At 43.7% G+C, this 576,716-nt stretch overlaps 1 protein-coding gene, 1 long non-coding RNA gene, 1 other non-coding gene and 2 pseudogenes across 4 annotated transcripts; 4 read left to right on the forward strand and 1 right to left on the reverse strand.

The window, feature by feature from the left end:
• Nucleotides 1-2,666: 2,666 nt before the first annotated feature.
• On the forward strand, nucleotides 2,667-3,075 carry LOC133082928 (prefoldin subunit 4-like; annotated as a pseudogene).
• Nucleotides 3,076-37,976: 34,901 nt separating this feature from the next.
• Nucleotides 37,977-174,111, forward strand: LOC133082905 (pseudouridine-5'-phosphatase-like). 2 transcript variants are annotated; one of them, XM_061179579.1, is made up of 4 exons: nucleotides 37,977-38,099; nucleotides 72,888-73,106; nucleotides 90,683-90,912; nucleotides 173,065-174,111. In XM_061179579.1, exons 1-4 carry the CDS (start codon nucleotides 38,030-38,032, stop codon nucleotides 173,143-173,145), a joined length of 600 nt encoding a protein of 199 aa, XP_061035562.1. In that variant the 5' UTR covers nucleotides 37,977-38,029; the 3' UTR covers nucleotides 173,146-174,111. The 2 variants fall into 2 exon arrangements, with proteins under 2 accessions (XP_061035562.1, XP_061035561.1); XM_061179578.1 differs by lacking the exon at nucleotides 173,065-174,111 and adding an exon at nucleotides 111,084-112,494 and having other exon boundaries at nucleotides 37,982-38,099.
• A 7-nt stretch (nucleotides 174,112-174,118) lies between these two features.
• LOC133082906 (uncharacterized) lies at nucleotides 174,119-394,587 on the forward strand. Its single transcript, XR_009699079.1, has 5 exons — nucleotides 174,119-174,273; nucleotides 303,969-304,098; nucleotides 308,953-309,059; nucleotides 391,952-392,093; nucleotides 394,512-394,587. It is a non-coding gene; the product is annotated as an uncharacterized LOC133082906 (long non-coding RNA).
• Nucleotides 394,588-443,174: 48,587 nt separating this feature from the next.
• LOC133082945 (U6 spliceosomal RNA) lies at nucleotides 443,175-443,281 on the forward strand. Its single transcript, XR_009699094.1, has one exon. It is a non-coding gene; the product is annotated as a U6 spliceosomal RNA (small nuclear RNA).
• A 1,489-nt stretch (nucleotides 443,282-444,770) lies between these two features.
• Nucleotides 444,771-445,208, reverse strand: LOC133082935 (small ribosomal subunit protein eS24-like; annotated as a pseudogene).
• Nucleotides 445,209-576,716: the final 131,508 nt, after the last annotated feature.

Here is a 576,716-nt window from a genome sequence, read left to right on the forward strand (position 1 = left end):
CAGCTGCCTTTCTCTACAGAGATGGGCTTGAGTTAGGGCATTGGGAAGCAGGCCATGAGTGAGAAGCGCCAGCTTTGGGCTTTCCTTGCCGGTCACCGGCTGTGGGGCTGCACCCCGCAAGCTTTGTCGCTACCCAGCTGCGAGACGGAAGAAAGAGCGACAGCGGCACCGATGGTTTACTGGATGGGGGAACTTATACGTCAGAAGCAAAGGGTCCTGGAGCAACACCCCCGCTGTGTACAGCAGAGAACACACAGGACATGCCAACAATCTCCGCAACCGGCGGGGGAGAAGGAGGCTACCATTTATAGGGGGGATAAACATCAGGTGGGCTCATCCGTTACCAGGGAAACTAGCAGCCCACAGCCCCTCAGGTTAACAATCATCACGAGGGCAGATGTCTCCCTTTAATAAACTAACAGGTGGGGCAGCTCTGGCCTAAGGGGCAGGGGCCAAGCACGGTCCTGTGAGCAGGGTGTAGGCAAAGCAGGGGTTGGTCAAGCAGGGGACATACAGAGAACAAGAGAACAGCCATACTGAGTGGCCTGACCGTATACAGGCTGATAAGTGGCGTCTGACTCAGGAGGACAGTCTGTCAACTTTTGAGTGTGGATTTAAAGATGAGATTTAGAGGCAGATTCATGATAACTTGCTTTCAATGTAAAATTATTAATCTAGGGTAGCTGGGGGGATTTATGGAACGGGCCAGCTCCCTTAGGGGAAGACTTTGATAAATGACCTAATACTCGATGACCACCCCCTACCCCAAAGTGCAGTCACATTCATTAAATTAACCCCTGGTTTTGGTTTTACAGCTCAGGATATTTGATCTCAAATTGTAGCCTGGGAACTCTGCAGAATATGGGTGTTTTGGCTCAGACCAAAGGGCCGGACTCTATAGAGTCCAGGAATTAAAATCCAAAGACCCTCAATCTACAGGTGAGAGAATGGAGCCCCGTGAAAGGTGAGTGCCTGACCCAAGGGTCACACAGGAAGGCAGCTGACACTGAAGCAGACTCCCAGGTCTCCTTCCAGACCCCGTTTCGGCTACCCACGTGGCATCACTTGCTTCCCCACAGGGTGAATATTCCTACCCGTGGACATGTGGCCAACCGTGGCAGCAGAGGGCAACTCATATCAGGTGCCGGCGTTTGCTAGGAAATGACTTTAACAAGTGTGAACAATGCCGTTTCCTGGTGTTTCACCCCCAGTTGGTTTTAGAAACCAAAGAGGTCACAACACCATTCAGACAGATCTAGTGAACAGAGAGAAAACCAGAGATCAAGGACTTGAGAAAGCTAACTATGACCTTCTTGAGAAATCGGTCAAGAAAGCAGAAAGTTTTATCTCAAGAGAATAAGACCAGAGGCAACAGCCGGAGGAAAACTGATGAACTGGGGTCCCGTAACCATGTGATGCCTCTGTGGCACGTGGCACTCGGCACTCGTAGGGAGCACGCAGAGTAGGAGAGGCTGGTGGGAGCTGCGATTCCCTTCTTTGTGCCGACAGCAAAACAGTTCTCCCCCCAAATTAAGCTCAGTTTAAAAGCGCTACATCACGGAACAGAATTACTGCCTCTCAGCGTTGAAGCTCTTGTGGGTATTAAAAAATTGAAAGGGCAAAACTTTATTTTTTTGCTAATGCCCCACGATGATGAACATTCTGATTTTGTATCAGTGTTTTATGTCGACAGAAGGATTGTGTTTACTGCACCGTAACCCTCCATCTCTCTCTGATCTATCAGATGTCCCTGAACTGTCCCAAGTACAGTGACCTGAGGAAAAAAGTCTCTGCTGTGGAAAATCAATGCGGGATGAGGCGGCAGGAAAAGTTAATGTTCACGCTATTTGGTAGGGGACACATATTATTATTTCTATAATAATTTCATTTTAGCAAGCAACGTAATTGGCTATTAATGAGCTGAACACAGAAATAGGTAAGTGATATGCCCACAGAAAACTAGCCGGCCTCCCTGCAATGGAATGTTTACGGAGGCGATGTGAAAGGTGAGGCTCACTGAGTCAAATGGAAACAGATTTTGGAAGCATCCGAAGGCCAAAAGCAAGAGTTTCTTCCAAGCTCAGACTAGGTAGGTTTTCAAAGAAAACGGAGACACATTGTGAGCAAATTACTCTCACAGAGGCAAAATGGGTAGATTTTGATCGAATGAAGTTTTGCAGAAAATGAGACCGGGGAAGAGGTGAATCCAATAATCCTGGTCACGAGTCTTCCAACTGGGGCTCACCGACTCCTAGGAAGACACAAAGACTTGCGGGGGCATGGGTATGTGGGGAAGGGATGCACTCTAAGGGAATCTGTTGACAGATTTTCAACTTCCATTTATGCTTTGCTCCAAAAACGTGCTGCCTGGGTTTCCACCCTCACCTTCTTCCACTTGGTACAAAAGGCATCCCTGGCATCCTGGCTCTTACCATGGAGATCACCCCAGGATATAAAATCCTTTCAAGTGCTTCAGGGACAATGTGAAATCTTGGTATCAATGGGATATTGGCCAAAGGGCCAAGGGTGAGTGCCTTTGGGACTAGATTGGTCAGGGAGTTGCCAGGAAACATGGAAATGGTTCTAAAGTGCCAATATAACATCCACTTTCAAGGAACATTCTGGATGGAATGGAGATGAAGTTAAAGGACAAAGAACCACCCAAGATGGCGGCCACCATAAAAAGGGCAGGTGCAGAAGGCATCAATGTGACTTTGAGGAGCAACAGGAGATTAAAAAAAAAAAAAATTTGCACAGAATATAAGTAGAATCACAGAGCTTAAAGAAGAAATAGAAGTGAAGAAAGAAACAACTCCAAAACTTCGAAGATGCTTGTGAGGACATCGTGCTTGCAGATGATGACCGCTTAGTGATACCTTATCAGATTGGTCTCCCTGTGTTTTCATCACTCTCAAGAAGAAACAGGAGAAATGTTAGAAGAAGCAAAGAAAAATCTGCAAGAAATTGACGCCTTAGAATCCAGAGTGGAGTCATTTCAGTGGGAGTTGGCAGATTTGAAAGTTCAGTTATGCAGAACTGGGGAGAAAAGTAAACCTTGAAGCTCATGAAAGTTAAACGTTTAATAATACTTTAAAAATGTGTTTAATAAACATGAATACTGTTTCTAAGAAAAAGAACAAAGAACCAGGTAAGTACAGAATTTGAGGGTGAGTGGAGAAGCAAGATAGGAAGACGGAAAGAAAATCGTGAACTTTCGCCACAGAAAGGGCTATAGTGCCCAAACGCCCCCCTTATTGGATGCATCCAAATAGTGCATTGCAGTGAAACTCCTAAGATCACCATCGGCAGATGGTGGCCATGGGGTCAGAGAGGTACTTCAGAAACAGCCAGCCAGATGGATGACTAACTGGATAAGGGAACGGGGGGATGGACATGAATGCTTCTAGCACATGGACGAGATGTACTGAAGGTAAAGAGATTTGGAAAAGAGAAGCTAAAGGTTGAATTTTGCACATGCCTAGTTTGGAAAATATTTGTAGCTCATGTCACAGGAAAAAGACAAAAAAATATCATCGCCATCATCAATTACTAAGGGCTACCAATGTGCCAGGCATTATCCTAATACTGTGACTATATATTACCTATGATACTGGTACTGTAAATATGTATTATCTATATTAACCTAAATTATCTATCATCTATTATTCCTTCCCATTTTACAGAAGGGGAAACTGACATTTACAGAAGTTTTTACCAGCTCAGCTTGTATGTAGAAAAGGTGGGATTGGGATACAGGTTTTGTATCTGGAACGGTACCTACCGTCACTCACGATACCAGTATTGTCTCCCTGGATACTAGAACGAGGGGAGAAAGCAGAGCACAGGATAGGGAATTAGGAAACGGGACTAAGGATGACATTTGATGCCATGGCTGTGGGTGAGATTGTCCACCGAGGGGAACAGAAGAAAAGAAGTGCATAAGACATAAGCGTGAGTAAACTGAAACCTCCAGGGGCAGAGGCGGGAAAAAGAACCAGTGAAAGCAGCTCAGAAAGAGCACGCTGAAAGGTATGCAAAGAGCCAGAAGCGGGAATCATCGCAAAGGAAAAGATACTGGAACTGGCAGTAAGACGGTCAAAGGTGACCTTGGGAAAGAAGGTCCGGGAGACGCCAAGCCAGTTAGATAGAGGTAGAGATGAAAGTCTGTGACGGGGACCTGATGGGATAAAGAGTATTGATTAAGAAGGTGGCTTTGGGAAGCCAGAAGGGATCACTGAGGCAGCCTAAAATCTAGGGCAAGTCTAAGGATTAAAGGGAGAGAGTTGAGTCCAATATGTCAACACCCATTGGCTGGCCAATTAGTTAGTTTGCCTGTTTGTGTAGACTTTTCAGAGTTTCAGAGGTAGCAAAGTTTCCTGCTACCCATGAGAGTCTGTGAGGCTGCAACTTTGGGGGATCCCAGGAGGGGGTTGGATCTAAAACGCTGGGGAATGCAAAAGGGGTCTTAGCTCGTGTGAGTAGATCAAACAAGAAGCAATCCCGAAGGCACAGGCCAGGATGTGAGTCAACACTGTGCAGTGGATCAGGTGAGCATTTCCACGCGATGGTCTCCAAGAAACGTATCAGCACCATCTGGAGTCAGATACATAAAGCGAATAGGGCCGATTCCAGGTGGGGCTCCGCGACGTCCGCCGGTACGGCTTCAGAACTTTGAAAATACAGGTGCTGTTTAAATGGATTTTTACCTTCCTAAGGATTAGGTCTGATGCAGTGGGCATGCTGTCCCGTCCAAGGGCACAGAAATTGCCCAGGTAGACTTGGGAACTAGGGCACCAGGCGAGTATTTTGTTTGGGGTTTTTGGTCTTCCTGACATGATGGAGAACTGAAGCCATTCATTTCGTGATTCTCTGCCCTTCCCCAACCTCCCGAATACTCCCTTTCAAAGTCTGGGCTCATTAGAGGGAAACCCTATTTTGCTACGCCGATTTCTTGCTTTCTCCCTCCTCCGCTGGACCCTTTACGGATTTGTGATTGCAATGGCAGACGTTCATGTCTGAGTCCATTTTAATGCTTGAGTCATTCCTTTTTCAGAGTCCCTGGCGAGGAGATATTATCTATTTTTATCTGAACGACTCTAAACCCCAGGGCACGCGTTGGTCATTTACTATTACAGATTTTAAAAGAGGTCACTTCCTTCTGAGGATTTCTATCACTTCGCTTCACCAACCAATTCTTCCTGGTTTATCACAGTCAATTTCAGAGCAATATTTTATCTGTGGGATAAAGTTTCCAGAAAGAAGAGAGTTTATCAGATATTAAGCTTTTAGCTGGGCAAGACTTCCAGCCGATGTCCAGGAGCTAAAGTCCCAGATCACCAGTAGATCAGGCTTCTGTGCCAATTTCATTATCTATAGGTAAGAACTCATTATTCACTGCCTGGACCAGGCCTGGGAGTCTATTGTATAACTGCAAATTATATCACTTGGTATTTTCTCTCTTTTGAAAATCCTTACCAAATAATACCCTAGCATGCTTCCATGTCCAGATTTAAAGTTTTGATTTTATTTACAACTGTGTAATTTGCCCCTATTCAGTGCATTTCCCTTACTACAATTAGCTGTGCCTTTTGAAATAACTGTACATTTGTTCAAATGATAGCAGTCTGAGATATACAAGCAATGATCATCTCATTGACAGACACTGACTTGTTTATAAGAGAAATCAGTCTTAAGGACCTAAGTATTGGTCCATATACCTTTCCTTTGGAAATGACCATAATTTCAAGCAGTTAGGAGAAAACGGCGAAAATGGCAGAAGAAGGTCAGATGATTTAGTGTGAAGGCAGACAAAAGACAAGCATTCCAAGCTGTGAGGGGCATGGAGATGTACAGAACACGTAAGTTTTATTTCCTCATGCTTGAGCGATTAGCTCTGGGACCTTGTAAGACAAGGATTATAGGGTCATGTAGCAGAATGATATAATCTGATGATTGTCAACATCCCCGAGGGCAATAATCACAGGGTTCCAAGAAATATGATGAAACTGAGAAAAATATGACTTCTTAAAAACATCTTCAGGCACGGGGTGGGAGTGGGGATGAAAAGAAATGGGCATAAAGGATCTCACTGGGGTGATGAAAATGTTCTAAAACTGATTTATGGTGATGATCGCACAACTTGGTAATTTAATGCAAACCACTGAATGGTGCAAGTGGGTGAATTTCAAAATACGTAAAATACGCCTTAAAAAATTTGTAAACAGGCGTTACATCATTTAAAGAAAAATAACACAGACTGAATTTTAAAAAGTATATATGTAAATTTAGAACAGAGTGCCCTTGTGTGCCACTGTAAATTGAATAAGGTGGTTGGACTTTTACAGGTTTTATTCTTTTTCTTTCTGCTAAATGTGAACCTGTGTGTGTGTGACTGACCTGTCTCCTGATGTTCCTGGCAGGGACACGTCCACTTGGGAGGACCTTCCCCAGCGTCTGTCTGAGGCAGCCCACCAGGACGCGGAACCAGCACGGCTGAGAGAAGCTAAGGTCTCAGGAAAGGTCAACAATGTGTGGGCAGAAACAAGACAGAAAAGCAAACAGGGTTTGACCCACAGAGTAAACTGTGTAACGGGACAGAGTGTGGGGAATGGCCCAGGGCAGTGGCTCAGGGCCAGAGTTACCAACGACTGGGTTCATGAGGCTTCTAGACTCTGTACACGGTGCAGGCATGGTGGCTCAAAGGTACATGGGGTTCTGGGGGGCAAGCACGATGCTTTTCATTGCCCCTGTTTTAAATGAGTACCCGATACTCTTAGGCTTCGTGGATCGTCCAAAGTCATGATTTTTAGTAAGATCTCCAAAGACAGCAGTATCTTCAAGATTATTTCCATGGAATTGTCCAAGTTTTTAATTCAAGGCATATTTTTATCATTGAAAGGCTGCCAAGGGTGGATGCTAATTCTTTCCAATCAAATTTACTTAAATTCAATGATTACCATATAATACATGGAAAACAGACAGTGAGCCCTATTTGTTAAACATGTTTTTATGAATGTAGCAATGGCTTATCCGTTTTGGTTTTCAACTACATGGAGACAAATTCATTTCATGAATTTTTGTTCTTCCAACATCCCAGGAAGAAGCAGCACCGAGCATCTTTGCAGGAAAAGCAGAAGTGTTTCCTGCAAGAGATGATGATGAAGCTGAGAATGTAGTTAATTGTTTGCTGCAGGGAAAATTCTCTTGGGACAGCATTGATGCAATAGGGGACTACAGGTTTGGTGAAGAAGGAAATCCTTAAAGTCTTACCGAAAAACAAGCAAGTCTATGAATACAAGTGACTAACTGTGGGCAGCATTCCAAGCAAATTGGTAAATAACCAACTGTTACATTGGTAGGAAAATATAAAAGGGCCACAGAAAGGATTCCCAATATCCCTGCTATGTAGTTATCACAGGTCAAAATGACACTAGCCTCTCTAATTTAGCTCACTATTGGAACCAAGAAAAAATAATCATACTCAAAGTATAACTTTATGCACAAGGTTCATTCAGCTTAAAAGATGCAGAAGTGAAAAAAATCACAGGAACAGACATTCCATTTGAAAACTTCAGTGGCAGCTATGTTCAAAGGTAGCTGGGAATGTATGGCATTTATGTAATTCTTTAAAGAAGGCCATCTGGAGTCACCATATTGATTCTTCCAATGGCTCTAATGGAATATATAATTAGGCGCCACGTATATTCCACACATACCATTGTACCCTAGGAGGCTTCATGTCCTAATGAATGCTTGGGCAGTGGCCAGGAGCACTCTTTTTTGCTGAAAATAATTTGTGAGTAGTCACTCAGCCGCTTTCACACTACTGTGTTTGATAAAATCCCTAATCTCGTAATGTGTCCACCGGACACAACTGTTATGTGTTGAGGGTGAGGAAATGGGGTTGGAAGAGAGATGGAAATTAGTGCAGTCAACCCAGAGAGAAAGGCTCCTGATCTAACTGGAATTTGAATCTTCATAAGGTGATGGGCCATTGGTTCCATCCCCTGGACCTCAGGACAGCCAGTTCTGTCCCCAGACCAAGGCAGGCTGGGATGGGGGTAACACTTTGTGGGCGGAGAGGAGAGGGAGGCCAGGACGCAGGAGAGAGGTAGGTGACGTGTGATGGAGAACAGGCAGGTGGAGTGAGGGTCCCAGAAGACCCCGTTAACTCCCAGCTCCGTGGCCCATTTCAAGTTGGGGAGCAGATTCAACTCAACAACTCAGAGACTCCTGGGATCCCTGCCAGCATCTGGAACACCAGTGGCCCCGCCCAACGGCAACTCCCAACAGGACCAGGAATCGCCCCTACGGAATTTCAAGCCCATCTCCAGCCACCAGGACAGGTTTGATGGCCTCTCTGGACCCCACGGGCCTCCTTCCGTGACCTTGGGACCATGTGACCCTGTGTTTCAGGTGACCGGTTTCTGGGCCCCCCCCCGGCTCCTTGTATTCCACCTGAGCCTCGGCTGTCCCACCTTTCCCAACAGGCTGCCGGCCAGACAGAAACAAGTCTTACAAACGCTCGTGATACAAACTGAGGCTTTGCCGAGCGCTCTCTCATGGATAAACTGCATCGTCCTCAACACAAATTCTGACAGGAGACGCTGTAATTTTACCTCTCAGGGCTGCTCAGCCACAGCAGAGACAACCATCTAAAACGAGGACCCCGACGATGAAGAGAGGTTAAACCTGGAGGTGGAAAACAGCACGGCAGTTGATCAGAAAGCGAAACATAGACTGGCCACACGACTTGGCCAGACCACTTCTGTGTGTACACCCAAAAGAAGTGGAACCACACTCTCAAAGACATCTGTACACTCGGGGCTCACGGCAGCATGGCTCACAAGAGCCGAAAGGTGAAAACCTACATGCTCAGCAACAGGTAAACGGATAAACAAAATGCAGTCCAGCCATAAAATGCTGCAGGATTCAGCCATAAAAAGGAACAGAGTTCTACAACGTGGACAAGCCTTGAAAACAGGATGCTCAGTGAGAGGAGCCAGACCCAAAAGGCCACATATCGTGTGATCCCATTTATAGGAAATGTCCAGAATAGGTGAATCTACAGACACAGAAAGGAAATTAGTGGTAGAGGCTAAAGGGAAAGGAAGTTGGGTTTGGGGGGGACAGATAAAGGGTATGGGGTTTTGGTGGGGGGAATAATGAACACGTTCTAGAACTAGAGAGAGGTACCAGTTGAACAAAGTGGCTGGATATACTAAATGCCTCTGAATTATACACTTTAAAACGGTTAATATGCAATTTGTTGAATTTTACCCCAAGTTTTTGAAAAAAAGCATTTAAAAAAGAAACATCAAGCTGAAGTTTACTTTTTAAAAAAACACCACCAAGTCTTCTGATTTCACTAGCGTCATGTTCCAGCCTCAAACTGAGATTTGGACAAATGCCAACCCCCCACTGTGAACGCAAACAGGGCTGTAGGTCACCACTGGTGACGATCTGGACCCACCAGCCTGGCCCAGGGACCATAGACTCGGGTCCAATGAACCTTCTGCGTAAGGACAGAAGGAAGGACTACACGGACAGCAGTGGAGTGATAACTTCCAACCAATAAGAGAACACTTTCCGCTGTAAGGCCTGGCTGGACCGAACGGGGCTTGGGGGAGGGGAGAGCTGACCTGGTAGCTAGGATCACGGAAGAAGGATGTCACTAGGGTCTACTGGGTGTAGGGAGGCAAGGGCTGTCCAAAGAGACCTATTTTCCAAATCCTATTTAGGCTCCCAGGTCCTGCCACAAAAAGGCATCTGTTGTAGGCAGGATTCTACGATAGCCTCCATGGCTCCCACCTCCTGGTACCCACATCTTTGTGTGATCCTCTCCTCTTGAGGATGTGTGTGTGTGTGTGAGGGGGGCCTGAGACGTAGGACTTGGCAAAAGTGAAGGAATGTGATTGAGGTCCCTAATCAACTGACTTTGTGTGACTCAATGAGGAGATTGAAGTGGGTGGGCCTGGCCTAATCAGGTGATCCCTTGGAAACAGACTCCAAGCAGAGGATGTGCAATCCTCCTGGCCTGGATGGAACAAACAGTCGTGGAGTGAAATGCCTATAGGGAGGGGTGGCCCCTAGGAGCTGAGGGTCCCAGTCCTACAACCACAGGGAACTAGATTCTGCCAACATGTTGAATGAGCTTAGAAGGGGATCCCAAGCTTTCAGGTGATAATACAACCGTGGCCAATATTTTGCAGGCTTGTAAAGACCGTCGTGAGCAGATGAGCCAGGTAAGCCATGCGGGGACACCTGACCCACAGACACGGAGATAATCAATGGATGTTGTTCTAAGCCCTTAAATGTGCAGTAATTTATATCCAGTGACGGATAACTACCACAACATCCACTCCCAAATGTACATAAAATGGTAATAACACCACTGCATTTAACCAGGATGCAAAGCCAGCAACTCTCAAGTACAGTGGTCCCCTCCACCAGCAGCCACAGACAGTAGCGACGAGTCATGTCAATCGGACTTGCAAAGAATTTTCAGCTCCTTAAGGCCAATGGTCCTGGTTCCTTGGGCTCTTCCTCTGACTCTGTGAGCCTCCCTCCCATCTGTGCAACTGAAAAATCCCTTTCTGGGTTTGAGTGAGGGGGCATTGAGTTTCTGTCACTTCCAATCAAAAAAACCTGAGTGTGCACCCTCTAGCTCTAGACAGTTATGACTATCGCCTCCTTGATTAATGAACTCCTCACCTGGACTCATTTGCAATTAGAAGTTCCTGGACTCCACTGCGTGCTGCCGACCGTGGTGAGTCTGCCTCAGGAGATGTCAATTGTGTGACGTGACCCAGAATGCCCAGGAAGGCAAATGGCTTGACACCCCTTTGGATGAGTCACCCATGGGATGGGTGACAAGATGGTAGGGCAGGAAAACTCTTGGCCCCAACACTACCTATAGAAAACAGATTTATTATTCCCGCCTAAGGTAATATAAGATCCGCCTAGACCAACGATTGTCAAGCCCCAGTGACTTTGTCTTCCGCGGGACAGGTGGCCCTGTCTGGACACATTTTTGGTTGTCACAGCTTGTGGGCGTTGCTCCACAAGCAACACAGCTGTGCTCGCAAGCTGTGACCTTCTACCCACTGGCAGCCAGTGGGTAGCAGCCAGGGATGTACATGAATATCCCACAATGCACTGCCAACAAAAGAGCGATCCGGCCCCAGGTATCATTCGTGCCAAGGTGGAGTATCGTGCTCTCAGTCCAAGCTCTGTCTTACTAATTCTTAAATGTTTTTTCTAGCCCAGTGGTTGTCAACGAGGGGTGACTCTGCAGCTTCTCCCCAACGCCCGCCCCCCCCCCCAGAGGTGTTAGTGGTGTCTGGAGTCATGCTGGTTCTCACAACAGAGCAGGTGCTATTGGCATCTCCTGGATGGTGTCCAAGGATGCGCCTGAACATCTCACGATGCACAAGACCCATCCCACGACAAAGAATTCCCCAGGCCCACAGATCAACTGGGCCCAGGCTGGGAAATCCTGACCCAGAGGCATACATGCTTGCTCGCCGAACGACAATTTTCCCTTCTTCTTAATTAACCAAAAATGGACTTGGTACTTTTTTTTTTTTTTAACGGAATCACATAGCTGGCCTTTTCAAAGTCAATACGTGCCTTTCAGTTTAGTACTTCCAGGCCACAGAACACCAGGCTGGGCCCTCATAACCCCCGTGGTCCATTTGAGTTAGGGGTTCTTTGCCTTTCAGGTGCACAGGCGGGGGAGAAGCTACCCCCTGAGCACACGGGGCACAGAAGCTCTGAGCACAGGGTCCAAAAGGCACAGTCGTTCTGCCCAACTCTCCTGGCTGCATGTAGGTTTCTGAGTGTTTTCACATTATTGCAAAGCTTGGACGGTGCAGAAAGGTCATGAGGTTTTAAGCAGTGGAAGCTGCTTCTGAGGGTATAAGAGAGCATACGATGATACAGTAAATGGAAAAAAAAACCCCACAGAGTGCAAACACCATCTGATGTTCAAGGTCACCACGTGCTAAAAATGAACCCTGCCCTGCTTGGCAATTACAACCCCAAGGCCTCGGTCTCAAAAAAACACAAACAAGTGTGGCTAGGTGTGTTTCAGAGCTCAGAATCCTTTGGATTTTACAAAGTAATGGCTTTAAAAAAAAAAATCAAAGCTAATTTATTACAAGGATTCAAAGACCCTCTTCAACGCTGAGCTGCCTTCAGAATGGCTTTTGGCACTCATAACAGACACAGTAGTTTTCTACACTGAAAGCATTCATTCTGTCACACACACCATTTAGCAATTGAAACAACCAAAAATTGTAACCATGTGAGGTGATGGATAGTCACTAAAATTATGGTGGTGATCATTTGACAATACACATGGCATAGCAAATCACTGTGCTGTACATCTGAAAGGTATGCAATGTTAAGGTCAACGATATCTGAGTAAGACTGGAATATCTATAAATTTGTCATTCAATAAAACTGGAATATATATGTATATATTCACCATTACCTTCATATATATAGATATAATACATCTATATGTGTATATGTTCACCATTACCTTCATATATATAGGTATAATACATCTATATGTGTATATGTTCACCATTACCTTCATATATATAGGTATAATACATCTATACGTGTATATGTTCACCATTACCTTCATATATATAGATATAATACATCTATACGTGTATATGTTCACCATTACCTTCATATATATAGATATAATACATCTATACGTGTATATGTTCACCATTACCTTCATATATATAGATATCTATATATGTATATATTCACCATTACCTTCATATATATATATACACACACACACACGTACTATATCTTCAAATATATCATGTAATCCATATACCTTGAGCAAAGTTTTAGAAAGCAACCTGCAATCACACATATTAATGGTTCCGCAGTGATAAACACGATGAATATTTGCATTCTGTCGGCTAAAGAAAGACAATTCAATGTTACATCAGTTTTACATTCCTTGGTTCAGAACAAGCGTGGCTGCCAAACACTGGGCTTCCAATCTTTTTCTTTTCTTTCTGGTTACAGACAAAGGGCTGTGGATCGGAAGGCAGGGCTTTGTAGAGAAGCAGTTGAAGAAGTCGGGCCCTGGCAAAGCCCGCCTACGCTGGAGAGTATCTTGGCCAATCCCGTGAACTCACATAACCCCACAGTCTCCTCATCTGTGACAGAGGTGGCAGGTAGGGACCCAGGAAACCCTGGTCCAGTGACTCAGTTCAGACAAGCTGGGGCATCCTCCAGCAGAAGTGAGGAGCTGCCAGGAAACCTGGGGGAAGAGCTGCGAACAGGACACAGGGGCCCTCTTCCCGCTTCCGTCGGGCCTCCAGGGGCCCCTTCCTGTCTCCAGTTCAGAGGTTCTAAGCAGAGGATGCTCTGCCTCCCCAGGAAGCCTTCGGCAATGTTTGGACCAGGGCGGAGGTGTTCTCAACCCCCTACGGTGCACAGGACGCTCCCACGTCAAAGAATGATGCAGCCCCAAAAGTCAGCACTGCAGTGCCCGGGCCAAGGAACCCTGCTCCACCGCAAAGCTCTGCGTGATGCATTTTATTCTATTATTTTATGAAGTATAGTGGACTTACAATGTTGTGTTAATTTCAGGTGCAGAGCATAGTGATTCAGGGTTTTTGCAGATTATATTCCATTACAGGTTATTACAAGAGAATGGCCGTAATTCCCTGTGCTATACAGTAAATCCTGTTGCTTATCTATTTTATATAGTCTGTATCTGTTAATCCCATACCCCCAATTTGTCCCTCCCCCGTCCCTCTCCCCTTTAGTAACCGTAAGTTTGTTTCCTGTGTCTGTTTCTGTTTTGCATGTGCATTCATTTGTATTATTTTTGAGATTCCACATACATGTGATATCATAGAGTATTTGTCTTTCTCTGACTTATTTCACTAAGCGTAAGACACTCTAGGTCCATCCATGTGGCTGCAAATGGCAATATTTTATTCTTTTTTATGGCTGAGTAATATTCCATTGTATATATGTACCACATCTTCTTTATCCAACTGTCTGTGATGGGCACTTGGGTTGCTTGCATGTCTTGGCTATTGTAAATAATGCCTTGTGCATTTTAAATGCTTATTGTAGGTCAGTGGTTGTCATCTGGAGCTGAAAGGACATGGGGCAACACCTGGAGACATGTTTGGCTGTCACATTTGGGAGGGGGGTTGATACTGGCATCTAGCAGGTGGATCCTAAATATCCTCCACGCACAGGTCAGTCCCTACAGCAAAGCGTCTTCCAGTGTTGCAGCTGAGAAACCCTGGGGTAGACAAATTAACTGTAAAGGAGACCCCCCCACCCCAACTCTCCATCTATCTGTAGACAAGACAGCCACCCCCATCCTGGAACCACTAAAGAGGAACACTGGACCCGGGACCCATTCAGTCTCACCTGCAGGCTTTCTACCAGAGTTGACAGTCAAGCCGGCTGCCCTAGCTGAGCCCAGCAGTGTGTCTTTCCCTGCACTTCCTGCACATGATAGGCATTTAATGATCCCTGACATTGGCACTTGCAGCATTTCCCAAGTTTTGTTTTCCATCTTGGACAGCCTTGGAGGTGAGACTGCGCTTGTGTTTCATCATTGCTACACCTTTTTTTACCTGGATCCCAGGGGTGCTAGGTAAGAGTTCACTGACTGACTGATCGAGTTTTACAAGGTTAATATCCAAACGAGGTGGGGATTTTAATCAGAAGATGAGAAGCAAAGAAAACAACAGAGGTGGCGACTCGTCTGGAGAACACGGCTTAGGATTTTTACCCATAAACTTTTAATGCCTGTTTCATCCAGCCTTTTAAGGGATGCCTGACATTTACTGTTTAGCTTTTAAATACAAATAGAGGGAGACTTTATATCTTTTTTTTTTTTCTCATGCAGTGAAAGCTTTTACAGTTCTGAATCCTGATGGCATCAGTTGTTATATTAAAATCTCATTATAAATGAATATGGGGCAATATCTCAGTTGGGAAATATGAATGACCCTGGAGACACCGATTCATAGGAATAATCTGTCAGGTATTGCCATGGGGTTAGTGAACACACAAGAGTGCCCTATGGCAAATAACCACGTCGCGGAGTAATCTTTCAATAAAACAGTTTCACCATTTTTAGTAACATCATCTCGGATGGCAATTGTTTCTATCAGCCCTCTAATTCAATCTGCAAGGGTAAGCACAAAGGACAAAACTGATGTAGACAGGAAATCTGTTGGTATCTGGATTAAGAAGTAAAGTAAGCAAGAAGTAGACATCTTAATTCATTCCGATCATTCATTCACAAGGGAAACGCGGAGGGAGAGGCTGAACGGGGGTTACATGCATTTCTGAGCATCTATCTCTGGGGGAAAAAAATAATATATTTGGCTGGTTCATAACAGGTAGATTATGTATGGCATGCATTGCAAAGGACACACTGTCCCAAATGCTGATTTTTCTGTAATTGACGTACATTTGCAGAATGGACAGGTTGATTTCTGAACCACAGACTCATTCCCTGTTTAACCCAGCTCCTTTGTACAGAAGCCAAACCCTGTCTACGTAGCCAAACACTGGAATAATAAACAGCACATCCGAAAACACAGCCAGTGCAGCCACAAGGAGTGGTGGAAGCCATGGTCCTGAGGACACACTCAGTGATCAACGTACACTCCTCTCAAGTAGGTAGGAAATCTGGTTGTCATTTTTCAGGACACAGATTCAAGTGGCTCATGCCAGACTTTGAGCCTGTATATTTAGAACAAAAAATAAAGATGTGTGGGACTTCCCTGGTGGCGCAGTGGTTAAGAATCCGCCTGCCAATGCAGGGAACACGGGTTCAAACCCTGGTCCGGAAAGATCCCACATGCCGCGGAGCAACTAAGCCCGTGCTCCACAACTACTGAGCCTGCGCTCTAGAGCCCACGAGCCACAACTACTGAGCCCATGTGCCACAACTACTGAAGCCCGCGTGCCTAGAGCCGGTGCTCCGCAACAAGAGAAGCCACCGCAATGAGAAGCCCGCGCACCGCAAGGAAAAGTAGCCCCCTCTCGGCGCAACTAGAGAAAGACTGCAGGCAGCAACGAAGACCCAACGCAGCCAAAAATAAATAAATACCAAATTCCTAAGTATGAAAAAAAAGAAAATAAAGATGTGACATGGAAAAAAGGTTAAAAAAAAAAAAAGTGGAACTGCTATTAACTCCTTCTCAAAATTATGTTTCGGAAAAGCAGCAAGTACTAAGCTGAGAATGACACTCGTCTTTCATGGAATACATTTGATGGCAAATACTTCTTATTCGTATTCCTTGCATCCAACTCAGAAGCAGTGGTTCTAATATTTTGATAGGTAGGGTTAATGGACCCAATTTCTCTTTTGAGTCAAGCTACAAAACAAAGTGCACCTCTTTACTCAGTTCCTCTTAGGTTTCTTGTTTTTACCCACCGGTGTTTTCAAAGTATGAATTTCATCCAGAAAGAAACAAATAAAGACTATTTGGCAATTGCTTTCCTCTCCCACAAGACCTCCTTGTTCCGGAGCAAACAAACAAATGAATACATATCAGATAAATTGTTGCCGGTGGTTTTACAGATTTTTTTTTTTTAAAAAGGTAACACTCCAGATAAAACACATACTAACTTTCATTAGTCCCACACCAGATAATTCAGAACTCCATCAGCCCATAGCTAACACTTAGCCCTTCGACTTATGTAATTAACTCTTACCCCATGTATTATTTAACTATTCCAGAAGAGGAACAAAACAGGGACCTGTAGACAAAGTAACTATACCCAGAAGCAAAAAAAAAAAAAAAAAGAATCCAACTCACCAACTCACGAGGCTTTCAGACAGAGCTATTCTCTGGCACACAGAGAAGTAGCCTTGACCGCAGGGACCTCACACAGCTTTCCCACTGACTGCACTAGACAGCACCCCAGCCAAGAGCTCCCGGGCTTTGAATAGTCATTGGACAGCCCGGGGAAGTTATATGGACTTACATCACTGGCTGTAAAGTCATCACCGGATAACTGGTGAAGCTCTCATAAAAAAGTTACTTAACCGCCTGTGTTTCTGCATGTGGTCCTCCCTCAGGCCCCTAGTGCCTCATCTATAAATCAGAGGGGAGCTGGGCTTCCTGAAATGATCAGTCACACCTTGGCAGTAATCAGATGGACACGTCTATCATTTCTGAATACTGCACCGTGATCTTTCTTTTCCTGCTGGCACCTTGAAGTGGGAGGGGGGAAAAAAAGCGGACATTTACTCAGAGCATCTCGCGTGTGCACGGCAATGTCCACGCCGCTGTGCACAGCAGGCAGGTGTGGCAGGTGCACACGTGTGGGCGGAGAAGCTGAGGGTGCTGGAAAGCAGTGGGGAGGTGGGCGTCACACGTGGGGACCACTGCTCCCCCACTGGGAGGCACCGGGGCGCGGGTGAGGCCGTGCGCAGCCGGGGCTGCGTTCCGGACGCCCTGTGCACGGCCCGCAGCACAGCAGCCCTGCATCCCTGACTATCACGTGTCTCGCTCCCCTGGCACGCAGCACACAGAGCCCCGAGGAAGGCATTCCCGGCCAACACCCAGGGTGAGGAAGTCGGCCGGGCAGCCCTGAGCCTGGTGGGCGGAAAGCAGCACAGAGGAAGTGAGCCCGGATGCCTCAGCCCACCCGTCTGGGGGACACGTGTACCCCGGGAAAGATAACTGTCAGCATTTCTCTTTTGGCCTGTCCCCTCCCATCCATCATTATTTCGTTTTGTTTAGGTTAAAAAAAAAAAGTAAAGACTAAATCTCCACCTTTGTTTTCCATGTCTATAAATAAAACCTTACTTAGTTTTAATTATTTTGTGTGCCTCTGGCTCTTGGCAGGCACTCACATAATTAATACATAATGTAGCAGCTGCTGACATATTTCCCGTTCTTCATGGAAATCCAGGATGATAGTATGGTGACATCTGAACAACTATTTTAACCTGAATAAGCATGACTCTGACATCATCAAAAGGTGACATTTGGCCTTAGTGGGGGCGGGATGTCTCTATAAAACTTACTCGTTGGAGAGATGGTTCACAGTATCAGGGGCCAAAATTCCAGCACGTCCAGGGATGCTTCTGGTCACTGAATGCTTTAAAGCCCAAAACTCAATGCCTAGTGCAACTCCAAAGCTGCAGGTTTAATTCCAGGGTAAGTCACCGTGAGCGAAGGCGTGGTTTTGGTGGTCTGGGAAAGGAGAGAATGAGGAAAGAGCTTCTGGTGTCTTCATGATCACTCACGGCACCTCTGGCTGCTCTCCTGTCCCTCCCAGCAAGGAATGTAGAGGGAAAGATAAGGTCAAAGGGGCAGATGATTCCCCTGCGGCTGGTACTGTCCAGAGATGGCTTCAGGCCACTGGAAGGGCTGACCCTCCCTCTGAAGTGCATTCCTACGAGTTCATGGGACCTGTCCCAGCTGGATTCCTCCCCATCGACAAGACCTGAGACTGGGGGAGGGGCGTGGCTGCGGCTCCTTCTCAGCTGGAGTCCCCCCCACCCCCCAGGAGCAGAAGTCCAAATGGCGGCAAGACTCCCTCCCTGCTGGTCCCCATGGGCCACCGAGGTCAGCTGGCCGTGCATCTCTGAGAGCCTTGAGAAGCCCAGCCTCTACCAGCACAGCCCCCTCCCTGGAAACTCAGGCAGGAGTCAGGCCCTTGGGGCACCAGAGATGCAGAATGAGGTCTCACCTCTCTAAGGGGTCTCGCTGAAGCCTCACAGGGCTGGGGTGAAGCAAGAAGCCCACCCCTCCACAGGGAGGGGCACGGGGCTAATGCCAAAGAAACCTCTTCAAAAGCCCCCTCCTCTTCTTCTTTTATGCCCTTGCTGCTGGATCACAGAGCCCACAGGGTTCCACACTGCCTACTTTGAAGGTTCCTCCAGGACCTTACACATTCGCCCCTCAGCTGACACATTACCATGCTACCGTAAATATTCCCCTGGGAAACATCTCAAATAAACAACCTAACCTTACACCTAAAGCAATTAGAGAAAGAAGAACAAAAAAAAAAACCCCAAGGCTAGCAGAAGGAAAGAAATCATAAAAATCAGAAATAAATGAAAAAGAAATGAAGGAAACAATAGCAAAGATCAATAAAACTAAAAGCTGGTTCTATGAGAAAATAAACAAAATTGATAAACCATTATCCAGACTCATCAAGAAAAAAAGGGAGAAGACTCAAATCAATAGAATTAGAAATGAAAAAGGAGAAGTAACAACTGACACTGCAGAAACACAAAAGATCATGAGAGACTACTACAAGCAATTATGTGCCAATAAAATGGACAACCTGGAAGAAATGGATAAATTCTTAGAAAAGCACAACCTCCCAAGACTGAACCAGGAAGAAACAGAAAATATAAACAGACCAATCACAAGCACTGAAACTGAAGCTTTGATTAAAAATCTTCCAACAAACAAAAGCCCAGGACCAGATGGCTTCACAGGCGAATTCTATCAAACATTTAGAGAAGAGCTAACACCTATCCTTCTCAAACTCTTCCAAAATATAGCAGAGGGAGGAACACTCCCAAACCCATTCTGCGAGGCCACCATCACCCCGAAACCAAAACCAGACAAAGATGTCACAGAAAAAGAAAACTGCAGGCCAATATCACTGCTGAACATAGATGCAAAAATCCTCAACAAAATACTAGCAAACAGAATCCAACAGCACATTAAAAGGATCATACACCATGATCAAGTGGGGTTTATCCCAGGAATGCAAGGATTCTTCAGTATACGCAAATCAATCAGTGTGATACACCACATTAACAAACTGAAGGAGAAAAACCGTATGATCATCTCAACAGATGCAGAAAAAGCTTTTGACAAAATTCAACACCCATTTATGATAAAAACTTTCCAGAAAGTAGGCATAGGAAAGCCCTGCAGATATGGGGATATATGTATATGTATAGCTGATTCACTTTGTTATAAAGCAGAAACTAACACACCATTGTAAAGTAATTATACTCCAATAAAGATGTTTAAAAAAAAAAAATCCCCCAGAAGGATTTATCTTAGTAAGTGGAAGGAGGACTTGGAGTCAGGTCCCAAGCTAGCGGTGCAACCTTGGAAAACTACATAACCAGCCTGGAGCATTGGCTCTCTCTTCTGCTGCGTTCCAGGCCGGGTTATTCACAAGATAATGGACCAGGACACAGTGGCTAGAACATAAATAAAGGCTCCTTTTGGGCTAACTTTAGAGAATGGAAGTGAAAAGATTGCACTTGATAGAACTATGTAAACCACTGTGCTCTGAGGTCAGGAGAAGCAGGGGCTTTGTTTTATTAAGCCTTGTAGAGGCGTAGTAATGAAACTGTTCAAGGTGGAACCTAGGTGATGTTTGACATCCTTCTCACCATGGTGACCACCAAAGGAACCCTCAAGATAAAACTGGGCACACCTCCTCACTTTGGACTCTGCAGAGGAGAGCCCAGTGGAGAGAGGGTTGGTGGAAAATTCTACCCTAGGACTAGGGCATGATGCAGTCAGTCAAAGACTAGCAAGCAGAGACTCATTCTCCAAAATGGATTGTAAAGACCAAGGCTTGGTCCTTAGGGCATTAACTAGAGGAACTCGCATCTCAATGCAAATCAGGCAACTGGGACCAGAGCAATATGGCGTTCGTGAGAGGGTCATCTCTTTACCTGGACGGGGCCTGGAACCTCAGGATCCACTGTGCAGCTGGCCTATTACTATCTATAGTCATCTTCTATTGTCTCTGCACGGGATCAAGTGTGTGCATTCTGGATGTACAGGTTCAGCTCTGCAGCTCTGCAGCTCAGGATGGGCTCAGCTATTCTCTAGCAAGCCAGTGCCACCTTCTAAAGCTCAGAAATGCTGACTCTTATGTATAGGATGGATAGACAACAAGGTCCTACTGTATAGCACAAGGAACTATAGTCAATATCCTGGATAAACCATAATGGAAAAAGAATATGAAAAAGAATAGATATATATGTATAACTGAATCCCTTTGCTGTACAGCAGAAATTAGCACGACATGGTACATCAACTATCCTTCAATAAAAAATGACAACAAAGCCCAGCAATGCTAGAATATCACACGCATTCTCCTATCTCTAGTCCTAAGACCCTCCGTGGAGACTAAAAGGAAGGTTCTCGGGCAGAAAAGGGGCAAAACGCGTGTGGACCCCACTCACATACGCTTCCTCTGGTGCTACAAATAAGGTGGACGGGGGCTGATCAACAGAGGAAGATGTAAAATTCTGAGTCATTTCAGGGTGGGTGTTTTTGGTCATCTGTGGTTTTTAATTATCATGCATTGCCCGTTCTTCATGAGCTGGGCTAATCACAGCCTTGTCCTTGATATACTGCTTTTCGGGGCTTGAAGTTATCGCTTTATCATTAAGCCCAAAATTGAGCTGTAGTAAATCACCTTCCTTTAAATGACATTCTGATTACTCCAAGAGGGGGGAGTCATGGGAACTGATTGCCCCTGAGGCCCTTTCAGGGTAAATGGCCCCAGGAAATGGGGCTGAAACATGCTTTTTAAATGTTATTTCTTTATATGTGCATATGACGGCCGCCAACAAACATACCCGATTGCAAAGTGCCCACAAAAGAACAAAATATATTGACTATAACTGTTTGAGCCATCTACTCCGCTTAACTTACTACACAGCTCTGAAGCCTGTGCAATTTTATTTACACATACACACATACACCATACATTATACAGAAAGAACTTTCACCCAAGTTTTTTTTTTTTTTTTAATAAATTTATTTATTTTATTTATTTCTTTTTGGCTGCGTTGGGTCTTTGTTGCTGCGCACGGGCTTTCTCTAGTTGCGGCGAGCGGGGCCTACTCTTCATTGTGGTGCGCGGGCTTCTCACTGTGGTGGCTTCTCTTGGGGAGCACGGGCTCCAGGTGCGTGGGCTTCAGTAATTGTGGCTCACGGGCTCTAGAGTGCAGGCTCAGTAGTTGTGGTGCACGGGCTTAGTTGCTCTGTGGCATGCGGGATCTTCCTGGACCAGGGCTCGAACCCGTGTCCCCTGCATTGGCAGGCAGATTCTTAACCCCTGCACCACCAGGGAAGTCCCTCACCCAAGTTTCTTGAAGCGACACACGTATCTAGTTACTTATATGATGTATGCAAATCAAGTATGTTTAAATGATATGTAATGACCTTTCCTCTTAAGTTTCTTAAACACACAATTATTTGTATCTAATACATAACATATAAGAATGTGTGTCTTTATAAGTTAAATACCTTTAAATTTTATGTAAAGACAGTTCCTCAAGTTTAAAATCATACACACAACTCGATTATTTACATATATAACATAAATGTGTGTGCATGTCTACACACACACACATACGCACACACGTCCCATTCCTCTTATGATTCTTAAATCTTCACTCTTGCAGGTACTTTAGATTCTCTTTCCGTACAATTTAATACGTAAATTTACTCGTATTTCAATGCTCTGGGTATCACAATGAATTGCCCAGATCCAAAGTTCGTACTAAATGACTGCTTCAGGACAGCTGGTAGTTAGAGAGAGCTGGAGGGTCCCAGTGGACCCCAAGCACACCAGTAGTCTGGCACTTCTAAAAGCATGATGGTGGAGGGGGCGGAGATCCAACCTAATGGGAAGTTAACAGATATTACTTTCTTGTTAAAGAGTATGTGTGATGTGCTTGGGAAATGCTAGGTTTAAAAAAAAAATGAGAAAAGTATCCTTGACCTCAGGTACGAAGCATTTTGAGTGACATGTGGCTTGTGGATTTCAGAGGGATGATGCAAGGTGCATTGTTTCTTCCAGGCTTGTGTCATCTTGAGGAGGGAGAGGAGGTGGCCAGAAGCCCACTTTCCGCTTCCCCCTGCTCTTTGTTTAACTGTGGTTCGCTTGGTCAGGCTGAACAGGACAAAACCTGCCTCTCTGGGCTTGGCTGGGCTAAGAGGCGCTCAAATAAATAAGGTCACAGTCGGACACGACTGCTGCAGCCATTATGGCTTTACATTCGAATGGTAGAAATAAAAAACAAAAATGTTTCTTCTGGTTTATTTTTTTTGGACCTTTCTTTTTCCTTTTTTCTTACAGTTTTTTGCTGGTGGTCTCCAGGACAGATGGACGGATGGATGGAAGGATAGATAGCATCATGAATGTATTTAATTTTCACATTAGTCGTCTATTAGGGATGTGGTTTTTATTACCCACAGTATAAGAAACTTTAAAAACACAGAGAAGAATATAGAAATAGATAATTCTGCCTGTGGGTTCCTTGAGAGGCAGCAAGATGCACCCTCCCTGTGCCTTCTCAGCTGTGTGACCCGGGCGGGGGGGTGGGTGGACTATCACTTCTCTGGAGCTCCGTTTTCTCATTGATATAATAAGGATAATTACATCACCTGCCTCTCTCATAGAAAGAATGAAATAAGAGATGTTTCTAAAGTAGTGGGCATGTGCCAGTCCTTTGAAGGCTGGTGGCAATTACTGCAATTGTTAGGAAACAAAAAAGCCACTTTGAACTTGGAACTGTCATCGCTCTTTCCTGGAGGCTCTCCTTATCTGCCTTGAGTACGTGTTTCTGAGAACAGACAGGCTTGCTAAGACGTCACGTGGAACCAAGGCCCTTCTGATAAGCCAGCGGTGTCATCTGAAGTAGCCCCTGTGCCAGGGAGGCCAAGCAGTGACTCTGCCCAGGGGACAGGAGACTCGGCATGCAGGGCCCTGGGCACCCCTCCTGTGAATCTGGGAAGGAGACGGAAGGGACCCAGATGCCTGGGCACGTCTGCTGTGGACACCAGCACCCCTAACAGGTCCTGGAGGCAAGGGGTAGGCCAGAGGATTCAGCCAGACCCAAAAATCAGGAGGGGGAGAAGAGCGGGAGACAGAGGAAGAGGGAGCAACGAGAGAAGGGAGAGTCAGGGGAACCACCGACCGAAACCGCCCGCCCTGGCCGGGCCCGACAGTAACCACTGGCATGAGTTCTCTTAGAACAGGAGGTCCTGGTAAGGAACACGGAATTGACAAGTTACCACCAACTGGAAGAATTCGGGAAAGGGCAAAAGGAGAGAGGAGATGCCCGTCCACAGGTCCTACCAACCTCCCGGAATCCTTCTCGGGGAATCCACCTCGGCTGACTGATGCGCGCGCCATCAGGAAGGACCCTGAGTCAGAACGACTGGCCAGAGACAACCCGGAAACTCACCCCATCACCATAAAACCCGAGACCGCGAGCCACGTGGCAGAGCAGTTCTCCTGGGTGCCCTTACCCTCCTGCTCTCCAGCCGGGCGCCCCTTCCCAATAAAGTCTCTTGCTTTGTCAGCACTTGTGTCTCCTCGGACGATTCATTTCTGAATGTTAGACAAGAGCCCGCTCTCAGGCCCTGGAAGAGTCCCCTTCCTGCAACAGGAGGAAGGAAAGAGGGAGGGCAAGAGAACTCAGTAGGCATCATGAGTCCTAGCGGCGAGCAGCGCTCCCGAGGGGGAGGTAGGGGGGAGCCTCAGGCCCCTCCCTCAGGTGTCCATGGTCATAGGTGGTCATCATAGGGTCTGAGGGCCAGAGGGAATTCTGAAACAGCGTACGGTTCAAACATGCGCCTCACTGCCCCCATTGCTGACCATTCAGCCTCGGTCCATACATGTGATTTTGCACAGGGCTATCGACTTAGGTGCGAACGCTGTGTGTGTTAGCAAAAGTGTTCTCCCTCATCAGTGAATGCTACAAAGCTCATGCCAGAAGTTCCCTTTTCTTCTTAAGAACCTGAACCTGCATTTTACTCCTTTTGTAGGACTTTAAGACCTCTGTCCATTTCCTGAAGGTTGGTTTAAAAGTTAAATAATAAAAGCTGTACTTATATAATCTTGTAAGTCAACTATGCTTCAATAAAAATGTTTGAAACGCTGTAAATATGCTTCACGCTAATATGCACATTGCATTATGCTGAAATCAAATAAATCGATCTGGGGCATGGGTGTCTTTCCACATTCTCCTCGCTAGACAGCTGGAGGACCCATGGGGACACGCGACCATCCCCCATGGAGATCACTGGCCAGGATCCACACACACAATAAATGCTAGTAAGGCCTAACTGATTTCCTGTTTTCTACATAAAATCATCACACGTCGAGGTTCTCACATGCCTGCACACCACCACGAAGCGTCCTGCATGCCCCAGGAGGGGAAGGTCAGTGGCCTAGACCTCTTGGGGACCTGGGTGAAATGCAGATGCTGATTTAGGAGGGCCGGGTGGCACCTGGGGGTCCGCATCTTTGGCAAGGTCCCAGATGGTGCTGATGCCGTGGGTCTGTGGACCACTTTTGCCGTCTACCACAAACTCGCCTTGCTTTAAATGCCAGGAGAGGCGGGCTCACGCCTGTCGCCCTTTCTCTACCTTATTGAGGCCGTGGGCTCGATCATATTCTAACTGCACCTTACCATGGGTGACAGCTGAGGAAGGCTGGCAAAGGGTCCCCACGAGCCTGTGGCTGAAAGGTTCCTGTGATGCAGGGCTTTCAGCGCGAAAGTGGTAAAGTTGTAGGCACGCCAGGACAGCCTGGTCACTCGACGTAGGACAGAAGTAAGTAAAAGACCTGGGTTATCAATTTTTTAAAGAACAAAATAAAAGATAACATTCTACGATGGACTGAATGTTTGTGTCCCCCTAAAATTCATAGCTTGAAGCCCTAACCCCCAATGAGACGGTATTTGGAGGTGGGATCTTTGGGAGTTTACTTCTTTTTTTTTTTTTTCAAATTTATTTTTAATTGAAGTATAGTTGATTTACAATGCTGTGTTAATTTCTGCTGTACAGCAAAGTGACTCAGTTATACATCTATACATTCTTTTTCATATTCTTTTCCATTATGGTTTACCAGAGGATATTGAATATAGTTCCCTGTGCTATACAGTAGGGCCATGGGAGTTTACTTCTGATATCATTTCCAATTCCAGAGTTTTCCAACCCCAGGAAGCAATTCTCCAACACCAGTGGGGTGTCCTACAGTTCAGCTCAACTCTGACCTATCTACCCGGAGATAGCTTCAGATCCCACAGGGTAAGGGCTCCGTCCCACAAAGTCGCCCCCCTCCACCGAACACCTCCCCCTGCCCACACGCCTTAAGACATCAATCAAAAGTCCAGGCTGTCACCTGTGCATGTGACCAACCAGTTTTAGATCAGAGGTTCCTACAACCCACTCCTCGGGTTTGATTAATTTGCTACAGTGGCTCACAGAACTCAGGGAAACAGCTTACTTTACCGTTTACTGGTTTATTATAAAAGGACATGACTCCGGAACAGCCAGATGGAAGAGATGCACAGGGCAGGTATGGGGAAGGGGCAAGGAGCTTCCACGCCCTCTCTACGGCATAACCCTCCCAGCACCTCCACGGGGTTCACCAACCCAGAAGCTCCAAACCCGGGGTTTTTATGGAGGCTTCATTACACGGGCATATTGATTATATCATTGGCCACGTATGATTGATTCAACCTCCAGCCCCTCTCCCCTCCTCGGAGTTGGGGGTGAAACTGAACCTTCCCTCTAATCAGAAACTGAACCTTCCAACCCTCTAATCAGACAACTGGTTCCCCTGGCAACAAGTCCTCACAATTAGGGGCTTTGCAAAAGTCACCTCATTAACATAACAAAAGACACCTTGATCTCTTTCCTCACTTAGGAAATTCCAAAGGGTTTAGGAGTTGCCTGAAATGGAACAAAAGCTGTGACAAAGTGAGAGAGTGGCATGGACATATATACACTACCAAACGTAAAATAGATAGCTAGTGGGAAGCAACCGCATAGCACAGGGAGATCAGCTCGGTGCTTTGTGACCACCTAGAGGGGTGGGATAGGGAGGGTGGGATAGGGAGGGTGGGAGGGACGGAGATGCAAGAGGGAAGAGATATGGGAACATATGTAGATGTATAACTGATTCACTTTGTTATAAAGCAGAAACTAACACACCATTGTAAAGCAATTATACTCCAATAAAGATGTTAAAAAAAAAAAAAAGACCAGATATGTATTTCTTATAACTCACAGGGAAGTAATTAGGTTTAGATGAGGTCATGACAGTGGAGCCCCCATGATAAGAATAATGTCCTTATAAGAATAGACACCAGACGTCCACCCCCATCTTCCTACCCCATCTGAGGACACAGAGAGAAGGCAGTCATCCAAGAACCAAGAAGCAGTCTTTCCTCAGGAACTGAAGTCTGCCGCTACCCTGACCTCGGACTTCCAGCTTCCACAACAGCGAGAACTAAACGTCTGTTGTTTAAGCAGCCCGGTCCATACCTTGTTAGAGCAGCCCAAGCTGACTAACACAATTTCTTAGTAAGCGTCTCTCACCAACAACAAGGAATTTACAAGTCTCTGAAACTGACAGACAACTACCCTTGGCACTTACCTAAAAGGTCATGAGTGCTTAAGTTTTTATTATTGTGTGCTGTTTAGAGTTTGATCTTATTAAATAGAAAGAATATATATGTTTATGTATATTTACACTTTATATACGCATATACCTTATATATGGATGGATATACTTTATGTATATTTATATCCATCCATACATAAGGAATACAAATATATATATCTAAAATATATTATATATATAACAGATATGCCATTATATGGATATATAAAGAGTGTCAAAGTTTCACTCAAGACACCAGTACTTTGATGTCTGTCCTCCATCTGCTGCACCTGAAAATTTCAAGCTGCTCCCATGTGACTGCTCCAGCTCAAGGAAAGTTGAGCATGGAACCCTTGCAACTGGAGAAGGCGTCCTGGCATCTCCAAGCTCACCGCAAAGCCCGACTGGTCCTGCCACCAGCAGCCCCAAATGTTCCTCAGGTCTTGAATCAACACAGCCCTTTGAGACTCAGCTCAGGCGCTGTGGGGCTTTGCAAGTGTAACCTGCAGGACAGGCATCAGCCGTGAATTTCACACATCCTAGGACCAGGGTAGACGGAACTAGGGAAGGAAATCAGGGCTGCTGAGCGCAAACTGCAGGCCTGGGACTGCTTCCAAAGATAACTTGGGCTCCAAGCAGCTTTCTAAATACAGCACACAAAGCAAACACGTAGACGGAAGAACCAAGACAGCAAAATAAGAAAGCTGAAATAAGTTAGGACAGTACAGAGAGTGGCATATATACATATATGTATATATGTGTTTTCTTTTACAATAAATGGCATGTGTAAGTTTATACATTGTGTGGGAAAGGATCGTCTTTTTATTTGTGCCATCAGACATGAGTTTTCGACACCATCGTATTACAGTTTACTGGATTGTCTGTTGTTGCATTTTAAAGTTGTCAGGAAAAGTAAGCTATCGTGCCACAGGGAAAAGACAATTTTGCAAAAATAAAATGTAATTCATGGAAAGAAAGCCATCCTCCCTCTTCGTAGAAGTTCTGTGTGTATCCATCTCTGACTGTTAGAATTATGAAAAGCTAAACAGGACCTAATGACCTGTGTAGAAACTATTTTAATAGAACACATTTTCATTTTTTTTCAATCTACCTTGTGACAAAGAAGCATTACTCAGTTTTCTTGTCGTTGTTGTTGTTTTGAAGCGAAAGGCACCTTCCATCGTGTACAAGAGATGTTTCTGAAGAGTGTGGAAAATAATACTTCAAAAAAAAATGATCTGAGCCATGTTTTCACGCCTTGTGGGAGAAGTTCCCCAATGCATCTCTTCCACAACTGCCATGAGATTTTGTCAGCTTAGCCGCTGTGAAGGGGGAACCCTCTGCCAGCACCTTGGTTCCTGGAAGTGAACAAACTGGATTGTCCGCCCAGACATGCCCAGTGTGGCAGCCACGGCACCAGGGCAAGGCGGACGCTCTCCAAGGATCTCTGTACCAGGATGTCTGATGCCTTCATCACCTGTATCTATGTGTTTGCTTATTTTTGCAGCAAATCTTTAGGAAGCTTCAAAACCCAGGCACCTCCCTAAGCTCCTTCTAAGGAGCCAACTTTTCCTAACATAGAGATCTCCTGCATTATCCTTGCTGTTTCCAATTCTTCACCCTTGCGTTGGAGGGTTTTTTTTCTCCCTTTTAAAAATGTTCCTTTTGGGGGGCGGAGTCACGACGGCGGACTGGACTTGGAGGACGCAGAATTCGCGTCTCTGCGCAACTAGGGCACCTACCAGGTACCGGTGGGGGGGCCACGGACACCTAAGGGGATGGGAGGAACCCCCAGCGGCCGGGTAGGGAGTGAGGGAGTGATGGGGGGAGGAGAAGAGGTGGGACGGGACTGGGGCCCCTGAGGGGCGGCTGGGGGAAGGGAAGAGATCCCTTGCCCGAAGGGGGAAATTGGGGAACCACTGGGAGGGCAGAGGATCAGAAGGGAGCGTGGCCAGGTTTCGCCTGCCCGGGAGCCTATGGAGATCCCAGGCCTGATCCTCTGCCCACCTAGGCCCTCTCCAGCCACGAGGGTCCTGAGGGAGAGGGAGGGAGGGAAGGGGGAGCACAAGTAAAGGCCGGACCTCCGGGACCGGCACCCGCTGAGGGGCGGCTGGGGGAGGGGAGGAGTTCCTGCACCCAGCGGGACCCACCTGTGGTTCAGGGTCCAGCGGGGATGGGGGAGACCCTGGGGGAGTGGGGGGGTGCGGAGGAGCGTAAGGGAATGCAGCCGGCACTCTCTCTGTCCACTTAGCACTGGGGAGCCTGTTGGGCTGCTGGGCCTAATCCTCTGCCCTCGGAGCCTCCCTCCTGCCACTCAGAGCCCAAGCCCCGCCCCTGCACCCCACCCAGGGCCTGACCTCTACACTCGGAGACGCCCTCTGAGACCCCCTCCAATGTGCTGGACCTAAACCCCACCCACACACCTCACCCAGGGCCCTACCCCGAAACTCCACTCCAGAGGCCCTCCTTTCCACGTGCTGCCTCTCCCCTTCTGCGCAGGTCCTGAGCAGAGGCCCCGCCCCACGCTAAACCCCACCCCTGCCTAAGTTTCACCCCCACCTCAACTCCACATCCATAGCCAAGGCTTTTGGTTTTTTTTTTTTCCCCTCTTTTAGATTGGGGTTGTGTTTTACTTTGTTGATTCATTGTTGTTGATTCATTTATATCTTTATTTTTTCTAATAAATCTTTTCTTTAAAAAAAATTTTTTTTTAATTAATTAATTTTGTTTGGGCTGCGTTGGGTCTTTGTTGCTGTGCGTGGTCTTTCTCTAGTTGTGGCGAGCGGGGCCTACTCTTCGTTGCAGTGCCCGGGCTTCTCATTGCTGTGCCTTCTCTTGTTGCAGAGCACGGGCTCTAGGTGCGTGGGCTTCAGTAGTTGTGGCACGTGGGCTCAGTAGTTGTGGCCCGCAGGCTCCACAGTGCAGGCTCAGCAGTTGTTGCACACGGGCTTAGTCGCTCCACGGCATGTGGGATCTTCCCGGACCAGGGCTTGAACCCGTGTCCCCTGCCTTGGCAGGCAGATTCTTAACCACTGCGCCACCAAGGAAGCCCAAAATATTTTATTTTTCTAATTTTATTTTATTCTTTATACTTTGTTATTGTTCTGCTCCTTTTGGCTTGTTCCCCCCCCCCTTTTTTTTTTCTTTTTTCTGTTGAGGTCTTGTTTTACAATGTTGCAATTATTTCAATTATATTTTTATTTTTCCTAATATATTTTTTATCTTTCTAATTTTATTTTGTTTTTTATTCTTTGTTATTGTACTGCTCCTTTTTTTTCTTTTTTCTTTTTCTTTTTTTTTTGTGACACCGTGCAGCTTGCAGGATCTTGGTTCCCAGGATGGAGCTTGGGCCCGAGCTCCTGTGGTTGGAGCTCCAAGTCCAAACCACTGGACTAATAAAGAACCCCAGACCCCAGGGAATATCAATCAGAGTGAGGCCTCCTGGATGTCCTCATCTCAGCACCAACACCCGGCTCTATCCAACTGCCTGCAAACTCAAGTGCTGGACGCCTCAGACCAAACAACCAGTAAGACAGGAATACAGCCCCACCCATCAAAAAAAAGAAAAGAAACTACAAAAGAATATGTTACAGGTGAGGGAGTAACGTAAAAACCTACATGACCAAATAAATGAAGATGAAATAAGTAACCTACCTGAAAAAGAATTCGGAATAATGATAGTAAAGATGATCCCAAATCTCGGAAACAGAATGGAGAAAACACAAGAAACTTTTAACAAGGATCTAGAAGAACTAAAGAGCAAACAGACAGTGATGAACAACACAAAAACTGAAATTAAAAATACTCTAGAAGGAATCAATAGCAGAATAACTGAGGCAGAAGAACGGATAAGTGAGCTGGAAGAGAAAATGGTGGAAATAACTGCCAGGGAGCCGAATAAAGAAAAAAGAATGAAAAGAACTGAGGACAGTCTCAGAGACCTCTGGGACAACATTAAACGCACCAACATTCGAATTATAGGGGTCCCAGAAGAAGAAGAGAAAAAGAAAGGGTCTGAAAAAATATTTGAAGAGATCTTCCCTAACATGGAAAAGGAACTAGTCAATCAAGTCCAGGAAGTGCAGAGAGTCCGATACAGGATAAACCCAAAGAGAAACATGCCAAGACACATATTAATAAAACTTTCAAAAATTAAATACAAAGAAAAATTATTAAAAGCAGCAAGGGAAAAGCAACAAATAACATAAAAGGGAATCCCCATAAGGTAAACAGCTGATCTTTCAGCAGAAACTCTGCAAGCCAGAAGGGAGTGGCAGGACATATTTAAAGTGATGAAAGGGAAATACCTACAACCAAGATTACTCTACCCAGCAAGGATCTCATTCAGATTCGATGGAGAAATCAAAAGCTTTACAGACAAGCAAAAGATAAGAGAATTCAGCACCACCAAACCAGCTCTACAGCAAATACTAAAGGAACTTCTCTAAGTGGGAAACACAACAGAAGAAAAAGATGCACAAAAACAAACCCAAATCAATTAAGAAAACGGTAATAGGAACATACATATCGATAATCACCTTGAATGTAAATGGATTAAATGCTCCAATCAAAAAACACAGACTGGCTGAATGGATACAAAAACAAGACCCTTATATATGCTGTCTACAAGACACCCACTTCAGACATAGGGACATATACAGACTGAAAGTGAGGGGATGGAAAAAGATAATCCATGCAAATGGAAATCACAAGAAAGCTGGAGCAGCAATACTCATAACAGATAAAATGGACTTTAAAATAAAGACTGTTACAAGAGGTAAGCAAGGACACTGCATAATGATCACGGGATCAATCCAACAAGAAAACATAACAATTGAAAAATATTTATGCACCCAACATAAGAGCACCTCAATACATAAGGCAAATGCTAACAGCCATAAAAGGAGAAATCGAGAGTAACACAATAATATTGGGGGACTTTAACACCCCACTTACACCAATAGACAGACCATCCAGACAGAAAATAAATAAGGAAACACAAGCTTTAAATGACACAATAGACCAGATAGATTTAATTGATATTTTTAGGACATTCCACCCAAAAGTGGAAGAATACAATTTTTTCTCAAGTGCACATGGAACGTTCTCCAGAATACATCACATCTTGGGTCACAAATAAAGCCTTGGAAAATTTAAGAAAATTGAAATCGTATCAAGCAACTTTTCTGACCACAAAGCTATGAGATTAGAAATCAATTACTGGAAAAAAAAAAAAACAGTGAAAAACACAAATACATGGAGGCTAAACAGTGTACTGCTAACTAACGAAGAGATCACTGAAGAAATCAAAGAATAAATCAGAAAATACTTAGAAAAAAGCAACAACAGAAACATGACGATCCAAAACCTACGGGATGCAGCAAAAGCATCTCTAAGAGGGAAATTCATAAAATTCAAGCTCACCTCAAGAAACAAGAAAAACCTCAAATAAACAATCTAACTTTACACCTGAAGCAATTAGAAAAAGAAGAGCAAAGAAAACCCGAAGTTAACAGAAGGAAAGAAATCATAAAGATCAGATCAGAAATAAATGAAAAAGAAATGAAGGAAACAATAGAAAAGATCAATCAAAACTAAAAGATGGTTCTCTGAGAAGATAAACAAAACTGATAAACCTTTAGCCAGACTCATCAAGAAAAAAAGGAAGAGGACTCAATTAGTAAAATTAGAAATTAAAAAGGAGAGATTACAACTGACACCGCAGAAATACAAAGGATCATAAGAGACTACTACAAGCAACTATATGCCAATAAAATGGAAAACCTGGAAAAAATGGACAAATTCTTGGAAGAGTACAACCTTCCAAGATTGAACCAGGAAGAATTAGAAAATATAGGCAGAGCAATTACAGGTAATGAAATTGAAACCGTAATTTAAAATCTTCCAACAAACAAAAGTCCAGCACCAGATGGCTTCACAGGCAAATTCTATCAAACATTTACAGAAGAGTTAACACCTATCCTTCTCAAACTCTTCCAAAAAATTGCGGAGGAAGGAACACTCCCAAACTCAATCTATGAGTCCACCATCACCCTGATACCAAAACCAGACAAAGATACCACAAAAAAAGAAAATTACAGACCAGTATCACTGATGAATATAGATGCACAAATCCTCAACAAAATACTAGCAAACAGAATCCAACAACACATTAGAAGGATCAGACACCATGATCAAGTGGGATTTATCCCAGGGATGCAAGGATTCTTCAGTATACGCATAACAAGCAATGTGATACACCATATTAACAAATTGAAGAATAAAAACCATACCATCATCTCAATAGATGCTGAAAATGCTTTTGACAAAATCCAACACCCATTTATGATAAAAACTCTCCAGAAAGTGGGCATAAGGGAACCTACCTCAACATAATAAAAGCCATATACGACAAACCCACAGCAAACATCATTCTCAATGGTGAAACAATGAAGGCATTTCCTCTAAGATCAGGAACAAGACAACGATGTCCACTCTCGCCACTCTTATTCAACATAGTATTGGAAGTCCTAGCTGCAGCAATCAGAGAAGAAAAAGAAATAAAAGGAATACAGATTGGAAAAGAAGAAGTAAAACTGTCACTGCTTGCAGATAACATGATACTATACATAGAAAATCCTAAAGATGCCACCAGAAAACTACTAGAGCTAATCAATGAATTTGGTAAGGTTGCAGGATACAAAATTAATGCACAGAAATCTCTTGCATTCCTATACACTAACAATGAAAGATCAGAAAGAGAAATTAAGGAAACAATCCCATTTACCATCACAACAAAGAGAATAAAATACCTAGGAGTAAACGTACCTCAGGAGGCAAAAGACCTGTACTCAGAAAACTATAAGATACTGATGAAACAAATCAAAGATGATACAAACAGATGGAGATATATACCATGTTCTTGGATTGGAAGAATCAATATTGTGAAAATGACTATACTACCCAAAGCAATCTACAGATTCAGTGCAATCCGTATCAAATTACCAATGGCATTTTTCACATAACTAGAACAAGAAATTTTACAATTTGTATGGAAACACAAAAGACCCCGAATAACTAAAGCAATCTTGAGAAAGAAAAACGGAGCTGGAGGTATCAGGCTCCCTGATTTCAGACTATACTACAAAGCTACAGTAATCAACACAGTACGGTACTGGCACAAACACAGAAATATAGATCAACAGAACAGGATAGAAAGCCCAGAGATAAGCCCACACACCTATGGTCACCTTATAGTTGATAAAGGAGGCAAGAATATATAATGGAGAAAAGGCAGCCTCTTCAATAAGTGGTGCTGGGAAAACAGGACAGCTACATGTAAAAGAATGAAATTAGAACACACCCTAACTCCATACACAAAAATAAACTCAAAATGGATTAAAGACCTAAATGTAAGGCCAGACACTATAAACTCTTAGAGGAAAACATAGGCAGAACACTCTATGACATAAATGACAGCAAGATTCTTTGTGACCCACCTCCTAGAGTAAGGGAAATAAAAACAAAGATAAACAAATGGGATCTCATGAAACTTAAAAGCTTTCACACAGCAAAGGAAACCATAAAACGAAAAGACAACCCTCAGAATGGGAGAAAATATTTGCAAATGAAGCAACTGACAAAGGATTAATCTCCAAAATATACAAGCAGCTCATGCAGCTCAATATCACAAAAACAAACAACACAATCCAAAAATGTGTGGAAGACATATATAGACATTTCTCCAAAGAAGACATACAGATGGCCAACAAATACATGAAAAGATGCTCAACATCACTGATCATTAGAGAAATGCAAATCAAAACCACAATGAGGTATCACCTCACACTGGTCAGAATGGCCATCATCAAAAAATCTACAAACAATAAATGCTGAAGAGGGTGTGGAGAAAAGGGAACCCTCTTGCACTGTTGGTGGGAATGTAAACTGATACAGCCACTATGGAGAACAGTATGGAGGTTCTTTAAAAAACTAAAAATAGAACTACCATATGACCCAGCAATCCCACTACTGGGCATACACCCTGAGAAAATCATAATTCAAAAAGAGTCACGTACCACAATGTTCACCGCAGCACTATTTACAATAGCCAGGACATGGAAGCAACCTAAGTGTCCACCGACAGACGAATGGATGAAGAAGACGTGGTACATATATACAATGGAATATTACTCAGCCATAAAAAGAAACGAAATTGAGTTATTTGTAGAGATGTGGATGGACCTAGAGTCTGTTATACAGAGTGACGTAAGTCAGAAAGAGGAACAAATACCGTATCCTATTGCATATATATGAGATTTAAAAAAGCAGTACTGATGAATCTAGTGGCAGGGCAGGAATAAAGACGCAGACGTAGAAAGCAGACTTGAGAGCATGGGGCAGGGGAAGGGGAAGCTGGGATGAAGTGAGAGAGTAGCATTGACGTATTATGGGGAAGGACGCACACCTCTGTGACTGTATTAAAAGTCATTAAAATGTACAATTTTACACGGCTGATTTGTATGGTATGTGAATTATATCTTAATCAAGTTGTCAGAAAAAAAAGACTGCACAAAATAAATAAATAAATAAAAATGCTCCTTTTATCTAAGGAATGAACAGATGCCACATTGTTACCATGGGAGAGAAAAAGAACTCTGTCCTTTGTGTGTCCATTTGTTTCCAAGAATGGAAAGAAACTGAGAGCAAGAATTCTAAAGGTTCCAGCAGGTGAGCATGGACACACAGTATGCGCCCGATATTTGTGGAATAAATCTTTTGCAGGTTGAATGGTGTCCCCCTCAAAAAAAAAAAAAATAGTGTAGGAGTCCTAACCCACAGTACCTCAGAGTATGACCTTACTTGAAGACAGGATCTAGACATATGTAATGAACATAGAATGTAGTCATGAGTCTGGGTGGCAATCCTATATGTCTGATGTCCTTATAAAAAGGGGAGATTTAGACACTGAAATAGATGCATAGAGAAAACACAATACGATGAGATAGAGGAATAAGGCCGCTGTGTACAAGCCAAGCAGAGAGGCCTGGAACCAATCCTTTCCTCAAAAGGCGTTAACCCTGCTGACCCCGATCTTGGACTTCTGGCTTGAGGCAATACCTTCCTGTTGTCGAGACTACCCGGTCTGTGGCGCTTTGATACAGGAGCCTAGCACATTTGGGTCACCGTCCCTCCACTAACTGGTCGATGAACTGCTTTCTCTGAGGTCCAGGGTCCTCAATGGGAAATCATGATTGGAGTAAAAACAGGGAACTATTTGCCAGTTCCAACAGCTTGACCTGCCTTGCGTCATTTAATACCCCTGTTTTACACACGAGGAAACGAAGGCACAGAGGTTTATTGCTTATGGTTGATACATTTGCTGAACTCAGGTGCCTCCGAGTGCAGTTTACGCACTTCACCAGGAACACAACGCTCACATTTTAAAGTCTCTGAAACATTACTTCTGCTTCTTGAAAAATCCTATCTTTATGCTTAAACATGCATATGCAATGCCAACTAACACTAAATAGAAACGGGGTGGGGGAAAGTACTCCTGAGAGTGCCCGAAAAAAAGAATGCTTTTCAGGTTGCCTTCTGAAAGTTTGGGGGGAAAAAAGAAAACTCAGAGCAATCAAAGACAGATGAGACATGAAGGCAAAAACGGCAAGGCATTTTAAAACGTCTTATTATTTCGGCCCTCTCCTATCAAACTTCGGCGGGGGGTTGCTCTGGGAGAATGGACCAGCCAGGGATGCTCTGGGGATACAGGGGCAAAGGATGCGGACCCACGCGCCACTGCGTATGCGCCCTACGAGGCACGCAGGGAGCCGGGCGGGCAAAACTGAAACGGAAACCTGCCAGGCGTCTAGGGACGGGCGCTCCGGGCCGGGACGAAGCCACCGGGGAACCCCGTAACTAAGGCCACCTGGCTACTCATTTACTTGGTGGCTCTCAAGGATGCCAACCTGAGCATCTATGCACTCCTTCCATCAACCCCGTGCGCCGTCATCCCTCCACGCCCTCCCTCCTTCCTCATGCCCTTTCCAAATTCGAGCCAGGCATTGGCACCCAGATTAGGAACTCGGCTCTGCTCGGCCCCTTGACTCAGCATCCCAGCCCGTTTACGGGTGTGAAGTGAGCGGGGGCGGGGGGGACGGAGGGGGGGATGCCGGCAATCTTGTCGCGCCCGCGCGTGCCACTACTTAGCCCCGCGGCGACAGCAGGGGTGACCGTCCTCGGCGCGCGTGCGCAGGACATGCCGGCGAGGCCCAGAGCACGCGTGCGCGCGAGCGGCTTCGGGCGCGCATTCCAGAAGTCTCGCAATGAGGCCAGACGAAGACGAGCGCCGGGCGGCGGAAGCTCAGGGCGCGCGATTTTTGAGGGGCCGCGCGAGGACGCTTGAGGCGCGCGTGCGCAAAGCGGCTCGGGGCGCACAGGGCTTCCCGGAGCGCGCGGGCGCGAGAGCGTCCCGGGGCGCGGGCGCGAGGAGGTCCGGGGCGGCGCGTGCGCAGCACGGCTCGGGGCGCGCGGGGAGGCCCGGAGCGCGCGTGCGCGCGCCTGTTCCCCGCCCCCACTCGGCCGAGACGGCGGCACAATGGCGGCGCCCTTGCCCCCGCTGCGTCCCGTCACCCACCTGCTTTTTGACCTGGACGGCCTCCTTCTGGGTGGGTAGCCTGCGGCCGCCTCCCGCGAGGGCTGTCCGGGGAGGGCGCGGGCGGAGGGCACAGGCTCTCAGGGGCGGGGGCCCCCGAGCTGGCGGGCGGCGGGGGTGTAGGGCCCACGTCAGGCCGGCCGCGCTCGTGGCTGAGGCGTCGACGGCGCCCGTGGCACTTACTTCCGGCGGCCGCGCCGCGCGTGGGGACGGAGTGCGTGGGGGGCGGTGCGTGAGGGCGCGGTGCTCGGGGACCACCGCGCGGGCGGGAGGTTGGCGTCGGGCCTCGGGGGCCGCGGGCGCTGCGCGCGCAGCCGGGCTTCCATTTCCCCGTTTGCACCCCGGCCTCCAGGATCCCTGCCGGCCTGCCCCGAGGTGCACGCACCTTGCTCGTAGCATCCTACAGGGCAGGGTCCTCCACCCGCCGATTTGGGGGCCTCTGCCGACGTCTGGAGGCGTTTGGGGCGGCCTAGGTGGAGGGTGGGGGTTTACTGGCGTGCAGAGGGCAGCGGCCGGGATGCCGCGGAACCTCTCGCAGTGCACAGGACCGCTCCACGCCACCGCGACTGCTCCAGACCCAAGTACCTGTAGCGCGGAGGCGGCGGAGGAGCCCTGTTCAGCGGTCTGGCTGGTCCGAGTGACTCCCAGCAGGGACATCACCGGGGAGCAGCAGTTTTGCAGTGCAGAGCCCGGGTCCCCACCCCACAGCTGCCCAATCAGAATCTGCATTTTCACCCAAGTGCCGGAGAGTTTGAGGTGCACACCCGTGCTGTGGCTTTGAGCGGTTAACAATCCTGTGTGCGCCGAACAGCCCCGTAGTCGATGGTGGTAGGCATGAACTTCACCCACCGAGGCGAATTCAAGTAGAATTCGTAGAAAACGCTGCACTTATAACTCAAGAGAGAACTGCTCTGAGCTCTACCCTACAGCCTGGGCGTATGTTTCATGACACTACGGGGTGCTACAGGGTTAGGAAACGCGTTCTGACCTCATTGTCTCCGGAGGGCTTCATAGGACTTTAAAAATGTCTGCATGCTTTACGTAGGCTACTAACCTGGTGGAGGTGTGCATACATCAGTGCTGCGTCTCATAAAATCCTGCAAGGTGAGAGGAGATGTTTGCACTGACTAATTAAAAACAAAATCGGCACCACTCAGAGAGGTAAAGTTACTTGCCCAAGGTCACACAGCTAATAAGGAACAGAGCTGAGATATGATTCCAGATCGATCTGATTCTAAATATAAGCGATGTTGTGCTCATTTTACAGGGGGAGTGTGGCCTTGCCCCCGTGATCATTTGGCTCACTGGTTCAGTAGTAATGGCACTGATTTTTTTTTTTTTTTAAAGGTACACAAAAAGCAGTCTCTTATTTTTATGGACCCAGAGATGTAAACGAATGAATTCCTAACGGGGAAAATAAATTCCCATAGAGGTAACTAATTGGATAGAACAGTGTATGCAGCTACTAAATCTGAAATGACTCAATCTCAAAAAGCTGGGATTCCTAAGTAGAGTTTGTAGACGTGAGTTTTCCTGCTCAGGTGGTCAAATTAAATTGTCAAATAAATTCCTTATTCTCTAATGAAAAGTCCAGAGAACATGTTTTGCGAGTCTTATGAATTTTAATACAAACTGAGGTGTCCCATTAAAATTAAATTTATTAGACTTCTAAATGAGCTTGATGCTTGATGCTTCATCCCCACTCAAGATACACATATACCTGTTCCCCGGAGCCATGAATGTGACTTATGTGGTGGTGCCTGCAGGGGTAGTTATCAACCAGGGTCTCCTCTTTGCTAGTTAAGGCAAGTTTAAAGTTTATCAAGCATTGGTCTGGCACTGTTACCCAATCCTCTGAACTGGTCAGAGAAACAAGAATTAGTGGCCTTTGCGAAGATAAGACCTAGCTCTTCTTTCCCCCTTCGTTTTCTGCCCTTTACCTCATTCTGCCCTGACTCTTTGAGGTGGTAAGGGCTTGCAGAACTTTATCAGAAATGCACCTTTGCTTATTCTTTTTTTTTTTTTTTTTTTTTTTTTACAAAATGTCTGGTATAAAACACTTTCCAGAATGTGCTGCTTTACCTCATTTAATCTACTTGACTATACCTGTTCTAATTCTTAAGCGCCTGTTGTTTGCATAACAATGTATCATCAGTTTATAATGAGGTGTCTCTCCGTGGGCCTGCTTTTCAGAATTGTGAATCCATTTCCCCCGGAAGTTCTGTTTGTTAATGTAGCCCCAATCCTTGTATTCTCAGGGAAGTGAAACTGGAAACAAAGAGTTGCATGGGGAAGCTTGTTTTACCAGAGGAGAATGAGGAAGTCAGTGGAGATATTTGTAGAAATGTTGACCAGAAACCCAGGGTTACTTTCTGGTGCTTTTGTAATGTTTGATGCTGTTTTCCTTTCAATCTTTGGAATCTGTTTTTGTTGACAGAGGTAACAATTAGCTGTGAGCTAGGTAGTAATTTTGGCCCTCAAATGCCATTTAGAGACAGATACCAAGGGGACTGAAATTATTTATGAACAAGGATAAGATTTTGAAGGAAGAAGATACAAGTTTGAAATACTATGTCAGCTCCTGAATAGGGAAGATTATCTAGTTCATTAAATAGCTGAAGTTAGGAGCACAAGAGGTAGGACCATTCTCTTTAAGAGACAAGAAAAGTTGGTGGTCCAGAGTGCTGCTATCTGATAGGAGTAGCACCATGTAAGATTTTGTTATAGCAACATTAAAGAAGCAAAAAGACACAGAGGAAATGAACTTGAATGGTACTTTTTTCCTATCCTGACGCATCCAAATATTGTTACTCAACACATGATCAATAAAAAAAACAGTTGAGACAGTTTACGTTCCTTTTTGTTACCTAGCCTCTGAAATTTGTGTGTATCTTACACTCACAGGGCATCTCAGCTCAAACTAGCCAGGTTTCGTGGGTTCACTTGCCACGCTTGGCCAGTGCCTACCGTATGGGACAACCCAGGTACAGAGCCTTAGGAAGCAACTCACTGATGTCTGCTGTTGGTAACAGGGCCAGATGGAGGGTGGATGTTAAGAATATTCAGAATTAGGAATGCTGATATATGTAAAATGTGGTATACATAAAATATGCTTTTTAAGAGTCTGTTACCAGTAATTAAATCCTTAAAGAATCAGCCAGGAAAAATAAAAAGCTTATTTTCAAATGTTTAAAAAATGAGTAGAAAAATAATACGATAGATCTGTGAGGGGAAATACGACTCTTTGCAGTGTCGATTATAATTGATCACGTCTCCATAAACACACAGAGATGGCAGGATTTTAATGGGTGACACCTGGCTTCTACTTCACCTTCGCGTAGAGGAATAGATCCCCTGTCCTGTACCTGTTTGTACTCCTACAGCTTCCTGCTTGCCAAATATTAATCATAGCACTTGAGACCGTGTGGAAGTGCCCGTTTCTCCGTCCGGGGCCCAGGGTATAGCACGAGCTCTGGGTGGAGGCGGGACCTTTGTGGTGCTCCTGGGGCTCAGGGATCCATTGTTGACCGAAGCAGCTCGCAGCCCTGCCCAGTCTGCTCGGAATCCGCTGTCACCCGTCGTCCTCTGGCTCACCTCACCTACACTGGTTTCTGTAGACGCTGGGACCTCCACAAAGCTGATGACAAACACAGGATCTCCCTGTACAGCTGTAGCACATGCCCTAGATGAATTTTCGGAAGAGCTTTCGTACATTGTATTTGACCCTGTGTAACGCATACGAGGTTTAAAAGTGGAGATGATGAGCTTTTCGGCGTCCATTGGTTCCTATCCTGTAATGTTGACTCAGTCCAGACATTCCCAGAGAGTCTCAGGAAGCTAGAGCAGAATAAACGCTCGTTCGGGATGGCCGGTGTGAGGTTACTGTCTGCCCTTGGGGCTCCCAGAGACACCCTCACCCCGTCCCTGGCTTGTTGTGTGCCTTGGGGTCTCGTCACGGATGTCAGGGCACCTGTGCTACGGCACGTTCCCCTTCTCTCTGCCCTGCCCCCAACCCCCGGAACTAACGGCACACGCTCGCGTTTGATGTCCCCTTACCAGGCGACATTTAGGTCCCTTCTACATTTGCACAGGAGGTGGCGGAAATTCGGAGTCCAGTCGGAGGCCTTGCGGCCGAGCAGAGCCCACGCAGAAGGGGGCCCTGACTTGTACTTTCTCAGTTTGGAGTAAGACGCTGGTAGGAGCAGGCGAAGGTACCATGGACTATGTTGAATGTCAGGAAATGCATCAGGAATAAGAAAGCACTCGAGGGGGGACCGAGGTGGGTAAACTCAGGTCCCGCTGGCTGTGCTTCCTAATAGACCTGAGCCACGTCAGCCTTTCCCGTGTTCCTGCGGTTAGCGGTTCTTATCACCACAGCTGCTCCCGTTTCTAGATTAACAGGAAGGTGAGATCAAAATTGCAGAATTCTGCAGATCAACGGGAGTTTGGTCCAGCTGGTAACACGACTGAAATATTCAGCAGGTTTCTATCAGTGCAGGTGTAAAGTGCCCGTTCCTTGCTTCCTCCTAGCTTCCTTGTCCTCCTCATCGTGTGCTTTTATTTAGAATCTTAGCTGTGCAAACTTTTTTTTTTTCCCTCTCTCGAACCTATTTTTCCTTTCTTCTCCTTGGAAAGCTGTGTGGGGGGGATTCTTTGGTCACTTTTGTCTTTCTTATTATTCTCTGCTTTCTGTGATTCTGTTCCTTTATTTTTTTTTTCATTTTTTAAGTTACTATAATTTATCCATTACACTGTGTCATTCTTCAGGGGTAGACGGAGATTTAATGCAATGTAAAAGAGCAAGGGAGATGATGCCCCCAAGAAATGTCCACCAAAAGCACTCATTACACAGGTGCCCAGGTGACTTTTCACAGCTTTGTTTGAGATGTTTGAAAAGTGACGGATACATAGCCTGTAGGTGGAAGGTGCAGTAGTGTTATAGCAGAATGGCTTACATTAGAAGATAAAGCTCTCACTGTCAGGTATATGTGAATACCGGTGACTCATAATTCAGGCATTTCATATATTAAAAGCTTCATTTGATTGTGTTAAAATGGGGGGGGCATTGCTGGTCTGTGGTTTAAAATTGCCTTTGGGGTGTCTAAGGAGAATTTTCTTGAAAACGTAATAATTGTGACACACATGCATTTCTGCTCAAGGAATGTCTTCCCCCTTTGGCTTTGCCGAGGTGGACTGCCATCCTGACACCTCTCAACGTACGTTTTGAGTGTTTGGCAGGTACATGCCCACCTTCCTTCAAGGTGCGGCTCCCACACATCCTTCACTCTCATGCCTGCGGTCAGTAGCTTAGTGTCTGTGCGGAGAGGGGCGCACACCTGGGGTGAGGATGGTCTGCTCCACGCCCTTGCCTGGAGGGCAGTTCCATCGGCATTACTCCTGGCGCTGGGCTAGCCAGCTGATGTCCCTTGCCTCGCCTCTCTAGGCCTAGAGACCAGGAACGGATCCAGAGGCAAACCGCAGTCTGCTCGACTCCCAGTCTGTACGCGAAGTGAGAGCAGATGGTCATAGTTTGCACACCTGAGCTTACTTGGGGCCTTGGAGGCACATTCCAAAGTAAGCAGCAGGCTTCCGTCTCTCCGCTGCCATCATCGTGTCCTTGACGAGAACTGGGCACCGATGTGCTCTCTGGACCAGCACGTCCGCCTGGCAGAACTGCCTGCCGTGGAGGGAATGTTCTGTATCTGAGCCGCCCTGGACGGGAGCCACAGGGGGCACCCAGGCACATGAAATGCTGCCAGCGCAGTGGACGAATTGAACTCTTCATTTTTTAGTTTTACTTAATTGAAGTAGCCACTTGTGGGTACTGTGGTGGACGACGCAGCTCTAGAGGGGTGAGTTCACTCATTCCTTACCTGTTGGGAATATACTATGCCGGGTGCTGCAGGGGATTCACAGCAAGTCTCTTCTTTGTAGTGGTCTTGGAGTCCAGTTGGGACACAGAACACATGTGAATCTCTGAGTAACTGCTGGCGGTCAACATGGCAAGGACAGGAGAAGGGGCAGGGCAATCATTTGCACTGAAATCACCGGGAGGATGTGCTCTCAAGGGCAGCTAGAAGGACAGTGGATATTGCAGACCAGGAGAACAGATGGCTGAGCGGTGAACACGTTTTCTGAAGCAGGGAAGAGCTAGTTTTTATCAAGCAGAGAGTAGTATTTTAAAAAAAAGGGAAAGACTTATTAACGATGGTGTTGAAATGTGGATGGAGGTGAGGATGATCTCTGCCTGGCAGATATTTCTCTGGTGTTTTCCACACTGGGGTCCAGAGGGTAGTTGTGGCCCTTTAGCCTACTTTGGACTAGAAAACCTCGCCCCATCCCCTAGCCGCGTGGCCTGTGCTTTCACCGTGAGAGGGACTCTTGGCAGAGCGCAGGCTGGTTCTCTCCGAGGTTGCTCTGCCTTCCGGATTGGCCTGCTTCTTCCCTCCTGCTGCCACCTCACTTGTCCTCCGTCCCTCGCGTTCCCTCTGATCCAGACATCATGCCCGTGCCTCACTTGGACTCCCTCAGCCGTTTCTGCCAAGAACATACTGCACCAACTCACGGCCTTTTCGGGTAGATGTTCCATGCGGTCAGTGCCCTCCTTCTGGTAAAGTCTTGTCGTATCAAGACAGCTCTTGTCTTCCGTGGTAGTGCATGGGGTGTTTCAGTGAGAAGTCGGGAGCCTGAGGGACCCGGTATCGGCCGTGACCATAATGCCTGTGTGTCCCGAAGGCCTGAACCATGAGGCAGAAAGACGGGCAGGGGTGCTTGCGGGGAAGCAGAGGGATGCCTGTCTGCTGTTCACCCTCAGGAAGCCAGGGTGGGTCTGTGAGATGGGCCCCCTTGCATCCCTGCAGCTCTGCCTGGCTTGGACCACGTGCCCTGATCTCTCCCAGCGGTGTCAGGGGATGGGGTCTAAGGGCATCCCCACCTTTGCCGTCAGACTCGTGAGAAAGCATACATTCATCAAAGCAAATACGGTTGCCTGCACTGCGTCCACTTTTGCCACGTAAACCTTTCCAACAGAGCCGTATATTTGTCAGTGTGGTTCTGTGTTCCCCGCCATTTATATATTTTCCCCACGCCACCGGAGCAGCATTCATGGCTGCTTAAAAGCGCTTAAATTCTGGATTTCTAAATATCACACCCAAGGAAAGGAACCAAGGCTCTGGGGAGAAGAGGCCAGTTCCAGACTGGGGCCTGTGAAACCCAGGATGAGCGTGAGCACCCTTCCAGAGCCAGGGCAGGCGGTCCCACGGGCGAAAGGCAGGGGGAGTGGAAGTCGGAGGAAGGATGACTGTGGTGGATCTTAAGACTCTGAGTTTTTAAAAAAGAAATCTGTGAGTCGTGATCCTTAAGAGAAAAGAGAGGGGAGGCATGGGGAGCAGGAGAATGCCAGTTAATAAATGTGGAAAGAATGGTAGAATTCGTCAGGTCACCATCTTGCAGTCCTCACTGTAAATGCTTCAGACAAGCGGCACCGGTGGAAACCAAGACCATTGGGTTCATTGGGGGCGAGGGTGTTCAGACAGTGCCAGAGTGCCGCCCCGACAGGGTACCGACACACAGCACAGGCGGACACGCACCTTCGTGATGGACAGTTCTGGGGGCCACCGCGTAAACGACGCACCCCACTCAGCTGTGTCAGCAGGGGAGCCGCTGGCTGCCATGTGCTGCCACAGCAGTTTACCTGAGTCCAGTCGAACTTCTGGGTGTCCTTTCTAGTTTGGAGGGACGGAGGAACAAGCAAGGTGACACCATGTGGAAACGACCGGACAGATCCAGAATGCAGGGCATTCTGCAAGGTCGCTGGGTGGACTGTTGAAAATGTCAAATGTCACGGGAAATGACTGGGGTGGGCTGCTCTAGTTTACAGGAGGCTAAAGGGACCTAAGTACCAAGTGCAGCGGATCTTAGATGGGGGGGGGGGATCTTATAAAAGACATTTTTGGGGCAGTTGGAGAATGCGGTGTGCAGTGGTTAATTAGATGATGTCATTCATTCGTTGCTGATTGGCCGGTTGTGGTGCTAGTCATGGCTGTGTAGAAGAGTGTCTTTTTTTGATGAAACATGCAGAGGTATAAAGGAATAAATGGCAGACTATCTGCAAATTTTAAGGTTTATTGCTTACAGATGTAGGTTATATGGGTCTTTTCTGTGCTTCTTTTGACTTTTCTATATATTTGAAAAAAGAAAAAAAAAAAAAGGAATGGGAGGATTAAGTCTGAAGCATGAACCACTGAAAAACAAAACCAAACTATTAAGTAGTCATCAGTCGATTCTATTTAAAGAGACAAGAATATAAAACATACATCTTTACAAGGTTCGCGTGAACAGTGTAAAATAAACAGTTCCAGAGCCTTCGGGTCCCCGGAGAATTTAGGTGGCAGTGCATTCCCTGGTGTCGTGTGACAGCAGAAAACACTTGGAAAAGAAGAGGCCCCTTCACTGTTCTCATCCTCTCTATTCGCTCCCTTGTCTTTTTCTCACAGTGCGCTTGGACCTGGGCCCCAGGATTTGTAAAGACATTCGTGTACCAAATTTTCTTTTGGTGGAATCTTAAAATGGCAGCTGATATTTAGTCAGGAGATCACACTCAAAAAAAAAAAAAAAAAGAAAGGCTTCCTAAATGACTTACCAAAGTAGCCACCCGCACCAATCCCTGCATCTCACGCGGTGTGCTGATTAGACCTGGTGACAGCCACGTCCCTCTGGAGCCTGTCAGCTGAGCCCCGGGCCCCAGTGACTGATTCTCCTGCAGCTCTCAGCAGATGTCTGCAGCTGCGGGCCTGGGCTGCTCTCATCCCTTACTCCTCGTCAGCTGCCAAGGTCCAGGGAAACCTGAGGTTGGAGCTTGAGCTGGAGTGAAGTAACGAGACGGTTGTTACAGGGATGCCCGCATGTTGTCCACGTTCCCTGGGCTGGTGCAGTCCCTGGCGTGAGGGCCCTGGGAGCTACCTGTTCGTACCTGGACGGGGTTCTCTTTCCCTTGTTCATCTCAATTTCAGTGGCTTGGAAACCTTTCTGCTCTTGCTTTAAAAAAAGGAAAGTCACTTGGTTACTGAAGAAATGTTTTGTGCCAGCAAGGTGTTATTCGTATTTCTGTTCTGGCCACAAACAGTCATCAATTTCAGTCGGTCCCCTAGTACGTTCCTGTTTTCTCTCTGCATCTCTTATTTCCCTTATTTATCTTACCACAAAGCATTTCCTTTGGGTTGCATTGACAACGTTTATTTTTTTTGCATGATGACTATATATAATCAAGGCAAACTTCAAGTCTAGCTGAGTTACTGCCTTGTGCCACTGTATATTTTGACCTTGGTACCGACATCTTGATGACCACACATCAGCTTTTAAAGTGGTAGGTTCAAGCGACTAGCTTCGCAGAGTGGAATTCTAGTCGAATTTGAGATGTGTTTCGACAACCCGGTGAGCTGGCTGGAGAGCCCAGTGAAAATCGGGCCTGGTCCCTCCTACTTGGTCGTTTCATTGTGTATCTCTGTGGGCAGCACTGATGTCGTGTCAGAACTCCTGGACGCCTCTATTGCCGGGCAGCCCTCACTGGTACAGGTGCCAGTGGGAGTCTTTCCTTAAAGGCCGGGTAGCTGATGCCTAGTGCTTTAGTTTTATCTCAGACGGGCGATGAGGAGACTGCTCACAACCCCCTTGGCTGACTGAAAACGTTAGGTGCTGCTTGGATGAAGCCTGGTTCACCTCGCCCCGGGGTACTTGCTCTACCTGCTGACTTGGTGAAATTCCCCATCCCCCGGTGTTCTCCCCAGGGTCCTGCCCGCTCCCACCTTCAGTACATCACAGATGGTGCGGGACATCTTCTGGGACTTCAGCGTCTTATTAAGATATAAAAACAATCAGATCCAAGATCACATGCTAGCTGACCCAAGGCCCTTACCGCACTGTTTAACGTGACTTTGCAAAAGAGATTTAATCATCCAGAATATGATGCAGCCCTTCTTAATACCATTAGTATTTATTATTAGATCAAGTAAAGGAACATCCTCACTTAGTGAACAGATGGCCCTTCTGTGAACTTAGTATCTTTATGTAATCGTACCTGTAATACTGAATAATACGTGCAGTGTATATGTCTTGACATTTACAATATTATTTCTACTCGTTGGGCTGGGAGTAGAGTCAGGGTCCTGAATTTGAGGGTGTGCTGTAACACTGGCCTGTTCATCGGTGCCCTAGTTTGGGGTGAGTTTGCAGGACTCTGCGGGAATCCTTTTGTCCTTCCCATCGCTGGTGCCTCCACCCGGGCTCGGCCCTGGCCCTTCCTTCCTCCAGGGAGGAGAGGCTTTGCCTTTTCTTCTGGATGTAAGCAGCTCCTCCTTCTCCTTCCTCTTCTTCTTCTTCTAATGCTTCTGCACCTCAGCATAAAGTGTGCTGCTAGATCTGTCATTTAAACAAAACCTCTCGGACTTCCCCCGTGGCGCAGTGGTGGAGAGTCTGCCTGCCAGTGCAGGGGACGTGGGTTCGAGCCCTGGTCCGGCAGGATCCCACATGCCACGGAGCAGCTGGGCCCGTGCGCCACAACTACTGAGGCTGTGCTCTAGAGCCCGCGAGCCACAACTACTGAGCCCATGCGCCACAACTACTGAGCCTGTGCTCTAGAGCCTGCGCGCCACAACTACTGAAACCCGCGTGCTTAGAACCTGTGCTCCGCAACGAGAGAAGCCACCGCAATGAGAAGCCCACGCACCGCAGCGAAGAGTAGCCCCCGCTCACCGCAACTAGAGAAAGCCCGCGCGCAGCAACGAAGACGCAACGCAGCCGTAAATTTAAAAAAAATAAACAAAACTTCTGCTCCCTCATTGCCGCGTCCTGCGCACAAACTGCCTTCCGCCTGCAGCCCATGGATGTCATTTGCACGAAGGGAGCGGTGACTTCTGTGTTGCCAGACCACTTGGCATCTTTTCTTATGTTTCCAGAACTTTCTGCTTCATGGGCCACTGCCCCACTCCGTCCTGGGGGATCTGTCTCCATGGCTTCACTTCTCCTCGTCTGTCTGTCCTCCTCTCCACCTCTGTGCGGGGCCCTGGACTGGGCTGTGGACCCCGTCTCTCGGAGATCTCTTGTGGACGCACGGCCTCAGTGACCGCTCTTGCTCTCGGGCCTCCGTCCACACTTCCCAATGACCGCGGGCTATTCCACCCAGAGGTCGCTCCCAAGCCCCGGGTTTCAAGCTGAGCCCAGAGCTCTCCGCCACGTCTGCCGTCTTGCGCGCCCCGTGAGCGGCCTGCATTAGAGACTGGCAGTGACCTTCCCGTCTTCCGGTCCTCCCCCCGCTCCCCTAACATGCCAGTACTGATTCCTAAATATTCAGAGCCGCGTTTGTGTCCTTCAGCTGCCGCCGCCTTTCTTCAGGCCCTCCGTCTCCATCCTCTGTGGTAACGGTGAATATTTACCACGAGCCTTCACCGCGTGCCCCGCGCTGCTGTGCGCACCTTGCCCGCCTCGCCTGTTTCCCTGGCAGCAGGCCGACGGCACCCCGCTCTGGCCGTCTCGGCTTTGCCCATTTTGCAGGTAGGGAACCGAGGCTTCCTGAGGTCAAGCGACTTAACCTCAGAGGCAGTGCCTGACAGGTGTTGCCCCCCGCCTCCTCTCGCAGCTCGAGAAAAAGAGGCAGTGATTCACCAGACTCAGGCGTGCTCACGGGCAGTTCTGTCACTTCCAGAAACATCAGTGGCGGTGGTTGAGTTTTGGTGCTCATGTTGGCGAGGTGGCAAGCAGTGTTCCATGCCCATTGTATGTGTGTGAAAAAGGCTTTACCGAGAGGATACAGCTCACCACGAGTTTATCCCCAGAATGGTTCTACGTCCCCTTGTTAGAGGAATCTGGGTGTAAGCTGGTCCCTAAATACTTTCCAAGAGAAAAGGCATTCGTGCCCATAAACATAACCCTTGACTCTACCTGTCGCACATCTGACGCCCTGTCCCGTGTGCTGAGTTATGTGTGTGTGTGCGCGCTCGTCTGTGTGGTCATATCACAAACAATGTAAATCATCTCTGTCTGCCAGGTGCAGCCCGACCAACACGTTCCTTTCTGGAAGTTCGAGCCATATCTCGGCACTCATCTTGTTCAACCAGTCTGAGAGCAGCCTCATAAAAGCGTTTCGAGTTGGCTCCTGGGTGATTTGGGCCAGCCACCCAAGGAGTTGATGTGGCTTAACGCTGCCAGCCTGTAGCCAGGTCCGTCCACCTGGCTGTTGAGTGTTTATCTGGGGATAGAGCTTTACGTTCAAAGGGGATTTCAGAAAAGTGTTACAGGACGGGTCCACCGGGCTGTCAAGGAGAGAGAGGTATTCAGGGCCCTGCTTCACTTCCTGAGTCCCACAGGCTTTCGTAGCAGGCCCACTGACGCCGGGTACCGAGACCGGTGCACGGCAAGGATACAAGGCCACGCAGGGGTGCTGTGGAGGCGGGCTGCAGGGGGCAGGTGTTTTCTGTCCTGCTGCCTCGTCACGGATCTGCTGAGCTGACACAGTTCCCTGGGAGCCGGGCAGAGGAAGCGGGCTGAGGTCCAGGGTGCCTCCCGGGAGACTGGGTCCATCCCCAGCCTCGGGGCAGGGCTGTAGGAGTCGGCTGGGTGGGGCAGCAGGAAGGGCTGAGAGGATCCCAGACCAGCAGGGCACTGTGTGTAAGTCTGAGAGAGCAGGGGCTGGAGAAGAGGCTCCTTACCCACTGAAAGGTGGGAGCAGAGGCCTCAGGAAGGGGACGGGGCGTGGTGAGCCTTGTGCCAGACGCAGGAACGTAGGCCTTATCTCCCAGCCGTTGCACAGCCTCGCAGGCAGGGGATGCCGTACAAACGCACTGTGGATGGCGTGGATGGCTGCAGCTTACAGGCTGGGAGCTGGCTAGCGGGCTGTGGCAGTTGTCCCGGAAAATGATCCGACACGTACATACTCTTGCTACTCCGGCAGTGATCGCCGTGGGCCCTGCTCTTTCACCTGACGGCTGCCTGAACTTTGTCCACGTCATTATTGATTGGCACGGACACTAGCGTGTAAAAGAAGGGCCTAAAATAATGTAGGCGTCCGGTGCTCGGATAATCAGAACGTGTTTCCCCAGATACGGATCTCACAGGTGGAAGCTAGATACCCAGACCCACGTTCAGAAAAGCCATCCCGCACCTATAGAGGTGTCTTATTTCCCAGCGCGCCCACCCACCTCCTCCTGATGATGGGAATCTCCATTCTGGGAGCTCCAGGAGCATCATGCTGCCCCGGGCCCCGCCTCTCTGCCTGCGGTGCCCTGGGATTCCAGCCCTTTCTCATCCTCCGCTCTTCTCACGTCACCGACACACACACGGGGGCCGCGTATCACGGGGGCTTAATACTACTGATGCGGCTGCTTGTGTGCGGAGTTGGCTCCTGTACACTGGGTTTTTAAAAAAGCCTACCTGTCCCTTAAACACTTAATTTCTGCTTATTCTGTTGACACATCTGGTAGACGTTAATCATCACTGTGAAGAGGCCATGACAGCGTTTTACTCTGTTAACACATTTTTTAATCAACTGAAACAGCTTTGTGCTTGTTAAGCTCCATTTATAAAGCTAGTATGTTTTATTTCCTTGTTCCATACGTCCCTCTTCTGAATTAACACGCAGAACCTTTCTGAATAGCCAGAGATCATTTTAAGCCTAGTAAATGAAGTTTATGATGAACGTAAAGTTCACTTGACTGTTCCAAGGGAGTTGCAATAATGTAGTCTTAAATTGTTAGTGAAAATTAGTAATTCCAGTGTGTATTTCAAAGTTTATTTACAGCATTGTTGCCCCAGTAGGCCAAATTCCATTAAAGGGTACAAGTAATAAAGTAATAGATAACACACAAACACTGATTCAGTACCTTGCCTTCCCTTAAACATCTCTGTGAAAGTTTTGGGGGTCAAGAGGTGCCTGTCCATTAGAGAAGGCCTTTTCCCACCCAGCTGATTAGATTTTGCATTTCTTGGCATATGTAAATGTCTTTCCACCTAAATCCAATAATCTTTGAACCTGACAAGAATTTTTCATTCTTTCAGTATACTTCCCAGGTCCATGCAAGTCCCAGAGAGGGCCATGAAAATAATACGTGATTGCCTGATGGATTTCTTTGGTGTACTTTGTCTGACTTGGAGTAACACCGTGTAAGGCCATATACCCATGCGAGTCAGGAAATGAATAGGAGCCAGCCTTAATTTTGTGTCCAAGGAGCCTCTGCCTGTTCCCAGAGAGGCAGCCTCTCTCACCTGCTGTTACTTCCCAGGTCCTCGGAGCTCTGGACTAAAAGCCAGTTCTGTTTGAGAACAGGATGGGCGCTGTCACTGCTCAGCTCTCAGAGCTCCTGCAGTTGGAAGGCTTGGTCAGTTGAGCTCTACCTGTGGTGACCAAGCTCTGCCTCCTTTGCTCAAGAAAGCTCCCATGTCACCAAAGGTACACTCTGCATGGGAGGGGGAAGCACGCCTTACTGCTTTTTCATCTTTGCAGAAATCCTGGGTAGCGTTAAATGACATCTGAGCTATGTGAACCAATTTATACTATGTAAACAGATGTTGTTTAAAAGAAATTTTGACCCTTATTTCTGGGTTACGTTCTTAGTAACCTAGAAAAAACAAGACATAGAAGGGTACTTTTAATTGGTTGCCCTTGCCTTTGATAGAAAGACACGCTAAGTAGATGAAGATCTATAACTCAGTGTTGTGGGCTAAATTGCGTCCCACCAAAACACATATTTTGAAGCCCTGAACCCCAGGACCTCAGAATGGGGCTGCATTTGGGGTCAAGGTCTTTAAAGAGGTAATTAGGTAAAATAAGGTCATTAGGGTGGGTCCTAATCCAGTATGGGTGGTGTCCTTACAAGAAGAGGAGATTAGGGGACACACACACACACACACTCAGAGGGACGACCACATGAGGACACAGGGGGGAGACAGCCATCTGCCCAGGAGAGAGGCCTCGGGAGGAACCAGCCCTGCTGACACCTGGATCTCAGACTTCCAGCCTCCAGGACAGTGAGAAAGTAAATTTCTGTTGTTTAAGCCCCCCACTGTGTGGTGCTGTGTTTTTGCAGCCAGAGCAAACTAATCCACCCAGAAATGTAGGATTTTTGATACTGTGAAGAGATCAAGCGATGGGGACCAACATTTTACAGATTTCACAGGCAAACTGGCCAGGGAGGTAGAGCGTGGATGCCCAGGGCTGTACCAGCAGGATTATAGCGTAAGTTTCTCCAGTCTTAACTCCTGTCATCTCTTTACAGTTGAGTTGTCTGACATTCCTCCACCCCACCCACACCAAAAAATAAGTGAATGGAAACACACATAACAGCTAAAGAATTATGCTGGTGACACAATGGCTTGTGTGTCTTTGAAGGAGGAGGGCTGTGTGCTGCTTTATCTCTTCTCATTTCAGTGCATTTCCTAGATTCCTTAATGATTTGCACTGTGCTAAATGAAAACTGTTTTTGGCACTGCCTTCGTACTAATGCACGCACCACTGGTGATACATTCAGTATTGGATTCCATCGTACCCACAGGAAGGGTAGAAATACAGGAGTAGCGGGAGCAGCCACTGAAGGAAGGTCTTGGAAAAAGGAATGGAAGCTGTTGCTTTGCGTGGGGAAGGAAATCTTTAAAACTGCACGTCTCTGGGTTTAAGGTGAAGTGTTAGAAGTGATGCCTGCACTAGCAGGGGTTTGATGGATATACTCACTCGACACATGGGATTCTGAGGCGACACCTGAAAGATCTCATGTCCACTGTCAGTCTTTCCTGCATTTTTCCTTTTCCACATCCACTTTCGTGGCAACCTCCATGTTCTTTCTCACCAATCTTAGATCTCTAGGATGAAGTCAGATGGAAACTTTTTCTGCATTCTTGGAGGACACGTTCTGGTTTGCACTTATTCAAAAGACATGAGAACGTAGGGATTTAGCATTAATCCATAAAGCCTGAGGCATGGGGAAACTAACTCTCAAGAGGGTTTAGCTCTCTAGAAGATGGGAAAGGCACATCCATCTAGAACCCTATGATTGTATGTTTGTTTATCTTTTAAAATTTGAAAAGAATTTAAGTTATTCACTAAGTGGAAGTCATCATATGTCAGTACGACATGGATTAAAAAAGCCCAGTGGTTAATAAGATTTATACGTGTGTGATGATGATGTAGCAGTCACAAAGGCTGAGGCCATGGTGTTCTCACTAACTGGTGGGTGACCTCCACACACAGTGGAAGCTGTCACACACAGTAGTTCTACAAACTCTCTGCAGCTGTCCTCGACCTTCCGTGGTTAAGGCACCTGTGAATGAAACGTTAAGAAAGGTCTGTGCTTGTGCTTGGTCTGTTTGAGAGTCATTGTACACAAACCCAATGAGAAAAAAAGAAAAATAGATGGCGGGGAAAGTTTCTTATTGTGTTAGTTTTCTATTGCTGCCTTACGTTACCACAAACCGAGTGGCTTAAGACCACACAAATGTATTATGAGGTCAGAAACCCCACCTCAGTCTCAGGAGCTAATCACATCAAGAACTGGTTCCTTCAGGAGGCTTCAGGGGAGAATCTGTTACTTTGCCTTTTCCAGCTGCTAGAGGCGGCCTGCATTCCTTGGCTCATGGTCCACTTCCTCGTGTTCAGACCCACCAATGCTTCACCTCTCTGACCGTTCGCTTTTAACACAGGCATTTACAGCCATCAGCTTCCCTCCAAGCACTGCTTTTGTTGTATCCCATACAGTTTGGTGTGTTGTGTTTGCATTTTCCTTCATCTCAATCTATCTCATAATTCCCTTGTAATTTTTCCTTTTCGCCACTGACTATTTAGGTGTGTGTGGTTTAACTTCCACATATTTGGGAATTCCCCAAATTTCCTTCTGTTACTGATTTCTCATTTCGCTCCATCAGTGATCAGGGGAATACTTGGTATGATTGTGATCCTTTGTTAATTTACTGAGACTTGTTTTATGGCGTAGCTTATCATCTTTCCTGGAGAATTCTCCTTGTGAACTTGAGAAGAATGAATATTTTGTCATGGTTGGGTGGAGTACTGTCATAAGCTCCAGTCAGTTTATGGTATTTACATAGTTAAGTGTTTTAAATCAGGTCTTATATTCCTTGTTAATTTTCAGTCTAATTGTTCTGTCCATTATTAAAAGTGTGGCATCAAAGTCTCCAACTACTGTTGTTGAATCATCCCTTTCTCCCCTCAGTTTTGTCAGTTTTTGTTTTATGTGTTTGGGGCTTTCTTGTTAGGTTCATATATGTTTATAGTTGTTGCATCTTCTTGATGGAATGACCCCTTTATCCTTATAAAATGTTTCTATTAATTTTTTTGTTTGTTTCTAGTAGAAATGTTTGTCTTGAGTCTACTTTGTCTCATGTGGTCAGTCTGGATCTCTTTTGGTTACCATGTGCATTGGGTATCTTTTCCATCCTCCTACTTTCAACCTTTTTGCACCTTTCAATGTAAAGTGTGTCTTGTAGACAGCATACAGTTGGATCATGTGGTGTTTCTTTTTCTAATACATTCTGCCAATCTTTACCTTTTAATTTACTTTTAACCTTTTTCATATAGTGCCATTATTGATAAGAGAGGATTTATGTATGGCATTGCGTTGTTTTCTCTATGTCTTTTTTTTTTTTTTTTTTTTTGGTCAAACACCATCAATCTGTATATATTAGTTGGCATTCTACTGTAAGGAAGACTTTCGTCTGTCCGCATTTATTTTTTTATTGAAGTGTCAATATTAGTTTACTTACAGTATTATGTTTCAGGCGTACAACATCGTGATTTGATAATTTTATAGATTACACTCTGTGTAAAGTTATAAAATATTAGCAATATTCCCTGTGCTGTACTTTACATCCTCATAACTTATTTATTTTATAGCTAGTAGTTGGTACCTCTCAATCCCCTTCACCTATCTTGCCCCTCCCCCACCTCTCTCCGCTGTGGTACTATTAGTTCTCTGTAACTGTGAGTCTGTTTCTGTTTTGTTTTGTTTCAGTTAATTTATTTATTTACATATTTTATTTATTTGGCTGCATTGGGTCTTCGTTGCTGCGAGCCGGGGCTACTCTTTGTTGCGGTGCGCGGGCTTCTCGTTGCAGTGGCTTCTCTTGTTGCGGAGCACGGGCTCTAGGCGTGCGGGCTTCAGTAGTTGTGGCACGCGGGCTCAGTAGTTGTGGCTCGCAGGCTCTAGAGCACAGGCTCAGTAGTTGTGGCGCAGGGGCTTCGTTGCTCCGCGGCATGTGGGATCTTCCTGGACCAGGGCTTGAACCCGTGTCCCCTGTATTGGCAGGTGGATTGTTAACCACTGCGCCACCAGGGAAGTCCCAAGTTTCTGTGTTATATTAGTTTGAAATTTTGCCATTTGCAACAACGTGGATAGACCTAGAGGGTATATCAGAGAAAGAAAAATAATGTAGGTTTTCACTTATATGTGGAATCAAAAAAATAAAACGAACAAATCCATGTCTTTCTCTTTTGTTCTTCTATTCCTCCGTCACTGCCTTCCTTCTTTTATGTTAACCAGGTAGATTTTCTAGTGTACATTTTTAATTCTCTTATCTCATCATTTTTTTTTTTTTTTTTTTTTTTTAGTTATTTTCTTAGTGGTTGCTCTGAGTATTACAGTTAACATCTTACACCCATCTGGTTTGTGTTAATACCAGCTTAATTTAAATAGTATACAAAAACTTTGGTCCTGTGTATCTCCTTTCCCATCCTCCTTTGTGCTGTTATTGCTGTAAAGATTGCATCTTCATACGTTATGTGCCCATCAACAGAGATTTATAATTATTGCTTTATGCAGTTGTCTTTTAAATCAGATAGGAAAAAATGATTCACAAGCAAAAAACACATTTATCTTGTCTTTTATGTCCCCCAAGGGCAGAATCACCCCTGATTGTAGACCATCACTTCAAGGAATTAAAAAAAAAAAAAGGGTTATAGCATCATTATCCTTCATCTCATTTTAAAGTAACTTAGCATAATTTTAGCATAATTTAGTAAGATTGCCAGGGAAATTCTTGAATTGGTCATTGAGAAGTGAATCAAGAAACACTCATTTTTAAGTGTTTCAAAATCTTGCTTGATGATACTTTCCAAAACAAAGAGTAAAAATTTATCATAGTTCTTGGGTTGCATGCCACCTTCAGGTTAGAACTTTTCTTGGTTTGGTAAGTTCTATTCAAATATGGAAAATAACATTGATTGAGAAGGGAAGTAGATACAAAATCATAACCTGACTCTAGTAATAGTTTCACTTTGATCTTAGGAGAAGTCTTTTTGGAGAAAGTCATTGAGCTTTGCCTGTACCCGGATTCACTATTGCAATTTTACGTGGGCTACATAGTAAGGGGGGTTACGTACTCTGAATACGCTGTCTTACATTGTACCTTCTGAATATACTTTAGTGTGTAAGTTGGTGATCAGAATCCAAACCTGAGCCCACCATGCGGGCCCAGTCTTTCCCAGGCATCCCAAGTGTAAGGGAGGCACAGCCCTGGAGCCCTACACCCTCACGCTCAGCCATGCTCAGGCCGGTGTGGCCCTGCACAGAATCTGCAGCAGGATGACGCATGCTGATGGAGCCGTGATTCAGAAACAGGGCCTGATAAATGTGCTGTCCCATGCAGTGCTTGCTGACTCCTTACAGGAAACGGGAAGGCAGTCTTTAGTCAGCCTCTGCACGTTCGGAGATTCTGCTTGGAAACGTCCACGTAGGAAACGTGAGAGAGGAAGGAAGGATACAGGAGAGGAGAGGGAGAGGTCATCACCATCTGTGCCGAGAAAAAACTGATTGGAAAAGCCGTTTCTGCACATGTGGTCACATATATAGCATAGAGTGATTCACTTAGTGTCTATATGGGTTCTTTCCTCTCAGCTTCCTGCGCCAGGGAAGGTAAAAACAGTATCTTGTTTGCTTGTTTTAATTTTTATTGGGGGTATAGTTGATTTACAGTGTTCTTAGTTTCTGCTGTACAGCAAAGTGAATCAGTTATACATACACGTATATCCACCCTTTTTTAGATTCTTCTCCCATATAGGTCATTACAGAGTACTGAGTAGAGTTCCCTGTGCTGTACAGTAGGTCCTTGTTATCTATTTTTTAAGTAGTGTGTATATGTTAATCCCAAGCTCCTAATTTATCTCTCCCCCCCCCCCCCCCCCCCCGCCCCCGCCACCTGGTGACCATAAGTTTGTAAAAACAGTATCTTAATCCCAGTATCTGCAGGATTTAAGACTCACTCTCCTTTGGACAGCTCAGCTGGAAGACTTTGTGGCTCTCCCGAATTTGTGAATCCACACCAGGGCCTCTTTATCCTCCCTGCCATGGCACAGCTGCAGGAGGGGCTCCCGCACCGGGTGGCACATAGAGCGCCGTCAGAGGGAGCAGGCCCATCGTTCTGTCAGCCACGTGGACCTCCCCCAGCCCCAGCTCCAGCCCCTTCCACGTGCCTCCGCCCCACCCCCGGCCACCTCCCTGCGGGGCCTTTCCCTCTGAGGAGCCTCGCTGTCCTGTCCAGGGACCGGGTAGCCATCCCCCTGGGGGGCACGGCCCCTGCTCTACTCTGAAATCGCCCCTTCGAGCCCACTGCCCCATAATTAGAAGCAGCAGAGGGGCGGGGCCTGCAGGCCTGACTCCTGAAACCCCTTGGAGTAAGCTGTGCCGTCCCATGCTGCTGCTTCCCGTGCCCTGCGTCCGGGGACATGAAAGACACGGCATGTCCTCCCGAAGACAAGGCCCAGCCGGCGGTCCCTTCTCCTGTTGCTTGTGCTTCCATCATGGACCGTTCCCCTCTCCCCGGATGTCCTCACATGCACCCTCTGCAGACAGACCCTCCCAGAAAAGCCCTGCCTTACCTGCCCTTCTCCATCTCCCGCGAACATCCTTGACGGAGCACATAACTCCGCTCTGGACAGTTTACATCTGATGGCACCTTTCATCCCCCCCGCACAGCCTTGGGTGACAGGGAAAAACTGAGTTTCCAGTGCGCTTGTCCCTTTGACAAGGGGACACCTTCAGGAAGCAGCAAGGCCAGCACGCGAATCCTGGTTGTCCCCACTCACGGCACCTCCTCCATGGGCAGAGAGCTTCCCGAGGCTTCCAGGGTCCCCAGGACGCTGTGCTTGACAAGACAGCGTCTCACTCTGGGGAGGACACAGTCCCCTCCACTCTGCCATCAGCCCAGCCTCCACTCCTGTAACTGAGGCAAGCTCTCCCTCGCCTCCAGATTCCAGGGCGAATTTTCAGTAGCCTGATGGGGACCCCCACTGTCACGAGCATGAGGGTAGCCCATTTTCCCCTGGTCAAGCGACGGGCACGTGGAACTCACACGCCCACCTCCTGAATTTCCCAGCACAGAAAGACGTGTTGTGTGTGGTGTTCCGACTCAGCCTTGGTCTTCCATTTCTCAAGCGGCTCTACCTTATACGAGTGAAAACATCATCTTCCTTTTTTTTTTTTTTAATTTTTTAATTTTATTTACTTTTTTATACAGTAGCTTCTTACTAGTCGTCAATTTTATATACATCAGTGTATATGTGTCAATCCCAATCGCTCAATTCATCACACCACCATCCCCGCCCCCCCGCAGCTTTCCCCCTTGGTGTCCATACATTTCTTCTCTACATCTGTGTCTCAACTTCTGCCCTGCAAACCGGTTCATCTGTACCATTTTTCTAGGTTCCACATACATGCATTAGTATACAATATTTGTTTTTCTCTTTCTGACTGACTTCACTCTGTATGACAGTCTCTAGATCCATCCACGTCTCAACAGATGACCCAATTTCGTTCCTTTTTATGGCTGAGTAATATTCCATTGTATATATGTACCACATCTTCTTTATCCATTCATCTGTCGATGGGCATTTAGGTTGCTTCCATGACCTGGCTATTGTAAATAGTGCTGCAGTGAACATTGGGGTGCATGTGTCTTTTTGAATTATGGTTTTCTCTGGGTATATGCCCAGTAGTGGGATTGCTGGGTCATATGGTAATGCTATTTTTAGTTTTTTAAGGAACCTCCATACTGTTCTCCATAGTGGCTGTATCAATTTACATTCCCACCAACAGTGCAAGAAGGTTCCCTTTTCTCCACACCCTCTCCAGCATTTGTTGTTTGTAGATTTTCTGATGATGCCCATTCTAACTGGTGTGAGGCGATACCTCATTGTAGTTTTGATTTGCATTTCTCTAATAATTAGTGATGTTGAGCAGCTTTTCATGTGCTTCTTGGCCATCTGTATGTCTTCTTTGGAGAAATGTCTATTTAGGTCTTCTGCCCATTTTTGGATTGGGTTGTTTGTTTCTTTAATATCGAGCTGCATGAGCTGTTTATATATTTTGGATATTAATCCTTTGTCCGTTGATTCGTTTGCAAATATTTTCTCCCATTCTGAGGGTTGTTTTTTCGTCTTGTTTATGGTTTCCTTTGCTGTGCAAAAGCTTTTAAGTTTCATTAGGTCCCATTTGTTTATTTTTGTTTTTATTTCCATTACTCCAGGAGGTGGATCAAAAAAGATCTTGCTGTGATTTATGTCAAAGAGTGTTCTTCCTGTGTTTTCCTCTAAGAGTTTTATAGCGTCCAGTCTTACATTTAGGTCTCTAATCCATTTTGAGTTTATTTTTGTGTACGGTGTTAGGGAGTGTTCTAATTTCATTCTTTTACATGTAGCTGTCCAGTTTCCCAGCACCACTTACTGAAGAGACTGTCTTTTCTCCATTGTATATCCTTGCCTCCTTTGTCATAGATTAGTTGACCATAGGTGTGTGGGTTTACCTCTGGGCTTTCTATCTTGTTCCATTGATATATGTTTCTGTTTTTGTGCCAGTACCATATTGTCTTGATTACTGTAGCTTTGTAGTATAGTCTGAAGTCAGGGAGTCTTGATTCCTCCAGCTCCGTTTTTTTCCCTCAAGACTGCTTTGGCTATTCGGGGTCTTTTGTGTCTCCATACAAATTTTAAGATTTTTTGTTCTAGTTCCGTAAAAAATGCTATTGGTAATTTGATAGGGATTGCATTGAATCTGTAGATTGCTTTGGGTAGTATAGTCATTTTCACAATATTCTTCCAATCCAAGAACATGGTATATCTCTCCATCTGTTGGTATCGTCTTTAATTTCTTTCATCAGTGTCTTACAGTTTTCTGCATATAGGTCTTTTGTCTCCCTAGGTAGGTTTATTCCTAGGTATTTTATTCTTTTTGTTGCAGTGGTAAATGGGAGTGTTTCCTTAATTTCTTTTTCAGATTTTTCATCATTAGTGTATAGGAACAGCATCTTCCTTTTGCTTCTTCAGTTACAGATGCCGTTCGATTTTGCTAGACGCTGTTGCCTGTGTTTACTCTACCAGGTGGAAGAGCCCAGGGTTGCCCTCGTAGAAAATTTTGGTGTAAGGTGAGAGGTTCTCTGTAGGAAAGGAACAGGCTGGTGTCCTGAGCCACAGGTCCCTGTAGGAATCAGTGACCTCGTGGAACCCTCTGTGCCCATGTTTGGTCGATTCTGCTCCAAGTCTTAAGAGAAACCTTGGAGAGATCTTACCTTTGACAAGCCCTCAGCTGACAGGTTGCTCAGGGCAGGACTGGTAACCATTTCATTGAATCCCCTCAGCTGAATAAGGTGTCTTCATGGTCAGCCAGTGCCCCACAGAAGTGGTGCTGCCATAAGCTTCTAGATTCGTCTTTTGCAACAGGAAGGCGTGAAACAGGGACACATCCAAAACCCGGAGCTTAGGTTTGCAAAGTGAGGGTGTAGGGTTATGGGGATGAAAATTTCCAAGCCAGGTGTTGGCAGACACGAGCTCCTCCTAGGAGACATGGGTTTGCATAGCGACTGAGAGCATGAGTCAGCACATCCGAAGAGGGTAGGCTGACTCCTTCTCTACCTCCGGTTTGGTCCTGGACCATGTACCCCAAGCATCAGTCTGCCCAAAAAATTGGGGATGGCGTAATCCTGTACATATCAGGAGGGTTGTCATGGATCTCAGTGGCACACAGATCCCATGGGCGGTGCCCAGTGATTGATTGTTGGCTATTACTAATGACTTTAGCAGCCGTAGTGATGATAGGAGACACTGTATGTCATCTGATTGCCAGGAATGCTAACGAAACTTCGGTCCCGTGCTTCTCTCCCTCGAGCAGGCATCAGGCTGTTGTGGAGAGCTTGTGCAAACACACATTGCTGGCGCCCCAGGCTCTGTGGTTCAGTGGGTCTGGAGCAGGTCCAAGAATGCATTTCCCACCAGCTCCCAGGTGAGGCCCCTGCCGCTGGTCGGGGTCCCACACCTGGCAGAACCGCGGCTGAAGTCAGAGTGCCTTGCATCCGTGAGCTGTAGGAGTGTGTGCGAGGCAAGTTAAAGTTCGGAGCTCCTGAGATTTTCATACCCAGGCCTTGGTTTCAGCCCTGGATGGGCCATAGGTGAGCTCGCTGACCTGGAAGAAGTCATGGAAACTCAGTATGCCTTGTTTAAAAGCTTAAAAATAGAAGTTAAAAAAAAAAGTTTAAAAAGAATCTCTTATTTTTAAGCTGTCCTGATAGCATTTCTGTACCAGTAACATACTGTTAAATATCACAAAATAATTGGTAGACTGTAAAGTGACTCCCATGGATGAGTTTGGGAGATTTTTAACTTGAAAAGCCCTTAATTATCACTACCAAATTCTACACTTATTTCCCTGAACTTCTCTCCATTTTAGAAGGTATGTCTCCCTAATCTTGCAGTTTGTCAGAGCTCAGTAAACGTCCTCTCTGCTTCTTGCCCTCCTGCCTCCGACTTTGCCCGCCCTGCTCTTCTGTTTCTTGAGGCCCGTTCTGTATCCCCACCACTGCCTCTGGCTCCAGGGCCGGCCGTTGCCAATGCCTCGCCTTTCCCGTCACTTTCAGTGTATCTGAGGGCGGGAGGAAGAGCAGGGCCACAGGGTAGGTGATAGAAAAGCAGAAGACAGTGAACAAGGGAAAGCCTAGATGCAGGGGATAAATCACTAGTTTCGGTGGTGGAATGGAAAAAAAAAACAATTTTGGAGAACGAAGGGTCGCTGGCCCTTTTTGTCACCTCGCCGCAGTCTAAGTAAAATACTGCAGAGAAGCTTGAGTTGTTGCTCTTTACCGTCTTTGTCTATGTTGTGCCCTTGCCTAAATACAGACAAGAACAAAAAGCGAGGAGAGGAATTGTCTTTCCTGTGTTTTCCACGTGAAGTGCTTCAGTGTGATTATGGGGGTGGGTAGGTGGAAGGCCGTTTGTCCGCACCCCTTGGCTAACTGGGGCCACCCGGAGTTGGCCTGGCAGGTGTGCAGGGGCATCTGGGGTTTGCCTGGAAGACTCATCACTGTTCGCACTTGGCGTCCGGGGCGCTGGAACTGGTAGCTACTGCAGAGATCACGTCTTTCTTGACTGCTCGTCGCGTGGGGCAGTGCCCAGCTGTCCTGCTCCAGTCCTTCCGTGTGCGAGGGAGTCCTGCCATCACTCTGCCTCAGTCTGCTCCAGCTGCCCTAACAGCAGTACACAGGCTGGGTGGCTCACACAGCACACGTGTTTTTCTCACGGTTCTGGAGCCAGGGAAGTCCAAGACCAAGGTCAGGTGGATTCGGTGTCTGCGGAGAGTCCGATCTCTGTTCACAGTAACTTCTGTGTCCTCACGTAACGGAAGGGGTTGGGGGGCTCTCTCTGTGGGTCTCTTTTAGGAGGGTCCTAATCCGATTCAGGAGGGCTCCTCCCTCATGACCTCACCACCTCCCAAAGGCCCCACCTCCTAGCAGCGTCCATCACATGGGGAATTAGCATTTAACATAGGAATTCAGGGGACACGCACACTGTGTCTACAGCAGCTACCTCCCTTGCCTGTCGGTGCCCCTCGGCAGGGAGCATGATGAGCCTCTCGTCGGCCCTCTTAGGATGGTCTTCCCAGCCTGCATCCCTTGGGTAGAGTCAGCCCCTAACCTCTGACTGTGGTGTCTGACCTTTTCATTTACTTCAGTAGTAAGGACTGAGGTAGGAGTCTTTCCAGTTTTATTTTTAAGAGGCCATTGTTCGCATCCATCAAGATTGTGTCTCCTCAGGGAAAGCTCATTTTATACCTTAAATTCTGAGAAAGTCTTTGTCTCTTCCTAGGCCAAAGGTAGGGGACCACGCTGCTAAGTCTCCTGTCCTTGGGCACAAACGTCACGGTTTCTAAAAGACAGCCTTCCTTTTGGTTGACTGAGAACCATCTCACGCACCCTGTCCTTTGTCCCCCACGTCCTCATACTGATAGGCTGACCCCAGGAGTGTCTCTGTGTTCAAGAACAGTCCGGCCGCCTGGAATTCCAGATACGTCTTCATTTTCTTGCGCTGCAAACACTGGTTCTCCTTGTTCTGAGCAGACCTTGAGAAGTCTAGTCAGGACACTTTGATCACGTTGGACTTCAGGGGTAGTTTGCTCTGCACAGAGGGATCAGGTTTAGCATGTAATTCCCGTGATACCGGGTCCACATGCAAGGTAAGGAATGTAAGGACACACCTCCCACGAGTGTCTTTGTGGCCCTCCGCGATCCCTCTCTGTCCATGCCCCTGCCACGGTAACTGTCAGTCTCCTTCTGAAACTACAGATGAGTTTGCACTTCCTGGAATTTTATATGGAGTCATACAGAATGTACTCCTTTTTTTATCTGGCTTCTTGCATTGAGCATAATGTTTTTGAACTCATTCATGGGATTGCATGTTATTTTTTTTTCCTTTTTATTGCTAGTGGTTGTATGATAGTTGTATACTTCTTAAGAAACTGCCAGACTGTTTTCCAAAGTGGTTTTTATGTTGGGCTGTGTATTACTTTTATTGCTGCTGTAAAAAATTATCACAAACCCTGTGGCTTAAAACAACACAAAGTGATGTATCTTTTAGTTCTGGAGGCCAGAAATCCACAAGCAGTCTTGGCCCGGGGGAGAATCTAGGTGTTGACAGGGCTGCATTCCTTCTGGGCTAAAATCTAGGTGTTGACAGGGCTGCATTCCTTCTGGAGGCTCTAGAGGAGAGTTTTCTTGTCTTTCCGGCTTCTAGAGGTCACCCACCTTTCCTCATCTTGTGACCCTGCGTTGCCTGACCTCTGCTTCTGTCCTCACATCTCCTCTGACTCTGACCCTCCTGCCTGCCTCTCAGAAGGATCCTTGTGATCCTGGAGAATCATCTCGCCACCTCAGGACTCTTACTTAATCACACCTGCAAGGTCCATTTTGCCATGAAACCTATTCAGAGGTTCTGGAGATTAGGGCACGCGCATCTTTGCGGGGCTGTTATTCTTTCTACTGCAGGTTGTTTGTGTCACCACTGAGTTGTAAAGTGCGGTTCCTTATAGATTCTGCATATAAGTCGTGTCTGTGTGTGTGTATTTTCTCTCACTTTGTGGCCTGCCTTTTCTTCCTGGGGTCCTTTAATTTTGATGAAAGCGCCTTTATCCATGTGTTCTTCTAGGGTTCTTACTGTGTGTTCTGTGTATGAAACCTTCGTAGAACCCACGGTTCCAAAGATGGTCTCCTGTATTTTCTTCCAGAAGTTTTATAGCTTTGGCTTTTCATTTAGGTTTATGAGTCTAAGAGTCAGTGTTCATTTTTTTTCCTCCAGTACAGATATATTTCCATAGAGATACATACGATCCAGCAACATTTTTTGAACTGGTTCATTTTTTAAATGATTTTCTTAAACTTTATTATGGATTACCAGAAAAAAAAAAATTCTTGACTAATACCCAATACCTATTAAAGGGAATAATTGACAATGCCAGTGAATCATGCTGAATGCTAATCAAGATTTTTACTTTACAAGTGATCAGTCAGTTAAATTATTATTACCGATCTTCATTTTAAGGAGTTGAGTTTATTATTACTTCTTTACAGTTGAAAACTTCTAGCCGCAGGAAACAGTACATCAAACCCTTAAATACTTTCCTCTAAGCCTGCTAGAGCAAGCAAGCTGCTAATTTGAAGCACATATTACTGGGACTCGTAATTTCATGCTTGTTAATTACTCATTTCAGTCTTTTACATCCGTAAACACGAGGATGTGTTCCCTGTTACATGCAAGCTCATTTGTAAAGGTTAAACCGCACAGACTAGGCAAGTCTCTCCCGTGTGTATAAACAACACGCAGTGTTGGTGGCCCCTGGAGAGAGCACCCGAGTGCCCTCAGCGTGTGGAGACTTGCAGTGTTTGCTGGAGACGGCATCTGTGTTCTCCTCGTCTTGTTTTCTTTCTCCTCCCCAGAATGCCAGGCCTCTGCGTTCGGCGTCTAACGTAGCCTCTGCCTGGCGTCCCTTTTCAGGTCTGAGAGGATGTTCCTGGACTTCCAGGTCCTTGCGGTTAGCAGAGGGCCACATGTCAGTAGGTCTGAGCTGGGAAAAATACCCTGATTTACATACTGCCTTTTCTCTATCACTCTTTCTGCAAAGCTTCCCTTTACCTTTGCAGGTATTTGACTGTTCCTTTTTTTTTTTTTTTTTTTCCCCAAACAAACTTTGATAAGCTTTTCAGTCCCAATCACTGAGTTGTGTATTTAACTTGGCAAGGATGTTTCTGTCTCACTTAACCACGTTTTTTCAGTGCCTCTCACAGAGAATGTGCCCAGTGCACCTACCTATGTGAAGAGGAATGCTTCACCCAGGGGAGAGGTGAACGGAGCTAGGTAGGGAGTGGGGTCCTACCTCCGGCTGGGAACGTGCTGAGGGTGGGTTTGTGGAGGGTCAGGTGGCCAGGAGGAGACATAGGGCCATCCATGCAGGGCCTGTGGGTCCAGCGTGTGGCCCAGGGTCTTTGACCGGCTCAGTGCCTGTCTCCTTTAATGGGACTGGAATGTCTGGGGCATCCCGCACAGTCTCCACAGCTGCTCTGCTCACCCGGTGGCTTTCCACAGTGGTGTCCTGTCCTGGAGACAGAGCCGTCTGCCCCCTGCAGGTGGGACCCTTGTCCTTCTCCGGCCGGCGCAGCCTGCCGGGTGGCTGTCTCGACTCGGAGGACAGTGGCCTCTGGACCTTGGACTCCAAGAGTGAGAAAGCAAGCAACTGGCAGACGCCTTACGCTCGAGAGACGGGACGTGCCAGCGGTGCACCGACCCACAGCCTCCCGAGCGTCCGACCCAGCGTCTGGACCACAGACCCTGCAGCGATCAGTGCTCCGCGCCTGCAGCTTCCCACGCGGGACGGGCCAGGGAAAGCCAGACAGATACGCCCCCAAACCAGCCATGCGCGTGGCCCGCTTATGGTAGCCACCTCCTGGGCCCCCGCCCTGCAGCCTCCAGCCAGGCGGTCCCTGCAGCCGGTGCCGTTCCCGGGGGGGGCTGTCCACTCCCCTGCCGGCCTTTCTGCCCCTGCTCAGCCAAGCGCTGGCCGAGTCTTCCCGCAGAGAGCTAGGCGTAGGCGCCTCCGCTTGCGCTCACCACCGGCGGGTCCTCCTTGGCTCCCGGAAGGGCCTTTTGTCCTGTAGGGCCTCCTGCCTCAGGCTGTGCCCCTGCCAGCCCCTCTCAGAACCTGGTACGTCCACACCTTCTTCTGCCTTCCTCCAGATCCACCAGTGCCCTTCCGCCGCACCTGGGGTGGCCGGCGCCTTTAGCAGGTACCTTCTTCCGCTTTGGCCTTGCTCGTCACAGCGGCCGGTCAGGCTGGTGGTCGCCCTGGCCGGCTGACCCGGCAGGGGTACGGCAGAGGCAACTCGGAGCCAAACGTGGCGCCGATGGAGGCTCTGGGCTTCGCGCCGTGTGCCGGGAGCATGGAGAACAGCAGCTGACAGCTGTTGCACAAACACTTTTCGCCATGAGGGTGCTAGAAATTATTAAGCAAGCTGGGCCGCCCTAAGAAGTCAAGAAAAGCCCTGGGCAGCCCCTGACAGCAGAGCCCGCTGGGTCGGATGGCTCATCTCCTGTCTTCCTGAGAAGCGCCAGCCGCGTCTGCAGGCTCTCGTCATCTAGAGCTTAGGCTGTGGGATGGCTGTGCCGCTTGACCTAAGGGTCCATTTTTGGGAACGGACGCTTATTTTCCAGTGAGGTCCTTCATCACTGGAGGAAATCAAGGATCCCCTGCTAGAAAGCGCAGAGAGCAAATGTGTCGGTCTCAGTAGCCGTTCTCAAACCGAGGCCCCCGGCAACAGCTGTTGCTTCCTGTTCTGTGGTCCCAGGGCTAGAAATCCTCCTCCTTCTCGATTTCCACTTGGGAGAGAGATGAACCAGTTCACTAATCCTTTCAGTATAGTATGTTCCATCAAGTTGTCTGTAGTTTATTCCAAGATACATGTTGCTTCAAAAGAAAAAAAATAAGTTTAAGTATGCATGGGATGCAATACAGAGGAAAGTGTAAATAGATTCTTTTTTCTTTAATTTCTGCTAATAGATCTATGCGTGTAGTCGTTAAAATCAAGCTTTCCTTGGTTAAACTTGATCTGTTTTTAAAATCGCTGACTGCAGAGCACAGGGCTTTGATAAAAACAGGTCAGGTCAGTGGTTCTCCCCCGTGTTTAGCACGCACACCCTAGTATCCTGCTGGTGGTGGGGGGGAGGTTGATGAAACACAGCGCTGGGCCTCACCCAGTTTCTACTCAGTAGATCTGGGGTGAGGCCCAAGTATTTGCATTCCTGATGCTCCTGGTCCAGGGACCACACTTTGAGAACCAGTGGGTTAGGGAAACCAGTGGTAGGTGAACAAAATAAGTGAATTTTTTTCAAGGAGTGTATTCAGTGATTGATTACCTACTATATACTACCACGGTGGCTTAGAAAAATGGCACCACCACTTTGATCAAAATGTACCGTGTGCCGCGTTTTTATCGTTAAAGCCGTTTCACATGTAAACTACGTAGCTTTCACCACATGGAAGAAGACTGCTCCATTTTTGGGTGAGAGGAAGCGTGGAGCCGGCTACATCAGTCTGCTTCCTCTTCTACAACTTCCTGTTTGCCAGACTGTGACAATTTGATTTTAGCCCAAGATGGGCCCTTCCGCCTTTCCACGTGGAAAGGTATGTTGTATCGTTAAGGAACTGACTATCTGTAGCACAAAACAGTGTCTTTAGGTCACCTTCCCCCTCCTTTTTTTTTTAGTAACTGGAAATAATCAAAGTAAGACTGTTCTCAAGATATATTAAGTTCTGAGAAGCATTATCTCGCTTTGTTCAAGGTGTACAGGATATGGAAGGTATAAGTTGACCGGAGGGCGGTGATCAATGTGGGTCCACAGTCCGTTTCCAAAACCGGAGGAGCCAGTTGTATTTCGATTTTTAAATTATTATTTTAAAGAGGAATGCATTGATTCCGTGATATGTACGCTCTGGGTGGGGGGGGGGGTGCGGCGGTGGCCTGGGGCAGCGTCTGTAATCCAAAGCTCGTTGGTGTTTGTACAGGGAAGCGCGAGAAGGTTCACGCTAAGTGTCCCAAATAGTAAACATTAAAACTGACTCTGTTTTTGCTGCTAAATGAGAACTTTTCCGTTTCCGGAAGTTTATGGATTATGGGGCTGGGGACGCGGCGTCAGTGTGCCTGTCCGAGGCCGGGTGGTCAGTTAACAAGTATTTGTGAAGCTAGGGAACGTGTAACACTGTGGGAAGGAATCCCAGATGGTTACCACTTCCTTTTAAAGTAAAGCACCCGGAACGAGGCCCTGTGACTTGTCAGATGCAGCAGCCCTTGCCGTTTTGGGAGCTGTGGTGTGCAGGCAGGGAAAGCAGAGCTCGTCCGTCGTCTCCGCTGAGCTCACAGATGCTCCCTGACCGCCTTCCGCGGAGCCACTGCAGGGCACGTGCGCCCCAGACGGCCCTGGAGGCGGGGAGGCCGGGCCGGGCGCCGTGCTCACGGCTGCGCGCCGGTTACCCGCTCAGCTGACGCAGGCGCCTAGCAGGTGTGTGCCCGTGGAAGACGCCCCAGGGTGCAGACGGGTAAGCTGAGGCCCAGTGGGGCGCCGAGCACGTGTCCTCAGTTCCCAGCGGCTGGCCAGCTGCGGGGCAGCGCCTCCAAGCCAGGCCAGCCGGGCTTCCGAGCGCGGGGCCGGGTCCCAGCCCAGAGTCCTCCCGCACGCCCGGGCCTGCGGGCGGCCGCTGCTCCCCACGGTGCCCCCCGGCAGAAACCGCAGGTCGCCGAGGCGAAGCACCTCCTCCTGGGACGTCCAGCCAGAACGCGGCCAGGCTGGGCATTCGCTGCTCCTCTCGGATCAGGACGCCCTTGCTTTGTGTCGGTGTGGTTCGGAAACGGAGGTGGGGTGGGCAGAGAAACCAAGCCAGCTCCTACCTTACATGCGTCTTACTCTCGGGTTGATTGAGGGGTTTTGCTATTAAATAATGCAGATCATGCCTTTAGAACTGGATTAGGTGCAGCTTCGTGCAAGAGAGAAGCGGGGAAATACGCTCACCCCTTCCGTCTTCGTAAGCTGAAACACAAACGGATACCGTCCTCGGAGCCTGGGACGGACTCAGCCAGCCCTTAAATAGGTTCTCGATGATAAAAGCTGTTACTAAGCATAGTACAACGACAGAAGCTCAGCCTCACACGAAACAGAGAGGCCTTCCAGGTGTGGTGATGCCTTTTATAGTAACAGTTCAGTGACCCTAAACGTCAGTGCCTTATGTTTTCCCACCTGGGGACCCAGCCCGCAGCTCGGATGGAAGTACCAGCCTCTGGGCTGAGTCTGTCCGCTCACCCCCACCCCCGCCATCCGATGCCCTCGTGTCACTGCCTGCCTAGTCCCTTCATCTGCAGCTGCTGGGACTGCTGCCTGGGTCCTGTCCCCCCCGCCACCCAGGGCTGAGGTTCTCGTGTACCTGCAGTATTTTCTAACACACCTGAGGAAGGGAGCAGCTTGTGTGCGCGTAGCCTGTGGAAAACCACGTGAGTTTCCTGTGAAAAATAACCCAGAAGCACGGCGCAGAGCACAGCTACTTTATGCGGCTCCATTTTAGTGTAGCTTCTGGAGAACCTCTTCCTTTCAAAACGCTGTCCCTTTCATTGATCGTACGCTGTTGTCAGCTGGCGTACTCATTGCCGGGTCTGAGGAGTTCGGCGATGCATTCAGATCCTCGCTTATTCCACCGAGGGTTTGGGGTGATTTTATCTAAATTGTGAAGAAAAGTGGCTGTCGGCACAGTCTCCTACAGATTTATAATCCCACCGTTCTGTGCTTTTTAAATTGAAAGCTTCAGCTTTAAATAAACACTGCTTGAAGCATTTTTAAAGAATACAGGTGTTTTCTGTCTTCAGAATTAGTCTTTTTTCATGCTCCTTTCTCCTTCCCCGTCCACTTGCTTCAGCACGAGTCCCTCATGTTAACTCCCCACCCGGCCACTGCTGCTTTTCCTGGCGCTCCCTAGCCTTCGCAGACCCATCAGTGGTTTCTCACTCGCTTGGTGCCGACGATGTCTTTTTGTCAGTCTTTCTCAGCCGCTAGAAGAAAAGTGCTCACGTGTAGAAAGTAAACTGTACAGCCTCCCTGCCAGTCCATCCATCTCCCCACCCCGAGAGCCCTCCCTCTGTGTCCCCTCACAGGCGAGAAGGATGTAAAAGAGCATGTGTTACAGACAGCCCTCGTCGTCGTCCAGCAGAGGGGTGGACCAGCCGTTCCCCTCTTTGCTGGGACTTCTTTAGGGAGATTAAGTGCAGCGTGGGTTCTAGAAAAACTAGAACCACTCAGGTTATTATGCAAACACTGGCTGCTTCTACCAAGGAGCCCAGGAAGACTTTTCTTCAAGCCCCACCTTCTTTTGTACCAAAAAAAGAAAAGGAAACAAAAGCCGGAATTTATTACCCAGCCCAGGGGTCATGCCCAAGCACAGTCTGGCGAGTACGTCTGAGGGTGGAAATCTGAGATGTGCTTGTTGTGTGTCTTATTCCGTCCCCCCAGAATCCAGCCCGTGGTAGAACAGCGAGGACCCAAAGAGTTAAAGCGCTGAAGATGAATTCTGCGTACTTGATACGCAGCTGTAGATGATTTCGCCTTGAAAAGCGGAGGAGAAACAAAAGCTCTTTCTGTTGCTGGTCATCGTCAAGGCTGAAGCATGCCACCGTGGGGCTGAGGGTCCAGGGCCTGTCCGGGGAAGCAGCCTACAGGGAGGCCCTAGCAGGACACATTTAGCCGGTGGGGAGGGGAAGGGCAGGTCAGCCACGGGGTGGGTGGGTGGCGGCCTCCTGGGACTGATTCCTTCACCACAGAGCGTCGGCATCCAGGTACGTTGCAGGAAACGCCGCCGCTGTTGCAGGAAGGCTTGGTGTGGGAAGCCCACCCACCCCCCCCTGCGCCTGATGACACAAGTGCCGTGAGGGAGGTGGTCACGTGAGAGGAAACGAGAAGCACAGGAGTTGTGTTTTCCTACCCAGAGCCGCGCACGAGTGTCTGTCCTCGCGTAGGCGCCTCACCGCTGCGCCTGCGGCCAGGCGCTCCTGCCGGCTGGGAGTGGTTCCTTGGGGCACTGAACGCGTCCCTAACAACAGAGGGCTCGCACACAGACCCTTGCGTGCTGCCGTCACGGTGCACGCTTGGGAGGACCAGCTCAGGGCGTCAAGCGCGTGCTCAGGCCCAGATGCGTACGTGCGCGTAGACAAGGCAGTTTCACCGTAGTAGAGACTTCCTTTCTGGGCCAGCCTGTAACGTTCCCGAGCAGCAGAGAGCAGGCCGCCCAGGGCATCGTCTGGTCCCCATGGCCTGAGAACGTCTCCCCCACGTCCATAGGTCTCCCCGAGAGAGCTTTCCGCCCTGAACTTGACCTGCACTGTAAACACACGTGCTTTTCTGGTGTAGACTTGGCATTACCACCTCGCCCACCCTAAAAGCCTCTGTGTCTTCATCTCCCTGTGTCTGCAGATACTGAACGGCTGTATTCAGTGGTGTTTGAGGCAGTCTGCGGTCGCTATGGGAAGAAATACACCTGGGATGTGAAGTCCCTCGTTATGGGCAAGACGGCGTTGGAGGCGGCCCAGATCATCATAGACACCCTGCAGCTCCCGACGTCCAGGGAGGAGCTGGTGGAAGCCAGCCAGGCGAAGCTGAAGGAGGTGTTCCCCAGCGCCGCGCTCATGCCAGGTGCCGCCCTCTGCCATCCTCGCCATCGTGTCTCTCGCCTTAGTAGTGACTCTCACAGACTCAGGCGGGGCACGCTAGGGTTGTCCTTTGGTCTTGATAACTTCTCAGAAAATTCTCTTCCTTGTGAGGCTCAGAGGGACTCGAGAGAGAGTTTGGTGGATGCTGTCGTATGCTGCGATTCAATCTTGTCTTTTTAGAGGCTTCTTGAAAGAATATACATTCCTTTCACTGACTCCTGAGGTCCAAAGGCATTTGCATTTTGTTCGCATCAGTATTATGTAAAGATTACATTCCTGACAGAATTGCCTCAAAGTTTAAACTAGGTGGCTTTTTCTTTTCATAATCAGATGACACGACTAAGGTTTCAGCAGCTATGCAAACTTTAACATGTTGATGATAAGCAAGCACCTAAATCTCCCCAAAGAAGTTTAATTTTTTTTTTTTTAAAGTTAAAGGCATAATTCTGTTCTGACATGTCTGTTTGTATGGCCTTTATCGCTCTCTTTACTTGTTTTCCTTTGAAAGGGAAGATGATTTTTCTCCCTTGGGGCATGTTAACTGAAGATTGATCACAACGGAATTGCCTTCTGGTTCTTACTACAAGTGAGAAGGTCAAGAATGTTCTAGATTACAGGGACAAAAAATGCTTTAAAATGAAGTATTATTTTAAGATTCTTCTAGGAGAAAAGGTGAATACTCAGTCTTTAGAATTCCTGGTGCTAAGGGAGAAAAAGTTTACAGTTACTGCAGTAATTTTGGATTCAAAATTGTATTCATATGAGTCATCATCATTTTTGAAACATGTGTTGTTATCTATATTTGTACACATATCCAGAGGGGCAGATTGAGTATTCCCTGGAACTAGAGAATTTTCTGTCAAAGGGCCCTGCTAATACCGCTGCCTGTGTCACACAGAAACCATGTGGACTGTTCTTGGATTACACACACACACACCCCTCACGCACGGGTACAAGCACCGCGATTCACACTCCCTTCATCAGCTGCCTCTGGGCTGTTTGCACACCCAGGAATCCTGACAAACTTTAGTGATGGGAACGCATCCATATGTCACAAGAAACAGCTTAAAATTTACCATCTTATCCATGTTTAAGTGTACAGTTCGGTAGTGTTAAGAATGTTGAAGTTGTTTTGTAAACATCACCACTCCATCTCTCAAACTTTTTATATTGCAAAGCTGAAACTCTGTCCCCGTTAAACCCTAACTCCCATTCCTCCCCCTCTCCAGCCCCTGGCGCCCACCCTTCTTCTTTCTATCTCTGTGAATTTGAACTGTTCTAGGCGCCTCATACAGTATTTGTCCTTTTGTGACTAGCTTTTTAAATTTAGCATAATGTCCTCAAGGTTCATCCATGTTGTAGCATGTGATTTTCTCTCTTTGAAGACTGAATCGTATTCCACTGTACGGACCACATTTTGTTTATCTCTTCATCTGTCTATAGATAACTGGGTTGCTTCCACCTCTTGGCTGTTGTGAAAACCACTGCTGTGAGCATGTATAAACAAATAGCTCTTCAAGACCTTGCTTTCATTTCTTTTGGGTATGGTCCCAGAAGTGCGATTATTGGATTATAAGGTAATTCTGTTTTTAGTCTTTTGAGGCTCCACCATAACTGTCTTCTATACTGGCTGTACCATTTTATTCTTCCTCCAACGGCCCACAAGGGTTCCAGTTTCTCCACATTTTCACCAACACTTGTCATTTTTTGTCTTTTTGATAGTAGCTCTCCTAATGTGTGTGAAGTGATAATCTCTTGGTTTTGCCTTTCTTTAATGATTAATGACGTGGTGCATTGTTCCATATGTTGTTAGCCGTTTGTATGTCTTCTTTGGAGAAATGTCTATTCAAGTCCTTTGCCCATTTTTTAATAGGGTTATTTGTTTTTTTCTTGTTGAGTTCTAGGAATTCTTTATAAATTCTGGATATAAACCACTTATCAGATACATGATCTGCAAATATTTTCTCCCATTTCATAGGTTGCCTTTTCACTCTGTTGACTGTGTCCTTTGATACACAGAACTTTTTAAGGTTGATGTACTCCCATTTGGCTGTTTCTGCTCTTGCCTGTGCATTTAGTGTCATATCGAAGATATTAAAAAAATCATGTGTCATAATGCTTTTTCCCTATGTTTTCTTTCAGGAACTTTATAGTTTTAGCTCTTACCTTTAGGTTTTTAACCCATTTTGAGTTCATTTTTGTGTATGGTATAAAGTATGAGTTCAGCTTTGTTCTTTGCACGTGGATATCCACTTTCCCCAACACAAGTTTGTTGAAGAGACTGTCCTTTCCCCATTGAGTGGTCTTGGTAGCCTTGTTGAAGATCATTTGGCCATATGTGTGAGGAGTTTTTTCTGGGCTCTCTATTCTATTCCATTGGTCTATATGTCTGTGTTTATGCTAGCACCACACTGTTGTGATTACTGTACCTTTGTAATGTGTTTTGAAATCAGGTAGTGTGAGATTGTCCAACTTTGTTCTTGTTTTCCAAGATTGTTATGGCACTTCAGGTTCCATTGAGAGTCTATATAAATGTTAGGATGGATTTCTGTATTTCTACAAAAATTGCTGTTGGAGTTTTGATATGGATGGCTCTGAATCTGTAGATCGCTTTGGGAAGTATGGACATTATAACAGTATCAAATCTTCCAGTCCATGAACATGGGATGTCTTTCCATTTATGTGTGTCTTCTTTATTTGTGTCTTATTTATTTGTTTCTTCCAGCAGTGTTTTGTTGTTTCAGTGTACAGGTCTTTCACTTTCTTGGTTAACTTTATTTCTCTTTGATGCTATTGTAACTGGAAGCGTCTAAATTTTCTTTTCACGTTGTTCATTGTTAGTGTATAGAAATGCAACTGATTTTTGCATGTTGATTTTTGTATCCTGCAATGTTGCTGAATTTGTTTATTAGTTCTAACAGTTTTGTGTATGTGTGTGGAATCTTCTACGTATAAGAGCATGTCATGTGCGAACAGATAACTTCAGTTCTTCCTTTCCAACGTGGATGCCTTTTATTTATTTTTCTTGCCTGATTGCTCTGGCTAGGACTTGCAGTGCTGTGTTGAATAAAAGTGACAAGAGAAAGCATGTTTGCATGTTCCTGATCCCAGAGGGAGAGCTTTCAGCCTTTTCACATTGAGTATGATGTTGCTGTGGGCTTTTCATATATGGCCTTTATTATGTTGAGGTAGTTTTCTTTTATTCTTAGTTTAAGTTTATATCATGAAAGGGTGCTGAGTTTTGTCAAATGCTCTTTCTGCATCAGTTGAGATGACCATGTGGTTTTTGTCCTTCATTTTGTTAGTATGGTGTGTCACATTGATTTTTGTATGTTGAACCATCCTTGTGTTCCCCCTTGGTCATCGTCTATAATCCTTTTAATGTGCTCTTTAAATAAGTTCGCTAGTATTTTGCTGAGTATATTTGTATCAGTTTCTTGTAGTTTCTTTGTTTGGCTTTGGTACTAAGGTAATGCTGGCCTCACAGAATGAGTTTGGGAGTATATCGTCTTCTTTAATTGTGGGGAAGAGTTTGAGGAGTACTGGTATTAATTCTTTAAAATTTGGTAGAATTCTCCAGTGAATCCATTTGGTCCTATTTTCTTTGTTGGGGGGTTTCTGATTACTGAATTAATCTCTTTAATAGTTACAGGTTTGAACAGACTTTCTCTTTGTGCTTTGATCTTGATAGGTTGTATGTCTCTAGCAATTTATCTATTTCTTCTAGGTTATCCAATTTGTTTGCATACAATTTTTCATATTATTCTCCTTTAATCCTTTTTATTTTTGTGGCATTGGTTTTTTTTTTTTTTTTTTTTAATTAATTAATTTATTTATTTATTTATTTTTGGCTGTGTTGGGTCTTCGTTTCTGTGCGAGGGCTTTCTCCAGTTGCGGCGAGCGGGGGCCACTCTTCATCGCCGTGCGCGGGCCTCTCACTATCGTGGCCTCTCCCGTTGCGGAGCACAGGCTCCAGACGCGCAGGCTCAGTACTTGTGGCTCACGGGCTTAGTTGCTCCGCGGCATGTGGGATCCTCCCAGACCAGGGCTCGAACCCGTGTCCCCTGCATTGGCAGGCAGACTCTTAACCACTGCGCCACCAGGGAAGCCCTGTGGCATTGGTTTTAATGTCCCATCTTTCATTTCTGATTGTTGTTGAGTCCTTTTTTTTTTTTTTTTTTCTTAGTTAATGCAGCTAAGGATTTGTCTATACAGTTCATATTTGACCTGGAGTCTCTTTCATGGTTTAACATACAAAGCACCTGTGATGTTTTAGGAATGTAAATATCCTTTTTCTTCCTTATCCACCCAAGCCTTTCAAGTGGTTTTCCTTCTAGAATTTTTGTCCTATATTCTAAGATTTACTTGAGATATGTTATACTACAATTCCAAGAAAATATGATGTCTCATCCAGCTAGTCTGGTTGTTTGGCTGGATTGCCAACAAGTCTATATTGTGAAATCTGCTTGGTGATCCAATCATTGTAGTATCCTCGTTTGTCTCTCCCAGTGACTAGGTATGAGTTAAGTAAGGTGCTAATCGTAGGTAGCAACAGAAGAGAACTGAATCCAGACACCTCCACCATAGAAGTGAGGCAGGAACTAGTTCTTCAAAGACAGTTTAGTCCTACAGAACTCACCTGGATGACTCTTCTTTCTGTGCTACTCCTTCACCTCTTCTAGACAAGAGGGGTAGAGGACCTCTTTATTTACTGATTGATCAAGGTTATGAATCTGGCTTTTTAGCCTGAGAATTTTTGTGTATACTTAAACTTTTACAAGCCTCACAGGTGAGAGTAAGGACTTATCAGTGGTTCTAAAGTGTCTTCTTGAAAACATGAGGTCGTTTCCACACACATAACTGGGAGGTGAGCTAAGCATGAGAAGATGACAAGAGTATAAAGAAAAGCCCAAGAACGCACCAGACAGGAGACATGTAAAATCGTGCTGGGATGTTGGGTGAGACCAGGGACCGAGGTCAGAAGGTGCCACTGGACGTTCTGAGTGGGTTAGGATGACAAGCAGTATTTGGTAATTATACGTACCCCAGAAGGGAAGAACAGGAGGAAAACGCAGGACGGACTGTGGAGCCGAAGGAAAGGCTGTGTGGAAACCTAGACCCGGAAGCACATTTCCTTAGAGTTTCTGTTCTATAACATGTTAGTCACAAAAGCAGTAAGGACAGAGATCAAGTTGTCTACCCAAAAAGACGTACTTCGCCCCCTAGTTTCCACCGTTGCTGCATTCCTCGCGTCGCCTCTTTTATCTGAGCCAAACCTGAATTCCACCGGAAAGGTGACCTCCTGGGGAGTCCCGGGTGTGGTGACTATAACTAGAAAAAGTCACCACTGCCCTCTTTCTAGGTCTAGGTTTTCACCTTGTTCACTCACCGTTTTGTTACCACCACGCAGCTGTGGATGGTAGCATAACCCTTGACTTTCATTCCTTTTCTTTATGAAGGTGTTTTCTGGTGGGGCATTTTAGGTTGTGGAAGGCATCTTGAGCCCATTAGAAAAGGAGGCTGTCTGTAGGGACGGTCTATTATTAATTCAATATCCTTCATTTTGAGAATGAAGCTCTCACTTCAGGGTGAGAGCTGTGGCCCCAGCAGGTACTTAGCAAGGAAGGGATGGCAGTTTGCCAGGGGTAGCAGACCCTGATTATGATGCAGGCATGTCTGCCTGGGCCAGTCACCAGGGGAAGCAGGCCCTGATTATGATGTAGGTGTGCCCCGCTTGGGCCAGGCACCAGCAAATTAGCCCCTGATAGTTACGCGGGTGTGTCCTTGCCTGGGTCCAGCCACTTGGGAGGGTAGGGCTGGCCCATGGGGCTTGAAGGCCAGGCATAAGTGACTTGATTACCTTCCTATCAGCAGCCTAATGACTGAATGCTTTGGATGCCTCTCCTTGAAGTGGGTCATGAATGATCTAGGAGGGAAATACTTTTGACCAGTATGTTCTGTAGGCATTTACCACATGCCTTAGTGATGAAATTCAGGGTGTAGGTCAGAGAAAGGTCTAATTATCTTCTGGGAAGAGACATCTTCTGAATCGTGGCACAACTTTTTGACAAGAAGTATTGAAATGTATGTGGCCTAACCTAAGAAAAACTTTTGCCATGGGACGTAAGGAAACCTTTTTAACAGGGTCCCCATGAAGGATGCTGATTGTATTTTGATGCTGATTGTATATATGCTCCGTTGTATTTTGAAGCACACTTCTTCAGTCATGGATTCTTTGAGGTGGACGAAATGATGTATTTTGGCATAATTCAGCGAGAGTAACTGGTGTAGAAGGCCAGTCATAAAGTCGGTGCCTCTTCTGGTGTGAAACCCCCCGGAAGGTTCTCCTGTTGACCTGGCTCTCTGCTTTCCCTGCTCTTTTTCACGGGCTGGGATGTGGGGATTTCCCACGGAAGAGCCCAGGGCGTGGCATCTGCGCCAGTGGACAGGAGGGGGACAAGGCTGAGCCCAGGAGCGATCGCCCACGCGCTGCCCATCACACGGGCCCCTCGGAGGTGCCGGCCCCACCCCCGGCCCCGCCCACCCCTGCCCCCGCCGCACCGCGCTCCCTCGGGTTAGCTCTCTCCCCTCCTCCTGCTCGGGCGATCACCCAGCGGAAGAGTGGAAGCGCACACTGATCCCCGGTCCCCTGGGCAGCCGAGGCTGTGGTGCCCAGGCCTCTGCGGCGGGGGGGCGGCCAGTCCCCGCTCTCCCGTCAGCGGAGTCTCCCTGTGCTCCGCAGGCTCAGGTCCCCTCGGGAAACCAGGAACTCGGCCGTGCCCACCGTGGAGTGCGGCCCCCCGACATAAGCTGGAGAGCAGCGCACGTGGGGACTCCCTGGGCAGGAGGATGGTCCTCGCCGGGCTCAGCAGGTGCTTGCGCTCTTGTCCCTGAGCGCCCCTGAAGACTACAGCCCGGCCGCGAAGTGCACGCCGCTCTGCGTGGTGTGGGCCCCAGTCCCAGTTCTACCCAAGCCCGTTTCTTCTTTGCCCGCCTGCTTTAGCCTGGGTAATGAAGTCCGTCTCCACCCCCGCACCCCCCGCCCTTCTGCTTCTCTCTTCTACTTTATTCTTCATGTGTCTTATGTCCTTAGTCCCCCATGGCTCTTAGCAGACATTATCGGCTCCTGCCGCCCCACTTTCTGAACATACGGTCCACCGTCCTGGCAAGAAGGCACTCATTTCCTTAGGGTCATCCTGTAATTTTCCGCTTCCTTTACTCAGTCCTTAAGGGCATCTGGTGCTGGGTGGCTGCTCATGGGCACATTAAAGAAAGGTGTGTATAATCAGCTTAGGACACGTGCATACCCATTTAAGTGGAAATCTACAGTAACATATAGTTTTACGTCAGAAAGAGAAATTCAGAAAAGAGTGGTGGAAGGGGAGTGGAGGAAAATAAAGCAGAATATTCTCGGAGCAGTGGCAGCTTTGTGGTCGGGACGGGGGCTTGAACTTTGGGGAAACTGCGGAGAGCACCTGAGATAGAGGCGGCTCGAAGCTAAGCCTCTTACTGCTGATGTGCTTGAGAAATGGGCAAGGACTTCGGCTCGACTAGGTCTTTAGTCTTGAGCTAAGCTGTCTGCTGCTTCTAGAACCAGTGGGAGTTTTGAAGAGATGATGTGCCAGAGGGAAACCCATGCCGGGGGTGAGGGTGGGGGGATTCCTCTGGGTTTATGGCACATGATGACGACGGCAGGGGAGAGTTAGCCGGGAGGAGGACCAGGCTATGAGGGCTTGACCTAAGGTGGAGTCAAAAGGTCTGAGTGGACCACAGTCCCATGTGAGGTGACAGTGTGACGTGGTACTGGCCAAAATTAACACTCACCTGAGAAACCAGGACTGGAACTGAAGTCTCAAGAGTCATTATCACTTAAGCACCGAAGCTGTACAATTGCAAACATAAAAAGAATCCAGCAGACAGCACATACGGAGAGAAGGTGTGAGTCTCAGGTTACGCATAGCTTTTCTCATCATGAAATCAATCACAGCAGCAGTGAAAGGACAGTATTGAGTATGGACGTGGTAACAAACCACATTCGTGATGCCACGCTCCTTCAAAATCATTTGCTGGTCAGTAATGCCAGTAACAGACCTTTACAATTCTGATTCCCCTTGTCCTGTAGAGTACTGACTTATTTGATGATGTACATGGACGTTACTCCTTTTTCCTGGTTTAAATATTCTGGCATTCAAAGACTGCCAGGTGCCTGAATTGTTACTGACTAAATTATAACAGAGACATCCTAGACTAAGCCACGAGATGTATGTCTTGTCTTCCTGTGATTCTAGCTATTACTTAACTGTAGGCGTAAAGGTTTTTCTCAAAAGAATGAGCTGCAGTTTGTTTTTAAATGTGTGGCGGTTCCCCTGTGGATTTTTAAATACTTGGGAGGAAAAGATCATGGATAAAAGAAGTCCTTACTGAAAGATCCCTCAATTCAGTGGAGCGAAAATGGGTAGATAGATGGCCGTGATGGTTTAGTCACGGGCGTCGGCAGCTGAGGAGAGTGGCTTCCAGCCGCTTGGACAGGCTCTGGGTGTCTGAGGAGCAGGTGCTGACTGCGCAGGTGCGGACTCGGGGGGTGGGTGGCACCTGTGTGGGGTGAGGAGTGACCTGTCGTCCCAGTGAACACGGCCAGGTTCCAGGGGGCCGCCTGGCTTGCCCCGCATCCCACAGCTTCCCTGTAGCCGACCCGCCCAGCAGTGGGGACGCAGTGTGTGCACAGACAGTACGGGTACAGCTGAACCTTGAACAACACCTGTAATTTATAGTCGGCCCTCTGTGTCTGCACTTCCTCCTCACCTGCCGAGTCAACCCACCACGGACCGTGTAGCACTGTAGTGTTTACTGTTGAAACACATCCACCTGAATGTGGACCCGTGCAGTTCAAACCCCTCTTGTTCAGTGGTCAGCTGTATATTAGTCTATTTATTTTCAATCTTGGAAGATCTACTCCTAGCATTATTTCGGGGATGCGGTGCACAACAGACAAAATATTTCAGCTGCGGCTTGCTTTTCAAGAAATAAAAAAAATTGTATTTTTTAAAGAATGGAAAGCAACTACTCATAATAGCCAAAAACTTGAAGCTACCCCAGTGTCCACTGATGGATGACTGGATAAATAATATGTCTTATATTCCTACAGTGGAATATTATTCAGCCTTAAGAAGGAAGGAAATTCTGACACAGGCTACAACATGGGTGAACCTTAAGGACATTGTGCTCAGGGGAAGAAGCCAGACAGAGGAGACAAATACTGTGTGATTTCACTGACAGGAGTCAGCTGCAGTGGTCAGAGTCACAGAGAGAGAAGGTGGTGCGGAGGTTACCGGGGCGGAAGCAGTGTTCAGTGGGGACAGAGCTTCTGTCTGGGGAGGTGACAGAGTTCTCCAGATGGCTGGTGGTGACCACTGCACAGCAAGGTGAAGCTCCTGAATGCCACTGGCTGTGCACTTAAAAATGCACAAGATGGTAAACTTTATGATATTTTACCACAATAAAAAAAATTTCGTTTCTGTTTTTAAATACGAGAAGCCGTTCACGGATTACGAAGTTGTATTTTGTTAAAGTTCCTGGACAGGCGAGGTAGAAAATGGTGGTAATTGCATGCCGTACAAAGGATTTTCCCGTAAATGTCACAGCTGTGCCTGTCTCCTCTCCCCCAAACCGAGTCACACAGCCACTAGGGGAAGGGCCTTGCTTCCGTGTCCCCCTGAGCACACACTCAGTGGGACCTTAGTCGCAGTGTCATGGCATGTTGAGTGGGGCTCCAGCACCTCACCACAGAGTCCTCCTCTGAGAGATACCCGTGGAAAGGAGAGGACCCTCGGTAGGGGCTTTGCTGCAGCCTCCCATTCGCTGGCGCCTTCGGCATCTCTGCGGCAGCCTAGACAGGAACACAGGGAAAGACTTTCTGTTTCCTTACCAGGCCCTTCCCCAGAGCATAGACGATAACACCGAGAATTTTATATTTGAGGACTTCCTGGTGGCACAGTGGTTAAGAAGCCGCCTGCTGATGCAGGAGACACGGGTTCGAGCCCTGGTCCGGTAAGATCCCACTTGTCGCGAAGCAACTAAGCCCATGCGCCACAACTGCTGAGCCTGTGCTCTAGAGCCTGCGAGCCACAACTACTGAGTACACATGCCACAACTACTGAAGCCCGCACGCCTAGAGCCCATGCTCCATCCACAACAAGAGAAGCCACTGCAATGAGAGGCCCACGCACTGCAACAAAGAGTAGCCCCCCGCTCGACACAAGTAGAGAAAGCCCACACGCAGCAACAAAGACCCAACGCAGCCAAAATAAATAAATAAATTTAAAAAAAGAAAGAATTTTATATTTGAGATAATTCCCAGAAAACAACATGCACAAAAACCCTGGCCACAGTGTTGAAACTTCTGCAGAATGGCAGCAAGGAAAAAATAGTTGACAGTGGAAAATTATCTCATTTGACTGTTCTGGTCCCCACAAATTGGGCTGATCACTTTCATATTAGTTTGATAGCCACAGTAATGACACTGCTGCTTTCGTCTCTATTGGATGCATCAGGTGAAGGAAATCAATCCATTTTTGATGTGAATTGTTGAGAAGGCACCCACCTTTCTTTCCATCGTCTCCTATTTGTGTAGGAATTGAAAACTGAACATGCTTCCTATATCTTTATATCATCTGCAGTTTTTGTACTCGTCCCGTGAAGTAGGCAGGATTGGTCTTACTCACATTTTATAGGTGAGGATGCAGGTTTGGAGAAGTAAACTGAAGAGTGAGGAATCTGACCCCTGGACTTCTAGGCCATTCCTACGCTGCCCTGACTGAGAACATTGCGTACGGCACTGCCTATGATGACCGGCATCCCTGGTCTCCACCCACCAGAGCCAGGAGCCCCCCCGCCCCCCAGTTGTGACAACCAATGTCTCTGGACGTGGCCAGATGCCCCGGGGGGCGGGGGTCAAAATTGTCTCTGCTGGGGAACCACTGCCCTAAATACAGTGGTAGACTAGGAAGGCATCGCGTCAGGTCCCTCTGAGTGTGTTATGGGGCGGATGGAAATTTCAGGCTCCTGGGCCTTGCTCGTCTTGGAAGGCGACCCTTCACTTGAGTTGTCATTGCCTTTGATGGGCCTGTTCTCCAAATCCTGCCCTGGGAAGGAGGGTGGAATGTCTGGTTGTCCCCACCATCCTCCCATACGTAGGTAAGAATCCTAATTAGAATCCACCCTGGAAAGGGCAACCCTCAGGGTGAGTCAGCAGGACCTTATCTCCCCTGTCTGCCCTGGAATGTGAACTCATGGCCTGTGATCATGCCTTTCCAAAGCGCTCCTTAGGAATCCACAGTGACATTAAAATCAGGCATTGCTAAAGGTCTCCTGTCAGGAGGGAGAGGTGTCAAGATCCCCCCTCTGAGAACCTGCTCCTGTAGCTCCCAGCACCCTCTCACCTCCTGGCTGTTGATCCCAGCAGAGTGACCTGGTCTCTGGGTCTGAGGTGGCAGCTGGAGGCTCCTCGGGCCTCTTCCTACTGATGCCGAGAGCAGCTGCTAGGCTTCTCTTCCCTTGTGTGTGTGTGTGTGTGTGTGTGTGTGTTTCCTTTTTCTTTCCTGAGCTCCGCCCTTGATTGCTAACAATTGCTGAAACGTTGCCAGCACACGTTCATGTTTATAGTCATGAATTATGTCGTCTTCTCAGAATCAAGGCCCCAGCTTCTGGTTTCCACCACCCAGTGCTGCTACCTTGGGTCCTTGGGGCCACAGTTTCTGTGGCTGCTGTAACAAATGACTGCAAACTTGGTGGCCTGGAACAACAGAGGTTTATGCTCTTACAGTTCTGGAGGCCACAAGTCTGAGATCAGGGTGTGGGCAGGCTGCACTCCTTCTGGAGACTCCAGGGGGAAGATCCTTCCTACCTCTTCCAGCTTCCGGGGGCTCCAGGCGTCCCTGGGCTTGTGGCCGCCTCCCTCCCGTCTCTGCCTCCGTCTTCACGGGGCTTCTCCTCTGTGTCTGTGTGTCTCCTCTTGTCAGGACACCAGTTGCTATGACCTGAATGTTTGTCATCCCCCCTCACCCCCAAGTTCATAATATATGAAGCCCTAACCCACCCCCCCTGCCGCCCCAGTGTGATTGTGTCAGGAGGTGATCCCTTTGAGAGGTGATTAAGTCATGAGGGTGGAGCGCCACGAATGGGATTAGTGCCTTTACGAAAGAGACCCCAGAGAGCTCCCTCACCCCTTGCACCATGTGAGGACACAGGGAATAGACAGTCGTCTGTGTACCAGGAAGAGGGCCCCCTCAGCAGACACTGAATCTGCCAGAACCTTGATCTAAATTCCAGCCCACAGAACTGTGAGAAATCAATTTCTGTTGTTTATGAAGTATCCAGCCTGTGGTGTTTCATTATAACAGCAGGAACAGAGTTAAGACACCAGTCATTGGATTTAGGGCTCACCATAAATCCATGATGATCTCATTCTGGAGGTCCTTCATCACACCTGCAGAGACCCTTGTCCCAAATTAGTTCACGTTCAGAAGCACCAGAGCTTAGGACCCGGACATATCTTTAGGGGGCCACCGTTTAACCCACTGCCCTTGGTGGCATCAGCAGCCGCTCTGTGCTTCCTGAAACACGCAGTGTGTGCATTGCTGTGTGGTATCATCTCCCCCTGGGTCCTGTTCACTCCCCCCGGGAGTGAACCCTCTCTGGGTTCAGGGTGAAGTGTTACAATTGATGCCTGAGCTAGTTAGAGGTTTGATGGATATACCCACTCAACTTATGAATTCCAAGGCACCACCTGAAAGAACTCATGTCCGCTGTCTTTTCTGCATTTTTCCTTTTTCAAATCCACTTTCGTGGCAGGCTCTGTGTCCTTTCTCACCAATCTTAGGTCTCTAGGATGAAGTCAGATGGAAACATTCTTCTATCAGAATCCCTGATGCTCCACATTTCTTATTTCTTCCCCTGTAGGTCAGTCCTGTGAGTGTGGCTTCTTTGTAGCAAGAGCTATCTGTCTTTCTGCCCTGCCCTGAAACCGACTTCAGCACACCAAGGCTACAAGCTGTTGGGTGGATTTCATTTATGTACCTAATGAACCAGCTTCTCCACGGGACAGAACTCCTTTCACATTTTCAGTCTTTTACTTTTCAGAGTGACTGAATAAGAAAAAGTTGGTGTATAGTATTTAAAGGATACAAAAGTGTTTCAGGTTTGTGTGTGTGTGTGTTTTTCAAACCCAAACAGAATAGGCCTAATTTTTTAAAAGATTATTTCCCTGATTTAAAAACAAAATTTTTTGTTCACTTAAAAAATGAATAGGGCTTCCCTGGTGGCGCAGTGGTTAAGAGCCCGCCTGCCAATGCAGGTAACACGGGTTCGTGCCCCGGTCCGGGAAGATCCCACGTGCCGCGGAGCGGCTAGGCCCGTGAGCCACAACTACTGAGCCTGCGCGTCTGGAGCCTGTGCTCCGCAACGGGAGAGGCCACGACAGTGAGAGGCCCGTCCACCGCGATGAAGAGTGGCCCCCACTTGCTGCAACTAGAGAAAGCCCTCGCACAGAAACAAAGGCCCAACACAGCCAAAAATAAAAAAAAAATAAAAAAAAAAGATAAATAAATAAAGGATACAGAATTTCTGAAGAAGTCAGGCAATAACGTATCAGGACGTTGGAGTGATTCATTACTGACTGTAACCTGAAGTTTGATGTAATGGTGGTGACCATGGCTAACATCTGTTGGGGCCTTACCTTCCTGTGTGTGCTTTTACGTGCAGGACCCTTTACAGGCATTCCTTCACAACTCCACCACCAGGAACATTAATCATTGCTGTGTGACAGTGGACAAAACTGAGCCACAAAGAGGGGACGTAATTGCCATGGGCTGTGATCAGGTCCCTCTCTTGGGTTTCATGTTTGTATTGGTCTCAGATATTTTCAAGGAGCTCAGTATGTTGTGTCTGATTTAAAAACAGTTGTCCGGGGGCTTCCCTGGTGGCGCAGTGGTTGAGAATCTGCCTGCCAATGCAGGGGACACGGGTTCGAGCCCTGGTCTGGGAAGATCCCACATGCCGCGGAGCAACTGGGCCTGTGAGACACAACTACTGAGCCTTCGCGTCTGGAGCCTGTGCTCCGCAACAAGAGAGGCCGCGATAGTGAGAGACCCGCGCACCGCGATGAAGAGTGGCCCCCACTCGCCGCAACTAGGGAAAGCCCTCGCACAGAAACGAAGACCCAACACAGCCAAAAATAAATAAATAAATAAAATACAACAAATTAAAAAAAAAAAAAAACAGTTGTCCAAAAACCATTTTTGATTCATTCCCCTATGGATAAAAATGTTGAGTACTCACTCCAATATAGGCTTATCGGTATGTACTTATTTATGTATAGTACTGTGCTGTTACATTAGTTACATTACAAAATATTCACAGAACTAGAAATGTTAGAAGGATAAGCTGAAATGAGATAAACTATATTTAAATTTTTAAAATCAGTAGCACCAAAGAACTTTCCCAGCAAAGTTTTCTTTTTCCAGTAGGTTTTAGAGAAAGCATCTGTTTAAATATGCTCCATTATTTTTTAATATGTTGGTTTACTATTGTGTAATACAATTTGAATATTTTGTTTTAAATTCAAATCATGTTGATACTCAACTTTAATCATCGTATCCAGACAGAGGTGATTATTGGATGTCTGTTTGTTTATAGGCATTCTTTCATCCATCTTAATTCATCCGTTAAGTAAAGGTTTTTTTTACTGAAATTTAACTGATAAATGTAATTCTCCATGCTATTAATCAGTGCTTGTTGCAAACAATCTTGAGTGCTGTGGTGTTTTCATGTTTTCACATAATAGATTCACACCCCATAGAAACCCTTCACGTAGAATGCTTTCACACTGGTTGGAAATTCCTTTCAGTGTGAAATTAAGCATATGTGTTCAGAAGTCATACAGGTCTGTAGCTTTCTTGTGTGACTTTTGTCCAGCTTTGGTATCAGGAAAGTGCTGGCCTCATAAAATGAGTTGGGAAGCAAGCGTTCCCTCCAATTTCTTGTGGTTTCTTTATTTCTTCTTTCTTTCTGAGATGCTTGGTAAATTCACCAGTGAGGCCATCCAGTCCTAGATTTGGGAAGGTTCTTGACTACAGATTCAATTTCTTTAGTAGAGCTAGGGCTAGTTACATTATTAGTGTCTTCTTGAGTGAGCTTTCTATCTTTCAAAGAACTTGTCCATTTTATCTAAGTTAGCAGATTTATTGACATGAAGTTGCTTGTCATATTTTGTGTATCCTTTTTAATTATTTTAAGGACCTGTAGTGCTGTCCCTCTTTCACTGCGATAAACTTGGATTTTTTTTTTTTCCTTAATCAGTCTAGCTAAGAGCCCACCAATTAAATTGATCTTTTTAAAGGACTAGGTTTTGGTTTAATCAGTTTTCTATGTTCTCTTTTCTGTTTTCTGTTTTGAGTTTGTTTATTTTTCTTTTCCCTTTACTTTCTTAAGATAAAATCTTAGATTGTAGATCTTCTTTTCTTTCTTCCAGTTTTTGATTTTTCAAATACCATTCCTATTTTAATTCTCCTATGGTCAGGGAAATTACTTTGTATGATTTCAGTTACTTAAAAATTTTTGAGACTTGTTCTTTGGCTCATAGTGTATTCTATCTTGTTGAATGTTTTATATGCACTTGAAAATAATATGTATTCTGCTATTGTTGGGTAAAGTGTTATATAAATGTCCATTTGGTTAAGTTGCTTGATAGTGTTTTTGAAGTCTGCAGTACCATACTTAATTTTCTCTCTACTTCTTCCGTCAATTACTGAGAGAGGAATTTGAAACATCTGTCTGTTTTTCTCCTTTTTGTGCTTTGAGTTTTTGCTTTACCTATTTTGAAGGTCTGTTATTTGGTGCATACACATTTAGAATTGCTATATCTTCTTGATGAATTGACCTATTTGTCATTACAAAACGTCCCTAGTTATCCCTGATAATCGTCATTCGTTGTTCTAAAGCCCACTTGTCTTTTGTTAGTACAGCTACACTGACTCTTGATCGGTAGTGACATAATACATAGTTTTCAATCCTTTTTTGTTGTTGTTGTTAAGATTTTTTTAATGTGGACCCTTTTTAAAGTCTTTATTGAATTTGTTACAATGTCGCTTCTGTTTTATGTTTTGGTTTTTTGGCCACGAGGCATGTGGGATCTTAGCTCCCCGACCAGGGATCCAGGCTGAACCCCCTGCACTGGAAGATGAAATCTTAACCACTGGACCGCCAGGGAAGTCCCTCAGTCCTTTTAGTTTTAACCTATCTGAGTATTTATCTTTAAAGTAAGGTTCTTGCAGACAGCGTGTATTTGGGTCTCACTTTTTTCTTTGTTTTTCCATTCTGACAGCCCCTAACTTGGGCATAATTATATTTATCAAGCTGTTATGTGAAGTCATTATCTGCTAATATCCGTCATCTCTTCCATATTTGTGATCATTTCTATTGATTGCCTTTTTCTCCATTATGGGTTGTATTTCCTCCTTTGCAAGCGTGGTAATTTTGATTGGATGTCGGACACTGACTTTTACATCCATCTGAGTGCTAGATTTTGCTGATATAATTGTCTTGGCGTGGAGTTGAGGTCCACGTTTTCCTCTGAGCACCTCATAGGACTGTTTCTCTGAAGGATCACAGTATCTGTTGCCTTTCTGAATGGGTTCAGGTATTGAAAAACGTGTCAATCTTTTCTGTAGCAATTGAGAAAGTAGGGACATCGCCTTACGTACTTACAGAAACAGCCATGATTATCTGATTATTTAAAATACTATTTTAGATAAACCTTTGTGTGGATTTAGACATTACTGTTGTTGTAATCGGCGTGTGTTGAACGTGGAAAGTACTGTCATTTTTGTCGCATTTTTGATAACTGGCGGTCTCTTAATTGGCTCCAAGGATAATACATTAACCTACGTGTTTCCCGGACTTAACCGCCACAGTTGATAGGAACGTGGAAGCGTGTCTGTCACATGGTGTGTTGTTGTTATTGTTGTTCAGCTGCGTTAAGCAGAGCCTGTTTCACTGTCTGACCCCTTGGTAGGTGGTCCCGCAGCTTTGCTTCAGCTGCGACCTTTCCCTTCAGCCTCTGATGGGGGCCCGTTCCGGATCCAGCAGTGGAAGGAATGCTGAATTGCTTTCTGTACAATACAGAGTTTCCTCAGAAAACACCAGAAGCATAGTCCTTGTGTATTCGTTCCTTTAAAACAAAACAGAGCAAAGCCCTGTGTACTCAGTGCAGAGGCCCTTCCCTGGGTTTGCTCTGATAGGACTGGCGAACAGCAGCGTCATCCCGGTACCACCACCTCTGTTACTTCGGGAGGTGCTATCGCTGAGCCCTGAATTGCTCTCTGATGTTTGTGTTGAGCGGGGATGTCCCAGGGCTGACGACCCCTGTCAGGACAGTGTGTGAGATCAGACGGTGCCTGAGAAGAGGCAGCAGGGTCAGGGCGACAGAGCTGGCACAGCGACCCTGGAGGCCTGCGGCCGGTACCTGCTCCCCATCGTCACTGACGCCTCCCCCCCTCCCCCCAGGTGTGGAGAAGCTGATCCGCCACCTGCTGAAGCACGGTGTGCCCTGTGCCGTGGCCACCAGCTCAGGGACCGCATCCTTCCAGATGAAGACCAGCAGACACGAGGACTTCTTCAGCTTGTTCCATCACGTCGTCCTCGGCGATGACCCCGAAGTGAGGAGCGGGAAGCCAGAGCCAGACATCTTCCTGGCTTGCGCCCGGAGGTTTTCTCCCGCTCCTCCCGTGGAGAAGGTAAGCGGCAGCGGGCGTGGAGGTGACGTCGTGTGCAGGCGCAGGCGCAGGGTCTCTGTGTCCACGTGGACAGCTGCTGCGCGGCACTCCTGAGGACTCGAGGAGAGGGCGGTGGGGTCGCCGGGTGGGAGGTGCGTGCGGAGATCCCTTCATTTTGTGGGGGAGTGCAGCCACCCCAAGTCACCTGGCCAGGGAGTCCCGGCCAGCATCGTCTGGGGTGCCCGAATGTAAGAAAGCCTAGGTTTCGCAGAGCACTGCCTGACGGGCACTTTGCAGGGAAGGGGGGCCTTCAGTGATGCACGGCGACAGCACCCTTATTGGTAACGAGCAGCCTTGGACACACACGTTCCCTGCAATTCAGCAGTTCAGACGAAAGTCAGCAACGCTCAGCACCCCTCTCCCCAGATGCTTCTCGGTTTCTCCCCTGCCAGGGGGCCGCAGGCGGAGCTCCGTCCTGCCTCTGTGGCTGCTTCGTTGCGCCGGGTCCGTGGTGGAGCTGGGGAGGTGGCGTCTGAGCCTCGGAGGAGTGCCGAGGGTGCGCGACGGGGCTTGTTCGGTTCTGCTGAGTCTCCGCGCTGCGCAGGGGGGCTGCCGAGACGGAGGAGGGTGAAGAAGCCTCCGCCACCTGCAGAGGCAGGTTCCAGAACACCTGGGGCTTCTCGAGAGCAGTTGCTGCTGGCGACCCACGTGTGTCCGCAGCAGGCGGGGCGTCCCCCGGGGTGACGGTGCTTCCGCCTGGTCCCTGGATCTGAGGGCGCGGTGCTTCGTGGGGCATGGGTGCAGGGAAGAGCCTTTCCGTGAGAGATCTTCTCACCGTTTGCCTCTCACTAACCAGTGAGCCGGCGATGGGACGGCAGCCTTTGCCACGCAAACCACAAGCGCAGGGAAGGTTACTCAAAAACCTGCCTCCCGATGCAGCTGACAGTGGCGAACGTTGTTGAGTGATGTGTTTTTTGGGCCCGGGGCCTAACTTACTACACTGAACCTGTAAGGGCCGTCCAAATATGTAACCTCTCGGGCTTTCTCTGATTCTCAGACGCCTGCTGGGCGTCCCACGATTCAGTGCACTTCTGATGCTAACGACCTGGAGTCAGCGCCGACCCCCGGCTTGAGGGCTCAGCCCCAGAGACTGCCCCCGCTGCAGACGCCAGCCTCCGATGAGGTACCCAGGCCCCTCACGCTTCTCCCCAGCCAGCCACAGATGTGGGTTCCCACACAGCCCCCTTCCCGGTTGTTATAATTCACTAGAATGACTCAGCGAACTTCGGAAGACACGACTTGCGTTTACTGGTCTAGTTTAGGAGTACAGCTCAGGAACAGCCCGGTGGAAGAGCTGCTTAGCGCAAGGTCTGGGTGCCGGGGTGCTGGCGCTTCCATGCCCTCTCTGGGCACGCCACCCTCCCAGCACCCCCGTGTGTTCAGAAGCTCCAAGGACCTTAGGGCTTTTTGTGGAGGCTCCATGACCTGGCACCGCTGGTTAAACCATGGGCCTTTGTTGATTGCATCGCCGGGCCTGCAGGTTGGGGTGGGGTGCAAGCTGCAGCGCTCTAATCCTGCCTTGGTCTTTGTGTCCACCAGCCCCCATCCCGAAGGCGTCTGGGGCCCAGGACTGTCACTCATTAGCATAAACTGACACGTGCTTGAAAGGGGATTATTACGAATAACGAAAAATGTTCTGATTGCCCAGGAAATGCCAAGGGTTTTAGGAGCTCTGTGCTGGAAACCAGGGGCAAAGGCCAAATATATATATTTTTTATTACGCAACAGCCAGAAGAATCATTGCATGTCATTGAGGGACGGCGGCAGTGCGTTCCTCGCAATACACGTACACGGGCGAATTCAACTAAACAGTTGCATGACCAGGGTGGAGCCTGAGATGGCCCAGCGACTAAGCCACAGAGTCAAAGATGAGGCCTCAGGGCTGGTGGGATGGGTCCCGGCTGCAGTGTGGTTCCGCTTCTTACATCAGAACATCTCTGTGTCCACGTGTTTGCCATCGTACGACAGACGCCATACAAATGCGTTCTCCTTCCCTAAGACCTTCTTAAAGAATTTCCCATCCCTTCAGGTGATGAAGCCCTCCTCCTAGAAGGGCCGTCTTCTTTGTGTGGTGCAGGTTGCCATTGATCTGTTCCCAGGTAGAGTGAGGTGCCACTGAGCAGACTGGTTGCAGAGCAGCTCAGAGTAGGAGCACCTGCTTCTAGCCCGTCTTCTCTGCTGACAAGACGAGATGCCGACCCGTCAAGTCCTCCTCCGTTTGGCTGATGCAGTTCAAGGAGGATGGTGCTGCCTTTCTTTCTACTGCAGGCAGTCCTTGCTTTGCCGGGCACCCTATTCATGGAAACATGGCGTTTCCAGGTTTTCACGTGTGTGTGCAAACCAAGTTTATGGGGAGACCACACGCCGGCTTTGCGTGAGGCCAGTTGCTTCTGTGGGAGGGGAGGGCACGGCTGTGCAGCTCCGGCCTATACGGGCAGGCGTTGCCCTTGGTGAGGCGCCGAGGCACCGAGGCAGAGCCCGGACATCCCTGTTGTCCCCGGTGACAGTGTTCTAGGCACATCAAAGGAAAATGAGCAAGTGCGTATCTGAGGAGTAATCTCGCTCCTAAAAGTGCTCTCCACCAGTTACCCCTGTTAGTCACCCACATTTATTTATGCAGGTGTTTGTCTTGCAGAAATGAAACCTTTCTTGTCCCGTTTCCTAGGCAGATACAGTTAAGGTGTTTGGGTTTTCCTCAGATGTGCGTATTGTAGTAGGAAAGGACAGTGTTGATCGGCTCCTGGTTGTGGAGGCCCACCGCCCGTTTTGTACTTGCATTTGTCTTCCAAATTCAGGAAGCAGTTGCAGAGAGGCTCATGGAAGCATGACACAGCTCTTAGGTCGTGTCCTGCTGCTTCCTCTTTGACGCAGTGCAGGCGCCAGCACATAGGGGTGGCGAGCCTCGGAGTTGAAGGGCATTTCATGCAGTTGTCAAGTCCCTAGAGAGAGTCACGGTTGCCGTCGGGAATTTATGATGCCGTGCGTGTCACCAAATTAATCTGGTACAGTAGTACTAATAGGAAGGTAGTACGTTAGTCACCGTTAGTCACGTTAGTCACCGTTTTACTAAGAGAAAATGCCTAACAGAGCTGGCATTCAGCAAGTGTTCATTGCAAATGTCCTAAGTTACTTATGTATCATTCTTTTGTGCTTAAGATACGCAAAGATACTGTGCCATCTTCAAAAGTCACTTTAGCCCATCTTCATGCTCAGGCGCACTCACTGAGTGCTTGCTGTATGCCAAGGGGGAAGCTGGCATGCGGGAGTCCCCACTGGACCCCAGAGGCCCAGCAGGGCAGAGGTTATCGTTGCCCCAGCTTTCACAGCACCTGAGCTTCTGGAGGCTCGTGGACAGGAGCGAGGGCGCCCAGAGTCCCGGGCAGGTTGAGGGACCAAGCCGCAAGCCGGGAGTCACCCCAGCGCCCCTGGGTGTGTGAGCTCTGCCACTTGAGTGCCTCGCCACAGAAATGCACGTCTTTGTTGCAAAATAAAAATGCCATCATTTACACAGGATTTCTTGTGTTGATATTTACTACATTACAAGTAAAAACTGAAATCAGTTTTTAAGAGCATGGCAGTCACTACTTTGCATACATATTTTTCTTGTTAATGTTCAGAGCTGAATTTCAGGGTTTTTTAAATGAACAATTATTTCTTTTTTTAAAGAATCATAGTTATTTTATTTATTTGTTTATTTGTTTATTTATTTTGGCTGCCCCGGGTCTTAGTTGCAGCACGTGGGATCTTTAAGGTGCGGCATGCGGGCTCTTAGTTGCAGCATGCAGACTTATTAGTTGCAGCATGTGAACTCTTAGTTGCGGCACGCATGCAGGATCTAGTTCCCCCGACCAGGGATCGAACCCGGGCCCCTCTGCATAGGGAACGTGGAGTCTTAACTCGCTGGACCACCAGGGAAGTTTCCCCAGAGTTTTCTTTTGAATTACTTTTTTGTTTTGTTTTGAAGAAGGTCTCACACATTAAGCCTTTATATACCTAGAGAGTTAAAAAACGGCAAATGTAGTTTAACTTGAGTTCTGATTAACTGTACAAGGTCTTCATTATATAACACTCGGACCATTTCTTCAATTACAGAAGTCATCACGTGAGTTGACTTTTCAATATGTGAAATGGCAATTAATATATTTTATGTAATCTCTTTTTTTTTTTTTTTAATTATTTATTTTTAGCTGTGTTGGGTCCTCGCCTCTGTGCGAGGGCTTTCTCTAGTTGCGGCCAGCAGGGGCCACTCTTCATCGCGGTGCGCGGGCCTCTCACTATCGCGGCCTCTCTTGTTGCGGAGCACAGGCTCCAGACGCGCAGGCTCAGTAGGTGTGGCTCATGGGCCCAGTTGCTCCGCGGCATGTGGGATCCTCCCAGCCCAGGGCTCAAACCCGTGTCCCCTGCATTGGCAGGCAGACTCTCAACCACTGCGCCACCAGGGAAGCCCCTATGTAATCTCTTGACAAAGAAACGCGTTAATTTAAAAATCATTCTCTATACCTCCTTTTATTGTGTATTGTCTGTGTGGCCAAAGTCTGCAGACAGGTGTAGGCTGTCAGGTGTTGCTGCTGGAAGAGCTGCTTCACCTCCCAGAATAATGGGAATCAAGTGGGTGCGTTGCTTCTGGCAGGTTGAAAGTTAACAGGACTTCCCTGGTGGCGCAGTGGCTAAGAATCCGCCTGCCAGTGCAGGGGACACGGCTTCGAGCCCTGGTCCAGGAAGATCCCACATGCCGCGGAGCAACTAAGCCCGTGCACCACAACTACTGAGCCTGCGCTCTAGAGCCCGTGAGCCACAACTACTGAGCCCGTGAGCCACAGCTACTGAGCCCACGCACCTAGAACCCGTGCTCCACAACAAGAGAAGCCACTGCAGTGACAAGCCCACACACAACAACGAAGAGTAGCCTCCGCTCGCCGCAACTAGAGAAAGCCCACACGCAGCAACGAAGACCCAAAGCAGCCAAATAAATAAATAAATAAATTAATTAATTAAAAAAAAAAAAGTTAAGACTTGGTGGCCAGGTGAGATGAGCTGGGCTTCTGTCTTTGGGGGATTGCATGCTCTTTAGTCAGTGTCTCACTTCTGAACACCCTGTTAGGGGCATAGTGGTGCTGGAGCTTCTCCTGGTGGTGTGGAGAGTCACCGGGCCATAGTCAGCCACCTGCGGGGCCTCAGGGAGCCTGCATCCCTGGCCATTGCTGCCCAGGCCTCATGACCGTCTTCTCCTATCACCCAGAACCACTGAGGAAAATACGGGGGCTTCTGGTCACTGGTCTTGGTATTATTTCATGTCTCTTGCAACCTGATGTACCAGGCCCTCCCTTATTTCATTAAAAAAAAAAAAAAAGATCTCAACTATTCCTTTCATAACTCCTCCCATTATACATCTTTTCTTTCATCCAACCTGCCTTTGCTTGGTATCCCTACTGACTTTCTGTGGACTAGGTTGCTTGCTTTCCCAAATTCCATTGTTGAGGGGGGGGGAAAATGTTTTCTGTACCCTCTTAGGTTCAGTGTTTGGGGACCTGTAAATTAAACGGACAGAAGGCATTAGCAAGAGAAAATACAGATTTCTATTTGTGTAAGAATGAGGCAGTTCCCAGAAAAATATGATTCAAGGAGGCAGTGAGAACCTGGGGCTTATATACCATCTTAATAGGGGTTGGGGAGAGACAGAGGGGCGCTTCTGGTAGAAGAGACGACTTTTAGGAAACATGAATGGGCTCTTAGGAGAACAGATGCGAGACATGGTAGTTGTATGAGGATGTCTGTTTGCACAATTTCTTATCCAGGCTCTGACCTGTGCACACTTCTCTTCAGCCATAAAAGTCAACCTTCCCCGGTTGTAAAACTCCTGGGGAGGGGATTTATGGCAGTTGAATTCTTTAGGGAGCCTTTGCTTTTAGGAAGATAAGGAGAATTTAGAAAAAGCCTCTCCCTGCAGCTGTTGATTCTCACATGTCTTCAGCTCAGAATGATCCTTGGGCTCCCATGGCATGTTCTGGGCCCCCTTCAGCACCGAGCGGTCCCTGTTTTTTTTCCCCAACTCCCCATCATCACTTTCTTGCTTCTTCCTGTGAATATTCAGCCTCTGGCTGGCCAGCGGCAAGGCCTCTGCTTGCTGAGCTGACCGGCCTCTGCGTTTCTGAATGACCTCAAGTCCTGCCTTCATCCCAAGCAGTTTCATCTCCCACAGGACCTCAGGGAGTCCTGCTTTCCTGGAGCCCTTGGTCTGGCTCCCACTTGAGCCAGCTGGTCCCATGCCAGCCCCAGGGACCCCCCCACCCCCACCCCGGACCGCACCAGGCGCTGCGATCCCTGTGTTGGATCACGTGTTTTCTCGGTTCTTTGTGTGTTTGTACGTGTGGTTGTGCAGTCTTCACGTATCGGCAGTTTCAAAGAATGATGGTTCTCATTAGGCTCTCGTAACAGCATGTACATATAACCCATCTATTTTAAGCCACCATCACAGAATGAAAATTTGACAGGGCTCCAGACACTGAGAAGGATGAGTTGTATCTTGGATTTGTGAAAAATTAAATAGTCGTGCCCGCAAATAACCTTAGTAGACACACAGAGTTCTGCTAGGCTAGGGGAGCAATGACACTTAACTGCCAGGGATAAGAACCTCTTTCTACATTCCCAGCTTTGCCTTTGGAATGTTTGTAAACCACGTGTGTGTTCGTGTAGTTAGCTCTGATTCTGTGTCACTCTGCCTGGCTCCTCACAGCACCCGGCCGCTTTCTCCCTCGCTGGTTACTCCAGGGCTCCGTCCTAGCTTCCTCTTCTGTGTTACTAGCCTGTCATCAGCGGGGAAGGGGGGTTGCTGTATTGGGGTAAAAAAAGTCTGTCTGCAAAGGCTTCTTAGGCAGCGACAATGAACAAGATACCTCCAGAAACACTGGATTACTCGTATGCTAGCTTAAACAAATACTGAGTTAATAGTCCCCAGTAATTTCCACGGACGGCATCTGACAAATTCAAGGGTGATCTTCTGTTTTTTTAGAGGGCATCCACAGTGGCTACATCCCCGTCACTTTGTTTGTTTAAACTAGGGTGACTAAGTCCTCGCCATCGGCCAGACCCTGTGCAGTGCTAGTTCTGAATCTCCGTGTTCCAGGAACCCACCTAATCCCGGGCCAGTGGGGATGACTGGTCCCCCCTTGTTTAAGTCCAGACTTGGCAACAGCTTGTCCTAAATGCTGGCAAGAGGATCCAAATCTCTTTGAGGGATGCTGGGGGTCTTGGACCAGTTCTTCAACGTCCTCCTAATTCTAAGAGTCTTGGGCGTAAACTGGATGAAAATGGAATCCCTCACTGTTTTGTAAAACACAGCAGCATCGCTCCCCAGGTGAATGCACAAGGAACTGGGATGTGAATTCTGCACAAATACGGAAGACTGGCCATTGGGTTGGGAGCTTCTTGCCAGGGTCCTTTCTCTGGACCATCAGCGAATTAGAACATGGTTTGTTTTGTCAGATGAAGGCCTCTTAGCACAGCCAGAGGGTTGCTGGTTGTATGCTGTATCATTCTCTCCACAGTTAGCTGGGTGAATTTTGTGCATTTTAAATGTGAATTTTGGTGCTTAACCTTGGACTAGTTGCCCGTGTTCCTTTCCACCTCTGCCGTAACAAATGACCACAAGCTTAGGGACTTAGAACAATGCAGATTTTTGTCTCACTGTTCCATAGGTTGGAATTCCGGGCCTGGCATAGCTGGGTCCTCTGCTCCAAGTCTCGCAGGCGTGAAACCAAGATGTTGCCTGGCTGGGCTCCTCCCAGGAGGCGCTAGGGAAGGACCATGCCCAGGCTCGTCAGGTGGCTGGTGGAGTCCAGCTCCTTGTAGGGTAGGACTGGAGTCCCCGTCTCCTAGCTGGGTGTCCTGGGCTTCGCCCTCAGCCCCTCGAGGTCTCGCTCTGGTCCTGACAGTGGGTCTGCCATCACAGAGCCAGCACTGGTGTGTCCGACTCTGCTCACACTTGACATCACTCCTTCTGCAGCGTCTCTCCCCCCCAGCCAGAGAAGGTGCTCTGCTTTTAGGGGCACACCTGGCTAGAGGAGCCCCCCACCTTTTGGCCAGGACACCCTCCCTGTCTCCAGCTCCATAACCTGAAGCCCATCTGCAAAGTCCCCTTTACCATGTAAGGGACCCCATTCATAGGTTCTGGGGCTTCCGGGGTGGGCATCTTTGGGGACCAGTCTACCCACCGCAGTACCTAATCTCAGTTCCAGTTTTCCCACTTATAAGACGGGGATAAGAATATTAGAAATGTTAGAAATGACATTTGCTGCAGGAATAAAACTTCTCCCAGGCCCTCTGCCGCTGACTTTCTCCCTCTACGTTGTTCTCTGCTGCTTCTACATCATTCCGTAGGGGTTCACACTGCTGATTCTTCCGGAGTCTCTGCACAGCACCTGGCTGCTGACCCACTGCCCCCTGTCTGCAGGTCCCGAGGTGCAGGAGGCTGACCCAGTGCCCCTTGTGTCCAGATCCCGAGGTGCTCTTGGTCCCCTGGAGGCTGACCCAGTGCCCCTTGTGTCCAGGTCCCGAGGTGCTCTTGGTCCCCAGGAGGCTGACCCACTGCCCTTGTGTCCAGGTCCCGAGGTGCTCTTGGTCCCCAGGAGGCTGACCCACTGCCCTTGTGTCCAGGTCCCGAGGTGCTCTTGGTCCCCAGGAGGCTGACCCACTGCCCTTGTGTCCAGATCCCAAGGTGCTCTTGGTCCCCAGGAGGCTGACCCAGTGCCCTTGTGTCCAGGTCCCGAGGTGCTCTTGGTAACCAGGAGGCTGACCCACTGCCCTTGTGTCCAGGTCCCGAGGTGCTCTTGGTAACCAGGAGGCTGACCCACTGCCCTTGTGTCCAGGTCCCGAGGTGCTCTTGGTCCCCTGGAGGCTGACCCACTGCCCTTGTGTCCAGGTCCCAAGGTGCTCTTGGTTCCCAGGAGGCTGACCCACTGCCCTTGTGTCCAGGTCCCGAGGTGCTCTTGGTAACCAGGAGGCTGACCCACTGCCCTTGTGTCCAGGTCCCGAGGTGCTCTTGGTCCCCAGGAAGCTGACCCACTGCCCTTGTGTCCAGGTCCCGAGGTGCTCTTGGTAACCAGGAGGCTGACCCACTGCCCTTGTGTCCAGGTCCCGAGGTGCTCTTGGTCCTCAGGAGGCTGACCCACTGCCCTTGTGTCCAGGTCCTGAGGTGCTCTTGGTCCCCAGGAGGCTGACCCACTGCCCTTGTGTCCAGATCCCGAGGTGCTCTTGGTCCCCAGGAGGCTGACCCAGTGCCCCTTGTGTCCAGGTCCCGAGGTGCTCTTGGTTCCCAGGAGGCTGACCCACTGCCCTTGTGTCCAGGTCCCGAGGTGCTCTTGGTCCCCTGGAGGCTGACGGCCACACTCACAGGCAGTCCTGGGTCCAGGCCGGAGCACGATTCACCCAGTTGGGATGAGTCCCTGTGAGTATCAGTCCCTGTGAGTTGGAGCTCTTCACTGCCCCTGTTCTATTAGACAGTAAAATTGAGTCAGGGGCTGAAATGTTTGAAATCTATAAGAAGGTAAATGCATGGGATCTGAAGCATTCTCATCCCACTAACATATTCTCAGGGTAGAGGAAGAAAGCTAATACAATACTGGGTTTATAGATCCTTTACTTGACTGTTCTGCCCGCAAACACTACTATTGTTGCTATCGTCTGTTTTGAAGGTAGATAGTACTTGCGCTGTTTCTTTTACCAGCAGCTAAAAGCACCTACTGCACATGGTCCCCAGGGCACGTGTTGGAGGCCCTGGAGGACCACAAGGAGCCCCCGGTCCTGGGTAGTTTTTGTGGCTCTCACCCCACCGTGCTGAGTGTTCACTGGCCAGTCTCTGACAAGCAGAAACCCAGGGTGTGGTTCTGTGGCCACACAGGGATCCACACGATGCAGAGGGCTCGGGTCAGCTTGGACCCTTGGCTAGTAGATGCCCCCCCGCCCCCCACCATTTGTAACCCCCAAGAAGAGCCTTGCAAACTCAGGGCTTGCTGTTTATACTCCTTGAGAACGTTTCTTGGCCCACATGGACCTAGGATGCCTTCCTGACTGCTCTGCGCCCACTTTCAGGGGCCTCATGCATCTCCACAGTGTCCCCTGCCTCTGCCCAGCAGTGCCCGCAACCCCTCCGGGGTGACCTGACTGCGCGACCTCTTGGGCACCCTTTGCCCAGAGCTCCTTACGTCTTCACCCACTTCCGTTCCTAGTGAAATAAAAGCGTAACCCGAGTGCCAGAGCCGGTCGACGTTTAAAGTGAGCATTTGCATCATCTGATTTTATTCATTATAAGCGTTTTAAGTTAAAGTCATTATGTACAGGGAGGATTCAGACCATCCCAAGAATACAAGACCAAGGACTTTATTTGCACTAATGTGAATTTTGCCATGGTCAGGTGTATCTTCTTGAAACTTTTCCCAAATGTATTCCTCAGAGCACTAGTTTTGGGGGACGTTCATTGGTTTTCTCTGAAAACAGACTTCTACGTTTGCGAAACTTCTCCATCAAACTTGAAACAATGGGTTTATCCAGGACAGTCCTTCCGGAAACTTTTTATGCTGATTTTTGTATGTCACGAATCTCCAGTCCCTCATTCAATGTGAAGAATCTCCTTTTTGCAGTAGATCTCTCTGGACTGTTGCATCAAAGAACATTCTGGAAACCTCGTACCTAATGACGTCCTAGTAGACAGTTTATCTTTATTTATTTTATTTATTCTTCTATTAATTTTCATTGCAGTGTAGTTGCTTTACAATGTTGTGTTAGTTTCTGCTGTACAGCAAAGTGACCCAGCTATATGTATACGTATATCCCCTCTTTTTTGGATTTCCTTCCCATTTAGGTCACCATAGAGCATTGAGTAGAGTTCCCTGTGCTATACAGCAGGTTCTCATTAGTTATCTATTTTATACATAGTATCAGTGGTGTATATATGTCAATCCCAGTCTCCCAATTCCTCCCACCCCTTTCCCCCTTGGTATCCATACATTTGTTCTCTACAGTCTGTGTCTCTGTTTCTGCTTTGCAAATAAGATCATCTGTACCATTTTTCCAGATTGCACATATATGCGTTAATATACGATATTTGTTTTTCTCTTTCGGACTTACTTCACTCTGTATGGCAGTCTCTAGGTCCATCCACAACTCTGCAAATGACCCAATTTCGTTCTTTTTTATGGCTGAGTAATATTCATTATATATATGTACCACATCTTTTTTATGCATTCCTCTGTTGATGGATGTTTAGAAATGAACATTAATATGACTGTTGAGAGATGAAGAAAAAGATCATAAGCGTCCCCTGGAATTAAGCACATCTTCACTTCCAGAAGTGCTGACTTAGCTACGGTTGTGTGTAAGAGGAAGCTTTCATCTGGTTGGTGGGCACTCAGTGGGTTCGCAGAATTCAGGCGTCTTTGTGAGTACCAGAGAGTAAATCCTGGAGGGCCTTGCCTTCATAGGCCTGTCATCATCTGTAAACAGGTGGCTGGGCCGTAAGTAACAGCTGTTCACATCCAGAGGACTGAAGAGAGGCCTCCCGCATCGGCGGCAGTGACACATCAACCCCCAGAACCGCGGCCTGTCCGTCAGCTCGCTTGGGAACGAAGAGTTTAACCCCCTCCAGGTCCAGTAATTATGTAGGCTTTCCCTGCGTGTGTATCGCTTCCCAAAATAACTGTCAGCCTCTCCTGTACACGACGTTTGCAGGCAGAGTGGAAAAATCACTTCCACAGGCCTTCAAAGGCGCCCTCTGTCCTGTGATAATTCTGTTTGTGGCTTAAGCCTCTTCAGTAGCTATGCCCAAAGGCCGACAAAACGTGCTGTGCCTCTGCTCTTCTAGGCATTTGTGGAATTAGGTCATCCAGGAAACATTTCTTTCCTTTCCCCAAACTGCAAGCAGTTGTGATCTAGGAAGCCTCACAGCGGTTCTTCCTCTGAGAGAGTGCTAACTGGAGATTACACACAGCTCACTGTTAGACGTATTGTAATAGTGTGCTTGGGTGGCCAGAACGCACTGGCACAGGCTGGGGGGTTGAAACAGCAGGCACGCGTATCCTCGCGGTTCTGGGGGCCAGACGTCCAACACGAGGGTTCTGGCAGGTTCCGCCTCAGGTGAGGGCTTTCTTCCTGCTACTTTGTCCTCTCGTGGCCTTTCCTCTGAGCGCAAGGGGAGGGCCAGACAGAGCATCTTCCCCTTCCTCTTGGAAGGACCCTAACCCTCTCTGATTAGGGCCCCCTTGGGACTCATTTCACCTGAAAACCATTCTAGGGACCCTGTATCCAAATACATTGGGTGTTAACGGTTTAACATTTGAATCTTGCGGAAAACAGTTCGGCCCATAGTATGTATTTCGACATGGTAGCCATGCAGGAGGATAATCTTCAAGGCTGGTGTCATAGTTTACCTCTCAGCGCGTGAAACTAATAGGGGCCTTGAGTCAAACCTGTGTTTCATGAGTATCGTGCAGAAGGCCGAGGAAAACACTGACTTTGCCCATTTACTTGAATATGTCGAGGAGGTACGAAGGTGAAAGAAAGGATTCTGATGACCATTTAGAAACAAATCACACTTGTTTTATGAATCTTTCAAATACTCAGAGCCTCTGAGAGCCTTGCTGGGCTTTTCAGTGGTTCCTGACAAATTGGTGAACACAGGATCTGTATCATTAAAAGAGAAAATGAGAAGAAGGTTTTTGAGCTATCTGGAAGTCCTTTGCTCAGCACTTAATTTACACGCACATACTTTAAGATGGACACTGAGAGGGCCTCACGGTGTAGTTTTCATGAATAAAATGACAGAGAATTCCTTAGGAAGCTTCCCACCCATGCCCGCCAAGTTGTTAAATACTACATTTTTCAAAGGCTTTCCTCAAAAGGAAAAGGAATCCATTTAGTGGTGTGGTTCATTCATGTATTTAGCCTGTAATTCTAGAGGATTTTGTTATGAATATGTTTATCTCAGTACTGGCTTTATTCTTTTATTTTCAGACTAAAATTAATTCAGTAAGACAGTAGCTCTGCAGTGTGCAAGGGATACTGACCTCAGCATCAGACACTTATGTAGAAGACCACAGCACAGGTAGAATCTACTTTACCTATAGATAGGTGGATGAGTGGGTGGGTGTGTAGGTAGGTAGATAGATAGGGATGGATGGATGGGTGGATGCTTGGATGGATGGATGGTGGGTGGGTGGATGGATGGTGGGTAGATGGTTGGATGGATGGTGGATGGATGGATGGATGGATGGTGGGTGGATGGATGGTGGATAGATGGATGAATGGGTGGTTGGGTGGATGGTAGATGGATGGATGGATGGTGAATGGATTGAATGGTGGGTGGATGGATGGATAAAAAGATGAAGAATATGAACAAAAGTAGTAATTAACACCAAAACACATGCAAACTTCAGTCATTTTTACAACAGTACTTAAAGGTTTATTATTTAAGTAAACATGGAATGAAGTGTATACATATTTGATATCACAGTATTGTGGTACTTGTTTATGCATAATTCACCGACAAAGAACAAGGAGACCAATAAAACTTAAACCTTAGATATGAGCACTGTTAATAAAAAGTTAATCAAAAAAATTTAAGACCTCCTCAAAGTTTTCATGTCTCATAGTGTGAAAATTGAACTTGATATTATAAAATTAATGTATAGAATCAAATCTACTGCCAAAAATGATACAATGGAATTTTCAACTTAAAGTAGTGGTTTAGTTGAAAACTGTTTTAGTGATTAGATTTGGATTATCCATGGCTTTATATATAATGAAAAATCATGGCTGCTGCTTTAAGAGGTACTTAAATTTGCATACACATAATGCCAGGCCCCTGAGAGTCTTCAAAGTGAACCAGAGTGACTTCATGTCAAAGTTTGTGTGTTACTGAGCAAAAGGAAAAGCTTTATTCCCTAGAGACGATGTAATCACATGGAAAAAGTTCACTAGTTCCAGAAAAGTGTACAACTTAAAATGTACACTTGTACTTGTTTGAAATGTAAAATTAGTTATCAAGTGTCATCTCAGGTGGGTCTGGACCTGAAGGGAATAGGTGCATGGGATTGAAGGTGAGTCCCTGTTGGCCTGAGCTGATGAGGAAAAGCACGGTGAGGGCCATAACTCCGAACGTGTGGGAACCCAGTGTATAAACCATCCCTTGGAAGTAAGGGGAGGGGCCCAGGCCATCTGATGACATACCTAGCAGACGGATCCGACATTGCTTCTGGGGCTGCACCTCACCTGGCCCCGCCGCTGCCTCACCTGGTTCCCCTTCTGCCCCCCACTGTCGCTGAAGCTCCATCCCTCCTGGGCCATCCGCTCATCTCAGAGAAATGCGAGGCTGCCTCGGGCCCCTCCTTGTCTCCCCTTTTCCCTCCTCCTGGTTGCAACTCCACACCCAGCCCGCCTCCGCTCACACCCAGCCCGCCTCCGCTCACACCCAGCCCCCCTCTTCTCACACCCAGCCCCCCTCCACTCACACCCAGCCCCCCTCCGCTCACACCCAGCCCCCCTCTTCTCACACCCAGCCCCCCTCCGCTCACACCCAGCCCGCCTCCGCTCACACCCAGCCCCCCTCCTCTCACACCCCGTCCGCTCACACCCAGCCCCTCTCCTCTCACACCCAGCCCCCCTCTTCTCACACCCTGTTCCCCTCTTCTCACACCCAGCCCCCCTCCGCTCACACCCAGCCCCCCTCCGCTCACACCCAGCCCCTCTCCTCTCACACCCAGCCCCCCTCCGCTCACAGCCAGCCCCTCTCCTCTCACACCCAGCCCCCCTCCGCTCACACCCAGCCCCCCTCCGCTCACACCCATCCCCCCTCCGCTCACACCCAGCCCCCCTCCGCTCACACCCAGCCCCCCTCCGCTCACCCATGACATAGGCAGGCCCCTCATGTCTCTGCCAGACCCTCCCACAGTGGACTCAAAGCCAGGCTGTCACAAAGCAAGCTCTCTTTCCCTCCACCAGAACGGCAGTCCCAGGCCCTCCGCATCAGAAAGGTCGGGCTCTGCTTTGCGTCAACGTCCAGGGCACTGTCCAGCAAACTCCCTGTTGCCTCTGGAGGATTCCCCGAATCCCATCCACCTCCCTCCGTTGTCTCCACCGCCGTCAGACACAGATTCTGTTCTGTGCAATTCCATAGTTACCACACGAGCCATCTTAGTTATGTGATGCTCACGTTGAAAGGGCCTCCGAGCCACCCCGCCCCCAGCCCGTGGTTCAGACGAGCAGCGTGGGCGCAGATCGTGGACGTGGGCCGCCTTACAGGGCGCTCCTGAGTCTGAGCGCCTTCAGAGAAGTGGGTTCGGCGCCTCCGTGTGCTGAGCCCCTGAAATACTTCACTTCACCTACCCGGGGGTTGGAAATGTCATTCTTTCTAAATTACACCCCTCAAGCCACACTTTAATTGAGCGCATCTGCTCTCCTGGAGGTGGAATTCAGATATATTTTAGCCTTCAGCTTGGTAAAGTGGAAAAGAACATTGGATTCTGGAGACCCGGGCACAGTTCCCGAATTCTGTCACCTGCCTGCCGGTGTGACCTTCAGCTCACCTCTGGGATCCCTCACCCATGACAGTGACAGGAGAGGGCTGGGCTGGCCGCTGCCCTCGAGGGTGACACTCTGCGGCCCCTGTGTTGCTTTGAGTCCTGCCCAGGGCGCTTCCGCCACCTCCACGGATTCGGCAGGCGCTCCTCACGTACCCACTCCCTGCCTGGCCCCGTGAGAGGGCGCCTTTCCCGCAGCCCTGCCTGGTTACAGCCAAGCACAAGCTGTGAGGAGAGTACTCCTGACCGGCAGCCTCCTTGAAGTACTGGAAGTGTGTCCTGGGGTACCTGCTATGTGTGCTGTGCTCCAAAACTCGCTCCACCGGTGAAACGATCGCATCCACACCCGCCCACGGAATCTTGGGCCGAGGGACGAGGTGCAGGTGCGGGAGGGAGGGAGAGCGGGCGTTCTGCCCCCCTGGCCTCTGCACCTGCTGCAGCCCCTGCAGAGCCTTTCCTTACAGGGACACTTCTTTCCGCAGATACCAAAGAAGCACACATCCCCAGTCACACTTTCCAAGTAGGTGTGAGTGAGTTAAGGTTAAGTGCAACCACTCAGTACGGGGTGGGAAGGGCTGGGCTGGTCACTGAGGGAACAATGAAGTGTTGAAAAGGAGGAAGAGAGACAAAGGTCAGCGCCTGTTAGCCACACGTGGCCTTTAGAAACTGCCCGGACATATTTTGGTACTTGCCGGGAAAACGTACTTCCTCCTTTTTGTTTGTGTAAGGTGTGAGCTGTATTGCTTTAGCTTACGTCTTTCAGTGGGTTTACGATTCGGTGGTTTTATGACCGGCAAGTCCTGTTATGAACAGGCATAGTCTTTCCAGGTAACTTTCAAAGGTTTATTCTTTGGTTTCAGTAGAGAGACAAGCCGTGCGGTGACTCTTCATACAGTGTCCACGATTCTAGGCTCTGGGTACCTTTCCCTGTGAGTGGTCCTTAGAAGACCATTAGGTCTTAGGAATCAGGGCACAGCATAATGCGCACATGAAAACCCTTTGAGGCATTTTCACAGGGGCTCCAAAATCTAGTTGTCCTGCTTTGTAAGTCTGCTCCTTGTGAGCAGGAGGGGAAGCCCTACGATTCCCGGTGCTGTCCCACGACTGAGACCCCAGTGCTGTCCGTGTGCTGCCAGGGCTGGGGTCGGCCACCTGGACCCATCGCTGGTGCTGTCCTCGGCGGGATCCGCGTCGTGTGTGTGGTTCCTGTCCTGCATTTGGCTGCTCCGTTCAGCTTGTGTGAGGAGGGCAAGGCCGGGGCAGAGGGACCGAGGGGTCCAGTTTCCTGTAAACTGTGCTGTCCCCCCGTTTGCCGCTGCATTTTCCTGCCCCGTCCTCATCATACACCGTCCAGTGGACTGGCCAATTCCGGTACCAAACGCAAGTGTGTGTGCCCGATGACGCACGCTGAGGCCAAACAGCACGCAAACTTGGGGGAAGGTTTACCGCAGCGCCTTGCAAGCAGACGGTGGCTCATGCCCCGCACAACTCCAAACTCCCCCAAGGGTTTCAGCAAAGCATTTTGAGAGGCAAGTTGAAGAAGCAGCGCGGATGGTCACTGCAAACTTCTTGGTGCCAGAATCCTTTGTTCTTGCAGCTGTCCACATAGGTCAGGTCGCGATGTTCATGTAAACCTCCAATAAGACAAACGGTATTCTCTGTTCTGCAACTTTTTATCTCTACCTGAGTGGGAAGGTGTTACACCTTTAAAGGTCAGAGCCTTGAGAATGGGCTCTGCTGTGTATTTCAGGCTACAGGTAACATTCTTAACTGGAAGCTAAAGCAATAGCGTACAAAGGCTAAAGTTAAAGAAGCAGATCCAATATGGAGTCGTATTTGTTCTTCCCTATTACAATCTGCTTTTAAAAACTTCAGCTGCTCTTTTAACTTCTCCGCGCTTCTCGAATTCTTGTTGGCCGATGGGAAGAGTCCAGCTGGCGCTCGTGGAAGGCGTTTGTTGAGATCTACCAGGCGAGGAGGAGGCCGCGGGAGAGGAGGCAAAAGAAAGGAATTTTAGGAGCTCCTGACACAGTGTGTACAATCAGGGTTTCTGCTGTTCTTCCGACCATATTTACAACACAGACTACAATCGCTTTTGACCTTTCGGAACAGTCAGCATCAAGTGGCTCTGTGCAAACTCCCCTTCCTGTCTGCCCGGCTTTGCTCTGAGTCCTTTCGAGGGCCCAGCCTTACTTATCTGCCTGGACACACTTCCAGCGGCCCTCCTGCTGCACAAGCCTCACACATCTCCTCCTCCCTGTCGTCCTTCAGGCTGGCCTCCCTGACTCCTGCCACCCTCTACTCTGCCGCATGCGTCCTAAACATCGCGTTTCACATCTCCGTGCTGTGTTGGGGTGATTCATTCCAGAATTAGGTGGGGACAAAGGGTAAATTGGAAACAGAAACCAACAAACGGTGCACGCCTGCAGAAAGAGTGAAACCGTCAGAAACAGGATATGTCAGGTACGCCGCCTGTATTAGCCATAAGTACCTGCGGAGCTTTTCCCAATCACGCCACCATTCCTCCTTTTATTTCCTGGAGCTTAAACAGCATGTGGACATTCCTCTATATTTCCTGGAACTTAAAGGGCACGAGGGTGAGCTGTCAGGTGCGAATGGACGGACCACTGTTCTCAGATGAGGACAGGTGTCTTGGGCCCCTGTTTTGCTCAGTGCCGCGGTTTCTGAGCCACCACTTTTCCCTCACACCTGCCCACATGCTCCTTGGAAGGAGCCTCCCACAAATACAAAATCAAAGCTGTTTTCACGACTGGAGCCGAGCACTGTTACACCAAGGAACCAACAAAATCTCTTCCTCTGCCCCACTGAAAGCTCACAGGTGGCCGGCACAAAGCCTAAAAATCTCACATATTTAAAGAGCGACATGTCAGCAAGTGCCTGTCCATGGTCCCAGGTAAAACAACAGGGACGTTTAGAATACGGTCAGGTCATAACTTTAAAAAGTCAGGGACAGAAACGTCACCAGCAGGAACTCTCTGAATGAGATAACTAAGAAACGGCACCTCAGCGGCCTAAGCGGAGTCATTCCCCCTCTGAGAGGGAAACCGTCTTCTCACGGTAGAGGCAGAGAGCTTGAAACAAGCCAGGGGGCTGCAGGAGGCCTGACAGGAAGGCAGTGGGACTGGGTGTTCCGTGTGCCCAGGACCGTCCAGTTCAGCGCTGTGTCCCGGGCATCAGCCCACTCTTTGCAGTGCCTAGTGCTGACCTGTTGTCATGACGAGTAGTAACTCACTCGGTCCTCACCTCGGCCCTGGGGGGAGTCAGCTCATAAATGGCTCAGCCTCCCGGAGAAAGGGAAGGAGGGAGGGAAAGAAAGAAAGTCAGTGAACCTGTTCCAGAGCAGACCAGCAGTAAGAGTGTGAGAGCGTGTGTATGTGTTTGTGTGTGTTGTGTGTTGTGCGTTTTCCACTGACTTAGAGACATCAGAGGATGCAGACCTTCTAGTGTCAGGCTGCACCTGGCAGCTGGTGCCCAGGAGCCATTTCCAGGTCACCAGCACGTGGGGCTGGGACCGCAGCGACCTATGAAGTGGGGTTGGGGGGAGTCATTGTGATCAATGGCAGGGGGGCTGGGGGCTGGGAGGACATGAGGGGGAGACTGTCAGGGTCCAACCTGGGCCACCGCCGGGCGTCCTCAGGCACTTGTGGAGAAGAAGGGGCACAAGAGAGCATCTCAGAGGTGCCGGGAGGAGCCCTCTTCATACATGTCTGGCCCCTACAGAATCTTAATGGAAAAGACTAAAGCTGCTTTCACGTTCAGTGTGGAATTCCAGGAGCCAAGGGAAACTTTCTCAGTGGGTGCTCTCCTCGGAGGGAAGGTGACAAAAAGGTGACACGCCCGTTCACCACTGGGTAGACTTCTGCCTCGCATTTGGAGCGAGTCCTGACGTGGAACTCGCGGTAGCGATGGTCACAGGATGGCACGTTGAGGAGCTTCCTGACATGAACGGGGGCACAGACACTCCCGTTTAGAGGTGGTGTCTGAATAAGCTGAAACAGGTACCGCACCTGGTACTCAATCTTTGTGTTCAGGAGATTTTTGGTGCGTGACGGGTACCCCCTGGGGGCTGAGTTTTTCACTAAAACATCCTAATGGTTTAATTTCCAAACTGCAGTACTTGAAACATTGCCAGCTCTGAAGTCACTTTACACCTAAAAAGCATATTTTTTCTTACTTTTCACAACTTCCTCTCATGCTCAGCATGGTCAATTATCGATTGAACAGATTCGTACGATTCAAATAAAATAAATTTGTAAACCGAGAATCCGGTCTTTCCACTCAGCTGTGCCACATTTCGGTAGCACTTTGGGGCCAAGATGGACCTCTCCCCTGTAAAGTGACGTGGTGGGACGCACTCGGACCGCAGAAGGGCCAGCACCCTCTCCTCCCCACAGACCATAAAGCGGACAGCCTCCGTTCCGCTTCTGTGTCGCGCGGAACACCGAGCTGACTCAGCTGACGGTGGTGCGGGCGATGGAAGCTCAGTCTAGACGTGTGGTTACAGAGAAGGCCATCTCAATCCTCTCTTTCTTCCTCACCCCACAGTGCCTGGTCTTTGAAGATGCTCCCAACGGGGTGGAGGCCGCCCTCGCAGCTGGGATGCAAGTGGTCATGGTTCCCGACGGAAACTTAAACCGAAACCTGACCACAAAGGCCACCCTCGTGCTGGATTCCCTGCAGGACTTCCAGCCCGAGCTGTTTGGTCTGCCGCCCTACGAGTGAGAGGCTCCTGCGCCCACGCGTGTCGCCCATGCGTGTGGCCCACGCTGCCCAGGAGAAGGGCAGAGGAAAGCCCAGCTCCCAGACCTCCATGTGAACAGTCCTTCAGCCTGTGAAGCCTTCCCATCCCACGAGGGCCTGGCCCACGCTCTCTAAAGGGTCAATGAACTGTAACTTGACAGACGGAAAGCAGAAGAGAGACAGCCCAGAACACAGATGGAAATTGTCGCTTGAATAGTCACGTTTAGTATTTAAATAATTTGGGTTCATTTCTTTTTCTTCTTCGTTGTTCTCAACCCTGGCTGGAAAATGTAAAATATATATACATGTATGTATATGCTTTTATGTATATATGTGTATGTACATATTTGTTATATTTATATACATTGTGTACTGTATCACTCTCAGTGTTTCATCGTAACATGCGCTAGCAACTGATAAAAGTGAGGTGGTAATGGTAATTCTGTTTGGTTTGTAATCTGAGTGGGAAATCCACATGATGGATGAGGTTTTCATAAGTCATTCTCTTTATCAGCAAATGTTGACATTCCTTATGTGCCCTTAAATCTCTTTGGACCTCTACTGAGAGACTGACTGTGGACTGTATCTTCCGTTGTTTCCTTTCAGTGTGAACATGATGGTAGCCTACATCTTATATCGAGGTGCATATCCACGTTTGAGAATGTTTTCTGCCTCAGAGAAATCATTTCCTTTAAGAACATTTATTTTTTTAATACATTCTTTGATGCAGATAGAACTGGATTTCAGAGTGCATCCTTGGTACCACCGAGAGCCGTAGCCCATTTTTGGAACAATTTATTGGACATTACACTTTGATGATTAACTGCTTTTAGTAGATTTACTCAGCCTTTTGTGATGGGAATATAGTGAGAGGCATTGAAAATGGGAAAAATACAATCACAGGGTGTTTCCACTGGTGGGCACCCCACCTCCGGCCCGCCCTGGTGTTCTCTGCTATTGATTGTCCTTGAGCTAATTTTCAACTCTGTGAGTCTTAGAAAGGTGATAGTGATGTATGTGATTGTCAGGTGGAATGATTGTCTGTGCATGGTTGTCTCTGGCTGTTGACCAATTTTACATCATTTCAGCAAATTCATTTCAACATTCTTGATTGCTGTATACGTGTCTGTTCTTTGAATCCTCCTTGGAATCGGTTGTAACATCTTACTGTGTAAACTCACCAGTGAGTTTAATTGAATAAAAGCTTTGACACTTACTTGTTCATGTTTTATTTGTATGGGAGCATGATTTTACCTTTTTTTTTAAAAAAAAAATTATCGTCTAACAAATGTAAAACATAAATGCAAAACATACATGATTGACTTTTTTTTTTAACCCAACTGTAAAGTGGCATTTACATATTTAAAAAAATTTTTATTGAAATGTAGTTGATTTACAATGTTGTATTTGTTTCAGGTGTACAGCAAAGTGATTTGATTTTATATATATATTCTTTTTCAGATTCTTTTCCATCATAGGTCATTACAGATTATTGAGTATAGTTCCCTGGGCTCTACAGCAGGTCTTTGTTGGTTATCTATTTTATATATAGTAGGCATTTACATATTTTAGGTGAACCATGCTGTCTTTGCGTACAGCAAAGAAAGGCTCTCAGTGAAATGGTCACGTACGTGATTTGGTATCTCATTCTTCCAAAATATTTGTGTTGATGTTTTCTAATCATTAAGCCATTTTGCATGAATAAGACAAACAGGTTTAATGCCTCTAAATGATGTAGATCAGGGTCAGTTTTTCTCTAGGGTGAATTTGGTCTTAAATGTGGTGGTGGTTTTGTGGTTTTAGCCAACTCTGCAGACAAACACTTTGTACTTTTCTGTACAAAAGAGGAATACGGATGTGTGGTCAAAGCCCACATATTCTTTCTTATTTTTCTACGTGAGTCTGATTGCTTCAATACAAATTTCAGTGGTGTTTTTCCACTGAATAATCCATCAATTTCATAGAGATATAATAATGAAAATTTAGACCAGAATGACTGTTGCCAAGAAAGTTTAAAGAGTAGTTGTCTTACTTTCTTAGCTCATTTAAAGTGTGTTCCATTAGGACCTTCAGGGATTAGTAGAAGTTACGCCGTTTTGTGCCCTAAGTTGCACCCGTTTGCTCGTATGTTGCCTGTCCTTCAGGATTTTCGGTACTGATGACAGCCACCGAGAGATGACACAGCCATTCTCTTCTTCATCCCACTTAAATGAAACATGTGAACGCTTTTAAGAACGTACTAATTACTACTTATTAGAGTTTTTCCACCTAATAAGTCTTCAGTTAGAGTTCAGTGATTTATAGAAAAGAGAAAAGGTCTGGAAGACACCCACGTAACGCTTAAGACAATTGACTTACTAAGAAATAGGAATTACTTCTGCTCTGCCACGGTAGTCAGTGTTCAGAAACCTCAGTGCACATACCTTTGAATATCATCGACGGTTTGATGCTGAATTTGGCATGCTTTGAATGCTGTTTCCACATTTTAAAAACAAATTTGCACACGATGACGAGTTTTATAACAAAGAATAAAGAGTTTTTACCTGTTGGTGTTAATTCCTCTGCTTAACATCTTGTACTGCCTACGCTCTACTATTCCACAGGATAAAGTTCAAACCTCCCTGGCCTTGTAGGAAGGCTTTCTGACCTAAGTCTAGCACCAACAGTCCTTAGAATTATTTCCATTATTATTATTATTATTATTACCATCACCATCGTCATCTTCTGTAAAGGGAAAATGAGAATTGAAGAGCAAGGGGTTTCAAATTAGGCCGACTTCAATTCACATCGAAGCTCTGCTACTGACTAGTGGTGTCACTTTATTTTGCCCCTTTCCACCTCAGATGCCTTAGCTGTGAAATGGGGTTACTGAATACTTTGCAGTGTTGGTGTAAAGAATTGATTGAGGTCACACATGGGATGAGAGTCCTTAGCACATCATGAAAGATTTATAAAACGGCAGCTACAGTTACTCCTATGTCAGAGTCCATGTGGCATTCTCCACTAGTTTTTGTTGGTTGGAGGTATTTGGTTTACCAAGGATATTTGTTGTCTGAGCAGCTCACACTGTCCGAAAGCAGATTTTCAGGATGCCTCAAAATGTTCTGGTTTCTCGTGATTCTCTTTAACAGATCGTATCTTGTACAGTGGAGTACTTGCTTTCTGTCACCTTCATTAGTCAATGGATATTTCACTTGCTTGCAACTATTTTCATCAGAAAAACTGTCATCCAGATTGAACTAATTCGGGATTGTTATTTCCTTACTATATGCCAGGCTCCATAGTCACATAAAACTGAATAAGAACACATCTCAGGGTATTTATCTTGTTGCACTTCAGTCATAAAAATATTTGAGTTGCTTCCAGATCTTTTTTCAGTACCAGGTTAGCATCAAGCCTGTGTGACAAGGGGCAGGACGGGCCCCCACACCGTGGTGAGTGCCTGTCACAGAGCTGTTTAGAGACTCTGAAGCCGCCCGCTTGGTGTTAAAGCATGGTATTACAGTGTTGCTTTTGTTGACTGCAAATGCCTATGCTTCCCAAGTTCCACATGGCTTTCTACAACACTGTATATGAAAATGAGTATTTTTACATGAAAATGTTTTCAGGTTTTACCAATATGTTAACAATGTATTTCTCTAGGGGATGAAAATTACTGTATAAAGAAGTATTTAAGAATCGTAATATTCTCTCATCTCTCTTTTTTTTAATTGAGGTATAGTTGATTTACAGTGTTAGTTTCAGGTGTACAGCAAAGTGATTCAGTTATATGTATATATGTATTTTTTGCAGATTCTTTTCCCTTATAGGTTGTTACAAAATATTGAGTATAGCTCCCTGTGCTATACAGTAGGTCCTTGTTGGTTATCAGTTTTGTATATGGTAGTGTGTATATGTTAATTCCAAACTCCTAATTTTATCCCTCCCACTGCCTTTCCCCTTTGGTAACCATAAGTTTGTTTTCTGTGTCTGTGAGTATATTTGTTTTGTAAATAAGTTCATTTGTACAATATCATGTTTTTAGATTCCACACATAAGTGATATCATACTGTATTTGTCTTTCTCTGTCTGACTTACTTTACTTAGTATGATAATCTCTAGGTCCATCCGTGTTGCTGCAAATGACGTCATTTTACATCTCTTTTAATAAACATGAGACCTTGGGAAACATGCTGTAGTATACATTGGCTTATTGAAAACCTCCTCAGAGGGATGGTGTATTCATATAATTGTGCAAAGTCACTGAAAATGCTATGTTTTCAAAATCCACTTTAGGAAAGAATTGGCATGCATTCCATATTCAAGGTCTTAATCAGATAAGGATAGATATTTATTATAAAGAATACCTATTTCTCTGTAAGCCAAGTCAGTCCTCTAATTGGTGGTAAAATCGGCATTCCGTTTAAAAGTCAGAAACCAAAAGGATTCCTACTATCAATAAGCTTTCATATCATCCTTCTAGAAATTCTAGTCAATGAGTAATGCCATTTAATGTTTACATATGAGTCTCATGATGTCAAATTCTCTCAACTGTTTCTCTGAACATGTCTATTTCACCACTCTTTAAGGATGTCTTCACTGGATCCTGAATTCTGGTTTGAGATTAGTTTTGTTTCACCCTTTAAAGATAGGATTTCCTTGTTGCCTGAGTTTCATAGCTTTGACTGAACAACCAGCTATTTCTCCTACCGTTGAAGGTGATCTGTCTCTTTTCTCTAGCTGCTGTTAAGGGTTTGTCCTGGTCTTTGGTCTTCTGAGGAATGGCTTCCTTTGTTTTGATCTTGTTTGGACTTTGTACCTCTCCCTGAGTCTGTGCTTTGCTTTACGTTTCCCTGAACTCCTCGGCCATTATCTCTTCCCGTATTCCCAGGCTCACCTCTTGGGGTCCTCTCCATCTAATCCAACAAAAAGGAGAAGCCTTAGCAGTCCCTGTAATCAGTGAGTCATGCCCAGGCGGGAGCTGCACCACCAGAAGCGAGGGCTCAGGACCTGGGGAGCTTGCGTGGTCGTCAGGACAGGCGAGAAGCCAGCGCCGGCCGGGCCACAGGAATGACTTGGAGGCAGGGTACAGGCACCTAAAAAGGATTAAGATTCCTCCATTAGACTGGAAGCTAGGCACACTGATAGCATCCAGGGGGAGATCGACGCCCTGGAATCAAGTACACCAGAAGTCACAAATCCCCAGAACCACGGGACCTAAGAACCAGGGGCTCAGCAGAGGGCCCGGATGGAACACCAGCAGGACCAGGTCCCTGGAGTGAGCCCCTCCTCTCCTCTGCTCCGGGCGCATGCTCTGTGTCCTCTGTGCAGGCAGAGCCCAGGACCGCTCAGCTCAGCTTGCCTGCCTGTGGGAAAGCGCTTACCTACAGGAGGAAGGCAGAGAGACAGACAGTCATCTGCACGTGTTTTCAAGGATAGTCATCCTATCCCGAGGCTCACGGTCCCTTCAGAAGAGCATCTGGTTATTATTAGGGCGGGTTTTTAAAGTCCTCTCAAGGATTAGGATCTGAGGCTTTTCGTCTATCAGTCCTTTCCCTGAGACTACTTCTTTCATTTCTGGACCTTGATTTTTTCCCTCCAAACTGCAATTGACCGTGTAATTGTCCATACACCCCATTCCCACGCCCGCCACCCTGAGAGCCTCCAGAGAGAACTTGCCTCCTGAATGCCAGGACGGTGGAAGCCAGCCTTGAGCCTGCTGGCGGCATTGTGCCCCGAGTCCTGGTGATGGTCTCAGACAGGCAGCTCTGGTCTTGCGACAGTCCCTCCTGAGTGCCAGGACGGTGGAAGCCAGCCTTGAGCCTGCTGGCGGCATTGTGCCCCGAGTCCTGGTGATGGTCTCAGACAGGCAGCTCTGGTCTTGCGACAGTCCCTCCTGAGTGCCAGGACGGTGGAAGCCAGCCTTGAGCCTGCTGGCGGCATTGTGCCCCGAGTCCTGGTGACGGTCTCAGACAGGCAGCTCTGGTCTTGCGACAGTCCCTCCTGAGTGCCAGGACGGTGGAAGCCAGCCTTGAGCCTGCTGGCGGCATTGTGCCCCGAGTCCTGGTGATGGTCTCAGACAGGCAGCTCTGGTCTTGTGACAGTCCCTCCTGAGTGCCAGGACGGTGGAAGCCAGCCTTGAGCCTGCTGGCGGCATTGTGCCCCGAGTCCTGGTGATGGTCTCAGACAGGCAGCTCTGATGGTCTGCGACAGTCCCTGTAGATCCACGTGCTGTCCACTCCCTCCTGTTAGCTATGAACACTCACCTGCCTTTCTCTGGCCACAGCTCTTTGGAAGGAGTAGCTCGAAGCATATCCCAAGAGTTCTGGGGGGGAGGGGGAGTGGATAACTAGCGGCACCCAATGCCTCTAGTGGGGGTGGATAACTAGGGGCACCCAAAACAAAACTGTGACTCTCTTTTTCCTAGTGATGGTAAACCAGATGGGCATGCTCTGACCCCCAGGCAATGTGTAATTTAGTGTGGGAGACATGGTAAGGAACCACACACAGGAAGATTCAATTGCAAACTGCTATAAACGGCTGTGAGGTAGAAGAACAGTGTCTGAGGGAGAACAACAGTGGGCATCTAATTTAAGGTGGGCCTCATAGGGTCAAGGAGGGGGCCTTGCGACAGAAGCGGCATTTAAGCTTGAGTCAGGAGGCAGTGAAAGTTAGCTTGGCCAGTTTCTTAAAAAGCAAAACATAGGTTGACCATACAGTACCCAGTATTTCCACTCTTAGGTGAGTATTCAAGAGAAATGAAAAAGTATGCCCCCCCCCAGAAACTTGTACACAGATGTTCATTGCAGCACTAGTCATAATAGTCAAAAGGAGGAAACTACAGAAGCCATCAAAAGAGAAGGGCTTGGTGGAAGTTGGCTGTTTGATAAAATCCCAGATTCCAGTGTTATCCGTACCTTTTACCAACACCCAAACACGTTCCTCTAATTAGCTCACATAAAAGGCGCTTCCTGTATTTGTAGCAAGTTAGGTAATTTGGACAAGAGATGGATAAAGATCTCAACTGGGGATTTAGAGTACGCCAAATGAATCGATGAACTCAGTCCATTTTCTAATGTAAAGTATGTGCATTTTAAAATATTGATAGGGACTTCCCTGGCGGTCCAGCGGTTAAGACATCGCAGGGGGTGTGGGTTCGATCCCTGATCAGGGAGCTAAGATCCCACATGCCTTGGGGCCAAAAAACCAAATCATAAAACAGAAGCAATAGTGTAACAATTTCAATAAAGACTTTAGAAATGGTACACATCAAAAAAATCTTTAAAAATAAAATATTGATAGCATTCGCCTACATAGCAATAAGTGATTTTGGTGAGAACAACCAACAGAAGAGACAAAGTACAAGAGAAGGAGTTCAGATCACCTCATGGTTTATAGTCTATTTCTGGTGATAGTTTGTCAAGATAAGCCAAAGCTTGGCTTAGAGGAAAATGCATAGCTTTAGGAGAATCTGGGTCCTAACACGAGAAGTTGTCCAATGAAAACAGGTCAAAGGGAAGTGATTGGAACTTCATAAACGTTGAAAGTCCACCTTCAAATGCTGCCAAGAGACCAAGGACGATCAGGGCAGAGAAGTGGACATAAGGTCTAGTTACCTGAGGTTGGACAGGATCAGTTCTGGGGACCAAGGACAGACTGGAGAAGATTAAGGTGAAGGGCTTGGCACCACGAGTGGAGAAGATTCCCGAGAAGTTTTACTGATCAGGTGAGCAAAGACAGGGGGTGGTCTCTCCAAGGCAAAAAGGATTCAGGAGGGAGTCTCTTGTCTTTGTTGGAGTTTGCTGTGGACTGAACAATTCAAAGTGGTTAGAAAGAGAAGGACACACTTCAGAACTCCAGATGGTAGAGTTCTGTGAAGTAATTTTATCTTGATCCTACAGGGAATGAGGAACCCTACTTGGTGGACAGAGTTGAAATTTCCCTTTCAAAACATGAGACCCCAGAGAGAAGGGGAAGGACAGAACAGGCTGAGAGTCCGGCCAGGTGGAGGGCAAGCACAGAGGAAAGAACTCATGGAGTGTTTTGGCATTTACCCCGAAAGTGCATTTAATCCTGCAAATCCAGCGCAGCCCAGTAACTGAAGGTCTCTCAGACCTCCGTCCTCCCTAGCTGTTCACGTCCTGCTCATCAGAACAGATGTCTTTTTACAGCCGAGCAAGCAGCCGTGTGCGTGTATGGTTTAAGCCCCCGACAGATACTTCTGACCCCAAATCTCACTCCCTGCCCTGAACCAGGCTCATTCCTGCCCTGTCTCTCTGCACAGAGCTCCATGGTGATGCTGCCACATATGTCCACGAATCCCCCTTGTAAAAACGCAAATGCCCTGGAGAACGTGACTTCCCCTCTTAACCTCTTTAACCAGAGCGCTTCCTCCTCATTTTTAGCCGAGAGCCGCTCATCAGCGGGAATCACATATCGATGCAAGGAAAGAAGAGGAGGGTTAATGACAGTGAAGGCTTTTGAGTAGGAGGCACGGCAGCAGAGGAAGGAGGTCTGAGTGGGGACTTCATGGGACCTTGGAGAGCTTGGCGGCTGACCGTGGGCATTCATGGCCTCCCCGAGTGCCAGCTCCTTTTATTTAATTATCGGGTGCCAGAAGCGAGCCTGCCGCCACCGTGGGCAGCACAAAGGCAGCGAGATCAGGTTGTTAAATGAGGTGCCCTGGGCTCTCCAGGAGAGTGCAGGGAAGCACATCACCCTCATCTTTTTTTTTTAACCCTTTTGTGGGGATCCTTCTCCATGGCAGTGTGTCCTTCTGTGTCCACCTCTACAGTAGCAGCATTCAGCTGGCTCTTCTCAGTGGTGGGCCAAGATTGGGCTGGGACATCCTGCCCTAAGCCACCTCCTAGGGCATGCTCCAAGCTCCAGGATGGCACAGATGCTTATGTCTTTGGTCTGAAGATGAGGGTGACGCCATGCTGGACCACTTTTCCTGGGGCAGTAGAGATGGGGCTGGTTCTGCAGCCCTACTTCATAAAAGGCTCTGTCTCCAGACTGATGTCCTCGGTGGCAATGCAACCCAGAGGGCGGACAGTTCAGTGTCCTGAGATTTCCTCCATGCTGAGTGCTCAGCCTTTTTTGGACAAAATATTAAAATGGTAGATGTCTGTGTGATGTCCTTTGCTGTGTCTCACCCGCTCTCCTTACCTTGAGGTTCGGAGGGGGTGAGCTCACAGAAAGAAATTGACATACACCTTTTAGGATTGGAATGGCTAGTCTTCCGAATCATAATCCAAATTGGATGGTGGCTTGCAGAAACTTTAGAAAAGAAACATCATTCTGCGCCATTCTCTCCACTTACCAGACTCAGAGTTTTCCCAGAAGAATGCCAATATTATACCCCCAATGTATACACTTACCCACAACAGCACTCATAAACTGTTTGAACTCACCACTGGATAGTCGTTTCCAAACTAACATTGTTACACACTATTTTAAGAAAGTTCCAAAATAAACTTATAAGTATCAGATTAATTCTCAAATAAGCCGTGGTGATGGCTGACTCAAATATGCCATCCTTAAAAAAAATGTCTGTTGTGAAATATTCAAAAGAAACCTTTCTGCATTAAGAAAGAAAGGGCAGTCAGAGGAAGAAACAATGTCCATCCTTATGGGATATATGGAACTCAGAGTTAAACATAGGGTTTATTTCTCCCTTAAGTGTATGACTTTTTCCCCTAAAGTTGCACTGTTTTAGTTCACTACAAATCCATGATAATATAAAGTTACTAAATGATATCTATTAATTTCCACCCAACCATAGTGGTATGAATTTTGAGATTTATATTGGTTTATTTTTCAGTGTTGAATGTTTTCCCTACCCACTGAGCAAGAGTACCCCTGTCTCCTTCTAAACTTTTTATTTTGTTGAAATATGTCAGCTACCAGAAGCGAGAGGTATCAAAACCAACATCTCTCTTTAACCTCTTTTCAAAAATCTACACACTTTGCCTCATTTTAACTGTGTCTAAAAGGTGATCTTAAACACTGAAAATGAAAAGAAGTCCCTACGTGTGGCACTCTTGGGGGCTATGAGGATGATTTATACAACAAATTGGAATCCTTCTCCTATTGCCAACTTAAGTCACACGCCCCAGATGATCCTTCCCTGCTGTTTCATGTAAATATCTGCTGTGCTAATCTGGGCCTACAGACTTTTGCACAAGAGCATGTTGAGCTCAGACAGAGAAAATGCCTTCTACGGAGAAAATTGGAAGGAAAAGGAGAAAATAGAAATGATCGTAGGAACAGGAATAAATATTATATATACATCTACATACTGAGATCGATCTATTTATCTCTCTATCTGTCATCTATCTATGTTTCCATCATCTACCTATCTATCTATCTTTCCTTTGATACATTTCAATCAAAATAGCTTAGAGAAAATTGAATGTGGGTATCTACATATGCAACCTAATTGTTTTGAATTAAAGAAAAAAATTACTATGGCTATGTACCATCCCTCTGATAGAATTAAAATTCTGCATAAGGAATTAAATTCTCCATTCATCCTCATTATTAGTATTTTTGCACAGACTGTCCACATATAGCATTAAAAAGTGCCATCATATCCTCATAGAATGTTCTGTGTGTATGAGAGAGACAGAGACAGGCAGACCTATGCAGAAGAGATGTGACTTTTTTTTTTTTTTAATAAATTTATTTATTTATTTATTTTTGGCTGTGTTGGGTCTTCGTTTCTGTGCGAGGGCTTTCTCTAGTTGTGGCGAGCGGGGGCCACTCTTCATCGCGGTGCGCGGGCCTCTCACCGTCGCGGCCTCTCTTGTTGCGGAGCACAGGCTCCAGACGTGCAGGCTCAGTAGTCGTGGCTCACGGGCCTAGCTGCTCCACGGCATGTGGGATCTTCCCAGACCCGGGCTCGAACCCGTGTCCCCTGCATTGGCAGGCAGACTCTTAACCACTGCGCCACCAGGGAAGCCGGAGATGTGACATTTTGGGTATAAGTATGTTAGACATTCTCTTCAAGTCCCCCCCTCCCTTATGGTATCAAATTCACTGGGGAGAAAAATAAGAGGTGGCTCTAAAGGAAGGAATTGCTCTTTCAATTTCAAATGGTTGCATAAACATATTTCCATCCCATTTCTTCTATGAAACCAACCCAACACAACCAAGAGAATAAGAAACAAAAAAATTGTTATCTTTGATGAAACCAGGCATCTTCTGGATCACAGTACATGCAGAAAGATGGCCAAATGCATGAGAATTGGATGAAGGTGATGGGGACACCAAGACAAGCCGTCTTTTTCTGCATGACTCGGGCAGAAACGGCAGAACTCAAAAGAGTTCCCCAAAGTGGGCAACGCACATTAAAAGGAAAAGCAATGGCCCCTTGCTTAGAAGAGTAGGGTCAAGGTGCGCGGGCTGGTTTTGGAAGCCTCCCTACGTCATGCTTCCATCCTGGCATAGGATGGGGGTGGGGGAAGAATTAGTAAGAAAAAAGCCAACAGGCCACCTTTGCTCAAAGCAGACCATGGGTTTGGCAAAGTAGAGAAGTCAAGAGGTCACCTAGCCAAGCAACTACTCATCCTTACCTGGTGAAGATAGTAAGGTCAAGGTGAGATAAGCACTGTGACACATTCTGCGAAATGCACAGCCTCAGGCTGAGCCCAGACAGCTTGCTGTCAGCACTCACCCACTGGCCCGGTGCAGTTAGGAAAACCCCCGGAGCCACAGCCGGAAACTCAAGCTGCCCATCACCCTAGCTAGCTCACCCTTCTGCCCATTCCCCCAGATTTTGCTCAGTCTAGTACCTGGTCCTCATAGATGTCTCCTCCTCCAAACATGAGAAATAATATGATTTTAAAAGCTGGTAGCTGGCCAGAGGCCTTTGAAGAGATGCTGCAAGGAAAAAAAAAAAGAACAGGACATGATGGATGAAGGCACATACCACAGGCAACAAAGACTATGAACAAAGAGATGTCCGAGAAATCAAAGCAATTAAGGAAAATAGTGTTTCTCTGAAATGAGAATTTAAAGAAGAGATATAAGGGTTTAAGGAGGAGCTGATAGTACATTAGATGGGAATGAAAAGTAGGTGGGCAGCCTCGGAAATAAATGAGAATGAAAAGGGAGTAGGAGAGGCACAGAGAAGAGATGGACCATCTTTAAACTGGTGCCCTGCCAAAAGTAAAAATGAATGAACAGGAAAAAATAGTCAAAGGTGTAATTCACGGTTAAAGTTCTGAAATACAGGGAAATTTGAACCTGGAGACAGAAATAGCACGGTGAAACCGAAGGCACTGTTTACATAGATTAATTCACAAAGAAATAGTCTAGCAAATTACTGCGATTTTAAGTTATGGAAAAAATTCTACAGATATTCAGAAAAAAAAAAATCGAGGAAGCTAAGATTTCTCCATGTCAGACAGGAAATGCTTGAAGAACGTGGAACAATATATAAAAAGACCTGAAGGAAAGACTGTATGTCCCAGAATGCAACCAAAACTGTCCATACGTTTTAAAAGATACAAGTAGTTATGTCCAAACAGACACCACTGCAGGGAATATAGGTTCATGAAGAAAACAAACAGAAAGAGGTTGAATTCTTACCAACCAAGAGAAGCCGTGTCTAAGAGATTCATGGTAAACTTAAAAGATGTGTTTAAGTGTAAAACTAAGGTGAAACCTGTGGAAATCAGGGTCCCAGAGAAGAAAATAAATGCTGTCAACCATGACCATGTAGAGATGATAATGTAACTAATTAAGACATCATCCGAGGAAATGCAGTTGAACGTGGAAGTGCAAGGAAGAGCATGCTGATTTTTCTCATGTTTAACTCCAGGCGTTCAGTAGACACTGTTTTTACATTCATCACAAGTAAAAGAACAACAAATATATTTAAGTGGGTGCAGGCAACCACCAGAAGAACTAAAAGTAGACTAACATTCTTTCATTTTAAGGAAAACCCAGTAATTCAAACTGATATTCCATGCTTGTTCATCTCATAAAATAATTGCATACGTGGCTGATGACGCCAGTCAACCTAATTTTTGCAGACTATGTGTATTATCTCAAAATAAGAATACTTTTTATCCATTCTTGACCAAATATATATCCTGTAGAACGTTTCAGTAGACTGTATTTCAATACACCAAAAATCACCAATATTACTTAGGCAACTCCTGTACGAAGGGTGGACATTCAGGAATTCTTAGTAACAGCCTCAGAAAAGGTCCCTGAGTCAGGAACTTACCTTCTTCTTGGTCCAGGGCACGAACAGGGAGCATTAAGCAGCTCTGTAGGATGTATGCCAAAGTCCCATGAGGAAGAGGCAGGGTGTGTGCAAACCCCAAAGGGAGTGCAGGGCCTCCAGAACAGGGTGGGGTCAGAGGGATGAGCTTGGGTGGGCGTGGAAGGCTCCTTGAAGAAGCAGGATCTGAGCGGGGTCTCCGGAGACATGGGGCACAGAGAGGCAGTGAGGACAGGTCCCATGCTGCCGGAGCCGGGGTGAATGGCAACATGCAGGTGGGAAGGGACAGGACCGTGTCAGAGCTCGTGAGGGTGGTCGTCTGTGAGAACAGGGCACTGAGGAAGCGTGAGAACAGACGAGATGGCTGCAGCCGGTTGTCATGGCACAGAGCTCAGCTCTTACGTGTCAGGTGAGGAAGAACCTGGGAAGGTGTTTTCAGCGGCTGGTGGATAAGTTCCAATTAGTAGGAAGATTCATCTGCTTGTAGGATTCTGGTCACCCAATAATTTTGGCACCATTCTCCATCTGACCACTTGAACCTCATTTTAAAGTTCTGGTCAAGTGACATAATTGCTCTTGGACAAACCCCGGGGTGTCTGGGGTAGGATGACCAGTGTCATTTGTGAGAGTGGGAATAGAGCACTTCCTAGCATTAGCTCAGTGCAGCCCGCTGAGGATGCAGGGTCACAGGCTGCTGAGCAGGAAAGCCAAAAATGGGAGAGGATTTTTTTAAAAATTAATAGACTTTTTTGGAGAGTTTTAGGTTTATAGAAAACTTGAGTGAAAGTCCAAAAAGTTCCCATAGATGTCCCCCTCCCAGTTTTCCCTGTCGTTAACATCTGGCTTTAGTGTGGTGTGTTTGTTACAGTTGGTGAGCCAATATCATTACCTTATTATTCACTAAAGCCCACAGTTTACATTAGGGCTCGCTTTTGGTGTGGTATGTTCTGTGGGTTTTGGCAAATGAACAGTGGCATGTATCCATCATTACAGTATCAATAGAATAGCTTCACTGCCATAAAAGTCCTCTGTGCTCTGCCTACTCACTCCCTCTCCCCCATAACCCCTGGCAATCACTGATTTTTTTTTTTTTTTACTCTCTCCATAGTTTTGGCTTTTCTGGAAGGTCATCTAGTTGAATCATACCATGTGGTGCCTTTCCACACTGGCTTCTTTCACTTAGCCATATGCATTTTAAGGTTCTAAGGATTTTTAAAACAAAATAAATATTAGGTTTAAACCGAGAACAATTCAGGAATCATATGTGTCTTCCCTAACGTTAAAATGGACTCACTTGATTTTTCTAACATTTAACATTAAAGCACTAGTTCTTTAACCGGTATGCACGAACGTGGTTATATTTGATATTTCATGCCAGCCTCGTTTCACACATGGCGTTATTTGCATTTTTATGCATTCATTCCACACTTAACGTATTCATAAAGCCCTTGCTTGAAAGGAGCTTACAATTATTTTTATTACAAATGTCATTACAAACAGGAGCTTACAACTGTTTTTATTACAAATGTCATTACAGACAGTTGCTCATATATGTGTAAGTTTTTATCTGAAGAAGTGAAAAAATTTGCATGCCAGTGAACTCTGAAGAGAATCCAGAAACTAGGATGTCTTGGGAGGCTTTGTGCGTCTTATGTGCATTCATGTTTAAAGAGTTTTTTGTTCTCTGTATATTTAATCATAACATTTATCGGAGTGGTTTTCAACTGTGACTTTACCTTGTCCTAAGGAAGTTCACCTCCCTTATTTCAGACTTTCAAAGTAACGTGCCAAGAACAAAATTGCTGTTGTCTTCCAGTTGGACATACTTGCCCCCATAAACATAACCTACTTGAATCCATCAAGAGAGCATCATATTTTGACATCTAGTAACTTCCTAATCAGAAAAAGGATTTACTCCCTAACAAAACTAAAACACTCTCTCTGGTCATAGAGAATTAGCCCTGCTGATGTAAAAAATGAAAATTCCAGTTGGACATTACAAGTTTTCATGAGCAGCAGGGTGGCAACCCATCGGATAGGAGCTGTTTCATTTTGTGTTTCACAGCCTGGGTCCAGAAATGTGATTTTGAAGATTAAAAAAAGGGGGTGAGGACATGGCCAGTACTGTAATTTTTACAGTTCCGCACATATGTATGTCTGTGTATATTTGCATAAACTGAAACTATGAGAAGTACCCCCATGACCCTACAACAGTAATTAGACCCAGAATCTCTAAGAGATGTATGTCTTCACATTATGGGCTAGAAATGACTCTCTCTCTCTCTTTTCTGTACATTACATCCCCATGACTTATTTGTTGTATAACTAAGAGTTAGTACAAAAGGTGCCCAAGGTGGCGATGACGTCCTCTCTCTCTCTCTTTTTCCTGTGCATTACATGCCCATGACTTACTGATTTTAAAGCTAGAAGTTTGTACAGAAGTTGCCAAAGGTAGAAATGACATTCTCTTCTCTTTTGGATACCCTTCCTATACACAGTTGCATGACTCTGACCTCTTTGGGTTACCATGGGGAAAAAACCCTCCAAATAGAACTTTGAATTTTTTGTGCAGAAAATGAATGGGAAGTTGAAACCGACCGCACTAGTAAGTGAGTGCCTACCACCCGCATCACCCTGTGTTCAGTGAGAGGCATTGACAGATTCAGCTCCCCACCCTCCTAGGGTGTACCTGGGAGGCGCCCTCTAGCCTGGGAGGATCCCACTACTTATATCGTGTATTTTCTGTTCTTCATTGTTCAGGTGTCCCCTTGCCTCAAAACAGACTATGGAACCACCACTAGAAGTATGTTGATACAGACTGAATTTTGTACCCTCCCCGCACAGTCCGTACATTGAAGCCTTAACCCCCAGGACCTCAGAATATGACTGTGCTCGCAGATGGGGTCTTTAAAGAGGGGATGAAGCTAAAATGAGGTCATCAGAGTGGGCCCTAATCCCATAGGACTGGCGTCCTTGTAAGAAGAGGAGGTTAGGGCACAGACACACACAGAGGGACGACCCCGTGAGGAGACACAGGGAGGAGAGGGCCGTCTACACGCCAAGGTTAGAGGCCTCAGGAGAAACCAGCCCTGCTGATACCTTGATCTCAGACTTCCAGCCTCCAGGACTGGAGACAGTAAATACCTGTTATTTAACCCCCCAAGTCTGTGCTACTTTGTTACAGCAGCCAGAGCAAACTAATACAATGCTTATGGGTCTTCCCAGCCTGGCAGGTGTGCGAATTTCAAGTGTCCCTTCTTTCTCATTTCGCTTTGTGGCCGACAGCAGCTGCGTGACTATGACTGTAGAACTAAGACCAGTAACCACCTGTTGCTCTCTTCCTCTGGTGAAGCTTATTTCTCTAGTTCCACTCTTCCTGTCTGCCTGGCCTGACCCAGCTCTCTCCCCTTCCTTCTTTGCCAAGATCAGCTGCTCCAGCATCCTCTGTCCTGACGTGGCTGTCTTACCCCTTGGATAAGTTGAGACCTCATTCCAGCCTGTAGGAGTCACATGTCTGTAGGATCCTGTGATTAGTCAGAATAATTTGACGAAAGGGCAGAAAAGCCAGATTTTTCTGTTACAGTTACGTAGGGTACCTTGCCAGTCATTTGCATCTTCTTGTCTCTGTTGAGGTGTCTTTGCTCAGTAATACATATTTCTGGATTTCACCTTGGATAAAAAGGGAGCTACATATTTTCCTCCTTCGGAAGATATACATAATTCTCTCACTTTGCAAATGAAGTGTGAAAAAGTTCTCTTAGCATAGGCTCAAAGAAATCAGTGAAAATATTAGATGACACCTGCATGCATGGGTTCTTCAGCAAAGGTTTACATATTCACTTGATGGCAGGCAGTCTTTGAAAGGACGTCTGAAACTGGCTTTGTAAGATGTTGGCCCCTGGCCACTGCTGCATCCCAGGGAAGCAAGCTCAGGTGGGGGACCTGCCGGGAACTGGGGAGAGGGCAGCAGGGCTGGCGTGGGAGGATGAGCTGAAGCCAGTCTGCTGGGAATGGTTCTGGCATGAGAAGCTGGGCATCCTAACACAGCATGTCACGCTCACACATAGTTTGGGCAACATGGAGATCTGAGGGAATGCACGAAGGGGTTTCTAGAAAACCAGGAAAAACATGAAGTTAGTCTCCAGCTGGTGAGCATTGGCAGGATAATCAGGTTTCTTGCGGAAAGGCTGGAAAGATTTAGGTATCTGCATCCCAGTTGTGTAGATAGAGTTACGGGTCAGAGCTCAGTCCCGGAGGAGAATCTCTGGTTTCCAAGTCAGATAGACCAGAGTTTCCCAGCCTCGGCATGACTGACGTCTGGACCAGATTACCCTTTGTTGTGGGAGACCACCTGGGCACCGTAGGATGCTGAGCAGCATCCCTGACCTCCACCCACTAGATGCCAGCTGCACCCACCCCTAACTGTGGCGACCAGAAATGTCTCTACACATTGCCAAATGTCCCCTGGGCTGGGAGGTGGGGTGCACATCATTTGTGTTAGAAAAACACTGGCGGAGACTGAAGGAATGGGTGCCGTGCAGAATCTTAGTACAATGACAAGTCCCAGGAAGGTGAACGGAGTTTGTGCTGTGCCCAATTTCCAAAATGTAACTATGGGGCTGGATATCTGGCACACTGTGTAAGAAGGGTTTGGAATCAAGATTCGGGGGAAGAAATGAATGATCAGGACCTCAGGAGAGCAAGCAAGGGCGTTGTGAGTCTGTGGGCCTCAGATTATGAGTCTGTTTTCCAACAGGACTTACCACGTTTTCTGTAAACAGGGGACACTAAACCTGCTGGGCTTTTCCCCCTTCATATGCTGCCGTGATGCATATAGGGACTTGGATGGCCTGGGCAGGCTGGTGGTGCTGTTGGAAGGTCTAGGTGGACAGAACAAATACGCATTTATAGTTCTGAGAGCTTACATGATATAGACCTCCCAATCCAATATAAGAATAGACGGTCTCTGTTGTCTACGACCCCGAGGATTTATGTGGGAGGCTGACACGCTAATTTAGAACCTCAACAGAAATCACCATTCAGAGAGGGGTGTCTGGTCTCCCTTCCCTTTCACATTTAAGTAGACGACATGGCCCCCATCATGAGGACGGATACCTGATGATGTAAAACAATTAAGCAAAAGCATCTATTTGCTTACCTGAGAAATCTGAAGTTTTTATAGCGAAAAGTGCTAAATCAATTTTCAAAGTTGACATAGTATATTTATCACTTTACACCTAATGGTCTTCCTATGATGCATTGACTTAAGTGCTGTGCACTGGAGAATTAGCACAGATTACCTTTTTAAATAAAGGGAAGGCTGAAATGACAAGCTTGTCTCCCCTGGGGTTCAAAGATGCAGGTTTCTCTTGAAATAGGGCATTTGAAACTTGGGAGACCTCTGAAAGCTCAAGGTTCATCCCAACTGCAAGATACCCCATTCACCAAGGAGTTAAGGATCAGAAAAGTCAGGACCAGACGGATGAAGTGATGTGTCCAAGGCTTCCCAGCAGGGAGTTCTCATTACGTCCGCACGATGGTAACCCTTTGCCACCTTACGCGGTCACTTGTTGTGCATCTGAATTTTATGCCGTCATGCTCAGCGTTTTGGAGTATCTTTACAGTCACGGAAGATTGCGTGAAAAACGTAGAGAGAAGCCTTGCTTAGAGACGACTTCATGGGGAAGTGGAATTTTGGAAAATGAAACTTCCAGTGAGTGGCATAAATGTATAGAGCAGACTGAGAGAAGGCTAACACCTAGCAGGGTGCATACACCAGAGAGTAAGTGAACCCTGAATACACCCCAGAGAAGAGGAGGAGCTCTCACGGGCTGACCATGGCTGCCAAGAAAAAAAAACACAGTAAGAAAAACAACTATAATGGTCAGCTGAGTATTGGGGAAGATTGCCTTCCTCCCCCAAGGAGGCAATGAAGAAATCATGCCAGTGGTTAACACCCTAGGATACAAACCAGAATCACACAGCCATGAAAGGGAGCCCTTCATAACTGAGCAGGTTTACTCCTATTCCATTCAGTCACCTCTGAAGGCAGTGCTCAGACGCAGGTGTGACCCTGGTAGTAAAGAACTATAATGCAGTCATGTGAGTCACAGTAGAACAGAATATTGTCATTATTTAACAATGCACACACAGCCAGAGCAGGCTAGGTTACGTCACAGTACTAAGCCACAATATAAGATTGTTTAGAAACAGTTGAAAACCAGTCAACATAATTTGCAATATTGTCAAACTACATACACACAAAATGACCATCTCAATAAATGTAGAAAAGGATTTAAAAAAAATCCAACATCCAACATCCAGTGTGGGTGAAAACCCTGGAGCAAACTAGGAGTAGAAAGGAACTACCTCAATCTGATAAAGGACGTGTACTAAAAACCTAAAGCCGACACCATTGTTAATGGAGAAACTGAGCAAGTTCAGGAGCAAAATGAAGATGTCTACTCTCACCACTTCCGCTCAATACTGTACTAGAGATTTGAACCAGTGCCATAAGAAAAGAAAACAAAAGGCACCCAGATTAGGAAGGAAGAAGTGAAACCATCTTTAAGCATCGACACATGATCAAAACTCCAATGCAATATACAAAATAGCTACTAGAACTATTTGTTGAGTTTAGCAGAGTTCATTATCCAAAAAGTTAACTACTATCTCTGTGTATTAGCAATGAACAATCAAAAATGTGTATAAAAAATCAATACCATTTACAGTAGCATCAAAAATATGACATATTCAAAATAAACAAATGGGACCTAATCAAACTTAGAAGTTCTTTCACAGCAAAGGAAACCATAAACAAACAAACAAACAAAAAACACGAAAAGACAGCCTATGGAATGGGAGAAAATATTTGCAAATGATGCAACAGACAAGGGCTTAATGTCCAAAATACACAAACAGCTCATGCAACTCAACAACAACAACAACAAAAAACAAGAACCCACTCGAAAAATGGGCAGAAGACCTTAATAGACATGTCTCCAAACTAGACATACACATGGCCAGTAGGCACATGAAAAGATGCTCAACGTCACTAATCATTAGAGAAATGCAAATCAAAACTACAATGAGGTACCACTGGTCAGAATAGCCATCATCAAAAAATCTACAAACAATAAATGCTGGAGAGGGTGTGGAGAAAAGGGAACCCTCCTACACTGTTGGTGGGAATATAAGTAGGTGCAGCCACTGTGGAAAACAGTATGGAGGTTCCTCAGAAAACTAAAAATAGAGCTACCATATGATCCAGCAATCCCATTCCTGGGAATATACCCAGCCAAAACTCTAATTAGAAAAGATACATGCACCCCTATGCTCACAGCAGCACTGTTCACAATAGCCAAAACATGGAAACAGCCTAAATGTCCATTGACAGAGGAATGGATAAAGAAGATGTGGTACATATACACAATGGAATACTACTCAGCCATAAAAAAGAACAAAATATGCAGCAACATGGATGCAACTAGAGATGATCATACTAAGTGAAGTAAGTCAGAAAGAGAAAGACAGACACCATATGCTATTACTTATATGTGGAATCTAAAATATGGCACAGATGAACCTATCTACAAAACAGAAACAGACTCATAGACATAGAGAACAAAGTTGTGGTTGCCAAGGGGCAGGGGGAGGGAGAGGGATGGAGTGGGAGTTTGGGGTTGGTAGATGCGAACTATTACATTTAGAATGGATAAAATACAAGGTCCTAATGTATAGCACAGGGAACTATATTCAATATCCACTGATAAACCATAATGGAAAAGAATATAAAAAAAGAATGTATATATATATATGTATAGCTGAGTCACTTTGCTGCTCAGCAGAGATTGGCACACCTCGTAAATCAACCAGACTTCAACAAAAGATCTATCACATGTTCAGGGATAAATTTGAGAAAAAATGTGCAAAACCAGTAAGCCAAAAACTAAAGCAAAACACAGAAAAACCACCAACAAACAACCAAACAAAAAACCATTCTTGAGAGAAATAAAAGAACGAAATCAATGGAGAGCTATGCATTGTTCATAGGTTGGAAGACTCAATATCGTTAAGGTGTCAGCTCTCCCGGAGTTGATCTATAGATTCAACACAATCCTATTCAAAATCCTGAAAGCCTTCTTCTTTAAAATTATCCAGCTGATTCTGAACTCACGGTGAAATTCAAAACACCCAGAATAGCCAAACTGCTTTGAAAAACGGAACAAAGTTGGAGGACTAACACTACCTGATTTCAAGATGTAGTATAAAGCTGCGGTAATCAAGAGAGTGTGAAATCGGCATTAAGATAGTTAATCAATGGATTGGAATAGACCCACATATATATGGATAACTGATTTTGGCAAAGATACAAAGACAGTTCAGTAACGAAAAGGTAGTCTTTTCAACCATTGATACTGGAACAATTGGATATTCATATTAAAAAAATGAACTTTGATCCATGCCTACGAACAATACATACCAATAAGCATACATGCTAATATTAACTCAAATTGGATCATAGACTTATATATAAACTTAAAACCACAACACTTTGAGAAGGAAATATAGAGTTAAATCTTTGAGATTTAAAAGCACATCTAATCTCTGCATCAGTTCTGGGTCAGCTTCAATTGATTTTTTTTTTCAGTCGTGCGTTATTTTTTCTTGCTTCTTTGCGTGCCAGGAAATTTTCGATCGGATGCTAGGCATTCTGTTTTTAACTGTTTAGGTACGAGATATCTTTGCATTCCTGTAAATATTCTTGAGGTATACTGTTTTCCGTTAGGTTACTTGGAAACAATTCGCAACTTTGGGGTCTTACTTTTATGATTTGATAGGAAGGTTCAGAGCAATGCTCAGTCTGGGGTTAATTATTCCCCATTACTAAGGCAAGACCTTTCTGAATACTCAGTGCCCCGTGCATCACAGTGTGGCTGGTGGAAACAGGCACTCTTGCCAGCCCTGGGTGAGCACCGACCACTGTTCCCTCTCATTATTGCAGGTGATTCTTTCCTTGGCCTCATGGAGTTTCCTCACCCTCACGTGCTGGTCCTCAGGGCGGCCCTGGGAAGGTCTCTGGGACGCTCCCTCTCTGCACAGATTTCCCCTGTCTGGTCCTCTCTTCCACTGACTCCAGTCACATTGGTCTCCCCGGAGTTTCAATCCATCTCCTGCACTCCAAGAGGCTCTGCCTCAGTTCCCCATCTCTGCATGCCTCCTGGAAACTCTCCAAAGCCTTTGGCAGTCACAGCATTCATCTTGTTTCCTGTCTTTCAGGGTTCTTCATTGTCACATGTCCAGGTTCACCCTGAAAATCACCATTTCCAATATTTTGTTTGTTTTAACGGTTTTTTCAGGTGGGAGAGTTAATCCAGTCCTTGTTATTCCTTCTTGGCCAGAAGTGGAAGTCTTTCCATTACTCCAATCTGATCCCCATGGTATACAATAGTATACCATGAATATCTTCATTGCAAAGAGGAAGCAACAAAATAACGGACATCTCAGTCTCCTCAGAAATATTAAGGAAAGCTCTGAAACAGCCATGTCTTGTGTCACCTTTGCCCTCAGAACTCCTCTGGTTATGGATCAAACATTTGTAGATTTTGGACCATGCCCTTGCAAATATGATTAACCATAGATGGATGAAGGAACAGGGGAGATTTCTCCTTTATCACACCAGAAGGAAGGGAGAAGAATGCACTAACGTTGATGAGCTGATGCCAGTTAGTTAATTATGTGGTTGAAGTGTTTGGAATGATGAGGATAAACTGATGACGCTGATATCATCTTCTGAGGACGCTGACAATGACAGGAGAGAAAATGATTTTGCAGGTGAATGATAAAACCACCTGCAAAGAATGCTTCAGTCTTTAATTCTGTAATTAATTTTGCATAAAATCAGCCATATTACATTGTCTTGAAAATTAGGCAGTAGCCCATCCTTCACTTGCTTCTGTGAGTTTTCAGCAAGTAGCAAAAAATGAGGCATTACAGGCATTTTGTGCATGCGATGTTCCAGCAAAGGTCTCCAAAATTGTACCCAGCCATTGCTGGTTCCACCCTCAAAGCCAATCTGCACATCTGTATCTGTAGCTATGATTTTGACAAGATGAGTATAAAATTGCTATCCACAATAATAAATCATGGAGACATGATTAAACACATATCTGTGTGGTTGTGTTTAATTTTAAGCAAATTTGCAACCGAAAACTGTTTACCTTAGACATTCCAAACATCAAGGGTTAAGCAGTGGTTCATGACAGTTATGCAGAACACATCTTCCCTGGCCCTGTTAAGTAATTGGGATGGCAGTTTGATACAACATAAGGAGGTAGAGGGGGTTTAAAGGCATTTGTGTGGGGACTCTATTTGTTTCTGGTCTCCGAGGGTCTTTGATCTGTAGCACAAGCCCGTCCATCTAATTATTTCTAGGTTGCTAAGGAATTAGATCCCAGTCCTTGTGGCCCATTGGGTTAACTTTTCTTCCTTATGAGTTTACACCAATAATAGCAAAATTAACATTCCCATACAGCTGCCATTGAAATAAAAGGCAGTGCACCACTTTTATAACAGAAGGATGCTTATTTGAGCACAATACCACTTGCAGCTAGAAAAGATGAAAATATTGGCCTTTTTGATGGACTTTGGAGAAAAAAAGTATTACATTATTTCTCAGACGCCTCTGGATGTCGGAGTTGGTTTCTGTTTGAATGTGACGCTGAGCTGAGATAGGAAATAAAGGCTGCCCGTCTTTACTTAAATTAGCTTAAGAGTTCATCAGCGTTCTCCATAGATGTGCCAGTCAGCTGACACACACTGAGTCTGCGTTCAACGAAAGCCTTGGGGTCTTTCTCTGCAGAACTGCAGTGATTTGTCATCGTGAGCCCTTTGCTGTGCTCAGCGCCCCACCTTCCTCCCTCGGTCTCCCACGTGAGACGGCTTGATTGACCACGTCCCCCGTTACCACTGAGACCGAAAGATGAAGAACATCTCCTGTGGTTTCAGCACCACGGTGGCGATCGGCAAGGCGCATTTAAATGTGACGGCGTGGCCATAACACACACACACACACACACACACACACACACGTGGTACTACCTTTACGAGGGCTTAAGACAACATGTTCATCTGTCCACCAGTTTTCATATTAAACTGCTCTTTGCCTCAGGACACAGTTCCTCACCCAAAGCGATAGTAAGAAGATGCTCCAACAAAGGTGAACTGCAGTTAGGGGTGTGTGCTGGTCCTCTGGGCCCTTCTGCTGTTGGAAAGCTGGCCATCGCCTTCTCGGCTGGTGATGGCCATCCCCAGGTGGCAGCCAGTGGACCAAAGTGAGTGGGCCACCCAGCGCCTAACATCCAGTCAAGAGCTGGAACGCACGCAGCCCTCTGTGTGTGTTAGCAACTGGACGCGGAGCCGTACCCCCAGCTTGGCCTGGCCAGGGGACAGTGGCCTGCAGCCGTTTTGAGCTGCGGCCTGATGGTTTCTGAGAAGCCACGCGGCCATCCCATGTGCTGTGTCTGATGAGGGGGCCAGGGCAGGGGCTTCCTGGCTCCGCTCCTGACCACCAGCCTCCCTAGAGAGGCCACAAGAACCTGAGGGTGCTTGATGAGGCTCTGAGGGTCTATTGCTTCCACCACGGCCAGAATTTTAGTCTTTTCTACCTGCAAGTGGTATTCTGCTCAAATAAGCATCCTTTTTTTAAAAAATATATACAAATAAGGCACTGCCTTTTATTTCAATTGCAGCTTTATGTTAGTTTTGCTGTTATTGGCGCAAACTCATAACGAGAGGATGTGGTCTCTCGAAACTTAGCATTAATCATCATTTTTGTCTTTTTAAAATAAAGACAGCCTCAGGGTAGAAGAAAACCACATGCCTGTTGTGTGTTCCATGGTTAACTGGCCACATCACCAGGGCAGAAATGAGTATGTGTGGTCTGGTCTGTAAAAGACACATTTTTGTGTTCTTCAGTCACTCGGCAGCACTTGGTTTTTCTCCAGAGTGCTGAGATATCAAAAGAGCATCTGTTCAGCTTCTCAAGTTACCTTTGATGTGTAATACCTGAAAGACGTTTAGCCTAGTACACCAAAAGTGCACTCATCACGAGACACATTGGAGATTATGAGTAAAAGCACAATTACATATTATTTTCCTTATTGATAATTATATACGTTTAAACTGAAGACCACAAAGTAAAACGAATATTCCCCATTTACTCCTGTTTCTTTTCTTTCGGGGAAAAGGAAATGGGTGGGTTTGTACCCTAAGCGTACATCGGGCCTTGGTGTGTGTACAGGTGGGCGTGTATAAAATCGGTCCTATATAGCATCCAGTTTTGCGAAGAACTCTTAAGAAATCTCAGGCGCCCAGGCAAAATAAAGACTTGCTTTTTCTGCAGTTGCACAGCAGGTAAAATGAAATCTGTTCTCATTTCCTGCAGCCCTGGTGGCAAAAGCTGTTTTAGCGGAGGGCAAACTCAACGTATGATAGCAACTGAGACGTAGAACTGAGGGCTTGCAATCTTCTCGGGCCCGTGGTCCCCTCTGTGAGGGGATGCAGGGGCCTGAGAAGGGAGGTTTGACAATAAATCTCAGGGAGCCTGTGCCGTGGTTTGCGATGTACGCTAATTGTATGCTCTTAACAGCCTTCAGACCAGGAACCTTTTGGTTACTAATTATTCCTGGCCCTTCCTAAAATAGCATGAGCAGAACTCTTCAAACAGACTTGAAGTCCTTGGTGTGCTCTCTTCGTTTAAACGGCAGGGAAAATGCTCTTCTGGATCCTCAAAAATAATAATGCCTCCAAAATAATATGAAATGAAAACGTCTGGTGTCACAGTCTTTGACTGGGTGAAGTGGGGCTGATGTAGAGGATTTGGGGCAGGAGACCAAAGCCATGTGACTTATATCCAGAGGACATGTGAGGTCAGCGCTGAAGCTAGGTTGTCAGCTGGGAGTGTGGGCAGCGCTCACAGCCAGAGGTTGTGGTGGATGGTGGATGGGACCAGAGCACTACCGCTACAGGGGGTGGACATTATTGGATTCTGTTGGAGGTATCTTGAGCACAGATACAATATCCTGGACTGCCCTGTGGTCGGAGTCCCGAGGGCCAGGGTTCGGCCAGCCAAACACCTAGTCCTTGATGCATGATAATTGTTTCCAACATTTTCTCCAGTGTCCCTCTGCCCACACAGCCAATAGAAAGGATACTCAGCCCGTGGCCCCAGTGCTGCCATCGCCACCATCCAGCACCCGACAAGATGCTCCTGGGACAGAGGACAGATGCTCCGTCACGTCCTCATCCACAGTCATGGAAACCTTGTACCCGGAGCCTTTGGGTTACCAAGCCAAGTGTGGGAGTAGCACATGGGCGAGGCCGCAGGACTGCCCTCTGTAGTGTTGTATTGACTGTGAATTCAGGAAAGGTCTCACGGTGGAATCCAGTTCCTGTTGCTCTGATTATTGAAACGGGGGGACGGCAGACGAGGAGGACTCATAAGTTGTACTTCTCAGTGCATGTTTTCCAGCTGTATTGAAATACAATTGACATGTAACATTGTGTAATTTGAAGGCATACGATGTTATGATCTGATGCCAGTATGTTGATGTATGTATGTTGTGAGATGCCTGATGTATGTATGTTGTGAGACGCCTGGTGTATGTATGTTGTGAGACGCCTGGTGTATGTATGTTGTGAGATGCCGGTGTATGTATGTTGTGAGACGCCTGGTGTATGTATGTTGTGAGACGCCTGGTGTATGTATGTTGTGAGACGCCAGTGTATGTATGTTGTGAGACGCCTGGTGTATGTATGTTGTGAGACACCTGAGACGCCTGGTGTGTGTATGTTGTGAGACGCCTGGTGTATGTATGTTGTGAGACGCCTGGAGTATGTATGTTGTGAGACGCCTGTGTGTGTATGTTGTGAGATGCCTACCGCAGTATGGCTAGCCAGCAGCTCCGTTGCCTCACATACTTGTCATCTCTTCCTGTGCTAAGAACACCGAAGACTGGCTTCCTCAGGAACTTTGCAGTCCATGAGACAGCGTTGTGAACGACCATCCCCGTGCTGTACAGTAACTCCCTGGAACGTCTTTGTCTCATAACTGGAAGTTTCTACCCGTTGACCAACATCACCCCATGTCCCATAACCCCCAGCCCCTGGCACCCACCGCTCTTTTCTGTCTCTATCACTTAGGATTTTCTTTTTCGATTCCACATAGGAGTGAGATCATACAGTATTTGTCTTTCTCTGTCTCACTTATTTCACTTAGCATAATGCCCTCAAGATCCATCCATGGTGTTGCAAATGGCAGGATTTCATTTTTTTTTTCTTTTATAGCTGAATAATATTTGTGTGTGTGTGTGTATCGTACCTTTATCCCTTTATCCATAGGTGGACCCTTAGGTTGTTTCCACATCTTGGCTATTGTGAATAAGGCTGTGTTGAACACGAGTGCAGATATTTCTTTGAGATCTTGTTTTCATTTCCTTTGAATGTATACCCAGAAGTGGAACTGCTGGACTGTATGGTAGTTCTAGTTTTAATAGTTTGAGGAACCCCCATGCTGTTCTCCACAGTAGCTGCACCAATTTACATCTCTACCAACAGCATGCAAGGGCTCCTTTTTCTCCACACCCTCACCAACACTTGTTATTTCTTGTCTTTTTGATGAGAGCCATCCAAACAGGTGTGAGGTCGTGTGTCACTGTGGTTTTGATTTCCATTTCCTTGATGATTTTCATGTACCTGTTGGCCGTTTGTATGTTTTCTCTGTAACTCGATCTCTTTTCCTGTCCCAACCCACCAAAGGTATACGACTTACGGCTTGTGGGCAGGAGCGCCCACTAGTGGTGGTTTGGGAGCTACGCGAGCATCTTCATGACGGGGAAGTTTTAAAAGTTTCCCACGTGTACTTCCCTTGAGATTGGTCACCGCAGAGCAGTGAGCTTAAGGTCGATTCCAGTCAAGAATTTGGAATGCCTTCTCTAATCTTTGCCTTCTGAGTACTAAGAAAAGGGAGGTGATGATTTAATCATATTCTTTGTCACCCCTGAGGATAGACATGGGACCAAGGGGGTAAAAGTTATACAAAGGCAGATTTTGATTTATTATTAGAAAACAGGTTTTAAAAACTGCTGTTAATTACCATTGGAATGTCACAATTTGTTAAATCTTGACTTCCCGTCCCTGGACACATGATAACCTTCCGGATACACCAAGATGGGTTAAATGCCTCAGCGTTGCTTTAAATGCCTCTCCTTTGTACTCCATCCTGTTTCTAGAATGTTCTAGATATTTGTATTTTGGCTGTCTTCCACACTAGGTTGTCAGTCTTTTAAGGACAGAGATTAATCATGTCTTACTCACCTTTGTATTCCTAGCATCCAACACAACTTTGGGGTACATCAGAGTTACTGAAAAAAATAATATCCTTGAATGGAAATAGGACCTGTGAGGTTGCAGGAGGGCAGTCATACTAGTTGAGATGTAGTGTTTGATTAGCTTAAAGATCCTTTGCAATTTTAAGATTCTCGGAGTCTGTTCCCCACCAAAGATTATGATGTAACCCATCATTACCAAGTTAGATGCTTTGAACGGACACTCCAATAGATTTGAACAGAGCCACTCCTGCTTTCCAATTTTACAAATTCCTGATTCGTGTTGTGACCAGACACTCATGAAATGACTCGTTGTGGGTATGGATTAGAGCATAATATCCTGGAAGAGACCACAGCCAGCACTCTGTTCTAATTGGCTTAGCTTGCTGGCGATACACCACAAAGCTGAGGAAACAGAAATTACTCCCATGAAAAAAATTCCAAAATCCAGTATTACCAAATTACCGTCTTTGCTCTAAAGACAGCAAAGGAAACCAGCACCTACTTGCTATCCTAACTTTTTTCCTCTAATTTCATTTCTGGCTGTTGGCCGATTCCCTTGACATTTATATCAGATTGACTGGATTCCATATTCTAGGAATATAATTTTTTTTTTTTTAAATCACTCCATTCTGTCATTTGGAAAATCAGTCCAGGTGTCAGTCATTATTTTGCAGGACTGCTGCATGACCTATGGGATTCTCTAAGCCAATTCTGTTGATGCAGAGGGAGCCCCTGTTATCACGGGGTCAAGAATTTACTGGCGTCTTTTTACTTCCCGGTTCCCAGCCACATCCTGAAAACTAGTCAAGAACAAGTCTTATGAATTGTACTTTTATTTTAATCTTTGAGCACTTAACAGCGTCAACTATTTAATTCTATGCCCCCTTGATAATTCAGTCCTCATTTACAGAACTGAGGAGGAAAAGTAAGAGTGAACGCTACTCACAGAGCAAGGAAATCTGTCCCTCCCTCTATCCTTTCTCTCTCTCTCTCTCACACACACGCGTCTGTCTTCACAAATGACGTTTCTCTATGTTGTTGAATGCATAACACTTCTAGCAGAAGAAGATGCCTTTGAGATCAACAGAGGTCATTACATTTTTTTTTTTTTTACCTTTAATTTCATATTGGCACTTTATTAGTCTGCTCAACAAATATATCTTTTTTTTTTAAACTTCTTTATTGGAGTATAATTGCTTTACAATGGTGTGTTAGTTTCTGCTTTATAACAAAGTGAATCAGTTATACATATACATATGTTGCCATATCTCTTCCCTCTTGCATCTCCCTCCCTCCCACCCTCCCTATCCCACCCCTCTAGGTGGTCACAAGGCACCGAGCTGATCTCCCTGTGCTATGCGGTTGCTTCCCACTAGCTATCTATTTTACATTTGGTAGTGTATATATGTCCATGCCACTGTCTCACTCTGTCACATCTTACCCCTCCCCCTCCCCATATCCTCAAGTCCATTCTCTAGTAGGTCTGTATCTTTATTCCCATCTTGCCACTAGGTTCTTCATGACCTTTTTTTTTTTCCCTTAGATTCCATATATATGTGTTAGCATACTGTATTTCTTTTTCTCTTTCTGACTTACTTCACTCTGTATGACAGACTCTGACTCCATCCACCTCCATTACAATACCTCCTTACAAATACCTCCATTTCATTTCTTTTTATGGCTGAGTAATATTCCATTGTATATATGTGCCACATCTTCTTTATCCATGCATCCGATGATGGACACCTAGGTTGCTTCCATGTCCTGGCTATTGTAAACAGAGCTGCAATGAATATTTTGGTACATGACTCTTTCTGAATTATGGTTTTCTCAGGGTATATGCCCAGTAGTGGGATTGCTGGGTCGTATGGTAGCTCTATTTTTAGTTCTTTAAGGAACCTCCATACTGTTCTCCATAGTGGCTGTATCAATTTACATTCCCACCAACAGTGCAAGAGTGTTCCCTTTTCTCCACACCCTCTCCAGCATTTATTGTTTCTAGATTTTTTGATGATGGCCATTCTGACCGGTGTGAGATGATATCTCATTGCAGTTTTGATTTGCATTTCTCTAATGATTAATGATGTTGAGCATTCTTTCCTGTGCCTGTTGGCAATCTGTATATCTTCTTTGGAGGAATGTCTATTTAGGTCTTCTGCCCATTTTTGGATTGGGTTGTTCGTTTTTTTGTTATTGAGCTGCATGAGCTGCTTGTAAATCTTGGAGATTAATCCTTTGTCAGTTGCTTCATTTGCAAATATTTTCTCCCATTCTGAAGGTTGTCTTTTGGTCTTGTTTATGGTTTCCTTTGCTGTGCAAAAGCTTTTAAGTTTCATTAGGTCCCATTTGTTTATTTGTTTTTATTTCCATTTCTCTAGGAGTTGGGTCAAAAAGGATCTTGCTGTGATTTATGTCATAGAGTGTTCTGCCTATGTTTTCCTCTAAGAGTTTGATAGTGTCTGGCCTTACACTTAGGTCTTTAATCCATTTTGAGTTTATTTTTGTGTATGGTGTCAGGGAGTGTTCTAATTTCATCCTTTTACATGTACCTGTCCAATTTTCCCAGCACCACTTATTGAAGAGGCTGTCTTTTCTCCACTGTATATGCTTCCCTCCTTTATCAAAGATAAGGTGACCATATGTGCGTGGGCTTATCTCTGGGCTTTCTATCCTGTTCCATTGATCTATATTTCTGTTTTTGTGCCAGTACCAAACTGTCTTGATTACTGTAGCTTTGTAATATAGTCTGAAGTCAGGGAGCCTGATTCCTCCAGCTCCATTTTTCGTTCTCAAGATTGCTTTGGCTATTCGGGGTCTTTTGTGTTTCCATACAAATTGTGAAATTTTTTGTTCTAGTTCTGTGAAAAATGCCAGTGGTAGTTTGATAGGGATTGCATTGAATCTGTAGATTGCTTTGGGTAGCAGAGTCATTTTCACAATGTTGATTCTTCCAATCCAAGAACATGGTATATCTCTCCATCTATTTGTATCATCTTTAATTTCTTTCATCAGTGTCCTATAATTTTCTGCATACAGGTCTTTTGTCTCCTTAGGTAGGTTTATTCCTAGATATTTTATTCTTTTTGTTGCAATGGTAAACGGGAGTGTTTTCTTAATTTCACTTTCAGATTTTTCATCATTAGTATATAGGAATGCAAGAGATTTCTGTGCATTAATTTTGTATCCTGCTACTTTACCAAATTCATTGATTAGCTCTAGTAGTTTTCTGGTAGCATCTTTTGGATTCTCTATGTATAGTATCATGTCATCTGCAAACAGTGACAGCTTTACTTCTTCTTTTCCGATTTGGATTCCTTTTATTTCTTTTTCTTCTCTGATTGCTGTGGCTAACACTTCCAAAACTATGTTGAATAATAGTGGTGAGAGTGGGCAACCTTGTCTTGTTCCTGATCTTAGTGGAAATGGTTTCAGTTTTTCACCATTGAGGACAATGTTGGCTGTGGGTTTGTCATATATGGCCTTTATTATGTTGAGGAAAGTTCCCTCTATGCCTACTTTCTGTAGGGCTTTTATCATAAATGGGTGTTGAATTTTGTCGAAAGCTTTCTCTGCATCTATTGAGATGATCATATGGTTTTTCTCCTTCAATTTGTTAATATGATATATCACGTTGATTGATTTGCGTATATTGAAGAATCCTTGCATTCCTGGAATAAACCCCACTTGATCATGGTGTATAATCCTTTTAATGTGCTGTTGGATTCTGTTTGCTAGTATTTTGTTGAGGATTTTTGCATCTATGTTCATCAGTGATACTGGCCTGTAGTTTTCTTTCTTTGTGACATCTTTGTCTGGTTTTGGTATCAGGGTGATGGTGGCCTCGTAGAATGAGTTTGGGAGTGTTCCTCCCTCTGCAATATTTTGGAAGAGTTTGAGAAGGATAGGTGTTAGCTCTTCTCTACATGTTTGATAGAATTCGCCTGTGAAGCCATCTGGTCCTGGGCTTTTGTGTGTTGGAAGATTTTTAATCACAGTTTCAATTTCAGTGCTTGTGATTGGTCTGTTCATATTTTCTATTTCTTCCTGGTTCAGTCTTGACAGGTTGTGCATTTCTGAGAATCTGTCCATTTCTTCCAGGTTGTCCATTTTATTGGCATAGAGTTGCTTGTAGTAATCTCTCATGATCGTTTGTATTTCTGCAGTGTCAGTGGTTACTTCTCCTTTTTCATTTCTAATTCTATTAATTTGAGTCTTCTCCCTTTTTCTCTTGATGAGTCTGGCTAATGGTTTATCAATTTTGTTTATCTTCTCAAAGAACCAGCTTTTAGTTTCATTGATTTTTGCTATTGTTTCCTTCATTTCTTTTTCATTTATTTCTGATCTGATCTTTATGATTTCTTTCCTTCTGCTAGCTTTGGGGTTTTTTTGTTCTTCTTTCTCTAATTGCTTTAGGTGCAAGGTTAGGTTGTTTATTCGAGATGTTTCCTGTTTCTTGATGTAGGCTTGTATTGCTATAAACTTCCCTCTTAGAACTGCTTTTGCTGCATCCCATAGGTTTTGGATCGTCGTGTCTCCATTGTCATTTGTTTCTAGGTATTTTTTGATTTCCCCTTTGATTTCTTCAGTGATCACTTCGTTATTAAGTAGTGTATTGTGTAGCCTCCATGTGATTGTATTTTTTACAGATCTTTTCCTGTAATTGATATCTAGTCTCATAGCGTTGTGGTCGGAAAAGATACTTGATACGATTTCAATTTTTTTAAATTTACCAAGGCTTGATTTGTGACCCAAGATATGATCTATCCTGGAGAATGTTCCATGAGCACTTGAGAAAAATGTGTATTCTGTTGTTTTTGGGTGGAATGTCCTATAAATATCAATTAAGTCCATCTTGTTTAATGTATCATTTAAAGCTTGTGTTTCCTTATTTATTTTCATTTTGGATGATCTGTCCATTGCCCCATGTCTTCTTAATTCAGTTCTCTGTCGATGGGCACTTGGGTTGCTTCCATGTCTTGGCTATTGTAAATAGTGCTGCAGTGAACGTAGGGGTGCATGTATGTTTTCAAATTAGAGCTTTCTCCTGATACATGCCCAGGAGTGGAATTGCAGGATGATATGGTAGCTCTGTGTTTAGTTTGTTAAGGAACCTCCATCCTGTTCTCCACAGTGGCTGCACCAATTTACATTCCCGTCAACAGTGTCGGAGGGCTCCTTTTCTCCACACCCTCGCCAACATTTGCTATTTGTAGAAAAGGTCGTTACATGTAAAGAAGGTTAGGAGCTTGGCTACTTCTGTGGAATAATCTCCACATACAGGGCCATGGCATCAATAAGAACTCCCCTGAATGTGCAGGTCTGAATGGCTGTCCCCTGCCCCCTTCCATACCTCACCTGTGCGCCACCGACTTTGCACACTTTCTCTACTCTCCGCACCGTGTGTCCCTCCAGGTGGACAGCCACCTCCGCAGGACCATCTCCTTACTTCCTAATCCCTCCCAGCACCCCTGACGGGGAGGTCTTCCTTCGGGACCAGCAGCTTGTCTGCCCCTGACTCCAAGAAACAGAACGCCTCTCCTGAGACTCAGCAGCTCTCTGAGCAGGGAGAACCTTTGCTGCTCTTGCGGAGCGAAGTGGCTCTCTGGAAAGAGAGCTATCGGGAACATGTGTCCCGGGGCTAAAGACAGGAAGGTTTAGAAGAGAAATACGTGTCAGTTTCAAAAGATAAAATCTCCGGAGCTTGCTAATGATATTTATGGAGCACCTAACTGCCAGAAGCCCAAAGCTTTCTTCTCATATAATCAAATAACGGCGGGCATCAAAACATTACTCTGAGATGGCCAAGTGGTGTCTATTATCCCCATTTTCCCACAAAGGAAACCGAGATAAAAAGTTTAAGTGGTTTTGCCCAGAGGGACAGAGAAGAATTAGAAGTAGCATCAGAAATAGAAGAGAATTTCTCAATTTAGACTGTGTTATATTAGACAACTTTGTGAAATAAATAAATGCTTTGATATGTATATTTGTACGCATAAATCAATCTCTCTCTCACACACACACACACACACACACACACACACACACACACGTCTATTCCCCAGCTGGTAGAATATGCTTGATGTTGCAGTATTCACTCTCAAGACACAAATTACCTGAATGAAAATCCCTATATCCTAGACTGAGCGCTCACCTTCCTAAAAGTCACAGATTCTTAGGAATCAGATCGCAGCAATCTAGTCCTTTCTATGGTAGCTCCTACTTGGGTTCTTTTGAAATCATGTGTTTAGTTTTGGAGCTCTTTCAGAATCCAAAGAATCGCTCTAGACAGGGTCAGCGGGAACATGCTCTAGAGACAGGAAGCCGCAGACCGATTCCCTCCCGGGAGGAAGTGCAGGGAGCGAGCGCTGCAGGACAGGTGAGGGGCTGCCGCCCACCCGCTCCTCCTTCCCACGTGCCCCTCCCCACTCACTTCATGCCCTAGAACGTCTCCTGCTGATTCAGTGAGGAGAGTGGTGCTGAGTCCTGAAAGCAGTCATTACGGGAGAAAAGGATGGCTAAGAAGAGGTGCTTTTGCTTGTGATAGAAAGAAAGAGGGAAGGAGAGAGGGAGGGAGGGCAGGAGAGAGAGAGAGAGGGAGAGAGAGAGAGAGAAAGGGAAGGGGAGAGCGGGAGGAAGGGAGGGAAGGAGGGAGACAGGCAACAAAATGGCAACAATATTGTCAGCATCCGTAAGCTGTTGGGTGTTTCCACTGCCAGACACAGTAGGTGAAAAGCTCTTTCTCACTGACCATCCTCAGTCAATGTTTGAATTTGTAAAACAAAATCTCGGGACTTCCCTGGCGGTCCAGTGGTTAAGACTTCGCCTTCCAATGCAGGGAGTGTGGGTTCAATCCCTGGTCGGGGAGCTAAGATCCCACATGCCTCGCGCCCAAAAAACCAAGAAACATAAAACAGAAGCAATATTGTAACAAATTCAATAAAGACTTTAAAAAGGGTCCACATCAAAAAAATCTTAAAAAAATAAAAACAAAAACAAAATCTCAAAACCAAACTCATGATTTCATTAAGAGAACGTTCTGTTGTTTCACAGGCAACACAGCTGTAGGGAAGTAAAGATCTTGGAAGAAAACTAGACATTTCCGCCCCCCTCTCGTGAGAACGTCCTCAGCATCTGTGTGCATTTCGCATGGTCTCCAGGGGCCTTCCAAACACGAGGGAGAAGTGTCCTCAGCTGCCTGGACCGTTAGGTTAAATAATGACCGTGTTAACAACGGGATCCAAAGGGCTCTTTTCACTGGACCATTATCCACCTAGTGAGCAGTTTCTAGTGAGGAGTCTTCATAACCAGGGTCGGAAGCACTGATCATGGTTGCATTGCTAATTCGGCACTGGCATTGTTTAAAACATTTAATCAGATCCCTATTCCAGGCTCTCTGTGGCAACAGCACCCACCCTCTAGGGTTGCCCTTGAGCTCTACTGAGCGTTGAGTTAGCAACCCGACCTCCTGCATCCCTGAGAGGGGGCGGGGAGCAGAGGCTGGTCACATGCTGGCGGAGCAGTGCGCTTCAGGCTTGGGTGAATGTCAGACGGGCCTGGGGAGGTTTTAAACAATCCTGATGTCCAGGCCCCGCTGCACAGCACCAACTCAGAATCTCTAGGTGGGATCCAGCATTGGTCTCATTTAAAGCTCTCCAGCAGGTCTGAGAAACTCCCGCAAGACTGCTGTGCTGTTTGTTTCCATCAGCAGCATCTTTGGTTGAAGACTTAGGGCCAGCCCCATGGAATCCCTTGAGACAACAACTGTTCCTTGTGTGACAGTGTGAGGCTCTACACCTTGTTGACAGAGCAGTGGGTCAAATGTAAGGCTTGTAATGTGGTTGGACGGCGGAGCGAGTTGCACTTGGGTTCCAACTTCAGGGTGCAGCGTCCACATGGTGGGTTGGTGGCAGCATGCACAGCATGGCGTGTGATCGAGATGGTGCAGAGCCTTGGCCCTCAGGGCCTATGAAGAGTGAATGAAGGAGTGGAGAACGTGGGGCTTGGGGGACAGCAGATTTGGGTGGGAAGACATCCTGAGACCTAGAAGGGGTACCCCATGAAACGGGAGGTGATTTGTCTTCTTTCACGCTAGACCGTGAGCATCTTGAGTTGTTTTCCAATTGCTCTAAAAATGCCAGTGGGTCCTCGACAGATATGTCTTCAGGGACTGTTCCAGAGGAGAGGCTGCTGGGAAGCATGGCGGCCGTGAGGATGTGAGCGTCAGCACATGACTGGGGTGAACTTTAAATTCCTTGTCAATCGTCGTTCAGTGCGCAGATGTGAGGAGGGGCACGGTCCCTGCTCATGAGTTTGCCCGGGTCCCTCAGAACGCGTCAACCCACATTGCATCCTCCCTTGCTGTTTGCTCTCTACCTCACTGCCTTTGTGGACCCAGGGGAGGGGAGGGGAAGGGAAGGGCGAAATTCAATATGATGGTTTTTTCATTATCCCAAACGTTTGAGCCTCCCTACAGAGACACGTTAAAATTAGACCTTGGGACATTCAGGGGACAAAACTCTTCCAGCTTGAATTCTACACATCTGGAATGTCTTCTTCTTCTTTTTTAAAAATTTGGATATTGTTTTCACCCAGTCCAAATAAATGTCAAAGAAGATGGAGCCTTCTCCTAAGTCCCCTCCAAAGTGTGTAATGTCGCCACGCCAGTGATACTCCTAACAACAAGGTTAGTTATACGCTCACTTTGGTTCTCCATCTACAGCCACTTGCTGGAGTAATTCATATTTTTTAGAGTCTGTTGCCTGCAGTTTTTCCATTCTGTCTGTATGGCCACAGAATTAACGGTCTACCCCTTACAGTTAAACAAGTACCGTCTTTAGTGTACTTCCTTTTCAGTGGTAGATGATGCACGTGTTTTCTTCAAACTGTCTTTGCTTTACTTTTTTACAGAGAGAATAAAAAAAATTCTTCACCATCCTAAGTATCTACCCCGCCCCCAAAGGTACTCCCTCACAGCTTTCCTCAAACTACCAAAATGTTCTCGTTTCCTTCATAACTTAGGATCATGACCCTGTATTCTTTTGAATCACAGGAAGACTATTCCAAACCCCTTCCACTAAGGAAAGTTCTCCAAATCCCAACTTCAGAGACACACAATACCCAACATTTACATGATGTAAATGTTTTTTATTTCTGCCTGTATCAGATTTTGTGTGAATATTCTAAGGCTTTTTTACCTTGCTTTGCATCTTTCTGAAGTTATTTCACATGTGATGGAGGGGGATTCTATTTTTCTTAATAAGATCATACGTGATTTTATTTTAAAAATCTGTTTCATTATTTTCAAGGATGACTCTTCCTGCGTCTACCTCTCAACAGCTTCATGGAACCACATATTAAAAAATGTTAATAGTTAAACAATGATTTTTTTCTTGACCTGACTGGTATTAGGCTACATTGCAAACTCCTCAGTGAAAGATGAATTGTTTTCTTCCTCCTAAATTATTTATACCCACTGCCCCCCAGTGTTAATTTCAGTATTTCAGAACCACAGTGTCAGGTTATTTGGGTAATAACCTTGGAATGCAGGACTTGTCTTTAGGCGTGATTCATTTTTTGATTGTCATTTTAGGGCATGGTTTTATTTCATTTTAAATCTTGGGTCATGGTGAAGAAAGAACACCATTTTAATGTTTATCTCCCTTTTTGTTACTTTGGGCCCAGAATTTGCAAGAAACAGCAGTACAAATAAAGCGGTTATGTAAGCATTTTCTTTTACCTCCAGTGAAAAAAAACAGAGATCAAAAATCGCTTTTAATGGGGTGTAGAGAGAGAATGTGCTGTTAGCTTAGCCGCCTGGTGTTGACACAGAGGACAGCCTATTTCTGAGGGTTTCCGAGTCTTGCCAGGATCGTGTAAATGTTCCTTGAACTAAATTTAAGCTGTGCCAACATTAAGGCAACATCAGATAAGATAGGAAGTACTCGATTTAGAAGTGATTCATTGCCTTGGGATTCTATTTGAAAGAGATTGCTTTTTTTTCCCATTGAGTTATCATAATTTAAAATTTCATTGTACGTCTGTAGCCCTTGTGTACCTATCAGACTTTGGCTTTTAGATGTCTTTCTGGGGTTTCAAAGATAATCATTCATTAATGATAAAAATCCCCTCAGTCCTTTTACATCCGGCAGCTCCGTGACGACCCACGCTTAATCCAGAATAGAGATTAAAGAACTAACCCTGAAGTCTGTCTGCAGAGTCAGTCCCAAAGCTGGCATCAGGTCTTGGACCTCTGTGCCTGCTTCTCTGCCAGATGATTTGCCTGCAGGGGGAAATGGGGAGCGGTTGAAGCTAAGTCCCCCGCTTGCTGTGCTCCTATGGCTGAATCTCGTGAAATGAGCAGGGTGGGGTGGGTAGCACAGGTGTCTTCTGCGATGCCTCATAGTTGGGAAGATCATTCAGTGACGAGAGGGAGTTTGCCAAGCAGACGTTTACCTTCACAGCCTCAGGCGTTGACCCCAGTCTGTGGCTGGTGTTGTAATAGCTGAGGTGGTGTGTGTCTGCACTGCTGTGTACTCTGTGTATGACGTCACTGACCCTCACGGTGATCCTGTGGGGAGACTGAGGCACGCCCTTACGCGACGGAGCTGGGATTTGACCCTCGGGCTTTGGAGCCCTCTGTCTTGGCCGGTATGCCCTTCTGTGCCTTCTGCCAGCCAGCTCTTAGAGGGCGACCATGGCATGTTAGAAATACCTTTCCCCAATTTAAGGCACTGTCGTCTATTTCAGCTCCCTCCTTCCAGCCTCCTCACTGTCATTAGACTAAAACTCCCGAGTCAGAGAACAGTCTGGACATGCCCTTGCCCTCGGACTCTCTGTGGCTTCCGATGAAATCGAAAGTCCATCTTGGGCCAGACGTTCAAACCCATCCCATCCATGGTCTGACTCAGACTCACATTTCCAGATTTAATGTTTGACGCAGCTTCTCGTGGACTCAGGGACCCAGCCTTACTGAACCATCACTAGTATTGAAAGATACACCCCCCAACTCAACAACCAGAAAACAAACAACCTGATTAAAAAGTGGGCAAAGGGCTCGAATAGACATTTCTCCGAAGAAAATATGCAGATGGCCAGAAAGCACATGAAAAGATGCTCTACATCACTAATCATCAGGGAAATGGAAATCAAAGCCACAGTGAGATACCATCCCATACTCACTGGGATATTAGCTATTATTAAAAAAAATACTAGTAAGTGTTGCCAGGGATGTGGAGATATTGGGACCCTTGTGCGCTGTTGGTGGGAATGGGTAATGGTGCAGGTGCTGTGGAAAACAATTTGGCAGTTCCTCAAAAAATTAAAAGAGAATAACCACACGATCCAGCAATTCCACTTCTGAGTATTTTCCAAAAGAAATGAAAGCAAGGTCTCCATGAGATATTTGCACACTCGTGTTCATAGCAGCCTTTTTCACGATAACCAAAAGGTGGAAGCAACCCAATTGTCCATCAATGGATGAACGAATAAGCAAACTGTGCTATATACATACAATAGAATATTATTTAGCCTTAGAAAGGAAGGAAATTCTGACACATGCTGCAACATGGGCAGACCTTGAGGACATGATGCCACGTGAAATAAGCCAAGGAATGCTGCGTGATTCCGCTTATACAGTTTGAGGCACCTGGAGTCGTTCAGATTCACAGACACGGGAAGTAGAAGGGTGGGTGCCAGGGGCTGGGGAGGGGAAATGGGGGTGGTGGTGTGTAACGGGCGCGGAGTTTCCGTTTCACACGAGGTGAAAGATATTCTGGGGATGGTTTCACAACAGTGTGAGTGTTCTTGATACTTCTGAAGTGTACACTTGAAAATGGTGAGGAGAGTAAATCTTATGGTTTGTATACTTCAGCAAAATTAAAACATTTTTAAAGAGTTCCCTCTCTCCTCACTTCAGTGCCTTTGCTCATTATGACCTTTCTTCTTTCCATGTCCGTCCTTGTAGAATCTTTCCAACTCCTAAAGGTCTATTTCAAACGTGACCCTCAAACGTGATCCTCTCCACGAAATTGTCCTGTGTTTTTGTTTTTGTTTTTGTTTTTAAATTTATTTATTTATTTATTTTTGCTGTGTTGGGTCTTCGTTTCTGTGCGAGGGCTTTCTCTAGTTGCGGCAAGCGGGGGCCACTCTTCATCGCGGTGCGCGGGCCTCTCACTATCGCGGCCTCTCTTGTTGCGGAGCACAGGCTCCAGACGCGCAGGCTCAGCAGTTGTGGCTCACGGGCCTAGTTGCTCCGCGGCATGTGGGATCTTCCCAGACCAGGGCTTGAACCCATGTCCCCTGCATTGGCAGGCAGATTCTCAACCACTGCGCCACCAGGGAAGCCCTGTCCTGTTTTTTTTTTTAAAATACATGCAGTTTATTATGTGTCAGTTTTTTTGTTTGTTTGTTTGTTTTGGCCGAGCTGCATGGCACGTGGGATCTTAGCTCCCCGACCAGGGATTGAACCCGCACCCCCCTGCGTTTGAAGGGCAGAGTCTTAACCACTGGACCACCAGGGAAGAGCCCGAAATAGTCCTTTTTGCAAACAGCTGAATTGAACAGTACTTTCTCTGAATGGCCGTCAGCTCATGTAGGTTTCAGTCATAGCCCTGGACACAGAAGTCTGTGTCTTATTAGTGAGTGCTGGTCCCGGTAGGTCACGCCGACCACCCACTGCTGGCCCCAGCAAGACTGTCACCTTCATGGGGATAAGAGCCACGATTTCTTCCACTTTGTGTCTAGCACTGGGACACACGTCATAAGCACTCAGACTGAATAATTTGACGGCGCCCTTCCTTTTTTTCTTTTTGCCAGAACTTCGGGGAAGATATTGGAATTATCTCCCGTGCTTATGAGATTTTGCCTTCTTTCCGTGTCGGGCCACATAGGGTCTCTCATTTAGCAATTTAAATTTTGTGGAAGGACCTCAAACTGGCATGAAGCTGTTTGAATGAATCGAGATAAGCTCTTTTCTGAAGAAAGAACTTTCTGACCTCTTAATACTTCTTTCATACCCTAATCCTTAAATAATGTTTCTAGCAATAATTCCGTTTTCCACACATGTAGCAGAAGATCTGGGTATCATCAAAATATAAAATCACTGTTTTTCAAATATTATTAGGTTTCTGTTTAATGTGGAGCAATAGCTCTGTCAGGAGACCGGATAGAGATACATGGTTTATTAAAGGAAACAAAAGACAAGCCTTTATTTATGATCCTCACGTTGTGGTAGGTTGTGTACGTTGTATAGGCAATTGTGAAAAATGGGCTACACGTTAGGGCTGGATGAGCAACTTCATCTCAGTCTTTGTTTATAAGTCTGTGTTTATTAATCATTCGGAAGGCACAAGCAGCCTTCTTGGTAATGCTGCCTGGCTCCAACTTGATAGATCTGACTCACAATAAACATTCATCATGCCATTTTTTGGGTGTTTGAATAAGTGATTTTTAGAATCATTGAAAAATGTCTTTTTGTCTTACTTTTTTTCCCCACTGGCGTCATTTTTTAAGAAAATTGGTCCAGTTCTTGCAATAGATTATTCCAGATCTCCTACACCACCCCCTCCCACTGTTTCCAGATATTTTAAGCTGCATTTATTCATTTTCACATGAACCCAAGGAACATCTTTCTGCACGGACCCGCCATACCCGATCTCATATTTGAACGTGTTCTCTCCATTTCCTTTCCTTTATTCTCTAGCGTTGCCCTGTCTGGTCCCGGATTCAGTGCGAGATCTGCGTTGCTAAATTGGGTCGTTGGCAGATGTGTTCTCTTCCTAAGTTCTGAGACTGGCTTTCCTCCCCTCCCGTCTCTCCCTTCAAGGATGCAGTTGGTTTTCCTTTCACCTTGGTCTTCCTGCACCTGTGTTGCCCGTCCATTTGGACCCTGTCCAAAGCTAACATTTTCTGTACTTCCTGGGAAGTAAGAGAGTTCTGCAGCCACGTGTCAATGAAATTGGGTTCCCTTCTTGGCAGTCTTTAGCCAACAAGAGTGTAAGAAAGAATCTCAGTCCTTCAACACAAAATGTGCAAGTGGAAATACTGACATTTGAGGCTGGCTTGAACACCTGTCACTTCTTAGAAGAAAATTGGTAATAATTTTCTTCTTGTCCTTAACTTTTTCAGGAATCATGGAGATTGTTCAAAGCTTTAAAGGAAGTAACAAGTGTGTAGTTAGGATTGTTACAGATAGTTCGTTGACTTACTCCCCCTTTTCTTTTTATCCCCAAGCAAATTGATGTATTTGATGTTAAAAATATTAATATTTGTAGACCGACTGTAATTTATCATCAAAATTGGGAGAGAAAGGGGGCATCAGTAATAGTTAGCAGGACAGCAAGGATAAACCAGTGGACTCTCTGGCAAACCCGTCCAGACAGTTTCCTTAGCTATGACCTAGCTCAGCTGCCTGGAGACCAATTTCTAGATATTCTAACTGAAGTAGCTAAAAAAGTCATAAAGCTTTACGGAGAAAAGAAGCTATAAATCTTGGTTGTAGTGACTTTATCTCTGTGGGGATGCATGCCAAAAACTGCCTGAAAAGAAAATTTTGGTGAGCTCTTCACATCCTACAAAGTTAGTTGAACCCAGTTTCAACCGGTGGAAAATATGCGAGTCAACACAAAAATAAGCACAGTAATTCATTCATTCATTCCTCTACAAATATGCCAACCTACCCCTCTCTGCTAGGAGTTCCCACTCAAGAGAGGGAGAAAGATAAGCCAGCAGTTATAATATCCTGCGATGAGGGCTGTGTTGGGTTTTTTTTAATAATAGATTTATTTATTTATTTTTATTTTTGGCTGCATTGGATCTTCGTTGCTGCGCGCGGGCTTTCTCTAGTTGCAGCGAGCGGGGGCTACTCTTCGTTGTGGTGTGTGGGCTTTTCATTGTGGTGGCTTCTCTTGTTGCAGAGCATGGGCTCTAGGCGGGCAGGCTTCAGTAGTTGTGGCTCACGGGCTCAGTAGTCGTGGCTCACGGGCTCTAGAGCACAGGCTCGGTAGTTGTGGCGCATGGGCTTAGTTGCTCTGTGGCATGTGGAATCTTCCCGGACCAGGGCTCAAACCCGTGTCTCCTGCATTGGCGGGCAGATTCTTAACCACTGCGCCACCAGGGCAGCCCAAGGGCTGTGTGTTTTTTAAGCCAGCATTTGTGGGGATTTGTTACAGCAGCAGGAGGAAACTAATACAGGTTGATGAAAGCTTCCCAGAGGATCTGCACTTTGGTGAACAACATAGAGATGGGCCAGACAGGAATAGTCAGTAATTCCAGGGGGACCCAGCACAGACCTCTGCCCAAGGCAGAGTGGAGAGGGCTGAGATTAAGGCTGCAAAGTGAGTTAGGAGGCCACGGCACCCACTGAAGTCAGAAATGTAAAGGCTTTAACTAAGCTCGGTGAGGAGGATGGACAGACAAAGATTAAGAAACAATTTACATCAACACAACGGCCTCCCTACAGCATAATTCCTCCAGGGTGGATACATAATAGTGACTTGGGCATTAAAGGAGACTTCGGAAATATACATATTTCTGAGAGAGAGAGAGAGGGAGAGAGTTTAAACAGTTGAAAATTTGGTAGTATACTTTATCACGTATATCATCACGGGCAAATTACTTAATCTATTTACATTACATCTGTAAAGGGGGACAGTCCCACTTATAATGCCTATATCTTAGGCTTCCTTGAGAATTATACAGTGTGCTACAGAAGCACTCACTAAACAAAGAAAAGCTACTTATTACTTACGCTTAATAAATAGCATATCCAAGTCTGGAGGAGAAGTGTGAGAAAGGATTTTTTTTAGTCATCTTTGCTCTCAGAATTGTTGCTGACTGAGAATGCATAAAAGCAGAGCTATAGAGAGGGACTGTGCATCATTATTATAATTTTACACTTTTAGATGGATGGAAGAGTAGGATTGAAATTTGACTTACCCTGTTGGATCAACAGCTATTTTAGGGCATCTCCAAATGCTCCGCACACCAGGCTGAGACACAAAATGGGAGGCTGAGTTCCTGCTCTCTGCACAGTCTCCATCCACTTGAGAAGAGAAGCATGCAAAGAAAATAACTTCTATTCATTTATTGCTTGTAACACAAGTCATCCATTCTCATCGTAAAAAGCTTGGAACCAATAGGACATCATGTAAAACTATAAATCACCAATAACTCTACCATCTGGAGATCATCCCTGTTAACATTGTTGCTATTTTGAAGTCTTGCTGAAGTTTTCAACCTCTCCACAAATCTCTTCCCTGTCTACCCCAATCCCCCTTTCAAAAAACCCAGCAGGTATGTGCTCATTGCCTAGGCAGAGAAATATAAAAGAATGGCGTGTACTGAAAAAATTCCTTCCTGTGCTTTTTAGAAGCCTAAAAAAACATCAGGGACCTGGACCACCAATGGCATCATACGAGGGAACTTGAGAATAGGAAAAAAAAAAAAAATCTTGGTTAGGACTTCCCTGGTGGCACAGTGGTTAAGAATCCGCCTGTCAATTCCGGGGAATGGGTTCGAGCCCTGATCCGGGAACATCCCACATGCCATGGAGCAGCTAAGCCCGTGCGCTACAACTACTGAGCCTGCGCTCTAGAGCCCGTGAGCCACCACTACTGAGCTTGCAGCCACAACTACTGAAGCCCGCGTGCCCTAGAGCCTGTGCTCCGCAATAAGAGAAGCCACTGCAGTGAAAAGGCTGAGCACTGCAAAAGAGCAGCCCCCGCTCACCACAACCAGAGAAAGCCCACGTGCAGCAACGAAGACCCAACACAGACCAAAAAAAAAAAAAAAAAAGAACTTCTGGATTGTATAAATAGGCTCATATGTTGTCTTCTAGTTTTTTATGGTTTCCCATTAAGTATGGTTTTACATTAAATATTGAATCTTTGCAAAGTAAGTGGTTAATGAATTGGGAATAACAACACTTCAGCCACCATCTCAAAGCGCAAGGTTGCCAGCACCTCCTGAATTCCACCCTGTTCCGTCTACCTCTCACCATTAAGTCTCCCCGATTTTTGTTATTGTGGGGGAAATTGCATAACCACGTGACGCAGCAATTCCACTCCTAGGTATATGCCCAAGAGAAATGAAGACATCTACACACACACAAACCTCGGTTACAAATGTTCACTGCGGCATTATTCACGAGAGCCAAAAGGTGGAAACAACCCAAATGTCTATCAGTGGATGACTGGATAAATAAAATGTGATCTGTCCATACAATGGAATATTATTCAGCCATAAAAAGAATGAAGCTCTGACATGCTTCGGTGTGGATGAACCAAGAAAACATTATGTTCAGTGAAAGAAGCCAGGCACAAAAAGAACACATATTGGGTGAGTCTGTTTGTTTGCAGTGTGCAGAACAGCAAATCCACAGAGAGAGAAATTAGATGAATGGTTATCTAGGACTGGAGGCACAGATGGGTAGGGGTGATGGCTACAGGGAACAGGGTTTCTTTGTGGGGTGATGAAAATGATGTAAAACTGGCTGTGGTGATGGTTGCAAAACTCTGTGAGTCTACCAGAAGCCATTGACTTGTATACTTGAAATGGGTGAATTTTATGTGAATTACATCTCAATAAAGCTGTTAAGTGTTTTTTTTTTAAAGAAAAGTAAAATATATAGTGCTCTAAGTGCTCTGCAGAAAAATTAAATGGGAAATGTGTTAAGGAGTTTTACTTGGGTTAAATTTTAGTTCAGGGTTTTCCTACCATTCTCAAATTCCTATAAATAAGTAAAAGAGTCCCTGAATCAGAGTCAACTAGTAACATGCGGAGAGATACCCACCCCTCTCCTGCTACATTAATTGAATTGTTTCACCGCAGGCTAGAAAACCACCCAAATTCTTTTGTCCTCCAGGAAACCCAGGGTTTGACCAGGAGAACACTGCCTGTAAATCCATGGAAAACCCTGCCTCAAGGACCAGAATTCTATCTAAGGACTTGCTGAGTTCCACAGTTTGCTTACCCAAGGGCTCTGCTTCACCAGCATAATCCCAGAAACACTTGAACAAAAATTGGGTGGTTTAATAGCAACGGGCCCACTGAATCCACAGAATGGAGAAATCAGTGCCTTTCTAGCCGTTACATCCTTGTTACATGTCATCGCTTTCTGGCTATTAAAGGGCTAGTGTTTTTTAAAATTAATGGGCCTGGTACATCTCCAAGTTCTATTTTAAGAGTGCTTTTGGTGTGTCAAAAGCCTTCAGGAAGTTGTCCCCAGGCTGGCCACTCTGGAGGCGGCCTCGTCCCTGTAGAGATGCTGGGAGTCCCCCCTCCCCCCGACCCCAGCCACTGGCGGCAGCAACCCAGCTGCGCCACCAGCTGGCCTGGGCTTGTGTGTCCCTTGTCACTCAGCTCTCGAATCCAGAGCACACCTGCCGGCTCCAACCCCAAACGGCCCAGGGGACCCACACACTCTCCCAGTTAGACTTTGATCACAGCGAAACCTCCGGCGGATTACGACCGCCCCCTTGGGCCCAAGAAGACAGAAAGAACTGGACTTGTACTTTCATAAAGATACAATAAATTGTCCCCTGAAGAAGGGACGCCCTTGACAGCATGTGAAAGGCATAACTGCACCAGGAAGTAGAAAACTTGGGAAGTTGCCAAGGGCTGTGGTCTGAACTTCACCTTTACTTTTTGCTATTTGTGTGGTGATGTCTGGCTCTGAATTTAGAGTTCCCTCTTGGGCTTTCCAACAACACGCACATCCTGGGCGGCTGCCAGCCCTCGGGGGTGGTAAAGACTAGCAAATATGCACTACAGATTTAGAGGTGTCAGAAGAAAGTAAATTGGGTTCACATTGTATTTTCTTCTGCCTTCGAATGTCCCAAAAGCAGAATTTTATTTGCAGCCTCAGACCCGAGGCAGAGATGGGCCGTTGAGCCCCTACGAATCAGAGAGTTTGCACAACACCTTCTCCCCCAGCTGCCAAGACCCCACCTTACATCTCCTCTCCAGGCAAAATTAAATTAAGGGCTGAGAAGTCTGCTCTGGGGCAGTCACCACTTAATGTGGAAACTTAAAAAACTGGAAGTCACCAACAAAGAGAATAAAACTTGTGAGTGCCATGCAGGTAGGGCATGATGGATTCACACAGAACAGAGGAGAGAAAGCCCAGAAGGTGTGCACTGAAAGAGCCTGCAAAGAAAAATGCAAAATCCAGCCTGCCTAGAGGTGGCCTGAAGAAAGAGGCTAGATTAGAAATATCAGAGCCACAGGAAGGATGGACATCTATCTTCCTCGAAGAACATCAGCGTCGTCAAGAAGCATTAAGCACCAAGTTAGGAAGGAAACACCATAAGGGAACCGGCGCCCGGGCACGGAGATTAAGCACGAGGGGGTTTCATTTTCCAGCCAGCTTGGTCATGTGAGTTTCAGTCCATTTCTTAGCATCACTAGGCTTTTGTTGCAAAAGGAAAGGCAGTTAATACCTTCCCCACAGGGTTGCTGGATTGATGTTATATATGTGATAGCAACTAAGACGAACTGCCTAATAACATAAATCGGACATCATGACCCAAAGGAAATGTTCTATCGATCGAACAGGAGTGAGCAAACTGCGGCCCACTGTCTGTGTGTGTAAATAAAGTTTCGTGGGAACACAATCCTGCCCATTCCTTAGTTATTATTGTCCATGGTTGTGTTCCTGCCACAGCTGCAGAAATAGCTGAAATGGAGCCCAAAGGTCCTTATATTTGCTCTCTGGCCCTTTATGGGAAAATCTCACTGACCCCGGGTCTAGCGCTTCCGTTTATCACCATTCACTTGGGAGCAGCAATAAGCTTCTTCTCGCTGGTCACCTGTTATGTCTGGTCATAGATGACTTCATTTCATCCCAGGAGATGTATTGTAATCGCCACCTCATTTTTGGGAAGACTGAGGCCCCCAGGTGTTGAGTCATTTCCTCAAAGTCACACAATGGAAAGTCGGGAGCCAAAATCCTGACTTCAGCGTCAGTTCTACATCGTTCCTCACTGCTGTTTTCATTAAATACATAAATAAATAAGGATATAATGCAGGAGGAGGAAAAACCAAGTCCTAGATGAAAATGGAGATTGTTCAGCCGGTTGGTGGAAGGTAGAGCACGGACCCAGGGGAGCAGCCGGCCTTCCGTGATGGTTGTCCTCAGAGCGGCAGGAACCGGGGCAGAGCTCCCGTTTCCTCTGGAACTTGGGGCAGCAGGCGAAGGAGGACTTCTGCTGTCTTAGTCCTCCTTCCAAACCCACCCACTTCCAAACCCACCCAAACTTGCACTGCAGAATCTACTGACTCCCACTGAAAGTCCACTGACTCCTATCAACTCACACCCTATGTTCACTGACTTAGTAGACATTTGGTCCTCTTCAGAATGTCCTTAAGATACTGGATCCATAGGGACTTTCCTGGTGGTCCAGTCGTAAAGAATCCGCCTTCCAGTGCAGGGGACGTGGGTCCAATCCCTGATCGGGGAACGAAGATCCCACGTGCCGCGGGGCAGCTAAGCCCACACGCCACAACTGCTGAGCTCGCACACCTCAACGAGAGAGCCCGCATGCCACAAACTACAGAGCCCACATGCTCTGGAACCCGCGCGCCACGACTGCAGAGCCCACGTGCCCTGGAGCCCAGGCACCACAACTAGACAGAGAAAACCCACATGCCACAACTAGAGAGAAGCCCGTGTGCCACAATGAAGAGCCCGTGCTGCAATGAAAGATCCTGCGTGCAGCAACTAAGACCCGATGCAGCCAAAAAAATAAATAAATAATTTTTTAAAAAGACATTGGATCCATAAAACATTTGCTCCATAAGACATTTGCTCCACACCAAAATGTCCTTGATATCTGGTCATATTTGGTCCTGTCCAAAACAGCCATAGACGTTTGCACCACACCAAAAGGTCCTTGATATTTGCTCATGTTTGGTTCTGTCCAAAACATCCACAGAGATACTTGGTCCATGCCAAAAGGTCCCTGATGTTTCGTCATATTTGGTTCTGTCTAAAACCTCCATGGAGAGATTTGATTCAAGCCCAAAGGTCCTTGATATTTGGTCCTGTCCAGAGCCATTTGGCATGGACCAAATATGCTGAAGGATGTTTTGGACAGACCAAATATCAAGGACCTTTTGGCATGGACCAAATGTCTTATGGATGTTCTGGACAGGACCAAATATCCTGCCAGGGTTCACATATATACACACATGCACATGGTGTTATTTCCCAACTTTGTTCTTTCTCCTTCCTGAGAAATGCTTAGACAGAGCTCTAAATCCTGAGCCCCTTCAAGGGGTCGCTCCTTCAAGCGCCCCTCCCTAACCCCAGGTTGAACTGGCTGCTCCCCTCTGGGCTCTGGTGGCATTCCACCATTTGTTACTTAACACCCCTGAGCACTGTCTATTGTCCATCTATCCCAATGGCCTGGGGGCACTTCAAGAACAAGCACCATGTCTTTCCTTAGCATGAAGTGCCCAGCTCAGTCTCTAGTTAAAAGAAAAATCACTCCTTAGAACCAACCTTGGCAGTCTCTAGTCAAATAATAGAAAATTCTAAAAAGAGGCATTGGTAGAAAACTAAGTTCCAGTTTCCTAATCTCTCTCTCCTATCCAAAAGCACTCTGTGAGGTTTGACTCTTCCCCCCCACCCCCTGCTGTTTCCAACATGTCCATCAGAACAAGGGAAGGGTTTTCCAAGCTCCAGAGAGGGAGAGGGTAGCAACTGGGTCTCCTCTTAGCAGCCGAGGGGAGGTGGGGAGGAAGCAGAGGGAGACCTCGCCTCGCTAGAAATGACAGTGCCACAGGGGCGGGCAATTGCAGGGACAGCCTGTCCTACTGAAGGCGTCAAGTTAGAACATCAGGACTGGTGTGCCCCCAAAATGGGCAGAGACCATCAGATAGGAGACATGGGATGTGCAGCTGTCCCAGGATACTTAGCACCAGGCATAAAGAACGTAAGCCTGGAAACCTCCTTTGATGGTTACTACATCTTGGCTTGGGGAGACGCTGCGTGGAAAGCCCCGCTGACAGGTTTATTGCCTCTTTGTGCTTATAAGGGTGGCGTGGATGGCTGCTTCTGTCGCTTGTTTTGTTCACATTTGCCTCTGCTTGGCTTTTCTCTCTTCTGTTTGCTGCCAAAGCCATCGGGCTTAGGTTTGTGGGAGTGCCTACAATATCATGAGTCCCTTACCCTTTCGACATCATGCTTCTGCAGTACACGGCTTGCCGGTACTCTTGTGCTCAAGGAAAGTATTTTTCTCTCCGATCCCCACAGATGGAGTTGCATTTTGGCTATTACTATCCAGCTGGCCACCCAAACCCAAATCACTTGCACTTGAGTTTTGGTCTGTCTTTATTTTCTTGCCCACCCTAAAGTTAAGTGTCTTTTTTGTGACCGCCAAAATCAGCTGCTTAAATAACCTTCCTCAGACCATTATTTTCACCATGTATTTGATATATTTTTAAGAAATCATTTAAAATAGAAAAAAAAAAGTGAGTGACAAAGTAGAAATATTCTGCTACAGTATATCATCTTCTGCAAAGAAAGGAATTTGAAACTGTGGTAAACATAAAGAAAGGACAGCTACGTGAAAGAAAAAAAGATGTTCATCACCAGAAACGTGAAGTCTTCAGCGTGCCCTGAATTTACCTAAATGTGATATTTGTGCTAATGACATACATTATATTTTATTTTTACTTGGAGGTAAGACAGAAGTTTGGGTCCCTGCCAACAAGTTGTTGAGTGCGAGGGTGATGCTGTATATTTCCAAGGACACAGTTGCAGTTACATCAGATGTACTTTTCTACTCAGCTGATGCTCAAGTTCAAAACAGAGGCGGGGGGTGTAGTAGAAAGAACATGAGACTGGATCTCAGGGAAATGAGCTCTGCTGTTCACCAGCTGAGAGAACTTACATGCGTCTCACAGCATCCTGGCCTCTGTTCCTCAACCTGTAAAGGAGCGGGAGTTGACAGATTCTAAGATTACTTCCTGTTCCCGAATTCTCTGATATTATTTATCTACAGGACGATGGAAGAGAATGCCGAAAATATGAAGCAAGGTATAACCAAGCTGAGTCTATTCGTGGCCCAGTAGGTATCTCTGGGTTTGTAAAAATAAACAGGAGGACATGAAAGAAAGGCCTCCATGGAGAGTGAAACAAAGGAAATTAAAAGTCCTTCCTAGAACCTGACCAAACTACACTCATTGTGTCAAATGCACTTGTTCATATTCATATGGAGTCAATTTGAAGTAGAACTGATAGCAGTTCGTTTTGAAAATGGAGAGGAATAACAGCCATATAGAATGATGTCAGTCATCCTAATAGTGTCGGTCTTGTATACAAAAGTAAATGTGACCAAATTTATATTGCTCCTTCCACCCTAAGGACTTGTATGAAATGAGCAGATCACAAGACCTTTTCTCTAATTGGGCTGATTCAACTCGCTCAACCAACGTATGCAAGATGGACCAATACTGATGGAGTTGGCAGTCTAGTCGGGGAAATGGACCACACAGTAAAATATTAAAAACATAGAACTTCCCTGGTGGTGCAGTGGTTAAGAATCCGCCTGCCAATGCAGGGGACACGGGTTCGAGCCCTGGTCCGGGAAGATCCCACATGCCGTGGAGCAACAAAGCCCATGCAGCACAACTACTGAGCCTGCACTCTAGAGCCCACACGCCACAACTACTGAAGCCCAGGTGCCTAGAGCCCGTGCTCTGCAACAAGAGAAGCCACTGCAATGAGAAGCCCGTGCACAGCAACGAAGAGTAGCCCCTGCTCGCCACAACTAGAGAAGAGCCCGTGCGCGGTGTTGAAGACCCAACGCAGCCAAAATAAAATAAAATAAAGTAAAATATTAAAAACATATAAGAAATCCATATGAAATTGTACAGCAGTTACAATAGGGAGAACAAGCATGTTATATTCATTTTACCCTTCACAATTTTAGAAACAAACAAAAATAAGTTTTCCATTGATAAGCCTAGTTATTGATATTTCTCCTTTCCTGACTAAAGGAATGGAAAACAATGAAGAGAAAGAAAAGATTAAAATTAAATCCCATCTTTGATGAGGTGAATAACCACACAGATGCTGAACCACAGTATATGAAGAAACGCTGCCAATTAAAGTAAAACTTGGGCAGTGTGAAGGGGACATACTGAGGGAGAGGGAACACCTCCAATATGTTCTTCAGCATAGGTGGTAAAGGCCAAAAGGCAAAACCTTGCTTGAAAAGGCAAAGTGGGGACCAAAGGGCAGGATGCAGAAAAGAAGCAGGATCAGTCAGGGAAACATTCAGATGCAGCACCTTTGTGAGGTGCAGGCTACACACATGTCATGATGGAGGAGAATTTACCGATGGTAACGACCCTGCAATGCTGATCTTAGTGAGCAGAAAGGGTGATTGTTCTACCCTTCCAAAGAAAATGCTGGATTTTTGAGGCAGGGAGACCCCTGCTAACTGTGAGCAGGGACGTATTATAATACAAAGTACTGACAGGAAAAAATGCTAGGAGACAACAGACACTGACATAGAGTGTGCAAGGTAGGTATAATTGGTACTCTCACAAACAGAAGGGGAAATACAGCAGGAAAAAATGAAGATAATGCAAAAGAAGATTTGACAGGAATAACATGAGGGTCACATAACCAGGGAGGAATCCACAATCTTTTCATGGACTTACGGGGATGTTATGGGGAAGTCTCAGTTTCAGAGACAGATGTGGCTTTCTTTAAAAAAAAAAAGTTTAAGATGACAATCAAAAAGAACTCATTTATTTATGTGTGGAGGAAGAACAGAGAATGGACAGGCATTTCTCAAAAATGAGAACATGACAGTACAGTGGCAAATAATTGTAGCGAATACAAGTAGGCTGGCATTTCAAAAGAACTCAGGAAGAAGCCCTCTAACTGAACTTAGACATCAGGAGAACATGGACTTAATATGACAGGAGGGGCATATAAGCAGCTAAGGAATATAAAATTTTTGCAGAAATTTTCAAGAAAAGTATTAGGAAGTCTTAAGCCAAGAATGAGGTAAGGCATCTCAAAATATGAAAAGTAGCAAAAGGGCGTTTGAGTTAATATTATAGCCAGAACTTGGAGAGAAGACCTTACTTGTGTCCTTTCGGATTTGCTAGCCAAATATGGGAGGCCTTCACAGGTTCTTCTCAGGGCTGGCTGAGTGTTACTCTCTAGCCATTCCCTCTGCCCCACCCCACCCCCCCTCCGCCCAGGGCTCAGGAAATTAGAGCTCTTATTTATTCTTTATAGCTGCCAGTGTCCTTTCCATCTCTTGATGTTTCTCTTGCTTTTTTGTCCCCAAAACTAAGCTATGGTTTGACAGTCATTCCTGAGTGCCAATTCCTTGATACTCCTGGAAAAAAGGAATATACACTCATTAGTTATCTAAGGGCTTAAGTGGTAATCTGTAAGGGGGAAATATATAGGCGATAACAAACTTGAGAAATCAAAAATCTCTCCATCCCATGGCATCTAACTACTTCTCCTTTGCTTTGGAGCACTTCACATCTGTCCGCCTTCTGCAAACATTTGTCTTTCTTTAGGTGAATCTGACATTGTCTTTAATCCTTTTATGAAATAGAGATCAAGGGGTATGAGAAATAAATAATGGATTTTACTGACTTTTTCCTTCAGAAAAGCCACTAATTCCCAAAGTAGAACAGTAGGTGAGAACTAGCTCCACTCAGGTAACTGCTTGTCTCAAGTAGGTAATGGAAGCTTTGGGGACCCACCTAGCTTAGTAGGTGTCCTGTGCACACCAGGTTTGCCTTGGATCCTTGCTTCTAAAACTATGTGATGGCTGTAGTCTTTTCACAACTCACCAGAATTAACTTGAATAACAAAATAGTCTCAATTTAAAATATTTCCTCTCATAATTCTTTTTCCTAATTGTTTGGCATCCTCTGCCTTCTCTCTCTCTCTTTTTTAAAAAATATTTATTTATTTATTTATTTATTTGGCTGTGTCGGGCCTTAGTTGTGGCACACGGCCTTCTCTCTAGTTGTGGTGCACGGGCTCCAGGGTGCATGGGCTCAGTAGTAGCGGCGCATGGGCTTAGTTGCCCCGTGGCATGTGGGATCTTAGTTCCCTGACCAGGGCTCGAACCTGCATTCCCTGCCTTGGAAGGTGGATTCTTAACCACTGGACCACCAGGGAAATCCCCGCCTTCTCTTATTTTTAAGTACTAACCTCCTCTGTTCAATAAATAAATAAATAGGAAGCAAGCAATTACAGACAGACCTCATATTATTGCACTTCACAGATATTGCGCTTTTTACAAATTTTGAAGATTTGTGACAGTGCTGCATTGAGCAAGTCTATTGGCACCATTTTTCCAACAGCATTTGCTCACTTCGACTCTCTGTGTTCCATTTTGGTAATTCTTGCAACATGTTAAACTCTCCACCAGCAAAAAGAATACAACTCACTGAAGGCTCAAATGATGGTTAGCATTTTCTAGTAATAAAGTATTTTAATTTTTATTTCATTTTATTTTTCAAAATGTATTTATTTATTTATTTGGCTGCATCGGGTCTTAGTTGTGGCACGCAGGATCTTCACTGTGGCGTGTGGGATCTTTCATTGCGGTGCATGGGCTTCTCTCTAGTTGTGGCGTGTGTGTTTTCTCTTCTCAAGTTGTGGTGCACGGGCTCCAGAGTGTGTGGGCTCTGTAGTTCATGGCACTTGGGCTCTCTAGTTGAGGCATGCGGGCTCAGTAGTTGTGGCACCTGGGCTTAGTTGCCCCGTGGCATGTGGGATCTTAGTTCACCGACCAGGGATCAAACCACATCCCCTGCACTGGAAGGTGGATTCTTTAACACTGGACCACCAAGAAGTCCCAATAAAGTAGTTTTAAATTGGCGTATGTACATTGTTTTTTAGATATAATGCTATTGCACAGTTAATAGACTACAGTGTAGTGTAAACATAACTTTTACACGCACTGGGAAACAAAAAATCTGTCTTAGTTTCTTAATGCGATATTTACTTTATTATGGTGGTCTGGAATTGAGCCTGCAATATCTCTGAGGTATGTCTGTGTTAGCAGAAAACCCCAGAATGGGGTGACTTTGATATCTTGTGCTGGGAAGGTATATGTATTTGTTCATAGCTGTAGTTTTTATATGTTCTTTAGGGCAACGGTCTCCAACCTTTTTGGCACCAGGGACCGGTTTCATGGAAGACAATTTTTCCACGGACCAGGGGTGGGTGGGGGATGGTTCAGGCGGTAATGGGGGTGATGGGGAGCAACGGGGAGCGGCAGATGAAGCTTCACTCGCTCACCCACTGCTCACCTCCTGCCGCGCGGCCCGGTTCCTAACAGGCCATGGACCACTACCGGTCCGTGGCCCGGGGTTGTGGACCCCTGCTTTAGAGTTCTTGTCATATATTATACCTTCGGCTGGCCAAATTGATTGTAAGATGAAAATAGCTACCAATAATCATGGTCTTTCATTATATCAAGGCGTTTCACAGACAGTATTTTATTTTTTTTTATTTTTTTAACATCTTTGTTGGAGTATAATTGCTTCATAATGCTGTGTTAGCTTCTGCTATATAAACAGACAGTATTTTAAATTCCAGGTGTACCATCACCTAAATAGTGTTAAGAACCATTGACTAGTTTTTTCACAAGGGGGAGTATCTCTTGGACTTTCATTTTTGCTTCCTCTTCTCTGACTTTGAGAAGTCAGGTAATTACAGGTAATTGTGAAATTAACATTTAGAAGAACACTAAAATCCTAAGACCACAAGGAGGTTATAAGGGAAACCTAGTTATGGAGGAGAGATTTTCTAGCCTGGATAAGCTGCTTCTCAAAAGAGCTTACACGTTGTCTGGAGTAAACATCACTGGCAATGTTGAGAAATCATTATAAGACAGCAGAGATTTCCATCCCCAAGACTGAAAGTGAACACACGTTCTGATTTTTCAAAGTCCAAGGAGAGGATGAATTGCACAAATGTGTGACCAAGAAAGATGGGGTGGTTGACAATATAACATGCCAGGAAAGAGGTCAAGCGGGGACAGCTGAGAAGAGGAGGCTGGAGGTGGTGGTTAGAACTCGCTTGAGATCGCTGAGGAAGCCAGAGCTCTGAGGGAACATGAGCTTAATGTCCTCCCTGAGGGTCATTTGGAGATGGTGTATTTAAAAAGGCGGTTGGTGAGCACTTAACTAAGAAAGTGGAGGTCACTGTGAGTCAGGGTGGGCTCATCATTAACAGGTCCTGCCAGACAAGGCTCATTTCACTGGACTAATAAATACAAGAAATGCAGTTGACTTGAAGGGCATGATCTCCATCTGAGCAGAATTTTGACAGTGTTTTCAGTCCTAGCCCTTGAGGACTGGGATCAACCAAGATCAACTTAACATGATTGAAGTTGATGATTAAGGGATGGATGTCCAGCTGGAGTATGTTTCTCATAGTATGTTTCTCTCTGGCTCTCCTGTTGGCCCTCTCCTGTTGACCATTTCAACTGGGGAGACTTGGACAGGGAAAGGGATAGCCTGCTGATCAGGGGTGCAAAGTAGTGATTAGCCAATACATTGAATGGCACAACTGAGACCAAGAGAAACCAGGAATGAAAAAGAGAAAAGAAGAAACAAGGTCCAGAGGAGACTTGCTGGCCTGGATCAATGGAATGAATCTAACAAGAGGGAGACCGATAGCAGCAAAGTGCCACTTTTTGCTCAAATACACCAGCCACTCAAGTACCAGCTTGCGGGGACAGGGCTGATCGATGGTAAAAACAAAAATAACCAGACATTTTAATTGACTGCTGTGGCAATATGAGCCTTCAGCATAATCAGTCTAACCAAAACCAACCAAACAAACAAAAACACACACAAAACCTCACATAATCTCACACCTCACACAATTACAATATAAATGAATGTTGATGTTGAACATGGCAGAAATGGAAATAACCTTACTTTGGACCTCATTTTGTGATTGCATTCATTATAATAACAGAGAGCACAGTAACTACTTAAAATAGTCTTTCATATTTATATATGCACATCCTCAGTTAAGAGCAAAATTTGGTAAACCATGTAACTTTGGGTTTGGAAAAAACCAACTGATGGAGTGTGAGTGACATCAGAAACTCTACTGAACAGATCACACCTTCAGAGTTGTGGAGGTTTGTCCCGAGCATCCAGTACGTAACATGTTTTCAGAGAAAGACCACTATGGTGGTTAGGAACCAAAAAATGAACGGGTAAGTGGGAGAAAAGGAAAAGAGGACACATCACTAGGAACTGGTGGAGATAAGGAGAGAGGTGAGGAGGAGAAACACAGCAGGCTAGAGGGATACACCTGTACTTGATGAGTCATATTCCTGGGTGACTCTTTGGTGTTTCTGTGCCGAGACTTCTGAGTACAGCTAGCGATGACTCGCATGCTATAGCCACGGTACTTGATCTCAGAGAGAACCTGCCTCATCGCACACTGTACTTTCCCTCTGTGACATTTAACACAACAATAACTAAATAACTATGTGAGCAATTATCTCTCTGCCCATCTAGATGCTAAGTTAAGTCCATGGGAACAAGCACTGTGTTAGTCTCTGTCATCCCTGTGTTCTTAATGCCTAGCGTACAGCCATAATGAGCATGTACTAAGCACTCTATCAACATACTTGAATGAATTATTTTTTAACATTGCTCAGCAATTCAATAACTGCCCTATATTGTGGAAATTTTTAAAACAGAAAATACAACGAAAAGAAATCATGTGTTTCATGTTAGCGAAAGGACATTGCAGCCTGCAAACGAAAGATACGTATCTCAATACAATATAAGGAATAATTTTGACAATTGAACACAGTTCATAAAGCAGATTATCAGGTAAATCTCATCACGCTCATAGGACATGTCACATTCTCTCCCCATAATGCATTAAGTTAGAAATCAGGAACAAAGAGATAAACAGAAAACCTCCATATAGAAATTTTAAAGCACACACTTAAAAAAAAAAAACAACTGTGTGGGTCAAAAAAAAAGTCATAAAGGAAACTGAAAATATATATAAACAATAATAGCACTATATACTTTTTAAAGGGGAATGCAATAAAGCAGTATTGAGAGGGAAATTTAAAGCCTTAAATGTTTATATGAGGACAGAAATAGGATGGAAATCAATGAGTTGAGCATCTAGCACAGGGAGTTAGGAAAAGAACAACAGATTAAAACTTCCACAAGTCAGAAAGAATAAATTAGTAAGACTGGAAAACTTCTGGCAAGACTGAATAGGAGAGAGACAGGGGAGAGGGAAGGAAAGGGAAGAGAAGGGAAGAGTGAGAGAGAGGAGGGGAGGGGAGGAGAGGAAAAGAGAAGGTGGTGGGGGGAGAGAACAAATATAAACTTTTTTTAAAGTATAGATGCTTCTGAGGTCAAGAAGATAATAAAATGATAGCATTTTCAGCTTTATAGCAATAAAGTTGAAAACTTAAATGTTCAAAATTCTAGAAAAATGTAACTGACTCAAGAAGAAATAAACTATAAAAAACTGAGTTAGTCGTAAAAACAACAACAACAAAAACAAACAAACAAACGAAAACTTTCCGCAAAGAAAAGCCTGTGCCCTGATGGTTTTATATGTTAAATCTCACAATCAACAAGTAATTTCAAACTATTACAACTCTTCCAGAGAACAAAGAAAACAAACATAACTCATTTTTTTGAGACTGCCTAACTTTAATAATTAAATTATCCAAGGAGAATAAATCCTATTAAATATAGGGACAGACATCTTAAACAGAATATTAACAATCTAGCAAACTATAAAGAATAATAATCATGAAAAAAATGGATTTATCCTAGTACTACAAACCTGTATCAACATTAGAAAGATCAGTCTATTAATTACCAGGGAAAAACCTGTATGATTGTCTTAACTGATGAAGAAAAATCATTTGATCAAGTCAATATCTATTCCTGACTTATTGAAAAAAAAAGATCCTTAGCAATTAGGGATAGAAAATAACTTTCCTACACTGATAAATAATATATATCAAAAAACCCCACAAAACTGAGTTGAAACTCAGTATTATATTTAATAGTGAAAAGGTAAAAGTATTCCTGTTTAAGATCAGGAGTAAGAATGCTTTCTATTACAACCCCCACTCAGCTTTGTGTTGGCAGTACTAAAGGCCAGCTCAATGATATAAGAAAAAATAAAATGAAACATATGAATATTATAAAGGAAGAGGCTGTTATCCTTCAGAGCTTATTCACTGTCTACCTTGAAAACCTCAGATCTCAGAGAATATTTAGATAAATTGTTAGAATCGATGAGGGTTTATCAAGGTTGCTGGATACAACATAAATATTCACTATCACTTGTATATCTATATGCTGGCAATTATTAGATCACACGCTTTTAGAAAATATCTTTCGCAAAAGTCCCCAAAATATAAAGGATTAGTAATGAACAGAAAAAAAATTGGTGAAAAGACTTTATGGGGAAATTTTAAAAGTATATTGAAAAATAATAAACAAGATAAAAATAAATGAAGAGTTATAACAGTGATACCAATGTTAAAGATGTGCCTTTCACCCTGAAACCATTAGTGAGGACCAGCCTGAACTGTTGGGGTCCAGCCTTTAGTTAGTCCTGGACTTGCAGTCACTCCTGGTTCTCAGCAGGGATGGAGCATCAATTTCCATCACTAACCTCAGAATTCATGGATATTACTCATCTGGAGATGCTTGAATCTGTCTCTGAGAAGGGTGACAGAGCAGGAGACCAGATGCTGTGTTTCATCTTCCAATAAAATGGTTCTAGGAACATGTGCATTTAAAAACACATTTTAAACATTTCTATGCAGGCACTGCTGCAGGATCACAGCTGCACAACCAATTTTTTACACCAAGGAATATCTCACCCATGATGAATTCAGTGACCTTATTTTTCGTTTGTGCATATCTCCCCCCCTCGTATTTCATTCCTTAAATATGCCATTTGTGCCTATAAAGCGATGCCCATGACAGTGAGATGCCACTATCTTTATCTCCAAAGTGGTGACAGCTAATTTATCACTTTCATTTTTATCTGCAAGGAGTTTGTGGAACAAACTTACAGTCTAGAACTCTGTAATTAACAATTCCCTCTGATCTCTTCATCAGTATGTCTAGGACAGTCTGAGTCATGGAGAACATATTTTTGTTAGTGTTATCTAGATCAGGGCGGGGGAGGGCAGTGACCAACTATGACTGAAGAACTAAACAAAATAAAAAATGGCACTTTCCAAAACTCCTGCATTGTATTTATTTTGAAATATTTTAATCACAGTGTATTGATTGGTATGGTCAAATTGTACCAATTGCCTGCTGATTTAGCTGCAAGAAGACATACTTTGGAAGATAACAGTGTTATATAATATAACATTAAATTATAACATTATATTTTATATATTATAACATTGTTATAACATTTTATAACAGTAAATATTAAATAACTTAGTATTAAGCTAGAAGCAACTCTCAGCCATGAGTCTTTGTTTCGTGTCTAACGATACTTATCCTCTGCCTGTTCCTTGATACGTGATCCTGGCAGTGTCTGCAATGAGCTGGTCCAGAGCTTTAGCAAGCAATCCTATTTAGTGTTACTTTGAGGTGCAATCCTGGACATCTAAAGTTCAGAGGTCATGAGGCTGGCGGATGGACTTGGGAAAGGATTGAATGCAGGCTGCTTTATCAAGAGACAGGAAACCAAGGTTGTGGAATACAGTTCACATTTTCCGCTGTATCAAAAGCCTTACCTTTTTGCTTTTGGTAGCTTCATAGTACTGTCATGACTTACCATCCCAATCTGTAAAAATATTCCTTGGCTCAGATGGCCCAGAATTGATTCTTGAAAGTTTTTTTTTCCCTTTGGTTCTGTTATGTCTTCTTTGTTGTTGTTTTCAATCTGGGAGTATCACTGTCATTTGTTCCTTTGTAAGATAATCTGCCTTTGATCAAACATCATTACCAACATTTGACCTAAATGGAGTCAATTATTGCTATTTTCTCATTCTTTAGTGGTAAATTCAATCTGGGCAAGTTTATTAAAAGCAAATTAAAACTAAAATTAAACTTAAGGTTACTTTCTTTATTCCAATAATTTAAATAACACAGAGTAAAACAGATATGTTTCCATTGTTGATTCTGGTTCTTTTCCCTTTTCTTTCAGAAAGAACTTTATATGATATTGCCCACTGAAGATGGAATTCAGCATGAAGACCATCTTGGGCTCCATCAAAGAGATCACTAAAAAGCCAAAGGGCCTCTAGGATGTCACACCTCATGATGTACAGAGGACCGCAGTGCACTCTACAGAATAGGGCTTGAAAACTAAAGAAGGCGGACAGAGTTTCCTCTCTTACTGGAATCTTCTGGAAACCATAGCCATGGGGTATTCCCGAATGCCTCACATCCTTTAAGCAACGTTTAATGGCCACCTGTTGCATGAGAGCTCATCAGGGGAAAGGACCATTTCACGACAACCTAGGACCCTGGCCCTAAACTTTGGTGTCCAGGCTAGTGGGGCTGGGCCATGTGGAGAATTTGTTTTGCCAGGACAGGAGGTCTCGAGGGCCTGGAATCCAAGAATTTCCAGGAGGTCCTTCGCCATATTCCTGCCAAGTCCGTGGCCATGGCCACCACGCTGCAAAATGGCAGAGCCCAGGATCATATTCTCGATACAGATCCCATGCCTTTTTCATTGTGCTGACTCTCTTTGCCATGGTGGGGCTTTTTATGGCCTGGCAGGGTAAGGGCCTCAGCGTTCTAGCCCCAGGTGATGGAGAGTCTACCTGCCTTTGGTTCCTCGAATCACTGACCTGGGAGCCCCATCACGTGGGGCCCCAGGCAGAGGCCCCAGGTAGCCACCTCTGGGATGTCCTAGCTTAGGTGCTGCTGAGAGTTTGTCAGTACTTGTATCTCCCCCTCTGCCTTAATGATCAATGTGTCCAAAGTCACAAACTCAAACCACAGCGCATGGAAATAATGACTTATCCTATGACTGCCATAAACGCACTCCAGTGTCTCAAATGTGTTCCATCGATCATTCTTTAAGGTACAAGAGATGTGTGTCAACATAGAAACAGTCTCTATTCTGGGGAAGAAACTCCATGAATGTGTGTACTGTTGACTGTCAGTCAAAGATGCCATTTTCCTATTTGCGGGGCATCGATGTTTTGCACCAAGCCCTCTCTTCTTAGATAATTGCACTTGACACTTTGGCGTCTACATTCTGAAGGCTTGATGCTGAAGTTTCTACTGCCCTTCCACAAGGAGGACAGCCTGTGGTCCCCACAATGAGATCTGGTTCTTTCTGCTCATTCGTGGAGTGACTTGGAGAGCAGGGAGCTGATTTGCAGAAGGACCACTTGGTAGACAGGTAAGAAACTCCTCGTTTATTTAAATGTAAGCTTAACCATGGCAAATATGGAAAAGCCTCTGGGAAGATTTCTTTTACAGAGCACATTTCTGTTGCCTAGGATATGAATCCTTAAAGTCTGTCTGAGTAGTCGGAATTTACAAACAGGAGTCTTCCCTGTTTCGCATGGTTCCATGTTGGCGCATGTTTGAAATGCCCTTTGAGTTGCTAATTATTTTGTTTGTATTCTGTGCTCAAACAATCACATGGGAGGGTTTTCACCTTGGTATTTTGGCTCCTAGAATGGTAGGTACACGAAAAGCTTTGATTCTCATCCAAGAGGTATCATGTGGGAGTGAAATCTCCAAAGAAGCCGTGGTAGGATGCCCCTTTGCTGCTGTATTGTTTTTTTAATGGAACTCACATTCAGAATTCCCCAAGGAAGTAGCTGAGACAGTGATGCTGAACCTTACTTCAAAAGGGCTATTCTCAAGTCTCCTTGAGCATGTTAATGTCCAGAATTATATAGGAGCTGCTGTGTAAAGCTCCAGGAGCACCACCTATGTAAATGGATCCACCAAGTGGCCCCATGAACTTGGACCACCGTCTTGTTGGTGGTGCAGCCGTGACCCTAGGGGTGCAAGACTGGGGCTGCATCTAGAAGTTGCTGTGGCATCCATTGACCCCACCCATCATAAAAATCATTCTCTCTTTTTCTCTAGTCTTTATGGATAAAAGCTTGGCTTGTTAAGTGAGTACGTCTAAATTAGACCCTGAAATTCTAAGTTTGGAGCCACCAGGAGAGCAATGGTTATTCTCTTCTTTGAAAACATGAATAATTATTGTCTGGGGAAGTTTCATTTTAGAAGGTGAATGCAAAGAGGCCCAGCACGTATGGCCCAATAGGAGAAGCCCAGTCTATTCTGCATGCTGGATATATTCTTTCCACTCTCAAATGCAGTGTCAGCCCATCTACTACTGTCCACTGCCCACTCCCCTACCCATGGGGGACCCTGCAATGATATTTTCTGCCAAAAAGGAAATATTTATTTTAAGAGGCCCTTTGCAGGTCCCTTCTTGCATTCTGCAGTGTTCCACAGCACTAAGTAAGTACTGTATCAACTTCTAACTTTAAGTAGCAGCGTACCTTCCAAAACCTGGTTTTACAATAATGGCTAAAGGTTGGCTGAATGGCAGCTCATCGCTGAGTTAAGTCAAAATCTGTTGTCAAGAGCTACGGGTGTTTCGTAGAAAACTTGTAAAATGATGTATTTTTTTTCTGTTCAGATTTGCTTCAACAGGTGGAAGTACTCTGTGCTTGGAAAGTATGATTGTACCTTTCATGTTATCAGATGCAATAGATTGTGTGCCTTAGTTGTGATTAGGGTTTAGAGGCTAATTAGCTTTTGCGAAGATATGTGTTCCAAAGAGCTGGGAGATCTGCCTTTGTTCCTAGAATGGGCCTCCCGTGGGGACATTCTTTCATACCCCATTGGTTGCTCACTATGGTAGAGTCACCCTTGATACAGCTGCCAAGAGACAGTGACCCCTGTGGGCTTGGGGGAGGTGGAACACCAGGCCATCTGTGGACCATGAGGTGCAACGCCCACGTCCACTTCAAGAGCAGATGCCTTCAGGGGAGTTTCTGTGGGTGGCTGGCTGGTTGGTAATCGGGTAACTCACCCTTGTGTGATTTTGGAGGCGTCCACACCCTCCATGTCCACATGGACTCCCCTGCCTCCTTTTCACAGATGCTTTGGGGACCAGGCTGTCTATTGGAGCCCGGCCGGGGGTTGAAGAAACGTAGTCAGTGTACAGGGCAATGTCCCCGGGGAGCTGCTGGTCTCAGTAGATCCTGGGAGTGAGTCAACAGCGTCAGCCAGCACGGGGATGCATGAGCACAATTTTGGTGATGATGAAAGATAGTCTTTGGCACATAAATCATGACGGAGGGAGACAGGCTAGTGACAACAGCATTTTGGGGGTGGGACCCTGGCAGCAATATCTGTAAAGCTCCCCGGGTGGTTCTAACGTGCATCTGAGGCTGAGACCAGTGGACCAGGACTTCCTAAGAAGCCCCGGACAGCTGGGCCTGTCTGGTCATCGCGCCTGCCTGCGTCTCCTGAGCTCTGGCCCACCGCCCTGGCTCCTGACCTAGCCTCTCGCTGCTCTCCCACCTCCAGGCCATTTACCTTTACACCGAGGACCTCTGCTCTCTCAGCCTGTTCACCTGCCATCTCTTCCACCATCCGGCCCTTTCCTGAGGCCGCCGCTACCCTGCACTGCTCCCCACTGCGTGGCCGCTTATCTTTGCCCTGAGCACCTCTGGGGAACGGCACTCACTGAGCTCTGGCTCTTCTCACCCACAGGACCTTCTCCATCATTCCCCTCCAGCCACCTCCATGGCCATGCCTTGCATCTAAGTTTCATGCAGTGCCAAGACCCTCCTGAAATCCCAGATGCAAACCTCCCAGTCTCTAACTCACACTCCCTGTGGTATTCCCATAGGATGAATCCTGCCCTTCGGAGAGCTCTCCCCCCGGGCTTTCATGCTCTCTCACATCACACTGTTTTATCTTCTTAATCCTCTAGTTGTCCCTCATCTGTGTCCTTGGGGGTTCCGACGCTCGTGTCCACCCACTAAAGGTTGGTCTCATTTTCAACCGTCTTCTCGGGCAGCTTATTCAATCCGGGCTTCAAAAAGAGCAGTCTTGTTCTGTACATTCCCATAGCACCTTGTGCTGTGCTGAGACCCACCACAGAGCATCACGTTGTCTATTTACTTGTCGGTCTCCCAGCCTGAGTTAGTCAAGTTCTCTAGAGAAACAGAACCAAGAGGGTCTCTACAGATACAGATGTATAGATCAGGGAATTTGTGTCTATCTGTCTATAGCTATCTATAGCTAAATCTGTCTCTTGCTATATAGAGAGATGGAGGCAGATTTTGATAGATAGATAGATGGAGAGATTCAATAGAATTACAATTAGCTATTGTATAGATAAAGATCTATAGTAGTTACATATAGTAGTTACATCTGTAACTATAGATAGATGTATTTGTATGTATGTATCCATCAGGAGATTTATTTTAAGGAATTGGCTCATGTGATTGTGGCAGCTGGCTGGTCTGATATCTGCAGGGTGGGCCAGAAAGCTGGAAATTCAGGCAGAGATTCTATGTGGCAGCCTTGAGAGAGAATTGCTTCTTCTTTGGGAAACTTTCATCTTTGCTTTTAAGGCCCTCGCCTGATTAGATACGACCCACCCACCATCCCACCATCCCCTGCCCAACCACATTATGGAGGGTAATCTGCTTTACTCAGAGTCTGCTCATTTCAATGTAATCACATCTAAAAAAAAACACACGTGGACTAGTGTTTAAATGACTGGGCCCCATAGCCTCGTCAACTGATACATAAAATTAATGATCACATTACACCACGCATCTCAAGTACTGAGAGCAAGCACCTTACCCAGCACCTTATGTGTAAATACTTTGTGTCCAACTCCTATATAACGATAGCAGTAGCAATGATCTGTACAGTTTACTGAGTTTATACTACGTACCAGGCTTTGTTCCTTGGCCTTTGCATGCGATATTATATTGAATCCTCACAGCTATCTTTGAGGCAGGTAATTTTGCTTTATGTGAGGTAACTAAGTTCAAAAAATTCCAATTTATAAACCAAATGGATATAATCAGTGAGTGGCAGGGCTGGGCTTTGATACTGGTCTCTTGGATTGTAGCTATAACCCCGATATTCTAGCACTTTCTACTCCTTCCCTCACCTACATTGTTACATAGGGTATAATCCTATGCTCAGATGGAAGAGAAATGTGTCTTTTCTGCGTCTCTCGAATTGTTTCTGTAAATGAGTATTTATGAACAACCTTTCTCCTCTCAAGTGTGTAAAAAAAAAAAAAAGAAATTCCTGGGGTTGCATTAAGCCTCTTATAACCCAGAGTCTCTCTCTTGACCCCCAGCTGCCTCTTGTTTTAAAACAATACTTGGAAGGAGATAAATCGATAGCTCTCTTGGCAGAGCCCTTACACGGGCGTTAGGGTATCATTACCATAACATTATGCGTCAGGAAGCAGTTTTCCAAATGACACTTCAGTGACCCCAAAGAGCCTTAAATCAAAGAAGAGAGTCTTGGGTTGTGACCGTTTAGTGCAAAAAACATGCATCGACTTCTGGTTTTTTAAATAATCAAGAAAACATCACACAGAGGACAAAGTCATTTAGCTTATGATTCTTTGGACTACTGTCTGGGTCCAAGTAGATGTCACTGTTTTCTTTTCATTGTTCCTTGTCAGTGCTTTCAGATCCAGGCCCTAAAATTGCATGGTATTACGAGGAAAAACAAAAACAAAAACTTGCATGGCAGTGGGGAATTCTTGACTGGAATATTTGTAAAAGCGGGCTAGAAATGTCTTGGGGGAGGGGACCATGTCTTACTCAACATTGTATCCCTGGCTACTTGAACAGTGCCTCATTCTAAACACAGAGGAGCCCCAGACCCATTTCTTCAATTGAGTCACTGAATCCCCTGGGGAATCAGGTCTTTGCATAACAAGTTGGTTTTCCTCTTTATCCAATAGCTTAGTTCTCCAGAAAATATATAGAATGTGCCTTTCTCATGCAGTTTCCAATACATTTTCCAGAAAATAAGATGTACGCTAATGCCATTTCAATTGAAAGAGGTTTTCACTAAGAGTATTACGGTCATTTGAGAAGAGTAACTTGCTCTTTATGTTGTGCAAAAGACTTTGTCTGAAGCACCTGCCTAGTCAATAAAGCTGTCCGTTGCCTGTAATATAGATGTAGGTCCCCCGTCCACGTCCTAGAGCACGGTTCTCGGGAAAGTACCAGAGCAGGCACGCTAATGCCAGTCACGTATCCCTGCATGGTGGGAACAATTGTGTTTTCTTTGGAGGAAAATAGGACAGATGAAGAACCTGGCCAACCATCACCAAATACTCAATTCCTCCCTCATGCATGGAATCAGTTTCCAGGAGACTGAAGTGATGGCTGTAGAACCTGTTTCTTTCTTCAGAACAGCCCACAAAATGTCCAGTGTGAAGGGATCAAAACCAACTACCCAAATGACTTCCCTGGGGGAACATTTCCACGCACCATACGGGGGCTCCTGGCCCCTCCTCGCCCCGTTGTGGTGGAAGATCACTCCTCACCTCCAGCTCTGAGCAGGGAGGGAGTGTGCCCTGCCGAAGGAATTCGTCCTCACCTCCCAGACCACCCCCTCCCCCCTTCCAGCGGTCCGTGTGATGAAACAGATTCCCGCTACATCTCTCAGCGATGGCCAGGGTGCCATTGGCTACAAATGCACTGATGAACACTCACTGTTTCAAGAAAGTGCCAAATAAAAAGTAACTCAGCCAAAAAGGAGGAGTTCTGGGCACAGATCAGCTGGTGAAGGAGAAGAAAGGCCCAAGAGAAGAATCCAACTCAGAGGGGACATGGTTCCCTACACGCCCTGCTCAGGGGGGATGCGAGAGCCCAGGGTGTGTCCTCTGTGATCCATTGTGGTTACAGGTGGCCACAGTGCTCATTACACACTGTCAGCCCTGTCACTACCAGAAAGCACCCTTGCCTTCTTCCAAAAGCTCCACGGTAAACAACTTGTGCAAGCATTACTATGTTTTGAGAATCTGTTTATTGGGGGGTCATTCAGCTTGTTAAAAGAAAACAGAAAGGTTGAGGGGATGCCAACAGATGAAGCAAGGAGACATATTGGCAAGTCGATTCCATCAGGGATGAGAAAAGCACGCCAGGGTAGGAACTTGCATTGACGTTGGGAGGAACCCTTTGTGAATTTAACACTGAAAGTCCCACACGGGTTGTGCTTGTCAGAACAAAAAAAGAAAACACATCCGGACTTAGTAAGGAGAGACTTTTATTCAAAAAGGATTCTTGGAAGGAGGGAAAGAGACTGTTGCATTAGGGGCAGGGCGGCTATTGCATTTGGGACAACATTCTATCTATAAGGTCAGCAAGCAACAGTTAGCAAAAGGGGATCTTCTTTTTTTATAGGAGGAGCAAAGTTGATTCCCTTGACCTGTATTCTAGAAAGAACTAGGCAAAGGGAAGTGGGGTGAAAGGGTGGCATGATCCAATGTAGACCAGAGAATATTTTCCTAAGAGCACCCTGTGCTGGGGTGAGAGGCTGCTGGCTCAGACTGAGGGGGGGCCAAAGTTCAAGGTCCTGGGGGGCAAAGGGAGACGTTGAACCCAAGTTTGGTTCACAAGCATTTCGTTCCAGTTCATCAGTGGGGACAAACCACTCAGGACATCATTTATGAGACAGAGGATGGCAATCTGGAGGATCTGTGTCTGGCCTTGTCCTAGGTTCCCAAAGGGAACATCTGTGAGTTTTATCTAACTCAGGTGGGGAAGGAAGGTTCTTTGCAGTCTGCAGTTTTCCAGGACACAGAGGATGGGGCAATTCCTTAACCTTCCCTGATTTCCAGGAGCACAGGGTTTGCGTAAAGTTCAACATTGTCTTGGGTACATGGAAACAACCTAAGTGTCCATCGACAGATGACTGGATGAAGAAGATGTGATACACACACACACACACAATGGAATACCACTCAGCTATAAAAAAAAAGAATGAAATAATGCCATTTACAGCAACATGGATGGACCTAGAGTAAGATTATCATACTAAGTGAAGTGAGTCAGAAAGAGAAAGACAAATACCATATGATGTCACTTACATGTGGAATCTAAAATATGACACAAATGAACTTATTTACAAAACAAAAACAGACTCACAGATGTAGAGAACAGACTTGTGGTTGCCAAGGGGGAGGGGGAAGGGGAGGGATGGATTGGGAGTTTGGGGTTAACAGATACAAACTCTTGTATAGAGAATGGATAAACAACAAGGTCCTACTATATAGCACTGGGAACTATATTCAGTATTTTGAGATAAACCATAATGGAAAAGAATATGGAAAAGAATATCTATATCTATACAGATATAGATGTGTATAACTGAATCACTGTGCTGTACACCTGAAACTAACACAAGGTTGTAAATCAACTACACTTCAACAACAACAAAAAAAGTTACTAAACCTCAGCAGAAACAAAAATAAACAAAAGGTTTTGCTCTCTAAAACAAACAAACACTGTCTTGGGTGAACCCTGTGTAGGGACCTTGGTGGGAACATCGATAGAAATTCTCAACCCCCTGGGTGTGCCAGATCTGTGCCCTTGGCATGTGAAGGAAGCAGCTGATGATGTCCAGGGGAATGTTTGTGTAATCCTGTCTCAGGGAATGCCATTGCGTCATGGTTAGGAGACGGCCACTTTGCTGGTGGAGGCTGCTGTGGCAATCCCAGGGCATCCCGGAGTCTCCAGGAAGAAGTGCCCCACTGGGGCAAGCTCGCTGCACGCCCTCATCAGGCACTTCATTGCACTTATTTATTTATTTATTCATTCATTCATTCATTCATTCATTCATGCTGTGTTGGGTCTTCGTTTCTGCGCGAGGGCTTTCTCCAGTTGCGGCGAGCGGGGGCCACTCTTCATCGCGGTGTGCGGGCTTCTCACTGTCGCGGCCTCTCGTTGCGGAGCACAGGCTCCAGACGCGCAGGCTCAGTAGTTGTGGCTCACGGGCCCAGTTGCTCCGCGGCATGTAGGATCCTCCCAGACCACGGCTCGAACCCGTGTCCCCTGCGTTGGCAGGCAGACTCTCAACCACTGCGCCACCGGCGAAGCCCCCATTGCTTGTCTTTATAACAGCTTCATTGGCATGTAATCCCCCCAGCATGCAGTTCACACACGTAAACTCTACAACTCGGTAGTTTTGAGTAGATTCACAGAGCTGTGCATCCATCACCACAGTCAATTCTAGGACGTTTTCATCCTCCCCCAGAGCAACCCGGTCCCCATCAGCACTCACTCCCCATCCCCCCTCTCCCACCCCTGATGCATAACCAGTCTCCTCTCTGTCTCTCTGGATTTGCCAGTTCTGGGCATTTCCTATAAGTGGGATCTACAGTCTGTGACCTCTAGTGCCTGACTTCTTTCACTCGGCACCCTGTTTTTGAGGTTCATCCCCATTGCAGCTGGTGTCACAACTTCATTCCTTTTTGTGATCAAATAGTGCCCCCCTTGTAGGGATGGAGCACGTTCGGTTCATTCATTCATCAGTTGATGGACCTTGGTTTGTTTCTGTGTTTGGGCTGTTGTGAATCATGCTGCTGTGAACATTCATGTGGGAGTCTGTGTGTGGACAGATGGTTCTCTCTCTTCTAAACGTCTCTCATGACCTACAGGGGCCGCCACTCTTACTGGGTGGGTCCCAGTAGGTACCTACTTACAAGTAACTACAAGACGTGGGTCCCTAGGCTGGTGCAGTGCCGCCAGGATTCTGGGGCTGGGAGCCCTGTGCAAAACCAAGTGAACATCCTGTCCCCCAACTCTGTACACCCTTGACGTGGCTCATGCTGTTCATGTGTCCTGTACCTTAGCCTCTCACTGAATAGCTCGCCCCTTCGGGGTCACTCCTGTTCTCAAGAGACAAAGAGCCTGACTGTGCTGGAGGAAGGCAAACCCTGGCAGGTAGAGTATTGGCCTGAACACGGCGATGGCCCTGTCCTCTCTCAGGAAATGCTTGCAGGAATTCCTCGGCGGCCCAGTGCTTAGGACTCAGCGCTTTCACTGCCAGGGCCCGGGTTCCATCCCTGGTTGGGGAACTAAGATCCTGCATGCTGTGTGGCCAAAAAAAAAAAAGAAAGAAAAAAGAAATGTTTGCAATGAGGAAATGGTCTGTTTGATCCATTTAGTTAAATCCATTTCAGTTAAATCTATCCAAGGGCCTTCAGGCAGCGGCGGACAATCAGCATCGATGGTCAGTCCTCCGTGATGCCTCGGTTTGGTCCTGTACAGGTTTGCACACCCGTTTCCAGCCTCCCTGGCCGGGAATGTGCCCGTGTGACCCAGTCCTCCCAGGCAGAAGCCGAGCTGAGCAGAAGTGAAGGGTGCCAGACCCAGCACGAGATTCCCTCCTGTACGTCCCAGCCGGTGGCAGCGCTGACACCCTTGGGGACCCTGCGGGCTGTGCCTTGAAGCCGCAGGGAGTGTGACTTCTTGGATTCCCGAGTGACCGTGTGGAACAGAGGCTCCGCTGCCCTGCGGCACATGCTCTCCACAGCAGGTGACAGTGACCACGTCTCAGCTGGCCACGTCCGCTCTGCCTGTACCTGCAGCTCAACCTCCTCGGAAGCACCAGCTCTGGTCTGTCAATTGGGGATGATCACAGCACCCACGTCTTCTGTTCTGTCCTGCCGGGGGTAACTTAATGCACGTAAAATGCTTCCTAACTCAATCGGTGTGCAAACATCTATTCTTAGAATTAAGAATTAAGACAGAGGTGAGACATCATCGCCTATCAGTCAGAGATGAAACTATTTACATAGAGTTGGACTAGGGATGGAGTTTTCAGAAAACATAGAATGAGACCAATAATAACCATATAAAGCAAACTTTAAACACTCTAAATATCAACCTTGTATGGAACTAGAAAAAGGAAAAAATAAAACCAAGACAACCCTTTGCAACGGCCATGGCAAAATCGAAGGAAACTTTCCCACTAGCGGAAATTCATGGCGTAGAAGTTTGCATTTTTGAGCGACTGTCCTCACTTAGATGTACACTCTGGGACACATTTAACTAAAGAAGAACTTTCCAAAGTGACTGCATTGTGTAGCAGAAAGGTTCATGTCGCAGAAATAATAGAATCTAATCCAAACACTGGACTTTATCAAATTGTCTGCAGTCCAAAGGGAAGGATTGATTGAAAATGAGACAGAACTACGGGACATTAATACCTACAATTGTGAGCGCCTGGGGTTTATTGTGTGTGAAGGCTCGTCTAGACTCCAACACGGGGCTATAGGATTTCAATCAAACACATTTTATGGAATTAGGCAACTTAATGAGAATGTATGTGCTATTTTATTTGACTTTTTTTTCAATCTCTCAGCGGCAGACCCTGCCAAATTAAAACAGTGGTCCAACAATGGCAGCCAACATCTCTACCGGTGGTTAAAATTACAGCTCCCTAGCCTGGGGGATGGGTTTTGTGAGCCTGACAGCATCGAGACTGTTACAGGTTCTCAATACATGCAAAATTATAATAATTGCCTCCACTTGTTCTCTCTTTCAGAATCATTCATCGATTTTCCTTTTTGTACTCAAATTACAGAGTACATTTTAAAACGTTTTATTAATTCCTAGCATATTTCAGACTCCTTGAAAGTAGGTTTCCACTGTGCAAAAGCAGTTGCTTGTTATTGTATTATTTACAAGGGCATGTTTATTCTTTTTAGCATGAAGAATGCTACCAAACACTGTATTGCTCTCAGGCATCCAGACCGGCGCGGAGGTAGGGGCGGTGCCCCTTGTGACTTGTTTTTATCCTTAACCTTTGTTTCTTAGCTGGTTTGTTCATTTAGTCATGAAACGGTTATTTAGCCCCTACCCTGTAAGAGAGGCAGGGCTGTCTTCTTGCAAATGCAGAGACGACTCGAAGGACGCTTTGGTGGACGTCACGCTGGAGGGGAGCTAACCACCATGCGGACAGTCTCGATTCCACGTTGCAGTGGTTATGCCTGAACCAAGTTCAGGAAGTGGGAGGGCCAAGTCAGGAGTCCAGACTGAAGACCAATGCATCCAGGAAGACTTCACGGAGGAGGTGCTTCCAGGTCTCAGACGTTTTCTTTTCTAATGGTACCCTTTCCCTCCCGTGAAATTTTAACACCACGGTTACACTGTGTATCTGTTCACGTGCTGCATGCCTGTCTGTGCTTTATACGTAAAAACAGTAAGAGTTGTGGCCCTAAGAACCAATCTCTGCCCCTCAGGGGTGCTCCTGTCCCCACTGAGAATGCGTCCTGGACCAAGAAATGACATCATGGAGTGGGCAGAAAGGAACTTTAGACAAGACAGGAAGGAGAGTACTCCCATTACCACACTGGCTGAGGAGTCTTACATGTTTACACGTCACACAACCCACAGAATGCTTCTAAGTCTACAGCCATGTCTAATTATTTTTACATATATATGTGTATTTGTGCACTTTGTAAATGCTTATGTGGTTTACCTGTGTACATTTACGTTATTGTCCTTTATTATTTTCTTATTGAGGTAGAGTTGATGTACAATATTATATGTTTCAGGTGTACAACATAGTGATTCACAATTTTTAAAGATTATATTCCATTTATACTTAAAAATTTTTGGCTATATTCCCTCTGTTGAACAATATATATATATTTTTACTCATAGATCATTTATTTGTTTACTACACTTATTTAACAAACATTTATTGAGCTATTCTTGTGCCGCACACACCGTGTAATAATGATGACATAGGTATCTTAAAGTATAATTGTTGAAAATCAAATTAAAATGTAGAAGTAGGAATTTTTGATGCTACCTCAGCATCACCAGGTACTAAAATTGAGTAATACATTAAGTAGCATTTATTGACTTGTTTCTTTATAATAGCTACAATATATATTGAAATCAATTCTCAAAGCCCACCTGGTATGTTTGAACCATTGTTCATTCCATGTCTCTCTCTCTTTTTTTTTTTTCTTTTTTAACAACTTTATTGGAGTAATTGGTTTACAATGTTGTGTTAGTTTCTGCTGTATAACAAAGTGAATCAGCTATACGTATACATGTATTCCCATATCCCCTCCCTCTTGCATCTCCCTCCCACCCTCCCTATCCCACCCCTCTAGGTGGTCACAGAGCACCAAGCTGATCTCCCTGTGCTATGCAGCTGCTTCCCACTAGCTATCTATTTTACATTTGGTAGTGTATATATGTCCATGCCACTCTCTCACTTCGCCCCAGCTTACCGTTCCCCCTCCCCGTGTCCTCAAGTCCATTCTGTACGTCTGCGTCTTTATTCCTGTTCTGCCCCTAGATTCTTCAGAACCATTTTTATTTTCTTTTTTTTAGATTCAATATGTATGTATTAGCATATGGTATTTGTTTTTCTCTTTCTGACTTACTTCACTCTGTATGACAGACTGTAGGTCCCTCCACCTCACTACAAATAACTCAATTTCTTTTCTTTTTATGGCTGAGTAATATTCCATTGTATATATGTGCCACATCTTCTTTATCCATTCATCTGTTGATGGACACTGAGGTTGCTTCCATGTCCTGGCTATTGTAAATAGAGCTGCAGTGAACATTGTGGTATATGACTCTTTTTGGATTATGGTTTTCTCAGGGTATATGCCCAGTAGTGGGATTGCTGGGTCGTATGGTAGTTCTATTTTTAGTTTTTTAAGGAACCTCCATACTGTTCTCCACAGTGGCTTATCAGTTTACATTCCCGCCAACAGTGCACCCCTTTTCCCACCCCTTTTCTCCACACCCTCTCCAGCATTTACTGTTTGTAGATTTTTTGATGATTAGCATTCTGACCAGTGTGAGGTGATACCTCATTGTAGTTTTGATTTGCATTCCTCTAATGATTAGTGATGTTGAGCATCCTTTCATGTGTTTGTTGATAATCTGTATATCTTCTTTGAAGAAATGTCTATTAAGGTCTTCTGCCCATTTTAGATTGGGTTGTTTGTTCTTTTGATATTGAGCTGCATGAGCTGCTTGTATATTTTGGAGATTCCTTCATCAATTGCTTCATCAGCAAATATTTTCTCCCATTCTGAGGGTTGTCTTTTCATCTTGATTATGGTTTCCTTTGCTGTGCAAAAGCTTTTAAGTTTCATTAGGTCCCATTTGTTTATTTTTGTTTTTATTTCCATTTCTCTAAGAGGTGGGTCAAAAAGGATCTTGCTGTGATTTATGTCATAGAGTGTTCTGCCTACGTTTTCCTCTAAGAGTTTGATAGTGTCTGGCCTTACATTTAGGTCTTTAATCCATTTTGAGTTTATTTTTGTGTATGGTGTTAGGGAGTGTTCTAATTTCATTCCTTTACATGTAGCTGTCCAGTTTTCCCAGCACCACTTATTGAAGAGACTGTCTTTTCTCCATTGTATATTCTTGCCTCCTTTATCAAAGGTAAGGTGACCATATGTGCGTGGGTTTATCTCTGGGCTTTCTATCCTGTTCCATTGATCTATATTTCTGTTTTTGTGCCAGTACCATACTGTCTTGATTACTGTAGCTTTGTAGTATAGTCTGAAGGAGTTATAGGGAGCTGAGGGAGCCTGATTCCTCCAGCTCCATTTTTCGTTCTCAAGATTGCTTTGGCTATTCGGGGTCTTTTGTGTTTCCATACAAATTGTGAAATTTTTTGTTCTAGTTCTGTGAAAAAATGCCATTGGTAGTTTGATAGGGATTGCATTGAATCTGTAGATTGCTTTGGGTAGTATAGTCATTTTCACAATGTTGATTCTTCCAACCCAAGAACATGGTATATCTCTCCATCTGTTTGTATCGTCTTTAATTTCTTTCATCAGTGTCTTACAGTTTTCTGCATACAGGTCTTCTGCCTCCCTAGGTAGGTTTATTCCTAGGTATTTTATTCTTTTTGTTGCAGTGGTAAATGGGAGTGTTTCCTTAATTTCTCTTTCAGATTTTTCATCATTAGTGTATAGGAATGCAAGAGATTTCTGTGTTGCACAATATATTTTTGTTGCTTGTTATTTTATACATAGTAGTTTGTATCTCTTAATTCCCTTCTGCTGTTTTGTCCCCCCCTTCCCTCTCCCCACTGGTAATCACTAGTTTGTTCTCTATATCTGTGAGTCTGCTTTTTTTGTTGTTGTTATATTCACTAGTTGTTTGTATTATTTAGATTTCCCATATAAGTGATATCATATGGTATTTCTCTATCTCTGTGTGACTTACTTCACTTAGCATAATGCCCTCCAAATCCATCCATGTTGCTGCAAATGGCACAATTTTGTTCCTTTATATGGCTGAGTAGTATTCCATTGTGTGTGTGTACCACATCTTCTTTATCCATTCATCTGTGATGGACATTTAGGTTGCTTCCACTTCATTGTTACTGTAAATAGTGCTGCTATGAACATTGGTGTGCATGTATTTTTTCAAGTTAGTAATTTCATTTTTCATTAGTGTTAGGTATTTATTTTCAGATAAATACCCCTGAGTGGCATTACTGGGTCATATGATAGCTCTATTTTTAGTTTTTTGAGAAACCTCTACTGTTTTCCATATACGGGATTGTACTTTAAAACATACATTGTTCTAATTAATGAGTAGACTTTAAATTATCCTTAACATATCTTTGTTTAGTTATTTTCCACATCATTCAGAGGAGGAAAAAAGCATACATCCCTGAAAATATTATTTTATATAAATGACTCGCTGATGGGATAAATCATGGAGCACATAGTGAGCAAATTGGGTGAGTAACATGTGGAAAAAAGCCTCATTAAAATCTGTTTTCCAAACCTAATGATAGAAGCAACCATTCTTGAAGAAAATATGGATGTAGTAGAAAAGTATAAATGAGAAACTAAAAAAATTGCTTATGATCCCAGCATGGACCAGGGGAAACATCCTTGTCAACATTTGGGGGTACGTATGCCCACATATTTTGGTTATGGTAAGAAACGCTTGCAGAGCTAAAAGTCAAAAAAGAGGATGAAGGTCTCCAAGACTGTGTAGTCAAGAATTTAATCTTGGTCAGAAGCAGATCTGGCCTTTGCCCCTCAGCTCCTGGGAGGTGAGCTCTAAGCCCTTGGAATGTCCTGCCTGACAGGGCGTCTTTGCCTGCCTGGGGGGCTTGGGTCACTGGATAGTGTAACTGTGATTTAGGGTAGGGGGGACCAGCCATGCCAGGAAACCAAACCATGTGACATAGGGCGGGGGCCTTGGTTGTGCAGTATCAGCCTGACATCCTGAGTGGCTGGACTGAGGGGTCAGTCATGGGATCAGTCAATCACTCTTATGTGACGGAGCCACAGTTAAAAGTTGGACACAGTCTGAGGTGGGCTTTCCTGGTTGGCAGTCCTCCATACGTGTTGGCTGGGAATGTAACCCATCTGTGACTCTGGATGGACCACATTCGCAGCATTCCTGGACACTCCCCTATAAGCCTTTCCCCTTGGCTGACTTGCATCTGTATCACTTAGCTGGTAGTCAGCCATAACCATGAGCACAGCAGCTTCCTTGAGTCCTGTAAGTCCTTCTTGCGAATTATTGAACTGAGAGTGGTGTTGGGACACGCACCCACCAGGGCTTGCGGTTGGCATCAGACGTGATGGCAGTCTTGAAGAAAGCCCCCTCTAACTTTGAGGTTGGCGAACTTTTTCATGAGCACATAGGCAAATGCGAGGGGAGGCCCCAGGAGGGGAGCTGGGGTGTGCTGAGCCAGGAGCTGGGGTGTGCTAAGCAGGGTGCAGAGCCGGGCTCCAGCCAGGAAGCTGGAGGGCTCTCCCGGGAGGTTGTTAGCACACAGGCACTGCTCGTCAGGGCTGGCACACGTATCCTGCCCAAGGCATGGTGCAGGGGTGGCTGACCCTCTTTGACAAGCTGGCGGCAGGGGAGGGCAGACGTCCTCCAGGGCCACTGAGTGCGAGAGGGGGCACACTGAGCACAATGAGGAAACTTTGTTGTGGGTGTCATAGTCAGGGAGAGCTCACCGGAGGAGGTGGGCTTCAGCTAAGCTTGCAGGACAGGTGGTATCTGGGGAGACCACTTGGAGCATGGGGTCTGCAGGAGCAAATGTTCAAGGCACTCATGTTTAGGAAATGCTTATGCTGCAGGGCATAGACCTGTTCTTTTTTGGGGGGGGCGGGGAGTCTATGTAGTACAGGGGCGAGAGTCAAATTTGAACAGCTTGTGGGTGATCGTAAACCTTCTGGCTTAAGCATTTGGGTTCTCTCCTACCCGTTTTATTACTTTCTGTCTTTAACTGGGGCCTTGGGAAAATTGGTTCCTTCATTTGAAAAAAAAAATGTCTGTTAATATTTAATGTAGAGGGCTCTTGTGAAATGTAAGTAGGAAACGTATATAAAATATTTATGGCATTCCCTCGTACCTTAGAGATGCTCAGAAGACAGATTTCCTTTCATCAACCAAGAATAGCCTCCAGGTTTCAGCAGAATTCTATGAGGAATGTGGTGTTTAAGAATTTTTTTTTTTTTTTTCTGGAAGAAAACAACAAAGATGAAATTGAATTAGAAATAAATTGAAAATAGAAAAAAGAAACTCCGTAGAAGTAAGAAATAGCTATGACTTTAGGCATTTTGAAAACGAATGCATTTTTTAAAAATCCCATGGTCGCACTAAACATGGAGTGATTAACAGTGGAGAAACTCGACAGACACTAATTATCTTTACCAGCTGAGCATGGTTTATGTCGTCCCTGGTGAGTCATGTGGAAATCATCCTATGACGCAATGGGAAGGGGTGCCTCAACTCTGAGGATTTATTCCCCAAAACCCATAGCTCCTGTTTAATATTCAGAAGAGCATCAGACAAGCTCAGATTGAGGGACATTCTAAAAAATATCTGTCAAGATCATGAAAAACAAGCAAGTTCTGAGACACTGTCACAGTGCAAAGGAGACTAAGGCATGATAACGAAATGCAGTGTAGTGTCCTCGAACAGAAAAATATCACTGTTGGAAAAAACTGGGAAAATCCTCGTAAAGTCTGAAGTACAGTGAACAGTGATGTCCCACGGTCAGTTTCCTGGTTTGACCAGCATGCCATGGTTATGTGAGATGTTAACCGTAGGGTAAATGGGTGAAGGATATATGGGAAATCTCCCTGCTATCTTTACAACATTTCCGTAAATCTAAAATCATTCCAAAACAAAACATTGACTTAAAAATACAAGCCAAGGAGAAAAGTATTCAGGAAAGAAAAATTGTTCCTAATTCAGCGGGGGCTGTACAAATAAGTGTACTACTGAGTACACCACTCTACTCCCCTTGAGATTCTAAGTTCTCAACAATAGGCATTTCCATGGCCACACCCAACAGAAGAAGAGATGAGGCCACCGGGTGCATGAATAAAACCCCAATCTAGCAATATTATTCCAGGATGACTCCAGCCATACCTCCTGTATATCATACTCACTAAGAGTGAAATTATGTTCAGGTTTCTGTTTTGAGATGTATCCTCTCCCACAGGGAATCCAAATACTTCCCAGTTACTGGTGCTTCAAACCTTTTCTTCTCTAGTAAATCAAGGGCAACCGGAATGTCCTGGCATTTTTAGTGAGTGTTAATACAGAAGGTATGATTGAAGTTAGGCACGACTTCCCTTCTTACAGGGGGGAGGTCAGCCTTTTGGAGCTATTCAGACCTTCACCTGATCAGACGAGGCCCACCCACATTAGGGAGGGCAATCGGATTTACTCAGTCTGCCTGTTTAACTGTTAATCTCATCCAAAAACATCTTCCCAGAAACACTTAGAATAATGTCTGACCAATAAATATGGCAAAGGATGGGAAATCACTTTCGTGATTAGAGTATAAAACTGGGACTCCATCCTGCAGCAGACTCTCTCGGAAAAAAGTGTCTGTGTTGGAGACATGGCAAGGTTCCAAACGGCAAGGCTAACTCTGGCCAGCAGCCCGTGAGGAACTAAATCCTCCCAACAGCATGTGAGTGAGCTTAGAAGTGGATCCTTCCCCATTGGAGCCTTCAGATAAGATCCCAGCCCTGGCTGGCACCTTGATTGCAGCTTCATGAAAGATACTGAAGCAGAAGATGTAGCTACCCCACGACCAGAGCTCTGTCCCAGAGAAACTATAAGATAATAAGTATGTGTTGTGTTAAACTGTTAAAGTTTGAGGATCATTGGTATGTAGACAGCTAATGCATGGAGTTTGGACATTACCCTAAGGGGAAGAGAAAGCAATTTCTGTAAACAAAAAAATACATGAAAGAAAATTTTGCTTAATAGGATCCTGGTAGGAAGACTCCTGCAAGCTATTAGCAACTTGGGGTGGGAGATGAGACCTTACCGACCATATTAGCCAGGGTTCTCCAAAGAAACAGAACCAATAGGATATATATTGAAATGAAATGAAATGAAAAAGGAGAAGTTACAACAGACACCACAGAAATACAAAGCATCCTAAGAGACTACTACAAGCAACTCTATGCCAATAAAATGGACAAGCTGGAAGAAATGGACAAATTCTTAGAAAGGTATAACCTTCCAAGACTGAACCAGGAAGAAACAGAAAATATGAACATACCAATCACAAGGAATGAAATTGAAACTGTGATTAAAAATCTTCCAACAAACAAAAGTCCAGGACCAGATGGCTTCACAGGTGAATTCTATCAAACATTGAGAGAAGAGCTAACTCCAATCCTTCTCAAACTCTTCCCAAAAATTGCAGAGGAAGGAACACTCCCAAACTCATTCTATGAGGCCACCATCACCCTGATACCAAAACCAGACAAAGATACTACAAAAAAAGAAAATTACAGACCAATATCACTGATGAATATAGATGCAAAAATCCTCAACAAAATACTAGCAAACAGAATCCAACAACACATTAAAAGGATCATACACCATGATCAAGTGGGATTTATCCCAGGGATGCAAGGATTCTTCAACTATATGCAAATCAATCAATGTGATACACCATATTAACAAATTGAAGAGTAAAAACCATATGATCATCTCAATAGATGCAGAAAAAGCTTTTGACAAAATTCAACACCCATTTATGATAAAAACTCTCCAGAAAGTGGGCATAGAGGGAACCTACCTCAACATAATAGAGACCATATACGACAAACCCACAGCAAACATCATTCTCAACGGTGAAAAACTGAAGCATTTCCTCTAAGATCAGGAATGAGACAAGGATGTCCACTCTCACCACTATTATTCAACATAGTTTTGGAAGTCCTAGCCACAGCAGTTAGAGAAGAAAAAGAAATAAAAGGAATACAAATTGGAAAAGAAGTAAAACTGTCAGTGTTTGCAGATGACATGATACTATACATAGAGAATCCTAAAAATGCCACCAGAAAACTACTAGAGCTAATCAGTGAATTTGGTAAAGTTGCAGGATACAAAATTAATGCACAGAAATCTCTTGCATTCCTATACACTAATGATGAAAAATCTGAAAGAGAAATTATGGAAACACTCCCATTGATCATTGCAACAAAAAGAATAAAATACCTAGGAATAAACCTACCTAGGGAGACAAAAGACCTGTATGCAGAAAACTATAAGACACTGATGAAAAAAATTAAAGATGATACCAACAGATGGAGAGCTATACCATGTTCTTGGATTGGAAGAATCAATATTGTGAAAATGACTATACTACCCAAAGCAATCTACAGATTCAATGCAATCCCTATTAAATTACCAATGGCATTTTTTACGGAACTAGAACAAATCATCTTAAAATTTGTATGGAGACACAAAAGACCCCGAATAGCCAAAGCAGTCTTGAGGGAAAAAAACGGAGCTGGAGGAATCGACTCCCCGACTTCAGACTATACTACAAAGCTACAGTAATCAAGACAATACGGTACTGGCACAAAAACAGAAACATAGATGAATGGAACAGGATAGAAAGCCCAGAGGTAAACCCACACACCTATGGTCAACTAACCGATGACAAAGGAGGCAAAGATATACAATGGAGAAAAGACAGTCTCTTCAATAAGTGGTGCTGGGAAAACTGGACAGCTACATGTAAAAGAATGAAATTAGAACACTCCCTAACACCGTACACAAAAATAAACTCAAAATGTATTAGAGACCTAAATGTAAGACTGGACACTCTAAAACTCTTAGAGGAAAACAGAGGAAGAACACTCTTTGACATAAATCACAGGAAGATCTTTTTTGATCCACCTCCTAGAGTAATGGAAATAAAAACAAAAATAAACAAATGGGACCTAATGAAACTTAAAAGCTTTTGCACATCAAAGGAAACCATAAACAAGATGAAAAGACAACCCTCAGAATGGGAGAAAATATTTGCAAACGAAGCAACGGACAAAGGATTAATCTCCAAAATATATAAACAGCTCATGCAGCTCGATATTAAAAAAAGAAACAACCCAATCCAAAAATGGGCAGAAGACCTAAATAGACATTTCTCCAAAGAAGACATACAGATGGCCAAGAGACACATTAAAAGCCACTCAACATCACTAATTATTAGAGAAATGCAAATCAAAACTACAATGAGGTATCACCTCACACCAGTTAGAATGGGCATCATCAGAAAATCTACAAACAACAAATGCTGGAGAGGGTGTGGAGAAAAGGGAACCCTCTTGCACTGTTGGTGGGAATGTAAACTGATACAGCCACTGTGGAGAACAGTATGGAGGTTCCTTAAAAAACTAAAAATAGAATTACCATATGATCCAGCAATCCCACTACTGAGCCTATACCCAGAGAAAACCATAATTCAAAAAGACACATGCACCCCAATGTTCATTGCAGCACTGTTTACAATAGCCAGGTCATGGAAGCAACCTAAATGCCCATCGACAATCAAATGGATAAAGAAGATGTGGTACATATATACAATGGAATATTACTCAGCCATAAAAAGGAATGAAATTGGGTCATTTGTAGAGACGTGGATGGATCTAGAGACTGTCATACAGAGTGAAGCAAGTCAGAAAGAGAAAAACAAATATCGTATATTAACGCATATATGTGGAACCTAGGAATATGGTACAGATGAACCGGTTTGCAGGGCAGAAATAGAGACAGAGATGTAGAGAACAAATGTATGGACACCAAGGGGGCAAAGCGGTGGGGGGGGGGGTGCTGAATTGGAGGATTGGGATTGACATGGATACACTGATGTGTATAAAGTGGATGACTAATAAGAACCTGCTGTATAAAAAAAAAGAAGAAAAAAAAAAGAATGATACGGTCTACAGTTTTCACTGGGTTTACATTTAGTTAGAATGAGCTAACATTTTTGAAAGCCCAGTTTAAGTGGTTACTGCTTAGACTAGTAGATTTGGGGTCCACCTTAGAGACAAAATGGGATAACTCTGTGTGGTGTATGTCCGTTCCCGTCCGAGGCCACCCTGCTCTCAACTCTGCCCTGTTGGGTGTGCTGACTTTAGACCAAGTCTGTGTGATGCGACTCTTAAAATATCATCTCCGTTTCAAAGCCTCAGATTAGTACGTGTTCTTTTTAAAGCTAGAAGACAACTGTAAGCCTAAGGAACGCAGTGGAGATGAGCTGTGATCCTGCCCCTGGAATGATCAACGTACACATTTCCCATACTCGCTTCAATGTAGCAAGACCTGGAGAATTTTTTTTCTTTTCCCCACAAAATGGCATCATTATGTAAAACTGTTTTGTGGGTTTTGGGTTTTTGAGTCTTTTATATATCATTCCCATCTTTCTGTACACTTCTAATACCCTCTACTGTCACTGTCATTGGTCAGACGTCCCTCCACTTGTGAATATTGCAAAGTTTTTCATACCTCTTTCACTTCATTGGACATTTAAGGTGTTGGCAATTCTGCTACAATCACCTTGTAGTCGAATGATTCTTTATATCTGTGTTTATTGCTACAATCACCTTGTAGTCAAATGATTCTTTATATCTGTGTTTATCTCATTCCGATAAATTCCTAGAGGTTGAGTTTCTGAGTTCAAGGGTGTACATAACTGTATGATTTCTTTGCTGCAGCATTTCTCTTTCAGTTTTGCCAATTTATGCTTTTCCCAGTAAGGTATAGAACTCCCCGTAGCCATGCCTGACACCCTGACAACCCTTGGGACCCCAATCAAAAACACTCTTAGAGGGAAGGGAGACGGACAAAATAGGGGTAGGGGATTAAATGATGTAAACTACTATGTATAAAATAAATAAGCTACAAGGATATATTGCACAGCACAGGGAATAGAGCCAATATTTTATAATAACTTTATATGGAATATAATCTACAAAAATATCAAATCACTATGTTATATACCTAAAACTAATAAAATATTGTAAATCAACTATACTTCAATAAAATAAAATATTCAAACTCAAAAAAAAACCACTTGTAATCTTCATAGATTTTACTTTTTACATTTTCATCATTTAAATATGCATTTCTTTGATTTTCTGGTGTTATTGACCACAGTTCCTTCATCAATTGTTGCTTCATCTTCTTTGCCCAGTTTTTAAATTAGTGTTTCCTAGTACTTATAGTTTAAAAACAGGTAAAATACAAATAGGTTTTAAGGCACGTGTTTAAATATTTGTTTTTAGTGACAAAAAGTGCAAAACATACAGAAATGCAAACGTACGTCGGAAATCACTGTCTCCTCATCCTCAGCCTTTATCCCAGTCCTTCTTCCAAGTTTTCACCTTTCTGGAGTAATAACCGTATCGGGTCTGTGTTCTTCCAGACCCTTCAGTACGCACGTACAACATACTGTCAGAGCATATAGTGTATTTTTCTCATAATGTGGAGTCATCCCAAATATTCTGTTGTGCATGTAGCTTAGAGGTCTTTCTAATACAATGTACTAGGATATACGGGGATATGATATGGCCTTGTCTTAACTGCCCTTGGGCAGTGATGCCCTTGGACCCATATCAGGACACACCTGTGTGCGTCACTCTCTTGGCCGCATCCTCCCCGCTCTCGGGAAGTGCTCGCCGTCCGTGTCGCTCACCATCAGTGGCTTCACGTGCATGCAGAGTGTCTGCATCCACCTGCGTACAAGCAGACGGGTGTGTGTCTGGGCCGTAGTGCTGCTTTTCTGGCCTAATGCCAGAACCGAAGTGCCACCAGCTGCGTTCCTCTTTGAACAGACCGGGTCTGAGAGGTTGGAGCAGAGCACCAAGTTTATCGTTTGCTTTTACGTTAAAGGCAGCGGCCATTCGTGGGTGGGCGCTCGTCTCCCGAGACTCGTCATTCAGATCAAATCGTTCCACTTGCCTGACTAGGAGAGACAGTAGGATCAGCCTGACGGGCTCCTGGGCGATGATTGGGGTGGTAAACGGGATGGGGGTGGGTCCCCGAAGAGCCTCAGGGGTGGAGACTCTGAGGAAGATGCCCGGGCACAGAACCTGAAGCCCACACACCTCCAGGGGCAGCTCTTGGCCCAAGATGCATTGGGCTCCGTGTCAGCGTTGGATCAACTTAGTCAACAGAAACAAGTACAGACGCTCCCCGACGTACAGGGTTTGGACTTTACGGTGGGGGGAAGCGATACTCATTCAGTAGAAACCGTGCTTCAGACTGAGAACATTGGTGTTTTCCCGGGCTAGTGACAGGCAGCCCATCCTCCGTCAGCCTGGGATCACAGGGTGAACATCCCTAACGCTTAGAACCGTTCTGCTTCTCACTTCCACTACAGTGTTCAATAAATCACAGGAGGCCTTCAGCACATTAGCATAAAATAGGCTCTATGTTAGACCATTTTGCCCCGCTCTAGGCTAGTGCCAGTGTTCTGACCACAGGTAGGGTGGTCTGGGCTAGTCTGTGATGTTTGCTAGGTCAAGTGTATTCAATGCATTTTCTACTTACAGTATTTTCAATTTACGATGCTTGATAAGGACATAGCCCCATTGTAAGTGGAGGAAGATCTGTAAAACGTTCAGGACAGTAGCAGGAGCCTGGAATGGACAAGCCTGTACCACAAAAATGACCAAATCGAAGGAAGTGAATCTGGACTTCTTGCTTCTTTATTTTTCCCCGTCTCTGTTCACGTTAAATGACGTAAGCATGGCCTTAGGTCATAAAGCCTTGAATGGAAGGGAGTGGATGTGTTTAAGCGTTCTATTGAGGGAGAATAAAATATCCATGTCTGCCTCCAGTGGCTGGTGTGCGGGATGCTTTGTGAAGTGTTGAAAATGTGGTACCGCTTAAGAGAGCTTAAAACTTGTGCTGAAAGGCGATTGCTCTTTTCTGCTGAAATGCCAACCTCACACTCTTGCGTTTTAGGTATTGCGAGTAGAGATAACAACTACCCACTGAATATTTCTACTCCTAATAAAAACACGGTCTTCCAGAATGTCAAGGTTTGATTCCTCACCTCTCTGGCTGAATGTCTAACATTTGGGGTGAATGTTGCCTGCTTCCTCAACACTTTACATTCAAGCGTTTGGTTAGAATTTTCATTCAATTCCAGGCCTGTGATCCACAATCACAAAAACCCAAATCACAAAAATCTGGGATACTAAGTGAAATAGTTTCACCTCTGGGCTGAAGTACATGTTTGAGTCACAGCCCCCTGGGTGAAAAAACTTTCTGCTGAGATGAAAGAAACCATTAAAATATTTTAGATATTAAAGTAACTGCTGACAAGCTAATTGGCAAAGGAGGAAATGTTCTATTATTCTATCACATTTTTTAGAAGTCCTGGTGATTAAGACTATCTGCAGATGCGTAGGTGGCAGCAGAATTTGGGAATATGTATGAAAGTCTTAAAATGTACGTCCTATATAAAAGCCCTCCTAGTCCGCAGCATATGTGAAAAGTGCAAGAATTCGATAAGTAGTACGTAATAGTAGTGATATTGAAGTCCTGCGTTGGGATTTTGGGTACCTAGATAGGCATGTGAGCACACACTTACTACAGCATCTTGATGAGATGCTCCTTTGTGTACTAGTTTCCTCTGGCTGCTAAAACAAAGTGATCCACATGGGGTGGCTTCAGCGACCGAGATTTATTCTCACAGTTCAGGGGCCAAGAGTCGCAAAACCAGGGTGTCCGCAGGGTCCTCCTCTCTCTGAAGGCTCTAGGAAATAATCCTTCCTTGCCTCTTCCAGCTTCAGATGGCCCCATCCTTGGCTCCTTGGCCTGTGGCAGCATCCCTCCAATCTCGGCCCGTATATATCCAGGGATGCTAAGTTGTCTCCTCAGCTTTTCCCCACCAAACAGAAGCAGGGAACACAGTGGCTGGAAAGTGAGTACTCGACTCTCATTCGCCCCAAACCCCAACAGGGAGCCCTAATGGACCACATCCAAAGTTATGCGTGCCACTCTTGTAGCCCAGCCCAGAGGAGACCTTGAGTTGGGACCAAAGCAAGTTGCACAGGTTTCCTTGCCTCCAGTCCCACACCTAAGACTGGGATAGTTCCCCCTAATGGAAAAGGACGACCTTCTCCCATGCAGAGAAGAACTGGCCCCAGAGTCTAGGCCAGTCAGGCTGAGAGCTTCTTCCCTGGGGGCTGGTGCAGATAGCTCATGGTGCAGTGGGGCTAGGGGACAGTGCCAGGCAGGCTTTGATCACCAGGGCAGCCCAGGGAGAGAGAAAGAATCCAAAAGAGCCAGACCCCGGAGCACCCCAGCCCCGTGGAAGGAGAAATTGAGGGAGGGGTACTCGCTCTTATGAGAACCCTCCCAACAAAAATCAAAGAGGAAACCGTTCTTCTGTGATTTGACAAGCACTGCATGTCGGAAACTGCAGAAGAAAATATTTAACAAATTGTTGGATCGTTTCTCATAGACGCCTTCAAGTGATCTCCCTTACGACAAGCAGACCACTTTCCCCTCCCCTGCTACCCACAAGGTAATTCCCTGATGGGGCTTAGGTTGTATGAAATACAGTTTGTCATTTTAAAGTTTCAGGAAACTAGAGTTGCACCAGTCCGTCCCCAGCTTGTGGCTGATGAACAATTTCTTATTTCCTGTAATTCGGTTCTTGTAAATATGGCACTTTGGCTTGACCTCGTTGATTCTCACCAACACCCATCACTGTCATAATAACTCTGTCACTGTAGCCAGAAAATCAGCCATAGACAGTATGTAAGGCAATGCGTGTGGCTCTGTGCCAGTAAAACTTTATTCAAAAACCAGGGTAGAGGGCTCAGGTTTGGTCCCTGGGCTGTAGTGTGCCAACCCCTGCTGTAAACCATGAATCAAGCTGAGCCCTCCAGAAGAGCTTTAGAACCTTTATTTTCGAAATAAAAAGAGGCTAAATGTTAGAGGCCCAAGATTCCGTCTCTATGCTTTCAGACCTCTTCACCACAATGTCCTTTATTTCTTGAGTTCAGTGAACACAGCCATGTATCAGGAAGAGCTAATTCAATGTCAGTGATGCCATACGTAGAAATGATGGTTTACAAATCTTTGTGTTTTGGAAAGATCTTTTTTTCTTTTTTAAGATTTCTTTAATATTTATTTTATTTATTATTATTTATTTTTGGTTGTGTTGGGTCTTCGTTGCTGCACGCGGGCTTTCCCTAGTTGCGGCGAGCGGGGGCTGCTCTTCGTTGTGGTGCGCGGGCTTCTCATTGCGGTGGCTTTTCTTGTTGCGGAGCATGGGCTCTAGGCACACGGGCTTCAGTAGTTGTGGCACGCGGGCTTAGTTGCTCCGCGGCATGTGGGATCTTCCTGGACCAGGGCTTGAACCCATGTCCCCTGCATTGGCAGGTGGATTCTTAACCACTGCGCCACCAGGGAATCCCTGGAAAAATCTTTGTGGGATTCCTTCTTTAACAGCTATCTAGAACTCTTGAGTTTTATTTATGTTTTTTTCATGGAATAGCATCTCCAAGTTGTAACAATAAATATGTCTTTTAAGTACTGGGAAATTCATGCTAGAATAAAAGATTCTTTTCTCTAATGCTATGGCTTTTGTGACACCTCTAAGGTAGCCTCTCATAGATAGTAACACATTTCCTCCCAACTTTGACAAGACTGTTGATAAGGATAATAATCTCTCTTGTCTCAGTGGAAGAGAAATTGCGTTTCCTCCACGTCCTTAAATGTAAAGATTTCACCAGATTCCTTAAAACGAGGGACAGAACTTAGAGACAAAAAGTCATGGTTCAAATAAATCAAAAGAACCCAAAAGTTGAGAACAAGTTTGCAAAAAGATAATTTTAAGCATACGTTATAATTGGTCTGCCGGAGTACTTATCCGTTATCTGCTTTTTTTAGTTATTACCAATTTTCTGGGACATAATGGATAATTGCGCTTAGGAATTTGAAAGTAAAATGTGACAATTGCATAAAGGTTTAGTGTTCACCTTTGCACCTCTTAGCTTTGGCGGGGTTGGTGTGCAAGAAAAAAAAGTTGCTTTATGAAGGTCGTTCTTAAATTGACATAATTCATGTGACCCTTGACCTGAAAGGGTCCCTCCCCTTGGCGAGGTTGGATCCCACCTCTAATCCTTCCGGCAGAACAAATGCTGACTCTGCAAAGATGAAAGGATGGCCTTTAGCAAGTACGACGTATGAGATGTGCTTTTCCAAGAAAGTGGCAGAAGAGAAAAATCCTTGCATGCCAGCCTGCACGATTAGGACCTGCAGAAACTCGTGCCTCACGTGTGTAATTGCGGGGGACAGGGCCTCCGGGCAAGAACCATCCATCACCGCTCAGGCACTTGATCGTAACACGTGATGGAGCGCAGGTGAGCTGCCTTCACCTGTTCAGTATGAAGTCATCAGCCTGCCTGGACGGCCCCGCTCTCTGACTGCAAAGCTGAGTTCATACAAAGTTGCCACGCAGAGGACAAAAGACAGGCGGGGCTTTGGAAGTTGGCTTTAAGAAGTTCTGCATGGTGCACACATGAACACACGCACACACATACCGTTATTTATGAACACGTATTTAATTAAGGCTTACATGAGGTGTTCACGGAATTAATTTTTACTAATTTAAGAGCCTTTGGGCATGAAGCCGCATAAGAGTTAAATATCTTTAAGCTCGCATTTTAAACCGTAAAGATTTTTTTTAAATAGCAAGGGAGATTTTGAATCTCCTCACCACAGCTGAGAAGAAAAGAAATGCAGAGCAAAATGATTTATCTTGTTTATCTCGGGCCGAGTCTCCCGGGCACCCCAGGTTGGGTCCTGCCCACAGCTGCAAAGGTCCAGCACAGCTTCCCCTCCAGCTGAGATTTTCCGCATTTCAAGATCCCCGCACATGAGAGCTGCCTCCCTTAAATCTTCTGATTTACAATGACTTTCTCGGTAGCAATTAGGAATAGAAGCAGAAACGGCAAAAGCCCTGAGTTTCCTGGCCCCATCCACTTTTATCCCAGGGTGTATAACAAATCTACCTAATTATTCCCTTACCGTTAGGCATTTTTGCTTTTAAATATAACACGAGCTCAAACCTTCACGTCCTTAGTATTTCTCTCTCCTCATTTCGGGAGGAAGCTTCTCAAGGTAGTGGTCCACGCTTGCTCTCTCCGTTTGCTGACTCCCATTCACTCCTGGGCCAGTTTCAGCCTGGCTTCTGGCCCCTCCACCCCACCCAAACAGTTCTCAACAAGGGAAACCAGTAATTCTGAATTGCTCCTTGACACAGACCTGTATTTCAGAGCTTCGTTCTTATGGGACTTCTCAGCAAGCTGGCCACTTCCCCGGTGGCACACCTCTCTCCTCTCTCATCCTTCCTTACCGACAGGTCCTTCTCTGTCCCTTTTGGAGGCTCATCCGCCTCTGCCAGACCTTTATGTGCTAGAGATGTCTTTGTCCTGGGCCCTCCCCTCCTCTGCCTCTGTGGCCTGTGCCCAGGCCACCTTACCCAACCCCACAGCTCCACTGGGAAAGCAGCCTGAAAGGATAACAGAGTGTTTACTCCAGACGTTCAACGTACCTGATCCTCATAGGATCCCGAGGAGGGAGGGCCTGATACTGTGATTCCCCTTCGACAGATGTGGAAACAGAGGCAAGTAAAGATGAACTTGGCAAGGTCCATACCTAGGATGCGGCAGAGTCAGGATGTAACCCATTCTCTCTGTGCCCTTCAACATGACACTTGCCACGCCATCTCCTGAGCTCTGGATCCCTTTACCCAGATTCCTCAACATCTTTTCAAGCTCAGCGAGTCTAAAACTAAGCATACGAAGTTGGAAACCTGGTCCTTTTCCAGCATGCTCCGTCTCTGTGAACGGGACCACCAGCCCTCCAGCTGTGTAAGCCTGAAACCGAAGACTCTTGACAGTCGTTCGTTCTAAGAGTCATTCAGATCAGCAAAGGATGACACCAGCCGTGGTAGGCGTGGCCGAGTCAGCTCAGAGGCCAGGGCTCCATGTGTGCAGAGCGCCACCCAGCGTTCAGGGAGCTACCACCCAGTGCGGACCATGGCGCCCATCCGCCGGGTCTCGGGATACCACTGGAGCTGAGCGTCGCACTGAAGTTCCAGGAGAAAAAATGAAGGAAAAAAGCAAGGTCAAGAGATTGAGTGCTGGGACCTTGACGGATGCAAGCTTGAGAAGACAGCCCCCAGCCTCCTAGTTCCCATTTCACTCATCAAGGGGACCACCCTCCTCGCCTTGCTGTCATTGGAGGGTCACAGGTGGGCTGTGGTCATCGTTGCCCTGAGGAAGAACTGGAAGGTTCTACCCTTCACCCGGTGCCCCTTCCACCACGTCCATTTGCTCCTTCCCACACCCCTCGGAAACTAAGAAGTTCTGTTGTCAACAGTCCCCTGGGGCAGAAGGAAATGCTCGGTCACCGGTGCATTCTGGGACACACAGTCCCATCATTGGGAAGGATGCATCGTCCCATCATACGAGAGCAGATTTATGTAGGGCTTGGGACAGGACGAGCCCTAAGGGGCTGTGCATTGGGCAAAGTGTCATTTTGGGGGTAGATCAGTACAAAATAGGGTTGCTAGGTAAAACACACTGTGCCCAGTTATATTTGAATTTCACATAAATGTGGAACATACTTACACTGAAACAATTTGTTGTTTATCTGACTTTCAAATTTGAGTTTCCTGCATTTTATATATTTGCTAAATACATATGGCAACCCTCATACAGTGTAATTCCTGTGTAACGTGACGTTGGCCTCTGGTTTCTGGTCTGTGCAATACATGATTGACAGCACTGGCCAGAAATAAATATTTAAATACAGTGATGTTTCTGTACGACCAGGGTCTTCAAATTGGGTCCATGTATCCCTGAGGCATGAGTGATTTGGAGTACACAAAGTTATAGGATAATCATGGTTCCATTTTTTGAGGTGTCAAGTATGGGAAGTGGGAAGAAATTTATCACACGTTTTGGGGGAGGGATCAGTTTTATTGCATGATAAGTGGGAAGTAATTTTTGACACTGCCTCATGGAGGTGTCAATTTTTTGTAATTTATAATTTTAATTTTATATTATACTTCATATTGGGATATTCTTATGGGATGGAATGACAAATTTACTTGAATTTTTCAGACAAAATGTAAGATCTCAACGAGATTTCACGTGTTATTCTACACACCCCAAGAATCACTTTGTGCTGTAGTGAGGGCATCTAAGTTGGAGAGGTTGAAGAGAACTGTTTCGGTCTGGAGTTGCCCGCAGAGTGAGATGAAGAGAGAGTGTATTTGAATCAAATTGATGGCTGCGGAGGGTTCTAAGCACTAGGCCCAACTGAGGGTCCCACAGCTCTGAGTGTCACCATGTCAGTGAGAGCTTTATCTGCTGAGGGACATGAGGACTTCCTTTTCCTTAAAGCAGAGGAAGTTACTTCCCAGAGTTCTCAGAGTCACTTACCAAACACCTTGTAGAAAAAAACAAAGGAGCTTTTCCTGGTCCTGCCATCGTACTGCCCAGAACATAGTAATTTTAGTTCTTTGTAGAGTTAGAGGCACTATAAAGAATCGTTTTCTTAGTATCCATTGGTGGCCATGGCTAAAACCATTTGTTGGAAGAAATGGTGCCGGTTACCTTAAAAAAAATAATAAAAGCATGATTTTAGAGATGTTGGTGGAGAGTTTATCAGACTCGTCCTGGGCAAGCCAAGCCAAAGGGCACCGTTCCCCACTTCCTCCAAACTAGTTGTAAAAATGAGGTCATTCTGTAGAAAGCACAGAAATTACGTTGGCATAATTTAGAGTTCCATTCTTGGTAGCAACAGACGCGTGATAAAATGGTTTTGTAAAAGAACAGAGAATAGTTGAGGAAAGTCCTATATAGCCATCTTGCACTTTCAATAATTGTTTGTAGACTAAAGAACAGGATGGCATTAATTAAACTGAATTAGTGCTGGGCTTCCTCCTTTTTCCCTTTCAAAGGCTTTGTGTTGCATTCCATTTTCGTGGAATTAGCATCATTTTAAAAGAAGAAAAGGGGAACAAAGGCTTCAAAGAAAAGATCACGCTTTTCAGACCTGTAATTTAAGTTTTGCTGTTCCCATTTAAATGTGCCTGTAATTCTCGCTTCCTTTGTGTTTCAGATTGTGTGTTTACTCAGTTATATTTTTAGACACACTAATTCCGTAGCTCGTGTCTGTCTGACTGCTACCAGAAGGCTGAGAGCAGACACAGGCACAGAATTGGTTTTGAAGGATTCGTCTGGCAAGGAGGGAACATTTACTCCATCTTAAAATGTAGCGCCATCTTGGAAAGGAGCATGGCGGCCACAATGGAACCTACCCAAGGAAGCACGAGAATCCACTCTTCTTGCTCCTTTGCCCTTCCAAATTCTGCCACCCACACCTTTTACTCAAAGATCAAACCCTTTCACGCCACTTGTTTACGAGACATATGGCTGCATGGGGCACTGGAATTTACCTGAGGCTCATAGAGTTTGAAGAAGAGAAGCACAAATTAAGAAATGTAACCCTTGCCTTCTGTCATACCAACATATGAGACAAAGAGAAAAAAACAAGAACGGAGGAAAGATGAGAGAAATTAATCACCTGGCTACAGCTAACTCCCCTACACACGAACCTTCAAGTTGAGAAGTTTCAAAGATGTGGACGTGCGTTCCATCAATGTCAGGCACGAGTGAAATTGCAGCTGGCCCTCCGTCTCCTATTGCTGACAATCCTTCAGCCCTACCATCTCCCACCTCCTCTCCCTCCTCCAGTCAGTAACTCTTCTTGCCTGTTCCCTCGATGCCAGCCCCTGGATGCCAGCTGTTGTACTGGACTACTGTACTTTTCCAGGTACTGTACTGTAAGATTAAAAGTGTTTTCTTTATTTTTTGTGTTGTTTGTTTTTTATGTATTATTTGTGTGAAAAGTGTTATAAACCTATTACTGTACAGTACTATATAGCCGACTGTGTTAGTTGGGTACCTAGGCTAACTTTGTTGGACTTAGGAACAAATTGGACTTATGAATGCGCTCTAGGAACAGAATTTGTTCGTATGTAGGGGACTTAGTGTACCAGCATATTTACAACCAAGTGTTTGGGTCACATTGTTTAGATATTGCATCTAGAGGAGTGACTCAATTTCTCCTTCTGAAAAGGATAACGTTTAATCATCTAATCACAGGCAGAAATGTCTCACTTTAAAGCAGAATATAAAGGACATTGAAATAGAAGGTAAAAGAGGTTTCCTCTGTATTTGTTCTTTTTTTTTTTTAACATCTTTACTGGAGTATAATTGGTTTACAATGTTGTGTTAGTGTCTGCTATATAACCAAGTGAATCAGCTATACATATACATATATCCCCATACCCCCTCCCTCTTGTGTCTCCCTCCCACTCTCCCTATCCCACACCTCTAGGTGGTCACAAAGCACCGAGCTGATCTCCATGTGCTATGCGGCTGCTTCCCACTAGCTATCTGTTTTACATTTGGTAGCGTATATATATCCGTGCCACCCTCTCACTTCATCCCAGCTTACCCTTCCCCCCCCCGTGTCCTCAACTCCATTCTCTACGTCTGCGTCTTTATTCCTGTCCTGCCCCTAGGTTCTTCAGAACTATTTTTATTTTCTTTTTTTTATATTCCATATATATGTGTTAGCATATTGTATTTACTTTTCTCTTTCTGACTTGCTTCACTCTGTATGACAGACTCTAGGTCCATCCACCTCACTACAAATAACTCAATTTCATTTCTATTTATGGCTGAGTAATATTTCATTGTATATATGTGCCACATCTTCTTTATCCATTCATCTGTCGATGGACACTTAGGTTGCTTCCATGTCTTGGCTACTGTAAATAGTGCTGCAGTGGACATTGTGGTACATGACTCTTTTTGAATTATGGTTTTCTCAGGGTATATGCCCAGTAGTGGGATTGCTGGGTCACATGGTAGCTGTATCTTTAGTTTTTTAAGGAACCTCCATACTGTTCTCCATAGTGGCTGTATCAATTTACATTCCCACCAACAGTGCAAGAGGGTTCCCTTTTCTCTACACCCTCTCCAGCATTTATTCTTTGTGGATTTTTTGATGATGGCCATTCTGACTGGTGTGAGGTGATACCTCATTGTAGTTTTGATTTGCATTTCTCTAATGATTAGTGATGTTGAGCATCCTTTCATGTGTTTGTTGGCCATCTGTATATCTTCTTTGGAGAAATGTCTATTTAGGTCTTCTGCCCATTTTTGGATTGGGTTGTTTGTTCTTTTGATATTGAGCTGCATGAGCTGCTTGTATATTTTGGAGATTATTCCTTCATCAGTTGCTTCATTTGCAAATATTTTCTCCCATTCTGAGGGTTGCCTTTTCGTCTTGTTTATGGTATCCTTTGCTGTGCAAAAGCGTTTAAGTTTCATTAGGTCCCATTTGTTTGTTTTTATTTCCATTTCTCTAGGAGGTGGGTCAAAAAGGACCTTGCTGTGATTTATGTCATGGAGTGTTCTGCCTATGTTTTCCTCTGAGAGTTTTACAGTGGCTGGCCTTCCATTTAGGTCTTTAATCCATTTTGAGTTGATTTTTGTGTATGGTGTTAGGGAGTGTTCTAATTTCATTCTTTTACATGTAGCTGTCCAGTTTTCCCAGCACCACTTACTGAAGAGGCTGTCTTTTCTCCATTGTATATTCTTGCCTCCTTTATCAAAGGTAAGGTGACCATATGTGCATGGGTTTATCTCTGGGCTTTCTATCCTGTTGCATTGATCTCTATTTCTGTTTTTGTGCTGGCACCATACTGTCTTGATTACTGTAGCTTTGTAGTATAGTCTGAAGTCAGGCAGCCTGATTCCTCCAGCTCCGTTCTTCTTTCTCAAGATTGCTTTGGCTATTCAGGGTCTTTTGTGTTTCCATACAAATTGTGAAATTTTTTGTTCTAGTTCTGTGAAAAATGACAGTGGTAGTTTGATAGGGATTGCATTGAATCTGTAGATTGCTTTGGGTAGTATAGTCATTTTCACAATGTTGATTCGTCCAATCCAAGAACATGGTATATCTCTCCATCTGTTTGTATCGTCTTTAATTTCTTTCATCAGCGTCTTATAGTTTCCTGCATACAGGTCTTTTGTCTCCCTAGGTAGGTTTATTCCTAGGTATTTTATTCTTTTTGTTGCAATGATCAATGGGAGTGTTTCCATAATTTCTCTTTCAGATTTTTCATCATTAGTGTATAGGAATGCAAGAGATTTCTGTGCATTAATTTTGTATCCTGCTACTTTACCAAATTCACTAGCTCTAGTAGTTTTCTGGTAGCATCTTTAGGATTCTGTATGTATAGTATCATGTCATCTGCACACAGTGACAGTTTTACTTCTTCTTTTCCGATTTGGATTCCTATTATTTCTTTTTCATCTCTGATTGCTCTGGCTAAAACTTTCAAAACTATGTTGAATAATTGTGGTGAGAGTGGACAGCCTTGTCCCTGGATCACGGGACCCTGGCAGTGGCGGGCTGCACAGGCTCCCGGGAGGGGAGGTGTGGATAGTGACCTGTGCTTGCACACAGGCTCCTTGGTGGCTGCAGCAGCAGCCTTAGTGTCTCATACCTGTCTCTGGTGTCTGCGCTGATAGCCGCGGCTCATGCCCATCTCTGGGGCTCGTTTAGGCAGTGCTCTGAATCCCCTCTCCTCGTGCACCCCGAAACAATGGTCTTTTGCCTCGTAGGCAGGTCCAGACTTTTTCCCGGACTCCCTCCTGGCTAGCTGTGGCACACTAGCCGCCTTCAGGCTGTGTTCACGCAGCCAACCCCAGTCCTCTCCCTGGGATCCGACCGAAGCCCGAGCCTCAGCTCCCAGCCCCCACCCGCCCCGGCAGGTGAGCAGACAAGCCTCTCAGGCTGGTGAGTGCCGGTCGGCACCAATCCTCTGTGTGGGGATCTCTCCGCTTTGCCCTCTGCACCCCTGTTGCTGCTCTCTCCTCCGCGGCTCTGAAGCTTCACCCTACTGCCCACCCCCCGTCTCTGCCAGTGAAGGGGCTTCCTAGTGTGTGGAAACTTTTCCTCTTTCCCAGCTCCATCCCAGAGAGGCAGGTCCCGTCTCTATTCCTTTGCCTCTGTTTTTTCTTTTTTCTTTTGCCCTACCCAGGTACGTGGGGAGTTTCTTGCCTTTTGGGAGCTCTGAGGTCTTCTGCCAGCGTTCAGTAGGTGTTCTATAGCAGTTGTTCCACATGTAGATGTAGTTCTGATGTATTTGTGGGGGGGAAGGTGATCTTCACGTCTTACTCCTCTGCCATCTTGAAGGTCCTCTTCATTTTGTTTTTCTAAGACATGTCCTGCATCATATTTCGACTTGGGGGTCATAATATTTGCCAAGAGATTTCAATCTCAAACACAACAGAGCTGCTGTTTCCTGGAACGTTCTGGCACCTGAGAAGTGCACACTCCGCCATCGGCTGCCCCTCCCCGTCGCGTCAGCCCACTGAAATGCGAGGACTTGCTGTGAGCCATCTCAGCTCATACCTGCCCCACCGGGCTCTGTCTGCTCAGCTTTGCTCTAACTCTCAGGGCCCTGCACCGTCTGGTCCCTGGTCACTTCCAGGGATGCTCGTCTTGAGACCCACGCACTCCTCTGGTGCTTCGCCCACCCCCCTTTTCTGCTCCGCTGGCCCCAAACTCACCCCCGTAGGACAGGGCAAGAGAGCGGAGGGTATGTGGAAAGGACGTTGTAACGTTTGATCCTGAGTTAGAATAGAAAGTGGAAAAAGAGTTGCTGAAGGCTGTGAGGAAAAACGAAAGATGGTAGGATCAGTGGTTGGAAGGTTCTCCTTGGGTGCAATGATTATAAACTTTCGGGCTCCAGAGAGAGACAGTAGGAAAATAGGAGGATATGGTCTAGGGTGGGATGTATGAAATTTATATTATGTAGAAGAGGCACCGTTGCTGATTGAAAAGTAAAGCGTTCGGCCCTAGAAGGGAGTGGCTGAGACGTGTGTAGGACAAGACCAGTGGAGGCAGGGAAGGAACTTTGGGGACCCACTCAGAGCCCCAGAGTTGGCATGTAGACCAGTGTAAGCTAAAGACGTCTGAGATTCAAAGGGTGCAGAGAGAAGCCTCGGTTTTCATGAGTCTTCTCTTTTAAATTTTCATTTGAGTTTAAAAGTTCATGTCTTCTAATTCTATCACTGAATTCACGAAGGCAGCAAGATAAACCAAACAGGTGGCAATGCAACAGAACTCAGGAGAAGCGTCATTTCACTTCTGAATTTGAACGAGAACCGTACCCTTGCATCAAGATTTTCTGCTTACGTTGAGCAGGGAGAAGAGGAAGGAGATTTTCTGCAGGTCGTGATGGCATGTCATGTATGTTTCAGCATTTCAGATAAACGATGATCTACACTGGGGGGCCGCATTGCCTTTCGGCTGACACGCAGTAGGACCCGAATGTCCACAAATTGGCCGGAACGGGATTTGGTTTTTGAGACTGGCTTACAAATGCCCAAGTCATTGGGAGGTTCATAGCTTTTACTGAAAATTACGGGATCACAATATTTCTAGCACTCTGATTTTAGATGTTGAGATTTCCTCATTCAGTATGCATTTGTCAACTGCTTAGGTGCAAAAAGCTGAGTGAGGCGCAGTGGAAAATCAAAGCCGAGTCTAGAGCAGATTGATAAGGGCTGGTATCTCTGGCATCTTCCGTAATTAACACATCCTTATCAGGCTTATTAGGAAACAAAAAACATTACAGAGGGAAGGTTAAGGATTGGCACTGGTTAAAGGTGAGATGGTGCAAATCTTAGCCAAAGGGCTGTGGTTTACTCTTTAGCGGTGATTTGGTACGAATGCATGCACTGACCCAGGGGACAGAATTCTGTTTGTCTTCCCTGCTTGTCCCCAAACTACCCATCACCCCATGAGCCTTTCCTTGCTTGGGGTGATTTGGCAGTTCATTAGAGTGGTCACAAAACGAGGGCTCAGGTGACTTTGTACAGTTACAATGATCACCCCACCCAAGAGTTCTTTAAGAGCCAGATCATTAAGTTCTGTTTCGAGGTAATTAACATTTTACCACTCAAATCATTAAAGAGGCATTGCACATTGAAGTTTGAAGCAACACCATGTTAGTTTGGAACGAACACAAATTATAAGTCTGAATCCACAGCTTGGTGCCTCTTATACAATCCCTAGTTTATTTTTAGATAATTTTTTTCAATGATTTCTCTTGTTTTTGTGTGTGTGTGTGTGTTTTCTTTTTGGTTTTTTGCTATTTGTTTACTAACATGGTGTTTTCAAACTTGCTAACTTGTCAGCACAATGTAGAAAGTCTTTAATTTAGAATCAAAGTGCTATATATAAAATGTAAGGAGAAAAAAGCTGGCATTTTTGTTTGCCTCTTGCATGTTTTTAAGATATTTTAATGCATGTTTTCCATAAACATAGAATGAACAAAATGTTAAGGGTTTTTTTTTGTTTGTTTGTTTTTTGGTGGATCCTGAATGTTTTTTGTTTCATTTTCCTGGAGAAGCTCTGCATAGACATAGAAATAGTAATTTTATTAATTGCAATCTTGTTTTATAAATGTTTTTCAGTCAGCATTGAATGAAAGCAATGGATAATATTAACACTAATTCAAACATTAAAGTTTCTTCAAAGTAGGCAAGCTTTTGAGTAAAAGATGTCAAAATCAAATCAGAACACTAGCTGCATCAGTGAACAAAGTTATGGATTTGCAGGATTAGTTCAGCAGCACCCCCATGGCATCAGCAGCCCAAGCTTCGTCTTTCTTCCTGCTCTGCCATCTTTATCATGTGGTTCTTGGCCTTATCGACCACATGGTGGCTGCTGCACTTCCAGACATCACATCCACATTCCAAGAAGGAAGAAAGGGGTAAAGTGTAAAGAGCTGAGAGAAATGTGCTGAGTCTGAGCCTCTTGCTAAACTTAATAAGATGGAGAATCATCCCATTGTTATTATTATTATTTTTTAATCTCATCATATAGATTGGTTCTTGTGACTACTCTTAGCTGCAAAGAAATCTGGGAATGTGTGAGGAGAATGGAACGGAAAAAGGTGGAGTGAATGGTTTCGGGAAGCAGGACATAGAGTTTACCGTGGTCAGGCTCAGCACCGCTTACACATCATAATAACCACACTTCAACAGGCAAGGCCTGAGTCCCAGACTTGTTGATCCAGTTTTCCAGGATAATTCTGCGTGTGTGTCTGCATGCGTGTGTGCATGCGTGTGTGTGTATGCAGATGTGTAAGCCAGTAAAGTGCATGCCAGATTGATGACTGGGTAGAAACGGGTAGACATAGGTGTGATGGAGTACTTGTCAGCTTAACTGGATCATGGAGTACCCAGATCTTTGGCTGAACGTTGTTTCTGGATGTGTCTGGGAGGGTGTTTCCAGAAGAGATTAGCGCTGACTTGGTAGACAGAGTAAAGCAGATGGCCCTTCTCGGTGTGGGTGGGCCTCATCCAGTCGGCTGAGGGCCCTCATAGAACACAAAGGTGGAGGAAGGGAGAATGTGCCCTTCTCTGTCTGCCTGGTGGAGCTGGGACATTGGCCTGCACCTGCTCTCGGACTGGCACTTGCCCTACTGCCTGTCCTGGGTCTCTGGCCTTCAGACTCACACTGAATTACACCACTGGCTGTCCTGGGCCTCTAGCTTCCAGAGGGCAGATGGTGGGACTTTTCAGCTTCCATAGTTCCTCATAACAAATCACCTTTATATGTATATATAAAGAATACAGCTATGTGTACAAATATAAAAGATATATACACATATATATAAAGGATATATATAAGATATATAAACATAAGGGATATAGATATATAAAGCATACACATAAATATGAAAGATACAAATATATAAAGGATATATATATATTTAAAGGATATATATAAAGGGATGTATATGTATACATAAAGGATATCTAAAGAATATATATATATAGAATATAGATATATATAGGATACATATAAATAAGAAGGATATATGTATATAAAGGATATATATATAAAGATATATAGAGAAGGATATATAAAGAATATATATATAAAGGATATATATAACAACATAAAGGATATATAAATGAAAATGATACCTATAAATATGAAGGATACATGCATATAAAGGACATATATATTTAAAGGATACATAGAAAGATATGTATATGGATATATGAAATATATATAAAGGATATATATAAATGATATATATATATAAATGATATACAGACACATATATATGCATATACACATATCGTGTTGATTCTGTTTGGAGGGACAACTACAATGAAGGGATAGCATTGTATGTGTACATGGGAGGAGTGACCTGAAGAAGCACAGCCAGTGTGGTGACCTGGAGAAATGCATGTCCGTGAGGGATACAGCAGTACAGTGCTTTGGTTTCAAGTTAAAATGAGTTAAAATCCTTGCCCGGACAGCCTCTTGCTGGATGACCTTGGCTGAGCTCCCGAAAGTCTCTTAAATGGAGCTACAGTTTCCTTTTCTGAAAGATGGCAATAATAATCCCTGCTGCAGAGATTAGGAATATTAAGTAAAATCACAGATTAAAACCCAGGGCAGTGATCATTTAACAGAGAGATGCTATTATGAACAGTGTATCAGAGTCAGAATTATCCCTATGAGAAGCTTTTGAATGTTTTCCACTTAAAAGAGGTTCATTTAATCACATACTTAATCGAATGCCTCTTTTGTTGTGAGGTGGGGTTAGCAAAATAGACAAGAGATGGTCTCAGCTTTCAAGGGTCTTCACATATATTCAGGAGACTAGACTGATACACATAGACAAGAGGCTGTGATACAGAATATTACCAAGGCTCCAGTGTGTGGTCCAGATAATTATATTTTCTTATATAGTCACATCCTTCATTTCTTTCCTCTTCTTTCCTCCCCCTCTGCCTCCTTCCATCCTGCCATTTCTCTGTCTCTCCTTTCTCTAAGGTAGACAAGTGCAACCAGAAGTCACCGAAGCATCCCTTGAAGCTGGTGTATGTGTGCAGAAGTGGGGGGCAGGGTGCATTCATTAACTCATTCAAAAGGGTTTACAGCTGAAATGTTTTACAAATACGAAGGGAAACATATCTCACTGAGGAGAGATACATATCCATTCCTTCTTTTTTAAAGATTATATTTGCTATGAAAAACTCATACATTTTGTATTCTCCTACATGTTTACTTTTTTTTTCCATTTTTTATTTTTTTTTAATTGAAGTATAGTTGATTTACAGTGTTGGGTTAGTTTCTGCTGTACAGCAAAGTGTATCAGTTATACATATATCCATTCTTTTTCAGATTCTTTTCCATTATAGGTTATTACAAAATACTGTGCTTGTTGATCATCTATTTTATATATAGTAGTGTGTATATGTTACTCCCAAACTCCTAATTTATCCCTCCCCCCGCCCTTTCCCCTTTGGTAACCATAAGTTTGTTTACTATGTCTGCATTGGTGGTATAGTGGTGAGCATAGCTGCCTTCCATTCCTTTAAAATGCTGAAACCTTTGAAGCAAGAGAGCAGCAAAAAGGTATCATTACTCTGTTTTTATTTTTAATTTTTTAATAATGGCTGAAAGCAAATGATGCACTTATGACTTGGGCACATAAAGGAAGATTTCAGAAAAACACCTATGGGAAAGTGAGTAACTATTCACAGCATCCCTTCAAAATGAACTGCTTAGGAATGGCAGTGGAGAAAGGTAAAGGCTACCTCTCTGTCTTAGCCGAAAGCAGTCTCAACACAGTTAAGGGGACTTCATTTAAACGACACATTGCTGAAAACACGTGACCCTGGGAGCTTATGTTACTCTATATAGGAATGGAACACGATTGAGATTTATGTTCTGTGCCTTTAGCTGTATGTTTACAATTTTTTTAATACAGAGTTACTTTTGTATTACAACGAGAAAAAAAAAAAATCTCTGGTAGATTGTCAACACATTGTGAGACAATTCTTTTCATATCCAGGTGAGGTCACAGAGTAGAGAATCCAGGCGGATCCCTGTGAGTTCTTTCAATTCAAGTGTGCACTCTTTGAGCATCCTTATAATGTGGACACGGAATATGCATGTGTTTAGTCTGTGAAAATGCACTGTGCCAAGGAAATGAAGGGAGAGGTATCTTTCTAGGCTTTTCTGTAGTGCTTTTTTCATAACGTGGGAAGCTTTATAGATATGCAAAATGCACTACATATTAAATACGTGTTATATTCAATGTTGGAGACATGTAAGCAAACAATTTTTGCCTAAAAGCTTGTCTAAGCTTTCTCCTGGTGCAGTGTGTGTGTCTCAGATGATGACCATTGTTCCTGTCTGGCCATTGCATGCAACTTAAATATATTCAACAATGCACCCAAACTTTTTTTTTTTTTTGAGTGCACTAAAAATAAAATGTGCATGACACTCTACAAGGCTAAAGAGATGCTATTGAGAGTCCCTGTCAAAACAGATTTCTGGGGGACTTCCCTGGTGGTGCAGTGGTTAAGAATCCGCCTGCCCATGCAGGGAACACGGGTTCGAGCCCTGGTCCGGGAAGATCCCACATGCCACGGAGCAACTAAGCCCGTGCACCACAACTACTGAGACTGTGCTCTAGAGCCCGCGAGCCACAACTACTGAGCCCGCGTGCCACAACTACTGAAGCCCGCACACCTAGAGCCTGTGCTCTGCAACAAGAGAAGCCACTGCAATGAGAAGCCCGCACACCGCAACGAAGAGTAGCCCCCACTCGCCACAACTGGAGAAAGCTCGTGCACAACAACGAAGACATAAATAAATAAATTTATTTTAAAAAAGAACAAACAGATTTCTGCAGCTGGCTGCATTCGCAAAAGGAAATGAAATATTTCCCTGAGCGAATCTCTTTTGTCACTGTCAGAGTTTTAGGTCCACGGTTCTGTATGCAGGTTACAGACGTTAATTGCTAAAGCAGATAAACAAAAATGTGTTGTCCTTCTTTCTTTTTAGGCTGTTTTAGCTTCTTGGTCCTCTACTATGTCCTGTGTGTATCTCACCTTCTTTTTTCCCTATTTAGAACTACGCTGCTGGGGGAGGAATCTTGACGTGTATTTTAAAACACTTCACTCGTGTGACTTTTATATGATTTGGATATTGGGGGAGGGAATAAAACTAATACCATTTAGGAACACTTTTAGGCTCCCAGGTGAGAGAATTTGGAATGAAACGTAGTCATTGCTTCTTGAAATATTTTCTCTTTAAATGTAGAGTGACATACCACATATTTGGAATTTCATCATCCGTGAAAGGATCTCAAACTTGGAGATTGTGTACAGCCCAGGAGAATAGAGGTAGCCAATACTTTTTAGGCAATGTGTTTTCAAGAAAGTTTCTGATGAAGGATTGGAGTCTGTGAGATGGAAAAGAATGCACTTTTGAAAATTAGAACATCAATCTTTTATGCAAGAGAACTTTTATATGACTGTCTCAATAATCTTGATATATTTGTAAAAAGATTATTATTCACATGCCTAGACTATGGTAAAACCAGGACTGGGAAGGTCTTTCCCCAAAAAAGGCTCTTGGAAATTTAAAACACTTTAAACAATGTTTCCTTGATGGCAATTTCTAAGGTTTTCCACAGTGAGTTTTCCATAACTTGGTAAGCTCTGTAGATCCAAAATGTAGTAGGTATTAAATATATGTTATCTCATACAGATAAATGCTAGTTTCTCCAATTCAAATCATATACACATCAGTGTATAGTTAATCCAGGGGTAAAAGGAGTGAGTCACTAATAATCTAAACAGTACATAAACATATCGATCACTTTGACCCAGTAATTCCATTTCTAGAAATTCAACTTTAAGCAATTATTCATGGTTTGTCTAAAAAATATAGGCCCCAGGATATTTGTCAAAGTTTCCCTTATAGAAATGAAACAAAGGAACAGTTTATATGCCCAACCTTAGTGGGCTGACAAAATTAATTCTGATGCATTCGTGTTATAAGTTATGACATAGAAATGATTTTTTGACATGGGAAGGTGTTTATGATATTAAGAGGAAAAGGGAGGGTTTGAAACATGTTTTGTAAACTATGTTTGCAAATATAAGCAGAGAAAATGATTTGGAATGATTTACATAAAATTGCAGACAGAAGTTTTTTCTGGGAGAGGGGACTGTGCGTGTGGGCCATGCAGGATCCCTGGAGGGGCTGGAGGCTGAGCCCAGCCACGTGGGCAGTTGACCACGCTTAGCTGATGGAGCCCCAGTCAGGATGGACACGCAGGCTGGGGTGTGCTTCCCTGGCTGGCCACGCTCCACGCCTATCTGGTTGTCAGTCACCATTTCCGGGAGGAGTCGATGCTGCCTGAGACTCCTCGGGGGAGGACAGCTAGAAGTTCTCATGTGGAACTTTCTGGGACTCTGCCCTCTGCTCTTGTGACTGTGGATGATTTTCATCTGTGTCCTTTAGCTGTGATAACACGAGTACGACAGCTTTCAGTAAGTTCTGTGAGTCTTCCTGGCAGATTAGTAACCCTAAGGCTGGTCTTGAGGCCCTCTGAACTGGAGGTGGACATCAGAAGAGAGGGTGGTCTTGTGGTCTGTACCCTCAAAGGTTGCATCTATTGTTTCAATAATCAGAACGGTGGAGACCAAAACGTAGACTAGCGTGTTTTATGAGCACTCAGGTTTTGTCAGTCTCTGCCCCGTTGAAATGCCACTCCAGCTGTTTGCAGGACACCAGCTCCTTCACACCCCACAGAACCTCCCTTCCCTGGAATCAAAGAAGAGGCCCATCTGCCATGCGCCCCTATCTGTGACTGAATTATCCCACCTGGCCCCGATGTAGAGGCTGCCTGCCATAGTGCCGGAGACCACAGGCCACTAGGGTCCTCAGCTACACCTTCATCCGTTCATCCATGCAACACACTGGCCGGCATCTGTTAGGGGTAAACCCCGAGCCAGCCTCCGGGGAGGGGGCAGCGAACAAACGGGGCAGGGCCCCTGCTCCCGTGGAATGTGGACACAGGACAGGCGCCTACAGCTCACCGAACACTGCCCCCGCTTCCCTCTTCTCTGCCTGTTTTCCTTGTTATGCCCTGTTCCCTTCAGGAGCTGGTATTCAGCACCCTCTCAGCCATCCCTGGTCTCGTGGTGAAGCTGGAGAGAGATTTTCCTGCCTCACCTATGTCAGCCTGGTTTACCATGGCTAGACCTGTGTTTCCAATTTGTCTCTCCTTCCATTGGTGAGATTATCCGGGATTTGACCTTGCTCCTGGTCTGATTTGTTCATTTAATGACTCTTTATGGGGTCCTTGCTAGGTTTGAGGGAATACTCTCTTCTGGGGTTGTAACCATAAACAAAACAACTCTGGCCTTCATGAAGTTTCCATGGAAATTGGCACAAAATCCATCCATAGCACACCTGGTCCTGCTAAGTGCTGTGAAAAGGATACAAGGCATAAAGGACGGGGAGTGATGCACAGAGATGAGGATGGGAGTTGCAAGGGGATCAACAAGGAAGTGAAGTTTGAGTAGAGACCAGTGAAGTCAGGGCATGAGCCTTGTGAACAACTCAGAGGAGAGGATTCTTGTCTCGGGAGCAAGGAAACAGAGATTGCTTAGCCCATTCACAGAAATGCAAAGACAAGCCTGATGAGGATAGCCATTCGAGCAGGTGGGAGGTGACATCTCATGGCGGTTTTCATTTGCATTTACCTGATGATGAGTGACGCTGAGCAACTTCTCATGTGTCTGCTGGCCATTTGCATGTCTTCTTTAGAAAAACGTCCTTTTGGGTCCTCTGCTCATTTTTTAATCAGGTTGCTTTGGGCTTTTTTGCTACTGAGTGGTTTGAATTCTTTGTCTATCTTAGGTATTAACTCCTTATCAGATGTATGATTTGCAAATATTTTTTCCCATTCTGCAGGTTGTCTTTTCATTTTGTCGATTGCTTCTTTTGCTGTGCAGAGGCTCTTTGGTTGGATGTAGTCCCACTTTATTTTTTTCTTTTGTTGCTTATGCCTTTTTGGTGTCAAAAGCAGTAAATCATTGCCAAGACCAATGTCAAGGGGATTTTCCCCTGTGTTTTCTGATAGGAGTTTCATGCTTTCAAGTCTTATGTTTAAATCCTAATTCCATTTTGACTTCATTTTGGTGAGTGGTTAAGATAGGGGTCCAAATCCATCTTGGGAATCATTTTGTGATATATAAAGGTATCCAATCAACACACTGTACACCTTAAACTTACACGGTGTTATGTGTCAGTTATATCTCAATTATATCTTTTTTTTTTAATTTATTTATTTGTTTTTATTTTTGGCTGTGTTGGGTCTTCATTGCTGTGCGAGGGCTTTCTCTAGCTGCCGAGAGCGGGGGCTACTCTTTGTTGCGGTGTGCGGGCTTCTCATTGCGGTGGCTTCTCTTGTTGCGGAGCACGGGCTCTAGGCACGCGGGCTCAGTAGCTGTGGCTTGCAGGCTCAGTAGTTGTGGCGCACGGGCTTAGTTGCTCTGCAGCATGTGAGATCTTCCCAGACCAGGGATTGAACCCGTGTCCGCTGCATTGGCAGGCGGATTCTTAACCACTGTACCACCAGGGAAGCCCTCAATTATATCTTAATAAAGCTGGGAAAAAAGAAATTCTATGCCAAATACAAGAAAGAAAAAAAAAAAAAGGCAGAGACAAACCTGGTGAGCCAGGGACACAGAGGAGCAGGACACCATCAACAAGGCTTCTGTGGCTCTGGCTTCCTGGGGGGTTTGGCCGATTGGGAGCCCCAGCTGGACAGGGCAGCAGGGAGAAGGGGGAAGGGAGATGATCCCCTTGGCTGCCTTCCTCCCTGGGCACCTCGTGCTGGCTGAGCCCCTCAACCAAGAGGCCCTGCTGCTCTCCGGACGGCTGAGCCTACACAGTCTCTACCGTTCCAGTACGAGTGCTCACCCCCGCTTAGGCCCAGAGGGTGAAACCACCTGGAATGCCACTGGCTTTGGTTATTGCAGTTCCCCCAGACCATGGTTTCTCCACCTCCGCAGTACTGACATTTGAGGGTGGATCATTCTTTCCTGCATGTGTTGAAGGTTGTTTGGTGCATCGTGGGATGCTTAGCAACACGCCTAGTCTCTCCACACCAGACGCCAGCAGCACCCCTGCCGCCCACCCTCTCCCAGTGTGGCAACCAAAAATGTGCCCAGACATTGCCAACTGGCCAACTGGTTCCTGGGCGGCAGACGCGCTCCCTGTTGAGTACTGCCGCTCTGTACCCACGCTTGTATAAACAGACCCTTTCCTTCTCGATCCTTCTCTAATTATCTGTACGCCATTGAGACCCCTGCCTTGTTCAATGAGGAGAGAGAAAGTGAGACCACTTATTCTTTAGGAAGTGAAAGGGTGATACGAAGGCTTTATATACGTATAGGTATTACCGAAAAAGGTACATAAGGAAGGGATTCCAAAAGAAGCTAACATGGCAGGACTTCCCTGTAAGAAGACTGTGCTCTTTTGCTAAAGCGTTTGGATTATAGAAACGTTAACAGTGTTAAAATATGTGTCACTTAGTTTAGAAGCATTTTTAGCTATTAAAGTCGAGGTAAGATAGGTGTAGGACAGTGATGGTCAACCAGTGGCAGTTCCGCCCCCCAGGGGACATTTGGCAATGTCTGGGGGCAGTTTTGGTTGCCTCAACTGGGAGGAGGGGGTTGTTACTGGCATCTGGTGGGTGGAGACCAGGGATGCTGCTCAGCACCCTGCAGTACCCAGGGCAGTTCCACCACGGAGAATGATCCAGGTCCACGTACCCATAGTGCTTGGGTTGACAAGCCCTGGTCTGAGGAAAGAGGGCTGAACTGGGGACCTGTGGACTGGCCCCTGGTCTTAGTTGGCTCATAAGAGCCGTGCAGCTTTAAGCATCGAATTTAACTTTTGAGATTTCAGTTTCCCAGTTATAAAACCTCCGGGCCAGAAAAGAGTATTTCTCAGCATCTATGCGGCTCTTGCTCTCCAAGATACCAGCTACCTTTCCCTACAAATGTTTAAAATGCTGGAATCAAGTATTTGTCTATTGCACCCCCTTCCCTGACCAGCCCAGGGTCTTTGTGGTGATGTGGTTGCCTCTTATACTCAGGTAGAGTTATTTTGAGTGATGCTTCACGTCCAGTGACTTTGAAGTTGTGATGATGGTGTGACTATCAGGAAAATTGTCCTGGTTGCTTTTCAGAGGAGTGGCGAATCATTATTGCCAGGTGTGTTATTAAACAGATTCAATGGTAAGGCAGGTCACGCTGTGCCCCTTGAGGCGTACAAATAAGTGTAAAGCCTGCGTTTTTCCTTTAATTAGTGTGTCATCCAGTGAGAGAGAGAAAACAGGCATATGGAAAGTTAAGTAGCGACACAGGTTTAAATAACCACACAAACAAGATGGCGGCATAGGAGTGGTACTGAGGTGATAATCATCAGCTCGACCGTGGATGGCCTGCTTATAAGGAACTCTGCTTTTGCTCTTGGGCTTCTAGATGCACCAGCGCTCATTTATTCGGCTTTCCCTTGTACAGAGTGTTTCCTTGAATGTTTTTACAGTCATGTTAAGAGAAAACTTGTCTTGGTTTCCTATTCCCAATTATGTCTAGGAATGGGGTTGACATCTGTTCTAATCTTATGTCATCTCTTCCCATGAGAGATAGACTGCTGTATCCCTAGTAGAAAGTTGTCCAGCTGCCAAGACATCATCCTTTGATTTGGCGCAATTCCTGTATCCACCCTCATGGAACAATTTTAAAATTCTTGGTCATCTGGTATACACTTGCATCATTAGTGTTTAGCCCCCTCTTTTTTAAAAAAAGGGTCTCTTCTAGCCCATAGCAATTAAGAACAGAAAGTGACTGGATTGTCCAAGAAATCTACTTGCAGAGAAGAGTATGCACTTTGGAGTTTCTCTCTCCCTCTCTCTCTCTCTCTCCCTCGCTCTCTCTCTCTCTCTCTCTCCCTCTCCCCATTTCTCCCTCTCTTCTAGGACAGGATTTCTCAACCTCATTAATATTGTAATTTGGAGTCAGATAATCCTTTACTGTGGGAGTCTGTCTTGTGTAGTGTAGGATGTTTCATAGCATCTCTGGCCTCTACTGACTAGATGCCAGTAGCACTCCCCTCCTCCAGATATGACAACCGAGATGTCTCTAGTCATTGCTAAATGTCCCCTGGAGGACAAAATCGCCCTATTTATGAACCACTACTCTAAGGTAACATAGATTTTAATATCTTAATTCTCCCCCATATAAGCCTGAAGTAGCGGTTTGAGAGGGAGACATGTTTTGGGACTTAGAACATTTTTAATCTGAAAAGGGTTTTACATGTGATATAAGCACAGTCAGCTTTAGCATGCAAGGGTATCGATAGTTCAAGTTTACAAAGCTCCATAATCAACTGCAGTCATTGTGTAAGGTTACAACTCATCATCATCATCACCATCACCATCATCATCACCACCATTATCACCATCACCCACCATCATCACCATCATTAACACTATCATCACCATCATCACCATCATCACCATCATCACCATCATTATCAGTATCATCATCATCACCACCATCACCATCAACACCACCACCACCACCACCACCATCACCATCACCATCACCATCCTCACCATCATTAACACTATCATCATCACCACCATCACCATCATCACCACCACCATTCATCATCATAATCATCACCATCACCATCACCATCACCATCATCAGCACCACCATTATCACCATCACCACCATCACCATCATCACCATCATTAACACTATCATCATCATCACCACCATCACCATCACCATCACCATCCTCACCATCATTAACACTATCATCATTACCACCATCACCATCATCACCATCACCATTCATCATCATCACCATTCATCATCATCACCATCACCACCATCATCACCATCACCATCATCATCATCACCATCACCATCACCATCACCATCCTCACCATCATTAACACTATCATCATTACCACCATCACCATCATCACCATCACCATTCATCATCATCACCATTCATCATCATCACCATCACCACCATCATCACCATCACCATCATCATCATCACCATCACCATCATCATCATCACCACCATCATCACCATCATCACCATCATCATCAGTATCATCATCATCACCACCATCACCATCAACACCATCACCACCACCACCACCATCACCATCACCATCCTCACCATCATTAACACTATCATCATCACCACCATCACCATCATCACCATCATTATCAGTATCATTATCATCACCACCATTATCAGTATCATCATCATCACCACCATCACCATCAACACCACCACCACCACCACCATCACCATCACTATCCTCACCATCATTAACACTATCATCATCACCACCATCACCATCATCACCATCATTAACACTATCATCATCACCACCATCACCATCATCACCATCATCACCATCACCATCATCACCACCATCACCATCATCATCACCACCATTATCACCATCACCACCATCACCATCCTCACCATCATTAACACTATCATCATCACCACCATCACCATCATCACCATCACCATCATCACCATTCATCATCATCACCATCATCACCATCACCACCATCATCACCATCACCATCATCATCATCACCATCACCATCATCATCATCACCATCATCATCATCACCATCACCATCATCATCATCACCACCATCATCACCATCATCACCATCATCATCAGTATCATCATCATCACCACCATCACCATCAACACCATCACCACCACCACCACCATCACCATCACCATCACCATCACCATCACCATCACCATCCTCACCATCATTAACACTATCATCATCACCACCATCACCACCATCACCATCATCACCATCACCATCATCACCACCATCACCATCATCATCATCATCATCATCATCATCATCACCATCATCACCATCACCACCATCACCATCACCATCATCACCACCATCACCATCATCATCATCATCATCATCATCACCATCATCATCATCACCACCATCACCATCATCATCATCATCACCATTCATCATCACCATCATCATCATCATCATCACCATCACCATCATCACCACCATCACCATCATCACCATCATTATCAGTATCATCATCACCACCATCACCATCAACACCAACACCACCACCATCACCATCACCATCACCATCCTCACCATCATTAACACTATCATCATCACCACCATCATCACCACCATCATCATCACCATCACCATTCATCATCATCACCATCACCACCATCATCACCATCACCGTCATCATCATCACCATCACCATCATCATCATCACCACCATCACCATCATCACCATCATTATCAGTATCATCATCATCACCACCGTCACCATCAACACCACCGCCACCACCACCATCACCATCACCATCACCATCACCATCCTCACCATCATTAACACTATCATCATCACCACCATCACCATCATCACCACCACCATTCATCATCATAATCATCATTATCACCATCACCATCACCATCACCATCATCAGCACCATCATTCTTATCTATATCGCAGCTCCATTTTATGAGTTTCTATGCCATACTAAAACTGTATTGGGTGTTTTAAGTGTATTGTCTGTTTTTAATCCCTATAACAACAATTTTATCAGATATGCATTATGATGTCACTTTCATAAGCAAGGAAACAGAGACTTAGAGAGGGCAATGGACCATGATTGGTCTTTCTCCATGTCCTTATAAGGGGCGTATGACACTGAATGCTCTTACGCATGTTTATAAATGTGGTTAGAGGGGCTAGAGGGAGCTGGACAGGCTTCACAGAAGATGTGGGTCTTCAGCCAGCCCTGGAAGAACAGGGTTAAACTGAGTGAAGATGAAAGGGTAGGGAAGACTGCCGTCCTTGGGAAAGTGGGAGAGAGAGACCTCAGAGGCCCTGGAATCTCATGCTAAGGAACATGAATTCTGTCATTTAGATAGTCATGGCCCACAGCCTCAATCCAGCCAGCCACCTGTTTTCAGCATTCTTTCCCATGAACTAAGATTGGTTGTTATATCTGTATTTAAATGATTGAAAAAAAAAATCAAAAGAACCATGTGCATGGGTGGTATAGCGGTGAGCATAGCTGCCTTCCAAAAATCAAAAGAAGAATATTGCATGACACATACACAGTTCATGAAATTAAAATTTCAGTGTCCACAAATAAAACTTTACTGGCATCCTGCCACCCCCAGGTGTGTATGCGTCGCCTAAACTGCCTATGGCAGTTTCCACGCTACAGCCACAGAGCTGAGTAATTGCAACAGAGACCATGTGACCCATGACGTCAAAAATAATTCCTGTCTGGCCCTTGACAGAAAACAGTGGCCAACCCTGCTTTAGCTATTAAAAGGCAGCCAGGGTTGTGTCATTTGATAAGCGGGAGAATGAACCCTTTATCCTTTATCCCATCAAATGTAGCCTTTTCAGCAATAACAGAGGTTGTTTAACACAAGACCAGAAAACCAGTGAGCGGGTTTGGCTTTTCAATGTGTTTTACAACTTCTGATGTTTGAAAAAACAGGTGCACGTGGTCGATATTGACATGCATTTTGACGAGAAAAAGGGTGTGGTGAGTGGAAAGATAGCCACGTGCTATTTCCGCATTCATGCAGGTGCCTCCAAAGAGCGTGGTCCCCTGGATTGTAGCTGAAGATGCCCAGAGCTCACAGGGTCCCTGAACAGCTGTGGGCTCCTGTGTCCAGGGGTTCCCTGTGGCTCTTTATCTCCTGGATCCAGTCCCATTACAGGTGGCCATAATAGGGGAAGGATGCCAGAAGGCTCTCTCAGAGTCTCCTACAAGAATATCCTTAATACATAATCTCAGCGTATTAACTAACATAGAGTGAACACCTACTTTTTTTTGGCCTTTCTTGAGCTCTTTTTTAAAAAATTGAAGTATAGTTGATTTACAATATTGTGTTAGTTTCAGGTATACAGCACAGTGATTCAGTTATGTACATACATTTTTTCAGACTCTTTTCCATTATAGGTTATTATAAGATATTAAATATTATTCCCTGTGTTATACAGTAAATCATTGTTGCTTATCTATTTTATGTATACTGTTTTGTATCTGTTAATCCCAAACTGCTAATTTATTCCTCTTCTCCCTTTTCCTTTTTGGTAACAATCAGTTTGTTTTCTATTTCTGTGAGTATGTTTCTCTTTCATAGATAGGTTCATCTGTGTCATATTTTAGATTCCACATATAAGTGATGTCATATGGTATTTGTCTTTCTCTGCCTGACTTACTTCACTTAGTATGATAATCTCTAGGTGCATCCATGTTGCTGCAAATGGCATTATTTCATTCTTTTTCATGGCTGAGTCATATTCCATTGTATATATGTACCACATCTTCTTTATCCATTCATCTGTCAATGGACACTTAGGTTGTTTCCATATCTTGGCTATTGTAAATAGGAGCACCTACTATTTTTTTTTTTAATTTATGTATTTGTTTTTATTTTTGGCTGTGTTGGGTCTTCATTGCTGCACGTGGGTTTTCTCTAGCTGTGGCGAGCAGGGGCTACTTTTCGTTGTGGTGCGTGGTCTTCTCATTGCAGTGGCTTCTCTTGTTTCGGAGCACGGGCTCTAGGCATGTGGGCTCAGTAGTTGTGGCTCGTGGGCTCAGTAGTTGTGGTGCGCAGGCTCAGTAGTTGTGGCTAGTGGGCTCTAGAGCGCAGGCTCAGTAGTTTTGGCGCAAGGGCTTAGTTGCTCCACGGCATGTGGGATCTTCCCGGACCAGGGCTTGAACCCGTGTCCCCTGCCTTGGCGGGCGGATTCTTAACCACTGTGCCCCCAGGGAAGCCTTGGAGCACCTACTGTTGATGGAATGCATTTCCCCGTGTGGGATTTATCCATGTCATCTTCTATATAACATATTTATGAAAAGCTTACAATCCCCCAGGTAGATGTGGGATCCTCTTTTACAGGAGAGGAAACTGAGGTAGTGGGAGGTAAAATGACCTGCCCAAGATCATGGACTCCATTCTTATTGGACTTGAACTCAACCATCCGACTTGAGACACTGTCTGTGGAACCAAGACAGACTACCTCTCATGAGAGGAAAGTGAACATTTAATCCCCGTGCCCCATTCTCTTTCATATTAAATAATACATAGGCATTTGCAGCCTGCTCCAATGTCTGTCAGGTTACACATACACACACACACACACGTGTATTTTAATTTTAAGAATCATATGTGCATTCAAGAAATCAAGCGATGCTAAATTATGTGACCCAGAAACCAGAAGTCTCCTTCACAACCTGTGTTGGGTTTCATATCCAAATGGTGTTTAAATTACTTAGCAGTTGGGTGACGTTCTCTCTCTAAGACGTATTATTTCCCTTCCTCCTGGCTTGTCCATGCGTCCTCAGGAAGGTCCAGGAGGGCAGGTACCACCTGAGGATTAGGACAAGAAGTGGGCCCATCCTTCTCGATTTTCACTGCCCTCTGAGTGTAGGCAACCACCCCCCCATCTAAAATGCAAACTTTTATATCAGCAAACTAGTAAACCTGGTGAAATACGTGATTTAAACCTGGCTTTAAAAAACAGCTCGTAAGGGACTTCCCTGGTGGCGCAGTGGTTAAGAATCTGCCTGCCAAGGCAGGGGACACGGGTTCCATCCCTGGTCTGGGAAGATCTCACATGCCGCGGAGCAACTAACCCCGTGCACCACAACTACTGAGCCTGTGCTCTAGAGCCCGCGAGCCACAACTACTGAAGCCCGCACGCCTAGAGCCCGTGCTCCGCAACAAGAGAAGCCACTGCAATGAGAAGCCCATGCACCGCAACAAAGAGTAGCCCCCGCTCGCCACAACTGGAGAAAGCCCGCATGCAGCAACGAAGACCCAGTGCAGCCAAAAAAATTTTTAAATAATAAATAAAATAAAATTTATTTTTTAAAAAAACAGCTCGTAAAATATTTAGCAGAAATTTGCAAACAACGGACTTTCAGTCATTGTACTTTGCAGAAGTCCACAAAAGAACCTAATTTGTTAGATGTTCCCTGTCCTGTCACGTCTACCATTCCTGGAATTCTGTAGAGACAAAGGCCAGCATAGCTCAGAGCTAGAAAATTCTACATCTGCAGACACCAGGGTCACAATAAAAATTTAACTCCAAGTCCAGGACCCTCGAGGCATCTTCTGTGACGCAGAAAATAAAAAACGAACTGCAACTTAACTGCAGGAGTAAAAATGGTTTACATGGGGAAAGGAGCCTGCAGCCACGTCATGCTTTGGGGACAAAGCCGATTAACCCCATCCCAGGGTGAAATTACACATCCAGCTTCTAAAATGGCTCTAATCCCAGGATCCCTGCACTAGGGCTTGGGCATCAGCCAGATGCAGGTTTGCCGAATAGACACGTTACATTGTTCACCCTGCCCTGTGTTAACGGAAGATGCACAGGTGAAAGGTCTCCATTCAGACAAAGGAAAACAGTTCCTCTTCTAATTGAACAATGTTAAATCCAGAACTTACCACAGTACTGTTTTACTTAATCCGTTGTTCACGTCGACTAATTCTGTTTCCGGACACAAGGCTCCTCCAGACTCTCAAGGCACCTGGAAGTGTCTTCTCTCTGTGATGACTGACAGTTTACAGGGAGGGGGGGATCGAGGTGTAAATCAGTGGTGACAGCTCCATGCATGAGAACCTGTCTGATAATCTGCTTCTAAAGAAAAACAAGAAGTCCAGCCGCAACCTAAAATATAAGCAGGCGTGGAATTCAACACAAGCGTTTGCTGTGACAGCGGCCTCCATCTACCACACCCGATAAGGAAAGGCAAGAGTTCCCTCTTAGGGAAAACTCTATGATGGCACGTACGAAGATCCCACCTCCCAGCACTATCCTTCACTGCACTGAGGAATTTGGAGATTTTACTCACTCCTTGGGGACCAGTAATGGGTGTTGTTTCCTTATAGTTTCCATGCCAGGCAGCTGGGGATTCTGGAACTTAAAATGAAAAATCAGGTTTACATTGGCAATTGGCTTTACTCCTCCAGAGAAATCATATATAAATGACATATGTATATATATATATATAATGTGCAGTGATACGCAATATTTGGTTTAAGTGGTAAGGCATTAAATGGTCTGCATTTTTTGTCTTGTCTTCTCTTGCAAACATGAAATATTTTTAGTCACTTTCACAACTAACAGAGCCTAAATCGTTGGGACAAACAAATATCCTATCGTGGAACCCCTACCCTCTCGTCGCACCCTCTTCTGGTGGCCGGCATCCCGTAAACAAGGAGTCCCATCTGGAAAATGTGCTGCAGGATCCGCGTCCTCCTGAGAGCCAAGCAGATCCTCTTTTCCAAGGCGGCCTTTGGAAAAGGAACTTCTAAACATGTCATTCACTCTTTCACGCTATTTCAAGACTTTGTATGTAAATAAATTTAGAAACAAAGAAGCAAACCAACGCATTCTTTAATGCAATAACTGAGGATTTGGTTTGGGGAAGAATGAGTTCCTCCAGGCACCATCAAGAGGAGGGGAGCCTTTCCAGAGAAGGATTTCCACAAATCGTTTTGGTTTGTTTTCAGTAAATAAGCATTGTTTCACAAATCTTTCTCTAATGAGGGCCAAGGCAGATTAACTTAAGTAATTGAGAGCTGAAGGCTTGGAAGCTCTGGTCGTGAAATACATAAAACACTGCATTGCAGCTATTTCTATGGGGACTTCCCTGGCGGGCCAGTGGTTAGGACTCTGCGCTTTCACTGCTGGGGCCCAGGTTCAGTCCCTGGTTGGGGACCAAGGTCCCGCAAGTCACACAGCACGGCCAAAAAAAAAGCACAGTTTCTGTGTCCTACTTGGGCGGGGGTGGGCCGTGGGGTGCTGGTTGTATATAAAGTTAGCAAAATGTTTTTTAAAAACCACCAATATTCCAAGTATGTGACAGTACCTATGTTCCCTTACTGGGAATTGAGAGTTAGTCTTACGGCTCCAACATTGTTTACATTTGTTTTTCTAAGTTTATACTGATTGCGTAGAATGATATTACTGATAGAAGTTTCCATCGTAAGGAATTGTCATCATAACCTGCATGAATACTGCCTTAAATAACTATGATGAAGTAATTCTGTTCACACCTTTCTCTGAGAAGTAGGGTTCTTTTTATTCCCCCCGGCCCTTGGAGCAGGACATTTTAATAGTTCTTTGTGACTAGGTCAGGCTCTGTCGTTGACAACCTGGGAATATAGTTTTGGAATAATTGGTAAAAATAAATGAATCGATGGCACTGAAGTGGAAAAGTAAGACATGAATGAACTTGAATGATTATTTTTACAATATTGTCTTCTCCGAGGACCTCTGCCTGGTGTTATGGACTAAATTACACTCCCACCCCCCATTCATATAGGGTGAAGTCCTAACCCCCAAGACCTCAGAATGTGATTGTATTTGGAGGACGTAGGGCCTTTAAGGATGTAATTAAGGTAAAATGGGGTCAGGAGGGTGGGCCCTAATCCAATAGGACTGGTGTCCTTGTATGAAGAGGAGATTAGGACACAGACACGCATGGACGACCACGTGAGGACATAGGGAGGAGACGGCCGTCTACACACCAAGGGGAGAGGCCTCAGGAGAAACCAGTGCTCCTGACACCTTGATCTCAGACTTCCAGCTTCCAGGAGTGGAAAGATAAATGCCTGTTCTTTAAGCCGCCCCATCTGTGGTACTTGTTATAGCAGGTGCAGGTGACTAATACACCTGGCTTCCCCGTTTCTGTGAAAATCCATGTCTTCTCAAAAGTCAGCATTAAGGCCATGTCCTTGAAACCTACATCAGTAATGCAGCCTGAGTTGAATTATATCTTGTGCTTCCTCAGCTCTTAGCTTCACAGAATTGTTCGCATACATTTGCCTTTGAGTATGGTTTCCTCCCTATGGCTTAAATCTCTTTATTCCCTATGCCCCGTCTTCACACCTAGAAGGCAAGAATCTGCTACTTTTGTAGTTCCTTAGAAAGTAGCTCATTCCAAGAATGTATTGGGGATTAAATCTGCAGTGGGTGGGTTACCTAAAGAAAGTGCAGAATGCCCGCTTTGCGATTTAGGTAAACAAGGAGTCATTTTTTTTTAGTACAAGTATTATCTCATGAAACATTCAGGACAGAGTTATACTTAAAAAAATTGTCATTTATCTGTAATTCAGATTTAACTGAGCGTCCTGTATTTTATTCAGAAGGCAACCCTAGTTGTTAGAAGTCTTGATGTGATTAGACCTGGAGAAAAGTTTAATCAGTAACCATGCAAAGTGCTATGGATGATCTCAAGAAGCATTACGAGTTTCCTGTTTTGCCCTTAAGGAGCGTTTGGCCATGTGGTCTGTGGAAATTAACAAGGAAGTTGGCTCCACTGGTTCATCAGACCAGTGCCTGGGGCTGCAGGAGCTCTGGGATTATGGGGAGGAGGGCTCATCGTGGAATGTAAGCATCACAGAGGGCTTCATGGAGGAGGTGGCCCTTCAGCTGGACTTTGCAGATGGGGCCACACCTCCCTGGGAAGAAGGAAAGGTGAGGACATTGAAGGCAGGGGCCATAGCGTGTCCAGGCTACAGAGAGCGGGAGTTAGGGATTGGGGAGAACAGCTAATATATGATAGAGATAATTCAGCTGTGAAATAAGTGCCTGCAAAAGGGGAGAGCTTTTTTTTTTTTTTAAGGTTTTTTTGGTGTGGACCATTTTTAAAGTCTTTATTGAATTTGTTACAATATTGCTTCTGTTTTATGTTTTGGTTTTTTGGCTGCGAGGCATGTGGGATCTTAGCTCCCCGGCCAGGGGTCGAACCCGTACCCCCTGCATTGGAAGGCAAAGTCTTAACCACTGGACCACCAGGGAAGTCCCGAGGGGAGAGCTTTGAGAATGGAAAGAGAAGGTGGGGAGAGACCCCTTGAAGTGAGACTTGTGGAAAATGGGCAGCTGTTTGGATGCGTAAGAAGGCATAATGATGAAATGTGGGTTTTGCCTGACTGAGGGGGGGAAATTTCCCAAGAACAATTGGGAAAATGAAGCGAAGGTGATTACCGTTATTCATAGTCGTGATGTTCTATAAATTGAGTTCTAAACAACTCCCTAGGGAAATGCAGGGCTGGGCCCCTGGACCCTGTGGTCCCAAAATTGCCATCACCCAGTCAATGCATAACCTCGTTTTATCTGTATTTCCGTTTGAAGACACCTTATTTAATATACACTTGATTCATTAACATTGAAGTCACGGCCAGCAGCACTGTAACTCGTGCCTGAATGATGCTTTTCTAACTCACGTAGTTTTGCCATAAGGCACAAGACAGCCACCTAAGGCTTAGAAACATCAGACAACACCTTAGCACTACACTTGGGGGCCGTTTTAGTGAAATCACCAACAGAAAGCACACAATTGCAACAAAACTTGGCTCTGAATGTACTGCAGAAAAGAACAGTTGTTTTTAAAAAATGGTTCTGAAGAACCTAGGGGCAGGACAGGAATAAAGATGCAGACGTAGAGAATGGACTTGAGGACACAGGGAGGGGGAAGGGTAAGCTGGGACGACGTGAGAGAGTGGCATGGACATATATACACTACCCAATGTCAAATAGATAGCTAGTGGGAAGCAGCCGCATGGCACGGGGAGATCAGCTCGGTGCTCTGTGACCACCTGGGGGGGGGATAGGGAGGGTGGGAGGGAGACGCAAGAGGGAGGGGATATGGGGATATATGTATATGTATAGCTGATTCACTTTGTTATAAAGCAGAAACTAACACACCACTGTAAAGCAATTATACTCCAATAAAGATGTTAAAAAAAAAAAAGTTGTTTATAGTGTGAGAGCTGAAACAAAAGGGCAGAGCCTTGCGTCATTGGACCTCAGCTAGAAACGTGTGTGTCGGGGGACCCGAACTTTTCACTGCTCTGCTCATGTCTGTACGTGACTAATGAAAGTGACACAGTCTTGCTGTCAGGGTTACATATAAATGTCAGCGAATACGAGAGTTTGCCAGTGCCAACTCCACAAACAAGGAGGACCAGCTGGCTTTGCTTTTAGACATGGCTCATGTGAGGTGATGGAAGGGGATTAAATTCCAAAAGCCCTGGCTAGTCAAAGCGCAGTGATCGCTGCACATGTACACGTAGTCACGGGCTGGAAGATCGTAGCGAACACTTCTGCCTTGTGTGTTTCTTTAGGCACAACGCGATCCTGGTCTGCCCCAGTTGGGTACAGAGTCAGCACCGGGCCGAGCAAGGCCTGTGGAATCTGGCTCATGGTAACCATAGCCCTGAACCAGATGCCACACTGTTTCCCCGTCTCCAGCCTTGGTTAGCCAGACCCCAGCCTTGCCTTGCTGCCTCCACGGGTGCTGCTTCTCCCTGCTAACTGCGCTCACCTGCACTTCACATCCAGCCTTCCTACGCTGCTAAGAAGTCACTTCCCGGCGCAGGGACATCCGTCTCAGGTCCTCCCTGCTCACACTTCCCCAGTACTGCCTGTGTTACTGAAAGCAAGTTCGTGTGCTGCACACGCAATTAGGCCAAACAAACTGACACATCGTAGTTTGGAGCAGAGAAAGGTTTATTGCAGGGCCATGCAAGGAGACGGGTGGCTCGTGCCCAAAAAACCCTGAACTCTCCGAAGAGTTTCAGCAAAGCACTTTTAAAGGCAGGCGTGCATAGGTGTTGCAGACTTCTTGGTGCTGGAATCCTTTGCTCTTGCATCTGTCCAGGTAGGTCAGGTCACGCTGTTCCTATAAACCTCCAACAAGACAAATGGTATTCTCTGTCCTGCAAATTTTTATCTCTGTATGAATGGGAAAGTGTTATACTCTTAAAGGTCAGAGCCTTGAGAAAGGGATCTCCTGTATATTTCAGGCTACAGGCAACATTCTTTTACAAAAGGTGCAGAGCCAATGTGACTAAGGACAGGCAACAGAGCACAAAGGTTAGAATATAAAGGAACAGATCTAATACGGAGTGAGGTTTGTTCTTCCCTATTACACCTGTATAATCACATTGCCCCATGCAGGCGGTTCCTTCCCTCCTCCTGTCTCTGTTGCCTCTAGTAAGTCTTTGCACGCACACATTCTCCTGCTCATAACTTCATCCGTGAGAACTGATGAGGTCTCCACAGATGGGAGAGAGCTGAGCCATGAATCTTGAGGAAGGTCCAGAAATAACATAAAGGTCATTAAGTCAGTAAGGGTAAAACAGATTGGAAACGTAGCTTGAGAAGAAAAAAGGATACTTAACTGCTTTATTCATGCATCCATCCAACAAATATTTGTTGAGTGTGCAGGGTACCAAGTTAAAGTCTAGGGAAAAGAGATGACTCATGCCACGCCAGAGAGAAGTTCACAGACACAGTGATCGGTCCTGTCACACTCAAGAGGAAGGTAACAGGGAGTGGGGGAGAGAGCAAGAGAGCCAGAGAGCATCACAGACATCCAAGAACTAAGGACACACTTGTATCTCCCGTCACATTCGTACAGAAAGGAGAAACTTCAGGGACTTCCCTGGTGGCGCAGAGGTTAAGAATCCACCTGCCAATGCAGGGGACACGGGTTTGAGCCCTGGTCCGGGAAGATCCCACATGCTGCGGAGCAACTAAGCCCATGCGCCACAACTACTGAGCCCGCATGACACAACTACTGAAGCCCGCGCACCTAGAGCCCGTGCTCCTAGAGCACCACAACTGCTGAAGCCTGCAAGCCTAGAACCCGTGCTCCACAACAAGAGAAGCCACCACAATGAGAAGCCCGTGCACCGTGACGAAGAGTAGTCCCCGCTCACCACAACTAGAGAAAGCTCATGTGCAGCAACAAAGACCCAACGCAGCCAAAAATAAATAAATAAATTTATAAAAAAGAAGAAAAAAAAAAAAGGAGAAACTTCAGCATGCATGCAGTCTCTCTGACTCAGGAGATGCAAACATAAGAAGCTGGAGTCACATTTCCATTTGGCAAGTCCCAGGCTTTTCATTGTACTGTGAATGCGTCTTGTGTAACGATTCGCAGTGTGTGTCCTGGGTAATCGGCTCGGTGAGTCATGCTTAATTTCTTCTTGTGTTTCCAAAACTCTGTTTTCTGAGACGATGGGCACATTGGGCTCTCCCCTCAGCGGAATCAGTATGAACTCTCAAACCCGTCTTCTGTCCAGAGCGCGTTACGTGGCGTTCTCCTGCGGGTGATGCCGGCTCTCGTTGGCGCGGCTGGGAAGAGGCAGGGCATCTTGAAACGGTGTTGGGAAGCGCCGTTTCTGGAAGGGCCTTGCCGCTTCGCATTCAGCCAGAGCCTGCGATGTCAGTCTGCTTTGTCACGCTCAGGCGCTGGCAGCTCTCCTGGAGTTGTTAATGAGGACGCCAGATACTATCAACCATGATATGCTTTGTTGTGGGTTCTGTGCCTGCGAGATGAATTTCCTCTGGATAATAAAATGCTCACCCACACGTGGTACATTGCCTTTTCGGGGGCCATTTAAGCGAAATTTAATGCCATCTTCCTTCCCACATGGAACCAGCGAGGCACGGCCAGCGGTTAGCACACTGTGTTCCACATTAGCGACGTGCTTGCCCCGAGGAGAAATTATTCCTTCAGAGATGAATTTTAACATCTCATGCTAGCTCACTGCACGGTCTCGATTTTCAAACTTTTGTCAAATAACAGCAATTAACATTTTGGAATTATTGTGTTGTCTCTCAAAAAAGAACAGTTTGGGTTTAAGGTTGCCGTGGATGTATTTTCTGGGGAACTGCCCATAAGAAACACGGGTCTTACGATTTGGGCAAGACTCTGTCATGTCACTGAGTTCAAGTCCTGACCTCCATCTTTTTGACTCTTTCGAACCCGTGGCTATAAAATCCTGCAGCCTCTTTCCCAAAAGGCAAGCTCATCCCAACTCTACCACATTGCAGTTCCCAAATTTGACGAGTCTGGCTCATGGTCAGACCCTCAGCACTCTTTGCCATGGTAGACCCCAAGTAAGGGTAAAGATGTGTGTTTCAGACCAATGTTTTTGAAGATGTATTTTGACAAACCACTGTTTTCAAGTGACTAAAACACACAAGGAGGAGGTCCTTTCTCATGTGTCTGTTCATGTTCTTTCCATGGCCTTGAAGTTTGATGGTGTTGATTTCCTCTCCCCTGGGGAACTGGAACTTGATTGCACATTGGAATCACCTGGGTAATGTAAAAATACTGATGCCTGGGTCCTACCCACAGAGGTTTCAGGTTGTGGCCAGGGCAACGGGATTTTAAAAACTTCTCAGGAGTTTCTTATGTGTGGCCAGCGTCAAGGACTTCTGCTTTCCTAAGATCTTCATTTATCCTTCCTGCTCTGCCATGAAGCCATCTAGATTTTTCTGCCATTGAAAGAACAAAACAGGAAAATTTCTTTCAAGACATCAATCCAAGCAGTCTCTGAAACATATACCAACAAGAACAGAAAGTGCACTTGGCAATAGTTTTTATATTTAGAGCGAACCCCTTGTCACTTTTAAGAAATTAAGATCCTCCTTGGCGGGAGGTTCCACCTTGATGCAGAAAAATGTCTATTTCTAACGTCAACAAAATGTCATCAGCTTCATCTTCTGCAGAATAAGGCTATGTCATAAAACACATGTGGCTTCATCAGAGAATAGCCAAATGATTGGTTTTAAATTCACAACCTCCAGTCATTTAATAAGAGACCTAGGGATTCCTTAGTCCTGTTCAACTCTTTGTGTCTTAGATTTAGTAATTCTGGGGCCCTTGGTTTAGTACTTGCTCATGCATGAGAAAAGTCTTTTTAATGAGTTAAGAAACTAGGACCCCATCCATTCAAAAATAAAGGTAAGGAATAAAGCTTACTCAGGGAAGAAGCCCGTCAGTTATAAGCATTTCTTGGACCACGAGTACCTAGTAGAGCCCAGAGGAAAATGGTTTATATCTGTACTCCATTATGCTTTGGAGAATTTCTTTGGAAAAAAGTTAACATTTTCTTACTGTTCCTTTCAAAGTAAACAGTTCATCCATTATCAAGGCAGGCGACACAAGAATTGAACTTACTGCCTTCAGAACTTCAATTATCAGCCTCGTGAAAAATTTTGTATAAATTAATAAAGGACCTGCCTTTTTATGTAAAGACCTATTTCTAGAACAACTGCAATAATGAGGGTTTAAAATGAAATACCTTTTGAATTTATTCTGGGAAATGATTCAGCTTAATGCAAATTACATCAGGAGAATGAGTTCATATTTGCATAGGTATTTTGGGATAGCTGTTTATTTTACAGTTAGATGCTGATGGCCAGAGAGCCCTGATAGAAAATATAACATGGACCACATGCCTGTTTCTCTGTTTCTCTGCTTTATGGGAAGGCCAGAACACACTTGGTTTTTTGGGTTTTTTTTAAATAACAGAAAAACATTTGGAACTTCAAATCTTGGAAAATCTTAAATGATCATTTATACATGATCAAAAGTCATTTCATACATTCCTAGAAGGGTGATAGAAGACTTTAAGAAAAGTGTAAACATATGTTTTATTGAGCTCCAGTTGTTCTGTTTTGGATTAGCACCTTACCTGTAATCCACCTGCCTTTTTTTTTTTTTTTTTTTCCCTCTTGCAATGTACTCTGCCATTATATAAATAGGGGCTAGCAAACTTTTTTCAGGAAAGGACCAGAGAATCGATATTTTGGGTTTTGTGGGCTATCTGGTCTCTGTCTTAACTACTTGTGATGAAGCATGAAAACAATACAGAGAATATGTAAACTGAAGGGGACCAGATTATGTCACCCCAAAATATGCCGCTTTGGCATATGGATTACTTTGAGCTGAAAGCAGTTGAGAAACAGCAGACACAGGAAGACTCCACTGCCCACTTCTTAACTGCCTGAAAGCAGGGCATTAATTTCTTGCAAGAAATGTGCCTTCTTGTTCCAAAAAGAGGAGAGTGATTCTCATCACTGGAGACAAGATACCAAGATAAGTCTGCACAAACAGACCTCGCTAAAATAACCGTCATATTCTGTTAGTTTCCTTCATATGTTTCCTAGTCACTTTCCATAATTATATACCATTTTGACAAAGGGTGATAAAGTCCCAAAGTCTAACTGCTTCTTTGAGAATTCATTTCTTTTCTGTGAAGGCCTCTATATGCATAAATAAACCCTTTCTACTGTTCCTCTCTCTTTTATCAGTTTAATTCACAGGCCTCAGTGACAGAACCTACAAGGGTAGAGGAAAGATTATTCTTCACCTACAGATCAAGTGGGCATGGCCATATTCTAATAAAACTTGATTTATAAAAACAGGTGATGGGCTGGAATTGGCCTCTGGGCTGATATAAACATGGATCGTCTGGATAATCCCTCTCCAGTTTTTGTCGGGTGGGTGGAGAGGAAGGCTGGTGAATGACTAAATTTGTTTTCGTAACACCCCTTTACAGATAACCTTGAAAGTAGTTCTGCTCTAGTGGGCACTGAACGCATTGAAATTTGCACCTGCCTCAAACTGTTTCTCATTTGATGTAAAACTCTCAACCACGAGAGTAGAAATTTTTGAACCACTTCTTCCTTATGCATTGTGACAGGTTGTGATGTAAAAAGTGATAACCTTTATTGTGTGACTCCCCGAGGAGAGTCGAGGCTTTATGAGGATGGGGACGAGATGTTTTGTTAGCCATTGTATACCTAGCACCAAGCTCAGGGACTCTATAAACAAGACCCTCAAATATTCATCGACCTTGACTCCGGGTGTTGTATTTATTAAGTTGAACTCAGGAAACTGCCAAAAGTGCTGGCATAGCGTTAGTTTCCTAGGGTTCAACCTAAACTCAAAGACAGCTGTGAAATTCAAAGATGACAGCTCACCATTACATTCCTCATAAAGATCACGGGGAGTGGTTAGCACAACGTTCTCCAAACTTTTGTGGCCACGTGCCCCCATGGATAAACAGGAAAATCCCCACGAGCGTATCTGTTTTTAATAAATCATATACACGTCAGACCACGCTCTAGTCTCTGCGTGCAGCGACCCTTAGCGTCAGGATTCCTCATTCACAACAGTGGATGCAAATAATGCTTTTCAGTAGCCTTCTTGAAAATTCAGGATTTCATTTGGACGGAGAGCTAAGATTTTGTCAGGCTTGATTAAAGCCGTTGCTTTTCACTTGAGCGTGTGCTGACGAGAGCTAAGAGATGTGTTCGCTGCAGCACTTCCCGTTGTCGGCTTGTGCTTGCGTGACTTGTGCGTAGTCTTGGTGTCTCTGCAGGAGCCCTCATGCATTTCGTGAGGGCCGATGTCATTAACACTGGGTAGCATCATCACTAAATTCTCTCGCCCGGGCACTTGTAAAATGGCGAAGGTCGCAAGTTGCTGAAAATAAAAATAAAGGAGAACAAGCGTGGCACCTCCGTCCCTGACATAGCACCTCCTGGACCATCTACAGAACTGCATGACGGCAGATGTACTAACGTGGATTTAAACCAACACTAACCTCCACTTTGAGCCTACTCATTAGATCTGAAATGGAAATCCTGACATCTCTTGCCATTCACCAAGGGATAGCTTTGCAAACACCCTGCGCTGGGAATGCCCAATTTAAGAGCCCTTGGATCAGAGCATATTTATTTATAATTCAGGTGATGACAGAAGTATTATAAACAGAGTCTTGTGGGAGCAAAGCGTCAGGACTGAACTAAGCACGTTCCCATCTACTTATGAGATGCTTTTCCCAGATTCCTGATGAGCAGACATGAGCCTTGTCATCCTTTAACCACTTCAGCTTGGAAGCTGCTCCTTACAGAAAATTGCATTTGCTGTCCTGAGTTGTGGAGTGTTTGTAATAGGATGTGGAGTTGGCTTAGATCAGCTCTAAAGGAGCCCACTGACCCTGGAATGAAGGACTGGTCTTCCACATCCTTCATTCATAGATACTTTTTTTGCCTATTGATTGTCTCCGCGTTTGGCATCACACTTTTTTTTTTTTTTTTTTGCAAAAATCTCTTTCTTCATTAAGAGAGGTGTCAGTTCCCAAACACTAGGATGCAGATTTGTACCTGAGGTCCGTACTGAGCTGTGAACACGTCTGCACTGCTGTGTGTTCTTGGTATATCGTCATGTCCCTCAACAGACGTTCCTAAGTTCTGTGGGAAATGTGGGTTCAGCTCTGGGCCTTCAAGGCCCTTGGCGTCTTTCAGATTATGTGATATAAACATGGGAGTGCTGTGTCAATGGAGAAATGAAACCGAATTGTCAAAACCAAACTGTCAACCAGTTATTTTATCTTTTACGGCAGAATTGCCTTAACGGCCAGTTAGTTATGCGGTGAAGATGTTTGCAGCAAAGATGCTTCTGTGGCAAAGATGTTTATGGCAAAGAAGCTTACAGTATAAATCCCTAGGACCAGTCAGTTTATATCTGCTGAATGAATGAATGAATTCACTAATACATACAGTAAGTGGCAGAGCCAAAACTGTAATTCTAGTCATCTGACATTAGCTGCAGTCCTGTGTTATTTGCAGATTCTCTCTGTATGTTTATTATTTAAAATAAGCTTCTGCTTTTACATTACTTCTTAAAGGTTCATGTTCATACAGAAACCTCTTATCAACAGAGTTTGTAGACTTGCAGAACGCTCTGTACCAGACTTAGGATAAGGTAGGTTAATGGTGCCAAACTGCTTGGGAAATGACAAGTAAACAAGAAATACTCATGTGAAAATATATTTCACTGTTTCATCAAAGAAAAAAAACAAAACTAAGGCAATACGATTTGAAAGGAAGCCATTCCGGCAATCTTGAATTCTGGGCTGGACAGTATTTTAAATGGTGAAGACATTTAAAAAAAAAAAAAAAAAAAAAAAAACCTTGAAAATTCCCCAGTTGTTCTAAATAAATTCTACTCCATCTGTTTCCCATGAGAAAACTGAGACCCAGAGGCCTGAAATGACACCGTGAGAAGCAGAGTTAAACTGAAACTCATCTTCTGAACCCCGTACAGTTGCTCTTGCATTGGACTGAGCACACGTGATACACATGTGTGTGTATAGTTACGTTTTCTGTCTCATACTTAGTTCCAGAACACATGCTGAATGGCAGAGAGAGGAACTTCCACAGCAAAATTCAGTGTCATCTTCTCAAACCAACACATAGGATAGTGTCCTGTGATAGGACCGTCACCTCATCTTGGCACAGTGAGGTGGGTCACAGCTCTTTCTCCCAAAACGCTGCAACCCAGAGTTCTCTGTGAGCTGCATCCTCTCTGCCCGTTGCTTTCTTGCTTTATTACATGCAGAACGGGGACCCGGGGGGGTTTCATGATCCCGGGCCGTGTGGAATGGATTTAGACCGTCTCCAGTGATTGAGGGTAAATGTTACATGCCCTTAGGTTTTCATGTGGAATAGTCCTTTTCCACCTAGTAAGATATTCAGTACACACTTCGCACTGTGACACTGACCGTAGAAAATTATTTTCAAGATCCTTGGAAATAAAATTATTTTCAAGATCCCTTCATTACTTTTGATCCTGATTCTTGAGATGCCCTGAGAAAAGAGAAAGCTGTGATTGAACCAAGAATCAGACTTTTGAACAACAGCTATGAACACGTGCACATAGCCTCCAGTGATGTAACGCAAAGGATCTCCTGATCTTCAATGTGAGACATAAGCCTCGATGCCCTGGAAGGAAAATAGACACTGTTGTCTATACCCAGCCAGCTCTTAACCACTGTTGGAAGCAGGCCTGCGTGCCTGTTTGTGATTGCTGATTTAAATGATATCTGATGGAATCTTAAGTAAAACCTGGGCAGTGCATTCTGCTGAAAGGTTTGTAACATACACCATCAAGACAAGCCGAGAAACGTGGGTAAACCTTCTAAATCAGATGCCTTAGATGGTCCTTCAGTGGCGGAAATTTCATCTTCTTTATGATAATGGAAGATGGGCAGATTCAGAGAGAAACCTAATGGGTTCTGTCGTTTACACAACAACATTGCTCTTTTATTTACACTTGAACTATGCAAAACAGATGCCTAGGAAAGGATAGTGGCAGAATCCATGCAAAACAGTCACTAGAAATTATATGTGCTTACTTTGTATAAGGGTGTGGAGGGGTTGGTAGGTTCTCAGATACTCCATGCAGTAGCTTTAGGTTTGAAATCTAGGCCAGTGGCAGAAAAATGCCTTTTGCACCACGGTCAACTCAACTCCAGTTTCTCTCTTAGAGAAAAATCTGAAACTGGAGAAGGTTCTGTTCTTTCCTTTGCATTAGCCTTAATTACTTTCCTCCATCCTTCCCCATGGTGGTATCCAGTTTCTCTACCATAGATGTTTGGACCACCTTCCTCAGCATCACTTGGCAGTAGGGGGCAGGTCCTTCAGCCGCAGCCCAGGATCTGGGGAGGCGGCGCTTGAGAACCCTTAATCTAACAAGCTGCTTTTATCCAGGAGGTTTGGCTGCACCCTGAAGGCTGGGCTGAGGAATTCCTTCACAAGCTCAGTCACCGCCTTTCAGCCCTTGGGAAGGGCCTGTCTGTTAGGGGCTTTCTGAGCTCCCCGATGGATGCCTGTGGATACGGCTTACTGAACTGGCCACATCAGTGGCCCTCGCCAGCTGCCTGCTGAGACCTCCTCCCCGTCCCCGCCTCAGACCCTGCTACACGGTGCTTGCAGGGCAATCTAATCCTTCCTCAGTAGCCCCAAAGGAAGGCTTTTCACGTCGTGGACCCTCGTCTACCCCGGCGCTGCAGACTTCCCTGCCATGTTGAAATCCCGGAAGCCTAAGATGTGGTTCGGAGAACATTTTTGGTGCTGTAGGCTTTTTTTTAAAAAATTGCTTCATATTCTTTCTTTTGTGAGGGTGAATCATTTAGAGTCATGTCCTCTGAAAGTGTGCCCAAAGGGACAGTAGTTCAAATAAATATAGAATTGTGTCAGGCCTTCACTTTACAGCTCTGCCTGGTTAAACACAACACAATTCAAAGGGCAAACTGATTAAAATTATCCCAAATTCCAGAACAAATGGCTCCCTTAGACTCGATGCTGTTGAGAAGGTAACAAACATTTTTGTAGAGAAAAAGCCTGCACACATAGGTACGTGGGAAGCTAAGGATAACTGATGGACTCAGCATCTATTCCGTATATCCTTCAAGTATGTCATCCTGTAAAGCACAGGCTGGAAGGCCAAAAACTACATTTCCCAGACACCCTTGAAGCTTGGTTTTGGGATGTGACTCAGGTCCATCCATCAGAGGCATTCTCTTAAGACCTGCATTAGGAACTGAGGCAGGTGGGGAGAAAAACGGTCATGCCAGGGGCGGTCTGGCAGGTGCAGTGGCAGACACCTGGTTATACAGGCAGACACCTGGTCCCCCAGCTGTGGCCGAGCCATCAGATCCCAAGAGAAGGGTTGTTTTTGTAATTTTGGTCTCGGAGTCCTTTGTAGAGACCTAACTAGTGATTTGTAAGCACGTGTTCTATATTAATTGTTTGCTGCAGGAGAGAGAGAGAGAGTGTGGTGCCTGTTATCTGCAACTGAATCCAGCAGACACACTTATTCAAAATCAAGGTTGCATGAATGTGTACTCATGTGTGTGGGATGGAGGTGGGAGGTACAATTGATGAAAATCATTTCTTATCTCATTTTTATTTTGAATTTGAATTTGCAGTGCTCAAACACTAGTTAAATGAACAGTAATTGCTGGGAAGTAAAAAAAAAAAATTTCCAACATGTATATTTCTTATATTTCTCCAAGTCTTTGAGTCATAACAGGTATTGAAAAGAGAGGGAGTTCTTAGATTTGGAAATTTTAGTTTCAGTACCCAAACAAGTGTCGTTCCTCAGAGGAAAGGATATTACAGAATCTTCTGGAGGGAAACATGATTATTACTTTAGACTCCTGGAAGGAATTTAGTCACTGGTACCAGCAAAACAAGTGAGGAAATGCCGTGGGGAACATAGCTGCGTAAAAGGCAACTGACCTGATAGAAAGAAAGGATGCACTTCTCTTTCCATTTAGAGTATCTGATTGGCATCTGCGTGCATCACCAGGATGGTACAACTTCACCTTTCATTGGCCGCGTGGAAACACAGCCTGTAGTTTCCTACTTTGAGCGTTCTCCTGGGCAGCTGGCTGTTACCCTGTACGTTCATTTGACTGACGTCTATACTTGATAACAGAATTGTCTTCTAGACAACCTTTCTTCTCAAAATACTTACCTTTCTCTTGGTGGTCCGTTTCCTCTATACTCGGTCTGAAACAATTTATGGGGAATTTAACAACCAGCAATTGGTGACCCCTATTAATAACATCAGGTAAGGTTCTTGGTTTCTGTTTCTGCTGGAGACACATCAGGTAGTTAACACAACAGCCTCCGCATCAAGTGCATAAGATATTTTTAAAATCTGTCATAGAATGGGGCCAAAAATTAGAATTGGGGCAAAAGCGGATGGTGCATAGTCAGCATTTGTGAGTCAGTAAATGCTCCGTACGTGGGGGGGAAAACCCTAGCCGCGGCATTTGCTTGAATTCTACTCTAGGTGTTTAAACGTTGATTTTTCTGATTAGTGTTTTGCTTAATGGAAAAATGGCTCTATATTCTTAGGTTTTGTCAGGGTATAATGGAATTTGATGTAATGGCAAGGTACAAGAACAAATCGGTTGCTCCATCCATCTGAATGACAACCAGTTTTTGTAGTGCCAGTAAAAAGTACGTAATTACCTGTTGCCCATGGATGTTGATGGATGTCTAACACAGGCTGAGTGTAATAGATGCTGGAGTTTTCTGCTCCCAGCGCACTTTTAATGTCCATAGGATATGACATTATGTAATTGCCAATTCATTATTTGATCATAGTACTGATTCATTTAATAGACTTACTTTGTAAAAAAAAAAAAAAAAAAAAAAAAAAAAAACATGAGCCATTGGAATGTAGACTTAATGAAATCCTGTTCATGAATTGGGGGTGAACTACTCGTTTTTTGATGATGAATGCATGGTTTTAGGCCATCACTGTGTCAACATTTACTGAAGCAAACGTTTACTCAATGGCGAGCTACTAAGCTGAAAGGATTAATTTCCTTAAAAATGTGTATTATTGACATTTACCTTCTTTTCACTATCCTAGAACTAAGGATGAACATAGATTCCTTGCTGTCTATTTTGCAAATGAGGAAAACTCAGACACCAGGAAGAAGATGGCATGATTAAAGCTATTTAATATTATACACACTACTATATATAAAACAGATAAACAACAAGGACCTACTGTGTAGCACAGGGAACTATTTTGTATATCCTGTAATAAACCATAATGGAAAAGAATATGAAAAAGAATACACACACACACACACACATGTATATATCTCTGAGTCATTTTGCCGTATGCCTGAAACTAATACAGCATTGTAAATTAACTATACTTCAATTTTAAAAATGGTTTTAAAAAAGGTACTTAATATTAAATATCAAAGTCAGGAATGAATCCAAGGTCTCCTACATTGTAATTCAAAGTACTTCCATGCAAAAAGTTGATAACCAGTGTTCCACTGTTGGAAGTCTATGTGTGCTTTCCTTTGTACTTTGGGGACTCTTGAATTATTGCCTTTCTAGTGAGCTTAGGATGTTTGTTCCTTCCAGATGTAACTGAGCCTGCTTTGGTGTAGATAACTCCGGAAGTAACGCACTTCATTGATTGGGTTGAGCTAATTTTTAATGCAGCCATACGTTCCAGGGTGTGGGGAGTTCCAGCAGGTACTGAGGGCTGCCAGGTCTCCCTCTGAATTCCCACAACCTGATTCAGCTGACACGCTAAGTGGCTGCCCTTCTTGATGTCCCAGATGGGATGTACTGCAGTCACTGGTGTGAGTGGTGCAGTAGAACTCACCCTTTATCTTTCTGTTGAGTGTGTTTTGTCCAAGAAGATTATTGAAGCTCGTGGGAGGGAGATATGTGAGCATATTGATTTTGTGCTTGTTGGCCTTTGGCTTTATGCATTTTTAAGGGCTGACTTGTGTCTCTCATCCACCCCCGAAGTTCATATGTGGAAGTTCTAACCCCCAGTACCTCAGAGTGTGACCTTATTTGGAGAAAGGGTCTTTATAGAGGTAATCAAGTTAAAATGAGGTCATTAGGGTGGGTTCTAGCCTGATAGGACTGGTGTCCTTATAAAAAGGGGAAACTTAAGGACTTCCCTGGTGGTCCAGTGGTTAAGACTTCGCCTTCCAATGCAGGGAGTATGGGTTCCATCCCTGGTCGGAGAGCTAAGATCCCACATGCCTTGTGGCCAAAAAACCAAAAAACATAAAACAGAAGTGACATTGTAACAAATTCAATAAAGACTTTTAAAAAAGTGGTCCACATCAAAAAAAAAATCTTTAAAAAATAAATAAATAAATAAATAAAAACGGGAAACTTGGTCACAGAAGGAAGACTATGTGAAAACAGAGGAGGAAGACCCCGGAAGGAATCAATCCTACCGATACTTTGATTCCACACTTCTAGCCTGCAGAACGGAGACGATGAATTTAGGTTGTTTTAAGGCACCCAGTTTGTGGCTCTTTGTTAAGGCGGCCGTAGGGAACGAGTCCATGCATGCAGAGCCATGTTATGTGAGGGTTGCAAAATCCTAGACATCCTAAGGGCTGAGCGCAAGCTGGCCCTCGGTCACCTAACGCAGCCTGGTTTGTGTGGAAATCTCCTGGGATTGCTGTTGCAAAGCTCGTATCTGGGGAAACCGCTTCGTCCTGAGCAGACAAGGACAGTTGGTCACGCTGAGCGGACACCTAAGCGTCCAGCAGCGCTTCCTTCTGGGGTTCAGCAGCCGCGGCCACTCTGAGCGGACACCTAAGCGTCCAGCAGCGCTTCCTTCTGGGGTTCAGCAGCCGCGGCCACTCTGAGCGGACACCTAAACGTCCAGCAGCGCTTCCTTCTGGGGTTCACCAGCCGTGGCCACGCTGAGCGGACACCTAAGCGTCCAGCAGCGCTTCCTTCTGGGGTTCAGCAGCCGTGGCCACTCTGAGCGGACACCTAAGCGTCCAGCAGCTCTTCCTTCTGGGGTTCACCAGCCGCGGCCACTCTGAGCGGACACCTAAGCGTCCAGCAGCGCTTCCTTCTGGGGTTCAGCAGCCGTGGCCACTCTGAGCGGACACCTAAACGTCCAGCAGCGCTTCCTTCTGGGGTTCAGCAGCCGTGGCCACGCTGAGCGGACACCTAAGCGTCCAGCAGCGCTTCCTTCTGGGGTTCAGCAGCCGTGGCCACTCTGAGCGGACACCTAAGCGTCCAGCAGCGCTTCCTTCTGGGGTTCACCAGCCGCGGCCACTCTGAGCGGACACCTAAACGTCCAGCAGCGCTTCCTTCTGGGGTTCACCAGCCGTGGCCACTCTGAGCGGACACCTAAACGTCCAGCAGCGCTTCCTTCTGGGGTTCAGCAGCCGTGGCCACTCTGAGCGGACACCTAAACGTCCAGCAGCGCTTCCTTCTGGGGTTCACCAGCCGTGGCCACGCTGAGCGGACACCTAAACGTCCAGCAGCGCTTCCTTCTGGGGTTCAGCAGCCGTGGCCACTCTGAGCGGACACCTAAGCGTCCAGCAGCGCTTCCTTCTGGGGTTCACCAGGCGCGGCCACTCTGAGCGGACACCTAAACGTCCAGCAGCGCTTCCTTCTGGGGTTCAGCAGCCGTGGCCACTCTGAGCGGACACCTAAGCGTCCAGCAGCGCTTCCTTCTGGGGTTCAGCAGCCGTGGCCACTCTGAGCGGACACCTAAACGTCCAGCAGCGCTTCCTTCTGGGGTTCAGCAGCCGTGGCCACGCTGAGCGGACACCTAAACGTCCAGCAGCGCTTCCTTCTGGGGTTCAGCAGCCGTGGCCACTCTGAGCGGACACCTAAGCGTCCAGCAGCGCTTCCTTCTGGGGTTCAGCAGCCGCGGCCACTCTGAGCGGACACCTAAGCGTCCAGCAGCGCTTCCTTCTGGGGTTCAGCAGCCGTGGCCACTCTGAGCGGACACCTAAACGTCCAGCAGCGCCTCCTTCTGGGGTTCAGCAGCCGCGGCCACTCTGAGCGGACACCTAAACGTCCAGCAGCGCCTCCTTCTGGGGTTCACCAGCCGTGGCCACGCTGAGCGGACACCTAAACGTCCAGCAGCGCTTCCTTCTGGGGTTCAGCAGCCGTGGCCACTCTGAGCGGACACCTAAGCGTCCAGCAGCGCTTCCTTCTGGGGTTCAGCAGCCGTGGCCACTCTGAGCGGACACCTAAACGTCCAGCAGCGCTTCCTTCTGGGGTTCACCAGCCGTGGCCACGCTGAGCGGACACCTAAACGTCCAGCAGCGCTTCCTTCTGGGGTTCAGCAGCCGTGGCCACTCTGAGCGGACACCTAAACGTCCAGCAGCGCTTCCTTCTGGGGTTCAGCAGCCGCGGCCACTCTGAGCGGACACCTAAACGTCCAACAGCGCCTCCTTCTGGGGTTCAGCAGCCGTGGCCACTCTGAGCGGACACCTAAGCGTCCAGCAGCGCTTCCTTCTGGGGTTCACCAGCCGTGGCCACTCTGAGCGGACACCTCAACGTCCAACAGTGCCTCCTTCTGGGGTTCACCAGCTGTGGCCACTCTGAGCGGACACCTAAACGTCCAGCAGCGCTTCCTTCTGGGGTTCACCAGCCGTGCCCCTGAGTGAGCTGCGAAGTTCTCAGAGCAGCCCGTCAAAAGGAAGAGTGGCCGACGTGGCTTTTGGAGGAATACAGCTAAGGGATTAGCACAGGTCCTGTGACTAGCTGGCATCCTTCAGGGCTTACTCAAAAGAGGTGATGAAAAGACTTCCTGTTTCAAAACATATTCCCGATAGCCCCGCAGAAATCTGAAGTTCCACTGATCTTTTGATGTTTTAGTAAGAGTTTCTGTCCCAGAGTCAGCTTTAGGTCAGATTCCCTAGAAGCATAGCCTGAGTTACGGAGTCATGGGCAAGTCATTTATTGATGGCCGTCTCTAAGGAGAAACTTCCCAGGAAATGAGGGAAGCGGGAGGGACAGGGAGAAAAAGTGGAGGGGGTCTGATTACAGCTGAAGTCGCCTCAGCTTGATCCCTTGGGGAGCTCTGGAACACACGTGTTTCTACGGATTCGCCCACCTTGCTCCATGGGGCCGGCCCCTCGGGCCTCCTGCTGGTTTTACTTTTTAATTTTTAAATTTTTATTGGAGTATAGTTGATGTACAATGTTGTGTTAGTTTCTGCTGTACAGCAAAGTGAATCAGTTATACATATACCTATACCCACTCTTTTTAGATTCTTTTCCCACATAGGTCATTACAGAGTATTGAGTAGAGTTCCCTGTGCTGTACAGTAGGTCCTTATTAGTTATCTATTTTATATATAATAGTGTGTATATGTCAATCCCAGTCTCCCAATTTATCCCTCCCCCTCTTTCCCCCCTAGTAACCATAAGTTTGTTTTCTACATCTGTGACTCTATTTCTGTTGCGTAGATAAGTTCATTTGCACCCTTTTTTTTTAGATTCCACATATAAGCGATATCATATCATTTGTCTTTCTCTTTCTGACTTACTTCACTTAGTATGACAATCTCTAGGTCCATCCATGTTGCTGAAAATGGCCTTATTTCATTCTTTTTTATGGCTGAGTAATATTCCATTGTATAGTCATGGTGGTTTTAAAATACAGCTGCGATATTGTGACACCCTTCCCATCAAGAAGTGGGTCTGCATCCCCTCCCCTTGAATATCTGCAGAACTATGATTGCTTCAACCAGCAGAATATAGTGAAAGTGACAGTATAGGACTTAAAAAAATTTTATTTGTAGTCAAATACACATAACAGAACATTTACAAATTTTATTTGTAGTCAAATACACATAACAGAACATTTACCATCTTAATAATTCTTAAGTGCGCAGTTTGGTGGCATTAAGTGCATTCATATTGCTGTGCAACCATCACCACTGTCCACCTACAGACTTCTTTTCATCTTGCAAAACTGAAACTCTATACCCATTAAATAATAAATCAGCATCCCCCTCCCCAAGTCCCTGGCCCCCACCATTCTACTTTCTGACTCTATGCATCTAATTGTTCTAAGTGCTTCATATGAGTGCAGTCATACAGTGTTTTTAATTTTTGTGCCTGGCTTATTTCACTTAGTGCAATGTCCTCAAAGCTCATCATGTTGTAGCAGGTGTCAACATGCTGTGGCATGGATAGACCACATTTTGCTTGTCCATCAATGAATACTTGGGTTGCTTCCACCTTTTGGCTGCTGTGAACATGGATGTGCAAATCTCTCTTCAAGACTCTGCTTTTATTTCTCTTGGGTATATACCAAGAAGTGGGGTTGTTGGATCATATGGTAGTTCTTTTCTTAATTTTTTGAGGAACCTCCCTACTGTTTTCCTTAGCACGTGCACCATTTTACATTCCCACCAATAATGCACTTGGGTTCCGATATTTCTACATCCTCACCAGCACTTGTTATTTTCTGTTTTTTGTTTGTCTGTCTGGTTTCTTTCTTTTTGTAATAGCCATCCTAATGGATGTGAGATGGCATCTCACTGTGGGTTTGATTTGCATTTCCCTAGGGAATCAGTGATAGTGAACATCTTTTTGTGTACTCGTTGGATACTATGTGATTTTTGAGGCTAGATCATAAAAGTCCAAAGCACCCCTTCCTGGTTTGCCAGCACCCTCAATCTTGAAGTCTTAATTCACTGCCTAAGAAGTCCAACTGCCCTGAGGCCGCCATGCTGTGAGGAAGCCCCAGCTTCATGAAGAGGCCACGTACAGGTGTTCCTATCGAGTCCCACCTGAGCCCAGTCTTGGAGTCTTCCCAGCCCAGGCACCAGCGTGTGAATGAAGAACCCTCTCGGTATTCCAGTCCCCAGTTCTTCAGGCCACTGCCAGGCATTTGAGGCTTCCAGCTGAGACCCCAGACATCACGGAATAGGACAGCTATGTTCACTATGCCAAGTCCAGATTCCCAGCCCGCATGATTCATGAGCCTAATATGATTGCTATGACTCTGGGGTGGCTTGCTATGTGGTAACACATACCTGGAACACACTCACATCCCTCATTCCTTTGAGCCACCCCTGGGGAGGAATGTAACCTGCCAGGTATGCCCCATTTGGTGGAGAGCAGTTGGTGTAGCTCTGAGCTGCTAGCATCCAATTTTCTTCTCACCTGAGGAGTGGGGACTCCAAAGGGTGAAGTGGCGAAGAGTATACCTGGATGGGTCACCAATAGTATCTACTGTGGAACACCTTAGTAATTATCTTTACTAGGTTAGGAATTAGTATTTTGCCAGGCAATAGTAGTGTCAAGTTGAAAACAGATTGGAAAAGTGAGCGAGGACTAAGACAAAGGGAAAAAGGGAGGTGTGAGTGAGATGCTAAGTCTATATTTTCTTTCCATTTCTCAGTTTTCCCCAGGACTAGGTTACTGGTTCCTCATTTAAACACATACGAGGAGAGCTAAATCAGTAGTTAGAAAATTGCTAGAAAAAGACTATTTTTGTAGATGACATAGACTTTTGCAGAGATACTCTTAAGAATATAAAGATGCCAGAAGAAGTAGGCTTCCTGTTTAGAGCAAGTTAATAGGAACAAAAACACTTTTTAGAGGCCTACGGAAAGACTTCTGAGTAGAGAGACACAAAGCAAACCTCAAAAGAAATCTAAAGTCTAATCTGAATCTTTTCCCCTCCGTGGAGTTTAGGTGATGTGATGGAAAAATTGTCACAATAAATCCCTAATGTTTGTAGTGTGTCAGAATAAGACGATAGGGGAGACAACCTGTTTGTATTCTGACCATAAACGTTCTCTCTGAAAGTCTCTGCTCTATTTCTAACATACCTGGGCCTTTACACCTGTTCAATAAAACCTCACTCATGAACATGGGGCATAGGGTGCCCTTTGTCAGGCCCCTCGGCTTTGGAGACCTTGATACAGGTCACTGCTTCTAAGAGGTCTTTCTCGACCATCTATCCAGAGTACTTACCCAGGTCCACTGCATCAAGGTGTCCATATTCCACGTACTATTTAGCATATACTGCTCTCTGTTGCTTTTCTTGTACATTTATTTATTTATTTTTGGCCCACCTTCAACTCCACCACCAATACCACTGCAATGACTCTCACCACCACCTCCACCCACAGCACCAACACCTCCACCTTCACCCCAACACCTCCACTACCAACACCTCCATCCCCACCACCAACACCTCCACCTTCATGTCCACCATCTCCAACCCACCTCCACCCCCACCACCAACACCTCCACCTTCATCTCCACCACGTCCACCACCACCTCAACCACCCACCTCCAACACCACCTCCACCTCCACCACCAAAGCCATCACAATGACCATCACCACCACCTCCACCTCCATGTCTACCACCAACACCTCCACCTCCACCAACACCAGCTCTCCTCTTCTGGCTTCAGTGTAACCTCTGTGAAGTCGAGGTCACTGTTTTCCTTCATCACTGCTGAACTTTCAGTGCCTGGAGCATTACCAAGCTCAAAGAAAGCATTGGGTAAATTTTTTGTTGTTGTTGAACGAGAAAACAGTGGGGATCTTGCAGCATTGCTAACATCTTTGAAGAGTAGGGGTAGAGTGTTTTCCAGGGAAGTTAGGTACAATGACCTAGATCTCATCCTCAGAGGACTTCTTAGGGCTCTCAGCAATCAGAAAAGGTAAAACCTGGTGGGAATATTCAGTACAGGAAAGAATTTGGAATATTACCAGTGCCCTCCCGAGATCAGTGAAAAGAATCTGTAAACACCCAGACTGTGGATACCCGCACTCCTTCCTCTGACTGAAATCCATGTCCATCCTCTAACGAGACCTCAGACCCACCTGCTGGGGCCCAAAGGACTTATTTTCCTCATCCAGGTCAAGTTTCATTTGTAGAGCAAATTTGGTGGTCTCTCTCTCTCTCTCTCTTTTTCTCTTTCTTTCTCGTTCTATGGCACCTCATTCCTCTTCACCCTAATGTGAGTTCCATATCACTGAGGCTCTCATCCACTTTGTTCACAGCTATGTCCCCCATTCTCAGAATGGTGCCCACTGTAGAGAACACTATCACACATACTTGTCAAAAGAATTGAATGAGTCTGTGATATGCTCTTCTCCGGACTGCAACTTCTCGGGCCCTCATCTTCTTTGTAGCAGTCTGTCTGCTTGCCTAGCAGGTGGAGGCACAACTACACATGCAGTCCCTGGACACGTGCATCCTTGGTGAGAGTTCCAAGGAGGCTCCATCCTCCGAACACACGTCACAAGATGGCGCCCCTTCCTTGCGACCCTGCAGGTCAACGTGGGCTCCATTTCATCCTGCCCTCTACACCTTTTCAATCTGTGCTTTTAAGCTCTTTTGTAGAAAATAGCTTCCCCAGCTCTGTGAGCACCCCTGGAGCTAAATAAGTATCTGTGTGGAATGAATTTTCCTTCTTTAGTATTTAAAGTACACTTTTGCAAGTGTGCTGTCCTTACAGCACATTGAATTAAAAAAAAAACCACAACTTTTAGGAATATTTGAATTTAGTTTTCTACTTAAAAATTTAAAAAATGTATTAATCATGTACTACTTCATATTCTGTGGTACAGCGTAACTAGCATGAAAAAGCAAAAATGTAAATGTTAAATAAGAAAAATCAACTTTTCTTCCCGTCACCATAGATACTTGTTTTGAAAGCAGATTTCATTTTCTATTTGACTTCTAGTTACTAATTTACCTCTAACCCCTCAAGGGAAAAAATTGTGGGTTTTTTTTTTAGCTAAATCAACTTAATTGCTTAGACGTAGATCTATTTTTACTTGTGAAGTATGTGTAAATTTGCTCCATTCTTTGCATTTCTGCCATGATAGAGGTATCTGAGGGAATTCCCAATTGAATGGCAATGAATTATTTTGCTTAGAAGAAAAGTTACACTCAGTTAAAATTCAATGACCCATTCACGTAATCTTAAAAAATAATGCACCTTTCTGATAGTGGAAGCTTTGGAGAAGAGGTTGTTAACGGTAAGAACATTAAGTGTTGAGTATATTGTTCTGTTCCCCAAATTGACACATTACCAAGTGAATAAAAGTGCTATAATGTTTCTTGGCATCTCTTCTTCCATGTCTTATGGGAAAAATCATCCTGTGCTCTCACGCAACATTCGCCAGTCTCTGAATGAGAGAGTTTTATGAAGATATGCTGGAAAGGACTTTAATGGGGAGGTTGAAGATGATAGTATGTAGATGGTTGTCTCAACAGAAAATCAGCTACTTATTTTAATACAAAAATTTTGTTAGACTTAATAAGAGATCATAGTAGTTCGTGACAGTAATTATAAAACTATGAAGAGAATGAAAAATAAATAGTAAGTACTAGTTCCCAATAGATTAAACGTAACCTGTGCTCTGGAAGAAAACATCTACTGCTTTAGTTGGACATTTTGTTTCAGAACTTATGGTCTTGAAACACAGCAATATTCACAACAAAAGAGAATTATGCTAGAAGGAAGCTGAGGAAGGCAAAATAATGCCCCTTCCCCAAACACCTGTGGCTTAATCCCCAGAACCTGTGGATATGTTACCTCACCTGGCAGAGAGCGAATTAAAGTCCCAGACAGAATGAAGGTTGCTAGTCAGCTGACCTTAGATAGGGAGAGTGTCTTGGATTATCCAGGTGGGCCCAATGGACTCTCAAGCGTTCTTATAAATGAGGAAGAGGGAGGCAGAAGCGTGAGAGTGAGGTGATTTGAGAAAGACGCCACCAGCGTTGCTGTCTTTGGAGATGAAAGAGGACCATGAGCCAAGGAAGGCAGGCAGACTCAAGTAGCTGGAAAAGACCAGGAAATAGAATCCCCCCCGAGAGCCTCCAGAATACACGAGTCCTTGCTGACACTTGGATTTCAGCCCATTTTGAACTTCCGTCCTCCAGACCTGGAAGACAGTAAATTTATGTTGTTTTATGCTACTGAATTTGTGGTGATTTGTTAGAGCAGGCATAGGAAGGCAATACAGACTCCTTCTTCCATTAGGGGAACAGAGGACAAACATCTCATGAGTGGGAAATTGGAACATTTCTTGGCCGGGGCTATATTGTATTGGGGGTAGGTGGTTCCCCAAAGGCAGGGCTGGACACAGACCAACTTGTTCTTCTTCCAAGAATTCCATATCTTCTATTCCCAAAGCTTTCTCTTTTAGTCATTTCACTTCATCTAAGCTCAGGTTTTCAGAATGTTCCAGACCACAGTTTCTTCACCATGTGACACAAATACGAATGTCAATGGAGAACACCTACATTGCACTGGGAGCGGGCGAGGTGCGTGGCACCCACAAAGAGGAATTTACAACCTAAGGACCATCTATGGAAGGTATTCCCTTCTCTATCCTGAACCCTATCGACCAGTGTCCACTGCACCATCCATCAGGGTCCACCACAAGCTGAGCTAGCTTTGCACTCTGATCCAGTATGGCAGCCACTCACAACACATGGCTATTGTACCTACAGTGTGTCCAGTCCGAATGGAGATGTGCTCTAAGTGCAAAACACACACCAGATTTCAATGACTCAGTACAAAAGAAGAGAATGTAAAGTATCTCAATAATTTCCAAAATATTTACATATTGAAAGGATCATATTTGGGATACATTGGTTCGTAGAAAATATGCTAATAAATGTAGCTTCACCTGTTTTCTTTTTATTTTTTTAAATGGATCTCCTGGAAAAGGTAATATCACCATGGGACTTATATTTGTAGCTTTCATTATATTTTCTTGGACAGCAATAGTCTTGAACTAATTTTGTAAGTGACCCTCATGCCATCTTCTGACCTTTGCAAATGGACTTGGCAATACAGATTATAAATATTTGAAATTCCAAACTCTAAATCTGATCATGGGACAGAGTCTCTGAAAATCACCCCAATGTGTCTAAAATATAGGATGGCTGTACTTCTTGCCTATATACCCTCAAAATTGACCCTCAAGAAATTGTGATGCATGGTCCTTTTCCTAGAGAGAATGTACAGCAAATTATTCAAAAGGAATTAAGAAATTAGTAAGGAATCGTGGGATATAGTATCTTTTAGTGGTTCTTTTCATGAAACACTTTAATGACTCATTTTATGTGCTGTCCAATTCGAAAGTGACATGGAAAAAAAGTGGTTGGAAAACTCATTCATCTCTCCTTTCAGACTCTTGCATATAAAGGGAGAATCTTTTGGAATTTCAGCACCTGTTCTACTGTTCCCTTGAGTTAGATACTTAGGAGGCCATTAATTCATTCATTTACACATTTGTTTTACAAAATAACACCTGTGTGCTTCCTGTGGATGAGGCGTGTTGCCTACAAGGCAACATGGTGCCCACCTCCTGGCCTTCCCGTTATAGCAGGAGAGATGAGCAGGGAGAAGGCTGGGGGCGGGGGCAGGAGCATATACATGGGGTCTTCCTCATCCGGACGGTGCTGCAGAAGCACCCTCAGAAGGACAGACTTTTCTTTAGCATCCTGAGCGTCTGAAAATCGGGACCCCAAATCAGCGGGCCAGGGAGCACTTCCAGCGTGGTGCCTGAAGCCCACCGGGCAGGTGCTGTAGATGCCCTGCCCTCATCTCCTCGGCCTCCCTGAGTTCAGAGGCGGGTGTAGGGGGTGGTTCTCAGCAGGGTGACAGCTGGGGGCTGGGTGGACGGACTCGGAGGGCAAATGCTTCAGCCTCCGCTCCTGGCGTGGGGGTGATGTTTCCAAAAATCATAACCTTTCCTCCGGTGGACTTGTCCCAGAATGACTCAGCCCCACTCACCGGCCACAGTCAGTACCTATTACTCCCTCCTCTTTGCTCGTCTGTTCCACCTCACTTTCTGCTTCCTCACGTGTGCTTCCTGGAATCATCTTGTGAATAAACTCTGTGCACCCCACTCTTGCCTTGGGGTCTGCTCCCTGGGCGGAACTCAAACCAAGACATCCCAAAGAACGAGTTTCTTTTGTTTCCCCCCTAAATATTTATTTATTTATTTGGCTGTGCCGGGTCTTAGTTGCGGCATGTGGGATCTAGTTCCCTGACCAGGGATCGAACCCGCAGAGTCTTAGCCGCTGGAACACCAGGGAAGTCTCCCCAGGGAATGACTTTCTAAAACAAGACTCTCAACCCATTAGTGGCAGAATTTCAAACCATGCGTGTTTCCTGAAATTGTCATAGGTGAGCATTTCAAATATCATGATTTTGATTTTTAACAGTAGATAACCTCAGTGACATACAGGATTGTGTAATGTAAGGTGTTGCTATGTAACATTATGGAATTTCTTTACAAGGCATTTTGGGGAAAATGGTAATGGTGAGAAAAATGAGCCCCATACACAGGTAAAACTCCAGCTTTAATAAACTAATTAGAAACTCTCCATGCTTGCAGCATTTCAAATTTTACGCACATGCCTTGCTTTTTGTGGCACGTGAATATAGCAAGGACTAGTTAAGTCACCAGGGCAGGGACAGCCTGGGAGACTTGGACCCTAAAAACCCCTGTGGGCAGATCAAAAACTGGGCTCCTCCACAGAGATGTCAATTATGCGCCAGCTGCAGGAGAAGTGGAGGGTGTAACGATGAAACTTTCATCAGATCTCTCTATACTAAAGTCAATAGAGATGGGATTTTCAGGGCTTTCATCCCATTGGAAAATATCTGCATGTGCAAATATGGCTACAGGGTTCAAATCAGCTATATTCCTCTCTATATAAGGTTCCAAGAAAATAACTTCAATTTACAGCAATACGGATGTCCATGAGCTTGTGCCTATTCCTTTTACTTTAGTGTCCTTTGTACTTTTGTTTACTTGACTTTCTCTCTTGAGGGTTGAACACTTTGTGACAATAGACCACACATCACTGAAATAATAATATTGTTCTATCAGAAGTTATGGGGATAACCTAAATGAACGTATGTCCCTAGGGCTTGGCTGAAGCAGAAGCATATCATTAGGAGGCAGACCAGGAGAACAGTAAGAATGTGGGCATGAAAATGAACTGCCTGGGTTCCAGTTCCAGGCTCGACCTTGAGCTGAAGAATTAACCCTGTGCCTCAGTTTCTTGATCTGCAAAATGGGATTCATAGCAGAGTCCACCTGCCAAGGTGAAGAGAGTAATGTGTTAATATGCGTTATTGTGTTCCAATCCCAGCTATGTGTACTGCAGTTCAACTCCGGCTGTAACCACCGGCATCAGTGCAGACCCCGCAAGACCCCAAAAAGACTGTCCTTACTTCAGATGCCAGCCGCACTATGTGGGTCCCCAGGCCACCTGCACTTTGGACCAATTCGCTATAAATTCAGGGGTTCCCTGGTTCTAAAATTCACTAGAATGACTCACAGCACTCAGGAAAGTGCCATACCTCAATTACAGTTTTATTATAAAGAATGCACACAGGCTGCGGTCTGGGCAGGAACCCAGAGCTTCTGAGCCTCTCCCCATGGAATCAGAGCCCTCACCCTCCCAGCATGGCAAAGTGTTTACAAGCCAGGAGGCTCCTCTGAGCACCAGTGTCCAGAACTCTTACTGAGGTTTTATTTGGTGGGCACCATTCAATGATTGGCCACGTGATTGAACTCAGTCTCCACCCACCTTCTGTCCCTGGGGGTAGAGGGGTTTAAAGTCCCAACATCTAATCATGTAGTTGGTCTTTCTGGTGAGCAGCCTCCTTCCTGAAGCCACTGGGGTCCCCAGCAAGAGGCTTCTCATCAGCATAACAAAGACACTCCTATCGCTTGGGAAATTCCAAGGGTTTTCTTTGTCAGGAACCTGGGACAAAGGCCAGACAAATTATTTACATCCTGTGTGTGTGTGTGAAGAATCTACAGTAAAGGCTGGCACAGGGTCTGTGCTGATTATATGGCAACCAGGTTAGAGGAGAAAGGGGACAGGTATCAAGTGACACTTTGCATCTCATTTTTAAGTCTCCTTAATTTGAAAGGTGTTCAGGTGCATTTAAGTTTCTGCATTCCCACTGTTCTCTCCCCTCAGAAGAAATTCCAGGAGAGCAGTTTAATCAGCCCTTTCTGTGCTCCTCCAAACACGTGCTTCTGTTAGATTTCTCCAGTTCACCACATTGTTTTCTCTTTATTCTGTCCCCCCACCCCTGTTCTTTGGGGGACATTTTTATTCTTCACTCTGCCTGCTCAAGAATATTTTCTGTGCCCCAGAGTAAGTGCTTGGTGATTTTTTTGGAACAAGTGAATCAATGTTTGCTGAATTTCCACAGATTTTAACCTTTTGCTTTTGTTCTAAGCAGATCTGTATGGAATGAACATGCATGCTTTATCATTTCATATGTCCTTATCTGTAATAGCAGGTAGATGAACATGATCTCAATTTCTTAGTGACTAGCCATGGTTTCCTTCCTAAAATTGTTTATTACGAGGTGCAAACAAATTTTAATTTAATTTGAATATGTGTTGGTGTCGGAACATCTGACTTCTTAATTGGCTTATTTAAATCAAAGTGTCAGGGGACTTCCCTGGTGGTCCAGCGGTTAAGACTCCGCGCTTCCACTGCAGGGGCCACGGGTTCAATCCCTGGTCAGGGAACTAAGGTCCTGCGTGTCGCTCAGTGAGAACAAAAAATTTTAAAAAAAGAAAAGCAAAAGATGTCAGGAATCAGGTAGAAAATCAAAGCTACAGCAAGAAAATGGGGCCCATGTGGATACAAATTACCTCTGTTCTGTTTCATGACACCACTGAACCATCTCCTCTAAGTTACGCAATTTTCCAGAGAGGTCTATGATCTGTCGGTTCCAGAGAGATGTTATGTTCTGTATTTAGACACGATAGTGGGATTATTTTAGAGGGTACTTCCCGTGAGCAGATTTAAGGGTGAAATTTCAAATATGTTTGGTTGGCATTGCCAGTGTCTGCTGTTAATTTATTTATAAAGGCAGGTGAGGAGGAGGGTGGTCAGTTGCAATATTAATTCAAGACCAGTACCACCTAATAGGTCAACAGGACAGGCTTGTGTGAAGTGCTGTGCATTGACCATTACTCTTTTGCATGTGTGTTTCCTTAGTGTCTGGATTTCAGAGCTGGGAGTGGTCAAGGATCATCAGTAATGTTCAGAGATCCTTCGGGGCAGTCTGGGGTTGGAGATGGATAAGGAGGTGTTGTATGAGAAAGGGTGGTGTATCAGAAAGGGCTCTGCAGAGAAACTAAACCAATAAGAGATATATACAAAAAGATTTATTATAATTGGCTCACGTGATTATGGAGGCTAAGCCCCACGATCTGTCGTCTGCAAGGTGGATACCCAGGAGAACCAATGGCATAGTTCTAGTCTAAGTCTGAAGGACTGAGACCCAGGAGAACCAATGGTGTAGTTCTAATCCAAGTCTGAAGGCCCAAGACCCAGGAGAACCAATGGTGTAGTTCTAGTCTAAGTCTGAAGGACTGAGACCCAGGAGAACCAATGGTGTAGTTCTAGTCTAAGTCTGAAGGACTGAGACCCAGGAGAACCAATGGTGTAGTTCTAGTCTAAGTCTAAGGAACTCGCGGCTCGGCCGAGGTCTTTTGCCATTTAGGAAGGAGCTGAACTGCTGTCCCTGAGTCCAAGTTTGGGCTTGACGATGTCATGGGCAGTGCCCATGCTATTTCCCATTCCCCAGTGCCAGGGGGACAGTTGGCATCTGATGTTCTTCCTGTACTGTCTTGTGGCCACACCATAGGAGGTCAGTACAGCAGAGTTTATCATTTTACCTGGAACAGGCTTACAAATGCTCCGTAGTTCTAGTGACTGTGAAATAACATTTCAAAACAGTGTAATTAATGAGGTTTGCTTTATATGCTTAGCATCCTCTACCTCTCTCCCCCTCTCCCCCTCCCTCCCTTCCTCCCTCCCTCAAGGAAACTTATAGTGAAATTCGGCCCACACTTTGTTTTCGCAGTGACAAAATGCCACCTGCTCTATGTACATCATCACCAACACGTCTGCTGTCTTTGGTAATGAGATTCTGGACAGAAAAAAATCAAGGATAACGCCTAATTGCTTTCACTTCTCTGGAGATGCTCAGAGAAATTCTAACATCTGGCATTGTATCATTGCTTTAAAGGTGATTGGGTTTTCTGAGAGCAGCTCTTTCCTGTTTTTGCAAATCCTCCACGCTCTTCAGAGATGCTTCAGAATGCAAGAAAGGAAATGATCATCTTTTCACTTGAACGTGATTTTTTTGGCAGGTGGGGAGGGGGTATATGTTCTAGGAAGTATCTTTCCTTAAAGAATGGTGATTTTCCAGGGGAAGACGTTTCAAATACACACACACACATATATGTCTGTATGATTACAAAGCCTACATATAAGTTAGATGCCTGGAAGATTTTATTAAAAATGAATGTTTCACTAAAAATAGAACTACCATATGACCCAGCAATCCCACTACTGGGCATATACCCTGAGAAAACCATAATTCCAAAAGAGTCATGTACCACAATGTTCATTGCAGCTCTATTTACAATAGCCAGGACATGGAAGCAACCTAAGTGTCCATCGACAGATGAATGGATAAAGAAGATGTGGCACATATATACAATGGAATATTACTCAGCCCTAAAAGGAAACAAAATTGAGTTATTTGTAGTGAGGTGGATGGACCTAGAGTCTGTCATACAGAGTGAAGTAAGTCAGAAAGAGAAAAACAAATATCGTATGCTAACACATATATATGGAATCAAAAAAAAAAATGGTTCTGAAGAACCTAGGGGCAGGACAGGAATAAAGACGCAGACGTAGAGAATGGACTTGAGGACACGGGGAGGGGGAAGGGTAAGCTAGGACGAAGTGAGAGAGTGGAATGTACATATATACACTACCAAATGTAAAATAGATAGCTAGTGGGAAGCAGCCGCATAGCACAGGGAGATCAGCCTGGTGCTTTGTGACCACCTAGAGGGGTGGGATAGGGAGGGTGGGAGGGAGATGCAAGAGGGAGGAGATATGGGGATATATGTATACGTAGAGCTGATTCACTTTGTTATACAGCAGAAACTAACACAACATTGTAAAGCAATTATACTCCAATAAAGGTGTTAAAAAAAAATGTTTCAAAATAGTCCTTTTTTTATTTTCCCTTTATCTTTTTCCCTAAAGAGGCTACAGTGTTTCTGTCAGATGAATAATCACATGGTTGTTTATTTTTCTGTATGATACATCATGTATGTATGGGGTTGTTGGGTTAACCTCAGATTAATTTTTTTATCTACATCTCCAGAGGGTGACTGTGGTGTCAGCTACTTCATTTTAATGGGTGTATTTGGTAATAGCAAACATACAGGGCAATACATCTTGGGAGAGGCCCTAAAGAATACTCCTAATTTTTCTCTCCTTCAGGGATCATGAGCAAATACATTAAGAGACTCCAAAGTATTAGGCTGTAAATTTAGAATAATGTTGTTTATAAGGTAAATTCCTGAAGCCAGTATTCTCATTTATTTCTGTTTCTCACGTGGGCCTCCTACTCGTAGGTGCTGCCTGCCTGGTTTGAGATCACAGGTAATTTATCATCTAGATTAATTAAATACTTCGATTCTGTGGTTCCCTTTAGGATCTGTGACAAATTGGCATTGGCCTGAATTTCAATTTCCTGTTTAAAGACAGTAATCCTTTACCCTGGGACATTGCCCATAATAACCGCCACCACCGACTCCAACCTTGTATGTTATCAATCCCATTTTATGTTCCTTTTTTAAAAATTTTATTGAACTACAGTTGATTTCCAATGTGTTTAATTTCTGTTGTACAGTAAAGTGATTCAGTTATAAATATATATGCATTTTTTTCATGTTCCTTTCCATGACGGTTTATCACAGGATATCGAATAGAGTTCCCTGTGCTCTACAGTAGGACCTTGCTGTTGATCCGTACTATATATAATCGTTTGCATCTGCTAACCCCAAACTCCCACTCCATCCCTCTCCTTCTCCCCCTTGGCAACCACGAGTCTGTTCTCTATGTGAGTCTGTTTCTGTTTCATAGGTACGTTCATTTGTGTCATATTTTAGATTCCCCATACAAGTGGTATCATATGGTACTTGTCTTTCTCTGTCTGGCTTACTTCACTTAGTATGATCAACTCTAGGTGCATCTATGTTGCCACATCAATCCCGTTTTTTAAAATGAATGTAGCCATAGCAAAGGTCCTTGGCCACCCGGATATTAAGTTCCTTAACGGTAGACTTGTGCTTCACTTTTCTGTCCGGAAACTCTGAGCAGAGCATTACGACCACCAAGTATATAGAAGGGGCGAGCTGAAACACGCATTGTAGACTACATTTAAGTCACCTGGGGCCTGGTGAAGTTGGGGCCTTTGAAGCTGTTGTTCGTTTAGAGCCCCAACTTTCACCTGTTTTACCTACGTTTCGCCTCTTCTAGGGCCACAGCAATGTGCCTGCACAATGTCAAGTCTTGATTCAAAGCAGGAGTTAGAGAAACTCACATGTGTCCTAAGAAAGGCAAATCAAAAGCCACTCAGAACCTCTACTTTGGTCTGTGTTGTTAAGACACATGATATCTTACATGTCTGGAACAGAAGTGGTCCAGGAGTACGTAATACTGTATGGCGTGGTGTAGGCACAAAGCCAGGCCATTGGATTGTTTTTTTTCCCCCCCCCTGTGCTACGAAGACAACTTAGCATTTTAAAGCCCGTCCCATAGTCAACCTACAGAAATCCCATTCTTTATATTTACGTATCCCCATACTCGTTTTCATGGTAGATTCATGATAGAGTTTATCCAGATCACATCACAGATACGGTGCTTGCTTCAGAAGCACTTAGGACCTAAAAAATTATAAGCCACTTTTGCAAGATACATGGCGAGACTCTATTGAAGGGGTGACTAAGTGTATTTGTGTAACACTTTTGCTCTTTATGAGACATGCCCACTCATGACTATGTTTAAGCTTCCAACAAAACTTGTGAATTTGGCCAGATCAGTATTGTCTCGGTTACTTAAGAGGACATGGAGAGGCTGAGTGACTTGCCCAGGGTCACACAGCTCAAGACTGAAGAATCCACTGTGTTCCCACGGAGGGCTTCCTACTCTTTGTCTTGTGCCGGATTGTCACAACTTGAGGTTCTTCTAAGATGGACCAAAGTGGACCAAAACATCAACCTATGGCAAGAGAGAAATTAAATGGTACCCGTTCATTGGAGGGTGTTCACGCCAATATGCAGCTGCACGTTGTGGGGCGGTGAATGTTGGGGAACCCCGAGAGGCGTAACATTGCCCAGAGGGAGATGGAGGGGCCAGCACTAGCTTAGAAAGATGCTCAGGGCCACCTGTGTGATTTTCTGATAAAATACATGAGGAGTCATGTGGAGGTGTAGATGGTACTCCGCACTGAGGGTGGTCACGTGAGACCCGAGTTCAGTGAATCAGTGTTTATAAATGTGAGGCACTGAATAAGTGAATTGGGCAGAATGGAAGGAAAGGGGGGGAACCCAGATGATGGAAAACTGCAGAGTTTGGTGGGCTTTAAGCAGATCCATGTACTATTCACGTATGGAGATGTGAAGAGAGGCTGGCAGGGGTCAAGGCTGGCTCTGGAAAGGGACAAACTGAACAATTGCTGCACCTCTCTGAGCTTCAACATCCTCACCAGTCACACGGGGATAATGGCCACCTCCTAACAGGACCGGGGGGTTAAGTTCACATTCCGTGTGAAATGCACAAGAGGCCTTTGTGAATCTTGCTTCTCTTCCCCTTGGTTCAACTTGAAAAGGAGAGAGCAGTGCAGGTAGCCTTTAAGGTGCCAGGAGGTGACGGAAAGAGCTGATGTGATTCATTTATTGGCTCCCATTTCTCGCATTTACCCAATCAGATGAAAATGCACAACAGTTATGATGGAATTCAAGATGCAAATTAATGGTATCTCTGGTTCCTCTTCAGCTGTTATTTAATGGGGAAACATGGCCCTCAGTTACCATGCTTTACGCTCACTTCTAGATTAACAAGTAGGCTACGGACAAGTTATGTCCAAAAATGCAATCTTTTTTTTGACATTTTAACCATTTTTTAAAAATTGGAATACAGTTAATGGACAATGATGTGTTAGTTTCAGGTGTACAGCAAAGCGATTTATATATTTATATATATATATATATATATATATACACATATATACACACATATATATTCTTTTTCAGATTCTTTTCCATTATAGGTTATTACAAGATATTGAGTATAGTTCCCTGTGCTATACAGTAGGTCCTTGTTGTTTATCTATTTTATGTATAGTAGTGTGTATCTGTTAATCCCAAACTCCTAATTTATCCCTCCCGCTCCCTTTCCCCTTTGGTAACCATAAGTTTGTTTTCTATGTCTGTGAGTCTATTTCTCTTTTGTAAATAAGTTCATTTGTATCATTTTTCTAGATTCCACATATAAGTGATATCATATGACATTTGTCTTTGTCTGACTTACTTCACTCAGTATGACAATCTCTAGGTCCATCCTTGTTGCTGCAAATGGCATTATTTCGTTCTTTTTTGTGGCTGAGTAGTATTCCATTGTGTGTGCGTGTGTGTGTGTGTGTATGTGTGTGTGTGTGTGTATCACATCTTGATTCATCTATGAGAAGGTCTAGTCCAAGATATTAACCACCACTTCAGTTTCACTCAAAGCTAAGACAGCCTCTGTGCCTCCACAGCTAAGGACTATAGTTACTAGACTGCCACTCCTCTGGGAAGAGGTCGTGGTGGAATTCTCTTCCCCCAGTTACTATCTACATGTTTCAGAATCTCCCGGGATCAGGTATGGAGGCTGGAAATGTGAAGGACTTTGAGTAGTTCTGACTTATTGGAATGGCTACACAGCATGTTCTCTGAGGGGATTAGTTAGCTCTTGCTACTGTAACAAATTACCACAAACTTAAAGCAACACAAAGTTATTATCTTACAGTTATCCATGCAAAAATCAGTCTCATGGGAGTAAAACCAAGGTGTCTGCAGGGCTGCATTCCTTCTGGGGGCTTCGGGGGGGAATCCCACACTCCTCATCTATAGCCCATTACTCTGATCTCCTACCCACTCTGATCCCCTGCCTCTCTCCTATAAGGACCCCGTGACTACCCACTCAGATAATCCAGGATCATCTCCCCATCTCAAGATTCTTGACTTCATCCCATCTGCAAAGTGCCTTTTGCCACCTAGGGTAACATAGTCACAGGTTCCGAGGATTATGATGTGGACATCTCTGGCGGCATGATTTTGCCTGGCACACTGGGCTTAGCAAAAGCTTAAGGAAATCTTTCTCATGACATGAACGGGCTCCTAGGAGACCCTCCTGCATTGAGAGTCTCTCCTGCAGCGACTTGGGTGCATGCGATGCATCTCCTCGCGTTTCTGCTTCCTTCTCTAACTTTATCTCATTCTGCTCCATGGAGATTCTTACTGCTGGAGCGCTCTTGCCTTCTCAGCCATCCTCTTGGGCAAAATCTAGATGGCTCTGTTTCCCGGGCATCCAGCACCTGGCCTGCAGGTAGCACACGTGGACACACAGGGGTGCAGGCCAGCACTGACATAGCCACCTGCTCCCACGCCCGGGTCCACTTTCTATTCACAGGTGAGAGTCGGGCAATGAGGCAGTTCTCAGTATGTCGTACGTTCAGGGAACGACATCAAGGTCTCTGAGAGCTTCCGATAAACCCATGCTCTTTCCTCTCTCTGTCACTTCCCCAAAGAAACGTTCCTTCCACGTTAGGATCTGCTGGTATGTCATTGATCTGCAGAGGGGCTCAGAGTTGGGGAACAGTTCCTTTCTAAATTCAGCATCCTTATATCTCACCTCGGGTTGGTACGCAGCATCCATGACATCCCAGTGCCCCAGTCAAAGCTGCAATGCTCTCATCCTTCACGTGTATAATGTAGTCACAGTTTTCAGCAAGTAAACCAGATGATGAAGTCCATCCTGTTAGTACCACAGGATACCAGAGACAATGTGGCTTTTTGGAAGCAAATGTAGATGTTGGAGTCCGACAGACCTGGTTTCATATTACTAGTTGCCTGACCATGGACAACTTGTTAAATTTTCTGAGCCTTAATGTAGCAGATTGATTGCATAATAGTCTCTCTAAATCTGTGTCCATTGCAATTAGCTACTTACAATTCAGAACTTTAAAGTGCTTTGTAAAAAGCTCTGCTCTGCTTCCTGTAATGTGTTTTTATCAATTGGGTCACCAGGGCTGGATGTTAGTTGTTTTATGACTCTGAAATTCATAGGGATTAATGATAATGGTCTGGGGGAAATGCACATGATCCCTTGGTATAAATTAAGTGTGGCAAAATGGAAAAAAATGTTGTAGGTTTAGACCAGATCCAAAAACCAGCTCAGAACTCACCTTGTAGTCCCCTCTTGCTTCTGACTTTGGAGTTGCTCTTCTGACTTGCTTCGGCCAATGTGATATAATCCAAGGTTTCAGAAAGCACTTCTGAACATCTCTTTCCTTTCTTTGACTTAAATCACTGCCATGGGAACAAGCCCAGGCTAGTCTAGGGGAAGATCCCAAGAGAGGTCCCCCTAGACTAGCCAGCCCACTGGCTAGACCACCACCTGATCAGAAATGCAGGATGGAGCCCCCCCAAGATCAGACATCTCATTCTAGATCAGAAATACTTCCCAGCTGACTCACAGATACGTGAGAAATAAGTGGCTGTTGATTTAAAGCCACAGAGTTTTGGAGTGGTTTGTTACATAGCAATAGCTGACTGATGCACGTGATTTCTTCATTTGTGAAATGGGGGTTACAATACCTATTGCATATGGATATTGTGAGAAATAAATGTATGTAAAGATCTTTGTAATTATCTGGACATACAAGATATCCAACTGGTGACTATGAATTTAAGGATGATAACGTATAAGACTGAGATCTTTTTGTGTCACTCAGAAGTGAGATTCTGATGAAAACAGAACAGATTTCTACATATTTTTAAAAAAGTTTTTGAAGTATAGTTGATTTACAGTGTTGTGTTAACTGTACAGCAAAGCGAGTTGTACGTATATGTACATTCTTTTTCATATTCTTTTCCATGATGGTTTATCACAGGATATTGAGTATATTTCCCTGTGCTCTACAGTAGGACCTTGTTGTTCACCCATTCCATATATAATAGTTTGCATCTGCTCACCCCGAACTCCCAATCCTTCCCTCTCCCTCTCCCCCCAGCACCTCTCCGTCCCCCTTGGCAACCACAAGTCTGAAAACAGAACAGATTTTTAATGTGAGACAAGAATTCTAATCTTCTCCTTGGCCATATTGTATCTGAATTTTAGATATTATGGTAATTCTTTTAAAAGACTTTGGATTTAAGCAAAATGTTTTTTTTTTTCTTTTTCTTTTTTTGGGGTGTGGCAGGGCACAGCTTGAAAATCATTTCTGTTTCAGATCTGTCCATTATTATTCCTTGGTCTTGAAAAATAGATTTGCATCATCAAATGTCAATTCCTGACAACCTGCCTTTGAGAAAGTGAAGGTATTTAAGTGACACTTTCATGATTTCTGCAAAAGACATTCAGCTTTTATCAAAATTTATATCCTATTTAAATGATACCTCTGAAATCATTAATTTTACTGTTTAGCAAAGAGCCTTGGCAATTAGCTACTTAGAATTCAGAACTTCAAAGGGTTTCATGAAAAGTGGCCACTGAACTTCCTGTAGAACATTTTTATAGTTTTAGGTCGGCACGACTGGACTTAAGATTGATGATGACCCTGAACTAGGAAAAGATTAAATTATAATTATTTGGTGAAATCAGACACGATACTTCGGTATAAATTAAGGGTGGCAGAGTGGAAAGGTTGTGCACTGGTCCCCAAACCAGCTGGGGCAGTTAATCTCCTTGGACTTCACTTCCTCCTCCATAAGGTGGCTCACTTCCCTGGTGGTTATTAAAGGCTAAAGAATAATGTATATAAGGTGGTCCAAAGTGCCTGGAACATCTTAGACGTTCAATAGGTAGTAACTTTCTATGAATACAAATTAGAACCTTGAGGACGTGCTTTTGTTTGGATCTGGGGTTTAGGAGCATCATTTACGATACCAAGGCTAAGGTCAAAGAGTGACTACAATAGCAATGGAAGATTGGGAGGGTTCACTGAAAGGGAGGGAGAGTGGCAGGTCGTAGAGGGATCTCACAGCCGTGGACCTGAGGCTCCCTGACTCACAGCCTTGGGGAGGTGGAAACAATGCTAGAGCAACATTTAAAAGAAATAGTTTCCAATGTTTCATGGACCAAGCCTTGTAAACCAATTATGTGAATTATGAGAAAGATGAAATAAAAAGACCTACGAAACATAAGCTCGCTTTTTCATTGAGAGTCACCAGACAATTACTGTATTCTGTGACTATACAGGCTTTGGAATGCTACTCTCCGTTCGCACTTGACTCGTTGGGAGGGGCAGCCATCCACAGACCACACGTTGGGAGGCATTGTCCTAAAAAATAGCTGAGTGAACCTTCCTCATCATGCAATCCTTCCTTGGGTGGTATTCCTCACGACCATCATTATGGTTTTGAATATTTCTAGGGAGGGACCACTTGTAATTTCACGAGATGGTTTCTTCCGTTTCTGGAAAGCTTCAGCTTATCCTTCCAAGATCTCAGTAAGGATTTGGAAAAGACGGTGGCCAGTGGGTGGGTTGACAGAACACAGTCCTTCCTGCTAGGATGCTCCAAAAGGGAACCTACGCAAATCTAAGTAGATGAATCAGGATGATTTCATCACGTACCAAGAGACCAGGATTGAAGGACATTATTTACCAGGCCCTGGAAGGACCTTAGAGTGTTGGTTTGCAAATTAAAGCATGCATTTAGGGATAGAAAGGGCCCTGTTTTTGGACGGGAACGAAAGGAAGGTTGTTTGTAAACAGAAGACAGAATAAGAGCTGGTTTATTGCAGTCAGAGTGTAGTAGGGTACCTGATCTGCTTGCCTCCAGCCCCTTCCTCCTGTGGTCCATTCTCCACCCTGTACTTAGAGTAGTTATTCGACACGCAAGTCTGATCATCTCATCCCCCAGCTTCGCAGCATCCCTACTCTTTTATAAACGAGAACTCTATTTAAGACTCCTTCTATGTGTAATTGTCCGTATACTTCCCGCTTCTTAGGGGTACGTGTGAGAAACCACCGCCCCATCCTCCTTCCATTCCTCTCCCAGCCACAGACTGTACTTTATTTTATTCGAAGGTTCCCCATTAGACTGTGTTGGGAAAAAATAAAGAGATTCCCTTGTTTATAATCTTACAGGACGAACCCCAGAGTTTCTAGCATGACAAATCCTCAGTTTCTTAATTTCACTCTCTTTTTCTGTAAGAAAATGCCATAAAAACCCACTTGCACCTCAGCTCATCACATCTCATGGAGGTGACTGGTCCACACCCTGCCCTTTCCTTGGAACTCACTATCGCATCTCCGTTTGTTTGCTAACAGTCCTCTTGCTCTGTAGGACTTACCTTGAACGTCACCAACTCAAGGAGACTTTTCCAGCCCCCAGCATCTCCTCTTCTGTGGTCCAGTGGGGTCATGTAGCTGCACTATTTCGTTACATCCTATCTCCTTTCCCTTTCTACTGGGAAGTCCTAGATGCAGAGTCTAGGTTGTATTTCCTGTTGTATCATCCTTGGGCAGAGTAATGTATCAGTAGTAGTCAGAACAGTAGCCATACAAAGATGTCCACGCCCTAATTTCCAGAACCTGTGAATATGTGGTGTTACCTGGCAGAGGGGAGTAAAGGCTGCAGATGGAAGCAAGGTTGCTAATCAACTGACCCTAAAATAGGAGAGTGTTTAGATTATCCAGATGGACCCAATGGAACTACAGTGGTTCTTATAAATGATGAAAGTGAAGACAGGTGAGAGAACCTGAGAGACTGCGGGGTAACAAGACCAACCCAGCCATTTCTGTCATTGAAGGTGGGAGGGCAGCCAGGATTGTAGAAAGGCAGGCAGCCTCTGGAATCTGGGTGTGGCCATCAGTGAGTTCTTCCCTGGGCTTCCAGGAAGGAACACAGGCCCACGAAACCTTGATTATACTCCACTGAGATCCTTTGTGGACATAGGGCCTCCAGAACCGTAAGATAAAAATTTATGCTGTTTTGTGGTAATTCGTTACAGCTGCAATAGGAAATGAAGACAGTTTTTATAAATATTTGATGCTATTATGTATTTGTTTGGACAGACGAATGCAAAATTCACCTGCAGGAGAACAGCAAAACTGCTTTGATGGCTAGTGAGTGAAATTTAGGTCCAGAATTCCCTTTGTGGACAGGATTGAGCTTAATTAAGAGAGTGTTGAATCTGGAGGGAGACGTTTGCATCGGGTCAGAGGGCAAACCCATCTTTCTTGGACTATTTTTTTCCATGTCTTTGACTTTCTGTTAATGAACCTCTGATTTCTCAAGCTATCGTGACTTTTTTTGGATATAGACAAAACACTGTTTGTTTGTTCTTTGTTTTTTGTCCACGAGGTTCTCTTATTATTAATTCTATTAATTTGATAACAGGACCTAGGATAGCATTCACGGCACTCCCTTTCTTTTTTATGGGGTGTTCATCTCTTTTTTTTCTCTTTAACACCCTCCAACCAGGGGCCCCGAGCCAATTTAAGAGTCTCTTAATAGGCCTGAGGCTGAATTTATATGTTATCTTGGCTACTGAAACACAAAGGAGTGTTGAATTTATGGAAGTGTTACCATTCCAAGGTTGTGGGCCCAGGGAGGGACACCCCCCAATATCCTTACACTCCAGGGGGCTCCAGGACAATACAGTCCTGCAGTAGAGTCCAGGCTTCCTTGATGGAGGGCATTCTTAATCATGTCATGTTCTGCCTCTGGGCTCTGGGAGCTTCCAGACACCCCAGGTGAAAGAAGATGGTTGTATTCGTTACCTATCCCTTCATAATAAATCATCTGAAAACTCGGCAGTCTGAAATGGCAAAATAAAAGAGCATTTTTGGCCTCAGGATTTCCAGAGGGTCAGAAATTCTGGAGCAAGTTAAACGGATGATTCTAATTCAGGCTCTCTCATGAGATTTTTAAGTCATTTGACATGTGACTTAAAGTAGAGCACATTTATTTTTTTTTTAATTTTTATTGGAGTATAGTTGATTTACAATGTTTTGTTAGTTTCAGGTGTATAGCAAAGTGAATTTTATATATCTATATATATCTCCATGATTTTTCAGATTCTTTTCCCATATAGGTTGTTATATTTAGAATATTGAGTAGAGTTCCCTGTGCTATACAGTAGGTCCTTGTTGATTATCTATTTTCTGTATAGTAGTGTGTATATGTTAATCCCAATCTCTTAAATTTATCCCTCCCCCTCCCCTTCTCCTTTGGTAACCATAAGTTTGTTTTCTATGTCTGTGAGTCTGTTTCTGTTTTGTAAATAATTTGTATCATTTTTAGATTCCACCTATAAGTGATATCATATGGTATTTGTCTTTCCCTTTCTGATTTACTTCACTTAGTATGATAATCTCTAGGTCCATCCATGTTGCTGCAAATGGCATTATTTCATTCTTTTTTTATGGCTGAGTAATATTCCATTGTACAATATATATGTACCACATCTTCTTTATCCATCCGTTGATGGACATTTAGGTTGCCTCCATGTCCTGGCTATTGTAAATAGTGCTGCAAGTATAATTTCTTATTATGGTTTTCTCTGGATATATGTCCAGGAGTGGGATTGCTGGGTCATATGGTAGCTCTATTTTTAGTTTTTGAGGAACCTCCATGCTGTTCTCCATAGTGGCTGCACCAGTTTACATTCCCACCAACAGTGTAGGAGGCTTCCCTTTTCTCCACATCCTCTCCAGCATTTATTGTTTGTAGACTTCGATTATGGCCGTTCTGACAGGTGTGAGGTAATACCTCATTGTGGTTTAGATTTGCATTTCTCTAATAATCAGTGATTTTTTTTAAGTGTGTAGACCCACTGTAAGACTCCTCTAATAAGTTAGGAACGATGATGTGACCTTTAACCGATGGAATGAAACACACGACACTAAAAGCCGTTGGAAGAGAGGTTCTCGTGAAAGCTGTGAGCTGCTCGTCCTGAAGTCCTTTGATGTTGCTTAGACAAACACTAGCTATTAAGAAATGTGGCGTTTGAAAATCTTCCTCCATTTTCAACTTCGTTAGTGCACACTACTTAACGGATATATTTTCACAACATAGGTCATAATCCATACACGAGTTCTGAATGTCCTTTTTCCCGCCCAAGTTCTGTGTTTTGGAGGCAATGCCACTGATGCAGCTATTTCAGTTGTTAATATTCATCTATTTAACATGTTTATTGTTTTAATGTTGTTTGCACTTATAGCAATTCTATTAGCTAAACACGCCTAAGCACCACTTTTTGTGTTCTGGATCATGTTGTCAGTGATTCGGATAGACACAATTCCGTACTATAAAGTGGCTTTGTTAAGCTTACAACTGCAGGAGTGTCAGCAGTCAAGTTACAATAGATATTTGCTTCAGTGAAAAAATATAAATTTGAGGGTTTTGAAAGGGGTTGATAAATGAGATTGACCCTGAGATAGTTTATGTTTAAACATACATATGAATATACATGTATTTGTATTTACACGCATACTTCAGATCCTTTTCGATACAGCGGCCAGGGTTAGCACGCCCGGCTTTCCCTACGCCCTCCAGTAGCACCGTTTTCCTCCCTCTTCCCATCCTGTCCATGGGGGGCAGGAGGCTGTGTTAGCTCTCAACATCGCCCTTAACCTGTGTTGCTTGGAAATAAGAAAGATGGCCAGTGTTGCACGGGGGGTTGAATTCATCAGCACAGCCTGTGGGAACTGAAGCGAAATCCCTGGTGGGTGTCCTCTGGTGGGAGAGAGCTTGGGAAATGGAACATGTTACTTAGTATGCAGAAGCTAGAACATGCACCATCAAGAAAGAGGCAATGAAGAAAATGTACCACGAACACTAAAGAGTTGAAGGAAGCCAGGGCTTGGGGTTTCATCATGATGAGAGGGACATTTTCACGTGTGCCTGGAACCTACCGTGGTGCTCCAGACAGGCTCAGGCCGCCACATGTGCATTCTCTGCCTTCATCTGTCAGGAAGACTTGAAGCATGTAGCATGGGTATTGCTGACAGGAAGGGAACTAGATCCTTAGGGAAGAAACTCTCCTAATTGAGGCCCTGCCGAGAGGCACAGCTTGATGAAGCATGGATGGCTTGCAGTTCAACTTCTTCATTCTACCAGCCGAGAAACACTGAGGCCCAGAAAAGGTAGAAGATTTGACAAGGACATTTTGCTGGCAAAATAACAAACAACCGACAAACAATCCCCAAACAGCAAAATTCCCATTTTCATGCTTTACCTATTACAAAATTTCACCCTTCTCCAGCCAGCTCATATTATTTATCTGGTTGGATGTACTGTACTGATTTTGTGATGGTCTGAGTCAGTTACCAAATGGACCACAATGAGGGTTAAGTGAAACCAGGACGTTTGGATGGGGGAGTTGAACGTGTCAGAAGCATTTGGAAACTATTTAAATATATATATATATCATACCTACGCCCATCCATCATGGGCAACTAGAGATGTCATCAACACAACGTCCTTCTAGCTCATTCTCGCTTAAGTTTCTCAGAGATTTTTGGTCTGAGTTATTCGTGTGACTGTTTTAATTCTGGGAGACAGATGGCAGGGACTGGATGCTTCCATCCACTTGCCTAATTTTGAGCACTTGGCCAAGCTTGAAATTGCAGCGGCAAATGGGTTAAGTTGCCTGGATCTTGAAATCTTACTCTAAAGATGGAGGATAAACATTCTCGGAGGATTTTCTCCTTCACTACATTCCATTTTATTTTCTTTCCAAATAATTAAAAAGGGTCTGGAAAGACTATTTTAGTGAATGATTCCTCACTGACAAGGGGTAAAGAACTATCCTAATAAGTCATTTCTGTCCTTGGCATCCTGGATTCACAGGTAACTCTGGCGACAGAGTGGTGGATGAAATGGTTTTGTCTTTATTATTATAGAAAAGCATGGTTAAATAAGAACCTGAGCATGTATGCATGTATTTAAATTTTGATTATACATTTAAATTTCTATTGTGTTGAGATAATTATAAAATATAGCACATATATATGTATGAGATTTTATATATATATATGTATATATATAGTCTTAACAAAGAAATATCCAAAAGTTCTTCAACCATCCCCATTCAGACCTCTAAGATTGTTCTGCCTGCCTGGGTCAGAAGTTGATATATTTAAACAGTCTTTCTGTGCTTGACCTTGAAAGAAAGATCTATTAGGAGAGATCATTCTTACATATAAAGATAGATAGATACATAGATAGATTGATAGATACATAGATACTACATCATCTCTGATAGATGGCTAGATGGATGGATGGATGGATGGATAGATAGATAGATAGGTAGATAGTAGATAGATAGATAGATGTTACACCATATCTGCCATCTTATGAAGCAGAGTGGGTCTCCTGGGATGACAGGTCCCCTTGCTGGGGAGAGGGTAGCGCATGTATCCTCCCTCCAGAGTGGGGAGCTTACATGGGCTACATAGAGTGATAAAGATCAGGACTGTTTTCCACTGTGAGCCACAGATGGGTTTAGCATTGCTGTCACCAGTTGATCAACATACTGTATGTTTATAGAATTCCAGATTCTAGAGCTGCAAGTGTCAAGGATCTTAACCACCATGACTTTCCATTTAAAAATGTGGGATTTGAAGCAAAAAGGATGAAATAAATACTGAGGCATCCAGAGGGTGGGTGGTTGAGCCGGAAGTGGGATACAGGAGTTCTAACTCCCTTTCCAATGTGTGTGTGTGTGTGTGTGTGTGTGTGCACAAGAGCACAATTTGCTGAAAGTAGAGTTTTTCGAGTGTGACGAAACTAGCCTGACGTGAGGAGGAAAAGCGCCACCCTGGAGCTGTGATTCTGCTGCCATAAAACACAGATACATACTCACGTGTATCCACTGCGGTGGCTGCCTTCTTCCCTCCACCAGACCTTCCCTGAGTTAAAACTCAGACAACTGCATTGACAATTCCCCTCTCACTGAGCACAAGCAAGCCTGATGGGGTGGCAGAGATTTCTTTCCCCGCAAGCCACAGGGTTATTATTTGTTCTTGACTGGAGGTGAAAGATGTACCCAAAGATCGGGAGGATCTCCAGGTTGATAATCTATGCTCTGGGCAACATTTAAAAGCTTACACTCACTTTCTATGTGTCACAGAATAATTGTTTAACTCAATTCTCCTCTCACCATCCACATTCTTGTTGAAATAAGGACATGGAAACTACATTTATAACATTAAATGAGCTTAGTGGTACCAAAATACACACGTAACAGCTGTGTTTGGATATTTGGCCAACGTGTGGGACTTCTCCCGACCCCATCTTGTTTCCTCCTTTGCCTCGGTCTGGTCACAGGTGGCCAGGACAGAAAATAGGAATTTGGGACACACTGTCTTGTGTGAGTTTTTGATCAGGACCAATTGTGGGTAAATTTATAAGCAAGTCATTGCTCGGTGCTGACTTTCTGTCCAGTGTAGACCACAGTGCAGATGGCCATGACCTAGTGCCCAGAACTTGTGACCATGCTCCCCTATCTAGAAAACAGCACTTTGTAGATGTGAGTAAATTACGAATATTGAGGTGGGGATATTATACTGGATTATCCAAGTGGGTCCAAACTAATCACATGAGTCCTCAGATTGGAGAACCCCTCCTGGGTGTGGGCAGAGGAAGAGGAGATTATGGAAGAATGGCCGAAAGATACAATATTGCTGGCTTTGGCGATGGAGGAAGGGGGTGACAAGCCAAGGAATGTGGGCGGCCTCTAGAAGCTGGAAAAGGCAGGGAACAGATCTTTTCCTAGAGCCTCCAGAAGGAATGCAGCCCTGCTAACATCTTAATTTTAGCCCAGCAAGACCCACATCAGCATTCTGATTTACAGAACTATAAAATAATACATTTGGGGTTTTTAAGCCACCAAGTTTGTGGTAATTTGTTACAACAGCAATAGAAAATTAATACAGGCAACAAAGGCAGGGGGTGGTGAGTTGAGGGAGAAGTTAAAAAGCAGGTTATAAATCTATAACATAACATTTACAAGTTATTGGATATTATATATAAATATGCATGTTCAATATAAATACAAACAAATGCAAAATGTTATGTACATAAAAAAGCAACATTTAAAATTGTATTATTAGAATGTAGAACTTATGATATATATATTATGTTACATATAGTCTAGAATTATTTTTAATATTATTGTAACCTATTTATTACTAGAATTCATAACTGGTGAAATTAGTCTATACATTTGGGAAAGACAAGGGAATCTTTCTTTCCACCTGGGGATAGTCAACACACTTTTTTCTCGTAGGCAAGAGTCAGATTTCTCAGGAAATAGCCACTTCATTGTTGTCTATTACATTTTAACTAGATTTTTTTCATACATCTTTGCTTATAAATATTCCATGCTATAATGTGTTACATTATTAATTTTTCATTGCTGCCTTAACAGATAACCATAAACTTCACAGCTTGAAACAGTGCGAGTTTATTATTTCGAGTTCTGTAGGTCAGCAGTGACATGGCTGGGCTCTCTCATCACAGTGTCATGAGGCTAAATCAAGGTGTTGGGCACCCAGGCTGGGCTCTCGTATAAAGATTCTGGGGGACAATCAGCTTCCAAACGCATTCAGGTTATGTCAGAATTTAGTTCCGGGTAACCATGGGAGAGAGGTCTCCGTGTCCATGCTGGCTGCCAGCTGGGGTTGTTTGCAGTTTCTAGAGACCCCAGAATTCTTGGCCTCGGGTCACCCTTTCTCGCCTTCAAAGTTGACAAGCACAGGTAGAATCTCTCTCATGCTTCAGGTTGCTCTGGCCCCCAATCTACTGCATCTTCCTATCGCTTCATCCTCTGCTTCTAACCACATGAGTGCACCCAGATAATCCAGGATGATCTTCCTGTCTTCGGGTCAATGCCGTCTTAAGGTTCATGCTATCTGCAAAGTCCCTCCTGCCATGTGAAGTCACATGCTCTCACTCCAGGGGGTCAAGACATGGAATCTTCTTGGGGACCACAGTTATATGAATATCATGAAATACAGTATGGGGACCCGTGAGCCAAACCAGAAGTTACAAAGGCAACTTCCTCCTAAACCTCTTCCTGCCGGCTATTATAGAAACCAGGTCCTCGGGGCTGTGAGCAAAAGGGTCTGATTGATGGCAGGACAAGCAGAAAACTATAAAGTCAGCACTAGACGAGGTGATGCTTGAAGCATCTCCTACAGCAGGGTGGTTGCACCCCCACTGAGAAGGGAGCACCTATTCCTTATTGTGTTGGGTCATTGCGACGGACGAAAAAGGAGCCCTCCGTTTTTCTCTCCTTTCCCTTCCTGCCCTGTCTTATAAAGATAGAAAGATAATCTAGATCTGTTTATGGTCTAATCTTCGGTGTATTCCAGTTTTTCTTTTCTCTGAAGAAATACAGTTATGTAATACTTCTGGTTATCTCAGACAACGTTCTTAAAATATAATGCACAATTATAGGATGGCTATATTTACAGTTTGGGATTTGATTTTCATGGGCTCCAGAATGGTCCAGGATTTAATGCTGCTTGTTTTTTTTTAAAATGTCTTTATGGGTACATGTAATTCTAAATTGCAAGAGGCAGTAACTATTATTTATTGAAAAACTCTGATGGGTCAGGTGTGTGACAGATGATAGCATCTGATCTTTACAAGAAATGGGCTGAATATACAATTAATATTTCTGCTTTACAGATGAGGAAACGTTAGTCCACAGAGTTAGATCATTTTCTGTAGGGCACTGGGCTGTAATTGTTAGAATTATGTTCACGAGTGACTCCAAAGAGACATAGACAGATATCTGAATATCTGTCTGTCTATATATACATGTATTTCTCCCTCCCTCTCTATCTCACTATCTCTATCTAGCTATCTATCCATCCATCTATGCATGTATGTATGTATCTATCTATACAAGTATGTATGTATGGAGGGTAGGTATCATTTATCTAGCCATCCATCTACATTATAATTATATGTGTATATTACAGATATGCTTCTTAAACAAAATTGGTATTGTGAAAATGTAGTTTTGCATTTCTTTTCACCCTACCTTCCCATCATCCCATTTTTACGTGGTTGTAAATGGTCACTTTTAATAGTTTGTTATCTACATACACCTGTGCGTGTGTGTGTGTGTGAGAGAGAGAGAGATGAGGAGGAGGACCCAGATAACCTCAGATCTGTTCTAAGGCAGATCTTGGTTCAGCTCTGGTTCATACCCAGGCCAGTTAACAATGAGGAATGGGCATCAGGCACCTGCAAAGTGCTGACCTCCACGGCAGACTCAGAATGTGGGCAGCACCTGAGTGGTCCAGGTCCAGCCACCGAGGGCAGAAGGTTGGGGACTGCACCCCAGCATAGGACCCCTGTGGCTTCCAGCCTAGAGAAGTTGGGGTGGCTCCTGGCTTCTGGGACAGACACTCATCTATGGGCTTAGCTTCTCGCTGGGTTGTCTTTGCGGCTGTCATTCCGCAGCTCTGGAAATGGCTTCAGGTAGATGGCTTCTCATCTTGAACAGTGAGCTCTTGCTTCCAGATCCAGGATTCGCGGCCCCCTCATCCTCCTCTTTACCCCAGTTGGGGGAGTCTGAGACTGCTGTCACTAGCCAGTTCAGAGAAAAATGACAACTCGTCACCGATTTTCCATTCCCTGTTTAACACGTTGGCCTGACGTCCCAGTGATGTGGAGCTTTGTTCACCTCTTGTGAACTGGCCACAGCCCTGCCCTTGGTAGGTCCAGCATAGATGCTGCCATTTCAGTTTTCCAGATGATCTCCCATTTATTTCTTACCAAATGACAACTGTTCGTAACAGGAGGAGTGTTGAGCTGCTCCTGGTGGCCTCTTGAATTTGGGCCAGTTTGCTCTAAACAGGGCAGAATTTCCGTGAAGTAGGTGGCATTTCTTGGTGCCCTTTGCTAGTTTGAGCATCACAGCTGCTTTTCTTCTCTCTCTTCTGTTTCCTTTGGTAATTCTTGTCAGGTTCTATAGGTTTTGTTAACTAGGAGCAGAGGGGCTAAGAGATCTCTCCTGAAGCTTTTATTTTACCCCAAGTGTTTGGATTTTTTTTTTTTTTTAGCCCGATTTGAGAGACTTTACCTGTTGAGGTGAGAAGTGAGCCTTTTCTCCATTCCAACACAATAACTTGTGTGATTGGCTTCACTTCTGTCTCCTTGCTAATGAGGGATTGTAAGGATTTCTTGCTGTTTCCTTTGTTTTCTGTCTTTTGTCATATGATTATGTCTTATTTGTTTGTGTCTTCTCCAAAGATTGGAAAGCAGGTCTTCCTTTTATAAATATGCTTGTGGTTCTGTTTTAGTTTTTCGAGAATATAATTGCTATAGACTGATGCTGCCCCCCCCCCCCGAATTCATATGTTGAAATCCTAACCCGCCATGTGATGGTATTAGGAAGTGAGGCCTTTGGGAGGTGATTGGGTCATGAGGGTGGGGTCCTCATGAATGGGATTAGTGCCTTTATAAATGACACCCCAGAGAGCTCCCTCACCCCTTTCCCCATGTGAGGACCCAGCAAGGAGACGTCCATGTATGAGCCATGAAGCTGGTCCTCACCAGACACTGAATCTGCCCGCACCTTGATCTTGGACTTGCCCGCAACTTGATCTTGGACTTGCCCGCACCTTGATCTTGGACTTGCCAGCCTCCGGAACTGTGAGAAATAGGTGTCTGTGGTTTATAAGCCACCCAGTCTATGGCCTTTTGTTATACCAGCCCAAATGGGCTAAGACAGTGATTGAACCCATATTACAAATCTACGTGACAAATGCTGCAAATAAGGCCTGGCACTTAACAAGTGTCTCAAAAATATTAGTTATTTTCATTCTTATTAATACTTACATTGTTCAAGATCATGAATGAAATGGTTGTCTTTTAACTTCTACTGTATCCAATGAGGGCAATTTATATTTTATTGACTCATACTTTCATATTCTTTTCTAACAGAATATGGGATTTTAAACCCAAATTATTTTTACTAATTATGTTACAAGAAATATACCCATTTGCAACAACTTGTAGCATTTAATTCATTTGGGTAACTGTATTTGACACTTTTTTTGGTATAAAACACTGCGATTATCTGGTATTAATAGTCACTTTGGACCTCGTATCCCGTAATTTATCCATTCCTGAGTTCATATTTGTGTTTCATCTCTAGTGAGTTAACATATATTTTATTTTTGAGAAAAGCATTTGGGTTATTAAAAAATTCTTGAATTTTGAAAAGTATTTTCTTCTTTGCTTTTCTATATGATAGACTTCCTGGTTGGATATAAACTTCTTTGGGTACCAATTTTTCTACTTTAAGAGAAAAAAGACATTTTGAATCCAGGCTTCCATATGAAATATCTGAGCACCCCATGATTTTGGCTCCTTGTAGATAGCCTCTTTTTATTCTTCTTCTTCTGCCTGAATTCTTGAAGAACGTTTTTCCTTTATCCTCATAGTTCAGAAAAAGAAAAATTCCAGATTACATCTTGGCCCCAGTGGGTCCTTCTTAATCTTCAGGTTGATATTGTGTTTCCTTGTGCCTACTTTTTTTTTTTTTTTTCATAGATCCATGTTGATTTTCACTTCTTACATCTTTGAATGAAGAGAGATTTATGTAGGCCTGATTTGTGCCAACAGACTGGGTCTCTGGCTTCTTCTTTGCTTTCTCTTTGATCTCTTCTTCTGGGGGAGGCTTAATACTATTTCAGGTTCACACGACAGAGCTGTATTTCCTGCCACCCACAGGCATTATCTCACAAAGTGATGCTGTTTTCTGCGAACATTACTCTTACCCCACAGATAGATTATTTTTTATTCTCCCTTCTGGATTAATTTGGTTCATGTCCCAGCTCCCCAAGTACATTGATGTCAGAGCACTGCCTACCCCCACTCATCCAGCATCCTGTATCCTGGACTCATCCTTCCTGGGACCCTCTGTGCTGCTGACAGCCTTCTGTGCTTTTTGCTCTGTTTCTTTTTTCCTGAGAGTTGCCATCTCTGAGGGCAGAGGAGCTGGGAAAAGGAGGAAGGAGCATCATTCTTCCTTAAAAAGCAAGAATATAATGTGTGTGTGTATGGTTGGTGGGTTCTGTCTTCTGCTCCATTTACAGCCTGAAATGGTGTGTGCATCCATCTCACTTATTTTATCTGGCCTGCTTGCTCCAGTATACATTGTAAAAATAGGTGTTATGAAACAGGTGTTGTAGGTTGTATAGATTACAGAAAGGTGTTGTGACATGGTCTCATCCCAGATATGCATGAATCTATGTATTATGGTAAGCAGAATCGTAGCTCCCCAAAGATGTCCACGTCCTAATACCTGGAGCTGTGACTGTGTTACATCACCTGGCAAAGGGGAATTAAGATTGAATATGGAATTAAGATGCCCCATCCGCTGACCTTAAGCTAAGGAGATTATCGGGGTTTATCCAGGTGGGCCCAGTGTCATTTCAAGGGTCCTTAAAAGTGGAAGATGAGTGAGTCAGTGAGAAGGAGCTGTGATTACGGAAGAATGGACACAGAGACGCAACTTTGCTGGGTTTAAGATGGAGAAGGGGGCCATGAGCCAAGGAATCGGGGTGGCTTCTAGAAGCTGGAAAAGGCAAGGAAATAGAGTCCCCCTCTAGAAGGAATGCAGCCCTGCCGGCACCTTGATATTCACCCAGCGGGACCCATGCCAGACTTGTAACCTAAAAAGCTATAAAATAAATGTGTATTATTTTAAGCCACTGAATGGCACTTTGTTACCACAGCAGTAGAAGAGTAGTACATGTATATAGGTCTATTGATAGACGATCTCGTTAGCAGATAAATTTTTAAAGCACGGGGCTAAGAGCAGAAACATTCTTCTCCGTGTCTTCAAACAGTGTCTGCATCCCCACACTGCCACCAGGCAAAAATGCATGCACGACTCACAGTAATAATCAGAGAAGTGTGTTTGGCCCTGAGAAAAATCCACCACTAACGCTGCAGCACCACTCACCAAGTGTACCTTCCTGGGAGCTTGAATCAGGTTACAGGTGCGCCCAAAACTGGTGATATCCAGGCTGCTCTGTGTGTTCAGTGTACTTCGTGAGGATGTGGAACTTGGTGGAAAGGGCGTGAGCTTGGGAAAGCGGGGGCGGGTACAGTGCACCTTGGAGAGGCTTTTGGCTGCGCCGTCTCCCTTAGGGGTGCTCGTGTGTGTATGGCATTCCTGCTCACGTGGGCATTTTTTTTTCTAATTAAGAAAGAGGTGAAAGTCTTGCCCTTACATAAGTGATGGACTTAGGTCACCGATGCAGAAAAAATTTCCACTAACGTTGAGGTTTATGTAAGGTGAGGTCGTGCGACACGGGATTCTCTCGATGACTGAGTCAAGCTCATCCTCAGCCAGGCCATATTCTTGTCTGAAGGCGGAAGACAGAACCACTGGGCAGGAGTCCCTGGAAAAGTTTTCAGCTCCAGGTTCTTGATTCCCGGAGAATCCCATCCTTCCCTGTTGCCGGACACCCCTTCTTTCCCAGACACCTGCCGGGTACTGGCCTCTGTACCACGTCCGGGACATTTCATGGTACCAGAGGGGAACGGTTCTGGAGCCCCCAGACCACTTAGGGGAGTTTGACCCCAGTTTCTCCTGGAGATGATGGTGCGTCTCTGGTTTTCCTTTATATGGAAAATTCTGGGGAGACAGAGGAAATCTTACAGGTGATCTGATCAAACAGCAGAAAGATCAAGAGCCAGCCCTGTGCCTGTGTTTCCGGATTAGTGGAAAGACTGAGTATTTATTTCTAGATATTCAAACCTAGGACACGTAACTAGTTTGTTGCTAAATTGACATCAAGATCGAGGTTTCTTGAATTTTTTTTTCTTGTTTGCTGCTCTGCATATCCATGTGAGTTTATGCTACTATATATATGTATGTACGTAAGCTTGTGCTACTATGTGTATCTGTATAAGTTTACACTGCCATGTATGTACACTTGAGGTTATACTACTTTGTATATCCATAAAGTTTATGCATATATATATATGCACATGATATCCATGTGCGTTTTCAGCTACTGTTGAGTAAGAGTCTTCCTTATACCTCCTTGCATTCCAGTTGGCCCTAACTGGCGGTCTGGGTGCAGAGAAGGGAGTGTGGAGAATGACCAGGTTAAGAACCATCTTCTCTAACAAGACATTAGATCCCTCTCTCAGGATTCAGTTAAGCTCCCGAGTAAAGACAGAAATGAAGTTAGCATCCTTACGGTCTGATGTAGATTGCACATTCATTACAGCCATGCATCAAGTTGCGTGTAGGTATTATTTTTCTCCAGTGTCCAACTTTGCAATAAAGCTACACTTTTAAGGTATGTTATGAAAGGAAGTAAAACAGACTCCCCATTCAAAAGCACGTAAGAAATTTCTTAAAGCTCCAGCTAAGATCATCTTCCCTTGGGAAGGAAGAAGAGTAGGTGCTAGTCTACATGTGGGAGAATTTTCAAAATATTGAATACTGTTTCTGATGAGCTCAAGAGAATATGTAAAAGCAGTAGCAAATGTTTTGGTGGAGAATATATATTAGATCAGAGACATTTTCGTCATGACAATGAGAATTGACTCTACAAGGTTTGTTTGTTTTTTAATTCTTAGTATGAATTGCACTTTGTTTTCATAAGTCAGATCAAGTCAGTAAGCTGATATTGATCATGTGCCCGCCCACCGCCCAGCCCAGCTGCCACCTACTCCTTTGAATGAGGCTTAGGTTTAAACACACAACTCAGAAATCAGTCCTGTGTGTGATACGGAGGTCTCGGGTGATGATAGGATCTCTCTCATTCCCAGCAGCCGGGGCAGGACTCAGGTGGGGCCAGAACGGGCGGACTCAGTAGGAGGTTCCAGAACACCTGCACCCTCATCCCAGGTGTGCTGCTGGGGTTCCTCGCCTAGACTCCTCCTGTGTGGATGATGCGGGGGACCCAGCACTCTGCCCTCCACTGCTCCTCTCCCCTACAGGAGGCTTGGTGGGGGTTAAGGCCCTCACGTCGTGATCCAGCAGGAGCCAGAGATACATCCACCCCCATCCACAGTGTCCCAAAGGAGAAGAACACGTGGTCTTTGGTATCGCACCACCTGCAGGCTCTTCCTTTCCTGCTCAGCACCTAATCCACTGCCCTCCTGCTGGTGCCCAGGGGCTGCGTGCTCCACCTGGCGGGACCATGCGGGTGGGCTGGGAATGACTCCCTCACAGCTGTCTCTTTCTGCCCTAATTCTCCCCGTTCTCCCAAGGTGCGGTGTGATGTTTATTTCTCTGGGATCAGCAAAGCCTGACGAGAGTTTCCTAGGGCGCTCTGAAGAGCAGCGCACTAGCATCTGGTGAAAGAGATCGCCCAGGTCTTTTTCTTTCACCGAATGTGGTCCTGAGACATGGTGTGCAGTAGCAGTGGTTAGTCACTCCCACATCCTCTAACCGGGTCGCACTCTGAATCCCCAAGGCCTCCACCCCAGATCTCCTTCCCAGGACTCCCTTTCCTTCAAGTAGCCACCCTTGCAATGTTCCTTGATCCTACAGAAATGTTGGTTTCCCAAGCATGTTTATTTAGAGATTTTAAGAATTTCACATGTTAAAATTTAATTTTGTAATGCGTATGCCCACGACATACACAATTTTATTGGAAAGAGTACAGATGTAATTGCACACAGGCTTTCCGCACCATCGTTTCGTTCTTCCTGTTTGAAAGAGGGTGACTCCCCCTTGGCTCCGTCCCTCCTCTATCCTAGGAAGGTCGTTCACCTCTGTCTTGAACCCCACCTCCAGCCCTCTGGGTATCTCCCCGTTCCTGTCTTTGCTCACATCACCCCACACTCTGTGATGATGCCGACCCACACCTCATCATGGTACAAACACTTGACACCGACCCCTGTCTTGCTGCTTTAGGGCAAGCATCTTTCACACATGGCAGCCGATTCTTGTTGTTTTAAAAAATTATTTCCTGTGTGTTCTGTCTTCCCCTCTCCAAAGATGATGCAGATGACAAAGGCACAAAACGCGGCCAACTGCACCTAGTCTGGGACTAAACACGAATAGAGGCTGAAAAACAAATTCTCCTATAAAAGCGAGGAGACCACAGAATTCCCTGCCTGGACCCCGTAGTTGTGAAGTGAGACAAACTATTGCCCCTGCAGGCTTGGTTTTAGAAAACAGTAGCACGAACCCAAGAAGACTTTTTTCAAATATGGTTTTAAGTGAATCCACTCTTCCATCGCTTCATTCATTCTATGGAGACACCAAAGAGAAATGACACATGTCAGTTAGCAACACAAATCTTTGCACTAGAGGTGCCCTAAATGAGTCCAGGCAGCCTCTACATGGACCACCCTTGTGCGGGGTGGGGGCATTGGGTGCAGAGAGAAGTGTTAGTAAGATTCAGGTTGAGGGGATAAATAATAATTGTGGGAACAGAGCTTTCATGGAAAGCAATGAGTAATTTTCAGAATCCCATTTTTTCCTCTTGGGCAGAAGACCCATCTTCATGTTCTTGACTTACCTTAGAATCTCATCAAAATCCTTCCTTTCTTCAATGTATTACTAAGATTTTCATTCTCTGTTTATACTTAAGTAATGCCCCTTGAGTGTTAAACTTTTGGGGATCTGAGCACATTGTACCAAATATTTCCAGTAACAGGAATGTCCTTCCAGAAGGAATATCTTTTTTTTTTTTAAATTGAAGTATAGTTAATTTACAATGTTTTGTTAGTTTCAATGTACAGCAAAGTGATTCAGTTATACATATACTTTTTCAGATTCTTTTCCATTATAGGTTATTACAAAATATTGAGTATAGTTCACTGGACTGTACGCTAGTTCCTTGTTGTTTGGAAGGAATTTCTTAGCAAGCTCTAGAAATAGCAGAGAGAAAGACAACAGACAACACTTTCATACATTTCGTTCTTTGTTTCATTGACCTTTTGAACTGTCACCACCACCATCACAAAACATATTATTCACATTTCTTAAATGAAAACAAAGGAGAGTTAGAAAGGATGAATTATTTGCACATACTTCTCCAGTGCTTTAATTAAATTCACCTGCACACCCAAAACTGTATAGCTCAAAAGCACATGAGTTTTTTTCACCATACTACCTCGGTACTCTGTTTTACCTGTGGCATGTGATGCAAGCCAAAGGAAGAAAGCAAACAGACATTTAGTTGCTCATATATGCTAGCTGTGTTCTGGGTTTATTCCCAAGGCACATTCATAGTATAGACACGCAAGGTAAGTCCTGCATAGATTTAACAATAAAAATGTTAATGACAGTGGTTTCTATTCCTATTTGGTGGGGAAGGGAGGAGTGGACATTGACGAATTCAGTACATTTTTTTTTTTTAAGTAGAGGGAAGGATTATTTATTTATTTATTTATTTATTTATGGCTGTGTTGGGTCTTCGTTTTTCGTGCGAGGGCTTTCTCTAGTTGCGGCGAGCGGGGGACACTCTTCATCGCGGTGCGCGGGCCTCTCACTACCGCGGCCTCTCTTGTTGCGGGGCACAGGTTCCAGATGCGCAGGCTCAGTAGTTGTGGCTCACGGGCCTAGTTGCTCCGCGGCATGTGGGATCTTCCCAGACCAGGGCTCAAACCCGTGTCCCGTGCATTGGCAGGCAGATTCTCAACCACTGCACCACCAGGGAAAGCCCAGTACATTTTTAATACACGAACTGTTGTATGGAGGAAATTGGAAAAGCAGAGAGTTTGTTCTATTTGTCCTATGTGCCCAGCATATTTATAAATTTGTTCACTTTCAGTTGGGAACCTATGGCTGGCAGATAAACAGATGTATTGAATCTTAAATATTTTGCTGGGTCCTTAACAATGGTAGTCTGTCTGTGACTCGAAACAGACCAAAGGAAACTAAAAATAAAATCCTCTAGCCGATGCTAACTGTAAGATCATCTTTATAGACCTTTCTCAGTTCTGCTGAGGCTTACTCAGCATGTGCATTTCAAACTGCTGGGATTTGGAAGAGTTCAGAATAATCTAAAGGATGCCACCGAGGATGTCTGTGCAGCACTATGGAGCTTCTGTGTGCATCTGAAACTTCAAGGCTATTGGAGAACAAAGCTTTCTCAGCTTGAGCGATGAGATTTCACATATAATGTGGGTTTTGAGACATCAAGCGGAAACTAGAAGACCAAGAAGGCTCCTTGGACAGTGGGTGTCAGAACACACTTTCACACATCTATTCATCTCTTCTTAGGAGCTGCTTTTGGACTTATGCAGAAAATATCTTGATGGTTTTGGGCAGATTGAAATACACTTTCCTAAAATAAAATAACTGGGACCTGGGGGAAAGAAGAGAGAGATCCTCTCTTGTTTTCATTTTTGAATGAGATGTTAGAACATCCATGGCCAAAGATCACAGTGCAAGCAAAGACCAGTGCAGGGAATGAAGAGATGCAAACATGGCTTTTATGAGAGGTGATTAAGTGAAATGACGATCTGCAGAAAAGAAAACTCAGGACCATATGTGTGGTGGGAGACCTTCTGAAATGGCCCCAATGAGCCTTGCCTCCTGCTATTCACACCCTTGTGTAAATCCCTCCACTTCTGTGTGTGCAGGAATCCTGGGGGGGCTGCTTTTCAATGGACACAGTACAGAAAAAAGTGATCGGAGACGAGGTTGTTGTCTTAGCTCAGGCTGCCGTAACAACGTACCAGTGTGCTGGGTGGCTTATCAACAGACACATTTCTCACGGTTCTGGAGTCTGGGAAGTCCTAGACCAAAGTGATGGCAGATGAGGGCTCTCCTTTCAGCTTGCAGGCAGCCGCCTTCTTGCTGTGTCCTCACATGGCAAAGGGAAAATGGACTATGGTGTCTCTTCCTCTTCTAAAGGGCACTAATCCCATCATGGGGGTCCCACCTTCATGACCTCATCCGTCTAACCCTAATCTCCTCCCAAAGGCTCCACCTCCAAATACCATCCCATTAGGAGTTAGGGCTTCAATGTATGGATTTGGGGGGAGGGGGAGGGGACACAAACATTCAGTCCATAACAGTTATTATTAAAGACCAGGACTCTCTCTTGCTAAGAGACCCTCAACTCTCTCTGTTGCCATCTATGCTTGGTGCTGATGAGGCAAGCTGCCATATTGGAGAGGCCCACATGGCAAGGAACCAAGTGCAGCCTTCAGCCAACAGAGGATAGAACTGACAGGCTCTCTGTCCATCAGTTCATGAGGAGCTGAATCCTTTCAGCAACATCAGGGAGCTTGGGCATAAATCCTTCCCGGGTAGATTCTGGAGAGGAGACCATAGCCCTGACTGGAGTTTTAGCCTGTGAGAGACCCTCCCAAGGTAGAGGACCAAGCAGAGCCTTGATCTGCAGAAATTGCAATAAATGTTGTTGTTTCAGGTCACTGATTGGATGATTCAATACACAAATTTGAGATAACGTGATAACTGGATACACAGCAATAGATAATCAGTACAACATGGTAGCCCTTTTCAAATATTTCAAGGGCTTCCAATGATGAGAAAGGTTTAGATTTGTTCTGTTGATTCTGCAAGAGCAAATAAGTGCCCATGAATAAAAGTTGTAGGGGTGTAGGTATAGGTAATTTAAAATGAATACTTTCTAACCATTTGAGATTTCTGAAAATAGAGTAAACTTCCATGTAAAGCAGTGAGTTTTGTAAAACAAAGACTGCTGCCCGCCATCGAGTTCTACAGGGATCAAATCGTTAGCCACTGCAGTCACTGACCTTCAGTAAACCCTGAAAGGAATTCAGGGGGAAAACAGGATGAAGTATTCAGTGTTTTGGATACATGACCCCTAGATAGTTAAGATGCCTATATAAGGAAGGATTTCAGTGACCCCAGGTTCTTGCATCTTCCCATACATAGATGAGCACTAAAAGCATTAACTTGAAATGTCTGGGGTTTTTCTGTTTTTGTTTTTGTGCGTGCGTGTGTGTGTGTGTGTGTGTGTGTGATTCGCAATAATCTTTTACTAAGATGTATGCTTGACTACATGTATTTCCCAGCCAAAAAATAAAAAATCATATATATCCAGGCTCCTCCTGTACCTCTTAGGAACAGTTCCTTAGAGCTATGTGAGATGTCTCCCAGGCTACGGTCCTCAGTAAGGTCCCCAAATAAAACTGAAACTCACAGCTCTCACGTTGTGTGTTTTTATTTCAGTGAACAGTTTCTCCTCTAAGGATTTCAGGCAAAGACCCAATGACCCATCTCTCCAAGTCTTGCATTGAGGCTGGACCAGATCCCATTCTCAAAACTGGATACCTGTGGGAATTACATGGGGAAATTTTAGAAAATGCCCAATTTTAAGCCTTTCCACCAGAGATTCTGATCCAGCAAGTTGGCAGTGAGACTGCAAGTCACATATATTTGCCAAGTCCTTCATCTCTCTTTGATACAGCAGGTCCAAGGACTGATGTTGGAACTTACCACACTGGAAGACCTCTAAATACCCACACTTTGGATTTCAGTTTCCAACTTAAATGACTGTAACCAAGGTAGTTAATGCTCTGTTAATTCCAGTTTTTTTTCCTAGACTTACTTTTTTTTTTTTTTTGCCAAGTATATCTTCCCCCCCATTTAGGATAAAGTGGGCATGGGGAAATGTTAGATGGAGAATCTCTTCCCTGAGAGGAATGTGGTAACATACCGGGCATATGGGAAGCATGTTATTTTTATCAAGTCAGCAAACAGAAACTCAGAGTTACTTCCATTTTCAGTCAACCCTCATCAAGGTGTCTTTTCTGACAACCTGAATTTTTTGCGACTCATCAGTCAGGGAGATGAGATAAGCATGTGTGTCCATTCACCTTGTAAATATTCAGCAGTGGTGTTGGCACTGAAATAGCTGTGAACAAAAGAGAAAGGCTCTATCTTCAGAAAGGCACAGAGAAGTCCAGATATGAAAGCAGAAGCCTCACATGCTATGAAACAGGAAACCCAGACTTGAGGGAAGAAGGGGAGATGAGGAGAGGTGGAAGCATCCCTCAGGCCACATTAGAGCCTTAAGACTTTTAGGGCATTTTGAGCTGTGCTGAAGAGTCTTAAATAAGAGAGTGACATAATCACAGTTCAGAAGATCATGTTAGGTCTTGGTGCGGAAGCCATCAGAAAAGGATGTTGCATTTCATTGTATTTGAAGACTTCACACAAATAATTTCAATATATATACAATAAAATATTACTCTGCCATAAAAAAGAATGAAATCCTGTCATTTACAACAACGTGGGTGGACTTGGAGGGCATTATGCTAAGTGAACTAAGTCAGACAAAGACAAATCCTGTATGATTTCACTTACATGTGGAATCTAAACAATACAACACATTAGTGAATATAACAAAAAAGAAGCAGACTCACAGATACAGAGAACAAACTAGTGGTTCCCAGTGGGGAAGGGGAAGGGGGAGGGGCAAGTTAGGGGGAGGGGTTTAAGAGGTACAAACTATTAGGTATAAAATAAACAAGCTACAAGGTTATATTGTACAGCACAGGGAAGATAGACAATACTTTATAATTACTTTAAATGCAGTATAATCTATAAAAAATTGAATCACTATGCTGTGTACCTGAAGTTAATAATATTGTAAATCAACTATACTTCAATAAAAAGGTCAGCTGTTGTTTAAAAAGGCTTATAACACAAAAAACACTGAAGTGTCCTGCTTCATGACCTCTCCCATTTTCAACTGCTTCCCCAGAGGCCATCCACGCTCTTACTGTTCCTTCTGGAATTTAGAGGAAGATGTTTATTCTCTTGTTTGTTTAGAGGTAGCTCTTCTCTGTTAGCATTCAAATGATTTGAAAGCAATCACCAAAATAAAACCACAAACCTCCATCGACCCACTGTCTCTCACCTCAAGATCTGATGCTATTTAGTGGTGGTGGTAATGGGGGTGTTAACTGCTGGAACAGTTTTCTGAATAATTCTAGAACGTATCCATCTGTTTTTTTAAATTAATTAATTAATTAATCTTTTGGCTGCCTCGTGCAGCATGCGGGATCTTAATTCCCTGACCAGGGATCGAACCTGCGCCCCCTGCAGTGGAAGCGTGGAGTCTCAACCACCGGATCGCCACGGAAGTCCCTAGAACTTATCCATCTTGTATCATCAAAAGTCTACACCCACTGAACAAAACTCCCCATTTCTCCTCCTCCCCAGCCGCCGGCCACCATCACTCTGTTTCCTGCTTTCTTTCCATGCAAGACTCATTTTTCCATTTGTTTTGGACCGATCCTTACTCATTTTTAAAGCCTGTGAACAGTTCTTTACCAAGAGAAGATGCTCCGTTGATGTCGATTGAGCTCTCTTTAAAATCTGAAGTCGCTTGGTGCCCTGATAAAGTACAAAAGTATGGGCCATAGTTGTTGATTGTCATGCAAACTGCAAGTCCTCTCATCCTTGTGTGGTTCCCACACATACAGAAAGGCATAAAATATTCCATTAAAATCATGTCTTCGAGGGACCTCATTCTAGATACTCCCAATGACGGGATCATTCTTAAGCTCTGTGTTCACACCCACCGCCAGTGCCCAAGGTTTGGAGACAGCTGCCCCAGAACTTTCAAATAGACGTCTTGGGGAAGGCCATCTGCATGCTGGTGGAAGATTGCAGTTCCCCTTGTTTTAAAGAAGGGATTACGGGGCCTTTCACTTAAGGCTCGAAGGGTTTGACAGAATTGTCAAAACTCCGAGGCGTCAGCTTGGCAAAATGAACTGCTCGAAGCGACACGTGTGACATCATCCGCAGCTCTGCACGGGGTGTCTCCGCGCCGCCCCCCCCACCCCCCGCCCCGCCCCGCCCCGTGTGCTTTGAGTCTCAGGATGCGAGAGTAAAGTCTGTGCACGCCTTTCTCACCATCATTTACAGCCGTGATGCTCACCCGGGGATGCGACTCCTTCTCCCGGACGAGCCCCGGGAAGTCACAGGGCCACCGTGGCGCTGTCTCCTGGCGCGGTGCCCACCGCGGGAACATCGCAGTGTCATTTCCTCACGTTCTGTTGGTCACCGCTGTCCCCCTCCCGCGGTCTCTGCCCGTGACGTCTTTCCCTGGAGCCCACCCTCGCCCCTTCCTCTGTTTCACTTCTGACTGTGGTCAGTTAGGGCAGCTCAGGGGCGTCTGGCCGCTCTCCCTACACATTCGCGCTGAGAGTGTAGACGGACCCTCTGATTTAGAATCGCCTCCTCCTCGCGTACCCGAGCCGGAAGTGTTGACCCTTGAAAATGACACAGAGGGTGGTTCCGGTAGGGGAAGCTCCCTGTCTTCAGGTCCAACGCGTCTCTGCTTACCTGGGTCAGCTGTTCTTCCCCAAGTGTTAAAGATGTGGAGAGAAATAAGAGCTGCAGCCACGCAAACGTTATCTCAACCATACGTAGGCTAAACTCGTATTTTTCAGAATCAAAACGTGATGATTTGACCTGGGAAGAGAGTAAGAGACACGGGTTCATAGTTTTGTTGGAAGAGACATTTCACAGTGGCGTCAGGCAAATGGGCCAGCACCCCGGTTGAAAGGGGAGTCCAGCCTGGGAGTGGGGAAGGCGCAGTGGCCACCGCTGCGTCCGGCTTGGCCACAGTTATGGGGTCATGCACACAGCTTCTCGTCTCAAGTCTCTTCACGTCCCTAATGCCAAACACACACGTCCAGCAGGTGACTGTCCACTCAACCGCCGAGGGGTTGTTCTCACGCGGCCGCCTCTGGGGAGGTTAGTTCTTTTCACACTGCTTTGCTGTGATTTGTTTCCAGGTATAGCTCCACAGCCATATTCTCTTTGGGGATAGGGAATTTTTCAGGGAATTTTTCTTGTTCATCTTCGTGACCTTGGACTTGAGCCCTGAAAACTACAAGGCACTTCAAACATGCTTGCAGACTCAGTGCGCTATTTAAATTGTAAGTTTATCCCAAGGGTTCTAAAGTTTCCATCCATATTTTCAGTGCCTTTAACTGGACTAATTTCTATGAGCCAGAAGAACCATCGTCATGTCTAACTAAAATAATGAACATAAACCTGCTTGGATACCACAGTAGTTACTATAATGCTCCCTTTTTTGACAGTTTTGGATGAAAGAGAAGGGGAACAGGGAAGGAATTACGTCGGGCAAATGGTAGCTCTGTTTCCCGCATCCAGGAATCAGAATCAGAGCATAAATGTGGTACAGCCTTATGCATATAAAGGGTCATTTCCTGCAGGCACACATCATAAGCACAGAATAAAATATACACTCCTGCAGGCTCTAATTTCATATTTATGAAATTTTTATAGGTTCTCTAATAGAGACGATGCCTAAAGTTTTGCCAAGGTGCGAACAATATTTTATAGCACGTGGATGTATCCACCACTATTCTTCAGACGTGAGAGTAGAAATATAAATAGTTGAAACATTTTCTGATGAAAGCGTAGACTCTCCTGGGCATGAATCACATGCCTTGCCATATGCTGTTAGACACCCTGATATATATTATCCCATTTAATGCTTATAAAACCTGCTAAGGTAGAACTCATTATGTTTTCAGTATGAGGGGGCTGGGACCCAGATCCATGGTCACAGTGCTAATAAGTGAGAGGATGTCAGGGACAGATTATCCTGCCTCTAAAAACACCTCTCTGCCAGACTCTTCTCCTCATTTATGGGATGTCCGTCTTTTGTCTTTTCTTTTTTTTTTTTTTTTTTTTACCAGACATCCTTTTTGTAAATGCAGCGGGTACCATCTTTTTGGCTATTTGCTTCATGAACATGTTTTTCCATAGTCCAGTTTAGTCACTTTTACTTGTCTCTTGTGGCGAACAAATGCTTCCCGGCATCTATAATAGAGACGCATATATTTCCATCTATCTGCATACGTCGAACGGATACTCCAGCCCATCGGGGGATCGCTTTGAGTAATCTGTCCTCTTGCATAGAGATGAGAACAGACGCTGAGCACCGTCCCGCGATGGCCCGCCCCGGGGAGTCCCCTCTGACCTTCGAGCCGGCCGCCGCCCTTCCTCCAGGGTGGGGCTCCCGTGTGCTTGTCGTCCTGGAGGGATATGTCACATGTCTGCCCCCAAAACAAGTCCTTATGCACCACACCTTCGCTACCAGTACCCACACACTAAAAACCCCCATGTAGCAATGCCGGGAGCCAGGACACCCAGGTTCTGAGCTTTGCCCTTCACCAGCCGTGTGACTGCATATGTGGTTTTTCCTTCTGTCTGGTCTTACTATCCGCCTCTGTAAATGTGGCTCGTTCTCAAGTGGGGTCCTGGGTCCAGCAGCATCAGTATCTCCTGGGAGGTTGTTAGAAACGCACATTATTCCACCCGACCCCCAGCCTACTGAATCAGAGCCTCTGGCGCGGGGCCAGCAGGGAAGGTTTCCACAAGTCCCCCGAATGACTCCCATGCGTGACAATGTCTGACAACCACTCACCTGGACCAGGGCCCAGCAAACTACAACCCATGTGCCAAATCCACCCTACTCCCATCTTGTAAATAAAGTTTTATTGGAACACAGCCACACAAAAAATACCTCTCAGATAGCCAAGTGAGGAATCTCTCAATGTAGCCTGAATAAAGTGCTTTATCCTGGCATTAAAAAAAAAAAAAAAAATCCACTACGCCCCAAATCCTCTTCTTTCAATTTCAAAATCCACAGAAACAGGGACACTATTTCTCTTGCAAATGCAAGTGAGAAAGTCAGACACAGAGCACCGATGGTGAGACACTGAAAACTAAATTTTGACTTACAGATAATTCAGTGAGCCCTGTCATTGAGATGGGTGCTTTGATTATCAGGGAAAAGAGTAAGACAATGGCATCCATGCATAGTCTTATTATGTTGCAATTACCCCACACCTAAGAAGGCAGGCACAGAGCGCCAACGTAGGGGTCACAGAGCTGGGTCCTAAGGGTTATTCTGCCCGCCCACCATTAACCATTTATGGAATGACCTCTCTGAGGAATTAGAAGGACAGCAAAAGACGTGAAAGCAAACCAGAAGCAAACACACACAATGACAATGTCCTTTAGGGATTCTTGAGTGAAAACAGCACTTGAGCATAGCTATACAAAGATGATCTAGGCTGTTCAAGAAAAAAACAAATACAGAAACTTGCCAGGGGCCACCTTTCCAGCGGCTCCTTCTCAGCTTCATCGTCTACTCTTCCTCATCCACGTGGCCAGTAACTCTCGGCGTTCTCAGAGCCCGGCTCTGTGTCTCCTGGTTTATGGAGCTCGTCCTCATACCCTTTGCCTCCCAACAGAATCCTATATCCGTGTGTCCCAGCCCGTCTCTCTGGAGAACTCCCAAGACTGTACATTCTCCTGCCTAATTAGCACAATCCACTTAGATGCCTCAGAGGAATTTCAGCCTGAACAAGGCCCCGCACTGGATTCTTGGGCCTCTCCCTTCTCCCTGTCCATTGCTCCAGCCTGACCACACACTCATAGATCCAGGACTCATGCTACCTGGGCTTCAACCAGCACGTGGTTCTCTCTCTCATTGCTACCCTCCCGACCTGAAATCTACCGTAAATTCCTGCCTAGGTGACTCTGTAGATGCCCCCAGTTCGGGGAAGAGGGTGTGGCTGCCGGAAGCTTGGGGAGGGAGACACACATTCGAGAAAAGAACCACAAAGACTTTGGTGATTATTCAGGGTCATGCTTCTCTCTCCCCAACACCTCCTTGCACAGTGAGGGCAGGAAGAAAATCCGCTTGCTTCGGCTCTGTCTGTTCCGCGTGGTAAATGCACAGGAAACGTTGGTTGAATTAAATCAGTGGTTCTCAACTGGGGACAGTTTTATCCCCCAGGGCGCATTTATGGAATCTAAAAAATACAACGAACTAGTGAATATAATAAAGAAGGAGACTCATAGATACAGAGAACAAAGTAGTCGTTACCAGTGGGGAGGGGAGGAGGGGCAACATAGGGGTAGGAGATTAAGAGGTACAAACTGGATATTATGTATAAAATAAATGAGCTACAAGGATATATTGTACAACACGGGGAATGTAGCCAGTATTCTATAATAACTATAAATGGAGTATAATCTTTAAAAATTGTGAATCACTATATTGTACACTTGTAACTTACGTAATATTGTACAGCAACAATACATCAACTAAATAAAAAGATGCCTATGCATCTTTACCCAGGTAAAACAGAATGAAAAGTAAAATAAAACAAACATCCCACAATGCCCAGGACAGCCCCACATACTAAAGACTTATCTGGGCACCGTTTTTTCCCCATTTAACAGACACCATGAGGTTAGACGGACGGAAACAATGATCCCGTCTTGAAAGATGGGAGAATTCAGCCGCTGTGAAGTTAAATATCTTTTCTAAGACCTCAGCGAAAAACACAGCACAGAACCGTGTCTGCCGATTCCAGATTTGCACTCCCTTCCCTGGGAGCCTTCCAGCAGGGAGAGAAGTTCAGTCAGATGGAGAAACTCAGAGCGAAAAGGGCCCCCATACTGTGAGGAAGCATCAGATTGTGTGAATTTGCCCTGATTGCCAGCCGTGGTGTGTAGACACACGTGTGTACAGCCTCCCTGCTGTGTGCATGTGAGCATTTCCTGCAGCTCAGTCTTCTTGACGCTCCTTTGTGTGTCATTAATTCTGGAGCCTTTGGGGTCACATCGTTTCAGACCATTCTCTAACATCAAAATAATCAATGAAGAAATACGAATTACAATATTGAAATAATGAACGCATTCCCCCTGAATTAATTCTCGCCGATATCATTAAGATGGCACAAAAGAAAGAGTCGATCTTGTCTCCCTCGAAGCCATGGCTCTGCGAGGTGGTGTGAAGGGCTGTGCAATTATCTGGCCGATTGATCGGTGGAGACTGTCATCTATGGATCTCAGGCGCCCCAGCCTATCTCTCTTCTCTCCTAGCACATAAATCCCTCAGCAGCCTAAGCCAGGATTGTGCCGTCTCCTTGGCCAGTGAAGGAGAGAAATGCGTGAAACTCGGACAAATGTAAATCTTGTATCAAAATTTTAGGAATTAGCCTGTTGCTAAGAGAGAAATTCGGCATGAGGTTGGATTCCCCTAAGGCAGTCTTCAAAAGAGGGCCGCCACTGTCCTTCTGTGGTCCCTCACCTGCCTTTCTTCCCATGCTTCCCCTGGCTGACGTGAAGGGATGATGAGGTGGGCGGTGTGCTGTCCTTATTGCCTAAAAACCGAAAGATGCGTCTCATCTTTGCTTTGTCTTTGCCTCCATTTCCCACTTCTTTTCTGTAAGGATCCCCCCTGCAAGAGGATATAACAAATGTCTCGTCGCCTGTCCCCTCCTCCAGTCTCGCTTTCCCCACGAGTGAAGTGGGGAGCAGTCCTTCGTCCACCAGCTGGCATTCTGAGGCCCCTTTTGCACAAGAGGGAAGTCAAGTGCTGTGAGGCTGGGGTGTCTCACGTCAGCTCGGAGGCTGGAGGAGGGTGGTCTATCCACTCGCACTGTCTGAGGCTCAGCCTCCTGCCTGTACGGTGTGTACCGTCGTTGGCCTTCGTCCTGTGATCGCAGTGGGGGCTGGAGGGCTTTTGTATAGTAAAGGGAAGATGTGAAGCACAGACCAATGGCTGTGATGGTCGAGCGCAGTACTACCAGGGAAGTAAACATACACAAACACACCCCCGGACAGTCCTGCTTGAGCCTCTCATTGCTGATCTGTTCATCGTCAGAGTCTGAGGACAAGGAAGTAGTGCATCAGTGCTACCCAGTGTTGCCATCACCCCCCGCCCCCGCCAACACTCTCCACTTGCTCCCATGTCTTTTTCCTTCTTATGCCATGCCCTCTCCTCGGTGGCCACCAGATCGCTGCTTTCCCCTCACTTTGAAATCAAATCACCACCAGGAGACACACAGTACCACCTACTAACGGGGTGTAATTAATTGTGGCCGCAGAAAAAAAGGGCTTCTGCGTATTTGAAATTACTTACGAAGAGGTGCACGCCAACCTACAGCAGGAGGTGATTCAGACCAGGGTTTCTTCTGTTGTCAAAAAGAGACCCTCTGGGGGATTCAGGATGCCAGTGCCCAGAAGAGAATGAACTAGTTCTTATGGAGAAAGTCGCCTGTCATACTGCACAAGGCACTGGACGGGCTGCCGCATCTCTTTCCTTTTTTGGCAAAATCAATAAACAATTTAAATAAACAATGACACTTCCCACCCATCAGCATGTCCTTTTTTTCCTTCTTCCCCCCCCGCGCCCCCCCCCGACCCCATCCTTCCTAAGACTCCTCCTCGTCCCGACCAGCAGTAATTAGTTCTGTATCTATGGGGGCAACAACGTATCTCCTTTGGTTTATGACCACGTTTCTTTGCATTGGTTCCCATAGAGAAGTGTGGGCTGGGACATCGCGACAGTCTTCTGGGAGACACCAGTTTCGACCGTGTAACAGAGGGCTGACTTTTTAACCCCTTGGCCTAGGTGGTATCTGGGCCCAGAGGCAGTGTGTGTGTGTAGGGCTCTTTGCAGAGGACGGTGGCCAGGAAGGAAAGGACGCCATGTGGGCATTTCATGTTCTTTCCTTTCTCAGCAAGTGCAGGGCGGGGTTATGTTAAATTCGGCTCCTTGTCCTCATTCCCCTGGGGCCTCATCAAACAAGGTTTGTGTCCTGGGGTCAAACAGCAGGTCCGTGCTGGCTCTCTCTGCAGCTCGACCTCCCCATCCGTCAGCTCCCAGCCGGAAGGCAGGGGCCATGTGGAAGTGGCTGCAGGGAGCTTGCTTCCCCTGCCACACCCCACGGGGGTCCCTGGCAAAGACGGACAGGGCACAGAGGGAGAGATGCCGAGGCAAGCGCGCCTTGTGACTTTAGGCAGGTCTGGGTTGTTAATGAGAAAGGGACCCTGGTCCTTGCTCAGAGGCCTGCGTAATTGACCACCAGAGCCGCTTGAGGGATGAGCCATCGATCAGCCACACTTAGAGGCGGGCTTGCCATCACTGTCATGTGAGGCCTCATTAACAGAGGCCTGCTTGCTGAATTAGATAGAATTTAGTGCCACCGAAATTAATGGGATGCTGTCTGAGCATCCTTCCCCTAATAGTGGAAAATCAAGTTTAAGTGGTAGGAAACAGCACTCCCACTGAGAGCGGAAACATTTCAGAGGGGAAAAGAAGGAAACTTTTTAAAGTTTGCAGGGGAGAGGCCGACAAACAAATACTCTGTGTTTCTAATTATGGCTCAGAGCCAATTTTTACATATATTAACTAAACGTTACCTGAAAGAGCTAATGTTAGGGACTGTTAGTTATGGTGACTATTTTCTTTTATTTTTCCTCTAATGAGGATTAAGACTTTTCTCCCATTAGATAAAGATAGTAGGGAATACAGATTTACCATGATTTGCTAGCATCAGGAAATCTAATAAATGGAAGTTTGTCATTTAACCCTTTGAGAGGCAGAGTGGGGAGGATTGTTTCGAAGTTTTGACTTAGACTAGAATCAGGAAGAAGAGAGTCTAATCAACTATCTGGCTGTTTCAGATGCCAGACGTGTTTTTGCATCTGCAATATGTATAGAATATACTACTTCCTACTGAATTCCAGTTTTTCAGTGAAGCAACTTTTTAATTAAGTAGCTCCCCTCTGTTAGGATTTCAGAGACTTTACCAAAACAAAAACAAAAAATGAAACAAACCCTAGTCTTCTGTATAGCACTCTTCAAGTAGGTATCCATTTCATCTTTCTTGAGAAACTAATTAAGAAATAATTATTCCTAAAATCATATTAATGAACGGACTATAAATAATTTGTGGATCTTAGTTTTAAAGCCCAACTTAAAAATCTTTGATGGAATAAGAATAACCTTTTTTTGAAAAATCAACATATGTTCAGTTTCTATTTCTCTCTTCCCAAGACATTTTTAGAAATGAAATACGCAGAGTCGTACCCTGTTTATTCCAAGGCTTGTTTGATAGCAAAGTATACTATTCATCTTTTGGTTTAGTAATGTGTTTGAACATAAAGAAATAAAGACCTTAAAAAATCTTCAACGGTGTCTTGAATATCAAGAGGTCATTGATCTTAAAATACCTTATTTATTTTGCAAGTTTAGCCAAGTGTGTTATAAATTTTTTCTAAAAGACTTAGGTCTATTCGAACCACTAAAACAATCACCTCATGAGTCTACACTTCCTCTAAGTCCTTTAGGTAAATAAGAATGAAATGTCATAGTAAAGAATCATCATTGTGAACTGAAAATCTGTTTTTATAGGAACAAGAGTAAAGTTTTACAGTTAACCACATAGCACGTCTCTGGGTCATCTGCTTTACGTCTTATTTTAGCCACATAAACTGATCACTTGGGAGATTGCTCCATAATCATACTGACATGCTTTATTTTTTAAATGCTTGCATGGCACTTTATTGAATGGGTATACCGTAATTTTCTTCACCATTATTCTATTGGTGGACATTTAAATTACTTCCAAACTTGTATTGCTATGAATAATCATGCAATAAATATTCTTGTCATATCCCATGAGCCAGAAACAAACTGTTTAATAACTATTGCTTTAAAATATGATTTCATATCTGTGAGGCATCATTTTCCCCCTTAATTAACTTTCTTTTCCTGAATCTTACTGGCTTTTTTGCATGGTTTTTTTTCCCCCCCTCTTGTGAATCTTAGAATCAGCTTGTCTAGTTCAGACAAAATTTGATGACTTTATCTTTTTCTCAGGTGTGAATGTGGACATGTGAGAATAATGAAAAAATAAAATATCCACTGATACTCCCATTTTGCAAGATTCTGCATTGTTAATACATTGGCTATAATATCTGCAAGAGTGGGGTTACACCAACTGATGAGTTGTGCACGCATGACGAGTACAGTAGTCTCACCATCAATGTCACTGACACCAGTTTCATTGAACACCAACGTCAACTAATGTGTGAAGTACTGAATACTTCTCATCTAAGCCATAGTCTTGTTACTGAACCAAACTTGTGTCCGCTCGCCCGCGTGCAGTAAAGCCAATCTCCTGACACCAGGTCGTGGTGAAGGCAAGTGCAGTGTTTATTGCAGACACCAACCAAGGAGTCAGGTAGCTGGTGTTTAAAAGGCCCAAACTCTCCTGATGGCTTTCAGGGAAAGGTTTAAAAACCTTTCAGGGAAAGGTTTTTAAAGGCAGGGTGTTTTTAAAGTCGGGGTTGCGGGCTGTGTGATCAGCTGGTGGACACTCTTCTGATTGGTTGGTGGTGAGGTCATCGGGAGTCGGCATCATCAACCTTCTGGTTCCAGCTGGTCTGGGGTCTGTGTCCTGGTGGGCAGCATGCAGTTAACTTCTTCCACCTGGTGGGGGTTTCAGTATCTTCAAAACAGCTCAAAGGACGTGGCTCAGAATATGATCTGTAACCCTGAGCAAGAACTAAAGGTCCTTGACTTTGTTTAGTGGCTAAACTATTATTATTTCTCTAGCTTGACTGTTTTCCTTTGCCTCTTCATTTTCTCACTTCTCTGATTAAATTTGCTCTTTGGAACTCAGAGAAGGCCTCAGAGGCTAAAGCTTTTCTACAAACAAGGGTTGGGAGACTCAAGGGGTTGTCTGTCCCCAAGAAGGCCCCAAAGGGTCCTGCTTGGTTTCAGTCCCAATATTTTTATCTTGTTCCTAACGTAGAGGATGGTGTTGGTTTCAGTCCCAATATTTTTATCTTGTTCAGTCCCAATATTTTTCAGTCCCAATATTTTTATCTTGTTCCTAACGTAGAGGATGGTGTTGGTGATTACATCACTTAGTTATCTACTGCGGTGTAACAAAGCAACACACAGTGGAGTGGCTTACAGTAACACGTGTTCATTTTCTCACAGTCTCTGTGGCTCGGTAGCCTTGGAGTGGCTGAGCTGGGTATTTCTGCGTCAGGGTATCTGACGATGTCAGCTGGGAATACACTGATTTGCATGGCTGTTGGCTGGAGGTCACAGTTCCTCACTGTCCGCCAGGAGAAGGTTTCAGATCCTCGACATGCTGCCTTCCCCATGGGGCTGCCTGAGTGTCCTTCCTTCCCCATGGGGCTGCCTGAGTGTCCTTACGTGGCAGCTGCTGGCTCTCTTCAGCATGAGTGAACCAAGACAGAGAGCAAGACAGAAACCATAATGCACTTTATGACCTCGGGAAGCAGGCACCATCGCCGTATAAACAGTAGTGTCCTATGGGTCAAACAAGCCCACTGTGAAACCGTGCAGGGAAGATGTATATGAGGGTGTGAAAAGCAGGGGCAGAGATCGTTGGGAGCTGTGTAGAGCAGCTAACAGCCGCTTGAAGAACTGACACTTTGAGTTCTCACTCTGGAGCCAAAGACAGATGAGTTTTAATCAAATTTTCAATTGCATACAGTCTAGTGAATTCCTTTTATAATTTGGTCTCATCACCAATATGTGCAATTTAGTGTGTATGATGACCACCATTAAGAAGGTGGTCACTCAGATAACCTTTAGGGTGACTATAACTGCAGTCTCTTAATTTATCAAGTTCTTTTTCCTTTACTTTTAGCATAATTCTTTTAACATTTCAACAATTTAATTTTTTCCTCCTCCATAGTTAATTCCTCATTTAGGTTGAAAATTATTTCCCTAAACCAACAGAGTTCAAATTGTTTCTCTCAAAGGCACCAGAGATTACACCATCGGCGATAGAGCTACACGGTGAACATTTGCAACAATCTGGAGGAATACGTCCTTTGCACTCGACACATCTCACCCATTTATAAGATCTCTGCTTTGTTCCAGAAAGCTCAGGTGAGGTGAATAACTTTGGAATGATTGAGTGATATGGCTTCCTGTCCTCTTTAATTTCTCTCTCTCTCTCTCTGTCTTATTTGGTCTTTGATTACAAACATACACATATCAGTACAGAATCTAGAAAGACTTGGATGCACCAGTGATTCTGCCAGATGTAAACTACAAAATATAACATGTTTTAAAGTGAATTCTTTACTCAATTCTGTATGCCCGAAGTAGGAGAGTTGAGCTAATAGATTGGTGGAAGCTAACTGGGTAGAAATATTAAAAACAATTTGGTGGAGGAAGCACTTTAGGGTGTTTTACCATATTGTCCAGGAAACTTTGGATCTTTCTTTTTATTCGTTCTTCTCCATCCATAACTTGATCGCTCTTAAGTAATAACTTTAGTCCAAAATATCAGTCATAACAAAGGGACTCGCTGAAAATTACTGCTCATCAACACACATACGTGCATGCACACACACACACGCTCTCTGAACCTAATTAAAGCAAACTATCATCAATTTCCATCCCTTAGGCATCTCTAATGATATAAAAAGTGTCACAGTTGATAGGCAATAATAGCCTTCCATTCAGGGCTTCTTATGGTCTACAAAGCTGGCACTCACGCAATGAATAAGACATTGACTTGGGATTGCTAATGATGTTGAATCACTGAGCTTCACTTCTTTTCAGAGAGGTGATAGTAGCAATTAACTTCACAATTCAGATGGTCAAGATGACTCACAGTTGAAAGCCGCTAAGTTGTCTGAACATCAATTTTCTTTTAGGACTGTACTGGAAAGCTCTAAAGCAGCAGTGAAATGCTGTTGGGAATAGTAAAGCTCTCAAGTTGAGGAAGGAGACCGACCCATGGGGAGTTTCTCACCCCATTTTTCATGGGGACTGAAGAGTCATTATGTCTCAGTTTTTGACGTATTCTAGGCTCTATTATACCTTTAAATAATTTTCTTATTCAAGAAGTCACATTAAAAAGGTGTGGGGAGACAATTCATCTGGGACCTCTTGCATTTCTGCATCAATTGCAAGCAGAGGTAGTGACGGCCTTTATTCTGAGCTATCTTTTCAAGGATGTGTTACCAAACACAAGTTTGTGTGCCACACACACAGTGAGGCCAAACAAACCGAAATGTTGCAGTTTGGAGCAGAGAAAGGTTTATTGCAGGGCCAAGCAAGGAGAACGGGTAGCTCATGCTCAAAACCCCCAACTCCCTGATGGTTTTGGGGGAAAAGTTTTTATCTGCAAAATTTGGGGTGAGGGCTGCAGGGCACGTGACGTTCTTCTGATTGGTTGTTGGTGAGGTAACAGGGCAGTGTTCCAGGAATCTTGTTCTCGGCCTAAAGTTGCCATCCTCCACCTGGGTGGGGGCTTTAGTTCCTGCAGAAGAACTCAAAGATACTGTTACATGTATTCCTTGAGGAGGAACCAGCACCCTGCCCCAAGGCTGTGCTATTGTGTCTTGACTGCTCCTCTCTTGTTTCTGCATCCCCTCCCTTCCCTGATTAGTAACTGTTTGAATCTGCCCTTTGGAACTCAGGGAGATCTAGGAGGCTGAAACCTTTATCCTGCAAATAAGAAATGGGGGACAGGAAAAGGCTTTTGTGCCCAGGAGCCCCACAGGGTCCTGCTCAGATGTTTGTATAGCTAACAGCTTTGGAAGATAGACAGGGTCTTCCTCTAAAGCAAATGGCAGGCTTGCTTTATTTATTGCTTATTACACTCCCCATTTAATAAAGACAATGTCTTCCTCTATTGTTACAATCAGACAGGTGTACGGCCTATTATCAGTGTTCTGGCGTATTATCACGTTCCCTAAGCACAGGGTCCCTCTCCCGTCACACAATGCACTGTGTGTGCAGGCATCACCCAGCCCTCTTCATGTTTCCTGTGGGGACCAGCACAAACGCTGCTACTCTGCTTCCTGCTGTCACTGTGAGAACAGACAGTCTTTTGCCTCTGACCCAGGAGTCTCTTGTCTTCTGCCATCATCTGTGAAGCTCTGGTAGGCTGGCTTGTTGGAATGGAACCACACTAACATCTCAGATCCTTCACCGTTCTTAACAAAGGACTCCAGCTGAAGAACAGGGAGAAATAAAATGATGTCAATCCTATATGAATATAAATATGCTCTTTAAGCCAGCTTCTACAGAGGAAGAAACATGTCCTCTAGCAGCTAGGTTCTTCCCTGCTGTGACTCATAACCTCATATTTCATACTTTTTTCATTCGATGCTGGTCAAGCCCCCAAGTTCCTGGTGAGGCAGTGGAGGGTACGGATGCTAGCAGGGAGTGCAGTAGATAGAAGCAGGTCAGGGGAAGGAGAGAAGGTATATGCACACTGGGGTCACATGGTGTCCAACCGGCCAATTTCACTTTCTTTCTAACCAGTACTGATGTTTCTGGGGTTTAAGGCTTCCCAACTCCATCATTCTCTATTAATTTGTCTGATATTACTCATAACAATCTCTACTGTCCAGCCTGGCCACAGTCCAAGTGGGCATCTAAGCAGCAAGCGGCCTTTTCTCTAGGGGGTAGTCCTTCACAGCAGTGATGCAGACGAGAAGAACGGGTAGGATGACATGGACATAAAACTACATCCTTGATTGCTCAGCCTTGCTGGGCTCATCTGTGTCTCGCTTCCAGCTGTGCTTTCCCTGCCACAGTGTGTTCACCCTGCAGACCGAGTGATTTGGGCGAACCCTCCAGTAGCCTCTCATTCCACCCCGTACACGATGCAAGCTCGTTCCCAAGACCCCAGGGCTCCGAGTGGCCCCCCCTACCCTGCCCACCTCTTGAGCCGGCTGCCTTTCTACCTCCCTTGCTCAGTAGCCTCCGACCTTACCATCCTTTCTTCTTTTCTGTTGACAAACAAGACCGCCTTCCCCAGGCTCTGCTTCCACCTGGTACCTCTCCTCATGAAGAGAGTTTAGGTGTCCTCTCTCCAGGGAAACCTTCCCTGACCACTTGTCCAGAAGTGTTTCTCTATCTGCCAACTTAGCATCATTCTTAGTCTCCTCACCCGTGTGACTCATTCCATTTCTATGTGGTACACTCCCTCTCACACTAAACAGCACGTAATATAAATTATTTTGTTCATGTATCTATTTGTTTGTTTGTTGTTTGCTCCTACTATAGTGACTAGGCTTCATAAGAGCAACTTTATCTGTCCTGCCCTCTCCCCAGCGCTTAGAACACAGACTTGGTGCTCACTGAATATTTGTGGAATGGAGGTTTAATTCTTTTCCTATGAAGTAGGAGAAGTAAAATTTTAGGCTACATATAAAGTAGTTTTTTTTTTTTCTCGTAAGCACAAGCTTTAGGAACAAAATCATAGTGGCCAAAGTGTAAAAAACATTAGTCCGCTTCAAGATTTATAAATGTAACTTTTCCCAAGCTTTTGGCAATAACTACAGAAAATCTGCTTGAGTCCAATGATTAAAATGAGAGCAAACAATTGACCAATAAGTATATAATAAGTTCAAGTATCAAAGAAAATTATTTGTGAGAAGAAAGTCATTAATGATCATACTGTTCCATTCTCGGCAAGTAAGAAATAATGTTCCAAGTCTTGCTCTCAGGTTATTATAAACATGAGAAAATTGTGTAAAAGAGTTTCAGGGAAAAATAATTACCTACAGTTACATGAAGGATTGTGTAGCAGAGGAAAAATAATTTTCCCTCCACCCTTCTGAGTTCTCTTCTGAGACCCCTGTAATAAAAGACAGCTTAATGAGAGAGAAACACATAGAAGTTCGTTTCCTGCCTAGCTCGTGTCCACATGGGGGACACCCAGGGGCAAATGGGCACTCCCCCAGGCAGCTTTTGGGGAAGGTGAGGTGGGACATGAGCATCTTTGGGGAGAGTAAATGGGTTTTAGGAGAGATGATGGGGCCTTAGAAGGATGGATGGGAGGGGAGACTGTTTGTGACAAAATGTGTCTGGGTGTGGTGTGGACCACACCTCAGTGTCTGCATCTCTCCTCTCTATGCTGCAGACGTACGTGACTATGTCTCTAGACTCCTGTCCCGTGATGGGAGTCAAGCCTGCCAGGTTGATGACACTCCCATGAGGGGACTGATGACATCTGGGTTCCTTTGGGAGGATCTGTCTTTAGGAGATAAAGGGGGGTTTAGAGAAAGCCTCTCCCTGCATTTGCTGTTTTCCAAGTGCCTACAGCTCAAAATCATCAATATACCAAAGTGGCGTATTTTGGGATGGCACGTCCTGACCCCCTACAGGTACATTTTGGGGCACCACACCTGAACCCCTATACTCACATCTTGGGGTGACATGTCCTGACCCCCTACAGATACATTTGGGGGCACCACACATGAACCCCTACACTCACATCTTGGGGTGACACGTCCTGACCCCCTACAGGTACATTTTGGGGGCACCACACCTGAACCCCTACACTCACATCTTGGGGTGACATGTCCTGAACCCCTACAGTCACATCTTGGGGTGGCATGTTCTGCTCCCCTTCAACTGCATCATTTGGATTGGATTCAGAGCTAATTCCATGGTATCTTAGAAAATAATAATATTCCACAGCACAAAAAGCAAAACCGAATATGACAATAACAGATCATGAAATGGAGACATTCTCTCTAACCATGAGACATACTTTGTTTCTTCCCCAGCTCTCTACCTAAATAAAGAGTTTGCCCAGCAATGCATTTTGCTAGGTGATCTGTGCCAACGCTCACAGCTACCAGTATGAGACACGGAGATGCTTCAATTTATATCTAGACACCAACCCAAGGTCGAAAGGCCACATGTTCGTTTGAGGCCAGAGCAAGGAGTTGTACGTTCTCTTGTCATAATTCACGTTGCATTTCGTTTTAGGCTATTCAAGATTCTGACGACATGTTGGTGGATTCAAGCATGGATACTCGAGCAGCCACCAAATCATTTCTGAGCTCTGTCTACTGAGAGGAAGTCACATAAACCAGGTAAACTGAACAAAAATTGACCAGTGACATGGTGATGGACCATTGTTGTCATCTTGCAGTGTGAATCCATGAGAGAGAGAGAGATGGGATGGGATGGAAATAGAGAGTCTGTTGGAAGTGTCCCCCATCACAGGACAGAGGAGGAAGTTGAGAAAAACATGGGTTTTAAAAGGAATATAACAGGTTTCTGTTGACTTAACAAGATGTAGGAGGTGGTGGTAGAATGTTTTCTAAGATGCTGAGGAACAAGTCCCAGCAATAAGATGGATGTGATTGAATGCAGGCTCCAGAAAAAAGCAGCAGTAAAGGTGCACAGGTGGGCAGGTGAGGGATGCCCAGCGTTTAGTGGATTGGATGCTTTAATCTGGTGTCCAGAAGAGTGCACACTTCTGTCCTGCTTGGAAGGCTATAGATGCAGGCACTCGAAGTGGCAAAGAATGTTTGAAATATTTAAAATCAGAGCTAAGTCTTCTGACAGCAGGACTCCCCAGGAAGGTGGGTGCTGTTTCAGACAAAAGGAATCAGAGTCTGTACACAGTAAGAGGAAGTATTCACCCAGACCGTGTCTTATTCTTTTTCCTTTTGTTTCTTTCATTTAGTTCTTCCCTTCTTTCTTTCTCTTTTCTTTCTTTCGAGCATCTGCTGGGAATTTCACTCAGAGAAGCCATGCAGCTTCTTATAGTGTGTCTTGTACAGATGTACTATTCTTGACGTGGGAATCATGCTATTAATAAATAAGTGCCTTGTATGTTTCTCCGCTGAATGTCTGTTTCTGCATCAAGTTTCTTAAACTCCAAGACCGAGGCCCTGAGCATGTCTCTTCTACTGCCATGTCCCAGGGGCCAAGCGTTTTGTTGGGCACATAGTAGATGATTAATAAAGAGTTATTGAAGAAGGCATTGAAAAGTGAAACGGCCTTGAGTTGATGCAACTAGTCACCTGTGCCATAAATGTTACAGGGTTTTAGAAAAGGAGGGGACAGGGCACTGCGTATTCATGGAGGTGGTTGGATCTGGTTGAGACCTTAAAGGAGGGATGAGATTTCTAGAGAAAGAACCTGGACATCCCCAGAGGAAAGTGAACCAGGCATGTCCGGTTCCGTGTGATGGGAGTGGAAGAGAAAGAGTCCCATTAACTTGAAAGAGAGATGTGTACGGTGGGTAAGAAAGCAGAGCCATACGGATGCCTGGCTGTAGACCCACATCTGTTTATCATAGACGCTGCTGCCGTTTTGTCGCTACCTAGAAAACATCTTCCTTACAAAGTTGCTGGGATTTTTTCTTTGCTGGTAGGGGCGGGAAGAGGAAGGAGTGATGGAACCATATTGAGATGCAAACGTTTGACATATTGATCATTTCTTGTTCCAAGTTAATAAAATGAGGGAAAACTAACTTAAAACTCAGGTTGGCAACATTAAGGAATGAAAGTGAAATTTTTTTGACAGTCAAGTTACCTAATGATTACGGTTCCATGGGAAGACGTATCCGACCTACGAGCTGTGTGTAAGATGGGAACACCATCCTGGGCGATAATGCAATGAAGGTGCAAGACATGTCGATTTATATGAAAATGAAAAACATTAGAAAAGAAAATATGATTTGAATAGGAAGGTTCAAATATCTAAATGGAAAATCCCTTGGAAATGCATCTCTGGGTAGGAAGGAAATTAGCTAATGCATTTTCTTACCCATATGTAAAGCATTTGCAGAATGGAGGAATCTTAGAAGCAAAATAAAACCACAGGTAATGCAGCATTGTTTGATTTACGAATTTAAGCAGGTACCTATGGGGAAAAGACTGCCTCTAAAATTAGGTAATAGTGACTGTAAGAGGAAAAACCCTTCTGAGTTATCACCAGTTGACTCAGATCAAACCAGAAGTAATGAATTACTCTCTGATAAAACGTGCAAATTGGTGGAAGAAAGGACGGTCGTCGCCATGGCATGCGTCTCTGAGAGGGGGCTTAAATGTCATAGTTGGTGGCAATCATGTAAAATATAATGTCGTGCATTATATGTTACATGATTGCCACCAACAGTGACATTTAAGAGACCTGGGGCCCTGGTGAGTGTCTGCGGAAGACTCGGTGAAACCATTGCCCTGGATTACAGTTGTGCCTCTGAGTCTTGCCTTTAATTTTTTCCCTGACTCTGTGTCTGTGCGTCTCACCCATCCTTGCATCTCTACATGGTGTGGACTCACAAAGATGTTCTCTGATACTCCTGGTATTGTCAGACACGAGAGGCATGTGCACCCAGGTGGCATGCTCAGCTCATTTTCCTCTGTGCTTTGCAGACATGAAGCACTGACCTGACATAAACGTTGTTCCCAGAAGTCAGGGTAACTGGGACAGCGTGGGGACAGAAAATGCATCAAGTAGGACTTTGACAGCCCACCAGGAGGCAAGTCTGTATTATTGTTGATGAGGAAATAACTTTCTGAAGTCAGACTCCATCTAAAGATGGAACAGGAAGAATTTGTAGGACAACTAAAGAGAACAGGTGATTCCTTCCCCTTTGGGATCAGACTGCTAATGGTACTGATGGTGTGGAAGTGGTCCCCTTTCCTTAGACTCTCCATCCTCTCAGGTCTAGTACATGGTTTTCCTGAAGTGGCCCAGGAACAGAATCTAATTCCAGGATGTCAGCCCTGCCTTTGGGGACCGATGTCTGTTTGTATAATCCAATACTTGCAACCTTGGGGAGAAGCAGCCTAATACACAAATGACATATGCACGCCTCGCCTGAAGATAAGAAGTATATAGAAAGCCATGATTGGAAGGGCCCTAAGTACACAGGATCTAGTTGCTCGAAGGTGATTATGTGAATGCATTTGCAAAACGTCTGCCTGAGGGCACCTAAATTGCCTAAAAATAGACACAATCCACTCCTGAATCCTAAATGGAAAACTGCAGTTATCTCTAATGTTCCATAAATAAGAAACTCATTCATGGCTTAAGTGTTCACTAATGGAAAATATCACCACCCACCTCCATTGCCAAATGACTGCCTGGTGGTTCGGAAGCCTGCACTAATTCCGGGCCTGGGGAGTCCAGAACTCACTGAATTCCTCTTCTCCCGACCTGCTGAGTGTGGGGATGGGCTGGTGATCTCTCTGGGGCCCGGGTCGGCTCTTTTTGGAAGAGATGCACATATGCTTTTTAGCAGGGGAGACATCATGAGAAATCATCTAATTCTGATAAGGTAAACTCACATTTCCTGGTGAACCAACCGAATCTCGTATTTTGAAAATGCTGGATAACCTCATTCCATAAAATATGACTAAACTCAGGTCTGGCTGCTTGCTGCTGCTTCAAAGCCCGTACTCGAGAGACAAGTGTTGGCGGGAAAGGAAAGTTGGCTCTATTCTGGAGACCGGCAACGTGGGGAGAAGGCAGACTCATGTCCAAAAGCCAACTCCCCCCTGCTGATCAGTGGGCAAGAGCTTTTAAAGGGGAGTTTCAGGGGTGCTCAGGGGGAGGCAGGGGGCCCCATGCAGAAGTGGTACGGTCAGCTCTGACCGTCATCTTGAAATTGGTCCTGCGGTGGTCTGACCAGCGTCATCTTGATTGTTTTACGTACAGTTAGTCTTCAGCTCCAGGATCAGTTTGTTCCCATTTCCTTGACACCAGTTCTCAGAGTTGTGGCAGCCTATGTCATGGCTACAGTCTGGTCATCATGTAGCTCACTTCTCCCACCTGGCGGGGGTTTCAGTATCTACAAAACAGTTCACAGGACGTGGCTCAGAATATGATCTGCAGCCCTTGAGGAGGAGCTAAGGGTCTTTGACTTTGTTTAATGGCTAAACTATTATTATTTTGTCCTCTTTGACTGTTTTCCTTTGCTTCTGCATTTTCTCTCTTCTCTGATTAAATTTATTCTTTGACGAAAGTTTTTCTGTAGACAAGAGGCAGGTGGACGACATGGGGGGTGGAAGTCTGTCTCGGGAAGGCCCCATAGGGTCCTGCTCAGTTACAATAATACCGAGAACATTTATTAATTATGGTTCTTTCCAATGATACTTTTAAAGATGGCCAGGCTGCTGTTCATGGGCTCCTAGACCGGCTCTTGTGTTTTAGAAGATGGGGCACCAGGCAAAGGCCAGTCCTAGGGCAGAGACCATTACCACATATGCTCAGAAATCTACCATGTGTTTAAAAGTGTGCCTGGTGCCCAAGGATGGAGTTGTAGTATTCCAGGCAGGGTTGCACAGAGGAAAAGGGGGAAGGGGTCGGGCACGGGAAATTCCCTGCCTGGCATGGACCTGGCAACATCTGATACACCTGTGTTCCCAGGACTTACGTGCACATTTGTAACACTCTGTAGAGCCCAAGGTTTCTCTTAGGTGGTGCAGACCTGGTGTGGTTTTATGGGCTCCACAAAGCTTGTACGGCACATAAGGACAAATAAGCCACTTGCAGAAAGGACCTTCCTGGGACTTCCCTGGCCGTCCAGTGGTTAGAACTCCATGCTTCCACTGCAGGGGGCACAGGTTTGATCCCTAGTCGGAGAACTAAGATCCCACATGCTGCTTAGTGGTTTGTCAGGTCCAGGTACTTTTATTTCAGGTAGCACTCAACCTGTCCTGGTATCCATCTGTAACCACCCTAGAATAGAATTTGACATGGTAACATTTGGGGCCAGGTGATTCTTTGTTGCGGACGTGCTGTCCTTTGCACACTGTAAGATGTTTAGCAGCAGCCCTGGCCTCTGCACTAGGTGCCAGTAGCAATCCCCCAACCTCCAGCCATGGTGAAACCAAAAATCCCCCCAGACTTACTAAATACCCCCCACTTGAGAACCAGTTCCCTAGAGGAATTAACTCCCCTGGGACTCTATAATGGAGGCAAAGGAGATAGAGAGGATTATGAAACTCACACCCTGGAGAAAGACATCTGGGGAGTTTAAGACATGTAGTTTCTATTCCTGCAACAAATGCAAAGGCCTCATCAGGAATCGGGCAGGCATCTCAGTCACCTAACTTTTAACCTCGAGAAGGCTCGGAACGGCAGGAACCTTCCCTTCTTTGCTCACGTGTCAATACCTTCCTCTGTCCAAATTGGAAACAAGAGCGTGTGGGGAATGTTGCATTCGGGGTCACCCCAGGAAACCACCACACGGCACCAAGTCACGTCAGAATGATCATAAAACAGGGCCCTGCAATCAGCCTCTTGGTTAGAGATGTGTGTCTCAAAGCCAAATGGGTATCATCTGGACCTGTTGCCACGCCGGGCCCGTGAAAGTTTGATGAATGACTGCTCTTTCTCCAGCAGGTCCTGTGATAATGCTTCCTTCCCTGCTAGTGGGATTTGTGTGTTTGAAGCTTGATGAATGGATATTTCCTCCCAATGGATAATGTTTTAAGTGTTCCCTCTCTCCTGGTTGGATTTTCGTTGTTGCTGTTGTTCTTGGTGCTGTGTGTGTGTGTGTGTGTGTGTGTGTGTGTGTGTACCCACACATTTAGCCATCTAGCCCATCCTTCTAAGATGAGACACTTGGTTGGATTCATTTGTCACCATTAATCCAGTGAGTCCCACAAATACGAGAACGTACCGCAGAATATTAGGGTAGCGAATTTTCTTTCCCTTAATGTCAGGGCAGCACTGCGATGCCGCCTTCCTTGCCTTGGGTGGGGAAGCGAATGTCAGCCACGTGGCGCCCAGACTGGTCCAGGGGCAGCTGAAATGCTTGGGATCTGAGCCGATGTGCTGGTGGGCAGTGTGAGAAAGGGGACGCGAGTGAGCCGCAGTGGAGGGTGCTGGAGGCCACCTGCCCGGCAGCCACCGGAGGCTGCGAGATGTGATGCAGACCTGCGCCCCCCACTCCCCGCCATCACCGTGTGTCGGACCCCAGTAGCCCTTCCCAGCCCCTGGCGCCTCCCGCACCCCGTTCTCAGCAGTGCACTCCCTGCCCTGGGGCCCCTTGAGTCTTTGCCAGGCCGACCCCTAGGGCGGGGCGGGAACGTCCTGAGAGCCCTTTGCCTTCGCCCGAGTGCGCCCGTGCCCTTGCTCTCCGAGCACAGTGGGCCTCTGCTTTTCTGCCCGCGGAGAGCACACGTCGCCCTGTGTAGCGTGCTCGGAATGGCTGACATTCCCAGCATTCACAAGGAGGGTGAAGAATCAGTGCCCGAGTCCCGCAGAAAGGCGGCTGCAGAGCGTGGCAGGTGGGCTGGCAGAGGGGGCTGCGAACCGCGGCGGGCGTCCGGAAAGAGCCTGCTGTTGGGCGGCCGCGCTCCCCTGGCCCTGCTCTGCCCTTCCCAGCGCCGTGCCTGAAACTGGCGGGTCACGAGCGGCGGCCCCAAGCGCGCTCTGCGGGCGCCTAGTGTGTCTGCATCCTGCCGGGGCCGGCGTGCCGCGCTCTGGTTCCAGTGGGTTTTCCAGCTTGGCATTCCAAGACCTAATCCATTTTGTGCCTGGCGCTCCCACACCCTCCATCGGCGCGGACGACCCCCGGCGTCTGCGTACAGATGCGGCTTTCTCAGGCTGCAGCCGGTACCCAGTAACTAACGTGAGATCACGGCTGTAGCCGGCACGCTCTCCCCGCTTGGAAGCAAACACCACCGTTTTCTCTTAACCCTGCCTTTGTCAGCTCTGTTGGAAATTGGCTTCATTTTTTTTTTTTTCAGTCCTCTCCCCCCACCCCTCTGAGTTTAAAACCAAGCGGGGGTCCCCCGCCAGCCAGCTCGGAAGCCTCCCGAGCCGAGGGCTGCTCGCTCTGGGAGGGCCGCCTCCAGCAGGACGGATGCAAATGATTCTCTGCTCCCGGCTCCTGACACTTAGGCGAGCAGACGCTTCCGAATCACACGTCACGTCCCTCCGGGCGAGCCCTGAGTCCCCCGGAGATGCACAGGGGAACGCGGACAGGGCTCGCCTACCGAAATCAAGGCAACGGGCTGAGCCTTGAGTCCTGGACCAAGGTCCCAGGTAGATCTGCATCCCTCTTTCTCCTGGGGGTTCACCTACATCCTAGTCGCGAGGCAGGCGTCCTGTGGCCGGCCGATGAAGGGCGTTTTCAGCCTTACCTTTCAAGGCTGCCCACTTAGCAAGTCCCAGCAGCTTCGACACTCTGGGGAGAGCCAGAATTTCAGGGAGAAAAGAGAGCGGAACGACAGATGATCGCCCTGCTCCGATAAGCGGCTCTGTTTCTCACAGCGCCCTGCCTGCCTTTTCGTTTTGGCTCATTACAACACCCTGAAAGCTTCTCTTCTGGGCTTCAGAATAGTCTTTTCAAAACGCCTCTTTACTGGGAGAAGTGTTGTTCGTGGCATGGGGGATGCGTGTCTTCCGGAGCTATAGCCCATCCTTATTGCTTACTGCCCCTCTCCGGGTCTAGAAATGTTCCTCGTTTCGAAGGAAAGCCGAGGCTTTTTACAGCCGCTGGTGAAAATGGACCCTGTTACCTACTTTCGCTTTGGTCTGAGAGTTTCCATTAAGTAGGGAACCTGCTCTGAAGGTGTAGAAAGGAAACTGCAGCATCAAGTATGTTACCCAGCACGTTACTGTATCTTTGTGCTTTCTGTTTTCTTGGTGTGTTTCTCTGCTCCCTCTTCCCCCAAAGGAAACCTCCATCAAGATGAGTACAGTGGAAACACTGTGTCAAGGGCATAGACAGGAGGGGACATCAAAAACACGAAGGGTTAACGAAGAACATCAGCTTTTCCTCGTAACGCTCTAGGTCAGGGGGCAAAAAGAGAGAGGGGAAGACATTATTCATATTTTTGTTATCAGAGAAGTTTGCCGCGGAACTGTGAGTTACTTCTCATACCTGGGATATTTTTTAATGTTCATTGTGCCAGGAGCTTGATTTGGGTTTTTGATTTCACAGACTGGGAAGGGTACTTACACTTAAGATATTTCTACATTTTATGTCACACCATCAAGAAAAGAAGAGCTTTCCACACTGACTCAACTCTATAGAGTTCACATATTCCCATATGAGGCTCCCCAGGTGTGTAGGGCTCATTACTTGGCTGTTTTTTCCCCATCCTTTTTCTTATTTGTGCTTGTCGATCATATAAACCAGTGAGAGAGTAAAATTGTATAAAAATGAGAATACAGGCAATACACACTTTTGGGGGGACCCCAAACCAAATACGGTCATAGAAAAATGATGCATGTCCTTATCCGTGGCCCCCTTTTTTTTTTTTTTTTTGAGAAATGGGAAATAAAGCCAGAAATGTGCCATTTACAAAATCTGAGGTGAACTGACAGCCAGCTATGTACGGAGTGTGCTCAAACAGCCACCAAAATAGGCACATGTGAAGAGCCGCCGCTTACGAATTCAGAGCAAATAAAACCACGTAGGTCAGGCTTATGAAAGTGTCAGCTCAGAGCAAATGAGGATATTTCCATTGGGGCACCTCTGGGAGGGAACTTTTCAAAGCAGTGAATGTAGTTATAAAAACACGTCACACGTTGCGCTGTGCTCTGCGGTTACAAAGTGCTTTCCCCACACGGAGCATCGCTCCTCTGCTAATTCTGAGCGGCTTCCGGGAAGGAGACAGAGTGTGTTTCCCCGCTTCCATTGTGGGTAGAGAAATAGAGGAGAATTTAAATGCCTGGCCTCAAGCATCATACATACTGAAGAAACAGAGGGAGACTGGAAAAGTCTTAGAGAATAAACGTGACTCTGTATTTATTTCCCCCCGGTTTGGTAGGAAAATCAACCCAGTATTTCCTGTGTACTCAACATAACCAGTAATTCATTTCTTCTTCCTCATTCGTGATGTGTAGGATTTCCTCCCCTTGTCAGAAATGTAGACCCGCCGGCGCCTCCCCAGACCTCCTGAGTCACAGTCTGACTTTTAGCAAGATCCCCATGGTTTACTACCCGTTGAAGCTCCAGAAGCACTGGAGCAATTGCACGGCCTCTCCAATGTTGCGTTTCATGTAAGAGCTCATCCACAGGAAGAGCTCATACCTGAAGAAGTACTCAGCACAGCGTAAGGAGGAAAATGTGCAAACTCTACAATCTGCTCATTATAATTCTAAATGGAACCAAAGGAAATATACAGAGAGGTAGGCAAAGAGTTATTGTCAGGAATATTCACTGAGCGCTATTTATATTGGGGAAAAACTGGGAAAGGCCAAAAGACCCCCCAGAAGGAATGGTTAAATGAATCATAGGCTTGTTTTGTGTTAGGATGTCATAGGTAAAAGTTGGAAGTTATATTTTCAAATAATGATCCATGATGCGGGAAAATGGACAAGACGTAGAGTTAGGTGAAAATATTGCAAGTTATGAAATTGTATGTAGGGCATCAGTTGTGAAACCATAGAGTTGCCTTGGGGACTTGCATTAAGAGGGGGCTGACTCTGCCTGCGTCCAGAGCTCCTGATTCAGTAGGTCTGCGGTGGGAAGCCAGAATGTGCACTTCTGTCAAGTTCCAAGCTGATGCTCTTGCCACTGGTCCAGGGGCCCCACTGAATTAAACAAATATGTGTTCAGAGGGTTAACAAGGACATCTTTGCTTATAAGGCAGAGCTTGTCAACACTGGCTGGCGTTCGGACTCCATGGGGAACTTTTAAAAAAATATCAATGTCCGGTGGGCACACGAAGTGGTCCAGCCACTGTCAAAAAGAGTTTGGCGTGTCCTCAATTAAAAATGGAATTAGCACACAACCCTGCAGTTCCTCCCCTAGTCACGTATCCAGAAGAACTGAAAACGGGTGTTCAAACAGACATACACAAACAGAGCAACTCACAGTCAACAAAGGTGAAAACAGCCCGATGTCTATCAACAGTTTAAGAGATAAGGAAAATGTGGTCTTTGTGCCCAGTGGAACAGTACTCACTGTAAAGGGGTGACACAGGCTACAGAGTGGACAAACCATGAGAATATTAGGCTAAGTGAAAGAAGCCAGACACAAAAGACCATATTGTGTATCATTCTCCTTATGTGAAATGTCCAGAATAGGCAAGTCCTTAGAGACAGAAAGCAGATGCTGGCGGCTGAGGGCAGGGGGAATGGAGAGGGACTGCTTAATCGTTACAGGATTTCTTTGGGGTGATGAAAATGTTCAGAAACGTCTTAGTGGTGATGGTTGCACTGCCTTGTGAATGTACTGGAAGCTACTGGAAGTACGTTCGAACATGGTTAATTTTATGTTATGTGAATTTTATCTCACTTTTAAAAGAATGTCCAGACAGCCGCGTAGAGCTTCTGATTTCACAGTTCTGGGATGAGGCTTCTTTGAAAGCTTCCTGGATGATGCCAAGGTGCAGCTGGGATTGACTGAAAACCACTGGCCAGGTGGGGATTCCAACACCAGTAACTCAGGGAGCCCTGAGGGAGGGGAATGGAGCTTCAGAAGATGAAGGGGCAGCTTCAGCAGGTAGACTTTGTCCCTTTGCTACCCAGTGTCTGTGTCCCAGCAGTATCCCCCCGCCTGGGAGCTTGTCAGAAATGTAGACCCGCCAGCGCCTCCCCAGACCTCCTGAGTCTCAATCTGACTTTTAGCAAGATCCCCATGGTTTACTACCCGTTGAAGCTCCAGAAGCACGGGAGCGATTGCACGGCCTCTCCAATGTCGCGTTTCATGCGAAGAGTTATGATTCCTTCTCCCGAGACACAGGGTTTCTATCGTCCTAGGGGTTTCAGAAATGCTGCTTGTAAGAAAGGTGATGGAATTCATATCCTTCGGTATCTCTGAGTCTTTGAGACCCTCCCGCATCTGACTACTCTCCGTGAGCGTTGCAGGGTGTCATATGCATTCCTGTCCCAAACTATTTGGAAAGTGGAACTCCTTTCAAAGGACCACCTTCCGATGCTGACGGATGCTCGTCTTTTTCTATAAGGATAATTGCAGAACTGCTGCTTCAGGACAATTTTGAATCTTTTGGACCTGCTCCATCCAGTAAAACTTCAGAAACCACCATGAATGTTGTAAAACTCCAAGAGTGACTCTATCTTTCAGTATTCAAAGACGCTGAGCAAGAAGCGGTAGATGGAAATGACCACAGACTTCACTGAAATGTGACCCTTTAAGACAAGAGGGGATGTGGAAGTTGGGGGGAGAGGGGCAGGATTCCTCTACAACGTGGCTCTTCCTCATCCTAAGCCAGGAAGATTCCTGTGAAATTTCAGCCCACAGTCAAGCTAAACTGTAAAGGTGAGATTGTCTACCCACACTGGGCATGTTCCTGCGAAATTCTCCGCCTTCCACTCATCTCCAGCACCATGGACTTGTCTATCAAATATCCCCAGGTTACATTTGGGCCAACTAATGCCTAAGAAAAAGTTTAATATGTATCTTTCAAATCCATGCTGAGATGACTCAATTTCTACAAAATAATAAATCTACCCAGACAGGAGAGAAAGCTCATGAACTTGTGGACAAAAATGTCAACAGCCCCCTTTGTCCTATCGACAGACTGTTTTCCTCTCTGTAGTTCTCTGAATATCTGATAAATCATACTCAAATTTGTTTTTCTGGCGATGGATGGAAAGAGCAATGTACTTTTTAACCTCATGCAATGCATTCAAGAAGGTGCGTGGATGCGGACCTCAGAGGGTAAAGATGAGATTGGTTCCAATATTGAGGTGATGGAAAATGATTTTCCTGTTCTGCGTATCAATCTTTTAATATTAGTTCATAGATGGGATGGTGACTCTATCTGTAGCCCTTTAAACCCAAGCTGCCCCTTAGCTTTCACTTCTGCTCAAGATTTCATGAATCAATGACAATAACCATTGTAGAAAAATGAGGACAGTGTTTCTCCATGTTAATATAGTCAAAAGAAGAATATCCAGCCCAAGCCCACATTTCTGAACTCGGTTCGTTTCCAGAGATTTAACGGTTCCATAAAACAAGTGATTCGCGAACAGTTTGAAGCAACGAGTGAGCAGAAGCAAATCAAATGAGGTGAAATGATGCTCATGGCTCTTAGGCTGCAAGGCATTGAGAAAAATGTTTTTTAAAAAAGGCTTTCTAGTGAGAAAATTAACATCTGCTTATTTATTTCCTGGATAGAGAACATATGTGAAGGCGTCTTCCGTTCAACATGCCTTTGGTTCTACGTTCCTAGGAACATGCACAATTTCTCTGCTGAGCTTTTGCAGGGGTCTGCAAACTCTAACCTATGGGCCAAATGCAGCCCCCGTCTGATTTTGTAAACTTCTTTTGGAACACGGCCATGCTCATTCATTTCCATACTGTCTATGGCTGCTTTCACATGGCACAGCGGTCGTGTAGTTCTGGCCTTTTACAGGACACTTCTGCATATGAAGTTGTTTCTGCATGCACCTCATGATAGGGAGAGTTAAAATACCAACATTTAAAAAGAAAAAACAAAAACCTATATCCACCTATGATGGGTAAACGTTATTTCTGGATGTGTCCGTGAAGGTACATCCAGATGAGACCAGCATTGAATCGGTACACTGAACAAAGCAGGTGGTCCTTCTCGGGGTGGGTGGGCATCAACCAATCTGCCGAGGACCTGAAAAGAACAAAAAAATGGAGGATTGTTGAATTCCCTCTCAGTCTCTCTGGCTGACTGCTGAGCTGGGACACTGGTGTCCTGTCCTCGGACTGAGATGGACACCATTGCTGCCCTGGTTCTCAGGCCTTCACACTCACACTGAGGTCCTTCCTGGGCCTCTGGCTTGCAGAGGGCAGGGTGTGGGACTTCTCAGCCTCCATCACTGTGTCAGCCAATTCCTTACGTAAATGATCTTCAGATAGATAGATAGATAGACAGATTGACCTACATATAGATACGTATCTCCCATTGGTTTTGTTTCTTTCTGTGGAGCACCCTGGCTAACCCAAACAGGAATCCATTAAGTTTTCTTAACTCTTGTTGCCCAGTTCTACACACTTTCATTGAGCACCAACTCTGTGGATGGTGAGGTGAAGATTAGGAAGACAAAGGAAACAACTCTTGCCCTGAAGATGTTCTAATGGGTGAGATGCAAAAGACTATGAACTTAAGTGGAGTGCCGGACATGCCTTGAGAGAGAGGGTCACAAAGTGTCTACTTTGGATGATGGATCAAAAAGGTATAAAACCCGTAACAGAATAGGGTTGCACAAGGTTTCATCAAGAAGGTGTATTTCAGGTAGTCTTCAGAAATGCAATGTGTGAAAAGGACAGGGCATTCCAGGGTGCAGGACTGAAGGTGGCCCGTGCAGGTGGTGTCGAAGTATCCCAGACAAATGGGTTTCTGGAGCAGAGCAAAACTGTGCCACTTCTGAGTGGCACGTTTCCAAGGGGGACCTCCTCAGGTGTCCTCTGTGACGGTTCAGTGCCCCAAGGCCCTGAGCCTGGGATACACAGAAGAGAGGAGTGGGAAATAAGGCAGACGGGACCGAGCTGGGATGGGGGCAGGTGTGACTGCCTGGGTGGAGGAGTTTGTGTTTAACACAGAGGAACAATTTCGGACGGCAAAGCAACAAACTATGTAGAGTGATTTAATTATTGCATGTGTTAGTGGGCTGGATTGGAAGAGACAAAGCCTCACTACTCTGTCGGGGAAATCTTCCATCCCTTGATGATTTTTGTCATCAGACAATGGGGTGTCACCATCTTTTTCTCATCATGTGACACCTAATGGGAGATATTTGCTTTCAGGTAGGTCTTCTGTTCATATCCACCAAGCAGCCTGACACTGCATATCGTTTGAGCAGGTTCTGAATGATTGAGGAGTTGACATTCTGTTCTTGATGCAGATGGACACAGCACGCATCAGTGGTGGCATGAAATATCGCTGGAGGGATGCAGCCCCACCTAAAAGCTGGCAACCTGTCCATCTTCTTCTTTCTTCTTTGCCTATCATAGGACAAAGGCATTTCTTATAGACTAAGTTAATTTATGTGGTGGACCGTGCCAGTGTGTGATATGTGTTAACCCCAATAGGTACCAAGAGGGTAAGACATGGATCCATCACGAAGCCCTGAAAACAAACGTGGCGCACCTGCCTCCATCCTTACCTGCCTGTGTGGTCTTGGCAAGTCACCTCACCACTCTGGGCCTCTGGTTTCTAAACTCCAAAACAAGGGGGCAGCAAACTTTTTCTATAATAGGCCAGATGGTAAATGTGTTTGGCTTTTTGGGCCACACCGTCTCTGCTGCATCGACTCAGCTCTGCCTTTGTGGAGACAACAGGTCAGTGAATAGGTGTGGCCAGATTTGGACTAGATCTCTGGACTAGATCTCTCCCAGCCCTTATTAACATCTTGTGATGGCAAATGAACTTATCTACGAAACAGGAACAGACTCACAGACATAGAGAACAGACGTTGCCAAGGGGGAGGGGGGTGGGGGAGGGGTGGTCTGGGAGTTAGGGATTAGCAGATGCAAACTGTTACATATAGGATGGATAAACAACAAGGTCCTACTGTAGAGCACAGGGAACTATACTCAATATCCTGTGATAAACCATAATGGAAAGGAGTATAAGAAAAGAATGTGTATATATGTATAACTGAATCACTTTGCTGCACAGCAGAAATTAACACAACATTGTTAATCAACTATACTTCAATAAAATTTACAAAATAAATAAATATCTTGTGATGGGAAGGCAAGGAGAAATTCAGAATTTTCTTGAGCTTTTCATTTGTCATGGGAGAGAGCTCCCTTTGGTCAAGGTAAAAATTTGGAATGGGGGAAACATACAAAATTAAAAGAGAACCCATACAATGTGAAGGAATCGGATTCAGTCACCCCATTCACCTGTGCTTTAAGCTTATCATTCCCAAGGCAGACTTTGGAAAGGCTTTGGAGATCATTTGCAGAACAGACTGTGCTTCCAACGTGTCTTCCTTTTGGATCGCCTGGGCTCCATGGGGGCACATGGATCCCAGCAAGTGATTGGAGACTGTTGCTTCCCATCATTGTTTTCTTGCCATCAAAATTGCTGTTTATTTAAGTAGGACTGAGAACCCAGCTGCCAGGCTTCCCTGGAATCCTGTCCAACAGACTCAACGAGCCTGTGATTTTTCTATAAAGCAGCTCTCTGAGCAGCAAGAAGATGCTGCAGTGATTACACACCTCTGCAGTTCCCTCAAATACGGGAAAACGTAAACAATGGAAAAGACAAACTCAAAACACAAGCTATCAGATGAAGCCTTCCTGACAACATAAACAAGAAGCAAGCAAGAAAGGGGGAAGAAAATCATCCTGATTTTTTTTTTGAATCACGGAGTTGAAATCGAGGCTCCTGACAGCCTGCCTTGTTGCCGTGGGTGTCTCAGTGATGAACAGTCACGGGCTCCCTCCTGCCCACCCCCGTGGGTTAATGAAGGGCCAGACAGGAATTGCAGGACTGCCACGTGGTGTGACCTTGCCCGATAAGCTTGTTCTGCCTTCCCTGCCGAAGGTGAGGAGGGCCTTTAGCACGCGGCCGACTGTTTTTCCCACACCTTAATGAGAAAAATTGACCTGCTTATTCTCCAGCTGTCTTCTATGTGTCTAATCCTAGTAATTTCTGCAAAACTGCCCTCTCCTTACATGTTGAAATCAAGCAGAAGCCCTCAAGGATGGCGCATCTTGGGCAGACGACACGGAATCAGGTTGGAGGAGTGACAGACTTGTTGCGAAGACCAGTGAGCTTTCACACACCGGCTTCAAGACCCATCCTGAGGACGGTGAACATGATTTACCTGGCACCTCAAGCTCTGTGCTGGTCAACCCCGCACTTCCCCTCTGCACACACAAACGTGGTACTTTACACTTCTGTGTTTTGCTCTTAATGCAGTGCAGCCTGTGCTGATTTCTACAGGGTCGCCATTTATCTGGAGCAAGAATAAACATTGCAAATAAAACTCAGTGCTTTGAGCTAGTTTTCTGTACATAAAACTTGTATAATAATGATCTGCCCATGTGAACTTCCTGTTGAAAAATTATTTACTTTTCGAATATGCATGTGTGTTGGTTAAAGGGAATGCTGTCTATTGGGACGGAAAAAAAAAAAAAAACAACCCTGAAGAAAAACCAGGATTTCGGATCAACTCCAGCAATCTGGATACGTGATGAATTTTCTGTGAATTCTGGATCTTGCCATTTTTATTTCAAAAATAATTCTTACAGATCATAATAGCCAGTGTCAATGTTCTCAACACTAGGAAGTTACCTATATTTACTTAATTTCCCCTGCAGCCTTAAGGCAGAAATCATCATTACTACCATTTTGGGGAAGGTACTCAAGACAACACAACCAGTAAGTGGAAAGACCTTTGGAGCCAGGGAGAGTGGCTTCAAGGCCCTGTTCTTAAACCCCATGTTACGTTGCATAGAACCTAGGTTTCTCCACCTCGGCACGACTGACGTTTGGGGCCGGATGACCCTCCGATGAGGGGCGTCCTTTGCACTGTGGGGTGTGGCGCAGCATCCCTGGTCTCCACCCCCCAGGTGCCAGGAGCACTTGTCCCCCCAGTTGTGACAACCAGCAATGTCTCCACACACAGCCAGTTATCTCCTGGAGTGGGAGGGGGAAACAGGAATGCAGAATTGCCCGTTTTCGAACCACTGCGTTAGGATGTGCTTCTCTGAAATCAGAGGGTTATAGACCGAGATGTGTCCAGGGGCCAGGCAGATCACACACAGAAGGGGGCAGGCTCACTGTAACGAGAATTTCAGTTCGGTCTACTTACCATGCAGCATGGAGCAATAGACAGTGCGAACAAAACCACCTGCAGGGGTTATCTTTGGCCCATGGGTTGTCATTTTGTGATTCCAGGAACTAAAGCAGGGCTTCTTCACCTTGGCCCTACTGAAATTTGGGACCGGGTGGGTCTTTGTGTTGGCCGGGGTGGGAGGGCAGGGGCGCTGTTCCGTGTACGGTAGAATGTTTAGGTGCAGCCGTGGTCTCAACCCCCCAGATGCCAGTACCACCCCCTCACAGTTCTGACAACACAAAACAGGTCCAAACACTGCCCAGTGTCCCCAGAGAGGACAAAATGGCCCCGGCGGAGAGCCCCCTGGGATGAACCACACGAAACTGCCAACACTGAGTTATTTCTGACCTGCAGAAGTGCAGGTTTCATATGGTCCCATCGCATACTCTCAGCAGTGCCCTAAGCTTGAAGCTAACCTCATAGGTTAGTTCCTCAGGTGGGATAGAGCGGGGACAGGTCACATATTAGGGGAAGTGGACACATGGGAAGCCTGTTCAAACCCAGAAACTCCGGTGTGTGCAGTGCTCTCCAAGGCAACCCTGATTCTGGCCAGACTAAAATGAGAGCCACCTGGTTTATGGACTTCGACATCACGGGGTTTCGAAGCACATGTACAGAAGAACTGTCCACAAAGAAGCACGAAGGTGGACCTTGATGGGGCCTCAAAGCAGTTTCTTAAAGGCTTAAACCGATAGAACTTGAACCGCCTTTTTCCCTCCCCACCATGATGTCCACTCCATCATGAAAGAGATCTTCAAGCACATGTGAATCTTTCTCATTCCTGATGTACCTCTGGGCTGTGGACGCTGGTTCCGAGTCCATCTGTGCTTCGTGGCCGAGCGTGAAACGACCGTGAGTTGTGTTCCAATGTGGACAAAGGGCACCTGCGACTAAGGGTGAAGGGGCATTGTCCTAAGTCCTCATTAGGACCAAGGGGAGCCCATTAAAATGCATCGTTATTCCCGTCCAGCCATACAGTCCACATTCACCACCGACTAATGAGGAAAATAAAACAGAAAGCAGTTCCCCTCCTGTGAGGTCTTCTTTCAGGACAATGCGGGGCCTCGTTAATGAGCTCATTCCATCATAAAGCGAAGATATGGACAAATGGCAGCGTGCCTCTGAAGCAGCGCTATCCCCGGCAGATGCATGTCACACAGTAATGGCACTGGTTCGAGTTCGTTAACAATGGACCCACACATGTCATTGTTGACCGGATTCTTTATGTGACATTAGCCTGGCTACGCTAAATAACGACTCCACAGCCTTGCGATGCTGGGCCGTGTGAGTACAGTTTCCTAGTTTTAAATGTAACCTCTTTATGGAAAATAAAGACAGTGAAGAAAAAGTCTCACACTCTTGATAAAGGTTTGATGTATTGTTACAGTTTTTAAAGCAATATATACCACCTAAGTGAACATAACATGCATATTCCTCCATCTCATTAAAGGCTCTTTTGTTGCTAAGTTGACAGTAGCTTTACTCTTTTTATTTTAATTATAAACATTTTATTTTGACACAATTATAGACCTAGCATTATAAGAAATGAAAGAGACATCACATGTACTATGTACCCAGTTTCCTGCAATAGTATAATTTTGCAAACCTGTGGTACACTGGGCAGTTGATAGAATCAAGATGTTCGATATTTCCATCACCACAGGGCTCCCTCATGTTATCCTTTGACACCCACACCTACTCCCCTCCTGCCCCCACCCTCTCCTCAACCCCTGAAAACCACTAATTTATTCTCCATTTCTTCAGTGCTGTCATTTAAGGAACATTATGTAGATAGAATCATGACCTTCGGAACTGGCTTTTTTTCATTCAGCATATAATTCTCTGGATATTCATCAGGTTGTCCTGTGTATCAATAATTTGCTGTTTTTTATTTCTGAATACTATTCCAGATTTGTATCCATTCACCCACTGAAGTAAATCTGACTTGTTTCTCTTTTTGACTATGACAAATAAAGCTGCTTTAAACATTTGTGTATAGATTTTTATGGGAACATGAGTCTTCATTTCTCTGGGATAAATGCCCAGGAGTGAAATTGCTGGGTTCTATGTTAGTTCCATGGTCAATTATTTAAGAAACTGTCAAACTGTTTTCCAGAGTGGCTTTACAATTTTACATCCACACCGGCAATGTATGAAGGATTCATTTTCTCTGCATCATTGCCAGCATTTGCTATGGTCAATAATTTTCATTTTACCCATTTTGATAGACGTGTAGTGATAGCTCATTGTAGTTTTAATTTGCATTTTCTCTAATAGCTAATAATGTTGAACATCTTTTCATGTTCTTATTTGCCATCTGTATGTCTTCTTCAGTGAAATGTCTCTTTATGTCTTTTGTCCATATTCTAATTGGACTGTGCTTTTTCACTGTTGTGTTTTGAAGGTTCTTTGTATATTCTAGACACAAGTTTTTTGTCAGATATATGGATTGCAAGTATTTTCTCCCAGTCTATAGTTTGTTTTTTCATCCTCCTAACAGAGCCAAAGTTTTAAATTTTGATGAAGACCAATTATTTATTATATGAATTAGGCTTTTGGTGTCAGGTCTTAGAACAGTTTTATTTCTTCCTTTCTGATCTATATGTCTTTTATTTTCTTACTGCACTGACTCGAACTTCCAGCACTTTGTTGAATAAAAGTTGTGAACGTGGGCATCTTTGCCTTGTTCCCTGTTTTAGGTGAAAACATTCAGCTTTTCACCTTTAAGTATACTGTTAGCTGAAAGTAGTTTATAGCTTCTCTTTATACAGTTGAGAACGTTTCCCTCTATTTCTACTTTTTTCAGAGTATTTAACATGAATGGATATCAATCTTTGCCTTTTAATTGGAATATTTAGACCATTTACATTTAGCATAATTTTTTATATGTTAGGGCTAAATTATGCTACATTTTTGTTACCTCTGTTTTTCATTTTTCTATATTATTTTTTCTGCCTTCCCGTGGGTTACTTGAATGTTTTGGAATCCCATTTTGGTTTATCTATAGCATTTTTACAGTATCTCTCTATATAATTTTTCAGTGGTTTTTCCAGGTATTATATTATAAATTCATAACTATCACAGTATACTGATGTCACCATTTACCAGTTTTAGTGAACTGTACAAGTCTTATCTCTCTTTACCTTCACCCATTTATATTATAATTATATTGTGCATTTTTTCATCAAACACTTAGAACCACATGAGACAATGTTCTAATTTTTGCTTCAACCCTCAAATGTAATTTAGAAGACTCAAAAGGGGAAGAAAAGCGTAAGCATCCAAATTTTTGCATATTGTTGTTTTTCCTCTGTGATGTTCCAGTATTTCTTCTTTTATCATTTCTCTTCTATTTAGAAATTTTCTTTTAGCACTTTAGTGTAAGTTTGCTATTGATGTATTCTCTTAGATATTCTTCATCTGAGAATGTCTTAATTTCCCTTTCATTCCTGAAGGATTTTTCAGCATCCAAAAAATATTGTGCCACTTCCAAGTGGTCTCCATGGCTTCTGGTGAGAAATCTGCTGTATTTGAATTTTTCCCCCTGTAGGTAAGGTGTTATTTTTCTGTGGCTGCTTTCAAGACTTTTCTTTGTGTTTGGCTTTCAGGAGTTTATTAAGATGTATCTTGGCATGGATTTTTTGGGGTTTATCCTCTTTGGTATTCATTCAGCTTCTTGAATTTGTAGGTTTACATCTCTTGTCAAACTAGAGAAGCTTTCGGCCGTTATTTCTTCAAGGTTTTTTCAGCCTCACCCTCTGTCTCTTCTCCTTCAGGGACTGTGTCCGTTATGTTGTCTCTAATTGGGAGATACAGCTCACAGAGTATGCACAAAGAGGGATTCTGGTATCTCTTGGCTACATCTGTGTGAATCTTCTATGTTCCTTATAAATAAAATATTTTGCTATCTGACCTTAGTCTTCTCTTACTAATTCTTTAAAGCTTTCACAGATTGGATCACTTACTAATTATTTCAGATCACTTTTGGGCAAAAAACTTACAAGGTCCTAAAAATATCCATTGAGGATTTTTATTGTCATATAAATCTGCAATATGTTTGGAAAAAATGGGCATAATTAAAATGTTTATATTTAAATCCTGGAACATGCTCTTTTGTCTGTTTCTACAAGTCTAATTTTATATTGCTTAGTAAAGTTTTATGATTTTCTAAATAGCTTTTACATATTTCTTATTAAGTTTATTTCTAGGTTTTGTTTGTGTGTTTTGCTATTGGGGTGGAGCCTTTTCAGGTAATATCTTAAAATTAGTTTTTTTCTTATATACATAAGAAAACTTGTTTTATTGTATTTATATTGTATTTAGCCATTTTATGGAATCTGTAATTAATGCTAGTTGTTTTTCAGTGGTATTTAGTCTCTTTTAGAATATTTCTCATACATTTCCTGCTTCCTGCCACGGATTCCCAAATGTTTGACACAAAACAGATTAAAGCATATTCTGAAAGACAAGTAATAAACACAGTTGCCCATGGTCAATAATTTTGGCAAAAGCCACATTTTAATTCCTCACTTGCTGATTCACAATTCACCATATCATATTAAAGGCTTTGAGAAGTCTTGCTTTAAACAGCCTTGTTTAACCCTGCTTAATCTGATGATTTCCATTTACAAGTCACACACATCAAAAACCCATGGAAAATGCATAGACATCCTGCATAAATTGAATTTAGAAGAAGGAGCATTTATTATCTTAAAATATAGAAAGGTCTCTCAAAATCATACAAAAACAATGAAATCCCCGTTAGAAAAATGGGCAACTAACGGGAATAAGACCAATGACTGATACACTGTTTCCCCCCCGTGAAATTAACAACCCAAACCATGATGGTATCCAGCCTTGCCTTTGTTTCAGATGCTCTGTGGATAGAGTGGAAATATCTGCTGTGCATTGAAATTTGAATTCTTTATAATTGCTTATAATTCTAGCCACCCAGCCCACGATGGGGAACCATCTGCCTTGCATTCTGCTCCGTGAGCAGTTCGCCTTATCAATCTGTCTGTTCCGTTGCCGTAGCAGGGATCTCTCTGTGGCTACTGTCCTACTTTCTGATGCCTGCTTCGTTTGACTGCTTATTTTACTGGCCAAAGTGTCTGTTGGGTGTAAAGATGAAAGTTTTGCTGCACTCCGTGTGCATGCAACAGGTGGATGTGGATCATTTTCTAGCTACCAACTACCAACACCACGAGAAAGAGTTGAAAGGATTCTAGAGAGAAAAAGACACCAGCCAATAATTTCCTAGTTCTGCAGTGGTTGGAGATGATAAACCTCCATGTAAGGAAACACCATGGTGCCACTTCAGAGCTCCCATTTCTTTTTTTTTTTTTTTTTAAAGAGATCTTATTCTAGTTGCCTTTGTATTTTTGTTTTTTTAATTATTTATTTATTTATTTATTTATTTTATGGCTGTGTTGGGTCTTTGTTTCTGTGCGAGGGCTTTCTCTAGCTGCGGCAAGTTGGGGCCAATCTTCATCGCGGTGCGCGGGCCTCTCACTATCGCCGCCTCTCTTGTTGCGGGGCACAGGCTCCAGACGCGCAGGCTCAGTAGTTGTGGCTCACGGGCCTAGTCGCTCCGTGGCATGTGAGGTCTTCCCAGACCAGGGCTCGAACCCGTGTCCCCTGCATTGTCAGGCAGATTCTCAACCACTGCGCCACCAGGGAGGCCCAGAGCTCCCATTTCTTGTAAGCATCCTTGGCATGAAACAGGATGTACTCTCTCTGCTTTTCTGGAGGACAGTACATCAAGAGGTATAAAAATATCCATGACCTTTGATCCATAATTAATTACCCAGAAAAATATTCAGAGACGTCCACCATAATTTAAGTCAAGAAAATTCACAACAGTGTTCCCTGAAATAGCAAGGAAAAACTCCACAATGCTCAATAATAAGGAACATTTAATTATAAAAGATGTAAATATGATAAAACATATGAGTTATGATATATGCAGAGGGTATGTAATTATGTAGCTCAGGGGTCAGTGAACCTTTTCTGTAAGAAGCCAAATAGTGAATACTTCAGGCTTTAAGGATCATACAGTCTCCATCACAATTACTCAACTGCCCTTATGGGGCAAAAGCCATCACAGTCAACGTGTAAAGGAATGGGCAGGCCATGTTCCAATACAATTACATTTATAGACACTGAAATCCGAATTTCATATCCTTTTCATGTGTTGTGAAATATTATTCTTATTTTTATTTTTTCAGCCATTTAATTTCAAGGTTAAAAACCACTCTTAGCTTGTGAACTGCACAAAAAACATGCTGGTCAATATTCCCTTGGGTTTCAGTTTGTTCTCCCCTTAAACAAAATCATGTTTTCAAATGCAATTTTACATGAGAAAACACTCACAACATAATATCAATTGGAAAACAGGTAGGATCTAAAACAAGTTTTAGAATATGCCCCCACTTTGTAAAAATAAAGGCATATAAAAAGGACTTGAAAGAAATACCCAAAAATATTAAAATGCTTTTCTCTGTAGGGTGGCCTTTGAATGATTTTTATTCCCTTTGTACGCTTTTCTATATTTGCTAAATGCTTTACAATGAGTGAGTATTATTCTTACAATAAGTAACGTTACTTTGAAAAATGTTCTTCTAAAAAATTATTCTCAAGCTGGTTCTTTCTCCTGGCATTTTAAGGATTCATTTTCCGTATTTTGAAATTTATTTCCTTTCTCCATCATTTGTTTTCTTCTTTCGGGGATGTTTGTCGCCTATTTTGAGGACATCCTTCATTCATTTCCTTACTCATTCTTTTCCTGTTTTCCCCTCTCTCTCCCAACAATCTTTCTCATGTATGACATTTTTCAAAGTTCTATTCTGAGCCCAAAGGGGAAAAATATTAAACATATTCATTATATTGGAACTAGGCTTTCCAACACCACTGATTTAATTTTAACATTTTAGGGACCAGGAGCTTCCTCAATGTTGTGACCGTGATGTTTTCAACAGAAAATTTAACCATGTCAAAAATGATTAAAAATGGATTTCTCCTTAATGTGCACTGACCCCTGTAAAGTTCATTGGGCCACGATTCCCTTATCCGAGGGGGAGGAAGAATGGCTTTAAGTAGCTTCCCTTCTCTTGCTGTGTGGCCTTCCTCTATTCCAAGTCCATCTGCATCTCAATCCTGCTCCCGTAGGGGAAGTCCTCTCAGAATATTTTTAACATCCAATCAGAATATAGACTCACAGTCCGAGCAGGTGTCCCTGGGACATTCAGAAATTATCTAGTCAAATGGCACAGCTAGTTGTTTCCATGGCACATGTTTCCTGAGGACCTGCTTTGCAGCAGACACTGTTCCAAGGGCTGGAAATGCAGGGATGCACTCCTGGGCATATATCTGGACAAAACTCTAATTCAAAAAGATACACGCACCCCTGTGTTCATAGCAGCACTGTTTACAAGAGCCAAGACATGGATGCCACCTAAATGTCCGTCGACAGATGAATGGGTAAAGAAGATGTGGTACATATACACAGTGGAATATTACTTAGCCATAAAAAAGAATGAAATAATGCCATTTGCAGCAACATGGGTGGACCTAGAGATTGTCATACTGAGCGAAGCAAGTCAGAAAGACAAATACCATGTGGTATCACATATATGTGGAATTTAAAATATGATACAAATGAATCTATCTATGAAACAGAAACAGACTCATGGACATAGAAAAGAGACTTGTGGTTGCCAAGGGGGAGGGGCTTGGGAGAGGGATGGAGTGGGAGGTTGGGGTGAGCAGATGTAAGCTTTTATACATAAGATTGATAAACAACAAGGACCTACTCTAGAGCACAGGGAATATACACAATATCCTGTGATAAACCATAATGGACAAGAATATATTTTTTAAAAGAATGTATATATGTATAACTGAAGCACTTTGCTGTACAACAGAAATGAAACACAACATTATAAGTGAACTATACTTTAATTAAAAAAAAAAAGAAAGAAAGAAATGCAGGGATGGAGGAGATGGACAAGGCAGCTGCCCTGTGCAATCACACCCTCTACTACAACCTCCAGGGACCGATAATCAAGAGAAGCTCAGGCTTCATTGCACTGTCAGCATTAAGAGTTGAGGTGCGGCCATAAATAAAACAGGGGGGCTTCCCTGGTGGCGCAGTGGTTGAGAATCCGCCTGCCAATGCAGGGGACACGGGTTTGAGCCCTGGTCTGGGAGGATCCCACATGCCGCGGAGCAGCTAGGCCCGTGCGCCACAACTACTGAGCCTGCGCGTCTGGAGCCTCTGCTCCGCAACAAGAGAGGCCGCGATAGTGAGAGGCCCACGCACCGCGATGAAGAGTGGTCCCCGCTTGCCGCAACTAGGGAAAGCCCTCACACAGAAACGAAGACCCAACACAGCCATAAATAAATAAATTAATTAATTAAAAAAAATTAAAAATAAAAAAAAATAAAGAAAACAGGGTATGTTCATGATGGTGCCAGAAAACCATGTCAAGAAGGTTGCAAATGAGGAGGGATGCTGGGAGTCCATGCTTTTGGTGGAGCCAGATAATGGCTACGCAGTTTGCGTGTTGCTTGTTAAGAAAACCATGCATTGTAGGTCCCCACAGAGGGGCTCAGCCCCTTGTCTTTTACGCCATGGTAGGGGAGAGGGTGTGAAGCAGGAAGGGATAGGGCCCTACAGGAATAATGCACAAGTTCACCCCCTATCACATGCTAGGACTTCCTGTGAACTTTACAAGAACTATCTCACTGAACTGTCGGAAGAAGCATGGGGTGTCAGCACTGATTTTACACCATCTGTATTAATCACGGTTCAGAGAGAGATTTATTATAGCAATTGGCTCATGCAGTTATGGCAACCAAGAAGTCCCATGATCTCTGCAAGCTGGAGAACCAGGTGCCATGGTGTAAGTGTCCTCCCCAAATTCCTTTGCTGAAATCCTAATCCCCAGTGTGATGGTATTAGGAAGTGCGGCCTTTGGGCAGTGCTGAGGTAACGAGGGTGGAGCCCCCATGAATGGGATTAGCGTCCTTATAAAAGTGACCCCAGAGGTTTCCCTCACCCCTTCCACCTTGCAGGGCACAGCAAGGAGACACAGGCTATTAACTAGGAAGAGGCCTCTCACCACAACTCACCCATGCCGGCATGGTCTTCATCTTGAACTTCCCAGAGCTGTGAGAGAGAAATTTTTCTTGTTCGTAAGCGACCCAGTTTGTGGCAATTCGTTGCAGCAGCCTGAACTAACTGAGACACCAGGAAAGCCAATGTCGTCGTTCAGTCCGAGTCCCAAGGCCTGAGAAACAGACGAGAGAGTTCCTGAGGGCAGGAGTAGGAGGATGTCCAGGTTCAAGCAGAGCGAGGGAAGTTGCCCTTCCTCTGCCTTTTTGTTCTGTTCGTGTCCTCAGTGGATTGGATGAGGCCCATCCACGTTGGGGAGGGCCATCTGCTTTAATCACTCTAATCTCTTCTAAACACCCTCACAGACAAACCCGAAAGCAATGTTTCACCAGCCCTCTGGAATCCCTTAGCCCAGTCAAGGTGACACATAAAATGAACCGTCACACCGTCCTTGAAATGAAAGTCCTGGAAAGAAAGACTGACTTACCCTCGGTCACACAGCTGGTTGGCAGTGAGACCAGGACCCAGTTCTACTGTGGCTTTTGCCATCCACGCCATATAAGAACTTGATACTCCACGACTTTACAATGTGCATCAAACCCTTCCTCAACCCCATGGCTCCATTCAGATATATTTAAGTCCCATCGGTTAATGATCTTCCGTCATTACTCTGTGACCAGTGTGAACTGTACTCATGCTTCTTTTTGCGATGCTGAAATGTCCTTTTTAAAAAGGAATGCCCCACAGGTAGAAGAATCTCTATGCTAAAAATAAGGGAGAACAACTGTAAGAAAAGCAGAGTAAGAACATCATTTTGCCCATGAAGTGTGCCTGCCTCAAGGGAAAACCTTACTTGACTTTGAAAACAGGGGCTGGTTTCCAACCCACAGCTTTGCAGAAAGGGTCTTTCCTGACTTTGCCTCGATACAAGTTTAGAGTGATCTAGGAGTCAACATGGAACCCATGGTCATCTGAATGTAGAACTTCCCCCAGGCTGCAAATGGGATGGGCTTTGTCTCTGCCAAAGTAGATTCTTGGGACTCCCATGCTCAGGATTTAGCAGGGTCTACAGTTTAACATGAAGGATGTGTCTGCTGGAGTCTTGGCAAACTGGTCATGTCAAATCTACCTCATTCAAGGGCTGAGGGTTCCTCTTCAAGTCAGCGTGAACCCACGAGACATCACCTTTCTTACCTTCCTTCCTAGCGCTTATGGGTCTTCAGGACGATTAAAACCACAGGGGGATGATGTTGGGCAGAACCTCCAGGACTCAGAAGAAACACAATCACTTCGTCACACTCAACCCAGGGACTGGCTGACGGACGGGAGTGGAATACACTTACTTCCAGTGGGTAGCAGGAAGCACAGATGAGCAAGTTTGACTGTTCTCTCTGCCAAGATAGAAAAGTTCCTTGACATGGAACCCGTCTGGCTGGTGCTCTGCAAACACTTCGTAGGAATGTCACATGGGCTGGCAGTTGGATCCACCAACCTCCAGTAATTCCCCTAAAACACATAAATGAATATCAGTAAACAAAATGGAGCAACACAAAAGGATCAAGGAGACCGGAGCTTTTGTCAACACCACATTGTGTTTCGGGCCACTTCCTTCTGAATGGACGACCAGGGTGCTATTGTGGACATCAAGGGCATGCAGGCTGTTCGACAAGAAGTGCCCCATGTTGCCATGGCAAAACGGGAAGCATCCACAATGTCACGGAACTTGGTGGCAGCACTGTTGTCAACAAAGCAGTGAAGGCCAGTAGTTACGCCAACAGTAGCCGTGTGTGTGCACTTTGCATATTAAGCTCTCTTGGAGCTGAGGGGAGTGTCTTGAAGCGTATGAAAGGAATTGATCAGAAAAAAAAGATAAAAGCAAAAGACAGACTCACCTAGGGACTTAAATGTCACCACATTCCATGCTGGTGGGTCTCAGCTGGGCACAGTTTTATCCTCAGGGGACATCTGGCAATGTCTGGAGTCCTTTTTGGTCATCACACCTGGAGAGAGGGCAGAGGAGGCGCTGGCAGCTGTTACCGGTGGGCACGTGATGCTAACCCTCCTACACAGGACAGCTCCCTACAAAAAAAGAATTATCTGGTCCCAAACGTCAGTAGTGCCGAAGTTGAAAAACTGTGTTCTATGCAGAGAAGAGCATTTTGTGAGAACCAACTATATAATGAATCTGATCTGTTAGAATCTATTCCCTATGAATTCATGGCATGATGGTGAAAACAAAAGAGTTTGGGCTGGGGAAAAAAATGTAAGGAAATAAATAAAAAAATAAAAGAAAATATTGCACTGATGTTAACTCCCAGTACGTACATAGAGGTTCTGAAAGATATCGTTAGACTCATGACATGGGAAACCCCAAAATCTGGAATCAACCCAGTGACACAGCTCACGAGAGAACGAGCGAATCTTTGGCTCCAGTCTGTTGATATGTGTGTCTGTAAAATTACCCTCCAGAGTCAGGGAGGACGTGTGTCAGACCTTCTGTCTGAGTAGGACACTCACAGACAAGAGCAAGGCTCACATCCCATGTCATCTGTCCTCTGAGTAGCAGCTGTGAACGCCTTTTTCAGGACGGAGCCCGCTGCTTGGAATCGGTGTGTGAGGCTTGCCTTTGAGGCCGGCCACTTGAGCTAGGATTGCAACCCTGCGGCTTGACTCATCCGTAGCTCTTTCCTCACTGCGGTTTGCGTCCGTGTCATACTGCCAGATGCAGCATTTCATCATGCCTTTGCCACGCGCCCCATAGGTACCTGCGTGGTGCAGCTTCCCAGCAACTTTGCCCAGAGCCACTGTCGTCATCTGGCTACTGTCTCTTTCAACCTTTGTCTGACCCAGAGCCAGTGGCTTCCTGAGGGCTCAGCTTCCATCCATGTAGAAGAACACGCCTCTAGAATTTTGGTCGTGAGTCTCCCTTCGCTCTGTGGGAATTGATTCAAAACATGGTAGAAAATCCATGGCAGGTCTTTGTCTCACTATCCCACGGCACATCATTTCATTTCACCTAGACTGTGTGAAGGATGTGTTCCTAAATCTCAGCCATGGCTGCTAGCCAAGCAAACAATGAGCTTGTTTGCAGTGTTTGCTGTTGTCTCGTGACTAACCGAGGTAGCTTGACACTGATTTTTTTCAAGACAGGTGTTTCTCTGAGAGCTTAGTGTGTGGTCTTGGCCATCTTGAAATTGACACAATTATTTACTAAAGCCGCTCCTGTGAAAACGTGCCTCTCAGTAAATCCATCTCAGCAACAGAGAAAAGAGCTCTTGATTATCCACAAAGAGTCTCCCCTAGAACGTGAAAAAGGTATCCGTCTTGGGAATTGACAGCTTCTCATCTAACTGAGACAACTCAGTGGTGGAAGTGTTGGATGTCACGGGAGAGGGATTAAATTGGGTCGAAGGCTGGTACGTGGAACTCAGAAAAGACAGTCATATGACCTCACTTGTTCCAAACAGGTCCTGCTGAAGTGAGAGAGTGGCATGGACATATATACACTACCAAATGTAAAATAGATAGCTCGTGGGAAGCAGCCGCATAGCACAGGGAGATCAGCTCGGTGCTTTGTGACCACCTAGAGGGGTGGGATAGGGAGGGTGGGAGGGAGACGCAAGAGGGAGGAGATATGGGGATATGTGTATATGTATAGCTGATTCACTTTGTTATACAGCAGAAACTAACACACCATTGTAAAGCAATTATACTCCAATAAAGATGTTAAAAAAAAAAAGTAAAAAAACAAACAGAAAAATAGGTCCTGCCTTTCATCAGGTCACAACTTACTGCTTATTGAAATTTAAAATTTATAATTTGGGGATTAATAGGCACCTGTGCATCAACGGACATTGTTTTCCTGCCGAATGACATGAATCCCTATTGTTCATTCAAATGGATGTGTCTCATTTTGAGGATCTGCCATTTCCTGTATAACCTTGTTCAGCCTTTGGAACTCATACATCAAAATAAAATAGCTATAACCCATTGCATCTCTTGCACAGGCACTTATCACACTCATCATTTCTCCTTGAGTTTTCTTCCAGGAAAAATAGTTTATCATCTCCCTTGTTGAGGAATTTTGGCCTCATTTGTATATCTACTCTCTGACTGGCCCAGGTTAGCCTTGCTGCCCAACCCGACCTCCCACTTCCCATGGAAAGTTTATTCCCTTCCATTAGGTTCTGATCCCAAGCCTGTCGGTTCCTGTAATCCACATTTGTCTGTTTCCTCTGCCCCATAATTTCTTCAGCCCTGGCTAAAATCACCATCTTGCTTCTCCACCTCTAACTGCAGAGTCTTCTGGGGACTTGGTATCGTACCACTTTATTTACCTCTAACTCTTATGGACCCCCATGCCATCAGCAATCCTCACAGATCTATGACCTTTTTGGTGTCTTGCCAAGTAGTGGCTCCAAATCCCCTTCTCTTTGCTCCGGGGACTCAGGCCCTCGTGGTCCCTCTACCTTCCTCTCAGTAGAATGTGCTCCCTACTTCCGAGAGAACATAGGACGTGTTGGGATGACCTTGCTCTGTGGTTTGCTGCTATCCCTTGTCCTTATCTTTATCCTACAACCTGCAGCTGTCCCCACGTTAACTTCTTCCCTCTGATCTCATGGATGAATTTCCTTTGGCGAAATAGTTGGAGTGGAGGGATAAAGATAAACCTGCACGTGAGATTGTGAAGAAGGGGAGGTTAGGAAATGGGAAGATGAAGTATAGATTACCCTACTGGGACTCTGGACGGAAGAGGAAGAATGTAGCAGCTAGACAGGGTATAAGATATACAGTTGATGCTTGACCATAATTCTTATTTTCTAAACCTCTCATGAGGCTGCAGAAACACCAGTCACACTTCTGCTTAAGTGCTCAGCTAAATTCTTCCTGCCGTAAAAATACCTTGCATAATTTATAGGTTTTTCACACTTCAAATATCATTCATACAAACATGGGGATTTCTGAGATAAAAGCAAGAAGAAATACCCATCTAAGCATGGCTGATAATGAGCTTTGTATGTCTGGCATCTCTTAAAGGGAGATGAAAGGTTGCCCTTCTATCTTGAAAAACGATAGGCCCTCCAAAAGATTCTCCTTAGCTAATAAGAATTTTGGCTTCATGCTATTTTCTTTTCTTTTTTTTTTAAGGATGCATTCAGTGTTTTCATTGCTAAAGCATTGATGAACAGGCTGTTAACTAAATAAATTCATAGAATGGAGAGCTGGAGGAGATAATTATGAAAACATGACTAGGGACCAGAATATTCCTCCATCGATAGCTACCGTGGTTTCTTTATTGGATACCAGAGACTTTGCAAAGGGATTGGCAAAGTGAGTCACGAACAGAAATGATGAAGAACGCCAGACACGGGTTCTGATTTCTTCCTTTTCTTTCAGCGTGTGAAGGACACCGCACGCTTCCTTCAGGTCTTTACGCTATCGTGGCACCACTGCAATTGTGTCACTAACCTAGAAGCTCCACAGGGCGTCGCTGACTGTGGCAACTGTTCAGACATCATCTCTGCGTCCCCTTCCGGTCTCTCGGTTCAAGTGGTTCCTGGGTTAATTACCAAACCACAACTGATTTAAGCAATTGCGCCTGGGGTGCCTACAGCGCATCTTATCGTTGGGATGGAAACCTCCCATGATTTCCTTGACATTTTTAATTTAATTGTTTCTTTGAGGGAAACACAAAACCCCACCATTTCCAGCAAGGCAACCAGCAGTCAAGGATTCCAACAGAGAAATACAGCTGCCTGAACTCACATCTAAGTCAGCAACACTCATCAGGCACCTGACGTGTGGAAGATATCACACTCTGGTGCGGGAGCCTGTCGGGGAAGCAGAGAATAGGGACCTCACGTGTGTGCTGTCTTTGATCAGGAATAGCACACATGCACACACACGCAGTGTCTGTGTGACCCAAAGGCCCCCCATGAGAGGCAATTACCCAGACACCTTCAATGTGTTGAAAACATTCTTTCCAGGGCTCCTTCCCTTTTACACATTTTACATTTGGTAAACGCAGACTGAGCCTTTTGCACATGAATGGCTCTGTACTCCACCAGGACACTTGCACTAATTCCCTGCATGTAGCCTTGACCTTGTCAAGCCCCTTGATGGAACGAGCTGGCTGCAAACATCCAAGAAGGACACCATCCATCACCTTTACATATTGTCACCGTGCCGAGTGTGTCCTTTTAACGTCACTACTCATTTTATACTACACTGAGGCTTCTGCCCTCTGCCCGTGCTTTAGTCAATAGCTGTTTCGTAATCGAATCTCATGCCTCAGGGAAGAATCATGGCTGGAAGAAAAGGGAAGAAAAAAAATAATGCATGACATCTCTGTGGTCTGTGGCCAGTTTTTAAGGGCAATTTTCACAGTGTGGTGAGAGGGTTCCAGCGTAAGAGATGATGCTAGTGACTCGACACGTTCATTACGTTCCAGGATGCAGGAAGCTGATTCTTAAGTGGCTTGTTAGAGGAGTTGTGTGGTTGCAGAAATATCTCATAAAAGGCTCGCTTCCCATGTCATAAGCAAAGACATCATGGAAACAGAATATCGAACATGCACCTAACACTCAGTGTTCAGATGAAACTCATCTAGGTTCATTTACTGTTTCAGGAGCCTCAGTCATTTATTAACTGTTCGCCCGGAATGAGTCCCTAAGTTCTTTCCCACCACTCCTCTTTCCATCTCCCCTGCGATGTAACTTCAGTTACTATTCTCCCCTGTCTAGACCATCGCGGTCTAGACCCCCCCTCTTCTCTCTTGTCCCCTTGTTCTTTCATCACGTCAGCTTCATCCCAGCACTCCCCAATCCTGGGTCAGACTTCTCACGGAAGGAGAAAATCATCATTATCAAGGAATAACCTTCCTTGGTTTTACACGTCTCCTGCAGAACAATCTATACCCACGTCCTTTCTTCTTTCTGGTCTCCGGAGAACTTTGGACCAGAGATAAGAGTCTCCCCGTCCGCTCTGTAATTTCCATCACGTTGCAGGATGGTCCCCATGCTTCATCCTCTTCGTCTCTCTTATCGCCAACCTTTTTAAGAACGGAGCATCTATAAATGAACGAGTTCTCCGTGCTTTCCGACACGCTCGCCACGTATCGTCAATCAGTATCGTTCCAGTTTCAGCGCGTGCACAAAATCGTCTACACTGACAGCCACAGCGTTTTCACTTCCTGCTTATTCCTTAACCCACTTCCATCCGCTGTTATTGCTCAGTTCCAGCCATCGTCAAGGTCAGTCATCAGTGACCTTCTAAACACAACCATAATGACCTCTCTGAGGGCAGATTTCTACCTGGTGCGCGTGCATACATTGTCACACAATGGGCACTTGTTTTTCTTTATAAAAGCGTCTTTCTCTTTTGGAAGGGAGTTAACGCTTTTAAGCTAACCCTTACGTGTTCACACCACATGCTCTCCTAGAATCTTTTGCATCTGTTGAGGCTGTGCCTGCAGAGGCACCTCGGGGCTCTGAGACACACAGAGCAGTGAGTCGATTCAGTGGCGTTTAGCACAGTCCTGCCTGCACTGTTTGTGAGGAGTGGGCACGTGGGATGTGACTAGTTGGGTCTGAGGAATTATTCTGTCAACAATAATATAACCGTGGTTGTGCAAGAGGGCTCTGTATTAAACCTTTAGGGTTGAACATAAAAGAAGCTTGCAGGAAACCTGAGAATTATTCAGATCCAGGGCTTGAGGGTTCTATGTTTAGAGATGACTAAATATGAATGTGGTAAGGGGGTGGTGATTGGGGTCCCCTAATCCATCACACACTCAAAGGGTTTCTACTAGGTCTTGACCCTAGAACTGGTCATGCAGTTAACATGACTGAATTCATGTATGTGTGCAGCCTGTTATAGATGAGGCCCCCAGGTGTCAAAGGGACAAATCCTAATATCTAAAGGCAACCCCTCACAGAACAGAGGAGAGAGCTTTTTTCCCCTTCCAAGGTTTTCCCCTTCTTCTTCAGTCTGGTGAACTGAAGGACACATAATAACTTAGGATGATTTTCATATACCATCTTCACACACATTTTTCTCTTATGTTCTCTGCCTCTCCTTCTGCAGACTTCATGATGTGAGTCTAAAAATAAAGATGCCTGAAGATTCAATCACCACTATTCTTTTATTTAAAGCTCTGGACAATTACTGAGGAAAAAAAAAAAAAAAAACCCAGGGGATGAAAAATAGAGATTAGAAAAATTGCATAAGAAAGTCATTATGTAAAATACATCATTTGGTATACGGTGCTTTGCAATCTTGAATTTTAATAATGAGTCAGAGAATAGTTAGGATTTTTACTGAGTATTATGATCCTGTTAAATTATTCCCATCAGGGCACTTTCCTAAGTACCTCAAAGATTAAACTGATGCTTAAATATACCTTTCTAAAGCGGATATTATTTCCTATATATTTTAAAACGATTATGGTTGTCTCATTAACATTAGCCAATGATCAATATACTCATCACTAATTGGAAAATCCTCCAAAATGATGCATGTAGTTAATTGGGCAACAACTGGCTAATGTCTGTTTGTATCTAAAGAGTATTTAAATATTGACAAGGGTCTCATGCATATGTATGTACCCAAAAGGGTCAAGATGACTCAGAATGTGACACCTTACTTCTTGAGAATAAGGTTGAAAAAATACGTGTAATGCACTTGTCCAGTCCGTGGGTCAAATGGACAAACTCAGGCACCGACACTGCTTCCATCCATCCTGGATCCAGGGGGAGACCTGACACCCAGCATGGGGCATCCGTCATTCATTTATTCATTACGAAAAAGTTTGTGTTGACGAAGGTGCAGTACTAAGGAATGACAAATGAAACATTCCCAGTCTCAAGCCACTTACCATCCTAAGGGAGGAAACACAGAAGTAAGTGTGGGCACAAGTATTGAATTTGTTGCCTGAGGTCAATGCACTCCATTTATGGTATAGTTTAAAGGGTTGTAGTGTAATCCTGTTCTTTTGAGATACCTCAGAGCTATTAAGGTCCAGTGCCCTGAGTATCTGAGCAGGTTCTTGAAGGATGCGTAAGAAGCCCTCCTGATGAATGAGGTTGGGAAGTTTGTCCCAGGCAGACTGACCAGGAGTGCCAAGCATGGGGTCCTGAGGGAGCCACTTAATGTCATTGTGTTTGGCTAGAAAGGACTCATCAAACTGTGGACCATTGAACTAAGAATGGTTCTCCCCTTTATATGTGGTTGAAAAGGTCAAAAGAAGACTATCATTTTGTGACACATGAAAATTATACAAAATTCAAATTTCACTGTCCATCAACATTTTACTAGAAGACAGCCACGCCGGTTGTTAAGTATCACTTGTTAGGTCGATGGCTACGTTCACGCTACAGCAGCAGAGCTGAGTTGTAGTGAGTGACCGTATGGCCCCCAAAGCCTAAAATATTTCCCTTCTGTCCCTTGACAGAAAAAGTTTGCTGATTCCTGGGCTAGCGCATCAGAGACATACGTGGGAGTGGGCAGAGGTGAGCCAGAAAGGTGAGCTCCAGGTGATGGGGAGCCTTGCGTGCCATACCAGGAATTTGACTTTTATTCCATACTGATGGAAGGTCACGGAAAGAGTCCCAGCGTTGAATTAAGTCCATTGTAGAAAATGTGCATTTTAGGAAGCACTTGTTCAGCTGCTGCTCTGTTCCTGGTGGTCTTTGGCCAGAGGGCATTGACCGGCAAGAGGAAGTCCAGGATTTGGTGTAAGGAGGTGACTCGTGATAAGATCTGTCCCCACGAGATACTCCGTGTTAATCAGTAACAAACTGACTCCATTTACATCTTCCCTTACGATGTTGCTTGCTCCCTCCTCAGAAAAGGGTGCATCACTCACATCTAGAGGATGTCTGCAGGTGTGCGTTCCAAGCTGGTGCGCAGTGGGATCCAGAGGGCTGTGTGCATCAAAGGTACCCAGCCCAACTCCCGCAGCTCTTCATGTCCTCTCCTTGGTCAGCTGAAAGACTTGGGCTCCTTAACATTGAATGATATTTTAGCATCAAAAATCCTGTACATCCCTAAGGTGTAGAAAGGCTAAGCCATAAGAATCACATTTCTAAGTCATGTATAGTGTGGAAGTGTACCTCTTCATGCTGCTGAAGGTGTTACACACACACACACACACACACACACACACAGCGTGGACAATGGTCACATGAAAACAGAACTGTCGCACTGACCAGTTGTTGATTTGTCTCGTCTCGGTGGTAAAGGCTAAAATGCCATGATTCAGTTCCAGTCTTAGGGGCCCATGAAAGAAGCAGCACATGACACACCCAGGAAACTGTTGTCGACGACATATCTCGAAAAAACCCACTGGCTGCTTTCAGAAAGAGATCCCTCAAAGTGATTTCCACGGAGGTGCAGGACTTGTCCTGAAAATTGCCTACTAATGAGTTCTGTGGCCTGACCTTTGCTGTCTACCCAGAGCTTTCTCTTTGCACCTTGATTCACTTGCACTGAGCGCGTTGGCCACAGGGACCAAGGCTCCCAAACAGTTCACCTCAAAGAAGGTGCTGGAATGGGGCTATCGCTCAATGGACTCATGGTTTCCTGCATGGAGGCAGCAGACACAAGACCCCAGACATGAAGAACCCAAACACAATGGCGTTTCACCTGTGGCCTCATCCAGCCCATCCTCTTCACTGAGTGCTAAGGCAGTCTTCAATATTCCAGTCACCCTGTATGTTTTTCAGCCTGATCTAAAATGTAGACTCAGTGACTGTCAGAAGCAAAGAAGTATTTTTCCACATTATTCTGCACTATTTTTAATAGTTGCAAAAGGTTCCATCAAGCATGTATGTCACTGTGTATGTAAGCCCCTTCCTAATTTTTTTTTTTTTTGGTCACCACAAGGCTTGCGGGTCTTAGTTCCCCGACCAGGGATCAAATCCAGGCCCTGGCAGTGAAAGCACCGAGTCCTAACCACTGGACCACCAGGGAAGTATCCCCCTTTTCTATGTTTGAACATTTGATTGCGTCCAGTTTTATGCTACTGTATATTGTTCAGTTATGAACATCTTTGTGTGTAAAGCATGTTGCACATGGCAGATTCTTTCCTTGAGCATAAAATCCAAGGAACAGAATTACCTGTAGAGCATCCAACATGTTTAAGGCTCTTGCTCAGTCTTGCCAATTTGCTTTTTTAGGAATGATACAGAGTAGATAACATTTTCTAGGAAATTTTAGGGAGACGAGGGTGTTCATATAACTGACGGAATTGTTCTCCTCTAGATCTTGTAGGGTATTCAATCTTCCAGGAGGCATTACAGCCAAATATCTAGATTCCATTTCTCTCAAGCCTTTCAGGTGCTGGGGGTGGGATGCAGCAATCTTTGACCTCTGTGAGGTAGCTCAAAAACGTCAGAGGGTTAGGTTCACCACGATGCCCTGGGTGGCCATTCTCCTGAAGTATACAGGGGTCCTCCCCATGACCACACAGATGTGTGCATTGCAACTGACCAACAATAAAAAAATGGGGCAAGAAAGATGGATTCCTGATTCTATGCTATTCTACTTCCTGTCATAATGACTTCCCCTGTTTGCAGAAGCCGTGGATCAACATTGTAGAGCTCAGAGGCCATCCTGCTGAGTTGGACCCCTCTCCTTTCACACTTGAGGAAACTGTGGTTGCTGTTGGATGGTTGAAGTCACATGGCTAATTCATGGTGGAGCTGACGCTGGGAATCAGACCAAATCTAATTTGGACTCTTGTGCTTGTTGTTGTAGCAGCAAACCGTTGCTTATTCGGATGTTGAACTGTTTATAGACATGTACGCTCTCTTGTTGCAAAGTGGATTGACTTTGGCTTCATGTATGAACTTAACATACTGGAACAAAATAAATAAGATGTGGAAAACAAAAGCAATGAAAATCTGGATGTGAAGATGAAGCAAGGATGGTATGGAATACGTGAGTCCTCACTGAGTTCTTGGGAGGAAGAATTGTGGAGGAAAGCTTTACAGCGCCTGGTACAACGCTGGTAAACGGGAGATAATGCATAAAGGTTCACCTGTGGTGTTGTGGTCACAGTGGTTTGTGTAACATCCAAGTGAGGAATTTTGTTCATAATGCCTTGTTGATGGGCCTGCCATTAGCTGACCATCTCATATAGGAACCATGTTAGTGAAGAAGGAGACAGTCATCCCAGTAACGAGAGAAAAATGGAATTGAGTTCACTTTTTTAAAACCTCTCCTATTAAAAAAATTTACAGATTCATAGGAAGTTGCAAAATGATGTACAGGCAAGTTGTATATCCTTCATCCAGTGTACCCCAGTGGAAACACCTTGAATTACTATCCTGTAATATCAAAACCACAGAGCTTACACTTTTCAAGCAAAAAAAGCCACAGGATTTAAAGAAGGGTCTTTTCTTTTCCTAATTTTCGAAAACAGCCTGTTTGAGGGTGTGTGGCTTTGCTTCTGAGTGGAAGCTATGTGCTTCGGTTTCCTTATTACTTATTCTTAAAAATAATAGAACTTGGTTCTCTTTAGTCAGACTTAGGGGTAGGCAAAGGTTTTCTGTACAGGGCCAAGTAATAGATATTTTGGCTTTTTGAGCCGCAAAGTCCGTGTCACAGATACTCAGCTGTGCCTCAGACAGTACCTACATGAATGGGTGTGACCGTGTGCCAGTAAAACTTTATTTATAAAAAACAGGCAGTGAGCCAGATTTGGCCTGGGGACTGCAATTTCCTGACCCTGCCCTAAATTAACCTATCTCATATCCAAATCGAAAGAGACGCTTGCAAGTTAATTCAGTAAGTCCGCTTATGTCATCTCCCTATTACTTATCCAGAATCTCCCAAACATCCACCTTAAAAATAAAAGAGAGAAATATTTCTACTAGCATGCAGAATTCTATTTTGAGGAGGAAAAAAAAAGGGCATGAAAGCAAGTTGACATCAGGAATTTACTTGTACTTAAAAACTTCAGGCTATATCATGGGATGTGTGTATATATATATATGTATGTATCTACCTACCTGTCTACGTATGTATGTATGTGTCTATCTATCTCCATATATATGTATATCTATCTCATCTATTTATGCCTACATGTATCTGTATATCTGTGTGTATATGTATCCCACACATATGTTTGTGTATATATTGTATATACATACAGGCATATGTATACATGTACATATATTGAATTCTTACTGAATTCATAACACACATTTAGTTACATACGTCACCATTTCCATACATACGGATGTAGGAGTATATTTTGGGTATCTAACATAACATATTTGATGTCACATAGATAATTCTCCAAAGGTGCGTTGGAATTTATCAGGTTTTCGCTGCCTTAGCTGCAGAGGCAAACAGGTACCTGGCCGGAGGTAGCAATGACTTGGGTGTTTGAAAAGGCGCACCGCTGAGTTTTTTAATTAAAATGGCAACCCCTCTATCAAGTGCATAAGTGTATTGTATTAGAACGCCTTGATAAGATGTTTTTAAAGTGTAAGATGATGGGCACTCTGGCTGGATTATTATCCACCCTCTTGGTACCGCCGAAATGACATTTCATTGGATGAACTCATTTGGAGCCACAGTGGGCATTGGAGGACTTCTCAGGGATTTCTGTGGTGGGTTCCGGCTATTAACAGGGCTATTAATGAAACGTGGTGCATGACCTTACATTTGAGGATGCAAAAGTGAATTACAATGCTAAAAGGGATGCAAAAGAGATGCTTTAAATTGTTAACAATCTTACCCTTGGGGCATCTCTGGTAGTCCTTGAGCTTTATCAAATTGTATAAAAATAAACTTTAATCTTACAATGAGAAGGCTGGAATATTTTTAAAACAAGTATCTGTAATTGTTCAGGATATGATCCTTTCCCCAGTAAAAAGACCAACTGTGTATATAAAAAGTGCCTATCACATGACAAGAGATATTTAATCATTTCTTTTCGGGATGGGAGCATGCTAATCACCGAATTAGGCTTTGGGAGGATTTGCAAATGCCGCATCCCCACCTCCCCCTCCAAAAAAAACATTATGTGAAAAACCAGTTCCAAGGAATGTAGGATGACCCCGGGATTGGGAGAGTCCCACCTGGGACTTTCAGCCCTAAAAGTGAAACAGGACGGGGCCAAGCAGGATGAGGTGACCACAGCAATGGAACTGGGAATAGTGGGGGTTACCCTGGCACAGGTTTCAATGTCCAAATGTGCCCTAGAAATTCTGGCATAAATCAAGCCCAACCATTGTTTTCATGGTAACCATTCACAGAGTTTTAATAGGCCAGTTAAGAAACGAGATGAACATTTATCGGGCGCTCCATACTACCAAGTACTGGAAACTAAAATACCACTCAGAGGGTGGCTAGGTGTTCAATTCCATCCCAAGCTGACTCAGCATTTTATTGTAGAACCCACTGGAAGTGCATGATTTTAAGGACAGCAGATAAGGAGCATCGTAGAGGTTATGAGTAGGGCCATTCGTTTTTTTCTTTATCCTACTGTTCTCTTTCTAGGGCTTCTCAACCTCAGCACCATTGACATTTGGGCTGGATTGTTCTTTCTTTTTTATGTTTTACAACTTTTTTATTATGGAAAAAAAGCAAAATACAGAAAACTTGGAAGAATACGGAAAGGATCACCATATACACACCACTTAAATTCAAAATTGTTAATATTTGTCTTGCTTTGGTGTATTTATCATCTATGCTCTTTGTTTTTGCTGTGCCATTTGAAATTAAGTTGTAGACATCAAATACTTTAATATGCACCTCTTATAAATAAGGACATGCTCCTACATAATCACAATACCATTATTATACCTAAGATAATTATACAGTCATTCCATTATATGATCTAATATCCAGTTTCTGGGCAGGATCATTCTTGGTCATGGGGGACCGTCCTATGCATTGTGGGACGTTGGGCGGCATCCCTGGCCTCCCTCCACTAGATGTCAGTAGCACTCCCACCCCCAGTTTGTAATGACCAAAAAGGACCCCCCCCCCAAGGGGCTCAGTCGCCTCCAGCTGATAACCCACTCGGACCACTCCAAGGAGTCGACCGCCCACACACAGAAAAGCAGAGTCAGGAGGTCCATCCTCAGAAACGCAAACCCCCGCGAGGACGTGGTCCCGGAGTCCCACCCAGTCATCTGCAGCTTGCAGAAGGAGGCCGGGCCAGCTTTGCACGTGGAGATGCCCCCTCTGCCCAAGTGCGTGATGTCAGTGAAGAGCAGGCCCTTCGGTGCTGATGCGCCACCGTGTTCCAAACCTTGAAGCAGCAAAGACACATCGGTGCCCTCGACCTCAACACCTGGCGTGTCCGTACGACTTAACAGATAATTAACTCAGCTCTCACAGACATAATCCAGGAAGGAGAAGAGCACGCAAAGAGTTGTTCTCCTTGCTCTCAGAAACCACTGACTGTCCACCTGACTGCTTTCTAGAGGCACTTAGGCATGCGGGAGATGGTGATTCAACCCAGGTGTTTCCACTCTGTATCCCTGGCTTCCCTGCTTCCACAGTGCCCTGCCACGACCTTCAGATCGTCAGTTATAATCAAAAGTGGCCAAAAAAGGATGTTTAAGAATCTGGCTATTACTCATGGACTCATTAATGCAATAACAAAATTCCCGGGGTTTGGGACAGGGTTTGTCCACCTCGGCACTATTGACGTTTGGGGTTGGATAGTTCTCTGTGGCGGGGACTGTCCTGTGCATTGTGGGACATTGGGCAGCATCCCTGGAGTCTACGATATAGTTGCTAATTGGGTTATTGCAACCCTTCATGTCTCCTGACATTGCCAGGTGTCCCTGGGGAGTGGAATCCCCCCAGTTGAGGACCAGTGGTGTAGGGGTTAAAGACTAACAGAAGAGGAAGGACACTGACCTGAGACGTTTGGGAAAGGGTCTAAAGGGAGCTTTAAAAAATACATATGCCCGAGCCCCACCCTTGGAGTTTGGGGAGTAATTGGATGGGTTTCAGCGTGAGTATAGGAGTTTTAAAAGCTCCCCAGGTGATTCTAATCCACAGACGAGGCTGCGAGCCTACTGATCTAGAAAAAGATAATCATGACCTGAGTTCAAAGGAAGCTTCACAAGCTTTCTCAGAAATCAGTACACAGGGCACCAGCCGATCGCATTGGAGGGTTGACAGTCTTCCATCATGGTTTGATAATCTGCAGAACCCTTGTTAGTTTGGGGCCAGATATTGGTTCTCGTGTCTAAACACTCTTTTGTCCACGGGCTGAAGCAGAGGATGTGGGCTGGCAGATCAGAATGCATCAGCCACTCTCTGCACATCCATTTTCTAGAGTTTGCCCAGGTTTTCCTGGCCGTCATGGTGGAATCTTCATCCACTCTCCACCTCGTGTTCCATCTGTTAAACTTTCAGAATTTACCCAGAATATGACCTCTTCTCATGACGCCCACCACTGCCCTTCTAGAAGCTTCCACCATTATCTCTTTCGGGATAATCACAGTGATGGTTATTAATTATTAGATTTATTATTACATTAATACATTATTTATACATAATTTACACTTACACAATTACTTCCTTTTCTCCTTCTTCTTCTTCTTTTTCTTCTTCTTCTTATTATTATATGGTCAGCACAGGCATCACTGCCGCGCTCCACAGGCTGTTCTAAGCCTGGCCTGCACGCTCATGCTTTTACAGTGGAGGATACACGTGCGAACCCCACAGTAGATCTTGTCTCAGTGTGAAATCTGAGGGCCTCACAGTCCTGTGCAGTGACCCGCACGATGGGTCCCCACCGTCACGCCTGTGGCCCGTCTCCGACTACTCCACGTCGCTCACTCCTCCGCCGCCACGCTGGACTTGGCGACGCTTCCACAGCGTTCCAGGCAGGCTCCTCCCTCGGGGCCCCAATGCCTGCTGCTTGCCCTCCCAGGGCGGCTCTCCCCCTCCTTCTCAGAGACGGCTTCCCTCACCAGTTCACATCAAATCGCAACCCCAAGCACCCCTTGTCTCCCCTCTAGTTTTCTTCATAGTATTTTTTGCCACCTGTTTTGCTTGTTTCCCATGACCGCTGTAACAGATCACCCTAAACTGGGGACTTAAAGCAACAGACACTCATTCTCTCAATCCTGGGGACCAGAAGTCTGAGATCCAGGTGTGGGCAGGGCCGCGCTCCCTGCAGAGGCTCCAGGGGAGGACCCTTCTTCCCTCTTCCAGCTCCTGTGGGCTCCAGGCGTCCCTGCGCTTGTGGCCACGTGCCTCCCGTCTTCAAAATCAACGTCTTCAAATCTCTCTCCCCTCTGCCGTCTCACTGTCTTGCTCCCTGTGTGTGTAAATCTCTCTACCTTCTTATAAGGATACAGGTGACACATTTAGAGCCCACCTGGTTAATCCAGGATAATCTTGCCATGTCAAGACCCTTCCTCACATTTTCAAAGGCCCTGTTTCCATATAGAGTTTACAGGTTCTGGGGATTAGGAACTGATTTCTTTTTTTTAAAATTAATTTTATAGGAGTACAGTTGATTTACAATGTTGTGTTAGTTTCTGCTGTACAGCAAAGTGAATCAGGTATACATATACACATATCTACTGGGGTTTTTTTTTCACTTTTTATTTTATATTGGAGTATAGCCAATTAGCAATGTTGTGATAATTTCAGGTGCACAGCAAACCAACTCAGCCATACATATATGGCTATCCACTGTTTTTTAGATTCTCTTCCCATATAGATAATTACAGAGTATTGAGTAGAGTTCTCTGTGCTACACAGTAGGTTCTTATTAGTTGGACCTGATTTCTTGAAGGGATGGGAATTATTCTGCCTACTACACCATCTATTTATTTTTCATATTTGTTTGTTTATTATATTTCCTCCACTATGGTCTAAAATCCATTGGGGCGAAAGTCTTTTTTTAAAATTTCTTATTCCGTTGTGTATTGTATCACATTGTATTGTAATAATCCCATTTTGTTCCCCATCTAGAATACCATAGAAACTCAATAAGTTTTTGAAAGTTTTTTTTGAATGAAAGGATAAATAAATCTCTGCGAGTGAAATATATTATTGTTGGTTTCAAAGTACCTTCATGGAGTAGATATTAATAAAAGGAAACCTCCATGAATTAGATATCACTGAGCATTGGATGATGCTTCTGATGAGATTATCCAGAACGTAGCACCAGGAGAGAAAGTCTTGTCAAATACGAAACAGAGATGAAGACCCATAGAGGATAAAATAATGCCTTCTATAGGACTCATTGGAGATGCAGAAGAAAAAAATCAAAATAGGAGAAAGAGAGAATAGCTGAGAATTTTGTAGAATTTAGAAAAGAGCAGAGATACAACTCCCGCATAGATTGATGCAAAGAAATCTACATCTCTCGGATGCATTCAAGCTGCAGAGACACCAAAGGCAAAGAAGAGAAAAAAGGCAAAAATAAGAGAAATCGAACCAGGTAAGGGAAACACTTGAAGAAAAGCAATAATTTCCAACCAGTTGAGGGAAACACTTGAAGAAAAGCAATCTCAATGACTCCAAAAGGCAAACAAGAAAGTAGGAGTTTTAACTGCTGTTGAGCAGTTGGGGGGCACCCAGTAAAATTTCCTCGGCGGTCTTGCTTTTCACCTGTTTGCACAGGGATACCTATGGGAGAATGTTTATTGCCAATTAAATTAAATATTCAACCTGAAGCATGTAAATAAATTGTGGTCAAGCCACGCACAAATTATAACACAGCGGTGAAAAGTGAATGAACAAGAGCTGAACCATTCACGCGGATGAGCCTCCCAAAAATACCAAGGACAGAAGCATTCTGGAATGCGCAGGATAGAATACAGACAGCATAACACTTGGGAACCTAGAAGAGATTCTATAGGCACGTGGACATACAGGCTGTATGCCTCAGACATGTGAGTGGAGTGTGAATCATCCTGTATCGTAAATGTATAAATCAGGGCAAGCAGCAGACTGAAAAGCTAGGTCAAGAGAGGGGTTCATTACTATGTGGAGAACAGTGGCCATTGATTGACTGCACACACAGACACAGGAGCCTTCCCCTGTATTGGCCGTATTTTATTTCTTCATCAGGTAGATAGATCATGATATTAACCATGGTGGGCTTCTTTTAAAATTTTTATTTTATATTGGAGTATAGTTGATGAACAATGTTGTGTTAGTTTCAGGTGTACAGCAAAGTGACTCAGTTATACATACACATGTATCTATTCTTTTTCAAATTCTTTTCCCATTTAGGTTGTTACAGAATACTGAGCAAAGTCCCCAGTGCGATGCAGTAAGACCTTGTTGTTTATCCATTCTCTTTATAATTGTTTGCATCTGCTAATCCCAAACTCCCACTCTATCCCACCCCCTGCACCTTTCCCCTTTGGTAACCATAAGTTTGCTTTCTAAGTCTGTGAGTCTGTTTCTATTTTGTAGATCAGTCCATTTGTATCATTTTCTTTTTTAAGATTCCATATATAAGTGATATCATATGATACTTGTCTTTGTCCGACTTCACTGTATGATCATCTCCAGGTCCATCCATGTTGCTGCAAATGGCATTATTTCATTCATTTTAATGGCTGAATATTCCATTGTATATATGTACCACATCTTCTTTTTCCAGTTTTTATGTCTGAATTTATTTATATGCGATATCTATGTAGAATAAGTAAATATACAAAGAAAAGAGGCGGGCAAAAACAAATATTTTGTCTTTATGGAGGTTTTACTTTTTCCGCCTTCTTTAAAATTTTTAAATCACTCCAATCATTTTTTTAAAATCTGAAACAAACCTCTTCCCTTCCCTTTGCAATGTCTGGGTCAGTTGGTCACTGAAAGCGTCTGAAACAATGCCGTGTGGATAGAATCGTGTCATACGATATTTGTCTTTCTCTGTCTGACTTACTTGAAGGCGTTGCTCTAAGTCAGATCCCAGTTTAAACTGATTCACCCCTCCTCCCTGCATGAATTTGGTGGGGCATAGTGTCTCTCTGAATGTCAGTCTTCAAAATAGACCCAGAATGCAACCTCTCCGCGGAGCCTCTGGTCTGAACTGCAGAGACCACATCTCCCAGGATGATGGCAGGAACCTCCTGACTTGTGTCACCTCCCAGCACAGTAGCCGGGGGTGCTTTCAACCACCTTCTGCTCAGAACCGTGCAATGGCCACCATGTCTCCAGGGTCAGGGTCCGAGTCCCCGCGATGTCCGAGGCGCTGCACCTCTGGGTGTCTTCCATATCTGCTCACCTCGCTGGTCTCAATTCCTCCTGCTCTGCTTGCATAGCGTCCACATCCTCCTCCTGGTTCCTGCTTCCCGAGCCCAGAATCCCCAGTCCCCTTCCCTGCAGTGCATGAGCCCTCACGCATGATCGGCGGAGCCCTTTTCAAAGGTCAGATGACAGGCTTGAGTCCACCAAGGTCCAGCGCTCAACAGACAGTTCAATCCCTGTCACTTCTCACTGCCCTGCCATCTCTCCCCTGTTTGTGCTCTGCACCACCTCCTGGGATGCAGTCGGAGAGACCGATGCCATCACTCTCTTTGAAATGTGTATTTATGGTCAGTGCCGGCCGCTGCTATTAGCATCCTTTCCTGGCGGTGGACCACTAATGCATCTTTGAAGTCAAGCTACAGTGCAAGAAAGAAAAATGGTGCTCAACGGCTAGACTGGTTTTGTAAAAAATATATATGATTAATGAAAATAATGTGGGACAAATTTATCAGAGTACTCAAATTACAACTTTATTAATTCATTTATTCAGTTATATTCCCAGCCATCTTATTTAGAAAGTTTTCTCCCTCCTCCCATCTTGCCTCCCTCCCTCCCTCCCTTCCTTCCTATAAAGTAACTCACCTACTACATCTTACTTTCTAGAAGTACCATCTTTTAATAATTAGTAGTGTATCTTTCCATACATATTCTGTGCTTTTGCTCTTTTTAAAATATACAAAATCTCTTGTGACACAAATGGGATCTCGCGGTGTTATTTAGAAACTTCTCCTTTACTTAACAATCTATCTTGGGTATTTTTCATTGTCATCACGCTGAGATACCCAGAAACTCAAAGAGTATCAAGGACCTGAGGCTTTAACATATAATGCTACTGATGGGCATTTACGTTGTTTCCAGTTTTTCGCTAGTGGAAACAATGACTCTATAAAAAATCATTGTATAAACCTATTTGCGTATTTGGGTTAGTATGTATGTGGCTTATTTCATAGGCTATGCTATGAAAATGACATTATTATTTCAAAGGACATACACATCTTGAATGTTGATCAGAGACAACCAGGCACGATATTTCCAATGATATTTTTAATGTCTTAATCTTTGCCAGTTTGGTGAGTGACTATTGTTATCCCATTTGGAAGTGTAAGATGTAAACATTAGAGGAAACTGGATGTGGGGTGCATGGGAATGCTTTGTACTAGCTTTTCAAATTTTCTGTAAAGGCAAAAGCACTCTAAAATTAAAAGTTCAAGCTCTGCCCCTCACCAGCTGTGTGACCTTGGGCAAGTTACTTAACCTCTCTGTGCCTCAGTTTTCTCACCTGTAAAACAGATAGTACTGGTATCAGGGATTAAAGAGCTTAATGGCAGCTTTACTAGATGCTAACACACTAACTCATTTATAGTAAAGGTTGAGTAATGTCTTTTTAATGAATAAATGGGTGGATAAATAAAAGAATACATCAGTATCTTCAGGGATGGAGATTGCAGGAATGCTAGATGTTTTATCATCAAAAACAAAAAAACAAACAACAGAAAACAAACCCAAAACGCCCCCTCTAGCTTATAGGGGGGGAAAAGTGATTTTGCTACAAAGTTTCTTCATCACAGAGCACGCACGATCAAGATAATTTGGAACATTTTTATGGCAGGGTTTATCAGTGACAAACCTGGCTCTAGGAAAAATCTCTGTAAAGCTATTATAGTAGCATGATTTCCAAGCAGTAAATTTCCTCTCTAAACTTCCCAGAATAAATTATTGGCTGAGTGCATTCCCCAGCACGCAAATGAATTAGCTTGTGGCCACAGGTTATCAAAAATGAGTCAATTAAATTTTTCATGGCATCTGCCAGAAGTAATGACTTTTATTCTCAAATACTAATAAATCTTTTTTTCTGACAACTTTGAGATCGCAGGAGCAATTATCTGTGGAGGCAACTCCTAATTTTTGGTAGCTTGTCGTGCACACATGGAAACTTTCTGGAAGATCCCCAAAACACTTTCACATCATTAAAATAGGAAGCCAAACTGGAGGAGTTGTAGAACATTCTCTGCTTATTTTTACAACTTAAAAATCATTATCTGATCTGTTGAGAAACCATATATATGCTTACTCTGACTTACCTACAGGTGTTAAATTTTGGGTTTCATGCCCACATCAATAGCTCAAATTCTATATCTGTTTGTTCAGCTGCAAACTACCTTTTGAATCCTGGGTCATCTGTATCCTTGGACCACCCTCTCTGAGGGGTACCTGCTTCTTTTTGAGATAGGTAGCTCCATGTAATTCTTGAGCTAATCCCCATGCTGAAACCACAGTGGTTTTAAAGCAAAGAGCAGGCATCCAAGGCATCTGGCTTTTGAATGATTTCTTCTCCACCTTGACTATTTCCATCTTTCTCAAGCACCATCAACCGACCCACTAAGCCACCTGGATACAACATGAAAAGCAAGCACATCCCATAGAAAAGGTGCAAAGAAATGAACAGGTCATTTGTGGAAGGGAAAACTTGCCTTCTTTGAAGCCCAGTTCCTTGACTATATATGTTAAATTTCTTCTATGATAATTGGTCCTTTTGGTTTCCCTAAATTTTCGTAATATATGAATGTATATTTTAAGCATGGATTTCGTACAGATTTGCAAACTTCATAGAATGGTGTTCTATTAAGTACTTTTAAGACTAATTTCTTCCTTATCTATGGTTGTAGCCCATTTCCCAATTCCAAGGTTCTACATTTTAACTCTCTCTCTGTCTCTCTCTCTGTCTCTCTCTCCCTCCCTCCTTATCCATTACACCACCCCATCTCTAACTTTATCTTTTCCTTCTTGAAGTTTCTTAGGGGGAGTCACAGATTTCTGTTTTGAATTTATCAATCAGTTCAACTACTGTTTCATTTTGTAATGCATTAAATTTGATCCATGCTTTCACATTGTTTCTTCTGCTTTCCAAATGATTATGTTCCTACCTTTAAAAAATTATTTTATCATCATTTATCCCATGAGTATAAGTTCTTTCAAGAATTTTAACATTTACACTGGATTTGCAGTGGTATTTATCACCATTACTTAGATTTAATTCTATCGTTCGCTCCCCTATAGTTAGCCGCCTCTCTTATCGTGCCTTTAATGGTTAGTTTCAACTTCTGTTTTTGATTGGCGTCTACTTTCTTTGGAGTACGTCTCCAAAAGTTTATTTATTTCCAGGAAGACTTATGAGTGATGTATTTTCAGTGCCTTTGCACATTAAAAAAAATCTCTTTCAGCTGGTTTCGTATGTGGGTGACATTTCCTGAAGTGTGTGTTTTATGACTGTCTCCACTTGAGAAGAAAGGGATGTAAATCATGTTAGGATTTCCTTTAGAATATATTTTTTTAACATATGTACCAGAGATGATGTTGTGACACAGGGCCATAAATATCTTAATTCCTAAGTGTTGTTAAAATTTGTCATCCTAAGCATGATCAAGAAGAAGGACCAATGATGTTCACGCCTCCTACCTCTCTGAAGTAGGGTGGAGAAATCAGCCAGGGCGGGAGGAGCCCTCAGCTGCAGTGGAGAAAATGAGAAAAGGGGAAACTTCCCTGCTTATTTCGTTCAGAAGCTAGGAGGAGGATTGAAAATACCTGGGTGACTTCAGAACTTAGGGCACATCCCATCCGTCTAGAGAAAGATCCCCGTTCTCTTAGCTGTGTCCCGAAGGCACCCTTAGGAAGAGGATACACCTGTGCTGCGGGGTCCCTCACAGTCCAAGGCCATGTCATTGGGGACCAGCCACACTGACCCCAAGAAGAAACGTCTGCAGACCACGGGCGAGCAGTGATCTTCACAGGGGCCGGGACAGGCTCTGCCGTTCCTTCCGTTGTCCATGTATTTAAAAATAAGTATTTTCCCATTTTGCGTGCCTGCTGTGTGTCCAGAATGCCCCACTTTGTCAGATCACAGAGCTGGGTCGATTAAAGTAGACTTTTTGAAGTTCCCCGAATCCACGTAGGTGAACAGTGTTTGGGGTGCTGCGTGGGGAGCGGATCGTTACCATCACAAATATTTCCCCAATATTTAACCAACCGACATCCGGTCAAGCAGTTCTGCGTAAAAGAGTGACTCTTTGTCGCATTTTGAACCCTATTTAATCGATGAATTATTAAAGTATAACAACTAAACGATCAAACCGAGTTCATTTAAGTCCTGAAATCACAGGTTTACTTCACCTTGCAATGAGCGCCTTCTGGCAGGATTTTTCTTGTCTAAGACTTTAGTTATTTTATTTTAATTATTCTTATTTTTTTGCGGATGGATGGTTTCTTACGCGTGTCTTTGTGTTTTTCTTTTCAAATATCATGAAAATGTTATGAAAAATAGAAAAGGGAAAGAAAATTGTGGAGCATATGTTTGCAAACAGCATATATTCGTCAGTTTTGTGCAGTGTACATTTGTTTCATTTTAGTAAGTGCATAATGAGATGGTTTTATATTCCTTGACCTTGCAAGGTTTGAATATATCCACTTCGTTCTATAAGATAGTGGAACTCAGGAAATGTCTTTTTGGAGAGAATGCTAAAATGGTACTTTTTTTAGTCTTCACCCTGGGATGTGACTTTTGACATTACTGCACATTAAATTACATGTGAAGCTGCTTTTATTTGAGGCTGTTGTTTTAGGTAGTGTGGCTTCATGAAAATAAAAATCTAAGGGAAAAGGATTAAAATCCAAGAAAAAAAAAATAAGGCTATTCTTGGTGGAGGGGGGGGAGAAAGCAACAGATTTCTTTCCAGTTTTGAATGAAATCTGCCATCAACATGTTTTGTTATATCCAATCATCCTAGCTTATTACATTTAAAAAAAGTGAGATATTTCAGACTTAGGAGAGTATGAAAGATTCCGTTTTCTGCAGCCTTGAAAACACTTGGTGTTGCCTTGTCTTGTAATTTTTTTTTATATAAATTTATTTTATTTATTTATTTGGGCGGCATTGGGTCTTTGTTGCTGCGCGCAGGCTTTCCCTAGTTGTGGCGAGCGGGGGCTACTCCTCACTGTGGTGCTCGGGCTTCTCACTGTGGTGGCTTCTCTTGTTGCGGAGCACGGGCTCTAGGCGCGCGGGCTTCAGTAGTTGTGGCACATGGGCTCAGTAGTTGTGGCGCATGGGCTTCGTTGCTCCGCGGCATGTGGGATCTTCCCGGACCAGGGCTTGAACCCATGTCCCCTGCATTGGCAGGCGGATTCTTAACCACTGCGCCACCAGGGAAGGCCATTTTCTTGTAATTTTTAAACCAATCTAATTGGTATCACATGCTAGCTCCCTGTTGTTTAAAGGCATACTTTCTTAATTTTCAAAGTTTGAACAAATTTTCCTAACGCTTTTAGTTACTCAATCCTTTTCACTATAAATTACCTTCCTATACTATTTGATCATTTTCTCCTCAAGTGTTCTCTTTTCTTATTGACGTGTAGGACATCTTTGCTGAGGCAGGAAGTAATCCATTTGGGGTTTTATCCCTTGTAAGTCTTTCCCTCTGTCTGTGGCTTATCTTTTAAAGTGGTTTACTGTGTCTTCTATCATGCAGAAACGTTGGCTTTAATGTGATTTGCTATGCCAATATTTACCTTAAATAGGGTTTGTATGTTTGGTGTCTTTGCGAAATTTTCTTAGTCCAAGGTCTTAAAAATATTTCCATATACTTTCTTGTAATTGTTTGGACATTTTCTTTTTCAAGTGGATTTTTTTTATTCAGCAGATGTTTTTAGCAGTGCGGTGAAGGGATCTATCATCCCTTTCTGCCCCATCCGTACACAGAAGTTTTCCAGCACCATTTACTGAATGGCCTGTCCATACCCCACCCCCATCCTTTTGCCCTGAATTTTTGCCATGTTATTGGTTTCTATTTATACCTTCACCTATTGCCTGTTCCTCTACTCTGTTCTTTTAGTCAGTCTGACTATCCAGTGTCACACTGTTTTAATTACTATAAACCTTCTACTGTAATGTATCCTATTATCATGCTATTTAGTAGGAGAACTGCCTTAACTTTATCATCCTTCCAAATAGTGTAGGCAATTCTTGAACACTTACCTTCCACGTGAAATAATCACCATCCTTTCCAGTGTAAAGAAATACTCTATTGGGATTATGATAGGTGCTGTGCATTGAATTGATGGCTTACTTTGCGGATAATAAACATCTTTAAAGATTTGCATATTCCCTCTAGTGAACAAAGTCTATCTTTTCATTTGTTACATCTTGTTTTATGTTCTTCATAAAGTTGTTCGTTTCTGTCCCTAATGGGCTTTCATGTTTTATGATAGGTGCATTTTAGGTATTTTATAGTTGAATCTGTTTATATTTTTAATATAATGCTCTTTAAGTGCTGTTTTCTAATTATGTGTTGCTGGCATAAAGGGATGCAAATTGCTTTTTTTTATATTGCTCTTGTCTCCAGCAGCTTTGTGGAACGCTCTTCTTATTAGATTCCCTAAAGATTCTCTTGGATTTTCTTTGTAGATAATCATGTTGTCTGTGCATCATGATAATTTTTTCACCTCCTCTACACTCTTCCCATTGCTTTGAACATTTTTGCCTAATTGCTTGGCTAGCCCTTCCCATAGATATCTGAGTGGATGGTGTGTCTTCAGTTGTATCACATGATATTTTGTGTTGAAGGTGGCTTTTGATTCGAGTCATTCATGTATTAAAAATTCTACTTTAAATTGTTATGTGGTTAATCATGTCTGGGAGGAAAAACTTTTCCTCCACCCATATAGGTTGTATAACTAAGGCAGTGCAAAGGAAACTGACGAAAGACAGATTAAGAGGAGAAAAGACAAAATGTATTGACGTACATACACACATGAGAACTCATGCAGCAAGTGGCTTGGGGAAGTGGCTAGACTTTAGCACTTATATACCATCTTTGTAGGGGAAGGGGAGGAGGAGAAAGGCACCTATGGAAATGCAAATAAAATTTAGGAAAGACGCTGCAGGGAGAGATGAACTGGGAGATTGGGATTGACATGGACACACTACCATATCTAAAACAGATGACCCACAAGGACCTACTGTAGAGCACAGGGAACTCTACTCAGTATTCTGTAATAACGCATATGGGAAAAGAATCTGAAAAAGAATAGATAAATGTCTATGTATAACTGAGTCACTATGCTGTACCCCTGAAACTAACACAACATTGTTAATCAACTATACACCAAGATAAAATAAAAAAATGTTTCTTTACATTAGCAAAGATAAGTGGGCCTTTAGGAGAATACATGGCAGGTTGGATGGATTTGGGACAATGTTCGTTTATGTGATTTCTCATCCTGATGCCTTTTGCTGATAGGAGTTAATTTTCTCCGGTCCAGGAAAACTTACTTGCAGGGGAATTGACGGCAGCTGACATCTTTTGGAAGACTGTTTTGAGGAAGAAAAGGAGGGTTCCAACAATGTCTCTTCCTGCATCTGTTCATTGACAGATGTCTTCAGCTCAAAATAACTTCTTTGCGGCAGAGGTATATCCTGGATTACTTCATCCACGTTAATAAACTTAGTGAGCTTCCATCTGGCCGTGGAGAAAAAGCCCCCCCCCCCCTCTGCTCTAAAGATCTTAACTCTTCAAGGGGGTTCTTCATCTCTGGTTCTGCACCAGGGAGCCCAAGTTCAAGTGTCCTCTGACAGATCTCTCCTGGTCTCTCAACCCAAACCAGCCCTGCCCCAGTCCCTGTTTCAATTTCCACATCACAGAAATCCTCTTTTGATAGCGCCTCGCTTATTTGTCTCTTGGCCTGTCCGTTTATGGGCTGCTTTGTCTCCCAGAATTCAAGCTCCCGGAGAGGAGGGTCCATCCTCTTATTCATGTACCCACCACACCTAGAGCAGTGCCTACACATTCACACAGTCGATGCTCGGGGAAGATTTCTTTCATAAATAAACAATGCGAGTGTGGGCGTGTTAGGTGCCTGCCCAAGGCAAGGTTGAATCTTTCATTTTTTTAAAGAAGATGAATATTGAGGTGGCTGCTTTGGAACACAGGAACCTTCCATGCCGTGTCCTTCTCGCTCTCCTGCCCTTTCTTATTGATTCAGAACCAAGTCATGCGACGTTCAGATGTTACCACCACGGCTTTCCACCCTTCGCTTTTGTGAGACGTTCTTCTTTTTCATTTTTCTCAACAAAGGGAGAGGGGCATGCACAGGTCAACTGAAAAGTTAAAGGAGATGCTCTTCGGGGCAGAGCTGATGGGCGGGACGTTCGCAGATCCTACCTTCGCCTCATTTAAGGCGGCTTTCGTGGGCAGAATGCTTTCCCCCACGTTCTCGTCACGTTCAGTAATAAGCTGGCGGGGTTTCCAAAGAAGCGCTTCCCACAGGAGCTTGCCAAGCCTGTGGCTTTTCTTTTTGCTTCCAATCATGTGTAATTGATCTTCCTGAAGAAAGTCTCTCAGGTCTTGCTGGGACATACCTGGGAATCATAATTCAAGGTCATGATTGGCTATTTGCATCTTTTTTTTTTTTTTTTCAAAAAAGAGAGAAAGAATGTAGGGGTAAGCCAATATAAAGGAATTTGATGTTAAAGTATCACATTGTGACATATTTATGTCCGGGATGGGCGAGTTTCCCCCTCCACCCCTCTTGAGGTCTTATGGCTGTTGACACACAACAGATTAACAGGAGAAAAAGAAACACATTTTTTGAACTGAAGTATAGTTGATTTACAGTGTTGTAGTAGTTTCAGGTGTACAGCAAAGTGATTCAGTTTTATATATACATATATGTATGTGTACATATATATATTATTTTTCATATTCTTTTCCATTATAGGTTATTACAAGATATTAAATATAGTTCCCTGTGCTATACAGTAGATCCTTGTGTTTATCTATTTTATATAGAGTAGTGTGTGTCTGTTAAGCCCAAATTCCTAATTTATCCCTCCCCCCCCTTTCCCCTTTGGTGACCATAAGTTTTCTAGGTCTGTGAGTATATTTCTGTTTTGTAAATAAGTTCATTTGTGTCAGTTTTTTAGATTCCACATATAAGTGATATCATATGATATTTGTCTTTCTCTTTCTGACTGACTTAGTATGATCATCTCTAGGTCCATTCATGTTGCTGCAAATGGCATGATTTCATTCTTTTTAATGACTGAGTAGTATTCCATTGTATATACATGTACCCCATCTTCTTTATCCATTCATCTGTCGATGACACTTGGGTTGCTTCCATGTCTTGGGTATTGTAAATAGTGCTGCTGTGAACATTGGGGTGCAGGTATCTTTTTAAATTATGGTTTTCTCTGGATATATGGCCAGGAGTGGGATTACTGGATCCTATGGTAACTCTGTTTTTAGTTTTCTGAGGAATCTCCACACTGTTTTCCATAGTGCCTGTACCAATTTACATTCCCACCAACAGTGTAGGAGGGCTCCCTTAAGAAACACATTTTAATCCATGCACGTGGAGGTCTCCTAGAAACGGGACTTAAGATGTAGCCAAAGCAGGCAGTTTTTATACTTTTTAGACAAAGAGACAATAAATTTGTGAGAAATTGACAGGACAAAGAAACTTAGGCTTTGGGTGCTTAGTTAGTGAGGAATCTAAACAGAGTTTGCGCTTGGGGTGGTCAATTAAAGAAGTCATGAGGTTTGTTTATATAGGTTTCTTGGCCCCAAATTCCCGGCCTCTAGCCATAAGGGTGTCCTTCAACCTCCAGACACAGGGAGAGTACATGCCACATGGAGATGTGTTTCCTGCTTCAGGGGGACAGAGAGGAGGGTCAGAGTGTCCCTCTTGCATCAGCTGTTTCTTAAGTTTAACTCAAAATACTCAACATGCCATGGAGGCATATTTGGGGAGGATAAAAAAGTGCATTCTTGGACCATTCTCCCTGGCGTGTTCTTCTTCTAATGGCTAAAGGAAAGGTTCTTCGATTGGCTCCCAGGAGCAGGCTGAGAGCGGGATAAGAGCATAGAGGGCTGTAGAAAAGCAACCTGACTTCTTTGAAGGCTCTCACGTTCTGGAACATTCACTTCAATGTTCATCTCAAAAAAAGGAGTAAATTTTCGCCCTTGGATTTGACAGGCACCAAGTCCATGACCCAGTCGTGTGTAAGTGATTTTCCTAGGCCCCTTTGTCTTTCTCACCAAATCTGGCCGTTTGGAGGGGTGGGCCCAGAAGCCAGCTCCAAAGTGGAGGGAGGTACCCTGGGCTGTTTTATAACCTCTTCTGGGGCAGAAAGGATGGACGGGCATATTCTCTGATGATAACACTTTCACCCCATTTGAGGTAGGTTCCATTAGGTTTCTGTCCCTGTGTAAAATATTACTGCAAACTCAGCAAGGCAAAACAACACACCTCTATTATCTCCCAGTTTCTGTGGATCAGGAATCTGGGCAGAATTTAGGTGGTGTTATGGCCTGAATTGTGTGCCCCCCAACTCCTACAAAAACATATGCTGAAGCCCTAACCCCCAGGACCTCAGAGTGTGGCTGCATTTGGAGATGGGGTCTCTAAAGAGGTGATGAAGGTAAATGAGGTCATTAGGGTGGACCCTGATCCCATAGGGCTGCTGTCCTTGTAAGAAGAGGAGATCAGGACACAGACACACACAGAGGGACGACCACGTGAGGACACAGGGCGGAGACGGCCATCTACACGCCCAGGAGAGAGGCCTCAGGAGGAACCAGCCCTGCTGACACCTGGATCCTGGACTTCAGCCTCCAGGACGGGGAGAAGTAAATGTCTGTTGTTTAAGCCTCCAGCGTCTGGTGTTTGGCTATGGCAGCCCAGAGCTGAGTAAGGCAGCTGGGTTCCCTGCTTCTGGGTCTCCGTAGGCCGCAGCCCAGGCGTTCACAGGGCCAGGTTCTCACGGGGACCTTAACTGGGGGAAGAGCCACTTCCAAACTCCTCAGGTTGTTGGCAGAGCTCACCTCCTGCAGTTGGAGGACAGAGGACCCCATTTCCTCACTGGCTTCCGGTCAGGGGCTGCTCTCAGCTCCTAAAAGCGCCGGCAGTTCTGTGCCACGTGGTGATCTCCACAGCCCTCACCCCGCACGACGTGGCAGCGTAGCCCTTCTCATCCAGACGTGGTGAACAGTGACCCAAGGCTGTGCGTCACTGACGCTTCTCCTGCAGAAGGTGAGCGTCAGCCAGTCATCCCTCTTCTGGAAATAACGTCTCCTTTCTCTGATTATAAAGTGAAATACGTTGAAAGGAGAAGCAAACTCAGACGTTCAGAGATGTATCAAGGAGGAAGCCAGGATCTCGTGCAGTACCATCACGGGATCTGCGTTTAGGGTTCTCAGTACCCAGACTTTTTCCTGTGCACGCATGTGCTTCTTTCCAAAGTACGTAGAGAGGGTCGCATGTTCCCGGCGTTACAAGGAGGACCTGCTAAGCCCTCCACCGGGACCGTGTGTTCTGGCCTCTGCGGGCTTGCTGCCTCCCATCTGCATTCTTTCAATATGCTCATTTCACCTTTTATCCCATTAAAGTAAATGAGTGGCCCAGATCTAAATGCTGCTGACGCACCATCTTTGTACCTGAGGTGTCTGGCCATTCTGGATAAGTTAGTTCAGCAGGGAGCTGTTTCCTGGGCTCGTATGTGACTCCCCCCCTCCGCCCAAATAACCGAGATTTCCTCAGCAGTAGGGGAGACAGCTATTGAGGCAGACTAGAAACTTGGTTAAGCCGTGTATACCCGCTGACATCATGATGTAGGCTACCTGGTACAGGTGTACTCTTTTGGAGGAGCATACGAGCCTTCATTTCGCTGGGTGAGACGTGAGGAGCAGGGACCCACCAATGTGATGGCTTTGAATGTGAGGCCTCCTCCTTCGTTCCCGGGGTTTCGTAAGGAGATGTTTCCCTGACCCTGGCACTCCTGGCCTCTCCCTGGGTCCTCTGCTGTGGGTGGTGCAGCCTGGTGCCCCCCTCAGTCTACTCTGGAATCTTCCCTAAGCCATGGGCAGAGGGATGCCGGGAGCTCTGTGTCCCTCACGGCTGCGTGCATCTTCCCGCCTCCCTGTGGGGTCCGGTCCTGGGAACCCTGCTTGTCTGCAGTGACATCATCTCGCGGATCAAGAGCCACTCATGGGATGCATTCCACGAGCAAGGCGGTTTACAGGGATTTACAGTCAGCCCAACTCAAACACGTACCGGCAGAGTCTAACGGCGAATGTTGCAAATCTGTTTATACCTACTTCCCTCTAATGGAGAAGATCTTCGTGTGTGCCTTGAAACGATTTCTGGGGCAGAGCCAGTGGCAGAATCTCATTAAATTAACGACATTTAGCAAAACCGAGAAATACGTAGCATACGCTATCTGAGTGGAGAGAAGTACAGCGAAGGGGCTCAGAACAGGCCGCCCCCCTTACGCCGCTTTGGGGTATTGATGATTTTGAGCTGAAGGTACCCGAGAAACAGCAGGTGCACGAAGGGCTCCCTGACCCCCTCCTTTCCATTGAAACGCAGGGCCTAAGATGTCCCACGAGAAAGGTGCCCTCCTTGCATCAGGAAGAGAATATTCTCATCACCAGAGACTGGAAAGCGGTGCCGAAATGGACCTGCATAAACAAACGTCCTGAAACAACCCTTATCTTGCATTACTTTCCCCACGTATTTTGTAGCCGCGTGATTCACGGCCCCTAGACACTTACACCGTCTTCCTCTGTCTTGTCAGTTCTCCACAAATTTATCCTCCTTTGTTAAGGAAAATGTAAGCTCTCAGGCCTAATCACTTCTTTGGGTCTTCATTTTTCCTACGAAAGCGCCTGTGTGCATGCAAAATATTAAATAAAATGTGCCCCATCGCAGAACCTAAAAAGATGGAGTTTTTCTTTTCTTATAATAGCCACACAACGGAACCTTGTGTGGTCGATAAAATTGATGTAAAAGTATTTGTTGAGATGGCAAAATGATTGTGATCCATTGTTAAATTAGAATAAAATGATCAGTAAGGACTCCTTTTTGGAAAGTAAATGAATGTGTGTATACATGTATAATATAATATGCATATTATAATATGTATATAAATATAATACATATATATTTATATTGAGAGAGAGAGAGAGATATACACACACACTATTGTTGAATATATTAACATATGTAGCTGGAACAGGTAGCCAATTTAGGACATATGAGATCTGAGGGGTAACAGTGATATGTTAAAAGAAGAATGAATGAAGTTTCTATGAAGATGTACTTATATTTTATTCTTGGAGATCCTCAGCTTTACTTTTATATGGTTTGCAACGCATGGGTGAGCAACATATATCCAAAATATACGTTATATTTAAATAGGTTATATTTATATATTTACATAGGTTATATCTATATATCTATATGTCCCTATATCTATCATCCATCTACCTATCTATAGCTATACCTATCTTTCTATCAATCTACCTATCTGTCTAAATATCTGTGTGTCTTTGTCACTATCTCTGTGTATCTATCTGTTTACTGTATGCCTGTCTATCTATCTATAAATTTTTCCATGGTTATTGCTGAACTCTTGAATTATTGACGATCTAGGTTTTTGCATTTCCTGTAAGAAGCATATAGTAAGGTTCCTGTAAAACTATAAGCCGTTCGATACTCTGTCATCTCAGTTTGAGGTGATGACTTGATCCCTATGGAGCCTTGCCCTTCCCTTTCTCATCTGGAAGGCTCCTTTACTGCATATTTCCTTGGACCCAGTGTGCCCGACACACAGGCCTTCCCCCATCCAGCTACCAGTCTACAACCTGCCTGCCGCCCGCCCCAATCTCCCCACCCCACCAGCCCCGGGCTGGCTGTGCCCGCTTAGAGGGAAGGCTCTAATCCTGATAGAGTCAGACTCATTTGGTCTCTCCTGGGAGACATACTTCAGTGTAAGCTTTTTGAAATGGTGTCCTGTTTCCGGATACTGTGCTTGAGTGGAAAAGACAAAGCTAAACAGGTCATGATCTTTTATTACCTTTGGAATCTCAATGACCACCATTGTGCTAATTGCCAGGGGCATAGAGCTGAAAAGACACGATTCCTGGCTTAGAGGAGCTTGCCTTCTCAGAAGGACCAGCCTCTCCTTGGTGTTTCTTGCAAAGACCCGATAAAGACTTTCCAGTTTGGGACACCTGCCTCTCTTGAAGCTTGGGGGCCCTAACTCCCAAGCTCTGGGGCTACTCTCAACACATCCCCGGACTCCCTGGATGGCATGGTGGAGTTGCAAGTCATCACGCCCTGTTCCTCTAGCGAAAATCATGTCCCTGCTCCATCCCACTGCCTATGGCAGAGAGAGTTGACCTCCTCATCATTGCTCAAATGTAAACTATAATGATTTCCAGATCCCAAAGAACTGTTTCTAATGTCATCAGCACGAAGTCCTGGCTCACCAGCTTGATAGCATCCTGAGTTCCTCTGCCCAGCCCTGCAGCGGTGGGCAGGGCACAGTTATTTTATGAGTCTGGAGGGCAGCTTACAGACGAGCCAGAGGGGCAGAGTGCTGACTCAGGGCTGCACACGCTGTAGGTTAATAGTCTGGGGCTGTGACAGCGCGTGGTCAGATGGGAAAGCAGAATATGCCATGTGTCTGAGTCAACCGGACCCCATGAGCAGGGCACACACTGGAGGGGTATTTCCTGGCCTTGGGAGAACATCAAGGGGTTGGGGGAGGGAAGAGCAGATTGGACAGACAAATATTTTTGTGCAATCCCAAACAGACGCAGCATTTAATGCATACAGAAACCTTGAGTCTCTTCCTCAGCCCTGCAAGTGATATTTCCATCCAGCAGAAGCATTAAAAACCAAGACAATCTCTTCTTTTCATCTGTGCAACCCCACACATGGCATACTTTTTCCTTCTTCACTGGACTTGGCATGTAAATGACAAGCTTTATGCTTGCTTCCAAGGGCTTTAGAGCAATACGGCCTTGGGTGTGTAAGCAACGCACAGCGACGACCCCCAGCGATGGAGAAAAGGTTGGACACACACCTTGCCTCTTATTGGCTTCAGAGGAAATGGGATAACTAAAATAATTGTAAGGCAAACAAAGAAACAGGACCTTTTGTGCACAGTCATGAGCTCCTGGTCTCTGATGGGACAATGGGGTGATGGGATGATGGGACCATGGGGAAATGGGGTCATGGGGCCATGGAGAGATGGGGCGATGGGTTGATGGGGCCATGGAGAGATGGGGCGATGGGTTGATGGGGCCATGGAGAGATGGGTTGATGGAGCCATGGGGCCATGGAGAGATAGGTGGATGGATTGATGGGGCCGTGGAGAGATGGGTTGATGGGGCCGTGGAGAGATGGGTTGATGGGTTGATGGGGCCATGTGGTGAGCAGAAGGGAGATTATTTGCTGCTGCTCCTCTGGCACTGCCTCCTGCTCCGCTTGGAGCTGCACAGCTGACGCCCACCCTGAGGAACAGGTCACTTTGCCGCACTTTATAGTGGTGACGTCACCCAGCCTTCCCCTTGAACGTTTGATGCCGACAGCTCCTCCTGGGTCTAGACCAAGGGGAACATGGGCCGATCTAGAGTTTTCAAGACCTCAGAGGTGACGGGAAGGCATTCCACGATGAACAGAAGAGGCCTGCTTTAAGGACTCACACTTTTTCCCAGGGGCACCAGAGGTCATTAACTGAGCTCTCATTTTACGTCCTTTACCACACACGTGTGAACAATGGTTTAACATGTGGGTCAAAGCCAACGGCTCTTGTTTCCAGCTTTTATTTGATTCCAGCTGGAGCTGCGTTCATCTGACTGGGTCCAGTGATACTGACGGTTATGTCATCCTGTGTGCACTAAGCCTGGGATTGCTTAGCCAGATTTTGTATATGGTGTGTGGCCAGGTGTCAGCTTCAGCCTTGGAAAATGTGCCTGAGGTTTGAGGGAAATAAGGGAAATTTTCCAGTGATACGTATCCACGTCCCCGCTGTAATGGTTAAGTGGTCAGCAGCTGGCAGGAATGTGTTGCCCCGTGATCTGAGCCCAGGGTTGCATCATTTTAAGGACTCCAGTCAGTGATAATCCACTCCACCCAAGCAACCTTCGTTGAATGCTGCCCATGAGTAAGGCGCTGTGCTGTGCCCAGGGAGGGGTTGCTCATACCTCTGGCTAAGGTCGCTAAGATTTGAAAGGCTGCCAGTAGCTCTCCTACTGGACCAGGGGTGAAAGCATCATGCCACACTTCGGGTAACGCAAGCACAGTGCAGCGGAGGATTCCTTTTGTCTGGGGCATCAAGAAACTTTCCAAAGGAGATGGCTCGTATGCTGGTCTTGATGGATGCGCAGGACTTGGAGAGACAGGGGCGTGGAGAGATTGGACATCTGCAGTAGCAGCTTGTGCTGGGGGGCCTGACGGTGTGTGATACCTCGGGGGTATCCTGACTGGACTGCAGGTGCCCGCGGGGTCTGGGTCACAGCCCAGCACTTTTCTGGGAGGCAAGGTGGGGAGTCGTGTTAGGGGCAGCGCCTGGAAGACGCTGAGTGCTGTGCTGAGCGACTGGGTTTTATTTCATAGCCTCTGCCGAGTCCCTCGCGGGATGTGAGGAGGGAAGTGCCATCCCCTAATCCTAATCTCTTAAGAGGATGATCCTAGCAGGCTTGGCAGAAAGCTTTGGAGGATGCGCTCCTTTTCAGATCTCCAGATGCCCTGAGCTGTGCTCATCTTTTAGGGCTTTGGGAGAATGCACTCCACGTCCAGGGCCATGTCTGCAAGAGTTTTCCATATGGATACCTGTGCAGAGCATGGAGGAGAGGATTGGCTGCATTTGGAGCCCTCTTTGTCTCTGGATCTCTGCTGCCTTTTGAACTGCAGTAATTGGCCCTGATCCCTCACTCCTGAGCAGTTACGGGTGGGGCAGGAAGTCAGCATCATCAGGTGATACCTTTAGAGAGGTTAGGCGCTCCCTGGGTCCCTGGCCCCAGCCTGCTCCTTGGTTCTGCCCTTTATCCTCCGAGGCTCCTATGGGGACCCTGGTCACAGAGGCGATGGCTGTGAACTGACCGTGATCAGAATAATGACAGTTAAAGAACTGATAACGTGTTTATTTGCAAAGATCATTTGATGAAAGGATAAACATTCTGAGAAGGACTTATCATTACTGCCATGGGTTAAATTGTCTAGTTAATATGAACACTAGTACGACACAGGTTGCTATCAGAATGCACCTCGTTTATGTGTGCGCTACATTTTCCCAACGCCCCGAGGACTCCCCCAGATGTGATCCTGTTCGTCTCCTCAGCACTTTTAGAAGCTGCGTGACAGCCTTGGGGCCACGGTTTACAGATGACGGAAGCAAGATGGAGACAGGGAGGGTCCTACCTCAGGCTGCAGAGTCTATTTCAACCCTGGCAGAGAGTCAAGTCTTATTTTAGGAAATTCTCTCCACACAGTCGATCTCACACTGCTTGGGGCACAGTGGCTCCCGGAAGGCTACTGTAGGCAGCTGGCATTTCAGAAGAATTCTTTCCGTGAGGCTGACAAAAAAAAAAAAAAAAGATGATTCAATTCAGGAATGTGGAAACAGATAGGCCATTCTTTGCTCAAGGCATCTTTCCATGGTTGGCAATTGTTTGAGCTGCTAAACTATTTGAGGAATTCAACTTGTTTTTGATTGGGGGGCGGGGGAGCGGTATTTTCTGGGTCATCCAGCCTTGACTGCTGGAAATCCCGTGGGAGTTTTTTGCTTTAGGGTAGACACGGCCAAAAATGAACAGGGAAATGGTGAAGTTGGACTCAAATGTAGAAGATGATATAGATTATGAAAATGGTGGTAGGTGTTTCTCTAGAGTCACTGCAAGGTTATAAAAGTACCAACTCTGCAGGCTGACATCAATAACAGTGGTTCTTGTTACTCTGTTGCAATCCATCCTGTGGTTGACAAAGACTCCGCCCATCATGGTTCTAGAGCATGCATGGCATGGAACCTGCTAGAACCATTTCTTCCACCTCATTTTCCCTTTCTTATTGGATTCCAACCCTCCTTGAAGAATCCATTGTACACTACTCCTGATGTTTATTTAGGTTATCTTCTTAAAATTATGGTAAAATATACATAACATAAATGTTACCATTTTAATCTTTTTTTAAGTGTATAGATCAGTGTCATTTTTTAAATTTAGTTTTTATTTTATATTGGGGTATAGTTGACTTATGCTGTTGTGTTAGTTTCAGGTGTACAGCAAAGTGGTTCAGTTATACATATATATGTATTGATATGTATACATATGCACACATATGTAATGTGTACATGCTAATAGATCAGTGGTATTAAGTACATTCACATTGCTTTGCAACCATCACCATTATCCACGTCTGGAACTTCTTTCATCTTCCCAATCTGAAACTCCATACTTATTTTTTAAAATTTATTTTATTGAAGTATAGTTGATTTACAACGTTGTGTTAATTTCTGTGGTACAGCAAAGTGATTCAGTTATACACATATATACCTTCTTTTTCATATTCTCTTCCATGATGGTTTATCACAGGAGGTTGAATATAGCACCCTGTGCTCTGCAGTAGGACCTTGTTGTTTATCCATTCTCAATATAATAGTTTACATCTGCTAATCCCAAACTCCCAGTCCTTCCCTCTCCCATCGCCCTCCCTCTTGGCAACCACAGTCTGTTCTCTATGTCTGTGGAAACTCTAAACTTATTAAACGATGACTCCTCATTCCTCCTTCTTCCTAGCCCCTCCCCACCCCCAGTCCCTGGAAACCACTAAACTACTTTCTGTCGATATGGATTTGACTGTTTTAGGTACCACATATAAAGAGACTCATGCGATGTTTATCCTTTGGTGTCTGTCTTATTTCACTTAGCACAATGTTGAAGGGTAGCAGAATATGCCACCCCCAAAAATATGCCAGCTCAGTTACTTTGAGCTGAAGGCAGTTGAGAAGAAGCAGGTAGAAGAAAAGCTCCCTGTACTGTACCCTGATTTGCCTAAAAGCAGTACATAAATTTGCAAAGGTATTCCTCCTCTCCTCTCTACCAGGAAAGACAAAAGTTAGTCAATCACCAGAGATAATTTTAGACCCTGTCAGCCAGGAGGTGGCACCAAAGGAATCCACATAAACTTTTCTAACTGGACTTTATATACCATTAGTTAACTTTCTGATAGTTTGTCCTTGGAAACCTAACATTGCTTTCCTTTGTGCTGCTCTTTCTCGATAAATTGTTATTCTTTGTTGAAGATGCTCTATAAGCCAGAGTTCTAAGCCACCTCTTGGAGTTATTCATTTTCCCTGGGTCTCTCCCATGTACACATGAGGCAACATGTTAATAAACTTGTTTGTCTCTTGTTCATCTGTCTTTTATTACAGGGGTCCCAGCCAAGAACTCAGAGGGATAGAGGGAAAATTATTTTCCCTTCCCTACAGTGTCCTCAAGATTCATCCAAGCTGTGGCATGGGTCAGAATTTCATTCCTTTTTAAGGCAGAATAATATCCCATTGCATGGATAAACCACATCTTGTTGATTACTTAAGTAATCTTGAACCATTTTATGGTTTTAAACTTTCGATGCCAATATTTTGTTCCTCCAACAAAGTAATGGGATGACAAAGGCACACATCCTATCTTACCAATGTGTATGAAGATAGAGTCAGCCTGGGAATAGTATGTAATTAGTGATTTCTACTTTCATTTGTTTCTCTTGCCAGGGCAGAAGTTTATTTAACGGAATTTAAAGGAATTACAAAAATAGCCAAAGCCCATCCATTTTTACCTTCAGAATATTATAACTCACTTGTTGTACATGTTTCTGGTTTGAAAGATCCTCACATACACATGTGCTACTGTAGGCACAAGGCAGCTTAGAGTAAACCTCTCTCTACATGGTCGAATCATTTCCCCTTTGAAAGGTCCAGGGAGAGTTTCTGCAGATACCCATGTGGTATTTGTCAATAATTTTCCAATAGTTCAGTACACATTGCTCCGTGAAGTATCCTTCAGAAAAATGAAGCAGGAAATGAAATTATCGGATAGCTGGTTAAGTAAGAGAGCTTTCTCTTCATGATTAGGAATAACAACACTGAAGTTTATCCTTGCTGAGTGAACAAGCAGACACAGCCCATGTCGTGAAGTTTTGGGGAGAACATCTAGGTTATTGAGAGGGGGAAAATAAACTGGAGAACAAACACACCATACAGTAGCACCACTGGTAACATTCGAAAATGGTGTGAATGATCCAGGTTATAGTTTTAAAAGCTCCCAGGTGACTCTGATGTGCTCTAGTTTGAGAATCTCTCGCTAAACAAAGGCTATAAACACAGGTGTTCTGAACTCTAGTCATAGAAAAGGTAAAAAACTATTTAAGTAGTCTCAGTATCCACCAAGAGAAAGATGAATGCTAGCAAAAACAAAGGGAAATCTGTGAATCCAAACAAAATAAAGAATATGTTTGCAAATATGACCGATTGGTAAGCATTCATAGAAACTTCCTCAGTGATGTATAAAGGATCAGTTTTATAACATATTTCTTAAGGTGAAAAAAAACAGTGGGAACAATAGTTTCTACTTATTGACCTAAATCAGTTAATTACGGAATTTGCTTCATGTTGGCATGCTTGCTCCAGAAATGTTCTCAAATTAAATAAGTGGTAAAAATTACGTTTATCGATAAAAATGGCATACCTCTTCCCTCTAATCTGTTATAGCAACTATATGGAACTTGGAAAATCTGTAGATTTGAAGGCATCATGATCGGAGCTAAGCAAAGACAGTGAGTTCTCAACTTGTCTATTGAAGGTTCTTGATATGTGGATGACTTTAAAGGATAATTAAGAGATTGGCAAGGCAAAAAAATAAATACACAGTGCAAGAGAGAATTATGTAACCGTAGCCTATTTCCAGTATGATGGAGAGGCATAGAAGGGATGATTCTCTAAAGAAGCAGACAAAATGAAAACTCATTGGGATCCATTAATTTGGCATCACATTTATCTGGTTAATTATGTTTTGTTTGTCCAATAAAAATTAATTGTATTCTTTGAATACATTTTAAGTATTTTTTGGATACTACCTAAGAATTTTGGGAAGCTATTTCACATGTTAAATATGCTTCTGTGAAAAAAAAAAATCAAATAATACAGGTTCGTTTAAAGCCCCCAGATTTAATTAACAGATTATTCTGCAAACGATCTGTTACTGTGAAGATAAGAGCAAATGCAAAAGCATACAGCTGTATATGTATACATACATAAAAATATCTTTCTATACATGTTACATGTATTAAAAAGATGGGATTATCCTGTGGTTATTATAGCTTATTTCATTAAAAATTCAGCATAGATATTTATACATATTGATACTTTTAGCTCCTGTTGTTTCTGAGTCCATCTTGAGATGAAAGAAAAAATAAAGGCACCAATGAAAACTCACTGAAAAAAGATACATAGAAAACTACCTTGGATAATTTTATTGGACTATAAAAATTAACTAATTAACTCTATTGGACATAAAATAACATGCATTGATACATTTTCAGCTAAATTAAGGAGAAAAATATTTTGCCTCTTTGGGAAGATATTTAAATTGCAAAGGAGCAACTTTTCTAATGAACCATTTGCAGTTCCAACAAATGAGCTTGGGATGAATAACATAGTAAGATCTTAGGAGCAACTGTGCATTGTGCATCTTACTACCCTAAAGTTCCAATCGTATAGTAGATGCTCAGTAAAGGTTAACTCAGTAAGTTAAGATACTTTAATAATAAACATCCACGGGGAGGCTACAAGCTGCAAAGAACAGACACACCTACTCAACCTGGTTTAAACAGCCAGGGCCACTGTCTCGTCCGACACAAGTCCAGGAAAGAGCAGGCCTCAGAAAAGTTTGCTTCCACAGCTCGACTGTGTCATCAGGGTTCAGGCCCTTCAATTACTTCTTTTGTTTTATTTTTTATTTAATTAATTTATTTTTTTTGGCCATGCCAAGTGGCACGCGGGATCTTAGTTCCCCAGCCCGGGCTCGAACCTGTGCCTTCTGCTGTGGAAACATGGAGTCTTAACCACTGGACCGCCAGGGAAGTCCCTCCATTACTTCTTTTAGAGCATCAGCTTCATCATGGCCGTAGGCAGTTGCCAATAGCAACCAGAGTTTCCCCATCTACATCCTGATGAAGAAAGAGTGACTGGCCTCTGTTTCCCAGGAACCCTATCCAGCAAATCTCTTTCTGTGACTCATTGGCCCAATATGGACCCATCATCCTTGGAGCAAGGGATATGAAATGACCAGAATTGGTGCTCTGCGATGGCATGATAGCCTGGGATGGAATAGGGGTGCAAGTACCTGCCCCCAGGCTGACTCGGTTCTCTCTTTGTTGTAGAAGAACATAACATACAGTAACTGAATCTTGTTACATTCATAATGTCTCAATTTGGGGCAGTGGTAATGCAACATATTGGGTGTAGAGAAGTTTGAGATACAAAGAATGTAGAGACATTTTCCAAAAGTGATTGTTGGTTCATGGTGGCCCTGAAAGAGAACTAGTGCCAGATGCTTTTAATGGCTGGTCCAGAGATTCATCCTTGTTGAGTTTTGTTACAGACAAGCTTAGTGCCCGGTCTTGTGCTTGAAATGTGGAGTCTTGGAGATGCCAAGTTGATTGAACAGAGACTCTTCTTAAAGATGACTGGCATTGGCATCTAAACCATGCAGGAAGCAGAATTTGGGGTTGAAGGCCTGAAAGGGAGCCTTCATTTATAACAGTTAACGGGAATTCAGTTTCTCCTCAATAGTTACATTTCTAGCTGAGTATTAAAAACAATCGAAAAATGCCTTCACTTCCCAGTGCTTTGTCGTTGTATTCACTACTCAAAACTTTTTGCCTAAGAAAAAAAGTTTTCATAAGTGAAGATTTTTATTCAGGATTAATAATGTAAATACCATTAAAAATAGTAATAAATTTTATATGGTAGATTATAATGGATATAGATTATCTTATTTAGTCCTTAAAATAACCCTTTGCAGAAAACAGAACTTGGACTCTATTTATCACTCCTCTGTCTATATCTGTCTGCCTCTGTAAGTATCATCCATCCATCCATCCGTCCATCCATCAGTGTTTTTCTTGCTCTCTTTCTCTCTCTCTCCCCCGACCCCCAACTGTGTGGGAGGGAAAAAAACTTTTTCCTCTGCTCTCTTACAATCTGTTTATTGAGGCTTGCGAATTAAACTGACAAAAGACAGATTAACAGGAGAAAGACATATTTCTTTATCGATGTTAATGTTTTCATGTGCATGGGGGTGCCGACTTAAATGCAGAACGTGAGAGTTGTGAGTTAAGTTTTATTTGGGGCAAAATGAGAACTATAGCCCAGGAGACAGCATCTCAGCTAGCTCTGAGCAACTGCTCCAAAGAGATGGGGGGGGAAGGTCAGTATATATGTGATTTTGGTGAAGGGGGAGTACATGCAATCAAGCACATATTTTTTTTAAATTTATTTATTTATTTATTTTTGGCTGCGTGGGTCTTCGTTGCTGGGCACGGGCTTTCTCTAGTGGCAGCGAGCGGGGGCTACTCTTAATTGCGGTGTGTGGGCTTCTCATTGCAGTGGCTTCTCTTGTTGCAGAGCACGGGCTCTAGGCGTGTGGGCTTCAGTAGTTGCGGCACGCGGGCTCAGTAGTTGTGGCTCACGGGCTCTAGAGCGCAGGCTCAGTAGTTGTGGCACACGGGCTTAGTTGCTCCGCGGCATGTGGGATCTTCCCAGACCGGGGCTCGAACCCGTGTCCCCTGCCTTGGCAGGCAGATTCTTAACCACTGCGCCACCAGGGAATTCCCAAGCACATATTTTTTTGGAGAATGTTTCTGCTAGTCACGAGGAGCAGGTGTCACCATGAAGGATTTTAGTGCTTTTCTAGACACGAGGAGATGCAGGCATTGGGCTCATAAAATCAGCTCCTGAAAATATCTAACTATCTGAGGACGTGTTCTGCCAGTTTTTCCCAGAGCACAGAGGGCCTCATTCCTGGTCTCCACCCTGAACTCCTTTCAGGGGGTATTGAAGGTCAGCAGCTGCAGCGGCTCAAGATTTAATCCTCGTAGAGGTAGATGGCAAGTGCCAATTTGTAGTTGACAGGGGCTTCACAGAAAGAAATAAAAGCCCAAAGAGGTGATTACACAGGTGTGGGGTGGGCTTCGTGTACCATTTTAGTGGAAGGTGATAACTTACGGAGAAGTGAGCAGACAAAGGGAAAGGTGGTTGGGCTCCTGGGGGTGGTGAAGTGTGGGAATAGGACTAGGAGTGGTAGTTATTGGTAGTTCTATTGCTAGTTAAGGTAGTTAAGGGCTCTTTAGCGAGGCTTGTTATGCAGGTAAGAGTCGTTCACCTCTTCCGGTATGGGAGAGGACTGCACCTTTACAGATGGAAATTTATGTCCCCTTCTCAAAGGGAAATATATGCCCTTCTTTTAGGCAGAAAGGGGAAGGGCAGAGAGTTCTTCCTGCATCTGCTACTTCTCAGCTGCTTTCATCTTAAAATAATTCTTATGCCAAAGTGGCATATTTGGGGGTGCATATTCTGATCTGTCTTTGTATCTATCTATCAATCCATCCATCCATCTATCATGTCTACCTACCTAGCTATCTATCATATCTATCTATCCATCCATCTATCCATCTATCTATCAGTTCCAAAGCTTGGGCTCCCCACAATATACTTACATGCTTATATATGTAAAATGATTATGGGAATGCTTGGGCCCTGACTCTCAATGGATGACTTATTTCTATCACGAGTGTCTGCAAAGCTAAGACCTTACCTAGTAGTGATTAAGTAAAAGAACCTGAAAAATAACTTTCGTTTCCTGACTTCCAGTACAATGTGTTTCCACTACACCAGTTTTCCCTGCTATTTTGAATTTTTTCAGTTAAGAAAGATTTGCTTCCTCAGGCTTCAGTGCCATTAAAGCATCAGTATCAACTTCTCATCTTTAATTTGTTCCTAGGCCAGAATCTCCCCTCTCCCAAAGAGAGAGGGACACAGAGATACTGAAAAAGACTGCATGGCATGTTATATATATTCTACCACTTTGTGGACCAAAGAAATCACAGAATCGCTCAGCCATGCCGTTTAGAAATAGCACATAGCTCAAAGAAGAGCCGTGAGTGCCACTGTGTTTAAAACTCCTGATTCTTGGAAACCTACTTTCACCAGCTTTGCCTCCACGCCATTTCTCTGGTTCCCACTGAGGTCCCTTTGGTAGATTATGTAAGTCACAAGGGCACAGGGGCTCATTATTCCAGCTTTTTCTTCTTAGCTTCCCTTTTCTTGACCCATTCCTCCCTCCTGAAGTTGAAAATAGCTATGCCTCTTTGATGCAGAAGAAAGGAGTGCTAGGTAGTCCTCAGAAGGGGACCATGCTTATGCAATAAGGGGAATTTTCTACTTCTTTCTCTGTCCGTCCAGCAGTGAAGTCCTGGGTAACACAAGCGAAATAACAAGTTCATACTTTACAGCTGTAGCACATAACTGCTCTCTCAGTGACAGGGGATTCCGATGCTGCTTTTGTGGTGTGCATGACTTGCTGGTGTCCCGAAACAAATATAATAATCGCTCTTTGCTGGAAAAACTTATTTTTTTTTTTCCTGAGGGGAATTTCTAGCTAAACCCCTATTTTTGGTTTTGAGTTAACAAGTAAGTCTGCTTCATCAGGGTCCATCACACTTATTTCTGTAGATGGAGGGAAATTGTGACTAGGCTTATGGGGACAGAAAACCATCTAAGGAAAAATCCCAAAATTAACGCTAAGAGTACAGGAGACACTAACCTGTGGTATGATGTCTCTCCATCTACTTAACTATTCTTTAGGTGTTTGTTTGGGTTTTTTTTTTTTTGGAAATAAGAAGAAGAAATAATGTTTGTCTTATTGATTTCACAAAGACATTTTGAGCTTGAAACGAGCATTGACTATGAAAGCGTTTTGCTGTAATTCACAACCACGTTCACTGATGTTATTAACGCTTGATGCTGGATCACTGGAAAGTCCCCGGGCATCTTCCCGTTTTGGATGTCAGTCTATTGGCATTTCCCTCCAGACACCGCTGTTGAGGGCCCTGTAGGACAGTCTTCCACAGAAAGTATGGTCCAAAGGTCAAGGATACTGGCGTTGAGGAGAGAGATCATCAGAGATGCTCTCAGGCTCTACCCAAGACCTACTGAATCCAAATGTGCCTTGTGGTAAAATCTCCAGGAGACTTAAGGAACAGGAAAGTTTGAGAAGCATGGAATGTAATGTGTCCACCTATTGAATTCCTCAAATTCCTGCGCACGGTGATGAACTTGAGAATATCTCCCCCCCCAAATGTGTGGACCCCAGGTGTTCAGAGGAGCCAACAAGTGTTTAACCCTTCCTCATCTTCCCTAGTCACCCCACCTGTTTTGGGGGACAGATCTCAAATGGTATGCACCCATCTCACCTTGCCTGGGGCCCCAGTGTTTCTGTGGGGATTTTCCAGATTGTTCATTCCCTTATGGATATCAGAGCCAGGCATGTAGTTTTAAAAGGACCCTGAAGAAATGCAAGGGCATCTGTAGCTATCTATGTGCATCATTCACCTCTGCAAACCATCGCGGTTACGTAACTAGAGATTTTCTAAACATGGTACGTCTGTGTCTCTGCTAGTTGTTCTTTTGGGTGAATACGTACTAAATCAGTCCATGAAGAGTAGAGCTGAGGTCTGATCCAGAATGGAGACAGAATTTGATGTAAGGCGAGAGTGGGATAAACTCATTCAATGGGCAATGGAATGCTAACATCGTGGCCTTTGACCGTGTCAGAGGCGTGGGGTGTAGGAGAACCAGGCGTGGGGTGTAGGATCGGGGGTCAAAAGAAATAGGCCTGGGATCCAGCCCTGACACGCTGTACCTGCCTGACAAGGTTCAGGTGCCCTGATCTCTGCAGCTCACCTTTCGTCAGCAGTAAAATCAAGGTTAGCTCAGTGACCTTGTAAATAAAATAATGAATGTGAAAAAACTTCTACATATTCATATGAAGAGAACTTTGTTTATACCTTAAAATACAGACCAGGAAACCTGCCCAGGGGAATGGGAAAGCATGTGATAGGCTCTGTGGACTTGCCAGAGTGAATAAGTTGCTCATCTTGGTGAAAGAAAATTAAAAGCTAAGACTGTATAATAAGTTTAAATGTAATAAATTCAGCTGAGCACCTGGCTTTGTTCTTGGCATCTCAGGGTCAAGTAACCAAGGCGATGATTTGCATGCTAAATTGAGCCTTTTGCTTAGTTTCTCATAATACTGATCCAAACTGGCAACACTTCGATGGAGTGAGCTGGTGGAATTCTGGAGGGTAGGGCTGCAAGCAAAGTGCAAATTGTCAAGCATGTTTAAAAGCACCAAGAGAAAAAAAAATAGCGCTTTCCATGAAGGCCTTTGGGCTTGTAATGCACACAAATGTCTGTCATTAAAAGCTTACCATGGTTTAGATGAAAACGTCGTTATTTTCAGTATTTATGTGTTTAAAGCAAAAGTTTAATATTTCCTTTTCAAAACTCAGTGCTTTTGTCCTGGGAAAATATAGCCTAATTATACATTACTTAGACATTGTGAATTTGATTATGTGTGGTTTTCTCCACGTCAGCCTATTTGAATTTTCAAAATCTTTGTTTTCACCACTTCTGGGCCATCACTCTAATAATGGTTTACCTACAAAGAATCCATTCGCAGTAATTTGTCGCTGCACCTGAGTACCTCTACTACCTTGAAAACTAAAAAGAGAACTTATACTTTCCATACATAGACAAACACAAACTCCTCCAATAGTAGATAAAAGAGAAACTGCATTAAATCACGGAAGCACTTTGCACGATGTTCTTAATTGAACCAGCAGAGAAACAGGATGTATCTCCAGCCTCCACTGTCACCTGGCATTCCCTTTATTCTTTTTTTAAACAATTGTTATTTTATATTGGGGTATAGTTGACTGCAGTGTTGTGTTAGTTTCAGGTGTACAGCAAAGTGATTCCGTTATACATACATATATCCATTCCTTTTCAGTTTCTTTTCCCATATAGGTTATTACAGAGTACTGCGTAGAGTTCCCTGTGCTATACACACAGTAGGTCCTTTTTTTAAATTGAAGTAGATGATCATACTAAGTGAAGTAAGTCAGAAAGACAAAGACAAATACCACATGATATGACTTATATGTGGAATCTAAAATATGGCCATTCTCTTCATTCTAAGTGTTAACACTGTCAGTCACATGTACCTCCTTCCGCATCTCCTCAAAGCAGTTTCCTGTTCTTTCACTGACAAACATGACAGGCTGGAATGGCGTGAACAGTACAAGATGCCAGGATTCCTGGGAAAAAATCCTATGCCTTTTGATCTGTCAAGTCCAGAAAGAAATTGAGCTCCAACTATGGGGGCTAAGTAAGCTCTCTCCACAAAGGCAGCAAAAGTGTTGTACAAATTGAAATGTTCATGGTAAATAGACACATGGATCCTGCTGGAAAAGTTATTACGTTTCAATTCACATCTTTGCTTTTCTTCCAGCTGATGATCTTCACTTTAAAGATTCCAAATATTTACATAAAAGAATTTCTCCTTTTATTTCAAATCAAAGTGACAGAATTGGGGGGTGAAGACACTTTGGTGCAAGTTTTCGTGTGTTTGTTGCACACTGGAAGTGCATAACTTGGAGGAACACCTTCTGGGGGCACCGTGACTGTTCATTTACTACGTGCTTACAGAGCTCAGCCCCTGGGAAATGCTGGGAGCTGTGAAATATGGGGGAAGAGACAGGCATTCCCCTGCCTGCTGCCATGAGGTCAGCTCTCAGGGTTACTGAGATGGGGTGCACACACACACACACACACACGCACGCACGCACGCACACACACACAGACGCTGAGGCATCATTACCATTGTAAAGGGTAAAATACAATGCTTGGTGATTTATTGAGTATCTCTGAATACAGAGCAACTTCCAGGATTGTGGTTTTCATAATCTGTATGAATTCTGATAGGAATGTTTTATGTACCCACACACACATCTGTGTGTGTGTGTGTGTGTGTGTGTGTGTGTGGTATTTATAGAAAAATCAGCATGATTAGCACTTGTTTTTAATCCATATGATGCTATAAAATGCACCTAAATATGCTGCTTTGTAATATATGCAGATTACAAAACAGTATATGTTAGGTGAACTCTGTGTGTGTGTGTGTGTGTTCATACATAACAGTTATACTCTGTTATATATATTTATATATATTACAGAGAGTACGTTTCAGATGCACTTTGATAACATGAGAATTAAACCAATTGCAATATATATATCAATGCATATATAATTTATACAATATATATAACATGATATGTATCGTAATTGTTTAATCTATGTTATTAAATATTAAAATATCCTCTTTGTAATATGTATAAACATATATATATAAAAACAATTCAACTATTATATATGAATAAGAATATAAGAATATATGTTATACTGCGTTATACATATGAAAAATACATAACATTTATAGTACATATACTCTGTTTTATATATATTACAAACTTTGCACTTTTATAACTTATATAGATTAAAACAGTTGTGATATATATTATATGTTATAGGTAGTGTATATTACATATGCATTGATATCTATATCACAACTGTTTTAATCCACATGTTATAAATAAGTGCATCTAAAATATACTCTTTGTCATATATATGTGTATACATACATATATGCGTATAACTGTTATATGTGAATTTGTATGTGTGTATACATACCCCCCGCACACGTACACAAAGTACACCTAACATACTGGTTTGCACGCTATACATGTACTATAAAGCGGCATATGTTAGGTACAGTTTTACAGCATCCCCATGGATGAAAACAATCGCTAATCATGATCATTTTTCTCTACGTTTATAGCTCTCTTTCAAATGCCTGATTTCTGCCGCTTCCTTTTTGCTAGCTATGCGGAAACTAACGAATCTCTGAAAAGATTTTGACGTCTAACCTTTGAACCTGTCTCCCATAGTGATTCAAAATAGCATGGCTGATCACCCGCAGAAACAGGCGTCTGATCCCCCTATTCAGCACACAGCTTGTTCTTTGGAGAACCAAATCAGAGATATTTCAAATAAATATCGCCTGGTGAAGAACAGAGAATCAAAACTGATTGGTATGCAATTGCGTGTCAGGGAATAAAATATATTACAGTAGATTTGCAAAGCACAGCATTCTTTAGACAAGTTATTGCTATGTTTTAAAAAACCATGAGCCTATAATGATACAAAATTTATAAAATTTGATATTTATTTCTGGTAAATAATCCGCTGCTCTATTTTTTCTTCACCACACTTAACAGTTGGGAGGCACACCTCATATCTGTAGGGAGCATATGCTGCAGGAAATATTTCTTTTGCTCTGCGCTTGGAGAGGGAGGGTTAGTATATAGGGAAGAGGTCATACCGTTTAGGGGCAGACAGATTTGGTATTCAGTTGTCCTTCTGGGTACCCTTAGGCAATCTATATGACCTTTGTAATTCCCTTTGTGTAACTAGAAAATGGAGGTAGCTATGCCCACCTCCCTGGTCGATGTATATATTAGTGAAATTACCTGTATATGATTTTATATGTAGTATTATATATGCATTAACCATATATATGCATATACATATATATATGTGTGTGTGTGTATACGTACATGGGTCTGTGTGTGTGTGTGTGTGTGTGTGTGTGTGTGTCATATACTATATATATAGAGAGAGTGTATGGCTAGGTGCCCAACACAAATTAGGTGCTATTTATTTATTTATTTATTTTTTAACATCTTTATTGGAGTATAATTGCTTTACAGTGGTGTGTTAGTTGCTGCTGTATAACAAAGTGAATCAGCTGTACGTATACATATATCCCCATATCCCCTCCCTCTTGCGTCTCCCTCCCACCCTCCCTATCCCACCCCTCTAGGTGGTCACAAAGCACCGAGCTGATCTCCCTGTGCTATGCGGCTGCTTCCCACTAGCGATCTGTTTTACAGTTGGTAGTGTATCTATGTGCATGCCACTCTCTCACTTCGTTCCAGTAGGTGTTATTTAAATTTAAGTCCTCTGATGTAAGGTACAGTAATCTTTCTCCATCCATGGAGTTTAGGGATTGTGAAGGCAAATGGTCCCAGGGCCAGAAAAGATGAGGACATGAGTGACAGACTACGTAAAGACCATGGAGAGCTGTAAGCACTGTTACATGGGGCCATCTTGACTTGACTGCAGGGTTTGCCATGTAGAAATCAAGGGTCAACATTGCCCTCGATGTAGAAAACACTACAATGTTTTCTGCATTTTTCAAGAATAGTCAGAAGCTTGTGTTTTTCTGCAAATATCCCACTTTTCAAATGTAGGCAGCTGATTTGATTAAAGAAAACAGGTGTGGGACACAGGCACGTGGGAAAATTATGCAGAAACATCACGGCTTTGAACAAGAGTTGACCTACAAGCGACTCATTTTTGATTTCTTAATCCTCCTGCACCATTCAGTTGAGGGTGGAACCCACCACAGAGCTTGTTAGAAATGCAGTTCTCAGGACAGCTCCTGGTCCTAAGGAACGGGAAACTCTGGGGTGGAGCCCAGCATCTCGGTTTTAACAACCCCTCTAGGTCAGGATCTGCAAACGAAGCCCAGAAGTCCAGATCTGAACCACCATCTGCCTTTTTCCAGCCGTAAACTAAGACTGGTCTTTCTGTTTTTAAATGGTTGGGGAAACAAACAAAATCAAAAGAAGAATCATGGGTTTTTTTGGTAATTATAACAAAATTACATTGAAGTACTTAATTATGCCAAGAAACAACAACAAAACTGGTAACGGAAAAACTGTAAATTCTACTATGAAAGGCAGTTTTCCATAACAGAAAATTCTAAGCTCTCTGCTCCCTCCCAGAATTTTTTATGATCTACTTGATACTCATAAGGCTTATATTTATATCAGCCATCTCTTTATTTATTAAAAAATGGTAAGAAAAAAATAGCCTTATGTTTATCTCAAATGTTAATGTCACATGGGAGAATCATATTTTGCAACGCATGGAAACCGTATGAAATTCTGTGTCCATGAGTATGCTTTTAGGGGGACGCAGTCACGCCCTGTCACGTCTTATGGTGTATGGCTGCTTTAACATTACAACAGCTGAACAATTACAAGAGAGGCTGTATGGACCGCAGGATCTGAATACTTATTCTGTGGCTCTTTACAGAAAAACCTTGTGGACCCAGCCGCAGCTGATTCTGGTGTGTGTTCACATTTGAGAACCGTGATGTTTAGTGATCGTCGTGAAACGTAATCCTATGTTTGTGTCAACAAGGGGAAGGGAAGAAACTCCTGCAGCAGTTACTCTGTGCATTCACTGAGCACCCGTTTGTGAATCCATTTCAGGTAGATAAGTAAGAAAGAGCTTTTGGAATAAGATCCACGGACTTCAGATTCTCAGGTCCTTCCCTGGAAGTTTAGAAACCTTAAATCATCTCCTCTTTGGATTCCTCTTCTGTAAAGCACAATAAACAATCCACACCATGCAGGATCATGCTGAAGCTATAATCAATAAACGAGATGAAGTGCATAACCAATTTCCTGCCACAGAGTAGGTGTTTTAGAAACAGAATTATCCTTTGAGTTTTAAAAGATTGTTTTCACTCTGGAGAGATTTCTAGGAGAGACTAAGATACCAGGAACTGTGTCGGGGCTTGAAAAACATATGCACATGGTGTTGTTTATTTAGAAAAGTATTGGGGGGGGGGGGGCCTTCCCTGGTGACGCAGTGGTTAAGAATCCGCCTGCCAGTGCAGGGAACACGAGTTCGAGCCCTGGTCCGGGAAGATCCCACATGCCGCGGAGCAACTAAGCCCATGCGCCACAACTACTGAGCCCGCGCTCTAGAGCCCACGAGCCACAACTACTGAAGCCCGTGAGCCACAACTACTGAGCCCACGTGCCTCGAGCCCGTGCTCCGCAACAAGAGAAGCCACCGCAACGAGAAGCCCGCGCACCGCAACGAAGAGTAGCCCCCGCTCTCCGCAACTAGAGAAAGCCCGCGCGCAGCAACGAAGACCCTATGCAACCAAAAATAAATAAATAAAATGAATAAATTTTTTAAAAAGAGAAAAGTATTGGGGCATGGAGAAAAATGCCATATTCACTTTTCAGCTCCCAACATTAATTTTCTTTAAAACTCTTATAAACAGGACTCAAGTACAATTAGGTTTTAGAGATCCAGGATGTAAGTGAAAGCGCTTATCAATATGTCTATCAAACAAGACACCTGTTTCAAGTAGGTATTTCATCACTATTTATTGAGTGAAGAGTATGTCTGTTTTTCATTGTTGCTTCTCTGTGGCAAGATCCACTGTTTTATTAACCTGGTCTTCCATTGTCATGCTTAATGTCTTCTTATTTTATAACTAGGATTAAACACTGTTCCTCCAAAGGACACTACTTGGTTGGTTGAAGATGAAGATATTGGGTGGCTTTTCCTAATTAAGCTACCCAACTCATATAAAGCCATATTATTGGCTGTCCCTGCCTGATGCCCAGGGTGATGTGTCTCCATGGTGATCACGTATGCCCTGTCTCATGAGCGGCAGCAGCCAGCTCTGCAGAGATCCAGCTCCCTCCCGCCCACAGGGGCAGGTTCCCTCCCATAGACTGGGCTTTGCCTCACTGCCATGACCCTTTCTCAAAGTGCAAGGATTTTTATTCACTTCTTCCCAATGGCTTTACTTCCTGAAAGAAGCGTATGCTTCTTTCTCTATTTATTTCCAATCCATTGGCTTAGAAATTCCCAAAGTGAAAAGAAATAAACTGGAAAACCAGAGTTTCCAGAGAGAAGACTTGAGCCCCCACTGGAGCAGGACATCCCAGATTCCAAGTATTTTTGTCCTCTCCTTCAGATCAAAGTGGGAAATTCCAGCTGATTGCCTGGAAAATTGCCTCTGTCTGCCAGCAACCTTGAAAGAGATTTTGAATTGGGTAGATACACAAAAACCCCTTGACATTTAAGTCTATGTGATTCTTTGAAAGCTAAACATATTGACACCAAAGGAATTTCTCCAGAGTAGGATGCCATAGATAAGATACACTCCTGCATTTCTCTCTCACATCACTCTTTTCTGTTTATTTAAAACCCACTCTGACGCTAGAATTCATCTCTGTCACCTCTGCTGTTCCTACTCTGCCAGTATCCCCTGCCCTCCTTTTTTTTAAAAAAATAATAACATTCACTGGTGAGGTTGAGAATAAAGTTCATTTTAGTCCTGAAGAGTAAAGTGTCCAGGTGCAATTGAAGCCTTAAATGGGAGGCATGTATCACTCCTACATGGTTTAGCACATCTATGAACATAACACTCACCAACCTTATTATACTCTCACGTAAATGGTAGGTTTGAGTATAGATGAAGGAAGAAAAATCTCTTATCCCATGTCTACATTTATTTTGTCTTTCACCACAAATCATTTCTTTAGCCTTGCTACAGATTTTATTATTTGCCAGAGCAAGGACTGGTCAGTTTTTATCTGACCTGAAAACTATTTCAAAAACCTAAGATTTTTTGCAGCACAATTAAAACACACACAGACACACACACACACACACATTTTGGAAGATTTAATGCTTTCATGGATGGAACCCAGGACTGCTGTCGAAAGGTAGTCATAACCTTGAATAATTTATGTTTTCTTTGGCCTGGTTTATCCATTTTGATTACATAAAGAATATAATACTTCTCTTCATCTTTCCTTCATTAAAGAGCCATATTGTATTTCAATAAAAAACCTATGAAAATAATCAGTCTATGAAAAAAAGTGGTGTAAGAGATGGCCAAATTAAATATATAGAATATATGTAGAATCATGATTCATTTTCCATATGAGTGATATAAACCTAGGAAGAAGAAATATTCTCAGTTTAAAATAAATCCAAGTGTTTTAAAGTTAATAACGTCATTCTTCAAAATGCCTGTCTGATTTTATTTGTGTGAACAATGTATGCTGGTGTCAGACTCTTTATCAGGGGCTTGTCCACCTGTAGAGGCAAAGTTTCCAAGCAATCATCAGGAGCCAGAAGGCAATTCATGGACTCACCTGCCAGTATTAACAACGAACAGTAGTTATTGGATTGTTGCTGTATTCACTATTCTAATAGCTCTTACTCATATTATTCAGGCTGCTATAGAATGAGTAATTTCATCCTTTCCACCTAGCAATCTGTTGCAGGATTTTGCAATTTGCCCGTTATTGAAGTAGGCTAAAATTATCATTCATTTTCCCCAGCTTCTCCTTTTGATACCTTTTTTTCTACCTTAATAGGTACCTAGTAAATTTTTGTTTCATTGACTTTATATTCCTAATACAATGAAAAATGACATGAATTTCATAACTCAATTGTACTAAATTATCAGTGACTAAATTATTTGTAAAGTATATTTTAATTTTATTACGGGACAGAGCCTTAAGAGAAAGGAATTCAGTTTGGTTAGTTTAAAGGCAAAGGGAAAACAGGATTCATTTGATTAAAAGAATAAAGCATTGAGGACCATTGTAGTTTAATCAAAATACTGTTTGATTGAAGTTACACTTCCAGCAACATCTGCCTAGTTCTCTCAGACAGTCCATCCTGCTGACAACAAAGAGAAACAAACAGACAAAGAGATCAAATAATCAGACCGCCATCAGACACGTCACGATTCTCAAAGCTATCTTAACGGGGCACAAAACGCTCCTGATAAAGGAAGAGACCGATAAACTGGCAAGGTGTTCTGATCGCAAAAGACACCATTAAAAGAGTAAAAAGAGAAGCCACGGTTTATGACATGATATTTACAGCATTTTATTTATTTAGTTAGTTATTTACTTTTTTAAAGTTTTTTTTTTTTTTTTGACGTGGACCAATTTTAAAGTCTTTATTGAATTTGTTACAGTATTGCTTCTGTTTTATGTTTTGGTTTTTTGGCCGCCAGGCATGTGGGGTCTTAGCTCCCCAACCAGGGATTGAACACGCATCCCCTATGTTGGAAGGCAAAGTCTTAACCACTGGACCACCAGCGAAGTCCCAACAGCATTTTAAACTAGCAAAATTGTCCTATCCTCAAGATAGAAAGTGTTCCTACAAAATAATAAGTAAAAAAAAACAAAAACAAAAGAAACCCAACTAACAGCCCAGTTCAAAAGAGAGCAAAAAGTTTGAACTAGCACCTCACACTTTGGGCATCCAAATGCCTGATGCACCCATGAAAACAATACTCCGCCTCATTGAACGTCAGGAAAATTTACATTAAAACCAGAATGAGAGACCTCTGCCCAACCACCAAAACGGCTACCATAGACAGACTGATATCAGGAAGTGTTGGCAAAGATACAGAGCAACTGGAACTCACTCACAATGCTGGTGGGAGGACGTATAAATTAGTGCAACCGTTTGGAAAATTGTTTGGCAGTATCTATGAAAACTGACCATAGATATACCTGGTTCCATTCTTAACATACATGTGTACATACCTGCACCAGAAGTTTTGTCCAAGGATCTTCACAGCATCACTATTCATTAAAGCCAAGAAAAGGAAAGAACCTAAATGTTTATCAACAGTAGGATGAATGAATAAACTGAGGTGTATTCATACAAAAGAATATTGCATAGAACTAAAAACTGAATGAACCACCCCATGCAACAACATAGATACATCTTGTAATGTTACATGAAAGAAGCTAGACAGAGTAATAAATACTGTACGATTCCATTTATATAGAGTTTAAAAACAGGCAAATTGAATCTATGGTATTAGAATTTAGGAAACAGTGATTTTTTGGCATGGGGAGTGGTAATTATTGGGAGGTCACTGGAAGATGCTTCTCAGATGCAGGTAATGCTTGATTTTTTGACCTGGATGGTGGTGACATGTCTGTGTTCACTGTGCCATCATTCATTTTCCCATACAGGTATGATTTGTGCACTTTTCTTCAGTACGTCATACATCAACCAAAAGTTTATTGACTTTTTCATGCCACTGGATCCAAGACACCCACATCCTGGACTGAAGGATTGGATTTGAATGAAGCTCATTTTCATCGCAAGACAAAGGTAAACCAAAATCTTTATGAGATTTACATTATCTTCATTTTTTTTCCATCTCTTTCTCTTTTTTTTTTTTTTTTTTTTTTTGCCCACTGGAGTTTTCTCTTCCCTTTTAGCTTTAGCCAGCATTAAAAGGGTACAATGTACGGTTTTCCAGAGGCTGTTTTACATGTTGCCTGATTTTCAGCTCATTCCTATCCCCATAAAAACGTGTGACACTCGGTGTGCAGAGTGATTTCCAACTAACGTGTGCATGAGACTGAGGCAGTGTGTACATACTCTGTTCTCCCTAGGCTGATTTCGATAATGGAGGTGTTTCTTTGTAATTTGCTACATATTTTTTTTTTACTCTTAACGAATGGAGTCACTGAAACTCACTAACTGTCTTCTTGGTATGAACGCTAAAGAAAAAACAAACAAAAACAAAACCCAAGAAAGGCTAGTCTTTTATGTCTATTTGCAGTGACTAATGCAATTATTTCCCTCTGGAGAGTCCTGATGTTGACATTTATCACTAAATGGACTCACTCAGGACTCTGTGAGGCCACCTTCCAGACATTTACGCCCCTCACTTATCAGATTATTTCTTATTGAATTGGTTTTCATGAGACACCCCCCCTCCACGTGCCCCATTCTCTTTATTCCTTCCCCGACAGACCTTAGAATTAACCCTACATTTCACCGTGGATTCGAGACCACACAGGATGAAAGACTTTGAAAAACTGTCCGTATGAATAAGTTTATTATTTTTTTTAATAGACTAAAAATCCAATCAGCTACCTTCAGTTTTCTATAATTTAAATTCTGTCCATGCTTTTCTCTGATGCGTTCAAGCTTCTAAAGCGACATGTTATAATGCCGTTTTTCAATAAGAACATCAATAGTGAGCGTTTATAGTTTCCACTCTGGTGGGGGGAAGATATTAGAAACAGCATTGTAAAAGATAGTGAGAGATTACTTCTGAAAGAGCCATTTCATTAGAAATAGCCAGCAAAGGTTTGGGAGATGAAGGTTTTTCTTAAACTACATTGCGATGGATGCTAGAGAAAATGGCAATTCGATAGCCGCTGAATGATTGCATTTCCTACAAGCTCTGGGCACTGGTTTCTCAGTTAAGCTTTTGTTAAATCCAAGTGCTAAGAATCATCCGATAAGAAAGAAAATGGGTCAGCATTTTAAACCGGCAAAACTCAATCATCTGTAGGAAATAACACCCCTCTTCTGACTTGAGTTACATATAAAAACACAGGCGACTGCATATCCTGGAGAAAGTCACATATCCTTTGGGGGCTCAGTTTCCTTGTCTTTAAAATAAGGGTTACCGTACTTGCATCCATAAGACCGTGATGGAAATTAATTGATACACGTGAATGATAGCATCGTCCTCATCATTCGAGGGGCTTACCTTTCTCCAGCGGTTAGGGAAAGGCAGGGGTTTCTCCTAGGCCTACCGCTGTCTTGCCTTCTCCGCCACCACTGCCCCCGAAATATCGGGCTGGTCCTGCAGCTTCTCGCTCTTACGTGCGTCACTGACTCCTTTCCCCGCTGCGAATCCTCACCTGAAGCTCCTGGGCCCTACGAGCCCTGGGAAGAATGTTGTCCTTCCACATGATCAACAGAAGCAAGTAGACTATGAAAGGACACTTCTGACCCTAATCCCCTACCCTCCACTGCCAAGCCTGAGCCGGTACGTGCAAAGAATCACAGTTGTGTGTAGGGCAGCCCAGCTGTGTAAGCAACTTACCTACCACCTGTCAGGTAACAATGAACCGAATTTATTGAATTGTTGCTATAGGTACTGTGGCGTTAGTTCTTATCAATAACGTGTAGGCTGTTACGTACGATGGGGAGCTGCAAGGAAACATATAACAAGGGGAGAATGTTTTAAAGCCGTAGACTTCCTATGATTGTCCTTAAATTACAAGGAAAAAACACCAGCCTGTAATGTTTCTCCCATCTTTAGATTCATGTCTCTTGGAAGAGCATTTCCTCTTTCAATCTTTCACATGCAAATCCCCACCTCCTTTTTGGGAGAAGAAGTCAAAGCGGTAGATCTGGTGCTAGGATCATCCGTCTGTGTTCCCCTCTTCCCTCCCCTGGAATCCAGAGGCCATGGAAGAAGAGACGATTTGGAAGGGAGAGTCCAAGCTGGGCTTACACTCAGTCACCGCCCCTTGTGAGTGTCCGTAGCTGTGCACCACTGGGAGGTACAGCCTGGCCTCCTCATCCATCTGGACCATCCTAGGGGTGACCATGGACGCTCAGAGATGCTTCCCTCTAAATGCGTATGGGGAGAGAGAGAGAAAACCATTTTCTCAACATGCCCCCGCAGCCAATAACTTGGAGGTGATGGGTCTTCGCCATCTGCCAGTGTAGTTTTGCTTTGAGAGGATCATCACACCTTTCCCCTTTGACTCCACACAGGCGGGCTGCCCACAGCAATGGTGGTGTGTCACCTCGTGTAACTGCCTGAGTCATTTACCCAACGTAACAAGACAGCATCCTCATCGCCAGCAGCAAACACTTCTCTATACACCACGTGGCAGTTTGGGAAAACAGGAAAGTGAGCAGACAAGAGCTGTGCCGACAGCACTGCCAGGCGGAACGTGATCTGCGATTCTATCAAGGGGTTTGTGAGAGGCGTAGGTGGCTGTTGCTTGGGACTGGCGTTGCAGGGATAAAGCCAGGAAGTTGCCCAAACAGAGCATTTCAGAAGTAAAAAAAGAAGAAGAAAAAAAAAAAAAATCAGGTGTGGCACTCGGGGTTGCGGTAGAGGGGAGGAACCTTGCTCTAGAAAATGAGGCTTCCAGGCCACAAAAATGACAAAGGCAATGTAGAAAATGTGTAGATGCCACTGCTTAAGAACCACCGCCGGTGCTCTCTTTCCATAATAAACACGTAGGTCTCTGATAGACTACGACCCATCCACCAGGCTCCAGTGTTCATCGCACTGTTTCCGGGTCTAGATCGAAAATCATTTCCAGTCCCTCGCTGCCATTCTCCGTGACCCGTATTTTCTGGAGTGTCTTTCCAAGGGGCCGTCTGCTTGCTCTTCGTACACACTCGTCTTGTCAGTGGGTGGATTTGCAGTAGTGTTCCCGTGAAGATAAGCTGTTGACAGTAGACAGATGTCTTAATAAGATTCTGTTGACTGCGTTAGAACCTAGAAGCTCTGATTCCGCGGAGAGGATGAAGCCAGGAGAAGGGCTTGTGCAAGTTCCCAGCTGGGATTTTTGCAGAAGGCAAGCTTGCAGACACTCAGAAGGCAAGCCCCCACCCCGGGCAGATAGGAAGGTTCAGCCTGTGGTCAGTGGTGCTGTCCCTGCCCTTCCTTGGTCCCCCAGGGCTCTCTGTCACGCTCTGTGCTTCCCCGGCCCCCTGCCTTCGGTTTGCCTGTGTCCTTCTCCTACCTTGTGCCGCTCACTCCACCCCGATGCAAAACAAAACAGAACTTCAGGGCTGTCTTCCTGGTAGCTGTGCCTGGTGGACAAAATCACTTTCAGGCCCAAGGTTTCGTGTAAACGTTAGTTCAACGCACTAAGCTGCCTGAAATTGGGTTAAAAGGGTCACGTGTGTGCGGGGCTGGTGCAAGGCCTACAGAATGCCCGTTTCTCCTGAAAGTCGTTCCCCTTTCTGTGGTCTCGGTAAGATTCCCTTTCTACGTGTCCCCCTACAATCCCCTAGTTTTCCTTTGGTGAGGCTCTTTATTTTGTGTACAACCCGTTTGCATTTTCATTCCCTGATGGTTGGAACCACATCTGTCCTGTTGGCTGTCATTTCTCTAGTGTCTAACACACGTGGGAGATACTACATAGATGTTTTTGGTTTCAAGAGAGAAATCGACGCTAGGATAGCTATTGTGTTTTAATTATATCAGTGGCTCATCTGGGGGGGTGACATCCTCGAATTAGAATCCAGCAGGCAGCAAGACGCCCTGCTTGCCGAAGATGCCATGGAGTGTGGGAGCATCTTGGGCTCTGTAGGATGCTTGCCTTCTCTCCCAATGCCAGTTGACTTGGGTGGCTTCCGTACCCTCCGTGGCCTCCTCTCGCACTTGACCTCTTGGTTCAAAACGTCTGCTTTCAGCCTACAAGCTCAAGACACCTGTCTTCTCTGGGCTGTCTTGGTGACTACTGGGGAGTCTGTTTCTTGGGGGTTTGGGGGTCAACGAAGATGACAAGAATGCCTTGACCGCTCACTACTAGAGAGCTAGAGGGACTCCTCCATCTGTAACGGGCAACGGCATTTTCATTCATTACTCTGCTTTGACAGAAGAGGCAGGGGGCCAGTTGAGGGCCAGATGTTCCAGTCGGCCGTCTGAGGCCGTGTCGCTTTCACGCCAAAGCGCACGTCCGCTCACGGTTCGGCCCGAAGCTCACTGCCTCAGGTTTACACCTGTGACCTTCTAGAACAGATGGCTGATCTTCTAGGGCCAAAGGCAATAAAGGAAGTTGTTCATTTACTTTACCGATTAAAAAAAAAAAAATGCCCTCCACTGTATGAGTGAAGCCCCCTTGACTGAGTGTCTTTCCTTCCTGTTTCTGATGGGAACAGATCATCAGAGAGAAAGGTCTTGACCATACTGTTCAGATCCTACCATGAGGCGCCTGGGAGAAAAGGGGAGCGGCTTTCCCCTGTGTCTCTTTCCCCTGTATCTGTGGCTTTCCCCTGTTTGCTGGAAATGGAAAGAAGATCAAGAGAGGAATTTGGGAAAGTCTTGCCCAAGGGCTCAGAACTCAAACTTATGTCTATGCAAATGGACCATATGTTACGGTCTTTACAGAGGCCAAATTCCCAGGGCATCCTGGGGTTTCCCTAAGTCAAGATGAAAATTCAGCAAATGCTATCAACACTGCTCCACTGACTTGCGCAGCTGGCCAGCCCTCGAGTAAATCAAGCAATTAGCTTCCAATAAATGTACTAAGCTCCTTCTCTCCTTTCTGTTGCCTACTGGGTTCTCCTGGGAGTTTACGTCCCTGGGACAACTGGGAGTATATTTGTGCAAAAAGTGTGTTATACACAGTCCGTGTCAGAAGAGGTCAGAGTAAATGACCATCTGAGTCAACAACACAGTGGCTCTGAGTCATTCATGGTTACCAAAAATCTGTGCCTCTCTCCCTATTTCAGCGCTCATGGGCCTCTCCAGGATCTGGGTGGCACAGTAATGACAGAGAAATAAAGTGGATAGAAAGACAATTTGGCTGGCAAAATCTTAGATGACTTTGTTGGACCCAGGGGGTCCAGCATGCAGTGGGAAACAGGCCATGTCCTTTTTGAAGTGCAACCAAGAGAGAGAACATTTCGGAGATCTCCTGTAAATCAAATAAGTCCACATGTTACAAGTAACCCCTGAAGGGTCTACCCCTTTTATCTCCCTTCACCTTACCCTTTCCATGCAAAGCCACACAACTGGGGTAAGAGGAATGTCTGATCTTCTCCTGGCGGGGGCAGTCTTCTTTGATAGTTCAGTGGTGGCCACCTTTCTAATGGTTGAGCTTTGAGATTCGAAAAGCAAGTTCAAAGCACCGTACGCCTATCATCAGACCTTGCTGTGCTCGTGGAGGTTCAGGAAATAATAGGGACATCGCAGAGCAACTATTTAGGGCAACGGAATGAGGACAGTCAAACAAATACAAAAGCATTTTTTCTTCTTCCTTGAGTATCTTTGGGAAGAGGGAAGTTACATTTGCAAATGTTCTGTGTTATTAGAACCTTTTGTAATGAATCCTCATAGGGATCCTCTAAATGATGAATGCCCTTTCTCAACCAAAGTGTGGCACACATGTCCTGCATCCAGTGTGTAATATCCACCTTTCTCCTGTCAAGACAGGTCAGAGACACTCACTCGTTAGAAGTGCAGGTGGATCTGAGAAGCGTGAGCCAGGCAAATCCATGTGATAGGAACTCCCACCCCACCGGGATCAAGTCTGCATCATTCAGATTTGGTAAATTGCCCTTCTGCCCACCTTTCTGAGCCCCAACTTCCTTACCTCTAAATTGGGGATAATCATGCCTGTTTTGCCTCACACACAGAGTTTTTCTGGATTAATGGAGACAGATAGAGCAAAGTGCTTTGTGTACCACAGAGTAATGGAGACAAATAGGTGAAAGTCCTTCGTGGCCCACAGAGCTCTGTACACCGGTCAGCTGTTATTGTTGGAAGACCCCCGAGATTTCACGTCCAGGTAGTCTCACAAATAAAACAGTTCTGCACGCTCGTGGCACCTACATCATCCTTTGATATTAATCACAACGAACGTTGAACTGCTTGGCTTTCGATGGTGAGGTCCATCACGGCGGGTAGAAACCAGCTTCTTCCAAATCCCTTACAATTCTGTGGTTGATTACAGTGGTTTCTAGGCATGTGGAAGATGAGAGGAAACACCTTCAACCTCTCAACCGAACTGGGACATTTTGGGGAGCGAAAGGCAACACTCGTCCATAAATCTGCTGGAGAAACGGGTAAGTCAAGACTTCCCTAGGCGAATCAGGGCATGTGATCACCTTATCTATAAGGATAGAGCCTGAAAACGGACAGTGTGACATCAGTGCCTTCTAGATTCACGTCAAGGATTCTGCGTTCTGACCGCTCTCAGTTCTGTTCCTGTGCTTGTTTTCTTGTCTCGACACTGATTCTACGAATCCTTGCATGTGGGTGACGCCCACCTTCCTCTATTGAGTCTAGATCAACACCTGATAATCTCACCCATGCCTGGTCAGTCATACCATGTATAATGTTTCACACTTATTGTTTTAATATATCCTGTCACTAGGTGGCCACTGTAATCAAGGGTCTGACTCCATTAAAACAGAACAAGGTAAATACTTTTATGAAGATTTCGGGGGTGGGGGAGAGAATGACTCCCATAAGTTCAGTTTCCACCTGGATTCATCAGAGAAGGGAACATTTGAGCTGGGTCTTGTAGGGTGAGTAGGAGTTTTCCAGGAAAAGATATGAGAGTCCATTTTTGATGTTTGACTACTGACAGCTTTCAAACTCGACCCTTCCCTCGTTCTCTTTTGTCCTACAGCTGGACAAGCCAATAAAAAAAAGATCAGGAGCTACTTGCCTAGAAGCTGGTGGGGAAATTCAAGACAGGAAAATCCTAACTCTTGTGCACGCAGAAACCCTCACCATGGTTGGATCCCATAACACAATGAAACCCAGAACTTCCCTCCCGCCTTGCTCTCATTTCACTCTGGCTCAGACCTCAGCCCTTCTCCTTGGGAAATGCTCTTGCTGTTTTCTATGGGTGTAACAAACTATTTCGTACCCATGGGTGCCTGTGTGTCCTTCCATCCATCAATCTCTGGGCTGGTAGCTGACTGGCATCTATCAGGGGATGCTGGTCTCCCAAATAAAACAAACACCATCCTAGCTAGCTGACTAAGTAACCACCATTAAATAAAGAAATCTAACACGCAATTGTATATAGATCTGCGCACACACGTAACAACTCAAGCACTGTTGTGGAGGATGATTCTGAAGGACTCAGCTGCAGCTTCCCAGCGAGTAAACTCTGGTCTCCCTACACCTTTAGTCAAACAACCATTTGCAAACATAACTTTCAAATCTGCTTCAGATCCATGGAGGTGTTGTCAAGTGATGTGAAAACAATCTCACAGAATCTGCTTTTCATTTATGTTGATATCTTGGGTCTCGCTTTCTCGAGGTTTCAAGCCAAGGAGTTTAAACTCCTTGTCTTAGTGATCTCTTGCTGTGTAACCCATTACCAGAAAATCGTCGGCTTCAAACAACACACTTTTATCATCACGTAGGTTCTGTACATCAGGGTCAGGACTCCAGGTGCGGCTCAGCTGGGTCTCACAAGGGTGCAGCCAGGGTGTCAGCCAGGACTGGGGTTTCACCCGAAGGCTTGACTGGAGAAGGGTTTGCTTCCAAACTCATGTGGCTTTTGGCAGGATTCAGTTCTTTGCAGATGGCTGGGGAGACAGAGAGAGAGAGAGAGTCCTTGCTGGCTGTTACCTGGAGCTGTCCGTCCATGTCTTGTCTTGACCTCTCCCTGTGGTCGCTTGTTTCATCACAAGCCAGCAAGAGAGAAGGAGTCTGCTAGAAAGACAGAAGTCACTCTTCGTATGTAACCGAATCATGAAAGTGCATCCATTGTCTTTGCTGGATTCTGTTGGAGAGAAGGAAGTCACCAGGCAGCCCACACTCAAAGGAAGGGATTAAACAGGGGCATAAATCAGGAGTTGGGTTCATTTGGGAGTCTGCACACCACACTCCTGAGGTCCAGGAAGGAATCTCTGAAGTTATATTCCTTGCGTTGGCAAACCCATTCATCCATCCCCTCACGAGAGGCAACGTGCTACAACAGGTGGATGTGAATGGTGTAACCCAGTGTTTCTCAGCCTTTTTTCTTTTTTTTTTAATTGAAGTACATTTGATTTACAATGTTGTTAATTCTGCTGTATAGCAAAGTGATTCAGTTTTATATATATATATATGTATGTTCTTTTTAATATTCTTTTCCATGATGGTTTATCACAGGATATTGAGTATAGTTCCCTGTGCTCTACAGTAGGACCTTGTTGTTTATCCATCCTATATATACTAGTCTGCATCTGCGAATCCCAGCCTCCCACTCCATTCCTCCCCATCCCTCCTCCCCCTTGGAAACCACAAGTCTGTTCTCTATGTCTGTGAGTCTGTTTCTGTTTCATAGATAGGTTCATTTGTGTCATATTTTAGATTCCACATATAAGTGATATCATATGGTGTTTGTCTTTCTCTGTCTGACTTACTTCCTTTAGTATGACAATCTCTAGGTTTCTCCATGTTGCTGCAAATGGCATTATTGCGTTCCTTTTTGTGGCTGAGTAGTATTCCATTGTATACATGTACCACATCTTCTTTATCCATTCATCTGTCGATGGACATTTAGGTCGTTTCCATGTCTTGGCTATTGTGAACAGTTCTCAGTGTGTTTTCATGATTGCACACTACAGCGCTTTTTCACACATTTGTTCCCAATCCACCCCCCATGAAGTTTTAACAGATATGCTGCTTCTCTGTTCTGTATTTCTGAACTCTGCACGTAAAATGAGTATTATTCTTTTCACCTCCCAAGAACCAATTTTCACCCACTTGGGACGATACTGTCCATGAAGAATGTGTGTTCTAGAGTCAGACAGCCTAGATTTCTACCTCCATTGCACCACTTACCAGCTTTGTGATCTTAGGCAAGTCACCAAACCCCTCTGAACCTTAACGAACTTTCTTAATTATAAATAAGAATCACATCAATACCTTCCACTTATGATTGTTGTGGGGATGGAATGACACAATACAAGTGAAGTATATGTGACACACTTAGTAGACAGGAGGAACCTAATAAATGCTACCTTCTGTTATTGCAACATGCAGAACAATATGTGCAGCACTGGGGATACCAAGATAAGACAAAAACAAGAGCCTCGAAGAGGCCCCACTGTTTGTCAAAGGAGACAGAAAGATGACAAAGGGTATGGTATGTGCTATAAGAAAGTTATATTCAAGATGATTTGGGCATAGAAAAACGGGGGTGCCTGAATGCTGGAAAAAGCGAGGAGAGCATGAGAAACAGGAGTTTCTCAGAGGAAAGAGAGTTGAAGAATGAGAATTGATTTGAGAGCTGATGAACGAAAAACTAAACTAAAGCAATGTCACTGTTAATGGTGGAGAGGAAGAAAAGGATGGGACAAATCGTCATGTGGTAGAAAATGATGTTTACCCAAGAGGTTTGCTGACATAAGTGTGTATTCTTTCAGGGTTCTTTTTGTCCATTCATCCATTCATTCATCTACCCATTTATCCACCCACTATCAATCCATCTATCCATATATCCATCCATATATCCATCTATCTAAGTTTTTTCCTTCCATCTATCCATTCATTTGTCCACCCATCCACCTGTCTATCCATCCATCCATCCATCCATCCACCCATCCATCCAAAAATCCACCTTTCCTTCCATTCATCCATCCATCCCATCCTTCTGTTCATCCATCCACAAATCTACCCATCCATCCATTTACCTACTCACCCATCTATCCACTTACCTATTGACCCATCCATCTCTCCATCTACACATCCATTCATTTACCTACTCACCCATCCATCCACTTACCTATTGACCCATCCATCTTTCCAGCTATCCATCCATCCATCCATCCATTTACCCATTCACCTATATATCTTTCCATCCATCCATCCATCCTTCCACAAATACACCTTTCCATTCATCCATCCATCCATTCACAAATATACCGTCCATTCATCCACCCCATCCTGTTATCTTTCCATCCATCCATTCATCCATCCACCCATCCATTTGTTTATCCATTCTCCCATCCTCTCCTATCCATCCACCCACTTACCCACCCATCCATACATCTATTCATTATCTCTCTTTTTCCTCAAAGGTTTTAAGGTGGCTTAGAAAGACACATAGAATATATGTAGAAAATAAATAAATAAACCAACAGAATGATGAACAAACCAAACAGAAATCAGGTGAGAATGAAAAGGAGAGAACTCGTATAGGGACCTAAAGGAGAAGCAGGGATTCAGTTTATACAAGTGTGCATCCCTATGAGCCTTTATACCTGCCATATGAGGGTCCCACGGTTGGCATCTTAAGATGCTGTGTTGCTTGTGCTCCCAAGGTGGCCTCTATTTGTACAGAAATCTCTATTTCCCTGCAGTCTAAATGGGAGAATCTCCTAAGGTGTTTACTGTACTCTCCATCAAATATTGATGGCCTTTGAATAGACATTGACAAATACAGTCTATCTCTCCATTTATCCTTCGTCAGCCTCTAAAGTGAGTTGGGGATTGGAGATGAGATGAAACTGATTAAAGTCAGGTCAGGTTTCAAATACTTTCTCCTGAAAATCCATTCTACTCCTTTGCTGTTAGCAGCGTTTACTACAAGAAAAATGTATAGTTAACATTTAGCCAAAAATAAAAAACCTCTGCAAAACACCTAAATATAGATTGTTTCATTACCTTCAAATCAGCCGGAAAAGAATGCAGAGGCTGGCGCTCAGAAGGAATCAAGTGGCTGGGTAACTGCAGTGCAGTCTGTAATCAGGAGGAATTACAATTATGGCACCGAGCGCTAATCCTGGAAAATCAAAACACAGTTAGGCAGCCACTAAATCCCATTATAAACTATAATAATCATTATTAAGCCTTTTTTTCCCCCAGAAAATGAAGAGTTGGAGACGTTATGTCGTCCCTTTACCATTTTCCGTAGCAGGGTCATTATTCTTTATGGTGCTACTAAATATACCCATCATCTTACAAATCCCAAGTTCACCTTCCAAATACATGATCTCGTCCTTCTGTGTAAAGTTAATCAAAGTTGTAAAAGTGCTTTATTCCATATCTTTATTTTTCCCCACAGGGATGGGGGGTAAAAATGTTATGCATTGGAGAATCACAGAACACAGCCAAGGAACCTTGAGATGTTATTGTCTCCTATCTGCGCTCAAAAAGGACCCACACAGAGATTAACCCTCTCCTGGAAAACGGACATCTTATGTGTTTTCAGAGAAGAGCTTGCTTTATTATTAGGAAGCTCTTTATTATGTCTAGCCTGACTTCTTCATACTGTACTAAGTTTTGTATCTTTAACTGGAAATTAGAAAGAAGCTGGGTAATATCTTCTAGAGCTCTTAAAATACTCCAAGACTGTGGCAAAGAAGTCTAGAAAGGTGCTTATTTTCCTGAGATCACCACCTTTGCTAGAACATGCCAGAATCAGACCACACTGAATCTTTTCTTTAGGGTAGAGATTGTGTTTCATCCTTTTTTTGTACCCACCCAATACAGCCTATTTATGGACACACAATGAATATTCATAAATCTTCCTTGAAAGAATGAGTAAATCAATGAATCAATACTTCTTGAATTCAATACAAACCATTTCAGACAATGAGACCAAAATATCCATCATTCATCTCTCTCAATTCACATTCTCTTACTGAAGGACAGTGTAAATGGCAGGTTCTCATTTAATGAATTATTTCCAGGTTGAGCTACATGAAATTGAGATTTTTTTTGTAGGTCAGAAACGGTTGAATATCAGCAGCATGCTAATATTTGCATTCTTCTGCTGATATTTGGGACTTTTTTCTTTTCTTTAGCGACATCAGAAAAAGTAGTTTAAGATGAGTTGCAGATCTATAAATAGCATCTCACCTTGGGAAAATAGCTAAGTGAAGATCGGATAAAAAGCTAAAATATTCAGTTTGGGAATGCACTCTTTTGATTAAAGGATAAAATTTTGGTCACTGGTGGATGCTTCTCTTAATGTTTGTTCAGCAAGATGAGGCATTTAGACCAATAAAGCAATGAGTTCCATCCTCTCGTGACTTAGCTTCAGGAGCTAATGAATCAGTTAAAACTGAGTGTCAGAGGAGAATCTGAATAGACATTTTTTCCAAAGAAGACATACAGATGGCCAACAGGTACATGAAAAGGTGCTCAACGTCACTAATCATCCAGGAAATGCAAATCAAAACCATAGTAAGATATGACCTCATACCTGTTAGAATGGCTTTTATCCAAAAGACAAGAGATAATAAATGCTGGAGAGGGTGTGGAGAAAGGGGAACCCTTGTGCACTGTTGGTGGGAACGTAAATCGGTGCAGCCACTGTGGAAACAGGATGGAGGTTCCTCAAAAAATTAAAAATAGAACTACCAGATAATCCAGCAATTCCACTTCTGGGTATTTATCCAAAGGAAATAAAATCACTATCCTGAAAAGACACCTGCACCCCAATGTTCACAGCAGCACTGTCTACAATAGCCAAGACATGGAAACAACCTAAATTTTTTTCTCATATTTAAAGTGCATGATCTATTCATTTATTTTTTAATTTATTTAATTTATTTATTTTCGGCTGCGTTGGGTCTTCATTGCTGCGCGCGGGCTTTCTCTAGTTGGGGCGAGCAGGGCTACTCTTCGTTGCGGTGCGCGGGCTTCTCACTGTGGTGGCTTCTCTTGTTGCGGAGCACGGGCTCTAGGTGCGCGGGCTTCAGTAGTTGTGGCACGTGGGCTCAGTCCATCAACAGATGAATGGATAAAGAGATGTGGTACCTATATAAAATGAAATATTATTCAGCCATGAGGAAAATGGAAATCCCGCCATTTGCAACACCATGGCTGGACCTTGAGAGCATTAAGCTAAGTGAAATAAGCTAAGTCAGACAGAGAAAGACAAATACTGTATGACCTCACTTACATGTGGAATGTTAAAAAACAAAAAAACACTCATAGAAACAAGAGAACAGATTGGTGGTTGCCAGTGGTGGGGGGGCGTGGGTGAAATGGGTGAAGGGGGTCAAAGGTCACAGAATTCCAGTGATAAGTCCTTGAGATGTAGCATGGTGACTATAGTTAACAATATTTCACAGTATATTTGAAAGTGGCTAAGAGAGTAGATCTTAAAAGCTCTCATTCCAAGTTTAAAAAAAAGATTGTAACGAGGGACTTCCCTGGCGGTCCAGTGGTTAAGACTTCGCCTTCCAATGCAGTGGGTGCGGGTTCGATCCCTGGTCGGGGAGCTAAGATCCCACATGCCTCGCAGCCAAAAAACCAAAACATAAAACAGACGCAATATTGTAACAAATTCAATCCAGACTTTAAAAAAGGGTCCACGTCAAAAACATCTTTTAAAAAATTGTATGTATATGAGGTGACATATGTTAACTAAACTCATTGTGGGAGTCATTTCAGAATATATACCTATATCAAACTATTATGTCACGCACCTAAAACAGATGCAATATTAAATGTCCATTCTATCTCTATTTTCAGAAAAAGAATGAGTGTCAGCTTTGGCAGAGCCCAAAGGACATGGGTCTGTGATAAAAATGGAAGTGTATCCTGCTTTCCCGTTCAGATGATGCTTGATCATCTGACCTGACATGTCTGACCTGACATGATCTTGCCTTCTGGGGTCAGCAAAATACTGAGCAAAGCCAAGGCGACTCCGAATAATGCCCCCCAAAGATGCCCGTCCTCATCCCCCACTCAGTCAGTGTGCTACCTTATAAGGCAAAAGGGACTTTGCTGATGAGGTTAAGTGGAGGATCTTGAGAGGTGGAGGTTATCTGGGGTTTCCGATGTGCTCACAAGGGTCCTTATAGGCAGAAGGCAGCAGAGTCAGAGAAGAAGCTGCGACACGGGAAGCATGGGGTCATTGGAAGACGCTACGCTATTGCCTGCGAAGGGACCACGAACCAGAGGATGCAGGCGGCCTCTAGAAGCTGGAACAGGCAAGGGAGCAAATTCTGCCTGCGGCCTCCAGAGCACAGCCTTCCCCGCACCTTGATTTCCGCCCAGCGAGATCCGTTTCCGACTTTGTTTTAAAATCGAACTATAGTTGATTTACAATGTTGTGTTCATTACTGCTGTACAACAGAGTGATTCAGTTGTACGTTCTTTATTTTAGATTCTTTTCCATGATGGTTTATCACAGGATATTGAACATAGTTCCCTGTGCTCTACAGTAGGACCTTGTTTTTTATCCATCTTATATATCAAAGCTTACATCTGACTTCTGACCTCCAAAACTGTACAAAAGTACACTGGTGTTGTCTTAAGCCACTGCATTAGTGGGAATTTGTTACAGCATTGTTAGGACACATATAGACTCTTCCTCAGGTCCTCTGTCACTAGGCACATACATCTTTGGAGAGGATTTTTGACAGTGACACTGTTTAGCCTCAGACTTAAAAATGGAACCTGAGAGGGCTTCCCTGCTGGTGCAGTGGTTAAGAATCCACCTGCCAATGCAGGGGACACGGGTTCAAGCCCTGGTCCGGGAAGATCCCGCATGCCGCGGAGCAACTAAGCCCGTGCGCCACAACTACTGACCCAGCGCTCTAGAGACCGTGAGCCACAACTACTGAGCCCACATGCCACAAGTACTGAAGCCTGCGCACCTAGAGCCCGTGCTCCGCAACAAGAGAAGCCACTGCAGTGAGAAGCCTGCGCACCGCAAGAAAGAGTAGCCCCCGCTCGCCGCAACTAGAGAAAGCCTGTGTGCAGCAACGAAGACTCAACGCAGCCATAAATAAATAAATAAATAAATAAATAAATAAATAAATAAATAAATAAATAAATAAATAAATAAATAAATAAATAAAATTAAATTAAATTAAATTAAATTAAAAAAAAAAAAGGAACCTGAGGAAGATGGTGGACTCCTACTCCAATAAATATGCATCTGTTTAATACTTGAACTTTAGCTCTCATTTATAACAGGGATACTCTATCTCCTCCTCCTTCTGTTCCTGTAACTGACACATTTTTCTCCAAAGGATGTAGACCCCTAGACCACTAGTGGGGGCTTTTGTTCAGTGAGGGAAATGCATGGTTCCTTTCTATAGCTAGGACAAGTGGGAGATACAGGAGTTGGAAGAGTTTGTGTAGGGACAACAAACTCGCAAGAATTTGGGAAAAGGAATGTAAAAAGCTGAAAGCATAATCTTTCCAAATAGCCTCACCAACCATCTGGGTCTCTGGATGTAGGACTTTCCATGCTAAGCCCCCCAAAAGTCCTCAGCAAACCAGGATGCATGGTCACCCTATTTCCAAATAAAGATAAATTAGTTCATGGAAGGGGGGGGGAAACATTGAAATTAACAACCCAGCAGAGCAATTAAAATATTCGTTTGTTCCAGTGAAAATAGAGTTGCCATATGATCCTGCAATCCCACTCCTGGGTGTATATCCAGAAAAGAAAAGAAAACTCTAATTCAAAAAGTTACATGCACCCCTATGCTCATAGCAGCACTATTTGCAATAATCAAGACATGGAAGCAACCTAAATGTCCTTTGACAGATGAATGGATAAAGAAGATGTGCTACATATATACAATGGAATATTACTCAGCCATAAAAAGGAATGAAATAAGGCCATTTGCAGCAACATGGGTGAACCTAGAGATTATCATACTGAGTGAAGTAAGTCAGACAGAGAAAGACAAATACCATATGATATCACTTGTATGTGGAATCTAAAGTATGACACAAATGGACTTATCTACAAAACAGAAATAGACTCACAGACACAGAGAAAAGACTTGTGGTTGCCAATGGGGAGGGGCTGGGGGAGGGATGGAGTGGGAGTTTGGGGTTAGCAGATGCAAACTATTATGTATAGGATGGATAAACAACAAGGTCCTACTGTACAGCACGGGGAACAATATTCAATATCCTGTGATAAACCATAATGGAAAAGAATATGAAAAAGAATGTATATGTATGTATAACTGAATCACGTTGCCATACGGCAGAAATTAACACAACATTGTAAATCAACTATACTTCAATAAAAATTTTTTTAAATTATTCATTTGTTCAAAAAGTGTATTAACTATCTGTGGCAGTTTAATCTTGCGTTAAGGTGTTTAGGATAAAAAATTGTGATACAGGCTACCCTCAAGAAATACATTATCTATTGGAAATAATATATATATGTAATTAACATATAAATAACGTGTGTGTGTGTGTGTTTGTGTATATACATACATACATACAGAGAGAGAGAACTTATAAACTTTTAAAAAAGAGACTCTTTTTTTTTTTTTTAACGCAAGATCATTGGGTAACATTTTTATTTGTCTTGGATAGCTCCGTGGGCTCTTGTGACACAATGAGGGTACTACGAAAATAGATCAAAAGTAGGAAATTGAACCAGATGTGCTCCCATACTTAAATAGGACATTTTGCTCTGACAACTTATTGGGGTCATTCAGGGGGAAAAAAATCCCCACAGCAGGGCATTGGGAAATGGCAAAGTGCTACATGTTGCTGAATGAGAGAGGGAGTCTGTGTGACCTTTAATGGCTAGGTCCAGTTTCTGGAGGGACAAAATTAGGATAAAAAGGAGACTCCTCCAGTTCTCTCTCTTTGGTCATTTCTCCTCGTGTCATTTTCGGTGAGCCAGCCAGTCTGAATGTCTGTCCTGTTTGGGTGGAGAGGGGGCTCGGATGGGAGTTGAGACGCCAGCCTGCACATTCCCTCATTCACAGAGTCACGGAATGCCTTTTCCACGAGGGAAGCATCCTTTCTCCCTGCCATATCCTCCTTTCAAGATGGGCGTTTCTCTGCGCTCCTGCAAACAGAGAACGCTGCTATCGACCCAAAGTTCTAAACTGCCGTTGACCTAATTAACTTGAGATGGTTCAGTTGTTGAATTTCTGTGAGTAAATACATTTATCAACGTTGATAAGTGCATAGGGTCCATTTTAATGTACAATGGTCATGAGTTGAAGAGTCACCCAGAAAATATCAATTATGACAACTTCCATAAAGGACACCTGGGCAGCTACTGCAGTGCGAAACTGCCCATTTCTCACCCTGCGCTGCTAATTTCAGAACTGTGGCCACCTGGAGATATGAGGCGTAATTAACCTTTGGGTAGCTCTACCTGCCAATCAGGGAAAGCTGTGAAACTGGATCCTTCTCCAAACAATGCCTCTCCACCTCATGAGGGCAGACAGACGCTGGCTGATGTCTAGAAGGTAGTCCAAGAGCCACTGCAACGTGGTCTCTGATGGGTGAGGACAGGCTGAACTTGAACTTGGGGCTTCCAAAACTGCTGATCTCTGGGGTCCTGTTCTGGCTCCCGGTGGACTGCCTGTGAGCCACTGCTTTCAGGAGCGTCGGAAAGAGATGGAAAGAGGAAAGGGAACGGACATTTGTCAGAAGCCGGATTCTAAAAGAAGAGAGTTGACCTTTGGCGTGACAGTACAGCGGGAAATAAAAAGAAGAGGCGGAAGGCAGAAGAGACTCAGCTGGCATCCTGATTTGGCCTTTTGTAAACTCTGTGCAGAGAGAAAGTTCTTCAGTAGCTCCAAGCCCAATTTCTTCATTGGTAGGATGGAGCTAATGCTGCCTGCCTTACAGCATTGGAGGTTGGAGGTGGGGAAGGCATATGGTTACCCGCTACGACCACCTGGAGAAGGTTAGCTCCCTAGGTGGATGCTGACAAAAGGGGATGCTGACAAAACCAGGCAGTTGAAACCAGGGAGAACGGACAGCGGAACTCATGACCGATGACGCCATGTTGCCTTGTAGCGTCCTGGCTCCCAAGGTGTGGTTCCAGACCAGCTGCCTCACCAGCTCCTGGGAGCCGCTTAGAAATGCAGACTCTCACCCCAAGCCGCACCTCCTCAGTCAGGTACTCGGGATGGGGCAGGTGGGGCGGAGGGAGTGGATTCAGCAAGGAGTATTTTAATTAGTTTTTTAATTAAAAAATGTTTTTAGTTGCTGTACAATATTGTATAAGTTACAGGTTTACAATATATTGACTCACAATTTTTAAAGGTTATATTCCATTTGTAGTTATTATAAAATACTGGCCATATTCCCCATGTTGGACAGTGTATCCTTGTAGCTTATTTTATACCTAACAGTTTGTGCCTCCTAACCCCCTACCCCTATGTTGCCCCTCCCCCTTCCCTCTCCCCAGTGGTAACCTCTAGTTTGTTCTCTGTATCTGTGAGTCTGCTTCTTTTCAGTTATATTCACTAGTTTGTTGCATTTTTTAGATTCCACGTGTAAGTGATATGTACAGTATTTGTCTTTCTCTGTGTGACTTACTTCGCTTAGCAAGATACCCTCCCAAGTCCATCCATGTTGCTGCAAAGCAATGAGTGTTTTAACTAACAAGCACTCCAGTGGGATTCATATACATAGTCAAGTTTGATCACCATGGCTTAGAAGGAGGACTTTTCTGGTAAAAAAAATTAGCAAGAAGAAAGCAAAGCCCCCATTTTGGAGAAACTGGGGGACTAGGCAAGTTTGCAGGAAAAGTTTGGAGGCGTGAGGGGCAACACAGGGCTTGCGTCGTTAACCCAGGTGTGTGAGACGGTGCAGAGCACAGCACTGGGTGCACAGACCAGGCAGTATTCCCGTGACAGGCACTGAAACACGCGTCCGGCAGAATTAGGATGAAGGTTGGTCTGAAGCTGAAGCCAGGTGAAGACCTTGATGTACCTAGAACCTGTGCTAGGGCGAGACTGAATGTATAGGAGGGAACCATGTGGTCCCAGCTCTTCATCTTCCCTCCTTCTAGACCACCGGGACCCTGACCTTTTTAGTGTATCCGTATGTGATACCCCCGCCCACCTTCCTACTGCTTCCACCCTCCTGATGTTGACTGCTTGAGCTGAGTCTTCCTGTGACCTTGTGGCTTTTGTTGATATTGTTGACTTGGGGTTGGTGTTCAGGTGTCATCCTGTCTCTCTTGAGGTCCAAAGGCTAGAACTGCACTCAGAGAATTCCAAGTACAGATATGCTATAGTTTCATAGAAAGATTGGATTCTGTTACTTGCCAGCATCGATGTTTAGCACTTCCTGGCTGTGCAGACCTCCCAGTGTATGCGGTCATCATCTCTAAGCAACAGAGGACAGAAGCAGAATGGAGTACTCAGGGGGCTGGAATTCTGAGAATCGGGGTCTTGTTGCATGCCAAACCCACTCCCTCTGTGACCAGTGGGAAGCCCTGCCATGTCAGGGCTTCGAGTGCTTCATCACTGAATGAAGGTACTTGAGTGGAAATGTATATGGTCCTTCGCCGATCTCAAATCCCACCATCTATACTCTTGGCTCCTGTTCCTGAGTCATACCTAGTACCAAAGAGCTTCACTCAGAAATCTTAAATGATGGTAAAGAGACTCAGCTATAAATACAAACAATGCATGATGTTCTTTTATTTTGCTATTTTGTACAAGTACACTATCTCATCCTCCAAGAGTTACGAGCTCTCTCCTGAATGTGAATATCTTAGTTTAGGCTGCTATAACAAAAATGAATTGAGACATTGGGATTGACATATATACACTAATATGTATAAAATAGATAACTAATAAGAACCTGCTGTATTAAAAAAATATAAAATTCAAAAGAAAATGCCATAGACTGGGAGGCTTAAACAACAGACATTGTTTCTCATAGTTCTGGAGGCACGGAAGTTCAAGATCAAGGTATCAGCAGATTTATTGTCTTGTGAGGTCACGCTTTCTGGTTCATAGGTGGCCATCTTCTCGCTGTGTCCTCACATGGTGGGAGGGTTGAGGGGACTGTCTGGGGTCTCATTTATAAGGGCACTAATCCCATTCATGGGAACTCATGACCTGATCACCTCCAAAAGACCCCAGCGCTAATACCATCCCATGTGGGTCAGAATCCCACATATGAATTTTTGAGGGGGGTTGGACACAAACATTCAGTCTATTGCACTGAATGCCTGAGTTAACTCTACTGAGAATAAAGCAAATCAGCAGCTAGCAGAAAAATTTTGCTAAAAATAGAGGAGCACGGTTATTCCATGCTGCTTATTTCTCAGTCACCAGCAAAATCTCTCATTAGAGGTATCCGCAGCTTAATTAAGTCTTTTGGGTGAAGGTAAAAAGAAAGATGACCTTTAACATCAAATTGACATTGCTCAAGTCATAGACAAAACTGATTTTCTCAGCCCTGTTATAGCACTGCACAGAATCTCTAGGAGAATATCTGAATTTTGACAACTGCAAGGGGCAGAATGATACAGATGCCCCCAAGATTTCCACCCCCTGGTCTGTACATCCTATATAATCCCTGCCTTTGAGTGTAGGCATGGTCTTTGCATGTGATGGATGTCAGTCCAGTGATTAGGTTGTGTATAGCAGAGGTGAAGGGTTTTTAGTAGATGCCATATTTTAGAGGTGATTAGGGTCCCTAACCCAAACATAGACGTTGAGTAAATCAATAGGCAGATTGCCCTGGGTGGACTTGACCACTTCACTCAGCCTTTTCAAAGAAGCTTTAGAGGCAAGACACGTGACACAGCAGAGTCTCTCTGAAGCCAACGATTCTGAGTTCGACAGCCACAAAGAAATGAATTCTATCAGCAACCAGAGAGCTCGGAAGAGAATCCACTTCTCCAGATGAGAACACGGCCCCTCCAGGAAATTTTAGGAGACCAAGGCGGTGGCTCCCGAGAGCTAGGACACAAGCGGGCGTTAGCAGCTGAGATGTCCTCTCCAAGCTTCAGGTCAATTCCAAGCTGGTCCCCTTTTAATGGTCTGGGTCTCCACCCAGAAACCCCCTGCCCTGTTGCCCCTGGCCAGCCATGGCCAGATTTCTTACCGACTCCTTGAAGGAAAAAGCAAAAGAAGGACCACATGATGGTAAGAGGTCTGACTTCTGAGAATATTCCTATGACAGTATAAAGGAGGAAGAATTCTCCTCCGCCCTTTTTGGGTCTTGAGCTGGATCTGAAAATTAAGCAGACACAAGAGAGATCAACAGGAGAAAGGCATACACATTTTATTAAATGTTTACCTGGGAGCCTTCACAAGAGAATGAAAACCCAAGAAAGTGACCTGAGCAGGAAGCTTTTATACCTTTCAGACAAACAATAAATTTGTGCAGAATTGACAAGACAAAGGGGTTTGGGCTTGGGGTAGTGAAGGGTGATGAGGTAACTAGGAAGGTGAGGGTTAGTTTAACGAGGTTTATTCTGTACAGATTTCTCAGCCCCTAAATCCCCATCTCTGGTGATGTGAACGTCTTCTCTCCTCCTGGTACAGCGAGGGCGCCTCTCACACGGGAGTTTAATGACCTGTTTTAGGGAAGAAGGGCAAGCTTGGGGGGTGGGGTAGGAGGAAGACATCAGTGTGACCTTCCTGCTTCAGTCCTTTTCTCAAACTCCCTCAGTTTAAAATACTCCATATGCCAACCTGTCATGTTTTGGGGTAGCACGTCCTGACCCCCATCAACAGTGAGACAGGGCTAACAGCCCAAAGCAAAACAAAAACGGTTTTGCTGACAAGCATTGTCAATTTTTTAAAAAAGATTTATCACCAGCTTGACGTTCAAGTTCCGTTTGGAGTTTGCATGGTAAGGAAACAAAAAAGGGCAGGAAACTGACAAACTTCTTCCAAGACAAGAGTGCAGCGTCATAAAATAGAGTTTTATCTTGTGATTGTTTTCTCAATGGAAGTTTGAAATACATCTCTAGGCAGAACTTTGTCAATAAACCTTCCTTGGGAAGTTTTTGCTATGCTTCTTTTCCAAAAGGCAAGTCCATTCTATGAAAAAAAGGTCTTTTCAAGGATAATTTTCAAAGAAAAGGTAAAACCACGACTCTCAGACAGATATAAAATGAACAGATGTTCAAGATGGCATTTAACGCATTATTGCTGAGTGAACCAGTGGTAGGTTGTTAAACTCCATCCTAGAACAATCCAAAGAAGAGTCCTATCTCTAGGTCAAAAACATGGACATGAACGGACAAATGGAAGCAAACTGACTTCCGTTTTTGTGGGGCAGAGAAGTCAATTGAATTTCCAAAGGCAGAATTTTCGTGTCTATTGACGAGAATTATTTTGCAGTACTCTCAGTCATTTGGAAGCTCCTGAGTTGTGAAATCACTCAAAGGCAAGGCAAGGCTATGAAGAGAATCAGAATCATTTAGCAGGAAGAATGTGGTCTAAACAAAGCATCGTTTCCTGTGGAAGCACAAACGTTGCCCTATACATACTTTATTTACAGATTACAGTGGTTGGACCCCATAGTGTTTACTTTTTTATTTTACTGGCAACCCTGTCTAAGCCTTCAGATTGGGGGAAAATGTGACTGGTTCAAAAGGGGACGACCCAGCCTAGGCTACACTGACAGTTTTCCTTGCTTTTAAATTCAGAATGTTAGTCTTCAGCTTGGAGTCCTCGTGTGTGTGTGTGTGTGTGTGTGTGTGTGTTTTAACTGAAGTATAGTTGATATAGTTGAACTGAAGTATAGTTTAGTTGATTTACAATGTTTCAGGTGTATGGCAAAGTGATTCAGTTATACATACATACATACGTACATATAAATGATGTGATATATACAAGATATCGAGTATAGTCCCCTGTGCTATTCAGTAGGTCCTTGTTGTTTATCTATTTTATATACAGCAGTGTGTATATTTTAATACCAAATGCCTAATTTATCCCTCCGCCCCTTCCCCTTTGGTAACCATTAGTTTGTTTTCTATGTTTACAAGTCTATTTCTATTTAGTAAATAAGTTCATTTGTGTCATTTTTTAGATTTCACGTATAAGTGATATCATATGGTATTTGTCTTTCTTGGTCTGACTTACTTCACTTAGTATAATAATTTCTAGGTCCATCCATCCCACCTGTTTTTTAAACTTACTTATAAATGGCTTCTGATTGCTCCAGAAAATGAACCAGAACATGAGGAAAATAAATTTGCCGCCAATGAGGTTATTCAAAGTAATTTGTGGTGGGTTCTAAGGATAATCCTGAGCTAAGACTTCAAAACATATCGTGGGTATTCACAATGCACTTAAGAGTTCCAAAGGCTGATTGTTTTTTTGGAAGGGATGGAGCACATTTGTGTGTTTATGTTCTGTGTCATTTACTAAAGATACACGAGTTTAACTTGAGAGTCACATGGTATTCAGAAGGAAAATGGTGTGGGATTTAACACAAATCAAATCTGAAAGAATGAGGTTCCCTGGGAGGTGAATTTAGGGGTACAGAATGGTGGGGAAAAAAGTGCTTCAAAGAAGACTATGCATTGCCTACGCACAGCAGTTTCCGAGTTACCTGAACTATTTTACAACTCCCTAAATTGTAGGTGACAGATAGCAATGCAGAATACTTCTTAGAGACCCAAAAATTCTTTCCTGTTCCCTTTGGGCTTAATCGGGTTTAATTAGCTGTGTCCCACACCCTGGGGAAAAACCACTTGACTTTCCATATACACCTTCACATCAACATTCCCAGCCTATAATTTTATCCTTTTTAAAAATTTTTCCTCGGAACCAGTGATACCATCGACTTTTGTATTCCTCAGTTGTCTAGTTAAATAAAACTGTTACAATGTGTTCATTTTTTTTATATCTTATTATGAGTGTGATGATTTCACCCTTCCGTGAGCTTAGCCACTTCAAGTGCAGTTGTGTTATTTGGTTGTGGAAAAGGATGAAGCATCGATGCTTATTAAGATCATAGTTGATATTGGCCCTGACATGGATTTGGAGCTGCCGACTGCCCACTGTCCTCCAGAGGGAACTTTTTTTTCCTAGGTTTCACCTCCTCAGCAACCAAGTAAGCAGCCATGCACACAGAATTGCCCAGCATCCAGGAATTCTGAAACGTGTTGAGAATACAGCATGAGGTCCCCTTCTTGGGCCGAAAGGGCATCTTCCACAGGGTGGCGTGGAGAGATGATATTTTCTTTTTTCCTTTCTGTTTCTTGTGAACTTTCCTTTCCCCTTGGAGCTGCTTCTCTTGTGGATCACGTTTCCCTCTGAATTAAGTTTCCGCCGTAAAACTTAGGTCCGCCGTGGATGATGTTTTGAGATAAGTGTAGTGTCTCCTCCCTCTTGCGAAGAAGAATTACACATCCCCCTCTTAGCTTATCAGCTGGGGGAAGGGGTCAAGATGATCCAAGCTTGTGACCGGCAAGAAATGCTGTCCCGGTGAGAGATTTTATCTACACTGGTTAGGACAACTGTCTCTTCCCACTCCAGCTGTCCCTCCTTCACAAGTGCCAGCTGATGTCATGGCGGACAGAGCACTTGGGGGACCCAGAAAAGGAGAAGGCAGTTGGGAATACATTTCAGTTGGATGTGTGTGTCCGCGGTCACACGTTAAGTTTGGCTGGCTCTCCTGGTGTGTAGCGGTTTGCCTTCCAGAAATATGCTTCTCTCTTGGAGCCTCATTCACCTGGCATTGTGACAAGAAGGGATGACACCACAGGTCCTGCGGGGGGTGGGGGGGGTATAAAAATAGCCCCAGTGTCCAGCTCTGCGAGTGGATGGGTACAGGGGGAGGAAGAAGCCTTTGTGTGGACAGAAACAGAAGCCATTCTGTGGACTTTCACCCCAAACATCAGATGTGTAATCTTGTAAGAAAACATGCAACTCTCATCAATGCCTGGGAAAAATGGCAGTTCTATGCAGTCAGGGATATACTACGTCATATAGGGTATTAAGGTATGAACACATAGTAGTTGTATTTTCGGTTTTTAAGAAAATGGAATGGGGTGAACTCCTACGTTTGTAGATCAAAGCCCACCGCAGGCGGACGGAGAACGATCAAGACACCCCTCACAGCTCATGTATACGAAAATCTTGATGGCAGTTAACACGTTTGGTCCTGCCTTACAAATCTGCTCAGTAAGAGCTCGGGAATAGCAGTCGTGAACTAGGAATTTTAAGAAGTTTTTCAAAGTGTGATTTTCACATTCAACGCGAGCCTCGAACACGAAGAGTTCGCGGAGCGAGTGGACAGCTGAGGCCCGTCCCGCAATTACGGGCACCGCCTCTGGGGGCAGCCGGGCTTCGATCTCTCTGGGAGCTTGAAGGTGGCGCTCCTGGAGACTCACCCTGGAGACTGGCTACCAAGGCGGCCAGCTGTAGCTTTACCTGAGCCCCGAGCTCTCGGAATAGCCAGGGTCAGCACATCCCCCCCACGCTTTCTGCTCCAGCGCCGGGCTTACGGTCAAGGCCCCCCTCCCTTGCGTAGCCCCAGGGAACAGTCGCCTTACTCTCCCCTGTCACTGGCATACGCCGAGGACGGTGCCCCTGCCTGCTTGCTTTTGCGAGCGCCCGGGCTGCAGTCCTTTTCTCTGAGATGCCCCTCCTTAAATGAACGTTCCCTCTCTGGTAATAGCGCACCTACAATCACCTCGTTCGTTTTCCGGCACTTTTGTTTTTGTTTTTTTTGTCTTTCACCGAGGGAACCAGACATTCCGATGCCGGCCACAGGCCGGGAAGAGCTACAGAAGGCGACAGCCGAGTCTCTCCTCTGTGCGAAAGCTGGGGGCAGGCGTAGGCGACGGGAGATGGGGTTTCAGCACTTGGGGATCTTAGCGTAGGATGGGCCGTGAGAGCGTGCCGCCCGCGTGCCATCACGAACGTTCAAGCGTACTCACGGCGCTGCAACCGCGCTCAGATGCTTCCCGGGCTCCTGAGTGCCGTGAATGGAAACTTAAAGTCCCATGCATCGCTACACATGCAGCATCATCTCTGCACCTGGCAGCGACTTTGTAGACATGAGCCCTGCGTCCTGCGTGCAAGCTTCCCTCTGCCTCAAAACCCTTCCCCTGAGACTCCCATCTAGATGCTGTTCGAAAGCCCCGATCCCATGACTCTGGGTTCGATACCGTGACCCTGTCTTTCCATGTCCAACTCCCCACTGTGTGCCGTTGATACAAGGGGCCCAGTGTTGGCACGCCGTGGCCGTGGTGAGGTTACACGGTGACCACCAGTAAATTCAAAGGCTTGATTGCTACGCGAAGGGGCTTTGATCCCCACTAGGGAGAAAGGGTCCAGAAACACCACGGAGACATGAAAAAGATGAGTTGAAGGCATTTGAGAATAAGCTGGGGTTTTTTTTTTTTCCCCTGAACTCTTTGATCTGTCTAAAATCAGAACCTCCACAAAGAACTCCAAAGAACTGCATGGTCATAAATGCCCTCTCTAGGAACCACTAGGGAAGATGGACTCTTATCTCCAAAGACTAGAGGTGGGCCTCACATCCAAAAGGACATTGTTGCTAAGCTATCATGTCTCTCATCTCTTCTCCTTAGGGCCCATTTATCTTCTTGAACAGTCCTTGGTTTTCCCATAGCTGCCCCTACGCACATCCCCCACCCCATTAAGATGTTATATAAGCCCCCAATTCTAACTGTCTCCTTGACTCACATTTTTTGGTGAACTCCTTCATGTAAAAATCTGTCTTTTCTCTTGCTAATCTGTTGTTTGTCAGCTTAATTCACAGGTCTCTAGAACAGAGCCTAAGAGGATATAGGAAAAGTTTTCTCCTCCTTGACGTAAGTCATAGTTCCAATTCAGGGCATGGAAACGAGGCTTAGAATACTGATGTGTATTTAAAACTAATAAGTGCCGTATGTCTTTTTAAAGGAATAATGACAGTTATTGAAAACTATATGTATATGTGCATGATACATATACATATACAGGAAAAACATGAGAGTCATGTAAGTAGATAAGAAAACCTTCTAGAATTCACAATTTTTTCCCAGTGAGTTTTTAACCATGTTTTTTAAGATACAATTTACATCCCATAAAGCTCACTCATTTAAAGTACAATTCATTGTATTCCTATTAATTTTTTTAAATTTTTGATTGTAGTAGAGCACACAGCATAAAATTTATTATCTAAACCATTTTTAAGTGTACAGTTCAGTATTGTATATTCACATTGTTGTGCAACAGAACTCTGGAACTTTTTAACAGTGAATCTACTAAATATATATGTATTTTTAAGACCATTCTTAGAGCACTTTTAGCTTTACAATAAAATTTGAGGGGTATGTACAGAGATTTCTCATATATCCCCTGTCTGCACATGCATGCAGCCTGCCCCATTATCAACATCCCCAGCAGAGGGTACATTTGTTACAACTGATGAACCCACACTGACACAGCATCATCACCCAAAGCCCCCAGTATACATTAGGGTTCAGTCCTGGTGGTGTACATTCTATGGGTGTGAACAAGTGTATGACATGTATCCATCATTATAACATCATACAGAGTATTTTCACTGCCATAAAAATCCTCTGTGCTCTGTCTGTTCATCCCTCCCTTGCACTCCTGGCAACCACTGATCTTTTTACTGTCACCGTCATCGTGCCTTTTCCAGAATGTCATGGAATTGGAATCATACAGTAGGCAGCCTTTCCAGATTGGCTTCTTTCATTTAGCCATATGCATTTAAGTTTCTCGCTCATTTCTTTTTAGCAACGAATAATATTCCATTGTCTGGATGGACCACAGTTTATGTACCCATTCCTGTACTGAAGGACGTCTTGGTTGCTTCCAAATTTTGGCAGTTATGGATAAAGCTGCTATGAACATTCACGTGCAGGTTTTAGTGTGGATGTAAGTTTTCAGCTCTTTGGATAAATACCAAGGAGCGTGATGGCTGGATCGTATGACGAAAGTACGTTTAGTTTTATAAAAAACCACCAAACTGTCTTCCAAAGTGGCTGTACCATTTTTGCCTCCCCACCAGCGATGAACGAGAGTCCCTATTACTTCTCTGAAACTTTTTCATCTTACAAAACTGAAAATCTATGCCTGTTGACCGTGTCCCCATTTTCTTTTCCTCCCCAGCCCTTGGTATCCACGATTCTACTTTCTGTTTTTATGGTTTTGGCTATTCCAACTACTTCTTTTGAATGGAATCATACAGTATTTGTCCTTCACTGAGTGGCATATTGCACTGAGCATGATAGCCTCAAAGTTCATCCATGTTGTAGCACCTGTAGGGTCTCCTTACTTTTTAAGGACGAGTACTATTTCTGTTTTACGTACAATATATACCACATACAATATATACCAGTGTATCCATTCATCCATTAGTGGACATTTGGGTTCTTTACACCTCTCAGCTACTGTGAATAATGCTACAAGGAACATGGGAGTGCAGGTACCTCTTCAAGATCCTGCTTTGAAGTTGGGAGGATCTACATCCAGAAGTGGGATTGGATAATTTCTTTCTTTTTAAGGAAAATGGGCAACAAACAGTTAAAATTAGCTTCAGAAGATGAAATTGCTGACACTTAGATACATTTGGATAAAGATAAGATCATGATCCCTGGAGAAGAGTGCTTCCCCTGCATTGATTCCCCCAGAGCATCGTAAATACAAAGAACTCTGAGCATTGATTACAGTCATTTGAGTAGATGAAGCCGCTGGAAGCCACACAAATTCTGTACTTACCGTACCTTCTGTGACTTCATTTCCATACATCTTTTATGTGAATGGTGTTTCCACCAAATGGGTTTTTTTGTTTGTTTGTTTGTAATTCTGTTATTTTACATGAAAAATGGTATGTCAGGTTATATGTTATGTCGTTTATAATAGTGTGCCGAGGAGGAGATGGTGGTCTGTGATACTCATTTGAAACCAGCCGTTATGATGAGGAAGGAACCTTTGGAGAAAGTACAACCAACCAAGTGACTCAGTTACTTCATTAAAGCCTTGAAGTCTGGAAATGATTGTCCAAAGGGCTGTCGTTCTTTCCCAAAGGCTAAGATTCACTCTAACGCAAAAGGAGCTGGACAATAGATTTATTTTTTTTTAGTTGAAGTATAGTTCATTTACAATGTTCCGTTAATTTCTGCTGTACAGCAAAGTGACTCAGTTATACATATGTAGACACTGGGTTTTTTTTTGGTATTCTTTTCCATGATGGTTTATCACAGGGTGTGGAATATCGTTCCCCGTGCTCTACAGTAGGGCCTTGTTGTTTATCCGTCCTCGATGTAATAGTTTGCATCCGCTAATCCCAACCTCCCAGTATCTTCCCTCCCCGACCCCTGTCCCCCTTGGCAGCCAGCAGTCTGTTCTCTACAGGACGATAAATTTAGATGATGAAGTGTTAGGACAAGAGAGACCCAGTATCTGGTTGCTTTCAGCTCAGTGGTAGGAGCAGTAATCAGCAGATGTGGAGGCTTCTGTCCTTTCTGTCGAAAGGGTCCAGGGTCCACATACTGTGCCTGGATCAGGCAATTGTTTCCATCACTGTGGTATATACAGAAATAAATTAATTAATTAAAATTTTGCTCTTTGCCTGCTGGCACAGAGCTCCTAAAACCTTTGGAATTTCCCAAGTGATAGGAATGTCTTTTGTTATTTATAAGAAGCCCCTTTGGAGCACACCTGAGTTTATGCTAATGAGGGGACTCAAGGTGGAGTCCCTGGATGGCTTCAGGATGGAGGCTGGTCATCAGAAGGACTACATGATTAGAGGGTTGGCACTTGCAGCCCCACACCTGACCTCTGGAGAGGAGAGGCAGGCTGGAGGTTGGGTTCTGTACAGACTCTGGAACAGTGTGATTTGGGGGGCTTCCAGGGTGCTGAGCACATTGATGGGCTGGCAGAGGGGTACCACGGAAGCTCCACGCCCCCAGGGACCCATAACTTTCCCTGTGCATCTCTTCCACTTGGCTGTTCCTGAGTTGTATCCTGTATAATAAACTGGTAAAAGTAAATAAAAGTGTTTTCCTGGGTTCTTTGAGCTGTTCTAGCGAATCATTGAACCTGAGATGGAGGATGTAGGGATTCCCCACATGTATGGTTGGCTGGGCAGAAGTCTGGGTAGCCTTGGGGGCACCCCATTTGCAGCTGGTGTCTGAGATGGGGGCAGCCTTGGGAGACTGAGCCCTTCATCTGTGGGCTCTAAGCTAGCTCTGAGGGTTACTGTCAGAATTGAACTGAATTGCTGGGCACAGGGATAGTGTGAGTGAATCAGAGAATTGGTTTGGTGAAGCAACACATTTTGGATGCCGGAAGTCATGTCGGGAAACACCGCACAATCACAAATCTCCTTAAATTGCAATCTTGTAAATTCAGTCCAACTCCTAATACTGGAGAGGAACACCACCACCAAAAAAACAGCAGAGGGATTCCAGAACCTTCACCGTGGATGCGTCCTGAACGGAGACACATTAATTCCCAGCAGAACTTTAAAAAACATAAGCAGTTGGTTATCCTTTAGAAAGGAAGGATTAGGGTCCTCTAGTTAAAAAGGTGACTCTAACATTTTTGGCCACTATACCACCTGAATGTCTCCAAAGTGTGAAGTCGACAGAACAAGATCACGCCTTTTTGAGGCAAGCAGTTTGGAAGTACGTATCAGTAGGGTTTTTACGAAGGCGTTACATAGGAAAAGAGTTTTATATCGTAAGGGAGAACTTTGAGATAGCCGTGGAGTTACATATCTTCTGGGTCCATACATCTTAGGCACTGCTGCAAGTTTCTCAGCCAATCTTGATTTTCCCCTCGGTAGGGCAATGTCTGAAGACATTTTTAATCGTCAGAAGTGGGGGATGTGTACTTCTGGCATCTGGTGGGTGGAGACCACGGATGCTGCTCAGGATCCTACGGTGCCCAGGACGCCCCTCAGCAGAGTTATCTGGCCCCAAAGGTCAATAGCGCTGGTCTAGAGAATCCCAGGCTATAAAAGACTCTTGAAAAGCAGCAAGTTCCAAGATCCTGGTTTCTCCCTTGCCTCCTTTGTCTCAAGATTTTACTATATTATTCGTTTCTTTTTTTTTTTTTAATTTTATTGGAGTGTAGTTGATGTACAATGTTGTCTTAGTTTCAGGTGCACAGCATAGAGATTCAGTTATACGTATACATATATTCATTCTTTTTCAGATTCTTCTCCCACATAGGTCATTACAGAGTATTGAGTAGAGTTCCCTGTGCTCTACAGTAGGTCCTTGTTGGTTATCTATTTTATATATAGTAGTGTGTCTGTGTTGATCCCAAGCTCCTAATTTATCCCTCCCCACCCCCGTTTCCCCTCTGGTAACCATAAGTTTGTTTTGGAAATCTGTGAGTCTGTTTCCATTTTGTAAATAAGCTTATTTATATCATTAAAAAAAATTAGATTCCACATGAAAGCGATATCATATGATACGTGTCTTTCTCTGTCTGACTTACTTCACTGAGTATGATCATCTCTAGGTCCATCCATGTTGCTGCAAATGGCTTTATTTCGTTCCTTTTTATGGCTGAGTAATATTCCATTGTATACATGGACCACATCTACTATATTATTTCTTGAAGGAGGAGGTGGGTGTAAAGCTAAAGTAATTTTCTAAAGAGGAAGGAATATTGTTCAATGCAGTATTATGAACTCTTCAATTTGAAACATCAGTTCCTACATACAAGATCCTAAATGGGGCCAGAGAGTTTCAGAAAGCTGGTATCCATAAGCCCAATGTAGACAGTCTGCAAAACATCTTTGGGCAAGAAATAGAAAAAAAAAAAATGACAGAAAAACTATGTTTCCACCTTTACTTATCGAAGTTGATGGCTTTCTTTCTGAATAACTCTCAGTAAGAGAAGAAGAGATGCTGGTTGATCAGATATGGAGCTGAAATGTTCATTTGGAAGCAAGTAATAGTGAGTTATGGACACCCCTGACGAAAGCCCTCTGTCACTGGTCATAATAGAACAAAGAAAAATCTCTTTGAAGTGAGCATTCCTGACTCTGAAGGCACGTTATCGTAAAAGTGCAGAAGAATGTCAAGTGGGGAAAATGTCCTCCAGGGTTCAGCGGGGGTGGTGTTTTGCTTCTCTTTAATATGTGGCTTCACGAGAGCAGATGAAGTAGAATTTGTACACGCATCCTTCATTCCCACCAGGAGAGCTGTTGCCATCCATCATGTGACAGGGTGGAGGGTAGTGCCGTCAATTCTAACTCAGGATTAAAAATCAAGATCCAGAGAAAGACCTGGGAAATAGACCTGTCCAGGAAAAAGTTGTAAAGATGGGAGAGAAGGGAGAAACAGGAGAACGGAGGTGATTCGAAACATTGATCCTAATATGTCAACTGTGTTGATTCTCAGACTACACCTTTGCCAGCCAAATGAAGCTGTTCACCTCCAGCTGATCCAGTTTTATTAGCAGCCAAATAACTTGGAATATTGTTGGCCAAGTGGATTACCTCTTTTTTTAATTGAATTTTTATTTTCTATTGGAGTACAGTTGATTTACAATGTTGTGTTGGTTTCAGGTGTACAGCAAAGTGACTTGGTTATACATACACATGCATCTATTCTTTTTGAGATTCTTTTCCCATACAGGTTATTAAAGAATATTGAGTAGAGTTCCCTGTGCTAGGCAGTAGGTCCTTGTTGGTTATCTGTTTTACATAGAGTAGTTTGTTTGTGTTAATCCCAGGTGGATTCCCTCTTAGAAGAATTATGTCAGTGGTTCCAATTAGCCTGTCAACGTGCCATGTCTACATCTGGGGGGATTTGTGGCACTTAGCTAAGTGGATTCTGGTTGAGCAACATTGAGATTCAGACATGTCTGGTGGGAGAAGCACCTTCCCTTATTCGGTTATGCATTTGAGGGTTTACAGTGGAGACTTTCCACAGTGTTGTTGAATCAGGCGTATGAAAGGAATTCTCATCAGGCAGGAAGGCTGGAATAAAGCATGCTTTCAGGTTTGAAAAGTGGAATAATCATGCACTTAAGGACAGCTTTCCTAGGGAGTTCATTCCCGTTCTATTTCTGTTTTTCAAGTCAAGATCGTAATCATAAAACTATGCATAGGCTGTTTGAAGTAATGTAACTAAATGAGAATTCCATTTGGATATATAAGGTCAGATGATGTGTTGGCAATTTACCCTTGAAATCACGTGGATAGTCAAGTGATCAGTGGTGTGAAAGGGGGGTCTGATGGTGTGAGCTTCACACGCCTGCCTTTCCTGTCGGCCCAATCCACTCATGATTGCCTAATTTCCGGACTAGACATCAATTTTGCATCATTTACAATTCCCTAAGTGGTTTGTGCAGCTTCGCCATGGCTGCTTCTTGCTGCTCTCCAAAGCGTGCTGCATTTCCACACTTGGCTGGGGTAGAATCGGTTGTAGGACTCAAGTTACAAGACATTATTATTAATTCCGCACATGTTCAGTGTTGTTTGAAGAGGCTAGCTCTTGTTTTGATTCCATTCAAACCAAGTGTTTGAGTAGGTATTTTTTTCAGCCTTGAGAGTTTGTTGTTTGAATACGTGCCTTCTCAAATGATGGAAGAGGTTTAAGAGAGAAAAATGAATTGCAGTTCATACAACATGCTGAGAAGAGGAGATGCGGAGATACACGTTTAGTTCTTACCTCTATCTTGTTCTACCTTCCTCTTGCATTTTAATTACAAGTAAAGGATGAAGTTTCACATGGGGAGTCAGGGTTATGGAATCTGCACATATAAAATATCCGTTTATCCAAAAATGTGTATTTTGTGTGTACTGTTTAATTAGCAGTGGGTTAGCTGCTGCAGGTAAATTCCCCGTATAAATATACGTGGTTCCTATCTTGGATGTTCCAGACACAACCTTAACTCAAAATGGGTCATAAACCTAAATGGGAGAGCTAAATTATAAAACTCTGAGAAGACAGCATGAATATGTCTTCATGACCTTGGGTTCGGCAATGATATCTTAGATAAGACACTAAAAGCACAAGTGACAAAAGAATAAAGAGAAGAATTGGAATTCATCAAAATTTAAAACGTTTGCTCTTTAAGAGACACCATCATGGGGCTTCCCTGGTGGCGCAGTGGTTAAGAATCCACCTGCCAATGCAGGGGACCCAGGTTCGAGCCCTGGTCCGGGAAGATCCCACATGCCACGGAGCAGCTAAGCCCGTGCGCCACAACTACTGAGCCTGCGCTCTAGAGCCCATGAACCACAACTACTGAGCCCACGTGCCACAACTACTGAAGCCTGCGCACCTAGAGCCTGTGCTCCGCAACAAGAGAAGCCACTGCAATGAGAAGCCCACGCACCGCAACGAAGAGTAGCCCCCGCTCGTCGCACTAGAGAAAGCTCACGCGCAGCAATGAAGACCCAACGCAGCCAAAAATAAATAAACAAACAAACAAATAAATAAAAAAGAGACACCATCAAGAAAGTGAAAAGACAACTTAAGAACTCAGAGGAAAATATTGCAAAGTCATGTACCCAATAAGGGGCTTTATTCAGAGCATATAAATAACTCCATAACAAAAGAGTAAATAACTAAGTTAAAAGTGCAAAGGAACTTAACAGGTATTCCTCCAAAAAAGATATATGAAGGGCTAATATGCACATAAAAAAAAAAAGTTTGACTTTATCAGCCTTCACACAGATGCAAATCAAAACCATAATGAGCTCCCACATCACATCCACCAGGATGGCTACAATGAAAACCAAAGACAATAACAAATGTTGATGATGTGGAGAAATTGAAACCCTCATGTTTCTGTTGGGAATGTAAAATGGTGCAGCTGTTTTGATAAAACAGGCTGGCAGTTTTTCAAAGTGTTAAACCTAGAGTTAATCTCTGATCCAGTGATTCCTCTCTTAGGTATCTAACTAGGAGACATGAAAACATTTATCCACATAAAAACTTGCACGTGAATTGCGAATGTTTCATAGCAGCCATTATTCACAGTGGCCAAATCAAAGTGGAAAGATTCCAAATATCCGTCAACTTATGAATGCATAGGCAAATAGGGTATATCCATACAATGGAATATTATTCAACTATAAAAGGGAATGACGTACTGATACACGCTACACCATGGGTGAATCCTGACAAAAATCCCAGTCACTGAAAAACATATATGACAAGGGGAACAAGGGGAGTTATTGTTCAGTAGGTACAGAGTTTCAGCTTTGCCAGATGAAAAAGTTCTGGAGATGGATGGGGGGATAGTTGCACAATAGTGTAAATGTCCCTAATGCCACTTAGCTGTTCACTTAAAAATGGTCAACGTGGTAAATTTTATATTATGTGGATTTTATCACAATTAAAAAAAATATATAGTATGGTTTCATTTATATGAAGTACCCAGAAAAGACAAATCTATAGAGACGGAATGTCAGTTGGTGATAGGCTAACAATACCTAGAAAAGACAAATGTATAGAGACAGAATGTAGTTTGGTAATTCCATGTATATGAAATACCCAGAAAAGACAAATCTATAGACAAAATGTAGTCTGGTGGTTGGCTGGGACTGAGGGCAGGATGAGGTGGAGGGAATGAGGAATATTTTTGCAGTGATGGAAATCTTCTGAAATTAGATTGTGGTGATAGTTGCACCACCGTGTAAGTACACTAAAAGCCGTTGTAGATGTACACTTAAAATTGGTGAAATAAAGGTTGTGGAGGTTATACAGCCCAATAAGGCTGTTGAGAAGCCACGGTGCTATCTGTATGGATTAAGCCATAATTATCAGGCATTATCATGTTGGCTTGGTAGTTCATAACTGGCAACTCTTTTATCCAGGAGAGCCTTTAGCACCACCACTGTGAGGGAAAGGAAGAAGAAGAATGGTCAGGATATGGGACTGGACCAGTGATGGAAAACAAAAATGGGTATGGGCCAGGCTGTGAAATGCTTAAGGGGCTGAAAGGCCACATGAGTTTACTCGGGGCCAGGGCAAGAGGCACCTAAAACAAAACAAAACAAAATAAAAAACCCAAAAAACAAAAAGCACAAGAAAGGAATACAAGAGACCTGAAGGTACACACCTTGTCTCAATTACCTGAGGTGAATTCTGCTGGTTTCCAAATTATACATCATCCTCATGCACATCCTCGAGTACGGCTTCAATTTCACGTCATCCCAATAAACCCACCACCTTCCAACTCATCCGCTGATTTCCCTTGTTCTCTGGGCACCACGGAGAACAATTTCCAATTTCTCAACTACTCTAAATGGCGTGCGTAGGGGGAGCAGGTCCTGGTCCTCCACGATGGCAGCCGAGGGGCAGAGGTCCCTGCGATGCAGACTAAAAACTTACCCAGAAAACATTCTTCTCTACACAAACACATCAGAGTGGTCATGAAAAGCCAACGCTGGCCGTGTACCCTGTTGGCTGGCCTGCCAAGAGTCCTGCCATCCTCTCAGCGAGGGGGCCAGGGGGTCTGTTCCCTGGACAGACCAGGCGTCTGAAGAAACATGGGGAGGGGCTCCCATCAGCTGTGCAGACTTGTCCTGCTCATTCTTTCCTTCGATGATGGACATAATCCAGGGCTGGGTGCTGTGCCAATCTAGTGCCAGAACACACAGGAAAACTCCTAAAGTGTAGAGGCCACCATGGTGAGTTTGGGACCCTGCACTGAAAATGGAATCCTCATTAGTGCTGGGTGCAATCATCTGTAGCTCAAGAATGGGAATTTTTCAAATAGAGCTACCATATGATCCAGCAATCCCACTCCTGGGCTTAGATCTGGAGAAAACTCTAATTCAAAAGGACACATGCACCCCTATGTTCATAGCAGCACTATTTACAATAGCCAAGACATGGAATCAACCTAAGTGTCCATCAACAGATGAATGGATAAAGAAGATGTGGTACATATATACAATGGAATACTACTCAACCATAAAAAAGAACGAAATAATGCCATTTGCAGCAACATGGATGGACCTAGAGATGATCATACTCAGTGAAGTAAGTCAGACAGAGAAAGACAAATACCATATGATATCACTTCTAGTGATCTAGTGATCTAGTGGAATCTAGTAAAAAATGAAAAAAATGAACTCATTTACAAAATAGAAACAGACTCACAGATCTCAAAATCAAACTCATGGTTACCAGAGGGGAAAGGGGTGTGTGGGAGGGATAAATTAGGATTTGGGGATTAACAGGTACACACTACTATATATATAAAATAGATGAACACTAAGGACCTACCATATAGCACAGGGAACTCTAATCAATATTTTGTAATAACCTATAGTAGAAAAGACCCTGAAAAGAATACTGATATATGCGTATGTATAACTAAATCGCTGTGCTGTACACCTGAAACTAATACAACATTGTAAATCAACTACACTTCAATAAACCATAAATAAGTATTTTTAAGCAAAGAATGGGAATTTCTTAGTAGAGGTATGAATTCCTGGCCACTGTTCCAATTTCTCAACTACTCTAAATGGCGTTTTCAAAAAAATTTTAGACTTCACTCCTGAAACACTAGTAGAATCCCTGACTTTCCTTCATTTACAAACTTGTTTATCTCTCAGTATGAACAACAATGGAAATCTCCACAAGACTATAATGGAAGCCACTTCATGCTCTATTTTAAACGAACTAAGAAGTAATGCCTATCGTATAGGTTATGTTTTACTAGTCCTTTCCCTATGGGAAGACGGGCCCACGGACACTGCATCAAGATGCCAGAGGAGTTACCCTCGGTGCAAAATCCACCTGCCTCTGTTACACTGAGTCCGTCTCCAAGATTCAGAGAGGCGTGAAAAGACTACTTGTGACCCCTGAAATAATTAATTATAGGACTTTACCTCAGGATGCTTGGAGCAAAGTTGCCCAGGGCTACAGATCCTACAGACAGCTTGTCTCCCAGCCCCGTACTCCATTTGGTTTGTCTCCCTGGTCCAGCCCAATACTTACTGATCCCTCCTTCTCTTACTTTGAGGAGTTTGATGTTCTCCTTAGCCAAAACCAGTCGTAACTATGTGGAGTCCAGGTGATAATGACTGATAATTGGGGCTTTTCACAAAGATTTTGAGCCTTGGGGTGTAGCTTGAGTTAGGCAGTGGAGTTGTTGAGTGTGGGTTTAAATACTGGCTCCAAAACTTGTTAACCACAGACACAATGTGATCCTTAATCTCTTTAAACCTTAAAATCACATAAAAATGCAGACAATGAGTTGCTGTGTGTGTGTGTGTGTGTGTGTGTGTGTGTCCAGATGACTGTGAGAACTCAATGACCTTACATACAATAACTGCCACCATACCTGCTGATAGATGCTCAGTGAATATTACTTCCATTCTTCTTCTGTTTATTATAAATGTTGACTCACATGGCCGATTTAGGTGTTGTTCTAAATTCACTAGAATGATATTTCTGGTGAGAGGAGCCTTTCATGGTGTCCTAGAAACCATCCTATCTATCCATCTTCGTTGGAGGTCAGCATTAGAGATCAGCAACTATTCAAATCTCAGAAGCCACGCTGGGTGTAGCGATATCTACTGCAAGTTCTTTACCTTTATACCTCTAATTTGACAGTAGTTCAGCATGATTGTAATTACTCTTCTGATCCTGAAAAGCTTCTCTGGTTAAACCTGGACACATCATTATCTTTGCTAAAATGTTCCTATCAACCTGTTGATAATGAGTTTTGTTGCTGTTGTCACCTAGTAGCGTCTTCCACTCTCAAATACAGTTTTGAAGTCCTATGACATTTTTCATTTTAGAATTGGATTTAGCAGATGATGGTGCATTTTGCTGCACCAAGGGGGACAAAAAAATCCCACAAGAGAAAATTATGCATTTTGGGTTACACTTGATTACTTGAAGGTTATTTGCATAATAACAGGATTTTGTTTGTTAAGAGTTCAGTGTGCCTGCTGTTTATTCCCCACTTGAAGTTATAATTCTGTTTGTGACATTGCGGTCATCTCCACGGCAGCCAACTGTGATTCAACAAATTATGATGAGGGATCAAGTGAGAACAAACAGGTGGTACAGGTGGAGGAGATCAACTTTCCAAAAATAAAGATTTTTAAAAAAAATTTCAGAACTTACTTTAAAATATAAAGATATCCTTCTGAAAATATCCATTTCGTCAAGGTTCTCATCAACCGTAAGCTGAGCGCTCACTGGGCTCACAGAGAGGGGCTAACCTGAATGGCAGAAACTAACTTACCGAGACAGGTAACAACTGCCCCTTTGATTTGTCACGATTTTGCTCCTAAAAATTAATAAGTGGTGGCAGTGAGTCTTTATGTTTCCCCAAACTGGCATTTCTCTGTCCAGCTGTTGTAAGCTTACAGAAGGGGATGGTCTCTAGACTTCTCTGAAGGTTAGAGATTATTTAAATCTATATTTAGCTCATTTTCTAATCACAGTGAACTGGCAAATGCCTTCCCCAAAGTCATCTGCTTGGGAATAACATGGCCCTGATTTTCATTTCGATTTTGTGAGTCTACACTAATTGTCTCTCCAGCACCCCCATGGCAGCTATTAAATGGGCAACAGAACGCACAGATATCAGAAGGTGAGTCTATGTTTTCGGACTCTTCCTTCTAATAAAAGTTTTGTTCTCAAAAGTGGTTAGATTTTTTTTCTGGTTTTATTTAATGTGTTGACCAGAGACTTGGGTGTGGGAAAACAAATTTTCCCATGTCCAGAGTTTCGAGACGCCTTCTCATTCAACGTTCTGAAGAAGTGAATCCAGGTGATAAAATGGTGAGCCAGTGTCACCGATGGTCATTGACATTCTATACAACACACACAGTCACATGCATCCAACGCAGCTTAATACCCTCACTCGGAACACTCAGAAGCCAAGATCAGTCATCACGTCACATTCATAGGAATTCGGGTCAATCTGTTATGTCTCCAAGCTTGCCATATGAATCAAAAGATCAACACAGGGCCACACTCATTTATCAGAACGCTTTCATCGCTTTCATAATGCTAAGTGGCAGGCTGTCGGACAAAGCATAGGGAATTCCAGCGACATTTACAGTGGTTCTTAGGGGCTGAATTGTGTCCCGCCCCCTTCCCAATTCATATGTTGAAGTCCTAGCCCCCAGGACCTCCGAATGTGACTGATTTGGAGATGGGGTCTTTAAAGAGGGAACTAAGGTACAATGAGGTCACTAGGGTGGGTCCTGATCCCACAGGACTAGTGTCCTTATAAGAAGAGGAGATCAGGACACAGACACACACACATAGAGGGACGACCACGTGAGGACACAGGGAGGAGACGGCCGTCTACACTCCCAGGAGAGAGGCCTCAGGAGGAACCAGCCCTGCCCACACCTGGATCTCAGATTCCAGCCTCCAGGATTGGGAGGAATACATGTCTGCTGGGTTTAAGCCGCTTCGTCTGTGGTGCTTTGTTACGGCAGCCCCAGCAAACAGTGGTCAATATTGTTTTGGGGGCATGATCTCCATAAGACTCTTTTTGTTTACTTTTCTCCATCCCATATGTGGATATTTTACATGGTGAAAAGTGGTGATGTCCCGTGTTGTGGCCAGAGGGTTTGTGGAATGGTGCGAGGAGAGGACAGGGCAGGTTAGAGGAAGACTTTCTGATTCCATGACAAATCTTCAGCCTCTAGAATTCATGCCAAGGTGTTCCAGTTGTCTTCTGCAACACGCTTGTGATCTGAACTCATAATCTGACTGCCTTCTCTTGGGAAATTGGCAGCAGGCCATCCTACACTTGTCTCAGCAAAGACCACCTGGAAGTTCAATTTTCAGCTACAAAAAAGGACACCAGGAGCTCTGCTTAGATCCTGAAAAACATTTAAAGTTGACTCCATGTATAAGCTTTGTTGTCTCTTCAAGAACATTATATTATTCCGGTGCGATGTCTTGGAGGACATGGGTAGGGGCAAGAATGATCCCGTGGGCCCTATAGGCCATTCTGAACATTTTTAGACTCCATCCTAATGTTAAAAAAAGACATACTGAAAGGATTTTGAGCAGCATAGTGGCACAATCCAAGTTTTGTTTTAAAAATGTCCCTCAGATTTTCTTGAAAACAGTGGATTAGGGACAAGCAAAGGGGGATTAGACCTACCAAGTTAAGGGTTTTCTGCAACAGTACAGGCAGGAGACAGTGGATTGAAGTTGGGGGTCTGCAGTAGAAATTAAGAACATGAACGAAGTTGAAAAAAAGTACACACACACAAACCTATGTACACACACAGTATTTGGATATTTGAATCCAAGGAGCCTGCTGATTCTTCATGAGAAGGGATGCAGGAGGGGAGGAATGCTGGTGAGGAGAACGATCACTTCCATCCTGAACACGACAGAGTTTTCGGTGCCTAGGAGACACATGCGCCACGTGTTCGGTTGTCAGGGCTGGTTCTCTGAATTCTGAGTTGAAGGCAAATGGTTGGAACCTGCCAGTTAGGTGATAATCACGGGTCTGAGTTGGGGAGAGAGGGAAGGCTGAGAACAGGATGTGGCTGAGATGAAGGAAGGGGTCAGGTGTATAAGTACTGGAAAGAATTACGTGAACATCTCGTGTCCGAGGAAAGGAAGTAAAACTTGGGGACCTGGGTATCCACCAGGCTGACATGCAACCAGATCAGCTGGTAGCCTTTTAAGGATGTTTATACTTCTTTAATAGCTTTCAGTATAATCATGATGCTTAGAAATGGGTACCATAAAGTACCTACAGAGTTATTGTGTGTGACAGATAAAATTACAGTTCCAAGGGGCCTGTGCTTTATCCTTCTTTGCCTCTATAACTACATAACCAAATAGCGTTATTAGATAAAATTCTTGTATTACTTTTCAGACTAGAAAATAGAAAGCCATACACCTTCCTCAAATCTGATAGACAGCCCCAAGTTAGTGGTGGAAAATCCTTGCGTAGCCTTGATGAATCCAGCACAGCGGAGGTGTGATTCTGTGTAAAGTTATGAGGATGGATTGGGAAAACCCTCCAAAGTTCCTTCCAAGCCTAGGACTTTAAGAATCTAGGTCGTTATAGGTTCGACACTAAAGTAGGTCAGATAAGAGCAATCATAGCACTATTTTGGTTTCTGATGGAGTGAAGGTGTGGGGCACAGAGAGATTTCTTTTTTACCGGTTATCGTCCTGGGTAACTTAGAGTATAATAGATTTTCTAGTGTGTCCCTGGAAGATGGAAGCCTTTGATGAAATATCAGAAAAGTCTGTTCTTATCAATGTGCTTTGCAGAGGTGCAAAAGTCAAGATGGATTGGGTCAATCTAGCAAATAATTGGGAATACTATATATATATATCTCTATATAGATATATATGGAATACAGTATATATATTGCATATATATTAGGAATACAGTATATTGCATTGGGTATACAGTATATATATTGTATATATATTAGGAATACAGTATATTGCATTGGGTATACAGTATATATATTGTATATATATTAGGAATACAGTACATTGCATTGGGTATACAGTATATATATTGTATATATATTAGGAATACAGTATATATATTGTATATTTACATATACAATTGTCACCCCTTATCCACGGGGACACGTTCCAAGACCCCCAGTGGATGCCTGAAACCACGGGTAGTACCAAACCCTATATGCATTATGTTTTTTTCCTATATGTACCTATCTACAATAAAGTGTAATTTATAAATCAGGCACAATAAGAGAATATTCAAATTGCCAGCATCACTACTTTTGTGCTTTGGAGCCATTATTAAGTAAAATAAGGGCGTCTTGAACACGAGCACTGGGTTACAGCGACATTGATCTGATAACTGAGTTGGCTACTAAGTGACTAACAGGCAGGACAGAGAGACGATTCGCGTGGATGGGGGGACACTGTGGTAAGAAGAAATACTAACGTGTTAATAATTTTCACAATCTATTTGTTCCAGCACATGCCCAGTTAGAATTGTTTTATGGGAATCTAATACGATATTTAGTTTTATTCTGAACTGCTTTCGAGGCCAATTCTGGGATAATCATTTAGAAGAGCACATTTTATATACAAGCTGGTAAAGGATCTCAATTCTGGGGAAAAAAAGGTGCAAAAAGCCCTTCAAGAAGACAATGAACTTACTGAAAATATTTATTCTAAAATGTTTACATTTGTTGTAGAAAATCTGGAAAATAGAGAAGTATGAAAAAGGAAGCAAAATTACCCTACTTGGAAAGACACAAAGGAAGCTTCTGGGTGGCTCGTTACCCTCTAGCTCTTGCAAAGCAATTCTCTAGACACCCCAATACTTATCTTTAATGTAGCAGAGTGCACCTTAAAAAATTATACTACTTTCAGAAATATGCACAAACTCCATAAGGACCTTACAGTAGAATAATTGCACGAAATACCTCCCTGCCCATTACATTCTCATTATTTTGCAATCCACTTCTACATAGCCTATACATCTAACAAAACATTCTTGTCATTTTTGTTTTAAACAGTGAATGCTTATTCAAAGACACTTGAACAACATGGATACTTTAAAGAAAGCTATTTTATATTTATCCAGATATTTACACTTTTGCTTGCTATTCTTTTTGCATAACTGGGCTCTTGTCTGGTATTTTTTTCCTTCTTTCTGCAGATGTTTTATTTTTGTATTTTTTAGCATGTCTTGTGGAGTGGGTCTACATGTTCATTGTACCTGAAAATGTCTTTATTCCACTTTCAGTTTTGAAGGATATTTTCACGGGATCTGTAATTCTGAGTTGACACTATTCTTTCATCACCTTGAAGATATCTTTCCATTGCTTCTGGCCTCTTTGTTTCTTCTGGTGAAAAGTCAGCCATAATTCAGAATGTCACGCACTCGTGTATGATACATCTTTTTGTTCCCTAGCTGCTTTCGAGATTCACTCTGCATCTTTGGTGTTCAGGGTTGTCTAGGAAATTGTCGGGTGTCATTTCCTTTGTGTTTCTCCTGCTTGTGGCTTGCTGAACACCATCCATCTATGCGTCAACATCATTCATCGATTCTGGAAAGTTCCCGGTTATTATCTCTTCGAATCCTCCTTCTGACCCCATTCTTGTTCTTTCACTTCTGACTCCAATAGAAAGTCTGCAAACTGAAATGCAAAGAGAAGAGAGACTGGGGAAGCAGAGAAGAGACCTTCTGAGGTCTGTGGGACAATACACTAGCTTCCCTGTGACTCACGTCACTGTTGACTTCAGAAGTTTTGAGGACAGTGTTGGGACTTCATCTTCAGTCAGGCTTGGGATCTGGCACTGGTAAGGTGCCAGAGATATCTCTGTGCTTTTCCGTGAAGTCCCCAGTTCTCTTAACCATGAGATCGGTCTCTCCACTTACCACCAGGATGCTATTTGGGGTGTCTGTTTGCTCTGTCTCTCACATTGGAGAAGTCCCCCCACCCTGTGACACTGCCTTTGTCTTTGGAGGGCTGCTGTCTAATAGCCTGTGAAGCCCAGGCATGCCCGAGTACACTTTGCATCAGATCCGCTGCCCTGATCCCTACCTTCTGAAAGAGGCTGCCTTGAACCTGGGCGAGAACTCATGGTATTTCTCTCCTCTCTCTTCCCGCCTCACCCACACGGGGCAGACTATCTCTTTTCCTCCACAGAGGTTATTGGAAAACACTTAGCAGGTGGTCGAAGTATGTACTGAGACTAGGACTCCCTCATATTTCCCATCGAACACGCCAGCCCACACGCTTTAAAACTTTACTCCTCCTTCCTCCTTACCCTCACCTGCAACAGGGTCCTTCCACCCTGACCACTTCCACAAAGATCAAAGCCGACAGGAGTCTTGTCTTTCCTGGAAGGAGCTTGCTACTTTTTTGAATTTTGTTTCTTGGGTTCCTTCGTGTCCTGAGCTTTTCACGAATCTTTTTTTATAATAAAAAATTATGATTTTTTTGGAAAAGTATGTTTCAAACATGTTTTGATTATGAGGATGAGAGAGCTGTTCTGTCCTGAAATGGAAGCGGGCATCCTAACAATTATATTTAATTCTGGTGTTTAATTAGGGGGAAATGAATTTTATTGTCCCCTAAGTAGCCAACCCAGATATTCATTACTTTGCACCAGGTTGTCTAAAACACTCGTGCCTTTTTTGTGTGTTTCTTCCTGTGCCTCTTACTTTTATCAATCAGTCTCTCCGTGGCTGTTCTAATATCACGCTGTTTAAATAATTGCAGATTTACACGCGGGATAATTCGTTCTCCCTCTCCCATCCTCCACTACTCTTCTTCCCGAAATCGCCAGGACGCTTTTGTACATTTATTCTTCCAGATGATCAGGAGAATAATTTTGTGACCCGAAAAACAAACCAAAAAATTCCATGGTGACGTTCATTAGCTTTGTGTCAAACATACATTCATTTTGGGAAAAAAAAAAAAAAAAATAGCACGTACCAAGGGGGAAAGGGGGAATGGGATGAACTGGGAGATTGGGATTGACATATATACTCTATTGGTACTCTGTATAAAATAGATAACTAATGAGAACCTACTGTATAGCACAGGGAACTCTACTCAATGCTCTGTGGTGACCTAAATGGGAAGGAAATCCAAAAAAGAGGGGATATATGTATACGTACAGCTGATTCACTTTGCTGTACAGTAGAAACTAACACAACATTGTAAAGCAACTATACTCCAATAAGAATTAATTTAAAAAATAACATGTAAACACTATTGAATAATCTCATCCAGAAACATACTGCATTTCTTTCTTTATTTCGGCCTCTTTCTCTACACCCTCCATTACACTTTGTATTTTTCTTCATAAAGAATTTAGTTTTGAAAAAAAGAACAGTGGAGAACAGAGAAATTTATTACGTGAAGAGTCAGTTGGACACATCTATATGCCTAAGGCAGCCTTGGTGAAAAAGACTCAGTCTCCCGTCTGTGTTAACTGTTTTCTCTCTCTCCCCTGTTTAACCTTATGGTACCATGGACACTTCTGCTTTGCTTTTCACCTTCTCACTCCAATCCCGGGCCCCATGCGCGTTTGTCTATGACCACTTTCTTCTTTTCATTGAGTAAATGAGATTTTTTTTTCTTACATTAGCATTGAATAACGAATCCCAATGGTCCATTTTCCAGAAATAGAAAAAAAATTTTTACCCCATAATACTTGAATATTCAATATCCTAATACGCATTTTAATAGGAAAATGGGGATGGCCTGGTAATATACAACAGTTAGAACGTTCAAGACAAATGAAGAAAAATGGACGTGACTGTTAACTCCATGACCTTGTAAAATGTTGAAAGTGTAATTCTCCCTGAATTCCTTGCTGAAGATTATGGTTGTTAAGGTCTGGCACTGTACTGTTTTGCATTCTTGAAGGGTATTATCATGCACAAAGCAGGAGCTAAAGAATGGAAAAGAGAAAAAAAGATATTACCGAAGTTCTCTGAGCTGACATCCACCTCTCGGACCTGACATAACATACACTCAAACATGGATATCAATTAGAAACCACTGCGAAAATGTATTCACTAGATCTTAACTAATTAGAGGCATATTAAATCACCCAAATTTGTAGGTCTGACCCAGCATCAATACAGAAATTTTCTCATGCTGTGTATGCCCCAGAAAGACATGTGTGCACCATAGCAGACCATTTTCATAGCAAGGCTGGAGTGGGCTGGGTTCAAATACATAATCAAATTTTAGAGGAAGTGAAATCATTTTTAAGTTGCTGTATACACAGAGAATTAATACCCACGTTGTAGTAGAATATATATCGATGTTTTCAGGCGAGAATATATTTTTGTTTTCAATGCAAAAGGCCCGTTAGGTGTTATTAGATACGGTTAAAACAATAATCTTTTTCAAGAACTGCAAAGACGCCAGACTTAATTAGCTTCACATCACAGAGAAAAATGCTGGAGAAGGATATTGGAGTCAGAATCCTGACATAGATTTTGAGCACATTGGGCATATCTGAACGTAAGTAGAAGCTTCTATCTAGCTGTCCAAGCAGACGTTTTATAGGTAGGGAAGAGATTTATCTTATGGAAGTGGATATTTTTTCTCAGTGTTTTATTCTTCTTTAGGGTAGAAATCATTCTTTCTGCCTGTTTTCATTGCTCTTGGCTTGGCCTTTTTGTTTCTTTCTACTCCTCAGCACTTGTGAATGCCTTGAAGTTTGTTCTCTATTATTTGGTTATGTAATCAATATCATAACAGTCATGAAAATACTAAACAGCTGTTTCTAAAGCATATCACAGAGGATGAAACTGGCTACCCTCTTTGGTCTACAAGACTTGATTCCCTATAGGGGCCATCAGCAGACAGTTTCTATAAAGGGCCAGTTAGTGAACATTTTAGGCTTTGAGGGCTGTAGAGCCTCTTCATAATTTCTCAGATCTACCATTGCAGGATGGAAGCAGCCACAGGCAACACATAAACAACTGGGCTTGCTTTTATGCCAATACAACTTTATTTACAAAAACAGCGGCAGGCTGGATTCGGACTAGTGCCAGAGTTTAGGAACCCTGCCCTAGAGAGAGGCAAAGCCCTCCCTTCCCCCTCCTCATTCTTCTATTTTTTTTTTTTTTTGGGGGGGGGGATGAGGAAATATAGACCACGTTAGGTTCTACGGACTGTCTTTTGTTTCAGGGCCTGTAAAGTCATAGCTGTAGAAGGCTGAGGCAAGGCGCGTGAATGATCAGATTGAATTGGGTGTTGGACAGTAGGGCTTGCTGGTGACTGTGGCTACTGGGAGCGTGAGTGGCTGCCCAAGTTGAAAGGACTCTGAGACTATCCAAAGTCGTGTTGCACATGTAGATGGCATGGGGGGTAAATAAGTGTGTGTGTGCGTGTGCCCACCGTCCGTCCCTGCGCTAGGATCTACCTGGAAATGAATAAACGCAGGGGCGCACTAGGGTGCCTGCAGGAGTCCAGTATCCGGCAAACCTCAAGTCAGCCATGTAGCACACACCTGAAACTGGAGAAGACAGCGCACCTGTTGCTGTTGCGACCACAGAGCGATGCCGAGGTGAGCCTCCTCTCCTTCGCCACCTCCTTCCCGTAGCTCTGCTCTGTTCCCTCTGCACCCGCTGCTGTGTTGATTCCGCTTCTGCCTGTCTTCCTCTGCGGCCACTGTCCCTAACGTACAGGGACTTCTTCTGGTGTTCAAGATGCAAAGGACTTGACGACGTGTTTATAGGAGGCTAGGAAAATTTTGTCTGGGTGGAAAAAGAATGACTGATGGATTAAAATACTTGAAGCAACCAGAGGACGATGGCGTTGCATGCAAAATATATAATACACTGCTCGGCACGTACATACCTGATGCTTTCCCAAATGTTCTCACTTCTTCTGTGCTCCTCCGAACCCTCAACAACATGGCATCCGTGTCAGCCAGCGTGAGAAGGACGCCCACACACGGTTGATCAGTAGCCTCGCACAGATGCAGCTATTTTTGGTTTTCTACAGCCAGCGGACAGTCATGCATGCATTCAGAGCCAGGCTCAAACAGCCTGAACTTCAGCCCGGCTCCCATCTCTGTATCCTCAGCCCAGGTCTGGCTTCAGGACTCTGGACCAATATCCAGCTGCCTACCACGCATGTCCTCCTCAAGCTCCATGTGTGTCAAAGACAATTTGTCTTTGTCCCTGGCACTGCTTCCCTAAGGAAGGGCCAAGGGAAGGATCCAACAGTTACCTTTTGCAGTTTCTAGAGGGATGCCCTCATCCCTTACCTCATGGCCCCCTTCTCCTCCTGCAAAGCCAACACCATACCGTCTTCATCTCTCCCTGCTTCTAACGCTCCTGCCTCATTTTTTCAATCCTAAAGACCCCTGGGATGACTTCGGGTCACCTGGATAATCCAGGACCATCTCCTCATCTCACGGTCTTTGCCCTGATCCCATCTGCAAAGCCCCTTTTACCATGTAAAGTGACATATTCACAGGTTCCAGAAATTAGGACTTGGACATTTTTATCCCACTCGCCACACTTCCCAAGCCCGGTATTAATCCTAGATTGTGCTGATCTCTAATATCCCTCGAGTCTGCTCTCTTCTCTCTGCTTTTATGTCTACAGCCCTGGGCTTCAGCCACAATCTCAGCTCCTCCCACCTGGATTGCCACTGTAGCTTCCTAACTCACTGTCTTTCTCCAGTGTACTTTCCGTCTGGCTTTCAGTGTGTTTCTCTAACATTCCAGTCACTCTCATGCCTCTAACTTCCATCACTCTGCTGAGGGAAGTTCTCCCAAGTGATGCCCTTGGCCTTCTATGTCCTGACTCTTCATCTGCACTCTGAAGGTTGGCAGCTTCCAGCCCTACCTGCAGCCTCACCCACGAGTCTCTGCTGAGTTTTGCTGGCTCACACTTCTCTGTCTTTGCTTCTGCCCTTTCTTCTGTCTGGACCACCCTTCCCACATTCTTTATCCAGCTCCTCCTCTTTCAACAAAACTCCCTTCAATATTGTTTGTCTTTACTAAAGCTTACCGAACTGTAATTATTTAGCTGCCCCTTCTCAGCTGTTCCCCAGCATCCTGACCACACCACGCTAGTTGTCTTTATACCACGTTATGATTTGTTATTTATTTGTCCCTTTCTGCTTCTAGACTATAAAGTTACTCAGGGGAAGGTGGGCATATTATTTGACTTTTTTTTTTTTGAAAGCCCTGGAGCCTCACACAGTGCCTGGCTGGCATGTAAGAGGTAACTTACATGTCTGTGCAAAGACTAAATCCGTGACAGAACGGCATGAAACTAGCAGTTAACCACAGAAAAAGAAGTGAGACTAAGACCAAACAACATGCTATTAAAGACTAAATCCGTGAAATCATCAATTAATTTATGGTTTGAATTTTTTTTTTTTGGCCGTGCCACATGGCTTGCGGGATCTTTGTTCCCCAACCAGGGATCGAACCCTGGGCCCCTGCAGTGAAAGCGCCAAGTCCTAACCACTGCACCGTACAGGAATTTCCTCATCAATTAATTTACAGATGCACTTCTCTCCTTGCTTCTTACCCTCACCAGGAACACAACCCATGGGGAAGGCGTGTGCTTTTTTTAATTTTTTTTTTAAATTAATTAATTTATTTATATATTTTTGGCTGTGTTGGGTCTTCGTTTCTGTGCGAGGGCTTTCTCCAGTTGCGGCGAGCAGGGGCCACTCTTCATCGCGGTGCGCGGGCCTCTCACTCTCGCGGCCTCTCTTGTTGCGGAGCACAGGCTCCAGACGCGCAGGCTCGGTACCCGTGGCTCACGGGCCTAGTTGCTCCGCGGCATGTGGGATCTTCCCAGACCAGGGCTCGAACCCGTGTCCCCTGCATTGGCAGGCAGATTCTCAACCACTGCGCCACCAGGGAAGCCCCAAAGGCGTGTGCTTTATTAACGTTCCTGTTTGCTTTCATCCATTTGTTCAACAACAAGTGTTGACAACAAGAGTGACAGTGAGAGACCCGCAGTGGTGTGCGTTGTGGATTCTCTGACTGGAAATCCTCCCTCCCTTAGACTGGTCTAGGGCCATGACCACCGCCCCACCTAAGCCACCTTGCTCATCCTCAAGAAGACGGTCCCTAGATCCACTCTGGCTTATGGGAGAGATTCTGAAACCTGCAAAAGCCACCCCTCTGCTCTCTTGCTGTTACGCTTGAAGCACTTGTCACAGTGGCCCTGTGACTCTGCATGAAGTGGGCTTCCACGCTTGTTCCAGCTTCATTTGATGGAATACTCTCTCTCACTCCCTTGGCCCCCAGGCCTTCAGTCTGGCTCTCAGCTCCCAAAGTAGCCAGCCTCTTCCTGCCTGGTGTGAGAGATAATTGGTCAGCTCGGGCGCCATAACAAAACACCATAGGTTGAGCGGCTTCAACAATAGGAGGTGATTTTCCCACAGCTCTGCAGGTTGGAAGTCCAAGGTCAACGTTGCCAGACGGTTCCTGGTGAGGACCCTCTTCCTGCTTTGTAGAGGGCCACCTTCTCGCTGTGTCCTCACACGGTGGAGGGAGAGAAGGAGAGAGCTCTGGGGGACATTGATCCCATCAAACCATGACTTCATTTAACTTTGATTACCTCCCGCAAAACCCCACGTCCAGATACAGCCACATGAGGGTGCTTGCCTCGGCAGCACATATACTAAAATTGCAACGATGCAGAGAAGGTGAGCACGGCCCCTGTGAGAGGATGACCCGCACATTTGCGAAATTCGTGAAGCGTTCCATACTTGTACTGGATGCCGTAAGACAACCCTGGTTCCTTCGTGGACCCTCCTCTTTGAGGCTTGCATGCTTAAGGATCCCAAACGACTAAGAAATTTTAAAAAAAAGAAGACTGTCATTCATACCATTCACACCTAAAGAATTTTATCTGTTTTGAACATGAACTTCTCCTGCTACACGGAAGTAACAATATGGTAGTCAGTTTTGTATTTGGAAATGTATTGGTAGCAGGGATGTTTTCACAGTTTTCAGAGATTATGCATTCTTCATGAATACTTTTGTACGGCTGCTTGAAAATATGCATTTCCAAACTTGCAGTATAGGTGTGAACGATGTGAAAAACAAATACAGTCACATTACAGCGATATACAGTCCCGTAAGAATTTGGTGGGGTACAAGTCATTCATAGCACGTAGCTTAGACGGTTAGCTCACCAAATATCATGTGCTCACCTGTATTTCCTAGACTACCATGTGAGGAGGTAGCACCAGGTGACTAGTTTTGCCTGACGAGCTGTGAGCAGAGAGCACACATGTCATTTCCAGGTGCAGGTGGCAAGTAGCCAGTACTGGTCCTCCTTCTCTCTCTTCCCTGCAAGGTGTTTCTGGAGGCCACATGCTCCAGATAACGTAGCTCCAGGGCACAGGGAGACCCCATGGCTCCCATCAGACTGTGATGTAAGAAATGGAGCTTTGCTTTGGGACGACCTAAGGGGTGGGATAGGGAGGGAGGGAGGGAAGCTCAAGAGGGAGTGGATATGGGGGTATATGTATACATATAGCTGATGCACTTTGTTGTACAGCAGAAACTAACACAACATTGCAAAGCAATTATACTCCAATAAAGATATATATATATATATATATAAAAAAGAAATGGAGCTTTGTAGCAATTTGCTCCTGATATTTTATGGATTATTTTTTTTAGCAGCATAACCTAGCTTATCCTGACTAATACATGTCTCAAGGCCTTTGGCATGCTGACGCCTCCACCCAGAATGTTCTTCGCTTCTTCTCCTCTTCTCCTCTCAGTTATTGTTTGGGTCTAAAGTCACATTCTCTAGGTTTTTTCCTCTGTCCTCCCAGCCTTTCTCAGGCCACCCTGCTTTACTTCCCCAAAGCCTGCACCTTGCGGGATGCCTTCTCTCTTGTAACCATGTATCTTACTGCACTCTATCCTTCCAGCTCCTAGCTCATTGCCTACACTTGCTTGACCCTCCATAAATGTTCAACTTCTTAGTAGCATGTGCTCAGAAAATACTGAATGGATGGATGCAGGAATGAATGAGGGAATAAAACATGGTGATTCTGTGATCTAACCACACATCTGCTCGGATCTGAGTGGGGAGATCAGAGTTTGCACCTTCAAGTCAAGTCAGCACTTTCAAGGCCACAAAAGCCGTCCAACTTGATTACAGGTAGACCTTTTTTTTTTTTTTTTTTGGCATGTAAAAGATCTTAGTTTATTAATCCTCTCATGAAAAGGCTGCTCACATCCCCACAGATACAGTCACGGCAGAATCTTTACTCCTCTTGTTGCCAGCACCAACATTCGCCTTTGCAGTCCCCCTGACTTTCTTCGTTCTGTTCTTGAGTTCCTTTCGCTGTTTTCTGGACGTCTTTTTCTTCTCATACAGGCCATGTCTTGCAGCCTGGGTTTGGGCTCATTCTTCTCCAGGTAATCCAAGGCATCGTAAACCATGTCAAAGCCAGTTGTCTTGCCACCATCAAAATGGGTTGTGAATCCAAATACAAAGATGACATCTGGTGTGGTCTTGTATATGCATTTTGGCTAGTTTTTTCCCCAAATTTGTGTCTTAGGTCCTGTTGCCTTCCCAGGGTGAAGGACATTGATGCCCGTTTGTTTCCACTGAAGTAGTCAGTCGGTCATGAACTTCCTGGCCCTGGATAGTTACTGTGTCGTTCATGATGGCGGCTGATCTTCAAGCAGCCCGGGAGGACAAGAGCACGGGTAGACCTTTGGAGCGACGGGATTCTGAAGATGGAGGCCCAAGTGAGGAGAAATAAAAGGCTGCATTCCCTCTTAGCCAAGGGGAGGAGTGGATGCAGCACTTCCATGATTTCTGATCCTATAAAGAAAATCACTACATATGCACACAGCTTTACCACAATCACTATGATTATCATGTTTTCTTAGGTATCTATTACCAGAAAGGCAGGAAAATGCCCCGCGTTTCTCACACTTTCCTCCATCACCGTGATACCTCCGTGCATGCCTGAGTGTCATTCAGTTGGCTTGAATCAATACCCGCTGAAGATGAAACCAGCAATTATGGCCCCCCCGGGTCCGCAGAGATCACCCTTGGTTTCTCCTCCTCAGCCAGATCATACACTGGGTCTCTCTTTGCTTTTGTGCTGTGGCTGGCATGTCGCTGCCAGCACCACTGCTTTCTGCCCACCAGCCGCGAGATCTCATGACGTCCTAGACACATTCCTTTGGTGTCTACCAGTGTCCCCCAAAGCGGAGATAATCCAGCCTGAATGTGCACTCAGCACCGGAACGGACCCCGTGGGTTTGGCTGGCAGCCCCCGAGCAGACCTTTTGTATCTGCGTCCCTTTGATGGACAGGCACTGCGGATTCCCGGGACCCAGCTCCCAGAAAGGAGCTCAGCAGGGAAGGGGGACTGCTAAGTATCCTTCCAACATGAAGGTAAATAACACAAATGAGAAGAGAAGGAACTGGGGCAAAGCTCCTGGCAGAGCTGATACGTTTTCGTGGGAGAACAATACCCGGTTACGGGGACGCAAGACCTGGTATTTCGCTGTCGTCCTAATTAATCAGAGGAGGACCAGCCCGGGCATGGTGATGCCAGGTCCCCGTCCCATTGCTGCGGGTTTTAACTTTTGTCCTGATGTCTGCGGCTGACGTGTGATCCCAGGTCTCTCGGGGCAGGCGTGTGATCCCCAGGCAGTGTCACTCTATAAATAACAGGCTGTGCTGGGAATAGCAGACTTCTTCATTCCTCCTGCCAGAGACGACCTCTCAGCTCCTTGGGGGTCAGGACAAGGTGAGAGCCACAGAAAGGTGACAGAGAGACGGAGAGGGACATCACGTAGTGGACTGAAGAGGGTCCTCTCCCAAATTTATGTCCCTGGGAATCTCAGAATGGGACCTCAGTTGGAAAGAGGGTCTTTGCAGGTGTCATTAGTTAAGGGTCTTGGTTGGAAATCATCCTCGTGCCCTCAGTTCAATGACTGGTGTCCTTATAAGAGGAAGGAAAGGAAGGTTTGGACAGCAAGATACACAGAAAAGAAGAACAAGCAAAGACAGAGGCAGAGATTGGAGTGAGGTGGCCACAAGCCAGTGAGCACCAAGGATTGTAGCCGCCACCAGAAACCAGGAAGGACCCTCCCCTAGAGCCTTCACAGGGAGTGCAGGCCTCCGGACACCTTGATTTTGCACTTCTGGCCTCCAGAACCGGGAGAGGATTCACTTCTCTTGTTTACAGACATCCAGGTGGTGGTCATGAGTTGTGGCAGTCACAAGAAACACACACAAACCCCAATGCTGGCATCTTGATGACACCAACACTTCTTTCCCAGGTCTTGGCGATAGGCTGCCTTCCAAACTAAAGAATTGCAAGAGCCACAGAGGCTGTTTCCTTTCTGTTGAACTTGATTTTCCTTGAAAATCCCAAATATGGTCCATACCCCCCATCATTGGGCTGCTGCCAGAGGCCCTTGAAATCCTTCAACCATTGGCACAAAGATGCGGAAATAGAATCAGGGGCTGGCAAGCCAGGAGGGTTGAACTGCTTCTCATTTGTTTTCTTTGCACGGGAAAGAAATCAGATAATCCCATGCAGGACCCCGGGGTGAGAGCAGATGAGTAACGACACAGAGCTGAAAATAAGCTTGTTTTTCACACCACCCTCTTGTTTTTATTTTATTTTTGTCACAGAACCATGTTGCGACAAAACCAAGTTTAATTACTTCACACCTTGCACCTCAAGGTATGTGATTACTTTGAGAAAAAAGAATATCTAGATCCTGCCGTGCCGCCCACCCTGGACAGGCACCGTGGTTTTTACAAAGGTCCATCGACGCTCTTAGGATCTGAGGTTATCAAGGTTCTTTTTGTGGACGCTTGTCCATGCCGGGGACCCGCTGAAGCTTAGTGTAGAGTGCACTGACTGGGGAGACCGTAGGCGCCTTTGCCACGCCACCTCCCTCCGGGGTGAGTCAGTAATCACGGCAGGAAAGCAGGGAGGGGGATTATAGCCTCTCCAATGGGACATTCAGAGTCACACTGCCCATAACAATATAGACATAAAGTGGAGACATCTAGGAGCCTGAGAAGTTCCCTACCATTCAGGGCAACAAGTTTCTGCAAAGTGTGAATGTTAATGGTACAACCGAGGTTAAAAACAAAGAACAAAAACTTGCTCAGGGTGGCCCAGGGACCCCACTCAGCTCCTGCAGTCCCTGCCATATGAGCCCCTGGTCGTTTCTCTTCATGGCTACTTCCTTTCTTCCAGGCCTGTAGGATCCTATCTTTTTGACTCTACCGTCTTCTGATTAGGTCAGGCCCACCCAGGGTAGTTGATGGACTCAAAAGTCAACCAGTGAGGAACCTAGTCAAGACAGTGACATTCATATTGTTGATCTTCATGCTGAAACAAACAAACAGCAACAAAATTACAACAACAACAACAACACCCTTCTGTAGGAATAAAAAGCACGGAAAGATGGAGAGAAAAGGGGTAGTGGGTGCAAGCAGACGGTCCTGGGTTTGGAGCCTACTTCTCGGCTTGTGTGCACAAGTTACCCCACCCCCTTAGCCTCGGTATTCCTTTGTATGGGGGTAGAAATCAAACCACAGTATTACAAAAGTAATGTTTGTCCACAGCAGCCACACGGTGGAAGCAATCCAGGTGTCCATTGACAGATGAATGGATAAACAAAACGCAGTATTTATAAAATTCAACCCTAAGAAGGAAATCCTGACACAGGCTACAGCATGGGTGAACCTGGAGGATATCACGCTCAGTGAAATAAGCCAGACACAAAAAACCAAATATTGTGTGATTCGACTTCAGTGCCACATGTAGAGGATCACATTCATAGACACAGGAAGTGGCGTGGTGGTTGCCAGGGCTGTGTGCAGGGGGAACGTGGTATTAGTGTTTAATGGGTGTGGATTTTCAGTTTCGGGAAATGGAAAAATTCTGGAGATGGCTAGTGGTGATGATGGCGCAGCGATGTGAATATACTTAATGCCACTGAAATGTACACTGAAAAATGGTTAAGACGGTCCAATTTATGTTATGTGGTTTTTACCACAACTTAAAACTAATAATAATAATAGGTTAAAAAAAAAAGAGAGAGAGAGAGAGTGACATTCACCATATTCACAGGTCCCACGCATTCTCAAGAGGAGGGCACTCTACACCAGCAGAAAGGGATCTCGGGGTACATCTTAGACTTCAACCTCCCACACCAATAAGTGCGTTCACGAGGGCTACCCCAGGGGGCCAGTGGGTCTCAGTGGAACTGCAGATTCCCTGGGAGACTGGTAGTAGCCACCTCAGAGCCACCCTGCTCAGGGGAGAGGAAGCTGCAGTGAATATCCTCAGCCAGTGAGGGTCACGCCTAGGGTGTCCACTCCCCTGAGTGTGCAGACCACAGCAGCCCCCGGTGTAGCACGCAGCCCTACCCTTGTGGCAGAGATAGTCCCATGCAGAGGGACTCGCGTGTGAAGCTGGCAGCCCCGTCAGTACCGGCCGGAACACATGGAGTTGATTTACCGCCGGGTTACGAAAGCTCTATCGCGATCCCTGCGGTCACCTGGCAATGTGGTTTCTGACTCTTTTTTTTTTTTTAATTTTTCTCAGAGTATAGTTGCTTTACAGTGTTACAGCCACTATGGAAAACAGTATGTAGGTTCCTTAAAAAACTAAGAATGGTTTCTGACTCTTGGTCTAGACAAGGGCCATGGGATTTAGGACGCACTCCTTCAGTCCAGAACTCCTCTGGAGACCCCCGTGGCCGTTTTTTTCCACCGATGGTTTGCAATCGATGTAACCAGTTAGATGGGCTGCTTGATGACACGGCTGGAGGAGCGGAAACGCATGTTGGAAACCTATGGTTTGAACTCTCATGGGGAAAAAAAATGCGCAGAGCTTGACGGTTTAATTCTGAGACAAAACATAACGTATGTGGAAATATGAAGCTTGGGAGCTGGTGCCTGATGCCTGAAATGTCTTCTGGACCCCCCACGTGGGCAGGTTCTGCCTGTCTGTGTGTCTCTCTCTGTCTTTTTCTGTTTCTGTGTCTCTCTTTCTGTTTACTGATCTCTGTCTCTCGCTTTGTCTCTCTCTAGATGAACCACATCCTTTATCTTCAAAAGGAAACTCTATGTGAGGGAGCTCCGTGGAGGCTCGCGCTGCCTCACACGTACCCAGATTTCGGAAAGCTTGGCAAGGCTCTCCACGAAGCCACAGCTGGTCCCCGCTCTGGTGAACTGAGTGCTTAGGGTTTGAACGCGGAGGGCGTCTGCTTCAAAGTCTTACCAGTTTGCTGGGCACCCTTCCTGACACGACATGAATGCTCAGATCTTCACTGGATTCACTGCCTGCCTTCTTAAGAGTGGGTTTTAAACAAAATGCATGATTATCCTTCTCCCCCCATTTTTCCTGGGTATCATGTGCTGGTTGCTCTAGGTGCCACCCCAGAATATCGGCCTTTTTTCCCCGGTCTCTTTGCTCAATGGACATTTTGACCTCTGTCCCCCATGGAACCACCTTGACTTTGATCTGTGTCCTGTTCACGACGTTCCTCCCCAGCTATTAAGAGCCAGCGTGCCTCAGACAGGGGGCCCTTGAAGCGGGCTCCGGCCAAACCTGCGTCGGGTCTCTTTCTTCTGTTCCCTCCTGCCGGCCTGTGTGCCTTCACGGGGCAGCTCATGAAAGCCTCCGCCGAGGGGCGATGCCCAGCGATTGCCTGAACTCTCAGACCTTTGAACGCCTTCATCCTTTCCAAAAAGAATGACAGTGACTTTGAAAATTCAGTAGAAAGAACGTTTCGTTCCATCCTGAGATCATACGTAAGATGAGATCATACGTAAGATTATATCTCCCGGGAGGTGTCCTCACATATACCGCATAAGTGTTTTATGGGTAGGAATCCTTGTTTCGGGCGAGGATGGGAAGATGAGGCCAGGATGAGAAAATGGCTCCCGGGGAAGGTGTCTGGATGGGTGTAGCTGAGGTCAGACACCCGTCTCCTGACTTGGGAGAGGAGGGAGGGGGAGGAGCTGTCCCTTTGGGCTTTCTGAGGACAGAAGCACCTGGCCCCGCCTTCTAAAGAGGTGACTCAACATGGGAGAAAGCCCTTCCTCACAGAGAAGGTCAGGAGCAGGCAGGTGGATCCCTGAACAGCTCTGCCCCAGGAGCTGAGACCGAAGACGACAGAGACCTGAGACAGGGCGAACAGGTTCCCGCATGGGGAGACCTAGCAGGGCGGGGTGGCGGGTGGGTGCTGGAAGCGGGGCCGAGGTCAAGGCCCAGAGTCTCACCCGCCATACCGTGTTGCCCCCCGGATACTGAAAACGATTTTGGAGAGCATTCTTTTAAGCAGTAAGGGATAGAAAGAGACTCTTAATTCCTCAATCCAAGGCATAGAGGGTTTAGCTTACCAGTGATTTCGGGAGACACAGGGATAAATCCTGCACTTTCTGGCTTTAGGGGCAGTCAGTCTTGTGACGATTAAAAGGAGCTGAATTCAAACTACTGGGCTCTCTGCCCCCCATGAGGGACCTATTAATTTGCTGACTTTTACAGAACGTGGTTGGTATTTCCTTTGTACAGCTGTTGTGAGCTTTAGGTGCGGTGAGAGCTTTAAAGAATATGGCACAGAGTATATATTCAACACTCTCGGGTCGTTAGCTGAGTCTGGTCTCCCAGAACTCAAAAGGGACACTGATGACAGAAGGAGTGAAATCTGTCACACGCGTTCTGTTGAGTTTCTCTGTTTTTGATGGTCAATTTAGCGGTAGAAAACAGCGCAAGGGACAATAGTCCCGTGGATCTAGGCATCCAGATATGACCTTCCTCTTATTGTAGGATCGACTTTTTTTTAACATTACCTCCTGGCAATTTATTATCAAGCGGGTGTATTACTGCCTTTCAAACATGCATACTTATATGGATGTGCTTATATACATACACAGAGTCCTGCATGCATACATATATGTACATATTGAATTATCTGTAAGGTTGTTACTGAACCAAACTTGGGTCCACCCGCCCACGCACAGCAAAGCCAGTCTCCTGACAGCACGTTGTGGTGAAGGAAAGTGCAGTGTTTATCGCAGGGGCCAAGCAAGGGGAACGAGCAGCCCATGCTCAAAAGGTCCAAAGTCTCCGATGGATTTCAGGGAAAGGGTTTAAAAGGCAGTGTAAGGGAGGGGGCTTGCGGGCTGTGTGATCAGCTGGTGGACACTCTTCTGATTGGTTGGCGGTGAGGTCATCGGGAGTCGGCATCCTCAACCTTCTGGCTCCAGCTGGTCTGGGGTCTCCGTGCTGGTGGGCAGCATGCAGTTGACTTCTTCCCTGGTGGAGGTTTCAGTATCTGCAAAACAGCTCAAAGGACGTGGCTCGGAATATGATCTATAGCCCTTGAGGAGGAATGGAGTCCTTGGCTTTCTTTAATGACTAAACTATTATTAATTTATTTTGCTTGATGGTTTTCCTTTATTTCTTCATTTCTCACTTCTTTGATTAAATTTGTTCTTTGGAGCTTGGGGAAGGCCTCGGAGGCTAAAGTTTTTCTACAAACAAGAGGCAGGGGATGGAGTGGTCTGTACTGGGAAGGCCCCATAGGCTCCTGCTCATATACAGGGTGAGTGGAATTATTGAAACCTTCTCTACATCATCATCTACAGAGGGAAAAAGTCCAGGACTAATGTGCTGTAGTATAGTTGAAACCATACTGCCTGGGAGTCAGGAGGGTGGGTTCTGTTTGAATCTCTGCCATTAACGAGTTGTGTGATGTTACCCATGTCACTCAACCACTCTGGCCTCTAGTTTCTTCTGCATAATTAGGTGACTAGTACCCCTGATCACTCCCACCCCTTACAGTCAGTATGTTTATGGATCTATTAAGAAAATTAGCCTGGGCGCTGAACTCAGGATATGGTCTGGCTCCCTGGAACACTGATACCCATGCATTTATAAAGCTGAGGGCACCTGAGGGTGGGTGTGTTCAGTTCATTCTGGGACTTTTTTGTCTCAGTCAGCATGGGCTGCGATAACAAAACACCACAGACCGGGCGGCTTCACAACAGACATTTATTGTTCACAGTTCTGGAGGCTGGAAACCTGAGATCAGGGTACCAGCACGGCTGAGTTCTGGTGAGAACCTTCTTCCTGCTCACACATGACCACCTTCTTGCTGTGTCCTCGCGTGGTGCAGAAAGAATTCTTCTCCTTCCTCTTTTCCTTCCCCTTCCCCTTTTCCTTCCCCTCCCCCTTTTCCTTCCCCTCCTCCTTCCCTTTCCCCTTTTCCTTCTCCTTCCCCTTCTCCTTCCCCTTCCCCTTCTTCTTCCCCTTCCCCTTCCCCTTCTTCTTCCCCTTCCCCTTCTTCTTCCCCTTCCCCTTCTCCTTCCCCTTCCCCTTCTCCTTCCCCTTCCCCTTCTTCTTCCCCTTCCCCTTCTTCTTCCCCTTCCCCTTCTTCTTCCCCTTCCCCTTCTCTTTCCCCTTCTCCTTCTCTTTCCTCTTGCCCTTCCCCTTCCCCTCCTCATCCTCCTCCTTTCTCTTCCCCTTCCTCTTTCCTTTCCCCTTCCCCTCCTTCCCCTTCCCCTCCTTCTCCTTCTCCTCCTCCTTCTCCTCCTCCTCTTCTCCCTCCTCTTCTCCTTTCCCTTCTCCTTCTCCTTCCCTGTCCCCTTCCCCTTCCCCTTCTTCTTCCCCTTCTCTTTCCCCTTCCCCTTATCCTTCCCCTCCTCGTCCTCCTCCTTTCCCTTCCCCTTCCTCTTTCATTTCCCCTTCCCCTCCTTCTCCTTCCTCTTGCCCTTCCCCTTCCCCTTCCCCTCCTTCTCCTTCTCCTCCTTTCTCCTCCTTCTCCTCCTCCTCCTCTTCTCCCTCCTCTTCTCCTCCTCCCCCCTTCCTCCCCCTTCTCCTGCCCCTCCTCCTTCTCCTTCTTCACTCATCCCATCCTGGGTCTCCACCCTCATGACCTCATCTAAACCTAATTACTTCCCAAAGACTCCACCTCCAAATACCATCACATTGGGGGTTAGGGCTTCAACATACGGACTTGGGGAGACACAATTCGGTCCTTAGCAGTAGGCATGCTACTTCTCCTGGGAAGTACCGCTTTATCACTCAAGTGATTTATAAATATAAGCGTTTCTTTGTCTTAATATCAGTGTCATAATTTTGAGCCCCAACATTGACTTGTGTACAACAAGCCTTTGACAATTCTTCTGCAGTCCCTTGACATGGAGTGTTTATTCAGCGAAAACTCTTCAGCCCTCTGCTGTTCTCTGAGAGCTAGGTGTGTGGAGACTATGGTCTGTATTTCATACAAATAGAGACAATTTCCACCTTTTCTTGTTTCTGTGACTCTTGAGCCAGCGGACATTCCCATTCTGGAATAGCAGGAGAGTAACTTGTATCGTCTCTTTCGTTGTTTCGATTCCCCTGGGAAGCTCATTCCCAGTTAGCTCAGGTAGACACTCGGGGTCATTTATGAAGAAAGCCTAAATTCTCCCCCTGCCTCAGCCAGTTTCTCTTCTTTTGTCCACGGCCGTGGAGTGCATTTATTTATATTGGCCCAAATCAGTAACGATCCCTGTCACTCAGAAGGATAAACAAAACAGAACATGAAACCGTATGCTTTGTGACATCAGCTCCGTATTGGTATTTTTTGTATTGAAAGAATAGCATGCTACCAACAACATATGAATAAGCATGAGAAGGCTGATAAATGCTTACAGAGTTCACAGGGATGAATGAGGATGACTTATCAGAACAAATAGTCCTCTTTCTAGAAGACCTACAATGGAAAATGTCATCTATAGGAATCAGATGCACAGAAATATTTTCTTTCTTACGAGAGCAAAACGCCTCAGCATCACTTCCCATACCCTCTCCCATGCTACTTCTTTACAAAAAGAAAATGTGATTTTTGTCTGAAAAAATCACTGAGGAGAGATCAGAAGAAACTTTCAGAGCTTGAAATTTCACAGGAAGAAGTGAAACTGAGAAGCAGTCAAGCTCATTTGTTTTTAAAAACAATTGCTTAAATACAATATGGGGAGAAAGCATTAGCATATTTAAACTTGTATTCTGCATATGTAAAATCTTTTAAAGGGAGAACAACCTAGTGATTTTTTTTTTTTTATGTAATTTGACATATGCTTTATTGGGAAACAATCACACTATTTGGTAATTACCAAAATTACCACCTCTCAAATTCTCCTAATTATTTCACATAAAACATGTCAGTCTGGCCCCATTTTTTAAGCAGAGATTTTAAATGTTTTCGTAGCAAAACTGTGCAGAGAGGAGCATGCTTCCCAGAATGTAATCATGGAACATTTCAAGGTAGCAGCGTCACTGTAGAACACTGATCCATCTCCCAGTGACTGAGAGCGCTCCTCTCGTGTGCCATGGGCCTTGGTAGCTCTCTCCTGTTACAGCTACTTGTGTGTACGTTCTCAGGGTCCTGTGCTAGGCTGACTTACACAGAGGTAGCGTTTTCATTTTCACAGCTCTGTGGTAGGATTTGTGTACGGTGCGGTGATGGGGAGTACTCACCATTTTAAGGCAGGATAATGATAACGTTTCTACGAGGATGACAAAGAGCCCATCTTGCTTGAGTAACTACCCTCCAATACCTGGTAAATAGGCGGACTTCCTTCCCCACGTGTGACTGACGTGGTACTCTCAGAAGTCGGTTAAGGTTGAGGATATGGACGGAGGACATAGCGGTGGTCCCACTGTCAGCTCATCGGTAGATCGGAGTTTGCTGTTCCTTCAACAAGACGCTGACAACAAACAGTTCTTTTTTTAAAATTTTTATTGGAGTAGAGTTGATTTACAACGTTGTGTGAGTTTCAGGTGTACAGCAAAGTGAATCAGTTATGCATACACATATATCCACTCTTTTTCAGATTCTTTTCCCATACAGGTCATTACAGAGTATTGAGTAGACTTCCCTGTGCTGTACAGTAGGTTCTTATTGGTTATCTATTTTATATATAGTAGTGTGTATATGTCAATCCCAGTCTCCCAATTTATCCCTCCCCACCTCACCCCCTGGTAACTATAAGTTTGTTTTCTACATCTGTGACTGTATTTCTGTTTTGTAGATAAGTTCATTTGTATCATATTTTAGATTCCACATATAAGCGATGTCAAATGATAGTTGTCTTTCTCTGCCTGACTGAGTTCACTTAGTATGACAATCTCTAGGTCCATCCATGTTGCTGCAAACGGCAGTATTTCATTCTTCTTTATGGCCGAGTCGTATTCCATTGACAAATACGTTTCTCGGCACCTGCTAGGAGCTGGGCGTGACACTAGGTCTTAGGAATATAACGGTGAATGAGAGACCCCCGTTACTTTCCACTACAGCATACAGCCAAGTGAGCCCTACGGTTCAGAAGAGAAGTAGGGAAAGTGAAACGGCAGGGTGTTCAGTGATGTGGAAGGAAAATGGGAGAAGACAGGATATGCTGATGGCAGGAAGAATGAGTAGAAATTTGCAAATGTGGGTGCTGGAGGTGGGGATGAGACTGGGAGGCATGGGGGTGAGGTTGAGGGTATTTCAGGCTAGAGGAGCCACCTGGCAGGAGCCCCATGATGTGAGAGGCACAGAAATAAATGCCGCGTGGCTGGCGGGGGTGAAGTGGGCAGAGACCACGGGAGGGAGAGGCGCCGGCAGGGGAGGCTGGGCGGTAGCAGGGACCAGATTCTCAAAGTCATGGTATGGGCTTCAGAGCTTATCCTGAAAGATATGGGAAGATGTCAAAGTCATGGTCATGATCAGATTTCTCTTTGTAAATATTTCTCTATTTTATTTATTTATTTATTTTGGAGAACAGAAGGGAAAAGGTTAAGATGGGAGATACAGGAAGCTAAGTAGGAATGACAGCCTCAAGTAAAAGTTCACTGGAGAACGCTGTTGTTACTTGACACATACTGTTGTCACCTGGCAAAGGGAACCATGAGATTCTGATTCTATTCCTCAAGTACCATCTTCTGACATGGTTTTAATCCTCAGTTTCAATCAAAACAAGAAGCTGCCCTCCATCGGATGGCCAAAACCGGCATTCATGTTGACCCACCAGAGGCAACGCCACAACTGTGAATTTTAATCCAAATCATTCCAACAGCCGTCTGCACGTTGAAATTTACATGGAATCAACATTAAAGTTTACCTTTTTAAAAGTTACACAATTTAGCATTTCATCCAGTGTTTTGTTCAACGTGATCAAGTTTTTAAAATGGGAGATACTTAATTCCTTGTAAAGTTCGCCTTTACAGTCATGCTTTATGAATGAAATTTATATCCATGAGATGAGTTACATGCAAGTGTTTCAGATTTTTATCTTTTCCAACTGGACATGTCTGTATCAGTTTGGGTTTTGGCTGAAAGCGAATGAAGCTCATTTTGGAATTTGGTAGAAAGATTATCAAGAAGGTTCATGAAATCCGTGTGAGGTTGGAGGTCAACACTTGGGATCGGGGGTAACCAAGAGATCTCTAGAGGTCTCTGGAAGCCTTCTCTCCAGCAGACTGGTCTGCAGTGACTGTGCTTCGACCATCCATCTCATCTTCACCATGTGCTCAAGAGGTGATGCCCTGAATGGAGGGGCTTAGGTCAAATGCCCACCTCTCAGGAAGAGGGTACATCTGTCCCATTTGGTTTCCTAAAAGGGAGATGGTCAACTTGATCAGCCTTTTGTTTTTTTTTTAAATAGGTCTTTTTCGAATATGTATTTATTTATTTTCCTTTTTTTTTTTTTTTGGCTGTGTCGGGTCTTAGCTGCAGCACACGGGATCTTTGTTGAGGCATGCGGGATCCTCTTGTGATGGCGTGCCATCTGCTTGGGTTTCTCTCTAGTTGTGGCGTGTGGGTTTTCTCTCTCTAGTTGTGGCGCACGGGCTCCCGGGTGCATGAGCTCTGTAGTTTGTGGCACGCGGGCTCTCTCTTTGAGGTGCGTGGGCTCAGTAGCTGTGGCATGTGGGCTTAGTTGCCCCGTGGCATGTGGGATCTTAGTTCCCTGACCAGGGATCGAACCCACGTCCCCTGCATTGGAAGGCAGATTCTCTACCACTGGACCACCAGGGAAGTCCCAACTTGATCTACCTTTGCACTCAGTTTACATGCAATGGGAGCAAGACAGTTCCCCACAAAGGACATTTAGATGCTGCTATGGACTGAATGTGTGTCCCCCCAAATTCATCCGTTGAAACCCTGATCCCCAATGTGACAGGTTTTGGAGATTGGGCCTTTAGGAGGTAATGAGGCCATGAGGGTGGAGCCGTCATGATGGGATTAGCTCCCTTCCAACAGGAGACATCGGAGAAGACAGCTGGCTTCCTTTCTCTGTCTCTCTCTGCCATATGAGGATGCACTGAATGAAGCAGGAAGAGGGGCTCATCAGACCCTAGAGCCTAACCGTAGTAACTCCCTGATCTTGGCCTCCCCAGCCTCCAGAAGTGGTAGATCTTAAGAAGCCAAAATATGGCAACTGTCCACTGCATGTTGCTTTGCCCATTCAAGATTGTTAAGAACTGTTGGTTAATCAGACATTCGGAGCCTTTGGTGTAGATGCTTTTTCCTAGTTATAATATCTGTCTCAAGTAAGGAAATGCTTCCTTGACACAAGGCCACAAGTGCATATGTGGATAACTATACTGTGGATATGGCCATACAAGTCCTCTTATGTCAAGCAAACTGCCTAAACGGGGCTGGTTTGACTAAAATTTGTGGTAGCTAATCGTGACATTAGCCCCTCCTGATGTCAGTTGAAATACAAGTACCTATTCTTCTGTTGGCCCCGGGGAGCGTAATAAGATTTAAGAGATAAAATGCAGTTTGCCGATGGGTTAAGTTAGCTATTTCGTGCGTGTTACTGAAAATGTAAGTACATTTCACCTAATCCATTACCTCCGACGAATCAGATTACATGTGACACCTCTTCTGGGTGACAGATGGGTTTATAAAGTATTACTTACACGGCATAATGGTAATCTGTCTGCTTCATGGCTGGAACCCAGGCACTCCATTTTTCTGTAACAGTTCTAATTAGTCATTTCAAAGCATCATAATACATGTAAATACTTCTTAGTGCAAGATAAATAAGGTATCAGCTCTAAAGTAACAGTATTTTCCGCCAAAGCTGTGATGGGATAGAAAGAATAATCAACCCTTCCAAAGCTCAACAGATCTCGGGGATATGAAAATATTCACCGGAGATTATAAAATTGGACAGGTTCTGGTTTGTAGACTGAGATATCTCTTCGAAAGTTCTAGTCAGTTGAGAATCTACTCAGTGGTTACGCCTCTGGCATATATTCCAAAGGAAGCTGGGAATGTTTGATTCCTTCATTTTCAACTATCTTCCACCTGAATTGCAATAACCGTACGCTTTTCGTAATCCATCGCATGGGGTTGGCCAAAAAGTTCGTTCGGGTTTTTCTGTCACCTCTTACAAAAACCCAAACGAACTTTCTGGCCAGCCCAGTATTACTAGAGTACAAGCGATATTTCAGTGCTTACAGCTGCAGTGGCAAAGCTAGTTCCTACCTCAGTGTTCTTATATTTACGATCATCCCGTTCCACAAAACTGCGTGCTCTATAATTCCATTTCTAGACCAATATTTTCAATCCTATTTCTGTAAATGATGGGCAGTTTCATAGACACAAGAGTTTTCGGCTCCATACAAACACTTGGAAGATTATAATATTCTCCCAAAGGTTGTCTTTCCCTTTAAATGGATGAGGTATTAGGGTTTCAGGTGCGAATGTTTTAAATGTTCTGGGCGAAAAGGCTATCTTAGATGGGAAAAAATGAGCATTGAGCAACTAAACTATTATTAATCATTTGAACATAAGGGCTTTCCTTAAGATATAAAGAATTTCTTTTCCAAGCAGGGGGAGAAGAAGAAAGATTTTATTTTATGTATTGAAATTTCTCTTATTGTCCACATAATCTCAGGTGTGTATAGGAAAGAAGGGGAAAAGAGTTGCACCTCTGCCTGATAAGTTCTTTATGGGTCAAGTATTGGGTTGGCCCAAAAATTCGTTCGGGTTTTTCATAGCTTACAGAAAAACCTGAACAAATTTTTTGGCCAACCCAGTACTAACACTTGAAGATAAAGCAAGATGAAGTGAAGAGTAAGTTCTTCATATCACACATTATGAGCACACAGTGAATGTTTTCCTACATCTTTGGAGCCGTGTTTCTTACAAACACACACACACACACACACACACACACACAAGGCTTTTTATTTTTTTACTTTATTTTTAAATACACATTATTTTTTTAAACCCTGACCCTAGTATAGCTCATTTTATTTTATTATAATTTTATTTTTTTGGCCGTGCCATGTGGCATGATCTTAGTTCCCCGACCAGGGATCGAACCTGTGCCCTCTGCAATGGAAGCGTGGAGTCTTAACCACTGCACTGCCAGGGAAGTTCCCACACAAGGCTTTTTAAAGAACTATTTCTTCTGTCTTTGGCGAGGCTGAGCCCATCTTGTGTTGGGCTCCAAGTGTCATCATCGACCACCCTTGACTGTGGGAAAAAAGCACAAAAGAAGGAGACGTGAAGGAACAGAAAAGTGCATTGGAGCAGAGTCTCATCCCTGTGAACTGCCTGGAAATGGTTTTTCTTGGCAGAATTTTTCCAGACCAGTCATAGACACGTTAGTATTTACTGGAGTTGTTAGCGATGGGGCACCCAGTATATGCAACTGAAGACTGTGGAAGATTTTCAAACCTGGCTCAACTCCCTGTCTGCACTTATTTTACCCAGAAATTTCCCAAGAGTGGATTGCAGCAAGGAGAAAATACCTTTGCCTTGAGGATCTCTAAGCCTTCCTGAAATGTGTTGAATAATTTATGGCAAAGGCTCAAAGGATCAATTAGAAAAATGAGCCTACAGCTGATAATGCTTTGGAGGATGTACTATAACATAGAGACACCCTTATCTAACTAGAGGTGGTACTGGAATTTGCTACTGACAAGTATGCATTGGGGTTAAAAAAAAAATCACCCTGCAAATCACTTATTTGGAAAATAACTGGTCATGTGTATGCACATCAGGAGCAGAGGTAGGAGTTAGAGGCAGTAGTAATTGGGCATGAATCACAGTCTATTAGAATTAAAATAAATGTCGGATTAGAATATGTAGATAGGGTACATCATATAATGAAATAGGAGGAAATTGTCTCATTATTTTTAGCAATAAATGGTCCTCTACTTCAAAATAAATTGGATTTATAAGAAAAATATAGGAGATTTGGAGAATATTCATAGAAGAATTGGAAACATGCTTCCGTGATAAAATAATATTGGTAAAGAGTGTGACACCGGAGATAGCTGAGCTTGGAGATAGGAGTAGGCTTACAGTTTATGCAGGAAAGATAGTTATGGATGAGGAAATGGAAACACGGAATCCACGGGCAAGAGTTGGCCGGGTGGAAGGCGTCAGAGAGCCAGGGCATGGGAGAGTGGCCGTGCAGGGCTCTGGGAAGCCCCAGAGTTTAGGGAACACCTGACGGAAGAAGCAGAGAGGGGTCCTATCACGAATGATCTTGTCATGCCAACGTGACGACATGCCGAGATGCTGAGATGGACCAAAACTGCTCTTGAGAACCTCGTACCCAACTCAGCACTTGACAGAGGAAGAAGCAGAGAGAGGTCCTATCACGAGTGGTCTTGTCATGCCGACGTGATGACATGCGGAGATGCTGAGGTGCTAAGACGTGGACCAAAACTTCTCTTGAGAACTTTGCACCACAATCCACCGCCCACAGGCAACGTGGGATAACGTCTGTCAGATCTTTCTTTTCCGCACCTCCCTGTCGTCCTTCATCTACCTTCTCAACTTGCGCTTCCGCCCTTTTGTAGAGACCGCGTTTATTTCTGCAGCTCCACGTGGAACCTCTTACAAGTATTTTCCCCCCCATGTTTGCAAATCTGTTTTTTGCTGTTTCTTTCTGCCTGTTTCCTGGACAGCCATTTCTCAGATGAGTCCCTGGACGTTTAAACACTTGAGGTCTTCTTTGGAGATCTTTACAGCTTGTGAACACACCCCATAGGCAGGATACAAAATAAGTGACCGTTGTTTTTCAAGAGGGGTCACCCATGGTCATGAAATACGAAGAAAGACGGAGGAACTGTCAAAGGTTGCAGGAGACCCTAAACATAATGTGGAATCCCGGTCCATAACTGAACGCTAGCAGTAAAACTGGAGAACTCTTACTAAGATCTCTGATTTAATTAATAGTGTCCTACCAATAATTTCCTGGTATTATCAGTGTCCTTTGATGAGGTAATGTTAACATTGGAAAAAGTGGTGTCCAGGGTATACAGAACTCTCCTGACTAAAACTTCGGCAATTTTCAAGAAGCCTATAATTATCTTACAGTAAAGAGTTACAAAGTAAATAAAGCTGAAATTAACAGGGAAAAACATCCTGCAACTCACTCTCTGGCATTTTAAAAGTAGGACTTGTATTCTTTTTCCTTGGTTTGTCTTAAACTGTTAAAAAATGCTCTCTAAGCTTTTATCTATATTCCTTAGATGCTACTCAGATTATTGGGTTTTGTTTCATGTTATTTCTGTGGCACACAGGAGAGCTTCATTTGTAAAAAAAAAAAAACCGAGATACACTTTACGTAACATAAAATGAACCATTTTAAAGTGTACAATTCAGTGACATTTAATAGGTTCGCAGTGCTGTGCAACCGTCACCAGTGTCTGGTTCGAAAATATTAGCATTGCCCCAAAAGGACAGTCTCTACCGGTTCAGCAGTCACGCCTCATTTCTGTGTTCTTCCCCACCAGCCCTTGGCAACCACTAACCCGCTTTCCCTCTCTGTGGATTTAACGTGTAAATCTGCACATTTCTCATGTAAATGGGATCAGACAATCTGTGTCCTTTTGTGACTGGCTTCTTTCACTGAGCATCATGTTTTCAAGAACCATGGATACTGTAGCATGTATCGGTGTTACATTCCTTTTTAAGACTGCATAATATTTCATTGTATGGATGTACCGTGATTTGTTTATCCATGCATCTGTTAATAGAGATTTGGGGTGTCTTCTCCCTTTGACTCTTGTGAATAATGCTGCTATGAACATGCATGTACACATTTTTGCGTGGAGGTGTTTTCATTTCCCTGGGGTATGTCCTTGGGAGTGGGATTGCTGGATCACTGGGTAATTCTGTGTTTAGCTTTCTGAGTGTTACGCTTTACGTGCCCAACTCCATTCTTTGGCAGAGATGCTACTGTAGGCTTACTTACTTTTCCTGTAACTATAGTTTATAAGTACGTTCAACCAGCGTGTGCATTCTAACATGCAAACTTCCGGTCTGTGCTCTTCTCGTACTGGTTTTATACCTTTAGTTTCGTACGACAATGATTGAATAGGGTTGGTCCTGTTTCCTTTTCTCACAATTGCGTATGTCTACACCATGGATGATTCAAGCACAGTCACATACTGGAGATGCTTTAATTCATTCTTCATAGTTATGAACATCCATATTTTGAGCCACGGTCTTTTGAAAAGTTAAGCAAAATAACCCAGACTTGTGTTACCTCCCTTGGATGAGTTCTGTAGTATGGTATCCAATGGGGCCATTGTTCTTTCTGAAGGAAATCTGTTTTGCCTCTTGTTCTTTTTCTGCTATGCCTCCCCTTCATCCTTACCACGTTCCTTTGCTTCTCATCTGTGTCCGCTATGAGAAATTAATCTTTTTATTTTCTCCAGCTCTTTCCCTGGGCTACATTTCCGTACCTCCCCGTGGCCGCACGTGTGGCTTGAATTCATTCAGGTAGACATCACCTCTTCCATTCCAGGCCCCTGGACATGGATGACACATGCTGGTCCTAACCGCTCTGATTAGGAATGCTGCAGAGTAGTTTGAATAGGCATGTCCTTTTCCACCTAAAATATAATACACAGTCCCATTTTAACAGAGAACACACTTGAGGCTGCCCTTCTCCTGACCACTTCTTGTAGTTGGGTCAAATCTTCAACCAAATCTATAATTGACCTTGTCCTTCTTACGGGCTAAACCCTTCCCTGACACCAAATGGAGACAACTCACCATGGGGTGTTTTTCTCTCTTCTTTTGTCACCGTCTCATTGCATGCTATTGTCTTTCTTTTAATTCAGTTTTTATTTTATATTGGAGTACAGTTGATTTACAGTGTTGTGTGAGTTTCAGGTGTGCAGCAAAGTGATTCAGTCATACATATACATGTACCTATTCCTTTTCAGATTCTTTTCCCATGTAGGTTATCAGAGAATAGTGAGTACAGTTCCCTGTGCTCTACAGTAGGTCCTTGTTGATTACCTGTTTTGAATATAGTGGTGTGTGTATGTGCATGCTATTGTTTTGAAAGGCCACAGTATCTTTTTAGCCAAGGCACGATGTTTTCTCTTTCTTATGCTTCCTTATCATAAAAAAAGACAGCAAATTTGGCTGAGATCTGCTGGGTAGAAGTGCCAAAATTAGATCAGAAGTTTCGCCCCCATGATATCCTATTCGGTGGTGTCCAGTTAAATTCTTCTCACCGTAATATGAGGCACACACCCACCTCCAGGGGTTCCTCTGACCACACCTGTTTCCCTTGGGTTCGTCTTAACCAAGGATCGGAGTCCTTGCTACCTGGTCATTAGCTGGGCGCCTGCTCTTTTCAGGTGTGCATTGTGTCTGCACAGCACACAGCCTCCCCGCCGTGGGTCTCCGCCTTCCTCTGAATCTTCCCTAGGTCATTGCCAGCATGCCTGGCTGGGGATGGGGAGGGTCCGAAATGAAATAAGATAAAGCAAAAATGATTCAAGGATGTAACTTCCAAGTCCGTAAGGTCAGACCCTTTGCCCTTGGATCTGAACAGCCGCTATGTCCCAACCTGCGCCTAAATGGTGCCCGGGACACACTGAATACTCACGAAACGTGGAGTGAAAATCTCACCCTCGTGTTCATTCCATCCTTATCTATCACCATCCCCTTTCATCATCTCCCCGCCCACCCCAGCCCTACACATCACCTTTCTTATACCTCCCAGGGCACTGTGGTCTCCCTCCCATTTCCATGCCTTCGTCCCAGACTGCTCCTCCGCGGTACTTTTCTCTGAAGACTCAGAGCCCCAGCTTCGCATTTCCGCAGGGAGGTTTCACTGAGCAGCCAAAGCTGAAGGAGGCGTGCTTCTCCTGTTTTCTCACATAGCCTCGTGCACATGGTCATCTGTATGAACTTCAAACGTGTTTGAAGTATCAAATACTTCAACTATGTTTACATATTGTATATAGGCATTTATAGGTAAATATACTAGTAATATAAATATATTATTCAGCTTTTCATGCTTTTGATATTTATATGAAGGTGACCACACTGGACAATTTCTTTGACTTGCTTTTTTTTTTTTTTTTAGTTTTTTTTTTGATGTGGACCATTTTTAAAGACTTTATTGAAATTGTTACAATATTGCTTCTGTTTTACGTTTTGGTTTTTTGGCCTGGAGGCATGTGGGATCTTAGCTCCCCGACCAGGGATGGAACCCACACCCCCTGCATAGGAAGGCGAAGTCTTAACTACTGAACCACCAGGGAAGTCCCAGACTTGCTTTTTTTTTTTTTTTTTAATTCAGTGTTATGGCTGGTAAATTTTTTTTGAACAATTTACATGTACAATTTATTTTTTACCATTTTATTTTTATTTTATTTTATTTTTTGAATTGGAGTATAGTTGATTTATAATGTTGTGTTACTAAATTTATTCAGGTTGAGGTCTTTAGTTCACATGTATTAATTATCACTACTTCATTGTATGAATCCATTCTATCCATAGACGATCTAAGGAAAAACTGATGTGATTTTCTGCTGTGATCACAAGTGGGCCATTATGGACTGATTCTTACATTTCTGACCTGTGCCCCATTAGAAGATAGTTTTACCAGGTTAAACGTCCCATAACACATAGATTATTTCAATTCTTGGGTTCCACTACGAACTTCTTTCTCTAAACCTAATACTTGCTGGCACGAACTATGGCTACATTGAAAGCTGTCTCTATTTGGTAACGGAGTGTCTACTACAGTTTTCAGAATTGCATCCTACACTCAGATTTCCCATACCCATTTGTGCTTACATGGGCAATTTTCATTTAAGGGTATATTCATAATATTAATGCAATGCCAGCAGCCATATTTTGCTCCTTTTATTGTGCTACGGAATTTAATTGAAAAGCACAAGTTATTTGATTTTTTTACATTAGAGTAAAACTTATTCCCAACAGGATCCATCTTACGCCATTCACGTACATCAACTGACAATTACGTTTTTATTCCCAGCATTCTGCAGTTAATCATGACTCACTCTACTCCCGGGTTAAAGTAATAATAATAATCGACCGTGTAAGTGAACTGACAAAACAAATCTAAATATAGGGACTTCTCATTAGAATGTGCACAGGGACCAAAAAAAAAAAGCAACACAGTACGTATTTCTAACATGGCCATTGTTCACAGAATCATGGCTTTGAATCCCAGATTTTGATCTAATTAAAAAGTGAGCTTAAATACACCACTAAGAGTGATTTGCATTAGAGAGTTTTATATATTCCTTTTATTTCCTACATACATTCTGGTTTTCTTCAAAATACAGTTCGTGGATACAGTATTGCCTTTGAAAATGTAGAGTTACTCAAGTTTTCCCTAACGACTCATCATGATAGAAAACTGTAAGGAGATACCCTGTTTTATCAAGGTCTGTTAGGGGGGCTTAATGAGCCAGTTAAGAGGAATGAGGTGTTTGACTCTCTGAGAATTCAAGATTGTGAAATTGCTCTAGGAGGAAAACATAAGATTTTTCACAAAAATTCTTAATAGCGCCAAGCAGGTGAATATGTTCATGCATCATGTAAGCAGCCTAGATAGATATAAGGTCTTTCATTTTCTCCTTATAAATCTCTAATTAATCACAAAGCTTCAGAATAATTGAGTCTACACACCTGAGTGCTTCAGAAGCTCTATCACTTGCAGGCACACTTGGATGTTTGCATTCCTACTGTCTCTCGCTAAATACAAGGTTAGCAGTGGTTCATATCAGAAGCTCTCTGTGATCCAAACCCCCTTCCATCACTTGTTTACCATCTTGCGCTGCATATTCTGTGTCTACACATCGACCTTAGAAAAACAAGGGGGGCGTTTTGAGATTGTACTAAAGTGTTTAATGATCTTTCCCCAAACAGTTATTCCTGGATATAAGGATAACCTTGAGCATCCCTGACCCCATAAATAAGTGAATCCATTTGGATGTTTACATGAATGTTTGTTTGTCCCAACTCTTGGAGTTCATCATACAATGCAGAACAAGGCAGTGCTTTAAAAAAATTTTTGCGGAAGCATAAGGAAAAAGCAGAAACATTTCCCAATACTGACAGAGACCGAAGTGAAAATTTTTCACATCAAAGAGATCCATGAGTGGGTATTCTCATTGTTCTATCATTCTTCAGACCTGGTTAGAAGCATGGTGTTAGCTGTGATAGATAAGAATATGCCTCAGGCCAACTACAAAACCCAGCTTGTGATAATATGACATTTTAATATCTACTGAGTTCTTGTAGAGTTATGGTCTTATTTCGTTTTTACAGAAAAAAAAAATTGCTAGGCAGACAGAGAAAATAATCTTACTGTCACCATTTGGTAGCAGAAGAAACTGGAAATGAGTCAGATTGGTAATTTGTCCCAAGTTTCTATGGACAGTCAACGCCAAGGCCATGATCGGAATTCAGGACTGTGTGCCATACAATCTTCTGCAATCTAGTTTCCTCCCCATTGTATAGAGCAGGGAAGTTTACTAAAAATTATCCTAGGTCATTGGAACCTTAAATGAGCGTACTCAATCTCCAGTATACGGGGCTTTCTGATATGCACCGTAGAATGACTTCATGGAATCTGGAGTCTAAAGGAAAACAAAGCAAAACTGAGAGTGATAAAAAAGAAAAAAAAAATCAGGATATAAATTCCAAAAGCACCAACAATTCCAAGGAAAGATAGTGAAGTAATGTTGTATGTGGGGTTTCTCATGAAAATGACCGAAGTGATCTCTTTATCTGGACATCTTCTAGCTGAATAGTCATTAGGTTTGACTCAAAATTATTTGACCTAAACCCGCTCGGAAAAATAAAGCCCCACATAACAGCGATGAAGTATTGATAGATGAAAAGAATAGTCTTTCATCAGCTTCGCATTCAAAAGGAAGGTCAATTATGAATCCAGTCTAGATTCCTTGGCCTTGTTCTAAGATAAGAATACTTAACAGCACTTCAAAAATATTAACTTCTGTGTTAATGAAAGGATTTATACTATTCAATGAAGGTTTGTAGACTTGTCAGGAAGAAGCATGTGTTTTAGTGCCTCTTGGAGGGGGAATGAATTAGCTGAGTTATGAGGGTTCTGAACTGCCTCAGATTCAATGCTGTTCATGAGATTTTCTCGCTTGGAAGGTGTAGATACATTATAGAGAAGAAATAAAATCAAAGCCCCCAGATGTAAACCATCCATAAGAATCTCTGCCGGGGAATCTCCAAATGTAACTATTCTGAGTAAAGAGACAGGTTCATAGAAGGAAGTCCAGCCCACAACTATGGAATTGGTAAAGATGACAGCGAGTCACCAATCAGAATGGAGACAGCATGACATTTGGCTAGGGTCAGGGTAGCATGCAGAAAGTGCTAGGAAGGAAGGTATTTGTGGACAAGAGGATTCTCTGGCACCCTCGTGAGCATTTTGTGTAGTTCTACAGCAAAGGTAACCTAGCAAGTCTGAGTGCCAGAAGGTTATTGGAACACAGAGACTTAGCTAAAAGCACAATACAATATCCCTTCTGCAAGATGAAATGTCAGCATTGTAAGAGCGATGATTAGGGCCGCTGGGTTATTCACAGAGGGAGTAATCAAGAATTCATGAGCTAAAGAACTACGGGGTAGTTCCGATCCGTAGCTCTGCGTGTCCGTGGAAGGTTTCTGCCCCACTCTAACCATGACTTGATGACTTCAGAGGGGAAAGACATTGAACACATCTGGATAAAGTCCCACCTCTTCAGGGAGCCTTGAGAAGTAGCCTAGTTCAGTGGTTCTCAAACTGTGGTTCTCGGATCAGCGTCACCTGGGAACTGGTTAGAGATGCAACTCCTAGGGTCTTGCCTTCCACCTACAGAATGCAGACCTCTGCAGGTGGGGCCTCGCAGGTGTTTGCAGTGCTTGCTCAAGTGGAGAAACACCGCTCTTGCTGAGTTCCTTTTTTTAATGTTTATTGGAGTATAGCTGATTTCCAGTGTTGTGTTCATAGTTGAGTTTTGCTTCCAACTCTGTTGGGCCAGAGAGTTGTGGCTACCCAAAAGCGTGAGCTACTGCGACCTCATCTAAAAGATCTTCCTTTTAAAAAAAAAAAATCGTATTTTATGTTGGAGCGTAGTTGATTTACAATGTTGTGTTAGTTTCAGGTGTACAGCAAAGTGATTCAGTTATACGTAAACACATATAAAAGATCTTCCTTCATGCATTTCTCAAGAGTCAAACTCTCCGTGTTAGCATGGAATGAGTTTCTTGTTAACGCTTGGCTCTTCCTGTAGGTTTCTGTTTAGTGGTTTGGGCTCCTCTGCACCACTACTGTCCAGACACACCTGCTGGCACTTATTTGTCACTAGAACATAATGGAATGGGGCTCTGATAAGATCGTTTCCTTAATGACAGTCTGGAAATGAAACTGCTAAGAAAATTGCATTGAGGTTAAAACAGTAAGTAATGAATAGCAACTGGATGAGTTAAAAGCCTTCCATCTTATTTTTCCTATCCACCTTTTTTTTTTTTAAAATAAAAAAGAAGTATTGAAAACAATCATGATAGTGTTAGATTATTAGTTAATTTTCAGGTACAAAGAAATGGCATCCTTACAGAAGGAAGAAGATATTCTCCTCATTGAAGTCATTCTGTTCCATCAGGAATTGGAGGATTTTTGATGAAATCATTCCTTGTTAAGATACCTAAGCGTTAGAGCAGGTACTACTGATAAATCACAAAAGGAAATACTGATAAACTTTACTACCACACATTATTTATATAGGATAAGCTGCTTATTTCCTAGAAAAAAAATATGTTACTAATACTAACTCAATAAAAAAGAGAAAAACTCATCAATTTCACAATGCCAATTACAAGGTAGTGAAGAAATATATCCCCCAAATTGCATGACATCTGATTTATTTGAAGGGCAAGTTCTATGAAAATTTCAAGTTACAAGTTCAATTTCAAGTTCAAGTTACACACGACTCCCACGTTGTGAATTCTCTGTGAGTGTAAAGAATGTATCCTCCACAATGTCAGGCGGCTATAACACGGATATTTTTAAATGCAAAGAAAAACGAAATACAGAATAATTAAACTCCAACTTCCATCAAGCATACAAAGGCAACAATAAAAATAAACATTAGCAATCTTAATGCACTGGTCGGAAAAGACACACTGTTTCCAAATGACGTTTATTCCAGCAATGCGAGGATGTTCAATATTAGGTAATCTATTAAACCATCACATGAACATTGGAAGAGGAAAACAATGCGATCACAGCAAAGTGTACAGGGGGAAAATTAATGAATACAAAACCATGTCAAATAGGGAAAATTACTTTTTGTGCAAGAAACTTCCCGCAAGCATCATATAATGATAGAGTACTTGGCTGCAGGCGGGTTTGGAGATAATGCACTTCTACATGGAGAACAAAATGCCAATTTCTCCTTCCCTGACTTCAGGGACATTCGCAGAAATGCTCCAAATTCCCCTGGAGCGTTAGGATATGGACCAAACTGACCCACCCCTAAAAAGCCCATAGAAAGCTTAGTTCTGTATCTCCTCAGACTGTTGGCTCCCAGTGAAGACGACCCAAGAGTTCCTAGAAAAATCTTCTTTGCTGATCTCTTGCAAGTCAAGAAGGATCTGGGGAAGATGACAACGTCGGAGCCAGGCTGTGTTAGGGAACCAACACGCATTTAAAAAAATACCTAAGCAGTCTGTTGTGAACTGGTTGAGATGTGCTTTTGACATTGCAACAAAAATCTATTGCAACATATATTTTTAACGTATCTTGCTTGGGGCGGGTATATTTCAGTAATGTAGGAGGGAAATTTTGAGGTTATTGGTGGGCTACAATGTAGAGAATCATTTCCCCAAATGTTGCCTGTATGCTGATAATCCTTCACGATATTAGTAGGCGTTTTACACACATATACTCACATACACAACATACGCAAGCAAAGGAGAGCTTTGTGGACAAATACGTTTGGGCAGTGCTGGGCTAAAAAGTTAAAACAGCCTTCTTCACCAAGAGATGCCAGGGTGTTGCATATGTTCATGGTCAGTATGACTGTCTATATGGGAGGACTTCCAAGAAGGGTGTTTCCCACACTAATTTCATCTGCAGAAAATTAGTCCAAGAGACGTACATTGGGAAACACTGTTTTACACTACTGATGGTTCCATTTTCATGTGTCTGTTGGTTAAGTTCTTCTAACCAATCCTGCACAGAACACAAAATACACAGCACAGCAAAAGTGCTCTGTGTAAAGTATAAAAAGTATACTTCATTTAACTCAATGTAAGCCCAATAAGTTGAAGGCTATGAGAAAGTAATACCAAAGCAGACATTCCTTGTTAATTATAAACAAACAGTCAAAATGAGTGAAAGGGCCATGATTGACCTACTAAGATTCACATCATTGTAGATTCAGTGGCTCAAAAAGTGTAATAAAGTCATATACTGAGCTAACCAGCCTTTTGTGCTTTTCTTTTTTGTTCTTTTTAACTCTAGAAAAACAGCTGCAATAAATGATAGAAGTAGAAACATAGGAGATTTTTCATTGTCAAAAATATAGCTGTGACAGTTATAAGAATCATATCTGCATCCCCACAGACAGTTATTTCCAAAACAACAAAGAGTAATAAAGACAGACACCAATATGACCATCCCAGGTCATGATAGTTCAAGCATAGCTGATTTGACTAATCCCAGATGATGAAATTTTTTTAAACCAAATTTATCAGGAAAACCATTCCACAAAATGAAAATCAATTGTTAGATATAAAAAATAGATATTGTAAGAGTTTATCATCTTACAGGAGCACTTAGAAGTAGAAATTACCTACTACCAGAACAAAACAATGGACAAGTGACACAAATTATAAATGAAAAGGGAAGAAAAAAAAGCAGATGGCTGTTAGCATGAAAAACAACTTCCTGCATTATAGCAAGAAAAACATGAAAAGCATTTTACCTAACAAGCTGGCAGCTGATATACTCTTAGTAGGATTGCAAACATTTTAGAATGTTCCTGGAAAGCTACTTGAGCGCTGACATTGAGTATTTACAATGTTCATAACTTTTGACCACGTAATTTCAGTTTTAGGATATTTCCTAAAGGAACTTGCAGAATGCACTTAAGAGATTTGTGTGCATGAATGGTCATCATCGTATTGTTTATTATACCAAAAAAATTGGAAGCAAAATGTAAATTGACTAAAGAACATAATCGTATTTTGATATATGTAGTGTAGCCACAGAAGGAAACAATGCTTATGATTTGATGTTATGTGAAAAAAGCAGGATATAAAAAATATATACCGTTGATCCCCATTATGTTAAAAATATATTTGGAGATTTCAGGCTAGAGTATCAATATGAGTTTGGACATCTCAGCTCCGTGAACCCACTCAGATTTTCTCTACATAAATAGCTAAAAATTGAAATTGAAAAACTTGCCTCGCTCAAAGGGATTATCTATATACCAGAACTGATTGAAAGAAGCAGGAGTAACTATTTGAAAATTTCTCATCAGTTTACACACACACACACACACACACACACACACTATTCAAGAGGAAGTATGTATATAAATTAGAAATGAAAGTCATGGAGAAGCAAATCAAAGTCAGAGATTAAAGAAGGGAAACAAAAAAAAAAAGGAAAGTGGTGGAGGCAATGAACAGCAACGGACGGGTGCTAAAGAAAACCAAACTGTCAAAATAAAAAACAATTATGAGGAAGTAACACCAAACCCAGAAAGCGGAAAACTGGCAGAGAACAATGGACAGAAAGATAAGTAAAAAATAGATAGATGGCCGACTCAGAATTCCTACCTAGGTCTAAGGACACCCTGCAAACCAGAAGCCACAGAAGCACAGGAAGAAGAAGACTTGACCAAAGAAGGAACCTTAGGCTCCAGATCCAAGGGACGCCTCCAGGGCCAAATAAAATCCTGCAAACACCTCCCACCGTGCGAAGAGTGTAAACTGTGCTGGGCACCCCAGACCCCTGAGCGAAGGGGGAAACATCTCGCAGAATCTGGAGGGAGCAAGCCAGCTCGGGAGCTGAGGGCTCCGCACAGCCAGATGGTTACTCACGAGAGGCGCCAGCACAAGCGCAGGGAAAGACCGTGCTTTCCCTAAAATAATGTGCTTAGAGATGTAATGGCAACAACCGAGAAATTAACTTAAAAAGGAACTCAGGAAAGGTAACTGGGGTGGAAAAGGGCTGAAGGCAAAGGTGTGGATCAGAATTGCTGTGAATGTGCTTACAGATGGGGGCAAATGTTGGAAAAACTAGATCAGAATAATGTTAACAAGAACATAACATAGCTTCAGTTATGAAAATAACACACCCAGAAATGAGCCCGTGGAGTCGGGGCAGGACGTGTAGGTGTGGGCCCATGTTTGTGGATATTTAAAATATAAAGGCAGTATCTCCAACCGCTGAGGGAAGGAAGGGAGCAAGAGATAGATCCCCACTTTACACCACACAGCAAAATGATCCAGGGAGGACACGAATCTTATTTAGGAAGGTGTAAAAGAATGATAAGAAAATATAAATGAAGGTTTATTTTGATCTGTGTTAGAGAAAGCTTTTACACTAATGGTAAAGTTAGTGTGTGCTTGAAAGAATTTTGAGTATAAAACTAAGTAGATAAAAAGCAAAGAAATGTGATTATCACAACATTGATTGGAGAGAAAATGTTAAAATTCTTAATCTATCGATTGCTCCTGTAAATCAATAAACAACAGCAACAAAGATGCTCACATAAAAGAAAGATTAAGGACTTCCCTGGTGCTCCAGTGGGTAAGACTCCGTGCTCCCAATGCAGGGGGCCAGGGTTCGATCCCTGGTCGGGGAACTAGATCCCACCTGCCGCAACTAAGAAGTGTGCATGCTGCAACTAAAGATCCCACATGCCACAACTAAGACCCAGCACAGCCAAAATAAATAAATAAATAAATGTTAAAAATAAAGCCTTTAAAAAGAAGATTAAATATTTGAAGCCTGTTCAGAAAGGAAATTAAATAAATAAATAAGACAAAATATTTAATGTCATTAGAAGTCAAAGGTAGATAAACTAGAACTATAATTCTAAGTAATTTTTGCCTACAAAATTGTTAAACATTTAAAATACATAATGGCCAATATTTGGGAGTGGGGCTCGTTTTTTACGTATAATATCCAACACGTCTACCTCATGACCTTTATCATAATTTGTAATAACATAGTTACATACCAGATTCGGTGGGTTTTTTTGTTTATATGGTTGGTTGGTTTGTCTTTTTAAGTTTAAAAACTTTCTGTACAATTTTTATAGGTTACACTCTATTTACAGTGATTACAAAGTATTGGCTCTATTGCCCATGTTGTACAATACATCCTTGTAGCCTGTCTTACGCCCAATAGTTTGTACCACCCACTGCCCTCACCCCAAACTACCCCTCTCGCACTCTCCCCACTGGTCACCACTAGTTTGCTCTCTATATCTGGGAGTCTGCTTCTTTTTTGTTGTTGTTGTTATATTCACTAGATTGTTGTATTTTTTAGATTCCACATATAAGTGAGATCATACAGTCTTCATCTTTCTCTGTCTGACTTGTTTCACTCAGTATGATCATCTTTAGGTCCATCCACGTTGCTGCAAATGGCATTATTTCCTTCTTTTTTAGGGCTGAGTAGTATTCCATTGTATACATGTACACATCTTCTTTATCCATTCATCTGTCGATGGACATTTAGGTTGTTTCCATGTCTTGGCTGTTGTGAATAGTGCTGCTATGAGCACAGGGGTGCATGTATCTTTTCTAATTAGTGTTTTCATTTCTTTTCAGATATATACCCAGGAGAGGTATATACTGGCAGTTCATAATGGGTTTGTTTTTAAAATTTAAGTTTTTCTCACTAAAAGATCAGTGTGAGGAAGGTGAGATTCATATTTTTTTCTACTGTTTATTCCTGAAACACAGTAGGACGTAGTCAGTGTTAATCCAAAGGATGAGTGAGTGTTGATAGACCCTCGGTCCCTGCTCGAGGTCGTATAAGCACACTCCTTCCTGGATGGCACTGTGGAGGTATGTGCCCACATTTCATAAAATGTACCTCCTCACTGAATCAGCGATTCCAAGCCCACTCAGTTATCTCAAAGAAAAGCAGTCTTATTTTTCACTCTGACTGAATGGGCATCTATATTTACCTCACTTTCCTGGGAAAATGTCTCTAAATGAAAATAAGTGATAGGAAGAGGATAATAAATCCATTATACTGTGGAAAAGAGGAAAACATGAATGGTAGCACCAAAGAATTTGAGGAAGGTGCAGGCACTCAGGCACCAGAGGGAAAGGAAAGCAGAACAGAACCCCAGATTGGCTCATGGCAGAAGAGAGCGGACAGGAGACCATGCCAGCCCTTGCAGGGAGAAGAAACCCTTGCAGGTTTAGCAAAAACTAAACCATAGAGCAAGACGGTCCTTAGAAAAACTGGCCCAGCCCTGCAACCCTTCTCCCTCCGCTTCCTGAAACAGCCAGCTGCAGCGTTAGTCCACAGGCTAAAGCCCTAAGACCACATCCATCAATGAAGACGGGGTGCCGTCTGCGTTAGAAGTGGACCGGGGCAGGGTGGAGGCTTCAGATCAGCCATCTCCAGGGTCAGTGATTCCTAGCATCAGTTATCCAGGAGTTTTCAGCCAGCCTGCCAAGACCCACCCACAAACCCACAGGGGAGCGGCTACCCTGTCGGTGAACCTATTGACCAGTAAACCTGCTGTGCAGGTACCTTCCCCTGCTGGTTTTTTTTGTCTCATTTCCCAGGTGGCTAGGCTCCTGCATTTCCCCCCCAAGCTAAAATCAGAGATCAGTTAATTTAAAAAAAATCAGAGATGAATCGTATGAAGAAGAAAGAGGAAAAGGAAGAGATGGAGGAAAAGCAAGAATTTTAAGAGAAAGAAGAAAAAGAAGAAAGAAGGAGGGAGACAGGAGGGAGAGGAGTGGAGAAGAGGAAGGAATAGGAGGCGGAGGAGGAGGGGGAGAGGGAGGACGGGGACGGGGAGATGTATCTGAATTTGTTGCAGGAGGCCCTTAGTGCTGGGGCCAGAATGCATCTTCTGGTCCCCACTCCATGGAGGGAAGCCATCCACCCCCTCTGTGCATCCAGTGCAAAAAGGATGTGCACCAGGCTGCCAACAATTCTCTCAACCTCCTGCTCCCACTTTTTGGGGGGGGGAATCACTGGATCTTGTAGTGGGATTCAGACTTCTGCCTGGACTACAAGGGTTGTCTCTTGGCCTGACTGATGCAATCCAACCACCGTTGATCCATCAAGACCCTCAACCGTAGAGATGCCCTGACCACTGGGAGACACATACAACATGAAGGAAAGTCACAGTGAGCAGACCAAGATGTAAGACTCTGCAGGTGAACGTCTGATGTGGAAATTAATCACGAGTGTAGCAAAATCAAGTCTAAAGACCGTGATGCAGGTATGGGGGAAATGCAAGGCCATCTTTCTAAGCTTTGGGGAAAGGAGCATAGAGGGTGGGACATCTGACCTTTTTTTAAAAGATAAGTAGAATCTGGGGAGAGAAGGAAAGGTAGAAGGAAGGTGGCTTTTATTGTTTGTTTTGTTTTGTTTTATTGAACTATAGCTGATTTAGAAGGAGGGTGCTTTTACTCAAAGGGTTGACCTCTACCCACTGCATCAGCACCTCCTAGTACTTATTAGAGATCCAGTTTCTCAGGATCCATCCCAGACGTGCTGACCCAGAAACCTCAGAGAACGGACCCATTAATCTGTTCGGAGAAGTCTTCTAAGTGGTCCTATCTCATTCAAGTTTGAGAGTCACTCCTCTAGGCAAACCGACCATCAGATGTGAAAGCAGAGGGGCATGGGGGAATAAACAAACGTGATATGTCTAGGGAGACACTAGGATTCTGAATTGAGTCCAAGATGTGATGCTTGCAAAATAATTTCTCCCCACCCCCTCCTCTCTGGGAGGCTCTCTAAGACCAGCAGGGAAGCCCAGGGATTTCTTGAGAAGAGCTAGTAGCAGGGCATGGGAAGATGTATCAGCTGGAAAGAGCTTCTTTCCTGAATTATCTGACAAAACTTCATGAGGATGTCTGCCTGGAATGCAGATGCAATCCTGGAGGTGAAGCAGCCATTGTATGATCATGAAGAAGAAAACCAAACTCTAAGGTTGGAGTGGCAGGAAGATAGAATTAACCTGGGTCCTTAACATCTATGTTGAACCTTAGACTGCCTACCTACCTATTTTTTGTTATTTGGTAAAAATAAGTGTTTTCCAGTTAAATCACTTTAGTTTGGCTTTCCTCTGGAAGGCAGACTAATACAATATTAGCTGATATAAAAGGTGTTTCAGAATCTAGTAAAACAAATAAATGAACAAAACATTGAAAATAAATAAATCAGAACCATTTGTTCATTAGGCAAAGACTCTTACTAAAAAGAAGAAAAGAGAAAGGAGATTCCATCCCAGTATACAAGCTTCAGAGGAGCTGCGAATACCACCTGGTGTAAATTTTTGTTAAGAATATAGGTTTCTCTTTGTACAGATGGAAAGGACCAATGACATACGGTGTGTGCTACTGCTTCAGAGACCCATAGAGGTAACTGTCTCTCCCCCAATAACTTTTCTAGGTCATTACTAACCAAAAATGAAAAAGGTGAGGATATCACAGTACATGCATCGGTCAGCTAAACGTTTGCTTTACAATATCCAATGCTAAAGTTAAATTTACTATGGGTCATTTATAATAAAGTAAGTCTTACCTGACGCATATAGAAAGGAAAAGAAACAGACGATAGAAATATGGGGTAGTTAAATCCTAGGCAAAGAACAGACCTCCCTCTTGGCTCTAAGGTGATGGGTAACCCTTGGAGATGGAAAGTGTCACAATGTTTCCTAACAGCGCATTACAAAATGACAGCAAAGGGCCCATAGAAGTCTGAAGAGCCAGCAGGAAAGAAACCAGATCTAACATGCTTGTTTGGTTTTTTTTTCTTTTTATTTAAAACTTGTACACTGTCATTTGCAAGATACACTGAAGGATTATTTCCTCTTCAGCTGAGAGATATCATAAAATAAAGCCCATGTATGTGTGATAGAAACTACATGGTATGAACCCTGTATGTTTTTTCTGTATGAGCCTAACTTACTATCTGTTGATGCAGGTTATCAGGAGGGAAATTCTCTTTCCCATGAAGTTTTAATGCAGAGCAAATTGATTTAAATTGCAGCCAGTGATTGGTTTTAGATAGGGATGATTAAATCTGAACGCAGTTCTGGGTCTGAGCTCTGTCATTTCTGTTGTGAAACAGCAAATGTAATATTTGCTTAGACGCTTCTCTTAGTTGGTTCCATAAAGAAGTAGGGGACTGGATTCTTTCATGGCCTTGGTGGCAGGGAACACTCGCTCCATTTTGAGAATTTCTCTTTAAAATATGGTTTGGGGTCAGCAAACATTGGTGAATGTCCAGCTAATCCACATTTTCTCCACATGTGTTATTGCCAATCTTTCCAAATTTCAGTAATTTAGTCATTCTGGTACGTAGTGGTTTTAATTTTAATTTCCCTAAGACTAACCAAGTTGAATACCCTTTAAAAAAATATATATATGTGTGTGTGTGTATAAATATATATTTGAGAAACATACAACATGAAAGTCACAGTGAGCAAAAAAAGATATATATATATATATAATATGAACATTTGTATCTTAGACATTATATATAATATATAAAAACATAAATCAACATATTTGTAATATATAAACATTTATATTTAAAATATTATATATGTGTGTGTGTGTGTGTGTGTGTGTGTGTGTGTGTATTTGGCCATTTAGATATCATTTCCTTTTTTTTTCTGGTATCTGTCTTAGATTTTTAATCTATAAAAATCCCAAGGTATCAAATAAATGCCTTATTTTTTTCTTCTCCCCTTATTCCATGCATTCTTTTTACCCCAAGTATTTATAAATAAAATAATTTTACAAGTAAGATTGAAAAACAGGTTTAGCAGAGAAAACTGTTTCCTCTTGGAGTTTTCCCCCTGCCAGTACACCACACAGACCTGCATGAACCTGTGACTTTGAACGGGGAGAGAATTGTGTGTGACCGCCGTGACTTGCGATACAGCCCAGTTTTGGAAATGAAGGTCCTGTCTTGGCTTTATTTATTATACAGTGTAACTCTGGGCATGTTGTTCAAACTCTCCACACCTTGTTTTCCTTACCCATAAAATGATCCAATCAGTTACTCGAGGATTGAATGAAGCAGAGTCTGTATTTCTCATAATTTGTGTATTTACTTACTTAATAGAATCTCACAAATGTCGAGGCGCTATTACATCTTATCCCCAGCTACCTGGACTCATATATGAGTTTCTTTAACTACAGGCTGGACTCATATCTGGGGTTTCTTTAATTAAAGTCTGGTTAACAGAGTAAAGTAAGAAATCAAAAACCTGCTTCAATGCATTTTTGAGTAGTTACTTGTATTTCACGGATTTTGCCAGTTTTGAGGATAAAAGTTCCCTATTTAGATAAATAATACTAGTCATGATGCCTTGATCACTGTGTTAGGACTTACTCCATGGGACATGAAACTGCAAAAGGAAACAATAAATAACCCCAGGGAAGCTGGCCATGTTCTTTGAATCGCTGAAAGCAGAGAACACCTCAGAATATAGACGGAAATATTTCTGTATATGTTGAAAGTGATCATTAGAAACATCTGTTTGGTCTGATCCCCTAGAGGCTTATGAAGAATACCAGTAATAATAATGCTCATTACCAGAACATTATTTCTCTTTATTCGATCTGTCACTTAATCCAATTAAGATGTGCTTGGATACATCTCAGGAGGAAAGATTTCAATTGTACCCATCTAGTTTCAAAGGCAAGCAGATTTAATAAAGTTCCGTATTTTAAGAAAACCCCAGTAACATCCGAGAAGATGCTCTTTTTAAAAAAAATTATTTTATTGAAGCATAGTTGATTTACAATGTCATGTTAATTTCTGCTGTACAGCAAAGTGCCTCAGTTATACATATGCATACATTCTTTTCATGTTCTTTTCCATTATGGTTTATCACAGGATATTGAATATAGTTTTCTGTGCTGTACAGTAGGACCTTGTTGTTTATCCATTCTATATGTAATATGTAATTCTCTATGTAATAGTTTGCATCTGCTAATCCCAAATGCAAATGGCATTATTTCCTTCTTTTGTAAGGCTGAGTAATATTCCATTGTATATATGTACTATATCTTCTTTATCCATTCCTCTGTCAATGGACACTTAGGTTGCTTCCATGTCTTGGCTATTGTAAAGAGTGCTGCTATGAATATTGGGGTGCATGTGTCTTTTCGAATTAGAGTTTTCTCTGGATACATGCCCAGGTGTGGGATTGCTGGATCATATGGTAGTTCTATCTTTAGTTTTTTAAGGGACCCCCATACTGTTCTCCATAGCGGCTGCACCAACTTACATTCCTACCAACCGTGTAGGAGAGTTCCCCTTTCTCCACACCCTCTCCAGCATTTGTTATTTGTAGACTTTTTAATGATGGCCATTCTGACTGGTGTGAGGTGGTACCTTATTGTAGTTTTGATTTGCACTTCTGAGAAGATGCTCTTGATTTCTAGATTGGGCATTTCTTGTGGGTCTGCTGGAGGAACTGGCAGGTGGTACTTTCCAAGGTTAGAACCCCAAAGTTCAGGGGTTCAATGGAAGGGTCATTTCCAAAGACCCACCCATCTTGCTCCTGTACCTAGAACGTTATCACTCAGTTTGATGGTAAATAAGAACCATAACAACAGAGAGAACCTTGGAGGAATTCATCCAAAAAAATATAGCTTGTCTCAAAAATATTTTTTCAAATAATAGAGTAAAAAAAGCATCTAGCAATGTTGGTACAGAGCGTGGGATCATTGTTTTTCCGTTTCCTCCTTGATCTTCTTTCAGCTGTTTTCAAATGAAATTTTTATGCCAGAAACTAGTTTGCTCTCGTGAAAGTAAACTTTTGTAGGTAAAAATACAGCACAATTTCTTCTCCAGAATTACCTTTAAAAGCTAAAGCCAGAGTTATATAAAGCAAATGATTGCCTGGTAAACTTGAATAATGCATAATAGTACCCTTTAGGGATGTATCCCAACTCTTATTTCTGTGTTTTCACAGGAATGTAAAGAACATTTTAATTTTTAATTGAAGACCTTCTCTAGTGTGTCAAGGGCGAAACTAGATCATGATAATCAGACCTATTCAGTGTTGGACGCAGAATCCACATTATTAGTCCAAGCTTTCCATGTCCTTTACCTGTTATCACTGTGCGATTCTCACCACTGCCTTGTATAGGAATCAGTTACCATTAGCGGAGTTGGAGTCTAAAGAAACGTGTATCTGCCACTTCAGAACCATCATCCGTTTGCCTTCTTTTGTTGCGTTTTCAGAAGGAGGTCCATTAAGACAGTCAGGAGTTACTTGATGGTGATAAAAGCAGTCATCTAGACTTCTGTTTTTGCACGAAACAACTCCATATGCCAACCGGAGTTTGACTCCATGCCACTGCCCTGTGTTATCAGATCCTTTTTAACCTCGTCCATTAAATATTGGAGCAAAGAAGGCCCCGTGGTGACCTCCATCATGTAATAGATCAAGGAGAAAATGCACTTGCCGGAGACATTATGGACTTTGCCTTAATGGCTTGCCCAGGTAATGCTTATTGTAGATGAACATAATCGGTGTGGTGTCATGTAATGACGGGTAGACGGCTCTGATAGGGGAGAATAGGCCACTTGCTGGATGTGTGCATTAGCCCAGTCCTTCAACTTCTCCAGACATCGACTCCACAATTGTGAACCGGTGCGAAGTCCTTGGGGCGATGTTGCAATGAAATAAAGCAGCGACGTGTGAGCATGCTGGGTGCACTGTGGAACTTTCTGCACACCTCACTGGCGTCACCGTTTATTGGACCCTCTTGCTCTCGTAGCATTTTCTACACACCCTCGTTCTGCATCCGATACGTGGAACTAGACTATTTTAATCTAATGAACGCCCCAGTTCTCGGACTCAGCACTCAGAGGAAATGCTGATCTCATTCCTGTACTCCTGGAATTAGATAATGTTCCTCTCACTACATAAGCACCTGCTGCGTGAACAGGTGATGGATTGCATGACAAATTACCGCATGATCGAATGCGCAGAAAGGATGAATAAACCCTGTACGTTTCATAAGAATATGGTGCCAAAAGTGTAGAGTTTTGGGGAGAAGAATACATACATCTGCTTTATGGCACTTATTTTCAGTTGCTTGTCGTCTGGACCACTAAACTAAGGCTATCCTAAGACTATTCATTGAAATGTCACTCTTCATACGATTGCTAAGGAAGAATGATCTCTGGGTCTGAACTGCAGTGATCCCTATAAATATTCTTCTGAACCATGTTTTCCCGCATTATTATTTTTTATTGGTTTGTGTGGCTGTGTCTTTAATGACGGGTGTCTCTCCACTGGGTTATAAGTTCAGTGGGTGTTTCAGGCATGCTCCTACTCTATCCCCAGGATGTAATACAGCATGTGGAACGTGGGACCACTATGATTAATTTATATTTTGTATTAGAAAAGTCCATAAAGCTTTTTTTTTTTTTAATTCTCAAAGTTAAAAATAATTCTAAAAGCAAAAATTCTGAATTTAGTATGTTCCTTGTTGAAAAGTGAAAATGTGGCACTATGGTAGCGCTACTACTGGTCACTCAAAAGTGATTATAAATACTATGTTTTTCCAATGAATTATAGTTGATTCGTTCTTTATATTTTTTCAGCATTTTTCTTATGGTGTGTTTAAATGGGGTGATCATTGGGAATAATTAGTATTCTTTGTCATTTTGTGAAGGAGGAGCTCAGTTTAATATTTCAGAGTCTGCTTCACCAGAAACATTTAAAGGAAAATGTGATCAAACATTGTGGGGGGAGGGAAAGGGGGAGTGGCAGGAAAGTGCAAATAAAATTTCTACTCTCATCACTCTAATGATTCAATTTTGTTGAGTTGCGATCAATTAAAAGTTAGGCTTTTGTCTCCAAATTTCCAAAGTGCTGAAATAAATTTGGTCAAAACATGTTTGGGGGTTTCCCACCCTTTTCATTCAGATGAAGTATAATTAATTTTATGTGTTTAAAAGCCCTCAATAAAAATAAAAATAAAAATAATCTTAGAGAACTAGGAAGAAGAACAAGCCCAAATGGCTTTATTAATGAGCAAAGTGAGATTAAAGGTAATCTCTGGGCTCCAAGAGGTGAGAAATGGGTTTTGTCTTGTTCTTTTTCTAGTGCCCAGTGTCCGCCATTCAGGTGAGCAAATGGCTGGATGTTAAATCAACTCACCCAACACAGTGGAGATCGCTCAACACGATTCCATTCTGAATCTCAGGACCCTCACATCAGGGTCTCCCCCCAGCCCTGACACCCATACTCTTTATGCCGAAGAATAAATGCCTTGTAGTACTGTTGAATTTCAAAATTATGATGAGTCTCAAAACTCACTCCATAAAATGCAAGAATGGCTCCATATCTGTGAATGCCATGCACCATGATAATAAATCACAGAGGACGTAAGCCATGGGATCGGTATGTGCCAAAACCAATCTGATAAAATTCAGTGTCTCCTCCGGGTGAAATGCGTAATGAAAAAGGACTGATAATTTTATTATGAAAAAATAGGGGCTTCCCTAGTGGCGCAGTGGTTGAGAATCTGCCTGCCAATGCAGGGGACACGGGTTTGAGCCCTGGTCCGGGAAGATCCCACATGCCGCGGAGCAACTGGGCCCGTGAGCCACAACTACTGAGCCTGCGCGTCTGGATCCTGTGCTCCGCAACAAGAGAGGCCGCGGTAGTGAGAGGCCCGCGCACCGTGATGAAGAGTGGCCCCCGCTCGCCACAACTAGAGAAAGCCCTCGCACAGAAACGAAGACCCAACACAGCCATAAAATATATAAATAAATAAAAATTTTAAAAAAAATAGTATTTTCAGCTGTGAACCAGCGCTTTAATTCATATGGAAACATTAAAGAGATTCCTATTAAAGTTGGTGTAAGATAAGGATGCCCAATTTGTTATGATTTAACATTGTTGTGAAATTACTGCACAATTCAGTTAGACAAAAGAGAGAAATAGGGAATACAAATTAGGAAAGAGGAAATGCAGTAATTTGCAGATGGGAGTATATATGTGGAAAACATTGATGTAATCTGAAAAGCTGTTGGAAACAAGAAGAAAATTCAGTAATTTTATTCAGTACTATATATATGATCTATAACACATGATATATGCTCTTGCTTTTTAAGAAATTTTTTTATATTCCTCACAGTTTTTCCATGGGAACTTAATACATATGAACTTGTAGACCATAATAGTACATATCAAAGCATAGTGTTAAGCAATATTAATAAAAGTTCAGTAGAGATGCGTGATTAGACAGATCGATAGAAGAATAGAGAATCCTAAAATTGCCCCCAGTACATACTAAAATTTTATTTTTAATACAGATGGCAATTCAAACCAAGCCAGGACACCTAAAACAATCACCCCCCCCTTATGTATCAATACATTGTGTCAAATAGCTAAAAATTTGTGAGGGTGGCGGGATGTACGTTTACCCCTTCCAACAAAGGAAACAGTACACAAACCAAAGATTTAAACATAAAAGGGGTATGTTTTTAACATACTTTTAATATTTTATTGAAATATTTTAATATATTTTAATATTTAAAAAAATAATCTTAGAGTATCAGAGGCATTTCTAAGGAAAGCAAAAATCCAGACACTATAACAAAGAAATTGATAAATTTGATAATATAAACTGAAAAACAAAACCCAACAATTCCTGCATAAATAGCAAGAAACATCAAAAGTATAAAATCATGCAAAATACTATGTACAAAGCCAAGTTTGCCTGCTATTGACAGCTTTTACAATTTAATGAAAGACCAAGATCCCAGCAGAAAGAGTGGACCAAGGACGTGAACAGATATTTCATGGAAGAATAAATACTATTTGCTTATAAACATAAGAAAAATTGTCCAACCACGTTCATAATATTAACAGGAGAATTAAAACAATTACATATAGATATATAGATATATTTTTTTACCCTGTTGTTTTGAGAAAGCTCAAAATATTTGAAAATACATATAGTATTGGCAAAGATGTGGGGAAACGGAAGCTATTGGTAGGAACATAAAATGGCGTGATCTCTTTGGAAAGAAATGTGATCTAGCAATTCCAAATCTAGATATTTATGCTACCCATATATTCACATATGTGCACAGCTCAACAGATAAAAAGGCTCATTTTGGCATGATTTATAAAACAAAGGACTTGAAACCACCTAGGTGGACATAATTGAAGATTAGTAAAATAAAGTATGATACCTCCACAAAAAAGATTACTTTGATGCAATGATATATGTATGATGAAATGGAAAGTTTTCCCAGATAAACTGTTTAAAGAGAAAATGAAGTACAGAAGAATGTGTATAATATCCTCCACTTGTGGAAAAACAATACGTATATACGTATATATGCATACTTAAGTATATAAATATACACACCTGTACACTGATTGTTGGTCTGGGTTTTGACCATGTTTTATTCTTTGCATATCCCTTTTTTCTCTGAGATTTTTTCTAACATGGGTATGCATTACTTTTATTTTAAATTAAAAACCAAGTTAAAATTAAAAACAAATGAAGGCAGAAAGATGAAATAAGAGTCATCCACGTCACCTTACTTCCTGAATTGTTCTTTTCCTCACAGTGTGACCCAATACCGTTCTCTTCTTAGAGCCAAATGAAAGCCGACAGCCCCTGGGATCTTTTCCCAAATAAATACCGATCAGTTACCCAGCTATAAGCTACAATTAATCTCACTTTCGTCCAGAGTGAATTCATAATTTAATATTTCTTTGACAAGGCAGGAGTTGTATTAGGAATTTGCTGTCATTTGCTGTCAATTATTGTGGTGCCTTAGACGCACTTAAGTCTAGGTTGAAAATGTAAAAAGAGCATCTTTTGAGAGAATGCTAATGCAAGCATCACTTCATAATATTATTCTATAGCTTTTTATATTTCCATTGATATTACATTTTTGCTTTACAATCACTTACCCATCACATTACCATTCCACTAAGGATACGACTCCATCTGTCATCTGTTCTATCATATATCTGTCTATCATCTATCTATCTATCTGTCGTCTATATTCTATCTATAATCTATCACCTATCTACCTACCATCTATTCTATGTATCTATCTATCTATGTATCATCTGTCATCTATCTTCCTGTCTATATAAATCATCTATTATCTATCTACCAATCATATCTATCTATCCATCCATCTGTCCATTTTCTTTCTATCTATCTATCTTATCATCTATCTTGTATCTATGTATGTATCTATGTATCTATCTATATCTAACTATACTCAATCTATACCATGCAATACTTGGACGTGTAATAGTTAATAGCCTGCTACCTAATGTTTTTAAAACCACATTCTTGGTAATAATGGTTCCCTAAATCTCATAATAAAATTCTGTGCTGGTTTGCAGGAATTTTCCAAGCCATAAGGAGATGACATCTGACTGCTCTGAGTTCTGTGAAGAGTGACGTGGAGACACACGGCATGACGTGACTGTTACTAAAGCCCAACTCGTCCAACAGGTATGTCCACTCGCGCACCTTTACCAGCCTGTCGCTTGGAAACATTGCTTCCTGCCTACTCTCTCCTCTGAATACAGAGCTTGACGACAGAGCATTAAATGTGTGTGGCTCCGTAGCATGGCTGGTGAATGAGAGGCTAAAGAATTAAGCTGCCCGGCATCTCAGGGCAGGAGCATCCATTGCAGTCCACGTGCGGGCGGCCTCTTCGGCGACAGTGGTTCCCGTTGCAGTGGTTCTCAGAGCTCAGCGGCCTCTGTTGATTCTGCTGAGTAAGTGGCCAACGGGAGACTAAGAACGCGGTTGAGGAGGGGCTAGGATGGGCCCAGGCTCCACTGGATTTAGGTCACTTGTCACGAGCAGAGATCAGGTCCCGCGTTTCCCTGTGTTTGTTTAGATGACAGACGGTCAGCTCATCCAGGCCTGGCTGGACTTGGAGGGTGCAGAGACAGATCTGGACAAACCTTTGGTGAGGGCAGAGTAGGTGGCCTGGCTGTCATAGATGGAGAGAGGAAGCAGGCACGGGCATCACAGCTGTAGATGGAGGAGGGCGGTAGGTCCCAGACTGCAGGGGAGAGTAGGGCTGAGGAGCTGGGCTATCCCTCCCTCCCTCCCTCCCTCCCTTCCTTCTTCTTTCTCTTTCTTTTCCTTCCTTTCTTGTTTTCTTCCTTCCTTCCTTTCTTTCTCTCTCTTTCTCCTTCCTCCCTCCCTCCCTTCCTTCCTTCCCTCCTTCCTTTCTCTTTCTTCCTTTCTTCCTTCCTTTTTTTCTTTTTTTCTTTCTTTCTTTCTTTCTTTATCTTTCTTTCTTTCTTTCTTTATCTTTCTTTCTTTCCCTTCCTTCCTTCCTTCCTTCCTTCCTTCCTTCCTTTCTCTCTCTCCTCCCTGCTTGCTCATTTTTGTCCTTATCACTTGTTTGTCCTTCTGGGACTTTGCAAAGTAACCGAGAGCTGGTTTTTAGGAAGATCCTCTGGTCGTAGGACAGAGCAGTAGGGAGACAGACTGATGGACAGGTTTCAGCTGCAAAACTCTTTCTGAGACAGAAGGGAGGGCTGTTCAGCCAGGAGCAGTAACTTGTAGAAACTCATGAAAGGAATAAAACATTCTCCCAGGAAACCCGGAGATCTTTAACCCAGACACAAAGGCAAGACTGGAGTCTTAGGGGGTAGCCTGAATACCCGCGTGAGAATACACCAAGTTGCCTGGCTTGCTCGGCTGAAATCTGTTTCTTAATTTAACCCCTCTCCACAGTACACCGCCCCTGCAACCCAACAGGGTGTCTGCAAGGCAACATGCAGCTTCTGAAAAGCATCACCCGGCTTGTATAACATCTCCTGAAAGCTGTTTACGTCTTACGCTTCTTGAAGTTAAAAAATAAAGAAAATTAAAAGTGAATGAAAGAGATCATTGCCAGACATCCAAAGATTGACAGAAACCAACTCTTTTATTGCAAAATAATAGGAGAAAAAAATATTTGCTTAGGCCCTTGCTTTTGTGCCTGACACACATTCGCAAAGTGGTGTCTGAGGTCAGTGTGTGCACTTCCCAGGCTGCCAATCACATTTAAAACCACGACAATATAGCCTGTGTTTCATTTCCCCGTCCCGCTGAGTTAGATCTCAGCCTCACTACCTTCTCACGTCTCAAAAGATGCTGCTCCTTTTTTTTTTTTTTTTTTTGACTCACTGAGTTTGCGTTTGCTTCCCTCTTTTCACCTCTTTCATCTGGTACCTCCAATCCCTCAAGGCCCACATCCGAGGCACCAACTTTCTGAAGATGCTCAAGCTTCCGGAGGGTAGTTAGTTCCTTCTCCGGGCTACACGGAGCCTGGGGTCACCCTGTTGTTCAGTCAGACAGATGTGTAGTGTGTAGGGTTACTTCCTGTACCAGGCTTCAAGCATCGTCTGAGATTCTATTTTATTTTATTTATTGTGTTTACCTTTGTGCCCTCAGCTCCTGGCACATGATTGGGGTTTTTTAAAGGTTCATTAAAACAAAGCAACTGAATTAATGTGTACAAAAATGTTTTAAACATTCTAGGCACTGCAAGAACCCCATCTACATGTTAGATTTATTACAAGTGACTGTGTTCGTCAAGGGTTACGTGACTATGTCAAAGCTGTTCTGATGTTTCTTCTACTGTGAGTTAGATTTAGGGAGATTGGAGTCCAACAGGTTCTCAACCTTGGACTGAAAAAAAAATTTTTTTGGCAGAATTCTATGTCCTTTTTTTTTCTTTCTACTATCTCACTAACTTTTTTTTTAATATATATTCTTGGTTGTGGAGCCATCGTATGCATTGTAGGATGGAAAGCAGCATCCCTGGTCTCTATGCATCGGATGCCAGTAGCACTACCCCTCCCCCTGGTTGTGACACCCCAAAATGCCTCCAGATGTTGCCAAGTGCTCCCTGGGGGGGACAGACAAACTCACCCCAAGGTTGAGAACCATTGGCGTTCCCTATATTTTGTTTTCCTTTTTTGTTATTTTTTAAAGAGTACCTGAAGGGAACCATTACAAAAGGAAAAACGGCATCTATCATGGAAAGATTCAAGTAGGTGCGGTTTATTTGTTAGACATTGTTGAAGCCAGGTAAAGCTCATCTTTCTCCTCTAAGGAGGAGAGAGAAAGAAAGGGAGTTAAACAGAGGCACTTGCAACCCAAGGGGCCGTACTTGGGGTGCAGATTCAGAACAGGGCACACGTCATTGAAAAGTGTGCTGTGGGGTGAAGAGTGTGGACGGGAGCCAGTTAGGTGCTCTTTCCTCTCTGAGCATGGCCCACCGTGGACAAGTCTCTCCTGCCTGATCCTGTAATCCGTCTCGGGCCTGGATCCCGTCTGCTTTCTAGTGCAATCACAGGCTTGAAGCTGACTCGAATGAACAGTCTGAAAAGCCAAATGCGGTCTCCTTGGAATGAAAGGCATTTCTAATGGGCAACCACAAAATATTTTTCTCTGCAGTCACCACTCACACGCTTAATCTTGACTTGGTGGTTCATGATTAATTACCTGCTCAGAGCTACTTAGGTCTTCTCATTAATAGAAAGTCAGCAACAGGGAAAAGGAAAGAAAGGCTGGAGCCTTGTCTCCATCTCTACTAAGAGATGACTTAACCATATGTAAACATTTCAAATTTGTTCAGGAATAAAAAGCAAAGGTTGTTGTATTAATCTGGGTTCTCCAGAGGAACAGAGACAATAGGACATATAGAGATCTAGCTATCCCTAGATAGCTAGATCTCTATATATTTACATTATATAAATATGTATATATAAATATATAGACAGATCTATCTATCTAATCTATCTTTCTATCTTATCTCTTTCTCTCCCTATCTATCTATGCATATATAGAGAGGTATGTAGATACGTAGATATGACATCATACATATATAGTATGTGGAGGAATGTATGATGTCATATATGTACACATTATATCAATATTTATGGATATAGGGTGTGGAGATGACAGGCTATATGATTTCTTCTTTGGCAATAGTCGTATGATTTATGCAGTCACACTGCTGTGTTCTTTGCTTATCCTTCTTATTAGAGACAACTTCAGAAGTGCTCAAGAACAATAGCAAAATCTCTCTCTCTTTCTCTTATATATATATATATATATGAAAAGTGAAATAATTGACATTGAAAGGTTTTTATATAAGTTCCTTGGCGATAAATGCAATGTGCTAATTCAACACATATTTTTAAACTAAAAAGTGGGATTAATGTAAATCTGCCTAACAGAATTCCAGAATCCTCATTATTACCCATTTGTGGGATGAGAAAAAAATTGTCTCAAAATGTTACCCCCTCTCCCCTGTACTCATCAAGTCTGTTTTGAATTAATGGAGGTTGATGTGCCAACCTCATTAAATATTACAAATGAATCTGAAGAAATAATAGACTCGTGATGATATTTTATTGAAATTTTACAAAATATTCAGATCCATTCATTTGAAAATGTCAGGCAAAAACAAAAAACCTAAGCATTTGAAATATTTCTATCTGCAAACCATCAGTATACTTGGAAGCCAAAATTTATTATAATTCAATATTCCTACGAGTAATCCCTTTTATTCTGGTATTAGAACCAATTTCTATTTTCAATGAAATTTTCCATTTATTTTTTTTCTCTTTTAAGGAAATCATTTCTATTGGTCATGCATATTTACTGTTAGATGTTACCTAAAATAGCATAGCTACATCAAGTTTGAAATCCTGGCTTTTAAAGGATCATTTCAGGCTATCAGAACATGAAGCATATTGCGTGAAGGGGCTTGTTGGGAGGTCAGTTGTACCAATTTTCAGAGTGTATCCAGAATGATGGCGGGGGGGCTTCTCATCACTGGCCTCTTAATTTGTATATACTCTCTCTTCACAGTTTCCTTAGAGGAAGATTGCTCTGGTCACTCAGGGTCTTTGTGGTTCCATATGAATTTTAGGAGTGTTGGGGTTTTTTTTCGATTTCTACAAAGAATGCCACTGGAATTTTGATAGAGATTGCATTGAATCTGTAGATCACTATGGGTGGTATGGACATTTTAACAATATTCTGTCTTCCAACTCATGAACATAAATATCTTTCCATTTATCTGTGTCTTCTTTCATTTCCTTCATTATTATTTTATAATTTCCAGTGTACAAATCTTTCATCTCTTTGGTTCATTTGTTCCTAAGTATTTTATTGTTTTTGTGGCTATTTTTCATGAGACTGTTTTCTTAATTCTATTATTTGCATATAGAAATGCCACTGATTTTTGTGTGTTGATTTTGTATCCTGCAAATTTACTGAATTTGTTTATTAGTTTTTAGAGTTTTTTGGTTGAGTCTTTAGGGTTTTCTACTTATATGATCATGTCATCTGCAATAAGTGATAATTTTACTTCTTCCTTTCCAATTTGGATGCCCTGTATTTCTTTTCCTTGCATAATTGCTCTGGCTTGGATTTCCAGTGCTGTGTTGAAGAGAAGTGGTGAGAGTTGGCCTCCTTGCTTTGTACTGCATCTTAGAGGAAAAGCTTTCACTTTTTCATTGTTGAGTATGATGGTAGCTGTGGGGTTTTGATATACGGTTTTTGTTGTGGCCATTGAATTCTAAGAATAGATTAAACATTCTCTTGGTGCTTAAAAAATGCACCCAGAATTCAAAAGGTAGAAAGAGCCATCAACTACAAGAAGTGACACCCAATCTATGGAGAAAGTCCAAGATCCCACTGTGTACACTTTTTGCGTTTCCTCCATCAGTTGACATAGGTCTTAGACTGATGCTGTATGAGCTCCTTCTAACTGGGTAGGGCAGGTCTAGTCTATCCCAGGGATGCCCCAGAGACCAACAGGACAGTGAAACTTTGCTTAAGGTACAATTCCAGCTCCTTCCCCTGAAAGACCTATCCTGGGAATTGCTTTCGTTTCTAAAATCATTATCCTCTCTCTCTAAAGCACCTTCTCTCATTGTTCTTTGAAACCGTATTCTGGGAGAGCAATGCAGGCGTTCTGGGATAGACTCTATCTCTATTTTTATTATGTTTTAATGTTCATTTTAAGATTCTTCCCCACCTCTCGAATTATATAGAGTTTTATTATTTTTAGTCTCACAGGAAATATTCTCATTTTGATTGCATCTTTGAAGAGTGTATATGGATGCATAAATGTAATGTATTTCCAATTTATGTCCCTTTTCTGAGAAAGAATGTCGAGAATAGTCAAAATCACACGTATTACATTATAAATACCATACTCAGAGCCATAGTATCAGTTATCTGTATGTATATAAATTAAAGATGTAAGGGGTGTGTGTGTGTGTATGTGTGTGTGTGTGTGTGAGAGAGAGACAGAGAGAGAGATGCTATATCTATGTTGTTTATAGATTTCTGAAACATATAATTTCATTAGTTTTTAAACTGAATGTCAATATTCAAGATTTCCAAGCTTCTCCTCACTTTGTCCTGTATCATAATTAAGTCAAAGGAAAGAATTCACTTTTGAATTTCAATTACCTGGAATTGACTCAGCAGCTTCTTGCCTATCTTCAGTTCTCTCTCACACTTGGAGAAGTCAACGTAACTTCCATTTGCTTGCTGTTATATGACCGTTCAAAGCACTCCCTACACACACACATGCAAATATTCCATATGATTTCCGCGTGAGAAAGGGGGAGAGACAGCTCAGTGGAATGGAGCCTTTCTGGCATAACCGAATGAGAAAACAAGTTTCATTCTCTGATTGCAATCCTGTCATTATCAAAGAGATAATTTAATTTCACGTGCATGCTTTTTGACATGCGCTATGCCTGTCATCAGTAATAAGCCCAGCAGGTTTTATGTAACCCACACAGCTGGGTCTGCGAAGCACTTTTGAAACCTAAATCAGATTGTGAAACTGGGACATGGAACCCACTGAAAGGTATCACTCTTTCCCGCGGAGAGAACGGATAATGCGCTTTTCATCGTCTCTCTGGAATTTTCTATCCCCCTCTAGTCATCCAGATATTCGCTGGGGAGGCGCAGCTCCCAGGATGTGGCTCTGGAAACAAGCTGGTCTGGTCCTCTGGGGCCACTAATGACTTTTCCTGGAGGTCAGGGGATAAGCAGCCTAATAGGGGCAATTCTGCTCCCATTTGCTTCTGGCTGGGAGACCATCAGCGTTGATTCCAGCCCCCCCCCCTCCAGGCAGCCATCACCCTGGGGACCCTCATGCAGCAAACTGCTCTCTACCAGGTAGCAGCCCAATTAAATTATCAGCGGCCAAATTGCTCTGCCAGCCTTTCAAGTACATGCTTCATCTGTGTGACTAAGGATTCAGAACAAAAAGCAGATTTCCAAATTGCCAGTCTCTTTAATAAACCGTTTGAAGGTTATATGTTTGATTCTCTTAAGGGACAACGTCCTGTTGTTCTTCTACCATGGTCATATTCTCTGGAGCATTGCTTGCAGAGATGGAAGGGTAAACGTCTCCGTTCTAGCCACATATTAGCAGAGGGTGGCATGGGCCCCCCAGAAAGTCTTGTTAGAAAAGAGCAGGCTGGGCTCCCCTGAGAGTCTGAGTCAGCAAGTCTGGGGTGACACCCAAGAATTTGCATTTCTAACAAGTTCCCAGGTGCAGCTGATAGGCTTCTGGCCCAGGCACCCCATCTTGAGAACCACTTTCTACAATGTATTTCTCCCATTTTTAACTAAATCATTACATTCAACAGTTCAAGTAATTCTATACTTCAATCTGCTGATTCATAATGATTCATTCCATCAAGGTGTTCTTCTTCTCAAAATTTGTATTGTTTAATTATCCACGTCTCGGCATTTTACAATATTTTCACTCTGGCTTTGATAACCGTGAATTTAAGAAAAGAATAACATCAGTGTAGGCACCGCTCCTGGTGTTCCCATCACACCCGTTATGTCTTCTTAGAATTGCATAGTAGAGGTTATTTCTCCCTTTATTAAAATTAATTTAAAAATCCCTCTTACCTTGTTTGAAAATGAACTAGGAATACAGACACGAGAGGCATGCATTAGAGGACTAGCTACATGGACATCACAGGCACCTGGCAAGTTTAATCACCCACAGGTGGTTGTTGTAGCTGTACATGCAGCTTACCTGTAACCTGTGCTTGTGAATCAAGGGGTCAGGCAGAGGTGTCAGGAGGACCTCTGTCCTCTGCTAAGTAGCGGCATTTCCGGTGTGCTGACAAAGGCTCGCTCTTCCAAACAAAGGTCTCCGTACCTGCATGGTGCTATCTGAATTTCCACCCTTCATTTGATTACCAAGTCTTTTATTAAATAATTGGAACTAAAAGTTAAAAAGTAAGTACCCCTGAAAGAGGTAAGGTATGGAGTAAAAGACATTCCGTATATACTACAGGGCTGTACTAATTTCCTACGGTTGCCGCAAAAAATTACCAAAAACCAGGTGGCTTTAAACAACAAACATTTATCCTCCCCTAGTCCTGGGGACCAGAAGTCTGAGATCCAGGTGTGGGCAGGGCCGCGCTCCCTGCAGAGGCTCCAGGGGAGGGTCCTTCCCGCCTCTTCCAGCTTCTGGGGGCTCCAGGCGTCCCTGGGCTTGTGGCCGCATCCCTCCCGTCTCTGCCTCCGTTTTCACGGGGCTCCTCTTCTGTGTCCTCTTTTTTTATCATAAGGACACTTATTATTGGATTTAGGGCGCATCCTAATGCAGGGTGATCTCCCGGTTCCTGGCGCAGAGCTGCCGAAACCCTAGGAGCTTCCCGAGTGACGCAGGCGCGAGGAGCATCCTGCGACCCTCGGAACGAGCCCCGCCGCGCCTGAGTCTGCGCGGAGGCGTAGCCCTGGGAGGCGCGGGCCGGTTGCCCCGAGGAACCAGCCACGTGACGAGAGGGTGGGCCGTTCAGCCCCGCCCCCAGGCGCCACGCAGCGCAGACGGGGCGGGGCTCGAGCGGCTCCCGAGGCGCGAGGCTTCCGAGAGTCGTGCCTGGCGGCGGCCCCGTGAAAACCCTGCGTAGAGGGGTTCCGAGAGCTCCCGGGTCGGGGAACCCGTCCGCGCGTGGGGAGAGTGACGCCCCCCAAGCTCCGCGGGGACGGAAGCTGCGGCGCTCGGGGCCCTCCCGGGCCTCGCCGTCCACCGCTCTCTCTGGCTGTTGGTCCCTTTCTGCTACACGGGTGAGTCAGCCACGTGGTGCCTGAGTTCTCTGAGGAGGGCGCCACGGGGCCCCTCCGTGTGTAGCCTTGTCGGACGCAAGTGTGGGCGGCCTGGGGACCCAGTCCCCGCGCTCGGTGTTGACGTGGGAGCCGCCCTGGGGGGCCGAGCCTTTACCCCGTGAGGTCTGCGCGCCCCCGGGCCCCTATCCGGGTGAACTGAAGTGGAGGCCGCCCAGCTGGTGTCCCAGGAGAGCCGGAGACTTGCTCGGCGTGGAAAGCCCACACGTTGGGTGTCGGAAGTGCTGTGAGTAGAGACGCAGTTTTCCTTTAATAATTATTATTAGTTTTTCTACTCCTTTGGAGCAAACACCTTCTCCTGGCGCTGACCTCTCTGCCCTTGGCCTTTTCCCCGTAAGCCAGCCTTCTCTCTATGGTCAGAGAATTGTCTGAAGCCACAATGAGATCATGTCCGTACCTGCTTAGAGCCTCCCTGGTTTTCCAAGGCTGTTAGAAAAAAGGACAAATTCCTTCACCTGTCCTGCTGACCGAGGAGGGGCCGCAGGTGAAGGGTGGTTCCTGATGTAATGAACATGAGTTGGGGCTGGTGGAAACGATCTCCCACGGAGTCCATCTCTGGCTTTATGCTCTGTGTCCTGTTGCCTCAGGAGCTTCAGTATTTTTTACTTATGTTTGACAGAGGAGAGAGATTAAAATACTTTGGGACTAATCAATGTGCCTAACCTTCTAAGAGCGGACCCGTTTGCTTTGGCGAGGCGGACTGTCATAGCATCTGTAAATAAATCCAACTTTGCCTTGTCATTTCCAATATTTGTGCCTCTTACTTCCACCCTGGGTTTCATTTGTTGTGCATAATTTCCAATAATCATATCTATTGTGAGGCTCCTTCTTTTGTTCCTGGTTTAATAAGCCCACCTCAATTTTGTTCACTCTTATTGGCTTTGGTTGTGAGATCAGTAATCTTCCCCGAGTCAAAGATCTATGCAAGACCAAAGCAGAGCTCCAACCCAACAAAGGACACCATGTCCACAGAATTTTGAGGCTAGGGTGGCAACTTCTCTTGGCGTAGAAATTTGTGGCGTGTGTGGTCATGCTTTAGCAGGTTAGGCTCTCGGCCAGCTCTAGAAACTGCTGCTAATGTGTGTCTTTATCTTTAAATACTGTCGGACAAATTTTAAGTAAATACTATTTGTTTTTAAGTGGGTCTTGTTATTAGACCAGCCACATCTAAATGGAATAGAAATTATTTTAATTTGGCCTATACTGCGTTTCTACTTCTGACAATTTCGCACTTATGTCAAGTCTGTCGAACCTTCGGGATTGTTATCTACTAAGTTACAGCGAGAAAAGCAGCAGCAAACTGAGCGCTGTTTAGTTTTTGTTTGTTTTTTGGGTGGTTTTTTTGGCCAACCTTGAGTTATCCATCTGGCGCCTAATTCCCTGAGTCTAGCAACTCACAATTTCAGCTCTCCCAGAATATCACGTTCCTGCCCACAATCATTGCCAGGTTCCCCATAATGACAAGATCATTCCCAAGACTCGTTTTCGTGACTCATTATGCATTTGAGAAATTCTTTTGGGAAATTCTAGATCACCATCTGCAGGACTTCTCAGAACCTTGAATGAACTGGTGTGCATTCGATCATTCAAAGAAGGGTACATCGTACCGAGTGCTATCAATGCAAGACGCTTTGAACATGGAAGAATTCTAAGGTCTCTGTTAAGTGGAACACACTTTTGGAAGGACCTGCCCGATGGAAGAGGTCCAACTTCTACAGCCCTGTTTGCTTTATATGTTCCTCCTTGTGGGAAGAAACCCAGCCCACGTTGCTCTCAAATCAACCTCCCCAATCACCTCAGCTAGAAATCATCTCTCCATCTTCTCTAGGCCTTGAACCGTATGTTTGCCTATTTGGTGGTTTGGCAAGTGTCCTTGATTTTAACCATGTTCACATTGGGAGGTTAGTGACTTAATGTGGAGGCTCAAACATTGAGTCCGTAGCAGACAGAGAGGCTGTGAATACACTGGTCAGCTGAGGAAGTCAACACAGGCTAGTTCTGGACTTGCCAAACTCTACTGACTTGACCCTTGCCCGTCATCTGGTTTTCGCGATGCAGGATACCTCTCTGTTTCCGCATAATCAGACTGCATGTGCACAAAGATGTTCACGTGTGCACGAGCTCTCTTTTCTCTGCATAGGAACCCCTGCTGTCTCCACTGATGGCAGAATCTGGGACTTGACATCTGTGATTTCCTGGGACCTCACACAGTACCCTGGATACGACAGTTACCCCAGAATTATGTGAAATGAATGAACTCTCCTTTAGAAACAGTTTTAGCTACTCATTTCCTGTCTTGTTCATCTTCAGGGACACATTTTTCATTTAGGGGAAAAAAGTTTCTTCTTTGGTCAAATTAATTTGTTTAAACGGTTCGGCCAAGACTGAACAAAAAAAGTTTTGTAGATATTCTGTCAGATACACACCAGTACATCTTAGAGAAACATTTGCTTTTTTAAAAATTGGTTCTGCCTTGCTTCTCAGCTGGGCAGATTTTGTTTTGTTTTAGCCAGCCTGGTTTGCTTCTCATCAAGGTGGAGGAAATCTCATCCTTTAAGGTCATAGAGCTAATCAAATGGGCATCGGTGGGCTTCGTGGGCATCTGTGGACTTAGCATACAATATCTTTTACTTGCTTGAATTTCCTTCCCATTATTTAAAAGTTTTTTAAGAGATAAACAGGTCAAGTGTACTAGGAAATAAACGTTTCATTTCAAACAATTTCAGCATAGTGAGGGATAGGTACTATATTTGGTCAGCTATGATAAACTGCCCTCATTTTGTTTCCATCCACCTGCCAGACACTGGGTCTGATAAGCTGGTCAGGTATGTCCAGATTTTAGTTCTCAGGAAGCCCAGGGGTAAGGTGGACTTCAGGTGAGAGAATCAAGCCACTCTGTGAGGTCATCGGGAATCCAGGTGTTTTCTGTCTTCTTGCTCTGCAATCTTGGGAGTTGGTTGTCTTCAGCTTCAGAGTTACAGGCTTGGCTTCAGGACAGAGAGATGTGATGTAGCAGCAAAGAGAACATCTCTTCTGTGCATCTCTGCTAGTTAGGAGGACACTCTCCCGTGACCCTTGCAGAAGACGTCCCTCCTCTGATTAGCAAGAATCAGATAACACACCCAACTCCTGAGGTGGACACTAGCAAGATTACAGGGATTGCCTCTGGTTCAGTCAGACACTCCAGGATGCCATTAGCCTTTCCGTGGACACTGGGCCGCACGGGGGTGGAGCTGGGGATAAAGACATGAACAGAATCACACATCTAATTGGAAATATAAATGGGGAAATTCATCCTGACAGACCCCTGCCAGTGTTCCAGTGCAAATGTCTAGAAGGGTATGTTTGCTTTTGCTGTTCACAGAATAAAATTTCTGATAATATATGATCATGAATGCCCGCCTTTGTTTACATCAAATTGAGCAGAAGTTGGGAAAGGTCAGGGCAGAAAAAAGCATGATAAAGTTTACGCGTTCTTTGGATTTCATTTTCATTGCTGATCATGATGGAATTCAAAAATAATGGTGCTTTTCATACGGTGAAGTTCTTGTCAGAAGAAGAATGGAAATAACAAGGCTAAAATATCACCGAATGCCTTCCGGTTCTGAAAACTCCTCGGACATTGTAATTATCATAAAAGACACCGACTCAAGATTTGAGAGGTCTTTACACAATATCTTCCATGATGCCGAGCTTGTCAAAGATAGTCCAGTTGATTTGAGGATAAATAAAACAAAGCATCATGAATTCAGGTGAAACAGTCTACGGGCGTTTCTGGTTTCTACAATCCAAACCTACCAACATTTAAAATATAAACTTGGAGTTCGGATTGCACTTGTGTTGTCGGACTAGGAACATTAAGTGGGCATGGTCACACACATCTACCAAATCAGATTCCTTAGGTCATGACACAGGGGTGAATGTTTTCAGTAAATCATTGTAATATTTTCAGGTATGTGACAACTTAAAAGGGCTATTCTGAATGAATTACCAAGGCACATGCAAGTCTAGTTTTCAATAACAATTTTTTTTTTTTTTTTTTTTGCTAAATATCTGTCTTTGTCTTTACCCACCCATAGGCAAAGACACCCCTTGGGCAAAATAGCTAATTTAGTTGCCATGATTCATTAGCAGTGACAAAACGAGACAGAGAAACTTCCCTGGAGTTTTGATGGAATGAACGAGGAAAGTTCCCTTCTTATTCCTATTTACATACCCGTCAAATTCCCGTTGGGAACCTCTGCTTACTCCGGGCCTCCTTGGTCACCTCTTCTGCTTCCCAACTCCTTCACTTCCGATCTGCCCTCGATGGGAGTAGCATTTGATTTACGATGGATTTATGACCCATCCTGTAGTATGGTGCCCACTCTGTGGAGGTGTCTTGTGTTGCTTTAGGAAACCTCAAAAATCAAGTAGATACTACATTTCCTTGAACCCAAAGAAGCTTGGTCGTATGACACGCCACTGTTGTCTGGTTCTCTGAAAGAGAACATTGCCAGTCAAACCAACGACATAATGTTTTCTTACCACTTACCAATTTTTATGTTATACTTAGTCAAACAGCACTCTGAAAATCCAAACAGCGCTCTAAAAATCCAAACAGCACTCTAAAAATCTATTATACCACCTTTGTGTATACATAAGACAAATTAGGGAAGGGGTCCCTATTTTTTTTTTTTTTTTAAACAACTTTACATGTTGATGTTCACATCTTCTGACACTGTGGTATAATCTTATATGTCATTAGTATGTTGCTAATATGTCATTCTCTGCTTTGTGTTCACCGTCTATATGAAAATAAAGCATACACACTGAAAAGTGCACAAATCATTCATACGAAGCTTGAGTTATCACAAGTGAATACATTTGTGTATGCATCTCCTTGGTCAAAAAGTTGACCATTGCAAGAAGATTCTCCCAACGACTCATCCCCTGCCCACTTCTCCCAATCATGACTTTTCTTGCCACAGATTATTTTAGGCTCCTTTTAATATTTATAAAACTAGAATCATAGAATACTCTGCTGCATCTGACTTCTAATGCTTAACGTTACATTTGTGAGTTCCACCAGTGCTGTTGTGCTTAGTGGTGGTTAGTTTATTTTCAGTGATAATGTGGTGTTCCATGATACAAAAAATACTATCATTTATTGATCGAATCTACCTTTGACACACATTCGATGTGTTTCGCATTTGCGGCTGTTATAAATAATGCTGGCGAGCACAATTTTGCATATATCCCTAAAAGTGAAATTGATGGCTCTTAAGGGATATGTGTGTTCAACTGTATGTACATGTTTCAAAGAGCTGGTATTAATTTACACCTTTCCCCCCAACATTCCCCTAATGTTCTATATCTGTGCTGTCCAATATGGTAGCCACCAGCCACATGTGGTCATTTAAATTTAATGACTATGAAATAAAATTTAAAATTTAGTTCCTCAGTCCAAGTAGCCAAATTTCAAGTACTCAGTGGCTTCATGTGGCCCCAATATTTGACAGCACAGACTGGAAGCTTTTATCACCACCAAAAAGTTCCATTGGGTACCACCATTTCATATCCTAGCAACACTCACTATCGTGAGTCTATGTAAAGTTTGAAATTCCCATGAGTGTGATGGTATCACCTTGTGCTTTTTAAAAATTTTATTTTATTGGAGTAGAGTTGATTTACAGTGTTCTGTTAATTTCTGCTGTACAGCAATGTGACACAGTTATATATATATATATGTTCTTTTTCATATTCTTTTCCATTATGGTTTATCACGGGATATTGAATATAGTTCCCTGTGCTATACAGTAGGACCTTGTTGTTTATCCCTTCTATATATGATAGTTTGCATCTGCTAATCCCAAACTCCTAATTTATCCCTCACCCACATCCCCCCCCCACTGGTAACCACAAGTCTGTTCTTTATGTCTGTGAGTCTGTTTCTGTTTCATAGATAAGCTCATTTGTGCCATATTTAGATTCCACATATAAGCGATATCATATGGTATTTATCTTTGTCTAACATACTTCACTTAGTATGATAATCTCTAGGTCCATCTGTGTTGCTGCAAATGGCATTGTTTCATTCTTTTTTAGGGATGAGTACTATTCCATTGTGTGTGTGTGTGTATATATATATATATATACTGCATCTTCTTTATCTGTTCATCTGTCGATAGACATTTAGGCTGCTTGTATGTCTTGGTTATTGTAAATAGTGCTGCAATGAACATTGGGGTGCATGTATCTTTTCTAATTAGAGTTTTCATCTTTTCCGGATATATAACCAGGAGTGGGATTGCTGGATCATATAGTAGCTCTATCTTTAGTTTTTTTAAGGAACCTCCATACTGTTCTCCATAGTGGCTGCACCAATTTACATACCTGCCAACAGTGTCAGAGGGCTCCCTTTTCTCCAAACCTTCTCCAGCATTTGTTATTTGTAGACTTTTTGTTGATGGCCATTCTGACTGGTGTGAGGTGATACCTCATTGTGGTTTCGATTTGCATTTCTCCAGTAATTAGCGATGTTGAGCATCTTTTCATGTGCCTGGTGGACATCTGTATTTCATCTTTGGAGAAATATTTATTTAGGTCTTCTGGTCATTTTTTGATTGGGTTGCTTGTTTTTTTGTTGTTGAGTTGGGTGAACTGTTTGTGTATTTTGCAGATTAAGCCCTTGTCAGTTGCATTGTTTGCGAATATTTTCTCCCAGTCTGTAGGTTGTCTTTTTGTTTTGTTTATGGTTTCCTTTGCTGTACAAAAGCTTGTAAATTTGATACGGTCCCATTTGTTTATTTTTGCTTTTATTTCTATTGCCTTGGGAGACTGACCTAAGAAAACATTGGTACAATTTATGTCAGAATGTTTTGGCTATGTTCTCTTCTTGGAGTTTTGTGGTGTTTCATGTCTTATATTTAAATTCACTAATAAACAAAAAATGCTTAGAGTTAAAACACTGTGTAAATTTTCCACAATGAGATTAACATATTACAAGAAACAATAGAAAATGTGGGTGTTGTTATGTGGTAAAGAGTAGTACTCTTGGACACTTTGAATAATTTTATATAACCTTTCTGGTAGGCCATTTGGAATTATATAATAAAACGCCTTTAAAAAGTCTTAAATTTGTCCCTGTAGACATAATTTTAGAAATGTAAGCCAAAGGAAAATAGCACAAATGGGGAAATACATAATCCCAAGGAAGTTTACAGTAGCAAAATAGCAGCATGAGCTTACTTCCGCAGGATAGATATGGGTTAATTAAATAACCATAGCTGAAATTCACATGTGTGATGGTATCACCTTGTGCTTTTTAAAAAAATTATTTTATTGGAGTAGAGTTGATTTACAATGTTCTGTTTATTTCTGCCATATAAGAGAATACTATATCTGATTATAAACACAGATACAATCAAACATATTGTTTAGTGACTGGGAAACTAAAACTTTTAAGATTTACAGTTCTTATCCCTAATGTGGAATATTGGCTGAATTTTTTGGAAAATTGTTTAATCAGAATTTTTTCTAATTTTTCTAGAATAAAACATTATATGTACATGTATATATGTATTTATCTAGTCACAAGTCCATCCATTCATTATTCTTCAGATTCGCTTCAAGAATTTTGCTCCTTATTTTAAAAATTAAATTAGAATATATTTACCTGTATAATTTCTATGTATAACTATATATATATAATCTCTCTATACATCAAGATAGAGACAGTTTGTGTATCTTGAATACCAAAAATAATATGAAAATTCTGCTTAGTAATATGGGAATATGGAGAATCAGTCAAAGTGTCTTTGTTTTGTAAATGGCATTTTAAAATATTTGTAAATTGTTTACTTATATTTCTACCCTGTGTGTTTACTGGTACAGAGAAATGCACAAAAATAACAGAGTTGCTCAAATCATAGAAATAACTATTTCCAGTTAATTTTCTCCTTGGATTGAATCTCATCATGAGATAATGTATGTGAAATGGTTTTGAAAATTGTAAAACAAGGGGGAAATGTGTGTGTTTATTGAGAACGATCTTGCCCTGGAAAATACACTCATGCTACATTCCATACATCTACACAATCCACTTCACTGGAAGTCATCTCAAATAACTTTTAGAAATGGAAACATTTCCTCTTTTGCTGCAGTAGGAGAAAATAGAAATAGGGAAATTATTTCCCTAAGTGCATGTACTGAGTGCCAGAACTGATTAAAAGTGGAGCCCAGAACCAGCAAAATGAACAGTATTGTGGGATGAGAGAGTAGGGGAGATTACCAGTATTAAGTATTTGATTAAATGAAATACTTGGATACCACTAAGCAAACCGTAACTTTGCTTTCATTTTCAATACCCACTTTTTTTTTTAATGTGTTCTTCAGTACTTTTATTTTTCATGAATGCCAAAGGACTCTTGTGTACACCATGGAGTATGAACTTACTGAATGAATTTATTTAAATCCAGAATAGATTTGAAAAAAATTCTGAACCTACTTGTCAGTAAAAGGAAACCTTTGAGAGAACGATGAATTATAACATGGGCATTTTTAGGTAAAAGTTTATCAGGAGTACTACCTAGAATAAATCCCCCCATTTTTTTCCCCTCCGTGCATCTCAAAAATTCTGATTCTGAAGCAGACTTAATTCATGAGAATGTACAGGTCCCTGAATAAATTTAACTCCACTCCCCATGAATTGATATCTGGAAAAAAAACCCAATCAAATTGGTATTCATAATGAACACCTTAAAAAGTACTACTTTTAATTCACTTATGTTGTGCAGTGTTTTCTTAATAGAATAAAAATCAGTGTGTACACTGAGACCCTTCTCGAATTGTCCATCATCTTGTTGGACCACCTCTTGATTTAGAGGTCAACTGGACCCCCATAATCCATAAATGGAAGCCTCTGTGGAGGAATTGCATGGTAAACAAGCTTGATATTTCTTTATGTTTTGTGATTCTTCAGTGTCCTGAACTGTCTGCCATGTCATGTTAAAAATGACAAAGGGTGGGACTTCCCTGGTGATGCAGTGGTTCAGAGTCCGCCTGCCAAGGCAGGGGACGTGGGTTTGAGCCCTGGTCCGGGAAGATCCCACATGGCACGGAGCAGTGAAGCCCATGCGCCACAGCTACTGAGCCTGCGCTCTAGAGCCCACAAGCCACAACTACTGAGCTCACATGCTACAACTACTGAAGCCTGCACGCCTAGAGCCTGTGCTCCACAACAAGAGAAGCCACTGCAATGAGAAGCCTGTGCACCGCAACGAAGAGTAGCCCCCGCTCGCCACAACTAGAGAAAGCCAGCGCGCAGGAACGAAGACCCAACGCAGCCAAAAATAAAAAATAAATAAAATAAATTTTTTAAAAAGCTCAAATTCAACACTGATGCAATTTTCCAAACAATGCAGTGTGTTTATATCTGCATGATTTAAGCGTCATTTATCAGTAGGCAAGATTCCCAATTAAATGATTAGGCACTTTGATGAAATATTTAGAACTCTTCCCCCTTGGAAATAAGCATTTATATTGCCATCCGTAATGAGCAATAGTCATCTTAATTGCTTAATTTTCTAACAGAAACATTGGTGCTTGCATGACTATTAACTAACGCAAACAAATCTTGATTACTATATTCTAGACTAATCATGTCAGTTGTTAAGACCTTAAATTGGAAAAAATAATGTGTCTGGAAAGTGCCTCTTTCCTTCTTGCAAATTGGACATCCAGACTTCCGCAAAACTATGGAATGTCCATCAATATTTATTGAATATCTGATTCACTTTAAACTCAGTGCTGAATGCCAAGCATGCTTAATGCTAACATACATTCTAAATATACTTGAAAAATATAAATGAAGAACTCCATTCAATAGAAGCAACTATGTAAAGAAATGATTTGAAAATTATATGTATATATATAATCTCAGATCTAAAATGAGAAAGGACAGTAACTTGGAAATGAATCTGGATTGGATTGAAGAAGAGAGAGGGGTATTGAACGTAGCTGGCACTCCTCAAATATAGATTTGCTTATTTAACTTCAAGGAGGAATCAATTCTGTTTCACATGAGGAAAGATATTTTGTGTGCAGAATGGCAAATTGGCTTACAAAGGTAATTCTGCTAGAAATAAGGGATCTTGGGATTTGTGGAAAAGATGAATTCAAATTAAGCTGGTAAACTCTAAGAAGGTAGTAACCATGCTCTTTTATTCACTGACACACGTTCAGGGCAATCACAGACGTGTAGTGGGCACTTGTGAATATCTCTAGTAGAAATGTATGAACCACTTTAAAATGATCATTAGGTGTGAAAAGTCAAGCGTTTACAGACTTCTAAGATGAATCATTTAAATAAAAAAAATCCACTACTCGTGTTAAATATGATAAAGGCATTTTTTTGTTTTACTTCCATCCCTTTCTCAAAAAGTAAATGGAAGAAAACCTTGTCTTCAATGAAACCAAGAAATGAGAACTCCAGGCCAGTAGACAAACTGCTTCCTGGCTAAGTGTGCAATCTAGCCAAGGAGAGGGAGATACTGACAGTCTGTCCTCCATCAGAATCAATAGCTCCTAGGGAAAAAAAAAAAAAGTGTCAGAGACCTGAAAGGCATATCCAGTAATTAGAGAGGAATGCAAATGGGCATATGTAAATCCTTCCTCTCAACAAAGCCTGTCTGTCAGGACTGTATCACTTGCTGCAAAATCCTGTTTTCAACACTGAAATCTGACTGTAAACTTCCCTCCACCTCGTCCTAGCAGAAACATGCTTAGGACTGGCTCAGGATGCAATTATGTTGATGGAAATAAAAACGAGGAAAGCATTTCCATTTTTAAAAAGCTGTCACTCCCATCGTTTCCATAGATCTTAGATTCCTATCTCTACGGTGCTGCCTGAGGTGAAGCAAGTTGAGATGACTGCATCCTTAACTTTAAGTTTACAACTATATCTACAGACTATGGGATAAAGTCTCCTTATAATCTGTACCAGCTCCCTGAACTCTTGAATCTTGAAAGAGACCTGCTCCCAATGGCAAAGAACTGACTTGAAAAGAGGGAGTTTAAAGGAACAAAATGAATCAAAGCTACAAGGCAGATCCCTTCCATTGCTAATTATCTCTTCTAAGGTAAGACCAGATGAAAGAGGAGCCAACAGAAAATTGTCTAAACTGCAAAGAAAGCAGGTGAGATGGGGTCACACAAGGGAACAAGGAATATAAATAACCAAAAAGGAAATGAACGATAAACTTAAGGAAATGATGATTTCAGACAATTACTTCTTCATCATCTGCAACAAATTTTCAACACATGATTTCTCTTTTAAAATGCATTGAAAGATAGAAAATGTCTCCAAAAAAATTACAAAACAGTAGAGGAGTATGTAAATGAAGTTGCTAAAGCTAGTGAAAGAAAGAGGAAAAATAAGAATTACAAAGGTTGAAAAAGCCATTTGGAATATCATAGACTTAAAAAGACTAAAATATTGCAGCACAGAGGATAGGTTTGACTCAGTCACTCAAAATGAAAAAGGATAAAGATGTTCAGAATCAGGAGGACAATAGCAATGAGAGACAAAGAGGGTATAGTGTGTACATAAGTGGTGTTCCTGAAGGTGAGAACAGAAGAAAAATTCCATTCAAAAACTAAAAATAGAACTACCATATAACCCAGCAATTCCATGCCTTGCTCTTTATCCAGAAAACCCAAACACACTAATTTGAAAAGATGCATGCACCCCAGTGTTCATAGCATTATTTACAAGAGCCAAGATATGGAAGCCACCTAAGTGTCCATCATCAGATGAATGGATAAAGAAAATGTGGTATATATACACAATGTAATATTTCTCAGCCATAAAAAAAAAAAAGGAAATAATGTCATTCGCAACAACATGGATGGACCTAGAGATGATCATACTAAGTGAAGTAAGTCAGGTGGAGAAAGACAAGTATCATATGATACCACTTATATGTGGAATCTAAAAAGTACAACAAACTAGTGAATATAACAAAAAGAGAAGCAGACTCACAGATATAGAGAACAAACTAGTGGTTCCCAGTGGGGAGGGAGGGGAGGGCAATGTAGGGGTGGGGGAATGGGAGATACAAGCTATCGGGTGTAAGACAGGCTATAAGGACGTACTGTACAACACAGGGAATACAGCCAATATTTTGTAATAACTGTAATAGGAGTGTAACCTTTAAAAATTGTGTAAAAAATTTTAAAAATAAAGTTTTTTTTTTTTTTTTTAAGAATGAAATATAAAGGCATTCAAAAAAAAAAGATGTGATAGAAGAGAACTTTCTTGAAATAAAGGGACACTTGAATCTAGTGGTCAAAAGTTAGTTTAGGAACAGCTGTTACACACTGAACCTCTCACCAAAACCTTGCCTAGTGATGTTGCCAAATGGGAAAAATAAAGAGAGAATCATAGAGTCATTTGGAGAGAAAAATAAGTCCTATGTAACGTAGAGAAAAACAGGTTGGCCTTGGACGTTTTCCTGGAGACGTTCGATGTCAGAGTGTAATGGGGCAATGGATATCATTTGAAAGTATGTGGTCTTCAAAATGGTCCTTGGTCTATAAAGGACATCTGACAGTAACCGTGACATCGTCTTTAAAAACTCTACTGAAGGGACTTCCTGGTGGTCCAGTGGTGAAGACTTTGCCTTCCAACCCAGGGGGTGCAGGTTTGATCCTTGGTCGGGGAGCTAAGATCCCACATGCCTCACCGCCAAAAAACCAAAACATAAAACAGAAGCAATATTGTAACAAAATCAATAAAGATTTTAAAGAATGGACCACATCAAAGAAAAATATCTTAAAAAAAAAAAAACCCTACTGAAGAATGAAACCATTTAAACAAATGATGGGAAAATAATTCTGAAATTGAGAAGACTCTATCAAAAGGGGTGCTGGTATGTACTGAATCCATCCTAATATAGTTCCAAGGTAAAATTATGGAGAGAATTTTGAAAACCAACTGAATTGGATTATTACAAAACTTGCCCTTTTCAAAATGACACTAAAATTAACAAAATTGGAAAGCTGAGGAGAGAGAAGATACCAGGAAGGTATTTGTAGAAAGTCCTTCATCTTTCATAGGGGGAGTCAATTGATGCCCATAAAGCTAAAACATGCCATTAACAAAAACAGTATCTCCAACCTTTTTAAAGATTTTTTTTTTTCATGAGAAGACTCCTTGTACAATAGGAGAAATATCTTTCTGAATATCAGTATTTTCATCTTAACTCCACTTTATGTTCTTCTGTGAAAGTCATATCTTTTCTCCTAAGCATATATGACATACCTCATTTAAAAATGGATTCTATGCATTTAATTGACTTACCTACATTTGGTATGTATATGCATGTAGAGATGGTATTGTCTAAATGTTGAGTATGCTTATTTTAGGTGACTTTTGGAATCTTCTTGATACTAGTCTATATTATCTGAATTTATCATTTAAACTATTCTGATCATTGAAAAAAAAAAGTCATTGGTGAAGAAAAAGAGTAATAAATTCATGAAAGCAAAATCCACAGCTTCAAAGTTTGGCTTACCTCTGCCTAAATGTCTCATTAACCAGAATTTTCAGGCTAAAATATACACTTTTCAATGCCCCTGCCCACCTATTCAGACTTTTTGAGACCCCCATGTTGCTTTACTTTGGCAGAAGAGGAAGTATTTCATCGCTTCCTGTTCACACACAAGCAGGGACCATAAAATTGTATATTTAGTCCAGGACATGAACGTAAATCCTCCACATTTCCCCCTTTTATTCATCTTAACTAAACTGACATAAATTAAACTACATGAATAAATAAATATTCTCCTAGTTCCTAAGCTCCAAGTATGATATCTTCATCCAAGAGAGAAACTTTCACTTTTTTTAAGAAAAAAACCCTTAAGTTTTGGCATGTTTACTTCAGTGAATAAACATGTGCTCCATCACAATGAGGTCTATGTACTCTTAGGTGTCTCTCTGTGGCATTATTGCCGTTACTCTGACAGTATCCATCTTTATGAAGTAACAACCAAAGCAGACCATCTTAGTTGTCCTTTCACACCGAACATGATGGTCTGACTCCCAGAAATCAAGAACAAATAGCTTTGAGACTCTCTGGTTCATGGGAATTGAAGTTTAACATCTGAGACCGTCCTGATCAAAGGCCTACATCAATAAGGGCAAAACCCTGAGTCCTCAAAATTTGGATTCTTACCCAGAACCACTCAATGAACACACCTGGGTCCAGAACCCAGATCTTTCTGCTCCCCAACCCTATGAGAATTCAGTTCTTTTCTATACTCATTGGCGTTGACCAGCTCTGGAAAGCAGCAGCGTGGCATAATTGGGAACAAAAGGGGGAATGCATTCAAAACCAAACAGATCTCTGTAGAAATCATCTCACCTTCCCAAGTACCAACATAGTTCCTTAGGAATATTAATTTTCTTTTCTCTGTCTTCTTTTTCTCCTATCTTTCCTTCCCCACCCCCACCCCGTCATAGGAAGAGAATATCACGTATCTCAATGGGCAGATAACTTTGTAATTTACTGGGCTTTATTTTTCATGGATAGAGAAAATTGGACCTGAAATTTATGTCTATTCATCAGTATTCAGTCCACCCATATGGTGGTTCATTAAGGTAAAATGAAGGCTGTATACGTTAATTAAATCCAAGCCCAAGCTGTGCATTTGCATTTGACACGGGCATTTTAAGGGGCTGTGACAGATACATCATTAAAAGAATTAGGTTTGAGGTTAAATTAGTTATTGAACCACCTCCAGGCTGAGGTTCTCTGTTGTGTGGGAGATGGGACAGGGGGACCCACCGCTCTGCATAAATCAGGTTATCACACAAGGGCTGTTCAGCTTCCAGCGTCGGGAGAATGGTCGTCGTGGAAAGAGATTAGAGAGCATGTCATGAAATGAAATGTTCATTTTTATAAAACTGCAAGTGAGTTCATTTCCACCACAAAGGAATTGCTCTAACAGCTTAAGTAAATGTAAGACCCCGATAACTGCAGACCCAGGCAGTAAAATCATTATGAGTTTTGATCCTTTGCACGCTTGGATCTCTGTGTTGTGGAGTCACCTAGGACCGATTTCTGTGATGCACGTTCAAATAACACCCTGTGGGTAAAAAGTTGTGTTCTAATGAAGCACTATGCTCTGTTTTTAGGATCTTGAAATGCAATTTAACCTGGGGGGACTATTGCAACTTAGATTAAACAACTTATTAATAAAGGTAGCACCCCTAGGATTTAGGCTCCACTATGAGGGTGGGTCGGACAAGAGGCTACCTAATAAGAGAATACCCAAGAATCAAACACCACTTTCTCTACACCCCTAATGTATCAGTGGTGTCTCAGTCCGCATTCAATTGACGGATCAGTCTGATCATCCTGGGTTGTATATTTATTGAGATAAATGCATAATTCATATGCATGGGTGCCGAGACACTTGAAGCCGGTTTTTGGCAAAGCAAATAATTAATTCAACAAATATTCATCTCATGCCTTCTAAGTCCAGGCATCACTCTAGGTAATGGGATACAGCGATGAGCTAACAGAGGGAGGTGTCTCTGCCTCCATGGATCTTATCTTCTAGTGGGTGGGTGGGGGAGGGGAGGTCTAGCAATACAGGAGCAAACAAATCAATGAACAGGCTCTTTTGGACATTCTGAGTGTGGTTAAGGAAAATAAAACTGGGTGAGGCAAGATGAGGTGGGTGAGGGAGGTCCGTTAGATCAAGAGCTCTTAGAAGGCTGTATGTGACACCTAGCTTGAAGTAGGAGCCATCACAGGAACTGGGAGCTGGACCTTTAGCCAGTAGACAGAGCACTAGATGCCCTGAGGGAGGCATGAGCTTTGTCTGAGGGAAGAGAAGAAGGAGGTGGGTGTTTGCTGGATCACAGCAAACAAGGGGAAGGTGGTTAGTCCTAATGGGAAAGGTAGGAAGGGGGCAGGTCATGCAGTCCTCCCAGATGCCAGTATGGAGCCTGGATGTTCTCCTGTCTTCTGTGGGAAGCCCTCTTAGTCACGGGATCAATAACAGTTTGATACAGACCACTCTTGCAACTGCTTGCAAATAGTCCTGCTCTGATCCTCCAGGAACCCCCTTGGACGTCATGGCAGCTTGGACAAAAATGGCAGCAGTCGGGCACGTGAGCACATCTGGGAAGGGACGCTGAGACAGCGCTTGACTTTGGGTTATTTTGCTGGTTGAATGTGCCATTCACTTTGTAGGAAAGATTGGCAAGATACCTAGTTTGTGTTGGAGGGAACCAGGAGTTCTATTGGGGCTGCGTTCATTTTGATAGGCCAGTTATTAATCTGACATGAGATGCTCGAAGATATTTGGGGGGAACTGCTATATTTAAAACCATGCAATGTGATGGCAAGGCCAAAGAAGTCAAGCTAAGATGATGGTGGGTTGAATAAGACACAGACAGAAAAGGGACCATTAGTAGGGCAGCAGGGAGACCCTGGGGTGTCCTTTCAGGAGCCGTATTTGAGTATAGCTGTTGACTGTTGCCTCATTGGATTGGCCGCTCAAAAGAAAACCCGAATCTATCACAGGGAAATGAGCAGCAGCTACCTGGGCTAGAGTGTTAGGGCAGATCCTAAAACATCCACCTGGTTGTGGGGTGGACCTCAGATGGATCCAAAGGAGGACCCTTCTAGCTTGTTGTGGGAAATTCACAGCCCTCTGTGAAACCAAGACCCTGCCCCAAGGCTGCACTGTTGTTTCTTTTGACTGCTCCTCCCTCGTCTGTGCATCCCCTCCCTTCCCTGATGAACATATGTTTGAACCTGCCCGTTGGAACTCAGGGAAGATCATGGGGGCTGAATGAAGCCTATTTCCTGTAATCAAGACACAGGGGGACACAGAACACCTTTTGTGCCCAGGAGCCCCACAGGGTCCTGCTAGGTGTCATGATTAACGATTATTATTATTTTTAAAAATATTAGTTTATTCTATTTTGGCTGCATCGGGTCTCAGTTGTGGCACGTGGGGTCTTCACTGAGGCATGCGAGATCTTTCATTGCATGGCAGGCTCTTCGTTGTGGCTCCCGGGCTTCTCTCTAGTTGTGGCGTGCGGGTTCCAGGGCACGTGGGCTCTGTAGTTGTGGCATGTGGGGTCCGGAGTGCATAGGCTCTGTGGTTTGTGGCACGCGAGCTCTCTTGTTGAGGCGTATGAGCTCAGTAGTTGTGGCGCGTGGGCTTAGTTGCTCCGCGGCACGTGGGATCTTTGTTCCCTGACCAGGGATCGAACCCACGTCCCCTGCATTGGAAGGCGATTCTTTACCACTGGACTGCCGGGGAAGTCCCATTAATGATTATTAATGTGCTGTCTTGTTCTGCTTCTGAGGTTTCACATAAGCTCTTCTCTTGGGCGGAGGTCTCCCGACACCAGCTCTCCTGCTCCCCTTCTTCCTTCCTAGAAGCCATGTTCACCCTGCTGTTACGCCTTGGCTGCCCCGTTCTTGCCCGTGTTTAGTGTGGGTGATGCTTGTGTGCATCGACAGAAAGCTTCCTGCACTTACCCCCTTTCTACCACCATCCCATTTTATCAGAGCGTCCACGTCACTTCTCTGCGCATGCTCCTGGCCTGTAGCTCTCTCAAGACCCCTTCAGCGATCAGGTCATCATCATCACCTTAGTGCTCGCTTTTCCGTAACCACGTGATGTATAAGTGAACGTATACTGTGTGTCAATTTCAAAAGTACAAATACCTTTTTTCATTGAACAAAATTATGTTCTAGTTTTTCTCTTCTTCATATGTTCTGTTGACTTGTAGAAAAAAGGACAAAACAGAGAAAAGTAAAAGAAATAGTGGAAGTTAACTGGTTTTTTTTTCCCCTTAATTACAGTATCTTTAACAACTAAAGACCATATAAAGGTCCAAAGAATGGAAAAACAGTTAGCAAATTCATTAACTGTTTGCTTATCCTTTAGTCTTAAGGATAATTAGTTGTCTTAGACGAAGACTTTTGCTTGGATTAATGCCTTCTGCGAGGAAGCAGCCTACATTTCCCGAGTAATTTTGCAAAATATATCTGAGCGGCAAGCCTTGTAAATGGATTAATGCGACCACCTCTTGCTTCAAGCAGAGTCCTTATTGATGTGCAGGGTTAGAAACCGAAAGACATGAATTTGCTAGTGAGGGCAGGGGAGGGTTTGACCTGAGGTACCCATTTTCATCATTGGACGGAAGTACCCATTTTCATCATTGGAGGGAGAGTTCTTGGATGATGCTAGCAGAAACTCTTTGTGATGTAGACATTTTCAATTATTTATATGGCCTGATAATGTATGAGAAACTTGGTGATAATTACAGGTTGCTCCAAATTTATATTTGAGGATTCATTGAAGCAAATTATTAATTCATCAAACAGCTATTTGTCTTTCCATGTATTGCTTGCAGGACTCTATCCTAAGAGCTTTAGAATAAAACGTGGAACAAGATGGTGGCATAGTTAATGTTAAAAAGCAAACCCACAGATAAATATAATTCAAGGTAGAGTATAAAACATGCAGTTTAAGGGGAATAGCAGAATATTGGATTTTAGAGAAAAAATTCGGCTTCCAAATAGGAAAATTGGGGACATCTTCATGAATGAAGCGACAATGGACTTGATCCCTGGAAAATAGAGGGCCATTTGAGTACAGAAACATTTGAGGTTTTTTTTTCTCTTTTATTTTTATTCTAATTGAAGTATAGTTGCTGTACTATGTTATGTAAGTCACAGGTGTACAATATAGTGATTCACAGTTTTTAAAGGTTAGCCTCCATTTATAGTTATTATAAAATGTTGGCTATATTCCCCGTGTTGTACAGTATATCCTTATAGCTTATTTTATACCCAGTAGTTTGTACCTCTTCCTCCCCCACCCCTAATTTGCCCCTCACTCCTTCCCTCTCCCCATTGGTCACCATTAGTTTGTTATTTATATCTGTGAGTCTGCTTCTCTATTGTTATATTGACTAGTTTGTTGTTGTTGTTGTTGTTTTTAGATTCCGCATATAAGTGAGATCATACAGTGTTTGTCTTTCTCTGTCTGCCTGGTTTCACATAGCATAATGCCCTCAAAGTCCATCCATGTTGTCACGAATGGCATTATTTCATTCTTTTTTATGGCTGAGTAATATTCCATTGTATATATGTGCCACATTTTCTTTATTCATTCATCTGTCGATGGACACTTAGGTTGCTTCCATGTCCTGGCTATTGTAAACAGTGCTGCAATGAACATTGGGGTGCATGTGTCTTTTCTAATTAGAGTTTTTGTCTTTTCTGGATATATACCCAGGAGTGGGATTACTGGATCATATGGTAGCTCTATTTTTAGTTTTTGAAGGAACCTCCATACTGTTCTCCATAGTGGCTGCACCAATTTACATTTCTACCAACAGTGTGGGAGGGCTGCCTTTTCTCCATACCCTCCCTAACGTTTGCTATTTGTGGACTTTTTGATGATGGGCATTCTGACAAGAAACAGTTGAGTTTTCAGGGGAGCCAAAATCAGTCTGCTTGATTCCTAAACTGAAGCTGTTTCTAAAGCAGACCCTGAAAAGAAGAGACAGGTAATTTTCCTCATTGACAAATTGCTTTAAAATCCACACCCTCTCTTTGACCAGGTGACATCAATTTTAACACCCTGGGCCCGATCCTTGGGACAGAGTTGTTCTTCTTTATGACGTCTCTCCTCTGAGTTTGAATTCATACTTTCTCTCAGGACTATAAGGTTTTCTTTCAAATAAAATCCTTTAGCAGTTGCAGGCGACTGCGATCTGACTGATCCTTGATGTACTTCCCAGAACCTACATCTTAGCAGCAAAGTTGGACTCTGATACTTTGAGTGATTTAAGAAATAAGCCTTTGGGACCAAAAAAATGCTAAACATCATGGTTCCAGGAAGAATCTAGGGCTGGTGACATTGCTGGTGACATTTATTCCTGTAAAATCCAGGCTGAAAATGCAGTTTTTCAGATGTAAACTCGGATCATTCGCTTCGAAGGCAGACTTCACAATGCCATCGGGATGGAGGACAGCCAGGTGTCACGGCCAAGCGAGCCTAGTTCATCTGGGTGTGACCACAGACAAGGTGACTAGAACTGAGTCACGGCCTGATCTGTAAACCGTGGCAGTGCTTTCTCAGGAGCAGGCGTCTTTGCTTTTGACCATTAGGGGCACTTTTTTGAAATGGGACACTTGAGCACGTCTGAATGGCATGTTACAGTACGGTGAATAAGGGACCTCTTTTAAAGAGACCAAGTTACAGTCACAGCTGGTAATGTCATGAGATGCTTTTGTTCTGACCATGCAGAGAAGGGCACAGTAGGGCAGAGCCATCCACGGTCTGCACCTCCTAGAACGCGGTCTGTTGATACACCCAGTGCCCAGTACGGTCCAGCCCAGTGTACCTCACAGGAGTGTGGATTAAGTGGAGCACCAGGACTTCTCACCAGTAGCCTTTGAGGCAAAGGACGACCCACCCAATCCATAAAATAGAGGTTTTCATCAGAGCAAAACGTAGAATCTCGAGCAGAGTTGCACGAAGCACCAAATTTCACAAATTAGCTTTGACTCTCCTATCTCTTCTGTAGCCTGAGTTTCCCTCGTTGCGTTTGGGATGGGACCCCTGGGATTTTAAAAGAACGGAATGCCTCCTCCTGGCTGATTGCCCACAAGTTATATTATTACAATGATGGTAGCTATTACTGAACGATAGACCATGCTGAATTTCAAATGCAGACAGACCTTTTTTTTTTTAAAGATAAGGCTTTTTAAAAAAAATATTTATTTATTTATTTCTCTTTTTTTGGCTGCACCACATGGCATGCAGGATCTTATTTCCCAACCAGGGATCGAACCCATGCGCCCTGCAGTGGAAGCATAGAGTCTTAACCTTGGACTGCCAGGGAAGTCCCGCAAATGAATCTTTTTTTTTTTTTTTTTTTTCAGGATCCACATATTTGTTTTATTTTTTTATTTTTTTAATTTGTTTTTCAAGGTAACAGTAGTGTTTTTTTTTTTAAATTGCACAATTGTCTATAAACCTAATAAATAGGTTTTTTCTATTTTTTTTTATACAGCAGGTTCTTATTAGTCATCCATTTTATACACATCAGTGTATCCATGTCAATCCCAGTCTCCCAGTTGATCCCACCACCACCACCACGCCCCCTGCCACTTTCCCACCTTGGTATCCATACGTTTGTTCTCTACATCTCTGTCTCTATTTCTGCCCTGCAAACCGGTTCATCTGTACCATTTTTCTAGGTTCCCCATATATGCGTTAATATACGATATTTGTTTTTCTCTTTCTGACTTACTTCACTCTGTATGACAGTCTCTAGATCCATCCACGTCTCAACAAATGACCCAATTTCATTCTTTTTTATGGCTGAGTAATATTCCATTGTATATATGTACCACATCTTCTTTATCCATTCGTCTGTCGATGGGCATTTAGGTTGCTTCCATGACCTGGCTATTGTAAATAGTGCTGCAATGAACATTGGGGTGCATGTGTCTTTTTGAATTGTGGTTTTCTCTGGGTATATGCCCAGTAGTGGGATTGCTGGGTCATATGGTAATTCTATTTTTAGTTTTTTAAGGAACCTCCATACTGTTCTCCATAGTGGCTGTATCAATTTACATTCCCAGCAACAGTGCAAGAGGGTTCCCTTTTCTCCACACCCTCTCCAGCATTTGTTGTTTGTACATTTTCTGGTGAAGCCCATTCTAACTGGTGTGAGGTGATACCTCATTGTAGTTTTGATTTGCATTTCTCTAATAATTAGTGATGTTGAGCAGCTTTTCATGTGCTTCTTGGCCATCTGTATGTCTTCTTTGGAGAAATGTCTATTTAGGTCTTCTGCCCATTTTTGGATTGGGTTGTTTGTTTTTTTAATATTGAGCTGCATGAGCTGTTTATATATTTTGGAGATTAATCCTTTGTCCATTGATTCGTTTGCAAATATTTTCTCCCATTCTGAGGGTTGTCTTTTCGTCTTGTTTATGATTTTCTTTGCTGTGCAAAAGCTTTTAAGTTTCATTAGGTCCCATTTGTTTATTTTTGTTTTTATTTTCATTAATCTAGGAGGTGGATCAAAAAAGATCTTGCTGTGACTTATGTCAAAGAGTGTTCTTCCTATGTTTTCCTCTAAGAGTTTTATAGTGTCTGGTCTTACATTGAGGTCTCGAATCCATTTTGAGTTTATTTTTGTGTTTGGTGTTAGGGAGTGTTCTAATTTCATTCTTTTACATGTAGCTGTCCAGTTTTCCCAGCACCACTTATTGAAGAGACTGTCTTTTCTCCATTGTATATCCTTGCCTCCTTTGTCATAGATTAGTTGACCATAGGTGCGTGGGTTTACCTCTGGGCTTTCTATCTTGTTCCATTGATCTATGTTTCTGTTTTTGTACCAGTACCTTATTGTCTTGATTACTATAGCTTTGTAGCATAGTCTGAAGTCAGGGAGTCTGATTCCTCCACCTCTATTTTTTTTCCCCTCAAGACTGCTTTGGTTATTCAGGGTCTTTTGTGTCTCCATACAAATTTTAAGATGTTTTGTTCTAGTTCCGTAAAAAATGCCATTGGTAATTTGATAGGGATTGCATTAAATGTGTAGATTGCTTTGGGTAGTGTAGTCATTTTCACAATATTGATTCTTCCAATCCAAGAACATGGTATATCTCTCCATCTGTTGGCATCATCTTTAATTTCTTTCATCAGTGTCTTATAGTTTTCTGCATACAGGTCTTTTGTCTCCCTAGGTAGGTTTATTCCTAGGTATTTTATTCTTTTTGTTGCAGTGGTAAATGGGAGTGCTTCCTTAATTTCTCTTTCAGATTTTTCATCATTAGTGTGTAGGAATGCAAGAGATTTCTGTGCATTAATTTTGTATCCTGCAACTTTACCAAATTCATTGATTAGCTCTAGTAGTTTTCTGGTGGCATCTTTAGGATTCTCTATGTATAGTATCATGTCATCTGCAAACAGTAACAGTTTTACTTCTTCTTTTCCAATTTGTATTCCTTTTATTTCTTTTTCTTCTCTGATTGCCGAGGCTAGGACTTCCAAAACTATGTTGAGTAACAGTGGTGAGAGTGGACATCCTTGTCTTGTTCCTGATGTTAGAGGAAATGCTTTCCGTTTTTCACCATTGAGAATGATGTTTGCTGTGGGTTTGTCGTAGATGGCCTTTATTATGTTGAGGTAGGTTCCCTCTATGCCCACTTTCTGGAGAGTTTTTATCATAAATGGGTGTTGAATTTTGTCAAAAGCTTTTTCTGCATCTATTGAGATGATCATATGGTTTTTATTCTTCGGTTTGTTAATATGGTGTATCACATTGATTGATTTGCATATATTGAAGAATCCTTGCATCCCTGGGATAAATCCCACTTGATCATGGTGTATGATCCTTTTAATGTGTTGTTGGATTCTGTTTGCTAGTATTTTGTTGAGGATTTTTGCATCTATATTCATCAGTGATATTGGTCTGTAATTTTCTTTTTTTGTACTATCTTTGTCTGGTTTTTGTATCAGCGTGATGGTGGCCTCATAGAAAGAGTTTGGGAGTGTTCCTTCCTCTGCAATTTTTTGGAAGAATTTGAGAAGGATGGGTGTTAGCTCTTCTCTAAATGTTTGATAGAAATCACCTGTGAAGCCATCTGATCCTGGACTTTTGTTTGTTGGAAGATTTTTAATCACAGTTTCAATTTCATTACTTGTGATTGGTCTGTTCATATTTTCTATTTCTTTCTGGTTCAGTCTTGGAAGTTATACCTTTCTAAGAATTTGTCCATTTCTTCCAGGTTGTCCATTTTACTGGCATAAAGTTGCTTGTAGTAGTCTCTTAGGATGCTTTGTATTCCTGAGGTGTCTGTTGTAACTTCTCCTTTTTCATTTCTATTTTTATTGATTGGAGTCCTCTCCCTCTTTTTCTTGATGAGTCTGGCTACTGGTTTATCAATTTTGTTTATCTTCTCAAAGAACCAGCTTTTAGTTTTATTGATCTTTGCTGTTGTTTTCTTTGTTTCTATTTCATTTATTTCTGCTCTGATCTTTATGATTTCTTTCCTTCTGCTAACTTTGGGTTTTGTTTGTTCTTCTTTCTCTAGTTCCTTTAGGTGTAAGGTTAGATTATTTATTTGAGATTTTTCTTGTTTCTTGAGGTAGGCTTGTATAGCTATAAACTTCCCTCTTAGCACTGCTTTTGCTGCATCCCATAGGTTTTGGATCATCGTGTTTTCATTGTCATTTGTCTTCAGGTATTTTTTGATTTCCTCTTTGATTTCTTCAGTGATCTCTTGGTTATTTAGTAACACAGTGTTTAGCCTCCATGTGTTTGTGTTTTTTACGTTTTTTTCCCTGTAATTCATTTCTAATCTCATAGCGTTGTGGTCAGAAAAGATGCTTGATATGATTTCAATTTTCTTAAATTTACTGAGGCTTGATTTGTGACCCAAGATGTGATCTATCCTGGAGAATGTTCCGTGTGCACTTGAGAAGAAAGTGAAATATGCTGTTTTTGGATGGAATGTCCTATAATTATCAATTAAATCTATCTGGTATGTTGTGTCATTTAAAGCTTCTGTTTCCTTATTTATTTTCATCTTGGATGATCTGTGCATTGGTGTAAGTGAGGTGTTAAAGTCCCCCACAGTAACAGAGTAGTGTTACTGTCGATTTCCTCTTTTACAGCTGTTAGTAATTGCCTTATGTATTGAGGTGCCCCTATGTTGGGTGCATATTTATTTATAATTGTTATATCTTCTTCTTGGATTGATCCCTTGATCATTATGTAGTGTCGTTCTTTGTCTTTTGTAACGTTCTTTACTTTAAAATGTATTTTATCTGATATGAGTATTGCTCTTCCAGCTTTCTTTTGATTTCTATTTGCATGGAATATCTTTTTCCATCCCCTCACTTTCAGTCTGTATGTGTCCCTAGGTCTGAAGTGGGTCTCTTCTAGACAGCATATATATGGGTCTTGTTTTTGTATCCATTCAGCAAGCCTGTGTCTTTTGGTTGGAGAATTTAATCCATTCATGTTTAAGGTAATTATTGATATGTATGTTCCTATGACCATTTTCTTAATTGTTTTGGGTTTGTTTTTGTAGGTCCTTTTCTTCTCTTGTGTTTCTCACTTAGAGAAGTTCCTTTAGCATTTGTTGTAGAGCTGGTTTGGTGTTGCTGAATTCTCTTAGCTTTTGCTTGTCTGTAGAGCTTTTGATTTCTCCATCGAATCTGAATGAGATCCTTGCCGGGTAGAGTAACCTTTGTTGTAGGTTCTTCCCTTTCATCACTTTAAGTATATCATGCCACTCCCTTCTGGCTTGTAGAGTTTCTGCTGAGAAATCAGCTGTTAAGCTTATGAGAGTTCCCTTGTATGTTATTTGTCGTTTTTCCCTTGCTGCTTTCAGTAATTTTTCTTTGTCGTTAATTTTTGCGAGTTTGATTACTATGTGTCTCGGCATGTTTCTCCTTGGGTTTATCCTGTATGGGACTCTCTGTGCTTCCTGGACTTGGGTGGCTATTTCCTTTCCCACGTTAGGGAAGTTTTCGACTATAATCTTTTCAAATATTTTCTCAGGTCCTTTTTCTGTCTCTTCTCCTTCTGGGACCCCTATAATGAGAATGTTTTTGTGTTTAATGTTGTCCCAGAGGTCTCTTAGTCTGTCTTCATTTCTTTTCATTCTTTTTTCTTTATTCTGTTCCTCAGCAGTGAATTCCACCACTCTGTCTTCCAGGTCAGTTATCCGTTCTTCTGCCTCAGTTATTCTGCTACTGATTCCTTCTAGTGTATTTTTCCTTTCAGTTATTGTATTGTTCATCTCTGTTTGTTTGTTCTTTAATTCTTCTAGGTCTCTGTTAAACATTTCTTGCATCTTCTCGATCTTTGCCTCCATTCTTTTTCCGAGGTCCTGGATCGTCTTCACTATCATTATTCTGAATTCTTTTTCTGGAAGGTTGCCTATCTCCCCTTCATTTAGTTGTTTTTCTGGGGTTTTCTCTTGTTCCTTCATCTGGTACATAGCCCTCTGCCTTTTCATCTTGTCTGTCTTTCTGTGAATGTGGTTTTTGTTCCACAGGCTGCAGGATTGTAGTTCTTCTTGCTTCTGCTGTCTCCCCTCTGGTGGATGAGGCTATCTAAGAGGCTTGTGCAGGTTTCCTGTTGGCCGGGACTGGTGGTGGGTAGAGCTGGGTGTTGCTCTGCTGGGCGGAGCTCAGTAAAACTTTAATCCGCTTGACTGCTGATGGATGGGGCTGGGTTCCCTCCCTGTTGGTTGTTTGGCCTGAGGCGACCCAACAGTGGAGCCTACCTGGGCTCTTTGGTGGGGCTAATGGCGGACTCTGGGAGGGCTCACGCCCAGGAGTACTTCCCAGAACTTCTCCTTCCAGTGTCCTTGTCCTCATGGTGAGACACAGCCACCCCCGGCCTCTGCAGGAGACCCTCCGACACTAGCAAGTAGGTCTAGTTCAGTCTCCCCTGGGGTCACTGCTCCTTCCCCTGGGTCCCAATGCGCACACTATTTTGTGTGTGCCCTCCAAGAGTGGAGTCTCTGTTTCCCCCAATGCTGTCGAAGTCCTGCAATCACATCCCAGTAGCCTTCAAAGTCTGATTCTCTAGGAATTCGTCCTCGCATTTCTGGACCCCCAGGTTGGGAAGCCTGACGTGGGGCTCAGAACCTTCACTCCAGTGGGTGGACGTCCGTGGTATAAGTGTTCTCCAGTCTGTGAGTCACCCACCCAGCAGTTATGGGATTTGATTTTACTATGATTGCGCCCCTCCGACCGTCTCATTGTGGCTTCTCCTTTGTCTTTGGATGTGGGGTATCTTTTTTGGTGAGTTCCAGTGTCCTCCTATCGATGATTGTCCAGCAGCTAGTTGTGATTCTGGTGTTCTCGCAAGAGGGAGTGAGAGCACGTCCTTCTACTCCGCCATCTTGGTTCAGGCTCCCCGCAAACGAATCTTTTGTCTTCCTGTTACCTGTCACTTCGTGACCCCAGGAATGACAATACTAATATTTTAAAATAACAGATGTGTATTTTATTTATTTAAAATATCTATTTAGTTGCGCTGGCTCCTGAGTTGTGGCACGCGGGCTACTTAGTTGTGGCATGCGAACTCTTAGTTGCGACATGTGGGACCTAGTTCCCTGACCAGGGTTCAAACCCGGGCCCCCTGCATTGGCAGCGCGGAGTCTTAACCACTGGACCACCAGGGAAGTCCCCAGATGCATATTTTAAATGGGTTCCATTAGGGAAGGCCAAGGAGTGAAAGGGAACGCAGGGAAAAGAGAAAATTTAGGTAGATAAACCTCCTTTAGCTGCATGATTATTTCTCTCGAAGTTAGGAAGACGAGGAGACATTCTTTTGGTATGTTTCAGGAAAATATTCAAAAGTGATCATTTGTTTTTGCTACTGTGTTAGTCTTATTCAGGGAATTCAACATGATTTTACAAAGGAAGTCACTTTTGTCATGGTCTCTTTGGTTTCAGAAGCAATGTAGTGCTTTTAGAATCAAGAATAGGTTATCACTCTTGGGACTTCCCTGGTGGTCTAGTGGTTAAGACTTTGCCTTCCAACGCAGGGGGTGAGGGTTTGATCCCTGGTTGGGGAGCTACAATCCCACACACCTCGCGGTGTGGCCAAAAAACCAAAACATGAAACAGAAACAATATTGTAACAAATTCAGTAAAGACTTTAAGAATGGTCCACATCAAAAAAAATCTAAAAAAAAAAAAAAAAAGAATAGATTATCAGTCTTCTTGTTTGGTGCCAGACGTTTTAATATTTTTACCTTTCATCTTCTATAAAATGATATGCAATAAATAAGTGTTCTATTTACTGAACACAATTTTTGTACAGAGATAAAATTATAAATTATACAATTATAACATCACTTCAAACCTAATTAATGTAGAAATTTTACACATGAAATTTCAATCACTTTGTAATCCACTGCCTGAAACTTCCTGAAGAGGAAACTAATGGTGTTTGTTAATCATTAATGATTTATGCAATGTGAAATTTCTTACTGCAAACATGAAGTTAGTTGGAAGGAATATTAAAGATAATTTCTCATATTTGCATATGAAAAGAACTCTAGAAGTCATCCAGTTCTCAGGTACCCGTATGATATGTAGCTGATCAAACAAAGGAGGATGATTTTGAGAGTGAAAATGGATGCTATTTAAAATTGTGTTAGGATAACAGGCATAAATTGGGAAGTGGAGTTTTGTCCAAATACCCATTTTTACTCCAAGGAAGCTCTGGTCTAGAGAACTGATTTCTTAGGACAAACAGGGACTGTTCAGAAGACATCCCCAAGGGCAAACAGTTGTGGCTAGCTTTGGACCTCCAATCCACCTGTCTCGTGGGTAACTCAGTATATCACACACTCTTGAACTGCAAATGTGATATTGCTCACTGAACTGTAGAATAGGACTTCTTCCAGCTGTAGCACACCTCTTTCTCTCTTTACTTCCCATGATGTTCTAGAAATAGAGACAAGTCCCTAGTTACCTTGGTCATGGTGACCGGGAACAGCATTGTGTTGAATTAGCAGTCAGAAACAGACTCTACCCCTTCTGAAAAGCACCATGTCCAGTTTTACAGGTGAATCTTGTCAGAAGGTCAATAAAGAGCATACCCTTAGTTTTAATCAATTTTTTAGAAATGTAACAAGGGCAAAAGCTTTCCAGCTCACTTTACAATGTTAGTGAATCTTTCATACAAAACAAGCTGATGTGTATTTTGCATGTCCGAAATATTTCTTCATATTTCAAGTAAACATTATACACACTACTATGTATAAAATAGATAATGAACAGGGGCTTACTGTGTAGCACAGGGAACTATACTCAATATTTCGTAATAACCTATAAGGGATGAGAATCTGAAAAATATTTATACATATACTTATACGTATATATACATATATATATATACATATATGTATAACCAAATCACTTTGCTGTATACCTGGAACTAACAAACACATTTTAAATCAACTGTACTTCAATTTAAAAGTTTTTCTCAGTAAAACCATAAAGTAATATAGAGTATATCTGTCCCGTGTTCAAGGGGAGCCTTCATAACTCCACAGCCATATCATGGACTTATAACTATAAAGATTTATAGGTGCCATTATACAAAACTTGTGATGTATATCCAAAATAACCCCATGATCAGCCCTGTGAGGGCACAATTTATCACGCAGATCCCATGAGGAAATCATGCAGATACCTGGGGGATGGCATTTCAGGTAAAAGGACCCCAAGCTCAAGTGCAGAGAGTGAGCATGTAGTTAGTGTGTTTAGAAAACAGCACGGGGGATGTTATAGCTGAATAGAAGGAGTAAAGTCAGCAGGAAGAGATAAGACTGGAAAAGTACCAGGATTCCATGCCAAGCAGGGCTTTCAACACCATTGTAAGGAATTTAACTTTTAGTTTGAGCGAGATAGAAGCCATTCAAGGGATTTAATGAAATTAATGATTCATTATGGACTTACATTTTAAAAGAATTAACCTGCTGCTGAGTTGGGAATAGACTGTCAGGTGGCAGGTCAATGCAGGGACCCTTGTTAGGGAGGTGACCGCAGTGAACTGGGGAAGATTTGATGGAGGCTAGGACCAGGTTGGGATAGAGAAGGTGGTGAGAAGTGGTCAGTTTATGGATAAGTTTTGACCTTGACTGAAGAATGGGAGAGGGAGAAAGGAGATAAAGATGACTCTTACCTATTTTTGGTCTCATAACGTTGAGAATGGAGTTGCTCTTTTCACTTTGAATACTATTCCATAGGCATCAAAGTTTCTTTTAGAAAAGCTGCGTTTCCCCCACTCTGATTTCACATGGCCCTGTTTCAGTATAACCTTAACTCTTGCTTCTAGGCATTACTGAGACTTTCAGGAAGTAGCGAATTCACTCCCACACCCCTGAATGTTTCCTCCCAGGTCCCCTAAGCCTTGATGGGCACAGAAGCTGAGTCCTAAGAAATAACTGGTGGTGATTTAACTAGTGTTTTATAACTACGTATTAGTGCTAATTGACTTCCCAACCTAGAATAGAAGAGTTCTCTCTCTGCGTCTTTGTCAATGGCTCAGCTCACCCAACATTTTAGATTTGTGAATTGTAGCAGACGGCTTCTGTAGACATTATTCTTTAGTTAAATGACTTTGAATGGCAAATTTTTCAGTTTATATTGAAAAATTACTCAAACTGGCTTTCAAAAAGATTGATGTATTGATATATTGTTATGTAGAACTTGAATTCAGTTGTAGTGCAATTTTCAAGCCTGGCTTATCCAGAAGCTTGTGTTCCATTTTTGTTGAGACCCCTTTGGCTTTGTCTTGCTCTGAGGGTTGGCTTCATTCTCAGGCTGCTCTGTTTTATAGTGCCAAAATGGCTGCTGCAATCCAGCCATCACACCAAACACCACTATGTCCACAGAAGAGAGGAAGTGCTCCTATCTATGCATGAGAAGCTAGAGTGCCAAGATAAGCTCTGATTGGACCATTTGGGTCATGTGCCGTCCATGTGCTGATTGCTTCAAGCTGAGGCACACCACAGCCATGGTGTGAGTAGGTTCATGCTCTATTGGGGTATATGGGCTATGTGGATAAGAGATGGATATGGAAATAAAAATTTGGGTGGCATTAAGAAAGGGGATTAAATGAATGTGCACAGGCTACCTCTATGCCCTCTATAGTCATTTTGTTAATGCATATTAACACACACACACACCTTAGTTGGCTGCTTCTATTCCTAAATAATCACATGTGCACATGTATGTGTATATATATGTATGTATTTACAAATATGCATTAGTTGTTGTGATAGGCATCATCCAAGATGGCCCCAAATGATCCCCACCTCCTGATATTCCTACCCTCATCTTGTCACCTACCTTCAGTGTCGGCTACATCAAGTCACTTCTTCTAATACAAAGAACACAGCAAAATAATGGGATGTCACTTCTGAGACTAGGATTCCATCTTGGGCATCATGTCTGCTTTGCTTGCCCTGAGGGAAGCCAGCTGCAATATTTGGAGCTGTCCCATGGAGAAGATCACATGTAAAAGAAATGCCACATCTGTCCAACAGCCAGTGAGGACCTAAACCCTGCTGATATTATGTCAGCAAGCTTGGAAGTGGATCCTTCCCGTCTAATCTTTGACAAGACCCCAGCCCCAGGTGACATTTAATTGCAGCCTTGTAGGAATTCCTAAGCCAGAAGACCCCGTTAAGGCGCTCCGCGATTTTTGACCTACGGAATCTATGAGATAAATTGTTACTTCAGTTGCTCATTTTGGGGGTAGGTTTTTATGCACCATTAGACAGCTGATACAGTTAACATATCTCAAAATTGGAAACCAATTAAATTCTCACCACCATTGGCTTAGCCACCCGTATGATACTGTATCGTGTGAAGAAAGTGGAGTCAAATCACTTCAGTGAGAACATCTCTCATCTACTCACCATGTTGGCAACTGTAGCCAAGAATCTGAACCTTCTCTGTGATCCTCAGTTCTCTGTAAAGAATAGTAAGCACTTCATAAGATTATTGTGAAGATGAAATGACAAAATCCATTACTCAAAAAAGTGCCTGGAAGAAAGTAGACCGTCAAGAGAAATAAGATTTTTTTTCTTCAGTGACTGTGTAGCTATTATGAAGCATGCACCTGAAGAATATTTATGGACATGGGGAATGTTCACTACATATTAAGTGCAAATTCAGGTTATAAAAATGTATGTTAATGCCTAGACAAAATGGCTAGGGGGTTGTATGTTAAAATGTAAATTGACTAAAATTGATTCTGATAATGGTAGCAGAAGTTTCTGTATACACTAAAAACCACCACTAGAGGTACATTACTTTATGTGGGTGAATTGTATGGTCTCAGAATTACAGTTGCATAAAGCTGTTAAAAAAGCAAGATGTGTTTTTCTTGATGTTGCAGACTTCTGTTTGCGTCATTAACCATTTCAGTATTTTCTGCTGTGACCATGTACTTTCTTATAATCTTTTTAAAAACCTAATGATGACTCCAATTTAAAATTACATGCAGTAAACAACTATATAGTATATATGCTTGTCTGTCATCCATTATTGGAATTTATCTCTAAGTATACACTGTTTGGTATGGATTTATCATTCCTGTGAGCTAAACAGACATAGAATTTTTTTTTTTTTTTGCTTTATTTCATTTTGTTATCCTTTTAAGCCAACACTTTATAAATAGATGTAAGAAAATCTGATTGCCATGGTGAGTATTATTTCATTTGAGGGGATGAAGTAAGTATTGGAAATGATTTCCCAATATATTTTCTTGTAACTTTGCTTAGAACCCAATCCGAAACACTGAGAAAGAACTCAAAAAATGCAAAGGATGTGGGTCCCGCATAGAGTATGAATGCATTGATTGTTATCTACCCAGTGCTAAGTGTTTTCCATTGATTATCTCTTTGAATACTCTTGTCAGTCCCGTGAGGCAGGTCTGTGGGCTGCTTCTAGGATGGCTCTGGTGATCCGCACCTCCTTGGTGTTCATGCCCTTGTGTAATTCCTCCCCTTTGTGTGTGCATGGGTCCTGAAGACTTCCTTCTAATGAATAGGATACTCAGAGGAGATGAGGTCATAAAAGTAATATGTGATGTCCACCTTGGTAATAGATTACTTCTGTTGTTTTCTTGGCTTGAAGACTTTGATGATACACATTGACATGTGTGTGAAGCCCATGAGTCAAGGAACTGAAGGAAACCTCTGCCCAACAGTCATAAAAGAACTGAGGCCCTCAGTCTAAGAAACTGAGAAGAGTTGAATCCTACCAACAACTGCATGAGCTGGAAAGTGGGTCCTTCCCTTGTCCAGCCTTCAGATGATTGTGGTCAGAAGACCCAGCTAGGCTGGGCCAAGATTCCTGACCACAGAAGCTGTGAGATAATCCATGTGAGTTGTCTCAAGCCACTACATTTTGGGATAATGTGTCATGTGAGAGTAGAGAAGTAATACCCTCTATTATTGCCTTTACCAAATGGGAAAGATATCATGTTGGTACGACGACCCCAAAAGGTGTCTGTTTTCACATGAGTAGGCAAAACCATGCAATTCCTCATGATAGGAGGTGTTCCAGCCAGGCAAGAAAGATTTCAACAAAGTTTAAGATTTTTGGTAAATTTGTGGTCGATAGCGCATTTATAAATGTCGATAGGAACCGAGTTTGGGGCTCAATCTTACCCTTTTAAAAGCAAACTTGCTTTCTCACAAAATGTCTCGAAGTGTCTTTTTCTGACCAGAACCTAACTCCAGGATGCCATTTCCCCCGTGTTGCTCTATTTTTTGTTTTTTTTAACATCTTTATTGGAGTATAATTGCTTTACAACGGTGTGTTAGTTTCTGCTTTATAACAAAGTGAATCAGTTATACATATACATATGTTCCCATTACTCTTCCCTCTTGCATCTCCCTCCCTCCCACCCTCCCTATCCCACCCCTCTAGGTGGTCACAGAGCACCAAGCTGATCTCCCTGTGCTATGCGGCTGCTTCCCACTAGCTATCTATTTTACGTTTGGTAGTGTATATATGTCCATGCCACTCTCTCACTTTGTCACAGCTTACCCTTCCCCCTCCCCGTGTCCTCAGGTCCATTCTCTAGTAGGTCTGTGTCTTTATTCCCGTCTTGCCACTAGGTTCTTCATGACCTTTTTTTTTTTTTTTCCTTAGATTCCATATATATGTGTTAGCATACAGTATTTGTTTTTCTCTTTCTGACTTACTTCACTCTGTATGACAGACTCTAACTCCATCCACCTCACTACAAATAATTCCATTTCGTTTCTTTTTATGGCTGAGTAATATTCCATTGTATATATGTGCCACATCTTCTTTATCCATTCATCCGATGATGGACACTTAGGTTGCTTCCATGTCCTGGCTATTGTAAATAGAGCTGCAATGAACATTGTGGTACATGACTCTTTTTGAATTATGGTTTTCTCAGGGTGTATGCCCAGTAGTGGGATTGCTGGGTCGTATGGTAGTTCTATTCTTAGTTTTTTAAGGAACCTCCATACTGTTCTCCATAGTGGCTGTATCAACTTACATTCCCACCAACAGTGCAAGAGGGTTCCCTTTTCTCCACACCCTCTCCAGCATTTATTGTTTCTAGATTTTTCGATGATGGCCATTCTGACCGGTGTGAGGTGATACCTCATTGTAGTTTTAATTTGAATTTCTCTTATGATTAGTGGTGTTGAGCATCCTTTCATGTGTCTGTTGGCAATCTGTATATCTTCTTTGGAGAAATGTCTATTTAGGTCTTCTGCCCATTTTTGGATTGGGTTGTTTGTTTTTCGTGTTGCTCTATTAAGGAGAGCAGCCTACAGTTCTTGGTTTCTACCAGGCAGCTCTTTACTGTAATGCTAAACACCTCTTTCTTAGTGCTCAGGATTCCTGGAGGTCCTTTGAAGCTTGTGCAGAGACTCACTCATGTACATACTGTAAGACAAGATGATTCCTGCTCCCTGAGGGGATCCTTCATAGGGTCTCAATAACAACAGCTCCTTTTGGGGTAGTAATAGGGTTAAATCTGAGCATTTCCCGTAACGCTGTGAGGTGAACTGCCAGGTACCACAGCTGTTCACTGCATGAACTGGGTATCAGGTGGGCTCCTGCCTTATTCCTGGTGACAGTGGAGACATAGGGAATGTTTTCTGGGGAAATTTGGTGCCGATTGCTTCATTCCTTAAGAGTAGACTTGGACTGAACTTTGCTTGGTGTCTAAGACATTGTTGAGCAGACATAAGCTTACCCTCCCTCTAGAGATTTTATTCTCAAAGAGTCAGGGGTGTTTCTTCCTGTTCACTGCACCGTTGACCCAGGTTTTGGGTATGCAAAACGTAGAGTACAGTTCACCAAAAATATTATTTTCACATATATTTTGTCCAGTGATACGTGTACTTTACAAAAGAGAAACGGTATTTCAGTGTTTTCAGGGAACTGATCAGTGTTATGTATGTAGGTGTTAGGAAGCAGCAGCGGGATGTGGGCAAACTCTTGTGACCTTAACTTGCATGCCCTTGCACCGTCTCTGCTGTCTGGATTGGATATGATATAATAAAGTGATGGTACTCAGCGCAAGATGTGGAAGTGGTGTCATGCAGACGCTTTAGTTCTTCAGCAGAGTTGACCCTGGCGATGCCTCTCTCAGAATTTGAGCCACAAGAATCTCTACAAGACATCTTTTTGCTTGTTTCATTGTATATCTCATTTAACTCTATTAAACAAGTACATTGCTTCAAGGGTATACCAGTGGATGCATATTTCCATTAAAGGTCATCCCCAAACTCTTGACATGAGATTAAAAATGTTTACTCTTTTATTATTGGGTAGAAACATTAGGTAATATTGAAAGTATTTCTGTTTAAAATGTTTTCAGGGTTTTTCTCACAGTTCTTCTTTCCCTCAAAAACTCTCTCCACTCTAAAATTTGGGATATTTTTGAAACTCTAAGCCTTAAGGAACATTTTCACTTCGAAAGTGCAAGCTTAGCTGATACTTATTTTCAATGCAATGTGATTCCCAAATCCCATTCAGTATAGTACCTCTGTATTTTTCCATCTTCAAAGAGATTAAGTTTATAGGTAAATGCATTCTTCTCTGGGTAAATTTAAATGGCGTCAATAAAAGGTATTAGCAGTGTCTAATTTCACAACATAAATAACTTCTAAGGGAAACTTAAAAATATGAAAACAGTGTAAATGTCTACATATAGTTCAACAAAGTGTCCAATCGATAGTTTACGTTGACCTAGTATAAGAAATTTTTTATCAGAATAGCATAACTAGAAAATACAAAATTGGTTGTACGGTATTATACATTTCTAGTAGTCAATCTTGTTAATATTATATGCCTATGGGAGAAAAATGAGTTTATGTGGATCACATATTAAATGGTGACTAGTTAAAAGATGAATTCAAAGTGAAACGAAAAAATAAACATAATATGATTTTCTCTTCCATATAAATCAACATTCAAAATCTAGTCTAAGAGGCGGTGTAGTGTTGCCATGGACACATAACTATTTTTGTCATAAAAATAACACCAACATCGTTACTTCATAATGATGCTTTGAGAATTTTTTGAATTATTACTGAACTATCCACTCTTCTAAAACAGTGAATTTATTAACCAACGATGGTCAATTAAGGAAGAATTACTAAAGTTCAAAAGGAGGCTTCATTTAGATTTACGAAGATGGGGAAAATACCATTTTCTGGAAAGTACACAATATAGGAAGCTTGAGTGAGTTGATCTGTAGTATCTCATTGAAGTACATGCTCAAAGCCTTGCAGTGGTACGCTCAAAGAATGACTGAAATAAAAACGAAGGGAGGGAATTTCACAATTCACCTGGGATCTTTCCTGAATTATTTAGATATGTACACTGGGTAGCATAAAGCTGCAATGACTGTACCCATAAAAGGTTTTTTTTTTTTTCAGAAATAATCAAAATATCCTCGTCAGTGAACAGCTTAACTTGTTAATCAGAGTATCACAGGTTTAAGTCAGCAGGTACTCTCTAGGTGAGAAGGAGGATACAGGACCATTTTAGAACACAAATGTCAGATACCAACTCTATTTTTTAGCTATATCATTTTGAGATAGCCATTTATCCTCTCTAAAACTCAATGCATTCAACTGTAAAATGAGAGGAAAAAAAAGATAGAAATGCCCACAATATGGATGTTACGAACAAATAGGGTTAAACACGTAAAATATTTAGTGTAGCGTCTGGCATATGTCTTCATTCATGAGAGGTGTTATCATCAAGAACTAACCACAAGAGTTGGCCGGTGAACAACATTGTTCTGTGAAGTACATGCTGCTTAAAAGAGTTTCCTCCTGCCAGGGGGAAGAACCAGCAAGCCAAGAGGAGCTTTGTGTGGAAATGTTCTTGGGAGGTCTGCCCTATAGACAGACAGGTGATTAAGCAAAAGGGGATACTCTTGCTGTTTCCTCTAGACTGTGTGTGTGTGTGTGTGTGTGTGTGTGTGTGTGTGTGTGTGTGTGTGTGTGTGAGAGAGAGAGAGAGAGAGAGAGAGATTAGAAAGCGGTATTGTCAATGCAAGTTTCCTGTAATCAGATCAAATTGCAGTGATTGGGGAGCATGTAGAACCCAGGTGAGCAACCGGTGTTGATCTCCAAAAATCCATTCTTGCCCACACAGAGGGAGGACCTTCAGTGCTTACAGGGAGGACAGGGTATCTGGTTGTAATCATCTATGGATAAGCAGTGGAAATGGCATCAGGTTTTGTCTTAGTCCTTTTGAGCTGCTATAACAAAATACCATAGGCTGGGTGGGTTATAAAAGACATAAATGTATTTTTCTGAGTTCTGGAGGTTGGAAATCCAAGATCAAGACTAAGGCAGATTCAGTGTCTGGTGAGATCCCTTTTCCTGGTTCACAGACAGCTGTCTTCTCACTGTGTCCTCATGTGCTGGAAGGGGTGAGGGAGCTCTCTGGGGTTTCTTTTATGAGGATACTAATCCCATTCATATGGGCTCCACCCTCATGACCTCATCACCCCCAAAGACCCCACCTCCTAATACCATCTCATTGAGGGTTAGATTTCAACGTGAATTTTGGGAAGACACAAACATGCACTCTACAGCAGATTTGGAGACAGGGGCGCATGTTTCATTGTACAGAGAGAGCAGACAGGACTCAATGCCCAAATGTAGTACAGCTGCCAATCATGTTGGAGAACTGGGTCTTCTGTGCAGAGATGGGGGTCTGATGCTGAGCCTTTGCTCTAAGCAAGGCAGAGCTCTTTGCTTACGGTGGCAGATAATCAAAGTCCAAGAAAGCCAGTTAGCTTGAGGATATTGTTCATCCCTAAAATAAAAGGATAGTATAATACAGGTAGTTATTCATTTCCAAGACTCTTCACAGTAATGTGATGGTCATGGAAGGACACAAGGACAATTCGGAAAACATTATCCTTCCAGCTTTTTATTGAAAGGCACTTTTTTGTTGTTTTTAATTGTGGGCAGTGGATTTCTTTTTTCTTTCTTCCTTTATAAATTATAGACTTACTAAACTTGCCCTAGGATCTGACCTACAATAACAGTGGCCCTCCATTAAAAACATGAATGATGTTTAAAGGAAATTATTTGATATTTGAAAAAAAGGAATGTTGCAGTTGATGAATAGGTTGATGGTTCAACTATATCAGGCACTTGGGGGGAAAATATCTTGAAATATAAAATTGCAAAACAAGGTCTCCTGTCTTTGAGAACCTTCAAAGATCAAGGCTTATAAATACAATCCACAGTGGAAAATAGCTTAATGTGAAGACGCAAAGCACCTTCTTAGGGTTTTTAATAATAAACTCAAAGGCGTAAGTCGTGTTGCAGAGGGTTGTATAAGATCACTGAGAAAGAAATGAGAGAAAAAAATAAAGACTTAGGAAAAATGTTCTAGTACAGGGCTATAGTGAATGAATACCAAAATACACACCAGTGTGCGCTCTTTGCAGGAAAAATAAATCAAAAGCGTGAAATAAACTTAGAACTCCTTACAGAGTTTTAGCCTTCATAAATATCCACCTGGCCTTTGTGTTTGCCGATAAAATTATGAATTGTGATTCTTAGTTCTGCCTGGAACACTAGACGTGTGACCCCCTCTTTCCGAGGGGTAGTTTGGTTTTATATGGACCACACAGGCACATTCAGTTGATCCCCATGAGTCACGATAAGCATGGAAAAATACAACTTGGTTCCAAGATTATGGGAAAGTTGAAAAAGCCTGCATTTTAGCGAGGTGACTAGATTCAATTGTAACTCAAAGGTGAAGTTTCCATGTGTGCTGTCTCTACTTTTCCCAAAGTTTCAGGGGCCACATAGACTTCAGAGGAAAGGACTCTACGTATGTTTACAAGGCTTCATGGTTTCCCATCCAGAAAATTTTACTTTTGGTCTCAAATATGCAGATTATCCATTTTAAAAAACATTTATGGTTTTAACAAATGTTTTAACTTGCCTCTGATCCTAAAAGTTTTGTAGACATTGTTGTGGTATTTTTTTTTTTTAATGAACTGTGTATTCTTGACTTAAATTATGAATTGGTGATGGCAGTAATTGTTCAGTTCCAGGGTAGGGTAAAGCCCCTGATGTGTATCAGTACACACTTACAGAGAATGTTGCGGATAGCGGATGCTGTGTAGTAGAAAAAGAATGAAACAAGGTATTATCTTCTCCTCCTTAGGTTGGCTCACAACCTCTTTGAGAAAGCAGAAGACACACTTGGGAAGTTGCATAACCACAGAATGGCAAGGGCTGTGTGCTAAAGAGCGGTGCAGTCCTCGGGCGTGAATTTTAGGGAAGCAAGCAGAATTTTGAAGGAAGGCTTCAAACAGCATGTAGAATTTGAGCTTGTTCCTCTACCTCAAAGTTTCATTCTCCTATTTCTGTTTTTCCCTACAATATTTTTGAAGTATACTTGTTGTACAATATTCTACAATTTGCTGGTGTACAATATAGTGATTCACGGTTTTTAAAATTTTTACTTCACTTAAAGTTATTATAAAATATTGGCATATTCTGAGTGCAATACAATATACCCTTTTAGCTTATTTTATACCTAATAGTTTGTACCTCTTACTCCCCTCCCCCTATCTTGCCCCTCCCCCCCTTCCCACTGGTAACCACTAGTTTGTTCTCTGTATCTGTGATTCTGCTTTTTTGTTACATTTAATAGTTTGTTGCATTTTTTAGATTCCACATATAAGTGATACAGTATTTTTCTTTCTCTGTCTGACTTATTTCACTTAGCATAATGTCTTCCAAGTCCATCCATGTTGCTGCAAGTGGAAATTTTCAGTCTTTTTATGGCTGAGTGATATTCCACTGTGCTATATATATATATAGTAAATAGTGCTGTTATGAACTTTGGGGTGCATATATCTTTTAGAATTTGTGCTTTTGTTTTTTTCAGATATATATACCCAGTAGTGGGATTTCTGGGTCATATGGTAGTTCTATCTTTAGTTTTTTGAGAAACCTCCATACTGTTTTCCATAGTGGCTGCATCAATTTACATCCCTGGCAAGGGTGTATGAGGGTTCCCTTTTCTCCACATCCTCACCAACATTTGTTATTTGTGTTCTTTTTGATGATGGCCATTCTGACAGGTGTGAGTTGATGTCTGATTGTGGTTTTCACTTGCATTTTCCTGATGATTAGCGATGTTGCGCATCTTTTCATGTGCCTGTTGGCCATCTGCATGTCCTCCTTGGAAAAATGTCTTTTCAGGTCTTCCGCCCATTTTTTAATCGGGTTGTTTGTTTTTTTGATGTTGAGTTGTGTGAGCTGTTTATATATGTTGAATCACTTATCAGTCATATCATTTCCAAACCTTTTCTCGCATTGAGTAGGTTGTCTTTTCATTGTATGGATGGTTTCCTTTGCTGTGCAAAAGCTTTTAAGTTTAAGTCCCGCCTGTTTATTTTTGCTTTTATTTCCTTTACTTTAGGGGACGGATCCAAAAAAACACTGCTGCAATTTATGTCAAAAAGTGTCCTGCCTATGTTTTCCTCTAGGAGTTTTATAGTATCCAGTCTCACTTTTAGGCCTTTAATCCATTTTGAGTTTATTCTTGTATATGGTGTTAGAGAATGTTCTAAGAATGAAATTAGAACATTCTCCTATTTCTTTTGACCAGAACAATGGTGGGCTTTCTGTTAGAATTTTAGCTGACATGTTCATTGTGACATGCTCTTAGGCTAAAATTTGTAAGAATGGAAATCTCATCTTGGGGTTTGTTTATTCCAAGTCCCAACTCCTCTCCAGAATCAGCCTGCTTATATTTACTCTTGTCTAACTTCAGGTAGTTCATTGGCATTTATTCTTGTTATCTGGACACTTGTTGGTTCAGTAGGGTCTTAACTGGCCACACTGATGTGAAATTCTTGAGCTGGACTTCTACGAAGTTGAAGACTTGTTAGATACAAGAGAAGCAGAGGGTGATGCATTACATGCCAGAGAAGTAAGTCTATCAGAGATTCGGGGGCTGATGGGAGTGCACTCCATGTGTAGGGAGAGAAATACGGTGGTCTCCTTTGGTTTAACAGAAGTGGGAAACTAGATGTTAAGGCTGTAAGCAGATCATGCTCTTAAGAAGCCGGGTGTGAGTGGCTGGGTTGGGCCTGATCGTAAGGGCTGAAAATGAGCGATTCAGGGTAAGACAAGGTGAAGATGAATCTGTACAGCCACCTGGCGTGGTCCTGGAGGACAAACCCCAGAATGGTACCAGAGCAAGGAGGGGGGCATGGGGATTGAGACAGAGAAATATGATGGAACAGATCTGTTTTTAAAATTTATTTTAATGAAGTATAGTTGATTTACAATGTCTTAATTTCTGCTGTAAAGTGATTCAGTTATACACATATATATTCTTTTTCATATTCTTTTCCATTACAGTTTATCACAGGATATTGAATATAGTTCCCTGTGCTCTACAGTAGGACCTTGTTGTTTATCCATCCTATATATTGGGTTGGCCAGAAAGTTTGTTTGGATTTTTCCAAAACATCTTATGGAAAAACCCAAACGAACTTTTTGGCCAACCCAATATAGTAGTTTGCATCTGCTAATCCCAAACACCCAATCCATCCCCACCACCTGCCCTCCGCCTGGGCATCCACAAGTGAAACAGATCTTTTTTAAACAAACATGAGATTGTATACTGAGGTATACTAATAACATGGAGTGAAAAAACATCAACTGATGAATGGGAAAATAAACATGATCCATATCTACATTGGCATACTCTTTGGCAATGAAAAGTAGAGATGTACTGGTACACGATACAGTGTGGATGAAGCTCGAAACATTACGCTAAGTGAAAAAGACAGTTGCAAAGTGCCGTCTATTGTATGAGACCAGTTACGTGAAATGGACAGAATAGACACAAAGCTCCATCCCCATTTTTTTTCTTTTTTCACCCGGGCATTTCGCCTAATAAAACACTGACACGTTTACTTCTTGTGTTGGCATTTCTAAGAGGGCATGGGGTGATGCAAACATCCATTTCAAGCATCCTGAAGTTTCCATACCAGCCATCTCATAGCCAGCTCTTCACCCTGGTGCCCCTGATCCACACCATCATCCTGTATTCATTTATCTGTCTCATTCCATTGCAAGCTTCTTGAAACCAGGAACCTTTCCTTATCACAGAAGCCTAGTTGTCTATACGCCACAATACCTACCCTCAATAGTTGTTGAATGAAAAAAATCAATTAAAATAATACAGTCTGTCAAGCTTGTGCGAGACTAAGTTTTAATAATGGCTGATTAATTCCAGAGCATCCTGCCCTCCCTCCCTGCCAGCCACCGTAGAAATCATGGTGACCATCCCTATCACGTCTGTTTCAAGATGTTTTTCCTTCTGTCATTTGTGAAATTCTCAGATGCTCCAGTGACTCTCAGCAGCACAGGCCATTTTGGGGTATGTAGATATCTAAACCACTGAAATTCTTTTCTGAAATGTGATTTGGGAGTGAAAAATGATGTAGTGTACTACATCACATTCACCCCTCCACTTTTCTCATGTAGGGAATGGCGTAATAAAATAAGCCATCCATGCTGAGTGGATTTAGGAATGCCACAAATGTAGCAAAAATAAAAATTTAGGAACTAAACTGCTGTTGGAATTCTAGTCGGTATTTTCCAAATTTTAGTGTCCAGATGGTCTCCTTGGAAATCTGTGTGAATAGTAGCTGAAATACTAGCCGTAGACTGAATAATTGGTTACATGAGGACTGATTGATTTCTGTCTTGATGAAGAATATGTCATAATATATCCTAGATAATCCGTGAGTAACTTGAATGAAATGTAACACCTGTTCACTCTACGAAATCATGAAATCACATACCTTTAGCTCTTGTATTTCTACTGCCTGGATTCAGGAGAATTTTGCCATCAGAATATTATCCCAGACAAGGATAGTAAAATGTGTCTACTCTTTTATGAGATAAAATACATTGTATCAACGCAGATAATAACTTAATGTTTGGCTGGAGGTTTGCAGTGATCATCTTCATCCGGTGAAATATGGCACATTTTAAATAACATTAATTTCCCTAGTAAATGGACATGCACAGGGTACTTTAAGGAATGAATTTTGCTTCTAGTTATTTCAATCTGGCTGACCAGGTCGTAATAAAAATCATAATAAAAGAAATCTTAATCCTGAGTTGTGTTTGCAGAGTGTTGGATTATAGAAAATAGTGCCCACAGTGAGACAGTCAGTCTCATTTTAAAGACCATGATATTTGCTTGGAGTCCATGCATTGCAAATAGGCAGTCTTTTCTGGGTTGTGTTTATTAATATCTTTAATATCGAGTATCTCTTTGCTGAAAGATTCCAAAATTAACTTTTATACTATAGAGTAATTTTCTCACATAGAGAAATAGAGAAACCACATAGAACCAGACATTTAATGGCAAAAAACTCAATTTTTCTTGGAAAGTTCACCTTAAGAACAATTCATATGCCTAGAGGTTTCCATCAAAGACCCAAGGAGCAGTGCCATCAGACCAACTGTGTCTTTACTATTAAACAACATACATTTTTTTTTCAGCCACATGACTTGAGCATGTTTTATCTATCAGTGTATGCTAAGAAACATTATCATTACTTTACCAGACCATCAGAGATAATAGATAATAAGATTTTGCCAAAATCAGCTCTAATCTCACGTCTTAAAAGTTTATGAATTCTGCCTTCTATAATTATACGGGTGATAGGAATACCTGTAATCTGCTTTCAGATAGCAGTGCCTGATCAGTGCAGAACTGGTCTGCCGTTCCATGTAGAGCATGGCACTAGTTCTGCGTGAGTCCCACTGTACACTGCAAATACACAGATCAGGTAGTTTCCAAAATTTCCTGTTTCAGTTTTTCACCAAAAGCCTTCAGGCATTGCCTTATCCATGGGGTTTTCCAGAAAACTCCTCAGTTACTTTAGAAAACAGAAGAAAAGGTTTATTTTCCAAATGAAGAAATCTAAGGTACTCAGATGGGGCATCCCTCTATGTAAAAGAAGCTGCAGCCTTTCTTATGTGAAGCGTCCTTCCACCTTACAGATGGAACAAAGCAGGAAAAGGAAGTGAAGGAAGAGGAAAAGATAGGTCAGACCTAAATGAGGGGGTGAAAGATAAATCAAGCCAGCCTTCAGTAATTATTACCCCATAGCAAGTGCAGACATGGAGGACTAAAAATAGAACATGAATAACATTGTATTTTATTTGCAGAGATAGTACATTTTGCAGAATAGCTAATAATTACATTCTTCCCCAGATTCACACTTAACCTTGCAATTTTTGAAAGTACATTGTTACCTCCTGTAAATTTGTAATAGTGCTAGTTATATTGGTCACAAATCCCTACACATACCCATTCATATCTTTAATCTCAAACGAGTGCCTACTACCGAGTTTGTTTTTCTAAAATTATTCCATCATCGTGAAGGATTTTGCCTCTAGTAACATTTGGTTCTAATGACATTTAATCTGTTTCTGACCTACTATTACATCCTTCAGTGGATATCCACCCTAAAGATTTCTCCCTTTAATTCTGTGTTTAAAAAACTCGGGAGCAGCGGTGTAGAAGCTTGTCATTATGCAATCATTGAACCTCTGTGTACTAATTCATGGTTAAATATGTGGCTACAGGATTTAGTGACATATTAGCAGCAAGAAGTCAGTTTAAATTATAATATCCATATTTTACCACAGTTACTGCAGGACCACTAACTCTCCCTAACTCAGTTCCTGACTAACGATGAAAGGGCAGGACTAATAAAAATACTGTGTATCAATCAGTATTTTACACTGCGGAGGCCAGCAACATAAAGCGACATTTTTAAAACTACAGTGTTTGAATCTCCTTTTATACACTAGTTCCAGATGTATATGGCAATGCTTAGGTTGCTTTTTCTATGTGATGCTTAAGCTCCAACCAGGACACCGTCTGATGGTGATCAAACAGTACAACTATTGTTGTTCCAGAAATTGAGAAAATTGGAATGGGTCATGATGACTTCCCCCCCACCATGCTTAGAAACAGACCTCAATAGGCGAGCCCATCTCTGGTAAAGAAGTCAGCCGGTCGGTGAGCTCAGCTTTGGTTTTGAATGTAGGGTGACTGCTTGGTGGTGGTCAGCCTCATCCACCTCGTCGTAACCATCGGCATCACTGCCAACATCAGCGTCAGCGTCAACATCTGTGCAGCCTTCACTGGGTACCGTGCCTTTCCCTGGGTTCCCTTACTGGATGTGAATGTCATGGCTCTAATTTCTGTCTGCAAGACGTTGTCAGTAAAATTGATGTAAAGTTGAGACTGGCAAACAAGCAAGAAATGGGAGTGAAGTGATGACTAACTACAATATATTTTTTTTCTGTGATTTTTTAAATTTTATTTTTGTTTTTTTTATTTTTTTATAACTTTATTGGAGTATAATTGCTTTACAATGTTGTGTTAGTTTCTGCTCTGTAACAAAGTGAATCGGCTGTACGTATACATATATCCCCATATCCCCTCCCTCTTGTGCCTCCCTCCCACCGTCCCTATCCCACCCCTCTAGGTCGTCAAAAAGCACCGAGCTGATCTCCCTGTGCTATGCGGCTGCTTCCCACTAGCCATCCATTTTACATTTGGTGGTATATGTATGTCAGTGCTACTCTCTCACTTTGTCCCATCTTACCCTTCCCCCCCACCCCGTGTCCTCAAGTCTGTTCTCTATGTCTGCGTCTTTAAACCATAATTCAAAAAGATACGTGTTCTGCAATGTTCATTGTGGCACTATTTACAATAGCCAGGACGTGCAAACAACCTAAATGTCCATCGACAGATGAATGGATAAAGAAGATGGGGCACATATATACAATGGAATATTACTCAGCCATAAAAAAGGAATGAAATTGAGTTATTTGTAGTGAGGTGGATGGACCTAGAGTCTGTCATACAGAGTGAAGTAAGTCACAAACAGAAAAACAAATACCGTATGCTAATGCACATATATGGAATCTAAAAAAACAGTACAGATGAACCTAGTGGCAGGGCAGGAATAACTATAATATATTAAGATTCAGCGTGAGGTAGGCACAGTGCTTTTGCGTTGGAGAAAATCTTGAAGCATCGGAAGCAAACTTCTTAGAGAAGGAGGGTGCTGAAATGTATTCACTGATTCAGCAAACGTTTGTTGGCCAGTTGTTTTATTCCAGGTTGTAGGCTCCCCGTGAGGGGACACACAAGTGTGTGAAATAAAAGCTTCATCCTCAGTGTGATGGTTAATTTCATGTGTCAATTTGACTGTCTGTAATTAGCAGATTGCTTTCACAAATGCTGCCTTTGATTATGTGTATCCTGTGAACTAAATGCTAAGGTACTATAATTTCTGTTTGCAGATCGATCAAACGGGGGTCAAGTAATATTTTTATTAAGATACTACAAGTAGTATATTAAGTATTTTTCCCTATCTTCGGACTCTTAGTCCAGTTTTCTTTTTGATGCTAAAATATCCATTAGTAGAGTCGATTGGCAGCTATATAAATTTCAGAAAAATGCCCAAGAGAGATGCTGGCCAATTCTGGAGAGGTTTTGTTTTTTGCTTTTGGTTTTTTCTTTTTTTTTTTTTGTAATGGCTTTAATCCCAGATCTTAATACAAGAGAGAGGAATTGTAAGTTGGGATAAGATTTGTCACCTATGAATTTAAATAGCCCTTTATAATTAAACTTTATATACAGTGAAATAGAAGTACAAAAATTTCATTGATATTATAGATGCAGGATTATGATAGTCTCATTTAAAACAAACACAAAAAATAGTTAAAGGTAATCCTTAGAGAATGTAGTATCCTACTTAAATTACATGTTTTTTCTTATTGACCAAAATTGTATTCTACAAGTATTTGATTTCATTTCTCTCTCCCATGCATCATAAGCTTTCAAAGGGGTTCTGTCTTGGGACTTCCCTGGTGGCGCAGTGGTTAAGACTCCATGCTCCCAGTGCAAGGGGCCCGGGTTCGATCCATGGTCGGGGAACTGGATCCCACATGCATGCCGCAACTAAGAGTTCGCATGCCACAGCTAAGGAGCCCATGTGCTACAACTAAGGAGCCCGCCTGCCACAACTAAGACCCAGCACAACCAAATAATTAAATAAATAAATAAATATTAAAGAGCAAAAAATAAAGGGGGGGGGTTTCTGTCTTGCCTATAGATGCACAATCTTTCTCCCTGTGTTTTTGTATACAGCAGGTACTTATTAAATGTTTACCGCAGTTATTTTTACGAAATTGCTAATATTGTCATGCGCTACACTTTAGGGTATGGTTAGGAGCTCATGCCCACTAGACACACCTGGGTTCATAACCCATTTCCTTGCCTTACTTATGTTTGAATTCCAAGCAATTATTTGACACCTCTATATGGCTCAGTTTTCTTATTTGCAAAGCAGAGATAATTGTCGCAATCCATTTGCATGGGGGTTGTGAGGATGCAGCGCATAAAAAGTTCCAAGAGTAGGCTAGTCATCATCATGGTCATTCTACTAAATTTGTTTCAGTGTTTAGGTGATAGCTTTCCATATTTGGTGGGTCTATCTAATAGTCTCTTTAACGCAGTAGTATAAAAAACCAGGATTAGGCTATTTATTCCCAATCTATTTATTTTAACAACTAGCATGTTGAATACCAACGTTTCAAGAGAAGGGGCTTACGGCTTTTGACACCCTACCGAGAAAGTCGAGTGGAGAATTTCTCTGTTGCTCATTCCATAAGGAAAATGTTCCTTTGGCTGGTACCATCATTTTAAATATTCATGCAACCTCCATTTAAATATAGTTAAAGAGGCATTTCCTCGCCAGCAAATAAAGCATAAATTCCAAAGAAAGCAATTGGAATGTTCGCTGTAGGAATGAAGTATTACCTCCTACCCACGTGTGCCTTTAGAAATGGGTCTTCTCATAGTGTTCTAATTTCCTCTCTGTGACATTCAGACAAATATTCCAAGGTGGTATTAATGAAAACCTTTTACTTGCAAATATTGTATTGAAAATATTACAAGTGGCTCTGTGCACTGATTAACACATACTGCATCAACAATCTACAGAGTAGATTTAGCAGAGTTTATTTGTCAGTATAAAAATCTACACTTCTGCAGCCCAGCACAATGTAGTTGACTCCTGTTTAATGGCAACTGATTAACTGCCTGGGTCCTATTTAGAATAACTCATCTCTAATGGAGATGGCCCACAAATCTTAAATTGAAGAGGAGGTAAAATCCCAATACCTTCTTAGAGAAGAGAATTTATAGGTATTATGATTTCATTGTGCAAGGCTTGTTGAAACATATTTGATATTTGGAGGAGAAACTTAGTACAACTTATACAAAGGATGAAAAATTGATTTCAACCTTGCAGGTGAACAATGCTAAAATTGACTGAATGAATAACAAATCTCCAGGTCTCCTTCCAAGAAAACAAGAATATGCTTTGGATTTGAACATTCCAACAGATTTGAAGGAATACGCTTGATACACGTGTTCGGATGATTTAAGTTTCTTTCCCCACCCCCATAAATTGAATTATTTGGAGAAGCATTACCTGTCACTTTTAGAAAATAGCTAAATGGGTTAGACTCATTCAGAGACCCATTTGGCATACAAAATTGGAGACATGTTATGGTCTTTTTCAAAGGGATGCTTGCTCTTAACAAGAAATTATCTAGTCTATTTCCTGAGCTCATTCATTTTATTTGATTAGGAATGTAACTGCTTTCCCCACTAACGCAGGGTAAACCGTTTGTGTGGCTCCTGAATGAAGTAGTGACCCTACGTACGCAGAGGAGCTGCAGGAACCCAGCAGGGACAAAAGCACAGAGTGGGCAGGGAGATGGACAGCATAGCAGGAAGAATTGCTCGAGGGAAAGAGAGAGAGAGAGGAAGGCCACCTGTTAACCACAGCCTTCCAGCGTGGCAGAAACTTAGCAGGAGGCCGCTACATTATTACCACACACATTTTCCCCCATTTTGCCTTTGTCATTAAAGAAAAATACATGAACCACAATCACATTTGGACTTTTGCTTTGCCTATTCAGTAAGGGAGATAAGAGAGCTTTTGTAGCTTACGGATAACAATGGCATCCAATTTTGGGGAGCATTCACATAAACAAAATATAAATTTCACCTCTTCTCAATAATGATACAAGGGCATTTGGGAGGGGCTGGATTTTGTTGTTTTTTTTTTTAAGTAGAAAGCATTTGCTTTCAATTCCTTGCTTTCCCCTCCCAGCCAATTGCAGTAACTTCCTGCTGAAGTTGTGTTCTAAAAGATGCCTCTGCTTTGGAAAGACGTTCGTCCTGGATGTAAGGATACACAAATTTTGGGCGAAGCAGCATCCCTTTTGTCTCCAAAACATGTCCGTTTGGTGTGGTCCATTTAGTTGACCTCTGCCGAGCTGACTTCCGTGACTAAGTCATTGGTAGCCAGTTGCTGTGGTTTATAAATATCAAATTAAGGTCATTCCTGTTTTTGTCAAAGTCCCAGAAGGAAATGCCTCCCCCTTGATGGTGCCTGCCAGCCCCTTACTACAGAGCCACGTAAGCACGTGCACCCAAAGTCAAGGACACCTGGAGGACTGAGCTGGGCTCCCTGAGGCTTTCCTCCAAGAGAGCCAGTGCAGCAAGGTGCCTTTCACACCTGTGCGCTGTATGCTTCTTGGCACCTGCATTTGTCATCTAGAAAGAAATTTGGCCACCTGAGCAAGGAACAGGCAGCGAGGACCCGGTCCTGAGGCCCTGATTAGCTTGCACCCATAAGTAACTCCCACTGGGGAATCAAACCATCATTCGTCATCTTTGGGAGCAGCGTAGAGAATCCAGTCATCCATTATTTGTGGTTCCATATATTCTTTCTGCATCGGACCATGGAGAAGCCCAATATGTTTCTCTGCGATCGGGTTGCACGTCTTGGTCCTGCCTTGTGGGCAAGTAGATGCTGCATTGCTTGACATCCGGTTGGATGCCTTTTAACTGCTCATGCCTCAAAGAGGGTGTGCCTTTCAGCTTCCTTGAAACATTTTCGTTACCATTTGGCATAAGGAACTTACTCATTTTTTTAAAGTCTCTGGCGTGAGCCTTCCCTAACAGACAGCTCTATTCTAGAGACAGTTGGGCAGTGACTTGTACTTAGGTGTGCAGGTTGACAGAGAGACATCTGCAGGTCCACTACATCTACTACAGTTTTTTAACTTTGCAGGTCGTGTGGTTTCTGTGTCAGATGCTTGACTCTGCCAGTGTAGCTCAAAAGCAGCCACAGGTGATGTATAAGTGAATCACTGTGATTATATCCCAATTAAACTTTATTTACAGACACTGATATTTGAGTTTCATATAGTTTTTTTCTTAATTTTTATTGGCGTACAGTTGCTTTACAATGTTGTGTTTCTACTGTACGGCAAAGTGAATCAGCTATACGTATACCTATATCCCTCTTTTTTGGATTTCCTTCCCATTTAGGTCACCACAGAGCACTGAGTAGAGTTCCCTGTGCTATACAGGAGCTTCTCATTAGTTATCTATTTTATACATAGTATCGATCGTGTATATATGTCAATCCCAATCTCCCAATTCATCCCACCCACCCCTTTCCTCCTTGGTATCCGTACATTTGTTCTTTACATCTGTGTCTCTATTTCTGCTTTGCAGATAAGATCATCTATACCATTTTTCTAGGTTCCACATATATGCGTTAATATATGATATTTGTTTTTCTCTTTCTGACTTCACTCTGTATGACAGCCTCTAGGTCCATATATACAATGGACTATTACTCAGCCATAAAAAGGAACTAAATTGGGTCATTTGCAGAGACATGGATGGATCATACAGTTTTTGTTTTGTTTTTATAAATTTATTTATTTTATTTATTTATTTTTGGCTGTGTTGGGTCTTCGTTGCTGTGTGTGGGCTTTCTCTAGTTGCGGCGAGCGAGGGCTGCTCTTTGTTGTGGTGTGAGGGCTTCTCATTGCGGTGGCTTCTCTTGTTGCGGCGTGCAGGCTTCAGTAGTTGAGGCACGTGGGCTCACTGGTTGTGGCTCACAGGCTCTAGAGCACAGGCTCAGTAGTGGCAGCACACGGGCTTAGTAGTTGTGGCTCACGGGCTTAGTTGCTCCGCGGCATGTGGGATCTTCCCAGACCAGGGATCGAACCCAAGTCCCCTGTGTTGGCAGGCGGATTCTTAACCACTGTGCCACCAGGGAAGCCCCGATCATACAGTTTTTAATAGCCACTTTTCAGAGAGTGTTTAGATTCACAGCAGAATTGAATGGAAGGTGTAGAGATTTTTTTGTACACCCCCTACCCTCACACATGCACAGCCTCCCCCATTATCAGCATCCCCCATCAGATGGTACATTTGTTAGAATTAATGAACCTTCATTGACACATCACCACCCAAAGCCCGTAGTTTACATTAGGGTTCATTCTTGGTGTCATGTGTTCTGTGGGTTTGGACAAGTGTATGGTGACATGTATCCATCCTTATAACATCCTGCAGAGTAGTTTCACTGCCCTATAAATCTCCTGTGCTCCACCTGTTCATCCCTCCCTCCCCCCAAACCCCTGACAATCACTGATCTTTCACTGTCTCCCTAGTTTTGCCTTTTCCAGAATGTCATAGAGTTGGAATCATACAGTGTGCAGGCTTTTGAGATTTTCTTTCACTTACTAATATGCATTTAGATTCCTCCACGTCTTTTCATGGCTTGACAGCTCATTTCTTTTTAGTGCTAATATTCCATTGTCTGGATGTTCCAATTTATCCATTCATCTACTGAAGGACATCTGGATTGCTTTCATGTTTTGGCAATTATGAATAAATTTGCTATAAACATCCATGTACAGTTTTTTTTTTTTTTGTGGACTTAAGTTTTCAACGCCTTTGAGTAAATACCACAGATTATGATTGCAGATTGTGTAGTGAGAGTAGAGTTTCATATAATTTTCACATGTCACAAAACTATTTTTCTTTCAGTCTTTTTCAAACTATTAAAAATGTTTTAAGTACAAGTCTTTTACCTCCTTAAGTAGGTTTATTCCTAGATACGTTATTCTTTTTGATGTGATGTTTCTCTTTCTGATAGTTCGTTGTTAATCTATAGAGATGCAACAGATTTCTGTGCATTAATTTTGTCTCCTGCAACTTTACTGAATGCATTCATGAGTTCTAGTAGTTTTCTGGTAGCATCTTTAGGATTTTCTATGTATAGTATCATGTCATCTGCAAACAGTGACAGTTTTGCTTCTTCCTTTCCAATTTGGATTAATTTTATTTCTTTTTCTTCTCTGATTGCTATGGCTAGAACTTCCAAAACTATGTTGAGTAATAGTGGCAAGAGTGGGCATCCTTGTCTTGTACCTCATCTTACAGGAAATGCTTCCAGCTTTTCACCGTTGAGTATGATGCTGGCTGTAGGTTTGTCATACGTGTCCTTTATTATGTTGAGTTACATTCCCTCTCCAGAAGGAGAGTTTTTATCATAAACAGATGCTGAATTTAATCAAAAGCTTTTTCTGCATCTATTGAGATGATTATATGGTTATTCTTCAATTTATTAATGTGGTGTATCACATTGATTGGTGTGCAGATATAGAAAAATCCTTGCATCCCTGGGATAAATCCCACTTGATCATGGTGTATGATTCTTCTAATGTACTGTTGGATTTGGTTTGCTGATATTTTGTTGAGGATTTTTACATCTATGTTTATCAGTGATATTGGCCTGTAATTTTCTTTTTTTGTGATATCATTGTCTGGTTTTGGTATCAGGCTGATGCTGGCCTCATAGAATGAGTTCAGAAGAGTTCCCTGCCGTGTAATTTTTTGGAATAGTTTGAGACGGATAGGCGTTAATTCTTTAAATGTTTGGTAGAATTCACCTGTGAAGCCATCTGGTCCTGGACTTTTGTTTCTTGCAAGTTTTTAAATTACTGATTCTTGGGAATTCCCTGGTGGTCCAGTGGTTTGGACTCTGTGCTTCCACTGCAGGGGGCACAGGTTCAATCCCTGGTCGGTGGACTAAGATCCTGCAAGCCGTGAGGTGTGGCTAAAAAAATAAAAAATAAATTATTGATTCAATTTCGTTACTGTTAATTGGTCTGTTCATATTTTCTGTTGCTTCCTGGTTCAGTTTTGGGAGACTGTACCTTTCTAAGAATTTTTCCATTTCTTCTAGATTGTCTATTTTTTGGTATATAGTTGTTCATAGTAGTCTCTTATGATCCTTTATATTTCTGTGGTGTCAGTTGTAACTTCTCCATTTTCATTTCTGATTTTATTGATTTGGGCCCTTTCCATTTTTTTCTTGATGAGGCTGGCTAGAAGTTTATCAACATTATCTTCTCAAAGAACCAGCTTTTATTTTCAAAAATTCTTACCTTACAGGCCATACAAAACAGGTTGCAGGCTGAATATGGCCTGCAGGCCACAGCCTGCAGACCCCTGGTCTAAACCGTACTGTGTAAATATTTCTTAGTGTGTTTCCCATCTCTATCTTTAAGCCTCTTGAGGATGAGGGTTTCGGTAATATTCGTCTCCATATCATGAGCGTCTGGCATAGTATAAAGAATAAAATTTTGAATAAAAATCCACATTCTCATCAGTGATAACTAACCACAATGACCTTGAACATCCACAAATTTGTCACACAACAAAGTCGAAAAGAGATTTCTGCACCACCATACGTCAAGTGTATCCACAGTGTAAAATAAATATCTTAAAGGGGTATTCAGTATTGAATTCTGGATCCCTCCCAGTGACAAATAAATGTTTCAATGAAGCATTAAAATCCACTGCGTCAAAAGGTTTGGTGTACGGATTGCCGAACTGAAGCCATCTAGCATGTTCTAAACAAGGTGGAGCTTGCTGTCCTACTTTGCCTTCTGTTTCACAGACTTGTTTGTGGAAACGCATGAGTTTAGGAAGAAGCACTTTGAATTTGGAGGCCTGATGCAAATTAATTAATTAATTCAGCCTACAGCAAAACATCTATATCAAAGGACTGCCGTGGTGCCAGAGCCATCCATGTTTAAAACATGAGTTTCCATTGCATTTTATTTTTAGAGCGTTGCTTTCAAGAATTTATGCTGTGCCCTTATTTTCCATGCTGATTTGCAGGTTGACATCAGGAGGTTGATATTCAAGGGCCCAAGACAAAGGGTGGGTCATGGTCTTCTGACTCTGTCTCAGGATGTCAGGAAAGCTCCAGAGAATACTTTCCCAGGGACTTTTGGTGATAAAAGGAAGACTTGGAAAGCCAGATTTATCCCCAGTCTCTCCAACACTTAGCCCTGCCATGTGGCTGCCCTTGACTTTGCACGTTCAATTGTTCGTTACTTTTCCTTCTCATCACCTTGTTCTTCAGTTTCCACTTTAGGTAGAAAGATTTGAAAGACTTCACCTTCTACCTCAGTCTTGTCATCCTTTGTGACTACCGTTCGGCTTTGATAACTGGCTTTTGGCCCAAGACAGGGTCCCCACCTATGCTTCAAGCCCAGAGACCACTACCTTTGCCCAGGCCCTCTCTGCTTTCCTTAGAATGCTGGACCCATCAAGACAAGGGTCCTGCCTTGATGTTTGCATTTTGCTTATGACAGCCCAGTTTGGGTCTTGGACATGGACCATTGCCTGTGGCCCTGCTAACGCCCAGCACGCACTGCGTCCACTGGCTGCCCTCCTGTACTCTGTGGTGATATTAATGAATGATTCTCTGCTCCGCACCTCCCGTCTCCTCCCAGCCAGGCGGGCAGCCGGGTCTGCACCTGCCTGGCCCTCCAGTGTGAGAAGGTCTAACTCCACATCTTAGCTCTTGCCTGTCTCCTTTGCTCAGCTGCCAAGAACTAGACTTCCAGTCCCAGGTGTGGTAATGTTCGCTTGGTGATAAAGTGGGGCTTGATGTTACAGCTTTAGAGTTCATGTTTATACCATTTGTTCACGTTTTCTCAAAACATGATCTCAGCTGGTGATTACCAGGTGCACTGGTTGAATTGTGTCCCCCCGCCCCGGCCTCCCAACCAAAATGTTCAAGTCCTAACCTCTGGTACCTGCAAATATATCCTTTTGGGGAAGTAGGGTCTTTGCAGATGTAATTAAGGTGAAATCATACTGGGTAGGGTCGGTCCTTAGTCCAATGAGTAGTATCTTCATAAGAGAAATTAGAGGGAGATTTGGATACAGAGACAGAGAGGAGAAGGCCACGTGAAGGTGGAGACAGGTTGGATTGATGCACCTACGAGCCAAGGAACATCAAAGATTGACAGCAACCACCAGAAGCTGGGGGAGAAACATGGTACAGATTCTCCCTCACAGCCACCAGAAGGAACCAATCCTGCCCACACCTTGATTTTGTGGTAATTTGTGACAGGAGCCTTAGGAAACTCATATACTAGGGAGAAGGACCATGGTTCACACACATTAAATGAGGTAGCCGTGGAGAGAGATCAGTCATTCCATTCCCAGACAAGACATTCCGTTGGAAAAGGCTTGATTCTCCGATGCCCCAGCTATATGGTTTTTTTTTTTTTTTTAATTTATTTAATTAATTAATTTTTTTCTGCGTTGGGTCTTCGTTGCTGTGCGTGGGCTTTCTCTACTTGTGGCGAGCGGGGACTACTCTTCGTTGCGGTGTGAAGGCTTCTCATTGTGGTGGCTTCTCTTGTTGCAGAGCATGGGCTCTAGGCACGTGAGCTTCAGTAGTTGTGGTGTGTGGGCTCAGTATTTGTGGCTTGTGGGCTCTAGAGCTCAGGCTCAGTAGTTGTGGCGCACAGGCTTAGTTGCTCCGCGGCATGTGGGATCTTCCCGGATTAGGGCTCGAACCCGTGTCCCCTGCATTGGCAGGTGGATTCTTAACCACTGTGCCACCAGGGAAGCCCAGCTATATGGTTTTAAGCCTCATGTTTCTCCTTTTTCCCATAGAGTCACTCTTCCTTTTTTTTTTTTTTTTTTTTTTTTTTTTAAACAAATGGAGAAACTATTTACACCTTTACCAGAGGAGTTATCACCCGGGCTATGGCTTTACATAGCATCTCTCTGGGCTGACAACCAAATTTAGATCCCTGGTCCTTGCTTCTCACCAAGCTGCAGACACATGCATCCAACCACCTTCTAGTAGCTAATATTTATAAGCACCGACCATGGGCAGTGATTTTTATGAGTGTTTAAAAAATTAACTAGTTCATATCAGCCCTACGAGGTACATACTGTTACTTCATTTTCACTTTTACAGTAAAGAAATAGAGACACCGGATAGTAAAGTTCCTGTCCAAGATCACATGGCAGTGAGTGAAGGACCAGGAAGTACATTTGATGAGAAGTTACGACACTCACGCTCCTGATATTTGCCCCTACACCGGGCAGTTTAGTCTGAGCCAGGGTTAACTAACCCGCAGCGTTGTGGAAGGGCTTCAGCATCTGGGCTCTTGACATGACAACTCAACACGTCCACGGACCACCTCTGTCTCTCTCTCATTTCATGAACTTGTAAAATGGAGATGCTCTTATATCTACTTCATCGTGTTGGGAAGATTACACGTCTGGCAAGTATCAAGAGCTTAGTCAGCATTGTCACGGTGATTATTGTCATCATTTCAAGGATATTAATAAGTCACCGTCATCATACGTATCCTGGAAGGATTCTTTTCGTGTGGTGTGTACAAGGAATGCGCATGATCTGTGGACCAGAGACCTGCCAGGATTTAGTCTTGACTCCAGATGACCACCACAGAACTTCGCTTTGGACCACCCAGAAGGCAAACACAGCTGTAGCCATTTGTTGACAGGATGTTTGCAGCTGCTTCAACACTGCAACAGCAGAGTGGTGTACTCAACAACAGAAATCGAATGGCCAGCAAAGCCTGAAATATTTACTTTCTGGCGTTTGACAGAGAATGTCCTTTGACCCCTACCATGGGTTATGGTATGTTCTGAGCAAGCATCCCTGGTGCTTTATTCTCATTGTCTAGTACTTCCAAGGACCCTGCTTGATAGGTGTTTGTACCTGTAGTTTTTATCAGATGCTCAGAATAGTTAGATGGTTAACTGAACACCAAACCACAGAGAGACAGTGGTGTTAGGATCTGAGGTCCTGGAGTTCTAATTTTGGAGCTTTCTTCTACGCCTCTAGAAACAGAGGGGTGACTCACTTGGGCTCGAGTTTGTAGAGTCAAGGATCTCCTGGTGTTGAGAGAATTTGGAGTTTGGTAAGATGCTTCAGTGCTATATTTGTCTAATAAGGGAGGCTGGCAGAATCGCGATGGACCAGGACTTCGCATTCAGCTGGGGCAGAAGATCCCTCTCCACCAGGTTTGTGCATGTAGGGTGAGTGCATCCAGAGAGCTAGGTATACGCCTGTACGTTTGGATGGTACCCATACTTTATAAATACCAGCAGTGAGTTCACCAAATATCCAGGCACACAGATATTTATCAGACCATGAGCTGCCAACATTGCATAGATCAATACAAACAGCCTCTCCTCCGAGCCCCACTGCTGTGTTTATACTCAAGTAATTCACATTTCTGGATACCCAAGGCAAATCCACGCATTACCACCAGGACTTACACAAAAACATCCTTTGTTTTAAAGACCTGTCCAGCTTTAAAAATTGTTCTAAAACCTCTGTTGGGTATGTGAATTCAAACAAACAAACAAAATGTATTTAAGCATTTAGAGGTGTCTGTACATAAATGAAATTGAAGGGCTTTCATGGTGCTTCGCAGCTCTTGGCCACCGAGTAAATAGTAAAAGCCCGAGGCTGTGCTAATGTGCTCTGAAGGAAAGTTTTTTCTCTTCATTGAAAGCCCTGCCTGTGTCTGCATCAGGAGGTGATTTTCACAGTTCGCCAGCTCTTACTTGAACTTTGTTTTCAAGGAAGATCACGTCTGAACACAATCACCTGGAAACCAAGAGTTTGGGAGTCTGCGGGGCATAATCCATCATCAGTGATGAAACCCGGCCTGACGTTTCTGGAAATCTGTCAGAACCTGGAACCAAATGCAGGAGACAGACAGATCTATCTTGGGCAATTACCCTTCCTTATTGGCTGGCATCCTCAACATAAATGGTGGCCTTCGTCTCTTTAGTCCTGTATTCAGTAGATAATATTCCTTTGTGTAAATTAATCATCATAAATATTGCCCTAATAAGATATCAGCATATGGATTGTAATACCCTTAATCAGGTTACATAACCTTGAGGGAATCACATCATGAAAAAATCATAATATTACTGTCTAGACGAGGGCCGTCCAACAGGACTGACTGTGGTGCTGGAAATGTTCTGTATCTGTTGCCCAGGATTAAAGCCACTGGGCACACGTGCTCTGGAGCTCTTGAAAGGTGGCTGGGTACCTCTGAGGCACTGAATTTCAACCTTTAATGGTAGCTAATCCCCATTTTAGCTTAAATTGTCCCAGCTAGCTGGTGCTGCTGTATCGGACACAGGGATCTCTTTACCAGATGGTATCAACCTGAATAATAACGTGAAACTTAGATTATTTAAAACTAAACATAATGACACAAAAGGGGATTTTATGTATATCAAGATATCCAAGGTCATAGTTGACCAGTTCCATTATGAGCCAGAGCTGAACTGGCACGTTAGCCTATATAAATGTCGGGGTGCCCTTCCCATTAGGAGGTCCAGAACCACAAGGTCGTCTTGTGTATCATGAAGCTGTCCATGAAAACGTGTACTGTTATTTTCAGAACCATGTCAGGAATTCTTAGGTTTTACCTCTCACTATGTACGTAACTGTTTGCTGGTTGTCAAGAGTTCAGCTCTGTGGGAGGCTGGATATTACCCCACCGCCACCAGTGTCCATGTCTTAATCCATGGGACCTCTGGATATGTTATGTTCCATGGGCTATTGTCATCTCAACTGTGTCCCCAGAGCCCATCGAATTCACAGGTTGAAATTCTCACCCCCAGGACCTCAGAATGTGACTGTGTTTGGAGATAGGGTCTTTAGAGAGGGAACTAAGGTACAATGAGGTCACTAGGGTGGGCCCTGATCCCACAGGACTAGTGTCCTTATAACAAGAGGAGATCAGGACACAGACACACACAGAGGGATGACCGTGTGAGGACACAAGGAGGAGAGGGCCGTCTACACGCCAAGGAGCGAGGCCTTGAACTTGGACTTCCAGCCTCTAGGACTGTGAGACAACACATTTCTGTTGTTTAAGCCACTCCATTTGTCATACTCTGGCAAACTAATTCTATGGCAAAGAGGTCTTTGTAGGTGAAAGAAAGACCATGGACCTTGAGATGGACTGATTATCCTAGATTGTCTGAGTAGCTCAGTCTAGTGAGAACCACTCCTGGCTGTGTTCAGAGAAATGCAGCAGAAGAAAAGAAGAAAAGGCAGGGAGATTTGAAGCATGAAGTACACTAGGTCAGCAGCGGCTGGCTTTGGAGATGGAGGACATGGGTTATGAGCCAAGGAATTGGGGGGGATGGGTCCAGAATTGGAGAACAACTCTAGGCTGACAGCCAGTGAGGAAAGGGGGACCTCAGTTCCACACAAGGACATGCATTTAGCCAACGACCTGCCTGAGCTTCAAAACGAATTTCCCCCCAGAACCTCCAGATAAGAAGCCGATCTGCCTACCACCTTGATTTCAGCCTTGGGTGATCCCAGAGCAGAGAACCCAGTTGAACCAGCTGGCCGTCGTGGTTACAGAACTGTGAGATAAGAAACGGGGCTGACAAGACATGGAAACAACCTAAGTCTCCATTGACAGATGAATGGATAAAGAAAATGCGATATGTACACACACACACACACACACACACACACACACACACATACATACACACACGCACAATGGAATACTACTCAGCCATAAAGAAGAACAAAATAATGCCATTTGCAGTAACATGGATGGACCTAGAGATGACCATACTAAGTCAAGTAAGCCAAACAGAGAAAGACAAATACCATATGATATCACAGGTGGAATCTAAAATATGACACAAGTGAACATATCTATGAAACAAACAGATTCACAGATAGAACAGACTTGTGATTGTCAAGGCGGGGGAGGGAGGGTCTGAGAGTTTGGGATTAGCAGATGCAAACTATTATATATAGGATGGATAAACAACAAGGTCGTACTGTATAGCACAAGGAACTATATTCAATATCCTGTGATAAACCGTAATGGGAAAGAAGATGAAAAAGAATGTATATATGTATAACTGAGTCACTTTGCTGTATAGCAGTAACTAACGCAACATTGTAAGTCAACTATACTTCAATAAAATAAATTTTCAAAAAAGCAATGGGGCTTTCTATAAGCAACTAAATTTGCTGTAATTTCTTATAGCGTCGGCAGAAAATAAACACGCACCTATATAATCTTTATCATTCAACAATAATCGTACCTGGTACCCACAGTTTATGGAGCCCTTAAACTAACTAATGAGTAGGCAAGCTCTTGACTGCTTTAGTGCTGAAATCATGGATGTTTCCTCCTCATACTTCACGCAGGTACAAAGGTGACCAAAGGCCAATATATAAAGCAGATGTGAAGGTACTTAAAATGCTTTTGTGCAGTGGTAAACACCTCTTCTGGGTAAAATACTCGTTGTGTCAAAGACCTGATTCAAAACGACCTGAGTTGACTACGGGGAGAGTTTCCAAAATCTGATTTACCCACACAGCCTCCATGGTCGAGTGTATTGTAATCTCCTCAGCTCTTAAAGGTCTAAGACTCCAGTGGCAATATCCTTTGTTCTTGGAGTTGTCACCAAGTCTTTGTATTCGTTACAGCAAATTAGCTGCAGCTCTGCAGAGCACAAGTTGGTTTTTATTTCCCCCTGGAGTCAACTTGTGGCTTTCTCCAGCATTCCTCTTTTGCCTACTTAGACTTAGCACGTACCATAAATATTTAAATTTAATTGTATTTTTCTGCCATTGTTATCCACGAAATCGTTTATCCCTAAAGAAATGGGTTAAACTTTTGGTTTATTATGAAACCACCAAAGGTCCAACATAATAATTACATGTGCTCTTCACCACTGTGGTTCAACAGCACGATTTATTACCAGCCTGCTCCCTAATGGGTAACAATAACACGTCATTCTACAAATATTGATTTAGTGACTCCCATATCTCAAAAACCAATGAAAATCTATATGGAAATAAAGAGAAGGGAGCTACAGTCGAGTAGGGGAGTGAGGCATGCACAAAGGGCCAGCGCACATGTTACATGTAAAAGAAGTGGGGATCTCCTTGCAGGGTGACATTGCAGATGATGTGGTGCACTCTGCCCAGAGAGGACCAGCCAAGGGGTCTCGGAAAAGGGAGGACCACCTTGGTTTGGAAGAGTGAGTAGGGGATCGCCACGAACATCCCAAGAGAAAGAACAGCCCAGGTGGAGAGAAAAGCAGAGGAGAACACTGGGGAATAAGAGAACCTATCACATGGCGTGAAGTTTGATACGCCTCAAGAAGAGTTGAACAGCAGGGGATACAGGTGCAACCACTGCTTTCCGTATTTCCCCCTCCAGCTTGGAGGAGACGGTCGTGGATGTGCATTTCTTCTCAGTCTGAGGTTGCGTGGCCCAACCCTTCTGATCAGTGCACCCCATCCTGGTTGTGGCTTCTGCTCCCGTTCCATCCATGGTTTAATTTTGGCTTTCTCGAGGCTCTGGACATGGTTTAGCCGTATCCATCTCTGCATACTTAAAAAGACGTGTGTTCAAGAGTCACGTTTCCTGTTGATTCACTTAGATACTAACCTAGACACTGCGGAGAAGGGACCTTGCAGATGGAGTTAAGATTTAATCAGCTGACCTCCAAATACAATATCTTGTATTATGCGGTCAGTTCTCAGCCGACCTAGAAGCTGAGAACCCTGCCGGGAAACAGGGACCTCATTCGTACAACTGTGTTCCTCCCGTCACCCGAATGAGCCTGGAAATGCGTCCCCAGCAAGAGCTTCCACAGAGAACAGAGCCCTGCCTGCACTTTGTATTCTTGTGAAACTCAAAGGAGAGGACCAGCTGAGCCACGTTAGTCCAGGAAATCTCATCCACAGACACCGCAAGCTAATACATGGCTGTCCTTTTAGGGTGCTAAGTTTGTGTTAATTTGCTATGGAGGGGACTTCCCTGGTGGCACAGTGGTTAAGAATCTGCCTGCCAATGCAGGGGACACGGGTTCGAGCCCTGGTCCGGGAAGATCCCACATGCCGCGGAGCAACTAAGCCCGTGCGCCACAACTGCTGAGCCTACGCTCTACAGCCCGGGAGCCACAACTACTGAGCCTGCGTGCCACAACTACTGAAGCCCGCGCGCCTAGAGCCCGTGCTCCACAGCAGGAGAAGCCACCGCGATGAGAAGCCCGCGCACCGCAACGAAGAGTAGCCCCCACTCGCCGCAGCTAGAGAAAGCCTGCATGCAGCAACGAAGACCCAATGCAGCCATAAATGAATGAATGAATGAATGAAAATTTGCTACAGAGGTACAGAAAAGGAATACTCCCCTTCCCAGAGATCCCTGGCAGCATTGAACGAAAATACTTTAACGTATCAGTGCAACACGGAGAAAAAATGTCATGTGAGGCCATTGTTTTGGTACTTGACCCCCTTTTGTCACATAAGGAATTTCAGAGGAATTAGACCTCCCTGAATGTGATGTTAGTCTTGTGCCCAAACGTGCTTTCTTCTTTCATCGCAAGGACACCAAAGTTATGTGAACATTTCCTCTTACTCAGCTCTGGGATAGCTCTGTTTACACCGTCACATTGACAGGTGTGGGTGCAGCACATACTCTGTGCATGAATAAAAGAAGTGCAAATAATATATGAAAACCATCACTGGTCATGGACCTTTCACATAGGACAGGATGGAAATTCACCTTTCACAAGGTCAGTTGGAAAGACAACTAACTGTAAAACACTGCGTAGCAAATATCTCATGGGCGCGGTGGCCATACAGGATGGAGTTTTCTGTAGAGGGAGGCAGTGGGATGATGGGAAAATCTTCCTGAAACAGCTGAAAGTCAAGCTTTGCATTTAGGTGGGATTTGGTTTTTTTTTTTTGTTTCGTTTTGTTTTGTTTTGTTTTACTCCCAATCAGGAATGGAAACCCCACCACTCCCAGGGAAAACGTCTTGGAGCAGGGGAAAAAGCTCAAGAAAAATGAAAACACTGTGAGTAGGACATTGGTGCTCAGAGGGCTGGGATTATGTAATTGGAGCAGGATTGGCCAGTTACAGGGGTGGGTGTTGGTCCCTGGATATAAAGAACGGGAAAGTGAGGAAGGTGTCTCAGCCAATACGTGACCCGGTGAAATGCGTGTCTCAGAAGAGCTTCTTTGCGTGGCCCTGGAAGGTAGGGTGGGCTCAATCAGGCAGGACTGAAAACGAGACCATTTAGAAATAAAATTGATTTTTTTTTTTTTTTGGCCATGCCATGTGGCACGCAGCATCTTAGTTCCACGGCCAGGGATCAAACCCGGGCCCCCTGCAGTGGCAGCGCGGAGTCTTAACCACTGGACCGCCAGGGAAGTCCCCAAAACGAGACCATTTAGGAGTCTCCTGTATTACCTTAGAAGACAAAGGAGACAGCTAGAGGGAGAGGAGTGACAGTAGGAGGGAGAGGAAAACTGAGACCCAAGAGATGCTTTCTTCAAGTTATGTGCACAGAGAAGGCAAAATTCAGAGATTTTGAAAAATTTTGACCAATAAAAAAAATTACACATGAACGTGTGTGTGTGTGTGTGTGTGTGTGTATAGAGGGGGTGTATAATTCATGGTAGTCAAATTAAGCATGATTGATGGGTTCATTTTGATTCTGTGTGAATAAATCCAATTTTCGATACAAAATTCTACAGCTAAAATGAAGAGTACAGTTACTGATAGCAAAAAATCATGTTTTATAAAATTTTCTGTTCTATGCTTTATGGTCAAATGGTCCATTCCTGAGAGATGAAATAAGAAAATATATACACACATGTATAATATATAAACGCATATGTATAATGTATATATATATTTTATTCCATCTCTCAGGAATGGACCCTTTGACTATATAATATATATATATATATATATATATAGAGAGAGAGAGAGAGAGAGAGAGAGTTGGAGTTTAAAAATGAGGTCAGCACACCAGAAGCAGACTCATTTTAAAGAAAAGGAAACCAAAATGGAGGTACTCAAAAGTAAATGGCAAATGCGCCAATTAGAACAGCGTTCTTCCAACTTGTTCGTAAGGACTCTTGTTTTAGGAGGGTATTTCCGCTGTCCTGGGAGCATTTAATTCAAATTTGTGAAAACTAACGTTGCAATAAGATTGCGCCTGTCCCCGTTGCTCAATCTTCTAAGGTCTACAGTGGTCCCACCAAAATCCCTTTTCATTGGCTAATTTTATTAAGCAAACCGTTGTAAATTGAGACTGAAAAATAAATGCATTGACAAAAAACTGAATTTCCTGTTTCACGTATTCAGCATGTGAAATGGATTCATTTTGTAGCATGGGAAAAATCAAGGAAGACGCACACCATCCGTGCTGGACTGCTTTCCCGGGGCAGCAGTGCTCCTGGTTCTTGTGTAGAGTTGTCCGAGACAATAAACGGGATTGTTCAGCTCTGCTTGGGGTAGCAGTTAGAGCGTGGACTACCCAGAGTCCCCGCAGAGCAGTGGACGTTTATGTCTCACCATAAACATCTTTTATAAGCCTTGCAGGTGTGTATCTTGCGGGTGTTAGCACACCAAGTCACTGGCTTCAGAAAAAAAAAATCAGAGACTGAGTAACATCACCGATTTCTACTTTCAGTGTCCTGCTTACATTGTCTCAAAGGCTGCTTTCAATATATTTTTTTGTGGTAACAACTTTATTGAGATAAAATTCACTAGTCATACAATTCACCCATTCAAAGTATAGAGCCTAATGGCTTCTAGAATATATACAGAGTTGTGCCACCGCCACTGCCATCAATTTTAGAACATTTTCGTGACCTGCCAAGAAGACAGTGTGCCTCCTCCAGTTCCAGTGCTGGTCTCCCCATGCACCTCAGCCCTAGGCAACTACTGGTCTACTTTCTGTGTCTATACGGATTTGCGCAGTAGAGACATTTCATGTAAATGGCATCGTACTATTCTGTCCTTTTATGATTGACTTCTTTCACTCAGAATAATGTGTTCAAAGTCCATCCCTGTGGTAGTATGTATTAGTACTTCATTGCTTTTTATGGCCAAATAATATTCCGTTGCACGGAGACACCATATTGTTCACCCATTCGTCAGTTGATGGGCATCCATCTTTGACAGTGTCTTGATTTGGTAGAAATTTCTCCCTGCTGACATGAATCTGCTGTGCCTGGTTTTCCTGCCATGGTTCCCCGTCAGTCTCAGGAAAACCCAGAGTAGGTGGGTGACTTGAAAGCCCCAGAGATGTTCAGGTCAGCTGCCTATTTATGAGTTCTTCACATGGGTCCATGTGATCTCACTCAAGGAAAGTAACATCACAGCCATGGCGGGAAGGGAGTTCTCTGGACATGGGCGGTTAAAATAGAGTCAGATACCAAGCATGGAATTTGGAGAGCATTGCATACAGAAGTCAGATTGGGTGAAATAAAATAGTGCAGAAGGAGAAATTAATAAAATATACTGTTTCTGCTTCATAGATATTTATGGGTGTGGAAAAATGATTTTGAAAATAACAAAGTCAACTACATATTGAGAAGAGTGTGGCTATATTTTGTACTTCTGTTCTTTTTTTTTAATTGAAGTATAGTTGATTTACAATGTTGTGTTAATTTCTGCTGTACAGCAAAGTGACTCAGGTACATACATATATATATACACATTCTTTTTTTTTCCTATTCTTTTCCATTATGATCTGTTGTAGGATATTGAGTATAGTTCTGTATGTTATACAGTAGGTCCTTGTTGTTTATCCATTCTATGTATAATAGCTTATGTCTGCTAACCCCGTCTTCTAATCTGATATCAGAAAACTAAAAGCTAAGTCTTAAGGTTCAAGGGTATTTGAACCAAGAGGGATTATTGATGATTATGGAAGAACTACCCTTAGAAAAGCAACTAATTAATGACTATGAAAATGGTATTATCGCCCTAAAGGGGATTTTTCTGCAGAGTTCTTACTTGGATAGCCTGCCGATTCCCCAAACCGTTTCCATGTACTTATTTTCTCTGTAAAATCTCATCATCTGCCCAAATGTATCCACTATTCTACCCCTAATGAATCACTATTTGCTCTTATTCAATTTCACCCCACTTCACTTCATGAATATCCCACTGCTTGGCAACTTCTAGGAAATTGCTTGAAGCTTTTATCGCTGTGAACCTAAGTGCGTATGTTCATACAAATGTAATTCTGCATAAATGCATGATGAATCACTTAATGGAACTCTTTTAAAATAATGGACCCAACCCATGAATCCAAGTGTAATTTGTCAGTGTTGTCATTACCCCACTATTTTCACAATTCCTTTGGTATAAGTTGTTTTTAAAAGACAACACATGGCATACCCAAAACAATCAGTTTAATTGCTTCAGAGGTACGAACTTCCACTTAAAAGATAAATAAGTACTAGGGATATAATGTACAGCATGGTAAATATAATGAACGCTGCTGTGTGTTATATATGAAAGTTGTGAAGAGAGCAAATCCTAAGAGTTTTCATCACAAGGAAAAAATGTCTATTTCTTTAACTTTGTATCTATATGCGATGAGGGATGTTCACTAAACTTATGATGATAATCATTTCATGATGCGTGTAAGTCAAACCATTATGCCATACACCTGAAACTTACACGGTGCCGTATGTCAATTACATCTCAATAAAACTGGAAGAAGAAAAAGGTCTAGACCCTAACAAAGACAGTATTTCCCAGTTTGCTAATGTTTGTTTTACCCATCATCTCTGTGACACTTATGGGCCCCATTACTCATCTCGAACTTTACCAGTGTAACACACTGTACACGTACTGTGTCAACCCACTACCAGGCATGTAGGGAAACTGAAGCACAGGGACCCAATTACTTGTTCAGTGTCCCATGACCACGAGTCTCTGAATTATACCAGAATTCACGGGCTTCGCTTAATTTTCCAACTCTCTTTCCCTTCTCTCCCTTCCAAGTTCTGCTGCCATTTTGATTACCCGCCATATTCACAGGCGTTGCCTCAGAATAAATGTGGCTGTTTCCCAGATCAGAAGCCACATCAGAGCTAAAAAAAAACAAAAATCACCATTGAAGACAGAAGAATAACGCATTGCTACCTCTGAAAACAATTGCAGTTATATTAAAATATGTGGACCATATGGTGTAACCAAAGTACAGAGTGTAGAGAACAGCTGCTATGGAAAGCACTTACTAACTTTTACTGAGGCTTTTCTCCGTGAGTGTCAGATCTGCATATTATTCCCCCCACCACATTTTTATTTTGAAAAACTTCAAAACTATGGAAAAGTTGCAGTGATAATACAATGAACACGTGCATATACTTCCTTGAGTCGCTACTAATATTTACCATTTTCCCACATTTGCTTTCTCCCTTCTATTTCTGCTTATGCATCCTCTCATACATATATCTATATATAAAATATACATAAAATACATACATATATAATGCACACATATGAGTTATATGTATATATACGTATATATATATGTGTGTATGTATGTTCACATCCTTCTGAATCATTTGCACGTAATGACATTTTATCGATAAATACTTTGGTGTGCATCTCCTAAGAACAGAGGCATTCTCCGATGTAATCATAATACCATGATCACATCCAAGACATTTAAAATGGATACAATAATATCTAAAATTTAAAATTTCCATTTATCGCAAAATCTCATACATATGATGCAGAGCACATATACATAAATAATTTGGATATACTTACATATAAACCCAAGCTTCAGTTAATAATTATGCTTGGCACTTGGCTGTCATGTCTTCTTACCCTCTATAAATCCAGATTGCCCCTCTGCAATTCTTGGTTTGTTTCTAAAAACTTGACCGGCTTGAAGAGTCCATGTTCGTGGCTGTTTTGTAGACTGCTTCTCAACCTGGATTTGTCTCGTAGCTTCCTTCTTGTGACTAGACTCAGGTTAAGCTTTTTGGCAAGAGTACTACATAGGGAATTTTGAGCAAATCGCGCCAGGAGTCAGATAATGTTTGTATCTGCATTTGTTCTACGAGATTCTCTTTGAAGATGTGGATACACTCAAATAGGGACAGATGCTGGCAAGTTAGGCTTCCACGCAGTGACTTGTTCCTATCATTCTGTTTCTCAAGAAATGTAAAGAAAGGAAAAGACATACAAGATATTTTAATTAAATCACACATTGGCCTCTAACTGACTCTGGAACCAGATACAACATTTTCGCATTGAAACCTAAAAAATTTAGGGCATCAGTTTAGCCGTGAGTGGAGATCAACTCAACGTGTAGCTCAGTATTAGAAATCTCAGGGTCTCCAGGTGGCTTTTATTGCCCCAAATTGCTACAGTTTTCTGTAAGACCTACACGGCACTTGACCACACCTTTCAGAAGTTTTCAAAACACACAGTATGAGGCAAAATGGGACTTTTCTTATAGACCAACTTGAAGTCAGACAGGTTTATTGGAAGGTTGCTGACTTGTTTCACCTTACAGGGTGGCTGTAAGGATTTAATAATAATGGCCATCTAATGCCCAGCCCACTCCATGGATGAAATCTTGGACTCAGTACATGTGCATCCCTTTTTACAAGGTCAAGCATATATGCTGGGACTTTTTAGCATCTGTAGCATTCACAGAGAGTATGCATGTTATGTTGAAAGGAGTTGTGGTGAAAGAGAAAAGAGCATGCTTGGCTTTCAGAATCAAGCACTAAAGTTCAGAGCCTAGTATCTTCATGTGAATGATGATATAGTCATACATACATTTAATAATGTGCCCATACGGCTGTCAAAACCTTGAATGTTGGACAGGCAAAATCTGGGGATCCATTCACAATATTCACAAAACAAAGAAAGACAACATCAGTGCCATATGATCCAGCAGTCCCACTCCTGGGCATATATCTGGACAAAACTATTGATATAATTAAAAAAGATACATGCACCCCTGTGTTCTTAGCAGCACTGTTTACAACAGCCAAGACATGGAAACCACCCAAATGTCCATCGACAGATGAATGGGTATGGAATATTACTCAGCCATAAAAAAAGAATGAAATAATACCATTTGTAGCAACATGGATGGACCTAGAGATGATCAAACTAAGTGAAGCAAGTCAGACAGAGAAAGACAAATATCTTATAATATCACTTATATGTGGAATCTGAAATATGACACAAATGAGCTTATCTAAGAAAGAGAAACAGACTCGCAGACATAGAGAACAGACTTGTGGTTGCCAAGGGGGAGGGGAGTGGGGTAGGGAAGGATTGGGAGTTTGGGGTTAGCAGATGCAAACTAATATATATAGGATGGATAAACGACAAGGTCCTATCATGTAGCACAGGGAACTATATTCAATATCCTGTGATAAACCATAATGAAAAAGAATGTATATATATGCATAACTGAATCCCTTTGCTGTACGGCAGAAATACAATATTGTAAATCAACTATACTTCAATAAAATAGATTTTTAAATAAGACAACATCAGAAAACTAGTAAGCAGTTAAAGTCTTTTCACCAACAATCTATATTGTAGCTTTATTACTGAGGCACATAGGTTAAATTTAAATAATTGCCAGTATAACATCTGTAGCTTTGTGTTTCCATCCTTGAAAAAAACAGAAATGTTTCCCAATTGTGTCTAGACTTGCCTGTAAATACATACTAAACATGCAGAAGTTCCTACAAGTTTAAAGTTATAAAAATTTGTGTGATGTGATACCTTCTTCCTAAATACTTCTCATCCTGCCTTTATTTTCAGAACCAATTTTTGACTCAGAGATGATCGAGCACTCGTTTAAGTCACACATTAAAACACCCTCTGGACTGGAGATAGCATTGGCTGAATTATTAAAGAGATTGGGAAGAGAAAATACATTCTTTCTAAAGGTCATTTCTAGTGTCACAGCCTTCAGCATGTCATAATTTTAAGTCTTCTTTTCGTTGAAGATTTCCTCTCGGTAAAAATGTCGAATGGTTGGATACAATGGGCTCGGCAATCCTTGTTCAATCATATCTGTTCTTCAGGCAGTAGTGCCTGGGATTCTTTTTCTTCTGTATTGTTTTATTTTCTGATGGCACTCGGGCAGTGGAGTTTTGCATTCCTAATTGAAGGTCACCTTCACTCGAGAATCAAATAGCCAAGAAAGGTTTCAGCATCTTCATATTTTTCAAGAAGAACACTATTTTTCAAGTCACGAGATCGGAATTAGCTTTTGATCTCTAAGCCGTAGGTCTTCATACTACATCAGTTATAGCAAGTTGATGATGGAGGATGGAATGACCTTTCCAGGATGGGACCTTTTCCTAAGGCAGAAACCCATTGTTTTGCTCTTGTTTTGCTTGGAATCAATTCTCCTACTTTCTATAAGCCTTGTGATTCCCACAGTTAGTTTCCATGTTGGAATTGTTTCCATATATTTAGACTGGAATTTTTCTTCATGTGGTAAATCTAGCTAAGACTTTTTCATCAAATAGTACAAAGCCCCCTCCACTCTCTAAAATATGACTTTTTCTTTCATAGGTTCTAAAATTTAGCCATTACAGAATGGATCTTTCTCTGCTAATGCCATCATGAAGGAATAATTTTGCACAAAAGTAAAATTTTCGGTGGGCTGAAATATACTCTGATGAGATCTTAAGGAGACTTTCAAGGATGTGAATTTGATAATTCCTCCCAATACTATCTTTATCTAAAGCCCAGTGTCCTTTATGCTGAAGATTCAAATCCCTGCCCCCTTGTAGACTCAAACCTCTGTATCTCAAGACAGATCTTGGCTCCAACCAAACTGGTCAGATCAAAGCTTCCATGTTCTTTGAGTTTCCCGACCCCGTGCGTTAGTGCCATCAAATACTAATATTCTACTTCTCATAACTTAGGTGACTGGCTTCTGTATTGATTCCTCTCCATCCACTCTGAGAGCCAGCTAAGATAGGAATATTGCCACAGCCAGTGCAGCTGCCCATCTCTTGTGCTTGGTGTTCATGCATTTGTGTGCATGTGTGTGTGTGTGCACTTTCTGTATACATAGCATGCATACATTCCCACAAGCACACACGTGCATCTTCCTCTCCACCACGAAGCCACGTGACATCATGCAGAGCACACAGGTTCTTAAGTCAAGCAAGCCAGATTCTGCATCATAACTCAGCCGTGTGGCGATGTGGCTGCTTCTGCATTTCTCACCTCTAAGAAGTGGATCACGACCCCAGCTTTCTGAGATTGCTGTGGATGTAAATGAAACAATATACATTAAAAAAAACAAAAACTGTGTACAAAACATCATTCCCATCCCTCCTCCTTAGAAGAATAAGGAGCACCCACCTTTGCATCTTGCACAACAGTATAAGGAGGGAAGGAGCTCGATAATTATGTTTTCTTGCATCCATTGATTTTTTTTAAATTGATTAAACATCAACCCAGTAAATTATGCCTCATCAATTTTCAAATTGTGGAAAATGAAATGTCAATCTGTCATCTCCAAGACCCAGATTCTTAAAGTAGAACACATTAGAGTGTTTACAATATCTTTTGACAACTTCCTTTAAAAAGTTCTTAAATCATTGAAAGCCAAGAAATGCATCTTTTCTCTTCTTCCACACCCAGATGGCAAATTGTTCAGTAATTCTGACGATATCTGAGACAGTGCTGGTTTTCACCTCTTCCTTGGATAAATCAACGCCCCCCCCCCATTTGCCCTCAAGCTACATTGTTTCTTTAAGTTAAAAACTAGTCAAGGGAGGAGAGAGAATCTAGTTGCAGTTTAAGGAAGACCTGGGTGGGTAGAGAGACATTCCTGGAGTGTGTGGAAACAAATGAATTCACTTTACTATTGCAGAAGTGGTCTGGGAAGCTTGCTTCTTCACCAGCTGGGGAGAGGCAGTTAATTTCAGCTCATTGAACTGAGTGCTGGATCTTGCTAAGTGGTGAATGAAACACAGCTCGACTTATCAGCTTTCCCGAGCACATAATTCTCCAACAGAAACGCCAGGTAATTGAGTTGGCGTCGATGGGATGTCAAATCAGTGCTGCCAGAGTTCAGGTATCTACTTAATTTTCCCCAAAGTGGAAACCGAATGAGTGATGAATTTCCTACATATCCGTCCTGGCATTTGGTGTCCCACCGTCCATATTAAGGATACTTGTAAGCGGAATTACATCTGTTTCCATCTCTTCTTTTATTATTAACTATTACGAAGTAAGGGGAGAGATCTTAAATTGTTTTTCTCATGAAATGCTGAATATGCTTCACAAAATTAGCCTTATGAGTATTTTTATAGTAGGCACGGAAACTTTTTGTCTGTGGATCTTATTCCAGATTCGAATTTTCACCCTTAATAACAACGGATTTTTAAATCAGTCGCTCTCTTTAAGTCTTAGTTTCCAATGTGTAAAACGAGCATAGCATTACTCATTGTTATGACTGACTGATATCGTTGTAAACTGTATGTGTTTAACAAAAAGAATCAACATTATAAAGCAACAAAACCAATTAAAGAATGACCCGTTAGACGTTTAATCTTGAAGGGCAGCCTTGGAAGTCCATGGGAAATATCTTCTTTTAACACTAGTGATTTTATTAAAAGTCAACATGGACAACCTTACTTTCCTTTTTATTTTTTATTAGAGTAAGACTAGCTCATGGATATTTGCATACAGATACACCTGCATATGTATAGGCACTTAATTAATAACATCTAGATGAGTGGTCATCAAACTGTAGCCTACAGCCTGTTTTTGTAAATAAAGTTTTATTGGAACACAGCCATGCTCATTTCTTTATATATCATCTATGGCCGCTTTCACACCATAATGACCCAGTTGAGTAATTCTAACACAGACTGTATGTCCTGCAAAGCCAAAAATATTTACTATCCAGCCCTTTCCAGAGAAAGTTAGAATACACACAAGTTTTTCTTGTCAAGATGTTTTTCAGCTGATGGAAATAATGTGGAACATGTTGAGTCATTCAGATAAGGAAAACAGCATGAAACCAAGCTAAATTATTACGATTGTTACTTAAAATAGATCTCCTCCAGCTGGAAAAATTATAGAGACCAAAACGCAACAATCTAGATGCAGCCTAGAACCTAAGTAACTCAACCAGATGGCAGATAAAACCAACCAGGGTGCTCTTTATCTGGTTCAACTTTGTATGTTTTTTCCTGTGTCAGGATGAATGACATTTGATAATGACCTGAGGCCAAAGACAAGAGCAGGGAAAGCACGTAGTAAACATTTTAGATGGTAAACTTACCTCTGATTGAAGACGGTCCTTAAGACGTGTGCTGGATGTTTGCTTTCCTAGGTCCTGGATTCAGATAAAATATAGGTACTTTTTGTTTTCTTGTTTTGTTTTTGTTTGGTTTTTGGGTTTTTTAATTGAAGTATAGTTGATAATACAGTATTAATAATATAGAAGTTACAAGTGTACAATATAGTGATTCACAATTTTTAAAGGTTATATTCCGTTTATAGTTATTACAAAATATTGGCTGTATTCCCCGTGTTGGACAGTGTATCTGTGTAGCTTATTTTATACCTAACAGTTTGTACCTTTTTTTCCCTTTCTCCTATCTCGCCCTCTTCCCTCACCTCTCCCCAGTGGTAACCACTAGTTTGTTCTCTATATCTGTGAGTCTGCTGCTTTTTGTTGTTGTTGTTTATATTCACTAGTTTGTTGTATTTTTTAGATTCAACATATAAGTGATACTGTACACTGTCTCTCTGACTTACTTCACTTAGTCTAATACCCTCCAAGTCCATCCATGTTGCTGCAAAAGGCAAAGTTTCATTCTTTTTAATAGCTGAGTAATAATCCATTCTGTATATGTGTGTGTGTGTGTGTATATATATATGTATTGTATATATGTATTTATATATAATCACATCTTCTTTATCCATTCATCTGTTGATGGACATTGAGGTTGTTTCCATGTCTTGGCTATTGTAAATAGTGCTGCAATGAGCACTGGAGTTCATGTATCTTTTCTAATTAGTGTTTTCATTTGTTTCCAGACATATACCCAGGAGAGGAATTGCTGGGTCACATGGCAGCTCTATTTTTAGTTTTTTTGAGGAACCACCTTACTGTTTTCCATAGCGGCTGTACCAATTTACATTCCCACCAACAGTTTTGGGGGGGGGGGTCCCTTTTCTTCACATCCTCTCCAGCATTTGTCATTTGTGTTCTTTTTGATGATGGCCATTCTGACAGCTGTGAGGTGGTATCTCATTGTGGTTTTGATTTGCATTTCTCTAATGATTAGTGATGTTGAGTCTCTTTTCATGTGCCTTTTGGCCATCTGTATCTCTTCTTTGGAAAAATGTTATAGGTACTTCTGATTTCCTTACAATATATGAAATATTTCTAAACTGATGTCATAAAGGACACAAAGCTCTCCACAGTCTAGAATCCTGGAAGCCTTTTTCTCATTTTGTCCAGCTCCTCTGACTTTGAATTTTCATCATGCTGTATTTGTCCGTCACTGTGCATCTTTGTGTGCCTTGGGATTCTTTGCCCCAGCTCCCCTCCTCTGCATTTCCCTGCTCTGTTGCACATCATAGGGAGGTTGAACCCTGCAGGCAGTGTTTCCCAGGATCCATGCCCCCGGGCTTCCTCCTACATGACACCAACGGGAGATTGGCTGATGGGAGCGAGGGGGAATCCAATGTATTTCTCACCGTTCTCCTGGTGTATCTCCCCCATGACTCAAAATCCTGCCCCTTCCATGGTTGTAGCCTCCACTGGGATCACCAACATCGCTCCTCGCCTTTGACCCTCCAGCTTCAGGGTGGTAGCAGCTGTCTCTTATTACTAGTCTCTGAGTTTCCTCACCACCCCTCAAGATCACCTATGTTACAAATCTCCTCTATTCAATTCCCTCTGTGATACACACTCTTCCTGGATGGTTCCTCATTGACTCACCACCATACTTTAAGGATAGTCATTTGGAAGCTTTTCCTGGGTTTCCTTATAACCCTGGTTCTCTCTGCTCCCCCCGCCCACCAACCTCATAAGCATCTTAAAGGCATAATCAGTGTCTGGCCATCTTTGAATACCCCATAGTGTCTAACTCATAGCTTGGCACGTAATAGATATGCCATAATTATTTGCTGAGTTGAATTCAGTTGAGATGCCTGTGCTGTGGCAGGTCCATACCATCTTTCACCATTAATCTGGCACCCCAGCTCCATCACTCACCCAGTGGATGGATGGCTGAGACATGGAAGAGTCCAAGATATTCTCAATGTGTGGACAGTAGGCTGCTGTAAACCGTTCACCCAGCTCACTGGTATGGCTTGTGGTCTTAAGTTTTCTCCCCACCTCTAACTTCAGGGGCAGGAGGATAAAACAACATCCAATATGGTACTCACATCTGGTTGGCTGATGCAAAGCCCAGCTTCTCCCCCTATACCAAGGAGAGAAATTCTTCAATTATTTATTGGTTACTTTTCTAATTTTGAAGTCTTTTAACGCAGACAATTTGTAATATCAAGCAGAGGAGAGTGAATGGGGTATTCTGCTTCTCTTTCTAGTAAAGGACCTGGTAAATAAGAAATACCCAGTCATGGTCATTGAACTCACTGAAGGTATCACCTATTCCCAGTACTGTAGGTATTTGCTGAAAACATTTATATCTTCTACAAAAATATTATGCTCATTTAATACAGGGACTGTCTAATTGACAGATTTCTTAGGGGGTGCCTTGCATCTAGGAGTCATGGTTTACAAATGGGCACCCTATTTCCAAATATGACCTGCCGTCCATGTCAGAATGCATCATGATTCTGGTCTGCCCTTCTTCTGGTACAGCCTAAGCCATTATAACTTACCATTCCTGAGATGCTCAGTTATTTGAGAAGATAACAGCTTGTTGGAGGAACAGAAATGGAAACATTGAGAGGCAGCTTTTCATATAGTTTTAGAACCACCTGCATTTCATACTTAAGGATTCCCCAGATGAAATTTTTATGTGAAAAGTAAAGACATAGGAAATATACTTCATTCAGCCACATTGATTTTTTTTTTTTTCCTGCTTACATCTATGGGACCAGTGATTATAGTAGGAACAGCAGAAATAAAATGTTACAGATGGCCTTTGCTCTCCAGGACAGCATTATGTAATAGAATCCCCAAGCATGATACTGTACCTTCTTTAGGAACGCAAGTAGAGAATTCTGGTGTGCTTTACATTCTTTCTTCTAGCAAAAGATTCCTACATAAATATGCTCACAAAAAGTTATATCTGTTTACAATATATAGAAGAAACGTATTCAAACATTGTTAGCACAATCACTTCGTAGGATTTACCTTAAAAACCACATTGTCCACAAATGATGAAAAAATCCTTGAGCAGATCAGTCCTATATGAAAGATAAAATGATATCAAAATTTAATGAACCTATGTAAGCAACTTTGTTTGTTTCCAGAGGGAACCTGGGGTACACATGCAAATAGATAATCCACTTAGTACATGGGAGTCATGAATCGATTGAAAAGGTGCTGTAGTGAGAATCAGATGTGTGTCTGGTTCTACAAGCCTCTGGAGATTAACGGGGATGTAATTGATTCACTGTTGTTCTCTGGGTGTCACTTTATTCTTTGTAATAAGAGGGCACTAGGACTAACTGTGCTTCTGTTAGAAAATAGTGGCAGCGATAGATGTGACCACCACACAGGGAAAGTCGAGTTAGCTCTTTTATTAAATTGAAGTATAGTTTGTTTTTTTTTTCTGAATTTTAGAATTTTATTTATTTATTTTTAAATTTTTTTATACAGCAGGTTTAAACTGAAGTATAGTTGATTTACAGTGTTTCAGATATCCAGCAAAGTGATTCAGTTACACACACACATATATATTACACATATATACATATGTGTATATATAAATTGTGTGTATGTGTGTGTATATATTTATTTGTGTATATATATATGTATGTGTATATATACACACTTTTTTCAGATTCTCTTCCATTATAGGTTATTACAAGATATTGAATATAGTTCCCTGTGCTATACAGTAGGACCTTGTTGTTTATTTGATATATGGTGGTGTGTATGTGTTAAACCCAAACTCCTAATTTATCCCCCCCACCCCATTTCCCCTTTGGTAACCATAAGGTTGTTTCTGTGTCATTGAATCTATTTCTGTTTTGTAAATAAGTTCATTTGTGTCATGTTTTCCACATATAATTGATATCATGGTATTTGTCTTTCTCTGTCTGGCTTACTTCACTTAGTGTGATAATCTCTAGGTCCTTCCATGTTGCTGCAGATGGCAATATTTCATTCTTTTTTATGGCTGAGTAATATTCCATTGTTTGTGTGTGTGTGTGCACGTGTGTGTGTGTATAAATAAATATATATATATTATATTTATTATAATATATATATATGTATATATACCACATCTTCTTTATCCATTCATCTGTTGTTGGATATTTATGTTGTTTCCATGTCTTGGCTATTGTGAATAGTGCTGCTCTGAACATAGGGATGCACGTATCTTTTCAGATTAGAGTTTTCATCTTTTCTGGATATACGCCCAGGAGTGGGATTGCAGGATCATATAATAGCTCTATTTTTCGTTTTTTGAGGAACCTCCATACTGTTCTCCGTAGTGGCTGCACCAATTTACATTCCCACTAACAGTGTAGGAGTGTTCTATTTTCTCCACAGCCTCTGCAGCATTTATTATTTGTAGACTTTTTGATGATGGCCATTGTGACTGGTGTGAGGTGGTACCTCACTGTAGCTTTGATTTGCATTTCTCTAATAATTAGCGACGTTGAGCATCTTTTCACATGCCTATTGGCCATCTGTAGAGTTAGCTCTTGACTTACATTTTCTCTTTTAAACCATTCAGGAATTCTGTGAGATAAGGATTGTTATCCCATTTTACAGATGAGGAACAGTGCTCTAAAGCAGGAGTTGGTGAGGCCTCATGGTCTTCATTTGTGACCGCTCAACTCTGCAGCCACATGAAAGCAGCCATGGATGGTACCAATGAATGGGCATGTCTGTGTCCCAGTAAAGCTTTATTTATAACAGCAGGCAGTGGGCAGGACTTGGTCCATGGGTCATGGTTTGCCAACCCCTTTTCTAAAGGTTGGTAAGTCAGACCTTAGTTGTGTTGTTGTGCAAGGTTTTGAACACATCTTGAGTGTATGTTCTTATTCACTATACAATATCCACTGTGAAAACATTGGAAACACAGAAAATTATAGAAAATGACAGTCATGTGCCTTCCAGAGACAGTCACTAATAACACTTTGGTGTATTTCTCTCTCCTCTTGGTTCACCGTATTTTTGTGCCTGGGTAAGATTGTATACTGTTGTATGCTCTTCCTTCACATACATCATAACCAGCTTCCTTTGCTACTAAAATCCTTCCCGAACAGCATCTCAATGTGGAGGTTTTGCTCAGCCCACCAACACCTGCTGCCTGCAGCCAAGGACAGGTTGAACCTGGGGGACAGAAGGTTGCACTTTCGCCTCAAGGTGGATGCTGTAGACTGAATGCTGGCGTCCCCCCACATTCATACGCTAAAACTTAATTGACAGCGGGATGGTATTAGGAGGTGGAGTCTTTGGGAGGTGATTTGGTCATGATGGTGGGTCCTTCATGAATGTCATTAGTGTCCTTATAAATGAGACCCCAAAGAGCTCCCTCACCCCTCCCACCATGTGAGGACACAGGGAGAAGATGCTGTCTATGAACTAGGAAGCAAACTCTCACCAGACACTGAATCTACCAATGACTTGATCTTGGACTTTCAGCCTCCAGAACTGTGAGAAATAAACATCTTTGTTTATAAGCCCCCCAGGCTATGGCTGTGGTATTCTGTGATAGCAGCACAACAGACTAAGATCATGGTCCTAACTGTGAGATGCAGGTCATGCTCCAGACCTCCCTGTGGGATCCGGTTGAAGTACATGTCCATCTGGGACCATCACTTCCACGTTGGACCCTGTCTACCTTGGCTTCCCTCACCCTCTCCCTCTTCTGCTGTCCTGCCCTCCCCCTGAGAGTGCTCCCTCAAAAATTCACATGCACAAGAATCCTTCTTCCAGAAAACCGGACCTAAGACACTGGTTATATACCCTCAAAAATTCACATGCACAAGAATCCTTCTTCCAGAAAACCGGACCTAAGACACTGGTTATATATTTGTATCTTGGTCTTAAAAACCTAATTTCAAGACATCCTAGGTGTAAAATTCTACTTTTTAATTCCCATCATTTCATATTATTTGAAAATGAACAAGAAAAAAAAATTCACTGTGATTTCCTAAGAAAAGTCTAACAAGTTGCTATAAAAGCTTACAGACCTAATCACTTATCTTAGGCATGAGAAGATCCGATGCCGAGTAAGATAATGGCTCTGGCTTCCAAGCATTCGGCAGCATCTGACAGTATGTTGGTAAGCTGTAGCCTTTATGGTTGGGAAAACTAAACTCAGAGGATTACAATACGTAGAATAGCCGGAGACCAACTTAATTTAAAAGTACGCCATGGGAGGGACATAAAAGCAAAGTGTTTAGTTCGTGATCTTCAGTACAGAATACAAAGAATGGTATGTGCTTGGGAGGGAAAGAAAACATTTCTAAAGTTGCAAAGAAACAAGTGTATGTCTAGGTTCTGCATTGAAGCGCCAGGGCAGTCGACCGTCAGAATCCACCGTCTCCCCTCCACGTGGTAACTTCGTGAAACCACCACTTTCCCTGCTCTTAACTCAACCAAGCTGCTTTTTGTCATTGATGTGTGTTTGGTGTAATGTCCCCACATAGAAATATATTTAGCCAAATAACCACTATCACTAAAACCAACCAAAATGAAGGAATAATCCAACTCCTTGACATCTTTCTTAAGGTTTTTTAAAGTCACCTGAAAATACCTTTGAAGTAATAGAAGCATGACTTTCTACCTTTTCAAAACACATATAAATGCTTATCTGGAAGCCAGATTTTTCCCTAAAGGATAAAAGGTCTAAGTGTTTCAAGCCTGTTTGTTGTTCATGGATGCCCTGATCTGTTCAGTGAGACCTGAGTCGGATTTACTCTGATGCATGAATTATCTGTCTTTTGCCTGGAGCGCAGCTCTAATTTTAGTAGACTGCTATAAGGCTGTCAGTATTTCCACATTCCTCTCCTCTTCACGTGTCTGATGACAAGCGCCAGCCACTTCTTGGCATGAGAAAAGCTGTAAATCTCATGCACATCAGTGCTGGTGGGTGTATACTACCAGATTTGAAACCCAGCAGCATGATTCTCTGCTGTGTGCATTGCATTTTTTGTGTGTGTCCAAGCTGTATACTGAGATACCCAGTGTAGAACCTCACAGTTACAAGTTTATTGCTGTTATACTATAGGTGATGGAGTCTCCTCAGATTTCCATGCGTTTAGAGGTAGCCTTCCTAAGAGGTCCTATGTGGTTTGATTTCAATCAGTGATACCTGGCATTGCTTTACTATGGGTGGTCCCCACAAAACTCAACTGGGTCCATCTCTTCCCATCTCCCCACTCAGCCACATCGCAGTAGTAGCTTGAAATCAGCCACAGTGGGAGTAGTGACACCACAGAAACTGGCAAACACTGCAAATCAGTGTTCTCCCCCGCCCCCTTTGAAGAGTCCTTATTAAACAACTGCTATAACATATACACACTACTATATATAAAACAGATAACTAACAAGGACCTACTGTATAGCACAGGGAACTCTAATCAATATTCTGTAATAACCTATAGGGGAAAAGAATCTAAAAAAGATATATATATATATATATATATATATATATATATCTGATTCACTTTGCTGTACACCTGAAACAAACACAACAGTGTAAAGCAACCATACTCCAATAAAAAAAAAGATATTTAATACCGCAGAGACCAACTTCCCAATAAATAATGGTCATTAACATTAAAAAAAATAATAAAAAAATAAATCTCTGACACAGCAAGAATGATGAAGAATAAGGCCAGAAGCAAAAATAGCCTTGCATGGGAGTACAGAAGGTCGGGGATTCTGACCAAGACACAAACAGCTGAAGACCTCACTGCTGATGAATGAAATGGCAAGATGTAAAAGGATCAGATTCCCCTGAGTTACCCCAAAGGGCACATCACTCCAG

Source organism: Eubalaena glacialis, chromosome Y (genome assembly GCF_028564815.1).
Source record: "Eubalaena glacialis isolate mEubGla1 chromosome Y, mEubGla1.1.hap2.+ XY, whole genome shotgun sequence".
NCBI lineage: Eukaryota > Metazoa > Chordata > Mammalia > Artiodactyla > Balaenidae > Eubalaena > Eubalaena glacialis.

Bases quoted from the DNA above. Each gene is read 5' to 3' on its own strand.
- LOC133082905 (XM_061179578.1), top strand. From the start codon at position 38,030: ATGGCGGCGCCCTTGCCCCCGCTGCGTCCCGTCACCCACCTGCTTTTT. The intron at 73,107-90,682 runs GTGCCGCCCTCT...CCCTCCCCCCAG, and splicing joins CAGCGCCGCGCTCATGCCAG to GTGTGGAGAAGCTGATCCGC. The intron at 90,913-111,083 runs GTAAGCGGCAGC...CTCACCCCACAG, and splicing joins CCGCTCCTCCCGTGGAGAAG to TGCCTGGTCTTTGAAGATGC.